Source organism: Lissotriton helveticus, chromosome 4_1 (assembly GCF_964261635.1).
Source record: "Lissotriton helveticus chromosome 4_1, aLisHel1.1, whole genome shotgun sequence".
Classification (NCBI taxonomy): Eukaryota; Metazoa; Chordata; class Amphibia; order Caudata; family Salamandridae; genus Lissotriton; species Lissotriton helveticus.
Genome location: NC_136063.1, coordinates 1,903,212,676 through 1,903,789,391, shown reverse-complemented (window position 1 = coordinate 1,903,789,391; position 576,716 = coordinate 1,903,212,676). Strand labels below are relative to the sequence as shown.

General features: G+C 45.0%; 1 protein-coding gene across 1 annotated transcript; it reads left to right on the top strand.

Annotated features, from left to right (window-relative positions):
- Positions 1–117,007: 117,007 nt before the first annotated feature.
- On the top strand, positions 117,008–478,955 carry FRMD7 (FERM domain containing 7). Its single transcript, XM_078686317.1, has 12 exons — positions 117,008–117,014; positions 117,803–117,945; positions 322,264–322,306; positions 369,509–369,587; positions 379,979–380,076; positions 408,261–408,375; positions 422,568–422,715; positions 454,302–454,397; positions 457,156–457,319; positions 457,439–457,507; positions 457,595–457,670; positions 477,718–478,955. The coding sequence occupies exons 1-12, from the start codon at positions 117,008–117,010 to the stop codon at positions 478,777–478,779; spliced, it is 2,100 nt and encodes a 699-aa protein (XP_078542443.1). The 3' UTR covers positions 478,780–478,955.
- Positions 478,956–576,716: the final 97,761 nt, after the last annotated feature.

Here is a 576,716-nt window from a genome sequence, read left to right as displayed (position 1 = left end):
GTCTCTTCACTCCACATTGACACTAGTGTCCTTAAATCACGTTGCTAGTTAGCTAAGAGAACTCCCAATACGGCTTTATTTTATAAAATCATCACAAAACGTGTTCTTTTCTCTATCCTCTTATGCTAGTCTTTCAGATTCACTCTAAGCACAGCACCTCCACAGTCTGAGACCTTATCACATGACATGGCAGCACAGCCACCCACCAATGGCATAGCACACACCTGCGGCCGTTGAGGTGCAAGGGGGCCGCCATCTTACATGGAGAGATGGCCACAGACTCTGCATCCATTATTCCACCCGAGAGCGGGCTTCGGTGCTGTTACCCGAAGAATTACACCGAAAATAGGGAGAATATTTTATGCATTAAACCTTGTTACATCACCAAATACGATTAACCATTTTTGTATTTTTCGCATATGTGCGTGGCATTGTGGCAATCACAACATGCGCTGCAAAGAGAGCTGGACTGCATCCACTGTATTTTTTCAGAATGAAACCTGACCACTGCAGTTTACCTAAAGTGAATGTTTTTATAGCGAATGGGTTCCACTGATGCCGCAGGGAGTTATTTTCCCCCTACACTGAGCTGCTTTCAAAACCCCCTTCCAGGCATTTCTTCCATTTGAGCTTGAGAGGTTTTAATGCATAAGGTGCATAAAGGGATGTGCTGAATGGAAAAGAAAGAGATTGGCTCTAGGCTGAGTTCAGAGCAGAAACCAAGCTTCACAAAGGAAACCGGCCATTAGCTCCCATTAAATCGGAGCATCTCCCTGTGCATGTGAGTGACGAGCATGTGTACAGCACCCAGGACTGGCCCTACCTGGAGCCGCGTGGTTTGGAGCATTTAGGCACACTGGTCCTAATTTGCATCATCTGCTTTATCTGTCAGAGACTCCCCCATGAAATGTAAGCCTTTCTGCTGAGTTTCTCATCTGGTCACTTACTGCAGGGATTGATGAAATGTACCCAGGCCTTCCTTTAACTGCTCTTAAATGAAATATCCATGGTAAACTATCTAACTAGTTATCTTTATTGTATTGTATAGCTTTGCATTGCAGCATTGCTATGGTGCCTCCCACCTTCTTGCTGATCCCAGACCATCTAAGCCACCAATGAGTGGGTAAACTTCTGCAGTGCAGGGGTGAGAGTGAAAATGCAGTTTATTCACGTTGTGCACTGGTCTCGAGTGTGAGGCCCAGAGTGTGTCCCTCATCCAGTGTGTCAGATGGAGAAGGGTGAAAGCATTATGAGGATAGGTAAATAAACGGTTTACAAAAATGATCACCGTGACTCCTGAAACCTGTTGATGGTTCTAGGTTTCTTGGAGGGTATAGTCCATAGTTTGCACCCTGAACTGAGAAGCCACTACCCGCTATGCTTTCTAAACTGAAAGGCTCATTTATGAGGTTTCTTCTTCGGATGTATATTCAGACTTCGGATTGCAGGAAGGTTGGCCCCAGCCAATGGATTGTCTGGTGCTCAATGCAGAGGATTTTGAAATATTCTCCTTGCCACCGGCAACGAATGAGGTGCTCCGTGGCTGATGCTACTGTGGTGCCATGCCTGGGTTTAGTACTTTCTGAATGCAGCTTTCTGTAATGTTATTAGCTTAGCAATTGGCCTTCTAGTGAGTCTGATTTCAGAAAAGAAGTTGTGCACGTGGGTCTGCACCGCTTTACGTAGATTTTCAGTCACTAACTAACAAATGTTAATTTACTAGCTGATTACCAGTCACTGGGTTTACCATGCTAAAGTTGTGGAATTTCATTAAACTACTGAAAAATAGAACATCTTATAGTTGGCAATTAAGCAAACTAAACAACTAGACCTTTGCCCCCTCCCTGATTTAGTCCACCTGTGTGCAAAGTCCAGGTCTTGGAGTGATGTTTGATTATTCCATGCCGTTCATCCTTTAAGTCAACCAAATGATAAACAAATGTCTCTCCAGCTGAAACTAATCTGACAACTGATGCCATTTCTTAGAAAGTGAGTTATTAGTTTGTGAAGGAAGACTTATCGACTTCATAAGTTATGAAAGCCTGATAACTAATAAACACACAGACAGTAAGATTCAAAGTGTGTCACTGCAGCGTAGAGCGTAGAACCGTTCTGCACATGCTCCGAATGCAGACTTTTGTATGAGGTTTTCATAGACTATAGCACATGTTGCACAAAGACACGCTGCCAATGAGGGCATTTTGCCCTGCAAAAGGATTGGGGATTTTCAAGCATTTACCCAATCATTAATCAATATAAAAATGTAGCTATATATGGGTACTGACTCATAAAATCAGCTAATGAAGCATAGCAGCAGCTTGTCACGTACACTTGTGACTGTCATTTCTCAAGGCCTTGAGGTTACAGTGAGGGTGCAGCAAGCTTAGTTAGAGACCGGCATGTCTTGTTTACATTCTGCAGGCACCAACTGCATGCCACAAAATGGAACTGAAACAAAAATTGAATCCTGAGGTTCAGGTATGGGAGTGATGTTCAATTATGTCATGCCGCTCATCCTTGAAGTCAACCATATGATCACAAAGGTAACTTACCAGCTGAAACGAATCTGACAACTGATGCCATTTAACAGAAAGTGTGTTGTTAGTTTAGGAAGGGGACTTATCAACTTGATGAACACAATCACCTTTATAGCACATTCTCTTTGACTTACTGCAAGGATTCCAAGAACCCCTAAATCCAAGATGGTTATCCCCTTCTTCCGTATGGAGGGTCCATGGCTCTCCCCTTTCCACTTCCCTATTCAGATGAGGTGCCCATCCTACCTCCATGGTCCTACAGGTTTTCCTACCTGAAGGGTTATAGAGGCATAAAGCCTAGGATGGCCTTGGGAATGTAAGGGATCCATTCCTGCCAGCCCCATTTGGTGTTGCCAAGGCTAAAGAGAACATGCTATTGACGTCTTTTGTTCTGCAAACTGTTCATATCCTCATCCCAGATAGCTGATACATGTTAAGTAATCAAATGTTGACACCCCTCTGTCATCATGGGTCCAGAGCCTAAGCCATTACCCTCTGGGAGAAGGGCCATTAATTCACAGCAAGGATGGTCTATCAGACCTCAGGAATAGGGTTTAGAGACAAACTAGTCCCAAGACTCCTAGGTAGCACAAAGTAAACATTTAAAAGTTACTTTTCAACCGAAGGTATCAAAAACATACTTTCACAATTAAAAAGGTGACTCTGCGATATATGCTTTCTGCGGCTGAGAGCCAGTGGAGACTTTCAATCTCCTGATGAACTTTCCTGTTCAATTAATAGCAGAGGACCAAGTCAGCACCCACTAGTGGCACTTGTCTGTTCTGTGTGACCTCCTAGACCTACTAGTACCTCTTTGTCAAAATCTGCCCTATCCACTAACCCTGCTCATGGGGAATTCTTCTCATCATCTGTAGACTCATCATAAATCCCTTATGGGTGAGTAATCTGGAATTTCCCACCATTTCTGGCTAGACGTGCCTGTTACTAGGAAGAGTGTTCTAAATTAAATCATTGTAGCATATGCTTCCTAAACATTGTCATTGTGAGCTTTTCCTTAATTATATTTATTGAATCTGGTAGCCAGATTACCATGATATTTCTGTTTTGAGGCAGTACCACCTTTAAGAAGGTTTTGATTATTTATGCAGCAGGTACAATATCTACAGTATTGCACTGCTGTGTGGCTTATAGTCACCCATATTGACACATTCCATTTGCTGCCCTTACGTGAGGAGTGGCTGTATGGGTGGGAGTCACCCATTACCACGGTTTTCCCTCATTTTTCTTACACAAAGGATGTAGGTTGGGTGTGAGTGTCACCGATTAATACAGGTTACTCCACTCGCCCTTGTTTTTGGGGACGCTAGGTCGGATGCACTACACCCATCACTTTTATGTTATACGTGTGTGTTCGTCATTCTTACGGTTAGCTCATGTCTTTCTGTGTTGTGCCTTCTCTCATGCCTGTCTGGCCAGTAAGTGTGGTTAGTGGTAGTTATAGGTGCGACTGTGTCATTTATCTAACATGTTGTTTCTTCTTATATATTTTATGCCATTTTTATGAAATTCATAGAGGGGGAGGATGTGTGATATATTATCCTATATATTTACCTATGCATCTTCTCAATTCTTCTCAATTTTCACTTGTATATTTACTGATGCATCTTCCTAAATATTTTCTAGGCTAAATTGGTGCTTTTTTTTATCTATCTGCTTTCTTTATTTTTCTCAATGTTCTATTATGGCTCTCCTGTTTAATGTTTTTTATTTCTTGCATTTGGGAACTTTTACATATTTCTCTTTTTATGATTGCCAATACTTTATTCCATTTTGCAGTTGCATTTTTGTGTTATATAAAGGGGAGGATATATAGTATCCTGCTTATGTATTTACCCTGTTGCTTTCTCCCTAGCTGATCTACCTGTGTGAATGTGCTACGTGGAATGTTCGTGTGGTGATGATAAATGGAAAGTTTGGGTACCTGTGAGGTGAGAAGTGACAGTTGGATATGGGCTGAGCAGCAGGCAGGCTGCTCCTGGTGTGGCTACCCTATATTAACTTAAATAACCTACAACTAAGACTAAATAAATCTACTTGAAATACATCTGGACAACCGAAAAGTATTATTCACGGACTTACAAGAATGGTATTGATAAATCCAACAATATGCTGTTGTTGAATTTATCCTAAAAGGTACAGAAAAGAATATAAGACTTTCTTGTCTGTAAGCCAAAATTCAGCCTGCCGGTGGTCTGCCCTGATTGGTCAGAGTTAAGTGGTTTAGCCAGGTTGCTTTGATGAAGTGATAAGTGGGGTGAGGAGCCATCTGGTAGTAGTGGGTTCTGCTACACAGTAATGCCAGAGCAAGTAGGAGAGGTTGTAAACCATGAGCCTCAAAGGAAGAAGGGGTCCGGCAGAAAAAGCCAGGTCCATCTACGCCCATCCCGTTTTAACGCAGTCAGATGGCAGGCTTAAGGAAGGAATGTGTAGATGCCAGGGGAAGGGAGACTATGGAGATGAGCCCTCCTGGAGTTTTGTTTAGCTAGCGCTTGCCTGTTTGCTGAGACTTCAGCCATATTGAGTTTTGGAAGAATAGTGCTTTCTGGGAGACCATTGTGCCACACTTTGGAGGAAATGGTCATGCACTGGGGTGTTGCCCGCACCTCATTGGACAGGAGTGTCATCCTGATTGACCCCAGAGAACACAGATTAAGAGAGAGTAAGAGCACCAGCAATAATCTGCAGCCTGGAGTGCTTCCAGTGGAGTTGTAAGGGTTTTGTCCAAGTGGATTGTGGGAACTGAAGACCCAAACTTTCAAGGACCATCTTGGAGCTTCCAGACCCTTGGAGTACGTTTTGGACACTTTGGGATGGTCAGAGGAACTTCAGAAAGAAGTTCCAGTAGTTTGGATCAACTTTGGAAAAAAGCTCCATAAGTGGACAGACTTGACCTGGTCAGCCAAGCCGGCGACCCTCAACCGCAAGCCGGCCTGCCCTCCATGTTTGTCCCGCTGAAAAGCTCTGGAGGTCCGACTTCCAGACTGTGACCAGGAGATGGTCAAAAGCCAAGCCGGCGAAACATCACCGAATCCGGGCTGATGAAGAGCATCAAGGGACCCAGGTAGAAAAAGCTTAGTAAAAGTTTCTAAGTCCCAAGGTAAAAGACTTGACCAACTCCAACCATGAGAGTCAAGCCGCCCACCATCAACCCCAAGCGGGCCTTGATCCCTTGTTCGTCCCGCTTCAAAGCCCCAGTGGTTTGACTTCCATAGTTTGGCCGGGAGCTTATCGAAAGGCAAGCCCGCGAACCCTCACCAAATCCGGGCCTGTGGAGAGCATCGCGGGACCTTGGTAGAAAAACCTTTCGAAAAGTCTATAAGGCAGAAGGTAAAAACTTTGACCAGGGCCTACCACTAAAGGTAGCAGCTCAGGGCTCCATTGAGGTCGGCCTGAAACTTTGACTTTGTCCCAGTCTAGCGCAACCAGATTTCCCAACATGCACTATCGGTTTCTATGTGCTATATAGTGCTCAATTTTTAGAAAATTAATATCTCCGGTTACCTACATTGGATTGTTCAGATCATGGCCGCCTATGAGGTGCCATCAGCACAGATCAGACTTAACAGTCTCCTGACCCCACCTTTCTCCATTCACCGGGGCACGCACCAGGCCCCGCCTTTGCGTCTTTGCCCCGGCCATAGGCCCCTGGCGATCGCCATCCGTCAATCACCGGAAATTAAAAGCCTACAATTTGGAAGGAACCAGCATAAAATCGGTCTTTTCACTGATGACCTCCTCTTGACGCTTACCAACCCCGTGGGCTCCCTTACTGCTCTGCTTGATGCCCTCTCTCAATTCAAGCTGATCTTGGGGCTTAAAATCAACCTTGCTAAGTCACAGGCGCTTAACCTTACCCTCTCTCCACAGCAACTTGAGGAGCTTGGGGATGGTGTCCCCTTTCAGTGGGCTTTCCACTCCATTCGCTATATGGGCATTAATGTCTCAGCTACTGTGGACTCGTGGACCCAGGCAAATTGGCCTGCCTGTAGAAACTCTGTCAGAGATGACCTTTGGCGATGGAAATCGCTACCTATCTCATGGTTAGACCGCCTTAACATGGTCAAGATGTCCATTCTCCCCAAGATCTTTTATCTCTTTCAAGCACTTCTAACCCCTATCCCCCAGCGGGACATCCTGAGCCTTCAACGGGAGGTCACTGCGTTTGTCTGGGGTGGGGGTAAAACCGCAATTCTCCACCAAATTGTTAATGCTGCCAAGAGACGGGGGAGGGTCTGGGATGCCCAAACTTCATTGTTTATTATTGGGCATTGTATTGGCGCTATGTCTCGGAGTGGAAGACTCACGAAAGCTACAAGCACTGGTTCCACATGGACAGAGCAGTGGCCTGCCACCCACTCTGGAACCTGGATTGGTTACCGAGGGGAGTGCACCATTGCAGTGCCCATATTGCTATCCCAACATGCACTGTTTTAGAGATATGGGCCAAAATTGCAGTAGCCCGTGACCTCACCTCCTTTCCCTCCCCTAACACACCCGTGACGCGCAGTCCGGGGTTTCCGCCTGGCATTCAACCCACATCCTTTCCAGCATGGGCAGCTGGAGAGTCTCGTACAATCGCAGATCTATTTGAGGGAGGGTCTTTTAAATCCATTGAACACTTTAGGAAGGAATTTCACCTCCCCAGCGCAGCGCGCTTGGAATACTTTTAAATCCGCCATTGGTTACACACTCCCACATACACATAGGGAGCTGGGTGCCAACTTACCCCCTTTGAATCCTTTGTCCACTCTTTTGATGGTTCCCGGGGCCTGATCTCAGGGACATACAGGTCCTTCAGCACTCACAATCGCTACTGCCACATACCTACCAACAACGCTGGAACACAGATCTTGAAGAAGAACCCTCCCCTGAATCCTGGGAACAACTATGGCGGGGCATTCCTCGCACTTTTAAAAGCATTACACAAAGGAGACAGCTTACAAAATCATGACTCATTGGTATTATACCCTCCTCAGGTTTCAGAAGATGTGCCACACCCATGTGCTGGCATTGCCACGCCTCCCCAGGTTCCTTTATACACATATGGTGGCTAGCAGAATAGGGGGTCTCCCCCATGTAACTTATTGCAGGCTGCATTCTGTATACCTAGCGGCTGTCGGTCCTAGATGAGTTTGTTATTAAACGACGGCGACAAACCTGTGTTGGCGTAAGGGACATGTTATACACCACTGGAAACTACAGTGATGGCCTTCAGTTCTGTTACACTTTTGCCATATTTGTTATTGCCCTCCATGATCTTATCCTCCTGCTGTACTTACTGCTTGGTGTTACACTGATGTTTGCTTAGCTTTCGCGCTCAGTGCATTACACCTGCTGCGGGTCTGCAGTAGGCACAAATATAATTGCCCAGGTATAATAGGCTAGAGTAGTAGAGGGCCCCTTTTCCGCTTCGATAATACTGGTACTTCTGAGCCGGGAAGGACCCCTCCTTTCAATCATTTCTTGTACTGGGTGGCTCTTTGGCGAGCTCTATGTGTTATACCTCACTGATGCGGACCAACGCTGTATGCGCTGTATTTTTGCCTAACTAAGTCTGCCAATTGCCTGGTGTTGTTAATATTTTTTTCCTCTGTTTATAAACTCAATAAAAGATATTTAAACAAAAAATGACCTAAGTTATATAGGATTTTCCTAGTGTCCACATATCTGGGAGCAACTAGATGTCCAATGCACAGAAAGATGAAAAGCATGTATGACTGTTGTCAGGGAGGCATATAGTGGGGTAGTACGAATTAGCTTAGGGCATCTAGTGTGATCATGAGAGAGTTGGAATCAACGATGGGAGCACACTGCTAGCCTCTCCGCCGGATCGCCCCTCTGCATTCTGGTATATGCAGTGCGTAAAACTTGAAGAGTTAGGAAAAAGTTTGTGAGTGTTTCACCAAGATTGGTGCAAGTAAGTGCTTGCTATTTCCAGTATCTCTAGACACGAGACATGGCTCGTGTTTCGGGATAGTATCCCTCATCAGTAGAGAAAAGTTCTGGGGTGGCTGAGAAGGCCGCCAAACAACCGTCACAGGCTTCCTTGCCTCTCAGGCACGCAGGTGCATCTCCAAAAAGCTCGTCAGCTAGGGGGCTCACGGGAGCCCTTTAACAGCAATCAACGATGGGAGCACACTGCTAGCCTCTCCGCCAGATTGCCCCTTTGCATTCTGGTATATGCAGTGCGTATAACTTGAAGAGTTAGGAAAAAGTTCGTGAGTGTTTCACCAAGATTGGTGCAAGTAAGTGCTTGGTATTTCCAGTATCTCTAGAAACGAGACATGGCTCGTGTTTCGGGATAGTATCCCTCATCAGTAGAGAAAAGTTCTGGGGCGGCTGAGAAGGCTGCCAAACAACCGTCACAGGCTTCGTTGCCTCTCAGGCGCGCAGGTGCATCTCCAAAAAGCTTGTCAGCTTGGGGGCTCACGGGAGCCTTTTAACAGGAATCAACGATGGGAGGACACTGCTAGCCTCTCCGCCGGATCGCCCCTCTGCATTCTGGTATATGCAGTGTGTATTACTTGATGAGTTAGGAAAAAGTTTGTGAGGGTTTCACCAAGATTGGTGCAAGTAAGTGCTTGGTATTTCCAGTATCTCTAGCCACGAGACATGGCTCGTGTTTCAGGATAGTATCCCTCATCAGTAGAGAAAAGTTCTGGGGTGGCTGAGTAGGCCGCCAAACAACCGTCACAGGCTTCGTTGCCTCTCATGCGCGCAGGTGCATCTCCTAAAAGCTCGTCAGCACCCATCGTGGTTTTCCTGATCATGAGAGAGTTGCCTAAACAGAGCTAGAGGATCCCTTCAAATAGAAAAGTGATAGGCACAATACTATTACAAGATGGCCACCTCATTAGTACTATTTACATATTGTTGTACAGCAAGACCTTCTTTCATGTCCATGAAGTTATTTCCTGTTGCTGTGCCTCTAAGTCCTATATTTATGTCAATGATGTGGTTGACTTAAGTCCTAAGTCAAATACTGATCCCAAAATAAAGGCGCCATTTTAAGGATGGAACGACCCCTGAATGTAAAAAGGGAAGAAACCCAAAATGGAGGGCTATCCTGAAAGGAAAAGAAGAGAAGGAAATACCACCAAATGGAGGGCACTCCCGGTTCAGTAGGACCCCATCAGAGTGCAAGGAAACCAACAGGCAGCCTCTGAGCACTGGGGTCAAGCCAGGGGCATTCAGTGCCAGCAACCAGTCAGCATCGCCGACAGGAAAAACAACAGAGGGAAAGCCTCCTGGAAATGGGGCGAGCAGCATTTGAACCCCATAGCCATAGATAATGGAGACGATAATCAGGCACCACCTTAGGCCTGCAAGCAGAGGCCTCTGGAGTGTCAGGGTTCACTTGAGTAGAAGGAATGAAAGCCAGAATGGGAGTTCGCTCAGGCAAGTGCCTGTCAGGAGAAGGTATGTAGGAAAGTAACCCCAGTATGGGCAAGAGCCAACCCTCTCCCTCAAGTCAGTCCCGAAGAAGAGTCCATAGCCCTCAATGGAGGAACCCCGAGGAGTGCCAGTCCCTCGCTAACAGCAAAAAAGTAGATTCCGTCAGTGGTGCCAAAAAGACCCGGGCCAGATCCTCATCCCAGGACGTGTACAAGCAGAGACTTGTGGCGTAGTGGCTACCAGGGAGGGGTATTCAGCTGAAGCACTTATCAAGCGCCTTCAAAATAGCTGATGCCAACTGGCTACAGCTTTATTGTGCCAGATTAGAAGTTGTAGTTCCTCTTCTATTCAGTATGACTCTTCCAAGATGACCTCTGAGTTATTGACTGTATTCTTCTTTCTGTTGTGACACTCTCATCGTTCCCCATTCCTCTGGTCCGGGGACGGGGAGAGGAAAAGGACCGAGATCTCTCAGGGTTCTTTTCATCCACACCGCTCCTCCCGAGGGGAGAATGGTGGTTCATGCAGCCCGGGTCATTGCAATGGGGTTCAAGGTTGGGTGAGGAAGTCCAGCACAAAGCAATAACTTCCCTTCGGTGAGTCTCCGCATCTGCTCTCACAATATTTACCAGGGGCTTCCACTTCCTGGTCTCTGCGTCTCTCTCTCTGCCACCGCAGCATGCTCATCTCCCAAGCGCCCAGGTAGGTCACTGGACATGGGACTGTGAGGTCTCTCGTTCTCCTCTAACAGCTGTGAAGCCAGACAGGATGCAATGCTCACTTTGGGCTCCTGACAACATTTATCACAGCACTTTTTGAAAAAAGCGTGATTCTCTCTTTTGGGTTCTCTAGTTCTTCCCAGTGGATGGCTGGGGCATAATGGGGATTTTCACAGTTTGTGATATCCGGCACTAGAAGTTCCTAGTAGACCTCATCTTTAATTCACCATCTTGTACATCAAATACACCTTCAGTGTAATACTGATAAAACCGAGATTCTGTTTCCCCCCCTCCTCGATGGGAAATTGACCGCTGGCAGAAGTGTGTTGCATCCTCACACCCTCCGACCACCTTGGCTCACAGTCTGGGAGTTAAGAATGATCTCTCTCTGACTATGAGCTATCAGATCGCTGCAGTAGTTGGATCCTGCTTTGCTCTTTTATGATCCTCGGAGAAATTTCTACTACTGCTTATTTTTCAGAAGCAGAGAACAGTGACACTTGCCCTTATCCTTTTGCACCTTTATTATGCTTAAGCCCTGTATTTAGGCGTGCCCTCCTACCTACTTAAAAAGTTGCAGGTGGAACAGAATGCCGCAGTGAGGCTTCTAATAAAGGTCCATAGGCAGGTGCTTAGCTCTCCCTATCTGAAGGAGCTTCATTGGTTGTTGCTTAGGGAGAGGATTCTGTTTAAAACTTTAGTCCTGGCCCTTAGAGCTTTCTATAGCACCGGTCCTCAGTATCTTTCAAAGAGATTAATCCACTACCACCCAATCAGATCCCTTTGCACTCCTGAGGCATGGCTGCTCTGTGTTCCGAGATCTAAACACAAAGAAGTGGAGAGGCTCATCTTTCTCCTATATTGCAGCCCAGGCATGGAATTGCCTCCTGTCGCATTTACATACTATCAGAGCTGAAAGTCGATTCAGGAAGTCCCTTACAACATGGCTGTTTGTATCTGCTTTCTGAGCTTGGATATAAACAGTGGTTAGGGTTGGGTGACTGCCGTCTTTCAGAGCCTAGACACTCCTGATATGGAGTAGCTGTGAGCTTTAGAAATAGATTGATTAAAAGTTTAGCAGAGAAGGTACTCTGTCACAACTGTGACAAGCACCCTCTCCCCCTAACCCTTGGTGAGCCTGCTTCATTTTTAAGTCAGTGGACATAAAGTATGTCAGCAATGGAGTCTACTCCGTCTCCGTCACTGACATACTCCCCCACAAGGACACCAGCCAAACCACCATCTCCAACTGGACTCTGCTCATGACTGAAGTTACCTCCTCGACCATGAAAGGCATCCACTCGGGGGCCCCCACCGACCCCTGCCCTCCTCACATCTACCACAGAGCCGCAGCCGCATCGCACCCAAACTGAAATGCACCATCAACACCACCTTCAAAACAGGCACCTTCCCAGACGACTGGAAGTGCGCAGAAGTCAGGCCCCTGCTCAAGAAGCCCACGGCGGACCCCACCGACCTCAAGAACTACCGGCCCATCTCCCTCCTCCCCTTTGCAGCCATAGTTGCAGAGAAAACGGTAAACAGGGAACTGACACGATTCATCAAAGAGAACGCCATACTCGACCCGTCCGAATCTGGATTCCGGAGCAACCGCAGCACCTTGACCGCCCTATTTGCCACCACAGACGGCATCCGCACCCTCCTGGACCAAGGCCACTCTGCAGCCCTCATCCTACTCGACCTCTCCGCCGCCTTCAACACTGTCTCTCACCGCACACTAGTCACAAGACTGTGCGACGCCAGCATACAAGGAACTGCCCTGGATGGGATCCGATCATTCCTCACCTGAAGAAGCTAGAGAATCAGACTACCACCCTTCCTCTCCGATCCAATGGAAATGATCTGTGGAGTCCCACAGGGGTCATTACTGAGCCCGAACCTCTTCAACATCTACATGGCTACCCTCGCAGCCATCGTCCGACAAAACGGCCTCAACATCGTATCCTACGCCGACGACACCCAGCTCATCCTCTCCCTCACCCGAGACTCCACCACCGCCAAACTCAACTTCCAGAGAGGAAAGCAAGACGTTGCAGTCTGGATGACCAACAGCTGCCTTAAACTCAACGCCGAGAAGACAGAAGTCTTCATCCTTGGAACCATCCCTTCAGCATGGAACAACACATGGTGGCCGACTGGCCTCGGAAGTCCACCTACCCCCTCGGACCACGCCAAGAACTTCAGCATCATACTCGACTCAGCACTCACCATGAACCGACAAGTCCACGCCGTCACATCCAGCTGCTTCAATAACCTCTGCATACTTCGCAAGACCTTCAAATGGATCCCCCCTGAGTCAAGGAAGACAATTACCCACGCACTCATCACCAGCAGACTGGACTATGGAGTCACACTCTACACCGGCATCAACAAGTCCCTGCTCCCCAAACTCCAGACTATACAGAACACCGCCGCCAGACTCATCCTCTGCATTCCCCAGCATGAACACATCAGCTGCCACCTATGAAAACTCCACTGGCTCCCCGTGGAGAAAAGAGTCACCTTCAAAATTCTCACTCACGCCTACAAATGCCTACACAACGGACCCAAATAACTCAACAACAGAATCAACTTCCACGCACCCAAAGAAACCTCCGATCTTCCATCCTTGCAGTGGCCGAAAACCCGACGCATCCGCAGAGCCAGAGCAGGCGGAAGATCCTTCTCTCACATTGCGACCAAAACCTGGAACGAGCTACCATCAGACATCAGATGCTCCCCCTCCCTGAACACCTTTAGGAAGACTCTCAAGACCTGGCTCTTCTGTGTACCTCCTCTGCCGCTCTTGGGTGAACTCCATATAATATCCCATGGTGGTTTGACAGCTTCACCAATGGGTGTGTCCTTTGGTGCTCTTGGGCAGACTCCTGATAATACTCCATTGTGCTTAAACAGTGCATTCGGTGGGCTGCTGTACTGCTGCTCCTCTGTCGATCCTGGTAGACTCTTTATAATACTCCTTGGTGGTTTAACAGTGCCTCCAATGTACTGCTCCTCTGTAACTCCTAATAGAATCTATATAATGCTACCTTGTGGGTTAACAGTGCCCCCAAATTGGGTGTTTCTCAGTCACTCCACGGTAGAAGCCATATAATGCTGCCTGGTAGTTTAAAGGTGCCTCCAATGCTTTGCTCCTCTGTTGCTCTTGGGTAGAATCCATGTAAGGCTGCCTAGTGGTTTAACAGTGCTTTGAATGGGTTGGTCCTCTGTCGCTCCTGGATAGAATCCTTATAAGGCTGCCTGGTGGTTTGCCAGTGCCACCCGCGGTTTGACTCCTCTGAGACTACTGATGGACATATCTGGAACCCCCATGCCTATTGACAGCGACAGTTAGCAAACTGTGCACCCACCAGGCCATCAAACCTCACACACATCATAAACATGGCCCTATAGGTCAAACCACAAAGAAGCATCCCTCCCAACCATGGACTCTGAAGGGTGCCCAGCAACACAATGCAAATAGGAGCAGAAGCTAACCTCCCGAAAGGAATGAAGCACTACATAAATAATGCAAATGGACCCCCTAGGATCGCACATTAGGTCTCACAAGGGGTATGGCAAACGCTATATAAATAACCAATACAATACCTCAGAGTCAAAGCAATTTTGTAATCAAATAACCTTTAGCATCCGATAGTTATGCTACTAAATATTGTATAGTATTGCCATCCCACATTAAGGTAGGGCTCAATGGAATGAAGAATATTGGCAAGTAAACTTGCAAATTAATAGCTAGCCAGAGTCAAGCCAGGGGTCTGAGCATAAGCTGAGCTGTCCATAAATTTGGTAGGTAAATTACACAAAAATTGAGTAAAAATATAACCAAGACTTACAAATTCAAAAAAGTGTGTTTTCATAACATTTGGAAGGTTTTTAAATCAGCAGTTACATAACCACTGCATTGAGTGACACCTGTTGAAAGTGAGGATTTCTAAATATAAACTTAGAAATATTCATGCTGCCCTCCTCCCACCACCACCCCTCACCACTGTAAAATGATGCCATGAGCATGCTAAGGGACAAGTCCATTGTTACATGCTCCTGTGTACATGGTCTATTGTTATTATAGATGAGTAACTGAAAGTATTTTGATTAGTGCACATCCTGTACTGAATTGCTTCAAAGAACTCCCAAATGTCCCGATCGAGGACCATGAGAAATAGTGAAGAAAGTGATCTGTCTAATATCATCTCTTGGTTTTAGGAACAGGGAGTTGGACCCGAGCTTTCCTCATTTCATAATCTGCACTTTATTTTTTTTCTTCTTTTTTAAAATATTTGTATTTGTATTTACGTATTACAGAATACAATGTGACATATAACACATAACATGTTTCTCGGGCATACACATAAGGCAATGCGGCTTGCGGTGGTGACTGTGTTTGATTGTGTTTGGCTGATTGGTCTTACAATCCTCGCTTGTCTGCCCCACAGTCTTACGCACATATAACATTGAACATGTAAGTTGTTGCGGATGGTCGCGTGTCTAGTTGCTACATAAAACGCTACATAGAACATAGAGTTGATGGGCGGTTGTTTAGTGACAAATCATGTGGAATTGTGTTTGGCTGGTTTGGGATTTTTTTGTTCTTTATGGGGGTTTGTATGGATTTAGGAATAGGTCTAGTTTTGACCACATCCCTCTGTTGGGGTTCCTCCATGGTGTGTGTCTGAGTGCAGTGTTGTCCGCCTCTCTGAGAAATGTCACCCAGTTCAGCCATCCCTTGAATGTGGCTTTGGTGGTATCCTTCCATTTGGCTAGTACTGTTTTGACTGCTGTCGTCAGGAGGAAGTCCAAGAGATTTCTGTCCTGTTGTGTGGTTACGTCAGTTGTGATGTGAGCTGTGGTAATTGTGACAAAAGTTTGATCTAGAGTACAGCCTAAGATTTTGTTGGTGAAGATGAACACCTTCCCCCAAAATTTGCTGACCTTACTGCAGTGATAGATGAGGTGTGCAAGGTCTCCCTTTTCTGTGCCACAGTTCCAGCGTCTGTCGTTATCTCTCAGGCCTATCGATGCTAAACGTGCTGGTGTCCAGTATGCCTGGTGTAATAGCCAGAATTTCGTTTGTGCTAGTACCGGCGATATCATGTTTTTTGATGGGGTTGCCCAAAACGTTTGTAGTTCTTGTTCAGTGAGTTTGGAGCCTAGCTGCGTTTCTCAGTAGTTGGTGTTTTTGGCGTTGAGTCTGGTGGAGACAGGGCAGAGGAGTTTGTACAGGTGTGAGACCTGGTGGCCTGTCTTGTTTATGGCTTCCGTGTAGTGAAAGATTGAGGATTTGTGCTTAGTTAGTTTTGATTAAGTTAGGGCTGTTTTGATTGCCAGGTAATTGTATAGTTCTATGTCTGGGAGTTCGGGTCGTGTTTTCAAGTAGTTGAAGGTGTGGGGCAACCCTTCTGCTTCCATCTGAGCTGGATCAGTGAATCCAAGCTTTCTGCATGACTGTATGTCAAGGGGCTATCCCCTGTATTTAATCATGGGGTTATCCCAGAGTGTTTTCCAATGCGAGTTTCTGATGCTGTACTTGAGCTTCTGGTCTACTTTGAGCAGCGCGTGCCTAGTGATCTTAAAGATCGGGTTGTTCTTTTGTGCCTGCTTGTTGGCGGCGAGGAGAGTTAAGGGATCTGTATTGTTTAGAATGGCTCTCTCAATAGAGAGCCAGGTTGGTGTGTATGACTGTTTGGGGAGTACCCAGTGCCTACCTTGTCTGGCTATGAAGGCTGTCTGGAAGGTTCTCAGGTCCACAACGTTGAGCCCTCCTAGCTTTTTCTAGTCTTAGTTTTTGGAGGACTATTCTGGGTTTCTTATCTCGCCATATACATTTGTTTAGCATTTGGTCTATCTTTAGTTACTCGATTATTCCCTACAGATTTTAACAACAAAAAGCTGTGCTTTTTGTTCACTTTCATCAAGAGTTCAATAGTGTACATGTTACATGAATACAATGATCACATGGTAAAATATTCAAAAACAACACAAATAGTAGTTAATGAAAATCAGGAGTGTAGACTAGGCTTGTTTCGCAGGTGATGTTGGCATCTGCACCAGTGGTATGGGTCTGAGAACTCTGAGGCGGAAGGATGTGGACCCCTGTTAGGTGCATTAGCAGCAACGCCACCGATATTAACATCCTGTGTTGTGACAGTGCCAGGGCTGGTCAGTGGTTTCTAATTTGAATACGATCAGACTATTTGTTCAAGGCTGTAAGCTGGTATTTGAGCCCCAGGTTTCCTAGCTACATATTGCACAATGTAGCTATGAAGGAATGAAATTAAATGATTTTATAAAGCGCGCATTAACTGAGGGTGTCTTAGCGCTGGCAGATGCAGACCTGAAAGAGGGAGTCATAGGTTTAAGAAAGAAGAAAAACGTGATATGGAAGATATAAATCCAGCTACTGGATTGATATCTTCCATATAACGTTTAAAATCAAAGGACAGTACTTCTTGTTTAAGTCCAGTTTCTACCAGGAGTTAACAAGTGCACTGTGTTAAATAATTACAACAATGACATGGTAAATTAATCTGTCACAACACTAGACATCCCTGGTTAAGGAAAGGTATTCCCATTCTGAGGCTGGTTGCCCAGGTGATGCTGGCAGCCTGGCACAAGTCTGGAAGGAAGCTTGAAAGACAGCTGTCTGCAAAATCTGTAGATCAAATGTGGGGCCTGACTGGGTGCATTTGAAGCTGCATCACCGGCATGGCTGTCCTGCTTGGTTGCACTGCTAGGGCCAAGATTTAACGGATGCTGTCGCCCTGCTCAACACAGCAAATATAGTCTCCATGACGCTGCCCCAGGGTGAGCAGAGGAAGCAGAAGCTTGTACATGTGAAGCAAACTAATGCATGTGCACACTCACTCGGCCCCTGAGCTTGATTTAGCTCTCGCTTTAATGTTTTATTTCCCAGCTCAAAAAGCCTGGAAATATGTACCCCTTCATCCCCTCCCCACCTGAGCTCCACGCCCAAATAAGTAGCATGCACTGCTGGGCCTGATCATGTACTGTATAACCACGGGAACCCAGAGTATATCTGGGTATAGGGGAACTGGAGGCACGGGGTTCTAGGAGCTAGCGGACAAAACTGTTGAACTACAAAAGAGCTGCTCCCAGCAGAAGAAAGGGGGCTAAGTGTAAATGTTTCTTAGTTTTAAAGTGTTGGCATCTTACAAAAAGTGTAAGACTGGTCTCACACACCACCTGGTGTCATGCTTCATCATTGACCAGTCCTCGCCCTCCAAAAACTCGGTTTGATGGAGGGCGGGCATGCACCTGACGACAGGGATGCACTTCTAAGCTAAGTGGGGCCCAAAGAAAAAGTGAGTTAAAATCCATTACAGGTGTCATATTATTTTTAATGTTACTGGCGCCTATACTGTATGCTAAAAACGTGGTCGGTGTATTGGGGTATTAATTGTCCCCCCACCGATATCAAGAGGTCAACATGTTTCTGGCAAGTGGCCCGTGTGGGTCCGCGGCATTCATCAGGACCTATGTGTGACTAAGGGGCGGTCTCCACCCTATCCAAACTGTGGTTGGAGGGTGTCCACTGTGTGGGCAGGTGGTGAATGTGCTCCACTGCAAGGTGGCCTTGATTAATACCCCAATACACCGACCAAGTTTTTAGCATACCATATAGGCGGTTCAACTGATCATGTACTGGCCTGCCTGTAGACAGTTGCCAGAGCTATTGGAAATGGTCATATTTTGTGTGGTGTTCCCCCTGACTTTTGCCTTCTTTTACTGAAACCATTTTTAATAGCCACAAGAATCTGCAAGAATCTGCACACTTAACTGCTGCTAACAAGTGGTAAAATGCTTGTGCTCTCCTCTCTAGATGTGATCGAATTGGCATATCCCTAATTGGTGCATTTAATATACTTGTACGTCCAAGTAAATTATACCACATGTACCCAGGGCCTGTATATTAAATGCTACTAGTGGGCCTGCAGTACTCGTTGTGCCACTTACTAAAAGTAGTATGTTAAAACATGTCTCCAGGCCTCACACTGCAGCCTGGGTATGCAGTTTTAAGCTGCCATTTCGGCCTGGCAAAATAAACATTTACCCGGGCCTAAACCTTCCCTCTTAATACTTTTAATTCACCCCAACAATAGGCCTTAAAAGCCCATATGGCTGGATGCATGGTATTAAAAAAGTGGAACTGGTATATTTAGGGCCAGATTTATTATTTATTAACATTTCAATGCAACACAATGCAGCAAGACAACATGTTGCGCTGCATCAAATGGAGAGAGCAGAAATGTGCCACATTTACTAAGATATGGTGCATTCCTTCTCTTTCTCTGCACTGGTGCACTATGTGCAGCCTAGCGCCAGGATTGTTTTTGTACAAAAAGGGACACCTTCCTGCATAAAAACCATTCCTCTGAGGCATTTTTCTCTTTCTATGTGCGATACAGAATGCAGCACATGCAGAAGGAAGAAATAAAAACATTTCTAATGGTTATGCCTCTGTTGAGATGGTGTAGCATTTTTACACATTCTGAGGTTTACTTCCCTTAATAAATATGAGAATATACCAAAATCCATGGATGGACGTGTGGGAACGCCCCCACTTGACCCTTGGAATGCCTTCTCAACACAGAGTAATTTGTGCTGCCTTGCGTTACTCTGAATTCACTAAGCCTCACAGAGCTAGGCATGGTGGCTTTGCGTGCTTTAGTAAATATCACTTAAGACCTTCCGCTTTCTTGCGTTACCATGCGCGTTGGAATGTCAACACGAAGGCTTAGTAAATCTGGGCCTTACTGTTTTACAAGTCTTGGTAGTGAAAAATCACCAAAGTGGTTTTTCACTGTGGCAAGGCTGGGTCTCCCACAGGTTAACACTGGTTTACATTATCACCTTCAACATGATTCCACACTGAGTGGTGAGTTTTAAACTTTCAACATTTTTCCATCTAGTGATTATTCATTAAGTATTTCATCTTTTAAAGTTTTGCATGCTGCACTTACCACCATAGAACCTCACTGTTAGCCCGGGCACTGTTGGCGTGGGTCTCCCTTCCATTGTTTGCTGTTGCCTCAAGTGTTGTTGCTGGTTATAGATGGTTTCGGCTCTGTGCCACTGCAATCCAGTGCCACAGTGCAAGTGCTCCCTATGGGAAATTGATGTATGGATTAGTGACTCCATGATGGGCTGGTTTGGTTTACTTGTCAGACCCCAGTACAGTGCACTGAGTGTGCCTAGGGCTTGTAAATCAAATGCTGCTGGTGGGCTTGCAGCACTGGTTGTGCCACCCACAGAAGCATCCTGTAAAATGTGTTTCAGGTCTGCCATTGCAGAGCCTGTGTGCAGTCTGGTACAGCCATGTGGACTGGGCAAGTGCACCCACTTGCCAGTCCCTAAACCTTCCCTTTTCTGCATATTATTCATCCCTTTGGTAGGCCCAAGGGCAGGGTGCATTGAAGGTACAAGGTATGCCATGCCCTGGTGTGTGTGGAATGTCCTAATCGTGAATTACAGCCGTTTTCGTGTTTCACTATTGCAAGGCTACCTGTTCCCCATAGGCCAGAAAGGGCAGTTTGATTATAACATCTTATAATCCTAACTGACTCAGGGCAGGGAACTAGGTTTAGTTTGCCTGAATTCAGAATGATAAAATACATATTTTAGTGAAGTTTGTTTTAACTTTTAGAAAGTAGGTATTTTTTTGCCTAACTGTCAAAGCCTGCCTCTGCTAGGTTGGGTATTCCTTGTTTGGAGTTTGAGTGACAGGGGCGGGGGGATTCCAGGAGACAGGGTGAGTCAGCACATGGCTGAATAGAGCTAGCTGCATGTAGATGGGTGGGAGTGCTCCTGGGACCTGAATAGAGCTGTGCCTGCCTTCCACAATGCTGGCTCCACCTCCTGGGGTGCGTCTGATGTCCCTGGCCCACACTGTCAAAGGAAAGAAGGAGTCTTGTTAACAAAGTGCTCCAGGACAGCACAGAACTGGTTTGGACTGAGTACAGGACCCTCTGCCTTCAGAGGACAAAGGATTTGCTAGTATAAATATTGGGACCCAAACCCAAGAACTTTAGATCACTTTTGGGAAACAAGAAGAACCTTTGCTGAGGAGAGGAACCAGAGAAACTGAGGAGGAGACTATCCCTAAGCTGAGTGCTGTTTGGGGGATTGGCCTGCAGTGGTTGCCTGACTGCCAAAGAAAGGAGAAAGGACTTTGTGCTAGTTTCAAATCAACTTGTAAAGGATCTCCAAGGGCTTGAGATAGAGCTTGCCTCCTGCTGAAGTCTCAGGGACAACAGACTTCACCAACCAGCTCCCCTGCCTTCCCTTGCTGGGAATTGAAGTGCCTGCTGTTGAACTGGGCCTTCTGAGAGACTGCCTGTCACTGGGAGCTGGAAGCGCGACTCAAGACGAAGAAGCGTATCGCCGCTGTCGCATTACCCGAAGCGCCTTGCATCACCGAAGAAGCGTGTCGCAGGGCCTGTCGCAGCTCAGAAGATTAGTTGAGTCGTTGCACGGTCGTCGGGCATGCACGCATCGTGTCGCATCAAGAAGAAGACGCCATTTTGTTTCATGGCACCGGATCTTCATCTTATCACAGCCCTGCTGATCGCATCGCCACTGAAGCGCAGTAAGAAAACGACGCATCACCTCCCCACGCGGAGAAGAACCGACGCATCCCCTATGCAGCATTAGGGACCCTACGCATCACCATTCTTGCGTGTAAGGAACCGACACACTACCTTCCCTGCAACACTTTAGTTGTATAGCTTTACGCATCCAAAGGTACATTGAACTCAAAGTGTTTCATTTTACATCGAAAGAGAACTAAGCTATTTCTACCATTTTTTAAGTACAGTATTGTGAATTTTTGACGTTTGTGGTCTTGTGTTAAGTCTATATAAAAATACTTATTTTTATACTACAACTTGTGTGGTGTCCATCTGTAGTGTTGTCACTGGGTTACTGTATGTGTTCACAAATGCTTTATACACTACCTCTGAGATAAGCCTGGCTGCTCATGACAAGCTGCCAAGGGGGTGAGCAGGGCTTATTTGAGGAGTGTACCCCCTTACCCTGACTAGACGCAAGGGTCCCTATTTGGACAAAGTTACCTACCTCTGCTAACTAGAGACCCCAAAATCTAACACTCACCAATGGGTAATACGGTTTAGGTTGGGGACTACTGCTCTGATTTTTGAGTACATGGATACATCCCAGAAAGAGACTGGACGGGCGTTGATGGATAGAGTGAGTAATGTATTGTAAGAATCTGTGTGCTGTGGAATCTTTAATTATTGAATGGTCTAGAAAACCAGGATCCCGCTGGTATTTGAGGGAACCCAGTTTGGTCCTCAAGTACAAGAGATGTGCCACTGCATTAAGAACATTTTACATATCTCACTTTCTAAGACAGCCGATGTATTTGCAAAACTTAAGGCAGCAGATCTTGTTGCTTCACTTCTCCACCATACATGTGCATGCCCAGTGCCAGCCTCTACTTATTGCTCCACCTCCATCTCACAAGCATTAGTGTGAAGATGGAAATACATTTAAAAAGTATCCACAAATTACACAAACCTGGGCAATGGACAATCCTTTCCCTTTCTCTTTTTCCCTGCTCGAGACAGTCTCCTGTCGTCTTTATTTCTCTCACAAAATTAATGGGGGTGTTTAAGGAAATGGAAAGGCTGCGTGGGCCTTCTCCTCTATGTTGTCTGTCCGTACTATTTTCTACCTTACGGTCTATGACTATTTCTCCACCTGTATTGCGATCACATCCATTTCTACAACTATCCGCCTTATAGCTGTCTCCCGAAATCAGTCCTCGCTTCTTCTCCCTCCATTTCATGGGAAGGCTTGTGAGATCAGACATGATGTGTTAAAGTGGTCAGAGAAATGGCCATATGGTCTGTTATAATCTGCTGCTGTCTAATTCTAAGCATTGCTGGAATAAAAAGTGATGCCTGACTCAGTATATATTACAGTTTCAAGTTTGAAGTTTACCTGAAATCTCCACTTCGGATGTTTTTGGTGACACCAAACCAACATAAGTGCTTAGAGATTGAATGCATTGATAATCTGATGGATACCCTTAAATAAAATGAACTCTGTTAGAATTGGGATCTCTGGTTGGCTAAGGCTTGCGCCAAAGCCAGTCAGAGACCACCACTCTTGTCAGGGCAAGGGAGTTACACGCCAAAGATAACCCCTGCTCACCCCTTTAATAGCTTGGCACGAGCAGTCAGGCTTATACCGGTGGCCATATGTAAAGCATTTGCACACGCACACAGCAACAACATCCCAGACACCCTACAAAAGGAACTCCAAACAAGGTTATAACAAAAATAGCCTTTGTATTCTCAAAACTCATTAGAATAGTAAACACATAATATACATGGTGCCACCAGGCACTGGGTCCTATCTACAAGGGATTATATACACCTGACAGGGCCCACTGTCAGAACCATCACAAAGCAAACTTAGTAAAAGTAAAACATGTCATAAACGTAAAACCAGTAACCACTGGTAATCACTGTACTTAGCATCAGCCTGTAACATAAACTACATTATGCACAGCATCATCTCAGGCGCGAATTACATTCTGCGCCAACCTCACCAGTATATCCACATTATACAATCATCTCACAAGTCTAAATGCATTAGACCCTAACCTCCTAAGCATAACTCACATTAGGGGCATAAATCACACAGTGAAACATAATCTCACTAACATAAACAATAATAGGCAAAACAACCTCATAATCATAAAAAACACATTTAGAGGTATCAAACAGCGTGCAAAAAAAAACATAGTACATACATTACATTTCCGAGCACCCTATAAAACACATCAGGGCCTGGTGCCCTACAAAACTAACAGTCCCCCTGGGCAACTGGCCATCTCAAAAAGGGGCTCAAATGCCCTGTGTCCAACAGTCAGGGCACGCTGCCAATGCAGCGAAGTCCAGGGTGCGCCACTTTGCGCGGACCTAAACGTTGCAGCTGTCCACTACTTGCTGGGCAGCTGGTGATATCACCTGAGGGCCTAAACGATGCAGCTGCCCACTACTTGCTGGGCAGCTGTGAAGCAATTAGAATGAGGCCTGGCACCACTGTGCCTTCTGGACAAAATAGTTACGCCAAACGTTGCAGCTGCCCGCGCTGGTGCGGCGCAGCTGTGGATCATTGGAAGGGGCCCTGGCACAACTGTGCCCTCGGGGCTCCACTGGGGATTTTAAATTAACTTTGCCCCCATAGCAGTGCAGCTGCCCTCTGCAAAGTGGGGCAGTTGGAGAACAAATTGGCAATACGGGGATGTACGGGCACACTGGCCCTCGGGACCCCCACTGGGGCCCTTAAACAAAATATGCCTCCTTCGTTGGAGTGGCCTGCTCTCTTGCGGGACCACTCAGCACCCACGCCATCATAACACCAACAATGCGCCCACAGAGCTCCCACTCGCAGGACTGGTCTCGGGAAGGCTCTCCTCATGCTGGGCAGGCTTCGGCGGGGCTTCCACTCGGGCGGAGGGGGCAGACACCGACACTGTGCCTCGCACCCCCCTCGGCCTCCATCACCACAGGCTCTGCTCTTCACCCGGTCCCTCTCCTGGGACCGGGACTTCCACTTGGAGCCTGTGAGGCTCCGGGCAGTCCAGGCTGCACACGTGGGCACCCACAACGCTCCCAAAGAAGGCGGGGTGGGCACCCGCCTTAAAGTAAAAGCACTATAAAGTGTAGTAGTCTCCCGCTATTTGAAATAGAGCCAAGCGGGGTGGGCACCCACCATCTAGGCATAAAGGGGGGGAATCCCTATGTCAGGATTCCCTCTGAGAAGGGGCTGCAGCCCAGCACTGCGCAGCCCCCAGGCTCTCCCTCTCCTCGGGTAAACAAAGCACCCTGGAGAATTTAGAAATAAAGCGGTCACCAGGTGCTAGGATCAGGACACGCTCCTCCAAGGTCCTGGAGGATCAGCAACAGAGGTACCAAAAAGTCTTTAGAAAGGAAGGGGCAATGCAGGGCCCAGGGGCCAGCACTCATGGCCCTCCAGCAGGGAGGCAGCCCCCATGGTGGACCCTCCTGGGCCCCAACAGCAGCAAGCCCCCCTCTGTCAGGAACAGAACAGGAACTGACCATGTACATGGGGTCAGAGCCCCTATATTTGTACAACATTTTCCCTTTGTGCCAATGTGCAGGTTTTAGGGGAACCAGATACAACTGTTCAGGAGAACTTTGGAGCACTTTGTTTTGCTCAGCTCCTCTCTCCTTTGTCAGGTGGGGGCTCAGTGTTCCATCGCACCACACGGGGGTGGTGCCGGCATTGTAGAGGGAAGGCACAGTCCTATTCAGGTCCCAGGTGCAACTCCTCCCTCCCATCTACATGTAGATCTCCCTATTCACCACTGGGCAGACCCATCCTGGCTCCTGGAGCCACCCACATCATCCAGCACCTGTTAATCACCAGCCAGACATGCAATTCACATCAGGCAGGCAGACACACTGTACACAGAAATGCCAACTTCTAAAAGTGGCATTTCTTCACCAGTCACCATACATCTGCGCACACCATTGCGCAGCATTTATTCTCACGAGTTCACACATACTAAACTCGCCCCTGCACTCCTCTCATATCAGGAATTACCATGGACACATATATCCCCCATGCTTTTCTATGGGAGGGCAGCCCAATCTCACCACACACACTCAGAGAGCGCACACACTTTACACTGGGCCACAGTGCCAAAGTGTGCAGAGGCCACAAATCTCTACCACTATGACAGAGCTCAAGGCAAAAGAGTTCAGGGGTGAACCTGCCAAAAGGGCCAAGTCCAACAAACTCCTAAATCTCATAAAAATCCTGAGCTTCTTGAGAGATGTTACCCAAGATTCCTGTCCAGGTGGGCAGGGCAGAGTGCCTAAAAATGATCACACCTTTTGTCAACAACCTTATAAATATACTCCCACTCACCCTATCCTATGATTTCCTGCATAAACTGGATACCACTCTTAATCAGTTCCTAAGGCCTAGAATCTCTAAAAAATAAGAAGACTTCCAAGATGCTTAAATGGAATTAGCATAGAAAACTTTTAAAACTTTCAAACAGCCTTCCTAGATAAACAAGGACTCAATTGGATACTGTCCTCTGACCAACACATGCCCATCTGGCTGTAAATAGAGCATTTAGCAACTGGTCAAATTGCAATGATGTTCTAAATGACAAACATGTTATCCATCCCTCATTCCAAATACATTATTCTAATAACAAACCTGCACTGGCCATGCCAATAGTTCTGGCTTTAAAGGAATGCTGTACAGTAAATGTTTGAAGAATGGGGGAGTCAGGTCGCCGAGCAAGTAGCTACAAGTAGGTCAAAAACCACGTTACAACATGGCTGCCAAACTAAGTGAATGAGAGCTTTCTTTAGCGACCCCACTCTAAGATGGCCACCAAGTAAGTATCTATAAGTAGGTCCAAAGCCATGTTACAACATGGCTGCCAAACTAAGTGAATGAGAGCTAGATGCCGAGTCACAGCTTTTTCAAGTAAGTCTAGAGCTAACATGGGTTCAATTTGCCACTAATTTTGCAGTAGCCCCTGATACCTAATAAAACGCTGTCATTTCCTCTAGGGAAAGCGAGCGCAAACAATAAGGATTGAGGAAAGCGGTGCCCACATGGTCAGAAAGCGTTTACCGCTGCAACCGATTAGAACACGAACAGCCCAAGCGAGGAATCCCTCAGAGCAGGTATGCCGAGTAGAGTTACGAGTGCCATACTCTCTCCGTCTGTGCATAAAAAGCGCGTAAAACGTTATTCTCATTATTTTCAGGCTGTAATACAAGACTGAAAATTAACTCCCATTTGGTGGAAACGTAGGATCACGAGCATGATCCAGTAAGGTATGTTAATAACATATGTGCCCCATTCTGGTCTTAAAAAGTGAGCAAGAACAGGTCATGATACCTGCGTTTGTTTTTAGATCCCGAAAAGAAAAGAAACTCAGTCAGAACTAATACCTTACCCTTACCCTTGACCGGCGGCTGCTGGTTCAACAGGTAATATGAGGAATCTGAGTTAAATGTAGTTGGAAGCTAAACAACTGTCAAAAATGTAGCTTAAACAAGTCTTATTTTATACACTTGCAGATATCCCGTATTAAGACAGAGCCCTGATGAGAATCCGTAGAGTTGACATACCGGATTCGAAACGCGTTGGCGTAAAAAGATTAGCCATTTATTGGTTGAATGGACTGAATGAATTAATTTGGAGTCTATTTTTCCTTATTTGAACTGCCTACATTCAGCTGTAGTTCATTGATTTATGATTGTCATCAAGTTTATACTTTTGACTCTGGTCTTTATGGAATTACGGATGATTTTTTTCTTCATAGTATGAATATTTGAGTGTATATATATCAGAGCAATTCACTTTGTATAATACAACTAGTTATGTGTATGTGTATGTGTTTGTGTTGTAAATAATCGCGAATTGTAAATAATTGTATATAAGGTGTACAAACGATAAGGTGTCCCTTTCATACATCAATACTTTTAAAAAAAAGACAAAAAATAAATAAATAATAAAAGGGTTTGAGTGATATACCCGAACGAACCAGGAAGTCTCTTATGGTTTGTTCCCTCAAAAATAGAGGATTTGAGTAAGTGTGTGGCTGGCAATTTGTGTACTTAGAATGTACAGTAAATGTTAGCAATGGGATTTCTGGTTGGCTAGGGTTTGCACCTAAGCCAGGCAGAACACCACTCTAGTCAGGGTAAGGGAGTTACACACACAAGATAACCCTTGCCAGGCAGAACACCACTCTAGTCAGGGTAAGGGAGTTACACACACAAGATAACCCTTGCTCACCCCCTTGGCAGCTTGGCAGAGGAGTCAGGCTTATCCCCGAGGCAATGTGCAAAGCATTTGCGCAACAAACACACAAACCAGTGGCACATAGGCACACCACAAAAATAGACTCCACACAAGGTTATATAAACACATCCTTTGTATTACACATGGAACTCATTGGACCACAATCACATAAATCACTGTACCAATAGGCACTCGTCATGGCGTAACATAGATCATAAAATCACTCTGCCAGTAGGCAATGGTCACAACATCATAGGTAGTGGAATCAAGTACACACTTACAGGTTCCACATGCTAATAAAACACCATCCCTGAGCACATAAATACCACTTCCTGAAGTAATGCCTGTTATCCTGACAATTGCAAGGTATATACAAAATTATTGCGCATAATATGCACTTCCTGAAAATGATTCTTGTTATCTGGTTATCAAAGGGCCTCAAAAGCCATACATCCTTACTCAAAGCACAAAATGCAGCATAAAATTCATCTGTTTGTCTAGAAAGAGAAATCCCCAAGAATCACCACATTCACATTCCCGTAACCCCAGTGGAAACCAAGGGCACCAAATTTCTGTGCACTTTCTTAACCGTATACTGTCATTGCCCACACATAGGTTACAAGGCACTTGCCCACCTAATACAGTAAATATAATATTATCTGGCAGTTATGTTAGAATGCTGCAGTACTTGGATCGGGGGCCTCAGTCGAGGTTCTAGCCCACGATGTTCTTCGCACAAAACAAGTGCCCTCAGATTCGGGTCATTGGGGGAGGCGAGATTGGGCCCACACAATGCCAATTGCATATGAGGAGACCTTTCTCATGAGCACACAGGGCAGTCGCTGCCACCACGCAGCCTTCTGAGCTACAGGCTTCTCTTCCGTGACAGCTGGTACGGGACCCTACAAGGCCTCTTGGAGTGCTGTGAATAATGTGGACAACGGAACCGCCCACGTCCTCCAGACCGTGGGGAGGGCGGCGGTGCTTCCCCAGCACCTCTGGCACCCACAGCACACTGCTGCCGTCCCCCAGCTTCCCTGACTCTGCTCGACCCATCTCTCTCGGTGCGGCTGAGTCATACCGGCACTGGCTCTGCTGCAGGGCTCAGGTTTCGAGAGAGCGTCCTCCCTGCACTCAGTGATCTGCCCACTGTCCCGCTGGAAGGAGCTGCGGCTCCTTCCTCACACACCTTCGGCTTCAGTAGGTTGCTAGGCAATGCCTGGCTCTCGTACAGTGCTCGATCCTTAACGAGCAGCCACGCCAGGTGCCTCCTTCTCTCTCTGGTGGGGCTCACGGTGGGGTAGCAGGCAGCGCCCTCCAGCAAGTAGCCCCTGGGGGAGGGCAAGACAGCCGTCCCAGTGGTGAAAACACACAGAGCTCCCAGCAATCATGTGGAGCTCAGTTTCCAGCACAGCATGAGAATGTGAAGCACTCTGCAGTTCCAGTAAGTGCCACAAACTTCCCAAGCCCTGGGAGATCACTGGAGGCACCAAGCAGAAATAGGTTCAGCAGGCCAGCACATAGAATTCTTTTTGCAGCCCATCAGGCCACAGGTCAGCACAACAATCAAGGGATTGCAATGGCGGTTCCTCCAGACAGCATAGCAGTCCCCCCAGGCAAAGTGCAGTCTGTAGAGCCAGCAGCCTCTGGTTACAAGACCCATGCAGTGTCTAAAAACATGGGGTCACAGACCCTGTACTTACAGTCTAAATGTCTTTGTTCTGGGGGCACTTTAAACGTGGAAGTGCACTCACCGCCATTCAATCACAAGCCCTGGTTCCAGACACACTACAGGGGAGCAGAAACAGCATTGTGAAATTCAGTCACCGCCCTATTCAGGTGCAGATGCAACTCCTCCCACCACTCTAAATTCAGACTGGGCCTTCTCAGGTGCAAGGAAAACTCCTCCCACCACTCTAAATGCAGCCAAGGTCTATTCAGCTCAGCGCTGAGTCACCCAGGGAAGGCAGGACACACCACAACCACCCTTGTGACTGTCTTTTTTTTTAAGTTTAAAAAGCTTTATTGAAGTAAATATGCAGTGTAAACAACAGTACAAAAGAAATAATTAGCAGGATTAAAATGAGATTGACAAAATAGAACATTGAAGAGAATCACCCCAAAGGGGCCCATGAGCATTACTAAGGGGAAAAGGTTTTAAAGAAGATTTTTGTTTTAAGGGAGAAAGAAAAGAAAAGAGGGGGGAAAGGAGAGAAGAAAAAAGAAAGGAAGAAAGAGGAAGAAGAAAGAGGGAAAAGAGGAGGGGAATAGCCTAACAAAATAGCTCATATAATGGATAAAAGTACAATAAGAACAACATTAGATAAATGAAACAAAAGAATAGGGTGCGTCATATGGTAGCGAAACTTCAAACAGTTCTAGAAAGAAAATCAGTTAACGGCAGCCATATTAAGTCCCTTTTGATTAGTAAGGCGGTCGTGGTGGCAAAGGCATGATAAAGTCTATGATAATGGCATAGCAGGTTCCACCAGGCATTGTAAGATAGTTTGGAAGTGTCTTTCCAGTTGGTGGTGATGATCTGGAGGGAAATTGCTATAACAAGGTCTATAAATTTATGAAAATTACAATGAACATCCCAAATAGGTGAAGAGCCACCTAAGAAAATATGTACAATTTCAAAAGGAAAAGTAGTGTTCAAAATTTTGTTCAATTGTGACCAAATTTGCAACCAGAGAGATTTAACAAGGGGACAATAAAAAAACATGTGCATGAGATCAGCAGTATCGTGATAACAAGACCAACATTTTTGAGACTCGAGTAATTTAAATTTGCATAAATCATGAGGTGTAAAAAAAAGTCTGTTATAAAAAAAGTAACAGGTCTGTGTAGTACTAGCTGAACGGGAAACAGTATGTATTTCAGACCAAATAGTATCCCATGTCTGAAAGGAAAATTCCTGAGCTAAGTCCCGTTCCCAGAGTAATTCAAGTTTAGTTTTAGTTCTAGCAGCATTGGAGAAAAGAAGTGTTTTATAAATTACGGCTGCTTTAAGGGGGAGTAAAATATTTGGCAAAGAGAGGGAAGTTGGGGGAGAGATGGGTAATAAAGATTGTTGTGAAATAAAGTCAGTTAAAAGATGTTTGAAAGTATGATATTGAGGGGAGTGTGCATTGAAAATATGGAAAGTGTCATAAATCTGAGAAAAAGTGAGAAGTGCGTTATCCTTGAGTATTTGAGTGTAAGTCATAATGCCTTTATCAATCCATTCCTTTCAAAAAAGCGCTTTGTTAGTAAGTTTAAGGGATTTGTTATACCACATAGGAGTAAGGGAATGTAATTCAGCTTGCGAGAGAAAAGAGCGAAAACGAGATAAAGGGAGTGTCTTAGAGTGTTTGAGAGTAGGGGCAAGAAAACGTGTCGGCGGGTGAGTGAGATGAGTAGCCTTGAGGAAGGAAAAAGGGGCAATTTGCTCAAGTTCCAAAGAGCTCCAAGCAGTTATGTGGGGAGAAACAGAATTGTCCAGAAACGACCATATCTTTTTAAGAGTAAAAGCGGAATGAAAACGAGAAATATTCCGAAAGTTTACTCCACCCAAGTGTTTGGGTTGTTGGAGGCGAGAAAGAGATAAACAAGCTTTACGATTATTCCATAAGAATTTGGTTAGCAAACTGTTTATGGATTTAAAAAATAAAGTGGGAGTGAAATAGGAAGCATAGAAAGATAAAAATTAACAATAGGAAGTAACATCATTTTGACCGTTGCAAGTCTACCCCACCAGGACAAGAAGAGGGGAGACCAACCATTTATAAGGGAAGTGAGTTTTTTAAGAACATCCTTATGATTAATTTTAATAGTTTCTCTGATGGTGTTGGCATAAAGAATACCAAGACATTTGATATGAGCAGGGTTCCATTCAAAACCAGAACCATGAAAGAGATGAGAGAGACAAAATTTATTAAGAGGTAAAACCTCGGACTTGTCTATATTCAATTTATATCCTGAGACTAAAGAATAGGCCCGTAACAAGGAAAAAAGAGCAGGTAAAGAAGTGGATGGTTTGGAGACATGGAGCATGATGTCATCTGCATAGGCTGTATATTTGATCTCGACATTTTTATAAAGAAAGCCAGTATAAGAAGAGGAGCGACAAATTGTTTCTAAAAACGGTTCTAAAGCAAGCACAAATAAAAGGGGTGAGAGGGGGCAACCCTGCCGAGTGCCTCTACGAAGAGAAAAGTAATTAGATTGAGCGTCATTGACCCAAAAAGAAGTAGAGGAGGCAGAATAAAGTAAGTGAATATAACGAATAATAGGAGGACTGAATCCATGCCATCTTAAAGCCCCAAACATAAAGTCCCAATTAACACGGTCAAATGCCTTCTCGGCATCTAATGTAATAGCCGCAATAGGGGATTTCATCTTAGAAGCAAGGTTAATGATATTAAGAAGAGTTCTCGAATTATCCATAATGGAACGTCCCTTGACAAAGCCAGACTGATAAATGTTGGTGAGATGAGGAATAATTTGATTAATCCGCAAAGCTAAGACCTTTGCATAAATTTTGCAGCCAGAATTTATACGGGAGAGAGGCCGATAGTTTTTACATAAGGTGAGGTATTTGTCTTTTTTGGGAAGGAGACAAAGCATGGCCTGAGTAAATGAACCTGGTGATTCGCCTTTAGCAAGAAAATAATTAATTAAGGAAAGTAGGTGTGGTATTAAAATAGATTTAAAATGCAAATAGAAACGTACTGTAAAACCGTCTGGGCCGGGCGTTTTATCCTTGGGTAAAAGAGTGATGGCATTAAGTATTTCAGTATCAGATATAGGAGCATCTAAAGAGGAGAGATCAACAACATCTGTAAGGGATTTAGGGATAGATTGGACGAAAGAGTCAATCTGTGCTGAGGAAGGATTGGACTCTGGAGTGTACAGATTAGAGTAATATTTGACAAAACAGTCAAGAATTTTGGCATCAGAAGAATGAGAGACACCTTGAGAATCCGTAATAGAAATGATGTTGGTCTTTTGCTTTTTAATTTTAAGATAGTTTTCAAGCGCTTTCCCCGCCTTATTACGGCCGCCATACATTTTTGCATTAAATTTAAGAAGATTGTTAGAAGCAGAGTCCCATGAATGCTTGTTAACCCCTTCAGCGCTGCGCGAATTCTGCTGCAGTGCTGAAGGTTCTAAAGAACCTATGGGCTCATGACGGAACGGTTCCGTCATGAGCACAGGACCACCGACGCTCATGACGGAACCGTTCCGTCATGAGCATAGAAGGGGTTAAACTGCATTTTGGCTTGAATAAGAGAGGGGAATTAGTAGTGAAATATAAGTGCTCCAAATGCTCAATTTGTTTAAGAATGTGGGTGGATTGGGCTATGGCTTTCTTCTTCTTACGAGACACAACGTCATTAATACAGCCTCTAGCAATGGCCTTAAAGACGTCCCATATAAAGTGAAATTCAGAGGTGGAATGAAGGTTCGTGTGAAAAAATTCCGTCATGAACGAAGAAAAATGCTCTACGAATAAAGAGTCTAAAAGGAGGGAATTATTAAAGCGCCAGCATTTGGAAGAGGAGATAGGAGATAATTCATATCCAGGATAATAGGGGCATGATCGGAAATAAGGATAGAACCTATTTCTGAATTAGACATGAACTGAAAAGCATGTTGGGTGAAAAAAATGTAGTCAATACGTGAATGTGAGGCATGAACCGGGGAGAAAAAGGAGAACTCAAGAGAGTCAGTGTGGGATATTCTCCAGGAGTCAATAAGGCCTCTGGAGGAAATTGCCTTATGAAAAGACTTTTGCATTTTAGTGGGAATGTACTTAGTTTTCGATTTCCTGTCTAAAAAAGGATCCATGAGCTGATTACAGTCACCCCCCAAAATGAGGTCCTCAGAGGCATGTGAGGAAAGGAGGGAGGAAAAATCGTTCCAAAATGTATTATCCACACCAGTCGGACCATAAACCTTGCAAAAGGAAAGCTTAACATTGTTAGCAATACATTCCAAAAACAGCCATCTACCGTCAGTATCCTGTGATTCATGCAAAACTTGAACAGTTAAAGATTTATGAAACAAGATAATGACACCGTTTTTGTGATGAACAGCTGGGGAGCAGAAAGCTGTTCCAACCCATTTTTTGCGCAATGAGGACAAATCTTGTAAAATTAAATGCGTTTCTTGCAGAAGAGCAATCTGGCATTTCAGTCTCGCTAGGTGAGAGAGGACACGTTGTTTTTTGATAGGATTTCAAAGTCCTTTAAAATTCCAGGAGATTATTCTAAGACCTTTAATTCAGAATGAGATGGAAAAAGTAAAGAGAAGTGTGAAAGAAAAATGGTGGAAGATAGAGAAGGAAGAGAAAAAGAGCAGGAAAAAATGAGTAAAAAGCCAAAGTGAGCAAAGGAGAAAAAGAGAAGGAAATAACACTCCATCTATACACGCACCAGAAGAATCAGAAAGGAAGTGAGCAGTAAGAGGGTTCCAGAGAGGATCTAGGAGAAGATAAGGGAAAGAGCATGAGAAAGAATCAAGAAAGTAGAGAAAAAGCAGGAGAGGGAGGAAGAAAAGAGTAAAAGAGGAGGACAGAGAAAGAGGAGAAAAAGAAAGAGAGGGGAAATAACCCTAAAAAAAAGAGAGCAAAAAAAGGATGACAAAAAGCCACACGGCTCCAGTCACGGTAAACATGAAGAAAAAAGAAAGCAATAAATTGAGAGGTGGGCGGCGAAAAACAGACTACCGCACGAGCAGGAGACTAAAGTAAGAGAAAGAAGAAGTCACAATAGTCATAATGAAAGGAAAAGAAACAAAACAAGTGAAAACAGAGAAAACCAATGACTAACTGCAACCAAGAATAACATACGAAGGCGACTTACCATTGAGAAGAAAGGAAAAGCAGCGGGCTGGGTTGGACAATACAAACATCAGGATACATCAGGATAGCACGAAGAGGGGAGTGACGCAGTATATTTTCAGAAGGGGAACCTATAACAGGAGGGAATAATAAAAGAATATTAACATGGGAGGAAAAGTGAGGAAAATCAACATATTAACAGAAGACACAATAAGTAAACTGCACAAGAATTAGGGTTTGCTGAGTTCCATGTGATCTTCTTTGTGGTTATGGATGAAACTGCGAAGGTCAGCCCGATCATCAAAAGTGAAAGAGCGATCCTTGTAGGTAACTTTGAAAAAGCATGGGTGGATAAGGCCATATCTGGCATTCATTGAGCGAAGCGTAGGTCTCAAGTCCAGGAATTCTTTCCGTCGAGCAGCAGTTGCTTTGGAAACACCCTGAGTGAAAAATACCTTATGGCCAGACCAGAGTAGTTGTTTATGTTGCTTGGCGTTGTGAAGGATCGTCATGAGATCTGAATACAATAGAAAATACGCAATGATCCCTCTGGGCTTTGAAGGAGAGGAGGAATTCTTCGGCCCCAGACTGTGAGCCATTTGGATGTTTACATCTAAATGCTTAGGAATGCCAGTAATAGGAAGGACTTGAGTTTTCAGAAATTGGATGATGTCTGTCCCTTCAGAATTTTCCGGAATTCCATAAATTCGGAGATTATTACGTCGATTGCGATTATCCAAATCTTCCGAGGTTTTCTTAAGTTGGCCGACTTCCTTAATCAGAGTGGCAACCTTGGCAGAAACATCCCGAGCATCACTGACTTTCTGTTCCACATCTGTTAGCCTCATATCTAGACTGGACCACTTATCGTCCAACCTTTGTAGAGTCGTGGCAGTGTCTGTCATAAAAGGGCGAATGAGACGTAATTCCTCCATAATGTCTTCCAATGTGACAGGAAGCGGAGATTCAGAAGGAGATGGAGGGTCCTTTTTAAGACGCTTGCCAGTTGTGGGGTCTTTGCGTAAGTTGGAGTCATTGCTGTGTGCCTTAGAAGGATGAGAGGGTTCCATTGTGAATAAGAAGCTCACGTATTGAGGAGAAATGCGCACTCGGAACCAAAACCCCCAAAAAACGAAAAATGGCACCAAAAATAGCACCAATGCGACTAATGCCAAGGGGTCATCATTGCAGTGAAGAGAATATGAGGAAAAAATCGAAGAGGTATGAAAACGAAAATCCAATCAGGGAGTATAGCAGGTGCAGGCAGCGAACAGCATGAGAGAAGAGAACAAAGGTTCGGCGAGGAAAATAGCCCATCTTGAGGTCCAAACAGCTGTAGCAGCTACATGTAGCAATTGTGGATGAAAAAAGAGAGGCAGCAAGCGTCTTTCACCAAAAACAGTTATGAGAGAAGGAAAGGAAAAAAACCCGCTGCAGTTGAGAAAAACAAAATGGCGGCCGCATCACATGAGGAGAAGAAAATGCGGAAAAACTCACTCAAACGACCACTTTGGCAGGTGAAAACACACCCAGGGGCGGCATGATGGTTCCGACGCCGGAATTGGCTAAAAAATCCCAGGAACCGCCGTCGAGAAATCGCCTTTTAATTTGCAAGCGCCGCTCGTCACATCGGAGCTCCTTAAGGCGCGGCCATCTTGAAACGCCGATCGCGCGCCTCCCTTGTGACTGTCTTGAGTGAATGCAAATCCCCTTTTCCTGTCAGTCTAAACCGGACTGTGAATACACAACCAGGCAGGGCACAAACAGGCATAAGCACACAGAAATGGCTACTTCTAAAAGTAGCAAATCTCAAATAGTAATTTGTAAAGTAAAAAGAAAAAAAATCCGCCTTCACAAATAGGCAGGAAATATTATTACTATTCCAAACAAACCAAACATGGCCAAGCTACCCCTTTCATATTAGAAATTACCACTGAAGCATATATCAGGAAATTCCCAATACAAACCTATGAGAGGGCAGCCTCACAGCAGTGAGAAACCAAATAGGCTGTTTGTCACTACCAGGACATGCCACACTGTTAAGGCACATGTCCTCCCTTTTACCTACACAGCACCCTGCCCATAGGGCTAGCTAGGCCTACTTTAGGGGTGACCTATATGTAGTAAAAGGGGAGTTTCAGACATGGCAATCACTTTAAATGCCCCGGCCTCGATTCAGAGAACTAACCGAAGACAAAATCCTAAACTTACTACCATTTTGGTATTCACAGAAGGCACTTACTCATTTTGGTATTCACAGAAGGCACTTACTCATTTTGGTATTCACGAAGACAAAATCCTAAACTTACTACCATTTTGGTATTCACAGAAGGCACTTACTCATTTTGGTATTCACAGAAGGCACTTACTCATTGATGAGTAAGTGCCTTCTGTGAATACCAAAATGAGTAAGTGCCTTCTGTGAATACCAAAATGGTAGTAAGTTTAGAATTTTATTTTAAGTTAGTTTTGTGAATCTGGCCCCACGTCACAGCAGTAGTAAACTGCACACTCAAGCCCTGCAGCGGCAGAGGCCTGGGAAAGGTTTGAAAGGCTACTTTGGTGGGTGGCACCAGCACCGCTGCTGGCCCACCAGTAGTATTTAATTTACAGGCCCTGGGAATATGGGATACCACTGTACAAGGGATTTAAAGGTAAATTAAATATGTAAAACAGGTGTATACCAACCGTACCAAGTTTACAAGAGAGCACATGCACTTTAGTACTGATCAGCAGTCATAAAACTAACAAAAACAGGTCAGAAAAAATGCAGGATGAAGGCAAACATTTTGGGGATAACCCTGCAGGAAAGGCAGGTTGCAACAGTAATGTGAAGCATAAGAAGTGAAATTGAATAAATATGTATCTGTGTGGAATCAAAAAACTGTAGAATAATATCGGTGTAGGTTAAAAGGTCAGATGACAGTTGCACTGTCAAACCAGACCTACACATCCATGTATGTTAATAACTGTCTTCCTCCCATCTGTGCTGCGGCCAGAAAAAGCAAATACAATAAAGTATATAGTTATCTAAGACACTTTTTCAACTTTACCATGTCACGTGTGTGCCCCTAAAAGTTCCTCATCCATGAAAAAATTAAACAGTCTAATATTACTTCCCTCTAGGGCAACAAAAATATAGAGATTGAGAGTGAACCTTTAGAATGGCCTGCCTGATCCTGGAACACCCACAAAACGCCTCACTTGCGCAGAATAATGCAAAGTAGTGATTTGGACTGAGTTGCTTTGCTCCATATTTATGAAGCCAGTCAAAGTGAAGCAAAGTGGCTTTGCACAGCATCAAAAATATGACTTTAGGTTTGTGTCACGCTTGCACCACTTCGCCTGTGCAAGAGTGAATCAAATCGGGTCATAAGTATGTCCCCTAGTCTGTGAATCTGTAAACACTTACAAACTAAAGACATCAAACTCCTAAGTAGTACCATAACCAAAGGGAAATAAGATAATGTAAATCTTGACCTCATCAATGAATGGCCCTGTATTTGGGCCTCCCCTTCAAATACAAGATCACGCCCGTCATTGCTCAGACTAAATGTATACTTCTTTACAGAACATTTTAGACACCACAACTCTAAACAATAACTGTCTGATGCTGGAACTGGGAGAAAGCCGAAGGTGACATTTCCCATATGGCATTTAATTGTCCCTTAGTCACCTTGAGGAACTCTGGATAAATTAATATGGGGAGCCTTAGACAGCCTTTACTCTAGTCTTAAACCACAATCAGTAACAGTCTGCCTCTCTGAATTGAAGCCCACCTCAACTAAGAGGCTTTCCTTGAAGCACACACTGTGTATACTGTAAATATACAAAACCAATCAAAATATGTAACTTCTGGGGGCGTGGCTTGGCCAGGCAGCGGAATGGTCGCTTAACAAAGCGGCTCCGCCAGCCGAGTACATTAATCCGGCACAAATCCGACCTGGAATGCTCATAATTACGTACACTAAGCAGGATACAATCGAAGTCACAAAGTAATAGTTGCTGGAGACCTACCAGCAGAGGAAATGCGATCACGGAGGCGGTGAGCGCTCCTGAGGCGTGACGAGGCCTGGAAGTGCGGCGACCAGAGAAAGCCAGGGACTACATTTTTCAAGTTGACCTACGGGTGGTGCCGGAAGCTCCGGAGTTCACCTGGCTGGCAGCTGGCATGGCGTTGCGAGACTGCGGCGAGCTGGGGAGGCGTCCCAACGACACTGGAGTAAGTGACTGAGTGTCCGATGATGCAACCGAGACCCACCCAAGGAGTAGGATACAGCGCGAGCTGCTACATGTAAGGTGCCGGGAAAGTGGGAGAAACGACCGGACCACCCGTGAGGCAGGAGGCTGCCTGGGCGCATCTCAGCAAAAGTGGAGCGGCCGCTCGATGCGTTGCGGCAACCCGGGGCACTGCGGCGGCCAAGGACACAGCGGGTAGCGGATCGCACCCCATACTGGAGAGTGGCCACAACGAAAGTGTTTGGGACAGTGAAGTGAGGAGGGTGCCGCCATTTGAGGTGCTCCGGCCCTCACCACAACGGACGCGAGGAGCGCCCCGGGGCACGAGGTGAGAGGGTCACGTGGGCTGCAGGGGTGATCAAAACAGTCGGCCTGCTGCACTGCCAGCTGTGGAGTGTACCCCCATCGTGGGATAAACGTGGATGCATTGCAGGTAGACCCACGAGACGGTGGGTTCGAATTGAGGCCATTGCCCCTGGGGGAAAGCTTGAAGACTGTGGGTGAAGCACGCGACAGAGCTGCCCAGAGAAGATTGCAAAACTCCTCATTGCACTTTAGTACTGATCAGCAGTCATAAAACTAACAAAAACAGGTCAGAAAAAATGCAGGATGAAGGCAAACATTTTGGGGATAACCCTGCAGGAAAGGCAGGTTGCAACAGTAATGTGAAGCATAAGAAGTGAAATTGAATAAATATGTATCTGTGTGGAATCAAAAAACTGTAGAATAATATCGGTGTAGGTTAAAAGGTCAGATGACAGTTGCACTGTCAAACCAGACCTACACATCCATGTATGTTAATAACTGTCTTCCTCCCATCTGTGCTGCGGCCAGAAAAAGCAAATACAATAAAGTATATAGTTATCTAAGACACTTTTTCAACTTTACCATGTCACGTGTGTGCCCCTAAAAGTTCCTCATCCATGAAAAAATTAAACAGTCTAATATTACTTCCCTCTAGGGCAACAAAAATATAGAGATTGAGAGTGAACCTTTAGAATGGCCTGCCTGATCCTGGAACACCCACAAAACGCCTCACTTGCGCAGAATAATGCAAAGTAGTGATTTGGACTGAGTTGCTTTGCTCCATATTTATGAAGCCAGTCAAAGTGAAGCAAAGTGGCTTTGCACAGCATCAAAAATATGACTTTAGGTTTGTGTCACGCTTGCACCACTTCGCCTGTGCAAGAGTGAATCAAATCGGGTCATAAGTATGTCCCCTAGTCTGTGAATCTGTAAACACTTACAAACTAAAGACATCAAACTCCTAAGTAGTACCATAACCAAAGGGAAATAAGATAATGTAAATCTTGACCTCATCAATGAATGGCCCTGTATTTGGGCCTCCCCTTCAAATACAAGATCACGCCCGTCATTGCTCAGACTAAATGTATACTTCTTTACAGAACATTTTAGACACCACAACTCTAAACAATAACTGTCTGATGCTGGAACTGGGAGAAAGCCGAAGGTGACATTTCCCATATGGCATTTAATTGTCCCTTAGTCACCTTGAGGAACTCTGGATAAATTAATATGGGGAGCCTTAGACAGCCTTTACTCTAGTCTTAAACCACAATCAGTAACAGTCTGCCTCTCTGAATTGAAGCCCACCTCAACTAAGAGGCTTTCCTTGAAGCACACACTGTGTATACTGTAAATATACAAAACCAATCAAAATATGTAACTTCTGGGGGCGTGGCTTGGCCAGGCAGCGGAATGGTCGCTTAACAAAGCGGCTCCGCCAGCCGAGTACATTAATCCGGCACAAATCCGACCTGGAATGCTCATAATTACGTACACTAAGCAGGATACAATCGAAGTCACAAAGTAATAGTTGCTGGAGACCTACCAGCAGAGGAAATGCGATCACGGAGGCGGTGAGCGCTCCTGAGGCGTGACGAGGCCTGGAAGTGCGGCGACCAGAGAAAGCCAGGGACTACATTTTTCAAGTTGACCTACGGGTGGTGCCGGAAGCTCCGGAGTTCACCTGGCTGGCAGCTGGCATGGCGTTGCGAGACTGCGGCGAGCTGGGGAGGCGTCCCAACGACACTGGAGTAAGTGACTGAGTGTCCGATGATGCAACCGAGACCCACCCAAGGAGTAGGATACAGCGCGAGCTGCTACATGTAAGGTGCCGGGAAAGTGGGAGAAACGACCGGACCACCCGTGAGGCAGGAGGCTGCCTGGGCGCATCTCAGCAAAAGTGGAGCGGCCGCTCGATGCGTTGCGGCAACCCGGGGCACTGCGGCGGCCAAGGACACAGCGGGTAGCGGATCGCACCCCATACTGGAGAGTGGCCACAACGAAAGTGTTTGGGACAGTGAAGTGAGGAGGGTGCCGCCATTTGAGGTGCTCCGGCCCTCACCACAACGGACGCGAGGAGCGCCCCGGGGCACGAGGTGAGAGGGTCACGTGGGCTGCAGGGGTGATCAAAACAGTCGGCCTGCTGCACTGCCAGCTGTGGAGTGTACCCCCATCGTGGGATAAACGTGGATGCATTGCAGGTAGACCCACGAGACGGTGGGTTCGAATTGAGGCCATTGCCCCTGGGGGAAAGCTTGAAGACTGTGGGTGAAGCACGCGACAGAGCTGCCCAGAGAAGATTGCAAAACTCCTCATTGCACCCCCCCCCCCACTCCCCCCGGTGGTGTGGCTTACAAGACACAACGTGAGGTCAGGATTGAAAGTCTTTTCACATTTGTTGAGGAGTATGAGTGGAGCCACCACAAGTGTGTGAGCCAGGGGGGTCCCCAGAAGAGGCGCTGAGCTAGGACGACCCTGATTGGTGATTGCAAGTGGTGACAGCCATATCGCAGATCACTGGAGGATACGGGGACACAATAATAATACAACGCAGTGTACATCGGAAAGACCCCTATAACCTCAAGCGCAGACAGAGCTCAGGTGATATCTGGCCAGTTGTAGGACCGCACATCGCAAAAAGCAGGGTGGTCAAGATGGGGAAACGGGACACGCGGCAACAAAGATTGAACTTTGTCAAAAAGACTGCCAAAGGTGCTGAGACAGAAACTGGTCATCAAGATCATAAGGCAGAACATACTGCGCCACAGACACTGTCAGAGGAAATTAGAGAAATGCTCAAAACCAGGCTACAGGGTCTTGATGCCAAGATGGACTCCCTGGCTGACAGAAAGGACAGGATCACGCAGAAAATGGACAAACAGGAGGGCAGAGTAAGCGTACTGGAGACAAGGGTCACGGAAACGGAAGAAGGGCAGACAGGAATGGATAAGAAGATACGCAACATGGACGGCGTTCTGTACGCATTACAACAAAAGAGCGAGGATTTGGAAGCTAGGTCGAGGCGTAACATCGTACGCATCACAGGAATTGCGGAATCGACCGATATCCAAAACATGGAGAAGTACGTCAAAACTATGGTGATGGACTTGTTCGGACAAGATTTGTCAACCATGTTTCTCATCGAACGTGCGCACCGCACATTGGGACTGCGACCGAGGCCGGGCGCGCCGGCAAGACCCATACTGGCACGAGTGCTGAATTACAGAGACTAGGACACTATCCTCCGCAAAGCAAGTGAGAGAGGCGACATACAATATAATGGGAACAACATTGCGATATACCCGCTTCACGCTCCAGGTTCAGACGGCTCAGAGGAAATTCATACCGGCGAAAAAAAATATTTCAACAAATTTGGACAAGATATTCTCTGATTTATCCTGCCAATCTGAGAGTTTAAGGGTCAGGTAGGCCTACTTTTTTCACGGACGCAAAAGCGGCGCTGACGTATGCCAAGCAACTAGCCAAGGGACACAAGCAGCAAGCAGGGACTGGAGACGCGCAGTCTGAAGCTCGCCTGAGCGATAATGATTGAGAAGGGACCGATTGGACACAGGCCGCTTAGATAAGTACCATGGCCTGAATGTTGTATGAAACTGTTTTGACACTAAAGTGTGGGAATTGGGAGCGCCTATTGGACTGTGGTAATTGGCGGAATAGGTCTAGTAGTTACAGTTCGCTATAGAGTTTGCAGATCACATGTGGTAAGATGTATCTTTATCGTTATCTCAACTGCAGAGACGCATTCGATGCTCGGCCACCTTGTCTAAAGTACAGGGGAGTATTGCTGGTAAACTCATGTACATCACTGGGATGATTCCTGTTAGCTCACGACTGTGGACTGTATGTTTGCAGATGGGGGAAGGGAGGGAGGGTAGTCCACAACCTGTTTTGGGGGGTTGTTGTGGGTGGAGGGGGCGGGGGAAATGTTTTATTGTTTGCTCTTGCCTAGCAAATTAACATTAATCGTTTCATGTTATTGTGTATCGATGCTGACGGCCCGTTTTAGTGTCTTAGGGCCAGATGTAGGTCGCCAAATACCGGTCGGTAGCGGCCGATTTCGGCCGTTACTGACCGGTATTTGGAGTTTGAGATGTTGGGGGCCTAACTTTACAGAATCGGTAAAGTTACAGATTCGGTATATTTACCGATTTGGTAAAATACAGAATCTGTAAATGTACAGATTCTGTAAATCCAGATGTAGGTGGCACTGAAAACAGTGCCACAGGCCCTTAGGAATTCATTATTTACCACCAAATAATACTTGGTGGTAAATAATGAATTTCTGTGTACATGCACATCTGTGCATGTACACCGGTGCCATGTGGCAGACAGGCATGTATGTGTGTTACATTGCACACAAGCCAGAATCAGGGGTGCAACAGGATGTCAAAGTGACACCCAGTCCCCTTTGTAAATTCGGTAATTTTACCGAATCGGTATTTACCGATTCGGTAATTGACATTGATTCCTGTGGGCCTCAAAGCCCATAGGAATCAATGGCAATTACCGAATCGGTAAATACCGATTTGGTAATTACCGAATCTTACCGATTCGGTAATTGAATAGGTAAAAATACCTACATCCCGATTGCCAGTTCTTAAATACCGAATCGGTATGATTCGTATTTAAGAATCGGTAATCTGGGATTACCTACATCTGGCCCTAAATTCCTTAGTGTGACAGAGTTGAAATGTTTATCTTGGAATGTGAGGGGTCTTAATGACCGCAGAAAGGTCAGACTGGTACACTCATACCTTATACGGCATGGTATAGACATCTGCTTACTGCAGGAAACCCATTTAATGAATACGGCAGTTAGAGCACTTAAACACACAAGGTGAGGGGAGGTAGTAGAAGCAGGATTCTCCAACTATTCTAGAGGAGTGGCGATTTTAATCCACAGAGGGCTACCATGGCAGACACACCACAAATACATAGATGGGGATGTGAGATACATCATACTTCAAGGCACCCTCTGTAATAAGCCGGTAGTGATCATCAATACATATGGACCAAATATTGACAACCCCAAATTCTTTCAAAGCATAGGACAGAAAATTCGGCTACTAGGCGATGCGGCTGTTCTATGGGGAGGGGACTTTAACGTGGTCCTTTCCCCAGAGGCGGACAGACAGGGAGCACTACGGGACCACCACCCAAGAGCGACAGCTATATTGTTGGAACTTATTGAGGAGCTTAATATTGTTGACTCATGGAGATTACTTCACCCGACAGCTAGGGAAGGAACATGCATGACATATCACCGAAATGCCTTGTCAAGGCTAGACTACTGGCTCGTCTCTAGAGACATACATGCCAGGATGACTGAAGCCACACACTGTCCCCACACTTTACCCGATCATGCGCCAGCCAGACTCACACTGCAAGTCCCACCACCATATCGCCAGCCGTTCAGCTGGCGTTTCCCCGACGAGTGTATTACTGGACCAGGTCTTCCAAGAAGAATTGAGAAACAAGGAGATAGAGTATTTCAAATTAAATGCAGGGACCGTGGACTCACCAGGAGTATCATGGGAGACGTTTAAAGTAGTCGTTAGAGTAAATTGCATGCCGTTGAAAACCGGGGTGCTCAGAGATTTACGCAACACATTATGGAGCGATCAATGCAACAGGCCCCATCTCATGCAACCATAGCCCAGCTGCGTTCGAAGTTGACAGAGTATCAGCGGAGGCCGACCGTGAAACGGTTTATATGTCTAAATATACACAAGCAAGGAGGTATGGGGATGGGGAAAACCTTGGCTGGTTTGCTCAGATCTCCGAGGGGAACTAATTATATTATCAAACTACAGAACGAAAGTGGTGAGTTGGTGAGGACCCCCACCGATATTCTACATGAAATGACCCACTTCTATAAGAAACTGTACACCTCCCAGGCGAACCCGACACAGACGGACATTGAAAATTATATGGACACAGTAGCTTTAGCATGGTTTAATAGGGGCGCCCGGGAATGCATGGACCTGCCAATAACAATTGAAGACGTGAAGCAGGTGATAAGTGGCATTCCGGCAGACACATCCCCAGGTACGGACGGACTAACAGCAGCCTTTTACAAGCAGTATGCCGATATACTCGCGCCATACCTCTTGCAGGTTTACCTGGAGGCTATGGATACGGGCATACTGCCTCCTACTCTTAGAGAAGCCAACATTATAGCGCTACTGAAGCAGGATAAAGATCCCACCAAGCCAGACTACTATAGACCGCTGTCACTAATCAATCTAGATGCCAAAATATATGCCAAGCTACTGGCCAACAGGCTGCAGCCAATGCTGCCGCAGATTGCATTGCCATATCAGTCTGGATTTATCCCGGGTAGGTCGACAGCGCATAACTTGCAGACTATATTCGGAACATTGCACTATCTTGCCCCTCATGTGCAGACGGTGGCTGCCTTATTGGATACTACGAAGGCATTCAACTTATTGGAGTGGAAATACCTGTTCACTTTATTGCCCCGACTGGGTTTCAGCCCTCTATTCCTGCAACAGATACGAATAATCTATAACACCCCAATGGCGAGAGTGAGGATAAATGGACAAGTGTCGGATCCTTTCACAGTAACCAGAGGCACACGGCAGGGGTGTCCTTTATCCCCGTTGCTATTTGCAATCACCACTGAGCCTCTGGCAGCCAGACTTCGTCAGCATCATACTCAGCGGAGTATAGGCTTTACATCCCGTGGATTGCTAATATCCATGTATGCCGATGATACGACAATATACCTGGTAAACCCGAGTGACAACTTTGATATACTGATGAGGGAAGTGTTGCGTTTTGGTGGATTGACAGGCATTCAGATTAATTGGGAGAAATCAACAATGATACCACTTACTGATGGCAGCGCAGAAGACCTTCCTTCTCGAGGCTGAGGACCGGAGAGACTCGGAGCGGCGGTGTGCGCCTCACCGCGACGGATGGGAGCTAAAGCCATAGCCCATCTCCACTGTGCCCGCAGGTGAGAGCGCGTCCCGGCGGAATGCGGCCAACCAGGAGGATCGGAGGGAGCCCTGCGATGCGTAGTACAGCATCCCCTACTACTGGGGAACTCTACCATGGGGCCTCGCCGGCTCTGGAGCGCTATCAACGCAAGCCACCGACTACTCACCACTCCCTCCCAGCACCTCATGCAGCACCACAGTCCTCCCGTTCGCATGGCGCCAGGCCATGAGGCGCGCGGCGGGAGGGCTGAAGAAAAGGCACGCATGCTGCCGCCCCCCCTTCATGGAGAAACCGGGTGATCGCATGCTCTCCATCACCTTCCCCAACTCTGTGAGCGCCACGCGAGAAAGTGGGACCCAGTAGGGACAAGATCAGGTGCTGCAGCCTTAAAGGGAATTGAGGATACTTCCAGGGACGCCCACCCCTCTCAGTTGATCCGATCGAGAAACATACCCGGCCTGCTCTGGAGCAGTGTAGGGTTTGGATGCTGCTCCTCCTTCACATGTTCCACTTTGCGCACTGCCGCCAGCCCCTGGCGGCACTGCGCTAGGTCTTGAGGCGCGCGACGGGAGGGCTGGAGATGGGGTGTGCACGCCGTCATTCCTGCAGGAAACAGTGACTACAGGCAGTTCTCCACCATCTTGCCCAGCCCTGCGGGTGGTCCGGAAGAGAGTGTGGCCCAGCGGGGTCAAGATTGGACGGAGCGACCTGGGGGGGCTAATCCCCATAAGGATCCCTCACAGAACCTGCTCAGATTATTCCATGTGCAGAATAGCGCACAAACCCGGTTCCCCAAAGCAATGTGCCAGATCCTTGACCTCGAAAAAGCCTTCAACACTCTCCTATGACCATATCTATTTGCCGTTCTCCGGCGGAGTGACTTGGGTCCGACCCTTTTGGCATGCACACAACTCTTATACACGAACCTCACGTCGAGGGTACGCCTGGGCAAATACATCTCTGCCCTGCTCAGGGTAGAGAGGGGTACACTGCAGGGCTGTCCCCTCTCTCCCTTACTGTTCGCTTTGGCCATAGAACCACTGGCGATTCAATTGCATAGAGAGGGAGAGATCTGGGGTATCCCAATAGCGGGCTCGATCCACAGTATCTCCCTTTACGCGGACAATCTGCTACTATATGTCCGCAACATTACCTCCGACTTGACCTTAATCTGGACAATGCTACGGGAATTCGCTGAAGCATCAGGCCTCCGAGTAAACTGGAGTAAGTCCACGATCTACCCATTGAGCCCACACTTAGCCCCCATCAACGTTGTAATAGGGGATCAGAGGATCGCCTGGAGCGGTGCTGCACCTAGATACCTGGGAGTTCGACTGTACCACTTCCCCAAGGACATCTACAAAGGGAACCACCGTAGGGCATTGGCGGGTATAAGGACGGCAGTGAGCTTCTAGAAAACACTACCCCTGGCCCCCATTGGACGCTTGGCACTAGCCAAAATGATCATTGTCCCAAGATTACTGTACCACTTTGCTAATCTCCCTGTAATCCCTCCCCGCCACTTTTTCCGGGAGCTGGACACACTACTCACCTCTCTTATCTGGGGAGCAGGCCGACACAGAGTAGCCCTGTCTAAATTACTCCTACCAATGGACCGAGGGGGTCTGGGTGCTCCGGCCTTTGAAGCATATTTTTTTTAGCAGCACAGCTGCAATGGCTCTTGCACTGGACTGTGGAGCGTCACATTGGTGAGGCAACCTCTGACGTGGGACATATACCCCTGCCAGCGCTTTGACGCATGCTATTACCTGGCACCAAGCCCCAATGCCCCTACCCACTACACGTGTCGATAGCTCGCACCTATATGCTGCAAATACATCGCCTGTCTGGGCAGAAACCTCCGTATTCCCAACTGCTCCCAACAATGAGAAATATTACACAGCCCAAACCCTAAGGGTGTGGACCGACAGCTCACTGACAGTGCTGGAATCCCTCATCAAGGATAGGCAACTGCAACCCTATAATCAGCTGGTGGAAGAATGTGACCTCCCCCCAGGGCAATTCCTGTTACATAGACGCACTATAGCCAGCAGTCGCACGTTTTGGGATCCGAAAGCAGGAGAACCACCGACTCACTCAGTAATACATACCACACTACTTATGGGGGTGGGCAGACATTTAGTCACATCGCTGTATAAATCTGTTCGGGAACTGCTACTCAAGCCCCTGGCGGCACTACGACAAGCATGGGAGGAGGACACGGGTCGGCCTTCACACGACAATGAGTGGGAACCTCCCAGAAAGGTCTCCAGAAACCCATGATTGAAGAATATACAATTTAACATCTTACACAGGGCATACTTAACACCAGAACGCCTGCACCGCTTCTATCCAGATACTCAATTCCTCTGCCCCCGATGCTCGGCTCCAGCAGCAAACTTTAAACACATGTTCTGGGGGTACCCCACACTACAGCAGTACTGGGATTACATTTATGAGACTCTACGTGCAACCACGGACGTCCCAGGAGTCATGTCATGGAAGGCGTGCGCACTAGGCCTGCTGAGAAGACGAAAAACGGATAAAGTACAGGTCCGATTCATGTTACTCTCCCTCCTCCTGGCGAAAAGATGAATAGCTATGATTTGGAGAGCCCCAGAGGGACCTCCAGTGGAGGCCTGGGTGGGAGCAGTTAAGAAATGGGGTGCAGCAGAAGAGGAAGCAATACGGGATGAGGAAGTGAAAGGAACATGCAAATATTATATTTCCATGGAATGGGCGCAACTACTGTACCAATTTAGTCAACAAACCACACGGGACGAACCGGGCGAACCACCCCAAACCCAGGCAACACCCATCACACCAACAGGAACCCTTGGAAGGGCATACCGAAGTGGTACACATACGAACCAGGGACACCCCATAGCAACTCTTACATATGAACACATCCCTGAATAGCTCAAGGGAAATAATCACCCCACCCCTCCCCTGCATCCACGGCTGTAGATCGCTGGATCACCAGGCAAACTTGGACAGAGGACCTTCTCCCCCCCTGTCTGGATCCCCCCTCCCCTATCCCCGCGCTGACCCTGTATCAATACCCCAGTTCAACGCCAAGATTACCAGTTAGAGATACAGGCCAGCAGTTTGGTATCGACAATAGCTGGTAGAGGAAATATCCCAATCGAGAGGACAGAAAATCACGGCTCCCAATGACACCAAAGGCAGGTGTAGCTCCTGCACCAGGGTACATGTTTACAGGCATTTTACCTAAAACACACAACCAATGTAGATTACCTTAATATGCGTATACTCCCAGGTCAGTACAGATGATCAGTGGCTATTATGTATAGAGATCACCACCAATGTACAATCAACTGCCAAATCCATGTCTACTTAAGTATGTACTTCACGAATGAATCTGTGCTTCTCTGTATCTGAATTGTTAAAATCTTATTACCAAATGTAAACGAAAAAAGAATTGTGTTTGTAAAGAGCACAGAAGGGTATCTTGGCGCAGAATATTAGGGGGCAGATTTACCCTTGTGCCCCTTTTGCGTGATTTTTAACATGGTAAAAGTGACACAAAAGTGGCGCAAGGGGTTTGTAAATCAGTCCCCAGGTGTTTATTTGTACGATATACTCACAAAAGAAATATAACCTAATTAGTGACAAAATTCCATTTACGTTTTGTTCAGGGTTAAGATTATTTTATCAAACAACAACAGCACTTTATTTACCGATGTGGCTTGTTTATGAGAATGTACAGCATCCTTTCCAGGGGCGGGCAATGCCACACTGCTCCCTTCGCCTTTTTACCGAAGGCGATCAGTGTTTTGCACCCCCGGCAGGCTCACGGTTCTTCCCTATAACGCGAGGGAGATAACTGCGGACCACTTCCCTGTTGTGAGGTTATTTCACGCTCTTCTTCTTCCTTTGCTCTTTCCTCCTGTTCAGCCTAGTTGCCTATAGAATGTGATGACTGCATAGAATGTTTGGTGCAGGGGGTTAGGCAGTTGGTGTCAGCAGGTTGAGCAGTAAGGATATACTTCTCCTAGTGGGGCGTACATTATAGCCTATTTACCATCTTGGCTCAATCTAAACTTCCTGAACTGAACTACGAATAAAGACATACTTGGAACCTACAACCTGACTTCCTGAAGATTCTTACTTTGTAACATTCCCCTTATAGCAAACACAGTACGGAATACCTTACACATCCTGCCCGTTTTATCTGAGGGGGAAGAGCCGTTCGCCCCGTCATCCTTACTGAAATGTTTGGGTTGCGCAATCGCGTACACCCCCTCCACGCATCACCCCTCGTTTTCTGCCACTGTTGCCACACAATTCTCTCCTCGCATGTTGAACCTGCAACCTTCACTCTAGGAAACATTTCTTCCACTTCCGCTATGCTTTTTTTTACATCAGTTCAGCCTGCACCAGAGAGACATGCTCTGCTGCTCCCTTGCCCACTCGACAGGCACCCTTGCCTTCAAGCCTGCTTTCTAGTCCCTGTTGACAATTCACTTGGTTCTGCAATTCTTAATCATTCCTTCAGATGTTACATTCACTGATGGAAAATGTATTTTATTTGTGCAGCTGTGAATGTCTTGTCAGAGGTGAAAGTAGACAGCAATACTAATAATAATAATAACTCAAGAATATATATGTTTACAGTACAGTAGAAATGATGAGTCAGGTGACAGAAAATACACAACTCAATGCACAATGAAAACAGCACCCCATAGGCCCTGATTACAGGTCTGGTGGACTGGATTGAATACCCGTATAGAATTCTGCTTCGTCTACAGATGCCTGCCCTTCTGATCCTGCTCCGGATTTTGAAAGCCGGAAATTCCGGTCAGTAAAATCGATGGAGACTTCAGCTGCACCAGTACCCAGGCCTCTACTCTCACCCCTACCCAACCAGTTTCTCCAAGGATACATGTTCCCCTTCACTTCTCTAGCCTCCCAACACCCCTCCCTCACCACCAATCAGCTGAGAAGCCCTCAGAGTAGGGATTACTGTGTGGAATTCTGCATGGTAATTCCACAGCCACACAGTTATTTCACCCTTACAAGAGATCTAACTTGTAATTACACTGTACTGTCGGGGTGTTACCGCATGGTACTAGTAATTACGGGTGCTGGGTTTCCACTCACAATCATGGCAATAGAATTAAAAGTCAAGGCCATTGGCTTTGTATATTATATAGGGGATAACGTACCCCTTGCTGTTCAATATAAGAATATTGCAAGTCACCAAGGAGTTCCGTGACCATGTAGAGGAACAATGCCGAATGCCGACGACCTTTCTAACATCAGGGAACACCAAAGTGACTTAAAATATCCTCTTAATATATGGCAGGTAGCACTTTATTCCTTGTAATTCATGGTGAGACCATCATCCTTCCCAAAAACCACTTAAATCCCTATTGTGCCACTTCTTCATATGAAAGAGAGAATGTTTTTAAACATGAACAGTTATAGTAGAATCTCTAGTGCAAACTTAGAAACACACAGAAGTCTATTCTATCTTTCCTATAATTACCTAAAGCGTGGGAAAAAATGTGGGACTTTTTTCATAAATATATCCTTTCTGCTTTTTACCATCCATCTAGAAAAATAGAGTAGAAAAAAAAGCCTGTCGGTGTTTCCTTTTTTTAATGGTGCAGCTTTAACTCTGCCCTGTGACCTGCCTTTCTCCCTTGGCTGGTGGTTCTTGCAGCTCACATTGTGATATCAAAAGGCAACCATAATAAATTAGTACAGTTGAGCAGCTACATAATTTTCTTTAGTACAGGCGAAAAGAGACATCATAAGTTGCTGTAATAAGAAATTACCAAATTATTTATAAAACATATTCAAATTCATCATTTTTCCATTGAAAACCTGTTTTGTGGATATTTTCTCCCACGTTATTCAGAAATAATATATGAAAACTCTACCCTATAATTTGAAGACACATGTATGGGTGAAGGCGGTCTATCATCTCTGGTTCTGAGGCTTTGTGAGGCCCTTAAAAAGCAGTGCAAGCTACTAAAATGTACTTACCATTTAAAAGGCCAGTGGGTGGAGCTAAAAAACGTGTAGTACTACGAAAGCGCCCCGGCAACCCTTAGTAAATCTAGACAATGACATCTACTTGGAGCTTCCAAATGAAAAGAAGTGCATGAGTAATAATATTACTTGTGCTTGGGATGCCAGTGCTACTTTAATAAAGTGAGCAAAGGCCATAAAGATCACTGGAAGTACGATACCCAAGAAATGTTACACTGGGGCTCTGAGGAGAGTTTAGAGCACTGAACTTACTAGGTAAACATTAGATATGATCCCAATGGGTGTGTTGGAAAGGGCCCCTTTTGCAGGGTTATCCCCAAACGTTTAGCTTCTTCCTCCTATTTTTCCTGACCTGATTTTGCTGGCTTTAGGACTCTGGGCACTTTACCAATGCTGATCAGGGCTAAAGTGCATATGCTCTCTGTGTAAATTGTGATTCTGATTGGTTATCCATGATTGGCATATTTGATTTACTGGCAAGTCCATAGTAAAGTGTACTGAGTGTGCCAGGGCCTGTAAATCAAACGGTACTAGTGAGCTTGCATCACTGGTTGTGCCACCCACATGAGTAGCCCTGTAATTGTATCTCAGACCCACCACTGTAGTGTCTTGGCATGCAGTTTTAAATTGCCATGTCGACGTAACCTTCTCTTTTCTTACATGTACGATGCCCCTCAGGTAGACCCAGGGTACCCCTGTGGGCAGGGTGTAGTGTGAGGGAATGGTAGGATATGTACTGATGTTTGTGATATGTCCGGATAGTGAAATACTGAGCTTTCATTTTTCACTATTGAAAGGCTAACTGTCCCATAGTGTAACATGTGAGTTTATTTGTAACATATTACAAGTATAACTTTCCTTGGGACAAGATAAAGAAGTGGAGTTTAGGTTCTCTAAACTCAGAATTTAATAAAACATCTTTTAGTGAAGATGATTTCAAAATTGTGTGTTTGAAAAGGCCACTTTTAGAAAGTGGGCAATTTCTTGCTTACGTTTAAACACAGAGAGAGGAAGGGTTCGTCGGGACACAACTCCCAGAATCCCTAAAGTCTCCCCTAGGTGTACCAGGGGTGTGGGTCCTGTAGATATATGCTGAGTATATAAAATATGTTTTTATAAGCCCTAGTGCTGGAAAAAATGGCCCAATTCATTTTTCCCATTGCAAATCCCATGCCACATAGGTTAATATGGCAAGAAGTTATTAACTGCTAACTCTTGACAGGAGAAAGCTAAAAATACAGTTCAAAGACTTCCCAGAATGGTATTAATAAATCCAACAATATGATATTGTTGAATTTCTCCTAAAATGTACAGACAAGAAGATATAAGACATTTTCTTGTTTGTAAGCCCAGTTTCAGACTTCCAGTGGCCTGTCCTGATTGTTCATAGTTAAGTGGATTAGCCAGGCTCCTTTGAAGAGGTGATAAAGTGCCCCTGGGGTTAACCAGCTCTGCTGGTAGGGCAGTGTTCTGTTACACAGGAATGCCAGAGAAGATGGAGGAGTCATAAACAATAGACTTCAAGGGAAGGGGAAGACACCAGTGGCATTTACAACTCAACTCATTTGTACCCAGCCAGATGCTAGGCTTCAGGAAGGAATGAGCAGATGCAAGGGGCGAGGCTATGGAGATTAGCCATTTTAGGGGTGTGTTTAGCCAGCTCTTCTCTACCTGAAAATCAGCCTTTGTGAATTTGGAAGAATTGGTGCATTCTGGGACAAAATAGTGCCACATTCTGCAGGAAATGGTCAGACCTTTGGGTGGTACCCTGCAGCCCATTGGACAGGAGTGACCTCCTGCTTGACTCAGAGAAATTGGAATAAGAATCTGAGAAAGCAAGATGGGACATGCTGAGAATTTCCTAGGGCCTTCACTCTGAAGATTGCACCTTCTGCACCATCTGAAACTACAGCCTTCGGATTACCTTGATGTAAAAGGACTAAAGAGTGGACTCCCTGCAAGCTACCGGTTAACAGAGCTCACCTGGAACATCACCACCAAGGATCCTCAACCTGGAGAACTACCAGTGGATTTGTAAGGGTTTTGTCCAGGTGGATTGTGGGAACTAAAGTCCTCAACTTTCAAGGACCATCTTGGAGATTCCAGACCCTTTGGAGTGAGTTTGAGACACTTTGGCAACCTTTGGGGAACTTCAGGAAGAAGTACCACGAGTTTGGAGTACTTTGGAAAAAAGCTTCTTAAGGGGACTGATTCAACCTGGCCTGCGAAACTGCCTGACTTCAACCGCGAGCCGGCCTGTTGTCCAGGTTCGTCATGCTGAAAAGCTCTGTAGGTCATACTTCCAGAGTTTGACCGGGAGTAGGCCGGTGAATCCTCATCGAATCCGGCCTGGTGAAGAGCATCGATGGACCCCACCAGAAAAAGCTCCAGAAACGTTTCTAAGTCCAAAGGTAAAAACTGTGACCGAGACCTACCGCGAGGAGTAGACGAGCAGGGCTCCATCGTGGTCATCCTGAAACTTTGACTTTGGCCTGGTCCATCCTGACCAGATGTCCCGATAAGGCGCTATAGGTTTCTATGTGCTAGAAATTTCTAAATCCTTGACATTTCATATCTACGGTTCCTTACATTGGTTCTTTGTTGTTTTGATGTCATTTTAAAGATAAAAACATTTCCTATTTTTATAAACTGGTGTTGGATTTTTATTATGCATTGTGTCTTAATTATTTATTGAAGTGATGTTTGTTGAATGCTTTACATACCTGTCTTCTAATTTAAGTCTGCCTGCTCGCAGCCAAGCTACCAAGGGTTGAGCATGGGAATAATTTTGAGATCTATTCTGAGCCCTATACTGTGTTAGTAACCTTATTGCCAGTGGCAGATATAAATTTACCCCTACTAATAATCCACTTTCAACAGGCCAGTGTCAGGATGCCATCCCTGACTTGGAAGGAGAAAGAGTGAACAAAGGGTGCAAGGCACCTGGGGCTGCCGCCCCCCACTCACTGACGTCAGTGAGGTTAGAGAGCCCTGAGAAGCATGAGGCCTGGCTTTCGCCAATGACAAATGTCAGTGGCTACTGTGGCTTGCTGTCCAGGTGGACAGAGTTGCCTCGAGGGAGGGGACAAGAATGACATCCCTGGAGTGTACTGGGCCCTGTGTTGGCTATGTGAGTACTGTCTGCTTGCTGGGACACATCTGTGAGCAAAGTAGGCACTGCACAGATTGTGTCCACAGGTGAGGAGAAGGATTCCCCATGGGTTAGCTTAATGGGCCCTGGGAGTATGGATAGAGGAATTTAATTGGCTTCAGGGAGGCATAGAAGAAGAATAAACCCCTGCTGTTGCAGGCCAGATACCATGTTCAATCGCCCTAAGCGGAGAAGCACATTGAGGTATTGATTGTCCTACCCTGGCTTTAAGCTGGAAGGGGATTGTGTTGGAAATGGCCCTTTTTGCGGTTTATCCCCAAACGTTTTAATTCTTCCTCCTATTTTTCCTGACCTGATTTTGTTGACTTTAGGAGTCTGGGCACTTCACACTGCTGATCAGGGCTAAAAAGTGCATATACTCTCTGTGTAATTTGTGATTCTGAGTGAGTATCCATGATTGGCATATTTGATTTAGTGGTAAGCCCCTAGTAAAGTGTACCAAGTTTTCCAGGGCCTGTAAACCAAATGCTATTAGTGGGCTTGCGATACAAAAGGGGATGATGGACGGAGCGTTTGAGCAAATCAAACACTCACCCCCAGTCAACTGATCTGGGTTTGATCCATCACCATTCTTTAGCCCACTCAGCCACCCCATTTCAGACATGGCTATATTCAAATCAGTCTGACCCTGTGCCTCATGGGAACAGTCCAGCCCGACCTGCTAAGCCATGTCTTCCATGGACCGGAAACAAGCATCCTGGGACCGGTTCCGTATTCATAATCCTCATCAGCCAGGCTATCTTGAATCCAGTGGCCAAGTGAGCAAGGGACTCACGTCTGAGCATACCCTGCCACACTTAGGGCGAACAAAGCGATACAAAAGGGGATGATGGACGGAGCGTTTGAGCAAATCAAACTCTCACCCCCAGTCAACTGATCTGGGTTTAATCCATCACCATTCTTTAGCCCACTCAGCCACCCCATTTCAGACATGGCTATATGCAAATCAGTCTGACCCTGTGCCTCATGGGAACAGTCCAGCCCGAACTGCCAAGCCATGTCTTCCATGGACCGGAAACAAGCATCCTGGGACCGGTTCCGGATTCATAATCCTTATCAGCCAGGCTATCATGAATCCAGTGGCCAAGTGAGCAAGGGACTCACGTCAGAGCATACCCTGCCACACTTAGGGCGAACAAAGCGATACAAAAGGGGATGATGGACGGAGCGTTTGAGCAAATCAAACACTCACCCCAGTCAACTGATCTGGGTTTAACCAATCACCATTCTTTAGCCCACTCAGCCACCCCATTTCAGACATGGCTATATGCAAATCAGTCTGACCCTGTGCCTCATGGGAACAGTCCAGCCCGAACTGCCAAGCCATGTCTTCCATGGACCGGAAACAAGTATCCTGGGACCGGTTCCGGATTCATAATCCTCATCAGCCAGGCTATCTTGAATCCAGTGGCCAGGTGAGCAAGGGACTCACTACTGAGCATACCCTGCCACACTTAGGGCCAACAAAGCGATACAAAAGGGGATGATGGACGGAGCGTTTGAGCAAATCAAACACTCACTCCCAGTCAACTGATCTGGGTTTAATCCATCACCATTCTTTAGCCCACTCAGCCACCCCATTTCAGACATGGCTATATGCAAATAAGTCTGACCCTGTGCCTCATGGGAACAGTCCAGCCCGAACTGCCAAGCCATGTCTTCCATGGACCGGAAACAAGCATCCTGGGACCGGTTCCGGATTCATAATCCTTATCAGCCAGGCTATCTTGAATCCAGTGGCCAAGTGAGCAAGGGACTCACGTCAGAGCATACCCTGCCACACTTAGGGCGAACAAAGCGATACAAAAGGGGATGATGGACGGAGCGTTTGAGCAAATCAAACACTCACCCCAGTCAACTGATCTGGGTTTAATCCATCACCATTCTTTAGCCCACTCAGCCACCCCATTTCAGACATGGTTATATGCAAATCAGTCTGACCCTGTGCCTCATGGGAACAGTCCAGCCCGAACTGCCAAGCCATGTCTTCCATGGACCGGAAACAAGTATCCTGGGACCGGTTCCGGATTCATAATCCTCATCAGCCAGGCTATCTTGAATCCAGTGGCCAAGTGAGCAAGGGACTCACTACTGAGCATACCCTGCCACACTTAGGGCGAACAAAGCGATACAAAAGGAGATGATGGACGGAGCATTTGAGCAAATCAAACACTCACCCCCAGTCAACTGATCTGGGTTTAATCCATCACCATTCTTTAGCCCACTCAGCCACCCCATTTCAAACATGGCTATATGCAAATCAGTCTGACCCTGTGCCTCATGGGAACAGTCCAGCCCGAACTGCCGAGCCATGTCTTCCATGGACCGGAAACAAGCATCCTGGGACCGGTTCCGGATTCATAATCCTCATCAGCCAGGCTATCTTGAATCCAGTGGCCAAGTGAGCAAGGGACTCATGTCTGAGCATACCCTGCCACACTTAGGGCGAACAAAGCGATACAAAAGGGGATGATGGACGGAGCGTTTGAGCAAATCAAACACTCACTCCCAGTCAACTGATCTGGGTTTAATCCATCACCATTCTTTAGCCCACTCAGCCACCCCATTTCAGACATGGCTATATGCATATCAGTCTGACCCTGTGCCTCGTGGGAACAGTCCAGCCCGAACTGCCAAGCCATGTCTTCCATGGAGCGTAAACAAGCATCCTGGGACCGGTTCCGGATTCACAATCCTCATCAGCCGGGCTATCTTGAATCCAGTGGCCAAGTGAGCAAGGGACTCACGTCTGAGCATACCCTGCCACACTTAGGGCGAGCTGTCATGATTACATGGTAGAAAATGCCAGAGCAAGGATATACTACATCACCCAGAATGCCTGCCGTTTTGTCCTACCTTTCTTTCTGGTGTTTTCCTATCTAAACCTGTTACTCCCCTTCCCCGGTGCTTGTCACCTGTGGACTTCCTGGATTTTCACGCTGCCGAGTATTGTTTGTACATTTTCCAGGATTCTGTTTTGCTGATCGAGACGTTTTTCTCTATCGCGCTGTGCGCGTGTGACTTCCGTTATATTGAACAAGTGCTTTGTTGTGTTCATGAGTTAAGCGCCGGAGCGCGTTTGGATATTTCAGCAGTTTATTGCGTGCCTTTTCATGTGCATCAGCGCGAAGGCGCATTGGTGACTTCATTGGATTTAGGATTGTTTGGGGGCCCGACGAGGGACAGAAAATTATACTTTTTCCGTATGGTTAACTGCGGAAAGGAAATGATGGGTTGCAGATTATGAAGTAATGACAGCCAAGCACGCACCCTCGTTTCCTCGATATTGCCGTTTGAGAAAAAGGAATGGAGCCGGATTGCATGCTGAGATTAAAAGACTTCACGTGCATACACTTTCGTAGAAAAGGACAGCTAAGTACATTTTCCTTTGTCCTTAAATCGTTTTGGATATTAACTTGGAAGGATACGCTGTGTATTCCTGGAGGATTCCAGGAACATGAGAAACTATCAGACCCTTTTGTTTTCTTTTCTTTATTTTTTTATTTTGCACTGTTTTTGCTTGGAGCACGTGGGGCAGTATGTAATGTAAGCGTGTAGTTAGCCTTCTAATGATACATTGATATTTCCTACATGAGGGAAGGGAGGGTCACTTATATGTTTGTTATCGTTACATGCAGGACTTCAAGGGCGCCTAGAGAAGCGAAGATTGCTATCTCCCCTGTGTTGCACGCCTGAGTGATTTACTGCACCAACGTTTTTGTTTCCTTTGTCCCTTTTTTACCCCTTCCCCGGCTACGGTGTTTCTCTGTAGAGTTCTATTAATAGACTCACAGGTTTTACCGTGGAAGGGGCATTGGTATATTAGCATCGCTCCTGTTGTATCCGGCCATTGAGGTTAGTGAACCTTCAATTGTGACACAAACAAAGCAATACAAAAGGGGATGATGGACGGAGCGTTTGAGCAAATCAAACACTCACCCCCAGTCAACTGATCTGGGTTTAATCCATCACCATTCTTTAGCCCACTCAGCCACCCCATTTCAGACATGGCTATATGCAAATCAGTCTGACCCTGTGCCTCATGGGAACAGTCCAGCCGGAACTGCCAAGCCATGTCTTCCATGGACCGGAAACAAGTATCCTGGGACCGGTTCCGAATTCATAATCCTCATCAGCCAGGCTATCTTGAATCCAGTGGCCAAGTGAGCAAGGGACTCACTACTGAGCATACCCTGCCACACTTAGGGCGAACAAAGCAATACAAAAGGGGATGATGGACGGAGCGTTTGAGCAAATCAAACACTCACCCCCAGTCAACTGATCTGGGTTTAATCCATCACCATTCTTTAGCCCACTCAGCCACCCCATTTCAAACATGGCTATATGCAAATCAGTCTGACCCTGTGCCTCATGGGAACAGTCCAGCCCGAACTGCCAAGCCATGTCTTCCATGGACCGGAAACAAGCATCCTGGGACCGGTTCCGGATTCATAATCCTCATCAGCCAGGCTATCTTGAATCCAGTGGCCAAGTGAGCAAGGGACTCACGTCTGAGCATACCCTGCCACACTTAGGGCGAACAAAGCGATACAAAAGGGGATGATGGACGGAGCGTTTGAGCAAATCAAACACTCACTCCCAGTCAACTGATCTGGGTTTAATCCATCACCATTCTTTAGCCCACTCAGCCACCCCATTTCAGACATGGCTATATGCAAATCAGTCTGACCCTGTGCCTCATGGGACCAATCCAGCCCGAACTGCCAAGCCATGTCTTCCATGGACCGGAAACAAGCATCCTGGGACCGGTTCCGGATTCACAATCCTCATCAGCCAGGCTATCTTGAATCCAGTGGCCAAGTGAGCAAGGGACTCACGTCTGAGCATACCCTGCCACACTTAGGGCGAACAAAGCGATACAAAAGGGGATGATGGACGGAGCGTTTGAGCAAATCAAACTCTCACCCCCAGTCAACTGATCTGGGTTTAATCCATCACCATTCTTTAGCCCACTCAGCCACCCCATTTCAGACATGGCTATATGCAAATCAGTCTGACCCTTTGCCTCATGGGAACAGTCCAGCCCGAACTGCCAAGCCATGTCTTCCATGGACCGGAAACAAGCATCCTGGGACCGGTTCCGGATTCATAATCCTTATCAGCCAGGCTATCATGAATCCAGTGGCCAAGTGAGCAAGGGACTCACGTCAGAGCATACCCTGCCACACTTAGGGCGAACAAAGCGATACAAAAGGGGATGATGGACGGAGCGTTTGAGCAAATCAAACACTCACCCCAGTCAACTGATCTGGGTTTAACCAATCACCATTCTTTAGCCCACTCAGCCACCCCATTTCAGACATGGCTATATGCAAATCAGTCTGACCCTGTGCCTCATGGGAACAGTCCAGCCCGAACTGCCAAGCCATGTCTTCCATGGACCGGAAACAAGTATCCTGGGACCGGTTCCGGATTCATAATCCTCATCAGCCAGGCTATCTTGAATCCAGTGGCCAAGTGAGCAAGGGACTCACTACTGAGCATACCCTGCCACACTTAGGGCGAACAAAGCGATACAAAAGGGGATGATGGACGGAGCGTTTGAGCAAATCAAACACTCACCCCCAGTCAACTGATCTGGGTTTAATCCATCACCATTCTTTAGCCCACTCAGCCACCCCATTTCAGACATGGCTATATGCAAATAAGTCTGACCCTGTGCCTCATGGGAACAGTCCAGCCCGAACTGCCAAGCCATGTCTTCCATGGACCGGAAACAAGCATCCTGGGACCGGTTCCGGATTCATAATCCTTATCAGCCAGGCTATCTTGAATCCAGTGGCCAAGTGAGCAAGGGACTCACGTCAGAGCATACCCTGCCACACTTAGGGCGAACAAAGCGATACAAAAGGGGATGATGGACGGAGCGTTTGAGCAAATCAAACACTCACCCCAGTCAACTGATCTGGGTTTAATCCATCACCATTCTTTAGCCCACTCAGCCACCCCATTTCAGACATGGTTATATGCAAATCAGTCTGACCCTGTGCCTCATGGGAACAGTCCAGCCCGAACTGCCAAGCCATGTCTTCCATGGACCGGAAACAAGTATCCTGGGACCGGTTCCGGATTCATAATCCTCATCAGCCAGGCTATCTTGAATCCAGTGGCCAAGTGAGCAAGGGACTCACTACTGAGCATACCCTGCCACACTTAGGGCGAACAAAGCGATACAAAAGGAGATGATGGACGGAGCATTTGAGCAAATCAAACACTCACCCCCAGTCAACTGATCTGGGTTTAATCCATCACCATTCTTTAGCCCACTCAGCCACCCCATTTCAAACATGGCTATATGCAAATCAGTCTGACCCTGTGCCTCATGGGAACAGTCCAGCCCGAACTGCCAAGCCATGTCTTCCATGGACCGGAAACAAGCATCCTGGGACCGGTTCCGGATTCATAATCCTCATCAGCCAGGCTATCTTGAATCCAGTGGCCAAGTGAGCAAGGGACTCATGTCTGAGCATACCCTGCCACACTTAGGGCGAACAAAGCGATACAAAAGGGGATGATGGACGGAGCGTTTGAGCAAATCAAACACTCACTCCCAGTCAACTGATCTGGGTTTAATCCATCACCATTCTTTAGCCCACTCAGCCACCCCATTTCAGACATGGCTATATGCATATCAGTCTGACCCTGTGCCTCGTGGGAACAGTCCAGCCCGAACTGCCAAGCCATGTCTTCCATGGAGCGGAAACAAGCATCCTGGGACCGGTTCCGGATTCACAATCCTCATCAGCCGGGCTATCTTGAATCCAGTGGCCAAGTGAGCAAGGGACTCACGTCTGAGCATACCCTGCCACACTTAGGGCGAGCTGTCACGATTACATGGTAGAAAATGCCAGAGCAAGGATATACTACATCTCCCAGAATGCCTGCCGTTTTTTCCTACCTTTCTTTCTGGTGTTTTCCTATCTAAACCTGTTACTCCCCTTCCCCGGTGCTTGTCACCTGTGGACTTCCTGGATTTTCACGCTGCCGAGTATTGTTTGTACATTTTCCAGGATTCTGTTTTGCTGATCGAGACGTTTTTCTCTATCGCGCTGTGCGCGTGTGACTTCCGTTATATTGAACAAGTGCTTTGTTGTGTTCATGAGTTAAGCGCCGGAGCGCGTTTGGATATTTCAGCAGTTTATTGCGTGCCTTTTCATGTGCATCAGCGCGAAGGCGCATTGGTGACTTCATTGGATTTAGGATTGTTTGGGGGCCCGACGAGGGACAGAAAATTATACTTTTTCCGTATGGTTAACTGCGGAAAGGAAATGATGGGTTGCAGATTATGAAGTAATGACAGCCAAGCACCCTCGTTTCCTCGATATTGCCGTTTGAGAAAAAGGAATGGAGCCGGATTGCATGCTGAGATTAAAAGACTTCACGTGCATACACTTTCGTAGAAAAGGACAGCTAAGTACATTTTCCTTTGTCCTTAAATCGTTTTGGATATTAACTTGGAAGGATACGCTGTGTATTCCTGGAGGATTCCAGGAACATGAGAAACTATCAGACCCTTTTGTTTTGTTTTCTTTATTTTTTTATTTTGCACTGTTTTTGCTTGGAGCACGTGGGGCAGTATGTAATGTAAGTGTGTAGTTAGCCTTCTGATGATACATTGATATTTCCTACATGAGGGAAGGGAGGGTCACTTATATGTTTGTTATCGTTACATGCAGGACTTCAAGGGCGCCTAGAGAAGCGAAGATTGCTATCTCCCCTGTGTTGCACGCCTGAGTGATTTACTGCACCAACGTTTTTGTTTCCTTTGTCCCTTTTTTACCCCTTCCCCGGCTACGGTGTTTCTCTGTAGAGTTCTATTAATAGACTCACAGGTTTTACCGTGGAAGGGGCATTGGTATATTAGCATCGCTCCTGTTGTATCCGGCCATTGAGGTTAGTGAACCTTCAATTGTGACACAAACAAAGCAATACAAAAGGGGATCATGGACGGAGCGTTTGAGCAAATCAAACACTCACCCCCAGTCAACTGATCTGGGTTTAATCCATCACCATTCTTTAGCCCACTCAGCCACCCCATTTCAGACATGGCTATATGCAAATCAGTCTGACCCTGTGCCTCATGGGAACAGTCCAGCCGGAACTGCCAAGCAATGTCTTCCATGGACCGGAAACAAGTATCCTGGGACCGGTTCCGGATTCATAATCCTCATCAGCCAGGCTATCTTGAATCCAGTGGCCAAGTGAGCAAGGGACTCACTACTGAGCATACCATGCCACACTTAGGGCGAACAAAGCAATACAAAAGGGGATGATGGACGGAGCGTTTGAGCAAATCAAACACTCACCCCCAGTCAACTGATCTGGGTTTAATCCATCACCATTCTTTAGCCCACTCAGCCACCCCATTTCAAACATGGCTATATGCAAATCAGTCTGACCCTGTGCCTCATGGCAACAGTCCAGCCCGAACTGCCAAGCCATGTCTTCCATGGACCGGAAACAAGCATCCTGGGACCGGTTCCGGATTCATAATCCTCATCAGCCAGGCTATCTTGAATCCAGTGGCCAAGTGAGCAAGGGACTCACTTCTGAGCATACCCTGCCACACTTAGGGCGAACAAAGCGATACAAAAGGGGATGATGGACGGAGCGTTTGAGCAAATCAAACACTCACTCCCAGTCAACTGATCTGGGTTTAATCCATCACCATTCTTTAGCCCACTCAGCCACCCCATTTCAGACATGGCTATATGCAAATCAGTCTGACCCTGTGCCTCATGGGACCAGTCCAGCCCGAACTGCCAAGCCATGTCTTCCATGGACCGGAAAAAAGCATCCTGGGACCGGTTCCGGATTCACAATCCTCATCAGCCAGGCTATCTTGAATCCAGTGGCCAAGTGAGCAAGGGACTCACGTCTGAGCATACCCTGCCACACTTAGGGCGAACTGTCACGATTACATGGTAGAAAATGCCAGAGCAAGGATATACTACATCTCCCAGAATGCCTGCCGTTTTGTCCTACCTTTCTTTCTGGTGTTTTCCTATCTAAACCTATTAATCCCCTTCCCCGGTGCTTGTCACCTGTGGACTTCCTGGATTTTCACGCTGCCGAGTATTGTTTGTACATTTTCCAGGATTCTGTTTTGCTGTTCGAGACGTTTTTCTCTATCGCGCTGTGCGCGTGTGACTTCCGTTATATTGAACAAGTGCTTTGTTGTGTTCATGAGTTAAGCGCCGGAGCGCGTTTGGATATTTCAGCAGTTTATTGCGTGCCTTTTCATGCGCATCAGCGCGAAGGCGCATTGGTGACTTCATTGGATTTAGGATTGTTTGGGGGCCCGACGAGGGACAGAACATTATACTTTTTCCGTATGGTTAACTGCGGAATGGAAATGATGGGTTGCAGATTATGAAGTAATGACAGCCAAGCACCCTTGTTTCCTCGATATTGCCGTTTGAGGAAAAGGAATGGAGCCGGATTGCATGCTGTGATTAAAAGACTTCACCTGCATACACTTTCGTAGAAAAGGACAGCTAAGTACATTTTCCTTTGTCCTTAAATCGTTTTGGATATTAACTTGGAAGGATACGCTGTGTATTCCTGGAGGATTCCAGGAACATGAGAAACTATCAGACCCTTTTGTTTTCTTTTCCTTATTTTTTTATTTTGCACTGTTTTTGCTTGGAGCACGTGGGGCAGTATGTAATGTAAGTGTGTAGTTAGCCTTCTCATGATACATTGATATTTCCTACATGAGGGAAGGGAGGGTCACTTATTATATGTTTGTTCTCGTTACATGCAGGACTTCAAGGGCGCCTAGAGAAGCGAAGATTGCTATCTCCCCTGTGTTGGATGCCTGAGTGCTTTACTGCACCAACGTTTTTGTTTCCTTTGTCCCTTTTTTACCCCTTCCCCGGCTACGGTGTTTCTCTGTAGAGTTCTATTAATAGACTCACAGGTTTTACCGTGGAAGGGGCATTGGTATATTAGCATCGCTCCTGTTGTATCCGGCCATTGAGGTTAGTGAACCTTCAATTGTGACACCAACAAAGCGATACAAAAGGGGATGATGGACGGAGCGTTTGAGCAAATCAAACACTCACCCCCAGTCAACTGATCTGGGTTTAATCCATCACCATTCTTTAGCCCACTCAGCCACCCCATTTCAGACATGGCTATATGCAAATCAGTCTGACCCTGTGCGTCATGGGAACAGTCCAGCCCGAACTGCCAAGCCATGTCTTCCATGGACCGGAAACAAGTATCCTGGGACCGGTTCCGGATTCATAATCCTCATCAGCCAGGCTATCTTGAATCCAGTGGCCAAGTGAGCAAGGGACTCACTACTGAGCATACCCTGCCACACTTAGGGCGAACAAAGCGATACAAAAGGGGATGATGGACGGAGCGTTTGAGCAAATCAAACACTCACCGCCAGTCAACTGATCTTTGTTTAATCCATCACCATTCTTTAGCCCACTCAGCCACCCCATTTCAGACATGGCTATATGCAAATCAGTCTGACACTGTGCCTCATGGGAACAGTTCAGCCCGAACTGCCAAGCCATGTCTTCCATGGACCGGAAACAAGCATCCTGGGACCGGTTCCGGATTCACAATCCTCATCAGCCGGGCTATCTTGAATCCAGTGGCCAAGTGAGCAAGGGACTCACGTCTGAGCATACCCTGCCACACTTAGGGCGAACTGTCACGATTACATGGTAGAAAATGCCAGAGCAAGGATATACTACATCTCCCAGAATGCCTGCCGTTTTGTCCTACCTTTCTTTCTGGTGTTTTCCTATCTAAAACTGTTACTCCCCTTCCCCGGTGCTTGTCACCTGTGGACTTCCTGGATTTTCACGCTGCCGAGTATTGTTTGTACATTTTCCAGGATTCTGTTTTGCTGTTCGAGACGTTTTTCTCTATTGCGCTGTGCGCGTGTGACTTCCGTTATATTGAACAAGTGCTTTGTTGTGTTCATGAGTTAAGCGCCGGAGCGTGTTTGGATATTTCAGCAGTTTATTGCGTGCCTTTTCATGCGCATCAGCGCGGAGGCGCATTGGTGACTTCATTGGATTTAGGATTGTTTGGGGGCCCGACGAGGGACAGAACATTATACTTTTTCCGTATGGTTAACTGCGGAAAGGAAATGATGGGTTGCAGATTATGAAGTAATGACAGCCAAGCACCCTCGTTTCCTCGATATTGCCGTTTGAGGAAAAGGAATGGAGCCGGATTGCATGCTGTGATTAAAAGACTTCACGTGCATACACTTTCGTAGAAAAGGACAGCTAAGTACATTTTCCTTTGTCCTTAAATCGTTTTGGATATTAACTTGGAAGGATACGCTGTGTATTCCTGTAGGATTCCAGGAACATGAGAAACTATCAGACCCTTTTGTTTTGTTTTCTTTATGTTTTTTATTTTGCACTGTTTTTGCTTGGAGCACGTGGGGCAGTATGTAATGTAAGTGTGTAGTTAGCCTTCTCATGATACATTGATATTTCCTACATGAGGGAAGGGAGGGTCACTTATTATATGTTTGTTCTCGTTACATGCAGGACTTCAAGGGCGCCTAGAGAAGCGAAGATTGGTATCTCCCCTGTGTTGCACGCCTGAGTGATTTACTGCACCAACGTTTTTGTTTCCTTTGTCCCTTTTTTACCCCTTCCCCGGCTACGGTGTTTCTCTGTAGAGTTCTATTAATAGACTCACAGGTTTTACCGTGGAAGGGGCATTGGTATATTAACATCGCTCCTGTTGTATCCGGCCATTGAGGTTAGTGAGCCTTCAATTGTGACACAAACAAAGCGATACAAAAGGGGATGATGGACGGAGCGTTTGAGCAAATCAAACACTCACCCCCAGTCAACTGATCTGGGTTTAATCCATCACCATTATTTAGCCCACTCAGCCACCCCATTTCAGACATGGCTATATGCAAATCAGTCTGACCCTGTGCGTCATGGGAACAGTCCAGCCCGAACTGCCAAGCCATGTCTTCCATGGACCGGAAACAAGCATCCTGGGACCGGTTCCGGATTCATAATCCTCATCAGCCAGGCTATCTTGAATCCAGTGGCCAAGTGAGCAAGGGACTCACGTCTGAGCATACCCTGCCACACTTAGGGCGAACAAAGCGATACAAAAGGGGATGATGGACGGAGCGTTTGAGCAAATCAAACACTCACCCCCAGTCAACTGATCTGGGTTTAATCCATCACCATTCTTTAGCCCACTCAGCCACCCCATTTGAGACATGGCTATATGCAAATCAGTCTGACCCTGTGCCTCATGGGAACAGTCCAGCCCGAACTGCCAAGCCATGTCTTCCATGGACCGGAAACAAGCATCCTGGGACCGGTTCCGGATTCATAATCCTCATCAGCCAGGCTATCTTGAATCCAGTGGCCAAGTGAGCAAGGGACTCACGTCTGAGCATACCCTGCCACACTTAGGGCGAACAAAGCGATACAAAAGGGGATGATGGACGGAGCGTTTGAGCAAATCAAACACTCACCCCCAGTCAACTGATATGGGTTTAATCCATCACCGTTCTTTAGCCCACTCAGCCACCCCATTTCAGACATGGCTATATGCTCCGTCCATCACCACCCCCTTTTGTACCATTAGTGGGCTTGCAGCACTGGTTGTGCCACCCATATGAGTAGCCCTGTAACTGTGTCTCAACTCTTCCACTGTAGTGTCTATGCATTCAGTTTGAACCTGCCATGTAGACCTGGCAAGTACACCCACTTGCCAGGCCTTAACCTTCCGTTTTCTTACATGGAAGGCACCCCTCAGGTAGGCCCAGAGTCCCCCATGGAAAGGGGGCAGTGTGGGGAAGGTTAGGACATGTACTGGTGTTTGTGACATGTCCTGAGTGTGAAACACTTAACATTTTATTTTTCACTATTGAAAGGCTATCTTTCCCATAGGGTGACATGGGAATTTATTTGTAACATCTTACAAGAATAACTATCCATTGGGACAAGATAACGAAGTGGAGTTTAGGCTCTCTAAACTCAGAATTTAATAACAGATCTTTTAGTAAAGATGTTTTTTAAATTATGTGTTTGAAAAGGCCACTTTTAGAAAGTGACAAAATGGATATGGGTTGTGCACCGCTTGTTTTTAATGTTGTTTGATAGTTTACTGTGCTCCTGAGAATCGCTTTTTAATTAACAAAAACGCGACCATTTTAATTAACGAAAACTCGACCACTTTAATCCTGAATCAACAACAAACACTTTTTTGTAATAAAACTCGCACTTACTCTCTCTTCTTTTGTAAATAAATCTGCGCTTGCTTCACATCAATAGATATCACCATAGCCACTATAAGCACTTATTGTCTTAAGTTTTGAGCCTCAATAGGGATTCACATCCACACGAACGGAATAGCAATCTCGAGTACACGTTTATTTTGTTTAGGTCTTGGAGTGGTGGGTACATATTTGGAAGAGTGCCCTCACAACTAAAACGGCATTATTCTTACTTGTTTCAGACATTCCCCTGATGAAGGCATACATGCTGAAATGCATAGGGAGAAGGTTTAATTGCACATCCTGATATGCAGAAATGATGCATTGTGGAACCTGAAGTTTCACCTGAAACATTGTTGAAGTATATACGTGAAACAAATTTATTTGAATACAAAACAACATGGAATAACAATTTTGAGAAGAGTATTTCTTTTGAATCTGGCTGCAGACACAGCAACCCATAACCTGTGCCCAGAGAGACACCCTACGTGAGTGTGGTTGCAACCCAGACACTTAGAAAGTGGACATTTATTTGCTTAGCTAGCCTGTGTGACTCTCCTGGGTTGTGCATTGACTATCTGGTTTCGGAGTGACAGGAGCTGGGGATGTGCATTCACTGTAGGCAGCCACCAGTGGCTGGGAGGGGTTGAGGTGTTTCCCACCTTTTCTGGATGACTCACAGCGGAGCTGAATAGACCTGGGCTGCATTTAGAGAAGTGGTAGGAGTTTTCCGTGCACCTGAATAGGCCCTGTCTCCTGTGCACAATGCTGTCTCCACCTCCTGCCAAGAAGCTGGACCAGAGAGGACAGAACTGGTTTGGACTGAGCTGAGGAACATTTTGCCATAAGATAACAAGGGAAAATGTGGCATGAATATTGTGGCGCAAACCCCAGAACGTTAGAATACTTCTGGACTTAAGAGGACCGTCTGCCAAGTAGAAGAGCTGGAGAAGCTGTAAGGAGGAGTACTGCCCCATTGCTGTGTGGATGCTTTGCTAGGTTGGCCTGCTGTGGCTGCTTCTGCCAAGGAGAGGACAAAGACTGAACTGTGCTGTGTATCCTGCTTGAAGCGATCTCCAAGGGCTTGGTGTAGAGCTTTCCTTCTGTTCTGAAGTCTAAGGGACACGAAGACTTAATTTCCTCTGTCCTTCTGCACCTGGAACTGCTGTTTCAGCTGCAACAGAGGAAAAAGAAACCCCCACGCTGGCGAGCGATGCTGCGACATGCAGCGAAGCAGTGGGGACCGCTCTTGAAGGGCACGATGCACCGCAGCCCTGCCGCCTTCCGATGCCACATCGTATCGACTCTGAGACTGTCACTGAGTCCACTGCCTGCACCAGGCCCAAGTGCATGTGTTTTATATGTAGAGCTGACTCTTAGGCACATATTTAGCTTATTCTATTTTTGCAGTCAATCAGTGTAAATTGCCAGTACCAGAGTGACATGATTCTGCAAATGGGTCTTGGAAAACAATCTTGCAGCTACAGTCTGCAACTTTTGATGTTTTATCCCACAAAGTATTCCAAAATGTAAGCCATTAGCGTAGTTGGGTCAGGAGAGAATAAATGCAAGCACAATAAGGACCAGACAGAGCATGGTACTAAAAAGTAGGATGGACTTGATAATGCTTAGGCAAAGGAAACATAACAACCTGAGAATCTGAGGGGCCCGTGACATTTTGTGACCCATAGGGCTCTTAAGATTCCTACTAAACAACATGAAAAGGGTGTCCCCAATATATATAAAAGTAGGACAAAAGTTCCAAACTATAGAAAATTACACCCACAGAACAACTCAATAGAGTTCCATTATCTATTTTTCATTTTATTTCTCATTATATTATTCTCTTTTTTTAGAAGCGAAGTGAGATGGATGTAGAACAGATCTCTTACATAAATACATCTGCATAAAACATCACAGTGACTTAATCTCATTTAAATACCACATAAGGAGTAAAAGCAACCCCTAAATGACTATATTCAAAAATGTATATGTAAAAGTTCACACTAATGAGGTTCAGCAGCCAGGAAAAAATCACATAGAAAATGGACACAAGGTCCACAGAATCATTCAAAGACATAAGACAATACAGGCAAAAATTAATAAAACAGTAAGCAACTATAAAGAACACACAGAAGAGAAGCGCTTCTCTTCTGTGTGTTTTTTATAATTGCAAATGTATTTATGTAAGTGATCTGTTCTACATCCATCCCACTTCGCTTTTCATGTTGTTTAGTGCGTTTCTTTCCCTGGTGGGTTGTTCCCTATGAACTGGTTTCTTCAGGGTCCCTCTTATGTTTATTTAACTCTTTCCGTGCTGATGACGGAACCGCTCCGTCATCAGCCGCGGTGGCGCCGTGCTGATGACGGAGTGGTTCCGTTATGGCCCGCCCGACGCGCCTGCGCGGCGCTGATTTCGCGCATGCGCGGCGCGTTCTATTAAGCGGGTGGGGCCATGACGGAACAGCTCCGTCATGAGCACAGCTCAACCGCGGCTGGTGACAGAGCGGTTCCTTCACCAGCATGGGCCCGCCGCGCCCCCCCTGCCCCCTTAGCGCTGCGGCGGAATAGCCGCCGCAGCGATGTGGTTAACTCTTAAGATTCCTACCCATTGGGGTCTATTTAAGGCTTGAATCCAGATCGGTGAATCACTGGTTGTGGTTCATTTCAGCTGCATCCTTTAATTCCTCTATCTATGTGCCATTGCACTAAATAAGACAGAATATCTGAACCATATATGAGTTTTATTTGTCAATATTCAAATGTCAGTAGACCAGTGAGAGGATCTGAATTACAAACTGGAAAGAGCAAGTGTTGAGCTCCCACAAATTTAGGTGAACCAAGCCTATACCATAGGCTTTTCCTGGGAAGCTATATCATAAACATGATGCTTGGAGTAATCTATTTTAGCAGCGCTGAAGCATTTTCGGGAATAAGTAAAACAGTAAAATTCCAAAACCTATTTAGTAAAACAAAAAACATGTAATAAGTAAAACAACAGGGTACCAGGGGTTATTAATTTTTAAAGTAAATATCACAAAATGTCTATGAGAAACAATGGGAAGGCCAATGTTATTCGATGGGGTGTGGATGGGAGGGGTGTAGGCATCTTTGCAGAATAATTGCAATGGAGTGTGTGTCAGGTGAAACCTCACTGTAATATTGTTTAAGAGTTTTACTTTCAGAATTCTGTCAGGTGGAAAACACAATTCTCCAGCAGGGTAGCATGATGTGGCCAGGGAGGGATTCACAAAGTCAGATACACTATCAGTTCTGATGTCTAAAGCTCTGAGTAAGACCAGCTTAAAATGTGCATCCACCAAGGTTAATTGGCTGCAAAAATCACTTTTCTATTTTCTCTCAACAATTTGTACATTTACACTCAGCCTTCTTCTTAGACATTGAACTTCCAGCAGGACAAACCAAAATCCATAGACTGAGAAAGGTTCCATGATGCTTGATACATCAGATTTAGGCCCTTAGATTTGGGCTCCTGTCGAAGTGTGAGAGTTTGACTTAAAAAGATCTAGTTGGGTTGAACTGCTGGGAAACTATAGATGCTGATGTCCTTCCTTTTCATCACTGGGTCACCCATTCTTCTACACGTTCTATAGTCACCTTTTGTTTCTCACACTCCTCCAGTAGAGCAAGGATTGGAGCAATGGGTGGGCAGAGCTCTAAATGCTGGAAACCTTCTCTACAAGGTCCTGCAGAAGCTTTGTTTCTTGAGGCAAACAGCTCAAAGTGACACAAACCAGGAAATCTTGCCCATCAATTTCCTGTCATTCTCAGGTCACCTCATCACCTTGCCCTGTGCCTCCAGAGGTCAAAAATTCATCTAAGCCAAAAGTTCTCATGGGCCAGGGAATCTTCCTTCTGGGTTCCCCCAATGCATCCAAAATGCTGGAGATGTTTTAGGATACCATGGCAAATATTTCAGTGGAAAACAGGCTCAACCACTCACCTTGTCGTTCACCTCACTTGAATTACAGGAGGCCGATGGTCGGACCCTTAAGAAATATTTGAAATCGTGTATATGAGAGAAAATAGGAGCCAATGCCTAATTTTGACAAACGATCTAAAGGGAAAATAAAATAAATCATTAATTTTTCCTCATCGTCATTTGTCAAACTCCATGGCCGACCCCCCAGGCCCCAACGCCCCACCGCTCTTACCTGCATGGACCGCAGCTGGCGGGCCTTCTCTCTCTCTCTCCAGCAGTGAAAATTTACACTGGACAGTTCAATTTCAAAGCTTTCTATTTTTAACCTAGCGGCAAATATAATAGCCTCAGTGACCTCCAAGTTATACAAGGCTCCTCTTCTCCTCATATGTGAAATGAGCCTCTAATTCTTAATAGTCTCTGTGAAGCTCAGGGCTCAAGTAATAATCAAATAAACGTTAACTTGCCCAATCACTTCACTTCTCTCTTCGCACTGATGACATTCATAACAATGGCAAAACCAAACTCCTCAGAATCTTTACCTAGCCCTGCAAATAAGTCTTCACCCGTCCTCTCGATAGGGTGAGTCCCTAATGTTGCTGGATATTTACCCAGACGTCAAAAAGAAATCATTAGACACTTTTGAGCTTAATACATATTCCTTGCAAGTAACAACATTGCCGCCCCACCCATTACACTGAAACAAATGAATGCAATGTGCAATGCCCCGATAATCATGAATCAAACTATAGGTTGGACATGCTGGTATTCACATTGGTATGTACACAAGGCCGCTCCATTTTTCAACTTTGGAATTTTACTAGTTTTATCTTGCCGCTAGAGAAGAATATTATGCTATTCCTTGTGCAACAAAAGTCCCTAATCTATTAAAAATGGCATGTGAATACTTCTGGTCTCTAACTATGACCATTTTTCTTATAACACATACTGTCGTCCTGCCAAGGAAAAGTATAAACTCATCCCATGCAAAAGTCTTCTCTTTAATGAATTGGACCTTATAGGTGATAACGGTAGTGAGTAAGATAATAGCCAACACGTCAGTGGCGGCTGGCACAAGTAAGAGCGGTGAGGCAGTGGGTCAGGGAACTCAACATATGACCGGAGTTCAAATCAAATCAAATCATCTTTATTCGGTTTCCGTTTTTTTTAAAAACCATAAAAGTACATAAAAAGCACAATAAATATTTAAAAATTACATTCCTTTTAGATCAAACGATACATAAAAACTTATGTTAGACATCCATCTTATATCAGATATCAAAAAAGGGTTCACCATCTGTATTCATAAGTTCAATCGATGCCTAATACAAAGTTTGAGATACTGTACAACCGATTTAGTCATCAGGTTGTTTTCCAAAAATTGTAGTGCCAGGTAAGCAGGGCGGCATCTGCAAATTTTTAGAACTTTTAGTACTGGTATTATCCATCGTTTGCGTAATGGTATATAAAATTTGCAAAAGAATAAAACATGGATTGTGGACTGTGATGACATTGAATCACAAGGGCATACTGAGATATTATGTGTCCAGTCATTTTGTTTAGGAAACAGAACCAAGTAGTGATATAAGTTAAACCTAAAACGGGTGAGAAGAAATTTTTCATATTGTGTTAAATCATACTGCAGATAAGGTTGGATGGTAGGGACCAACTGAATCAATAGGCAATGCTGGACTGATGGCTTCCCTATTTCTGTCAGCAACCGAAGTTGGGATAAATGCGACATACAAATTGTTTTAAGTTCTTTTTTTGATATGTCTGTAACTGACAATGGATCATCAAAGAACCTCGGGAAACCAATGTCTGTAAAAAAGGATTCCACGTAGGCCAACCATTTTATCTTTCTCATGTTATCTAATTTCAGACAATCCTGGATTATTGTTTTTGTGAGGTGGCACTCATCCGTGGCCCATATTCTGCGCCATAACATGATTGGTTGGATTTTGATGATGTCGGAAATGAAGTCGACCCCGAGTTCGAGATGACATCCGTACGTGATTGTTCTTCTCGGGACGGCCAGTAGAAATCTGTAAAAAGAATTTTCGACTTTTTGCAGTTGCTCGACATTTGTCGTTCCCCATACCCCTGCTCCAAAGGTGGCAGTGCTTATGCATTTGGCGTTGTAGATCTTAATCATTTCGGTCGGAGGTCTTTTTCCGAGACGAAGAGAGAAGGCTTTTAATGCTCCAATTGTTCTTATGAGGGACAGTTTTCGAGAGTTTACTGCTTCTTTCCAATTGAAAGCCTCGTCCATAGTGATGCCTAGATAAGGGTACGTTTTTGTTCTTTCAAGGGGTAGATTGTCCACATAGATAGTCTTTACTTTTTTCCCCTTGGTACCCGCGTGCATCACATACGTTTTTTTTATGTTAATTTTCAAGTTTAAGCTGGTCATAAAGGAGCAATAATTATTTAGGGCCCGTTGAAGTTGGACAGGAGTTTGAGCAAGAATTACCGCATCGTCGGCATATAATATAGCAGGAATCTGCCGACGACCGGCTTCAGGGAGATCTTTTACGTCCTTTAGCATTGCGCTCTCGAGGCCATTGGTGTAGAGCGTGAATAAGAAGGGGGCCAGTACGCACCCTTGTCTGACCCCCTTCTGTATGGGAAAACTGTCTGTCAATTGTCCACCTGTCCCAAATCTAACCTTTCCCGTGGCTCCTGTATATAGTTCGCGGAGAAAGTCTACAATTGATGGTTCAATCCCCATTTGCAGCATTATTCTCCAAAGTTTGGAGTGTTGCACACAGTCAAATGCTGCTGAGAGTTCGACGTAAACCATATGTAGGCAAGATCTTTTTGCGTTTACGTATTTTCCGACCAATAATGTTACATTTAACACTTGATCCACTGTACTCAGTCCTGCCCTAAATCCATATTGCAGGTCTGAGAGCACGCCATGTTCTTTCGACCACTCCTGGAGACGATCGAGAAGTATGCGCCCCGCCATCTTTCCGATCGAATCCAGGAGGGAGATTGGACGATAACAGGAAGGACTATCCCTGTTGTCCTTCTTAAAAATGGGGACGAGTATCGAGGTGGACCAGGAGTCGGGGAGGTTAGTGTTCTTTGCCGCGTTTAGTACTTCGTTAAGGAGAGGGGACCAAAGGTCAGGTAAAAGTTTATAGAAGTCCATTGGGACCGAGTCAGGTCCTGGTGCTTTACCTGTTTTGGCCATTTTTAAGGCTTTTGTCGTTTCACTCAGTGTAAAGTGGATAGCTATTGGGTAATTCACAGGAAGGAGAGATCCCTGGACGGTTAAGTCTGCAGATTTATCCTCACCAAATACTCCTGAAAAATGTTGCACCCAGTCCTGTGCATTTATAGCTACGTCCAGGGAGGGATCATCATTGTTGTCTTTTAGGAAGGGATTTTTTACTATGTCCCAGAAAGCTCCGCTGTCTTTTAGAGAGCTGCTTTTTAGTAGTTGTATCCAGAGATTTGCTTTCAGGTCCTTTTTTCTTTTCCTGATTGCTAGCGTATAAATGTTTCGTAGGTTTATTACCTCTTGTCTGTTTCTATCTTTTTTTATTAAGGCCCTCTTTAGTTCGGAGTAAGCTTTGGTGCATTCTGTGTCAAACCATCCTGTTCTTATTGCCTTGTTAGGTTTATAAGGTTTGGTTAGTTCGTTTCTTATATTCAGCAAGATCTCTTCCTAGTTAGTCATAATCTCTATTGGGGATGTCGAGGGATCTAGGCACTTGTCTATTTGGTTTTTACATGTGGTAATTATTCTTTTATTGACAGCTTCTTGATCTATTTTATTCCATTTGAGGGTATACCCATTTAATCTATCCAATGTTAGTACTTCCTGATTGAGCGTTCCGAAGTTGACCTTATCTTTTTTCTTTCGGTGGATCAGTTCTTGGTAGGTCAATCTTAATGGAAAGTGATCACTAAGTACATTATTGAGCACCTCAAAGGTCTTGATACGTGTGGCTTTGTTGGTAGAGATTAATATGTAATCGATTAAAGTTTCGAGACCTCTTCCGTGAAAAGTAGGAGTGAATTGAATTATGGGAGTTTTTAACAAGTTGGCAAACCCTATATCTAGTTCGGCCATGATGGCCTGCATATTGTTACCTTCAGTGGTGTGGGAGAAGTGGGTGAGGCAATTTCCTTGTTCGTCAGGGGTCCCACAGATGAAGGTGTTATTTTCATTACATATGTGAAGGTTGAAATCTCCTCCCCAGATTATTGTGTGAGAAACCTTAGCATACTTTGTTTTGAGATCGTTGGTCTGGTTCAAAATTTCGTTTAGGGTCTTAGTCCACTCCGTCGTATTCATATTATTGTAAAAGTTAATGATAGTATAAACCTCACGATTGTTTCCTTGAAGATTGATGATCTGAAAATGTTGATGAAGTATTGTGGGAGTTGTTTCATGGCATGGCCAGAGGTTAGAAATATATACTATTAATCCTCCTTTGCTTATCCCTGAATTTGATCTTATTGCTTGAGAGAAGAATGTTTTGTATCCCAATAAGTGGATTGGGTTATTAAGCCATGTCTCCTGGAGACAAATAACGTCATTCAATCAATTCAAGGAAACTTTTTTCTGCTTGTTTGGTCGCTAGTCCCGCAACATTCCAGAAGAGCACCCTCTTATCGGGGTTCTCTAGAGTTGCGGTGGGTGTCATATTCTGAGCAGTAATTTCTTCGTGTTGGACGGGTTGTAAATCAAATGCCATATTTAGGGCAGTTGCCTGCCGCTTTTGGGGTGTTTGTGATGTTGATGAGGGTCTCGTGTAAGCCTTGGAAGGACATTGTAAGTCCTGTGTCGTTTTTGCATTGATTCGAGTTTTTTAGCATCTTAGTTGATTCGTTTGTCCTAATTTTTTGAGTGTGGTGTTCTTTATTGGATAGATTACTTGAGGGAAGACTGGCTAAGTTGTTTAATGGGAGACTGTTTTTCGACACAAAAGTCTTATCATAGATCTGTGGTGATGGTCAGTCGACCATCTCCAAACAACTATAGGTGTTAAAGGTTGGTATTCCGGCCCATGGTTCCCTCTGTGGTATTTGCTGTGCCCTACTGCCGTAGATGTTCCAATTGTCCCGATCTTTTTGGTCGTACCCCCATTCTCCTAGAAATCTGCTCCTTTGATTGTTTCCAAAGCCCCAATCGCCCTGATTCCTGCTTCTCTGCTCATGCTGATTCCAGGACCAATTTGATGGCCAATTATGGTCCTCGGCATGATGACCTTGTCGGGGGTAGAAGAAAGATAAGTGTTTGGTGTTTATTCCGCCGCTACCTTCCAATGAATCCCAGGAGCATATATAGTCCACAGCACGGGGATTTACAAGGTTGACTATTATGCAATCGCCAGAGATCGTTTTTGGTTGGTGACCTATCCATGAAACCCTTCTAACCGAGGTAATCCTGGTGATGTTATTGGGATGGTTAGGTCTATTAATATTCAACCAGTGCCGGGTTTTGTTTAGCAGAGACCAGGTTGGTTCGTCTGTGTCTTTGCTTAATTCTGGGACCCCTGTTAGAATAACTACGAAGGGAGCTGCCTCCGGGGGGAGGTTTGCTGGCTTGGTCCATTTTAATTTTGGTCGTTCTGGTTTATTGAAGTGCCTTTGTGTACGGTCGGGCTGTGAAAGTAAAGATGCAGATGGTCTGGGAGACGCGTTTACTGGGGGAGCTTTATCTGAAGGAGCACTTACTAATGGTTGGTTTTGTCTGGTTAGTGCTGTTTTTGAGGGTTCTTGAGAAGGCTTAGTTTTGGTTGGAAGAGTTGAATTTTTTGAATTTTTCTCTGATTGACCTGTTTTTGGGTTTGGAGTGTTTGTTGTCGTAGTATTATTAACTAATTGTTTTGAGTTATTGGCAAATTTTACATTTCCAATTGGGGCTTTAGGCCCAGCCGATGTTGGTAGATCTTGAAGTCTTGGGTTTATGTTTTTTTTTTTTAAAAGCGACTAGTATCGCTACTTGTTTTTCTATCAGCTCTAAACTTTTTTGAATAGGTTGTAGCTGATATTTAACTATTTCCGCTATTTCTTTTGTTAGAGAAGATTGTGACTTATCGTTGTTCAAGTTTCTAACTCGCGATGGCACTGATTTTTTTGGATGGATTTGGTTAAAATTAGTTCCATTATTGTGATCTTCAATTGTAAGAACGTTTGTATTGGTGTTACTATTAAGTTCTGTAACTGCTGTGTTGTTGGTATTGTTCGTACTCTGAAGTTTGTTTGAGTCACAAAGATTGGATGATAAATTGGGTTCAGAGGTCACTACGTAGATTTTTGCATAGTTACCTGAATGGGTTTCATTGAGCGTTGGACGTTTCGGGATTGCTCCTTCCCTTATCCCTCTAATTTCGCTCTGTGTGGGGTCGTTTTGAGGTAACTGTGGGCTTGCAAAGATGTCGGGGTTCGCTCAAGGCCCTGAGACAGTTGTGTGTCAGAGAGTTGTAAGGATACCGACAGGTCAACTGTATTTGGAATTACATGGATGTCAGCGTGTGAATCCGATGTAATGATATTATGTGATTGTACACTTGGTGTTCGTGCTTGTGCCAACAGACCCATTGATGAGCGTCTTGCTTGGTGAAGTTCGTAAGATACTCGTCTGTCGATCAGCATTACAGTATGGTCTATTGTTTGGTTCACCTTGGTGATGAATTGGTCTATGGGGCCAGTAGAAGTCGTCATATTTTTCAGCGTTTTGCTCCTGGAACCTCTTGTAGACATTGTGTTAGGTTTGACCCGATAAGTAATTAATGACGGTTTGCTCTTGAAAAATAGAGGTGAGTACTATGCGGTCCCTCCCCAAAGAGCACGTTTAGTTTTTGGGTTCGTGTTACCTGATAGCAGATGTTAGGGGGGTGGGCCCAGCCCAGTCTCCTCCGGTCTGTGACGGGCTAGGACGGGCCCACCCTTGGCCCAGGCTTCGCCCAGCGTCCCGCTCGCGTTCCGCGAGAGGGAACAGTGACGCCCTTTATGCGCCTCCTGGCGCGGCGTGATGGGGGTGTGGCTGGAGACCTTGAGGGCTGCCGGGAGTTGTAGGCAGCCCCTCGCCTCGCTCCACTCGGCGGCCCTGCTGTCAGGTGTAGAGAAACAGCAGGACGGCGGGAGGGAGGCGGTGGGGGGTCTCTACAGCCCGAGGATCAGTTTGTTTAATGGAGCCTTCCCCTTTCGGCGCAGTGCAGGTCAGAACAACAAAAGTCAAATCGGGCAGAACAACGTGCCACAGCTCCGTGTAGCAGTGACGCCCTTTATGCGCCTCCTGGAGCGGCGTGATGGGGGTGTGGCTGGAGACCTCGAGGGCTGCCGGGAGTTGTAGGCAGCCCCTCGCCTCGCTCCACTCGGCGGCCCCGCTATCAGGTGTAGAGAAACAGCAGGACGGCGGGAGGGAGGCGGTGGGGGGTCTCTACAGCCCGAGGATCAGTTTGTTTAATGGAGCCTTCCCCTTTCGGCGCAGTGCAGGTCAGAACAACAAAAGTAAAATCGGGCAGAACAACGTGTCACAGCCCCGTGTAGCAGTGACGCCCTTTATGCGCCTCCTGGCGCGGCGTGATGGGGGTGTGGCTGGAGACCTCAAGGGCTGCCGGGAGTTGTAGGCAGCCCCTCGCCTCGCTCGACTCGGCGGCCCCACTGTCAGGTGTAGAGAAATAGCAGGACGGCGGGAGGGAGGCGGTGGGGGGTCTCTACAGCCCGAGGATCAGTTTGTTTAATGGAGCCTTCCCCTTTCGGCTCAGTGCAGGTCAGAACAATAAAAGTCAAATCGGGCAGAACAACGTGTCACAGCTCCGTGTAGCAGTGACGCCCTTTATGCGCCTCCTGGCGCGGCGTGATGGGGGTGTGGCTGGAGACCTCAAGGGCTGCCGGGAGTTGTAGGCAGCCCCTCGCCTCGCTCCACTCGGCGGTCCCGCTGTCAGGTGTAGAGAAACAGCAGGACGGCGGGAGGGAGGCGGTGGGGGGTCTCTACAGCCCGAGGATCAGTTTGTTTAATGGAGCCTTCCCCTTTCGGCGCAGTGCAGGTCAGAACAACAAAAGTCAAATCGGGCAGAACAACGTGTCACAGCTCCGTGTAGCAGTGACGCCCTTTATGCGCCTCCTGGCGCGGCGTGATGGGGGTGTGGCTGGAGACCTCGAGGGCTGCCGGGAGTTGTAGGCAGCCCCTCGCCTCGCTCCACTCGGCGGCCCCGCTGTCAGGTGTAGAGAAACAGCAGGACGGCGGGAGGGAGGCGGTGGGGCGTCTCTACAGCCCGAGGATCAGTTTGTTTAATGGAGCCTTCCCCTTTCGGCGCAGTGCAGGTCAGAACAACAAAAGTCAAATCGGGCAGAACAACGTGTCACAGCTCCGTGTAGCAGTGACGCCCTTTATGCGACCTGGCGCGGCGTGATGGGGGTGTGGCTGGAGACCTCGAGGGCTGCCGGGAGTTGTAGGCAGCCCCTCGCCTCGCTCCACTCGGCGGCCCCGCTGTCAGGTGTAGAGAAACAGCAGGACTGCAGGAGGGAGGCGGTGGGGGGTCTCTACAGCCCGAGGATCAGTTTGTTTAATGGAGCCTTCCCCTTTCGGCGCAGTGCAGGCCAGAACAACAAAAGTCAAATCGGGCAGAACAACGTGTCACAGCTCCGTGTAGCAGTGACGCCCTTTATGCGCCTCCTGGCGCGGCGTGATGGGGGTGTGGCTGGAGACCTCGAGGGCTGCCAGGAGTTGTAGGCAGCCCCTCGCCTCGCTCCACTCGACGGCCCCGCTGTCAGGTGTAGAGAAACAGCAGGACGGCGGGAGGGAGGCGGTGGGGGGTCTCTACAGCCCGAGGATCAGTTTGTTTAATGGAGCCTTCCCCTTTCGGCGCAGTGCAGGTCAGAACAACAAAAGTCAAATCGGGCAGAACAACGTGTCACCGGAGTTAAATTGAAATAGTTTTTTTCAAAACCACTTACCTTGCGCTCATTGCATTGCTGACTCGGCAATGCGGCGAGCGCAAGGTAAGTGGTTTTCTTTTTTTTTTTATTAATTGAACATATACCTTCCTATGTTGAATTTCCTGATGCCCCCCCGCATCCCCCCCGCTCTTACCGATGCCGGCAACCACTGCAACACATATTCGATAACCAAAACTTTACAAGGATGTAAACAGAGTAAAACAGATCATATTAGAATGTTAAATATAACCAACAACATAGTCAGTCATGCTACTATAATCATAGCAGTTCCTGCCTCTCCCCTCAAAACGCCCTTTTTGGGGCATTCGGGCAACACGAATTGTCAGCTTTCCAGTCTTTTGGCCCTTGCCTTGTATCACGCTTACTGTGGAAAATGTAGAATACAGTAGAAGGAGAACAGGCATTCCACCGACGGCTGGCCAGAGTGGAATACTTAGGATTGTGCAAAATTTCTTCTTGGTCAGGAGTTCCAAGTCACTTACTCACTCCAAATCTTCCCTTCCTGATAAAAAAGCTCTTAAAAATCCATAGTGCCCATCTTCAGACAAAGACTAGATATAGATTATAAATCAATGACCTGAGTCACTGGCAACATATAACGAAATTAGAAAATACAGCTTGAAAAGGAGAGCTTCTCATTAAGAAAATACTTCCTAATACACTTTATTAATAATCGAGGGATCTGGAAATTGTCCAGCTTTTTACATTGATCTTTGAGACGTGTTGAGAATTTCCTACAAAGTACTGCTGAGTGAAAGCAGTAGAAAGAGATCAAGTTGCTCTGAAAGAAAGAATACATTCAACCTCAATGAAGGTTATGATATTTTGCAGACAACGAAGTTGGGATACACTATTCTCTGGTTACATAGTAGTTGAAGTGTTGTACATCATCTGCTATGCTATCAAAAAAAATTTGCGCTGTAATGGACGTATTTATCAGTCACAGCACAATATTGCCATTCAGTGTAAATGCAAACACTCTGCCCCATTACCATTAATAAAGCAGGATTTTGATGCGAACCCAGACAAATGCTTGGACAGATACCTATACGGAACAAAAGACCACAGTCCCTGCATTCTCATTCACAGAATGCCAACATGGCAGCCTGTAGTATCTGTGCATTTCACTGTGCATTTCACTGTGGTCTTTATTGTATCTTAATGTTCTGTGTTTCCCTTTTAATATTGTATAGTTGTTGACTTCCTTCTCCAAATCTTCTCTAAGGCTAAAGGTTACTCCCCTGAGCTTATGTTTAATGAAAAGCGCATCCTCTTTGTCACAGCTCTCTATTATGTTAAGTCTTCTTTGAAGAATGGTTCTGCCCTCAAGCCTTTTGACCCTAGTCTACCTTGCTGTGTAACAGTTGATGCAAGCCAGGTCGGTCTTGGGGCTACTTTGACTCAATAGGAGGGTACCTGTGAAAACACTGTAGGTTTTGCCTCTAGGGTCCTGAGAGCTCCTGAGCTCCAATATTCTTTAATCGAAAAGGAGCTTCTAACTTGCACCTGGGCTATTGAGAAATTTTGCACTTATATCTGGGGTAAGCATTTTCTCTGACAAACGGATAACAAACCCTTGGTGAGCATACTGGGTGGCGACATGAGTAAGTGTTGTACACCTAGATTCTTGCATATGGTCACCAGACTTTTCCAATATCAGTTTGAGATGAGACATGTGTCTAATCAGAAAAATGGGAAAGCTGATTTTTTATCCCATTTTCTGATTGAGTCTAATGAGCATGATGATGTTAAGTTGAATGATTTACCAGTGAGGATTGTGATGCTGTTTGGTGGCTGTTCTTGATTTACCTTGTTTGGATCTGTGTTCTAAAACTGAATGAGTACGTTCTTTGGAGTCTGATTGTGTGCTGCAGTAGGTCTGTGCTTTTGTAAAGAATGGATGGCCCAAGGAAAAGGTCCTTTCTTCTCCACTTCAACCTTTCTGGAAGGTAGAAAGTGAGCTTTCCCTTGAAGATGGTTTGCTTCTTAGAGCTGATAAGTTTGTTCCTCCACATGTTTTCCATAAGATCATTGTTCAAAGGGCTCATGAACGGCATCTTGGTTCCACTTTCACCAAGCGTCGTATTCAGGAAACGTTTTGGTGGCCGGGTATGGATGCTGAGATTGAGGATGCTGTTTCAGATTATTGTGCGTGTGTTGCAGCAGACAAAAGTTTGAAAGTGTCTGTTCCTCCTTTGATGCCGATTGAATGCCCACGAGGTCCCTGGATACAACTGGGGATTGATGTTATGGGGCCTTATGCTGTTCTCCCAGGAGGATTTCGTGTTATTTTGGTCCTCATGGATTATGCCTCTAAATGGCCGGAGCTCAAGTTGCTGAAGGACGCCAATGCCAAGAGTGTTGTGGAGTTTTTAAGAGAGGTGTTACTAAGAGAGGGTTTTCCTGAGGTTTTAGTCTCTGATAATGGAAAACAATTTGTGAGTTCAGAATTTCAGTCATTCCTTTTTGAGTCTGGTGTCAAGCACAAGAAGAATATTTTATGTCACCCTCAGACCAATGGTCTCATAGAAAGGATGAATCGGGTGGTGGGGGAGTGTGTTAAATGGGCTGGTTTGGCAATCATGATGTTCATAGAGCATTGGACAGTATGGTGTGGTTTTACAGGACAACACCTCAGTCCTCCATGAAGGTTTCTCCTTTCCAGCTGTTGAGAGAAAGGAAGCCCAACACTAGTTTTAGGCCCGGATGGATGGGTAAAGTCTCAATATGATGTTTCTAAATTAATGCCTATTGCTAAAGAAAATATGACAGATGCTCAATTCAAACAAAAAATGACATTACATGAAAAGTGGTGTCAAGTTAGCTCTGCTCTTGGTGGGGGACTTGATCAAGATCAGACTTCCAGTTCATACAAAGAAAGGTGACAGTAAATGTAGTGATCCAGTCAAAGTTCTCAAGATTGCTGGAAATACTGTAAAAGACATGGAAGGTCATTGATGGAATCTCAACAGGGTGGTGAAGGTTCATGTTAAGGATTTTACTTCTTTGTCTGAGAATGTTGTCCCACCATGTCTTAACCAATCTTTTCTCAGGAAGAGTTCCAGAAATATTGTTAGACCTGCTAGATATAGATCGTAATGTATAGTTGTAGACCTGCTAGATATAAATCGTAATATATATATTTTTTTTTTACAAGTTGTTTTCCTTTCTTATTTTTTATTCTCTTAATAGTTTTTTTAGCTTGTTTTTTATTTTTAGAAGAAGGGAAGATATGTAGTATCTGTGCATTTCAGTGTGCATTTCACTGTGGTCTTTATTGTGTCTTAATGTGCTGTGTTTCTCTTTTAACATTGTATAGTTATTTATTCTAGAATGTATGGTCACTTAGCAAGTTGCATATTGAGTGCCCAGGTTCGTTGGGGCTGTTGATGAAGCATGTCCTGCCTGACTCTGCTGTCCATGTAGCCAATAAATAACCAGTTTTAAACCTTCTCTTTGTGGCTGGTTACTACACTGCCCTTTTTAGGTTTCGCCTGCAAAGCACTTGTGATGTGCTTGTGAAGTCTCCTGAATTTAATATATCTTAAAAAGGGACTCTTATCAGTTCCCTAATGCTGAATTACTGTGTTCATCCGCTTTTGTGTGGAGCTTTTTTTTGTTAACTACCTCTAGCTGCTTGCATTTACAATGCTTCTTCTAAAGCTGTTCACACTGTTTAAGCTCCATTCACTGTCAAGATAAGAATTCCTCCCACAGAAAAGGCAGACAGTGTCTAACAGTATACTAGAATACTTGCTTTTCTTATTACTTAGTTGTGTAAAGCAGATGCTTTACCCGTAGAAAGTTTGTGGTATTTCCTATTGATGCCTTTCTTTGCACTTTGTAGGCTTTATCAGATATATTTTTTTCAACGTAATCTATTTGGACATTATTATCAAATTCTAAATGTTGAAATAAATATTGCACATTACAAATAAAGTTAATATACAAGAGCTATGCTATATTTTACTACTAAACAGGCAGCCACAAGTGCATTTACCTTGCAGACAACAGGGTCGCTATTTGAATGGTGCAGCAGGTGTAGTAGCACCAGGTCCAAAAGTTGTCAGAACACATAATATTGCTATTTTCTACTACTAAACAGACAGTCACAATTGCTGTTACCTTACAGTTAAAAGGGACTTAATGTGAATTGTGCAGCAGGTGCAGTGGCACCGGGGGCGAACTTTAAAAAAAAAAACATTAAATCCAGATTATTGCTGACATTTAAAACTAAACAGGCTGACACAAGTGTAATTATCTTGCAGACAACAAGGTCATGATTTTAATGATACTGCGGGTGTAGAGGCACTGGGAGCAAAAGCTCCAGGCACCCCACTTAACGCCGATTATTGCTACATTTTACAACTAAACAGGAAGCCACAAGTGCAGTTATCTTTCAAGCACTAGGGTCTTGATTTGAATGGTGCAGTGGCACTTGTTCAAAACGTTGTCTGAACTCCTCTAAACACCCAATATTGCTATATTTTACTAGTAAACAGCAGTCACAATTGCCGTTCCCTTGCAGTTGAGAGGGGCTTGATTTAAATGGTGCATCAGGTGCAGTGGCACAGGGGCCAAAATTTGTCAGAACTCCACTAAACACCAATTATTGCTATATTTTACTGCTTAACAGGCAGTCACAAGTGCAGTTATCTTGCAGGAAACAGGTTCATATTTGAATGGTGCAGCAGGTGCAATGGCACCGGGCCCAAACATTGTCAGAAGTAATCTACACACCTGACATTGCTTTATTTGAAAACTAAACAGACATTCATAAGTGCAGTTATCTTGCAAGCACTAGGGTCATGATTTCAATAGTGCAGCAGTTGCAGTGGCACCAGGACTAAAAGCTCCAGGCACTCCACTAAACACCTAAACAGGCAACCACAAGTGCAGTTACCTTGCAGTTAAAAGGGACTTGATTTGAATGGTGCAACAGGCGCCGTGTCACTGGGGCCAAAAGCCCCAGGGACCACACTAAACACAGATTATTGCTAAATGTTACTACTAAACAAGCCAGTCACAAGTGCATTTATCTAGCAGGCAATTGGGCCATGATTTGAATGTAAATGTAAATGTGTTTCGATTTATATAGCGCACTAATCACCCAGGGGTCTCAAGGCGCTTGCTTAGGGAACCCGTCCTGGTATTCCCCTGTGAGATACCTCGGCAGGGTATTCACAAGGTGAAAGCCAGGCATCCCGCCGCGAGGGGCCGTAGTGGAGATTAAGCAAGCTATTGCCCAGAGTCGCAGAGTGTGACCCCGTGAGTCGAGTAGGCACCGGAGCGAGAATTGTCGAGTCCGTGGAATTTTTGAGCCCGAGACCCGCCGAGGCGGGGAATCGAACCCTGGTCCACGGCTGATCTCAGCTTCCGGGTCTGCCGCCTCTAACCACTGAGCCACGCTTCTCCAATAATGGTGCAGGAGGTGCAGTAGCGCAAGGACCAAAAACTCTAGGCACAGCACTAAACACCTAATATTGCTATATTTTACTACTATACAGGCAGACACATTTACAGTTGCAGTTAAAAGGGGCTTGATGTTAATGGTGCTGCAAGTGCAGTGGTACCGGGGACAAAAGTTGTCAGACCTGCTGTAACCACCAAATATTGCTATAGTTTACTACCAAATACGCAGTGATGGTTACCGTGCAGGCACTAGGGTCTTGTTTTCAATAGTGCAGCAGTTGCAGTGACACCGAGGCCCAAAGCTCTAGGAGCCCCTCTAAACACCAAATATCGCAATATTTTACTACTAAACAGGCAGTCACAAGTGCGGTTACCTTACAGGCAATTGCGTCATGATATGAATGGTGCAGCTGGTGCACTGGCACCTGGCCAAAAAGTTGTCAGAACTCCTCCAAACACATAATATTGCTAGTACATCAATTAATTCTGTTATTTCCCTTTCATTTAATTTTCAAAATGCTTCTATTACTTACCCGCACTATACCACTAGTAAACAGCACAATGTATAGCCTTTTTGTACATAAACAAGTCATAACTCTTTAACAGACTTTCTGTAACTTATATTGTACAACCACTCAGCAAGTTTCAAAGCACAACAAAAAACATTTATAATTAATCACATAGGCGAAACCTAATGTATTTATCAATGAATGTTCTTAAAAGAGGCTTAACGGGGCACATGCTGCAAGGTTTTAAAAAAAAGCTTGCAAAATTCGAATGGATATAGTGGTCGCATGTCTGATCTCCTCCACCCCTGATTCGTTGTAAATGCATGAATGGTAAAAGCATGTTTTTTTTAATGTTTGGATAAGGTAAGTATGGGTATAGGGGTATATGTTTTGGGGTACTGAGGTATATGTTTTGGGGTGTTTGGGTATTTTAAGGGTTCAGATATAGTTTTGGGTTTTGGGCTATAGGGGTAGTTTTAGGGTTCAGGGGTAGGTTTGGGTTTTGGGGTACAGGGGTATTTTAAGGGTTCAGGGCTAGGTTTGGGTTTTGGGGTACAGGGGTATTTTTAGGGTTCAGGGCTATGTTTGGGTTTTGGGGTAGAGGGGTCTTTCAGGGTTCAGGGGTAGGTTTGGGTTTTGGGGTACAGGGTTAATTGTATGGTTCAGGGCTAGGTTTGGGTTTTGGGGTACGGGGGTATTTTAGGGTTCAGGGGTAGGTTTGAGATTTGGGGTACAGGGGTATTTTTAGGGTTCAGGGCTAGGTTTGGGTTTTGGGGTACAGGGGTATTTTTAGGGTTCAGGGGTGGTTTTGGGTTTTGAGGTACAGGGATATTTATAGGGTTCAGGGCTAGGTTTGGGTTTTTGGGGTACAGGGGTATTTTTAGGGTTTAGGGATAGGTTTGGGTTTTGGAGTACAGGGTATATTTATAGAGTTAAGATGGGTTATTGTTTAAGGGTGTTGGGGTATTTTAAGGAGTTAGGGTGGGTTATGATTATGGGGTGCAGGGGTATTTAAAGGGAGCAGGGTGGACACCCGGAGCTGGAATGTAGAGAACCTGGGAAGAAAAAACAATGAAATATTGGGCACAAGGCTCGCTTTTTTTTCTCCGTAATCCCGTGCCCCGCACACGCACACGCCCCCAGCACACGCCCACAGCACACGATATGAGGCATGGCATGAAGGGAGGATCGTACCACACGCCCCCAGCGTTTGTCACGCCCCCAGCACACACCCACAGCACAACGCAGACACTCCCACAAGGAACTACTTTGCTGGCACAGTTATTTTACCTTTTAAATGTATATGGTGGGCGTCTGCATAGCCTATGTCCTTCTGCTGCAACTGCCCTTTCCAACGCTGTATTGGGTGTTGTGATTGGGGCTGTGGTTCCTGAGATTACCCGCCTCAAAGTTTTGAGCTCTCTCTTTATTATATTAGTATAGATACCTCCTACATAATTCACCAAATGTGTTCTTGTTACTTTGTCACACTGGCGACGATCGCGTGTGAACACAAGAGGTGAATAATTGAAGATAAGGATTTGAAGAAAAAAGATACAACCTCAACATCGCATAGGATAATGTGAAAAAAAGAACAGGAAAATATTGGAATCTAGAAGTAATTACAAGCGGTACCTGCAACGGGAGTAGGAGAAAGAAGATCGTCGGAACCTCGCTGAAGTCTTGGGAGACAATCGCAGTCTAAATTGTGTGGAAGTGAAGGTTGCTGGTAGGTGGAATTCGAGCAGTGAAGCGCAAGGCCAATATGCGTGTCACGCCTCTATTTGGAGTCAATTAAGGGCAACTTCCCTTAGAAAAAAGACTGGCTGTGGTAAAGTTTCTACGGGAAAAAACGTGCCCAATTATCCGTTGAAAGAGATCCAAATGTTGGGTAAGCTCTATTTCCTCTAGAAAACAAACTCATTGTTTATGTGCCGTACTCGGCGGCCATTTTAGACGTGTAATTTTTCGGTTTGAGCATTTACTATTTATCGAGAAAAACAAACAGGAGCAAAGACATATTGGCTGCGTATTGGAAACGTTGTTTTGACAAGAAATCAATATTTCAGAGGGGTTTGTTCTCGAAGGAGGTAATGTGAGCATATTGGAGCAGGTGATATTTACCGAGTGGAACATCAAGTAAGAGTAACTTGTTCTTTCTAGTGACTGTGTGTTGAGGATTTTCCTTGTGCTTGATGCTACGGTGACAAACAGAGCACCTTTTATATTATTGAGAGTCATTCAGTGCTTGATGTTATGGTGACAAGCACACCACGTTCTATGTTGTTGAAGAGTCCTCGAGTGTTTGCTACAACGGTGACAAGCACACCACAGTCAAGGTCTACAATGGGGTCAAGCACACCATAATAAAGAGCTTCATTTATATGAAGATTTTAATAAGTGAGTACTTGCGGTCACGGTGACAAGCACACCCTATTTAATAGTTGACTTTAATTGAAGTGACTCTATTCTGTTTCAAAAAGATTGAAGTTATAGTCTTTCTTTTAAATGGTTATCAACATGTTTTTCATTTAAGTTCAAATTTATTTTATCGATAGGTGTATTTTAGTAATACCTGTAAAAGTTTTTTTTATTTTTAAAACTTTAGTGTAAGAAATGCAGAATGTAACATCTCCTCCGTTTTTTCTTTATGATCGTGGAGATCCTCCAGTCAGATGTAAAAAGTGGAGGAAAATATTTAAAAACTATGCCAGGGTGTGTGGCACGAATTTAAGTGCCGAGAGAAAACATGCACTATTAATGCATTGTCTAGGAGGTGAAGAACAGTAGGTTCTAGAAAGTTTACTACAACTAAGCCAAGCAGAGCAGAGAGGCTTAAATGAATATGAGATTTGCATAAAGCAGTTAGACTTGCATTACTTACCAAAGGTGAGTACGATCATGGAGAGAGCAAGGAAAAGAAGAAACTGTTGAACAATTTGTTACTTCATTACGCAAATTAGCCTCAAGTTGTAAATTTGGTGAGTTGGTGGAAGAAAGGATAAGAGATCAATTTGTATTAAGGTGTTCGAATGATAAAATAAGAGAAGAACTTTGGCTCAAGGATGAACCACCTTTAGATGAAGTTATGGTTATTGCAAAGCGTGTGGACCACATGGCTAAGTGTGTGGGAGAATTGAGTAAGGTTGGTAAACCAAATACGATTTGTGACAAAGTAGAAGAAGTTCAGTGTCAAGTTGTAAAAAATGTTGAAGCTAAGAATAAAAATGATTTGGCTCATGACAAGAGTAATGAAAATGAAAACAAAACAAACAAGTTACAAATTGAGAAAAAGAATGTAAGCACATTTCAAGGTAATTGTTTTCGTTGTGGTAGGTTTGGTCATTTGGAAAATGCAAAGGAATGTCCTGCTCTGAAGGTGAACTACAATGTGTGTGGTAGAAGAGGACATTATGGGAAAAATTGCCGTTTCCGTAATAGAAGAGACAGTAGGAATGAGACAAAAGAAGTTACATTTCAAATAAATGAGTGTAGTGTGGAGCATTCATCAGAGTGGGTTAAGGTGGGTGATGTAAAGATTAAGATGAAATTTGATTCTTGTTCCCATCTCACTTTCATTTTTAAACAAGAGTTTCATAAGAATTTTTCAGGAAAAATTAATTTAAGAAAGTCAGATGTCAGACCCACAGGCTATGGTGGAACACCTATTAAAATGTTGGGTTACTTCATCGATTGTATTGACTATAATGGGAGATTTGTTGATGCTAAGATCTATGTAGCCGAGAAAGGGGACAGTTTGTTAAGTTGGTCTCATCAAGCTCGTTTAGGTGTAATACTGAATCCCAATGCTAAGCCTTCAGTACAAATACAAACTGTAGAAGGTCTTGAGGAAAAATTTGTAACCGATTTTAAAGAATTGTTTAGTGACACATTAGGATGTTTGAAAGGCTATAAGCATCAGATTAAATTGAAGTGTGATGCAAAGCTGGTTGCTGCTAAGGTGAGACGAATTCCAATATGTGTGCAAGAAGCTGTTAGAAAAGAAATTGATAAATTATTGACTTCTGGAGTGAGAGAGCCTGTAGAAGCAACTGAATGGTTAGCTCACATAGTTGTAGCGCACAAAGCCAATAACGAGATTCACTTATGTGTGGTTAGGAGGTAGTTGTGGGCAAATTCTCTCTACCCAATATTGAGGAGTTAGTTTCGACGTTAGATGGAGCGAGTTATTTCACGACATTAGATATGGCATCAGCATATCATCAAGTACCTCTCAGTAAAGACTCACAAGAATTGACTGTTTTTATAACACCCAAAGGTGCGTTTAAGTTTTTGACGATGCCCTTCGTGTTAGTATCTACTGCCTCTGTGTTTCAGAGAATCATGCATGATATATTCAAGGGCATACCATGTGTTAAATGTTATCAGTATGATGTTCTGATCTGTGGCAAAACTGTGGATGAACATGATGAGAGGGTAACACGTGTACATGGGAAAATGCTTAAAGCAGGTTTATCACTATGACATGAGAAATGTAAGTTTGGTGTTACGGAGCTTGATTATCTTGGTCACCATATTTCAAGACATGGTGTAAGACCTAAAGAAGAACTGGTTAAGACCATAGAAATGTTGAAGGACGCATGTTCAAAAGAAGAACGTTCTTCATTTTAAGGTATGGCAGAATTTTATAATAAATTCATTAAGAATTTTGCAAACAAGACTGAGAAACTCAGAAGTTTAATGTGTAAAAACGTTGCATTTCTGTGGAGTGATGAATGCAACAAGGAGTTTGTTCAGATGAAGGAAAATCTTAAAAATGCTCCAAATTTACAAGCCTTCAAACCAGGTAATTTTTTTTTTTTTTTTTTAAACCTTTATTGTATAGAAGGCGCTCACAGATACGGGCCTACAACCCACCGGGCCGGCCACCACAATAAAGAGACATAAGAGGCAATACAGGAGTGACAACAGGATTTCTAAATAGCGCATATGAAGGCAAAGGCAACAAGTCTTCGAGCCGCCATCACGGACAGGATAAGAGTAGGTTAATTTTATAATGGAAAAAAGGGTTTCGCAGGATAACGACAATCTGTAAAGTCCAGAGGGCCGCGGTGGGCCGTGAGCAAGCCGAAGTTTCGAATACAGGAAAAGACCAAAAGAACAGTCACATTTTGGCAAAGGCAGAACGTGAGTCCCACATCAATAACAATCACATTCGCTGCTCAACGCCCTCCCACCACTACCATGGCACATAATAGTAAAACAGCGAAGAGTACGCTTACAAAACTAAAAGCCCTCCGTTACAACAACCCGGGAAAAAAAAAGGAAAAATGGGGGGGGGAAAGGGAAAATAAGGGAGAAAAAGGACAACGGAAAAAAGGGAGGAGAAAGTGAGGGCGCAGCGTCAGTGTACGCCCCCCACGGCTAACAAAGCACATAATACTAATTCGGCACAAGGAACTAGTGGCAACAGGAGAAATGAATGCGTAGTAAACCGTGACAGCAGACATACCAAAAGGGCCATGCCAGCACAAACACCCCGGGGGGGACGTGCCGACACCGCGCCACGAAATAAGGGGATACATAAGAGCCATAGAACCAAAAAGGGAACAAGGGAAGATACAATAAAACAGACCCCCCCACCACCCCGCACAGCCCACCCTGCACCCCTGCAGAAGGCTATGGCCTACCCCCCAGCAGCGTGCCTGTCGCCCTAATTAGAACCCGAAATATAGAAGAAATATGGAAAGAAAGAATCACGTAGATAAAAAGGGGGGGGAAGGGAAAACAGGGAAAAACAGCGGGAGAGGAGCCACATAATCAAAACCCCTTCAGCTCCCACCCCCCGCCCAAAAACACTCAGAGCCCACGGGAAGATAGTAAACACACAGATAAGCTCCAGGAACGCAAAGAAGTATCAAACAGAATCATACAATTATAAACGGATCGCCCGACCATACCACAAAATAACAGTCCACAGAGGCAAGATCAGCTCAACCCTGTCCTCGTTTTTCGCAAACTGTAGTAGTCCAACGAACCAGGAACCAGATCAAATGGAGCCGGAGGTGAATAACAGGGAGTCGAATCAAAAATATACTTAAGTCATAGCGATCGCGATCCGGATGATCCAGAAAGAACAGTAACCACCTCAGGCAAAGCAGGCACAGTTCCGATGAGAACACGGAGAATGCCGGTCCAGCGGCGCAGTCACAGGATCTTCGTTCGGCCATGTGAGGCAAAAGAGGAAAAGGAGACCCATCGAGGTCGGTCCAGACGGGATCCGGCTGGCGAACCTCCGGAGCAGAAGGAGGCACAGGATGAAGAAGGGCAGCGGACTTACGTATATCCACACCAACAGCAGCCTCCAGGTCCACGACCCCAAGGAAAGTTCCAGCAGCACACAACAGAGATGAAGCCGCACAAACCGAGGGGGGTCCGGCAGGCCCAGCCAAGGGACCTCTCTCCAGGATAGCGACAGGTGCGGCCATGGGCGCCCCCCAGGAGCGCAGGGCGGCGAGGATGTCACCAAGTGTAGGTTCACCTTTGCAGTATTCAGAAAACGTGCCGTGCGGCGGACCCGCATCGCCAGTCCCAGCAAGGCCGAGAGTCATGGGGCCGGCCGCCATCTTAGAAGCCCGGCGGGGCCGCTGCGAACACTGACCCCCGCCCAAATACCAGCGGGGCAAAACAGGATACCGGCAGCCACCAGCGGAGGTGTCACCAGGGCAGGAAGGGGGGCCACCAGAAGAAGGCGATGCGCCGGCACCCCACACGCCGCCGGCACCGTTCTCCGAGCCCGGGCGGAGGAACTCAAAATGGCCGGGCCGGAGAACAAAGGGGAGACGAGCCAGATGTACGGTGAACCCCGTCCATGGAAGGCAGCGCCCCAACACCAGGCCGCAGGACCGCCGGACCAGGCCCGGGGGGCCGCAATCGGTCTATTAGCACATCGGCCTCTCCGACCGACTCCACACCACCACCAAGGGCCGGCCACCGCGCCCCGTCCAGCCCGGGCGCCGCCAAGGAGTGCCAAGCCCGGCCGCTCCGGAGGCCCCGAAGCAGACAGGGGCGTAACTCAGGATTCGTGACACCCAGGAACCACCGGAGCAGACGGTAAGTGCCTGTGAGGTATCGTCGTTCCACTGCACATCGTAGAATACTTCCCGGGGCAGGATAAAGTACAGGATAGTTGTTGTAGACAGGAGAGTGAACGGAGCCGAGCTAAAACGCGGCCATCTCGGACGCGAGCTTGGCTCCTCCCCCCAAACCAGGTAATTCAACGTTTATTGTAAGAGATGCAAGTAAGAAAGGTCTGGGTGCTTTACTTTTCCAGTTGAGAAATGGTCATAAGGAGTTGATTGCTTGTGCTTCAAGATGTTTAAAAGGGACCGAGCATAATTATTCTGTTATTCAGAAGGAGGCTCTTGCCATTTATTGGGCAATAAATACATTTAAGAAGTTTGTGTGGGGTATCTCTTTTGTTGTGAGATCAGATCATAAACCCCTTAAGGAAATTTTAGAGAAAAAGGACTAGTTTCCATATCCTCAAGAATTAGAAGATGGGTCATTTCTTTACAGGAGTATAATTTTAAATTTGAATATATTCCTGGGAGTAGAACTATATTTGCCTGTCACGTTTAGTAAGAAATGTAGAAACAATGGAGTCATTAGGAGAAGATGAAGAATTTGGAGATGAGTTTGAAGGGAGGGTGTGTGATATTACTTTAGGAGCTATCAATGAAGATGAATGGAAGTAAGAATTGTGTAAGGACAGTGAGCTGTTGAAAGTGATGGATTTGTTGTCACAGAATATGAACAACAGTCTTTGTAAACCTTGGTCCTTAGTGTCTCACGAATTAGCTATTATTAATGGGGTTCTTGCTAGAGGCCCAAGATTGATTCCTCCAGAAATTTAAGGAACATCATTGTAAATATGGCACATGAAGGACATATGGGCATTTCTAAAACAAAGGAACGTATCAGACAGGATTTTTGGTGGCCTGGTCTGGATTTAATGGTGGAACGTGCAGTTCGTGATTGCGTTCCTTGTCAATTGAGTGATAAAGTACTTAAGCCTAGACATTCACCAATGGTCTGCAGAAAATTGCCAAATTGTCCTTGGGATGAGGGGTCCGACTTGAAAAAAGCCAAACTTCGTACCTGGCAGCACTCGGGGCTTTTAACTGCTGGTCCACTGCTGGTCTCCTGCCTTCCTGATGCTTCCCCCCGCTGCCGGCGCCGCTGGTCATCGGGCGCGGCCGCGAGTGGGGGAGGCTACTAACTACAAGCCCCAGGAGCCCTCATTATTCCCACGCCCACATACGTGCCCGGAGGCGCTTTAAAAAGACGCATCTTCTCCCGCCTCGCGGGACGTGCGCGGGCGGCCGCCGGGCTGAGCCCGGGCAGAGGGCGGGCCGTCTGTGGCCGTCTAGGGCTGATCAAGGCTGGGCTGGGCCACCCTTCTTTCTATTGGTACCTGGAACTGGATGACCCTACTACCCATCAGGTATTGGTTTGACATTGTGGGTATTAAAGACACCTACTGACTGTGAAAGTTGAATCATGGGTAAGAATACCCCTATGGCCACCCGTTCAAGTACTAGGGATAAAAACTGTATTAATACACCTTTGCCAACTTTGACTGCCATAGACCGTATGTTGCAAAAGACTATCGGAGTTGTAGTTACAGCTATTGAGAGCACGGAGAGACGGCTCTCGTTGCCCCCTAATATGTGTCTACTATCATTAGTTACTAATGACATGGAAATGCTGGCGAACATCTCGGACTCTTTACTCATGGACTCCTATGCTGAGTTTCCAAGGCCTGTGGGAAACCTTGGTTCCCCGTTATTACAGACTGTGCCTTTTGTACCATCTCATCTCCCTTGGGAAATAGGTTGTCAACAACGCCCATATTACAGCCGCCAGGCTTGATGGAGGAGCCCTGTAATTCTATTATTCATGTAATTAACCTTGAGGGCTCGGATGCCTCTTCGATCACCAATTGTAACACATCTGGTAGTAGGGACAAAGAGACCCCCGCTCAAAGAACAAAAGGGCTAAAATGTAACCAGGGAAAAAGTGTAATTAGTAAGGAAACATCTACAAATAATCAGAGGGGGAAAAGGAAAGGCAGATGTAAAAAACAAGCTTTAGCGCCCACTGTACAAGAACAACAGGGGGGAGCATGTGTCGGTCATCCAAATGTGCCCGAAATGAACAACTGCGTAGAAAGCGATAGGATCGACGCAGAGATGTTACCACCAAATCCTGTAGGTTTTATGCTCTATATGGAGCAGATGTTGAGATCCCTAACTCTACCGCTGTTGGAGCGAATAAAAATCCTGACTAATAAAATAGGTGACTTAGAAAAGCTGGCCTTAGGCAACTCTGACATACTGAAAAAGCTTCAGACCAACGGTTTAGCTGGGGAAACCACATGCGTAGGTAAAACCCCTAATGTACCCACTGTAGCTAAGGGCCTCTAAAAAATACGGCAAAATACACATATCCAGGAGACAGAGGGCAGTAAGCAAGCCAAACAGCCACCTATAGCCGCAGAAAATAGAGGGCAGAAGCCAAAAAATATGGCTAATGAAGGGGTGGAAACAGAGGCTTTGACGAATAAATCAGGGGGACAACAAAACAAGGTAAATCCCACAACAGATGCAGTAAAAAATGGCTCTGTTATTCAGAAGCTTAGACAGCCACGCATGGATTTACCACCTGAGTCCATGCCTTACACAGTAGTATTGGTGGGGGTCCCGGAGCTTTCTAACGATGAGGTGAATCCTATGTTGAGCTACGAAACAAGGTAGCATTCTGGTTGGACACCCATAGACCACTCCCAGGGCACATACAAACAGAAATCACGCATGTGCGTAGAGTGGGATGGGTTGGGCATACACACAAAGAATTACCAGGAGACTGTATAATTGTCAATTTTAGAGACAGACGCGCTGTTAGACACATCTGTGGGTGGAATACATTTGGAGTGACTACGGGATCCAAACCTGGGATTTGTGTAGATTTTATCCATTTATGAGTCTAAAAACAAGCATACGAAACCTTTATTGGCATGGAGAAAACTGGGAAAAACAGTATGACAGGTTTAATATTCCAACATTTAATCGTTTTTCTACTTTACAAGGGATGGAGGGTATTGACTGACTTTCAAAAGATATATCCCCCTCATCCCCTGGAATATCGATGAACATACGTGGCATTAGCCCTGTTTTAGCTAAGGAAGTTGTAAACCCGACAGAGGGAGGTGACAGTGTAGGGTGTATAGACCCCGTGATAAGTAAGCGGAGCCTAAGTACCATAAGCATCCCATACGTAGATCAAAATGGAGGGAATATACTGGATGCTGAGGATAACTTGGGGACGGGGGCTATTACAGGGAAGGAGAATAGACAGGCTTTGGTGAGCTGGAATATTGCTGGCTTAAGGCCCAAGTTGGAAAACGAGAATTGGATTAATCTTGTGAACAATCAGGAGGTTATATGTTTACAAGAAACATGGACCATAGTTCCAGACCATGTTAATGGGTTCAGGACATATTTTTCCCCAGCTATAAGTTCATCTCATGGGAGGGCAAAGGAGGGATTATGCACTTATGTGTCTAACATGCTCTCTTATTCTAAAATTGAGTTTGTTCTAAGCGATAGGTATTATCATATCCTTAGGATCACTTTTGATACGGAGTTTTCTTTGTGCATAGTGAATTTTTATAATAATGTCCTGTTAGAGGAATTGGATAATATCTTTAAAACTCTAGGGAGAGACATAAAAGCCCTGCTAACACGAAGTTCTAGAGACGTCTGCCTTATTTGGGCTGGAGATTTTAATTGCTCGATATGTTCCAGGGCTGAAAAGGGCACTTGCGATGTCATGCTTGATAGTGAAACTGCTTTGCCCCATTTTGAACATACTAGGTGTGGAGATATCCTAAACGAGATCCTTTTTGGGAACGATATGGGCTTTGCAAATAGGTTGGTAAGTCCGGAATGTCCCTTCGTCCCCACTTTCTGTGGTAGAGGGGCTACATCCACTATTGATTATATATCTATGACCGCGAGACATCGGGGTATGCTCCAGTCATTTAGTACCCTTGACATTTCACTGAGTGACCACTATACCCTGAGAATAGCATTGCGTAGGACCCAGAGCACTTCAGGAAGAACAGGAGCGTCTAATGCACGAGTGGAGAATATCATTATGACCAGGAGAAATGGCTATTCTTTAAAATGGTCAAATATAGTCCCCGCAGATTTTCTCAAAAAGTTAGTGAGGATCACTAAGCCACAGTTCCAGGCCTGTACAGATCCAAACATTGATGATGGTAAGGCTGTAAATAACTTCTGTCTGATCATTGAGCAAATTAAAAAACTGCTCTGGGTCGAAATAAAAGGATCCAAAAAGACCCGAGTCAGTTGGTTTGATTCATCCTGTACTAAGGCATATTCAAACCTGAAGCATGCATTACATGCACCAGATAAAGACAGGATGTCAATTAAGGAATGCAGATACACCTATAGGCAGGCATTAAGAAAGAGGAAAGAGGCCATAAAACAAGAGCTTTGGAATTCCCTGTGCGAGGCCTCGCTGAGTCGAGACACAGCAGCTTTTTGGAAAGTTGTAAACTCCCCTTTTCTGAACGATAAGACCATTGCTACAATAGAGGTAGCAATAACAGAAGCTGAATGGGTGAAACATTTCAGTGAATTATATTCTGCTGAAGGTGTAGCAGCAGACCGCACATTCCACGAATTCCCAAAAGGAGAACAACCCCTTTATAAGAACACCTTGGTGCATGATTTCACGGTAGAAGAAGGCAGTGCCAGTATAAATGCAAGTTTGGGGGGCAAAGCACCTGGCCCTGACGGGGTACCGGTGGACCTCTATAAAAATAACATTGAGTTATGGGCCCCGATTCTCGCAAGGGTTTTTAACTTTGTGTTCCAGCATGCTTCTTTTCCATCATGGCAGGAATCGTTGATAGTACCTATTTTTAACAAGCATTTGCAATGCAATAGGTCTCGCATTAGGAAAGTTTGAGCTATTGGTATTGTAAACGTCAAATTTTTTATTTATGTGTTGGTTTTGAAAACAGCGAAATTAATAGCTTTGTCATTTACAATGCCAATAGTTTTAACTTTCGCAAATGTGACACCTATAGCATTTGTACTGCAATATGTGTTGTATTTACGTGACTTCGATGTACTGATATTACAAATAACGATGGCTTTTAATTTTTTTAAAATAATTAATACTTAAATAAAAGTTATTGTAATTTATAATGGCAATAGCTTAAAGTTTTGTGCATAACTTTTGTGAAGAGTATGTTTAGTGTATTTTATTGTAACGACAAGAACAGAAGGGAAATATTGACATATTTTTGCGACATTTGTAATGAAGCTTGAAACAATGAGATAACATATTTGAACCACTTGTTGTTGAATGGTTGCACATATTGATGCTTGGGAGTCGCCTTTTGTTGGGCATGGCCCCAGCGGCTCGGAGTGCCCTAACCAACAAAACCATGCTGGGCTTTAGCTCAGATTACTAGCAAACTGCTAGCAATGTCACCATCCCTTGGGAGAGGGGGGCTTTGAAGCTCTGCCACTGCGCACGTCTTTTTTCTCAAAAGTCATTTATGGGATACTGAATCCACTCAGCCACAGGAGCTTCGGGGGAGGGGGAGGGGGCGCGGGGGGGGATCTCAAGAAGGGGCACAGGGCGTGCACTCACCGACTTGCAGGCCATTATCCATGCAGCCCGTCTCTAGCAGGCGGATGCCTCGGCAGAAGGGGAGCCCGTCCCTGGCTGCGGGTTCTACGGTGGTCCCCGTGGGAGTTGCCGGAGCGGCTCCTGCTGCCCCTGCAGGCGCTGGGGCTGAGCCGGCTGCGACCCTGGCCGGCAGCGGTGGGCTTTCCTGACCACCCCGGTACTGGAAGGAGGAAAACATGCATATTTGACACTTGGAGCGGGAGAATTCCAGTGCACGATGCGGCGCTGGAAGGGCTCAGGGATGCAGCTGAAGAGCTCCTCCACCTGCTCAAATGCCCAGCTCTCGGCCACGCTCTTGGCCGCGCAGTCCAGCAGCGACTAGGGCAGCAGCGGGGGCCTGGTGGGCGGTGAGGAGGAAGAGCTGGCCGGGTACGGCCGCGAACAGAGGTACTTGACTGGACGGCAGCAGCTCGACCTCCACCCATTCTAAACAGTAGGGCGCAGTCTCCTTGAAGCGGGGCCCTGATCAGTTGTAAAGTACAAACAAGCGCGGCGGCTAAAGGTAGGGACCGTGCTCCAAAATAATTAAATAATTAAAGACATACAAAATACGAAAGCGGCCCATACTACAGCAAAACAATTAATTAAACAAACACGGTCCCCAAAGTGGAAGAGGACCACGTTATAAAAAAAAAAAAAAGTCGGCCTGGAGTGCAGAAGAGACGCGGGAGGGCAGGAGCGTGACGCCGTGAGCGTGCAAGTTGGCGTTCCCTGCGGCTCGTGACAGTGGCGGCATCTGCAGTCTTCGCCCACTGTACTTGAGGAGTGCTGTGAGGCTGTGGGACGGGGACGCGTCTTAGAAGCCGCTGCAACACCAGGCGAGCCCTAAAAAGAGTATAGCAGACCCGGTGAGGGGGAGCGTCGGAGCACATTGACGGTGCCCGCCCCCCCAGTGACGGAAGCCCTGCGTGTGCCTGGTGAGCGGGGTTGGCAGTGTGTGTGTGCGCGTTTGTGTGTGTATGTAAGCGAGGGGCGGCGGGCGGCGGGAGGGCGGGTGGGGTGCACTTGTATGTACCTGCGCGTGTTGTACCTGTGTGTGTAAACTTCTTATGGGGTAACCCAGTGTCCCTCAGAACCTGGGCAATACAATGATATTATCAACAATGGTCCTGTCGGGTATGTACAGAATTGCTTCAAATACTGCGCGTATCTCAAACCATAATTACGGCAAAATAGTGTTACTTATTATGACTCTAGATTAAATCATTAAGTGCAAACCAAACAAAAGGAAGGGTCAGAACATGTTTTTAATCAGTGAATTATTTTTCATTCATGTTTTATCTTTTTGTTTTTAACTGACTCCTTAGATTATGCATAGAAATTATTTACAAGTACGGCGCATCAATTCAAATCAGTGAAAATTGTGACATAAAGTGAAATATTGTGACTGAGTGATAGAACAATTAGTGACTTATATACACGTGAATGGGGAGCATTGGGGTGAAAAAAGCAACTAGAAAGCCAATCTCTAATTCAGTAATTCTCAAATCCAACACGCTATATTAGTTAGCTATGTTACGCTGGACTCGGTTGATTGGTCCTTATGGTATTTTGTCGATGTTTCGACCCTATTGACGCCTGAGTTGTGGGTCTCTGGCGGGTCTTCTTCAGGACGGGGGTAGGGAGAGTGATATCGCGCCTGTGGGTTAATTAGAATAAAGCCATGAGGTTTGGATTTTGCACTAGGTTTACATTAAAAAGATAAAAACTTGCATGTAGGGTTGGGGATCACAAATTACCGGTTACTTTGGCACCAGCCTGGGCCTCCTCTTGGGTTAGACACCATGGAGTTGCGCTGGTTAGGGTCTCCTCTTCTGCGCTGTTTAATCTGTGTAAAATGGTAAATTTGTAAGGGGTAAGTAAAATTGGCCTCTTGATTTGGCTCTTAGGCATTTTGATTTAACCTAGGTGATAGTGTCAACTCACCAAATGAGAACAGACATCTGTCTCTCATACTGATTCAATCCTGTTGATATAGGCGTTTCCTTATTTTATGTAAATTTGTCGACTATTTCCGACGATCTGCAATTTAAAATTCGAATCAGTCAACGATTCATACATTCTTTTGAGCTTAACGATAGGCGTGTGGCTGGTTATGGAAAAACGGCGCTAGACTCACCATCAAGTAGCCTCATTAAGTCTAGGAGATGCCTCACTGTCTTAATCTTGCTGAGACCTGTTTCTCCATTGATTATTTACCGCAATCTGAAAATTTAGAAAAGTGGATCAGTAAGTGCTCACGCTCTGTAGCAATCCGTGAGTCTAGGCAAGAGCGCTCGCCATGCTAACTGTACTCACCATGATTAAGATTCTCGTTATTCTTACTGGAGTCAAGAAACGGCCAACATCCGTTCTAGTCTGATCGAGCTCCGAGTGCTGGGCCGCTAATATGCTCATTTCCGCGTTCACCTCGAGGACGTTGCCTCATTGCTAGGTAACCATACGTCACGCGCATAACGCAGTGACGACATGGTGTTCCTGGTTGTTTGTTGCTAGGTGACCTGTCTTGGTGGTCACTCCGCAACTACGATGTTAAGTTTTTTAAAAAAACTGAGTCACTATGTAGTATTTCGAGGGCAGGGGAACTTGCGTATGGTCAACCTCAAATCGCTTCTTTTCACGTTACTGGCTGACCTATTTTGGCAGTCATCGTACAATTAATGTTATGTCTTATAGGTAGGGGCTTATCCAGAGTATTTCCATAATGAAACGGTTGGCCCTATGTTGAATCAAAACATACAAAGAAAATTCATTGGCAGTATTAATATTCGTACATATAGCTGATACATATGCATTGACAGAGTTAATACATTTCAAAGAATGGGAATGTATGTTCACTTAAACCATGCATCAATGATACAGATATAGAAGTTAATACAAACAACTTTGGACCTTGTCCATTGGTTCAATTTCGTGGAAGTCACATCTATTTTAGGGCAACACTCGGTATCAACATTGTTAAAGCATACTATCGATTAGAGGCTGTGTAGCCGCTCATCAAGTGAATACAGGTTATGTATCTATAGACAATGTTCAAGCATTTCATGGGTGCGTAATACAACATAATCGATACTAGTTTCTTTTAGCTTATCCTACTATTCAGGTTACAGTTGTCCCATCTGCCTAGCTGTTTCCTCTCTTTCATTCAAGCCCTGTTGTACACTATTTAGAAAGTGTATCCACCTGCATTCTTTGTAGGCCATTGCCTTCGTTACCGAACCTCCCCTGGCACCTACGGTTACCTTTTCCAAAACTCTCCACACTAGTTCCTCTGGTTTGTGTTTATGGGTAGTATAGTGCTCAACTAGCGGGGCCCCCATGGTGTTGCATCTAAGTCTGCTCATGTGCTGGAGTATTCTTGTTTTGACTTTTTGCATCTTTTGGCCCACATAGACCAAACCACAGGGACAGTTGATGGAATATATCACATGGGTGCTGTTACAATTGGTGAAGTGGGACAATCTATATGTTTTTGAGTTATGAATGAAATTCGATCCTTCTTGGCACGTATCACAGGCTTTACAGCTACCACACTTGTGGTGGCCCACCACTGGTGGTAGATTCATCATATTTCTCAGATCTGGCTGTTTAGGGGGGTCTAGATAATCCCTGATCACTGTGTCCTTGATGTTCCTTCCCCTTTTATATGCGAACAAAGGTTGCTCTTCCATGTGCAACTCCGTTGCCACGAGGTTCCAGTATCGTTTTATAGTCTTTTTGATGTCCGCACTCTTGGTGTTGTATGTGGTTACGCACACTAGGTTTCCTGTTTCTTCTATTCTCTCTCTGGGTTCAAGTAAATGCTCCCGTGGTTGATACCATGCGCGTTTCTTCGCTCGTTTGAGCAAGCCTGATGGATATCACCGCCTCTTTAAGCACAATGTCAAATCATCGGCCGCCTGGAAGAAGTCATTTCTCCGGTAACAGTTCCTTCTTATCCTCAAGTATTGCCCATAGGGCAAATTATCCCTAAGGTTCCTCGGATGGTGGGATCCATACATCAAAAGCGTATTCCTTTCCATAGGTTTACGGAATAGGTCCGTATATAGGTGACCTTCTTCAGCTTTGAATGTGAGGTCCAAGAAGTCGATGGAGTCTGAGCTATGTGCCATTGTAAACTGAATGTCGTTGCTTCTACTGTTCAACCAGGTGTGGAATTCTTTTAATTCGGTTTCCTCTCCAGACCAAATCATCAGCACATCATCGATGTATCGTTTCCATACATCAATTTTGGCCAGGTAAGGATTGCTTAGATCGTATAGGTGTTCCTCTTCATAATGGTCCATGAAGATATTCGCCAAGCTGGGGGCATATGTAGCGCCCATAGCAACTCCCTTACACTGAAAGTAAAATTGGTTTTTGAACACAAAGAAGTTATTTTTCATCGCTATTTCCAGGATGTTGGTCAGAAAGTCAGTTGGTATCCAGTGTGGTCGTTCCCTCTTATCTAGTGTGGTTTTGATTACTTCCAATGCGGTTGCTTGAGGGATCGAAGTGTACAGAGATGACACATCTAGTGTCACCAATATCTGTTTTTTGTCATCAAAGGGTTGGCCTTCGAGGAGTTGGATGATGTGCATGCTGTCCCGTACGTATGATTTTGTACGTGCAACCCAGGGTTGTAAAAAATGATCAATGAATTTATTTAGAGGCTCTAGGATCGAACCGCAGCCTGACACTATGGGCCTACCCAGTGGTTTTTCAAGTCTCTTGTGCACTTTAGGTAGTGCATATATTGTAGGAGTCCTGGGTTCCCGCTGGTTTAGAAAATCATGTTCATGTTGGCTCAAAAAGCCATCTTCCAGTCCATTCTTGGTTACACTTTCAATTAATGCCTTTATTTCCGCGGTGGGATCTCCTCTTATCTTGCTGTAACTGTCTTGTATCTGGAGTTGTTGCTCAATCTCGCCGACATAGTCTTGTGTATTTTGTACCACGATTGCTCCCCCTTTGTCGGCCGCTTTTATCACTATTGCATCATTGCGTGCCAGTTCATATAGTGCCTTCTTCTCTTCCCTACTCGTGTTGTATTTTATGTACTTCCGTTCTTCTATTGTTTTCATAATTTCCTCCTGTACTATTTTTTCGAAGGCCAATATCCTTTCGCTCATCATAAATGAGGCCGGGGTGAACGTGGAAGCTGATCTGAACGTTGTCGCCGAGTGTATCGGTGTAGGGTTATTTTTTAGGAAGAAATATTTTAATCTAATCTTTCTGAAGAATCTCTGCAATTCTAACCTTACTTGGAAGGTGTCTGGGATGGCTGTTGGTACAAATGATAGCCCCCTGGAAAGGATGTTATTTTCCACATCTATTAGGGTATAATCTGATAAATTAATCACTGGATCCAGATTCACCAATATAGTACTCGTTTGTATTGCATTGGATCCATCTTCCTCGATGGGATCGGTATGTTGATTCTGAAATAAAGTTGTCTGCTCTGAAAAATTTGGAACCTGGATGGGTTCAACAAGTTCAGTTTGCAGAGCTATGGATACTGTTATTCCCACATCAGAAAATGCATTTGATGATGGTGACATGGAATTAGATGGATAATTGCTCCCATCCGCGGTGGATCTTTCTATGGTCACTGGGTTGATGTCTTCAAGTGTGGTAGTTGGACTATTCCCATGGGATATTACCATCGATAGGTCTGTCTCCTTGTTGATATCTCCCCATGGGAGTCCGGTTGGAAGAACCTGACTCGGGATGTACCCTGTGTTGATCTTCCCCGCCCCCATCTCCTGGGGCGATCCCAATTCTGATGCCTCCCCCCGCCTCTGTTTCCTCTGATGGGACCCTCCCCTAAAAAAGGGTTCTGTGTTTGGTACTCTGAGGTACTCGTAGAAGGCTGATTGGTATCTGAATCCGAGCCACTCCCTGCTGATGAATTTGAAAAGGTGTAGAACCTGCGTGGTCCCTGCCTACCCTTGTTAGTAAAGAAGCCCTGGCTATCTTGCTGGTAGTAGTTGTCGGCAAGGTACGGATATGTGATCTTTTTATCATAGCTTTTTACGTCCTTTGCTAGTTTATCAAGCTTTCTACCCAGTGTAATGGTGTTGAAATCAGCCAGTGATTTTTCGGCGCGTTCCAACGCTTCTTTTGCGTTAGTAAGTGCTGAGTCACCTAGGATTTCTGTCTTAAGATCTGATATCTCTTGTATGAGTTTTTTCACATACTCGATGGCCGTCTCCACTCCAAGCACCATCCAGTGCCTGGAGCAATTGTTGGCCTCGTGGCTGAACCCTTCCCGGAACTTCGGGATGTCTATAAATATACCTGGTTCATTTCGTACCTGCAGGCCCTGCGGTATTATGTTTGCTTTCAAATATTTGGTCAGAACATGACCGTGGAGTCGTGATCTGATCAACTTCTTCTCTAATCGTTCTAATCTCGCAAGTTTTTCATTAAGGCCAGCATCCACTGGTAATCTATCGTTCCCTAGAAATAAACTAGATGTACCCTGTTCCTGAATCAGTTTCGCTATATATTCTTCGCTGTATGACAGAATTTCTTTGTCAGACATATTCAAGTATACAATAGTTTGAAAGAGACAGTACAATTTACACGTATACAATACAATGAAACAATAAATGAGAGTAAACAACCCTCGCAGGCAATAACCTGCACTCACTAAAGTAAACTTCTTATGGGGTAACCCAGTGTCCCTCAGAACCTGGGCAATACAATGATATTATCAACAATGGTCCTGTCGGGTATGTACAGAATTGCTTCAAATACTGCGCGTATCTCAAACCATAATTACGGCATAATAGTGTTACTTATTATGACTCTAGATTAAATCATTAAGTGCAAACCAAACAAAAGGAAGGGTCAGAACATGTTTTTAATCAGTGAATTATTTTTCATTCATGTTTTATCTTTTTGTTTTTAACTGACTCCTTAGATTATGAATAGAAATTATTTACAAGTACGGCGCATCAATTCAAATCAGTGAAAATTGCGAGCGCTCTTGCCTAGACTCACGGATTGCTATAGAGCGTGAGCACTTACTGATCCGCTTTTCTAAATTTTCAGATTGCGGTAAATAATCAATGGAGAAACAGGTCTCAGCAAGATTAAGACAGTGAGGCATCTCCTAGACTTAATGAGGCTACTTGATGGTGAGTCTAGCGCCGTTTTTCCATAACCAGCCACACGCCTATCGTTAAGCTCAAAAGAATGTATGAATCGTTGACTGATTCGAATTTTAAATTGCAGATCGTCGGAAATGGTCGACAAATTTACATAAAATAAGGAAACGCCTATATCAACAGGATTGAATCAGTATGAGAGACAGATGTCTGTTCTCATTTGGTGAGTTGACACTATCACCTAGGTTAAATCAAAATGCCTAAGAGCCAAATCAAGAGGCCAATTTTACTTACCCCTTACAAATTTACCATGTTACACAGATTGAACAGCGCAGAAGAGGAGACCCTAACCAGCGCAACTCCATGGTGTCTAACCCAAGAGGAGACCCAGGCTGGTGCCAAAGTAACCGGTAATTTGTGATCCCCAACCCTACATGCAAGTTTTTATCTTTTTAATGTAAACCTAGTGCAAAATCCAAACCTGATGGCTTTATTCTAATTAACCCACAGGCGCGATATCACTCTCCCTACCCCCGTCCGGAAGAAGACCCGCCAGAGACCCACAACTCAGGCGTCAATAGGGTCGAAACGTCGACAAAATACCATAAGGACCAATCAACTGAGTCCAGCGTAACTTAGCTAACTAATATAGCGTGTTGGATTTGAGAATTACTGAATTAGAGATTGGCTTTCTAGTTGCTTTTTTCACCCCAATGCTCCCCATTCACGTGTATATAAGTCACTAATTGTTCTATCACTCAGTCACAATATTTCACTTTATGTCACAATTTTCACTGATTTGAATTGATGCGCCGTACTTGTAAATAATTTCTATGCATAATCTAAGGAGTCAGTTAAAAACAAAAAGATAAAACATGAATGAAAAATAATTCACTGATTAAAAACATGTTCTGACCCTTCCTTTTGTTTGGTTTGCACTTAATGATTTAATCTAGAGTCATAATAAGTAACACTATTATGCCGTAATTATGGTTTGAGATGTGCGCAGTATTTGAAGCAATTCTGTACGTACCTGTGTGTGTGCCTGCCTGTGTGTACGTGTGCCTGTGTGGCGTGTGTGCAGGGGTGTGGGGGCTGGCTGTGTGCGCACGGGAATGTGAGGGGAAACATCACTTACAACGCAACTTTTACCACGCAGTGCCTTTACATCGCAACCATTACAACGCAAACCATTACAACGCATTGCGCTGGGGGGCGCTCTAGGATAGGGAATAGGTTAAGTTACTATCCAATAACCTTCCCTAAAGTCCACGGGGACTGGAGTTGGAATAGTAAATTAAACTATTCACTATCCAGCGCCCAAAAGCACTATGCGTTGTAATGGTATGCGATGTAAAAACCGCGTTGTAAAAGCATGCGATGTAAAAGCATGCGTTGTAATGTCGTACATCCAATGTGAGGCACGAGAGGGGCACGGCGCCGTGCGCGCCCACGAGGTCAAATCTGCGCTCGTGCACCCTCTCGCGTCTACATTCCCAAATATGGGCCACAATAGGTCTTTCGCCGTCGCTAGACCTAAAAAAGGAGATAGACTTAGCTGTCAATGTTATCGTCCGATCTCACTCTTGGATTGCACCATTAAAGTTTTTGATAGAGTTATTTTAAATAGGCTTCAATTATGGGCGGACGAAAACAGGATAATAAGTGATCTACAATATGGATTCAGGAAAGTGCTTGGTACAATTGACCAGTGTTTGAATTTCTATATTTTAAAAGATAAGTATACAAAGGCTAAGGGGGGTCGTTTGTTTTTAACCTTTATAGATCTAACCTCCGCATTTGATTGCGTCTCAAATAGTAAACTCTGGTTGGTCATGAATAAGATGGGGGTAGACATATCAATTATTAATTTCTTATGGGAATTATATCAGGGCGCATCTGCAAGAGTTAGATTTGGAACAAGGGGGGAATGTATAGCACCCTTTGATATCACTAGAGGCGTGCGGCAAGGCTGTGTGATGGCCCCATTCCTTTTTACACTTCATATAAATGACCTTGAGAAAACTCTGATAAAGGAATGTAGGGATTTGCCGATGGTGGGGGAAAGATCAGTGCCCGCATTGTTGTATGCCGATGATGCAGTTTTAATGGCCCGAACCCTCCGGGCCTTGCAAGCCCTAGTTTCCTCCTTTGCAGATTTTATGAATGGCTTAAATTTAAAGATAAATTGCTCAAAAACTTTTAATATGACCTGCGATGTAGGTGCATATAAAAAGAGGAAAGCTGTTCTTATTGGCCAGACCCCAGTCGATTTTACCCTAACTTTCTCCTATTTAGGAGTTTTATTTGACTACACTGGAAATTGGAACATTACTATTAAGACAAGAAAGTTGTTATACTGTAAATCCATAGCGGCTCTTAAACATTTTAGTCACAAGATGGGCAGAAAGCCCATGGGGGAAATGTTAACTGTGTATAAGGCTACTTGCTTAGCAATAGTGACTTATGGTGCGGGTCTGTGGGGGTACACCAATGTATCATCGCTGCAGGTGGTGGAGAATCTTTTTATGAAACACCTTCTGGCTGTCCCTAAAAGTGCCTCTACGTACGCCTGCCATACAGAACTTGGGGAGCCATATTTAGAAGACATCATAAAGACAGCCCCAATACTGTTATGGCATTGAGTTTGGACAACTGACGAATGCGGGCTTAACCGTCTCATTCTGAATACTGTGTTAGGCCTAGAAAAGAAGGACAAAATTTGCTGGTTGTCGTACGTGAAGCAATTTTTTGTGGATTTAGAAATTGTCCATTATTTTAATGATCCATCATCTTTACATAATATTTCAAGGAAAACTTTGCAGAAAATGTGTATGGTATTCCTCCATGACTGTAGAACATTAAAAGAGCTAAAAAAGATAACTGTGGTTGCTCATGAACAAACGGTGATTTCAAGTAAAATGCAGCCATATCTAAAGCTTACATTGAGCGAACATGAGAGGTTCTTATTAACCCGTTTCAGATTCAACTTATTGTTTCGCTTATTTAGTTTCCCCAAAATGAATGATTGGTCAAAACAATTGACAAAATGCCCCTGTGACGATTTATCAGAGCAATCAGATATGCATATTCTTTTCTTTTGTAAATTTTATATAAATTCTAGACGCAGATTAGTTATTCCCCTACTGAAGATCATGTGTATCAATCGTTGTCGCCCTGCCTTTTTAGCTGTACCGCAATTGGATAATATTTTAACTGTCCTATTTATTTCCTCATTTTTTTAAAAAAATGCTCTTAAATTACGCAAAAAAATGGTGCTATGAATCAGGATGAATTATTTTTAACTGGAGCGGAATCATTTCTGGAATGAAAAATGAATTGTTTATGGACTTATGATAACAGGTGTATGGACTACCAATAATATTGTATCCTTGAGATGGTGTGTATTTGCTAAATTGTTTTTTGATTGTGATTTTATCTGCACTTTCATGGTTATTAAGTTTTTAATAGCCGAATAAAGAACTTTGATTTGAGGTAGCCATTGACATTGTGGGTCCTTAACATGGGGAACAACAAACTCCTTATTTAATTGTTTTGATAGATTTATATTCACGGGTTGAAGTAAGCTCTGAGAGAGAGATTACTTCTCTGTGTATTATAAAGTTTTTAGAATTCATTTTTAAACGAGAAAATGTTCCTAATTCTCTACTATCTGACAATGGTCCTCAATTTTGTTCAGGTGAAATGGAAAAGTTTCTGTCTGAATGTGGTATTGTACATAAAAGAATTTCTTTGTATCATCCAGAATCTAATGGTACACTGGAGAGATTCAACAAAACTTTGAAAGAGAGCATCCAATTAGCAAGAGTAAATAGTCTTGATTGGAGAAAGGAGTTACAAAATCGGATTTCAGCTTACCGATTTACTCCACATTCTACCATGGGAAAGACTTCTTTTGAATTATTCAGAGGAAGGTCTTCTAATACTAGTTTAAGTCCAGTTTGGATGATCTTGGATAAAGGTATAAAGAACAATGACATTGGTAAGTGGAGAGACAAAGAGTTATTTCTTCAGAAAAAGAGGAAGGTCTATGTTGATACTCGTAGATCTTCTAAAGTATCCCATTTCAAAGTTGGTGACAAAGTTAAAATTAAGTCTCCTGTGGGGTGTGAGAACTGGTCTAAATTTACAAGTGTAAAAACTGTAATTAAACTTTTCAAAAATGCTGTAAAACAGATGATGGACGTATTTGGAACCACAGTTGTGTGGTTCATGTGGATCTGCAAGGAACATTTGATCCAGATCTGAATGTCTCTGGTGAAGATTCATCTGATGATTATACAAAATATGATTCTACTCGCAGGAGTTATAGAGTTCGGAAAATCCCTAGTTTTCAGTGAGATTATGTAAAATAAGATGTTTGTTTTACTTTTTAGTATTTTTATTTTATCTAAAAGTTCAAATGTTTTATTTAAATATGTGAAGGGAGATGTGTGATGTATCCTGGTTCCATTCTATGTGTTCTAACATGGAACTTAGTACAAGAAAGTTCCATAGCTTGACATTTGGGGACTGCAAACTGATGGATGAGGTTGTATAATAAATACCTCCCACATAATTCACCAAATGTGTTCTTGTTACTTTGTCACAACTCCCCAAACATGAATAAAACACAGAAGAGGTAGCAGATGGGTAGCAGTAGCTGTTGTTTATTCCCATATGCCGTGTATTGTGTCTGTTTGGTGTGTTAGAACCGGGGTCTCTAGTTGGCAGGGGTATGCACCCTAGTCCAAGTAGGGACCACCGCTTCCGACAGCGTAGCTTGGCGCAAAGCAGGTAGGCTAAACACAGGAGGCAATGTGTAAAGTATTTGTGCAACACACACCACGAGTAACACAGTAAATCAAACACACGAAAGAACACCACACCGGTTTTCATAAAAATATATGTACCTTTTTCTATATCTCAGGCAAGAACAACAATCAGGGAACTCCAATTTTCAGGCAAGATCAAGTCACGGTCAGTTCATATGTGCCAGGAGCGCTTAAGGTGCACTACTTGCTGACAGTGTTCTTTGGCAGTTTCTTTTAGGCAAACGATTGTGCACTTTACCAGTTCAGTCTCAGATCTGTGCTGGCCTGAAAAACAAGCTGTGGCTAGAATAGTGGGGGTCTTTTAATGTTGGCGCTGTCTCTAGCGCGCAAGGTCTCATACATTACCAGTTCTCTTTTAATATGGAGGTGTTTTAGTGTGGCGCGGTCCCTGGCGCTCCGGACCTCTCAAGCTATTGCCTCAGCTCTTAATTATGCCGCGACATCGGTGCTGACAGTTCAAATAATGCCGCAGTGATTAGGGCTTGCTTGCGCGAGGTGATAGGCTCACAGGAGGCCTCAACATGGCCTGGTGCAGTCCCCGTTACCACTGCGAGCCGTGCCACCCAAAGGTGAGGGGTTGAAGGCGCAAGCGCTCTGCCGCTGCCTTGCACCCCCATCCCAATCAGCACGACACCCGCTCCCTGAGCCGTTACCTGGGTTGGGGCGCAGTCTATCTCTCGCTTCTACCTCTGCCGGCATCCACAGGTCGAGGGAATGGCACATGAAGCCTTGCGCTTCTTGCGCCCCAGTGCGGCTTCCTTGGTGACGCTCCTCATTGCTGGGCGGCTCCTCCAGGAACCAATCCCAGCACGGCTCTCAGGATGACAATCCTGTGTCTGGGGCAACCCTCGCGCCGGGGCCCAATCACAGCACGGCAGGTCCCAGACATCACAAGGGATTCCCTCAAGACTTCCAGCGGTTCCCGGGCCGGCGGTGGAGATTCTGGACAAAACAGCGCTTGCAGGGCCAGTTGCAGTTGGGTTGCCCGGGCCAGCAGCAGGGATTTCGGGCCACAGCGCTTCTTCCCCACAGCGATTGCAGTCTATAGCTTGCCCAGGAGCCCAGGCGGAGGCAGTGATAAACGAGTCACAGCGCACCTGCCTCACAGCGCTTTGCAGTGCCTAAGGGGGCCCGGGCGGCGCCGGTGATTGTCAGGATTACAGCGCTTCTGTCCCTTCACAGCGCTACGACATCAAGTCAGATCCTGGGCGGCGGCGGTGATTTAGGGGTGAATGAAATAGCCCCATACACCCAGTGCTGCAGAGGCAGTTTAGGCAGTAAAGAAACGTGGAGATACTTATGAATTCCCCCACCAGGTAGGGGAGCAGTCAGCAGTTTGTGATGGAGATGTTATTCCTGTTCCCCTCCGGCAGGGCAAGATCAGCAGGCAGGCAGGGCAGCTCAGCTAACTTGGGGCAGCAGTTCCTAGGATCAGTCAGCCTCAGTAGTGTAGCAATCCTCCTAGCACAGCAGTCTTCACTCCAGCAGAGAGTCTCCAGGTCCAGTAGTGTAACAGGGCTGTGTGGCCAGAACCATCCCTATTATTCCCTAAAGTCAGGTGACCGGGAGGGGCGGCACTTTCTGGAAGAATCTAGGGGTCGGAAATCTCTGGAAAAATCCGGGAGGCTGTGGGGTGTTCCCTTTTCTACCTGTCTGTCAACAGGGACAAAAGGCTACAGTTGCAAAAAGTCCCAGACCAGGCAGACTACCAGTATGCAAATGAAAGGTAGGCCTCACTGCAGTAGCAGGGCCTGTAGCTGATACTCTAGTGTCACCATGTTTTTAAGGGAGAGCACCTGCACCTCAGCACTGTTTAGCAGTGGTAAGGGGCCCAGAGCCCTAAGTCCAACAAAAATATCGGTCCAGTAGGAGGCAAAGAAGGCACAAAATGTAGGGGAAGACCACCCTAGGCTGACAGGTCTAACACTGTGTGTGTGAGGAATCATGCTCTGTTGCCATCTGTACATTCATTGTTCTTTGTAGTGCGTAAGACTGCACTGCTGCCTCCAAAGTTACAGTTATGTTGTATATGCAGCGTGAAAACAGCATCGGGGTGCCCCTCTGGTATCCTACATGCCCGCCGCCTTGGACGAAATCCCAGTGGGGTCCAAGGAATGAGTATCTTTGACAGTTTATTATAAGGGTTTATTTTGCCAGGTCAAAATGGCAGGTTGAAACTGCACTTCAGACTGCAGTGGCAGGCTTGAGATAAGTTCTAAAGTGCTCCTTTAGTGGGAGGCACAGTGAGTGCTACAGGTCCATTAGCAGCATTTACTTTTTAAAGCCTGAGTACCATTTATTAGGAATTGGGATTTACAAGTACATCAAATGTGCCAATTTGATGTAGACCAGTCGGACCATGTTTTAGGGAGAGAGTACAAGCTCTTAAGCACTGGTTAGCAGTGATAAAGGACACAGAGTCCTAAAGCCAACACTAATGATGTCAGCACAATAGGAGGGTTGAAGGAAAACATTTTGGGGGATTACCACACATGGCGTCATGTCTGACATCTGTAAATATTAAACTGTAGTTCAAATCAGCAATTTCGTTAAATTCCACATCATATCCAAATAGGTTGGCATCAAATACTTCATACATGTTCTAATAAATCCTTTGTACTTTGTATGAAGTTCAAATTAAAATGTTGTATCCACATTATCAGCAATACAGATTACCATCAGTCACTGAACATACACATCTTTACAACATTCTTTTAAGACAATCTATAATTTATAAATGCTCAATTTACATGTTATCCCTGATAAATGACGTGAGAACCAATTTTTGTCAATAATCTGTTAACAGAAAAATTATTATTAACCTCCCATTTTGCTCACTGCTACAGCAAACAGCGCTGACAGATTTATACCAAATTTTGCATGATTGTAGGACCTCACTCCAAAAAGTGCCTTTTGTGGTTTGGTGTAAATGTGTTCAGTAGTTTCCGAGGTATTAACATTTAAAACAAGCATTGGCTAAGCCAGTTGGTCTGGGTTGGCCACCAGTCTTTTGGCAATTCTTGTTTTGTTGTTTTTTCATGGTCTTTTCAAAACGCAATTGTTCGAGAAGCTGCCAGGCCTTCACAAACTATAAAACAAAAGAAGCCTTCATTGGCTAAAAGCAAAGAAAATGTTGGGTCTAAAAAAGTACACATTGCCACAGCACACCCTGGCACTGAAGGGAAGTACTTTATGTGTAGATGTGCTCCTTGTGAATGGGCCCCATGCCGTAATTCATAATAAAATCAGTCACTGGCTCTATGGGGCTGACACATTGCCCCTTGATGCATGCTGGAGTGGATAGAAGAAAAATGTGAATGACACAATCACAGACTAATGGATAACATCAGGCTGAAAACTTCAATGAGTATTTATAGTACACATACTTTTAGTAAAAAGGTCTTCTCTAATGCAGACTCTAAAAAAGCCAATCCATTCGGCCTTTTCTGTCAGCCTCTTGCCTTTGGGACAGAAGGCAAGAAAGAAAAAAAGGAAGAAAGAAAGGAAGGAAGGCAGGCAAAAAAGAAAGGGAGGAAGGCAAAAAATGAAGAAAGTAGACAAAATAGGAAAGAAGGAAGGGAATCAAAAGAGGAAGAACATGGAAAGAAAAAGCAAAGAAATTTGTTAAAAAAAACAAAGAACACAAAAAACAAAGAAAGAAAAAAGTAAAGAAGACAAGATAGAAAGATGGAAAAGGAAAAAGAAAGAAGGAAGGGAAGATAGAAGGCAATAAAGAAAGAATAGAAAGAAATAAGGAATGATGGTCGAAAATGAAGATGGAAAGAAGTAGTACAGAAGGAACAGAAGAAAGAAAGAAAGAAAGAAAGAAAGAACAGAAGAAAATGGGAAAGAAAAAAAGAAAAAACGGAGGAAAGAAAAATGGAAAAGAGGGCAAATAGTAAAGAAGACAGGAAGGAAGGATGGTGGAAGAAAGGAAAAAGGCAAAAAAGAAAGCAAGAAGACAAAAATGCAAGAGAGACTGAAAGAAAGAATGAAAGGTAAAAGAAAGAAAGGAAGAAGAAAGAAAGAAAGGAAGAAAAACAGAAGGAAAAAATGAAACAAAATATGAAGGAAAGAAAAAAGATTGAAAGAAGTAAGGAGAAGGATTCACAGTATAAAATATTGTGTACTAAAACCTAAATTACCCCGACTATGTTTACATAAAAGCATTACAAATGTTTCAGCAAATTAATCAGGATAAAGTTTGGTTTTCTTCCATGGCAAAGTTTATTAAAATACCATTAATGAAACCGAGTCCAAGGAATAACTACAGTCAGATGAACAAAGTCAACTGCAAAAGAATTTTCAACAGCATTGGCAAGAAACAGGAACTGATAAAGCGGGAGTGTGCCCTTTGCTCACTTCAAAGGCGTCACATCAGGCAACACTAAAGAAATGATAAAGTAAAAACAAAAACACTGCCACTAATGTGCAGATGTCTACCTTGTAAAAAAAGCAAAATGCAGTCGCTCAAAGTGAAGTTAGCCAGTGGCTGAAGTAGGCTGGCCCACTGCCCATGCTGTCTGTTATAGTGGGCAGAAACAACAGTTGAATGACTCAACAGACCAAAGGATGAAGAGAAAAGGCGGTAAACCACTTTAAGTAAGTATATTGTACATATTATTTTAGTAAAACCTAACGGACTTGGCTAACGCTGACATAAAAAGGTGCAGGATGGCCTTGATAGACTGAACGCTCTATATAACTTTGCCAATTAAAATCAAGATTTCCAAAATCATAGTTTCTGAAGGAGTGTGATTGGCTGAGGGAGGGATTCAAAAAGTTTTTGCATCTTAAAAATCACAGTTTTGGTCGAAATTGTGATTTTAGTTTCATGGAAAAAAGTCCACAACGAAAGATAGGCATCTGAGGTGCAGGGGAGAGCTAGGGGATCCTCAGAGGAGTGGAAAATGGTGGTAGAACAGAAATAGAGCAAAAGGGACACATTTGCTACAGTAAAAAAAGTAAAAATCTATTTTTGGGTGAAGGACCTAGTGGGGTGTGTGGCTGCAGACTTTGGCACAGTGTTGAACAGGTACACAACAAGTGAATGCAGTAATTCATAAAAACAAACATTGACAAAACCACAGTTAAAGGTTAGTTATGGTTGAGTGAATATAAACCTAAAAAGCTGTGAATTCTGCAAGTTAGGCATGCAATCGCAAAAGACATCATAGTGCACACCAGATGCCATGCTCAGTACACTACTTGGCCAATGATACATTATTGAAAAAAACTGTCTACCCAGAGCACACGTTGCAGGAGGAGCTAGTTCAGGCGTGCATTGCCCATTGCCTACCATAGCTTGCAATATTTCAGGTCCTTGTTTGGTTTGTGTTCACTGAAAGATATCTAATCTTTAACTTTGTTTTATAACAGTAAATATAAAGTATTGTGCAGTTTTCCTACAAGAACACCTTCGCATAATATTAATACTATAATCACATTTACGATTTGAATTATAATTACTTTCACATACCTCAAAATAGGCTTATATGTCTTTCATTAGTAATCAATCTACTTTTAGGACATGGCTACCTATCCCCTCAAGTGATAACAATATTCCCCCGTTACTCCATTTAATTGAGTTCCGGAGTGGCAACATCTTTGATGTTGTAACAATAAAAAATAACTCATGCAAACATAATATGAGACTTTCAAATCCAAGTTGTCTGATGTGGGTTAGAATAGACAGTTTTAAGCCATGAGTTGTATTGTATTATCAATATTATGAAATACTTAAATTCTACTACCAATAGTTGTTGCATAGTGGTAACAAATAAAAATAGAACACACTTGAACATACAGAACACAACTGCTAAGTCTCCAGCTCTAAAATGAATCATTCTGAAACAACAGCAGTTTTACAGTGGTTTAGCAAGTACAGTTAACTCTTTTTTTAAATAAGTTTTTGAACAAGTGACTTGGCTGTCTTTGTATCGGGAAGTTCAAAGAAACCGTTGTTTGTTAATTCTATTAAAAATGAGAATTGTTTCTTATTGTCTATTTTACTAATTTATTTCAGCAAAAAGCTCGAGGAAATGAACTGTTTACTATGAGCTGCAGTCAACTGAACCTTTCAGAGAAGGAATATTTTGGACTAGAATTCAGGAACCACTGTGGTCGTAATGTAAGCGTGTTTCCTTCTTCTCAATAATGACAATGTTTGTGTCAGATTTTTGTAGTGGGGAAAAGGCCAGCCAAGACATCGCAACAATTAACATCCTAATGATGTGGTTATAGGAAACATTCAAGTGTGCCGACAAAAGAATTAAGGAAACGCAAACCTAGAATGTATTTACTAGATGCATAGGAAAGTGGGAAATATTGACAGCAGAGTTTGAAGTATAGAAAACAAAATGTAAATTTCTGTGAGACAACAAATAAAAAGACTAAAAAGTCACAAATACGCAGTTATGTGGTCAAATGTCTTAATACGCGGATTGCATGCAGTGTTTGAAGTCTTGGTAATGTGTACCACAGCAGTGCTGGGCCCTGAGAACAGCATTCTGGGAGTAATGTGATGTCTGGATCAGCATTCTGGACCCGTTCTCGGTGGAACTGGGCTGTCCCGTTAGAGGCCAGTTTGGTGCAGTTAGAGCCCTGGGATTATCAGTGCGACCCACCACGAGGAGCAGAATGCAGCTGTGCCACTCAGCCACACCCCCAGAAGCAACTGCAGCGCCTACGCTGACAAAAGTACACACAGCTGTTGTCATGAAAAAATACGAATTGTCTTTAGTCTCTCTTGATCCTGCATGTGACCTCTAAATCTGCCTAGGAGGCGATTTTCTCATTGTAACCCAGCTATGAAATGCTTCATCTGTCCTGCCTGAAGGCATAGCAGCCCTGATTAAAGCTTTGTATAATAACACCGCTATTTGCACTCCTTAGTGATAGAAGTGAGTTATAAAGCTTCGTATCAAGTTAATAATATTTACTACCCATCACTGTTACCTCTTGGCTCAGGCTTTAAAGTAACTTTGACCATTTGTCTACCACCCTAGACATTACCAGTACAGCCCTGCAAGACTGTGCGTTTCCAGAGTAACGTTTGAATTTCAGGCCGACTGTGGTGGTATAGAGGTCAGATTGACCAAGAGAGCCGAGTCACACCAACGTTTTTACTCTGGGAGCTCAAAGTCTTCCAGCGGGTCAAGGTCCAATGATGATCCAATGAGGGTCCCTGAAACTCGGCTACATTGTTGTCCACTCCCGCTGAACCCATGGATTATGGCACCATAAACTCTGAGTGTGGCACCGATAGATTTCAGCTTCACTGCGGTTGCTTTACCACTGGGATATATTTGCCACCACACCCCGGTCCAGGGCTTTAGCTTTGAACTTTTTCGATTTTCCAAATCCACCATATTGGATAGAGGTACTCTGGTGAGACATAAAAATTGCACTCACGATGGTGAACGTTTGGCCTGAAAATCCTTATTAGCTCCGCCAGCTAATTTCGTGCCCAATTTCAACTTTATATCAATTTGATTAATATAGTTTTCGTTATCTATGCTGTTAATGACCCAATTATGATTGGTAGTCTACTGTATATTCACTCCTTACCTGGGCCCCGGTTTGTCTATTTTATCTTTATGATAAGAGCAGTCACTGCTTTGCCTGTTTAGCACTCTACTCTTTACTGTGGTATTCACGTCTTCTGACATATAACCTTTAGTACTGTTTTTTGCACCATTAAAACCAATAACCTGATTTCCTACCTAGAATTGCAATCAAACTGCCTGAGTTTTCTGATATACCTGATGACTCTGCCCCACATTACTGTTATTATTACTAGTCTCACTGCCTACCCAGCTCAATACACCATTAGTGCGCTCTGCACCATTCTTAAACATGCTCATATTTGACTTAAGCCACATGCCTGCCCATAAATCACTACGTGCATGAGTCAAGATAATTCTCTACAAACATTCCAATTTATCTTCCTAATAATTAATACATATTTAAGATCCAATCTGAAACAGAGTCTATATTTTGCTGTTCTTGGAATAGCTGTTCCATTTACAAAATATTGAAATTACTAAATGCTACTCACATATCCTCATCTATATATTGCAATTTCTTAAGCACAGATTTCTGAAAGACACAGCCAACCAGCAGCCTTTCTTACTACCCAAGCCTTATTATTTTTTTCCCCAGAACCTCACGTTTAGCTGGTGGCTTCAGAATACTTGTGAAATCTCACTTCTGGTCCATTCCTATTCTCATTTACAAATGTTACGGTAACTTCACCAGCCCCCTTAAGGCTTCTTATCATCACACTGTATTTCTCTCTAATAAGACCTTCATAGAAGAGCTTCCCTCAGTTCTTGGCTCCACCCCATGTTATATCACGTATTAACAGTCTTAGGAGGAGACCTTAATCATAACCCAAAGTCACCTTACTCAGTACTTAACTCAAACAGATACTATCAGAGTAAGACCTCTGACCCTCGGTCTTAGGCCTTCTCTCTCCCCAGCAGCTCCTCTCCACCTACACCTCTGCTGAACCTATCAGCCTCCTCCCGGGAGGTGTTCGAGGCCGCTGTCTGCCAGGTCACCTCCGTGAATGCCCGTTCCTGCCTCTGCCTGATCCCATTTCCCTGGTGGGTCAGCTGTGCTTTGTAATTGTTTGTAATTTGTTTTTGGTTTTGTGCCTGCATCTGCCCCTTGTGCCTGCTCTGTTTTCCCCTGTTTCCCCTTCCTGTTGGCCCTGCGGCCCCTCCCCTACCCACACCCGTTCCCGCCTCCCAGCTGCTCGTCCCTCCCCTACTTAATGGCGGTGCAGCAGACGCGCGCAGGAGGCACGCGCTGGCACACTTGAAGTCGCGCCAAAGGCAAGCCTGTCTGCGCATGTCCGCGACCTGACCGCGACCAGCAGTAGGGACCCTGGATCTTGGACCATCCACCGCTACAACACAGCCGCCCTGCTCACACTCAATCCCGGATGAAACAACAACTGCCAGAAAGCCAAGCCTAACAATACCCATGGCCAGTTCTCCTGCCACCACTGCTGCCAGACCTTCGCTATCGCTCTGGCCACCAACACCCCGACACCCTAAGATGCATCCTCCTCATCTTGCGCTCCCTGCACCAGCACGCTGTAGAAATCTGGAATCTTCTGGATTCACTCTCTCCCGACGTCACCTTCTTCATGGAGACCTGGACCAGCCCCTCCTCGGCCCCTGACATCGCCATCCCAGATGGGTACAATATCCAGAGGAAGGACCGTCCCAACCACCCGGGAGGACGCATCGCCATTGTGCACAAAAACTCCCTCCGCCTCACCACCTCCAGTAAAAACGTCCCCGCCGCCGAGCACCTTCACTTCCAGATTTAGACCAGCCCTAACTCCACACTCCGTGGCACCCTCACCTACAGACCCCCCAAGCCCGAGCACTCTTCACCGACACCATCACCCACCTCATCGCATCCCACGCCATCGCCACCACGGACTACATACTCATCGGAGACCTGAACTTCCACCTCGTCAACCTCAACAACCCCAACACCGCCACCTTCCGCTACATCCTCACCAACATCAGACTGAAACAACTCGTCACCACACTGATCCACAAGGCAGGACACACTCTCGACCCCATCTTCTCAGGCGGCAACAGCGTCCACTTCAGCCACACCTCTCAGCCCCCCTGGACTGACCACCCCTGCGTACAATTCCTCGTCAACAAACCCAAGCCACCCAAACCTGCTCCGCATCCCCGCGTAGGAACTGGAGCAGAGTCACAGAGGAGCAACTCAACTCCACCCTCAACGGCAACACCCCACCCCCCTGCTGCAACCGATGCCAACCTCGCTGCTACAGAATTCCACACCTGGATGGCCAACTACATTGACAAACTCTCCCCGCTGGGCAACCCCGACAAGCAAAGCTCCAGGAAAACCGCCTGGTTCACCACCGATCTCCAAGAAACCAGATGGACCTGCAGACGCCTGGAGAAGACCTGGAGAAACAGCAAGACACCCAATATCTACACCACCTTCAAGGACTCTATGACGGAATACTATCAATGCATCATAACCACCAAAAGGACCTTCATCCACAACAGAATCCTCGCCAACGCCAGCAACTCAAAGGAACTCTTCAGCGTCATCCATGAATTCACCAAACCCCGCAGTGAAGCCACAGACATCACCCCCTCACAGGACCTCTGCGACAAACTCGGGTCCTACTTCCACCTAAAGATAAAGAACCTCTATGACAACTTCAACTACTACACTCCCAACCCCGCAGTCAGCCTGCCCGGCGGCAATGCCAGCCATACCACCATCTCTGCCTGGACACTGATCACAACAGAGGAGACCACTGCGACCATGAAAAGCATCCACTCCGGGGCCCCTACAGGCCCCTGCCCACCCCACATATACCACAGTACCACCACCACTATCGCACCCGTGTTGCAATACACCATCAACACCAGGTTTGATACCGGCTACTTCCCTGATGACTGGAAACGCGCAGAGGTCAGGCCCTTGCTCAAGAAGCCCTCCACGGACCTGACTGACCTCAAGAACTACCAGCCCATCTCGCTCCTCACTTTTGCAGCTAAAGTCACCAAGACAACAGTCAACACAGAACTGACAAGGTTTATCGGAGACAATGCCATCCTCGACCCTTCCCAAACCGGATTCTGAAGCAACCACAGCACTGAGACAGCCCTACTCGCCGCCACCGACGACATCCGCTCCCGCCTCGACCAAGGCCACACCGCAACCATGATGTTACTCAACTTATCAGCAGCATTCAACACCGTCTCCCACCGCACACTCATAACCAGACTGCACAACGCCGGCATACAAGGCACCACTATCGACTGGATTAGATCATTCCTCGACTGGATCAGACTGCCACCCTTCCTCTCTGAACCCACGGAACCCACGGAAATCAACTGCGGAGTCCCACACGGATCATCACTCAGCCCAACTCTTTTCAACATCGGCGACTCCCCTCGCCGCCATCGTCCGACAGCACGGCCTCAGCATAGTCTCCTATGCCGACGACACCCAGCTCATCCTCTCGCTCACCAAGGAACCCACCACCATCAGACTCAACTTCCAGGAAGGAATGCAGGATGTCGCTGCCTGGATGAGCAATAGCTGCCTAAAACTCAACTCTGAGAAGACGGAAGTCCTGATCCTCAGAACCATCCCTGCGGCATGGAACAACTCTTGGTGGCCCACCGCCCTCGGCAGCCCCCCTACCCCCAGGGACCATGCAATGAACCTCAGCATCGTACTCGACTCCTTCCTCTCCATGAATCGACAGGTCAACGCCATCACCTCCAGCCGCTATAACACTCTCCGCATCCTCTGTAATACCTTCAAATGGATCCCCCAAGGCAAGGAAAACAGTCACCCATGCACTCATTACCAGTAGACTGGAGTACGGAAATGCCCTCTACATCGGTATCAACAAGTCTCTACTCCGCAAACTCCATACAATACAGAACACTGCTGCCAGACTCGTCCTGGGGGTAACCCGACACAAACACATCAGCCAACACCTACGCAAGCTCCACTGGCTCCCCTGTCGAGAAAAGAATCACCTTCAAGATACTCACCTATGCCTACACAACACTGGACCCCAATCCCTCAACAACAGAATCACCCTCCATGTACCCAAACGTAACCTACGGTCCACCAACCTCTTCCTCGCTGAAACCCCACGCATCCACAGACCCAGAGCAGGGGGAAGATCCTTCTCTTACATTGCGGCCAAGACCTGGAACAAGCTCCCCACCGACATCAGAAATGCCCACTTCCTGAACACCTTCAAGAAGGCTCTGAAGACCTGGTTCTTTGATTGATTTGGATCTGCTGATACCCCCCACCCCCATCGCCTTGAGACCCTCACGGGTGAGTAGTGCACTTATAATTCCCGATTGATTGATTGATTTATTGATTCATTTTGCCCTAATACCAACAAGCTTTTCATTCACTCTCTCTTTTAGTCTCTCAACATCATTCTAGTCTCTGATTTATTTACTCACACCTATCCATTAAAGGAGTCGTCTCCTCTGGACTTTTGACACACATGTAAATCAACATCCATTACTCTTATTTCCATATCTAAAACTTTTATTTCCATCAATAGCTACCTCAACCAGAACAAGATCCATAAACTTGACTCCACCTTTGCTTGACATGTCTTTCGTCCATTACAACACCAAGTTCACATCATCCCTTAAATCACACTTTCCTCTTTGGATCATTGCCTTTCCACAACCTAAAAGTTTTTATTCATCTGCATGATTAAAGAATCAAATGTGTTCATCTATGTCAAAAGCTGAAGCCCCTTTCAAGGTCGACCTCAAAACATATAATAGAGCCCTTTTTAACCTCCCAAATGCTCTTGATTACGCTAAATCAGAACACCACAACAACCCTTTAATGCATCTTACCTCCTTACATTATCTCACACACTCACACAATCTCTCCATACTTCTCCATTCACTACCCAACCCCATGCAACTTTCAGGATATGGACTTACCCTTCTATTTTTCTTCAAAATCTCTATTGTAAGAAACTACCCAACTTTCAACTTGCAGTACATCCTCCATCTTCTTGCATCAACCACTCTATTATTGCCACCCCTCAACTTGTTTTTTAAGTCTTCCAATAACAACTCAACTAATACCTAGAACAAAATGCACCAATGTGCCCTGTGCACCATCCAATCCATTTAGCCTAAACTAGTTAAACCATTTGAGAGTTTTATTTGGTTTTCTACCTTGCTGCTCCTCCCTTTTTAGGAATCCTTGCTCCACATCTTCGGACTTCAATAGTTTCAAAGATGTGGTCATCATTACATTGCTACAAAGACAATCTGCAGATATTTCCTTTTTTTTGTACAACTGACGGCCACATTCACACATTACTTATCCAAAATGTAAGCATATTTGGTGTTCAAATATCCCAACAGATAACTATTCTCATGCTAGCTGCAATTTGGCTTTTGTGAGCTACACACCTCAGAATCACACCTTATCCATGCTTCCAATTTTCTCACTTCAGCACATCATGCAATGTTTCATCCTCATTGAAAGAAATTGGGTTACTGGTTGGGGTGGGAAGAAAGCCTATTCAAGAAGGAACCTCAATCCTTGTCAGGGTGTGGCACAAGCAAACAGCTTGGCACAGAGCAGTCAGGCTTAACTCAAGAGACATGGTGTGCAAAATAACAATCTGTTGGGATTTGGCCCACATAATTACCAGTGGCTGAGATTAATTCAAGCATTCCCTTCATCACTTTTTTGTATACTTAAGCGTGTCGCCCTAAGTGGGTCGCGTACACCCAGACATGGGTCCCGTGCACACTGTGTCCATGGAACCAAGCTGTACCTAGCTGATGAGCCCATAACTATGTCAAAAACAGTGTTGGGTTGCTTGTCTTCTGTTCAGGGAGGACCTGGTTTGGCAGTACTGGCTGGACTGTTCCGACTGGAGCAGGATCAAGACTGATTTGTATATAGTTCAGGCCAAACTGAGGTGACATTGGGTGTCAAATAATGATGGATTGGGACGCGACCAAAGTAATTACATGTGGCTGAGATTAATTAAGCATTCCATTCATCACTTTTCTGTATATTTTAATATGTCACCCTAAGTGGGACAGGTATGCCCAAACATGGGGCCTGTACATACTGGGTCACTGAAACCAAGCGGTACACAGCTGATGAGGCCATAACTAGGACAAAGCCGGTCCTGGATTGCTTGTGTTCCAGTTCAGGGAGGATCTGGGTTGGCAGTTCGGGCTGGACTGTCCTGACTGGAACAGGATCAAGACTGATTTGCATATAGCTGAGTCCAAACCAAGGTGACATGGTGTGCAAAATACCAATAGATTAGGATGCGACCTGAGTAATTACCAATGGCTTAGATTAATTCAAGCATTTCATTCAACACTTTTTGAAGGCTTAACTTAGAGGCAATGTGTAATGTATTTAAACAGCACTGCAAACAGTACTTTACTTTGTGAAAACACAAGACGAGGATGATCCACACTAATTTAGAAAACTAGAGCACATTTTAATTAATAAATCAATACCAAGACAACAAAAATCCAACAAGTAGAACCGGAGATATGCAATTTTAAAGATTTCAGTCAATATAGCACCAAAAACCACAAAGCTCCAACTGTGGATATCTGGTCCCTCTAGACCAGGACAAAGTCACAAGTTCAGGACCACCACAATGGAGCATGGCCTGGCAACAGGAACCCTGCTAGGCCCCTGATCAAGAGTACCTTAAGTCCTGGTTGTGAAGAGATGCAAGGTCCCATGTCGAGGATGCGTTGTGCAGCCGAGGTGAAGTGAGCTCCTGGTCAGAGATGCGTCCCACAGTATTGGTTCAGAGGAGATCCGAGATTGCGAGGTCCTGCATTGTCATTGAGGAGGCAGTTGATGGGGGGACTTGCAATGTGAAGTCCTGCGTGAAGGATGTGTTGCACACCGGTTGGTTCAGATGAAGCTGTGGGGCTTTCAATACGAAGCTTAGCATCATCATCGAGGCTACATCGATGAGAGGCTTGCAGAGTAAGGGCCTACATTGGAGATGCATCGTGCAGCGACAGTTCCCATGGGGCTCTGGGCTGCGATGCAAAGTAAGTCCTTGCATCAGGAAAGTCCATGCAGCGGTGGCAATCCATCGGTTCTGTTCAAGGTTGCATCACACAGCAGAGGAGAGGCGTCGGCTTTGCTGGATCCATAGATGGACTGGCAGAGCACTTTCAGGCCCACTTTCAAGGGCCAGGACAGGGGTGGCAGCACTTGGCAGGGTAGGACTCACAGATAGCAGAGTCCAGGTGCTTGGTTCAAGGTTGTTGGAGTCTTTTCCCTCTGAGGCTGTAGTCATAAGGCCAACCAACTAGCCCTCGGAGTCACTCTGGGGTCCTGGGGTTCAACAGATTCAGGTCCAGTCCTTCTCACCCAGGCAAGAAAGCAGGAGGAAAGCAGGTCAGCACAGCAGGGCAGCAGTCCTCCAGAGAAGCAATCCAGCAGAGAGGCAGTCCTTTCAGCAGCACAGCAGTGCTTCTTATTGGCAGAGTCCACAGGTCCAAAAGTGTACTGAAGATTTGGATCAAGTGTACAATATTTATACCTTGTGCTCACTTTGAAGAGGAGGATGCTTCTAGAGGTTTCCACCCTACTGAGGGGTCAGGCGTCCCCTTCCTTCCTGTCTTGGCACCAGTTTGTCTTGGGTCACAAAAGACTAGTGACAATCCCTTTGTGAGAGTGCTCAGGCACAGCCTTTGTGATATGCAAGTGTGGTAGGTGACAGCTCCTCCCCTTTGTTAACTTAGAGTGGCCCATCCTGCCAACACCTACCTTCCCTTTGTCTCACTGTTTGGGAGTAATACACAAAGACCAAATACCAGCTGCACCTAGTGATGTGACTCAGGATCGGGCTGCAGGCATCAAATGGTTTGGACAAGAAAATGCCAACTTTCTAAAAGTAGTTTTAGGAACTGTGATTAAAAATCCAATTTTACCATTTAACCAACAGATTAACACAAGAATCACACAGCACAGATCCAGACTCAAAAAGAAAGTGCTCACTGCCCCTATGGTGGAACACTTCGTTGAGAAAAAACATGTAGAGACTGACTTCCAATGGACAGTTTTAGTAAACATAAATGCAATGAAACACCCATTGGATGTCGATAAAGCACTTCTCCAGAAAGAGGACTCTTTAATCTTGAAATTCAACAGTGCTCTAACTGGACTAAATAATATGTCTGAAATGACTAGAATATAGAAACATCCCCCAACGAAAATAAATAGTCGGATGATATTTGCCAGGCCCAGAATGCAGTACCAAAATGCATCTGGGCACACGGGGATATATATATATATAATATATGCGGCCTTTAGGTAATTACAGAATAATTGGGATTCACTACATGTCCCATAATGCAGTGCGGTGTGTCCTCCAATGAGATCAAGCCACACGAAAGAGAAAAAAATCTAGTGTTTTAAAGGAAAGGACGGCCCTCCTTCCTGTGAGAAGACTTGCCACACGGAGAGAGGAGATATGGCCTACAAATGCGATTGAGAAGTAAGGATGAGAATTGTGTTGGTCCTCGTGTTTTTAAAGCAAAATGTGGTGAATCTGGGCAATAATAGTAACAGTTGGTTTCTAACACAGGCACTACGAATTACTCAAAGAATAGCCGGTTAGAACACTGCGACCCGGGACTTAAAGATCAAAGATTAAGGTAGGCGTTTGGCATAAAAGCGCGAGCCAACCGCCAGCAACAACGTTTTCAAGGTACCCTTAACTAATTCCTAAATGCTACATCAGTTAGAGGCAGAACGAACGCCGGCTACGAGCGGAGCGCACGTGGTTTGAAGTCAAACTGAAAATCAGGTATGAATGGCTTCCTAACTGTTCCAATATATTTAGAAGGACGGGCAGTGTGTCCCCGTATCAGGTTGTAAATAAAGTTTTCTCCCTAACAGATAGAGAGAGAGTGCGCCCAAATATAACTGAAGAACGAGAATCTCCTTTTTAAAAAAGAAAAAAAAAAAAAGAAGGTCTCTGCGGCCATGCGGCAACATTAAAGCCGAGGACGGAAACAAAATAGGTATGTTATAGGCTAAACAGACTTCTTTAAATAAAAGCGTGAAATGTGAATATCCCTGGTATTGATTCACTGTGTTTCCAACAGGAAGCATCTTTCCAAAGAAAAGAAAAACATTCAGCTCAATGAAATAAACAGAAAGCTATTGGCGGAATATCATATAAGGAATAGCTACATCATCCTAAAGTACAAAGCTAGTAAAGCAAGGGGTTAGTTTAAACAAGCAGAGAGCGAAGCTCTAATTTTCATTATTTTAAAAACATTTTCACTTACATTTTTTTTTATTTATTCTTTATACATTTTATACAGACAATCAGAGAGCCCTGATGAGAGTCTAGAAATTGTGTATCTATGACTCGAAACGCGTCGGCACATCGAAAAAAGAGCACAGTAAAAAAAATGTAAAGAGATTTTGGCGGATTTTGAATAATTGAATGTTCCATGGTTCTGTGCTCTTATAGATTTTGAAAATTCATGAGATTAGTTGATTTACTGTATAACCTTCAACTAGGGTTAGAATTGGTATAATGTGGTATTTGTGTATAGATATTTGTATTGTAATGTAAATGTATAGCACATTATGTGTAATGTAATTGTTTGTCGATTGATTTTGAAATAATTTTTTGAATGTTTGTAAAATATGCACTATTTTTTCCTTTTCACAAAAATTTGTATGACAAAGTAGAAAATAGTTATTTACCAGAAAATAAGTATAAATAAAATACAAGTACAAACATAAAGGAATGTGTTTGGCTTATAAGCTAAAAATCAAGAAAAGCTTGTAAAAAATAGAGACTCAGGCACTTTTTATTGCTTTGCAAACCCACTAGTAGCATTTCATTTACAGGCTCTGGTTACATGTAGTACTACTTTACTGGAGACTTACACGTAAATTAAATAGGTCGATTAGATGTAAGCAAATTCAACAATGTGTTAAGGAGTGAGGACAAGCACTTTATCACTGGTTAGCAGTGTTAAAGTGTGCAGAGACTTACAAGCCAAAACAAATGGGTTTAGAAAACAGCACGGTGAAGGCAAAATGTTTGGGATGACCCTGCAGAAAGGGCCAAGTCCAGCACTCACGCTAGTCAATCTCTCTGCAATGTTTAACATGGTCAATCACCCAACTCGGGTAACTACTTTCACTTCTTGTGGAACTACAGGCAAACAATTGTATTGTTTTCTTGCTATCTGAATAATTGTTCTTTCTGTGTACTGGTTCTTTCAACATCATCACTGACCCCTGTCTCTGTCTATGTCCACTTTATCTCTTTACCTAACCCTCCTTGTTGATAGCATCCCCTCTCTTGGTTTCTGATTCTGTTTACATACCCAGTTAGTCTTTGGTGTCAGACATGTGCTTTAGATAACTTAAAGCCATATAGACATACCATTAGCAATGTGCTTTAGGAAACACGTGATAAAACACTACCTTGTGTGTCTACAAAATAGTGATATTAATTGGTCTGGAAAACACATGGCTAAATCACAAACTACATACTAAAAATCTTTTTTCTCAGGTGATTGCTTTACCAGCAACCAGTCATTGACATTTGGACAAATATTTGTAACCTAACTCAGAAATATCTGTAGATAAAACAGAATTGACAAATATAATTACATTTAGATCAACCTGAACCACATCTGGCCAAAGGATTGCTTTGACACACGAAGGGGCTCATTAGGATGGCGGTCAGACTGCCATCGATAGGACCCTATTTGGTCAGAGCCCACACCACTGCCTTCGCCAGGATCTCAGATTCCAAGGAGGTGGCAATCAGAGTCACTGCCAAGTCAAGCACCATCGTCGGGATTTGGATATCCATTTCCGACAGCCTGTTCATGGCGGGAACACCGCCATGTACAGGCTGTTGGAAAGGGATATTGGGGACCCTAAACAGGTCCCTCAACTCTCGTGGGCCACTGCAAAGTGGCCCTAGGGGCACATGTAGTGCACCCACTGACTTCCATGCACCGTGTGCAATGCGCCATATGGTGCATGGCACACAGTCCATGGATGTGCAAGAAGTGCTCCTTTTCACAGCAGCTTGTGTTGAGGCCCTTTTCCTGGGCCGCAGTACCAGCAGCCATGAAAAGGACAACTTTGTGACCGCCAGCTCGGCGGCCACAATGCAATGCAGCGGTCTGACTGCCACCTGCTTGTCAGGGAGTCTCCTGACTGCCCCAATAGCAAGTGGCTGTCAGACAACCCGAAATCGTAATCAGCCCCTAAATCTAACTGGATTAACTGTTATGTGAGTCCTAACTGTTGGATGTCTTATGTAAGAAAAAGTGAGCCTAAGGTTAATTTCTTTCTATTTTGTTCGAGTTACAACTATTACAAAAAGAGGTGGCTGCAGCCTGTTATTACTCAAGTGGGTGCCAGAAATTTGTTTTGGCCATTATGACTGTACACTTTTTTTTAATCCACTGATTTCATTTGTTACTGTCAATTAGTTAAATTCTTTCATTTCATTAGTTACTGTCAAGTAGTTCAGAGCAAACACTGTTAAATTGTTGATGTGGCAGTTCACCTGCTCTTGAGTTGCACAATTTACATTTTAAAACCAAAACCGAATTTTCATGCTAATTTACTTTACTTGTTCTTATTGTTACTGTAGTGTGATATTAAGGGCCCATGGGTGAAATAATTATTTGTCATTTATCTGCCTATAAACCTGTGACACAAACATTTATTTTTTATTTCTCTGTTCCCCCCTTTCACATATTTTTCATGCTTAAATGAAATCTCACTTCCCCACTGGATGTCACATCACTCACCAGAGCTAAATTCCTTTAAAACAGAAAAAACATATAATTTCCACAATGGCATTTCATCTCCTTACCACTGTTTTAGAAATTGAGACCTTTATTGAACTCCACTATAAGTGGAACGTCCTTTATCATGCATGTTTCTACTGCAGAAGATTTGTGCACTTTCTTTGCTTACTGTAGAACTCTGAGCACTTTACTCATGTTATCCAGTAGTAAAGTGCCTGTGCTCCCACTTCTAACATGGTTAAATTGCAATAATCTCAATTGACATATATAACGTACCTGTAATTCCCTATTACATATACACGGTGTGCCCAGGGACTGTAAGGTAAATCTCACTGGTGGACTTTAGCACATACAGGGCCATCCACTACAATGGCAGTGCAAACATGGCCTCAGGCCCACAATCATAGCCTGGCTGTAGCAGTTTGAAAAGTGTAATTTTACTTGCGAAAATATACCCTTCTGACAGGTCTAAACACTCCTTTTAAATATTAAAACTCACATCTAAGTAGGCATTATAGACATTAGGCAGAGTTCATGTTATTTAAAGTAGAACATGCAGAGAGTGAATGTTGAACCTGTCTCTAAAGTAACTAGAATACTATAGCAAGTCTGACTGTTCATTGAGAAACACTGGGAAGCACTATTACATTCAATAATGCCATCTCTGGCTGGAAAACACCTAGAAATGTATTTATTGGACTCTTTGCAATATTGATTAAAAGTCCCATTCACTAGTGAAGTCCAATTTTAAATAAATATTAAGGAAATGGTACTTTTTGAAAGCTAACTTTTTCTCTGCCTAAAGTCTCTGAAGGCTAATTGCATTAGCCTCCAGCTGCAGCCCTCTGAGCACTCAAGCACTGGATGAGGTGTGAGCAGAGACAAAGACCTGGGTGTGGGGAGGGAATTTCTGTTCTCCTGACAGGAGGACTATTTGGGCAGTTCCCTAGAACTGAATTTACTTGAAAGGGTCTGACCCCTCACAGGAAGACATCAGATGACCCAATGGAAATTTTGTTATATCTGGCAGCTTTTAGCAAGGTTTTCCCTGTCTTTTTGCCTCTGACATCCTAGTTTTAACTGTGTACTGCACTTCGTTTTTGCTGGTGTTAGGACTCTAGGCACTTTCTCACTGCTGACCAATGATCTAAAAAGTGCATATGCACTGCAATTTACATCCAGCCACACCGTACATGACTCCAGCATCTCTGCCCATGTCCGCTGGCAAAAGGGAAAACAAACCCTGACAACGTCAACAGAAAAGGAAACTAAAAATGCCCTACCGTATTTTTTAATAACACCAGCTTTAATTGGCCAGGGTTCTGCCAGTGCTCAACATCGCTAGCTCTAAAAAGTGCATATGCACTGCGATTTACTTCCAGCCACACCGTACATGAGTCCAGCATCTCTGCCCATGTCCGCTGGCAAAACAGAAAACAAACCCCGACAACGTCAACAGAAAACAAAACTACAAATGTTCTAACTTATTTTTTAATAACAGCGGCTTTAATTGGCCCGGGTCTTTCTAGTGCTCACCATCGTTAGCTCTAAAAAGCTGGTGCCGAAACAAGTGCATATACACTGTGATTTACTCCCAGCCACGCCTTGTATGACTCCAGCATCTCTGCCCATGTCCGCTGGCAAAACGGAAAACAAACCCGACAACGTCAACAGAAAAGGAAACTAAAAATACTTTAATGTATTTTTTAATAACACCAGATTTAACTAGCTCAGGTCCTGCAGATGCTCACCACTGTTAGCTCTAAAAAGTGCATATGCACTGTGATTTACTTCCAGCCACACCTTCCATGACCCCAGCATCTCTGACCATGTCCGCTGGCAAAACAGAAAACAAACCGCGACAACGCCAACAGAAAAAGAAACTAAAAATGCTCTAAAGTATTTTTAATAAAACTAGCTTTAATTGGCCCGGGTCCTGCCGGTGCTCACCATCGTTAACTCTAAAAAGCTGGTGCAGAAACAAGTGCATACACACTGTGATTTACTTCCAGCCACTCCTTACATAACTCCAGCACCTCTGCCCATGTCCGCTGGCAAATCAGAAAACAAACCCCGACAACGTCTACAGAAAAAGAAACTAAAAATACTCTAACATATTTTTTAATAACACCAGCTTTAATTGGCCCAGGTCCTGCCAGTGCTCACCATCGTTAGCTCTAAAAAGCTGGTGCCGAAAGAAATGCATATGCACTGCGATTTGCTACCAGCTACATCTTACATGACTCCAGCATCTCTGTCCATGTCCTCTGACAAAACAGAAAACAAACCCCAACAACTTCAACAGAAAAGGAAGCTAAAACGCTCTATCGTATTATTTACTTAATAACACTCAATGTTTAATGTTAGTAAAATAAAATGCTCTGTGGTTTTTTATTAGCATTTTGAAGTTTGACTGTTGGAATAATAGTCATACTGCAGTTACCATCAGGATAACTCATAACAGATGCACTTTAAAATATAAACAAAGGCACAGGGCTTTTGTAGGTTGGAATTGAAGTGAAACTGCAGTTAAGATAAGGATAATTGCTAACAGATGCATGCTGAAACAGAAGCAAAGCCACAGAGCTTCTTTAGGTCAGAATGGAAGTCAGACTGCAGTTAAGATAAGGATAATTGCTAACAGATGCACGTCTCTGTAAACAGGGGCCATCACACGCTACACAGTGTGATGGCCAAACTAAATACTCACTAAGTGAAATTGCCAGAAGGAGAGAAGGGAGGGACTTTTACAACCCAACACCAATACAAAGGCTACATTTTTTAATGGCACAGCCAACAGCCAATAGAAAGCAGTTCATTTTTCAATACACATAGAATACAATACAATAGGTCTTGCAGACAGCGCAAGCGCTGTCTAGGCTCAACGTAAAAGGGTTCTAAATCCTCTCCTGCCAGCTTCAGGCATATTTCATTATTGGATGCAATTGGGAAATTGTTCTCCAAGATTATTCTTCTTCACCTTCAGGAATGGGCATTTGGTAATAACCTCGTTCCTGTGGAGCAGGTTGGTTTTTGTAAGCACTATGGTACCCTAGATAACGCCAAAGCCCTCCAAACTCTGTCTGAAAAGTATCCTGTGGGTAAAATATGTATGGCTTTATATTCTGCCTTTATAGTGTAGTGTAGTTCCTACATTCCCAATAGGCTCTGTGCATTGGAATAGTGTATCCTGAAGTCGACTAGGTCTCTACTGAATATACTAGACTTAATTGTGTGTGTGCCAGTTAGATCAGAGGTCACTAGAAACTTTCTCGAATGAACAAGAAGGGATTAGTTTCTGACAACCGCTTAAAACATGACAACTTTGTTTCTCAAGAATAAGAAATATACCTCTAGAGTCGCGGAAGCAATAGATAGTTATTTTACTCAGTCAATCGTGCATGCTTCGTTTCACCAGAAGTGCAGAGAAATAGAGAGACGGGCGTTTTCAATAAAATATATTTATTGAACAGTCTTCTTTCTCAATCATAAGAAATTAACTGCTGTAATCGTAATACTTCCGGTAAAGTACAAAGCGTACAGTACGAAGAGTATTATAAAATAATATTGTAAAAGCATGATGTGGTTTCAAAGCCATAAGATACCTAAAATTCATAAAATACATACAGTGATCAATAATGACTAAAGGTACTCAACTGGTGCTTCTAAAATACGCCTATCCCTGTACCTAACCTAGGTCTAGTACAAGGGAAGAAGTAAGTGAGGTGTAGCCTAGTTTTAGTATTCTTTGCCAAGAATCTAATCCAAGAATTCTCTTAGGATCTAATCGGCTCCGTACCTTGGTTTAGAATGAAGGAGGTCTTGTATCTATCTCTCAGGACTCGATTTCCCAGCAGCCCGCAAGGGTAGCCTGGAAACACCGGAGCTGGATTTCTCGGCTGCAGAAAGTACAGCGTCTCTCAGTGCGTCAGCAGGAGGGTCGGCTTCCTTCGGCACTTGCTGCAGCAGGGAGCGTCTGGCAAGTAGATAGTCGAACTGCTCCAAACCACTGTGTGTTCGTTTGGACAAGTGTGGGCATATTTATACCTTGAAGGTGCCGAGTTTGACGTAAGATTGGCATAATAACGTCATTAGAGACTTAATTCTCTGAACACTCCATGAGTTCTTGGATAAATTAATATTCATGCAGGGGGAAGTTCCTGACTGCTGAAGGCGGGTTTTTCCAAGAAATCGTTGTAGATTTTCGGAACTTGTGGAAGTAGCCAAGCCGTATTAGGAATACTTGAGCTATGTCCTAATATGGTTATGATTTCTATGCCTATATAAGGATATGATATTTTATACCTATATAAGGGCATGAATCGGGAAAATTACACTAGGGTCCTAAAACGCTATACAACACCGACTCCACGTATTATGTCTAATATTACTAAATCTATCAGCATAAAAACATAACTAAAGCATGTGTTTATAATCCCACCCAAAATACATGAAATGCATCAAATATGGTACATACACATACATGAGTATTTGTCTCGCAAACATTTTATAAGCAATAGCTTTCACTGAAAATGTTTATCTAAATGAAACATGAAATGACAATCAAGAAATGGCTCTAAATTTACTGAAAAAAAAGTCGAGTCCCATAGCATCTATATCTATACTAATATAATAAAGAGAGAGCCCAAACCTTTGAGGCGGGTAAGCTCCGGAAATACAGCGCCAATCAGAACACCCAATACAGCATTGGAAAGGTGAGTATAAGCAGATGGACATAGGCTATACACCAGCCCAATATATACATTACAAGTGAAAAAGACCGTTTTGGGACAAAGTAGTCCGTTGTGGGAGTGGGCGTTCTGCTGTAAAGCAATGCTTGCGAAAAGCGTTCTGTGTGAGAATAGCGTCTGACACGTCTTGAAGTGGGCGTGTCGTTTAGCATTGTTGTGGGCGTGTGTCTTCAGAGACGCCGGAAGCATTGCGGAGAGGGGGAATAGCGTCCTTGGAGTTGTGGTGTTTGGCAGTGACGCTATGTGGGGCGTCTAAGTGCACCAAGCAAGTCTTTGGGGAGTGCGAGAACATACTAAGGCACACGCTCTCAGTGTGCATGCGAGGACTGATCAGGGGCGTCGGCAGGAGCGGACACACACGTTCGCATTCTGCGGAAAGGACAACAAACCGTTCGCGCAACAAAAAGAGGGGTTCTGAGCAGCCGCAGAGGCAAGTCGCATGAAACAATAAATGTACTATGCCATGAACTTTTTAAAAAACTTGCCTTGTCTATTCTAACCATTTGAGACATTCTTTTTTGTACCCGGACAACGTCAGGACGGGCTGCTAGTAATATATAAACTGTTAACATTTTCATGAGATAATGCCAAATTTTGTCTATAGGAAGTGTCAAATGAATTTCTTGTTCTCTAAGAATAGTTCTAATAGTTGTTTAAGCAAATTACTTTGTGCCAAGTGAAAAAAGTTCTATTCTGGGATGGAGAGAATTTTTTTTTTCAAATGTAGATTGTAGAAACATAGAGTTCCCGAGTTAGAGGGTTTGTTTCGAAAAACCGAAGGCCGAATTTCAGAGTTCATGGAACGCTGTGTGCACTTTCAAAAGTTATTCTCGGTGTCGGGAGAAAACATCAAATCATCTAAGCTGGCAAAGAGACCGTCTACCACAGTTGGTGAAAGTGGAACTACTTCAAGTAGATCAAATGTGCATAGATGTGAAGCATCGCCGTCAGCGTCTTTTCGCATTAGCAATGTTCGATGTAGATGGTACCTGTGTGCCTGTTGTTCCATGTACCTCACCAGTAGCTGGAATCGCTGGTGAGATCTCAATGGCCTGGTCAGAGCCGGTCGCTCCTCCCGCCGCGTGGCCCACCCCGAGTGTGCCCGATTTCCGCCTGCCGCCACCGCTGCCGCTGCTAAGTTGGTATCCTGCCCCCTGAATTGTGCCTGTTATTGTATTTTAGTCCGTTAACTGTTGTACCCCTGCTCAAGTTTGCTTTGCCCCCTGCATTGTGCCTTTAATCGTCTTCTTTTGTACCCCTGCTCAAGTTTGTTTCTGCCCCCTGCATTGTGCCTGTAATCGTCTTCTCTTCTCCATCGTGTACCCCTGTGCCCCTATGCTCTGTTATCGTTCCCTTTGTCGTGCCCCTGTTCGTTCTGCGACCCCACCGCCGTTTCTGCTGCTGAACCCACCCCGCTCCCTGCCGCTACTCCCCGCGGCCCCACCCCCGTTCCCTCCAGCATCACCGTTCCCCTCCCCACTCGCCACCCCGCTCCCGCCTCCCAGCTGCTCCTCCCTCCCACTGAACACAAAAGGTAAGGCCCGCGAGGCGGGGAGCTGTGACCCGACCTGACCTGGTCAGAGCCGGTCGCTCCTCCCGCCGCGTGGCCCACCCCGAGTGTGCCCGGTTTCCGCCTGCCGCCACCGCTGCCGCTGCCAAGTTGGTATCCTGCCCCCTGAATTGTGCCTGTTATTGTATTTTAGTCCATTAACTGTTGTACCCCTGCTCAAGTTTGCTTTGCCCCCTGCATTGTGCCTGTAATCGTCTTCTTTTGTACCCCTGCTCAAGTTTGTTTCTGCCCCCTGCATTGTGCCTGTAATCGTCTTCTCTTCTCCATCGTGAACTGTGTACCCCTGTGCCCCTGTGCTCTGTTATCGTTCCCTTCGCCGTGCCCCTGTTCGTTCTGCGACCCCACCGCCGTTTCTGATGCTGAACCCACCCCGCTCCCTGCCGCTGCTCCCCCGCGGCCCCACCCCCGTTCCCTCCAATATCACCGTTCCCCTCCCCACTCGCCACCCCGCTTCTGCCTCCCAGCTGCTCCTCCCTCGCTCCGCCCCCCCACTCTCCATTTATGGCAGAGTCCGCGCGTGCGCGCAGCGGGTGCACCAAAGGCAAGCCCGTCTGCGCCCGTCTGCGCCTGGACCGCGCCCAGCGCCAGACCCCATGGCCCCCGCGGATGCCATCCCACCCGCCGGACGTACGATGCCGCCACCCTCAGCGCACTCAACACCGGACGCCTCCCCGACTGCCACCGAGCCATCCCAGGACGCACCCACGGACCCTTCACCTGCCAATCCTGCAAGTTCGCCTGCATCAGGACCTGCAACCCACCCGCACCCACCAAGCCAAACACCAACCACCTGAAGTGCATCCTGCTCAACACCCGCTCCGTCCACAGACACGCCGTGGAACTATGGAACCTGCTCGACACCACATCCCCAGACGTCGCCTTCCTCACGGAAACCTGGATGAACGCCTCCTCAGCGCCCGACATCACCATCGCCATCCCGGACGGATACAAGATCACCAGGAGGGACCGCACCAACCGTACAGGAGGAGGCATCGCCATCTTCCACAAGAACACCATCCGTATCACGACCAACTCCGACGACATCCTCACAACCGCCGAACATCTTCACTTCCAGATTCACACCGACCCCAAGACCACACTCAGAGGCACCCTCATCTACAGACCCCCAGGACCCCGCACTCAATTCAGTGAAGACATCGCAGACTTCATCAGCCCACACGCCCTTCCCTCCGCCGACTACATCCTCCTAGCAGACCTCAACTTCCACCTGGAGAACAACAACGACAACAACACCACCACCCTCCTGGACAACCTCGCTAACCTCGGACTCAAGCAACTGGTGAACACCCCCACCCACTACGCCGGACACACGCTTGACCCAATCTTCTCCTCCAGCAAGTACATCTCCTTCAGCCACTCCACCCGACTCCACTGGACAGACCACAGCTGCGTCCACTTCAGCTTCAGAAAGACCACAACCCACCACCTCCTGCAACAAGTCCCACGCAGGAACTGGAACAAGATCACGACCGACCAGCTCACCGCATCACTGAACCAGAACCCTCCTGCCAGATCAATGGACCCCAACCAAGCAGCCCACAACCTGGCACAGTGGATCACCAACTGCGCCGACAACCTCGCACCCCTGAAAAGCCATCCCAACAGGCCCGGAAGCAAGAAAGCCCCATGGTTCAACGACGACCTCAAGAACTCCAAGAAGAACTGCTGCACCCTCGAGAAAGCCTGGCGAAAGAACCCGACCACAGACAACATGACCGCCCTCAAGCAAGCCACCCACAAACACCACCAGCTGATCCACACCACCAAGAAGACAGCATTCAAGGAACGATTAGACAACAACGCACACAACAGCAAGGAGCTCTTCAGCATCGTCAAAGAGCTCTCCAACCCCAGCGCCGGTAACAACGACATCACTCCCTCACAGGACCTCTGCGACTCACTCGCCACGTTCTTCCACAGCAAGATCGCAGACATACACAACAGCTTCGGCGAACAGTCCACGCACCCAACCACAGAACCGACGCCCCCCACCACCACCCTCCGCGACTGGACCCCATTCAACACAGAAGACACCATCCGGACGATGAACACCATCCACTCCGGTTTACCAACCGACCCATGCCCTCACCACGTCTTCAACAAGGCCGACTCCGTCATCGCACCCCAAATCCGGGACATCATCAACTGCTCCTTCAACACAGCCACCTTCCCGGAGAGCTGGAAGCACGCCGAACTCAGCGCCCTCCTGAAAAAACCATCGGCAGACCCCACCGACCTCAAGAACTACCGCCCCATCCCGCTCCTCCCGTTTCCTGCCAAAGTCATCGAGAAGACCGTCAACAGACAGCTGGCCGCCTTCCTCGAGACGAACGGATCCCCCGACTACTCACAGTCCGGCTTCCGAGCCAATCACAGCACCGAGACCACCCTCATCGCAGCCACTGACGATATCCGAACCCTGCTCGACAACGGGGAAACAGTGGCCCTCATCCTCCTGGACCTCTCCGCAGCGTTCGATACTGTTTGCCACCGCACCCTAGTACAACGCCTCAGCAACGTCGGAATCCAAGGGAAGGCCCTGGAGTGGATCATCTCGTTCCTCGCCGGAAGAACCCAGAGAGTCTGCCTCCCCCCGTTCAGATCTGAGGCCTCCAAAGTCATCTGCGGTGTGCCACAAGGATCATCACTCAGCCCCACCCTCTTCAACGTGTACATGAGCCCCCTCGCAGCCATTGTACGCCAACACAGCCTCAACATCATCTCCTACGCTGACAACACCCAGCTGATCCTCTCCCTCACCAACGACCCCGCCACCGCCAGATCCAACCTACACAAAGGGATGAAAGAGGTAGCCGAATGGATGAAGAGCAGCCGCTTGAAACTGAACTCAGACAAGATGTAAGTCCTCATCCTTGGACCATCACCGTCGGCCTGGGACGACTCCTGGTGGCCCCCGGCCCTAGGCAGCGCACCCAAACCAACGGATCACGCTTGCAACCTGGGCTTCATCCTGGACCCCTCCCTGTCGATGACCAGACAAGTCAACGCTGTCTCGGCTTCATGCTTCAACATCCTAAGCATGCTCCGAAAGGTCTTCCGATGGATCCCCACCGAAACCAGGAGGACGGTCACCCAGGCACTTGTCACCAGCCGACTAGATTACGGAAACACCCTCTACACCGGAACCCCAGCCAAACTGCAGAAAAGACTCCAACGCATCCAGAACGCCTCCGCACGACTCATCCTGGACATCGCACACCACAGCCACATCTCCGGACACCTGAAAGACCTGCACTGGCTCCCCGTCAGCAAAAGAATCACTTTCCGCCTCCTCACCCACGCACACAAAGCCCTCCACAACCTAGGCCCCAGGTACCTCAACGACCGCCTGATCTTCTACACTCCCACCCGCCAACTACGATCGACCAGCCACGCACTCGCCGCCGTTCCACGCATCCGAAGAGCCACCATGGGAGGAAGATCCTTCTCCTACCTGGCAGCCAAGACCTGGAATTCACTCCCCATCCACCTCCGTCTTACCCAAGACCACCTCTCCTTCAGGAAGCAACTCAAGACCTGGCTGTTCGAGCAGTAGCGGACCCCCCCCCTCCCAAGCGCCTTGAGACCCTCCGGGTGAGTAGCGCGCTATAAAAATTTCTTGATTGATTGATTGAATGCCGTCATCAGGATTGGCAGCCGTTGGGGGTAACACGATGCATAAGTCGTTACTGGATCTAGCAAGGCATCAACATCCGTTGGCAGTGCTGATGGAAGTGTAAGACAGATGTCTAACACGCATTCTTCTCCGCAAAGCAGGCATCGTAGAACAGGTAAGATGCAATCTTGCCAGATTGGTCTGAATGAAAGGAACCAAGTGGTATTCAGATCTCTTAAACAAGCCAAGCCAACTATCTGTGTAATTCTGTTACAATACCGCATGGCCAGGAGAGCCCGTTCCATTGTAATCTGGGTATAGTAGGTGACTGGACTTGCCATATCGGAGCAGGAGAAGCAAGAATAGAATTCCTGCTACGAGTCCCAAAAGAAGAGGCAGACCACCAAACACAAAGTGCACGAAATTTGGAAAAATGCAGAGAACTGCTTCGAATGGTGTTAACAGTCCTGAAAAGATCGTCTTAAATACATGTGCGATGCCACTGGTATCAGACATGTTTAAGATTTGACCTAACATTTCTGCAAAATGTACTGGGTAGTTTGTTGATAATAAGGCATGTATCTCTGCTGAAGTCCTTGCAACTTGCAGATCATACGTTTCTCTAGACGAGGTCAGTGGCACAGTTTTTTGTAAAAGAATGGCTTTCATTCTGCTTAAAGTATCAATTCCTGTAGAAGAGATATTCAGTGAAGTCCATAACGCCGTCTCCCTGTCTGTAGTACTTTTTGGATACAATACTTGCATACAACAAGTGACCCTGGCCGACACACTAACTAGATAGGCTTTTCCTGGCAACATGCCACAACAGCTGTGATCGCTGAGCATTGGAGCTCCCATTGGAAAGCTGCCTGAAAATCGGGTCTATCACGGCCGCTGGAGTACCGTGCAAGTGGCAAGAAATGTTATTTATAGAACCTTCGCAGGCTCCATGTAAATTAATACCTTCACATAAAAGTGTACCCCTTAGTGAGTTTTAAAACATTTTTGTACCTCCTTTCCCCCACTCCAACATTTGTGTGTGTATGGTAAAGTCCAGGTTGACTTAATGTATCCTTTACCCAACCTTTCATACAGACCTGCTGGTATATGCTGTAGACAATACTGAAATTGGAAAATCGTCACTGGTATCGTGATGGTGCCATGTATTATCCATTCTACAACAGGCTTCTCAGAAACTGTTAATGGTAATATTACCAGTTTTTCAATGCTCAGCACCGTATAGTCTGCTTCTCTTTGTGCCAAAGGGATTTGTTTATATGTAAGGTTAAAGACAGTAAACAATGACGTGGTATTGATTAGACGCCATGGCACGTAGCCTGAACGGAGATTTTGTAACGTCCAGCCTAGCAGCATTATAGAACGCAATTGAAACTGGCAATGTTGTAACATCAGCAAATCCTGTTCTACTATGTCAATGGCAGGTGATACAATGGTCTCCAAAGAATAAATTCTGGAGGACAGAGTCGTTAACCCATTGTCCACTACAGAGAGTGCTTGCTCTAAATTAATACGATCCATTTCACGTATTTTTTCTGCAGTTTCCATTTGTGTTATTTTCCAAGCTTCGTTGTATGCTGCGTATATACCGGCGTAAATGAAACGTTTTTGACGTTGTTTGCGAGGCCTAAGTAAGAAGTCTTGTAAGTCAACGTCTTCTTTAAGTAAAGTCAAGTGTTGTTTAATTTCTGGAAGTGTGGATTTCTGTAGCCATTTGCAGTGCCATTACTGTCAGATGTGGCCTTAGGTATGGACGGCTTGTTTAAATCTTTTATCTTAGCTAAGCCATTACATGATGTTTGTTGAACAGTGGCATTCAAAAATATGATTTGTTCTGGTATAACGCAGGCTCTGAACAAGACTTCTAAACCCTGCACCTGGCATTCCTTTGTGCCCCAGACAGTTTTTGTCTCAATATTGTCTCTCCAAAAGTTGTACCCTAATGTAAACAGCTGAGCATAAAAGTTTGCAGAATAAATTTGTTTAGTATTGGTCAACATGTTTTTCATTCCTGTCTTATTTACATTTTTTAAATAAAACGTTTCTGGGTTTGTGACATTAAAACCTGTAAAGTATGGAAATTTGTCATAAAATGTTTTAGAGCTGCCTTTTGGCAACGTTGGACAATGTTCCCATTGATTGTAAGTAAAAACATTTCTAGGATTTACAGATTTGTGCAAATAATAGTGACCAAAATGATTATAACAATACAGTTCTTCATAACCTGTGGAACCATCTAGGTGTTCATGTTTTTGAAATTTTGCTGACATTTCTAAGTCTGACATCATATTGTTAACCGTTTCAAAGTCTCAATCATCAGAAAAGGTGCTTGATGAAACAAAATCACTTAAAGAAACCTTGAACTGGTGTAGAATTTTCAGCAGTTTCACCGGGCCATAAATGTCATAATCAGTTGTGTCCCATGCTATACCACCAGGTATAGGAACGGCTGTGATGTTCACTGATGACAGGTCTCTTTGCTCACGATGAGATGACTTGTAAGGTTGCAGGAGCAAGTTGATGTTCTTACTTGCTGTGTCCATTGTACTGTATTTTCCATCTATCATGTGTACCAAACTTAAAACAAGAATGAGCCTTAGTAGCAGAAAAAGTACACCTAATCCTATCCAAAATTCAACCCATGGCGAAACCAGATATGTTTTCTCAAGTTGATGAAGGAGTTTTGGTATTTTTTCTTTAAAATCTTTATTTGCTGGCGGTATTTCTGGTTCACTGGTATCCTCAGAAAAGTTATCGAAGTTGATAAAATAGCCAGAGGCAGTTCTGTCAATAGTTGGTATTGCATCCAGATTTTTTGAGCTCACTGGAGTTGCTTCCTCCTTTCACATGTTTGTATAGTCGGATGCTACATCATTGTAGACAGGAGTTTTTGAAGAACTGATATTTGGGTATCAAGAGGGACGAGTTCCATGGCTGTGTTGCAAAGTCCTTCTTTTCTCACTGCAGGTTTATCAAAGGTGATAAGTCTTTCAGTTTGAACCTCTTGAATAGTAGCCAGATATGGTCGTCTGCTACTACTTGGGAGTCCACTGGGCCTACTACTTATTATCGGCCACATGATGTGGTTTTACCAGGTCAATTGATACTGTTCTGTTCCCCCTTTTTCCAGCAAACGGCGGTAGTAACACCGATCATGTTCCAAGAATTGCTAAGACAGGTACTGCTTTTTTATAAGAAGGCCCAAATTCCTTCTTTACCGCAATCTTTTCCCTGACTAGAACCCAATCTTTGGAATCCAGACAGGTCTTGCTGGGACAGGTGGTTTTTCTTCAGTGGTCGTTGGGCTTTGTTTTGTGTTACTCAGACTTCTTCTCGTTTAAGTCCTGTAAAACAGCCAAACAGTCTTTGATATCAAAGGGTTTCTGTTCCACCAATGAAGTTCGACAATCAAGATCCTGGATAAGCATTCTAGTACCAAATAATTCATATGTAGTTATTTCCCTAGAGAATTTCTTGGCAGATTGTTAAGACTACGTTGGACACTATTTAGATGTCTGACCCACCCGTCACCCGAACCTAATAACCTAGCTGTTATAGATTGCTTTATGTCACGGTTTTTTCTTTCCACTACCGCATTTCCCTCAGGATGGAAGGGACTCGAAAACCGCAATGCAACGCCCAAGCTGGCCATGGCCTCTTTGTAAGCTCGAGAGCTAAACGTAGGACCCTGGTCAGAATGTAGCAAATCTTTTATAACAGTTATGGCGGCAGCCGAGCGCTGGGGCCACATCCAAATGAATCTTGTCTTAATATTTGTGGGACCGCGTACGTCTATGGCGACGTCTGCGTGTAGAGAGTCTAATGCTGTCTAACAATGGTGTCTGAACTGGGCTTGTTACACTGTAGTTAGGTACTTGGTGGTCTTCGAAGCTATGCTCTCTGTAACAGGTATCACAGTTAATTCCGAATTTGTAAACGTCGACACTCATTCCCGGCCACCAGTACATTTCTTCTAATTCTACTAGAGATTGCACGATCCCTTGATGTGTCAGACCCTCCGTCATTTTGTTGACCGAAAGTGTTGCAGAACTAGTTTTAAGGACCCAAAGATTAGGTGTACAATATTTTGGAACACTGTATCCTTCAACGTTGAACAACCTAAAAACTAATACATAGGATTTTTTCGTCCTACTCAGTTTAAAGCGGATATTTTATCCTTTAACCCACTCCAGACATCTATTGGAGTATTTTACGGGATAAAGGGGTCTGTGTGAAAAGCACAACTGAGTTACTCTAGTATCTAGTGTTAAATTATCGCCTTACCAAACGTTGGGCGCCATGTCGTTTAGTTCCTATATTCCTAATAGGCTCTGCACATTGGAATAGTGTATCCTGTAGTTTAGACATAGGACTGAAGTCAACTAAGTCTCTACTGAATATACTAGACTTAATTGTGTGTGTGCCGGCTAGCTCAGAGGTCACTAGAAACTTTCTCGAATGAACAAGAAGGGATTAGTTTCTGACAACCGCTTAAAACATGACAACTTTGTTTCCCAATAATAAGAAATGTACAATAGATAGTTATTTTACTCAGTCAATCGTGCATGCTTCGTTTCACCAGAAGTGCAGAGAAATAGAGAGACGGGCGTTTTCAATAAAATATATTTATTGAACAGTCTTCTTTCTCAAGCATAAGAAATGAACTGCAGCAATCGTAATACTTGCGGTAAAGTACAAAGCGTACAGTACGAAGAGTATTATAAAATGATATTGTAAAAGCATGATATGGTTTCTAAGCCATAAGATACCTAAAATGCATAAAATACATACAGTGATAAATAATGACTAAATGTACTCAACTGGTGCTTCTAAAATACGCCTACCCTGGTGTACCTAACCTAGGTCTAGTACAAGGGAAGAAGTAAGTGAGGTGTAGCCTAGTTTCAGTATTCTTTGCAAAGAATCTAATACAAGAATTCTCTTAGGGTCTAATCAGCTCCGTACCTTGGTTTAGAATGAAGGAGGTCTTGTATCTCTCTCTCAGGACTCGATTTTACGGCAACCCGCAAGGGTAGCCTGGAAACACCGGAGCTGGATTTCTCGGCTGGAGAAAGTACAGCATCTCTCAGTGCGTCAGCTGGAGGGTCGGCTTCCTTCGGCACTTGCTGCAGCAGGGCGCGTCGGGCAAGTAGATAGTTGAACTGCTCCAAACCACTGTGTGTTTGTTTGGACACGTGTGGGCATATTCGTACCTCGAAGGTACCGAGTTTGACGTAAGATTGGACATAATAACGTAATTAGAGACTTACTTCTCTGAAAACTCCATGAGTTCTTCGATAAATTAATATTCATGCAGGGGGAAGTTCCTCACTGCTGAGGGTGGGTTTTTCCAAGAAATCGTTGTAGATTTTCGGAACTAGTGGAAGTAGCCAAGCCGTATTAGGACTACTTGAGCTATTTCTTAATATGGTTATGATTTCTATGCCTATTTAAGGATACAATATTTTATACCTATATAAGGGCATGAATCAGGAAAATTACACCAGGGTCCTAAAACGCTATACAACAATAGATTTCTCCACTGCGTTTGTCAGGGTTGATCTTGGGACGCTGTGGAAGAAATTGGTTGTATTGGGGATCCCCGTGCACTTACTGAGGTTAATTGTTCCTTTGCATTCTTCAACTTAGACTCTGGTTCTTACAGGAGAGAACTAGGGTCTGTCCAGTAAAGTAGAGACATATAATGGGCTAAATCAGTGGTACGCACTGGCGCCCTTTTTTTTTTCCCACTGTCTTCATGGCTTACCTATAAAGTTGGACAGCATAAGGGGGATCCTCCTAAATTACGAACAATGAATGTTGGTTGTCTACTCTACGCTGATGATGTTGTTTTGCTAGATTTAACCCAGATAGGACTACCAAGCAATCTTTCTGAGCTGGGAAACTATGCTGATGAACATTTCCTAAAAATAAACATCTTCAAGAGCAAAGTTATGGTTTTTAGGTCCCGGGGTGCAGAGTTAGGAAGAATATGCACTGGGTTTTGGGGAAAGACAAGCTGGAAGTGGTGAAGCAGTACCCATATCTAGGTAGAATTTTTTTCTGGTAACTGCTTAAATAGTGATCATATCAGTCAGTGTAGAAGTAGGGCCTTATCCCAGGCCTCAGCCATTCGCATGCTTTACAAGTGTTGTGGGCAAAAGTATTTTTCCCATTATTGCGGCGGTATACAAGATTAAAATTCCGCCTCCAGTGAGTTATGCCTGTGAAGTAATGGAAGAGTGGTATTGTTTTTTTTTCCCAAAAAGGTTGTAGGGCGTATCTAACGCCACATATGGAATTTGAATTTTTCAGCTGTTTATTCGGCCATCTGACTTGAATTTTAGCCCCTTTCTACAAATGTGTTGGTGAGGGCAGGAGTTCTAAGGTGGGGAAATAACATACTGAATAGTGACTCAGGGTCTATAAGGGCTGAAATCTTTCATTGTCTTTAGAGACCAAGTGCAGTCTTCTCAATTGTATGAAAGCTTTGGATATGTTTGGAATTGGTCCTAGTGAGGTGGTACCCATCCCAAAGGCTATTTTGAAAAATATGATTGAGAAATCAATTTATGAAGTTAGTTGGAAAAGGGGTGTTACACTGTGTACTAAGCATGTCAGGAATGACACAGTAGCAGAGAGTAGCATTTGTAAAAAAAAGAAACACAACTGTACATTCTATGGAACATTCCACATGGTGTGCGCATAACTATATTGCTGTTAAGGCTGAGTTTGTTTCCGCTACAAATTATTACTGGAGCATGGGAAGGATTACCTAGGGACGAGAGGCTTTGTGACCTTTGTGGGAATTATGTCATCATGTGTTATTTGTCTGTCCTCTCCTACATTCATTATGACTTCAGTTGTTCAGGCCATTGTTTTTAACCCCTTCGATGCTTGTGACGGAACCATTCCGTCATGCCTCACGGTTGAGCTGTGCGGATGACGGAATGGTTCCGCCACGATCAGACCCAGTTATAGAATGTCCAGCACCGGGGGGAAATCAGCGCCGCACGCAAGGTGTTAAAGTATAATATTAGTTTGGCAGCGGATGCCCGGAATTGTTTTCTTGCACGACCTTTGGCAATATTCTGTTCTAAACTATTTATAATTCTTAAATATTTTTTAGATATGTCTGTATGTTGTAATTCTTTATTAGCTGCATTTGGCTCCCTATCAGTGGAATTGGGCTTTTAAGGTCACACAATTGTGCACAACATTGATAGATTAACAGTACATTTATTGTTCTGTAAAGCTGATTGCACTGTATTAAATAGAAGTACTGTATTACTGTTGCCCTGTAAAATATTTCCACACTATTTATTGTTACACTTTTTTTATTATGCTTGGATAGTCTGTATTCTCGAAGAACAGTTTTCTCATTGATTCTGTTGTACATTTGCACTTTATCTGTCTGTGGGGCATTTTATCAAAGCGGAGTATGTTTGTATGCTGAATGATATCTTCATGTATTTTACAGTTCTGAACATTGTATATTATGTGAACAGTTTTTAAAAGATTGTGTGTGTATTTTATGTGGACCTCTTTGAGTTCCAAATCATAATAATACATTTGTGTACTTTGAACTTTCCTGAATGGTGTAGATTTTTTTAGCTCAATGTCTGAACACAGAGAATTAGTTGGAGTACTCATTGGTAATTTGAACAGAGACTTTAAAACAAGATTTCTTATTACTACTAGTTTACAAATAGATCCCCAGCCCATATAAAGCAGCTGACAATGTCTGGGATCAGTACAGCTCTTGTACTGGTGAAATGGCATGAGAGACATATCTTTTAGCAAAATATATCATGACTGTCGCTTGGTGCATCATGGCCAGTTAGATCTTAAGAATATGAGGTGACCAAGACACATTGACTGAGATTTTAGTGCCCTAATAAAGAAATTCTGTCACTTTTTCCAAGGGTATACCTTCCAAGAAAGGAGTACCATGGAAAGATAAATGTGGATTAGAAGACATACATTTTGTTCTGTTTTATTGATTCTAAAACCCTGTACTTTTCAAAAAGAAGTAAATTGATTTATACGGACTTGTAGTCCTGTGGAGGGTTTGGGGATCTTTAGGGTGCCATCAAAAAACACAAAGCCATATAACTTTTCACTAGCTAGGGTTATAGCAACATTTTTGTAATTTGTAAGATTATCAACCTTTCCGTTAACATGTAAAGTAGAAAGTGTTGGTATGAGTATGCAAAGTTGCTAGACACCGTTATTGACTTCAGTGGAATCAGTAGTGACTAAGGGAATGCCCAGATGTGAGTCCCTTGCTCGCTTCTCCACTGGGCTCAAACTAACCTGGCTGATAAGGGGTGATACCCCAAAATCCGTCCAAGGATGCTTGTTTCCAGTCCAGATAGGACCTGGTTTCGCAGTTCAGGCTGAACTGTCCCTATGGGGAGCAAGACCAGGACTGATTTGCATATGGCCGGGTCCAAACTGTGGTGACGTATTGAGCAAAATAACGATGGATTAAACTCAGATCTGTGACTGGGGGTGAGTGTTTGAAATGTTTCAACACTCTGTCCATTTTATTTTATTTTTATTTTATTTTATTTTGTGAATCAGTAGTCTCTCCATTAGACCCACATCGTACCATCACATGGTTATTGGAACAGAGGTAGCCCATTAAAGATGGAATGTTCCCTGGTACACACTCATCAGCTAGAGTTTTCTATAGCAGTGTGCAAGGAATGTATTGAAGGCTGATTTTAAATCGACCACCACTGCATGGTTCCCTTTTCATCACAACTGATTTCCATAAAAGAATAACAAAGTTGAATACCTAATCAACAGTTCGAGCTTTTGATCTAAGCCATGCTTGTATAGGGGTGAATGAATTAGTTTCATTCCTCCAGGCCTTGATTTTATCTAGCAATATTTTATATTGCTAATTATTTTGTATATTGCCAATGAGACTTATAGGATGGTAGTTACCAGGGTATAACGGGCACCTTTTTCGGACCGGCCTACGAGATGGCTTTAACTGTGATGGAACATGGTTTTCGCAAAAAGAAAACTGCTTGGATTAACCCCTTTGCTGCTATGCCTTTTCGCCTCCTGTGCTAAGCCTTTTTTTGGCTATTTGGGGTAGTGCGCGCTTAGACCCCTGTAACTTTTTGACCACATAATGTATCCACGCCAATTTTGCGTCCTTTTCTTCCAACATCATGGGGATTGTAAAGGTACCAACGGTTTGTGGATTCCCTTGGAGGGGTCCCATAAAGGAAAATACAGTAACGTTTTAGTTTTTTTCAGAAAAATGGGAAAAATGGGCTGCAAATGAAATCCTCTGGGTTTTTCCCTGCAAATGTTATCAAAAAAGGGTTTGTGGGGCTGAAATAACAATTTCCCCAGCTTTTAGGGAATGACAGTCTTTTGTCAGAGAACCAACATTTTTTACATAATTTTGGCATTTTTCTGGGACATAGCCTATTTTTGCTATTTTTAGTGCTTTCAACCTCCTTCCAGTTAATGGTAAAAATGAGTATGAAAGCAATAATGGATCCTGGAAAGCTATACATTTTAGAAAATTAGACACATTTCTGAATTCAGAAAGGGGTCAATTGTCTAAATCTATGAAGGTTTCTTTATAGAAACTAACAGTTAAATATTGGAAACATTTAAAATTAGTTGAAAAAAACGGCTTTTTGTCTCAGCGTTTTCACCTGTAACTTCTTGTAATTATGACAGCTCTTAGAAAGCAATATACCGTTACATCTGCTGGACCATCCTGGTTGTGGGGATATATAGGACTTGTAGGTTCACCAAGAACCCGACGAACCCAGAGCCAAAAACTGAGCAGCAACTTGCAATGGTATTTTATTATGTACCGGGTATAGAGCAATTATTCTGGGAAAATGTATACATGGAAAAATCGGAATGAAAGACACCTGTGTATTTCTAAATTGAGTACAAATTATAGAGTTTAGAAACAGTATATATTTGCACATTTTCAAAATTGGGAATACTCATACTAGCATGAGAATTATTGGTCATTTTTCAAAATGACTTCTTTTTTACACAATGTCGTTCACTTGGAAGGAAGAAATGCATGAAAACTCAATAGGTAATACCAGTTGATTTCCAAATATGAAATACCCTAAGCCCCCCAATAAAAACGGTACCTCACTTGTGTGGGTCGGCCTTGTGCTCGCGACCGGAAACGGCGCAAAACGCAACGTGGTCACACCTCAATCTTGCAGTGAAAAATGACTCTTTTTTGGCAGATTGCCTAGCTGTAGTTTTCATACCCTAGCTCTGCCGGCACCTAGGGAAACCTAACAAACCTATACATTTTTTTAAAGTAGACACCCTGGGGAATCCATTATGGGGTGACTTGACTGCCTCCCACCAGGTTCTATTACCCAGAATTCCTTGCAAACCTACAAAATTGTCCAAAAAAACACATTTTTCCTATATTTATGTGTTGGAAAGTTCTGGAATCTGCCTGGATCCACGAATTTCCACCCACCCCGTGTTCCCCAAAGTCTTTTGAGAAAAATGGTACCTCACTTTTATGGGTTGGCCTACTGCCTGCGACAGAAAACCACGCAAAATGCAACGTGGTTGCACCTCAATTTCGCAGTGAAAAATGACCCTTGTTTTGCAAAGTGCCTAGCTGTAATTTTTGACCTTAGCTCTGCGGGCACCTAGTGAAACCTATCAAACCTATACATTTTTGAAAGCTAGACACCCAGGGGAATCAAGGATGGGGTGACTTGACTGCCTCCCACCAGGTTCTGTTACCCAGAAACCCTTGCAAACCTAAAAAATGTTTTTAAAAAAACACATTTTCCCCACATTTCTGTGGTGGAAAGTTCTGGAATCTGCGTGGATCCACAAATTTTATTCCACCCGCGTTTCCAAAAGTCTTATGAGAAAAATGGTACCCCACTTGTGTGGGTCAGCCTAGTGCCTGCGACAGGAAACAACACAAAACACAACATGGTCACACCTCAATTTCGCAGTGAAAAATGACCCTTTTTTGGCGAAGTGTCTAGCTGTAGTTTTTTAACCCTAGCTCTGCCGGCACCTAGAGAAACCTAGCAAACCTATACAGTTTTGAAAACTAGACACCCAGGGAAATCCAGGATGGGGTGACTTGACTGCCTCCCACAGGTTCTGTTACCCGGAATCCCTTGCAAACCTAAAAAATTGACAAAAAACTAATTTTTCCCACATTTCTGTGGTGGAAAGTTCTGGAATCTGCGTGGATCCACAAATTTCTTTCCTCGCCGCGTTCCCCGAAGTCTTACGAGAAAAATGGTACCCCACCTGTGTGGGTCAGCCTAGTGCCTACGACAGGAAACGGCGAAAAACGCAACGTGGTCATACCTCAATTTCACAGGTTCTGTTACCCAGAATCCCTTGCAAACCTAAAAAATTGACAAAAAACAAATTTTTCCCACATTTCTGTGGTGGAAAGTCCTGGAATCTGCGTGGATCCACAAATTTCTTTCCTCGCCGCGTTCCCCGAAGTCTTACGAGAAAAATGGTACCCCACCTGTGTGGGTCAGCCTAGTGCCTATGACAGGAAACGGCAAAAAACGCAACGTGGTCATACCTCAATTTCACAATGAAAAGTGACCCTTTTCTGGCAAAGTGCCTAGCTGTAGTTTGTGAACCCTAGCTCTGCCGGCACCTAGGGAAACCTACCAAACTCACACATTTCTGGAAAGTAGACACCTGGGGCCTTTCAAGGAGGTATGGCTTGCGTGGATCCCCCAACGTTCCATTAACCAAAATCCCTTGCAAACCTCAATTTTAGCTGAAAAAATAAATTTTTTCACAAATTTTTGTGTGGGAAAGCGTGGCATCACAGGGCTCACACAAATTTCCTACCACCCAGTGTTCCCCCAGGTCTCCCGATAAAATGGTGCCTAACTTGTGTGGGAGGCCCAAGTACCCACGACAGGCAAGGGCCCAAAACGTAGGGAGGTGACTTCAAAATTGCCTATGTCAAAACCACCTGCTTTTGCAAGGGGGGTCACCTGGGTTTTTGGCCCCGTGCTCGATGGCCATCTGGGGAAACCTACCAAACCCACACATTTCTGAAAAGTAGACACCCAGGGGCAAAGTGATGGACTATGTGGAGTGGCGCTCAGCTAGCAGTGTGTGTAGTAACCAACAGAAAGTAACTACTCACACACCACCATCCAAGCACCAGGACATGCACATCGTCAGCCTAGCGCCAATCCACGCACTCTGCCAGCCAAGCACCAGTCCACGCACTCTGCCAGCCAAGCGCCAGTCCACGCACACCGCCAGCCAAGCGCCAGTCCACGCACACTGCCAGCCAAGCACCAGTCCACGCACACTGCCAGCCAAGCACCACTCCACGCACACCGCCAGCCAAGCGCCACTCCACGCACACCACCAGCCAAGCACCAATCCACGCACACCACCAGCCAAGCGCCACTCAACGCACACCGCCAGCCAAGCGCCACTCCACGCACACCGCCAGCCAAGCGCCACTCCACGCACACTGCCAGCCAAGCGCCACTCCACGCACACAGCAAGCCACGCGCCACTCCACACACATCGCCAGCCAAGCGCCACACCACGCACTCTGCCAGCCAAGCACCAATCCACACACACCGCCAGCCAAGCGCCAATTCACGCACACTGACAGCCAAGCGCCAATCTACACACACCGCCAGCCAATCGCCAGTCCACGCACACTGCCAGCCTAGACACACCGCCATCACATTTTGAATTTTTTTACAAAACAAAGACAAACAAATTGCAAATAGATACAAATCTAGTGACACAAAATCTGAAACTAAATACATTGCACTAATGCCAACCTTAAAACAGAATACAAATTCTAAACAATACAGACCAGGCAGTTCATTTTACCATTCATGGATACTCCCAAAAACTCTTTTGTGTGTGGTAAGCTCTATAACAAGCAGGCACACACAGCCCAGAGTTAGATGTGGGAGAATGTAATCAGGAAAGTGGTGATCTTTCAATCGAGCCAAATCCTCCACCACTCCAAATCTAGGAACACTTACTTGTTCCACAACAACAAGGCTAGATATCACAGAGTGCTGAAACTGAAGAACTGTCAACTTGGACACAATAAAAGCATTGAAAGTTGCTAAGTTGAAAAAATGGATGGCCAACTTCTTATACCAAACATAAGCTTTCTGATTAGCAGTGTAAGGTTCCAACCTCTGATCTACTCTGTCATCACCACCCATGTGCTTATTGTAGTCGAGAATGCACACAGGTTTGTGCACATCAGCAACCTGACCCCAAACCGGCACAGGTGAAGTACTCGCATCATGGATGGTAGTCTGCATTCTCACATCCCTCCTGTCCACAAATTTAACAGCTAGTAGTTCTTCACTACGCAAGGAACTGCACTGACCCCTCTGAAGTTTTTTGCAAACAAGCTCTTTCGGAAAACCTTTGCTGTTAGAGCGGATTGTGCCACATGCAAAAGTGTCCACTTTAAACAATTCCTTAAACAATTGCACAGCAGTGTAGAAGTTATCAAGGTACAAATGATGGCCTCTGTTAAACAATCTTCTAGCAAGATCCCACACAATTTTCTCTGAAACTCCAAAAGTGGACGGACAACCAGGGGGGGTCAATAGTGGAATCTCTACCAGTGTACACACGAAAATTAAAAAAATATCCTGTCTTACTCTCAGACAACACATACAGTTTAATTACATTGCGTGCCCTCTTGCTAGGGATGTATTGCCTAAAAACCAAACGACCCTTTGTGAGAAGTTGGCCTGGTATATGATGCTCACTAGTTCTAGTGATCACCTTGTACCATGCCAAGCAACCCTTATGATGATTGGTTGTAAGTCAACCTTATAGACCAGCTATCCTAGTGGTAGCATGGGCAAAGCAGTCTTAGGCTAAACTCTGTAAAGGCATGTGAAGCAAGCTGTTTTACCATACACAATCCCCTTGAATACCAAATGAAAGGACACCACACAGATATATATTGAAAATATATATATATATATTTATTTACTACATAATCCCCTATACTCTTTATGAGCACAGAAGCAAATGCGTTTAAACAAAACACAGTTTAAATATACGAAAGTTGCACAATATGGATGAGCCCTAGGGGCCACTTAAACAATATACTAAAAAGTGGTATAAGAACCACCAATGGCAAAGGAAATAGGCCTAGGGCCTGGGGAATCGCTGGAGCTGTTTGGGACTAACAGTGAAGAAGTCAGGAAAGGCCCGCGAGACTCTGGTGCAGCGCTTAAAGCACACGCATGCACCAATGCAATGTCAATGGTGCATAAAAGTAATAAAGTTACTGTTTTAGGAACCTTCTGACTGACCTAGAAGGACAAAACTTTAGATCTAGGCACTAGAGGTGTGTACCAGTGTAGGAACACCGGCGTTGCTGAGTTACCTCACCCACAGGAAGCGGGTGCACAGGTGCGAAGATGTCGGGTTTCGTTACGCAGGTCGATGGTGCCTGGAGATGAAGATGCTGCAGGCGGGTCGTCGAGGAGAGTTCCGGTGGATCCAAGGATTGATCTGAAGATGTGAAGACCTGAAAGCAGAGGGGACAATGTTCAAAGCCACTAGCCAGTGACTACCGTGGAACCAGGATGGAACCAGGCGATGTCGGGTGCAAACAGGCGAAGAGATGTAGCTTGTTTCTGCAGCCACCACGTGGACACAAAGAGGTCGAGGACGTCCAGGAGTCGATCACGAGCTGTCCCACGAAGGCTCTAGCTGATGGCGGTGTCGGCAACTTGATTGGAGCAAACAGGCCTTGGCTAATGCAAGCCACGCAGGAAGTGGAGAAAGCTTGTTACTCGGACCAACAAGGTCAGAGCGGGCTCTCCTTTTCAGGGGAGCGAAGGCCAGTCTGGAGCAACCAGACCAGCGGTGTTGTTTGTAGATTTCGTCGCCAAGATGGCCACCAGCCAACGGGCTAGCGACCGGGATGATGCGTCAAGTGGCAAAGTGCAGAAGGGCCCCACGCAGATCGTGGAGATGCTGGAGGGCTGATCTTCGGTGCAGATGTTGCTTGGTGGTGGGGCTTCTCAAACCCCAAAGCACAGCGTTGAGGGTGCCTCGGGTGCTGCGCAGTCAGCTTCTCGGGGGTCTTTCAAGATGGCCGGTCCCACGTCTCTCGGTGCCTCCACGGGTCTCTTCTTTTCAGGGACTGTGGATCGGGCTGTGAGATGTCTGGGAATCCAGGTCTTGTTGTGCTCTGGGCTTGGGCTCCGGCGGGAGGCGGCGGCAAAGCAGACGTCGAGTTGCTGGTTGGTGCCTGTATTCACAGGGTGGTCACTCCTTGGCCACAAGGGAGATTCTCTTCAGTCTTCTGTGCAGTAGAATGTCGAAGTCCAGTCTTCTTCTTAGTTTCAAGTCGAGTTCAGGATGATCTGAAGTCTTGGGACACAGCTCCCACTCTTATTCCAAATCTAGGGGCCGGATTACCTGCTAGGTCCCTCCTCTGGGTGGGACCAGGAAGGGGGGTGGTTACACTCCCTTTCCTTTGTCCAGCTTCGCGCCACGACTGGGGCTGGAGAGCCCCAGCACCGGTTTGAACTGGCCTATGCACAGGGACACCTTGTGTGCCCCAGGCATGTCTCAATCTATTCAGCCATGTCCTACCCAATACACAAAACCCTGTCTGGGGTGGTGCTAGCACCTCCCAAGGCAGGAAACCCTTTGTCCAAGCCTCCCTCGCTGGAAGGACTCCCAGCAGCAGGAGGTCAGACTTGTGTCTGTGGTGGCAGCATCCATTTTGTGATGCTGAGGCTCATGTTTAACTTTAACCGGGGTTCAGGTTGTGTACATGTCGTGTCCCTCTAGAAGGGTGGAATGCTACCCCCTCGCCAGAACTGGCGAGGGGGTAGTATCCCAATTCGTATGACACCTTACTCGACATGTGTTGATAAAGCCAAACCAAAGATAGCATTTAACCGCGAGGTTCATAATGCACTTCAGAGTATATGGTATGGCAGTATCATGGAACAGCTAAAGGACGTGGTTCCGAAAGCTGCAGACAGGCTCAGCTCATGCCAGAGCACCATCTCACATATTTCCAAGCACTCTGCCTCCAGGATTGATGAGGCCTTCCATAGGAGTGGCTGATAGGAACATATGTGTCCATTTTAAGTTAGATATAGGCATACTATACCTAAGCAAGAGGTGATTACACCAACTTGCCCCAGCTGAGTGATCAGCCAGTTGTGTCAAATATGGAGGCTAGGCCAGGGGTGGCACAATACGTGCTGCAGCCCCTGGTAGGCCTTGGAAACACCTATGCCCTGGGTACCTGGGGTACACTGTTACAGGGGCCAATAAGGTGAACCAGTTCCAATTCGTAATGCACCTAGTGTGCATTGGCATTAATTTAGAGAGAGAACAGCAGGCTGTGGGTCTGATTAGCAGGCCCACAGCCACATTAAGTCATAAACCAGTGAAGCAAAAAGCAAAAATTTGGGGTGACCATAGGATTGCAGACCCTACTCTCCTACACAACCCCCCCCCCCAAACGCAGGGACATTAGACTAACCTTGACCAGTTGTGTCTTCATGTTCTAAGTGGAAGTACCTGGAGAGACCATCTGCATTACCATGGTCAGTCCCTGGGCGGTGCTCCACTGCAAAGTCCATCCCCTGTAGGGAAATGGACCACCTGAGTAGTTTGGGGTTTTCACTTCATCTGATTAAGCCATAAGAGGGGCTTATGGTCGGTCTGAATCTTGAAGTGAGTGCCAAACAAGTATGGTCTCAACTTCTTCAGGGCCCACACCACAGCAAAGGCCTCCCTCTCAATAGCTGACCAGCGTTTCTCTCTAGGGGTCAGCCTTCTGCTAATAAAACCAATGGGCTGGTCTTGACCATCTACATTAAGTTGTGAAAGCACAGCTCACACTCCCAACTCAGAAGCATCTGTTTGGACAATGAACTCTCTTGAGTAGTCAGGACTCTTCAGGATAGGTGCAGAGCACATGGCCTTCTCCAGGTCATCAAATGCCTTTTGACAGTTTACTGTCCACTGAACCTTTTTGGGCATCTTCTTGGATGTCAGATCATTAAGAGGAGTCACAATGGACCCATAGTTCTTAACAAACTTCCTGTAGTACCCAGTCAGGCCCAAGAAAGCTCTGACCTGAGTCTGGGTAGTTGGAGGGGACCAGTCCTTTATGGTCTGGATCTTACTCTCTAGTGGTTGAACTTGGCCTCCACCTACAAGGTGGCCCAAGTATACAACGTTACTCTGCCCTATCTGGCACTTTGTGGCCTTGATAGTGAGGCCTGCCTTTTGCAGAGCCTCTAGCACTTCCTTCAGGTGGACCAGGTGATCCTCCCAGGTGGAGCTGAAGACAGCAATATCATCCAGATATGCGGCGCAAAAGTCATCCAACCCAGTAAGTACTTGATTCACCAACCTTTGGCAGGTGGCAGGTGCATTTTTCAAACCAAAGGCCATCACCACAAATTGGTAATGGCCTCCTGGGGTAGAAAATGCTGTTTTGCCTTTGGACTCCTCAGCTAACCTGATTTGCCAATAGCCAGCTGTCAGATCAAATGTTCTCAAATATTTGGCAGAAGCCAACTTGTCAATGAGCTCATCTGCCCTTGGAATAGGGTGTGCATCTGTCCTGGTGACAGCATTGAGTCCTCTGTAATCCACACAGAACCTCATCTCTCTCTTGCCATCTTTGGTGTGAGGTTTGGGGACCAGAACCACTGGGCTAGCCCAGGGGCCCTCTGAAGGCTCAATAACACCTAATTCCAACATCTTTTGCACCTCAGTCTTTATACAGTCCCTGACATGGTCAGGTTGCCTGTAAATCTTGTTTTTCACAGGAAGACTGTCACCAGTGTCCACCACATGGGTACACCAGTTAGTCTGACTGGGTGTCAATGAGAACATATGTCTATATGACTGCAAAACTTGTCTACAGTCATTTTGCTGATGTTCAGTGAGGCTGCCATCTAAGGCCACACCATCAACTGAGCCATCTTCAGGGTTCTGAGTTAACAGGTCTGGGAGAGGGTCACTCTCTTCCTCCTGCCCCTCATCTGTAGCCATGAGCAAGCCCATGTCTGCCCTGTCAACATATGCCTTCAGTCTGTTGACATGGAGCACCCTGTGGGGGCTCCTGGGAGTTCCTAGGTCCACCAAGTAGGTGACCTCTCCCTTCTTTTCAACAATTGTATGGGGTCCAGACCATTTGTCTTGGAGTGCTGCTGGGGCCACGGGCTCCAACACCCATACTTTCTGTCCAGGCTGAAACTCAATCAAGACAGCCTTTTGGTCATGCCAAGCTTTCTGTAATTCTTGGCTAGCCTAAAGGTTTTTGGATGCCTTCTCCATATACTCAGCCATCCTGGAGCGGAGACCAAGTACATAGTCCACTATGTCTTGCTTAGGCTTTTTGAGTGGTAACTACCATCCTTCCTTCACCAGACATAGGGGTCCTCTTACAGGGTGCCCAAACAACAATTCAAAGGGGCTGAAGCCAACCCCCTTTTGTGGGACCTCTCTGTAAGCAAACAGAAGGCAGGGTAGAAGGATGTCCCATCTTCGCCTGAGCTTTTCTGGTAATCCTTTGATCATACCCTTTAAGGTCTTTTTGAACCTTTCAACAAGCCCATTGCATTGTGGATGATAAGGAGTGGTGAACTTGTAGTTGACACCACATTCCTTCCGCATAGTTGTTAAGTATCCTGACATGAAGTTGGTACCTCTATCAGATACTACCTCCTTAGGAAACCCCACTCTGGAGAAAACTCCAAGTAAGGCCCTGGCCACAACAGGAGCTGTTGTGGTCCTAAGTGGAATTGCCTCTGGGTACCTGGTGGCATGGTCCACCACCACCAGTATGAATCTGTGCCCAGATGCTGTAGGGGGATCCATTGGACCTACAATATCAATCCCCACTCTTTCAAAGGGGGCCCCCACCACAGGTAGTGGTATCAGGGGGTCCTTTGTGGTTCCACCTGCTTTGCCACTGGCTTGGCAGGTTACACAGGAGCGACAAAACTCCTTTGTGTCTTCAGACATGTGAGGCCAGTGAAAGTGAGGGACAAGCCTGACCCAAGTCTTGTTCTGGCCTAGGTGTCCTGCTAAGGGAATATCATGGGCCAAGGTTAGAAGGAAGCCCCTAAATTGTAGAGGTATAACCAACCTCCTGGTTGTACCAGGCTTGGGGTCTCTACCCTCTAAATAAAGGAGCCCATCATCCCAATATACTTTATGGATACCTTGAGCATTCCCAGCAGCCTCAGCAGCAGCCTGCTGTCTGAGGGGTTCAAGGGAAGGACAGGTTAACTGAGCCTGCCCCAAGTCTGCCCTAGAAGGTCCCCCTGTCCCCAGAAACTCAACCTGATCAGGTTCAAGTTCTTCAGGGACAGTTCCTTCAGGGGTCTCCAGATCATCTTCCTGTGAAGGCTGATCCTCACTTGTAGGCAGTTGGGAAGGCACAGCCTTTGCCCTCCTGTTCTTCGTCTTGGAAGGTGCTTGGTCCATTGTTCCAGGATGAAAGACCTGAGGTTCAGAGGGGCACTTTTTGGCCTGTGACCTGGTCACAGCAAGGACATGTGATGATATCCCTAACATCTCTGCATGAGTCCTGTACTCAACTTCTGACCATAGAGAGCTCTCCAGGTCATTGCCCAACAAACATTCAACTGGGAGATCAGCACTAACCACAACTCTTTTTAGGCCAGTTACCGCTCCCCAGGAGAAATTAACAATTGCCACACTATGTGTAGTAGTGACATTGCTGGCATTGGTCACCAGGTAATTATCACCTGGTATGTATTGTCCAGGGTCCACAAAGTTAGGTGTCACCATAGTGACACTGGCACATGTGTCCCTGTATGCTTGAGCCACTTTTTCATTAATCAAAGGCGTCTGCCTGTACTTGCCCAGATTACTGGGGCTGACAGTAGTGGACAAATCTATTTCCACATCACAAATCAGAAAAGCCTGTGTAGGGGTTCTGACTAGGCCAGACTCTCCCTCAGTTCCGAAGGTGATACCTACTACCCCCTTAGTTTGTGGACCAACACTGCTGACTGTACTATTGGGTGCAGGTGCCTTAGGGGCTGCAGTGTTGGGGGTTCCACCCTTTTTACACTCACTGGTCCAGTGAGAGGTGTATTTGCAAGTACTACACCAGGGTTTTCTTTGACCTTCTTTCTTCTTCTTCTTGGAAGTTTGGGACCCACCCTCAGTATTAGTTTGGGGCCCTGTTGAAGACTTCTGGTCTTTAGCTTTCTGCTACCCACCCTTCTGGTTTGTTTTCTTCTGGTCACCACCCTGGTTCTGGTTCTGGTTCTTTTGCTTAACTCTGGTTCTAACCCATTTGTCTGCCGTCTTTCCCAATTCTTGGGGAGAGGTCAGATCTGAGTCAACCAAATGTTGATGCAACTGCTGGTTCTGACAATTATTTAAAATTTGTTCTCTCATAAGTAAATTGTACAATCCTTCATAGTCTGTAACCTTACTTTCCAGCAACCAGCCCTCCAGAGCCTTTGTGGCACATTCAACAAATTCAGACCAGTCGTGAGTCTGTGTCTTCTGGGTTTCTCTGAACATTAACCTGTACTGTTCAGTGGTTAAGCCTAACCCATCTATCAGAGCACTATTCAGGACCAGGTAGTTTCTAGAATCCCCATCACTAACTGTGAGGAGTCTGTCTCGGCCTCTACCTTCAAAGGAGAGCCACAAGATTGCTGCCCACTGCTCCTGAGGGATCTGCTGTACTCTGCAGGCTCTCTCAAGTGCAGTCATCCATTTGTGGATATCATCCCCAGCTTTGTAGGGGGGCACAATCTTACTCAGGTTTCTATTGTCATAGACCTGTCTTTATCCTTAGGGATAGTGCTGCCACCAGTGGATCCTAATCCACTCTCTCTAGGCTGTCTTGCTCTAGCAAGTTTCCAGGGCAACTTCTAGTTCTTGCTTCTGGATCCTAAGCTCAGCCTCTCTCATTTTGGCCTCATGTTCCCTTCTCTGAGGGCTCGTCAACCCCCTTCTGGAGTGACCATGAGAACCTCTAGAAGCTTGGGAAGTGTCAGATTCACCTGATTGATTTCTTCTCCTCCTAGACTCCTGGTTAAGTCCACTTGGGGGTCTGAGTGGGTTGGACCCTGACTCAGTCCCAAATTGGCTTAAGTTAGCCTGGCTAAGTGTCCTGACTGGCACCTGACTAAGTCTCTCATCATCAGAATCACTTTCGTCTTCCTCCTCTTCCTCCTCCTCATCCTCAGGCTGAGTATCTCCAGTGGTCTGGTTTTCCTCATCTATCTGGATGACAGGGACAGGGGCATCAGTGTTATCATCTTCAGAGGGAGAGTCTCCTTCTCCAGGCCCTTTGGGGTTAGGATGGGAGGTCTTTAGAGCTTCAGACTGGTCTAAAAGCTCTCTGAGGTGTGCTGTAGTAGGGGTTGGACCCATCTTGAGACCTCTTAAGGTACACAGCTGCCTCATTTCTTTAAAGTTCAACATAGCAAATTTGGATGGTGCCCTTGGAGGGTCACTCTCAACAGGGACAGGTCCAGTGGACCCCTCTGCTCCAGACATTGCTCTAGTGTGGGTGGATATGTTGCAATCTACCTACACTGGTGTTTACCTACTAAACCTATCTAGTAGTTGTAGTCAGGGTGTGCTACTCCCTATCCTCTACAACAACTAAGTTCAGTACTAGTCTTGTTTTATATGTACCTAACAGGTACCTGTATGATCTTTCAAATGATACTCTCAAAGATTGTAATGGTAAAACAACAGCAAGCTCAAATCCCAACCGCTGCTCACCAATGTGAGAAGTTGGCCTGGTATACGATGCTCACTAGTTCTAGTGATCACCTTGTACCATGCCAAGCAACCCTTATGATGATTGGTTGTAAGTCAACCTTATAGACCAGCTATCCTAGTGGTAGCATGGGCAAAGCAGTCTTAGGCTAAACTCTGTAAAGGCATGTGAAGCAAGCTGTTTTACCATACACAATCCCCTTGAATACCAAATGAAAGGACACCACACAGATATATATTGAAAATATATATATATTTATTTACTACAAAATCCCCTATACTCTTTATGAGCACAGAAGCAAATGTGTTAAAACAAAACACAGTTTAAATATATGAAAGTTGCACAATATGGATGAGCCCTAGGGGCCACTTAAACCATATACTAAAATAGTGGTATAAGAACCACCAATGGGAAAGGAACTAGGCCTAGGGCCTGGGGAATCGCTGGAGCTGTTTGGGACTAACAGTGAAGAAGTTGGGAAAGGCCCGCGGGACTCGGGTGCAGCACTTAAAGCGCACGCATGCACCAATGCAATGTCAATGGTGCGTAAAAGTTATAAAGTTACTGTTTTAGGAACCTTCTGACTGACCTAGAAGGACACAACTTTAGATCTAGGCACTAGAGGTGTGTACCAGTGTAGGAACACCGGCGTTGCTGAGTTACCTCACCCACAGGAAGCGGGTGCACAGGTGCGAAGATGTGTCGGGTTTCGTCACGCAGGTCGATGGTGCCTGGAGATGAAGATGCTTCAGGCGGGTCGTCGAGGAGAGTTCCGGTGGATCCAAGGATGGATCTGAAGATGTGAAGACCTGAAAGCACAGGGGACAATGTTCAAAGCCACTAGCCAGTGACTACCGTGGAACCAGGATGGAACCAGGCGTTGTTGGGTGCAAACAGGTGAAGAGGTGTAGCTTGTCTCTGCAGCCACGTGGACACGAAGAGGTCGAGGATGTCCAGGAGTCGATCACGAGCTGTCCCACAAAGGCTCTAGCTGATGGCGGTGTCGGCAACTTGATTGGAGCAAACAGGCCTTGGCTAATGCAAGCCACGCAGGAAGTGGAGAAAGCTTGTTACTCGGACCAGCAAGGTCAGAGCGGGCTCTCCTTTTCAGGGGAGCGAGGGCCAGTCTGGAGCAACCAGACCAGCAGTGTTGTTTGTAAATGTCGTTGCCAAGATGGCCACCAGCCAACGGGCTAGCGAGCGGGATGACGCGTCGAGTGGCAAAGTGCAGAAGGGCCCCACGCAGATCGTGGAGATGCTGGAGGGCTGATCTTCGGTGCAGATGCTGCTCGGTGGTGGGGCTTCTCAAACCCCAAAGCACAGCGTCGAGGGTGCCTCGGGTGCTGCGCAGTCAGCTTCTCGGGGGTCTTTCAAGATGGCCGGTCCCACGTCTCTCGGTGCCTCCACGGGTCTCTTCTTTTCAGGGACTGTGGGCTGTGAGATGTCTGGGAATCCAAGTCTTGTTGGGCTCTGGGCTCGGGCTCTGGTGGGAGGTGGCGGCAAAGCAGACGTCGAGTTGCTGGTTGGTGCCTGTATTCACAGGGTGGTCACTCCTTGGCCACAAGGGAGATTCTCTTCAGTCTTCTGTGCAGCAGAATGTCGAAGTCCAGTCTTCTTCTTAGTTTCAAGTCGAGTTCAGGATGATCTGAAGTCTTGGGACACAGCTCCTACTCTTATTCCAAATCTAGGGGCCGGATTACCTGCTAGGTCCCTCCTCTGGGTGGGACGAGGAAGCATCTGTTTGGACAATGAACTCTCTTGAGTAGTCAGGACTCTTCAGGATAGGTGCAGAGCACATGGCCTTCTCCAGGTCATCAAATGCCTTTTGACAGTTTACTGTCCACTGAACCTTTTTGGGCATCTTCTTGGATGTCAGATCATTAAGAGGAGTCACAATGGACCCATAGTTCTTAACACACTTCCTGTAGTACCCAGTCAGGCCCAAGAAAGCTCTGACCTGAGTCTGGGTAGTTGGAGGGGACCAGTCCTTTATGGTCTGGATCTTACTCTCTAGTGGTTGAACTTGGCCTCCACCTACAAGGTGGCCCAAGTATACAACGTTACTCTGCCCTATCTGGCACTTTGTGGCCTTGATAGTGAGGCCTGCCTTTTGCAGAGCCTCTAGCACTTCCTTCAGGTGGACCAGGTGATCCTCCCAGGTGGAGCTGAAGACAGCAATATCATCCAGATATGCTGCGCAAAAGTCATCCAACCCAGTAAGTACTTGATTCACCAACCTTTGGCAGGTGGCAGGTGCATTTTTCAAACCAAAGGGCATCACCACAAATTGGTAATGGCCTCCTGGGGTAGAAAATGCTGTTTTGCCTTTGGACTCCTCAGCTAACCTGATTTGCCAATAGCCAGCTGTCAGATCAAATGTTCTCAAATATTTGGCAGAAGCCAACTTGTCAATGAGCTCATCTGCCCTTGGAATAGGGTGTGCATCTGTCCTGGTGACAGCATTGAGTCCTCTGTAATCCACACAGAACCTCATCTCTCTCTTGCCATCTTTGGTGTGAGGTTTGGGGACCAGAACCACTGGGCTAGCCCAGGGGCCCTCTGAAGGCTCAATAACACCTAATTCCAACATCTTTTGCACCTCAGTCTTTATACAGTCCCTGACATGGTCAGGTTGCCTGTAAATCTTGTTTTTCACAGGAAGACTGTCACCAGTGTCCACCACATGGGTACACCAGTTAGTCTGACTGGGTGTCAATGAGAACATATGTCTATATGACTGCAAAACTTGTCTACAGTCATTTTGCTGATGTTCAGTGAGGCTGCCATCTAAGGCCACACCATCAACTGAGCCATCTTCAGGGTTCTGAGTTAACAGGTCTGGGAGAGGGTCACTCTCTTCCTCCTGCCCCTCATCTGTAGCCATGAGCAAGCCCATGTCTGCCCTGTCAACATATGCCTTCAGTCTGTTGACATGGAGCACCCTGTGGGGGCTCCTGGGAGTTCCTAGGTCCACCAAGTAGGTGACCTCTCCCTTCTTTTCAACAATTGTATGGGGTCCAGACCATTTGTCTTGGAGTGCTGCTGGGGCCACGGGCTCCAACACCCATACTTTCTGTCCAGGCTGAAACTCAATCAAGACAGCCTTTTGGTCATGCCAAGCTTTCTGTAATTCTTGGCTAGCCTAAAGGTTTTTGGATGCCTTCTCCATATACTCAGCCATCCTGGAGCGGAGACCAAGTACATAGTCCACTATGTCTTGCTTAGGCTTTTTGAGAGGTAACTGCCATCCTTCCTTCACCAGACATAGGAGTCCTCTTACAGGGTGCCCAAACAACAATTCAAAGGGGCTGAAGCCAACCCCCTTTTGTGGGACCTCTCTGTAAGCAAACAGAAGGCAGGGTAGAAGGATGTCCCATCTTCGCCTGAGCTTTTCTGGTAATCCTTTGATCATACCCTTTAAGGTCTTTTTGAACCTTTCAACAAGCCCATTGCATTGTGGATGATAAGGAGTGGTGAACTTGTAGTTGACACCACATTCCTTCCGCATAGTTGTTAAGTATCCTGACATGAAGTTGGTACCTCTATCAGATACTACCTCCTTAGGAAACCCCACTCTGGAGAAAACTCCAAGTAAGGCCCTGGCCACAACAGGAGCTGTTGTGGTCCTAAGTGGAATTGCCTCTGGGTACCTGGTGGCATGGTCCACCACCACCAGTATGAATCTGTGCCCAGATGCTGTAGGGGGATCCATTGGACCTACAATATCAATCCCCACTCTTTCAAAGGGGCCCCCCACCACAGGTAGTGGTATCAGGGGGTCCTTTGTGGTTCCACCTGCTTTGCCACTGGCTTGGCAGGTTACACAGGAGCGACAAAACTCCTTTGTGTCTTCAGACATGTGAGGCCAGTGAAAGTGAGGGACAAGCCTGTCCCAAGTCTTGTTCTGGCCTAGGTGTCCTGCTAAGGGAATATCATGGGCCAAGGTTAGAAGGAAGCCCCTAAATTGTAGAGGTATAACCAACCTCCTGGTTGTACCAGGCTTGGGGTCTCTACCCTCTAAATAAAGGAGCCCATCATCCCAATATACTTTATGGATACCTTGAGCATTCCCAGCAGCCTCAGCAGCAGCCTGCTGTCTGAGGGGTTCAAGGGAAGGACAGGTTAACTGAGCCTGCCCCAAGTCTGCCCTAGAAGGTCCCCCTGTCCCCAGAAACTCAACCTGATCAGGTTCAAGTTCTTCAGGGACAGTTCCTTCAGGGGTCTCCAGATCATCTTCCTGTGAAGGCTGATCCTCACTTGTAGGCAGTTGGGAAGGCACAGCCTTTGCCCTCCTGTTCTTCGTCTTGGAAGGTGCTTGGTCCATTGTTCCAGGATCCAAGACCTGAGGTTCAGAGGGGCACTTTTTGGCCTGTGACCTGGTCACAGCAAGGACATGTGATCATATCCCTAACATCTCTGCATGAGTCCTGTACTCAACTTCTGACCATAGAGAGCTCTCCAGGTCATTGCCCAACAAACATTCAACTGGGAGATCAGCACTAACCACAACTCTTTTTAGGCCAGTTACCGCTCCCCAGGAGAAATTAACAATTGCCACACTATGTGTAGTAGTGACATTGCTGGCATTGGTCACCAGGTAATTATCACCTGGTATGTATTGTCCAGGGTCCACAAAGTTAGGTGTCACCATAGTGACACTGGCACATGTGTCCCTGTATGCTTGAGCCACTTTTTCATTAATCAAAGGCGTCTGCCTGTACTTGCCCAGATTACTGGGGCTGACAGTAGTGGACAAATCTATTTCCACATCACAAATCAGAACAGCCTGTGTAGGGGTTCTGACTAGGCCAGACTCTCCCTCAGTTCCGAAGGTGATACCTACTACCGCCTTAGTTTGTGGACCAACACTGCTGACTGTACTATTGGGTGCAGGTGCCTTAGGGGCTGCAGTGTTGGGGGTACCACCCTTTTTACACTCACTGGTCCAGTGAGAGGTGTTTTTGCAAGTACTACACCAGGGTTTTCTTTGACCTTCTTTCTTCTTCTTCTTGGAAGTTTGGGACCCACCCTCAGTATTAGTTTGGGGCCCTGTTGAAGACTTCTGGTCTTTAGCTTTCTGCTACCCACCCTTCTGGTTTGTTTTCTTCTGGTCACCACCCTGGTTCTGGTTCTGGTTCTTTTGCTTATCTCTGGTTCTAACCCATGTGTCTGCCGTCTTTCCCAATTCTTGGGGAGAGGTCAGATCTGAGTCAACCAAATGTTGATGCAACTGCTGGTTCTGACAATTATTTAAAATTTGTTCTCTCATAAGTAAATTGTACAATCCTTCATAGTCTGTAACCTTACTTTCCAGCAACCAGCCCTCCAGAGCATTTGTGGCACATTCAACAAATTCAGACCAGTCGTGAGTCTGTGTCTTCTGGGTTTCTCTGAACATTAACCTGTACTGTTCAGTGGTTAAGCCTAACCCATCTATCAGAGCACTATTCAGGACCAGGTAGTTTCTAGAATCCCCATCACTAACTGTGAGGAGTCTGTCTCGGCCTCTACCTTCAAAGGAGAGCCACAAGATTGCTGCCCACTGCTCCTGAGGGATCTGCTGTACTCTGCAGGCTCTCTCAAGTGCAGTCATCCATTTGTGGATATCATCCCCAGCTTTGTAGGGGGGCACAATCTTACTCAGGTTTCTATTGTCATAGGACCTGTCTTTATCCTTAGGGATAGTGCTGCCACCAGTGGATCCTAATCCACTCTCTCTAGGCTGTCTTGCTCTAGCAAGTTTCCAGGGCAACTTCTAGTTCTTGCTTCTGGATCCTAAGCTCAGCCTCTCTCATTTTGGCCTCATGTTCCCTTCTCTGAGGGCTAGTCAACGCCCTTCTGGAGTGACCATGAGAACCTCTAGAAGCTTGGGAAGTGTCAGATTCACCTGATTGATTTCTTCTCCTCCTAGACTCCTGGTTAAGTCCACTTGGGGGTCTGAGTGGGTTGGACCCTGACTCAGTCCCAAATTGGCTTAAGTTAGCCTGGCTAAGTGTCCTGACTGGCACCTGACTAAGTCTCTCATCATCAGAATCACTTTCTTCTTCCTCCTCTTCCTCCTCCTCATCCTCAGGCTGAGTATCTCCAGTGGTCTGGTTTTCCTCATCTATCTGGATGACAGGGACAGGGGCATCAGTGTTATCATCTTCAGAGGGAGATCCTCCTTCTCCAGGCCCTTTGGGGTTAGGATGGGAGGTCTTTAGAGCTTCAGACTGGTCTAAAAGCTCTCTGAGGTGTGCTGTAGTAGGGGTTGGACCCGTCTTGAGACCTCTTAAGGTACACAGCTGCCTCATTTCTTTAAAGTTTAACATAGCAAATTTGGATGGTGCCCTTGGAGGGTCACTCTCAACAGGGACAGGTCCAGTGGACCCCTCTGCTCCAGACATTGCTCTAGTGTGGGTGGATATGTTGCAATCTACCTACACTGGTGTGTACCTACTAAACCTATCTAGTAGTTGTAGTCAGGGTGTGCTACTCCCTATCCTCTACAACAACTAAGTTCAGTACTAGTCTTGTTTTATATGTACCTAACAGGTACCTGTATGATCTTTCAAATGATACTCTCAAAGATTGTAATGGTAAAACAACAGCAAGCTCAAATCCCAACCGCTGCTCACCAATGTGAGAAGTTGGCCTGGTATACGATGCTCACTAGTTCTAGTGATCACTTTGTACCATGCCAAGCAACCCTTATGATGATTGGTTGTAAGTCAACCTTATAGACCAGCTATCCTAGTGGTAGCATGGGCAAAGCAGTCTTAGGCTAAACTCTGTAAAGGCATGTGAAGCAAGCTGTTTTACCATACACAATCCCCTTGAATACCAAATGAAAGAACACCACACAGATATATATTGAAAATATATATATATTTATTTACTACAAAATCCCCTATACTCTTTATGAGCACAGAAGCAAATGTGTTAAAACAAAACACAGTTTAAATATACGAAAGTTGCACAATATGGATGAGCCCTAGGGGCCACTTAAACCATATACTAAAATAGTGGTATAAGAACCATCAATGGGAAAGGAACTAGGCCTAGGGCCTGGGGAATCGCTGGAGCTGTTTGGGACTAACAGTGAAGAAGTTGGGAAAGGCCAGCGGGACTCGGGTGCAGCGCTTAAAGCACACGCATGCACCAATGCAATGTCAATGGTGCGTAAAAGTTATAAAGTTACTGTTTTAGGAACCTTCCGACTGACCTAGAAGGACACAACTTTAGATCTAGGCACTAGAGGTGTGTACCAGTGTAGGAACACCGGCGTTGCTGAGTTACCTCACCCACAGGAAGCGGGTGCACAGGTGCGAAGATGTGTCGGGTTTCGTCACGCAGGTCGATGGTGCCTGGAGATGAAGATGCTTCAGGCGGGTCGTCGAGGAGAGTTCCGGTGGATCCAAGGATGGATCTGAAGATGTGAAGACCTGAAAGCACAGGGGACAATGTTCAAAGCCACTAGCCAGTGACTACCGTGGAACCAGGATGGAACCAGGCGTTGTTGGGTGCAAACAGGTGAAGAGGTGTAGCTTGTCTCTGCAGCCACGTGGACACGAAGAGGTCGAGGACGTCCATGAGTCGATCACGAGCTGTCCCACAAAGGCTCTAGCTGATGGCGGTGTCGGCAACTTGATTGGAGCAAACAGGCCTTGGCTAATGCAAGCCACGCAGGAAGTGGAGAAAGCTTGTTACTCGGACCAGCAAGGTCAGAGCGGGCTCTCCTTTTCAGGGGAGCGAGGGCCAGTCTGGAGCAACCAGACCAGCAGTGTTGTTTGTAAATGTCGTTGCGAAGATGGCCAACGGGCTAGCGAGCGGGATGACGCGTCGAGTGGCAAAGTGCAGAAGGGCCCCACGCAGATCGTGGAGATGCTGGAGGGCTGATCTTCGGTGCAGATGCTGCTCGGTGGTGGGGCTTCTCAAACCCCAAAGCACAGCGTCGAGGGTGCCTCGGGTGCTGCGCAGTCAGCTTCTCGGGGTCTTTCAAGATGGCCGGTCCCACGTCTCTCGGTGCCTCCACGGGTCTCTTCTTTTCAGGGACTGTGGATCGGGCTGTGAGATGTCTGGGAATCCAGGTCTTGTTGGGCTCTGGGCTCGGGCTCTGGTGGGAGGTGGCGGCAAAGCAGACGTCGAGTTGCTGGTTGGTGCCTGTATTCACAGGGTGGTCACTCCTTGGCCACAAGGGAGATTCTCTTCAGTCTTCTGTGCAGCAGAATGTCGAAGTCCAGTCTTCTTCTTAGTTTCAAGTCGAGTTCAGGATGATCTGAAGTCTTGGGACACAGCTCCTACTCTTATTCCTAATCTAGGGGCCGGATTACCTGCTAGGTCCCTCCTCTGGGTGGGACGAGGAAGGGGGGTGGTTACACCCCCTTTCCTTTGTCCAGCTTCGCGCCAAGACTGGGGCTGGAGAGCCCCAGCACCGGTTTGAACTGGCCTATGCACAGGGACACCTTGTGTGCCCCAGGCATGTCTCAATCTATTCAGCCCTGTCCTACCCAATACACAAAATCCTGTCTGGGGTGGTGCTAGCACCTCCCAAGGCAGGAAACCCTTGGTCCAAGCCTCCCTCGCTGGAAGGACTCCCAGCAGCAGGAGGTCAGACTTGTGTCTGTGGTGGCAGCATCCATTTTGTGATGCTGAGGCTCATGTTTAACTTTAACCGGGGTTCAGGTTGTGTACATGTCGTGTCCATCTAGAAGGGTGGAATGCTACCCCCGTCGCCAGAACTGGCGAGGGGGTAGTATCCCAATTCGTATGACACCTTACTCGACATGTTTTGATAAAGCCAAACCAAAGATAGCATTTAACCGCGAGGTTCATAATGCACTTCAGAGTATATGGGATGGCAGTATCATGGAACAGCTAAAGGACGTGGTTCCGAAAGCTGCAGACAGGCTCAGCTCATGCCAGAGCACCATCTCACATATTTCCAAGCACTCTGCCTCCAGGAATGATGAGGCCTTCCATAGGAGTGGCTGATAGGAACATATGTGTCCATTTTAAGTTAGATATAGGCATACTATACCTAAGCAAGAGGTGATTACACCAACTTGCCCCAGCTGAGTGATCAGCCAGTTGTGTCAAATATGGAGGCCAGGCCAGGGCTGGCACAATACGTGCTGCAGCCCCTGATAGGCCTTGGAAACACCTATGCCCTGGGTACCTGGGGTACACTGTTACAGGGGCCAATAAGGTGAACCAGCTCCAATTCGTAATGCACCTAGTGTGCATTGGCATTAATTTAGAGAGAGAACAGCAGGCTGTGGGTCTGATTAGCAGGCCCACAGCCACATTAAGTCATAAACCAGTGAAGAAAAAAGCAAACATTTGGGGTGACCATAGGATAGCAGACCCTACTCTCCTACACCCTTGAACAGAACCAAAGACTCATTAATAGATATTTCTTTCCCTGGAATGTAAATCTCTGAAAATTGCTCAACAAAGTGATCAAGAACAGGCCGAATCTTAAAAAGACGGTCACAGTCAGGGTGACTACGTGGCAACGCCAAAGAATTATCCACAAAATGCAACATGCGTAGCAAAAGTAAATTCGGATCACGAGTCATAACTGCTGAAAATATGGCTGTTGCCATTAAGGGACTGGAAGACCAATATGAAGCCAGGTTTGGCTTCCTTACCAAACCCATCAATAAAGTCAAACCCAAAAACTTCTTCAGCTCTTCCAGATTTGTGGGAGTCCACCGGGTAGCTCTAGAGTGGGGCCTAAGTTTGTCACTGGTGTCCCTCAAAAACTGTTCAGCATACAAATTAGTCTGCTCAACAATCTCACCCCAAAATACATCATCCATAAGTAACTGAACATACTATATAGGCAAAAAAAATTCACAATCCACTCTACACCCTGCATCACCGCTAAACACCCAGCTGCACCATGTTAGGATCAACCCAGAGTCCAGCACTTCCAGTAGGAAGGCTAGCAGCCTCCGGCTGCAATTCAGATGCCTCTTGCACCATCGGCCCAGCAGTATCCTCCTCTAATACAGGCCCTTCATCTGCGCTGAGAGAACCTTCGTCATCCGATGATTCCATGTGTAGAGAAAACTCACTGCCAGAATCTTCCCCTTCCTACTCCCCCTCAGACGCACTGTCAGTGCCATAATCCGGCTCAGAGGAAGATTTAAGAAGCATACCAACCACCTGCTGAGCAGTCATTCTACGGCTAGCCATAATGATTACTAATAAAGGTAACTTGTCACACAAGTCAACAACAACAAACACTATGTAAAATAAGTAATGAACAAAATTCACCTTTATCAAAAATACCTATACACTGCAAAACAATACCACTCACTTGCCAGAAGCAGCTAAACTCACCACCACGTACTCTTATGTTCAGTGTATTTTATTGTGATGAAAATCCAAGAACTGAAGTGAAATATTAACATCTTTTTGTGACATTTGTAATAAAGTTTGAAACATTGAGACGCGCAGGAAGCAAATGGCTTCCCTGCGCATCGGAGGAGAAAGGGAACCTCCAATGACGTCAGCGTGCCTCGCTCTCTGACGTCATTGATGGCGCGGGCGGGGGGAGGCAGGGGAAGGTCTTCCCCTGCCTTCCCCGTAAAAAGGAATAAGATCGGCAACCCACGGGGGGGGAGCGCTCCCCCCGTGGGTGGTGCTCATGACGAGCAGAGCTTGTCATGAGCACCCGAGCACTGTATGCCATGACAAGCTAAGCTCGTCATGAGCATACAAGGGGTTAACACCCCGGTAATACATACTAACAGTGTACAGTGGAAACTAACATCCAAATCACATGAAACACATGGGAACCCGCTTTGCGCATGCGCGCACTAATGTGAAATAATGCATGAAAGAACTAAGCCACATTTTACATTGCGTTTGGAAAGAAACAAGAAATAATGCATGACTAGGCCGCATTTCACATTTTGCAGTTCGATTTTAAAAATAATAATAAAGAATGACGCTTTTGCTCAAAGCTTTGCTAGGAAAAAATACTAAGAGGCTAGGTTAAAGTTGGGTGGTAAACAGTGAAAAGTACATTTCTATGTAATTAATTAATTAATTAATTAATGCTTATGTTTTATTTGTCATTTGTGAGCCGAATGGCCTGAATTTTTATAAAATTGACATGATAAATTGGGGCTGGAGAGGAAATGAATAACCCGACAAATAAATAGAAAAGCTGAGCACTGCAGAAATGCATGAAAAGTCAAGGTTGTTCAGGTTCAGAGAACATTGTTTGTCTGCCAAAAGATGAGACTTGCCATGGGACCCAAGACTTCTTCTGCGGACGTAGGTGAGAGACACTTGAGAAATAATGAAAAAGTTACATATATATTAAAATGTATGAACAACTCAAAGTTTATGTCATGAGAAAGGATGTAAAAACAAAAGACTATAGAGATTTTGAATGAAATCATGATTGTGTGGCAGACCACCTCCTGGCTCATCCAAAAAGAAGCCGAATTTTATGAATTGTTTCAACTAATGTAGTTTGGACATGTAGGTTTTATGGTATAACTGGGGTACCTTTGGTAGTGTGGTTTAGCTGAGCGAGAGGAGGCAGCAGAAGAGAGGGGTGATTTGTCGCTGTCCGTCGGTTTGCAGAGGCCTAGCTTTTCCTGTCCCTGCCCTGTTCCTGAGTTCTGAAATCTTTGTTCCCTGACTCTATTTCAGGGGACCCCCACTACCTCTTTGGCCCAGGGGGTGGTATTTCACTGATCTTTGAGTTAGTATTATCCTTCTGACTCCTACTTTGCATAATGTTTTGCAAATGTATTTTTGTCTCTGAAACTTATGACTCTTTAGCTATACCCTCCGTCATATGTATATCGTTTCACATTAATTTGCTGAAACGTATGTCTCTCCATCTATCCACTTCTTCATATGCATATTCTTGATTTGATGATGAGTATGACGCTGTTTGCATTTTGCTGATGTTTTTTTCTTCCCCTTGTGAGATTCTTTGTTTGCATTTGTAACCTGTATGTGATGAGCATTAATTATCCACATTTATTTGAGATAAACTTTATTAATCTTATTGAGAGTCTGTGATTATTTATCTAACTGGATAGATAGTTAAATAGTTCTATTAATACCATAAACTTCTCAACTAATGGTCCATCGACCAGAGGAAAGAGAGTTGATATACAGGTTCAATGTATGTATTTAGAAGTGTCAGATATGAGCCTGTATAAAGAAAACAACTGGAAATCATCATTAACCCCTTCGGTGCTCATGACGAGCTGAGCTCGTCATGACCACACCCATTTCTATTATGGCCCAGCACAGCAGAGGAACATCTCAAGCAGCCAAGGTGTTAAAACTTGACCATCAGAGCATCAGGGATTTGGATGAATGTGTATGGGACAATAGTGTGTGATGTTATGGAGTATTAATCCCTGATTAGGTGTCGAACTGGATCAGTTTTCTGGTAGCAGAGGGCGGTTTAAATATTGATTAATTTGTTAATAATTATTGATTATATGTTCTTAACACGAAAGTAAATGTCCTGTTCTATGTTGTCTAGAAGTACAGCTATGGAGTTACCTGAGATATCCATGGATGGAAATTTAGTCTGAAGTAGGCAGAGGAAGAGTGTGGATAATGAAATCACACCTCAGAAGTATCTTGTTTGTTGTTATAACACTGTACGGCTGTACGTGTTATATATAAGGACTATTTTGTATGTGAGTAGAGTGTTTGAAGTAGTGAAGGGTCCAATTCTGAAACTCTGGACTTATCACCAGAGGAGTACCAAGTCCTCTTTTACACCAAAAGGTCCTCTTGCGAAACTTTGGCCTTATCCCTAAGTCCATCTGTAGCTTGTTTGAAAGGTAAAATAGCGCTGGTCGTTATTCTTACTTGAAGTGAAAGAATTATTTTTGAAAAGATGAAGACTATCTGTTTATTTAATGGAGGAGACAATGTAGCATTGTTTTATGATGTTTCTAACAAGAATTTCATTAAGAAAAACTTAGAAATACATTGCTGTATTATTTTGTAAAGGAAGGGTCAGTAGCAGGAATAATACTGACGTCACAAAAAGGCCATGCTGGCATTAGTCAGGCAGCGGGCATGTACTGAGCTTTGATTGGTTAGTTGGTGTGAGCCGCACTAGTATTGGTCGCGATAGCAGATAAGTAGAGAACCGTGATTGGACGGTTGGTGTGAACGGCGCTGGAATAGGATGAACATTGACAAATAGAATAAGTAGAATTACGGAATGTTTTCTTTGTTTGTCTACTGAGATATCTTAGTGTAAAAGAGTCGGAAAAATGAAGTTGCTTAAGAAAATAAAGGATTTCTTTACAAAGGACAAACCAGTAGTGACTAGAGAGAGAATTCCTATTCCACCTCCAAGAACGCCTGCTTCCTATATGATGTTGGAGCGAGGGTACCATATGTGTACTTGGTTAGAGAATTGGGTGGAATATACAAGGGATGATGTTGTAATAGCTTTCCCGCTGCATGGTTAGTTTAATGTAAGGATTTTACAGAATTTGAGAAATCGAATGAATTCACTAGAGCCAAATCCCATACCTACACAGTATGAAGCGTTAGAGGAATGGGAATTAGAAGCATTCGAAAGAGAAAAATATTGAGTTGGTAGGAGATACAGAAATATGATGTTTGGATATCCTTTTGAAAAGAGGGAAGATAAATTGAAAAGAAGAAGAGCTATGATAAGGGTTTGTACCCAGTTTTAGATTAACCCTTAGCAAAGCACTATGCTACACTCACGTGGTTTGCGAAGTTTGCACAACTTCGCACTACGTGAACTGCCCGTAGCACAGTGCAAACATGCGTCGCGTAGTCCAGCAGTCATTTTTTGCTTGCTCGTGGTCCTCAACGTCAAGTTGGCTACCGCGAGCAAGCAAAACGACATCCAGAACAAGTTGAAAGGGCATGTCTGATGAGAGAAGTCCCAGGTGGTAGATATGTTTATAACCCCGGACACGATAGGATATATTGGGCCATATGTAGGTGGCCAAATTCCGGTCGGTAACACCGAAAACTGGTCGATTTCGGCGTTACCGACCGGTATTTAGCCATGTGAGATGTACGTAATACCGAATTGAATCGATAATAACGAATCAGTAAATAATTACCGATTCCTTATTTACCGATCGGAGAATACCGAAACAATGAATACCGAATCGGAAATAACGATTCGGTAAAAACCCCAAAAACGCGATGTAGCAAACCTCGTTATTACCGAATATGACCAAATTCGGTAATAACGATTCGGTATTTACCACTTTTCCTGAGTAGGTGGTAATCAGGTGCAGTACATGAAAACAGGCCCAAAATGCATCTGTGTGAACACAATGGCGGCCCTCTACCTCATAGCAAGGCGGCTACGCTTGAGAGCAGCAGGAGTGAGGATCTGGAGACGGGAAGAGTGGGTGTACAGACTACGCATCACATTGTTCCAATTGACTGAACCTGTAATCCATGAAAGGTACAGACTGCACCCAGATACCATCCTTGACCTAATACGGGACCTAAAACCCTATCTGGAGCATCAGACACCAAGGGCCCACGCAATCCCTACCGATGTCCAGGTACTCTGTTGCCTGCACCTCCTTGCATCAGAAAGTTACCAGGGTGTGATAGCCGCAGTGGGTGGTGTGTCACAGAGCTGTCTGTCCCGTTTCTTCAACACCTTCCTGGATGCCATGATGGACAGAATGGAACATTACATTACCTTCCCCAGTACACAGGCGGAGCTGCAGAGGACCAAGCTCGAGTACTACCAATTTGCCAGTTCCCACACGTAATTGGCTGCCTCGATGGGACCCATCTGCCCACCTGCAGCAAGTGAATACATCTACAGAAACCGCAAATCCACACACTCCATCAATGTGCAGGTGAAATGTAATGCCAAGTACATTATAACTGACATTGTGGCCAAATTCCCCGGGAGTAGCCACGACTCGTACATCTTCCGGAACAGTGGCATCCATACACGTCTGCTTGCTGGTAAATTCGGAGATGGATACCTACTAGCTAAGTCAATGTGACACACCCTGATGTACACCCTGGCTCCAGCTGTTGGTCACCCAAATTAATGGCACTTTCTTCTGTACATAGGTGACAGCGCATATGCCCTCCGGCCTTATCTACTCACACCATATCTCAACTCAACCACCCCAAGGGAGAGGAGATACAATGTGGCACATAGGGGCACACGCAACGTGGTGGAGCGCACATTTGGATTGCTCAAAAGCAGATTCCGTTGCCTTCACAAAACTGGAGGTGCTCGTCTGTACAGCCCCATCAAATGTTGCAAGATAATTGCTACATGTGCAATGCTACACAATCTGGCCACAAAAAAAGGAACAGCAGTGGAACTAACTGACTCAGGATGAGGACGAGGACAACCCTCAGCCAGAGCCCTGCGCAGCTGGTGTTGCAAATGAACATGATGGGAGACAGAGACGGGCAGAGATTACGTCAAACTATTTCTGAGTGAGTAACGAGACAGAGCCAGTAACAGTTACATGTGAAGGTGTTTATTAAGCACACCTCCAGTATTGTGATCAATTTCCAATCGGACATGGGTTACATCACCCATCTCATGTATGGAAACATGCATAGGTCTCTACTTCCTGCGTCCACGCGCTGCACATGCACGGTCCCTAGCAACAGTGTCTGGTGTGTTGGACTGTTCCTGTGCAGCCCCGTGGTGTTCACTGAGCCTCCTGCACTCGGTGGGTGAGGGCGTAATGCTACCACGGCTGGTAGCCTCCTCACTGTCCCCCCCCCTCCCTTCCATTGTGGCCGCCTTAGCACACTGCAGGAGCTCTAAAGCTGAGGTCATAGACACCATCCCCCTGGCCACATCCCAGCTGCAATGCGCCATCTCCTCCTGCATGGCAATGGACCTGCGACACATCAGTGATGTTGCAGTGGCCAGCCGGTTCACGGACTTGGTATAGGCCTGGAGCCTCTGCCTCTCCCTGCGCCTGCCAAGACGGTCCTGCTCAAGCTGGCTGCAGAGGTTGTCCACAGAGGTTGCTACTCTCTCCATTCCCGCACACAAGTTGTCTCCCATTGCACTGATGCCTTTTTCCATCCTGTGCATGTGCTTGTTGATGTGTGCCACCTCCCTGTGCATTGATTTCATCTCCCTCTATTGCAGGTGCTGGACCTTCAGAATGTTGCCTTCCAGTCCAGCAAGCACACTGTCACCCTGCTCGGATGCTTCTGGACTGTCCGGCCTTGCCCTGCGGCGTTGGGATGAACTGTGGGCACCCTCGGATGGAGTACCAGCCCTCTCCCTGTTGGATCCCTCATGTATTGGACTTTGGTCGCCCACTGTGCCCTCCTCTGACGACGACTCCATCTGCTGGAGGGTGGCCACGGCATGCCTCCTGCCTGACTGTGGTGGTGGTGGTGTTGGTGATCGTCGCAGTGGGGACTGGGTGAGAGGGGAGTGTGGCCTTCCCTGGCGCTGTGGTGATGCCTGTGGTGGAGGATTTGATGGCTGTGATGGCGCCGAGCTTGTGGTCCCTGCAGGCATGCTGTCATCCTCATATTGCCTCCCCTCTGGCCTGGCTGACTTAGCTCTGCTGCCCTCTGCTGCACTGCGAGATGACTCGCCTGTAATGACACAAATGTAGATGTACTCACTGCTCTGTCTGCAATGGAATTACATTAAACATCATGCCTACAGAGCACAGTGATTGTCCTGACGTAGCCAATTACTTTACCATGCTATTGTGTTTGCTAGCCTGACTGTCCTATCCATAAGTTCCCTCTGACTACATCACCCATAATGCATTGCAGGTAATCAGTAAGGCATGGAGTGGAGTAGGAGCCCCTATGCCACTATGGGGATTGGGGTTGGGGAGGGGGTAGCACAGCATGCTGGGCATGCTTCTTACCTTGTTTTCTTGCTGCTCTGGCGGAGCTGTCTGCGTCTCCCACGCCACTCACACTCTCCGGCTGGATGGTGGACTCCACCATCAGTTCCAGTGGTGTTGGTGCTGGGGCTTGGTTCTTTCCTCCACCTGTTTTGGCAGCCTGCCTCTGTCTCTCTGCCATCCTTAGTTTTGCTGTCTTCCTGAGGTCGTACCACCTCTTCCTGATGTCCTCTATGGTGCGCTGGGTCACACCTATGGCATTGATTTTGTCCCGAATGCCACTCCAGATTTGCCTCTTCTGTGACTCGGGCACTTGGTGGGACTGGGCTCCAAAAAGCTTGTGATGGTCTTGGCTGACATCCTGGATCAGTACCTCCAGCTCCTTGTCACTGAACTTCAGTTTTCTTTTCCTATCACCTCCCTCCTTCTCCCTGTCCTGGCTTGCCATTTCAATGCTTGTTATCTTGTTTTATTTTTCTTGCTTGTAGCTGTGAGGCTCTGTTGCTGCTGGCTCCTCAGCTCACCTGCCTGCCTCACAGTGAGCTCCAGGTCCTGTGCAGCTGCCTGGGTGTGGCCACTTCCTGTTTGGGAGGTAATTGGGTGATACAGGATTGGCTGATTCAACGAATTACGAATTTTTGAATTACCGATTCGGTATTTACTGAATCGGTTATGTATTCTGTAACTCCGATTCGGTATTCGTCTTTCGGTATATTTATTTTTTACCGATTCGTTCACATTCGGTATTTATTACCGAATTTTAACAAATCAGTAATGTTTACCGATTTTTAATTTTTTTTTTTTTTATCTACATCGCGTTTACTGAATTCTTAATACCGAATCGGTAACATTTGGTATTAAGGATTCTGTATTCTTGATTTACCTACATATGGCCCATTATCTTTTACGAACGATTTTCCCAAGTTATGGGAAAAACCAGTTGAGTGGTACAAACAGGTAGGGAGGTTTGTGAAAGTTTTCAAAGGTTTTGCTGAAAGATTTAGATGGGTTGTTTGAGATTGTTGTTCCAGCTGATTTATCGACAGAGTGTAAGATTACTGTCGTTGGCCAAAATAAGAATATCCTAGAGACCCAAACACACGGGCACCATCTGATCAGGTAATGAAAAAGTATAATCAGCTAATCACTTTTTTGAAGGGAAAAATTTCCCCGAAGGGAACAGATTGGGTCAAAATAGACCAAACAACACAAGAACCAAAGGAATCAGTACATGCCTACTATGAAAGGTTGTAGCAGGTATTTAAATAGTACAGTGGGTTTGAGAATATTGGAGACAAAAATATGGGACATTTTGTGTTTGGATTGAAACCAGAGATTAGTAACATGATTCAGCAGCATTTGCTCTGCTGGCAGAGCAAAACCATTGATGAAATTTTAAGGTATGCGAAGTATTGTAGTCACAATATTGAATCAAAACATAGAATCAATACATAAAAAGTTAAAAGAGAAAAGGATGTGGGCGCAAGTGAAGGTATCGGACCAAAGAAAACACAGGCATTTATCAAGCACCCTCACAAAATATATAATGATCCAAGTAATAATCATAAGTTTGTAAAATACAGTTCATTGATAGGAGAAAAGCTTCCAAAATACGGATCCAGAGTCGAACGTTAGACTTCAAATCTTTTATTTCATAATCATTAAAATTATTTCCAGCTTGTCCTGCCGACACGTGTTTCGTCTCTTTGGAGACTTTTTCAAGGCCAAAAAGATGGAAAAGGTGCACTGGTATTGAACATCACGGGTCTTGTTATCAAAAGTGGACGAAACCAAGTTCTACGGTCACACCAGTAAGATCACTCCCAGAAACAATATATACTGAGCACACAATCTATTATGATCAGGTTCACTGATGTATACTCTTGAAGGGCATGAACTGGCATCCAGAGTAATGGTTGAGTGTAAGGAAGGATAAACGTAGTTAATAACAAGTCATGCTTCGTGAAGGTGGAATCAGAAATTCTTAACTTTGTATGATGACCATGATAAGTCACTCATTAGTCGCAGCGTTACCCTGACACCTCCACTGCTGTCAGCTACCGATAGCGGGTTCTATATCCACTTGCGTATTCCAAGATACACTCAATGGCAAATCGCTGTAGTCGCAGCCCTTTCAATTGGCTTTTCGTGACGACTTTACTGATCTGGGGGTTGGCCTCCCAATATTTCGGCAATTTCTTCTCACATGGAGTCGGCCTCCCTGCTCCTGTTAAAACGGCGTTATGGGGGTTCTGTGTGCATCAGTACTGATGCACAAAGAACCCCCGTAACGCCGTTTTAACAGGAGCTGGGAGACCGACTCGATGTGAGAAGAAATTGCCAATTGAAAGGGCTGCGACTACAGCGATTTGCCATTGAGTGTATCTTGGAATACGCAAGTGGATATAGAACCCGCTATAGGTGGCTCCTGCTAAAATAGCGTGAACCTGAAAGAAAACATTTGAAGATATTCGAACATCCAGACATATCGGCAATACAGAAATTTGGATACCGTCTGAGTTCCGTTGTGCCCAAATCAGGGAACGGTTCTACTTACCTACCTCTGAGGAAATAATAAGCCTCAGATATCGAGAGACTGTCCTGAAGAAGGTTTTTAATTCTCATTTCAACCGAAACGCCGCGTCGACACCTGTTCTCCATGAACATTTTAACTATCGCCGAATATTGTTTTTATATGTTTTTTATATAACATGTATTTCGTATAATGAATGTATGCATTTCTTTGGTCTTTGATACTTGAGATAAAATTGCATAATTGTTGAAAAAATATATATGCCGATTTAAAAAAAAATATATTTTTTCTTTGCCTATAATTTTTCATATGTTGAATTCTGTATAACGCTTTGATCAATATGCGATTATGAGTTGTGGGTACACAGTTGATAGATTCATAATAGGCCTTTGAGATATTTTTGAGGAAATTGGAGGTTCTGATTATTGTGAGATTGGTATTATTGCAAAAAATAGATTATGTATGGGCATCTGTGAGTGTTTGAGACCACTTTTGTGGCTCCCGCAGGGACTTTTTGCGTCTTTTTGTAAATCAACAGCAGCAGCAGGTAGTTACTCCATAGTTACAGGTGCCAAAAGCTCACATGTCAAATAATGTGAATGCTCAAGTGCAGAGGTACAGTGTGAACACTGGATTTCACGGAGGTGATCAAGTTGGTAAGAATCAAAATGTGCAAATGGTTTCACAATATTTTTTGCAGTGCAATGAGAGTGATTCAAGCTCATCTCAATGACAGTGCCTGAGGGGGGAGGAAAAGTGCATGCTTGGCACATCTTTAGTGGTAGATTAGTCAGGTCCATTTGTTGATGGAAAAGTTGAAGTTAATGATATTACATTCCTGGTGGATACTGGTGCTACCCTTTCTACTGTGAGAGCAGCAGAATTCCAAACCTACCCCTCTCGGGAGAAACTATCCAAGTTGTAGGAGTCTTGAATAAGCATATTAAAACACCAGTTACCAATCCAATCCAATAGAAGTTCATATTGGGAGTTTCAGAGACATGCATCGTTTCATGGTATGTGACTCGAGTCCAGTGAATCTCTTGGGAAGAGAATTATTATGCAAAATGAATTGTACTATCTATTGTATGCCAGATGGTATTGCATTTCAGGCGCCTGATGAGGATGTCGAATTTAAGATGATGCTAGCTAAGCAAGGGACAGAAGTGGATGAGTTAACTTCTCACAGAAGAGAATTTGCCAGAAGAATTAAAAAGTGCAGTAAGGTCGGATGTATGGTATTTTACAGGAAAAGAGATTGGTCTAATGACAAACGCAGATCCTATTCAGATTACAGTGAAAGAGGGTACCCTATATCCAAATATCCCATAGTACAAAATGAGTCTGGAAGTAATGGCAGGAGTCACTCCTGTGATTGACTAAATGATTGAACAGGGAATTCTGAAAGAAATATTGGGCAGTCCTTGTAATTCACCTATCATGGGAATTAAAAAGCTCAGTGGAAAATACAGAATAGTTCAAGATTGAAAGAAGATAAATAACATAGTGGTACCCTGTTGTCCAGTAGTGCCAAATCCAGCAGTGATCCTTTACCAAATTCCCTGTGATGCTGAATGGTACACATTGATTGATTTGTGCCAAGCATTTTTCTCGATTCCTTTACACCCAGAAAACCAGTATTTATTCGCATTTCGGTTCGGAGACCGTGTTTTTGCATGGTGCTGAGTTCCTCAATGGTACACAGAGTCATTCAATTTTTAATCCAATTCTAAAATAATGTTTGGAGACTCTGATTATGCCAAAAAATTCAGTTTTGGTTCAATACATTGATTACCTATTAGAGGCATCAAGGACACAAGAGGCATGTGTGACAGACACCATTGCCATACTGAACCATTTGACAGAAGGTGGACACAAAGTGTCCCCAGCAAAATTACAATTTTGTAAACAAGAAGTCCAGTCCCTAGGAAACAAAATAGAAAAGAGAGTCAAGAAGGTGACACCAGAACGAATTAGTGTGATTAAGCAAATGAGCCCAGTCAAAACTCAGAAAGAAGAACAAATGTTTTTGGGAATGATTGGATACTGTAGACAGTGGATCAGTGGTTTCTCACTGTTAGCAAAACCTCTACAGAGGTTAACACGAAATGATGTGAAAGATCCAATTGTTTTAGATGAGGAAAGTATTTTACTAAATTAAGAAGCCGTCTTTGTCGAGCACCTGCGTTGGGAATGCCAGATTATGCAAAGGATTTTGCGTTGTACTGTTCTGAAAGAGATGGGTGTGCACTTTCAGTCTTAACTCAGAAACATGAAATGATATGACGTTTAGTCACATAATTTAATGCTACTTTGGATTCAGTGGCTGGAGTGTTGCCAGTATGTTTGAAAGCAGTAGCTGCTACTTGTGTGAATCTGGAACAGAGTGAATCGATTGTGATGGAACATCCAGTTAAAGTATATGTGCCACAGTTGCTTGAGATCCTTTTGACACAAAGAAGGACCCAACACATGACCTATAGTCGGCTGACTAGGTATGAAAGAGTAATTTGGGGTGCTGAAAATGTGACCATGGTGAGGTGCACAACTGTAAATCCAGCAACTCTGTTGCCGAATTCATATTGTGAGGAAGTAAGAGATGAAGCACATCACAATTGTTTTGATGTGACAGAACTGTGCACAAAACCCAGGCCTGACATTGAGGACATCCCATTGGAAGAATCAGACTGTGAGATGTTTGTTGATGGATCATGTTTGAGGAATGAGAAAGGAGAATTGTGTTGTGCCTATGCTGTATGCACCATAGCGGGAGTTTTAGAAGCATCCTGTCTAAAATGGATAAACTCTGCACAATTTGCTGAAATGATAGCTCTGATTAGAGCGTGCAAAATTGCCAAATGCATGAGGGTAACCATATTTACGACTGCCAATATGGGTTTGGGGTTGTCCAGAACTTTGGTCATCTATGGATGCAAAGGGGATTTCTTACTTCTTCAGGTTCTCCAATAAGAAACAGCAAAACTGTAAAAGATTGCAGTGGTCAAATGTTCCGCACATAAGTCAGGAGATGATTATGTGACGAAGGGCAACAGATATGCTGATCGGGTAATGCGTTTTTGTGCAAAAAATGTATAGCCCTAAACAGAAAGATGGAAAAAGAAAATATCAATTGCTATCTAATGTTCTCTTCTCCATTTGAAACTTGGGACGAGATTAGACAGTTGCAGGAAGAGGCAAGTGACGAGGAAAAGGAAATTTGGAGAAATTCAGGATGCATAAAGAGAGCAGAGAATGAAGTGTGGGTTTATTCAGACAAAAGACCAGTCATGCCAGATTCTTTCCCATTCCCAGATGGCAAGGGTGTACCATGGAATTGCGCATGTTAGAAGAGATGCAATGAATAGACTCTTCAATATGTCATGGCATAACCCAAAGTTTAGGGTCATTGCAGAGAGTCTATGCCTGAGGTGTGTCACTTGTCAGAAGCAAAATCCAGGCAGAAAAACAGTTGTTAGTTGGGGATAGATTGGAAAGGCAGCAGGGCCATTCACCCGACTCCAGCTGGATTTTATCGAGCTTTCCTCGTGCAATGGACTAAAATATGTTTTGGCTGTTGTGTGCTTGTTCTCTCGCTGGGTGGAAGCGAATCCCATGAGAAGAAATTACAGTCTTACTGTAGCCAAACTACCTTTAAGAGAACGGATCCATAGATTCGGATTTCCAGTCACTTTAGAGACAAACCGAGGAACCCATTTTAATAATGAGATAATTCGGATGATTTGTGCAGCATTAAAAATTGAACAGAAGCTTCATTCATTTTTTGTTTAACTTTGTCGTTATTGATTTTACAACAAATTGGCAGTTTACAGTACATTATTTTCATTACTTTGCTTTGATCAACATTGTCATTACAAGACAGATCATGGCCTTACAGAAATAGCTCGCTTAGTATCTACATACATGCCGGCCGATATTAACTGTTATAGTGTTCTTTGTCCAGCAATCGTTTTGACATTATAGTGAACTGCTCTCAACTTACTTAATACTTAGTCAACTGCATAACATAAAAACCTAGCAACCTACACCTGGAACACTTACAGTGAACTTATATATACCCTATTGTGTCGCACTAGCAATTACCCCAACCTACGCACGTTACCCAACACACTATTTCGTCTATGGATCTTGTTTACATAGTCACCCACTCTCCCTAGTACATAATACATTTAACAGAAGCTTCATTGTGCCTATCGACCCGAAACATCTGAGCAGATCAATGGAACAATAAAATCTAGGTTAGGGAAGGTGTGTGCATCCACAACACTGAAATGGCCTGTTGCTTTACCCCTTGTATGGATGAGTCTTAGAAGCATTCCTGATAAAAAGACTGGATTGAGTACTCACAAAGTCCTGATGGGAAGAGCAATGAGACAAGTGATTGTACCAGCGAGCAAACTGATGAATATATCTGATGATCTAGTGCTTGATTATTGCAGAGATTGGCCTATATGGTCCATTCTGTGTCTCACCAGGTTGGAGAAAATGCAACTTCAGCACATCTGAATCAAGCTCATGATCTGAGTCCTGGAGAGTGGGTTCTCATGAAGAAACACGTGAGGAAGTCGTGTTTAGAACCCAGGTGGAATGGACCTTATCAGATTATTCTGGTGACGACGACAGCAGTGAAGTGTGGTTGCTTGCCAATTTGGAATCATGCAAGCCATACCACATGAGTCACAAGTCCACTTGAAAGACAAGAATAGCAGCAGCTGGTAAACAAAAGACAGACACCCGAGGCTGAAGTGTGTGAAGTTGAAGAGTCTAAAGTGACAGATTCTGAAGAACAAACAGATGATGACCAACCAAGCACAAGTCAAGTAGAGTGGGCACCAGCTACTGGGTCTCGTAAGATTGCGATTGAAACAGAAGAAAGGGAAGTTACTGAAAATCAAGAAGAACAACAAATAAGAGAAGGGCCAAGTAAAAGAATTTGTGAGCCAGAAAAAGAAGGTGAAGAAGCAGTTCAAGCTAAGAGAGCGAGAATGGGTGGCAATTGGCCAAGTAGAGTGAAAAGACTGAAATACACTCTTGTGAAGAGAAGGTCAAAGAGAAGACCAGAACAAATTAATGAGGTCTAAAGTCAAACAGAACAGGAAGAATCAGAAGAAGATACAATACGGAAAACAAAAAGAGTAAGAATTCCAAGCAAGAAATACACCGCTCCAGAGTGGACTTGCGTGATATTGGAAGAAATTGAAAGCACAGATCCAAGTGAAGAAAATGACAGTACTGACACTGAGGAAATTGATGAAAGTAAATTGAAACCACCTTAAAGAACTGTGAAAATATATATTTTTAAAGTATGGATAGTGTTCAATATTATGCTATTACACACTTGATAAGAATTACGGGTAAAAATCATAACGTAAGAAGCACGGAAACATTGAGATCGAGACTTTCTGTATGAACGCTAGCAGCATTTACTGATGAGTTTTTGTAATGTATTTTTCACATTTTCACTGCTGCTGTGCAATAGGGATGGTGGATGGACTATGTATTCATGCAAAATGTAGCTTCTTTTTTGTCTGCATGTGTCTGCTGGTGGCTAAGGTTGCAGTGTCTCTTGTAGTCCAGGCCAATATAACTAGTTCTTTACTTTTGTTCCCAGCTACCTTCTTCTCAATGTGCTTTCCACCATTTTGTAATGAGTTTGTGTATGCGATGATTGATTATTCCTTTTTCTGCAACTATTAATAGTATATTTGGAGGGGTAATTGATGCTGTCTTGGGCTGTTTGCTGCTTGGGTATCTTTAAAGTGTATTTTCTTATCTAATTTACTGGTGGTGAGGAAAGGTCCAGGGCAGTCCCAGTGGTGGGACTCGGGCCATTTCTTTTATTTTTTGTATTTGTGCAATCTTTTCCCTGAAATGCTTTGTGCTAGCAAGGTGCTCCAGGTAGGGCATCCATGCACTTTGTTCTCCATGCCTCCATCTTTGCTGGCCATGTGTGGGACCACCGTTTTGTGGTGCCTGTGTATGTGTACGTCATAAGTTGTAATTTTGTCTCTCTTCTCCAGTCCATGCCTTCTTCTTTGCTGGGGCTGTGGGTGATAGCCATTTTGTCTTTGTTCTTCCTGCTTCCTTCCTTGCTGCCCATGCAGCATTGGCCATTTTGTCTTTGTTCTCCATGCCTCCTTCCTTACTGGCTGATACCATGTGGTTAGCAGCCACCTTTCAGTCGAGCCAATGGGTGTTTCCGACTATTCATCATTTTATTCCATTTTCTAGGACAATTGATATTAAGAAGCCCAGGTAATTTATGTATTTTCCTAATATATTTTTCCTGATATATTTATTTGTGCTTGTGGTTTATTGCAGTAGTCTGTAGTACACTTTTGTTGTTTTTGTTTAATATATTAGATTGTTGCCTTCTGTCACCTTCCATAAGGGTCCTTGGGATCTGGAAGGTCACCAACTATTATTTAACTATTTATTCAAATTTTGCCTGCCTCTCTGTCTGTCCCATAGGGTCCCTTGATAACCTGGAGGGACACCAGCTATTATTTGATGCATTTATTTGATTTTTGCCTGCCTCCCAAAGGTGTCCTATGGTCTCTGGAGAGACACCAACTTAGCTTGTCCTGTGCAAATAATAACATTTGCAAATGGGTACACTATAGTATTTATGATGATGATGATGATGCTGACTTGTATTACATTGACTAGATTACCCAGACCTCCCTGAGCAGACAGTGACACCAAAGTCCTCTGCTAAGTGTTTTTGCTCATTCTGTCTGCTAACCCAAACAAAAATTCAAGAAAATGGCCCCAAAGAAGAAAGTTCCTGCCAAAAAAGTGGCCAGTGAGGACAAAAAGAAGTCTCTTGACAGTGCTGCCACTGGTATCAATTCCTACTCCCTTTTCCATAAAAAAGATGTACCTACTGCATGCTCCCCTGGGCAGGAAGAGGTTGGGAGGAGGCTTACCCCTGGATCAACTGCACCAAAACCAAAGCCCATGTCTCCCAGCACTGCAGTGACTGCAGTCATGGAGAGCTGAGAGCCTCAAATCTTCACAGAAAAGTCAGCAACAGGAACAACAGTCTACAACATATGATCTTTCGGAAGTAGGCTATTGCACTTGCTACAGAGCAGGATGTTATTGTGACTGCTCTTCCCTTGCATACATTAGCTTCAAGATCTCCAGCAAAGAAAGTATCAGCAATACCCCATCTTCCGATGATCCTGACATGGTTTGGAACCTGATCGAGTCCCACAAAAAGAGATGAATGTAAAGGAAGGTTTCCAAAAGCCTTCGGAGTAAGGAATATGATGATGAGCCAGTGATTTTTAGAGTGGATACTGGTACAATAGGACTCCTTTATTCAATGTACCCTGAGTCATGTAGTTCCTCCAACACTGCCTGGTTCCATTTTTTAAAGACCCCAAAAATCTTGAGCAACAACCCCCCCTACTGCAGTTAAAGCCCACCCCAGCAAAAGGCAAACAACACAGACAAGCTAAACCTCAACATATTTTCAGGCATTGGCACACAATTAGTAAGCTCTAAACCCTGGTATGGGACTTCTCCACGCTCAGGCCTCATGAGGAGCACATCACAGAATGCTCAATTTGCTGCAAAAAAGTGTGTTGTGGTAAACTAGGTGGATATTACGGGACCAGCGTCCAATGCAAATTACCTACATCATTCACCCCCCTAGTTAAAAAGCAGTAGGAGCCATGTCAATGACATAATAAAGGGTAATCGTAACTAACACCGTTGGTCTACCAAATGGGTACCTCATAACCGTTATGACTGTCTTCAGTACTAGTCTTATAAATTGTACATCCAGATCTAACTAGTGGAGAGGTGACTCCTGGAATAAAATAATTTATACCAATCTGGGCCACTAAGCTTTGAGTTAGTCCTGCCACTTTCCAAGACAGAACCTTAAATGAAGTTTGGGAAGAGATGTAATTTGATGGAGATAAGACAATCATATTAGTGTGTGATTGAGACCGTCGCAAATAGTTTGTACAGAGTCAGTTAAACTAATTAAAACATCCTCATTAGTAGCTGAACACCCAGACTCTTTCTTATTTAATGATATATTTGAATGGGTAGCAGCATCTATAACCTCTCAGGACAGTGAAACGCTTGAAGACTGGACCTGTGAAGGAGGCTTTAGACTAATATTGGAGCATTTTGAGGGTAATGTGCAACAGTCCATGGTTAACAGGACCAAACTCCTTGAAGGCTAAGTGGAGGTTGAAATAACAATTTGTTTCATAAGGTGATGATATACGTTTTGCTAGTACTATTGTGGACGCTCAATACCCCTAAATTTACCGTTCAATGGCATGCCAAGGAGTTACATTGGGGACGGTGTTAACCTCAAATCATGATGCAATGTATCCCAGAGACGAGTGGCATACTAACAAGCCCCTATCTCCACAAGAACGTAACTTTTTATGACAATCCTGTTCCTATAGGGGCTTTACTTTATTTACAAGGAAGCGTTAAGACACCTGGGACCATATGTATCAAGCAAAATTGCATTCGCAAACGCCGAAATTCGTTATTGTGGAGTCTCAAAACTATGTCACTAATGTTGTAACAAAATATCCTGAAAGTGCCCATGACTCCTACATCTTTAGGCACTCTACAATTAATAATCGTTTCCAGACTGAAGTTTATGGACATTCTTTATTAGTTGGTAAGATACTTTATTTCTTATTTATTGGTTAATAATAATAATTTGTGGATGCATTCCATTTACCATTTATATATATATATATATATATATATATATATATATATATATATATATATATATATATATATATATATATATATATATATATATATATATATATATATATATATATACAGGTGCAAACGCATCCATAAAAGATAGTCATACATTTATGCAATAAATAGGAAGCTACCCACATAATATATAAAAAAGGCATTTCATGCAGCTAAGACATCATAAAATTTTAAAACTGTATAAATTGATAAAACTCTGATGGACAAAGCTGTACACACCATCACGCTAAAAGAACTTTACCAATGTGGCCACACAGGTTCAGTCAATTCGAGAGAGCCTAGATCTGTAAGCGGCCCGCAAAAAACGTATCACTACACAGGGTGTAAAGGGGTTAGGTAAAAACTGTAAGTGCAAGAGTGCCACTTAAGCCTGCCTAAACGTCAGGCTTTTTAACAAGAACCGGAGGAATTGTTTACTTGACAATGAAAACAATGCACACAATAATACGAAGTGTCCTGAAGAGAATGGAGATTGCAGCCACAGGGACCTCCTTGGTCTGATGAAAAAAAAAAACCAGCCTGAGATGCTAAAAAGTGATGAAGCTGATTGAATCTGACACGTGCAATTAAAAATCTATCATAAGCACTAGTTAGTGCTAAAAGGTATGGTTCAATACCCTGAACCGACTTTAACATTACATAGGCCCTCACTGAGGGTTTACTAAGCTCAGTGTTTTCACGATTCGCAGTAAATAATTTATGATATAGGTCTTTTATGATATTAACGTCCCCGGAGCTCAAAGTGGCATGTGTAAAGAAAATGTCTGGCCTTCCTATAGCCTGAAGAGACTCTTTTACGTATCGGATCCATGGAATTATATTGCCATGTTCCAATGCCTGACAATCCAATAGGATTGTACGGTTTAAACACTTATGCTGACATGTCCATATCTTTATCCAGCACACTAAAGGCTTGATTGCCACTTGGTCTGCCAGATAACCAACCATTAACTCTTCATGCACAGACCAGGCTGTCGTGTTTGGGGGTCTTGCAGGATCCAGCACAAAAACTTATTTTCCGCCACCTGTGACCTGTGAGGGGGCACATACCCCCAGATTTCACTACATATAAACCTCTAGAAATACCAATAGACTTGTACAGTTTTAAGATAACCTCCGGAGCCCATGAGCCCAATCTGCCTGCGACGCTAGTAATGGCTCCCAAGGATTTATTCATCTTCCTCAGCTTCTCTTCTGAGAGGACTTTCCACTATAATTGGTCATCGAAAAACACACCCAAGTAGGGAACAGCCAGAATCTTAGCAAGTGTATGAATACCAGCTTTAAAGCTTTTTGTCCGGAGCCTCCGGGGACCCGCCACTATAACATAGGACTGGGTAAAATTGACAGACAGTTCCAGCCTGTGCATAAAAGCAATGAAACCATCTATTGGAACCTGCAGGCCCTGGCACGTGCGGGCCATAAGCACTGCGTCGTCGCATAAAGAAGACTTGACAAAGGTCTTCAGCCTACTCTAGGGGAGCCGACTGGAGTGCCAAAAGGGCAGCCTTGAGGCCATTGATATAAACCGAGAATAAAAATGGAGCTAAAATACAGCCTTGGCGCACTCCCCGTATACAATTAAAATGATTGGTAAGGTCTCCCTCATGAGAAAATCTCACTGCCGCCGTTGTGTGGGCATGGAGTGATATGAGTAGGTGGACGATACAGGGGTCCACTCCCAAAGAGGTTAATATGTCCCACAACTTAGTCCGGTTTACTCGGTCGAAGGCGGATGTACGGTACATAAAAGCTAAATACAGGGTTGCCCGGTTGAGCCACTGTGTATTTAGATATCAGTAGATAAAGGTTAAGACATTGGTCCGTAGTTGACAAACCTTTCCAGAACCTATATTGGACATCCGATAATATCTGATTAATTATGGCCCACACGGACAATCTGTATAAATGTACCTGACCCAAAACCTTGACTACAGCATCAATGAGGGAAATCTGGTGGTAAGATTGCGGGTTATTCTTGTCTCCTTTTTAAAAAATTGGTACTATAATAGCAGTAGACCATTAAGGCAACATCCCCTTCGAGGCTGCCACCGCATTTAAAACTTGGGTTAATATAGGGACCCAGACCTTGATGTTATCGCGGAAGATGTCAGAAGTATACCGTCAGGGCCCGGGCCTTATTTAGTGCCAACAACTCTATGCTTGAGTATACCGCATTCGGAGAAAATCTAATGGGGGTGACAGCCAACCGCAGCAACCTACTTTGTATACTTTTTTCAAAATGAGACACCCACTGATCTGGCGTAATATGTGGGCACACAGTCGGTTTAACTGGTTCTGTGAAGCAAGGGCTGTTAATGATTTTCCAGAATAAGGTTGAATCCCTCAATCTGCCCGCTTTGATTAAGTCCTCCCATGCCTGCTTTATTAGTTGAAGCCTGTGCTCTTTCAGCGTCTCTTTATAAAGTAGTTGGCAGAGACATACTCCATCTTACTCCCGAGGCACCTGTTTCAAGGCTACTTTTAACCTCGTTGAAGCCTGCAAGCACTTGTGGTCAAACCATGTGGGGAAAATAAGGGCATGCCCCGCAGCCTGTGTGGTTAGAAGGCCAGAGACTGCCTGGGAGATGGAGGAAAACAAGCTTAAAATGTCCTCGCTCGGTGTCTTAGGATCCAGACATACGCCTATCTCTTGCTGTTTCAAAGAAAAAAGACTATGGTTAAAGGCCTTTGCATCTATACTCGCCCAACGAAGGTGCCTGCTCTAGTCAGTGGGGGTTAGAAGTGCCTGGAGCTTTCGAGAACCTATTGGGGGATAACCCAGCCCTGTCAGTCCGAATGACAATGGATTATGATCACTGAAAAGCATTGCACTCTATATTAAAAGAAACGGGGACCACTCCCAAAGGTGCTGTCACACATATAAAATCTATGATAGTGGCGGAACCCCTTCCTTTATAGGATGGGGGCAATTGAGAAATAGGCCCAGAGTACCAATGGTCTAAGGTGTACACCAAGTTATGAGTAAGTAAAAGGTTGTTTAACACCTTCCGTGGTGTGTTCCATATGGAAGTCATTTAAAAACTGGAAAAGTTGAGCAATCAACTGATTCTTTACGAAGGATGGGCACAAATGACATTTAAAATCCCCCACTAAAATAAAATTCATGTGCCCACAGCCCTCCTACTTTAGCGACTCTAAGGCACAGTTTAGGGCACTGAAATTGGAAGACCTTCCCTCCCCCCTCTTGGAATTATAAAAATTGATTATAACAAGCGTCAGTGCTCTCCCCATGTGCAATTTTTTACCCTGAAGTACCTGAGAATCCCACTTTAAAATCTTTAAATCTTTGCATAGTTCTAGTTCCACAAAGATAATAAGACCCCCACTAGCTTGTCCCATAATTGAGTCTGTCGCTGGGCAGAAGATAGTCTTATACCCGTACATAAAAAAATGATTCTTAGTCTCCCAGGTTTCCTGTAAGCATATGACTTTATATGACCGAAACATACAGTAGCCATCTAGCATCGGTAAACTTGGAAGACAGACCTGCCACATTCCAGGAGATGAGACTAAATTCTCTAACAGCATTGTGGTTGATGTTACCAGGAAGGGCTAATAGGGAGGGATGCCTCACCTGGGCCGTGTGGTTAATCACGGGATGCGCATAAGGGAGGGGATCTGATAAAATCTCATTTGGGCTCAATATTAGTGGAGTGCTGACTACCTTTACACTCTGGCTCAAAGAGCCTTGTTGTTGGGGTGGATAAGCATGTATCATCTCAACCTCCTGAAGTCAATCCAACTTGTTCAGGTCTGCAAGGGGGCATGGGAATTTGGTAGTGGCAACGGCCGCCCCATGGCTCCTTCATTAAACCTACCCCTAATAAGAGGTCCCTCCCCCGAGTTACCCAGCGGGGGTCTATAAGAAAAGCCCAGCAGAAGTAATTTAATGCATGAACCTGTGGAAAATGATTCCACACAGGATTTTCTGTGCTAACTCTGGGTATCGTACTGAGATAATGATCCAGTCTCCCTCAACGGTTTTCCTTGATGGGCCTATCAACCCCATCTTCCGCCCCATCAAAATATCCTTATGATCCATGACAGAATACGCAGAGTGCAGGGCTAACCAATGGGAGGCTTTGTTAATCAGTGGGACAGTAGATTCCTTTTTGTGAGCAGATAGGCCGGGCACCCCCGACAGGACCACAGTGTAAGGAGGGCATGCTGGCAGGAGGTCAATCACTGGGAGCTGGAAGTTCTTGGGTGGTTGCACCACTAAATAAGGGGCATCTAACGGGCCTAGAGCCCGGTTAGAACTAGCATCATGGGGGCACCATCTCCCGCAATGCAAGATCTACTAAGCCCTGGCACTGTATGCTGAACCATAACTCCCTTGGGCTTTGGGGCTGCGTTAGCATGCTGGGTTCCATTGCTACCCGGAGGATTAGCAAATGGCTTGGTATCAACTAGTGAGGGGCACTCTGACAATTGGTGGGGGTGGGCAGGCTGCTGAAGGCGGTTGGCCATCAGGTGTTGTCCCATGCAGTGGGGGGTCCGAGGACCTCTGTCTTTGTCCTCTAACACACTGTTTCAGTTACAGACTCCCCCAAACACATTGCTAAAACTGTAATGGCATCAAGGTTGGACTGGGGCAGACAACTAGGCACCAAAGTAAAAGTGCCCCCCATTAATGAATTATATTTCTAAATAGTGGCCTATATCTGCCAAATGGGGCAGTTTTTAACTTGTAAAGACACGCTATATAAGTGTTTGGCAAGACACAGAAAACTATGGATTTGAGCTTGCTGCAGGCAATGTTTGTTTTAATATCAGGGAAATCAACAGTAAAACCCGGCACACCAGACAATAAATCAGGCCCAAAAACAGCCAGAAAACCGGGCCACACACTGCCTGATTGCCCAAGAGGCTAGTCCAACCCTGAATGGCATCTACCCATTCATTCTTGAAACGGGTTTGGATTACGAATTCACCATCAACCTACAAAGAAGGGTTTAGTATTGCATAAGGTGCATTTATAAAGTGCTGCATGGGTTCACCCCTGTGGTATCATTGCGCGTTTATGAACACCCAAATCAGTGGTATGCGTTTTATCAACACTGGAAGGGTCAAAGTCTAAGTGGAGCAACAAGGAGTTAAACCTGTGGCACTCAGGTGAAACACAGACCCTAAAGTGGATGAAACAGTCCACCAAGTCATGAAACCCGGATTATAACGAGATGGGTCAATATGAAAAGGGAAGTTTTTTTTATTCACCAAAATATCAATATTTAGCAACTGAATACGAGTATTGAAATAATGGAACATGGGTCCCGATCTAGCTCAAAACGATTAAAGACTTTAGACAAGAGTTAAGAATCACAAAACCATAAAGGGAGACATGTGTCAGTCTGTAATTTCCCTTACAGAAATTGATCAACGATCATGTCAAATCACAACAAGGTATATGTTTTTTCCTCATGTAAAAATGCTTACTGCACTCCACAAATTAAAGGCGTTGAATGCTCCTCAAAATCTGTGCCATGTAATTCCAGGGCAGGAGGCTCTTGCAAAACAGAAGACACTCATGAAAGGGTTAACCCACTATCGTATGCTGGTCAATGACCAAGGACATGGGAAGTGCAGCTGACTAACTCTGACATCGGAATCTGCAAATGCAAAAAGAATATTAATGGGAGTAAAGCATGTGGTCTTTACTGATAGTAAGCTGGTCGCCGAGAAAGTCGCACTTTTCTAAGCAGCTACTAACTGTCTCGGCCAGACCAGTGCATGGGCTGGATCAGGCCGAGGCCTAAAAATCAGGGCTACGGGGCCCAGCATGCATTGTTGATAACACAATTGCAGGATTGCATGCTCTTGAAAGCTCCCCTAAGTACGTGGGTTTTCTATCTAGAAGACTAATGTGCCAGTGTCTGATTAAAAAATGCACCTTGCACATTAAAGTATAAAAGAGGGAACTGCTGACATATGAAAAAGGCTGCAAGGTCCCAGAGCTTAATCAAAAGAAACATTCTGCCAGCAGCGATAACTGCTGGCGGAAGCCAGGACGCTTGGCTGTGAATGTGTTTCACGTTGAGATAACAATATAGCGATGTTAGTGCCAGGTTTCCCTGTGATGCTTTCCAATCCTGTGAATCCCAGCTGAGCTATGGTATGTTTGTGCTGTTCCAATGTGTGGCTAAGGGTGAATTGAGATTGTTTAGTCTAATCAGACTCTTGTGTTCCGTCATCTGGACTTTCACCTTTCTCTCAGTTTTGCCTACATAGTATAGGCCACATGGACATCTGATGGCGTAAACCACTCCTTGTGCATTGCAATCTGCTGAATGCTTCAACAAAATCTGTTTGCCTGTGAATGGGTGGGAAATATTTTTACCTACTATGACATTGCTGCAATGGATGCAGTTATTGCATGCCTTTATAAGTGCCCTCCTCAATCCCCTTTTGAGGGGACAAAAGTTCCTTCAAGTTTCTCGTCCTGGTGTATGCGAACTAAGGCTGATATAACAACAGGCCCCTAAAATTAGGTTTTCTCTGTAACAGCGCCCATCTTTGAAGAATGATCCACTTTATGGCTGCTGACTTGGTTGAAAAAGTTGAGACAATTACTTCTCTTGCCATTAATTCTTTGATTTGTTTTTGGAGTAAATTAGTTCTGTCACTGGCTCCCATTCACTCTAGGGCTTTGTTCAAGACTGCATTACGGTAACCACATGTGGCAAACTAAATTCTATATTGTAAGAGAGTTTCAGATGAGATTTCTGCATTAGATGTAATGCGTTTGTTTCATGTAAATTGTGAAAAGGGTAAATGTTTCTTTAGTGCTGGTGGATGAAAACTGCTGAAGAGCAGCCTACTGCTCCGGTCAGTGGGTTTTCTGAAAACCTTAGTAATAATGCCTGTCCAGAAAGAGTAATGTCCACATCTGTGACATTTATGTTATGTTATAAATTTATACAGCGCATGATTACCTAAAGGTCTTAGCGCTAGCAAACCGGGAAAGCAGGCTTAAGGGATTAATCAGTGAATAGCCAGGTTTTAATAGCCTTCCTGAATAGTGTCAGAAAGGGGAGACTTCTGACGTTAAACAGGAGGGAGTTCCAAAGCGTGGTAGCTCCCACCATAAATCTTCTGCCGCCCCAGTGGGACTTAGAAACTCTCTGGGAAAGTATCACTTTTGCTCCTTGTGATCTCAAGCATCTGTTTGGGGAGTACCAATGCAGTGAACGTCTTAGGAACTGAGGGCCAGCCCCTTGAAGTGCCTTGTATGTAATGCAGAGGGTTTTAAACTTGATCCGTTTTATTATTGGCAACCAATCCAATCTTTGGAGATCAATACCCACAGACTGAAATTTGGGAATCCCCAAAAGAAGTCTGGCGGCTGCATTTTGGATCATTTGGAGCCTTTGAAGTAGTTTAACTGGTATGCCAAGATATAGGCCGTTACAGTAATGTAATCTCGAAACGACTAGAGATGTAAACACCGTAGTCCTGCTTTCTGAGGGAATCAATGGAAGATTTTTTTTTATGGCTTTAAGGATAAAAAAGCTGGAGGATGTTACGGCTTTGACTTGAGCTTCAAAGTCAAGTTTCTGATCTATAACCACACCCAGGTTTTTCATTGTGGGAACCAGGGTAGGTGCTGACCCTAGATCATTGGCCACCAGATTTGTGAACATGACGGAGATAATTTACCAAATAAAATCACCTCCATTTTCCCGGAGTTTAATTTAAGACAGTGGGAGCTCATCCAAGAGCTGATTGCTGTCATGCAGTCCCTAAACCTGTTTACTGGCGGTGAAGTACTTTTAGTGATGGTAACCACAATATAGGTATCATCTGCGTATGACATCAGTGCCATCCCAAAGGATCTAATAAGGGATGTCAGTTCCAGAACATAAATATTGAAAAGAGTGGGACTTAAAGAAGAGCACTGAGGAACTCCACAGGGAAGTGTGAAGAGGTCAATTTCCCCAGGGCCACTGATTGTATCCTACCCTCAAGAAAGGAAGATAACAATGTCAAGCGCCTTCAAGGTTTTTAACAGGGTTTTATGACCAACCGTATCGAAGGCCACCGACAAGTCAAGCAACACCTGGGCGGCAGCACCCCCTGTGTCCATGACTGTTCTAATCTTGTTGGTGGCCCTAATCAGTGCCGATTCGGTGCTATGCTCTGATCTGAACCCAAACGGCGCCTCGTCCAGCAAGTCATGCTCTAGTAGATACGTGATCAGTTGGTTATTCATAACCTTTTCTACCTGTTTAGCTGGCACTGGGAGACGCGAGATGGGTCTGTAATTCCCTGGATTAAGAGCATCAAGATTAGCTTTTTTTTAAAAGAGGGAGAATTGAGGCTCTCTTCCAAATCGAAGGGAAAGTGTCTTCTGTAAACCTTGAATTAAAAATGGAGGTTAACCTCAACCCAAGTACCTCCGGGGCTTATTTAAATATCAAGGGTGGAAGTGGATCGTGAGGGGAACCTGATCTTATTTTAGAGGTAGGAGTCGTTATCTCGGCTACTGTTACTTCTCTAAATTCAGCAAAAATTGGGTCATTAGGACATAATACCTTTGATGTATTGTTTCTCTAAATTTGAGTGTGCCCCCTTATCAAAGGTAGTGAAAATTTGCTCGACTTTATTTTGAAAATGCTGGGCTAGATGGTTGCAAGAAGCCAGCGAGTAGTTGCTCCTTTCTCTAACTGGTGGCATAGACAGTCTGGTCACCACTCGAAAAAGTTCTTTGGAGGAGTTTTCTACCTCCTTAATTTCCTTTGAGAAGTAAGTAGTTTTCGGATAGTATCAATTTTTTATAGCCTGCTATTAGTAGTTTTTATTTACCCGGTTCTTGTTCACTATAATTACTTCTCCAGCAACGCTTCTGTCTTCGACACTCCTGGTTTTTTTCTCTAAGAATGTCGCTGAACCAGGGAGCCGATGGAATATTCCTATAACCTGTGGACTTTTTATGGGGAGCTAAAAAATTGGTCGTATCTGTGAGCCATTTATTAAAATGAACAGAGGCTAGTTCATGGTATCAATGGTATATGTGAATTGTACGAAATCTGGAATTCTTACATCTTGGTTTAGATATTTCGATCAATGTGGAGGTCGACAGCTATGAAAACCAGAGATGGTATGCAAAATGACTACTTTGTGTCACTCTTCACAATATTGTTGTCAGACTCTCTATTGATTGGGAAGAAGATTTGTTTTTTATTAAAGAAGCTACATCCAATTTTGAAAATTACATTTATATATTTCCTTAACAAAGTGGTAAAGAGGTGCAATATGGTTAATTTCTAATCAAAACATATTGTACATTATATGTGTCTAATCATATGTATAAAGTATATTATAAATGGCTCCTATTTAATAGTGGTATCTAATAAGAGAAGCATAGCTTGCTCTTTTAAGTTTAACCTTACAGTCTTATTTTCTACAATTTTGATAATCATGGTTGTGAATTAAAATGTGAAACTTATATTTTAAGCTAAACTTAAAGTAATTTACTCCTATTAAGTATCACTAAATATTTTTATATAAGTTAAAAGTAATGTGGATACTGAAGCAGGTTATTTAATCAAACAATTTATTTGATAATAATAAATATGGATACTAACCAAGTAATGCTTTCTCGATATGCTACCTTACTCTATACTCTCTACAACTATAAACTGATATAATCTGAGTTTTCATAAACTACTCTGTAATTTAATATACTACATATATATCTAAATCCCCAACTCCTACCAAGAAAAAACTATAATTCCATTATCTCATCTAAAATACATTAAAACTAATCTATATATAAATTCCTAAACTAAACATTTACTACTACATGTAACTACAAACACTTAAGTACAAGCCTCGTGATCCTCAATGCAAAATAAACATTAACTAACAACTATCTGCTCTAAAACTAACATGAACTACCATAATCCTGAATCCATGAAGTAAATGAATAAAGCTATTAAAATACTATCTCATAATGCTAAAACTACTAGTGTGAAATCAGATTATTAATTATTACAGACTTACGGCAAAAATATACAAGGCTTCTTGATAACCACGTTAAATTACTGTTATTTAACTAAATTAGCTGTTAATACTGCGATTGTACCCTTCAATATGAGCAATTCATCTATAATTTCGGTTTAGCATTCTACATAGCCTCCTACTAGATCTTTGTCCTTGTTGAGGAGGTGCTGGAGTTGCAGCATGAATGGTTGATTGCTGTGGTGCTTAGGGTGTTGCAGTGGGCTGGGATGCGGTGGCAGAGGAGCTGCTCTCTGCTCTGCTCTGGCTTTCTCCTATATAGATCCTTGCACCTGAGTCCTCAAGCCTCGTATTGAATCTTTCCATAGCAGGCTGCTGGATCCCTCTCTAGCGCCTTTCGTCTACATTCAGAATGTATACAAATAAGTATAGGACAGTTATAAATGATCTGTTTAATTACTTAATCAAAGTACAAAATGCATATTGTCAGAAATAATCACATTTAATTAGTTGTATACTGTTCTATTTTATTCTGATTTATAGAGCGCATTGCTACCCCAATGGGGCTTCCCAACACTAGCGAAAACAGAAACGTGACAAATTAGAAAACTAGAAAAGCCAGGTCTTCCCCAGCTTTCTAAACTTTGCATAGGAGTTGCAGAAACGAAGTTTTTAGAGGAAAGCTATTCCATTGCTTCAGTCCATGAAAGGTCAACAAGTGCCCTTCCTGTCTTGCAGTCTAACTTTGGAAATGGTTGTAAGATTATAATTTCTGGAGCTAGGTTCTCATCTGGGAGGATAAGGGTGGAGCGATAATTGCAAATATAGTGGAACAGTATGAGACATAGCTCGGTGCAATAGCATGACATCTTGAAATAAATAAGGTTGGGAATCGAAAGTGAGTACAGTTATCAGATATTATGGGAAACCAAAGCCAAGTTTGTAATATGGCATAAAAGATGGACCTGCGCCTTCTTGACAGTCTGAAGCTGTGTTGCCATAGTATTAGTAGCACCCAAATATAAAACATTTCCATAATCTAATCTGGATGTGACTAAAGCCTGATCAATTGTTCTTTGAATAGGAGACAGTAAAAGCCATAAAAGTTTCTTCGGGCATCTGAGCAGGCCAAAACAGCAGGCTGCCACCTTGATGATTTACTGATCCATAGTCTATCTATCGTCCAGCCAGTAGCCCAGATCTTTAATCACCTGCCTCAGAGCTTTTCTGGCCAACAGTGGAAGCTCCGAAATTTAGGATGACTAGCCAACATAGGACTTCAGTCTTGCTTCCATTTAATATCAAGCAGTTAGTCCTATTCCAATTCGCAACATCAGTTAATCCAAGTCCGAGATGGGATAATGTGAAAACGTCCTTCGCAACTAATGATACCACAATTTGCATATCACCCACATTGGAATAAAGTGACAAACCATGCACTTTGGTGGACATACCTTTTGAAGAGCGTAGGGCTCAAGAAGGAGCCCTGAGGAACTGCATGAGGTATCATGTACACCGAGGATCTCTATAGTTTCACAATGACTTGAAAGGAATGATCTTCTAGAAAAGATCTGAACCAAGAGAGAGCAAGCCCTTGAATACCAAAATCAGATGACCTCTGAGGAGGTACGCCCGATGAGACAGGGTGTTGAATGCGGTATTCAATTCCAGAAGGATGAGCGCGGCCGTTCCACCTCTATCCAGCTTCTGCCTGAGGTGCTCGGTCACACCTTGCAGCTCAGTTTCAGTGTTGTATTCCACTCAGAATCCAGATTGAAAAGGATAGAGCAAGTTGTAGGTCTCCAAAACACAAAAAGTTGGAAATTGACATGCTTTTTTAGGCTCTTTCTGCAAAGGAGAAGCAGCAAGATTGAGCAATAATTGACCCACTCAGAAATCTCCATGTTTGGTTTCTTAAGTAAGGACAGTACCATTGCATATTTTCATGCCAATGGGACCAGGCCAAGGGATAGTGAGGTATTCAGCTGATCTACTAAGATTTGGAGGAGCGATGCATTCCCAGTGGTAGTGGTATTGATGGAGAGCCTGATTTGATGGCATCTAAGAGAGCCAGAATATTGGTGTTTTCCAGAGGCAAAAGAAATGCCAGTCTAGCTTCAATAAAAGTCATGGGAACAGTTATGGAATCTGACATAGCGATGGCGTTAAAAGAGGAATGTTTGCCACCTTTTTACAAAAAAAGTCTGGAAGTTCATTCCAATCATTTTGAGACAGCAAGGGTTGGGGTGATACTATTGCAGTGTCCAACAAAAACTTAACAATCTGAAAAAACTCTTTAGGAGAATTATGAGCTGTGGTAATTTTATCTGAATAATAAGCAGCGCTGTGTCGCAGCAGACCCTAAGATAGTCTTTAGTCGGGGAGGAGCCTAGCTCGCGACCGGGATGGCCGCGTTTTAGCTCGGCTCCGTTCGCCCGCCTGTGTTTTTCACATTTATCCTGCATTTATCCTGCCCCGGAAAGCCCTCCTTGCTGTGTGGTACTACTGCGACGCACTGCAGGCACTTACCACTGGTTCCGGTTGTCCTGGCTGCTGTGGCTCCGGTGCAGTGCCCCCGACTATTCCCGAGACTCGAGAGCGGACTGGCCTGGTTCTTCCTCCCGGCTCCTGGGCCGGATGCAGCCTGCGGGCTTGCCCTTCGGGGCGCGCTGGGGGTGATCGGAGGGCCGCTGTTCGTGTGAGCCGGAGGTTCCTGGCTGAGAGACTCCTGTGTGGCGGCGGCCTTGGATGGTGGCGCTGCCTTTCATTTTTGGGGTTCCTCGTATATCCAGCTTCCCTCCCCCTTTGTTCTCCGGTCCGGCCATTTTGTTTTTTTGCCGCCCGGACTCGGAGAACGGGACCGGCGGCATTGGGGGGCCGGCGAATCCCCTTCTTCTGGTGGCCCTCCTTCCTGTCCGGGGTGTTCTGCTGCCTGCCGGCGGGACTTCATCTGCTTGACTGCCACCCCGGCGGAGGTTGTTGGCCGCACGGCCTGTTCGGGCTCTCAAGATGGCGGCCGACCCCATTTGCTTGGGCCGGGCCTGGACGAGCGCTGGGGGCCCGCCGCAAGACCCGGGTGTCGGATACTGCGAAGGTTTTCCTGCACTTAAGGGGATCTTAAACATCCTGCTATCCTGGCGGCTCTCGGTGGCCACGCCTCTCCTGGTTTTGAAGACGATCCCTCACTGCGGGCCTCCCGGGCCCCCACGACCGGATGAGGCTTTGATGTCGCGGGGTGTGGCTGGAATTCTCCTGGCGGACTCGGCCCCGGCTGCAACCCCGGAGGTGCGCAAACTGATGGCACCTTCTCCTTCTGTGCTGCTTCCTCTGCCCCTGGCCCGGGAGCTGGATTTTGTTTTGCCGGACTTTCATGATCCTCCTGGTCCCTCTCAATCACCACTGCCTGGTGACGTCTCCTGTGCCGGCCCGGATGGGTCGGTTTTTTTGGATGTATCCTTGGAACTATGCCTGCATCGTTTGCTACATTCTGTGATTTTCCTGGATCTTCCGTGCCTTTCTTCTTGTGACTTTTTTGGAATGCCGTTGGACTCTCCTGCTGTCTGCCTTCTGTTCTTTCTGGCAGGGTCCTTGTCGGATCGGACCTTTTCTGCTTTGGATAAAAAGGGACAGGGCTGATAAAAACTGACTTTTATATGCGGTATTTCATGAACGGTTTGGATGATCTTTGTGTCCTGATATGGTTTTGTGTAACTGATTCGTGCTCCTGGACTTTGGCCTGTTACTCTTTGGCTTCCCGAGGACTTGGACCTTTAACCCAGGCGGGTGGATGGGTGCGCTTATTCCTGTCTTTGGCCCTCCCCCGTGTATATGTCTGTATGTCTTTAATCCCTTCCTTCTTTCCCTTCCTCCCCCCCCCTTTTTTTTTTGTCTTTTAATTCCGACTTTTCTTTCTCCACTATATTTCGGGTTCTAATTAGGGCGACAGGCACGCTGCGGGGGGGTAGGCCGTAGCCTTCTGCAGGGGTGCAGGGTGGGCTTAGGGTTGGGTGGGGGGGGTCTGTTTGTGTCGGGGGGTCTTTTTCCCCCCCTTATTTTCCCCTTTTTTTGTTCTATGGCTCTTGTGTATTCACTTTTTCGGGACTCTGTCACCTCGTAGCTCCCCCGGGGATTTTCTGTCCTTCTTCCGGTGTGTGACTGATTGTGGTTCGCTGCTTATTCTGGTATCGAGTTTCTGTTACATCGCATGCCGGTTTTACTGTCCTGTTTCTTCCCCTGGGGGTGCATGATCTGGCGGGTGTTCCTTTTGTCATTTCTTTCTCCCTCTTCCCCTTCCTCCTTTATGGAGGTCCCTTTCTTCCGCTGGGGTGCGTATTGTGTTGTCTTTGTGATGGGGTTTTTTGACCACGTCCTCTCTGCTCGGGTAGGGGCGGTGGTGAGTGGACGCGTTTGACTGTTGCCACTCTCGCTATTTGATGGTACTGATTCTGTCTCTGTCCTTTGTTAGATTTCTTATATGGCTTTATCTTCTTACGATGTGTTTATAAAATGGCGGCTTGCCGCGGTCCCTCCCTTGTGGTCTCACACACGGCCCGTTATTCCTTTGTTTCCCACCCCGTGCTATAAAATTAACCTTTATTATCCTGCCCTTGATGAACGCTCGATGGCTTTTATTGCTTCACCGGTGCTCCTGATGTCATATCCTGTGCAGATCTTCTTCTTGTATGCTGGTTTTTTGACCATTCTGTTGTGGCCAGCCCGTGGGGTTGTGGGCCCGTATTTGTGAGCTTTCATTGTTCAATAAAGGTTTTCAAAAAAAAAAAAAAAAAAAAAGAAAAAGATAGTCTTTAGTGGCCAACTTCAGCTTTGCTTTGTCTTCAATAAAATAGACAACAAAATCTGAAGGGGTACAGGGGGAGGGGGAATGGGCGAGGCAGCCCCCCACTCAAACAGTATTCAAACAATTAATGCCTCACTCATTTATACACATCCAAGTACAACGTAGACCCGGTAGAAACACAATTTCAATGCTACCAGAAATATGTTATATAACATAAATTCCAAGGTCTGGACGTGTTCAATAAAAATGCAATCACACAGGAACAGAACATTCACCAAAAAAAGTGTGAAGAATAGAGAGAGCACCTCACGGTAGAACAACCCGAGGGGGTTCCCGGTTGATGATTACCGGTATACCCACTTCTCATCATTGGCAACTCTCTCTATTGTGAAAAGACAAACGTGCACTCAACAGAAGAGTAGTGCGGACGTGAGAATAGTGAAGGAAAAACACAAATAGTGACCAACGTATCAAAACACTGATACCTGTTAGAAGTGTCAAAAGTACACTCAACAGAACCCCAAACAAACCACAACACCAAGAGAAAAATAAATCATTTGTGTAGTGGTGCTTTGCTTGCTGTTACCGTTTTATTCTGATGCAGCAGAGCACTACTAATTAAAAATGGATATTTCATATACCATAAAACATGTCGGCTTGAGGAAAGGAAGTTTTATGGTATATGAAATATCCATTTTTAATTAGTAGTGCTCTGCTGCATCAGAATAAAACGGTAACAGCAAGCAAAGCACCACTACACAAATGATTTATTTTTCTCTTGGTGTTGTGGTTTGTTTGGGGTTCTGTTGAGTGTACTTTTGACACTTCTAACAGGTATCAGTGTTTTGATACGTTGGTCACTATTTGTGTTTTTCCTTCACTATTCTCACGTCCGCACTACTCTTCTGTTGAGTGCACGTTTGTCTTTTCACAATAGAGAGAGTTGCCAATGATGAGAAGTGGGTATACCGGTAATCATCAACCGGGAACCCCCTCGGGTTGTTCTACCGTGAGGTGCTCTCTCTATTCTTCACACTTTTTTTGGTGAATGTTCTGTTCCTGTGTGATTGCATTTTTATTGAACACGTCCAGACCTTGGAATTTATGTTATATAACATATTTCTGGTAGCATTGAAATTGTGTTTCTACCGGGTCTACGTTGTACTTGGATGTGTATAAATGAGTGAGGCATTAATTGTTTGAATTCAATAAAATAGAAACTCCGCCAAGCAAGCTCCTCACCCATGCGCACAAAGCCCTACACGACCAAGGCCCGAGCTACCTCAACAACCGGATCAACTTCTACACCCCCAAGCGCCTCCTCAGATCAACCAGCCACGCCCTCGCCGCCGTCCCCCGCATCCGAAGAGCGACAACAGGAGGAAGGTCCTTCTCCCACCTGGCCGCCAAGACCTGGAACTCACTCCCGACCGACCTGCGCCTGACCCAAGACCACCTCTCCTTCAGGAAGAAGCTCAAGACCTGGCTGTTCGAGCAGTAACGGCACCCCCCCCCCCACCCCAGCGCCTTGAGACCCTACGGGTGAGTAGTGCGCTCTATAAATGACCTGATTGATTGATTGATTGATTGAAGTGTTTGCAATTTTTCTTTAAATTCAAAACAGAATCATTAAACAAGCATTTACAATGCAATGGTCTCGGCAATATTATAGGTAGAGCTATTGGTATTGCTCATTATTTTTTTATCTTGTTTGTATCCCTAAATAAATGGCATTGTCATTTCTATGGGCATTAGCTTTTTTTTTTGCATATGCGATACCTATTGCATTAGCAGAGAGAGAGTGAGGTAGTGAGATAGAGAGATAGTGAGGTTTTGAAATAATAGAGAGTGAGGTATTGAAATAGAGAGAGAGTGAGGTAGAAAAAGAGTGAGGTAGTGAGGGAGAGGGATGTTGTGAGGTAGTGAGATATAAGCATAGAGTGATGTTGTGATGTAGTGAGATAGAGAGAGAGGTAGTAAAAGAGAGAGTGAAAGTGAGTTAGTGAAATAGAAAGTGAGGTAGTGAGAGAGTCATTGAGGTAGTGAGTTAGAGAGAGAGGGAAGTTGTGAGCTTGTGAGCTAGAGAGTGAGGTAGTGAGAGAGTGAGGTAGTGATGTTTTGAGAGAGAGAAGTTGTGAGATAGTGAGGTAGTGAGATAGATAGAGTGGAGTAGTGAGCTAGAGAGAGTTATGTAGTGAGAGAGAGAGTGAGGTAGATAGAGAGTGAGGTAGTGAGAGACAGGGAGAGTGAGGTAGTGAAAGAGTGAGGTAGTGAGGGAGACACAATAAGACAGTCTACTGTTCCTCCTGCATTATCCGAGGATAAGGTTTTGGTGACTAAGAAACCTTTCATACACAATTTTAAATAAAGTGGGGTTACATCAAATAAATACCACTGGTTTAAAAAAAAAAGTATATAGATTTTTTGCGCAAACTTAAAAAAGATTAAATAAACTAAGGTTTGCATAATTGACCTGCCAATTAAAAAAGTAGTACAATGCTTCTATTCCGACACTTTCCCAGGATTGCGAAGTGGAGCAACAGTGGGTATTACAGGAAAAGAGCTACCAGATTACATGCTTTTTCAGTAAAAGCTGAGATATGATATCCTAGTGAGCGTGTGTCCTCAATCTCTGGGGCTTAATACCTTTACTTCAGCTAGTCCACAGCAGTCCACATGCTGTTTGCATGCCATGCGGACCGATTGGTAACAACTGCGGTTAGCACAAATGGCTGATGCATTAAAAGAGTGCATTTGGCAGGTGGGCTGACAGAGACTAAGATGCCTGCTTTGCGACAGAGCTCCCACTCATATCCCTGCCCGCCCTAGTGATCCAGGTGCATGGAGACCTGTGAGGGAAAGAAGCCCTGAACCACAAATCCACCTTCCAAGAATGGAAAGAAAGGTACTGAGGTAACTGAGGCGCCGTCCTACAGCCCTACACCAGACCACTATCATTTCAATAGCTGTGTCACCAGGGGTGGCAGCCACGGACATTAAACAATCCATCTGCGCAAATGTGAATTTACATTTAATTCTGGATGAGCCCACCGCACTTTTAAATAAGGTAGAGGGTTGTTTCTGTCACTGCATCTGCGAGTAGCCCCCCACCCGTCCGACATGTATTTTGCTGTTTCTGTAGGCTTACTAAAACAGCTCGCCAGCCCCCGGCTATGGCGGGTCGGTGGGCCGCTTCCTCGCTCGAGACACGGACAGGGGGGGGGCGGAAAAGGAGACACGGACAGCGTTGAGGGGGTCTCTCTAAGCATGGCCCATAGGTGAGCCCGAGCAGTGACTCTACATTGTAGGCTTACTAAAACAGCTCGCCAGCCCCCGGCTATGGCGGGTCGCTTCCTCGCTCTCGGGCACCTTCCCAGCGCCTGGCAGCCTCGGGCTGCTGCAGGCACAGCAAGCTAAAAATCTGTGCTAAGTATAGTGTGCCGTCCGACATGTATTTTGCTGTTTCTGTTATTGCATCCAGAGGGTGGGTGGGGGAGGTGGTGAGTCTCTCAAACGTCTGTGGGCAATTTAATTAAGGGTGTGGCTTAAAAACACAAACGCTAAATTTGTGTGCTAAGCATAGTGTGCCATCCAACATGTATTTTGCTGTTTCTGTCACTGCATCTGCGAGTAGCCCCCCACCCGTCCGACATGTATTTTGCTGTTTCTGTAGGCTTACTAAAACAGCTCGTCAGCCCCCGGCTATGGCGGGTCGGTGGGCCGCTTCCTCGCTCTCGGGCACCTTCCCAGCGCCTGGCAGCCTCGGGCTGCTGCAGGCACAGCACACAGCCGCACCCGCATGCAAGATAACTCAAGCAAGCAAGTTAATGGGTACCCCTGCCCCCCAACACCCACTCACACTCACCGCGGGGATCCAGCAACGGATGCAGCCGCAGCAGGGCCTCCCGCCAGTGACGACACTCCGAACTCGGCACAGGGAACAGTGCACACGGTAGGCTCCACCCAAAGCCGCACGCTCCGCGCTGCAAACGAGTGAAGAGCCGAGAGTGCCCAGGCAGGGGAGGGCTTGTCACAGGGCAGTAAGAGGGCAGAAGTAAGGGCGGCATAACCGGGTGTCTGTGGATTGCAGAGGAAGGGCTAAATGAAAGATCGATCCTCACTGCAGACAACAACAAAAATGGCGGCCTCAAGGTTTCGATTTTTTCGGATGCGGGGGCGTGGTTTTGCTGATTTGAGTGACAGACAACGTCACTGTCTAAAGAACAGCAAAATTTACGCCCCGAATCCGAAAAAGACGGGGCTTGTTTGGAGTGACGCATCTATCCTCCAATGGCTGGCCTCCATTTAGGAAGCCAGCCAATGAAGGAGAGACAGGGCAGGGAGGCGGGACCTTCTGCGCTACTAAGAGTCATTAAATCTCCGGCCTAAGACTGCGCAAGCGCAGCCTTTTAGGCCTTCGACCTAAAAAGGTGGCTGAAGGACAGGAATTAACTTTCATACCCAATCTAGGTTAGACCGAATCCAGTGGTCTACGGTGCTAGAAAGAGTATCCATTGTTCCTTTTAGCTTGGGCATCAATTCTTGAAGATGAGTGCAGGAAGCGATGGGGTTGAATTTGTCCCAATGTCTAGAAAGGGTCACAGATCCCGGGGAGCACACCGTGGTCATGAATCCCTGAATTCAAAGAGGAACTGCAACATTATCTGACCAACTGAGAGGTAGAGGAGGAGCCACCCATACACCTAACCTGTTGGATAAAACCAGGACTAAAAGATGTCCCGCTCTGTGAGTTGGTCCATTAAGGAGGGGGTGTAGGGCCAGAGCTTTAACATCACCAATAATCGAGGAGGCTTTGCTAAACTTTAGACTGTCAAAATGGATGTTAAAATCCACCAGTAAGTGAATATTAGCACATTTCAGAATAAAAGGAGAGAGATCCTCAGCTACTAAAGTGCTCCACCTGCCAGCTGGGCACAGGGGACGATAGATTAGTGAGTGAGAAAATGTAACATTTTTGGCTATACCTAATGATAAGATAATGCAATCACAAGATGTAATGGGGAGATTTGTAATCTGACATGAAAAATGTTACTTAAAAATAATTGATAACCCTCTGCCCCTTTCCCCTGTTTGGTCTTGTCTGATTATGCAATTACCTGTAGGTAGAGCTAGTGCAATGTCTGGTTTAGAATGCTCATGCAGCTAGCTTTCGGTAAGAAAGACTGCATCAGGCTTATGGTCTAATAAGAAACCAAAGATATACAAGTGATGCTGTGCCAGAGAGTGACAGTTAAAACTAAGAAGGCCGTAAACTGATTGATTGTGGCAGGAGAATAACATTTAATGCCCTTTCCTCCCTGAGGTATAATCTACACTGATGGCATCCCTGTGTAAGAAGAAATGGCTCTAAACCTGCCAAACAATTAGGTGACATTACTGGGCAGAGTGAATGAAGCTGTTCGCTTGAGTAAATAATTCTACCTGGCAGGTCTGAACCAGGGTTCATGGCCTCTGTACCAAGTTGGGCACTGATGGGCGATATTGGGCACAGATGGGCTTGCATTTGCCATGCCTGTGGCATGCCCGCTGTGGTCCGTGCTAGACCATTCAAAATGGCCCTTCGGAACGGCACAACCAAAATGATAATCTGGGCTCCCCACTGCTTCCAAACAATGCAGGGATTCTGGCAGCCAATATGAGATTAAAACAAAACACTTAAAAAGCCACACAACAATTTTTGAAAATCAAAATATTCCTCCAACACAAACAGAACACCATAACCTCCCTCCAATGAATATTAGGTGCATATTGCTCTGTTTCCGCTGTGCATCCGCAGTATGTCTGTCTTCAAATAGGGCATGTGCCTTGTATGTTATCCAGTCAGTGATCAACTAGATCGTTTAAAATGGCCCCTTCAATGGCACAACCAAAATGGCCATCTATACTGCCCACTGCTTCCAAGTAATGCTGTGATTTTGGCAGGCACAATAGGGTAAAATACAGTAAAAAATACACAATGCTTGTTAAAAATAAATATTCCTACCACACAAACAGAACACCAAAAACTCACTCCACTGAATATTAATTACTTAGCGTTCTATCTCTGTTTCCGCTGCACATCCATTGTTTGTCTATCTTAAAACAGTGCATGTTTCTTGTGTGTGATCCAGTCAGAGAGTGACTAGACCACTTAAAAAGGCCCCTTCAGAATGGCACCTCTAAAATAAATGCCTGTGCAGCCCACCGTTGCCATGCAAAGCTTTAAACAAAATAGGATAAAACAAAGTTAAGAAACCACACCACACATGTTAAAACTTAAAAATACTCTCCCACACACGAAAAAGTAGCAAAACATTTTTAGCCAATTATCACAGGAAAAAAATATGTGTCCCTATAAGTCTTCAATGTTAACCCCTTCAGTGCGGCACACGTTCAGCGGACGTCGCGTGCACTCTCTCGGTAGTGCTGTGCACGTCCACTGAACGTTCCGGCCCTGCCCGCGCAATATAACGTTCCACACCAGCGCGGAACGTTCTGCGCAGCAGAGGGGTTAAAGATACTGGGCCCTCATTTACAATATTTTGACGCACAGCAGCACAGCAAGCCTACCCGCTGCACTGACACTTGTCAAAATAAAAGGGCAGGAATGTGCCGCATCTACAAGAAAGAGCACATTCCTGTCTTTCTCCCCTGCGTCAGCATACAAACAGCAGCTGTGCACCAGTGCCGACACCCTTGCATCATTTTGTAAGTGTGCCTGCACCGAGGGGCTAATTGTTTTTGTGCAGGAAGGAATGCCTTTCTGCACAAAAACAATCCTAATGGCGTTTTCCTCTTTCTATGCGTGCTGCAGAATAGAAAGAGTAAGAATCGAGGAGAAATAAAAGTATTCTCCTTGTTGCTCCTCTTTATGCCTCCCCAGGGGAGGTGTAGGATTCTGATGCATTTCCAGGTTCACAAAATGTTGTAAATCTGGGAATTGGTCAAGTTTCATGGATGTTCCTTGGGAACATCCACAGCAGCACCCATGGAACTCTCCTTTCACGCAGAGTAATGCGTGAAAGGAAAACATATTTACAAGGCCATGAAAAGACATTCAGGGTGACTTTACATTGCCTTGTATATATGGGAAAGCGCATTGCGCTGCTGGTGTGTCAATAAATGTGATGCACCGGCACTGCAATGGGCTTGTAAATAAGCCCCCCTGAGTTTGAGCATATGTTTTAAAACTGGACAAAATATTGCTAAAAGTCAACTCATTTTTTTGATTTTTTTTTTTTACTTGTTGCGTAACTCACCGAAATGCTTACACTATTTGACAATTGGCCCTCATTTGTGTTTTTTGCCTACTTTTGTGCTTTAGTAATCTCTAAACATATTCATAGTGCTTGTGAAACCATCATACCGCACCAATATGAATTAGTTATGTTGTAAATATCGGCAGACTTTAATTGATCATCACATGGAGGTTATATTAATTGATGTACTATGCAGACAACCATGTATGATTTTTTTTTTAATAGTTTATGATGTTTCTGCAGTCCCTTTTCCTTCAAGTGTAAGTCTTAAGCATAATAAGCAAAAAGATAGCAGTAAAAAAAAAAATGCTGTAAAGGAGACATTGGTTCTATGATAAAAGGAATACTCCACAACGTTTTAAATTGCACAGGTTATGCTATGTTATGTTGAGTTCATTAGCACACTAAGCACCCAGAGGGTGACCTTAATCAAGTGATTTACAAGGATAGGTAGCATTATTTAAAGGGTAACCACATCCCTTGTGCAATGTTTATGAGGAATTGACATGTGTGTAATGTTATTGTTTGTTTTGCTCGCCCTCATTGCCAGCTTCTGGAATGCACAAAGGTTCTAGAAAGCTGATAGAGCAGTTGTAGCACGGGAAGGTGGAAGACGTCTATTTGATACTTCCCTTGTTGGGGTTATTGAAATAAATCTACAGGGGAAGAGTGTGGACGAACGACAGGTGGTGGTGAGGTGGAGTCTGGTTGTAATTTTTCTCTCTCCAATAGTTCTCGGAATGAGGTGCAAAATGATTCTTGTGTGGCTGAAGAGAGTATGGTAGGAGGTGATGTGTGTGTAGAGGGGGAGGTTTCTAGGTCTGGACGGAGGGTAGTAGCACCTAGGAAGTTTAAAGACTTTTGGCTAGATGTAATAACATTAGGAATACCAATTTCCTAATGAATCGCAATTAGGAAAGCGGTATTCCTAATGTGTGAAACTCTTTTGAGTTTCATTATCGAATCCTAGAGGGTCGCAAATAGACCCACCTCATGCATATTAGGGCCATATGTATCATAGTTCCGTTTTGCAAATTCTAAATAGCGATTTTTAAGGAATCGCTATTTAGAATTCGCAAAACTGTATGTATGTAAAAAATCGCTTTTTTTTTGCGATTCCTTAACATTCCTAATTTGCGATTAGCAAATTGCTAATCGCAAATTACCCATTCATTTCTATGAGCCAGGAGGCCCATAGGAATGAAGGGGGGATTTGCGATTAGCAATTTGCTAATCGCAAATTAGGAATATTTTCAAGGGTGCAGGGGTGTCTCAAGAACACCCTGCTGCACCCCTGAAAATGACATGTGGGGGCATATGGCGCACATACATGCCCTAAGGGCATGTATGAGCGTCATATGGCACCTTTGGTTTTTTTGAAAATAGCTTTTTTTAAAGAATTCGCAACTTACCACCAACTAGAAGTTGGTGGTAATTTGCGAATCCTTATGGGCATTTTTGAAATATTTTTTCTTTGATACATTGCATTTAAGGAATCGCAAAATTTGCGATTCCTTAAGTGCAATCGCAAAATAAGGAATAGCAAATTTTGCGATTCCTTATTTTTCAGCAAAAATGTTACATACATACCATTTAGCAAATTAGCATTCGCAAAGGCCAAAATTCGGCGAATTTCGGCCTTTGCGAATGCTAACTAGCTTGATACATATGGCCCCTAATGAGGTAGGTCGCAAATTGCAACCCATTAGGAATCACAACCATCACAGGTATGGTGACCCGCTGAGGTCAGTAGTCCACCATGTCTGCGATTGCATTTTTGATGAAGCAATCTTTATGCATTTAAAAAGAAAAAATGAAACTTTGCCCTTTCATTTATTGAGCCCCACTCAAAATATGAGTATATGGATTGATTACACTTTTGTTAAGTAGATGCTGTGCAAAAGGTTTTTAAATTGGGTATCACTTTTTGGCAAAAATACATGTTATATCTCATTAACTTTGGAGATGGCATGGCATTTCAAATGCTGGTAATAAATCTGTCCTTCAGAAACATTTCCTTCAGCATGATGTTTGATACAAAATACAATTGTAAACATTTTCCAAAATAAAGGGTACATTTTAACTCAGTAAAATGATGGATCTATCACAGAAACGTAATATCTCCAAGTCATCAATGCAAGTTGCAGGTCCCCCTGGAAATATAAAAGATAATTTGTTTGCTACATATGCACACAAAATTATCATTACTACTTCGCAAGACTTGTGTTGAAATAATGATTGTAACATTAGCATGGTTACAATCATTCATTTAAAGCGGATTATTGTAGGCTAGGCATATATGCGATCAAGGGAGGAACAAAATTCGAATAGGCAGCATAGAAAATATTCTTATGACTTACCTACTTCCCCTCCAATCTGAATTCTGAGATGGTTAAGGAGATCTTACTTTGACATCACATTAGCTTATCTGTGCTGCACATGCTGAATGCTCTTCCAGACTTTGGAGACATCAGCTAGATGGTGGGTTACCTTCTCCCAACTCTGTCATCTTTCCTGTAAAAGGTAATCCTGACCAACTCTTCCCCCAGCTGCCAGCATGCATGACAAGTAATGCAGTATTAGCCATATTAAGTCCCTGACTTTCCCATCTTTAAATTAAGCCTGGTGCATGCACTGCCTGCGTCTTCTAGGCATGCAATTCCCAAAACTACCACAACTAGCACCCACAAATTAACCCCTACAAACACCACTATCTAAGCCTAAACAAATTACCAAATCCACAAACAAATTTGTAGTTTCTACTTATCACAAACAAGCAAGCACAAAATTGGCCCAGACAACACAAAGGGCCCGATGTAGGTGGCCAAATACCGGTCGGTAACGGTGAAATTCAGTAAATTTCACCGCAATGCAATGTAGAAAGCACATAAAAGAGTGCTTTTCGCCCTTAGGGAATCGGTAATTACCACCAACTTCAAGTTGGTGGTAATTACCTAATTCCTTTGTAATCATTCTGAGGAATCCGAACTCCATGTTTTCTTTGAGTGTCCAGGGTACACTAAAACTAGAAAGAGATGGTTAGCCAGATCTGCAGAAACTTAGGTAGTAGACGCTGTGTTGAAACTTTTAGGATTCTGAAAACATCCTAGTATTCCAATTGTCTACTGTGTGGCGGGGTTCCTGTTTTCAAAGTGGTGCACAAGAAGGGTCTTCTGCAAACTCCCAAACAGGTCAACAGATAAGAACTAGCTGCTAATTTACATAAATGTATGTGTTACAATATATCCCTAATTGACTAAAGTTATGCTGTTCCTTACCCCAGGTTGCGCCCCAACCTGCCTAATATAGTTCTGGGTGGAAAAGAATAGAAAAGAGTGGGGACTAGAAGTAAGATGGTAATAAAAATGAGTACAAGGCACCATGCACTTTGAAATGAGATATATATATATATATATATATATATATATATATATATATATATATATATATATATATATATATATATATATATATATATATATATATATATTTTGTTTACTCTAGAAAAGAACAAGGGGGAGAAAGATATATTTCTGATTTTATAAAACGTTTATGACACATTTTAATTTTTGTATAGGATTTTAATTAAAGCCCTATTTCTCTTTTTTTAAATGTCATTTTAACCATGTCTGTTGTAAAATGTTGAACTTTCTGGGCCATGTTGGCCGTAATAAAGATATGTTTGACTTGACTTGACTTTAAAAAAGAAAGTTTAGGCCTGGAAAAGATTTACTTTGCCAGGTGGAAATGGCAGTTTTGAACTGAACATACAGGCTACAGTGGCAGGCTTGAGGCATGGTAAAGGCTACTTAAGTGGGTCACACAATCAGTGCTGTAGGCCCAGTAGTAGCATTTAATGTATAGGCCCTGGGTACTTTACAAGTGACTTACAAGTAAATTAAATGTGCCAATTGATGTAAGCCAATGTCACCATGTTTAAAGGAGAGATTGCACCCTCTTTAGCACTGGTTAGCCGTGGTAAAGTGCATAGAGCCCAAACAACGGAATCTGGATGATTGCAGGTAAGTAAACAATTAAATTAATAAAAACGAATTTCGTAGATCGCCCTGCATCACATTTTGTGATGCAGGGCATGGAACAAAATTTGTTTTATTAATTTAATTGTGTACTTACCTGCAATCATCCAGATTCCGTTGTTCATCACCCCCCACCTTGCCCCTCCCCCGCCCCACCTGCCTGCCCCACCGCAACTCCCTCCACGCGCTGCGACTGTTCCTTAAGCAGGGCTGAGAAAAAAGGGGGGGTCCTAAAACACGTTTTTTCCATGTTAATTTCCACAGAAAACTTTTCTCGCAACAACAGCCTGAACTGCTGAATGGAATTGCCCCAAATTTGGCAGAAATGTAGCTCTTGGTCCAGAGTGCACTCTTTTTTGTGAAATGTTGTAAATCTGTTCAGTAGTTCCTGAGAAATTCATATATTTAGAAATATTAGTATCTGGTGACCACAGTGAATCCGCGAACCCTCCCGATCACAAGCTTGACTCTGATTGACTGTCAACACTTCAATAAAAGAGTTGGTTGACTTCTTTAGAAAGCTCAAATTGAAAGCCTATTTCGAGGGTAAGGAAGCTACTAAATCACACTCCAACCCAGGAGACACCGGCCATCGGTTAAAATCATCCTTTACACCTCCACCGTATTTAGTGGCAGTTGAAATTACAGCCTTTGAGCAGGCTGTAGCACAGTTTCTCCATCCCACACGTCATTTTTAGCGTGTCTGATTGGCCAACTAATAAAAGGTTTTTTGGACACAATCCAGACCTTTATAATCACCACATTGTAATCACTACACTTACACTTTCACTTGTCACCCAATCCAATAACCCTGCTCTGCAGTAATTCTGGCGTTGAAGCACACCGGGGAGGCACTCAGCCTCTCCTGGTGGGGCCAAATGATGAAGCATGTCACCAACTAAGTTGGTGAGTGAGGGCTTTCAAAATAATCAAATAAGATTCTTTATGCCTGCTCTTCTCATAAGAAGGCACACTTTTGTTGTTTTCATTACCTTGACTGGGGGACCAAGAGTGCTCCTTATATAATTTTCCCTCTCTTTCTTCGTTGAACATAGGTGCCAACATTTCAAACCAGGCAGAGTTGGCAGCCATCTTGTACCTCAGTTAAACCGAATCACAAGAAAAAAAACAGTAAAAAACCAAGAAAAGGGGGCAGGGTAGAAACACCCTTAGGCCTGCTCAAGGGGTCCCACAGGGACCAAAGGGCCAAAAAAGCATGTTTTAAAATATATTCGGTGGGATTTGCATTGGGTCCGCGAATCCTGCAGAATAAAAAAAAAAGCATAGTCTCCTGCCCTTAGTTTAATTAAGCCCCCGGTTGGGCCAGGTCCCGGGGCAATGTCTACATATGGTGCGGTGGCCCCCGCAACCCTGGGGACTGCCACTCCCTGGGGCTTTCTTTGGAATAAAATGCCTGGTGGCTCCTGCCTGCCCCCATGCTTTCCCAGGGACTTCCGCCACCTCGGGTTTTAATATTTAATTGTGGGGGCCTCATGCCCCCGCAGCCCCAGGGACTGCCACCTCACAGGGCTTTTTTTTAATTATCAAGGTGGGGGAAGGGCTCTTGTCCCCCTCCCACACTGCCCCAGGGACCTCCACCTCCCTGGGGCACCTATTATGTGAATGTGGGGATCTGTTCTGGCCCCCCCTGCCCTGGGGACCACCACCTACCCAAGGCCAACACCAGCAGTGTCCCGGGTGCCCACCCCTGGGACATTGCAGTTTGCTATGACAGGGCGGGAGCACTGCTCCCACCCTGCCATAATAAACATCTGCTTCGCTTCCTGGAAGCGAGAGCAGAAAAACTGCTCTCACTTCCATGAAGCAAAGCAGAATTGCTTTTGGGCAAAGGGAACTACATGCCAGCAGCTACCTTTACATAAAAGCAAGCCAGCTCCTGCAGGAGGCGGGGAGGACAGCGGGGGCATTTGGGCTCCCCCGCGTTTCCCAACACAGAGGCCATGCCTGGGGAATGGGGTCCCAGTGGCTGAAAATGGCCTGGGGAATGGCTCAGGCCCTGGGGGTTGGGGTCCCCAGGGCCCAAAAGGGTCAAAGGAAGGGGGACTACGTAGCCCTCCTTCCTAAAAGAAAATTAAAAAAAGAAACTGGCTATTCGTCAGAGTCCCCCCCTCCCTGCAACACTCTGCAAACTCCCATCCTGCTGCACTCTGGGTATGGGGTTGAAGTCGCTACCGAAGGTCCCTGGGGGACCAACTAGCCTACCAGGTACCTCCTGTAAACCCCACACAGTGAGATTGCTGAGAGGTGGTCCAAACCCACACCCCTTTTTACAATGAGAACTTAGTAATCCTGCTGTGTGGGATACACTGGAGGTAATAGGAGGGTTAGTTGGCCCCCAAGGATGTCCTTGTGGGGCCAACTACCCCTCCTGTTATTTCCAGTAAGTCCCACAGAGTGGGATTACTAAGAGGTCATCAGAGGCCTGGTTGGGGGATGAAGTCCACTTTACTCCGGAGGGACTTTGGGGGCCAAGAAGCCCTCCTGGTACCTCCTGTAAGTCCTATGCAGCAGAATTCCTGAGTGCTGGTCAGAGGCCTAGCCCCTTTTCTCCACCACTCAAACACAGCTACTAGTTGTAAAAGGTCTCGGATTTGCGAGAGTTAGAGCTATTGGCATTGTAAATGTAAAAGTTTTTTACTAATGCTTTTTGGAGTGAAGGGATGTATGTTGTGTGTAGTGAAATTATGTGGTATGCTGTGCAGTGAAATTATGTTGATAGAAAGTATGTGGTATTTTATGTATAGGAATTATGTAGAGTGGGATTATGAGTTATGGAGAGTAATTATGTGGTATGGTAGTCTGTGTTGTGGAGTGGTAACCTCAGGTTTGGTCTTTCTTGTTTCCATAGAAGCTAAACTATAAACTCAATGTGACAGAAAAAAGAAGGAACCACTGTGGAGCACCTCTAGACCTAGTCGGAGGTATGAGCAGGGCCACTGGAATTATGCGACTGTTTGGCTGCACCGGCTTTCGCACAATTATACATTTTCCGCATTTCCCACATGATCCATCATCTGCTGCATAATCTGCAGATATGAACAAAAAAACCTTTGTTTATAGCTCAAACGTTACCCAAAATGCAGAAAGTGTTACAGCATGGTGGAAGACCCTTTGCAAATATAGAATGGTCACCTGTTACTTATTGCTAAATATGGGTGTTATATTGGTACTTATGGTGTGCAAACCACTCTTGCTTCTTTGTGCACCTCTCTTGCCCCTTTCTGCGTTTCTCTTGGTTCTTTGTGCACCCTTCTTCTCTCTTTGTGCACCCTTCTTCCCTCTTTGTGAACCTCTCTTCCCTCTTTTTGCACCTCTTTTGCTTCTTTTTGCACTCCTCTTTTCTCTTTCCGCACCCTTGCTGCCTCTTTCTGTACCTCCGTTGATTCTTTCTACACTGCTCCTGCTTCTTTCTGCACTTCTCTTGTCTCTTTCTGCACCCCTCTTGCCTCTTTCTTTACCCCTCTGCCGTCTTTCTGTACCTCCTTTGCCTCTTTATGCACCTTTCTTGCCTCTTTCTATACTTCTCTTGCCTCTTCATGAACCCCTGTTGCTTCTTTCTGTACTTCTCTTGTTTCTTTCTCACCTCTCTTGCTTCTTTCTGCACCCCTGTTGCTTTTTTCTGTACTCGTCTACCCTTTTTTTGTACCTCTCTTGGCTCTTTCTGCACCCTTCTTGCCTCTTTCTGCACCTCTGTTGATTCTTTCTGTACTTCTCTTGCTTCTTTCTATACCTTTCTTGCTTCTTTCTGTACCGTCTTGCATCTTTATGCACCCTTCTTCCCTTTTCCTGCACCTCACTTGCCTCTTTTAGTACCTCTCTTGCCTCGTTCTGCACCCCTGTTGCTTCATTCTGTACTTCTCTTCCCTCTTTCTACACTTCTCTTGCCTCTTTCTATATCTCACTTACCTCTTTCTACACCACTCTTACCTCTTTCTGCTGCTCTCCTGCCTCTTTCTGTACTTCCCTTGCCTCTTTCTATACTTCTCTTGCCTCTTTCTACACTTCCCTTGTCTCTTTCTTCACATTTCTACCTCGCTTGTTTTTGTTCGGCAATTCTCTTGCTTCTTTATATACTTCTCTCGCCTGTTTCTATATTCAAATGGAAGTGCAAGCTGCCAAGTTTAAACGTCTACGTGCTCTCCTGATTGAGGTATATGTCTGCTTGTACATGTATTCTCACCTGTGTTATGCATCTGAAGATGGTAGCTTAAAAAGCGGTAGCTTCTCTTATAGGTGGTCAAATCTTCTTAGTTCTGCTCTGTCATTCGGTTGCACTGGTAGACATGTCTGACTAATCTGTGTGAATGTGTGTATGAATCTGTTAGTTGGTGTGTAAGTGGCTAGATGGGTTGATGAGTAGGTTTACAAGTGTCTATATGGGTTATTCAATAGCTGTCTGATACCTGTACGGGTGCCTGGGTGTCTGTGTGGGTGGTAGGAGGGTGTGACACCCTGCATGGATGTGAGTGGGTTATTCACTGGGTGTATGGGTTCATGAGTATGTCTGCGAGAGGCTGTATGGGTGAGGGAGTGTGCGTATGGCTGTGTTGGTGAGTGAATGGATATGTCGGTGGTATATGTGTGAGTTACTACATATGTGGCAGGCAGTATATGTGTGTGTTGGAGTATATAAGTGACTGTATATGAGAGTGAGTGATTGTGACAGTGGCTGTATGGATGAGTGTGTGCATGTGTCAGTTATTGTATAAGAGAGTACGTATGTGTTAGTATCTGTATGAATAAGTGAGGTGGTGTGTGTATAACTATATAGGTGAGTAAATGGCAGTGTGATTGGCTCTTTGGGTGGCTGACTAGGTGTGTGAGTGACAATGGGTGAGTGCCGGTGTGTGTCTGCATGGGTGTATGAGTGTATATATCAGTGGCTGTATTGATGAGTGAGTGCATGTATGAGTGACTGTATGTGTGAGTGAGCGGATGTGTGTATAGACCTATAGATCAGTGAGTGGGTATGAACTAACTGGCATTGGTGTGTCTATGGGTTCAGGAATAGTAGTCTGTATTTTAGAGTGGGTGTATGAAAGGTTGTATTAGGGTATGAGCAGGTGCAACAGAGATTAAGTGGATTATATCAACAGTGATGTTATTTGAGATGTCATCAGTGATATGATCTGATCAGTGATATCACTGACCATGTCATGAGTGATGTAATATCTGACGTCATCAGCAGTGCATTGGGGGCACGAGTTATAGTTAGCTCAGGTAACTATAACAGCTGAATTTCTCTGGTTTTGTGAAATGTCAGCCGAACTATAATGTCCCTGAAAGCTGTGGTTTTTTCAGTGAATATCTATGGTATTTATATACTAGTTCCTAACTATAACATCCCGGAAACCTGTTTTTTTTCCTGTGAGTTTCTAAAGTTTTTTAAATGCTATTTCCTAAATAACGTCCATGAAACCTGTTATTTTCAGTGATTGTCTAAGGTTTTTTAAATGCTAATTCCGTGCTATAACTTCCCTGTAGCCTTTGGTTTTTTAAATGGATTTCTATGTTTTTTTAGCTAGTACTAACGTTTGCAGAATGCTGGAGAAACGGGGAGGGACTTTTGACCAGGTCTAAGAATGCTACTGTTTTGGAATTGGAAGGCAAGAGAAGTGCAGAAAGAGGAAGAAAGGTGCAGAAAAAGGAAGAAAGGCACAAAAAGAAGCAAGAAATGTACAGAAAGAAGCAAGAGAAGTGCAGAAAGAGCCAAGAGAGGTACAGAAAGAGCCAAGAGAGGTACAGAAAGAGGTAAAAGAGGTGCAGAAAGAGGCAAAAGAGGTGCAGAAAGAGGAAGAAAGGCACAGAGAGAAGCAAGAGAAGTACAGAAGAAGCAAGAGAGGTACACAAAGAGGCAAGAGAAGTGCAGAAAGATGCAAGAGGGATGCTGAAAGAGGCAAGAGAGGTACAGAAAGAAGCAAGAGAGGTGAAGAAAGAAGCAAGTGAGGTGTAGAAAGAGCAAGACAGAGATGCAAAAAGAAGAGTGATGTGCAGAAAAAGGCAAGAGAAATGAAGAAAGAGGCAAGTGAGCTACAGAAAGAGGCAGGAAAGGTATAGAAAGAGGCAAGAGGTATAGAAAGAGGCAAGAGGTGAAAAAAGAAAAGACTGAGGAGCTGGGAGGCAAGAGAGGCACATAAATAAGAGAGTGAGGTGCAGAAAGAGGCAAGAGAAGTGCAGAAAGAGGCAAGAGAGGTGCAGAAAGAAGCAAAAGAAGTACAGAAAGGAAAAGAGAAGTGCAGGAAGAGGCAAGAGATGTGCAGAATGAAGAGAGTGAGGTCTAGAAAGAGGCAAGAGCAGTGCAGAAAGAGGCAAGTGAGGTGCAGGAAGAGGCAAGAGAGGTACAGAAAGAGGAAAGAGAAGTGCAGTAAAGAGGCAAGTGATGTTCAGAAAGAGGCAAAAGGTGCAAAAAATCAAGTTAAGGTATAGCAAGAGCGAGGGAGAGGTGCAGAAAGAAGAGTGCGGTACAGAAAGAAGCAATAGAGTGCAGAAAGCGGCAGGAGAGGTACAGAAAGAAGAGAGTGGGGTGCAGAAATAGGCAAGAGAGGTGCAGAAAGAGGCAAGAGAAATGCAGAAAGAGGCAAGAGAGGTCCGGAAAGAGGCAAGTGAGGTGGGGAAAGAAGCAAGAAACTGCAGAAAGAGGCAAAGAGGACTGCAGAAAAAAGCAAGAGTACTTCAGAAAGAGGAAGAACGGTGCAGAAAGAAGAAGAAGAAAGGTATAGAAAGAAGCAAGAGAAGTGCAGAGCAAAACAAGAGAGGTACGTAAAAAGAAAAAAGTGCAGAAAGAGGCAAAAGAAGTGGAGAAAGATGCAAGAGATGTGCAGAAAGTGGAAAAAGGTACATAAAGAGGCAAGAGAAGTACAGAAAGAGGAAGAAAGGTACAGAAAGAAGCAAGAGAAGTACAGAAAGAAATAACAGAGGTGCAGACAGAGGCCTACTTTAACTGTACCTTTCCACAGACTCATAAAAGTAGCCTAATCACTATTCCTTCTCCCAAGAAGTCTAAAACCTAATTTTTCTCTTGAAGTGTCACTATTCATCGAGGACGCAGAATGTTAGGCCTACCAAATGTAAAACAACAATCCTAACCATATCACTTTTGTAAGTCTCACCATGTTTGTGAAGGTATGAATGCGTGTGTCTGCGCTTTTACCTACTGACATGTTACATAAAATAAACATACAAATACTTGAATAACTGGGTTCTAAACAGCATACTCTGTAAAGTTGTGTACAAGAATGTATATGTATTTCTTTCTGCTCTTAATAAAGGGCACATGGGTATTCAATTCTATATTTGAGGGGCTCTATAACACCTATATACGTAGGACATGTCTGCCTGTCCAAGCGAATGACAGAGCATATCTGAGAAGATTTGACCACCTATCGGAGTAGCTACCAGCTTTTCAAACTACCATCTTCAGATGCATAACACATGTGAGAAAACATGTACAAGTAGACATATGCCTAAGTCACAAGAGCACGCAGACCTTTAAACTTGATAGCTTGCACCTCCCTTTTGAGTACAGAAAGAGGCGAGAGAAGTAAAGAAAGAAGCAAAAGAAGTGTGGAAAAAAAGAAGAGGTACAGAAAGAGGAAGAAAGTTGCAGAAAGAGGCTAGAGAGGTGCAGAAAGAAGAGAGTGAATTACAGAAAGAAGAAAGAGGTACAGAAAGAGTAGTGAGTGAGGTGCAGAAAGAAGAGAGTGAGGTGCAGATGGAGGCAAGTGAGGTACAGAAAGAAGAGTGAGGAGTAGAAAGAGGCAAGAGAGGTGCATCAGGGGCAAGAGAGGCACAGAAAAAAGAGAGTGAGGTGCAGAAAGAGGTAAGAGGTGCAGAAAGAGGCAAGAGAAGTGTAGAAAGAGGCAAGAGAGGAGCAGAAAGAAGCAAAAGAAGTACAGAAAGAAACAAGAGAAGTGCAGGAAGAGGCAAGAGAGGTGCAGAATGAAGAGTGAGGTCTAGAAAGAGGCAAGAGCACTGCAGAAAGAGGCAAGTGAGGTGCAGGAAGAGGCAAGAGAGGTACAGAAAGAGGCAAGAGAAGTGCAGTAAAGGGGCAAGTGAGGTTCAGAAAGAGGCAAGAGAAGTACAAAAAAGCAAGTTAAGGTATAGAAAGAGCAAGGGAGAGGTGCAGAAAGGAGAGAGTGCCGTACAGAAAGAAGCAATAGAAGTGCAGAAAGCGGCAAAAGAGGTACAGAAAGAAGAGTGAGGTGCAGAAAGAGGCAAGAGAGGTGCAGAAAGAAGAGAGTAAGTTGCAGAAAGAGGGAACAAGGTACAGAAATAGTCAAGAGAAGTGCATAACGAAGAGAGTGAGGTGCAGAAAGAGGCAAGCGAAGCATAGAAAGTGGCAAGAGAGGTACCGAAAGAGGCGAAAGAGCGGCAGAAAGAGGGAAGAGAGTTACAGAAAGAAGAGAGTGGGGTGTAGAAAAAGGCAAGAGAGTTGCAGAAACAGGCAATAGAGGTGCAGATTGAGGCAAAGGGGGTACAGATACAAGCATGAGAGGTGCAGAAAAAAGCAAGAGAATAGCAGAAAGAACCAACAGAGGTACAGAAAGAGGCAAGAAGGGCGCAGAAAGAGATAAGAGACGTGCAGAAAGAAGCAACAGAGGTACAGAAACAGGCAAGAGAACTGCAGAAAGAGGCAGAGAAGTGCAGAAAATGGCAAGAGAGGTACAGAAAGACAGAAGGGATACAGAAAGATGCAAGAGGGGTGCAGAAAGAAGCAATAGAGGTGCAGAAAAAGCAATAGCGGTGCAGAAAGAAGCAAGTGAAGTGCAGAAAGAAGCAACAGAGGTAAAGAAAGATGCAAGAGGGGTGCAGAAAGAGGTAAGAGAAGTGCAGAAAGAAGAAAAAGTACAGAAAGAGGCAAGAGAACTGCAGAAAGAGGCAAGAGAGTTGCAGAAAGAGGCAGGAGGGATATAGAAAGACGGAAGGGGATGCAGAAAGAGGCAAGATGGATGCAGAAAGAAGCAATAGAGGTGCAGAAAGAAGCAACAGCGGTGCAGTTTGAAGCATGAGAAGTGCAGAAAGAAACAACAGAGGTAAAGAAAGAGGCAAGAGGGGTGCAGAAAGAGGCAAGAGAGGTGCAGAAAGAGCCAAGAGAGGTGCACTAACCGGCAACAGATATGCGGGAAGATGGGTGCAGAAAGCATTAAGAGAGGTGCAGAAAGAAGCAACAGAGGTACAGGAAGAATCAAGCACTGTGCAGAAAGAGGCAAGAGAAGTGCAGAGAGTGGCAAAAGGGATGCAGAAAGAATTAAGAGAGGTGCAGAAAGATGCAAGATAAGTACAGAAAGAAGAAAGCGGTGTGCAGAAAGAGGCAAGAGAAGTGCAGAAAGAAGCAAGAAAGGTGCAGAAAGAGGGAAGAGGGTACAGAAAGAGTCAGGAAAAGGGCAGAAAGAAGCAAGAGAGGTGCAGAAAGGTAAGATAGGTGTAGAAGAAAGAAGCAAGAGAGGTGCAGAAAGAAGCAAGAAAGGTGCAGAAAGAGGCAAGAGAGGTACAGAAAGACAGAAGGGGATGCAGAAAGAAGTAAGAGGGGTGCAGAAAGAAATAATAGAGATGCAGAAAGAAGCAATAGCGGTGCAGAAAGAAGCAAGAGAAGTGCAGAACGGAGCAACAGAGATAACGAAAGAGGCAAGAGGGATGAAGAAAAAGGTAAGAGAAGTGCAGAAAGAAGCAACATAGGTACAGAAACAGGCAAGAGAACTGCAGAAAGAGGCAAGAGTGGTGCAGAAAGAGGCAAGAGAGGTACAGAAAGACAGAAGGGGTGCAGAAAGAGGCAATAGAGGTGCAGAAAGAAGCCATAGCGGTACAGAAAGAAGCAAGAGAAGTGCAGAAAGAAGCAACAGAGGTAAAGAAAGAGGCAAGATAGGTGCAGAAAGAGGCAAGAGAAGTTCAGAAAGAAGCAATAGAAATGCAGAAAGAGACAAGAGAAGTACAGAAAGAAGCAATAGAAATGCAGAAATTGGCAAGAGAGGTGCAGAAAGAGCTAAGAGAGGTACACAAACAGGCAACAGATGTGCGGGAAGAGGGCTGCAGAGAGCAGCAAGAGAGATGCAGAAAGAAGCAAGAGAAGTGCAGAAACAAGCAACAGAGGTACAGGAAGAGGCAAAATGGGTGCAGAAAGAAGCAAGAGAGGAGCAGAAAGATGCAAGAGAAGTACGGAAAGTGGCATGAGAGGTGCAGAAAGAGGCAAGAGAGGTACAAAAAGAGGGAAGAGGGTGCAGAAAGAGGCAGGAGAAGTGCAGAAAGAAGCAAGAGAGGTACAGAAAGGTAAGAGAGGAACAGAATAAAGAAGCAAGAGAGGTGCAGAAAGAAGCATGAGAGGTACAGAAAGAAGAGTGAGGTGTAGAGAGAGGCAAGAGAAGCGCAGAAAGAGGTAAGAGAGGTACAAAAAGAGGCAAGAGAAGTGCAGCAAGAGACAAAACGGGTGCATATAGAGGCAAGAGAGGTACAGAAAGAGGAAAATGAGGTACACAAAAAGGCATGAAAAGTGCCGAAAGAGGCAAGAAAGATGCCAAAAGAGGCAAAAAGGTATAGAAAGGTAAGAGAGGCCCAGAATAGAGAAGCAAGAGAGGTGCAGAAAGAAGCAAGAGATGTGCAGAAAGAAGAGAGTGAGGTGCAGAAAGAGGCAAGTGAGGAGCAGAAAGAGGTAAGAGAGGTACAAAAAGAGGCAAGAGAAGTGCAGCAAGAGGCAAGACAGGTGCAGATAGAGGCAAGAGAGGTACAGAAAGAGGCAAGTGAGGTGCAGAAAAAGGCATGATAAGTGCTAAAAGAGGCAAGTAAGATGCTGAAAGAGGCAAAAGAGGTACAGAAAGAGGCAGTAGAAGTGATTACAGAGGCAAGTGAGGTGCTGGAAGAGGCAAGAGAGGTACAGAAAGAGGTAAGAAAAGTGCAGAAAGACGCAAGAGAGGTTCAGAAAGAGGCAAGAAAGGTACAGAAAAGCACGTTAGGTGCAGAAAGAGCGAGAGAGAGGTGCAGAAAGAAGAGACTGCAGTACAGAAAGAAGCAATAGAATTGCAGAAAGAAGAGAGTGAAGTTCAGACAGACGCAAGAGAGGTGCAGAAAGAGGCAAGAGAAATGCAGAAAGAGGCAAGTGAGGTACAGAAAGATGCAAGAGAGGTTCAGAAAGAAGCAAAAGAAGTGCAGAAAGGACCAAGAGAAGTACAGAAAGAGGCAAGAGAGGTGCAGAAACAAGTGACTGAGGTGCAGAAACAGACAATAACATTACATGATAACATTAATTTTATAGGAGGTTGATGTTTTATTGATGAGGTGACAAATGTATCTGAATGCTGGTTTGAAATTGGCAGAGAATTATTCTGACATCCCCCTCTTCCCATTGACTTTCCATTGAAATCAATGGAAACTCCATGACGAGTTACCCTTGTCATTAGCACTGAAGGGGTTAATGAATGAACTACAGTTCTTAGTGTTGCTCTTAAAAGCAATAGTCAGAGTAACAGGCTTCTGGGGACAAGCCCAACCGACTTGAAGTACACACAAAGTCTGGGTGCCAAACTCCTGGGCAGTGTGGTTGTTAATATACTGTTCTCAAATGCCAATATAACACCAGTAGCTGCAGGGAAGAAACTATATAGCTATCTGGTGAACAGCTTTGAAGGAAGCCATAAAACTAGCAGTGGTGAAGTGCTCAAAGCACTAATGATACTAAAAAGCACTTCTCTGAACATGCTTGACTGGCTCGAGGGCCACAATTTGCCTAAGTGCCTTTCCTCATCCACTAAACAGTGCAACCAAAGCCCAATATCCAAAGCAGAAATGTTCAAAAGACCTATATCCAATGAAACTAAACGTGGGCAGCACATGCAGAAGCTATGTTGGTTTGAACCTGTGTATAAAAACAAAAATAGGCTAGGGACCTCTTTGAGATAATGGTAGTCAGTCAAAAGATCTTAATTTGGATTTAGACAATCCATAAAAGAAATATAAAATACATTTCATACATAAAGATTCATCAGAAAAATCATCAGAATACATCACAACTTAATCTGGTCATGTTAAATTTGCAGATAATAATATTGATTTGATTTGATTTGAATTATTACTTATTTCGCGCATGAATGTCGAGGCGTCTTGTCGCTGACTGTGATACATGGATACTAAAGGCATCCTGACTCTGGTTGTTAGATTTTGGAAAACAACCAAGTTTTCAGCTCCTTTCTAAACCTCAACTGGTTTGGTTGAAGTCATAGAGTAAACGGCATCTGATTCCAGAGTTTGGCCGCACAGAATGACAACGCGCGCCCCCCATCCTGCCTTGCAGATTTTTGGGTTACAGATGAGGCCCTTCATAGAGGATCTAAGTGTTCTGGCTGGAGAGTACCTAGAGAATAATTTCCGTATCTCCCAAGAGATTCCTCCATAGAGGGCCTTGTGTACTAGACCGAGAGACTTACAGTTGGCTCTCTGCTGGACAGGAAGCCAATCTAAGGCTCTAATGGCCTCTGAGGTGGGACGACCCTTAGGAATATTCATGAGCAGTCTGGCAGCGGCATTTTGCAATGATTGCAGCTTTCTCTCCTGGGCCTTATCAATCCCCACAGAGCGCCTTGCAGTAGTCTTGTTTAGATAGAAAAAGCACCACTAGAACGGTCTTTTGGAGTTCATGCGCAATGAAAGGAAACATTTTCCTCTGTGTTTTTAAGAGAAAAAAGCAGGAAGAAGTTAGCTGGTTGACTTGGGCCGAGAGATTGAGCTGATCATCAAGGATCACCCCCAAATTCCTGACCTCGGTAACCGGATGAGGACAGACTTCTGGTAAGGTCCCTTACCAAATTCTAGGACCTCGGTTTTATCAGTATTTATTTTCAAGAAGTTTTGGCTCATCCAGGTCATGATGTCTTTCAGACATGCATGAAAACTGTTAGCCACTAGCTCTAATGGTTTAGAAACCGATATTGTAAGCTGCGAATCATCGGCATACATGATCAGAGAGAAGTCATGCTTCCTGACTAGATTGGCCAACGAAGACACGTAGATGTTGAAGAGGGTTAGTGACAAGTCATATCCCTGCGGGACAGCGCACGGGAGCCGAAAAGTTCCATATTCAAGTACTAATGCATGTTAAAGCAATGCAGATAATATTCGTTGAAAACAATTATAAAAAAAGACTTTGAACCCCGTCATATTCAGTCATGTTTTAACTTAATCTCATATCTTAAGTAGTCTAGAGCTGTCAAGGTTTTCCTTCTGGCTATTACATGCGCAGTATAGGTGGAGACAGTATAACAAATCATATTGTTCTCTAAATTGCATAGAAATGTAAACGCATCTTGATAACAAATACATTTCTGAGGCAGGACTACGGGTCATAACAAGCTTTTCCTGATGTCTTTGTAAAACCTACAAAATAGCCTAAAATGGATAGTTGATTGGGTTGCCCTCCCATAGCAGGGGCATTTAGGTACACTTTTTGTCCATGTATTGCTCTTTGGAAGTGCTCTGAGATGATGCAGGATGCCCAACTTCATCTGTGTGAGATGGAATCTTTGCAGTGTGTTTGTTACCAAGATCAGGTACATGGGCATACCCTGATGTTCCTAGTCTGACATATATCTGAATACTGAAGACTTTTGCCATTATCCTGTTTCTCTCATGCCCCTCCTATTAGTTTTAACAGGGGTTTCAACTCTTTCTTTCTATATTGCAAGGTTCTAGCTGGATTTACTAGAGTATCTGCCTTGAATGATGTTGTTAGCAACCCATTCATATATGCTAACCATGAGCTCTTATTGGAATGTTCAGCTTAAGTCAATCGTGTATAACAACTTTTGAGAATTTTAAACCTGTCTTACTCCTTGTTAGAAACGGGATCCCGGCTGGCGCCCAAGTCAGTCAGGGATCACCATTCCTAAGGTCAGGGCAAGGAAGTTACACACGAAGATAACCCCTGCTCACCCTCTCGGTAACGTGACGCGAGCAGCAAGGCTAAGCTCGGAGGCGATGTGTAAAGCGTTTGCTCGCGCACCCAGCAACAACACCCAAGGCCCACCACAAGGGAAACTCCACACAAGGTTATATCAAAAATAGCCTTTGTATTATAGCAAAAACACAGTAGATAACAAAACACACTTTACAATGTGCCAACAGGCACGGGCAGAATTTACAAGGGATTATGTACAGGACAGGGCCACCTGGACCACTGTCAGGGGTATGCATTTTTAGAACTAGCACTTGTAGTAATAATAATTCTGTAGGAATAATACTCAGCACATAAATCATATAATGACTAGAATCAAAATAGCACATGTAGCACACAACCAGGACTTCCTGGTAAAGGGTAAATACCACCTACGCAACCCTAACCACTTTAGGAAAATCACGCAGGGAACTAGGACCATATTCTCAGGACCTGTAGAAGGAAAACACCATCACCTAAGCATGTCACATTTAGCAAAGGGAAGGAAACATAAAACAATCCTCTAAGCAGATCACTTTTAGCAAAGGGGAAGAAACATAAACCGATCACCTAAGCAGGTCATTTTCAGCAAAGGGAACGAAGCATAAAACACATTGCACATGAGGCATCAAAACACATTCACCTAAGCAGGTCACTTTTAGCAAAGGGAAGGAAGCATAAATCAATCACCTAAGCAGGTCACTTTTAGCAAAGGGAAGAAAGCATAAAACAATCACCTAAGCAGGTCACTTTTAGCAAAGGGATCACATAAGCAAGTAAGTCATAAATTGCGCAAGGTGCACATAGCACAACACTAGAACTGTCCCTCAGGCCAACTGGCCTCGCAAGGGCTCAAATGCCCTTAGTCCAAATTCCAGGCAGGCTGCACAGGCAGCCAAGAACACAAGCCTAAACGTGGCAACTGCCCACAAAGTACTGGGCAGCTGTAAACAATGATGATGCCAACGTTGGAGCCTTGTGGGCTCAAGAACACAATGGGGCGAAACACCGCGTGGGAGCCTTGGGGCTCTGACCAAAGAACTGGCCCTCCTGAGCCTCTCTGGGCTCGCAAAACAAATATGGGCTGTGAGCCTCTCTGGCTCTAGAACAACAATGGGGCGTCGTTGGAGTCCTTCCTCTGGGGACTCGGCATCACAGCCTCGAGCCTCGCAGGCTCGTGAATACAAATGCCCAAAATAACGTAGGAGCCCCGCTCGGAGGGCCCGAACACAAGATTTGCCCCTGAGCCTCTCAGGCTCTCAATAACAAATGCGCCCCTGAAGTTGGAGCGTCGGGGCCCTAAAGAAATGCGGGACTCGGTGGAGTCCCCCCCTCTGGGGACTCAAAGCACAAGATGCCCTTTACCTAGACGCGACCCGGGGCATGCCCGCACTCACCAGGTACTTTGGGAGGCAGCGTCTCCTCGTGGCGTCGGCTCTTCTCTGCTGGGCTTCTCCGGCTGGGACGAGGTTGCGGGGAGCAGCGCGTCTCTTCCCTCGTGGCGGCGCGGGGCTCTCAGGCAGACCGGGGCTCTCCCTCACTCATGGGAGCCCCGGTCAGGACGTTGCTACCTCGGTCCGGGTTCAGGCTGGGCACTTCCGGGTCACGGCTGTAGTCCAATCACAGCGCGGCCCGGGGACCAATCTCAGGGCGGCAATGCTTTCTCCGGGGCCACCAATGGCAGCGCAGCACTGGATAGGGAGGCGGACGCAGCGCCTCTCCAGCTGTCTCCGGGCTGCAGTGGTGATCTCGGGGGCCACAACGAGGAGTGGGCTCCCTCGAGATAATTAAATAAATGCCTGCAAGGTCCCTGGCGGGGTGGGCACCCGTCAGAGGACAACACAGGGGCAACCACACGGCAAAACGCGGCGTGGGCAGCCGCGAGAGGGGAATCAGGCGCTCTCAAGTGCTAACGGAACACAGAGCGCTCCCAGCGCGATGAAACCAGATAAAGCGCTCCCAGGCCCTCGGGGGAGAAATAAAGCGCTTCCAGGTGCTCTGGCAAAAAGTATAGCTCCAGCAGGGTCTGGAGGCAGGCAGGGGGGCAAGGCTGGGCCCAGAGCCAGCTCACTGGGTCTCCAGGCAGGGAGACAATCCAAGTGGCGGTCCTCCTGGCCCCAGCAACAGCAGCAGCCCCCTCTGGCAGGATCCTGGAAGAGAACCCCTTGTAAGGGGACACAGCATCTTCTTATACTACTAAATCCTTTGTTTCAGGGTGCAGGGTGGGGGAAAAACCAGTCGCAGCTTGATGGCTCAACCACCCCTTTCATTCACTAGGGAGGCTAAGGTCGTTAGACGCACCACAGGGGGCGGAGCCAGCATTGTGTGGGGAAAGCCCAGCCCCATTCAGGAACCAGGTGCAACCCTCCCTCACATCACTCATGCTGATCTCTCCACTCACTCCTGGGCAGACCCATCCAGACTTCCTGGAGCCAGGCTTGTCAGCCTGCTCCAGCCAATCACGCTCCAGTACCCTCACTGCACACACACATTACGTCTAGAAGTGGCACTTCCACACTAGACACATACAAGCCGCACATACCATTGCGCAGCATTCACTCTCTCGGGTTCGCACATACCAAACTCGAGCCTGCACTCCCCACACATCAGGAACTAACATGGACACACACATTCCCCATGCATTCCTATGGGAGGGCAGGCCAGCCATACTACACACACGCACTTTACTCTGGGACACAGGGAAAAAGTGCGCAGAGACCCAAAAATCACTAACACAGATCACATACTAAAAGCAAAAAGATTAGGGGTGAACCTGCCAGAAGGGCCAAGTCCAACACTCCTGATATTATTCCAACAAATAATCGAATTCAAGCATATTAAATCTTCAATGTAAGGCATGCCTAATTCTCTATGGATGATAAATGATGAAACAGAATGGGGTACAGGCAAAATGCTGATTAAGAATTTGTTTTCCTGAGTTTGTATTGGTGAACTCTCAGCCATGCACCACACAGCAGCCCCATATGAGGCAGTGGGTATGCATTTGTAAATAAATAGTAATCATAAAAGTTGCCTTAGTTCAAAGATTCAAATCAAGGAGCAAAAGAGTGGTGACCTTGCCTTGCTCATTCTTTGATCACATTGGATGGGCCTGCCCTTGGGCAAGGCTTTGCCTGGGCACAGCCCAGGTGTGTTCCACGCGGTGAGTATTGTGGGCAGATTTCTATCACTTGGAGTAGTGGTGGGCGGATTTATAGAGGCTGGGGACACTGGGAATTGAAGTCTCTTCAGCATATCTACTCATGCAGGTTTGGCATTCCACGCTGTGGGAATCAAGGCTTTATTTTGTCACCAACAGTATTCCCTCTGGCATGACCTATCTCCTTCTGGGGCCTTACTAGTTTGCCATGTGATTTTGTTAGTGTTTGCCCCCTTTGCAGGTGCCTGACTGTGGACCACCAACTTCAAGGCCAGATATTCAATGCTTTTTTCCATGATTAATTGTAATTTATTTATAACTAAGTCATACCTAAGTGAGTCTTATTTAATTACAGAAAGACCTTTGTGGAAACATTTAATCACATGTAAAATTACACTATTTAAGCTTATTTTTAAAGTTATGTGTGTTAATCGTCCTAGAAAGAAACAGCACACCAAGCTCAAGTAGCATCTCTGGAACACACTTAAAATAATCAACTCTGTTGGTTTCGGAAAGATTTATGCCATTAGTATTTTTTCTCGCACATTTCAGTGGTCATGACAGAGATGTGTTTCTCTAGGGCGGGACGAGAAATATGAGTAAAACTTGTACAGATGGGTGAAAAAAATTGCAATGTCTAAAAATAAATGTTCCTTGGGTCAGCTGTGAATGTGCTGATTGCTGCAGAATACCATGTGTCTGGTCTTGCATCACTTACTAACCTAAGACTGGGAAACGTCCCATACACTTTCTATGTGAAAATATAAACATGCACATTTGGAAGTGGTTTGTAGTAAAAGCCGTATGCCTGATGTTATTCATTAAGTGAAACACCTACTGCAGTTTAAATGAATTATGTGGTAGGAAAGAGATACACTAGACTATACATTTGGGGTGTTTTGGTGCAATACTTCTAGCAACGTATTTTAAAGTATTTTTGTGCAGTCAAATTTCCAAAAGATTTCGTTTTTTACTTCACTGCACAATTTCATGTTATGCATTTCAGAGAACGTTCCCCATACAGCACGTGTTTAGGATATTGCAAGGCTGAATACCAAGCACCTTGGGTGACTTTCAATGTCTTTTTTATGAAGGGCAGTCACCATGTTATTCCTTATAATATCTGGCAGGAAAACCACATTTTCATCAATGCGTCATCATCAATTTCTTTATTGACAGTTATTTTTACACCATCTTGTTAGGCATCAATCAGCTTTTAATCCCTTTCTCGTCTTCTATTAACAAGATCCTCTGTTTGCATAGTTGTAGAATTATTACATACTATGAGATAAAACACGTCAGTGTGCAGCTGTGTTGCAAGCATAAAATGTAAGCAGTTTACTATGGCACCTTCAAATCCGGTTGTGAATTAGAATGCCCCGGTTACTTACCGGTAATCTTCATTACTCCGAGTCCTAGTCTTCCTTGCCACAGTAATAACCAGTGAGCATTCTGCTCCTACAGAAGCTCCAAGTAAAAAGTTACATACTAGTCTCCCTATCCCTCAATATGGCCCCCAGTGGCAACAACCAATCACATAAAAGGACACAAAAGCCTGAGCACGACCTGTAAACAAAGCCGTAGACATGAAGCCACAACAGAGGGCCGGGAAGGAAAGGAAACTATACTGTGGCGAGGAAGACTAGGACTCGGAGTAATGAAGATTACCAGTAAGTAACCGGGCCATTACCTCCTTGTCAGTCTTCCTCGCCACAGTAATTACCAGTGAGCCGATACCAAAGTAATATTAGCTTCATGGATAGGAAACCCAGCCCACACATGGAAGGCAGTAGAAAGCAAACTTTATTGATAACAATGGAGAGACAGAGACACACATCTCAAGAAACCACAGAGTCCAGGATCAAAGAGGCAAAGGCAACTGAAGCCCCACCCCCAATTTCAAGCGGTAATGAGACTTGAAGGTATGAGGAGACCAAGTGGCTGCTCTGCAAATATCCTCCATGGAAACACCCTTAAAAGTGGCCTAAGAAACAGCCACATATCTAGTAAAACGCCCCAGAATAGGATGAGAGGGAACCACAGACTGGACATCATACGCCAAAAGAATAGCCTCCTTAATCCAGTGACTGAGAGCGGAAAATGACAACTTCAGGCCCTGCCGAGCCAGACCAAAAGTGACAAACAAATTGTCCACCTTACAAAAGGAAACCTTGCGAGACAAAAAAATCACCAAAGCACGTTTAATATCCAAAAGCTGCAACAGAGATTCCTCCGCCGATGAAGGAACAGGAAAGAAGACAGGGAAGGTCACCTCTGCAAAATGATGAAAGAAAGAGTCCACCTTGGGGGCAAAAGTAGGATGAGCCCGTAAGACCACTCTATTCTCCAAAATCCACAAAAAAGGAGCAGACTACAGGAAAGCCTTGAACTCCCCAGCACGTCTGAGAGAGGCAATAGCCACCAACAACACCACCTTGAGTGTCAAAAACTTCAAGTCCACCAACTCCAAAGGCTGAAAGGGAAGCCCTTATAAGGCCCGCAACACCAATGGAAGGTCCCAGTGGGAGAAGACAACAACTAACAAGGATGTTGAAAAGCCAGAGATTTGAAAAGACGAATCACCAAGGGCTCCACAGACACAAAAGGGAGACCAATAAAAGCCCAAATGAAAGCCCACTGAAGGTAGAAAGGGCCAGGCCCAAATCAAAACCTGCCTTCAAAAAATCCAGTACCCGAGCAGGATCCAAAGTCTCAACAAACCAACCATGATGAAGACACCAACTAGCAAAGTTGTCCCAATGCTTAGCATAGGACTTCAAACTCGAGGGGCATCTGGACTGTTGGATAAGACCTGCAACCTCCACAGAACAACATTTCTGGATCAGGGAATCCCTCTCAAGAGCCAAGCCTGCAGACCCATGGACTTTAACACTGGAAGAGGAACCAGAGGGTCCATCAAGGGATACGGACCGAAGGGCAACGTCCAACCCGGATGCACCGCCAACTCCAACAAGAGAGGAAACCATGGGCTGCGGCACCAACCCGGGACCACCAGAAGAACTAACACCCTCTCCCTCTTGATCTTCTGTAACACTGCTGGTATCAGGGGAAATGGCAGAAAAGCATACAACAGGCCCATCGGCCACTGGAAGGACATAGTATCTACTCTCCACTCTTCTGGACAAGGCATAATCGTGCAAAAGCAACGGATCTTGGCAATGTCCAGAGACGCAAACAAGTCCACCACTAGACACCCAAACTTCCTCTGCAACATCCGGCACATCAACTGGGTCAGAGACAAAGACCCCTTGGAAGTAAAGACCCTGCTCAGACAGTCTGCTAGCACATACTCCCATCCCAGTAGATAAATCGCCGACAGGAACTCCAAGTTCGACTCCGCCCAAGAACAAATTAGGCGACTGAGGCAACTGAGGGAACAAACTCTGCAACCCCCCTGATGATTGATCTATGACATGACAATCTGGTTGTCCGTCCGGACCTGAATATGGTGACTATGTTATGTTATGTTAAAAATATTTATTGAGCGCACTGCCACCGATTGGTTTCCTGGCGCTAAGATAGGCAGAGAACGGAACCTGGGAACGTGAATAAGATGGGATTAGTGATAAAACTTTCGCCGTGGTAGCCAGCTCAAGAAAGCTTTTGAGAACCCCATCTACATCATGGCGACAGGCCACAACGAGCAGTGCTCATGACCCCAGACCTAACAGCTGAAAACATCCTATTCTTATCACGACGTCCATGAAGAATAGTGTTTTTACCTTGTAAAGATCATCAACGATATTTGCAATTATTCTATTCAACAAGAACCATCTACAATTTATACAGAGGTCCAGTGTGTTCTCCTTCCAATACATCAGGCGGCGCCTGTTTTAACAAAGCCCCATTCCGATAGGCCAGGGGGGGAGAGAAAAGAAAAAAAGTATCAAATAAAGTTGTGGCCACCAGGAAAAAATAATCAAACAATAAGTTTTGATCATAATAGGCATGGGAGCGACATATTCTAGGTGTATAACTCACCTTTATCCCAAAAATGAAAATTGAGTTACATCACATCTCTATTGTTGAATGTAATGTCCTTTTGCAATTGACGGACTCCTGAAGAAGGCAAATGCCGAAACGCGCGTAGAGTCTCCATCCATCGCTTTGCTTACTCCACTAGCCCCACTCAAGATCATTGTCAATTGTGTTGTTTAATTCATTTTGTTTTCTTCTTTTTTGTGATGTAGTATGTTCTATATTGGTTATGAAGCATAACATGCATATGGTTGCATTTTAAATGAAATAAGTGTATTTATACTCAAGATATGTTTATCAAAATAAGAAAATATCAGAAATAAAATTCTAAAAACTAAAAAATAATTTTTTCATCCTGTGAACTCCCTTCATGTCACAATAATTTCAGTTAATTGTATGGTGTTCTTGGGTTTATTGGCTTTTTATCACATTCCACTACTGTTCGCTTTACAAAATAATGCTTGTCTGAAGAGCCATGTTTTTAAACTTTTCCTGAATGACAAGAGATCCGAGCAGGACCTAATCTCGAAGGGGAAGGTGTTCCATAGACGAGATGCAAGAACAGCAAATCTACAACCACCAGAACGTTTGCGTTTGAAAGCGGGTGTCTGGAGGAGGGCTAGGTGGGCAGAGCGCAGATTGCGGGAGGGGATATGCCTGATGATGAGATTATCTATGAATTTGGGACTTTTGCAGTGGAGAGATTTAAAAATAATTCAGCCAGTTTTAAAGGAACAGCGTTGGGCCAAAGGGAGCCAGTGAAGGTTCCTGAGCAGAGGAGATGCTGAATGCCATCTGGGTTGAGCAGTGATAAGTCTGGCCGCGTAGTTCTGGACCATCTGGAGGCACTTCAGTAGATATAAGGGTAGGCCTAGATATATGGAGTTTGCATAATCCAGGTGGGAGAGTACCGTGGTGATCACCACCTGGATAATGGCCTCTGGAGTAAAAAAGCGTCGCACCTTCCTTATTTTTCTGAGCTGGAAAAAACACTTGGATACCACTTGACCCACTTGTGTTTTTAAAGAGAGATCACTGTTCAGGGTAACTCCAAGTGTCTTTGCAGAGGAAGTAGGAGTAGGGGCTTGACCCATATCTGATGGCCAGTAGTGTGTGCCCCAGTATTTGGCACTTTCACCTGTGAGCACCAGCTCAGTTTTTCCAGGGTTTAGTTTTAGGTGGTTTTGGTTCATCCAGGTTTGGATGAACCTCATGGTAGACTGGAAATCAGAAATGGAGAAGGTGGAGTTGTCAACAGTGAAGAGTAGTTGCAGGTCTTCCGCGTAGTTGAACACCGTCACCTGCTTGTCTCTTAAGGCCTGGATTAGAGGAAGAATGTAAATGTTAAACAGGTGGGGTGACAACGAGGAGCCCTGAGGGACTCCACAGGTGATGGACTGTTTAGAGCCGACCAGGGTGCCGAGACGGACCGACTGGGATCGGTTCTCCAAGAAGGACCTCAGCCAACAGGCGGCTAAGCCCCTGATGCCGGCCTGGTTGACACGGTCGATCAATATGCCATGGTCGACCGTGTCAAACGCGGCCAACAAATCCAACAGCACCAGGGCCTGAGGCAAACGTCTGTCAGCGCAGTCACGGAGCGAGTCTAAGACCGCAACTACCACTGCCTCTGTTGAATGGGCAGGGCGAAAACCTTCAGCAGGGCAGATAAAGCTAAGAGACCCAACTGAACTGCCTTCAGTTCCCTGTAATTGGAGGAACAAGACATCAGAGCCTTCGACCACTCACCTTGCACTGAAGAATCATCCAGAGTAGACCTCCAGCACAACCGGCTGGCATCCGTAGTGACCACTTGAGAGGGAACAATCAGAAACAAATGACCCCTGGACAGATGACAGTCGTTCAACCACCAACCCAGGTTCTCCCTCAACTGGTCCGACACAGGAACCCCCTGATTGAAATCCTGACCACAGGGGCGCCAATGAGACAAAATATGGTTCACCACGGAATATAAATGGAGACTAGCCCACAAAACCACCAACAATGAGGCAGACATCAGACCCTGGACCCTCAACTACAGTCTCACAGGAGAGCAAGTGTCCGACAACAGGGACTGAATTTACGACATCGGAGGCAATTTCCTAGCAGGCGGCAGGAACCCCAACCCCAACTGAGTCCTGAAGTGTGCCCCAATGTACATCAGATCATGAGAAGGAACCAGGCAGGATTTCTTCTGATTCACCAGAAATCCGTGACCCTCAAGGACCTGGCAAACCTCCTGGACATGGAGCTCTGCCTTAAAGAAGATGTACAAAAGGGGGTGGTGATGGACGGAGTATCTGAACCAATCAAATACTCACACCCAGTCAAAAGATCTGGGTTTAACCCATCACCGTTCTTTAGCCCACTCTGCCACCCCAGTTCAGACATGGCCATATGCAAATCAGTCTGACCCTGTGCCTCATGGGACCAGTCCAGCCTGAACTGCCAAGCCATGCCTTCCCTGGACCGGAAACAAGCTTCCGAAGACCGGTTTCTGGCATTACAGCCGTCTTCAGCCCGGCTTGCTTGAATCCAGTGGCAAAGTGAGCAAGGGACTTACGTCTGAGCATACCCTGCCACACTTATGGCGGCCAAAAGCGGTACAAAAGGGGGTGGTGATGGACGGAGCATCTGAACCAATCAAACACTCACACCCAGTCAAAAGATCTGGGTTTAGAAAAAGAAGAAGCAGAAATCAACAAATCATCCAGGCAAGGAAAGATCTTAATACCCCTCCCATGCAAATGACGCTTCAGAGGGGCCAGAACTTTAGTAAAGACCCACAGGGGAGGAACTCAGGCCAAAGGGTAATACCTTGAACTGAAAATATTGTCCCATAACACAGAAACGGAGAAACTTCTGAGAGTTCAGATGGACCGGTACATGGAGATAAGCATCCTGCAGGTCGATGGAAGCCGGAAAAATCCCCCCTGAGTGATCAGAGGGAGGATCATCTGCAAGGACACCATCTTGGACTTTATGGGAGGAATGAACCAATTTAACCACTTCAGATCCAACACCAGTCTGAGGTCCCCCGGTGTGTTTCGCTACCAGGAAGAGAATAGAGTATACTCCCAGTCCCTGCTGATCTACGGGTACCGGAACGACAGTGCCCTTTTCCACAAGACAATGAATGCCTACCAACAGAGCCACCTTCCACAGAGAGTCCCTGGGCCAAAAAGAGTGACCCAAAAACAGTCTGGGGGCGACTGGACAAACCCAGGGTGAAAACCTTTTGACACCACCTGGAGAACCCATTGATCCGACACAGTTCACCTCCAGCTGTCAAAAAAGAGAGACAGTCGACCCCCAACAAGACCCACTCGTGGAGCAACCAAGTCATGACTTTGTAAGGAGCAGAAGAGGAGGAATAGTTGGCAGGGAAACAGGATGTGTCAGAGGAAGGAGCACCCCGGAAAGGCCCCCTTCCATGAAAGGGCTGAGGAGCCCATCCTTGACGAGCAGGACCAAAAGCCCTAGGAGCCCCAAAAAAGCTTGAATGCCCTGCTCTCTCCGGAGCCAACAGCTTACGATCTTCCACAGAATTCTTGACCATATCTTCAAAGGGAGCACCAAACAGCTTAACTCCATAAAAAGGGATTTTCATGAGTAAACCCTTTTGCACAGCATCATCCTTCCAAGAGTGCAACCACAACTGGCGACAAGCTGCCACAGAAGACCCAGCAGTAGAAGCCGCTGCCCCAAAGAATCAAAGGAAATATCAGAAAGCTGACGTACCTGCTGTTCCATCAGAGCAAGCATGGGAGAAACATCCTCGCCCTGGTCCGACATCTCAGCCATCGATTTGAAGTCCTTCAGCACAGACGGGATGGCATAGGAGGAATAGGTAGCAGTCCTAAAGAAAAATTGGAAGCGGAAAAAGTGTGTTCACCGTCGCATCCACCTTTTTATCAACATGATCTGCCGGGGAAGCATCCTCAGAAATAATAGTACCTTTAGAGGACATGCCAGCCATCAAAGAATCCACCTTCACAGAGGCTGGAAATTTAACTGCAAAGTCCTGCAATGGATATCTTTTGGCCATATACCTGGGAAAGTTACTCTTATCCACATCCTTCCATTCCGTCTCCAACACCTTCAAGACAGAGGAGTGGAGAGGCAACGACTCTGGTTCTTTCCGTTGGTACTGCAAAAAGAAATCTGCCTCTTCCAAATGCACCTCGGACTCAGGAAACAGTAGGTTGGAATGAATGTGCTGAAGAACATCCTTAAGATCCGACCCCTGCATGAAACGACCCATAAGTTCCACATCCTCGTCCTCATCAGAGTCATGGGAGGGACCAGGGTCACATCTGACCTTTTTAGAGGGACAAACAGAGTCCCTGTCAAACAAAGCGGCAGCCACAGCAGTATTAATCATTTGCTGGGAACGCTTCATAGACCCAGAAGACTACCCAGTGTCAGCAGAAGCCAACTCAGCTCCTTCCTCCATCATGGCACAAACTAAAATGTCAGGCTAAACCCCTACGGCAAGGAAAAACGTTTAAAAAGCATACTACTGCCATGGAAACAACAAAACAAGGCCTAAGGCCGGCCATTAGCACCACCCTAGCCAGTACGCCATAATTATGATCCCCCGCAAAAGGCACTGCATTCACCGCGCCGATCAGCAAGGAGCCGGCATGAAGCCACGACCTCTCCCAGGCTGACGACCTGCGTCCATAGAACTTGGTCGTCGTCCCACGGAAGCCGGTAAGCCACGGGGGCAGAGGGAGCCATGTGAAGACTGATGCGTCCCACCGGGATGCAGGGATGCAAAGTAAGACCAGCCGCCTCCCCTAATGCAGGACTCAGCAGCTTAACTAACAAAGACATAGGCACGGTATCTCCCAGCGTCCGCTAGAGCAGGACTGAGGAGAATGCCCAGAAGTGCCAAATTAAGGGGGGAGACACTGAACACCAACACCCCCCTTAACGGGTCACATGAGTCGGCTAAAGCAGGACTAGCACCCCCTAACTTACCCCTTCAACAGGAACAGCACTCGGAGCAGTGCAGAAACAAAAAAACAGGCCATGCTCTGGCTTTTGTGTCATTGTATGTGATTAGTTGTTGCCACTGAGGGCCATATTGGAGGGATAGGGAGACTAGTATGTAATTTTTAGTTGGAGTTTCTGTAGGAGCAGAAAACTCACTAGTAATTACTGTGGCGAGGAAGACGGACAAGGAGGTAATGCGTGGTAACTGCTGTCATGTAAGAACTCTAATAGAGCAGGAACTATACATCTTACAATAATTCTCATTTTTACCCAATGAAAGTGAAGTTTCAGAAGAATAAGTTCAACAGATTTTGTGAGGTCACAAGGTATTCATAAATCCTTGTAGTGAAGCATTGATGTTATTGTATCAATATTGGTAAGTTTGACTGCCACAAGTAAACTAGATAGATGTCCCAAATAGACCACAATGAGGAAATGAGATATGTGTTTTACACACAATTTGGTACCACATAATATTGATTTTTATATTTAGATTTTTGCAATTTTAAATAACATCAACGGACCAATCAGAATCACCAGACAGTGTTGCATTATTCCTTGCCGCAGTCAGTTCTTTTTCTGTGGTCTTGCTCAGGACATTTGCTCCTATATGTACCAAAACTTTAAAAACATCCTGGCCTGTCTGGGGACCAAATCTGGACAGACAGCGAACTACTGCTCACACATGCTCTAATGAGGTTCCGCCAAGCGATAACGTGTTTTGTATGACGATAAGCGTGACATCTTCCTCACAAAAGTTGTAGTTCACAAAGCCAGAAATATCCAAGTGACACTTGAGGTTACTTGAAAAAGTGTGTTACTTTTCCATAACTTAGCACAGAGTCAAATGTGGGTAGGTGAGAAGGAGCGGGAGTTCCAGGGGGTGAAACATGGGAGGTGTCATAAGAGTGGGCAACGAAATTATACAGAGGAGTAGCTAGTATACAAGGAAATATGGCATTCCTGCTTGAATGAAGGACAAAGTACTTGCTTGGCAATGTGAGATGAGAGAAAAAAAACGTGCATCTGAGAAACTCACACAATAGACTTAAACTGTAGAAGTTTAATTGAGCTGTAAAAAAAGTTAACTTAAACTAAATTATGAGGGAGAGGACGATCATCAGTGAAGTTATTGCTAAGCACAGTGAGTGGTCCAGGAATGTGATGATGTACTAGCTTGTTCTTTGTGGGTATTATCTGCATTTTTCTGGTCCAGACCCAGTTGTTTCTGCCTTAAACCAAAATTTGCAAACCACAGAAATTCTTTCATATGTGCAGATTTTCCATCATCAAAGCAGTGCTTTGCAAGCCACAAATTCTACTAATTCCTAATTCTATATCGGTACAAAGGAATTCAACAGAGACCACTACAACATCTTCACTGGATGCTAACATACTGTACGTACATTTTAAGTCTAGACAAAACAGCTTTCTTTCTCTGGCATATACATTGTCATTATATTTTAAAAAATTCTACACAGAGGGTTCCTCAGAGTACTATTTCTCTCTCACTAAATGTTCCTGGTGGTTAGGTGTAATTTTACACCTCATTAAAGAATACACAGTCACATACACCAAAGCCTTTTGCGTTCGCAAACGGTGCGATTCGCAAAAATGGGCCATTTGCGATCGCAAAATTAGCTTTTGCGATGCATCAAGGGTCAAGGCCCTTGCAATTTGAGAATTCGCAATTAATTGCGAATTCTCGAATTGGATTGCATTTAAGAAATCTAATTTTGCGATTCCTTAAATGCAATGCATTAAAGTTAAAAAATCAGCTATTTCGCTAATAGGGGGAGCAAATTACCATGAAGTTGAACTTCATGGTAATTTGCAAAAATGTTGAAAAATGCACTTTTGTGCATTTTTCAAAGTTTCATGTTGCGCACACACATGCCCTTATGGCATGTGTGCGCAACATATGTTCACAGATCAATTTCAGGGGTGCAACAGGGTGTCCTTTTGACACCGTGGCACCCTTGAAATTGCATTCTCAATTTCTGATTCTCTAATTGAGAATGTCTTCCCATTCATTCCTAAGGGCCTCTAGGCCCATAGGAATGAATGGGGAGGTATTCCTTAATTGCTATTTTTTAAGCGATTTCTACATGCATAGGCTTTTGCGATTCCTTACTTGCGATTCTTTGAAAATCGCAATTAAGGAATTGCAAATGCCAACATTGATGCATGTGCCTGACAATGAATAAGGTGCCTCAATTTCAAAGCAGCAGCTGACAGAGATGAGCAGGTGACCACAGAATCCACCTTGAAATAAAGTATTCCCCTTTTAAAAGCAAAATACTGTGCATTTTAAGAAAATGCCTGAGCGAGACAAGCGTGATCTAGATAAGTGATCAAAGGCACAATAATAGTCATGTTTTTCTGTGTTCAAAAAATATGAACACAAATTTATATACACACAAATATCATAGGTCAAATAAGCAAGTAAGCATTTCTCTATTGTTATTTTGAATAAGTTGCTCTTAGTACAAACATAATCTTCAAAAGGTGGCTTCCGTGCTCCAAATGCTATTTATTCAGCTTCTCTCTTTAGAGTTCAGGATGGCCTGACCTCAAGATGTCCTCCCAAAGCTTTGTGAGATGAATAACAAAAGCCATGATCTCACAAGAAGGCCATCTATGGGGCAGACAATTAATATCGCAAAGAAAAAACCCACTGGTAGTCAGGCATGTACACCACATGAACACCAGATCCTGTTTCCAGTCTTAGCTAAAATAAGTGGCAAAGCATTTAAAATGGTTTCTGTTGTTTCAAAGTGATGACCACTCCAACATGTTTCCTTATTTAAAAGACCCTATGGCACACATTGTTTCAATTGTGTTCAAGCATTAAATACACACATAGATGTGGCATGGCCAAGATGGCGGAGTGAGCGGACACGTTTTCGCTAAGCGCAGCTCCCGCCGAGCCTACTGCATTCTCAAAAGCATATAATATGCCTGCCCGGCACCCCACTGCGGAAGGGACTCGTCTGGCGCACCGCTGCACCCAGCAACGTTTGAAGGAGATGGTGAGCTTTCTCTGCTCGTCTGCTGCTGTGCTGGGCTTTGCGGGTCTGTGTCTCTTGGCGGCAGCCCACCTGGGGCTGGAGGGATCGCGGTTCGCGCCGCTTGTCCATGAGCCCCGGGGGACGTCTGGCCTCCGCTGCTATGACAGTGTTGGACTGCTTGGGCCGTCAGTTTCGTCCGCCCTGGGCTAGCGGTCCCACGTGTCTGTCCCTGACCAGCGGGGCTCTTAGCAGAAGGCCGCCAGCCCACGGCAAGGACCTACTCAGCCCCCCCCCTGCAAAGTGCCTGAACCTCTTGCCTTGCTTTGCCTGGGGGTCATTTGGTGAGGGCTGATGCCCCCCGGCCCCCCTTTCTACCGAGGGTGTGTCTGCAGGTTCCCAGGCATCGGCCTCCGCGAGCCAGTGGTGCTTTGTGGGAATGTGTTCCGGAGGCCAGCCAATATGGGGTGCTTTGGAAGGTGCCCCCCCTGAGAACTCCACCATGCCTGAAGCTGAATACTGATGTAGCGGCGCTGGAAGCTCTTCCCATTGGCTACATTCCCTTCTCACACCTCGAGGGCCTGACGAGCTGCACAGGGCCTGGCTGGTGATCTGGGCCTTCCCAAACAACGGAGGCGCGGTGGTGCCGGTGGTCAGCGGTAAGGGGATCTGGGGGGGCATCGGTGCTAAGCAGGCCCTGACCCTGATGTCCCTGGGAGTTGGATGCCCATGAGAACACTGCCGGCCTGATTCCCGCTACCGCCGCATGCTGAGATGGGGCCTGGGATACTCAGGTGTGAGCGAAGCTTACTCAGGGAACCAGCATGCTTCTTCCTCCACTTGGTGACCTCCTGGGGCTCGCATACCCTTGGAGCCCGTCCCTGACTCCTGAGAGAGTCAGCTTCCAGAATCCGCGATGGCGGCAGCTAAAGGCAAGAAAGCGAGATCGTCTGTGACTTCCTTCTCTGCGCCCTCAGGTTGAGACAGTCCAGAAGCTGCGGTCACCAGGGAGTTCCTGGAGGCCTTGATTGCCTCCCAGAGAGACGACATCTTGGCCATTAAAACAGACTTACAGGCGGCCTGCGGGAGGTCCGGAGAGACGCGGATCCTTTGAGAGAGCGGGTGGCCTTCCTTGAGGACTCAGCGACTGCCAGGGACAAAGAGTTCGCAGCACTTCAGCAAGAAATCCTCTGGCTGCGAGACCAGTACCTGGATCTTCATTCGCACTCCGAGGACCTAGAGAGTAGGTCAGGGAGGAACAACATCCGGATCCATGCCGTCCTAACCGGGACAGAAGGAGAAGACCTGGTAGGTTATGTTCAGGACCTTTTCCGTGCTGTTCAGAATGCATTGGTGGAATCCTCTGTCAAGATCAATCGCTGCCACCTTGTAGGCCCACTGCGTCAACCAAACCATCTTTCTGCAGACATTCTTGTGTGTGTACACAACTTCATGGTGAAGGAGGCGATCCTCAAGGTGGCCGCACTGGCCAGCCTCTACACTTTCGGGACCACTCTCCCCAACTGTTTCAAGACCTGGCGGCCAGTACCCTGCAAAAGAGAAGAGATTTCCGCCCCATCACTAGCCACCTCCGTTCACAGAACATATTTTATGCCTGGGGTCACTGCCTCATCTCTCGTATTGGCGGGAAGCTACACCAAGTGTCCTCAATCACCGAAGCCTGCAAAGTGCTCAACCTCAATCTTGACGACTTGCTTTCCCAGCTGGACGCCACAGAGTCGGGCACGCAGAAGCCCCCGGGGTGGGGGCCCGGGAGGGGGTTGAGGATTGGGCCGTCTCCTCCCTTACCCCGCCACAATCCTTCAAGAGTGATCTGCTGTTCTGCTGACTCTGGCTGGCGCAGAGGGAGATACCCTGGACTCTGATGACTGATGGTAATGTGCTGTTGGGTTTGTTCTATCTTCTTTAGGTCTGGCGGGAGCAGGGGCTGTTTTCTCTCTTTAATGAATTGAGGTGTCCTCCTTCCCTTGATGGACTCCACGTCCTGATGACCAGCTTCAAGATGGACTTTGTGGGCTTGCCCAAGTTGTTGATTCACTGTTTCTGGGGTTGTTTTTCTTGTTATCGGTTGGGGTTGGTCCTCTCTCTGGTGATATTTTTATTCAGTATTTTTCCCTTACAGGCTGTCCGCTTGCTTGTTCCCACGTGGTCCCTGCAGTGCTCTGTCTCCCTACACAGGCCACACAGCTTTACTCACAGCTTCCGATGGTCCTTCCACCACCGATGGAGATTAAGGTAGTTAGCTTTAACGTCCGGGGTCTCAACAACCCCAATAAGCGGAAGGCAGTGCTTTCATTGCTCGACCGTGCGGGACGTGATGCATGCCTACTCCAGGAGACTCACCTCCTTCATGGCGATAACCCTCACATGCAGCATAGAGGATTTCCTTTGCAGTTTTGGTCCTCGTGGAAAAGTAAGAGGGGTGGGGTGGCTATTTTGTATCTAATCACTTCAGAGGTTCCGTAGTGGGTCCAGTGGCAGAAATTAAGGGACAGCTCTTAGCAATGAGGTTGCGCACAGACTACTCCTACATCTTGATTGCCTCCATCTACTCTCCAAACCAGCACCAAGAGGAAGTTTTGACAGATGCAATGGCTGAGGTCCTCATACATCTGATTCCCTAGTGATAATGGGGTGGTGACCTAAATCTAGTTATGGATGCTGGGTTGGACAGTTCTAGCTCGAGATCTGGTGGGGCGGGAGCTGTATGTAAAAGTGGTAGAGACTGGATGGACGACTGTGGGATCAAGATGCCTGGCGTTGCTTACACCCCGATGTAAAAGACTACTCCTACTGCTCAGCGGCCCACAGGACGTATGCCCGCCTGGACCACTTTCTAGTCACTCAGGCTGCTTGGGCATGCACCAGCGATGCTACCATCGAGGCTCGATCCCTCTCAGATCACGCACACATTACCCTGACACTCCGCCTTCCACCTACTAACTCATCTCCGTGGCGCCTGAGGGATTCCTTACTGCGGTCCTCACAGATAGTGGAAGAACTGCGACGCACACTGACTGACTATCTGGCGACTAATGACGACGGCTCTACGCCTCTGGCCTCCACCTGGGAGACTCTTAAACTAGTCGCAAAGGTGGGTCTTCATCGCCAAAGTGGCTTCTGAGAACAAAACTAGGCGGGCTAAACGGGAGGACCTAGAAGCCAAAGTAAAAGAACTCGAGACAATCCACAAACGCACAGGCGCCCCCGAGTCTGGCACCAGTTGGAGAAGGAACGGCTTCAAGCGGTTAGACCTCGATCGGGATGAATATGCAGTACTGCGACTGAAGCACAAATACTATGTGGGCTCAAATAAGGGAGGACGCATGCTAGCTCATTGTCTTTGCAGTCAGCGGGCAGCCCAGTCTGTGAAAGCGGTGAGGATGGAACAGGGTCTCGAAATCACGGATGATGCCGGGATAGCGGCGGCCTTCCAGTCCTTTTACAAGACTCTCTCTTCCGCTGAGCCCTCAAACCTTCTGGACTCCAGTGGGTACCTCTTAGGTGCAGGGGTCACCCCACTCCCACCCAGTGAAGCCGAGGGACTGGAGTCCCCTATACGGATTGACGAGGTGATCTCTGCTATTGCTCGTCTGAAACCCCTGAAAGCACCGGGTCCTGACGGCTTTAGTGCTCTTTTTTATAAGACCTACTGCACCGAACTGGCTCCACTGCTCACACGTCTGTTCAGCTCTTTTGTGGACACGAGCACTCTCTCGGACTCCATCTTGCGAGCAAACATTTCGGTTATCCCCAAACCAGGAAAAGACCCGGAACTCTGCAGCTCATATCGGCCGATTTCTTTGCTGAACATCAACGCAAAACTATTCTCTAGCATCCTGGCACATAGGCTAAACCCCCCTATGCTTGGCTTGATCGATCTGGACCAGTTCATCACGAATAGGCAGTGCGGGATAACACCAAAAGGATTTGCCACTTAATTGACAAGTACACCTGTAGACTCGGAGAAAGCCTTTGACCGTGTGCATTGACCATATCTGTTTGCCGCTCTGGAGCGCTTTGGCCTGGGTGTTCGGTTTCCAAAATGGGTGGCAAGCATTTATAGCTCTCCCTTAGATGCGGTCCGGGTAAATGGAATACTCTTGGGCGACTTCTCGGTGGGGAGGGGGACCAGGCAGGGCTGCTCTCTCTCCCCCTTGCTCTTAGCCCCCTGTACATGTCCCAAAATCTCCAGGACAACCCCCAAGGGGCCGAGCATCCCGTTCGGGTCTGACCATCACCTAATTAGCCTTTACGCCAATGATGTTATTTTCTCGGTGGCCCGTCCTTTGTCTTCCATGGCAATATCATGGCAGATCTGCAGGTATTCAGCCAGGTCTCTGGCTTTAAAATAAATTTACAGAAGTCTCAGGTGCTGAATCTCACTGCTACGCAAGTGACGGTAGACGCCTTGTGAGCCCAATTTGACTTCAACTGGGTTTCTGATGGTATAACGTACCTAGGGTTGGTCCTTCATAAACGTTTGGTCAAGGCGTGAGAAGTGAACTATAATACACTTCTCTCTCGCATACGAACAGATTTAGCCCGTTGGCGGTGCCTGCCACTGTTGTGGCTTGGAAGGCTGGCCACAGTAAAATGAATGTACTACCCCGGGCCTTGTATCTCTTTCAAACACTCCCCTTGCAGCTCCCACCGAATTCGCTTCTTCACGTGGAAACTGAGATTGAATGTTTTCAATGGGGTCCGATTTCCCCCAGGCTACAGAAGACTCTCCTACGGCGCCCTAAAAAGGAGGGCCTTGCCCAACATCAAACGCTACTTCCAGGCCTCGCTGTTGCATAACCTCGTAGAATAGAACCATCCCATCACAGAGAAGTACTGTGTTTTCATGGACCAGATGGTGGCAGAACACCATATTTGAAGAGAGGCCTGGTTACCTAAGTCCTCGCGTTCCTGGGGGCTATACTCCTCGCCAGTCACTCACCCCACTATGCTAACCTGGGACAGGGTGTCTACGTGAATGGATCTTACTACATTCTCCTATCCCATGTCTCCAATCTTTTCAAACCCTGATTTTCCTCCCAGAATGGATAAAGGGGAGGGGCAAGCCGTGGTTGGAAGGTTGGTGTAAGCGTTTGAGGCATTTATAGGCCTCCAGGGGCCCACCTCCTTCGCGCAGCTTCAAGAGGATTACGGCCTTGTAGGCTCAGACCTCTTTTCACATACACGAATACTGCACTGGATAACTGGTCCCGCAATACGTCCCTTGGCAGTTAGACTGATGCGGCCATTTGAAAGGTGGTTTGTCTATAAAAAGGATGACCGCAAACTCATCTCTGAAATATACTCACTTCTCAATCAGAGCCCCGCGAGGGTTCGAATCGCAGGACAGAGACAGTCGTACCCTGTCTGACAAGGAATGGGAGGATATCTTCAACAGAACCCATCACATCTCACATTCCATGGGCCACAACGAAACTGCATTTAAAATTGTATCTTACTAATACTATACACTGGCCCGTTTGACCAAGTGGAACTCTCAATGCGATGGACTCTACTAGCACGGTTGTGTTAGCCTCGGTACTCTCCTTCATTTGCTATGGAACTGCCCAAAGCTCACAAGATATTGGGAAAAGATCCTCAATGCGATCGATAAAGCCTTCAACACCACCATCCCCAGACTCCGTACTTACACCATCCTGGGTTTGCCGAATGCACTGACCTTCTCTCTGCGCTCAACCACAGACAGGCAGATTGCTCTGCTGCTGAATGCCGCACTCCGGGTACTTTTGGCAGGGTGGAAAACTGACAGGAACCCGGAACATACACAGTGGCTGTATCAGTTGTGGTATCTTTTGGGCATGGAGAGGCTGTCTATAGCTACAGATGGACCATATCTGACTACGCCAAGATCTGGGCCCCCTTTATCTCTATTATTTCTATCCACGGAATTCCGGGAGTTGTCCTGTCCCTTCTATCTCCGGATTCTAAAACTAATTCCCGAAGGGCATGAGGCTGAATACCGCTCACGATCCCAGGTGTGTTCCCTGAGTCCCCATACTACCGTTACCTATCACACCGGATAGTATCCGCACACAAGTGCCTTTTATCTTGTCTCTTGCTCACCGTGAAGGGAGGCAGGGTGGGGAGGAGAGTGGGTAATGTTTTTTTTTTGTATTTTCTTCCAGTTGGACTGTGATTGTGTCGGGTCTAGGGGTTTCTTCCCTTCCTTTCTTTAAAAAGCAGACTCTATAGCCATCAGCCATAGATGGCAGGTTTTCGGCTCCCTGCCTCATACATACTAGCTGCTCGACTGACTTTTCTACTATATTCACTGTGAGCACTGTATCATAATAATTATGCAAAAAAAGACATACAATTAGATTATATTTTTCAATGTATAAATGAATTGCATTACAATGTTAAAAGTTGTCGTGCTTCATTCTTGCCTTTATTAGACTGTGTACAATCGGGTCCCAAATGGAAATATATAGGACCTACTTTGTGTCTTTCCCCTAAAAGAAACATTCCCAAGACTTATTGGCTTTAATGAACCATTTTTGTACTCAACACTATCTATTACCACAGGTTCTTGTACATGATGGGGTTTCCTTGTTTTGAAAATACGTACAACCCATTAGTGGCATGGCACATCAAGATGATGCTACACTCCCACCTTCCTGTTGGCTGCAGATTAGATATGGTCCAAACCCTATCCATGGCTTTGATGGCAGTGTTATCAACTGTGGCAAGATGCTGCCGTTCCTGGAAGACAGACATTGCCAGATGTGACCCCTTCAACACCTTGTGGTGGCAACATGATAGCAAAGCAAAGGCTTCTGGCTACATCCCTACTGCTGCCCTCCACCAATGATAACATCCCATCCCTCATCAGCTGACCAGGCAGGGAATTCACCCTTGTGTGTATCCCTTTCTACCTGCAATGGGCAAACCAGTCTCATCGGCTTATTGGCATGACACCATCTGTTTAAATGGAAGTGGTCTTATTTTGAGCCATGCCTTTCTGCTATACTTCTGCTATACTTGAAGGGGTGCACGGTTTCACCTTCAAAATTAGATTGGATATCTCTGAACTGTTTGAAGCTTCTTTGAGTGTTCCCTGTCAGAAAACTATGTATACCCAAATGTTAGTGACACGTGCTTATCACTTTTCAATTGTGAGCTGAAATTGGTTTTGCCGATAATTTCATGTCAAACTACACCCCTACACCGCCGGTTTTGGTTTAGACATGTTAGGAGCCATTTGACCATCTTTTATTCATTTGCACCTGTTTACAAGTTAGTTGGTCTCACACTTGCTGCTCAACCCATGCCCCAACCGCGGTTGCTTTTCCTATGGTCAAAACATGGTCCTATTGGACCATGGCAAAAGATGGAGATAATAGGTCATCAAGAAGTCTATAGTCTTCTCTAGTCCATATGTACGTTGTATCATAACTATCTAGCCTTTGCGTTTCTTGTTTTTGCTTAAACTGAAAGCTACAATTTGAACTATGCATTTTAGAAATAAATATTCGTTTGCAAGTTTCCCTGCTTTTAATGTAACATATGGAAGGAGTATTTATTTGCTTAAGTCCTCAGATACAGCCTGATTCCCTCTAAGTATCAGAATTCCATTTTCAGGATGCAATGATTAATCTAGATTAAGGCCGGCGCAACCCTCATATTTTGTTACTTTATTAATCTCGTTCTTCAGAAAAGAAACAGCAGAGTTGAGAGATTCTTGAATTTGACTCCACAGAAGTTGCTTAACATCATTCCTGTTTTATATTTTCAAGACGATGCATGATATTGATAAATGCAAACCAGGCTACTTAACACAAATGAGCTCGGTATAAAAAGGGTTTAGGTGTATGATGTTATAAAACACCAGCATACTAATGCGAATAGTTTTATATATGCATACAAATAAAAGATTTGGTTACATATCATTCGGGTTTTGAGATAGAAAGTGGGAAATAACCGTGATATATGCAAATAATATCCTGGAGGCTGTCACGGGCTCTAGAGAAATGCTGGAGGCTAAAATAGACTCTAATGTCATAGATGTAGGGTGACTGTGTGGCAAATGACAATGTTTCCTTCTCAAAACATCTGTGGTGCCCCAGTGACTCATCCTCCTTCACTCTGGAATAGGGCAACTTAATGTTTGCTGTTTGGCTACTGCCAGGTTTCTAACATACCCAGTTGTGGCCAGACTGTTGAACTGTGGAGACAGGGGCATGATCCTTGAAAAGGCCCAATCCCTGGGGAAACCACAGGTATAGAACAGAGCTGGTTACACAGCAATTCAAAATAGAATTGTTCCCCAAACTCAAAAAGTTAAGCAGGCCTACAGTAGATATTACTGTTCCCTGGCAGACTAAAGTTGATTAAAGACAACAAAACAAATTTCTTCGCTGAACCCATGAATGCAGGTGAATGGCTGGATCTGTATGAGGTGGGTAAAGAAGACAGTAGGAAATTGGGAGACATTCCTACTGTTATTTCAAGGGATCTTGCTGTGCTGCGCTGTGTTATGTGACCGAAAGTAGAAATTCTGCAAATTTTTAAAAGATATGGAGCGTTTCTGGTCAGCCTTGCACTGGTGACTGTGTCATTCCTAGCACCAAAGCAGGCACCCTTGCACCATGGTGCAAGGCTGCCTGCGTAACAGGTTGGATTGTTTTTGTGCAAGAAGAGATACCTTCCTACAAAAAAACAATCCAAAGAGAAATTGTTCCTGTTCTAGGTGTGAAGCAGAATGCATTATGCATAGAAAGAGGAAATGACAAGGAAAACACGTTTTTTTCTTTGTTGTGCCATCCTCCTGAGGCATTTGTAAATCTGGAATGCCATCAAATCCACAGGTGGATGCGTAGAGACGGCCATGCTCCACCTATGGAGTGCCTACTAGCTCGAAATGTGATGTAATGCAGCACAAGCCACTGCATTGCATTACATTTCTTTATAAAACAACGCTAGGCAAAAAGCACCCATTGGGTGGCTTTGTAAATCTTACTGAAGCCTTTTCTCTGTCCTTGGGCCACCTTGAGCAATGCATGACAAGGCGAAGGCTTAGTAAATCAGGGCTTGGGTTGTTAGTTGTGAAGGATGTGACTCCTTCACAAATAATATATCCACAATTGTCTATTTACTGGGAGCTAAGTAGCCCATTGTAGCACTTGACTCTCTCAGGGCAGCAAAAAGAGAAGTCCAAGCCCTACTCAGGGGAGGTGGTGTAGGCTAACATTGCCAATTTGCTTGCACCTAACAGCACTCTATAAATGATTGTCCAGTCAGCGTTTTTTCATTCAACCCCTTCCATGCTGGTGACGAACCCCAGCCGTCATGCTCCACGGTGCTCGTGTGCTGATGACGGCTGGGGTTCGTCACGGCCCCGCCCTGTTCGTGAGGCTGCCGCACACGGGGGGAATCGCGGCCGCACGGAAGGGTTAAAGGAAAAGTACTTTTATTACACATACACTACTAAATACTTCACATTAAGTTACAAATATATACATTCAGGTAGAGTGAAGTGACTTTTGTGACATCTTCATATTACATATCCCCTCTAGAGGGTCTTGAACCACAGAATCACAATAACGTTGGAAGAATCAGTACTTCTAGGTACAAGCATTCATTAGAATGACAAACATTCAATGATCAGTCACTATATTGTTATTAAAACATTTGACTTCAACACCTCCTGTATGACTGAGATTTTCTTTACTTGCTAAATGCCACAAATTTAGCCATAAAAGTGGTAGGTCACAATTTTGTGAAGAGTCAAGTATCTGCTTTTAAAAAAAAGACAGTGCTTGTGAACCTCGGACGATAGTGCCAACTGCCTGACTGGACAGGTAAGTGCACACTAGTTAAAATACAAACATAAACAAACATTGACTCCTATTAAAATATATTATTTTATACAAATCCTAAACAGATTAATTTATGTTTTAGTGGTTTTTTATTACAGGAATTTACCTTGTGAAAGACCAAAACATTTGCATGATTTATGCACAATAAATCTGTGCATACCTTTCTGAGGATGTTTCTAAGTAATTATTTCCTAAAAAGTGCAAATTTATTTTCCTGAATATTTTGCCATATTTTTTCAGGCTATCAGAAAACAGTGGGCAATGATATTATATTTAAAAAAATTCTAAGTAAGTAATTGATTATTTCATTTTATGTAGACATCTATTGTATCTTTCAGTAGCCCAACTCTAAGGGGGCGATTACGATGTTGATTGGAAAACCCATCTTCCCAACCAATTCAGAAAGCTTTCCGTCTGACCAATTACGATAGTCATAAAGCGTTCAGACTTTCCGAGTTGGGTATGAGGCGGTTGCGCATGGTATTCGGAGGAACAGAGTTGGTCGGAGCCAACTCGTACTGGTCTACGTACCGTGTTTCCGACCGAGCGATTACTATGTCGGATTCAGACAGCCTTTCCAAATTGGTTGTTCTGACATGGATCGGCTGTCAGTATCTGACTTTGGGGGCATGTAGCAGGCTCCCCTTCACCTGGAGCCTTCCGAATGGGGCCCGTGGTGGTACCCCAGGGACCCCCCCGTTCCAACCATGCACAGTGTGGCAGGCATCAAGGGTGCCCGACACAGGGTGCAAGATTTCTCCCAGCCACCCCTTTCTTCAATGGGAGCCTGTGTATTCAGAACACAGGCTTCCATTGAAGTCAATAGGAGTCAGACCATATTCGTAAGCATCCTAATCGGTCGGTTGGACTCCCTGAATCCGATTCGGTTGGAAACCATTCCGAGATCGATTCCTTCAGAATGCTTTCCGACTGACATCGTAATCAGTCCCTAAGAAGAAATTACTTCTTAAATCAGTTTAATATTTACAAATTAAATCTATTCAACAAATTTATGAATTCATATTTATATTATTTAAAGAGCCGCAGAAATATATTAAATCAAAGAAACTAATAGATAGCAAACCATAATAAAACTATTTCAGTGCACAAAAAAGGTATTATTTAGACATTTTAAAACTAATTTGTTTCAACACAGGCAAAATAACATATCATATTTGTTTTACAGGATAAAATATGCAAACAAAACAATTCTCAAATTAACAGCTCTAAATGCTCTTTATTTTCTACCGGAAAGTAAATGCTATCTAGATCGCATCACCAAAGCCAACAAAACAAATGTGAACGCCACAAAGAAAATCGAATAAGACCTGAACTTCAGAATGTAATAAATCATTACAGGATTAAGAAAGTTAACATTGCTTTTTATAGCATAGAAAACTCAAATTGAAGCAACGAAAAGTACTAAGTACTAGTGACACCATCAATAACTGAATTGATTGAAATCTAACCAAAAAGCAAAATTTCTTTTAGAAAATAATTAACATTTTGTTCATGATTGCAGGGAAAAATGAACAGCAACCTTTTCCTACAAAACACTGAAACGTTTTTCTCAAATAGATCCAACTTTTGAATACCATGAAAAACATTCCATTAGAAACATATGTATTATCTAAGAGAAGAAACGAGCTACCAAAACATAACAGGTATGTTTATTGTAAAGACAGAAGGACTGTACCAAGAACTCACTGGAGGTGTGCAGCTTACTACTTAACCGCTTGCAGAGACAAAATGACTACTGTGTGGCATTATATTGAAAAATGTTTGGCCACTGCAACAGAATTAGAGGTAAGGAGCACTGTCCAGTAAATAAGTGTTAGCTGGCACCTCCAGTGCGCCATCTGGTTCAGTACTAAGGGAACTTTCAACTAACATTCTTACATATGTAGCTGGATATCACCCACCATTACAAATTTAAAAGAACGGTAAGTAGGAAAAAACAGGCAAATCAATCTATTCCTCCTCAACCTAAAACTTTTAGCATCATAATAACCCCTCCAGAACTAAAGGAGACCCTTCCTAATATATGACAGTCCTCTTAAAAAGTTGCTACTCTCCACAATTTAGTAACACTTGAGAATAGTGATACTTGGATGATGGATGTGACATTCAAAACAACAAAGACACCCCCTCTCATTCATCCAACTATATACTATTCATGCTACAATTAACCAAAACACAGTATCTTTAATTTAGGACTTGACTTACTACCGGACAAGGAATCTTCTACATACTATGAATTTCTCTGACCCTCGGTCTAGGTCCACCCTCTCCCCGCTGCTCTCCTGTGCCGTCTCTTGCCTCCAGACCCCAACCTCCTCCTTGGGAGGTTTCGAGGCTGCTGCCCGCTCCTGCGCCTGCTGCCAGCTCCAACTGGGACCAGACTTCCTGCAACCACCGTAACCTTTCTCAGCCTTTTTCTTCTTAATTTTTCCCTGTTGTGCCACTGTTATTGTGCCCATCTGTGTCTTGCTCTAATTCCACCACTGTTTTTATTTTCTCGTGCCTGCCTGTTCCTTTTGCCTTTCACTGCTGCTGCCCCTGCGGCCCCTCCCCCTGGAATTCCCCCGGGAATTCCCCCCTGGAATTCCACCGCTCCCACCTCCCAGCCTCTCCTCCCTTCCACCTACCCTACTTAATGGCAGCCACTGCGCTGTTGCGCAGGGGACCCTCGCAGCGGGCTTGCTGCTGGCTCGCCAAAGGCTCACCAAAGGCAAGCCCGTCTGCACCCGTCTGCAACATGACTGCGACCAGTGCCAGGAACCTTGGACCTCCCACTAGCCATCGCTACGACACCACCACCCTCCTCGCACTCAACCTTGGAAGACTTAGAGAATGCCAACCGGCCTCACTGAACACGACCCATGGCCAGTTCTCTTGCCTCCACTGCCACCAGACGCTCACCACCACCCCGGCCTCCAACACCATTGATGCCAGTACCAGCGAGACCCTAAAATGCATCCTCCTCAACGTATGCTCTGTACACAAACACGCCATGGAAATCTGGAACCTACTTGACTCTCTCTCACCCGACATCGCCTTCTTCACAGAGACCTGGACCAATGCCTCCTGCGCTCCCGACATCAGCACCGCCATCCCAGATACAAGATCCAGAGGAAAGACCTTTCCAACAACACATGAGGGGGCCTCACCATCATCCACAAGAACACCCTCCGCCTCACCACCTCAAGCGAAACCTTCCCCTCTGCCGAACACCTGCACTTCCAGATCCAGACCGCCCCCAAAGCCATACTCCAAGGAATCCTCGTCTACAGACACTCTGGCCCCTGAACACCCTTCACCACCACCATCCCCGACTTCATGGCACCCCACGCCATCACCTCAACAAACTACATACTCATTGGAGACCTGAACTTCCACCCCAACTTCACTATCCTTCGTGACAACCTTGCCAGGATCGGACTTAAACAACTCATCAACGCACCGACCCACAGAGCAGGACACACCCTCGACCCCATCTTCGCAGCAGGAAGCAGTGTCCAATTTAGCCACACAACGCATCCATCAACAAATCCAAGAAACCCAAACCAGCCCCACGAAGGAACTGGAGCAAGGTTACCGAAGAGCAAATTAACTCCACCCTCAACCGAGACAACAAAACCTGGGCACCCAACGCAAATGACGCAGCCAGAGAACTCCACACCTGGATCTCGGACTGCACAGACAAGCTCACCCACTGCACAACCCCGCCAGACAATGCCCAGGAAAGCCGCCTGGTTCATCAGCGCTCTCCAAGAAGCCAGGCGCACCTGCAGACACCTGGAGAAGAACTGGAGAAACACCAAGACAACCGAAAACCACACCACCGACAAGGATGCCATGACAGACTACCACAACCAGCTCAGAGCCACCAAGAGGAACTTCATCCACAACAAAATCCTGGCCACCTCCACCAAATCGAAGGAACCTTTCAGTGTCATTCTAGAATTCATCAACCCACGCAGCAAACCACAGACATCACCCCATCTCAAGACCTCTGTGACAAGCTTGGAACCTATTTCCACCTCAAGATCAAAAACCTCTACGACAACTTCATCAACCATCCACCAGGTGCCACAGATGCCCCCCAGAAATACCAGCCAGCCCCCCATCTCCAACTGGACACCAATCACGGCCAAATACATTGCCTTGACCATGAAAAGCATCCACTTGGGGCTCCCACCGACCCTGCCCCCCTCAGAACTACCCCAGAGCCGCAGCCACCATCACACCCGAACTACAACACACCATCAACACCACCTGCAAAAACAGGCACCTTCCCAGACGACTGGAAGCATGCAGAAGTCAGACCTCTGCTCAAGAAGCCCACAGCTGACCCCATTGACCTCAAGAACTATCAGCCTATCTTGCTCCTCCCCTTCTCAGTCAAAGTCGCAGAGAAACCAGTCAACAGGAAACTGACGTGATTCATTGAAGGGATCGCCGTCCTCGAACCATCCCTATCCGGATTCCAAAGCAACCACAGCACAGAGACTGCCCTACTCGCTGCCACAGATGACATCCGCACCCTCCTGGACCAAGGCCACTCCACAGCCCTCGTCATACTTGACCTATAAGCGGCCTTCGACACCCTCTCCCATCTCACACTGGTCGCTAGACTACATGACGCAGGCATACAAAGAACAGCCCTGGACTGGATCCAATCATTCCTCATCAGAAGAAGCCAAAGGATCAGACTCCCACCCTTCGTCTCCGACCCCACAAAAATCACCTTCAGAGTCCCACAGGGTTCATCCCTGAGCCCCACCCTCTTCAACATCTACATGGCCCCCCTCGCAGCCATCGTCAGACAACACGGCCTCAACATCGTATCCTAAGCCGACGACACCCAGCTCATCCTCTCCCTCACCAAAGACCCCACCACTGCCAAACTCAACGTCCGGAAAGGAATGCAAGACATCGCAGTCTGGATGACCAACAGCTCCCTGAAGCTCAACACCGAGAAGACAGAAGTCCTCTTCCTTGGTACCACCCCTTCTGCATGGGACAGCACCTGGTGGCTGACTGCCCTCGAAAGCCCCCCTGCCCTCTCAGATCACGCCAAGTCAAGTACACCATCGTACTCGACTCATCACTCCATGAACCGACAGGTCAATGCCGTCACCTCCAGCTGCTTCAACACCCTCCGCATCCTCCGTAAAACCTTCAAGTGGATCCCCCCTGAGTCAAGGAAGACAGTCACCCACACACTCCTCACCAGCAGACTGGACTATGGATACGCACTCTACGCCGGCATCAACAAGTCCCTACTCCGCAAACTCCAGACAATACAGAACACTGTTGCCAGACTCGTCCTCGTCATTCCCCGACACAAACACATCAGTCAACACCTACGAAGTCTCCACTGGCTCCCCATGCAGAAGAGTCACTTTCAAAATCCTCACTCACGCCTACAAGTGCCTACACAACAACGGACCCAAATACCTCAACGACAGAATCAACTTCCACGTACCCAAAAGAAACCGCTGATCATCCAACCTTGCACTGGCCCAAACCCTGCGCATCCACAGAGCCAGAGCAGGTGGATGATCCTTCTCTCACATTGCAGCCAAGACCTGGAACGAGCTACAGGCAGACATCAGACGCGCCCCCTCCCTGAACACCTTCAGGAAGACCCTCAAGAACTGGCTCTTCGGCTAAACAGATCTGCGGACCCACTCCCCGCAGCGCCTTGAGACCCTCACGGTTGAGTAGTGCGCTTAAAATTCCCTGATTGATTTGATTGATTGAATTTCTATCCGTAATAAAATAAAAAACTTTGAACAAAAGTCCTGTACATTTAAAATAGATTTTGATTTGGCTAGGACTTAAAAAAATTACTCTGGTACCTACATTTGTCGAAAGAATTCAAAAAGCCCTAGTAGGGAATTATATGTCATATAGCAAACTACAAATGTAAATTAAAAAGATACCAGCCTTAGCTTTCATACCCCTGAACACGCAGAGGAATTCTGTCCTGCAATTTTCAATCAATCAGTAAATTCTAATCAAAATGAAGAAAAATGTACCCCATTGTTAAATTATTTTTCGATAAAACTAGATTGACCATCTAGACAGGTTGGATCACAGACGGCTTCCACATTATATTGATCAGTGGAGCTGCTAATTAACCGGTTTAGAGGAAAGAGCAAAACCTAATAAAGCCATAGAAGAATAACATAACTCTCTCTCCTGGGCCAGTGATAAGACCCATTCAACCGTCTATCTTTTTCCGTCACAATTTTTTTTAATAAGAATTTCTTTTTAAAACTACAATATAGCCTAACAAATCTAAAACAATCTGACAAACTTTAATTAAATAAAGGAAAATATGCATTTTAACTGAAACCTCTCAAAAATGTATATTTGCCTATTCTAAAGTACAAAGCAAAATTACCTACACATCAAATTTAAAAGGTAAAATCCAAAGCTTCATGCAAAATTCGGCATTTGGTATGTGTAGTCTCCGCCGACCAGTGTAGGAATGAACAAAAACAAGCCAAGAACAAAGAAATACAACATACCTTTTATACTAAAGCCACCTTTAGACTGTCTTTGCAATAAACTGTACTCTTACTCTATCATAGTAATAATTTAAAAAAAGTCCTTACCTCTGGAACTCAGCTGCATGCCTCCGTTCGTTTGGACAAACTCCAAGCAAATGTTGAAAATGATCCTTAAACAACAGCTATGTAAAAAAAAACAATTGCTGCAATTCTGACAATTAAACAAGGACTATTTATTCTGTAGACTACTATTGAAACGTATAGGAATTCAAGCTTAACAACTTTTTTAATACTATTTTTCAATAAAATAAAATTTGGGGGAAATGTATAATTAATATTAGAAAATGTATATTTTAAGTGAAATAATGTTTTAATACGTAATTTGATTTTGAAATAAATGACTAATAAAATTGTATTTTACCAAAAAACGCTTAGGGCCTGATTTTGATCTTGGTGGGACTACCACTGTCCTGCCACCGTGGCGGTCCTCAGTGCGTCAAGCTGAGAGCAATCAGCCCTCCTTATTAAGATGTTGAGGCAATAGACAAGATATTACCATGATGGGGGTCTTCTCTGCTGGATAACAATATAACGTCGCCATCATGCCAGTGGGTTTCCAGCAAGCAGATTTAGATGTTACTGTTGTGCTGGTGGAGTCCTGGCAATGGTGTACTAATGGAGTGTGGCCATGGTGTTGTGGAGACTGGTAATTACTACTCATCATTATCTAACTACACATACATGTTGTGCATGTGTCATACTGTATATGTAGGTAATGTGTTATGCCCCTTTTTTTTACGTATTGCATGCCACACAAAAACATACACACTAATGAATGCATATCCATAGGCACCACGAACACAACACCAACAAACAGTACAACAACAATTATTTTTGTGTCAATACAGGTGTGTTCATTTTACCTTAATGAGTTAGAAAATGAACACAATTGCATTGCACCTAAGAAAAATGTTGTAAGTAATAGCAATGCAGAAGTACACAAGGCTACAGCAATTGTCAACACGATACACAGGATAATTGTACAGGTAGCTTACCATAGATCTCGGCAACAACGGAGTACCTTGACGTACTGGTGGAGTCGGTGCAGCAAAAGATGGACCTTTACGATGGGGTACAAGACAGAAACGGAAGCAGGAACTCCATCAATTTTGCCAACTTGAAGTAGAAGTGATTCTCGCAACAGTTGCCTTGGCAGAAAGGCACATTGTAATCAATCCGGATGGAAACTTGGCTGGAGGCTGACAGCTGCTTTTGCCTATAAATGCAGTTCAGAATTCCAGGCGAAGTGGGCAGGACTTAGGTGGTCTTTCATCTCTGGACCAGCCAACATCTAAATATGGCAGGCAGACCGCCAAGTTGGGGAACGGGAAAACTGTTAAAAAAGCGACTGCAGGACCTGATCCACCAGCATCTAAATCAGGTCCTAAGTAGCTTTTTTGTATTCCTGATTTACTTGTTAAGGGTTTTTAATATTTATAAATAAAAAGTTATCTAAATGTTTATTTTGCCTTGTTTACATTCCATATTTATTCATGAATGATACATTTATATTCTCTAATTATAAATATAACAATGTATTATTTTAATATTTTTTCTTTTTTTAAGAAAAATTCTAATTTAAATACTCATGTATTCATTTGTTTACCTTTTATTTAATTATTGCCAGAGTATTTATACGCTGCCTACTGAATTCCCTTAAAACCCTAGCATCCAGTCCCTAAATATATAGCCTTTAAATTAAATATTAAATAAATATGCACACTCCTTTTTTAGATAAGAAATATACTTATCCAGAAATTTTTATTTCTGAATGAATATCTGAGTATTAATACACTCCCCAATCATCTCCCCTCTGGCCCCTACATCCTTCTCCACAAATTTTTAAATCTAAATTTTTATCAAACGAAATCCAAATTATATATTTATATTATTTGTTAATTGATAGTGTACTTTAATTATATTTTATGGAGGTGGCAAGCCCCTCCCCACTCCCTTTTTTTTAATAATACATTTACTACTCAATTATTAAATTTCTAGTTCTATGTTGTTAATCTATTCAAGGTTGTGTTCCTTTTATTATGGGTAAAGACCCCATACCCTCTTTTCAAATAATAAATGTAATACTTTGAAATATATATATTTTTATTGCTTTTATACAGACCAAAGTTCAATGTGATGGTAGCCATTGTATGCAACACAATAACATAAATCCCATTCCGGTCCTAATGTACACGTATATCTAATAACGCACTGACGAAAACGTGCATATATTAAATCTAAATAATAGCATTGTCACATCAGTCCAAGAAAACAATAGGGGTAAAAAATTAGGGAGGCGTGGCCTGAGGCGTCAAGATGGCGGTCGCACTTTAAGAGAGCTCCGGACCCCTCCATCATCAGTCTTTTCTCCTCAAGCTGCCAACTGCCATCGGACACCCCCTGTGGTCAGCGGGGGTTCCCTGTCTCTTTAGCTGTGCTCCGGTCCTGATTTGCGGCGGATTGGAGTCCCCGGTACATTGATTCGACCTCCCTCCCTCCAGGGCCTTGTCCATGGGCCTGAGAACCCGTGATCTACGGTGGACTGGAGCCCCATGTGCATCGATTTCACCTTCCTCCCTCCGAGGCCTTACTGGAATGAATTAGCGGCCTCCCCAGCACTCTCTCACTGGGCCTGAGAACCCGGCGCTTCATCCCTGGACCTCCCTTGACGTGCCCGGGAACGGGGCTGCTTACTTGCCTCCTGAGCGGGGGTTGCGGAGCGGGGCCGGTGCCCTGTGGGGGAGGAAGCGGTGGGTGAGCGAGAGCTGGTGTGGTCCGGCTGCATTGGGTGTTTGCCGGTCACCCTCATATGCCTGCCGCTCCCGGGGTGCTTACGGCAGCTGTGGGAGCCGCCGGATTCGGCTGCCTCTGTCAGGCAGCGGAGTGACGACCCTGCGTGTTTGCACCTGGCATCGTGGCTCGCCGAGGCTCACCAGGACCCATTGAATGACCCGCCGCCCCTGGGGGGGGCCCTGTCGTCACCGCTGCTGCGCCGCCTCCCGCTCCGGCCTGCCTCCGTCCTTCCGGCCTCTCCTGGGCTGTAGCAGCACTGCGGCCTTGTCTCAGCCTATGGGGGGGCTTGGCCCGGGACAGCAGCGATCTGGCTGCTTCCTTCCGGCAGACAGAGGTGAGCCATGGTCCGCGATCCCCCCCTGAAGTGCTGAACAGCTCCAGCCAGCCCTTACCGCGGGACTGAAAATCCTCAGCCCCAGCACACTCTAGTCGGCTTACGTTGCCGCCTTGGTGCGGTTTACGCTGTGGAGGGCCTGGGTACATCTGCCAGCTTCCTCGGGCTCCCCCTGCCTTCAGGAGCCCAGGCTTGACTGGAGCCGCCTCAGGTGCTGATTGCTCAGCCCGAGGAGGAGCTGCGTTGTCCTCGCTCCCCCCCCCCCCTGCCCCCCCGGCTGACCTGCGGACTTGCCTTCATGTTGCCCTCTGAGCTGCTACGAGTTTGGGGAAGATCTGGCTGTCGTTGAGGCCCTGCGTGGGAGGCTGCGGACAGTGATCCTTCCGGTGATCTGTGGAGCTGCGCTGCGGAGCAGGGCTCCTGGGGGCCTAAAAGGTGTTGGACTGTGCTGCCCCGGCGTTTCTGGACGATCGGCTGACTTCCCCCCGTCTGAGAGGTGAGGAGGTGTTCGCACAGCTGTGGGGGTGCAGGCCTGTGGGAGGGCGGTCGGCCGTCGATCGGGCGGCAGAAGGGGGCGGTGCCCGGAGCCCTCGGCCTGTCCTGGGCCTCTTCCCTCCCCCCTCCTTCCCTCAGCCTTGGAGTTTCGGAGGGTCGGTGCTTCCTCGGCTGCCACCTCGGGCAGTGGAGCTTGGGCTTCCAGGTGGGGACTCTGTTCTCTTCTACGATTGGGGATGGCCGGTGTTGGCTGGGCCCACTCTCCTGATCCGCTACTCCCACTTGGTGCGGGGGTCCTTGGCTGAGGCTGCTGCCTGGAGCTCTGGATCGATGCGGAATCTGGTCGGGACCTCCTCTATGGGCTCCTGTTGTCGGGGGCCGTGACGCCCTGTTCCTACCTTCGTGGTGGACCTTGACCTCCCGCGCTGCGGGTCCGGGGCTGGCGTGCCCCCCCCCCCGGCCTCTATCCTTGAGGATTTGATGACCCGGACACTGTCTTGTGGTCCATTGAGGCCCCTGCAAAGCGGGATCGGACTAGCGCTGGGCAGCAGGGGTTGACTGCGCCCCGGGCCTCCCTCTTCCATCCTCTTCCTTGCCTCTCGGCCGGCCAGACTGTTCCCGGGGAAACGTTGCCCCGCCCCCATCCTGCCTGGAGGTCACCATGGTCCGGGATAAAATACCCAAGACCCCGGCTACTCAGACCAGAATGGACTGGTTCACTACCACTAATTTGGGGGCTGCCGGTAATCTTGCAGGCGCGGGTGCTCCAGCCCCGCCCGACCTCTCAGCAATTCTCCAGGCGATCCAGACGTCGCAGTCCTCGGTTGAGGGCAAGATTGCGGAAGTCCGTGTCGACAACGCTGATCAGGCAGGACCTTTGCAACGCTAATACCCGGATTAAGGAGGCGGAGTCCCGAGTGTCAGCTGTGGAGGACGACGTTCAGCAACTCAAGGCCCAGGTAAATCAGCTCCAGTCCCACACGCAGCAGATCCACCGGCGGGCTAAGGATGCAGAAAACTGTGCCCGCCGCAACAACCTTCGCCTGGTTGGATTTTCTGAGGGTGTGGAACAAGGTCAGGCAGCGGACTTTGTGGAATGCTGGATATGCTCCTGGATGCCTGAGGGAGCGCTCTCCCCCTGGTTCACGAGCGAAAGGGCGCGCAGATCTCTTGCCCCCCAGCCGCAGCTGGGTGCCCCTCCGCGACCAATTATTCTACGGATACACAACTATCGGGACAGAGACGCTATCCTGGCCGAATCCCGGAAGAAGCAGCCACTCAGGCACGAGAATCTGAACATCATGGTCTTCCCTGATTACACCCGAGAGGTCCAAACTCAGCGTCTCTCCTTTGGGGGGTTCAAGCAGAAGCTGCGCTCGCTTAACATCCAATACAGGCTCCTCTTCCCGGCGCGGCTGCTTGTGCTCTTTCAGGACAAATAAATCCATCTTCTTTGAGTCTACAGAGGAGCGCCCGCTGCGGATGTCTGCTGAAGATCACGTTCCACCCACAGCTGCCGGTGGCGCTCGGCGGGATGCGCCGACTCTTCGCCCATGCCGCAGGCGCTCCGGGAGGCGCAGGGGGCAGCTACGTGCGCGCTCTGCCTCCCCGAAGTGCCCCTCGCAGGGCCACACGCCTGGGCCTTCCGGGGAGGCCTCTCCGGCCAGGCGGCGCTCTGGCTCCCTGGGCCGCACCGACTCCTGTTTGGTTTCACCTCGACCGTCCTTGATAGAACTTCTGGACACCGATCTTTCCCGCAGCCCGACACTTCTCAGCGGGCCCGCCTGATCGCCTCACAGCGATGCTAGACTTTCATACGATGTTTGGAGCTCCCGGTTGGGGTCGTTCAAGACCAGTGACCGAGACTGCGATCGGTACCCCATTTGGACACTAACTGTTCACCAATGGCATAGGACATGCACATCCTACAATGAGGAGGGGTCCTCCATGACTTTCATCATTTCCAAGCATTTTTGGCTTGGTGTTTCAGTTCTCTGTTACTGTTCGGGCGACAGATGCTTCTGTTCCTGAAGTGTGGGATGGGATTTGGGAGGGGTTGGAGCTCCTGCTCCGATTTGTTTTGCTTTTTGGGGCTAATGTTTTCTGCACCACCTTTGCTCCAGTACTCATGGGTGAACACTTTTCGCACACTACTACACTTCCCTGTCCATGGGCCCTGGGCGTTACCACGCCTCCAGTACCCCAACTAGGCTGCCCTATGGCCCGGCTACCCCCAGGGCCTCCTCCTCCCCGGCGATTCTAACGCGCTCTCATCGCTCCACCTCATGTCCTGGAATTTTAACGGCCTGCTGGATAAGATCAAGCGTGCAGCCGTTCTGAGGTATGCCCAGCGTCAGGCGGTGGACATACTTATGCTTCAGGAAACCCATTTGTTAGGCCACCATTGTCCCTTCCTCACCCGCTATGGTTACAGTGCTGTCTGGCATTCTGGGTTTTGTAGGGGGTCCAGAGGGGTGGCTATTCTGCGCGTCTTGCTCTTCCCCTAGTGGCGCGTATGGTGACGCATGATCCTCAGGGCTACATTATTCTTTTGGAAGGGACCCTTGGGGAATCGCCCAATTAATCTTCTATCTGTCTACTCCCCTCCTGCTCTGCTGACCCCTACACTCCACGGACTCACCACACTGATCGTGGCTTTGCCCCTTGGACTGACTGTGGTGGGGGGTGACTTTAACGCCATTATGGACCCAGGCCTTGATATTGTCCAATCCATCATCCTCTCTTCGTGGGCCGCCCGTTTGGGTCTTGTGGATGCCTGGAGAATGTGGCACCGACTGCTAGGCACTACACCCACACTTCTGCCTCTCACCACACCCGTGCACGCCTAGACTTTGCTTTCCTGACAGTTCAGGACTGCCGAGCGCTCCAGGCAATCTCTATCCTCCAGAGGGGCTTGACGGACTATTCCCCAGTGCTACTTCATCCCATCCTCCCAACCATTTTGGTGACTCAATGCCTGGTTCCTCCAAGATGAGGAATTCAAGGACAGTATTGGCACTAAAATCGGTGCCTATTTTGCCGCTAACCAAGGCTCTGTGTCCTCCTCTCGCACCCTGGGGGAGGCCGGTAAGGCCACTATCAGGGGTTTCGCCATGGGCCAGCTGAAACTCACTCGAGAGGCGCGTGATTCCCAACTTACGCGTTTGGAAGCACAAGCCACCCTGATCGAGGCGCTAGACACCGGGGATAGAACTGAAGTCCAGGAGCGGGGACTGGCATTCCTACGAGATGAGATTAGACAGACCTCCCTGGAAGCCACAAAGCTTCTTTGGCGTTCGTCTGTAGCCAAAGTATATGGCTGGGGAGACAAAAATGGGAAGCTCCTCCATCGCCTCGCCACTTACCCTATGGCCAACCGTATCATACCTGAAATGGCGGACGCAGATGGCACGCTCCACCGCGCCCCGGTGGCAGTGGCCCAATGCTTTGCCTCCTACTACGCTACTCTCTACTCAGTGCGGTCACCTGGACTTTCTCTCTCTGACCTCCTTCAATGGGAGGAGCTCCCTCTCCCGCGCCTTAGCGAATCTGACGCAGCTGCGTTGGATCTTCCGCTCACCCCTGAGGAGGTGTCTGACGCTATTTCGCGCCTTGCGGCTGGTGGGACTCCGGGGCCAGACGGACTCCCTCTGGAGTTTTATTCGTCCTATCGCGACATCCTGCTTTCACCCCTTGTAGCAGTGCACAAGTAAGCAGCGGAGTGCGGCTCATTTCGGCCAGAGATGGATCTCGCTACCATCGTGGTGATCCCCAAGTCCCAGCCCCCCTTGCAGAGCTGCTGGGACTACCGTCCCATTTCGCTCATTAATACAGAGCTCAAGATCTTTTCCTCCGTACTGGCCAATCGTGTACGCCTGCATTTAGCCCGACTTGTCCACCCTGACCAGTGCGGCTTTATGCCTCTCCGAGGGACTAGACACTGTCTCTGATGCCTTAACCTTGCCCTTGTGAATCGACACCTGCTGACTCCCTACTTGTCCCTTCTCCTTATTGATTTTGAGAAGGCTTTTGACTCCGTCGACTGGAGCTACTTGGACGCAGTGTTGGACCAGTTGGGCTTTGGCGCTCCCTTTCGCAATCTGGTGAGGTTACTCTATAACCGTCCCCGGGTGCAGGTCCTCGTTGATGGCGCGGTATCCCGCCCCTTACCCATTGGATGAGGTAAGCGGCAGGGCTGCCCTCTTTCCCCGATCCTTTTTGCTTTGGCAATGGAGCCGTTCGCTTGCCTTATCCGCAACGACCATTCCCTGACTGAAGGAAGAGGATAAAATCGCGTTAAATGCAGACAACGTGCTGCTGTTCTTGGCTGACCCCGCCCGATCGGGTCCTCGCTGCCTTCGGGCACTGGCCTTTTTTGAACAAGTATTCGGCCTGTGGCTTAACCCGTCCAAGTCCGTCTTTGTCCCCTTACATCTCTCACGTGAGTGCTTTGACTGGCAGTCATAGATTCCGCTTCGGCGGCTGTCTTTCAAGTACCTGGGGATTTGGATTTCCCTTCTCCCTGACCTCGCATGGGAGCTCAATGTCGCCCCGCTGGTTAAGCGGATCCGCGCCGACCTCCTTAAACGGCGCATGCTGCCCCTGAACCCTCTGAGCAGGATCGCCCTATACAAAATGATGATCCTACCCCGTTTTTTGTACATGCTCCAGAACACACACCTCTCTTTTGCTAGATCTTGGTTCCGGGATATGGATGGCATGGCCACGAAATTCCTGTGGGGGGGTCGGAGGTCCAGGCTGGCCCTGGCCCAATGCCGAATCCCACCTTTTGACGGAGGTCTCGGAATGACTAACCTCTACCTCTACTACTTAGCGACTTGTCTACTCATGATCCACGACTGGTTTAATGGCAGCTGGTCTGACCCGGCGTATCGCTTGGAGCTTCACATCTTGGGCTTCTCCTCTATCCAGGGGATGCTTTATGGGACTGCTGTTCCTCGAGCTCTCGCCATAGGTCACACGCGGAGTATTCCTTGCTTGGCAGGCATCATTACGTCATACCCAGTGGGCAGGCAGGTTGACTCTCTACACTCCCTTGTGCTGTGGCAACAGGATTCGTGAAGTTGCCTCCCTGTCAGGGTTCCGGCAATGGGATCTCGTCAAGGTAACCTTATTGGGTGACATCTGGAGCGGTACCCATATCCGATCCTTTCTAGATTTACAGGCTAGACACTCCCCCCATCCCTCTCAATTCTTTTGCTACTTACAATTGCGCCACGCCCTTCACTCCCACATTCCAGACGCACGTCCCTTCCTGAAAATAGCCCACCCGAGGCGTACGTCCTAACCGGGGATTTGGGGAAGGGTGGAGTCTCTCGGATCTACCGCTCACTTACTAACAATACCCCTAACTCCCTTTCCCTACTCTGGGAGAAGTGGGAGGGCTGGCTTGGGACCCTGGATGATGCGGATTGGAGGGACACCCTGATGGCCCCTAGGACTATTGTGGTATCGGCAAGACTGCGCCTGGTCCAAGTCTATTTTCTGCACGCCGCCTATCTTACACCCTTGCGTCTACACCGCGCTGGGCTTCGGCCTGATGCTAACTGCCCCCGCTGCTCCCACTTCCACGCTGACTTTTATCATATGGTGTGGCTATGTGCTGCAATTCAGGGGTACTGGGAATCATTAACACAAGACCTGACAGGGGTCCTGGGCTGGGAGGTACCCCTTGACCCCATATGTGTTCTACTGTGCGTCACAGATGGATTGGGCGGCTCCAGGGCTGTGTTGGTGGTTGCCAAGAGGGACATCGCTGCTCACTGGCTAGACACTGCCCCTCCCACTCTAGGGCACTGGCGCCGGGGGGTGGATTGGTGTGCTGCACAGGAGAGGCCTTTATACATAGCATGGGGGGTGTCCCCGGAAGTTTCATCGCATGTGGGGGAAATGGGTCAGGGTACTCGACGACTGAGATGGTGTGGTCTGCTTTTCAGGTGCACGTGGATACGTTATTCTTGCTTTCTTTATGTAATCTTGATGTCACCGCGATGTGTGTTCTTCTCCCTATTCCGCCAATGTACAATGTAGCTCTGAATGGTGCTGTTTGTTATCAACTTTCAAACTCAATAAAATTGGTTGTCAAATAAAAAAAATTTGATTTAACCACATTGAATCATTACAAAAACAACCAAGCCCATAATTGCCAGCCTCATCCATCAGCTTCTCCCATCCTTCCCCACCCATTTACACTAAGGGGCCGATTATGATCTCTTCCGGAAAGCCTTCCTACCGAATCGGTCTTGGAATGCTTTTTGGACGACTCGGATTAGGGGAGTCTGAACGAGTTATTTGGATGTATCCGGATGATTTCGGATACGATTCGGTCGTACTCCCATTAACTTCAATCGGAGCCTGTGTTCCGAAGGAGAACATAGGCTCCCATTAAGTAAGGGGTGGCTGTGGAAATCCTTGCACCCTGTGGCAGGCACCGCATGACGCCTGCCACACTGTGCATGGTTGGAAAGGGAGGTCCCTAGGATACCCCCACAGGCCTGATTTGGAGGGCCCCAGGAGAAGGGGGGGCTGCTATGGGCCTCCAAAGACAGATTCTGGCAGCCGATTTATTCAGGAAAAACGAATTTGGAACAGCTGTTGTTCATCGTAATCGCTGGCTTGCTCGGAAAACGAGTCCATAGAGCTGTACGATTCGCCTCCAAATGACTCGACCTATCTGAATGCCTTTCGGAACTAATTTAGAGAACCCTACTGGTTTACGGGCATCGTAATCGGTCATTGGGAACTGCATATGACTCGGTCGGCAACAAGGGTTCCAAATCGGATCCGGCAAACCCAATCCGATTCGGAGCCCTTCCACACTGGATTGTAATCGGCCCTTTAATGTGACAGAACAGCATTAAAGGAGATTGAAGAATTGCAAAGGCCTTCCCACAAGTCCAAGGATCTCAATCACTAGGGGACAATAGTGTATTCAGTTTGGCAATATATTTTACCCATTGTTCCATAAGGTTGCACTTCCCATCCCTGTCCCGGTCCTCAGTTCTACTAGAATGTTCAGTTGACACCCAGCGCGCCAAATTAGTCTGCCATGTTTAAATCCGGTTGTCGCTATCCTGGACATGGCAGTGCGTTGCTTTGCTAAGATCAGAGCCATGTTCTGGAAGCACAGTAATTGTTTAGCCTTTTTGGTTATCACCCTTTATGAAAAGACAGCACATGGGGTGGCACGGCAAGATGGAGCTCGTAACAGCGGAAATACAAGAGGTCTCCGCTTGCCAGAAATCTGAGATCACTGGGCACGTCCATACCATATGAAAAAAGTCTACTGTATCATGATTGCATATAGGGCAGTGTGTACTAACCCCTGGGTACATCTTGGCTATTCTGTCTGGGGAAAGGTATGTGTGGGGAAGATAATTGAACAGCTTGTATCGGAATTGAGCATTCCACAATATCAGTCCAAGGGGACCAAGACATATCTGTCATACAGGGTCTGTTAACTCCATGGGCAATCGGGTAGCACACCATTCCTTGAGTGAAAGGGAGAGCAGACCTACTAGACCACGATTTAGGTTGTCATATCGGACAGATATTGTGCGGTGCGAAGTCGTGGTAGTCAGCATCAGCTCCAGGGGAGCATCTGTTCGAGTTAAATCTCTGTCGGCAGTCCACTTATTGAAGTAATTTCAAAAGTATCCCCCACATGCCAATGTCTTATTTTTATTGCCATCCTCCCTTCTCTCGCTCATCATCATTCTATAAGCTCACAATACTGAACCAAAATATATGGCCATTATGAATGTATTTCCTCCAGCACCATGCAGCTACTTGTGTTAAAACATTGGGGGTCTCCCGTTGGGAGGGGCATGTCAATGACCATCCAAGTATGGAACAACCACCCAACTCAAGGCCCAGTGTTTCCTTTTCAGAGAATGACACAGCGTGGATTCACCACATTGACCATTGTAGCTGAGTAGTAGCATAGTATAACTCAAAATCAGGAACACCCATCTCAAATGCCGGGATCATCATTTTGATTCTGAATCTATGTATCCTAGGGTCCGAGATTATGGTGGTAGGAAGACGTTGGAGCTCCTGGAAAAAGGGTTTCTTTAACTTCACCAGAAGTGCCCAAAAGAAGGAGATGCAGACCAATTTTAGAAAAATTATACTTTGTTCACATTTTATTGTAAGACCCTGTTCTTCTTGCTAAGGTATATACGTTTCAATTAAAGATACTTTTCATGGTCAACAGTTGACAGTGAAATACTCGAACAGTTCAAGATTACCCTGTGGAGGAAATTAATTGTGGGATGCATCAAGCAAGTATACAACTTACAGTTCCAGTCTTCAGGTGGTCAGACCCACACTGAGTGCAGGGTCGGTCATGGGGGACTGTACCCGTAAGGTGTGGATTTCAGTATCTTCACTGAGGCGATCGATACAGCCAATGATCTTTACCCTAACGGTCAGAGGGGGGCACGAGCGGGAAAGATTTCAGCCGACAGCCAACACAGTTGCCATTGTGGTCGCTGCCTGTAGATCAATGGGGGTCCGCCGTTGTCAGATCATCTTGGAGGAATCGTGGTCAGGCAGGCAATGCAGGAGGAACCCAGCAGGGCCACTGGCAGGAGGGTACAGGCTCTCGGACACAGAGCTGTTGGTAATTCCTGGCTTGTGACCAAGAGGATCCCTCGAGGTCGTCTAGTTGCAGTGCTTTCTTCAGGTATGGTAGAGTCCCGTTGAGACAAGTGCCGGTCCTCTACCACAGCTGTCTTTGGGAGATCTTGGGTAGTAGTGTGTTGCATCAACACCAGTGTCAGTCCTCAACTGTGGTGGTTCTTAGAGCTCTTTTGCAGCAGGGAGTTAGGTCGACCAGTGTCGGTCCTCCCTGTGACGTTTCTTGGAGTTTGTTTCTCCCTGGATAGGTCCGCTGTCTGTGGAAGATTGGAGACTTTATTGAAGGTAACAGTCCTACCAGGGTTTCAGAGGTCACTGGCTGAAAGACGGGTCGCAGAAGCTGGAGACAGGCCGATAGGGCTGGGGCCAAAGCAGTTGTCATCTTCAGTCTTCTGTGCAGGGTCATCTTCTTGCTTCTTAGATCATCACAGATCTGAGGACAAGATTTGGGGGAGCCACCTAAATGCTAAATTAGGAGGCGTTTTAAGGGAGTAGCAGGTAGGACCAATGGGCACCTTACTTGGGATGACTACACCCTCTATTATGCCACCCTCCTGTGGGAGGGGGCATAGGCCTAGCCCTGTTTGGAGAGGCCCCCATCTTCAATATGGCGGGGACTGGAAAGTGTGCTTTCACTTTGCTTCCTCCCTACCTTAGGAGTGGGGTTGGCAGAGGTGGGCACACCTCCTTCCTTTTTTAATCTTCCCACTGGTTTTCCTGCTCAAGGTGGATGGTGTAAACCAGGGGCTGCCAACTGTTGCTAGCAGCAGATGCTGGGGGTCACTTTATAAGGGTGGCAGGCCTTTGAAGCTTCCCTCTTTGAGCACTGGCCCATCCTGGGGGAGTACGCATGACACCTCTGCCCAGGATGTGCATTATTACTGGTCCCAGAGAGCAGGGGCTCCCTACCCATGGGTCCAGAAACGTGTCTGGTGGTGGCTGGCTGGCTACAGACTGTCAGAGACCAAACCGAAGTTGGTGGGCTTTCAGGGGACCCTTCTGAGGTGCCCTCTGGATACATGGAACAATAAATCCTACACTGTCATCAGTGTGGATTTATTGAGAGGAGTAGTTTGGTACCAAAACTCCTTATTTATTTAAGAGATTTTATATAGTGCTGGCCAGACCTGAAGGTATCGGAGCGCTTTACAGCAGATAGGAGAGAAATCACATAAAAGAGACAAAGGTAAACATAAGTGTTCAAAAGTTACAGTGTGCTGTGTGTCTGAGGTGCGTCATTGAGGTCGAGAGGTCCAGAGGTGGTCTCGATGTGTGGACAAAGTCTTGGGCTAAATCTTCCTCCGAGAGGCGGTGCACAAGGAGGGGTGCAGAGTGGAGGCTTGTGTGTTTCTGATTTCAGTTTGGGAAGGCACGGTTGAGGCAGAGGTCTTTTAGGAGTCTTTTGAATTTTACAAAGGAGGGATGGTTCTGATATCAATCAACAGGGATGGAGTTCTAGATTTTGGGTGAGTTTCCAGCGAAGGAACGTGCCACAGTTTTTTGTTTGCGTGTTTTCAAAGGGATGAGTATGAGGGTGTTTGAGATCCTAAGGTTTCTTTACTGGCCGGCCCCAGGTATTCCGATTTCCCTGTGTGCAGGGCGTTGTGCGTGAGGCAGGCAGTTCTAAAGCTGGCACGCATTTCCACTGGGAGTCATTTAAGTTCTCTGAGTGCTGGAGATAAGTGGTCATATTTTTTGACTTTGGTGACCATTCTGACAGCAGCATTGAGAGTTGTTTTGAGTGGCGCTAAGTGGGAGAGTGCTGTACAGGAGAGGACGGCATTCCCATAGTCCAGTCTAGACAACACCAGTGATTGGGTGGCTTGTTTGCCGTCCATGGCGGGATGAAGGGTTTAATTTTGTTGAGAAGCTTCAGATTGAGGAAGGCACTCTTCACAGAGTTCTTAATGTGGTTGGTAATGGTTAGTTTTTAGTCAAGGGTGATTCCTAGTGATTTTACCGAGTTTGCCAGTGTGAGATTACCGTTGAGAGCATCGATTGCTTTCAGCCACTCTACAATTTGCGGGTTTTCTTCTTTGTTGGAGATGAGGAGGATTTTGTTTTTTTCTTGATTGAGTTTAAGGTGGTTTGTTGATAGCCAATGTTCAACTTCTCTGAAGTGTTATTGAGTCTTAGAATGTTGTTAATGGAGGAGGTTTCCAAGTAGATCTGGGTGTCTTCTGCATATAGGTTGAAGGGGATGTTGTCTTTTTACAGAATGGTGGTGAGGGGTTCCATGTATATGTTGAACAGTTGAGGGAAGAGTATTGATCCTTGGGGGACACCTCTGTTGACGGGGAGTAGGTCGGATGTAAAGGATTTGATTTTTATCCTTTGGAAGCGATTGTGAAAGTAGGAGAACCATTGAAGGACTACCTCGTCTGCACCTACTCGGTCTTTGAGAGCCTTGATGAAAAGATTGTGATCCACTGTGTCAAATGCTGCCGAAAGGTCTAGGAGGATGAGAAGACAGCAATGGTCAGTGTCAAGGGACTTGAGGATGTCATCCACGATGTTAAGGATTACGGTTTCGGTGCTACAGCCTTTTCTGAAGCCCGATTGGTGGTGGTCTAGCAGGTTGATATTGTCAATGTGCAGGTTAGGTTGATGGAGAACACATTTTTCAAGGATTTTGGCTAGGAAGGGGAGATTGGAAACAGGTCTGAAGTTATTCAGGTCGTTGGTGTCTAGGCCTGGCTTTTTCAGTAGTGGTGTGACTTGGCTGACTTTGAGGCAGTGTGGTATGATGCCGGTTTTTAAGGAGCTGTTTATGATTTCGCACCAAAGTGGTGCAAGGGAGAGTTTCAGTTTTTTGGCCATTTGTGGGGTGGGGTGAAGGCTAGAGGTGGTTTCGATTGCTGGGGCTAAGTTTTTGCAGGCGGGATTGAGGTTGATGTCAAGTGATAGCTCATTCTTGATGATTTTGTCGTTGGCAAAGTTGGCACATAAGTCTTTGGGGGCCTGGACTGGGGTTGTAGAGGACTTGGAAGTTTGTTGCTTGATGATGTTAAAGAGTTCCTTCAGCCTGTTTTTCGCGTTGTCAAGCTCGGTGCAGAAAAAGTTTTTTTTCTTCATAATTGATATGTTTTTTGTACTTTCTTCATGCTGTTTTGAGTTTCTCGCAGAGGCTAGAGGAGGGATTCTCTCTCCAAAGACGTTCTGTGGCTCTAAGTTGCCTCCTTTCGTCATTGATGTCCTTGTTGAACCAAGATCTGGAGGGGATGTTCCTGGATTTTTTTAGTTTCAGGGGGGCTAGTTGGTCTAAGATGGAGGACATGGTTGTGTTGTAGTGGGATGGGAGTTCTGTTGTTGAGAGTCCGTCAGGGGAGATGGGCAGGAGGGTGCATATTTTTTCTTCTAAGTTGACTGTGTTGATTTGTGTTAGGTTTCTTGTTCATGTAGGGGGTCTTGGATGGGAGGTTGGCACATGATTGGTTGCGAGATGTGGAATAGGATTAAGTTGTGGTCTGACCAGTCGACCGGTAGGATGTGGTTTATTGTGAGTGCGTCATGTTGGGCGATGATGGCATTCAGGATTGCCCATTTGTTATGACTTTCTTTTAAGCAGTGCTGTGTAAGGTTGTTGGAATGTAATAGCTTGTTCAAGTTTTGTATTGGTGCACTGTTTCTGTCATTCCAGTGGAGGTTGAGGCTGCCCAGAATTAGGTTGTTGCTATCTCAGAGAGAGCTGTGAGCGACCAGGTCTGAAAGTTGTTCCGTGAATGTGAAGGTGTTTGCCTGGGGGACGGTATAGGAGATGGCAGTGTAGTAGTTTATTGGCGCTGGTGTTAATGTGGGCCGTTAGGCATTCAAAGGAGTTGTAGTTGAAGGTATTGATTTCGGCCACGGACAGGTTGTTGTTGTGAATGATTGCTAGACCCCCACTTTTTGGTCTTTCCTAGCCTTGTTGATGATAGAGAAACCCGGGGGTATGAGCATATCCTTGATTGGAGGAGAGGTGTCATTTAGCGAGGTCTCGGTGATGAAGGCTATGTCATGTTTGAGGATGGATTCAGCTTGCTATGTGGCATGTTTAGTGGCTTATCTGCAGTTTATGAGCATGCAGTTGGTAAGGGGAGTTTCTTTTTTTAGTTCTGTTGTTAGTGGAGCAGTAGGGATGTTGGTGAGGGAGGCTGGGATTCTTTGGGGGTTTTGGAATGGAGTGATCACTTCTGAATCCAGTGATTACCTGAATCGAGGATTTGGGGATGTGAGTAGAGGGGGTGGTGTACGAGGAAGCCAGCTCAGTCGCTTTATCAGAGGACATGGCTTCCATAGTTCTATTCGGTCTTGGAGTATGGTTCGAGAGGGAAGATGAGGTCCAGCTGTGTCACGGAGCCTTAGGGAGCCTATGGTGTGTGTGTGGTTGGAGAAGATGAGTGAAGGTTTAAGGGGGGCTTATGGAATGTAGCGAGGTTGCTTAGGATGTCGTTCAGCCCCTGTATTATAATAGCCACTTGGCTTTCAATCAGGGAGAGCCGGCGCCCCGTCTATTCTTGGGGGGTGGGTTGATTCAGGTTGGGGTCTTCTCTGAAGGGAGAAAATCTGACAATGTTGTGCTGTCTTCTGGTAGTTGTTGTGTTGTCACTTAGGGTTATGGGATTAGGCACGGGGTGAGGAGGGTCATGTTGTGGTAATTGTTTTCTTTTGCAGGTGGGTATAGGAAGGTTATTGGGAGACTTAGAGTGAGTATTGAGGTCAACCGGTAATGTTTGAAGGAGGTTATGCACAGGGGGCTGTTCAAGGGGACGGACCAGTGCAGGAGGGGCCACCTTGTTCTTGGTGGTAGAGGTGTTGGAGGTGGTTCGAGGTGGAGCGTAGGTGTTTGTGATGGCGGGAGCAAGAATGGTGAGGGTGTTCTGTTGGGGGACTGGTTGTCCGGGTAGAAGGGGAGTGTTGGGAGGTGGGCTGTGTGTGACTTCGTTAGTCCGCAGAGAGGTAAAGAGGAGATCAAAAGACTCAAGATTGGCATTGCTAGCTTGAATCAGGCCTGTACCGTTGGAGTAGATGGTCACAGAGGTGTTCCCACAACCCGACAAGTGGTTAGGATAGAGAATGATAGTTTGCAGCTATGGGGAGTATTGGTGGTTTTGGTAAAGTGGAGTTGTGCTCTAAGGATAGAATTCCACTTGTCGGGCCTTTCCGTGTGAAAGATGAGGTCCATTTTTACTTGACCTTTGGAGGAGCAGGAATATATGTCAGCAAACAGTGATTCAGTGTATTGCCTGATCAGTTTGTGTGTGAGGTTTGTTTTCGCTTTGGGTGAGAGGTTGAGGGGCAGACTGATTGAGAAGGAGTTCAGGCCGTGTCATTTTATATAGGGTGAGGTGAGGGGGTTGGGGTAGGTTGACGTGGTAGAAGGCATTTTTATCTAAGTTGGCGGTGGGGCTAGTATCTTTTGGGTTATAGTGAAGGATGGGACTGCTAGCAGGGTCAGACTGCTTCTATATGGGTTGGGTTGGTTGGCTGCTGACACGCGGTCTCTGGGGACAAGGAGAGGGTAGGAGCGGTGGGGCTTGAGTCAATTTTGTTTCTGGAGGGGTGTGAGCTTGTTTCTGTTGTCCAGTTGTTGAAATTACGAGTTATGTAACCCACCAGAGTTTAATGGGATAGCCCCCAGGTGGTCAGGCCGAATGAATAGAGGGGTGCTGCAGGATAGGGATGTGGCGGGCTAACGTCGCAGCAATGCTAACGCTGAATTAGAGATTAATGAGCCTGGCCGCAGAGTTGGGTGAATCAGACCATTATTAGGGGTTGGTCAGTGCCTCGTCAGTGGGGTTAACTAGAAAGAATAGAGCTACGGTATCTGAGTGGAAAGAGGTATTGCATAGGCGGGTCCAGATTTGCATTAAAGTGTGGTAAGTCCACAGGAACAGGGTGTATAGGTGGCAATCAGGGTGAAGGGGACTTACCGGCGCAGTCTGGACGTTGTAGAGCTCAAAGTAGTTTGTAGTACACTTTTCAGGTTTCCTTGGTATCAGCTTGGTGGCCCTTGGAGGCCTTGGCTGTCTGGGCTCCCTTGGGACCTCTACGGGGTGCCCTTAAGGTGTGAGCCATCTGTTCAGTGGGTCAGGTTCTAGTTGTGTCAACAGGGCGGCCATTTTACGGACAGGCGCTGTAGAACTCTGCAGTAGCTCAAAGACGGCTACCTGAGGTCCCCATAGTGTCAGATTGAGGATCAATGAGGGTTGAGGCTCTCATGTAAGGTGTCAGAAAAATTGCTTGCAGTCCGTTTCCCTGGAGGTTTTTCAATCAGTTACCTAACTGTGCGGCCATTTTAAGGTCAGGCGTTGCGGCGCTCAGGAGCAGCTTTCGCTCCATTTTCAGCTAATGTTCCTCATTGTTGTCCAAGGTGAGGGGAGCGGTCCGAGTCTGGTGCTATTGGAATTCTCGTGGGTCTGAGAGGGTGCCCTTAAGCAGTGAGCCGTTAGTTCCACTGTGTCAACGAAGTGGCCATTGTTTGGACAGGCACTGCAGAGCTCTGCAGTAGGTCAAATACAGCTGTCTGAGGTCCCCATTGTGCCAGATTGGAGATCCAGGCGGGTTGTGGCTCTCGTGGGCCCACAGCAGGGTCACCGAATTGCCTGCAGCCCATTAGCCGAGAGTTTTCTTCGGAACTGTCCTAACTGTGCAGCTATTTTAGGGTCAGGCGTTACGGAGGATAGGAACATCTCGCGCTCCGTTTCCACATAAGAATCTTCGTGGTGTCCAGGTACGGGAAGCGGTCCATGGAGATCAAGGCGGGTCAAGGCTCTCGTGTGCCCGCTGCAGGGTGTCACCGAATTGCAGAAGAGAGTTTTCTTCAGAGCTGTCCTAACTGTGCGGCCATTTTAGGGTCAGGCGTTACAGAGCATAGGAACAGCTTGCGCTCCGTTTTCACATAAGCACACCTTGATGTCCAGGTGTGGGGAGTGGTCTGTGTCTGGGGCTTTTGGGACTCTTGTGGGTCTGAGATGGGATGTCCTGGGATCGAGTGAGGTCTGCAAGCCGCTGATCACCATTGAGGCATCAGTTTCAATCCTGAAGGTGCCGCGGTGCCGATCCTCATATCTTCTTCACTAGGTGATGATGTAAAGTCGATTCAGGCTTGTCCAACTCTGGGCTTAATCCGGTGAGTACTTGTTCTTCATTGCAGGGGATGGTGGGGGGGCAGCAGGGTGCACCCGTTGGCAGTGATCCCAGTGCCCAGGAGCTCAATTTCAGTGCTCCCTCCCCGCGGCCATTTTCTATGACATATATTCAGTAAAGCCAACATGGTGCTGTGGAACTCAAGTTGTCGAGTTCCCAGCCCAGGTACTATCAATGGCTTCACTGGCACTTACAATAGTAAGAAATGGTGCCCAATATTGTTGGGGTACTTCTGCTCATGCAGATATGCCCTCACCTGGAGCATAGTGCACCCTTACTTAGGGTTGTGAGGTCTACTAGACCTCACTGCCAATAGGCAGTGCTAGTTGGCATGGCACCCAGGCAGAGTGCAATGTTTACTTTGTTGTTTTCTCCCTCACAGGGGCATGTAGGCTGCAAGGGGAGTGTCATTGTCCCGGTGAGGGGGGACCCAAGGGACCCTCTTCATCTTCCAGGCCCTAGGTACCCAGGGTACCATTTACTAGAGACTTACAGGAGGCAGATGTGCCAATTGGGGTATTTTTTAGGGAAGAAGCACTGTCACAGGACTGTGCACTACATTTTAAACCACATCAAAACCAGGCAGAAAGTGAGGGCTAACCATGAAAAGAGGCACTTTCTCACAACCTTTTTTTTTAAAACTTTATTTTTTAAATTTTTTGACATCGAAAAACAGTTACAGCAAGGTGCATAATCGTTACACAGCACGAGTCTGTTCATTACATAAGTGCATGACATATCCGTGGCATACAGCTACCAGCATGGGTAGTATACATCAATTGGTGACATTGTAACATGACAGTCCATCGTAGAATGTGACCGAATATGGCAATAAACTGATCATTTGTCCCGAAGGGATAGTACGACAGTTCTCAACACAGACACTGGAGTGGAGGGGTCGGCGTAAGAGAGGGCAGGGAAGATGTGTTTGATCATGAGGAGGCAGCCCACACAGGCCTGTCTGACCCAGTATTGATCAGGTTGAGCAGTTAAATGGCCATTATACTGTAAAGTATAATGTAGGGAGTATAGGTATATCGAAGGAGGTGAGTATTAAGAGGAGCCAGTGAGGGGTGGGCTAGTGGCTGAGGCGGTCTCGCCTGGGTCAGTAGTAGTTCGGGAAAGGTAACCTCTCAGAGGGTCCCAGATATCGCGTGGGCGGGAAGAAGTAGGTAACAGTTCAGAATATGTAGTTAGCTGTTCCTGACAATAAATGAGATCGTGTAACCAGTCCTTGAATTTAGGGGCTCTGCCCCTGCCCCAGCGACAAGCCACACTACGTTTCGCAACCAGTAGCGCTAGTGCAATAAATTTGCGATACGCAGCCTGCATGGGTACCACATAGCCCAATAGCGCCAGTACTGGGGAGGGATGTATATCAGTGTGGATCATGACGGACAGTGCAGCTATTACCTGAATCCAGTAGAGCCTAACCGTATCACACGTCCAGGCTAAATGTAGGAAGTCAGCCCCTGGGGTATGGCACCTATCACAAGTATCTGTGGTGCGAAGTTTCAGTCTGCACATTCGGGCAGGAGTAAAATATAGCCGATGTAGAAACTTATAGTGGATTATTCTATGCCTGCTGTTAGCAGATATGCGGTCTGTCTGTTGGAGGCAGAATGCCCACTGTTTATCTGTGAGGGGCCTGTCTAGTTCTTGGTCCCATTTCAGTTTAGCTACCAAGGATGGGTAATCGATTTGTGTGTGTACTGTCTTATAGATTAACGATACCAATTTGCGGGGGGCCTCCGCGTCAAGTACAAGTTGTAAAGGGGGGAGGGCTTCAGGTTCATGTGGAAAGTCAGGTGTAAGTGCTCGCAGTCCCTGGCGAAGTCTAATGTAGAGGAATACGTCGAGTGGTGTGGGCTGTATCCCCTCATACAGATGTGCCATAGAGCGAAAAGTGCCATCTTGGTAGAGGTCTCCCCAGGTTGTCACATGTACCCTGTTTAGCAATTTGCGGAATCCCGGTTCCTGTAGTAATGGCATAGCAGGATGATATACTAGGGGCGGTGCCGGTGCATACGGCATCGATCTTTCCAGTCTGGCAGCTAGTCGGGCCCACGCAGTAATCGTGCTAAACACTGTCGTGGATGTTTTGTCTCTGCCGTCTACCACCGCATAAAGAGCCCCATCTATAGGGAGAGGGTGGGCCAGCCAGTGTTCAGCAGCTAGTTGAGGCATGTATCTAGGTTGATGGAACCAAAAATAAGCATAGTGCACCTGAGCCGATTGGTAATATAGTTCGAAATTCGGTATCCCGAAACCACCTTGGGAAATGGGTCTAATCAGGACATCCCATTTCAAACGAGGAGATATCCCGCCCCAGACGAGCTTAATGAGTTCGGAGCAGAGCTGATGGAAAAATGATCTACCTGGGTAAAACGGAATGTTCAAAAAGAGGTACAATAGTTGTGGGAGGATCACCATCTTAATCAGAGACGCTCTGCCCGCCATAGAAAGGGGTAGTGTAATCCAGCGGGCAACATTATCTATGATGCGATTCATAGTAGTGCCATAGTTGGCGCGCATAAGCTCCTCTTTATCTCTCTCTATGTGTATACCCAGGTACTTAAAATCCCCGTCGCTCCAGTTAAGAGGGTAGTCCAAGTCAAACCGCGTCGTTGAGGGGGTGAGTGGAAAAATGCAGGATTTACTCCAGTTAATTTGGACACCTGATAGCCTCCCAAATTGTATAAATTCACGTAAAATAGGGTTCAAATTGTCACAAGGATTGCGTACATACAAAGTGATATCATCGGCATACATTGATATCAATATCTGCCTTTGAAAACATCGAAGTGCACTGTCATTGTGCCGCTGTAGCAGCTTTGCGGCTAGAGGCTCCGTGGCTATCGCGAAGAGGAGAGGGGAAAGGGGACATCCCTGTCTGGTCCCCCTGGTAATGGGGAATGCCTCAGACAGTCTACCATTGATAAGGAGTCTGGCAACAGCCCATTCTCTCCAGGATGCCAAACACATAGTCCCATTCCAGGTAATCGAATGCTTTAGTAGCATCAAGAAATATGGCAGTCATGGGTAGGTCCTCATTCACGGAGTTAAGGATTGTAAAAAAAGTCCGTAAATTATGAGAAGTGGCTCTACCTGGCACAAAGCCAGATTGATCAGGGAGTATCAGAGTGGGGAGCAGAAGGCTGATACGATTAGCAACCAGTTTTGCCAGTACCTTAACGTCACAATTTAGTAAGGAAAGTGGGCGGTATGAGTCACATTTATTCGCCGGTTTACCAGGCTTAAGCAGCGAAGTAATGACTGCAACTCTCATAGAGGGTGGTAGATGACCCACTTCTAGGGCATCCTCATACACTTCACGCAACACCGGAGCCATGAAGTCAATATAGGTTTTGTAGAATTCTATCGGAATCCCGTCAATGCCAGTGGCTTTGCCAGATTGCATACCCATGATCGCGTCCCTCACTTCATCTAGTTCAAAAGGCGCGCTAAGAAAAGCCCGTTGGGCATCGCTAAGCCAGCCTAAAGAGATATCAGCCAAGTAGTCCTGCAGCTGCAGCCCTCCCACTCTGGAGGAGGTATACAGTGCGCCGTAGTGGGAAATAAAGGAATGTGCGCAGTGTCTCGCACCACCACACCGTCTGGGCCTTCAAGTTCTATTATCATGTTTGGCGCTCGCATCAGTTTAACCGTGGCCGCTAAGGCTTTTCCCGGCCTGTCGCCCTCGCCATATCGGCGAGCAGTCCAGTATTTGCCCCTAAAAGCAGATTCTCTCTCGGCCTCGGCAGAGTAGTCAGATATTTTGTCCCTTATCTGCAGGAGAATCGCATCAGAGGGAGCCTCGGCTAACCTCGTTTCCAAAAGTCTAAGTTCAGTTTCTAAGGCAAGTATCCGAGCAGTGATAGCCTTCAGGATCCATGCACCTTTAGCTATGCAAATTCCTCGCAGCGTCACTTTGAATGCCTCCCAGATAGTTTCCACATCTTTAACCGAGTCTTTGTTTCTCCTGAAGAAGTCTAAGCAATCATCTCTAAGTTCCTCCTGAAAGGTGGTGTCAAGCAATAATGATGGTTGCATCCGCCAAGAGGAGGAGGGGGGGGCCTAGGTCCGCTGAACGTAGAGTAATGTGGACAGGGGAGTGATCCGAGTAAGTTCTCGGCAGGTGTTGTGCACGATTGAGCGAGGTTAAGAGGTGGGACGTCAGTAATATGAAGTCAAGTCTGGCCCATGAGCGCGCATGCGCGGTAAAGTGTGTGCCCTCTTTTGTGTCAACGTGTAGGCGTCTCCAAGCATCAATAAGACTATAGTCTGTGATCACTGCACGCAATTCCGCACGCGCTTTAGTGTAGTGCTGCGGGGCAGGGTGTGACCTATCCAGGGCAGGGTCCAGTGTGATGTTAAAATCTCCTCCCCAAAGGATGTGTTGAGGTCCAGTCCCCACTATAGCTGCCCATAGCTCAGCAAAGAACCCCGGATCGTCTGTGTTAGGTCCGTAGCAGCAAACCAGTGTGACCGCAATGTGGCCCAGCCTCCCCCATAACATGCAGTAGCGCCCCTGTGAGTCTGTCCTGGAGCCCGCCAGGACAAAGGGCGTGCCCTTCCGCACCAGAAATCGCCACACCTCGAGCATACGTGGAGTAGGACGAAAATACGGTGTGAGCCGCCCATCTACTAGCAAATGTATGAACAGCCTGTGGTCCGAAGTGTGTTTCCTGTAGAAGGGCTATGTGTATCGAATGGCGATCAAGGTAGGACAGCACTTGCCTCTTCTTCCTGGGATTCCCCAGTCCCCTAACATTCCACGTCAAGACATTTAGGTCAGTGTCACCCATGAGAAGTGTGTTGTCCTATCGCCTGACGAAACCAGTTGTGATAGCCCGTGTGCGGGCACCACGTGGGAAATCACAACCCGCTTAATAGCACCTATAAGGGACATGTCCTCTGCTTGTGTAACTTGCACCGCGAGAATATTATCTCGCACACACCATCCATCTTTAACCTTATCCATACTAGATGAATTATCAGTAAACTGTCTCCGTGAGGTCCATTCTGCAAATTAGATTATATAATTTGCAGAATGGACCTCACGGAGACAGTTACGAATTTACAAATAAATTTTACAGATGAGAGCGATCACGCACTTTTACATTTCTCAACCAGCTGGAGGGCCAATCCCTCTTTCACAAGTAAGATAATATTCCAAAATACCATAACCGAAGTCAATATCAGCCAGAGGCGGATCTATTGGAACTCGTCCACACTGGACAAAATAACTGCACTGGTTGAATACACTCAACTCCTCACTGTCAAATATTCCAATGACCCAATAAAGAACTTCGAAAACACAGTCAATAACATCAAGAACGTGTTTTCAAACCATTCACAATCATCTATAATAAGAGAAAGCAAAAACAATAAAACCAACAAAATCCGGAATTCCCATATTGCAAAAAAACTTAATAAACTCATCAGAGCTCAATACCTGGACTTTTCAATATCAACTAAAGCTGAAATTAACAGACTAAAAAATCAAGTAAGAAGAGAGAAAAATAACCCAAAAAAAAGGGTACAAGATCGTAACTGGGTAGATATTCAAATAGCAGCTAAGCAACATAATCAACGTAAATATTGGTCCTTAATTGCCAAAATGACCGGATCAAAAAAGAAACTTCAAGCTATCCCAGTCTCACCTCAGGACTGGGAAAACTATTTGAGAGACTTATATAAATCACACCCTATCGACCCTGGAAAAAAGTATCCCGATATTTACTTGGTGAAGAATGCCACTAGCATCAGTAAAATCTCAGCAATCTCCATTGCCACGCATATTCGAAAAGCTAGGAGCACTGGAGCTTCAGGCCCGGACCAAATACCCATCAAGGTCCTTCAAACTGATTCCAAAAAATGGAGCCAGATGCTTTCTCCCCTCTTTAATTATCTAATGAAAACCGGAAAAATACCCAAATCATGGCAGAGAAGTATCATTATTCCGATTCATAAAAAGGGGAACAAAAATATAGCATGCAACTATCGGCAAATAGCGTTGATGGACGCTAACGGGAAAATCTTTGCCGCAGAAGTACTGGACCGACTAAAAGTCTGGGCTTTCTCGCAGGGTCTAATACCAATGTTTCAGGCAGGTTTTCGTCCCAACCACTCTGTTATAGATAACACAGCAACACTTCAGACCATCCTAGATAAATACACTACAGGCAGATCTCAGACAATATATGCAGCATTTATTGACTATTCAACTGCCTTTCATCGAGTTGATAGACCGACTCTTTGGAACAAGCTGAAGAGGCTGGGTATCCCTGATCAATTACTCCAGGTTGTCATAAATCTCCATACTACAACATGGTGTCAAGTCCAAATGGGGTGCGAAAAAGGTCTGACTAAAGTAATTCATACGACGAACGGCCTTAAACAAGGATGTCTCTTAGCGCCGCTATTATTTTCATTGTATCTCAGCGACCTGCCCTTTCATCTGCAACAAGGCAAAAGCTTGCCCCCAAAGCTCGCCGCTCAAAGTATACACGCCTTGTTATATGCTGATGATATCGTGATGTTGGACCTCACGCCTTTTGGCTTACAAATACTTCTCGACATCCTACACAAATATTCGAAAGACAATTACTTAATTCCCAACTTAAATAAAACAAAGATTGTGTCTTTTTCTGGTAGGAAACATAGTTGCAAATATTGTTGGAAGCTAGGTGCAGAAAAAGTTGAAGAGGTCGAGGAGTATACCTACCTTGGAAGGATTTTTACAAAGAACTTGCAAAATACTAAACAAATTAACCATCTAAAAATGAAATCCGAAATACATGCTGGGGCTCTTTCAAGACTGTATTCGGCCACTGGGAACAGGCATTTCTCCACATTGTTAAAAGTATACAGATCAAAGATTCCTCCCGTTTTATCCTATGCCACTGAATACATCCCAATAAAACAGTGGTCCTATATGGATTTAAAAGAAGGGAAAATACTAAAGAAAATTCTGAAGGTCTCTGAATCCACACCGGTCCAAGCAATAAGACTTGAATTTTCGATCACTAGCTCCTTCGCGACGGCCGTTGCGAATGTCATTAGGTGGGCTTACAATCTCCTCCACACTAAAGGAAAATCATTACGAACTATGTTAAAGATCGAGACTTTTGATCGAGACGTCTCAAACCTAACATTTTTTAGAAACATGAAAGTGGTATTTCAACTGGCTAAGATCAGTACAGATCTTTTGTTAACCTGGTCTCCATCACAACTCAAACTTTTCTTAAAATGTTTTACACCCAAATTGAGTTACGATCTTGATCACCAACATTGTAGTAAATTATCGTTGTACAAATCATATGTTGAGTCATTGGAGTACAATCAGGCACAGCTCTACCTTGAGTTTTCTCTTTCACATGGCGCAAGGAGGGCAATTACACTGTTACGTTTAGGTATCCTACCTGTGTTATCAGTTACATTTAAATGGACTCCAGGTGGATCACCTTATGTACCCTCTGTCAGGGGGGTAATCAGACCATTGAGCACCTTCTATTTATATGCCCTAATGCTAATGTAGTAATAGCACGGTTAAGATATCTAGTCCCAATATATCGGAAATGTAGAATCTTAACCACAAAAGAAATGTTATTTTTGTGCAAACATCCCCCCAACGAATTAGTATGCTACAACTTTTACAAATTTTTAAAATTTTCTATGATTTTATACTAATGTGTAACAAATTGTGTTTATAATATTTGTGGTCCTCAGTCGAGTACCAAAACAAATAAAATCTTTTTGACTTTGGTCAGTGTCACCCATGAGAAGTGTGTTGTCCTATCGCCTGACGAAACCAGTGCTGATAGCCCGTGTGCGGGCACCACGTGGGAAATCACAACCCGCTTAATAGCACCTATAAGGGACATGTCCTCTGCTTGTGTAACTTGCACCGCGAGAATATTATCTCGCACACACCATCCATCTTTAACCTTATCCATACTAGATGAATTATCAGTAAACTTCGTACACACCAAATGAGCAGAACAGCTCAACCAAACATTCCCCCCTCCCCAATCCCATCGCACCCAAACCCCAATAATGAGGCTTCAAGAGCCCTCAAAACAGTAAAGCCATACAGTGCATTTCGTGCTAGCGACTTTTGTGCGTTCAACCACCACTTTTCCCTCTTGCCCTGCTGAGTTATGCTCAATAATAATAACCAAATCTTTGCAAAAAGTGTGACATAGGAGTACGCAATGCACCATCTCTTAGTTGTCGAGCAGAGTCCAATCCCAATGAGTATATATAAAAGTGGCACATTGGTTAGCATAGAGGCATAAATGGTAAGAAGAAAGCAATTTACGATTATAACATCTTGAGAGCATATGCACACACACTGCCAGTTATTACCAGTAAACCTTGCGAGCAATAGTCGTAGACAGTTAAGGAGGTGCGCACCAAGGTTCCACTGCACAGCCATACAAGTGCATCCACCCGCCACCCACTGAAGCAACCCAAACTCGCCAGAAATCCCATCCCTCCCCCCCCCTGAACTACATCTAAACTTCCCAACATTTGAATTAGTGTAGAAAGGAAACCTAATGGGGTATACCCTTCAGGGTGCAGTCTAGGAGCGCACTTAGCCACTCCCCACTCCTCGTGCCTCTTTCCGCCCAGCCACTCAAAGCACATCCGAGGTAGTGGGGAGGGGGTGCCTGGAATATCTTACCACCATAGTCCAGCGCTCGACCAACGACCTCAATCACATGTGAAGAGGGCCACCCAACCAGGGCCCAAAAGGGGAGACAGGAAATGGCATGCAAAGAGCAGCACAACAGACAGATATACAGGACTCAGTGTCATTCGTCTTCATTGGCCGAATGAAAATCATCCTGTCTGTCATCACCACCATGTTTGTTTTCCGCTCGGTCCCGTTTAAGTTTCTTAAGAAAGTCTTCCACTTGCTGAGGGTTGGTGAAGAAATGCTGTCGTGCTTGATGCGTTATCCTCAATTTGGCGGGGTACAGCAACGCATAATCAATTTGTAATGCCCTCAGCTTTTTCTTAACGTCCAAGAATTTGCGCCGTTGCTCATGTACCGTCGGGGTGAAGTCCGGGTAGATGGAGAACTGGACCCCATCACAGGATAGCGTCCGGTTTGTGCGTGCAGCTCGCAGTGCAGTATCCCGGTCCCGATAATTCAGTAGGCGGGCAATGATGGGCCGTTGCGGTGTTCCAGTAGCAGGCCGCGGACCGAGTGACCTATGAGCCCGCTCCACAATAAATTGTTTGGAGAAGGCCTCAGGGCCTATCGCCGCAACCAGTATTTTCTCAACATAATCCTCCATGCGTCCTGTGTTGGTAGTCTCTGGAATTCCAATTACGCGGATGTTATTGCGACGGCTTCTGGCTTCCAACTCCTCATTTTTAGCGGCTATGAGCCGTAGCACGTTGTCCATTCTGGCAAGTTGCCTCGTGTGGGTGGCCGTCGTGTCATCATGGTCAGATATGCGTTGCTCAGTTGCCGTGATGCGCTTCTCATGCGCGTCCAATTTGTGTACCATGGCGTCCATTCTCGACGACATCCTGTCGACTTTGTCGACTATAGTAGCGAACCCCTGCCGCATTTCGTGCATCATCTGTTGAAAATCAGGGGCATCCGGGTTTGCGTCCGAGACCATCCCGGCAGCGGTATTGGAGCTTCCCGCTTCCTGTGTGCTGCGCAGCCCTTTTTTGGACGGAGCGGAATCAAACGACAGTTTGGGCTGCCTACTGTCCGGTTTGCCCATGGTCAGTCGGGTGAGGGTATGCGCAGCCGAGGATAGTGAGTGGCCTTCGCAATGGGTTAGCCGAGGGGTGTAAATGGTGCAGACCGAGCCAGCCCAGTTCTCTAATAATCACTTGTCCGTGCAGTGGCAGTGAAAGGCCAGGCAATGGGAGGGCAGCACTATCAGATATGTCGACCTCAGCCAGTTCATGGATGGGATCTCGGCGCAGGCAGAGGGCCAAGCCAGCACGACCAGGTCCCTCCCAGGCAGGTCGGGCGAGAATCAGCGTCGTGGGTCAGAGTCCAGGCCGCAGCTGCGGAGGTCCATCCCACGCCTGTAGACAACTCTCCACGCATGCACAGGGGCTGATAAGCAGGAATAGGACCGGCACTAGCAAGGAAGCTCTGACACTCACCAGTCTGGGCCGAGTCAGGGAGAACGTTGCAACATGGTGACGCTCCAGGCGCCGGCTAGGCAGACCCTCAACCAGGGCAGATCGCGTTGCAGTCGCAACGGGGCAAGGTTCCAGTGGCTCCCGATCGATCCGCACATGCAGCGTCCCGGCTCCTGCTATCAAGGCTCAGGGCACAGGTTGAGTCGGCCGTGGAAGCTAGCAGCAACGTTTCGATCCCCCGGCGCCCTCCCTTCACATCGCAATCCGGGTGCAAGAGGCACTTGGGAGCAGAACGCACAGAGCCCCCCAGGATCGACCAGTCACTCCACTTATAATTAAAGAATGTCCAAGTCCAGGGAGCCTAGTGTGCAGGGGACGGGTCCGCAGTGGCGTCTAGCAGCGCGCCTTGCACGTAATGGCCGCTAGTCTCTTCCGCCGCTCCGGCTGAGTTGCGCGGCACCTCCAGCAGATATAGTGAATAGGGATAAGAGGCAAACAATGCTCTGGGGCAAGCACACCACAGCCTTTATTTTCGTGAGCTGGGGGCGCCTTACGGTCCGTTATGCAGGCGGGGCTGAGCGAGGAAGTCGCGCGGACCAGCAGTTTATGTGGCCTACCTCCCTCGTGGTAAGCCGCGGACTCTCGTAGAACACCAGCCCCTCCGGCGGTCAGAGCGGGTCCAAACTTATGGAGAGCGGAACACCGGACTGAAGGGTGGGAGAGCCTTGAAATCTTCACCGATGCTGCAGCGAGGCATCCGCTCCAGGGCAGCGTGGTCAGGTCGAGCACTGGTGGCAGGATTGCAGGATAAATACCGGATTAATAATCCAGGCAGCAGGAGCCTCACATCAGTGCGGCCATACTGCCAGTGCGCCCTCTACCGCCCCCCCACTTTCTCACAACCTTCCATAGTACTTTCTAATCTAGGTTAAGGAGAGACAGTGGATGTTAAGATGTTGCCTCCAGAGGGTCTGTCCCTGACTTCTGGGGCACAGTGATAGGTGGCATATGCATGCTTTTGCGCAGACTACCCTGCACCTTGGCTTGCTTATGCAGTGCAAATAAATGTGGTGCCAAGGGAGCCCGGTACTCAGCATAAAATTCAATTGGTAGCCCATCCGTGACAGGCGTTTTGCCCCTCGCGATGTGTTTGATGGCCAATGTGATCTCATGAGTTCATCATCTAGCTCTGCTGCCAATAAGGGAGCAAGAAGGGGGATTTCTATAGGTTGTAAATAGGCTAGAATAGTGTTGAAAGTCACACCCGGTGGGGCCTGACATAGGTTCTTGTAATAATTTTCGAACTCTTTATTGATGACTAATTGGGAATTCACTATAGATAAGTATGAGTGCAAATAGCACCGACTGTTGTATGTGGACGTTCAGATTTCAACTACCAGACCAATAAGCTACTGGCTTTATCACCCAGTTTGTGCTGCTGCTCGGTGTATTCTCTAAAATCAAAATTGGTCAGTATTCCAGATAGGGCTCTATAATGAGTCCTACGGTTGGCTAGTACTATGAAGTGGGCCGGATCATTGATGCAATCCTTTCCACCCCCCTCAGTCTGTCTTACAGAGTATGGTGGATGCCAATCTGAGTCGACATGCTTACCCCCTAATCACCACCTTGAAGGCATCCCACTCCACTCCTTCATTTGAAGCAGACCATTCATCACCTGTAAAATATTTACTGAACATGTTCCCCAATAGTATTCCTAAATACAGTGTCTGGCCTGTGTTTGCAAGCGCCAGGTGGGAATGGTTGGGCGAAGTCTTTCCCACTTAAAAGATACCAATAATGGACAGCGATCTGTTAATGTCCACCCAAAATATTCTGTCTGTCTGCATTTAGTTGCAAGTGGCCCTGAGCCAAAAATCTATCCTGGTGTGGAGAGCATGTAGTGCTTAGTAATGGGAATACTCCAGTTTAAGCGGGTTCAGATGGCACCAGATATCCACCCTTGTATGTTCTGTGACGAACGCCGTAGGTGCTTGGAGGTAGTGTGAGATTGTGCCCCCAGAAACAGAAGAGTCTAAAGGTCTAAATCTGGAACACAGTTCAAATCCCTGCACCAGAATGTTGTTGATTGTGGTGAATGAACAAGGGCTGGTGACAAAGAGGTCTAGAATAGAGATCCATCCACATTAGGCATGTAGACTGCCACCAAAGTAAGGGCTTCACCATCCACCGTGCCCTACACAATGCCATACCTGCCTGCAGGGTCAATTAAAGTATTTTCAGGCACCAATGGTACTATCTGTGCAACCCACTATAGGACCCCCCTGGCTTAAGCAGAGTAAGTGGTACCCAGCACAAGGCCTTGCCAACATTTCAATAGCTTCTGGATTTACCTGCCATTAAGTGTGTCTCCTGTAGGCAAGTGAACAGAATGTGTTGCCTCATAAGATAGGAATGATTCATGTGTCTTTTCCTATGTGTGCCCATACTCCTCACGTACAATATTTAGTAGTTATATATTCGATACATAATGCAAGATATCATTCACAGACTGCATGGAATGAGAGTGAATGGCAAATAAGGCTAAAAGGAAACAGTAATGAGATCATTCCTGTAAATAACCCCCAACAAACCCACAGTCCCGGGCCACACCGTCAACTGGTCACAGACAAATATCACCATCAATGATCGGGCAACCAAACTGGATTCCATTCGATATTAAGGGGGGCACCAAAACGGCCTACTCTTGAAATCACATGCTGCAATAAACAAAAGCAAGCCACTTATCAGATTGTTGATTGCAAGAAGTAGCAGCAACAGTTGTTGTGTGAGCGGTGCATACAGCCACCAGTCAGTACAACAGTGACATCTCAAACTGCCTTCCTGCTTACTGCACAGAGAAACAGGAGAGAAAGCAGGGCAATCTCAATGAATGTAAGTACTCATATCACATCCCCAGCGGTGTGGGGAGTCACAGTAGGGTGCCCCCAAGTACTGCGGCTAGTAACTGTAAGTCAATGTCTGGGGGGCACCATCATGACTGCCCGCTTCCAAGCCAGTAGGAGAGGGAACTACCGACCGTTGTTCCACTTCTACAACCACTTGTGCTCTCACCTTGGCAGCCTGATCCTTTGTAGGAGCAACCAGGTGATGCCTACCACGGGCCCTGCATCGCCCCTGCACTTTCCGCTCCAGGGGGGCAATGGAAGAGTCTCTCAGTGTGGCTGTGATGCCCCATTGCTCCAACCAGGACCATACATCTTCTGGGGTGGCAATGTTGTATGGTGTTTTAGATTACGAATGGATTTTCAAGTCCAGAGACAGACATACCAGACCTCCTTCATTCTAAGGTATGGAGCTGATAAGAACCTAGAGAAACCTTTGGTAAATTCTTGACAAAAACTAAACCTGTGCTAAAGACCATACTTGCTTCTTCCCACGTACTAGACCTAGGTTAGGTACATTGGGGTAGGCGTATTTTAGAAGCACCAGTTGAGTATTTTAGTTTATGTTATTTATGTATGTATCTTTCTATGAGTTAGAAACCATACAATGCTATTACAGTATTGTATTATAATACTATTCTCGCTGTATGCATTATACTTTGCATTCTGTCTAAACCTTTTATTGAAAACGCCCGTCTCACTATTTCTCTGCAAACTCTGTAGAAACGAAGCATGCATGATGACTGAATGAACTACTTATCTATTGTTTCCACGACAGACGCGGCGATTGAGGCCGCAGATGTGTTGCTCTATTTTACTCTCTCCACACAAACGCTGATAGCTGATTAATAGCTTATTAGCTTATTTTTAAAACGGTTTCCGCATTTATTGTATGTGTGTGTTTTTAAACTGTTAATGTTGCTACTTTTCTGTGAGAGATCCTCACCTGCATAATTACCGCTCCTGGCCCCGTTCCGCCCCGGCTGAGTGCCGTTTGTGCGGAGGGTCGAACTGCTGAGCGCCATTCTCCGCCTTCTCTTCACCACTTCCGCCCTGCCTTACCCAGCGCAGGTTAGCGGTCTAGTGGCTATTGAGGAGGGAAGTATATTTTGCACGATAATGTGGCCAACCAGTTGACAGACGCGGCGATTGAGGCCGCAGATGTGTTGCTCTATTTTACTCTCTCCACACAAACGCTGATAGCTTATTAATAGCTTATTAGCTTATTTTTAAAACGGTTTCCGCAATTATTGTATGTGTGTGTTTTTAAACTGTTAATGTTGCTACTTTTCTGTGAGAGATCCTCACCTGCATAATTACCGCTCCTGGCCCCGTTCCGCCCCGGCTGAGTGCCGTTTGTGCGGAGGGTCGAACTGCTGAGCGCCATTCTCCGCCTTCTCTTCACCACTTCCGCCCTGCCTTACCCAGCGCAGGTTAACGGTCTAGTGGCTATTGAGGAGGGAAGTATATTTTGCGCGCTAATGTGGCCAACCAGTTGACAGACGCGGCGATTGAGGCCGCAGATGTGTTGCTCTATTTTACTCTCTCCACACAAACGCTGATAGCTGATTAATAGCTTATAAGCTTATTTTTAAAACGGTTTCCGCATTTATTGTATGTGTGTGTTTTTAAACTGTTAATGTTGCTACTTTTCTGTGAGAGATCCTCACCTGCATAATTACCGCTCCTGGCCCTTCGCGTCGAAGTCGCGCCTAAGTCCAGCCCGTCTGCGCCCGTCCGCGGCCGGGTGCGGCCAGCGGCCATATACCCTGCCCAAACCTTGTCTTACTCATCTGCTGATTTACTCTCTCTGCGACAGGCTGTTCCTTTACCGCCCTGTGCCATAAGGATGGCCCAGGAGTGTGGTATATCGACTATTCCATTTACAGGAATCCCCATTCCGCCGGACCCCTGTCCTACTCCCGCACCCTCGCTCTACACCCCCCCAGAGCCAGAGACGCGTCCCCTAACAATCCTTTACCTAAACACCCGGTCCCTGGTGAAACACCAACTTGAAATCCATCGCTTACTTGAAGACAGCGCCGTAGATATTCTTCTCCTCTCGGAGACCTGGCTCACAGATGACTCTGTACCTGATATTTTGGCCGCCACCCCCAATGGTTACTATATTATACAGGTTAACCGCACAGGGGGGCAAGCTGGTGGTGGAGTTGCAGCCATTATTCGTAAAGAGCATATCTTTTCCATCTTAGACTGCACTCCTATCCCCAACTCTCAAACTCTTGTCATCCAACTTCGTTTGACCAGGTCTTCCCTTATCGTTGTTCTTATGTATAGACCCCCTACCTACATGCCTTCTTTCCCACAACAAGTTGGGGACCTCATCTCTCAGATCCTTATTAACCATGCTAAAGTCATCATCATAGGCGATTTTAATTACTGGTCCACCGACCCTCGGGAAAGCCGACTGTCTGAGCAGTTCTCAGAAATTCTAACTAGTTTGAACTGTCGACAATTGATTTCCACGCCTACTCACTGTAAGGGCCACATACTAGACCAGGTCTGGACGGCTAACTTGGATTTCTTGCCCTCACTGGTAACTCCCTGCTCTTGGTCAGACCACTATTTTATTTCCTTTTCAGTTGACCTTTCTATCCCCCACCGTCCCCCTCCCCCTACCAACATCTTAGCTCGCAATTGGAAGAATGCCAATTTAACTGAACTACACTCCCTTTTGGCAGCTTCAGTCCCTCTGCTTTCTGATTCAGCCTCCCACCAATCCTCTACCCTGGAGCAATGGCTGATGGCGGCCGCCAACTCTGTAGCACCCTTAAAAACTATAAAAGCTATGCGCCCTCACGACGCCCAGCGATGGTTTACTGCCCAGTTAAAACTGGACAAACTGGCTCTCCGCCAAGCCGAACGCCGTTGGCGTCATAAGTATGATCCACTGCTCAAAAAATATAAATCCTCTATTTTAGAGGCAAAATCATCATACTTCTCCCGTAAAATCTTGGAGTCGGCTTCCAAAGCAAAAGACATCTTCTCGATTGTTAATGAGCTCTCCTCCCTGATCGCGTCTCTCCCCCCTCCATTCCTACTCAAGCTCTGTGTGACGAGCTCAATGCCTTTTTCCAGGATAAAATCTCCATGATCAAAAACAATATTCCCTCTCCCTCCTCGCCCCATTCATTTCCACTACCCCCCGTAAATTCCCAGCAATTTGATACATTCCCCCCCCATTTCCGTCACTGAGTTTCACAGCCTCTTGCACAAAGTCAGTTCTGGGTCCCCCAACGACTGCTGCCCTCCTCACATCCTTAAATAAATCTTTCGGACCTGCCCTGACCCTGCTTTGGCTCTTCTTAACACCTCTTTAGCCACTGGAGTAGTCCCAGATTCTTTCAAGCAGGCTGTAGTGCTACCCATTGTAAAAAAGGCCAACGCAGACCCCTTAGTCCTGAGCAACTTCAGACCCATCTCTCTTCTTCCCTATTTGGGAAAGATCTTAGAGACTTATGTAACTCGGTGTCTGAGTACCTTCATTGAGAGCTCATCTTTCTTGGACCCCCAACAGGCTGGCTTCCGCCCCCTCCACTCCACCGAGGCGGTTATTGCGGCAGTCATGGACACCTTAAGAACAGGAGCGGACAATAACATCTCTCAAGCCCTCGTCCTGCTGGATCTGTCGCGGCCTTTGACACGGTCGATCACACTATATTGATCGACCGTGTCACTAATGCCGGCATTCAGGGCGTTGCTCTTGACTGGGTCCGATCCTTTCTTGACGGCCGCTCTCAAGCAGTCCACCTTTCTACCTTTTCGGCTCCCTCTTTCTCCCTTTCCTGTGGTGTCCCTCAAGGCTCGGCTCTATCTCCCCTTCTTTTTAATTTATATATGCAACCCCTTATGGTCTCTCTTCGCCACTCCCCTGCCACTATCTATAACTACGCAGACGATCTGCAGCTGATTTTTCCTTTGGACACTTCTCCTTCTTCCTGCACTAATTTTCAAAACACCATGCTCTATATCTCTGATTGGATGGCCCACAGCCAGCTCAAGTTAAATCCATCTAAGACGCAACTCGTCCTGGTGGGTGGACCGACCAATTCGTGGGATGACAATTTCTGGCCCTCCTCTCTTGGCGCCCCCCCCTGCCCAGTCAGCTCTGTGAAAAGCCTCGGAGTTGTCATCTCTGGCGATCTATCCATGAAACCGCAGATCTCGGCAGTAACATCATCCTGCTTTTTCCATCTGCGCAGGATCCGTAAGATCTGTCGATTCCTCACCAGAGAGGCACTCATCTTAGTCATCTTGGCTCTAGTCATCTCCAGGGTTGACTTCGCAAATATTTTATATGTGGGGATTCCTGGCTACCAGCTCCAGAGACTCCAACTGATCCAGAATCAGGCTGCCCGCATGGTGTTCCACCAGCCCAAACACCAGCATGTGTCTCCTCTGCTGAGGAGCCTCCACTGGCTCCCAGTGGCCAAACGGTGCACCTTTAAACTCGGCTGCACTCTCTTTAAAGCTCTCCACAATCGGGCGCCCGCCTTTATTTCTTCCAAGCTTAGGCGGTATTTACCAACTCGTCACTTGCGCTCTTCCGCCGACAATCTCCTGTGCATCCCCCACAACCACCGCAAGAAACATGGTGGTATGCGCTTTTCCTTTTTAGGTCCTTCCTTTTGGAATTCTCTCCCTTCCCCTCTCCGCCACTGTCCCTCCTATGAGTTCTTTCGTAAGTCATTAAAAACGTTCCTTTTTAAAGCTGCCTTTGAGTAATCACCTACCCTTGCCCGCTGTGTCTGTTATGAGCGCCAAGAAACCGTCTGGTGTACGTGCGCGTTATAAGACTTCTTAACATAACATAACATAACGACTCTGAGAGATATGTTCTTATTCTTGGGGAAACAAAGTTGTAATGTTTATGCGGTTGTCAGAAACGAATCCCTTCTTGTGAATTCGAGAACATTTCTAGTGACCTCTGAGCCAGCTGGCACTCACTATTAAGTTTAGTATATTCAATAGAGACCTACTGACATAAGTCCTACGTCACATCTATAGGATATATTATTCCAATGCGCAGAGCCTATTGGGAATATAGGAACTACGCTACAGCACAGATGGTGGTACTGTCTCCCTGCATGATCCGCAGCATCGCAGCCAACAGGCAGCGCTTCACTGCCCTGAAGGAAGACCTCTGCCCCTGCACCTCAAGGGTGTAATCCAGAAAGATATTGACTTGGGGGTTGTCCACTAGCCATGGCCCCTGGCTCTGGTGACTTGCAGGATATGATCCCTGCCCCTATAATTAAATAGGCAGGTGAACACTGGATGTGGGTGATCCCCGGGGGTAGTCTGTTCGAAAGAAGTTTGAGTGCTTACCCTGCAGAATGGTCATGGAGAACCAGTCCTTGAGGTACAGCTCCATGCTGTAACCCTCTGCAGGCTCTGGTAAGCCCATTATCTGAACATAATTGCACTGGGATCTGCCTTCCTGGTCATCTGCGGGTCAATGGAGATATGCCACCTCATCCTGCAGGATCTTGATATGTGTGCTAGTTTCAGTGCCTGATCGGCCAATGGATGCCAAGGTTGATTCTGTAGATACAGCACATTCTTTTAGCTTCTTATGATCATCCCTAATAGGATTCAAGTCAATTCGCAAAGCAGCTATTTTTGGTTCCAGGGAGGTTTTGATATACAGAACAGCAGCGAGGATCTCATCAAATCTATGACAGTGTGCCGCTAAAGGGGTTCCCAAGGAATCATCTAGAGAGCATGGTCATTTGCTCTTTGAGTCACCTCCCCGGGTGCCAGGGGCCATCGCCGGTGTTTTATCTGCGTTGGAAAGTACCATGTTGGCAGTGCGACAATAAGCGATGCCGTTTGGGAAGTTCCTGAGGTGTCGTGCACTGCAGGTGTTATGCACCAGATATACAGCAATGATCAAACCGCATCACAATGTACAATTAGGAATGGTATTCATATGGGACACCCCTGTCCCTGGTTCTGCCACTATGACCCTGGTTCAAACGGTCCCCTATAACTGCCAAAGGGTGGGGAAGAGAGTGCGCAATGACAATACACGATGAACTGCCACTGACCTGTTCGAATATGAATTCACAGGGCCTGGTTGTCTGCAGGGCAAGAGATCAACCACCGTAGGACCCACCAAAACCGCAGCAGTCACCAGTTGGTAACATGGTCCCAGCACTGCAAAGGGGAAGGCAACCATTCTGTATGATCGACATCGGGTGGGGCAGGAAAGTCTGCTGCTGGGGAGAAGGGAAGAGCAGCATGGCAGAAGAGACCTCGATTTACAGTAAAGAGGAAGAATTCCAGGCAGCCAACGCAGCTGAATATCCTAGCAGTTGCCGCACTCCTAATCAGTAAGGAGTCAACTGAGGTGTTGGCAAGGGAGGCAGTGGTATGGTTGCAGGATGCATATGAAGGCCACGCCCCAATAATTAATTGAATACTTATATATTGCAATTCTATTTATATTTTGATAATTTATTTCTTTTTATTACCCCCTTTTGTAAATAATAAATGTAGTACACCAGTATTAAATTACTAATTCTAATTTTATAATCTCTTTAAGGATTTTTTTCTTCTATAAAGAAAACCCACCAATCCCTCTATTTTCTAAATATTGTATGTATTATTCAAATATAAATTAAAAATACTAATAAAACATCTATAGTTCTCTACCATTCCTTACACCATATAACCCTTATCCTTAGGGGCAAATTTGTATTACTTTGGCGGACACACCGCTAGCCCGCAGCGGTGGTGGTCGGGAGAACGCCACCAAGCTGGTGTCATCCCGACCACCGCATTATGACATTACCACGGGGCTGTCGGTGTGTCGCGAAAGTGCCATGGTGGTGGCATAATTCAGCTCTAGGATAGAGACTGAAGCCAATGGTGGCCATGGTGCAGTGCCTCTAGCACGTGGGGCATTCTGTTACCATGCACCATGTTGTGCATGGCAAACAGTGCATGCACCGACAGTGCAGGCATAGGGGGGCCAGTCACAATCACCATGGATTAATTCACCCTTGGGCCCTGTTTGTGGCCCCTTACCTGCCTTTCCACCAACCTTTTCATGGCGTTGTCCCCACCATGACCAGCTCAGCAAAAGACAGGTAATTGTTCCTACAGGGACCCCGTATTGGCACTTCCACAATTGACAGCCACTGTCCACACCGTCCTGGAAGCTCATAGCTTGGCGGTCTGGAGGTGGTCATAAGGTGGTCTGCCCACCTGCCAGCATTGAAATCCGGCAGTCAGACCATCAGATATGCAGACCATTGTACTGCCAGAATGTGACAGCGGTCTCTGGACTGCCAAAGTCAAAATCAGGCCCTTAATTATTAATGCTCACCACACACTTTAATAAAACCTTTAAAAACCTCACTTCCAGTTGTACATATTTACCATTATCTACAGTTAATTAAAAGCAGTAAATAATGCATGCATAACAGAATAATATGCATATGAGGCAAAGGAATGTGATGTAAAGGCATGCGCAGTAAACTTAACTGCGATGTCCTCAATCTAAGAAGCATGCTCACTAAAAAATAGCCAGACGTATTGGCTTTGCAAACCCTTTTTTCATAATGCCGTATGTGCATGAATTACACAATATCTAAAATAAAACCATGTTTGGTTCTAAGGCCACAAACATAGGGCAGTTCATACTATTAGGATCAAAGACTTGATGAGTTTACAGAGAAGTACCCTTCCCATCAATATAATGGTCCACCCACCAGATTTAAATGTGGGCATATCTTTGGAGTAACCACGGCAGAGATTACACTGTCTCCACCATGGTTAGACCCCTTTGACTGCCAGGTGGAGTAAGAGCTGTCAGAGGTTGACCTGAATGTCTACTCACCTAATTTAGATGGAAGGAGAAACATATCAGTTGTTACTAACTGCCACCACAAGGAAAACACTGAAAGTAAGCGGCAGTAAAAATTGCAAAATGCCACCTTTACCAGAGGCACACAGCAAAATTACAATGCATTGATAGGAACAGCCTTGAAGGTGGTTCCTGTCAATGCAATAAATGGCTGCCAGCACAACCCTCAGAGGAACACTCATCTACAGACCTCCCGGACCCCGGCCACAGTTCAGCGACTCCATCGCTAACCTCGCTAAGCACCCACTCACTGGCCTTCACGGACTACATCCTACTCGGGGACCTGAACTTCCACCTCAAGAACAACAATAATGCCAACTCTGCCACCCTGATTGACAACCTCGCCAACCTCGGCCTCAGATAACTCGTCACTGCACCCACCCACGCCACCGGACACACACTGGACCCCATCTTTTCCACGAGCACCCACGTCACCTACCACCACACCACCGAGCTCCACTGGACCGACCACTGCTGCATCTATTTCACCTTCAAGAAACCAACCACGCACCACTGCACCCAACTGCTGCCTCGCCGCTGCTGGAGCAAAGTCACCGAAGACCAGCTGACCACCACCCTCGCCCAGAAACCCACCCACCAACCCCACCGACCCAGGTGCCGTCGCCCGCAACCTCAGACAGTGGATTAACGACTGCACCAACACCCTCGCACCGCTCAAGAAACCCTCCAACAGTCACACTAGCAAGAAAGCCGCCTGGTTCACCGACGAGCTCCAGAAATCCAAACGTGCATGCCGGAACCTGGAGAAGAAATGGCTCCACGAACGCACACCGGACAGTCACGCAGCCCACAAGTACACCACCCGCAGACATCACCACCTCATCAGATTAGCCAAGAGATCTTCCTTCAAAGACCTCCTGGAGAACAACGCACACGACAGCAAAGAGCTCTTCAGCATCGTGAAGGAACTCTCCAACCCCAGCGCCAACACCAATGACAAGAACTTTGCGACTCACTGGCCACCTTCTTCCCGGCAAGATCGCTGACATCCACCACAGCTTCAACACCACGACCGCCCCCACTACGCCAGAACCCACCCCCCCTGCGAACACCACCCACACCATCCGCCTGACCTCCTGGGCCAACGTCAACGATGACAAGACACGCAAGGTCATAAACTTCATCCACTCAGGATCTCCGTCAGACCCGTGCCCACACCACGTATTCACCAAAGCAGACGCAGCCATCGCACCCAAACTACGAAAGGTCATCAACACCTCCTTCAAAACAGCGAGATTCCCAGAAAGCTGGAAACATGCCGAAATCAGCGCCCTACTCAAGAAGCCCAATGCGGACCCCAAGGACCTCAAGAATGTCCGGCCCATCTCCCTACTCCCGTTCCCGGCGAAGGTCATCGAAAAAATAGTCAACATACAACTGGCCCGCCACCTCGAAGACAACAACATCTTAGACCCCTCCCAGTCCGGATTCAGACAAAACCACAGCACTGAGACAGCCCTCATCGTCGCCACAAACGACATCAGGCGCCAACTAGACAACGGCAAAACATCAGCCCTCATCCTCCTTGACCTGTCAGCCGCCTTCGACACGGTCTGCCACTGCACTCTAAAGACATGCCTCCAAGAAGCCGGAATCCAAGAGAAGGCCCTCGACTGGACCACGTCTTCCTCTCCGGCAGAACCCAGAGCGTCCGCCTCCCACCCTTCCGATCCGAAGCCACCGACATCATCTGTGGCGTCCCCCAGGGCTCATCCTTCAGCCCAACGCTGTTCAATGTCTACATGGCCCCCCTCGCACAAATGGCCCACCAACATGACCTCAACATCATCTCCTACGCTGACGACACTCAGCTCATCCTCTCCCTCACCAAGGACCCGCACACCGCCAAAACCATCATGCACCAGGAATGAAGGCCGTTGCCGACTGGATGAGGAGCAGCCGTCTGAAGTTGACCTCGGACAAGACAGCGGTCCTCATCCTCGGACCTATCCCCTCAGCCTGGAACGACTCCTGGTGGCCGATCACGCTGGCAACAGCACCGACACCCACTGACCATGCACGCAACCTAGGATTCGTCCTCGACTCCTCCCTCTCCATGTCAAAGCAGGTCAGCGCCGTCTCCTCCTCCTGCTACAACACCCTCCACATGCTCCACAGGATCTACAAGTGGAACCCGACCAAAACAAGAAGAACAGTGACACAGGCCCTCGTCAGCAGCAGGCTGGACTACAGCAATGCACTCTACGCAGGAATCCCAGCCAAACACCTGCGTCGACTACAACGTATCCAAAACGCCCCTGACCGACTGACTCTCAACGTCCCTGCCACAGCCACATCACCCCCCACCTGAGAGACCTACTCTGGCTGCCCGTCGACAAGAGGATCACCTTCAACCTCCTCACCCATGCACACAAAGCACTCCACAACGCCGGACCAGCCTGCCTGAACAGCAGACTCAGCCTCTACATCCCCACCTGCCAGGTCCGCTCCGCCAGCCTCGCCCTCACCGATGTCCGCCGCATCCTACGAACGACCATCGGCGGCAGATCTTTCTCCGACCTTGCCGCCAAGACCTGGAACACCCTCCCGACTCACCTAAGGCAGACCCAAGACCTACTCACCTTCAGAAGACTCCTCAAGACCTGGCTCTTCGAGCAGTAGTGGCACCCCCTCCCCATCCCCGGCACCTTGAGACCCTCACGGGTAAGTGGTGCGCTTTACAAGTACTTTGATTGATTAATTGGTTTCAATCCAATGAAATTCCAGATTATTCTAAGACCTTCCCAATAGTACAAAGATCTCATCAGATCAACTTGATCTCAGATTGGACTGGTGTCATTGGGATATTTCCATTTGCATGCCCTAAAATATGAGGGAAAGCTGCTAATGCACAGTTAAATATTTACCGGCGTGCTCCCAGCTCTCAACTACAAAAATGTTATGGTACCACTGAGGACATCGCATCAAATAAATCAATATGGCTAATTGAACCTTTAAGAGATAAGAAATGATTAGGACCGCTACTGATGGGACCTTCGAGGGTCCACTCTAGCACTAATATCCTCTTACAGAGGTTTAATCAAATGGCAGTTGAAAGACAGTGAATTCATATGCAAAAGTGTGTGGTGGATTGTGTGACATTAATAGTCAAGAAAATACACTTTCTCATTAGTAGTCCTAAACATGCATCCATTTTCAATAGTTTACCAGTACATTTTTCAGTTCATAAAAGATCATTTCAGTGGTCCAGTGTATAGCTTCGAGACGTCCATTATTTTCCTTCGGGGTTTATTTTAAGTCTATACCTCCTTTATTTTATATGAGAGAGTGTTACAATACCAGTGGTTGGCCACGTGTGGAGGGGGACTTGGAGCTGGAGTAATTTACCACTGCTTTGGGAGTCTTTTTGGCTGACTAAGTTCAGAAATGCAGTTTGTGTATAGAAATGGGCTTACACTTTTGTAAACTCTCCCTGAACCCTGCCTACTCCCCTCCTTACTCCTCCCTAATCTCCTCCCCTTTAGTCATAAGTATTCCCCATTTTCAAGCCACTCCTCTGTATTACCCTGACATAAACTACTAAGAACGTATACTTACATGTGCAGGGACTCTGCAGTCAGTGCAGAGATCTACACACACACAAAAAGTTAGGAGCGATAGAACCTCCACATAGCATGTGATCGGCATTTTTTGCTACGTTAGAAGTACAATTTTAGTTTTTGAACAGGCCCCGGAGTTGGTAATTGTGGGACCCATTTCACATTAGTTGAGATTAGGCATAATCAATTGCTTCATACAAGGTGTCATTGAAGTACTGCAGCTCATGTACACAATAGATGTGGAATGCCCTATCGGCATACCTTAATCAACAATGCACATCAGTGAGGCATATTGATGTTCATTGATAGCTTAAATACAGCCTACTTGCGTGTTGTGATATTCACTTGACTTTCCGTGAGTGCCAGACACAAAAGTAGACACTCCATGGAGGATGCTCACTCCTATTAGAATCCTGATATTCTGTTGCCAGTGCATGTGTCTCAATTGCCCTCATGTGACCCAACCAATGTTAGTGTCTTTTGGTGGTACTCTGCAGGATTCCCCATGCATAGTGCTTAAGGGTATGACACCTGAGTGTTCTTACCTCAATATATCCAGAGGAGACATGTTTTTTCCATGAACCTGCTAAACGGTGATGTCTCCGACAGCAAGATCTTAACCACAATGTCCTCCAGTTCCAGGGTAGATTACTTGATTTTCTTCACACTACCTGTTTTTTGAGATATAGCAATGGCTAATGAAATTATTTATTTTAGAAGACTTTCTCAAGAGTACTGATTCTGCCTCAACATCTTTGGTGCACAATGGAAATGCACAATATGGCATAATGTGTTCTGTATGTGGCAATATGCAATGCAGAAGTATTGGATTTTGGTCCTTTTCTGAACTGTGGATGAACAGAGAAATGTGAATTATTTTTCTCAGCTCCCTTAGTAAAATGTGAATTATTTTTCTCGGTTCCCTTGTCTCCTTTTAAAATGTATTTCATGTTCCCGGTCTATTACTATATATACCTGACATAATGCTACTGCATCTCTCTACACCTTTCCATCAGATTTTTCTCCATCTGATTGCCTCACCCTCTGAAAATGCTTATGGCAAAATACACTTTTCAGACTAGGCTTGCTGACTACTCTCTTATTTTCCATTAGAGTGCTCGTTAGTTGTGCGTGAGCTGATAGTTTTTTGCCTTCAATAGCTGGAATCCTTGCAGATTTATCTTAGATTTGTATTGTGGTTGCTGAACAACTCTTTCAAATAATAGGCAACATTTGTTTTTCTAGGGGGTTGCACATTATAGAATTTATAGATATCAACATGGACTCAGCTGCATGCTGCACGGTATGGGACGCTTGCAAAGCAAGTATTAGGGGCTTTACTCAAGCTTATGTGATTAGACAAAACCTGGAACGCAGAAAGCACAACGCCTTGTTGATTTCAAAAATAACTACTCAAGAAGAAATACTGGCCTCAGCCCTTCGACTAAACTTGTTAACGACTACAGACATTGGCCTTAAACTTGGCTTATTAAAAAGTGAAGCAAAGACTAAGTTCATCCAGAAGAGCAGCGCTAGCATTCATAAATTTAAAATAGCACAATACGAGGGGGGGGATAAAATCGGCAAAATCTTGGCCTATAAAGTTGCTGAGGACAGAGCAGGCACTTTGATCACAAATATTCGGGGGCTCGGCAACAAAACTTATAACCAGCCACTAGATCTACTATACCAATTTGCTGATTTCTATAGAACATTATATACTCCAGAAATTGCGCCTAATCCAGACACAATACGGGAATATGTTAACGAGCACTTAACAAACACACAGAACATTTTAGGAATGGACTCATTGTCTGACGATATAACCATGGCAGAATTACATCAGGCCATTGCTTTACTACCTGCAGGAAAAGCCGCAGGGGAGGACACAATACCTTTGGAGATATATAAAGCGTGTTTAGTGGAATTGGAACCTTTGTTGCTGAAGGTAATGCAATCTGTTGGGCCAAACGGAAAAGCTCCTAAATCATGAAATAGGGCGAAAATAATCTTTTTTTTGAAGAAAGACAAGCCGAAGGAGGAGAGAGGGTCATATCGACCCATCTCCCTGATAAATACTGACGCAAAAATATTTGCAAAAATTTTAGCATTAAGATTGGCCCCTATCCTGCCTCAAATTATTAATCCACAGCAACATGGGTTCATAACCGGGAGAGACACTACAACGCACGTCAACATGGCCATTACGGCATTTGATGTAGCAGAGACAGAGTCCACCCCACTCGGCATGATCCTATTAGACGCCGAGAAGGCTTTTGACCGAGTGGGGTGGGACTATCTCTGGTGCGTCCTGTCTAAAATGAGGTTTGGGGGGCAATTTCTGCGGGGCATACAGGCGCTGTATGATAACCCAATGGCCTGCACCAGCTATGGGGGCCTGACTTCCCCAGAGTTTTTAATCCTACGTGGCACTCGTCAAGGATGCCCCCTTTCACCTCTCTTATTTGCCCTCACATTGGAACCTTTTCTGTTTGCTCTCCAGTCCCAAACCCAGATTGTACCTTTTAGATCCGGTTCACAGGTGCTAAAAATAACAGCATACGCTGACGATATTGCGGTCTACTCACAGGATATCGTGGAGGCACTACAAGGTATCGCTCTAGAGGCTGGTAAATTCGGGAAAGTGTCTGGTTATAAACTTAATCTACAAAAGACGCAAGTTATAGCTAACTATACCCCAGCCGTGGCGGTTCCCGAGATTTGCAAAGTTGCTACATATCTAGGGGTCAAAATAACGGCCAAATTACAAGAAATCAACAATATAAATTACAACGAACTAACTAAATCCACTATTCTACTATTAAAAAGTGGCACAGATTACCCCTGAATTTAATTAGTAGAATTAACCTAATTAATTTGTGTACTTTTTTCGATCTATCTCACTGGCACTAAACAATTAGTTTTTTAAGCAACTAGACGGAGCACTCAGCAGTTTTATCTGGGGCTACAAAAAAGCGAGAAGGTCACTGAATCGTCTGAAAAACAATATGAGTGAGGGAGGGCTTAATTTTCCTGATTTTAAGATGTACTTTTGGTCTGCTTTTGTTATACCCCTCCACTCCCTACTTAACAGAGGAAGGGCACTGTTTTTTCACTCTTTTATGTTAAAACATGACTCAAATATGTTTTTGTTATGAGCAAATGACCCTAACTTCTACAAAAGGGTCAAATTCAAGACCGCAAGGGACATAATAAAGATTTGGGGCAATATATTAACTTTCTGCAAAACCACTTTCTTCCATTCAAAGTTACAGCTGTGGGGCAATCCGGGTCTCCCGGGAATCTTCAATGATAACATCGCTCTTAGTTGGTCTAGGTCAGGAATTAGCCTCTTAGGGGACCTATATGGCACACAAGGGTTCTTAGATTTCAACACTCTTAAAGTGATATATGATTTACCTGAAACTATGAGGTTTAAACACCTACAGATGCACGATTATCTGATCAACAAAAAACTGGTTCAGGAGGTTTCGGACTGTGACATATGGACTTGTCTAAACTCTTTAAAAAGCAAGTCAGTAATAAGCGAAGCTTATAGTTTCTTAATCGGTCTTAAATCAAACGACTGTCCTAAATTAGCTGATAAGTGGGGCAGACTACTGGGTCTAAATATAACATCAAAACAGATAGAGTGCTCCCTTTCAAATATTAATAAGCGAGTACGGTCATCTAGTTTAAGGCTCCAACAATTTAGAACGACCTGCATGATATATTACACGCCCGAAAGAATCTCCAAATGGTCCCCTAACAACTCCTACAGCGATCGCACAAAATGCCCCAAATGCTCCATCGAGGCAGCCGACCTGGCACATATGCTGTTCTCTTGTCCCAATCTTAAGGTCTTTTGGGGGGATATTCAGAAGGTTTTGAAAATTAAGCAGATTCAGCTGCCCATATTTACTGCTGCTTCAGTTTTGTTAGACACCTATCCTGTCTCTTTCCCACAGGCTGCCTTGGTCACTATACTTATGTCTTGTGCCAAATTAACTTTGGCCAGAGCTTGGACCTGCTCCGAACCACCCACGGTCTGGGACTGGTGGGCACTTGTAACTGAGATTCACTCGATGGAGCTAGCCTTAGCGAATCTTAGGGGAACACGCTCATTGAGCAAATATGAAAAAACTGGGGAACCTTTGTGGAATGACGGTGCTTTTTTCTCCTGTTAAGCATAGGCAAACATTGTGCTTTAATGCTTCTAATAACGAGTTTTTTTCTTCTTTCTTTATAACTTGTCTCCAGGGCAATTTATTTTGGCTGTGCGTTGAAAGAATGTTATAATTTCTTGAATATGTATTAGTGAATTTATCTATTTTTTGTTCTTCTCTTTTGACTTTTCCTTTTATTTTTGTTTTCTTTATTATATATACATGTCCGCTAATATATGTATTGATGTATGTTTTCCTTGTCAGCCTGTTAATAAAAAATATTAAATAAAAAAAAAAAAGGAAATGCACAATATGGCATAATGTGTTCTGTATGTGGCAATATGCAATGCAGAAGTATTGGATTTTGGTCCTTTTCTGAACTGTGGACGAACAGAGAAATGTAAATTATTTTTCTCAGCTCCCTTATTAAAATGTGAATTATTTTTCTCGGTTCCCTTGTCTCCTCTTAAAATGTATTTCATGTTCCCGGTCTATTACTATATATACCTGACATAATGCTACTGCATTTCTCTACACCTTTCCATCAGATTTTTCTCCATCTGATTGCCTCACCCTCTGAAAATGCTTATGGCAAAATACACTTTTCAGACTAGGCTTGCTGACTACTCTCTTATTTTCCATTAGAGTGCTCGTTAGTTGTGCGTGAGCTGATAGTTTTTTGCCTTCAATAGCTGGAATCCTTGCAGATTTATCTTAGATTTGTATTGTGGTTGCTGAACAACTCTTTCAAATAATAGGCAACATTTGTTTTTCTAGGGGGTTGCACATTTCCATATATTGTCCATACCACTGACCTAGTAACATTATTCTTAAATAGTGTGCCATGAACAAAAATCTTTGAATTTCACTTCTCCCAGAGAGGCGCAGAAAATCTTCATGTGACCTTTACCTGCAATAATTTTCAAGGCGTTGACACCATCATCCTTTCTGTACCATATATCACTATAATCTTATCATTAGTTAGATGTAATTTTATTTTTGTGTAACTCTGTTCCACACAACAAGGTTTCTCATGCGGCGGTTTCACAGTAATGAGAGCCAAGGGAAACTTACTGAAAGTATTCTACAAAACCAGGAGAGAATGATTACACCTCATTTTGAAAAAAAACGGTGTTTATTTTGTTGGCAAAACAAATGGCCCCTGGACCATTCAACACCACTTACGATATGGACATTTTTATGTCGAGCATCAGCGCGCAAGCGCTGTCTGCAAGACCTGTTATTAATAAAACAATGTTTTTCCCGCCTGCTTCTTACCATAGATTTGCACTCTTGTCCCTCTTCTTAGTTGCCTCCTAAGTCATTCACTTTGCTGGTGCATCACTTCCTTTCAGGTCTGATGCACACTAATAAAGTACAGTTTCCTTACGCTTTCGGGTCTTATCTGTTTTTGGGAGGACTTTTTCTTCAATCTGCCTTCCCCTGCACTAGAAGCGTAGTTTGTGACTTCGGTACATGTAAAGGTCATGCCAATTATTGCCTCCAAATTATACCATAAGTATGAAAGGAACAATGGTGGCACCGAAACCAATCAGCGGGATCTGACGTTATTTTGCGTTTTTCTTATCAAGCGGGGCTGCAAGTTTTTTTCCAGCCTCATACTTGTGTATACGTTTCGTATTCATCATTGAGTTCTTGAAGAACAAGCTCTAGAAAATCACAACGGCCTGTGCTACATTTTTTATGCCCTGTAACCACCATTCGACCTCTGGCTTTCGGTAATAGGAAGATAATCATATTTTATTGCATTGTTGGACAGACATCTGTAATACTTTTAACCAAGTTGTACATGCTTCAAGACGGCTATTATGTAAAGCAGATCTGGTTGTCGACTGGTAAGATGCCGACAATGCTGTATGGCTTGAATTGCCCCATTCTAAGATGGCTGCTGTTCAGAAACCATTGGTCAGTGTTCCCATTTCAAAATTCCGCTCCTTTCAAAATGGGAAACAGCGTTTACAACGCTGTCATTACATTGCAGTGCTTTTACAACACGGTTGTTACAACAACCGCATTGTTAGTACGCAATACCTTTACATCACAAGTCATTAGAATGACTTGCTGTACGAGGTGCTAAGGTATTGGATATGAAATCTAACACCTTCCCTGCTGTTGCGCAAGATAGGTATGAATAGTAAATAATACTATTTCTAAGTCCAGAGTGTTCCCTACAGCAAGTTGTTTTAATAACTTGCAATGTAAAGGTATCACGTACTAACCACGTGGTCGTTGTAACGACCACTTTGTAAAAGCATGCAATGTAATAGCATATGTTGTAACATGCTATATTTTTCGAAAACAGTGTCTCCAGCTACGTACAAGAGGTTTTGAGACCTTTCCCAGAGAATAATTCCATCAATTTTGCTCTTTTCACCATTTTTCCATCAACTGTATTTTTATTTTGCTTATTTCTAAGCTCTGATAGAGAACACGCAATCGATAAAGACGTTACACGACAAAGTAAATGATCATCATGCACAGTAAGTAGACAATTTATGACATCTGAGTTTCTGAAACCAACCATAACTTTCATATGGATACTTGCACAGCACCTCTCACTTTGCCGGTATGTCACTTCCGTTTCCAATGCTTGTTTGGGGTGCTTTACTCTTCGACTGCAGACATTGCCAACAAGCATTTGAAATTCAATAGGGCTCGCATTTAAGAGAGATTGAGCTATTGGTGTTGTAAATGACAATGCCTTTTATTTATGTTTTGGTTTTTAAAACATAAATAAAAGGCATTGTCATTTACAATGCTAATAGCTTAAACTCGCAAATGCAAGACCTTTTGCATTGCAAATGCTTGTTCTTTGGTGAAGTTCTACAAAGATAGCAAACCTAAGGCTACAGATCTGTGGCTTTTAGAAGCATATGCTTTGAGTTTGGTTAGTAAAATTATGAATCCTGCCCTTTCTTGGCTTAGCTCTGTTACGCACTGGATTCCAATGCAGTCTTTAAGGGTGAGCAGACGTTGCCTCCAAAGATAAAGCAAAGATGTGCCTTGTGAATTATGGAAATGGTATACTTTTACATGGTTGGTGAGTTGAAGAGTTTATATAAGCACTTTTGATTGCTTGCTCCTAAGACACTGTGCTTGCATTAACACATTCTTTAAGTTCAAGAAAATTTTATTGATGGTAATAAAAGAGAAAACCAGGTGTCAAAACAAAGTACAATATGATATTAAGGTAAAAACTCTGAGCAAAATAAAACAAACATACAATAGCAAGCAGTATAATAAAACAAATCGAAGTGCAAGATGAGAGAAGGGAAGAAGGCATTGAGAGAACATGTTAAGCATGGAATAAAATAAGCATGAAAACATGAGAAAGAATCAAACAAAATGGTACAATGGAGAATAAGTGGAACGTATCGGGGATTAAGGCGGTTTAGAGACTTCCTGTTGTGGAGGCAGAGGATGGAACAAGCGTGCACTGCATGAGTCCAAATAAAGTGTGATGGGAGTCCATAAGATCATACGTTTAGTAGCCATAGAAGCCGGATAAACAAAAGCAGTGTCGAGTCGGTGATTATGACATACATTAAACCACCACGCCTTGAAGGAAATTTTTGAGAAGTCTTTCCAATTAACAGTTATTTGTTGGAAGGCAGCGGCAATTAACAGATCAATAATCTGGGGCTTTAGATCAACATCAGCCCAACAAGGGGAAAGGCTTCCCATAAAAACATGTGTGTGGGAGAAAGGGATAGTAGTGTGGAAAATTAAGTTAATTTGAGCCCAAACCTGTAACCAAAAAGTACGAACAGGAATGCATAAAAATAACATATGAAATAAATCAGCTTGTGGTGATAAACAAGACCAGCATGTGTGAGGAGTATTAGAAAAGCGTTTGTGAAGGTCAAAGGGTGTGAAGAGGAGTCTATTGTAAATAAAAAACAGAGTCTGAGTAAGTGTCGCTGCTCTGGAGGATTTGCGAAGTTTGGTCCAGAGTTTGTCCCAGAAGGAAACCGACCAAGAGACAGATAAATCGTGTTCCCAGGACTCCTCCACTTTAGATTTAGGTCTTGGAGACTCACCAGCATGAAGGTATCTGTAAATAACAGCAGCTTTCGGTGAAGTGCGTAAGAAGGAATGGAGTGAGGAAGCGGGAGTTGAAGAAGGAGGAGGAGGGCAAGGCTGAGAAAGGGCAGAGTATTTCGTGAGGACAGCATCTTTGAGCAGCTGATATTTGCGTGCAAAGGAAGTGGGTAGGCCAAAGAGGGAGCAAAGGGTGGCAAAAGAGAGGAAAGAGGAGTGAGAAAAGAGTTGGGAAATCCATCGAAGGCCTCGGGAATGCCAAGTTTTCCAAAAGAAGGGTCTGGCACATATGAGTAAAGACGCGTTATGCCATATGGGGGAGGAGAGGAAAGCAGCAATGGTAAGAGGAGGTAAGTGCGTGGAAGAGAGGAGTAATTTAGCGGTAAACTTGTGAATCGGGGTAGAGATAGAAGTAGGTTTACAGGAAAAAGAGAGGTATTCAGCAAAGGAGAAGGGAGAGAGAAGTAGGCGTTCAATTTTAGTCCATAGAGGGCACGGGGTCTCAGGATCTTGCAGCCACAGAGAGGCTTGCTTTAGCTGGAACGCCTTGTGATAAGCTGGGAAGTCAGGAAAATTAACCCCTCCTTCAGTTTTAGGACGAATCAGACGCACTAAAGACATTCTTGGTTTCTTTTTACTCCAGAGAAAGGACATGAGAATAGAATTGATCTTTTTGAAAAATTTGGAGGGGATAGGGACCGGAATATTGGAGAGGGTGTAGAGAACAATGGGAGATAACATCATTTTTATGGTGTCGAGGCGCCCCCACCAGGATAGGTAAAGGGGATGCCACTTGGAAGTGAGATCTGTTAATTTCTGAATGCATTTGGACATGCAGAGAGAAACAGTGTCTGGGATGAGAGGGGTGATATGCATTCCCAAGTACTTGATATTGGAGGGTTTCCACGTGAAATTAGAGGCGGCAAAATCGGGTTGAAAAGTAAATTTAGTCAGGGGAAGGATCTCGCATTTGTCATGATTAAGTTTATAGCCAGATATTTGTGAATAGGCATGGAAACGGATGGGTTGGAGATAAAGAGCAAAATGTCATCTGCATAAGCAGCTAATTTAATGTGGGAATCTGACATTTGAAAACCATGAATGGAGGGATGTTGACGGAGTTTGGAAAGGAAGGGTTCTAAGGCCAGGTTAAAGAGAAAGGGAGATAGGGGACAACCTTGGCGCACACCCCTGTTTAGATCAAAAAAGGAGGATATTTGACCATTAGCGCAAACCGCTGCGCGCGGATGAGAATAAAGGAGGGAAATTAAGGATATAAAAATAGGACCGAAACCAAACCAGCGTAGGGTGTGAAAGAGATAGGTCCATTCGACTCTATCAAACGCCTTTTCGGCATCCAGGGCAATGGCCGCAAGGGGGTGGGGCAAAAGGCGGGATTTAGAAAGAATATTGAAAAGGAGTCTGGTGTTATCAGTGATGTAACGACCCTTGACAAAGCCCGACTGTTCCTCGCCTAAGAGGTCTGGAAGGAGAAGGTCGAGACGTGCTGCAAGGGATTTTGCAAAAATTTTATAATCAATATTGACAAGAGAGATTGGCCTGTAATTCTTGCAGTGTTGAGGATCTTTTCCCTCCTTGGGTATGAGGCAAATATGGGCATCTGAGAAAGAGCCTGAGGAGGAGCCTAGGGAAAGGAAAGTGCCAAGAAGGGAATGAAGTCTAGGGAGAAGGAGGTTTGAAAAATGAAGGAAAAATTCTACAGTGAAGCCGTCCGGCCCAGGGGCTTTATCTTTCTGGAGGGTTTGAAGTGCTTGAAGTAGTTCTTGTTGGGATATGGCGAGTTCTAAGTGAGAAAGGTCAAGTGGAAAGTGAGATGGCTTTTGAATGGAGGAAAAAAACGTGTCTAAAGAGTGGGAAGAGGGCTGAGTTTCAGAAGAATACAATGTTTTGTAGAAGGTAGAGAATTCAGTAAGGATGTCAGCATCAGTGTGTTTGAGATTCGAGTTGGCATCGTAGATTGAGTCAATGTTTAATCTATTGTGTTTCACCTTGAGATAGTTGGCTAAGATTTTGCCTGCCTTATTTTTGCCTCCATAAAACTTGGCACTAGATTTTAATAAGTACAGAGATGCATCATCCGTAGATTTTTTGTTAAATTTCATTTTAGCATGAACCAGGGCGGTTAGAGTTTGCTGTGAGCGGGAAGTAAAATAAGAATGCTCCAATTTCTTAATGTCCAGAAGGATAGCCTTTGTAAAGTCGCGAGCAGCTCTACGTTTTGTAGAAACAAAGCGAATAATGAAATCTCTCGCCGCCGCTTTAAAGGCATCCCAAATGGTGTGTTTGGGGACAGGGGAAGTATCATTGAGGGAAAAAAACTCGTGGGAAAAAGAGGTAAAGGAGGTAGTGAACTTGGGGTCCAAGAGGAGGGAGTTGTTGAAACGCCAGCGCTTGGGACCTGTTGATTTGGGTAAGATGTCCAATTGAACTAATGTGGGGGCATGATCAGAAAGCAAAATCGGACCAATTTCCGCATAAGTGAGGGTTTGAGCAATGTGGTGGGTAACAAAAACATAATCAATTCGGGATTGGGAATGGTGGCATGGAGAGTAGAAAGTGAATTCCCGAAGTTCAGGGTTACAAAGGCGCCAAGCATCTGTAAGTTTGTGTTGGGAGATAGCTTGAGAGAAGGATTTATGAGATTTGTTGGGTATGAAATGTGCTTTGGAGTGCCGATCTAGGAAGGGGTCTAGGGGCTGATTACAATCTCCTGCCAGTATAAAATTATCATCAATGAATCTGGTGATGTGCTGGGAGAATGAGTGCCAGAAAGCGGGATCACCAGTGGTAGGGGCATAAACATTGAGGAGAGAAATTGGAACATTCTTAATAGAGAGTTTGGCATATATCCACCGGCCCTCAGCATCTGACTCTTGAACAATTAGGGAATGGGAAAGAGCTTTATGACATAGAATAGCAACACCATTGCGCTTACCATCCCCAGGAGAATAGTAAACATCGCCCACCCAACTTCTTTTCAATTTAACAGATTCTTCAGCAGATAAGTGGGTTTCTTGTAAAAAAGCAATATCTACATTCAAACGAGCAAGGTGAGATAAGATTCTCTGCCGTTTGATGGGGGAATTAACACCCCTAACATTCCACGTAATAACTTTCAAAGACATAGGAAATAAGAAAGGAAAAAAAGGTCATGAGAGAGAAGGAAGATACAGTAAGAACCCAGAAGGAGAAGAAAGCCGGAGAGAATGAGAAAGACAACGAAAGGCAATACAGTAGAATGGTGAGGAGAGAGGTGATAAGGAAGAAAAGGGAGCAAAAGAAAGAGAGAAAGAAGCAGTTGATAGGAGAAACATGAGAAGGTAGACCATAAAATAGCAAGAATAAGAGTGAGGAAATGATAGAAGAAGAGGCGTTGAGGAAGAAGAAAGAGAGACACCTGCGGAAAAAAGGAAATTAGTGAACTTGAGGAAAAAAAAACTAGAACAAGGAAAGTGAACATTTGGGAAAAAAGGGAAAACATACTTACGGAGGGCAGAGGCGGGGAGGAATGATCACCAGGGAAGGACACGAGAAGAAAGAGTGAGGGGGGAGCACCAGGCAAAGGAAGCAAGCGTCCAATGCAAGCGAACCAACAAGTCGAGGGGAAGACGCCATACAAATGGTAAACCTGCGAAAAAGAGGAAGGAAAAATACAAATGAGGGAGACTGCTTAAAGAGGAAGGAAACAGCATAACGTTAAAAGAGAAAAAGGGGTAAAGGAATAACGTGAAAAAGAGAGAAATGAGATAAAACAACAGTGCAAAGGAAGACAACATAGAAAAACACTAAGGAAGGTTACCTGTCCATCCAACAAGAATGCGAGAAAGGGAAGAGAGAGTCAGGGGGAAGCACAGAAATGGAAGGGAGCAAGGTGCCTAGGAAAGGCGAACTGTAAAACAGCAAACGTCAACCAGAAAACATGTAAAGTGAGTAAGACAATGAAGCCACATTAACAAGGTTCATGGAGGAAAAGCTGATGAGGTGCCAGAGAAGTCCATGTCAGACGACTGTGCAGCATTCAAAAAACTTCCTAGGCGAACGGGATCCTCGTAGGTCGTAGTCTTGTTGTTGTGCGTCACTCTGAACAAGCAAGGATGGAAAAGGCCGTATCTGGCGCCAATAGCTCGTAATTCTGGACGCATATCTAAAAAGGCTTTGCGACGACTGGCCGTGCCTTTGGCATAGTCCTGTGCAAAGAAGAGGTTGGATCCTGACCATTGTAGACGAGGAGAAGCACGAGCCGCTGTGATGACTTTGAGAAGGTCAGTGTATTCGAGGAAGTACATGATGACACCACGCGGCCGTGAAGAAGGAGAGGGAGTAGAGGGGAGACGACCCAACCTGTGTGCTCGCTGAATATTAAGCATGGTCCCTTCAGGTAGATGAAGAAGTTTGGGTAAAAATGATTTGAAGAAGGCAATGGGATCAGTCCCTTCGCAATTCTCCTCCAGGCCGTAGAGACGGAGATTATTGCGCCTGTTTCGGTTCTCCAACTCTTCAACTTGCTTCTGAAGAGAAGAAATCTGGGACTGCATGTGAGAGACTTTGGAAGAAGATTCCTGAAGTGAGGTCAAAGAATGTTCCACTGTGGTTACTCTGGCTTCCATCTGAGACCAATTATCGGTTAGAACCTGTAGCTTGGAGTTGGTGTCCTCCATGAAGGGTTTAAGAGCACGAATTTCCTCCAGCAGGAGCTCCATGGAGACAGTTGAAGTAGATCCAGGTGGTGATGGAGGAGCTTTTTTAAGGCGTTTCAACGCAGCTTTCCCTGATGGTTGGGCAGACCCCTCTGTACTGGATTGCGACATCTGATCTGCCAACGCTTGAGAGCTTTCAAGGTGCGCTAAAGCTGAGAAAACTTTAGAGTTTTTAAGGAAGACACCTTGCGAAGTTTTGGGAGTGCGTGAGGTTTTCTTGCCTTCCATAAGAAGGAGGTGCTGATGAGTAGAAGTAGAGTTGAAAATTAATACCGTGAGTCCACCGACAGCCGGACGCAAACACAAGATCTGTTGGCAGAAAGCTGACAAGTAGGTGCGCAGGAAAAAGAAGGCTACCTGCGCAAAAGTCAAGAGTGTCCAAGGTGGAAGCGGCTGACGGGATAGTAAGCAGAACGTGGAAAAAGCGAGCACACCAATGATGAAGGCAGGGAAGCACCTCAACGTGTAGAAAAAATAAAACAGGCGAGTGTAGGACTGAAAGAATCCATCAGGAGATAAACCTCAGTAATGAAGAAGAGCGCAGAGAAAAAACGTGCAGGAACCTCGAAAAAAAACCACTTCAAAGGTGTAGCCAGCAGTGAAAAATAGAGCGCAGTTGAATGAAATAAAGTAGAATGTTTGAATAATTGCGCGCAGGTTACTTGAGGGAGAAGAGGCAGCAATGCTCTAAAATGGCCGCCCAGGTTAACAGACTTAAAGTGACTTGCTGAAGCTTATGACGAGGAGAAATGGTCACATTGGACAGAGTTCAGCAGCGTTGGAGGCAAACGTTAGAAGATATCTCACCATGTGAAGCGGTGGGCGTGAGGAGCTCCGTGGTGTGTACACATTGCAGCAAGCGGGGGCGCCGCGGTACGCGGTGACAGGAAGCAAAATGGCGGACGCGACTTTCACTCAGTCGCGTCCGCTACGAAGCAGCAAAAAGGAGCATTTCACCACACAGGAGAGCCACCGCAGGGAGCACGCTGATGTTGACAGCCTCCGATGCACAACAAGCCGCTTTGCAGGCGAAAATGAGGGGATAAGGTAGGCGAAAACCCCTGATGACCTGGAGCGCTCACATAAGAGCCGCCGTCCTCGCCGGGCGCTAAGCCACGCCCCCCGCATTAACACATTCTAGTGACAGGAAGAGTGAGGTGTCATCAGGTGAACAGGCCGGCTCAGCCTATCACTCAGTACATGGCATATTTACTAAAGTTTCACGCAATGCGGGGCAGCAATCAAAGTTGCTGCTTTGTGTGAAACAGAGAGAGGGGAATAGCGTCAGATCTACTAGTAGATGGCACATGTGTGCTCTGTCCTACCACTGGTGCACTGTGTGGTGCCTAGCGCCAACGCAGGCACCCTTGCACCATACTGCAAGCGCGCCTGGGTTATAGGCAGGATTGTTTTTGTGCAGGAACGAACATCTTTCTGCACAAAAACAATCCAAAGAGGCAAATCCTCTTTCTATGTGTGATTCAGAATGCATCAAGCATAGAAAGAGGAAAAAACAAAGACCGAAAAATATTTTTCTCCTCGTTACGACATAATCTGGGAGGTATACCAATTTGACACAATGCCAGGTTTACAAACCATTGCAAATCTGAAATTGCATTGAATCCACATGTAGAGGCACAGGAATGCCATTCGCCACCCATTGAACACCTACAAGCTTGAAATGTAACTTAGCACAAGGCATGGCGTTGCTTTACATTTCTTTAGAAAGCCACGCAAGGTGGTGAAAATCACCCCTTGCGTGGCTTTGTAAATCTTACTGAAGCCTTTGCTTTGACTTTTGCAGGAGCTACTAAACCTGGGCATGAATTCCTAAGTGACTTCCTCAAGGTTATTTAGGGGCATATTATCAAGGGGGTTTATCTCCGCTTTTTTGGCTTTAAAAGCCAAGAAAGCGGAGATACAATTATCTCCCTATTACCTAGCTGTCGCTAACACCAGTTAGCGACAGCTAGTAGGAGATAGCGACCATCTTGGGCCCCGCTTTGCATGTCAGTGAAATTTATCACTAATGACATGCAAAGTGGGCGTGCCAAGATGTTAGCGACTGGAAACAGTCGCTAACATCGCTATCTCCTATTACCAACTTTTGGAGATATTTGCGCTAAGCGCGATTATCTCCAAAAGCTAAAACCTGCCCCTGAGCAGTTCTTAGCCATGTTATCCAATGGTAGGTGGATAACATGGCTAAGAGCATTAGCTCGGTAATACATGAATATCGCTGACTTTTCAGCGATATTCATGCATTTTGGCCGATTTTTATCGCTTAGGAGATAAACCTTGATAATAGCAAGGTCCCTAAGCGATAAAAACCGCCGCAGCTCGGCGATAAAAATATTGCCGCTAAGCCAACATAGCGATAATTATCGCTAGTTGTTGGTAATATGCCCCTTAGTTTTATAAAGCAATACTTGAGCATCAAAGCATTAAGGTAGAAACAACCCCAGGGAAAAATATAGAAATACTAATGAGTTATTATGAATAAGAGGACCAACGTCTACAATCATGGTGTAATAACTTTAAAGCTAATGTGTTCAAATATAGCCATAACTGCTTTAAGAAATGTTTAAATGCACTGTACTACTTCTTACATGTTTATGTTTTGCAGGTTTGGCTGGGACTTCTTAAACCGATAACAAAACAGATTAAATGTAAGTATTTTAAATGTGCAAACAGTGTAGTTATTCCTGACTGTCAAATAGTGGTTAAAAAAGATTTTCACCAATATTTATGTGCAATACGGCTACAGAGTTCCAACTGGAGTGGACGTTATAACTTGCAAGGCAGTGGCAATCAAGATAGCAACAAACCTACTCAGAGATAATTAAGGATTATCTTTAACGTTATAAAAACAATAGCAGTAGAAAACGGAATTGGTAAACTACAAAGGAAAATATTCTTATTCCAGACCTATTTCCAAAAGTAGATGAATTTTATGACAATAGAGATAAATACCATTTTGTGATTCACAAAACCAACAATGGTCATGTCTCGTGCTTTGCACTTTAGGTAGGTGCACTGGGCATCAATAAATTATATTGTGTTATTTTTTATACAATGTTGCTGTTCTGATACACACTTATTGGTCCATAGACATGCATGAATAAGATTATATCATTTAAGAATATAAGCAATATTTGCTATTGTCACCATAACATTTCACATTATGGATAAAAGCGAAAGACATAGAAGAAAAACGTGTGACAAATTAAAATGTTACTGCCATGCATTGTTTTGTCCCTGCACTACACCAGAAACGTCCCATCACTCACGCTTCTCTGCTGAACCTCTGATCAGTACCCCTTCTCTACAGTGATGGTCATTCCTGAGCCCTTCAATCCAAAGCATTACAGAACCAATCCGCCCAGGTGGCTTGGTGATTCCAACATGGTTGAAAGACAATTAATTGGTTTCTTGCTTCGTGAATTAGGTATTACCCCCAGGTCCCTCCGTCCTCGACACCTTCATACTTACTAGTGGAGATGACCATCTCCCGACAGAAAATAAAAACAAGAGGAATGCTGGGACACTAATACTGCCCCTCCCCCCGGGAGTACATAAGCAGTACTTACCCAGCAGACCTCCTGTTCTTTTTTTCTGTCTGTCGACAGAGTTGATGGTGTGCTGGTGCTGCTCCTGCTGGGCTTGAGTGGCGGTGCTTCTTTTCTCCCCCCGCCCTGCTGCTTGGCTGTGTGGGCGTGGGGTTCCCTGGACTGCCTCCTGGCCTGCCGGGCTTGCTTGGAGTCAGTCTTTCCCTGGAGCCGGTGTTTGGTTTCCTGTGTTCCTGGCTTTGCTGTGTGACCCTGCACCTGACGGCCCTTTGTGGCTGGTGCTGCCTTTCCGGGTTGCTTCCGGGTCGCGGGCTCGGCTTCCCGAGCCTGGCCGGGGAGCCGTGCCTTGCTGGATGGGCTCCTGATGGACTTCTGCTCGGCGGTGCTGTGGGGGCCTTGTTCCTGGGGTTGGCCCCCACTCCTGGTGAGTCCCGATTTCGGGTTCCCTTTTTTTCTTCTGCCTGGTGCTCGTGTTTCAGGGGCCCTGGAGTGACGTCTGGTACTGCTTGTTCATGTGCGTGTTTTCCTCCTGTTTTCCAGCTGCCCAATCCCAGTGGCTCCTGCGCTGAATTCTGTCTGTCTCCTTGTTGTTTGCTCACGGAGTTTGACACACTTTTTTCTTTGAGCTTTTTTCGACTCGGAACGGGAAGGTGCTTTGCTTTGACAGCTGCAGGCGCCTGGCCTCGCTTCTTGGGCTCGCTAGCTCGCAGCGCTTCTCTTCCTGCCCAGAGGCTTCGCTGTGCTGTGTCTTCTGCTGCCATACTTCAGTAGCAAAGACCACAGGCTCCAAACTCGGAACAGAGTTTTTGGGGGTATTCTTCAGCGTTGTGTGCATATGGCTGGCTGGCAAGGTTGCTCCCAGTTTCTGCTGTAGGTGGTGTGCGCTTTCGTGAATATCTTCCTGCACGCTTGATGGAATTCCTTTTTGATATTGTTCTTTGATAAACTGTGCTCCGAATGTGTTATTTTTTCACTGTTTATTTACGTCCTGGGAGTAGAATTGCCTCCTTTTGTACCGGAATGGGTTTGGCTTGCTCTTTGCGCTCCCTTCTTCGGTACCTCCTTGGTCTTCTGTTGCAGGAGTCCTTTGTGCTGTATTCAGCTGCTAATCTATCCAGCTGTCGAAATGCTGGTGGCATCGAGAGGTGTTTCGTATATATTCTCTGCAGCCTGTCCATTTTCTGCACAGCGTATGTCTTTGCTGTTTGATGTTACATGTGTTTTGGTGACATGATGTTTCTTCTTTTTTCTGGCGTGCTGCTGTGGTCTCGTGCGCTGGGTGCCCTGTTTCTTTCCTGCAGTGTCTCATGGGGTCTGTGGTGTATGCATTGTTTTTTCCCTCCAGGTTGCGGTGGGGGCCTTGTTGAGCTGTTGGCCCCCGCTCTGGTTGTTTTCACCCCCTTATTTCTTCTAGGTGGACCCTGTTGGCCTGCTGGTATCTGAGAAATCCTGGAGTGGTGACGGGCGGCCCTTCTGTTCCGTGCCTTGTTCCTGCTTCTGGTGCCTCCTGGGGGTGCCGAGGTTTGTGCTGGGGCCTCTTGCTTGGGGTGCATGTGTTCACGCTGTGCTTCATCCCTTCTTCCGTGGGGGTGTTCTGCTGCCTATGGGTGCCCCGCGCTGCTTGCTTCCTGTGTGGGCTGGCTAGCGGGTGCTTCTGTGTGCCTGTGGTCGCTCGGTCGTCCTGGTGCTCTCTGGGGCTCCCAGTCTGCGCCCTCCCCACCTGTGTTGCTGGGGTGTCTGGTTGGTGCTGGGCGGTCGGGCACTGTGGTTCCTGTGCTCCTCTTCTTGGTCTGTGTGGTTCGTGTTTCTGTTCCGGGCCTGCTGCCTTGCCGCTTGCCCCGGCTCTCGTCTGTTTTCTGGGTTGGGGCTTGCCGGGGTCTTCTACGTTTGGTGCGCTTCTTGGGTGGTGCCCCTGCTCTTGGCCACTCGTGCCTGTGGGTTCCTTTCGGGCTCTGTTGAGGGGTTTCCTCTCCAGTATGTTGTTTGCTGGTTCTCTGTGCTGTTGGCTTTCGTTCTTCTGTTTGTGGCCTGCATGGGGTTGGCGTGGGTTCCTGTCGCCTCTTATGTGGCTGGTTCCTTTTCGCTGGCTCTGCCTTTGCTTGCTCCTGGGGTTCCCTGTGTTGTTGGGGTTTTTCCTGCGTGCTTGCTTGCGCCTTGCTCTCTTCTGCGGGGCGTTCCTCTCTTCTTCGGCTACGGCCTGTGTGGGGTGCGTTCTGTTCCCCCTCTTCTTCGGGCTGCCTGCCCCGCCTGGTGGTGAGCCGGTGTTCCGGCTCCTCGAGCCGATGCGGGGGTGTTGTTCCTCTGCTCTGCTTAGGTGTCCTGGTTCTTGGCTTCCTGGCCTCTGTGTGGTTGGTCGCCTTTGGGGCTCCTGGTTCCTGGTCCTGTTCCTTCCATCACTTGGGCTGTGCCTGGTTCCGCTCCTGGTGCTTGCCTGTGTCTTGCCGGGGGCACTTTGGGGTGGTCTGTCCCCTCTGCCCTCGCTTGGGTGGCTTGTGCTGCCTTGGGTGCGGCTGTTCTGTTTCAGCCCTGCCTGCTCCTGTCCTCGTCTGTTCCCTGCTTGGTGCCTGTTTGTGGTGCCTGCCTGGGTCTTCCTGTTGGTGTGGGCTTCCCTTGCTCCCGCTTGGGGCTTCTGGTGTTGTCCGGGGGCTTTTCTGTGTGCTTGGCCTGGCTGCTTCTGCGCTGGCTCCCCCTGGGCTGGCCTTTGGCCGTCTGCCCCTCCTGTTTCTGCCGGGGTGCCTGCCTGGTTTGTTCCTATTTGGGGCCTCCGGGCCGCTGCCGGTTTCTGTCATGCCTCCTGTTCTCCGGGTTGGTGTGCTGTCCCCGTGCTCCGCTGTTGGCTCTGTGTTGGCTTGGTCGGGCGGGGTTGGTCCCTGCCTGGCCTTCTGGGGCTGCTGGGGGTGTGTGGCTTCCGGGTCCGTCTCCTGTTGGGGGTGTTTGCTCCCTGAATTGTTCTGGTCTCGTCTGGTTCCCTTGGTGGGTGCCTGGCTGTGGTTTTGGCTGGGGCGTGCCGCTCCTGCTTGTTGGGCTCCTTTTTGGGCTCTGCTTCCCTGCTGGTGTCCCTTTGGGTCCTGGCGGGGTGTTCTGCGTTGGGGCCGCTTCCTGGTGGTTCCTTCTGGGCCTTCTCCTGCTGTTGGTTCTCTTCCCGGGCTTGTTTTCCCGGTGTTGTGGGCCTGTGTGGGGTTCTGTGGCTTCGGTTCTGCCGGCTTCTTGCTGGTTGTGTGTGGCTGCGGGCTGTGCCTTCTGGGTTTTCGGGCTGTGCTGTCCCTTTTTGGCCTGTTCTGGGGGTTTGTTGCCGGCCTTTTCCGGGTTCTTTCCTGGTTATGTGGTCCTGGCTCGCTCCTTCCTCCCTTGCTTTCCCGGGCTTTGTTCTCGGTGTGGGTCTGTTTGGTTGGGGTGCTGTTCTGTGGTGCTCGTGCCTCTGCGGGTCCCTCCCTCCTGGCTGCGGGTTGTCTGTGGTTTCCTGCTGCTTGGTCCTCTGCTCTTCTTCTGGGGTTTGCTTGGGCCTGCTGTTCCTCCTGCGTGATCGGGTTGCTTGGCTCTGGTCCTGGCTTCCCGGTTCTGTTGGGGTTTGTTGGCCTCTTTTTTTGGGGTTTGCTTGGCTCCTCTCCGGCGTTGCTGGGTTGGGGCCTTGTGGTTGTGGTCTGGGTGCTGTGCTCCCTGGACTTTCTTTGTTTTTCCGCTGCTCCTGCCCTTGCTGCTTGCCTGGCCTGGGTGTGGGGTTCCTGGGCGGTCCTGTGTCTTTTGGGCGCCTTCTTTGTGCTGCCCTCTGTGCCTCGTTGGGCGGCTGTTGGGGTTTCCCTGGTGCTCTGTGCTCCCCTCCTGCCTTGTGTTCCTTCCCTTTGGGGTTGGGGTTTTCTGGGCTCGTGGTCGCTTTCGCTGTTTCCGCCCTGGTTGTGTTTTCTTTGTGGCTGGTTTCCGGTCTTGTTGGCCTCTCCTTGTTTGGTGGGCTTTCGGCTGGGTTCTGGGGTTGTTCCCCGTCCCTGTCTTTTGGGTCGGGTTCTCGGTCCTGTTCGGCTCCTGGGTGCTTGTTGCTTCCTGGGCCTCCTCGGCGGTGTTGCCTCCTCGGGTCTCTTGTGCTCGGGTCCTTTCTTTTTGGGAGTTTGGCCTTGTTTCTGGCCTGTGCTTCTCCTTCCTTTTTGGGCTGGGTGCTTGTGCCTGCGCTCTGTTGGCCTTTTCTTCTTTGGCTTTCTTCCGGGTTGTCTCGTCTTCCTGGTGGGTCTGCCTGGCCCTGTGTGCCTTCCTGCTGGTTTTGGCCTGGGGGTCTTCTCCGGTGGGTTGTTTTGGATGGTCTTGCTGTTCTGGTCCGGGTCCAGGTTGCCGGTTGCTCGGGTTGGCGGCCTCCTTTGTTTGGAGCCCTGGGTTTTTTCTTTCCCTCCGGCCCTTGTCCCTGCTGTCCTGTTCTGGGTTGCGGGTCGGATGTTTTTTGCGGTCTTCCTTTCCTCCTTCTCGGTGCTCCCTTGGGTGGCTGCTTTTGTTGTGGTTTCCTGGGTGTGCTTGTGCGTGCGGAAGGCCGGGTTTCTGCTTTGGTATTCTCCACTAGTAAGTATGAAGGTGTCGAGGACGGAGGGACCTGGGGGTAATGTCCTATTACTTACCGGTAATCTTCATTACTCCGGGTCCCGTAGTCCTCGACACCTTCATGCGCCCCTCCCTCCCTCCCGGGCGGCCGGCCTTCCTGTCTGGGCTTGTTAGTACAGGAGGTCTGCTGGGTAAGTACTGCTTATGTACTCCCGGGGGGAGGGGCAGTATTAGTGTCCCAGCATTCCTCTTGTTTTTATTTTCTGTCGGGAGATGGTCATCTCCACTAGTAAGTATGAAGGTGTCGAGGACTACGGGACCCGGAGTAATGAAGATTACCGGTAAGTAATAGGACATCACGAATGAAAGAATGCATGGCTTCCTGTTTTCTTACAAAGTACCACAAGGATAATAACTAGAAAAGAGGATCATTTTTACTTTTTATTTATCATACAAGGCACAGAAGCAAGCAATGTCTGCAGCAGGTTCCATGAGCTTGAATAGCTTACACGAGTTCATGGATGACATGCAAAGTTTTCGTGATTTGCAGGTCTTCAAATTTTGGAGTAGCGCTGTTTAGAGGGATAATTTGGGCATATTATCAAGGGGGTTTATCTCCGCTTTTTTGGCTTTAAAAGCCAAGAAAGCGGAGATAAAATTATCTCCCTATTACCTAGCTGTCGCTAACACCAGTTAGTGACAGCTAGTAGGAGATAGCGACCATCTTGGGCCCCACTTTGCATGTCAGTGATATTTATCACTAATGACATACAAAGTGGGCGTGCCAAGATGTTAGCGACTGGAAACAGTCGCTAACATCCCTATCTCCTATTACCAACTTTTGGAGATATTCGCGCTAAGCGCGAATATCTCCAAAAACGAACACCTGCCCGGAGCAGTTCTTAGCCATGTTATCCAATGGGAGGTGGATAACATGGCTAAGAGCATTAGCTCGGTAATGCATGAATATCGCTGACTTTTCAGCGATATTCATGCATTGCGGCCGTTTTTTATCGCATTTGCGATAAACCTTGATAATAGCAAGGTTTATCTGCGATAATTTCTGACGATGCTTAGTGTTAAAAAATTCGTTGCTAGGCATCATTAGCGATAAATATCGCTTAACGTTGGTAATATGCCCCATTGTCTTCCCATTAGTGAAAGGTAATTGCTTCTAGACACAGAAGAATTGTGATGGAATGCATTTCAAGATGGCAGTGGATACAGAGGGCTCTTCTATAGTAACCTAGTGTTGGGATGGCTTACAAACACCAGATGCATCAATCGACAGTGTACAAAAATCGTGTTGCAAGTTGAATAAGATTCATAGAAATTACAGAGGACAGGGGTGAATGCATGTTTAGGCGGTCCAGGGTACCAATAGGCACTTGCAAGGCCTAATAAACATTAAAAATGGCTTGCATAAATTAGAAATAACTATTAAACACTGTGTGCATAGACAATTAAAGAGTTGATTTATGTTTGTTCAACTGTTTCTACAATTTTAACCTAAGTTTAGATTGCCTGGCAACCATTTTGTCATGATTTTAATTTATTGTTTTACTGTTGAAACATTAACGGAATGTAAATCATAAAAATAAATGAATACAAAAGTCAGTTAAGTAATAAAAGAGGAGGAAAGGGTACAAGAAAAAAATATCAATACGATATAATAAACCAGCAAAGTTCATAAGTAGCCAAAAGAGTACAAAAGTACAAAAATGATAGAAATCACTATAAACGAATACTCTGTCTGCTTCATTGTAAGCTGCCCTGACTGGTAGGCTGTTCTGCCTCCCAGGTTACAGTGCTCCGTTGTCCCTTTAGCTAGGATCATGATATACACAGTCATACAAGACTCCCAAGCAACGATGGAGAGAAAAGTGCACCACAATTTTTCTAAATTCAGAAACTTTAGTTTCCATAAGAAAAGTTCATGTTCCTTTGCTTTGATTTCCAGGTAGGCCCCTTGCATCATACATGGACCAGTTATTAATGTTTTCATAATATAGTGGTTACCAGTGTGTTAAATATGAGAAAGAGGGATATGAGTGGCCGTTTAGGAGACACCCGTACCTTGGAGTAAGTGTGACTACGGGACGGTGTCCCACTCTGTCCTCGAGTTAGGATCATCATTGATGAAACTCTGGTATGCAGACGGTGTGTGTCTACAAAAAGGGCAAGTATAGCCATTTACGGGTCCCCTATCAGATAGTGACAATACTAAGAGGGTACTTAATTATAACCTTTGTAAGGGATCCGTATACTGATTAATGCCAGCGACCCTGCCGGGTGCCAATCTATGGCAGAAACATGTTGATACAACAGATAGGGAAATGGTGTAGTTTCTCTCCCATATACCCTTGTATGAATTTTACCGTGCCAAATGGGATCCACAGTAAAGGTATCAGATACCCACTTAGACAGTTTTAGAGACTTATCTTCTTTGCTTGAGGGATCCCTGTCTATCGTTTTCTTTCTTTTTTATACTTTCTTTCTCTTAGCTCTCCTCCCCGGATGTTGGTCTCTGTCAGGGAGTCGCAGCAGCCCCATGATGAAGCATGCCACTCACTGAATGGTGGAGGGCGGTATTTACAACCCTTTGTGATTCCCAATTGGTTTGTCACTTTTATCTCTTGCCTCCTTATTAGGGCTTGGTGATCACTCGTGTATATCTATATATAAACAAAACCCTTGCTTCGACAGGAAAAAAGGCACGCACACGAAGCTTGTATGAATATGGCTTCTTTTAATGAAAAGGGTCCCCTGCAACCCTGCAGCTGAAAGAAAGACGCGTTTCGGCTGTTCAACAGCCTTTATTATTACCCACTGTGAATATATATATAGCAAGTAGCAATTGTAAAATAAAGACGCACTCTCTCATATGTGCTGAAGTTTTAAGGCCGCTTTATTTCAAAACGCTGCCTGCCCAACGCGGTTCGCCTTACCCTGAAGGCTTGATCACGGGATATCACAGCATTGAAACAGATATCTTTTATTTTTAAAAGCACCAAACCACTTCCTTTTTACAATGGAATGCATTGTGGTATGTGTAGTTGCTAATTACGTTGCTTACATGCATGCAAGTCTCCCATTGTGAGTAAATGTGTAGGTGCTCGTGTTTCAACAGTGCTCTTTATTTATATTACTTTTTTAAAAAAACATTAATTCTTCATTTGCAATGCCCCCTGTTTATGTCCCTTCCTGCACATAAACAGTCACCTCTACAGCGCAGGCATCCTTGCTGCATGCGGCAGGGTGCCTGCACACTGGCAGTAGGCAGCTTTTTTAGCTCCAGCACTAGGATAAATGCAGGAGTGCACTGTATTCTTGTGAATACTGCACATCCCTGAGTTTTAAAAATGTCAGAGCACAGCGTTGCCAAATTTGGCCTAACACATGGCTCTGACATTTTTTTGTAAATATGCCCCACAGTTACTTTCATCATGCAGCGCCCACTCACCGGAGCTCCAAAAACTTTTTTAAGATGCTCTGCAGGGTGGGTAAGACTTTCTCTGTTGTCAATTTTTTACAAAGCCGTAAGTAATTCTGATACTAGCATGATCGTTTGATAAAGGCTCATTCTGCAAACACCAGCTACCGCTCAATAGATAACCAGGTCATCACACTCTATGCAAATCTAATCTATCGCTAATAGAAGTGTGCGAAGGAGAAAGATGTCAGATGTGGCTAAAGATGAGGAAGAGGCGAGAAGCCTGTAGAAAACCAACTACACCCCCCTTTGAAATACCTTATTTTAGTCTGCATAAATTACTCTGTAGTGCTTCCTAAACACTACATCAAGTGATCACTAGGACTTAATCCTTTCTTTAACATCCCCTTTCCTGATAGCAATGTTGTGTGTGATATGATGAGCCGTTCCTGGAAACCCTTCCTGAAGACTAGATTTGAGTCTTTAAATTGTTCAGCCTTATTTCTTGGCACAGACTCTGGGGGTGATAAGGTGTTTGGAGTATGGTTGTATGTCTTTATGGGCGATGGAGTAAATCACTCAGCCGCTCTAATGGATATCCCTCCTCCAAATCTAGAGAGGTCCACTGGCATCACAGACATCTCTTGACATTGTTAGGAACTGCTTTAAGAGGAGTACCTGTCAATAGTGCAAAAGTTTGATGGACATCCCCATCAAACAAGACCATCATTCATCAAAAATGTACATATTTTTACTTTTTTTCATAAGCAAACTCCCAAAGATAGAGTTACAAAAAAAAGTAAAGCTAATGACACCCACACCATGTGAGTTTTACCCCAGGGTTATGGGTCCTTTGTTTGTAAATTTACTGTCGCTCACTGATCACTGTAACTCACCAACAGAAAACCTAGCAGTGATGGACAGCAAAAAAAAGTAATTAGAGTGCCCACTCTAAATCGGCAGACAGTTGAATAGCTAACATCCGACAGCACATATTATGTCATGCCATCAGAGGAGTATGTTGGTGGCAGAGCAAAAGTAGGCTCCATACTTAAGGTGTGCCTAACTCCTCAAGAAGGGCTGTGAATTTGGTAGAGAGGGTACTCCCTCACCGTTGCAAAATAGCACTCTCTCCACCAAATTCGAAATCCCCCCTGCTTCATATGGTGACCTGAAAAGATTGATGGAGGCCTAATGGGAAAATATCACAGTTCAGACATGTAGGTCCTCCCATCATAGTTTTGTAATTGATTATACCATCATTTCAAGGGGCCTGTTTGCTCATGTTGTCGGTTATGTTATACGGTAAAGACTTGAAAGTGACCATAATCTGCAAAAACTAACTTTAGATCTAACTGTGTCACGTATACTGAAATCCAACGTCCTTCATCAAGTGGCAACTTCCTATAATCTGAAACACTTCACCTGGCAGTCCAAAAAACAAGAAGAGATAATGTAGCAAACTGAGATATTAACTTAATCTGGCTGCTCTCCGGCTGCCATTAAAAGCTCCATGGTGGACAAATGGAATTCCTTAAGAAATGACTTAGGACCTGTTGCACCCCTGTATAGTGCATTGGCGCACATGTGGCAGACATACATGCCCTAAGGGCATGTATGTCTGCCACATGGCACTGTTAAAAAAGCACAAAATTGCTTTTTTAACGGTTTTGTTATTTACCACCAACTTGTAGTTGGTGGTAAATAACGAATCCTTACAAGTGAAAAGCACTCATTTGAGTGCTTTCTACATTAAGGATTCGATAATTTACCGATTCGGTATTTAAGAATTCGGTAATTTACCAATTCCTTAAATTACCGAAACCTTAATTTAGGCCCCTACATCCCAAAAGCCTAATACCGGTCGGTAACGGCCGTTACCGACCAGTATTAGGCTTCCTACATCTGGCCCTAAATCACAAAATTCCCCTCTAAAAAAGCAAGAAAGGCTAATCCTCTAAACTCCAACAATAAGTGGTACACGCCCAAATCATATTGACAAAAAAGTCCCTGAATATCCTGAATAGAGTGCCAAGAGTGTCAGAAATGCATGTTCACTCAATCTTTACTTACACAAAAGTTGAACGTTTGAGGAAGTCATACGAGCAAGCTTTATAGAACGCAAAGAACAACTACCACCTGGAGCTATGGAATAAGCTCCTACCTGCAAGCAAGTAAAATAATGCTAAGGAATTTAGGTCAATAATTAATGGTATTGAAAGAGCCAGCAGTGCACACATTACATAAAATGTCTGAGTAGATTACCTTTCCAACTTGAATGGATCATGACCAGTAACTTCTGTTGAGCATAGATCCTCTTCGAACATTAAACTGACAGAGAAACTTGGAGAAAAAATGGGAAATATTTCATTCAAAAAACAGGAACGCTTGAATATGGTAGTAAACAGGGGAGACACATCAATCTCCCTCATATTAGATCTGCTAGAAAAACTTGAAACTTCAGCATTGCTCAAACAGATTAGTCCAAATGGGGCACCTGGTCCTCATGGCCTCCCAAATGCTGTTTTTAAGGCAGATCTATGGGATGAGATCCTGACTAGGCTTTACAATGAGGTCATTCTGAGAGAAATTGTCCCTAAACCATGGCGAATAAGTATTTTACAACCTATCTACAAAAGCAGCCCTCCAAATGATTCTATAAACTATCAGTAAATAGTTTTGATGGACGTCAAGGCAAAAGTCTTCACCTGTCGTCTTTTAGAGGAGCTAGAGAATGGTTAGCAACAGTAAACCTAATTCCAATGAACCAGTTTTTGTAAGGGTCAGTCGACAATTACCAATTAGGCTGCTCTAATGTTGATGGCTGATAATACAATACTCAGAAAGTAAAAACTATACATCTGTTTTGTCCACCTAAAAACCGCCTGCAACACAGTTCCTATACCTTTGTTATGGAATAAGCTAGCTGCATGGAGAATGCCTCTGAAATTATTAGACCTTATCATACGCCTTTATACGAACCTCTGGGTGCAGGTTAAGTTGGGTGATGGAACCTGCCTTTCACAGAGAATTGAAACATACTGGCCCACATGCATCAAGCATTTTTGTAGTCGCAAACGGTGCGATTCCTTAAAATCGGCCGTTTGCGAATGCAAAAGTGCTTTTTGGGATGCATGAAGCAATTTTAGAATTCGTAATATTTTTGCGAGTTCTAAAATTGCGGGTGCTTTTAAGAAGTCGCAGATGTGCGACTTCTTAAAAGCAATGCATCATTACTTTGACAAGTGGAAATTCGCAATTAGGGTGCCAAATTTACCGAGTGGTTGAACCACTCGGTAAATTTGGAAAAAGTGTTTAAAATGGTGAAAAAGTATTTTTTTCAACATTCATGTTTAACACACATGTCTTTAGGACATGTGTGTGTGAAACATGATGCGAAAAATACATTTCAGGGGTGCATGGGGGGGTCCTTTGGACCCCCCCCTGCACCCATGAAATTTTCTAAGTGCCACTCGCAATTTGCATTGACTCCTATGGGCCTTTTGGCCCATAGTAATCAATGGGAATTGCGAAAATTTACTTAAGAAATCGGTATTCATTTGGGATTCGGTAAAAATTGCGATTTTTACCGAATCCCAAATGAATACCGAAAATAATGATGCATAGCATTTTGCACTTCTTAATTTGCGATTCCTTATTTTTCGCAAATTAGGAAGTGCAAAATGTAACAATGATGCATGTGGGCCCTAATGGCTTAAAACAAGGGTGTGTGCTTGCCCTGTGTTAATTCAATCTTTTCAGGGTGGACTTGAAACAACATCTGAAAGCAACAAATTCCCATTATCCCAAATTTGTATATCGTCCTCTAAAATATCCTCAATATGCTGATGATACCATTCTACTCAGTCAGACACCTATAGATATACAGTGCTTGATACATTTCTTTACCGAGTATATAACTCTTAATCTCCTAAAGTTTATTATTAAGAAAACCAAAATCCTGGCAATAGGGTATCTGCAACATGATCGTGAGCCTGGTATACAAGAAGACAGACAATCAAATTAATTATGATCAATCAGTCAATCAATCTTGATTTGTATAGCGCAACTATTCACCAGTGAGGGTATTTGGGCGCTGAGTGTACAGCTGCAGTGGAATCAGTTGAAAAGGCAGGCCTTCAGTCTCTTTCTGAATTCTAGCACAGAGGTTGAAGTTTGTAAATTGACGAGGGAAGTCATTCCAGGACTTTGCCACAAGGTAGGAGAAGGAGCGTCCTCTACTGTTGCTGCAAGGGATGCGAGGGCTGTGAGCAAGGCTGAGGAGGCAGAGCGAATGTGTCTGGAGGGAAGGTGGTAGGTCAGTCCGTGGTTGATGTGCGCTGGTGTTTGATTGTAGCAGGCTCTGAAGGTGTGGGTCACCATGTTGAGCTGACATCTCTTCTGGAAGGGGAGCCAGTGGAGTTTCCTGAGGTGGGGAGTGAAGAAGGTCCATTTAGGGAGGTCTAAGAGGAGTCTGGCGGCTGAATTCTGTATTGTTTGAAGTCTCTTAAGGAAGTGTGAGGTGATTCCTATGTAGAGTGCATTGCTGTAGTCCAGTCATCTTGTGATCAGGGCTTGTCTGATAGTACATCTGGATTCATTGGGAGCCACTTGAAAATCTTGGGGAGCATGTGTAGGGTGAGCAAGCAGGCAGATGAGACTGCAATGATCTCTCTCTTCATGGTGAGCCTATTGGCTAGGATGATGCCAAAATTGTGGGCATGGGAGGTCGAGGTGGGTGGGGCTCCTAGTTCAGGGAGCACCAGGCGTCGCTCCATGGGGAGTTGTTTCTCCTGAAGAACCGCACTTCCATCTTGTCTGTGTTGAGATGTAGGCATTTTTCTTTCATTCAGTCTGTGATGCTTGTCATGCACTTGCAGAAGTTGATCAGCATGGCAGAGTGGCAGTCTGGCAATCAATCAATCAATCAGGGGTTTTCTAAAGCACAAGCTACTCCCCCCTAACGGGTCTCAAGGCGCTGGGGGAGGGGATGGTGGGCAAGGGGAGTACTGCAGTGTCTGGAGGTTCACTGGGTTCCATTGAAGAGCCTGGTCTTGAGGTTCTTTAGGAACTTAGGTAGTGATGCAGTCTGTCGGAGGTAGAGAGGGAGGGAGTTCCATGCCTTGGCCTCGAGGGAGAAGGAGCACCCTCCTGATCAGGTGCGAGGGAGAGCTGGGCTGAGTGGAGGGGGCACTGGGGAGCGTGGAACATGAGGCGATGATTCAGGTTGGGGGGTTTGGTGTTGTGGAGGGTCTTGTGTGCATGGGTGAGAAGCTTGAAGGTGATTCTCTTGTTGACGGGGAGCCAGTGTAGGGACCGTAGGTGTTGGCTGATGTGGCAGTGGTGCGGTAGGTTGAGGACTAGTCTGGTGGAGGCATTCTGGACTTTCTGGAGTTTGCGGGTGAGGTTCTTGTTCATTCCGGCATATAGTGCATTGCCGTAGTCCAGTCTGCTGCAGATGAGGGCATGTGTGACAGTTTTTCTGTCTTTGGGGGGGATCCCCTCGAAGGTCTTGCGGAGTAGGCGGAGGGTGTGGCAGCAGGAGGACGTGATGGCGTTGACCTGGCATTCCATTTTGAGTTCAGAGTCCAGGATGATTCTGAGGTTGCATGCAAGGTCTGTGGGGGTGGGGGAGTCCCCGAGGGCAGGGGGCCAACAGGTGTCTGGGTGTGGGTCCATGATGAGTATCTCAGTTTTGTCCATGTTGAGTTGAAGGCAGCTGTTCTTCATCCATCTGGCGATCGCTTCCATTCCATCATGAAAGTTGTGTTTGGTGATGTTGGGTTCATTGGATAAGGAGAGGATGAGTTGGTTGTCATCCTTGTATGATGAGATGTTGAGTCCATGTGCTCTGACGACGGATGCGAGCGGGCCATGTAGATGTGGAACAGGGTCGGGCTAATGGAGGAAGAGCTGGTTATCGTCAGCGTAAGATATGATGTTCAGTCCATGAGATCTGAAGACGTTGGCCACGAGGGTCATGTAGGTGTTGAACAGGGTTGGACTGAGGGATAAACCTTGAGAGATACCGGAAACGGTGTTCTTGATTTCCGAGATGAAGCGAGGAAGGTGGATTCTCTTGGTTCTTCCGGTGAGGAAGGAGGTGATGCACTTGAGTGTGCTTCCTTGGATCCCAATGTTGTGAAGAATTTTGAATAGGCTGTGGTAAGAGCTATAATTACCTTGGTATTTCCTTTGGCATTAAGGGCATTTTGTTCTGTTTAGAGCCAAAACATCTTCTCTCATTTTTGTCTCCAAATCAAGACAGACTATTGTGGCCCACTTACGATCATCTTGTGAAAATAATTTCTGCAAAATTAATCCCATCATTAGCCTTAGGCTCAGTCATCTTCAGTGGGAAAGATGCTAAATTATTGGACCTGCTGCAAATCAAGGCTATACAGTCTGTTTTTAGGATTCTAAAGAATATTGGCCAGGCTGAAATACCGTTAGAGTTTGGCCTCCAAGGGCAGGCTCTAGTGCAACAGGGTGCCTTTCTAAAATGTATACAGTCTGGGGCATATTATCATGAACGTCGATAAACTTATCTCCGCTTTAGCGGCAGGAAACAGCCGCTAAAGCGGCGATAATGGGCTTGATAAAATGCTCTTGTGAATTCCCATAGCAACCCAGGTTATGGTGTTAACCTGGGCTGCTATGGGAATTCACAAGGGCATATTATCAAGCCCATTATTGCCGCTTTCTAAAGCGGCAATAATTTTATCGCCGTTCTTGATAATATGCCCCTCTGTTTTTATCTGAACCTGATTGTCTTGCAAATATGTGCTGGGAAGAAGTCAGAAAATCTTCATATGCTTGAGCATAGAGGTCTTACTCAACAGAGTCTTATCAAATGTTTGGATACAGCCTTCTATGCGCCTAGAGATGAACACAGTGTGCTTTAAATGGTTTTTGAACCAATTAACATAACTTATTTCATTTAATGTAGATAAGAATACACTATCCGACAAAAAACATGCCTGGACAGTTATAAATTCTTATGACACCTTAGGCATCAGATTTGAATGACTGTCTGTTTTCCATCAGTCATGCAAGATGTATTTTTTAAGTAAAGCTTGACTTATATCCAACTTAGTGTCGGACACCAAAAGAACTCCAAGAATTGCCAACTAGCAGTTGCAGGCTTTCTACAGGAAACTCTATTAGCTATAGTTGTGTCTGCCCCAGCCTGTTATGTGGCAATTGGATATTGTTAAAGCCTGTGTTTTTAAAAGTGGGGGTAAGAACATGCCATCAAGCACTTATTCTATGTCTATCTGACAAGTCAACTCAGACTACCTGCCAGTTTGTTAAATGTTTGACGGAGGTTTAAAACCTTTTTCGATCTTATTATAAGCTGGTGTTTTTTTGTATTTTAACCAACTATTTGATTTGATAATAGATAAGTACAATATAAACTAACTTAAGAGAAATCCCTCAGTGTGGTTGTGCATGACTTGCAAATTGTCCGAACATGCCCCATGGAGATTAGTGGTTTATGATATATGTCCTTTGAAGGTTTTATATGTAATCTATTGATAATAGATACATGAATGGAAGTAAAAAGTTGGTAAATTAAGGGTTAGCACTTTAACAATAGACAGCTAATTCACAAAACCTGTGCAAATATTGCCCATTAGAACATTCTAATGTTGAGAGCTTCATTTCAGACAATGGAGCAGTAGCGGCCGATGTGAACTGGTAGGATCGCTGCTCTCAACATTTCAAAGTTCTAAGAAACAGACACTGCCTTTCTCTTTCCCTGCCTCTCAAAAATATATGGAGTGGGTAAGGTTTAGCGAAAGGCAGGGGCTGTGCTGCAGGGCATACCGGAGCCTTCCCCCTCCCTCCTCCCTAGCTCAGAGTCACTTGAGCATTAGAAGGGGGGAGAGAGAATGCTGCTCAGCTCTTGGGTCTTCCTGACTTGGCTAATCTGTGGTAAATAAATAAATAATTACCGGTACTATTTTTCTATGCATTAACTGAAATGGATAGCTCAATAAATAAGAGGCAGAATCCGTGGTATCTGAGTCAAACGGGGTTTAATCAGATGGCTCGAGCCAATGGACCATCGGGTTCCATCACCTGAAAAGGTTCAGGAAGGGACAGACACAAGGAAAAGGGAAGTAAAGCCTAATGTCATATTAACATCATACAGTATATATAGTAAAACAATACAATTGCATTGAATACAGTAGGCGTAACAAGTGACAAACGGAAGATAAGAACACATGGGCGTGAAAAGAAGGCGTGCACAGGGCGTGCACGGAGGCATGTGATGTAAACGTCACAGAAGTGTCATAAATGGGTGGATACATGGAGGGGGCTACCTGGGCAGCTGGAACCTTTAACCTACTGGTGCGCGCAAACGGGCCATGACGTGTAACTGGGGAGAGCTGGGGCTCTGACTCCTGGCACTAGAAGAGGAGACTAAAGTCTGGGATGTCAGGACGACATGTACCTATAGCATATCTGGTATCTTGTGTTTGGAGTACATGTTGCTTGAATCTAAATGTCATCAGGGCAAAGGCTACTTGTCACTAAAGCTAGTGCATGCTTATATTTTCCTAATATATTGCGTGTGCTATGAATCTTCTATGGATACTAATTCAGTAATTCTCTTGCATGGAGACAGAAAGACTAGACTATAACTGAAGATGTTTATGCGGTTCGTTAGCTAGGAATGTGAAGCCGGGGAGCTGAACTGATAACTAGAGGCATAACATATTCTTGGCAGACAGGCAGGCAGGCCAGGCCGGGCACCGCGCTGCTTGGCAGAAAGTAAGTGAAGGGTCAGGGATGCGGGAGGGGCTGCATCGCTCCTCGGAGTGGTTTCAGGAGACTTGATGCTTGAATCTGGTATCCAGGCCCTGTGAGGCCTAGAAACGGGGACAACTCGATGATTTAACGTGCACAATGTAAAGACGTTGGCAACATAGGCCTAATACTTGTTGCTTTCACGGGGGACTGGATAACTGGCATACTAACGTTGGACACAACTATAATTGCGTCTTTATTCGGCCAAGGGGGTGAATATGCATATTAATCATGCACATATAACATATAATGGGGAACACGTAGGGACACATGACAGGGCAAAATTCAATTTTCCTCATTCCCTCCTTGTTCCCTACGTTTCCTTCAAGAAACATCAATATTCATGATACCATCTATCTGTTCATACAGCATCATTTGCTCGTCTCTTATCTTCTTGGAATGGGACTTAGGACTTGGAATACAAGAGGTAGCGCACAAGCCGCAAATCGCAGGGCCACATTGTAAACAGAGACAGCAACTGAATATGATCATTACTACTATTCCTAGGAATGACAGTACTTTCCATCCCCAGGCAGATATTATATTCCAGAGCCAACCGGACCATGTCCAGGTGCCTGGATTCTGGTGTAACTGATGGGCTATTTTGTGAAGTCTGGTTATAGCTGAATAAACAGACGGTGCGTTATTAGGAATGAAAATGCAACAACTAGATCCGATGACTCTACAAGCTCCGCCCCTATCAGCCAGTATGACGTCAAGAACAAGGCGGTTCTGAAGAACAACAAATCTCATAGCAGATTGTTCTTCTGTTAAGTTACCTAGAGCGGAAGTAGTCTCATTCACTACTGCTTCAAGGGTTCTGGTTAACCTACGTATTAGCTTACTATTCTGGACAGGTCCTATGAAAAAAAAGAAACCTTTATTGAAGTCTGTATACTGTTCTAAGGCAGTTTCAGTTTGATCGACAATTGGGGACTCGATCTCCCTTCTATGTCTGACGTGTACTAGATGTGTGTTTCTGTGATAATCGGATGGGGCTAGGAAAACTGGTGGCAGTAGGAAGGCAATGTAACATGTTCCATCCCAATCTAGGGGCAGACGTACATATGCGGTCTGACCACATACAAAATACGAATGACGTGAGGCTTTGAAAGTAGACTTCCCACTGTCATTATACTCGACCACAGTAGTACAATCACTGTGTCCTAGATGTACTGAACCATTCTTTCTGACACATAATTCGCCTTTCACTGGTAGGACTGTAATAGCAGGCAAGTCTGGAGTAGTCTCGGACTGAACATTCAAAACCATGAAATTCGAGGAATAATTACCTAGATCATACACTTCATTTTCTAGATCTAACCCTGTTCTATGGGAAAGACCTTCCTTGTCTGGGAAACATGTTCTATTCAGAAGGGACTTATCGTCTGAGGATGATAACGTAAACCATGCTCCATACGAACCATTGTGTGAAAACGGATAGGGAAAGAGTGGCAGAACTCCCTTCGGTGTCTGGAAAGGGGGGAGTCGACCACACACCCAACAATTTGTGGCATTGCTAGTCTGGTGTGAATAGTGTAACATTCGGATAAAAGTATTGTTGCGCATAGCAAGTCGATAGGATAACTCGTGAGGGGGTAGTTCACTAAAAGTGTGCTCTACTGTATCATTAGAGGAAAGATGTACATGCGAAGCAATAGGAGGAAAAAATACATGTAAAACATAACTTATGCATGTAATCGTAAGACTCAGAAATAACATAAACAATAAAGTAACCACGCATCTGCTGCGCAGATTTTTAAAATAACGTATTTTCTTGGAGTTTTGTCTAACTCTCTCACTATGGGGGTCTATCTCATACATGTCAGGAACCTGTCTAACCGCTTCACCCGAGAGGGACTTGAACAATTAAACTGTCTGACTTGCTAGACCTCAGTTTGTTTTTATACTCCTGCTGCGGAGTTTTCTCTAACAGGGGAAGTTTAGAGTCAGTATCGGGGCAGTCCTTGAAAAAAGTCTTTGGACGGAGTCCATGAAAACGCTTGATGTGGCTGGAGTGGAGCCAGCCTTTTCTTCCTTCTAGCTTTACGGCGGTCCTTGTGGTCATCAGAACAAGTTTCGGCTCCTTCCAGCGGGGCTCCAGCGGGCTTGAACGATCAAAGTTCCTCACTAGAACGAGGTCGCCTGGAATGACCTCGTGCGGTTTCACTTGGGTGTTGTCTGGAAAGGCAGCCGCGACCTGTGAACGACAAGAGAGTAGTGCAGACATCAAGGAAGCTAGGTAATCTGTCAGCATATTACTGTCAACATCAGTAATTTTACGTGGCATAGGTGTACCCCACATGTTCGGGGGACGACCGAAAACAACTTCATACGGTGACAGACCTGATCGGGAGTGAGCGACCATTCTCATATAAAAAAGGGCGACTGGCAGTGCTATCATCCAATCTACACCTTTCTCGGCACAGACTTTTGCAATACGTATTTTCAGAGTTTGATTGTGTCTCTCGACGAGGCCAGCTGCCTCGGGGTGTCGTACACAGTGGAACTTCCACTGGTACCCTAACAGAAGAGATACTTGTTTCATGAGTTCGGATGAGAATGGCTGGCCGTTGTCTGAATACACGACCCTGGGCAAACCATAGCGAGGGAAATACTCACGAACCAACTGCCTGGCAGTGGTCGCGGCAGTGTAATCTGGGACTGGATATGCTTCTGTCCATCTGGACAAAGCGCATACAACTACGAGAACATACTTGAAACCTCGACATCGATCCATCTGAATATAATCCATCTGGAGGACTTCAAAAGGGTGGTCAGGAGGATGGAATCCACCTTGTTCCACCGGAACACCTTTACCTGGATTGAACTGACAACAGATCATGCAGGTACGCACTTTCTGCTTTGCTGCTGCTCTTAAATGCTTGTTAAAACAAAGGTTCTGGATGCTGTCTAACATAGCTTTTTCTCCTAAATGTGCTGGACTATGTGCTGTGTTAATAATGACTTGAACCATAGAGTCGGGGAGAAACCATGTGGCTTTTCCCTTCGTCAACCATCCCTGATCTGTCTGGACCCCTCCTTGTTCAGACCATTTCTTGATTTCGTCTGGGGTAGCATGTGTCTGTATGTCTAGTACGTCTTGTGTAGGGTCCTTAACTGTCATACAAGTCGTCTGGATTGGAACGTCTGTCTTTGTCGTGTTAACTGGAATGTCTGGGGTCTGAGCTGTAAGCTTGGCTGTTCGATCTGCTAGATCGTTACCTTGTGAAATGGTGTCAGTGGCTTTCGTATGTGCTTTGCACTTCATAATGGCAATGGCTGTCGGTAAATGTATTGCTTCTAACAGAGCTTGAATGAGGGGGCCATGTTGAATCTTGGCTCCATGAGAGGTCATGAAACCTCTTTCTTGCCAGAGGACTCCAAAGTCGTGAACGACTCCGAATGCATAACGTGAATCTGTATATATGTTTACTTTCAGGTTCTTGGCTCGTATGCAGGCTTGGGTCAGAGCGATGAGCTCTGCTGCTTGAGCAGACAGGGTGTCAATACGATGTGTTTCTATAACTTCAGTTTCAGTAGTCACTGCATACGCGGCTACTAACTCTCCTGTACCTGTTCTCATACATGAACCATCCACGTAAAGTGTCAGGTCTGGATTAGGTAATGCAATATCCGTCAAGTCTTGTCTTGGCTTTGTCATGATGTTAATAACTTCCACACAGTCATGTGTGGCGGGATCTGGAACAGTCGAGGGTAACAGTGTAGCAGGATTTAAAATGTTACAGCGTCTGATTTCTATGTGTGGCTGAAACAGAGTCAGTTCATATCCTGTTAATCGTGCAATTGTCAAGTGCTGAGTCTGTGTTCGGTTTAAAAGAACTTCCACGGAGTGTGGAACTTGTACTGTCAGGGAGTGTCCTAACACTATGGAATCACTTTGTCTGATAGCTAGAGCTGTGGCTGCAACTGACTTGAGGCACACAGGCAGAGCCTGGGCTACCGGATCTAATGTGCTAGAAAAATAAGCACAAGGCTTGTGTTGTCCTGCTTGATCTTGCGTGAGAACAGATAATGCTGTACCATCACGTTCAGTGACAAAAAGTGTAAAAGGCTTACTGTAGTTTGGTGTCGCTAACACAGGTGCATTACATAAAGCTTTCTTTAACTCATTGAAAACAAGTGTATGTTCCTGGGTCCAAGGGAGGACAGTCGATGTGGCTGCCTCCTGTGTTGTCAACTGTATCAGTGGCTTGGCTAGATATGCATACTGAGGAATCCATTGTCTGCAGTAAGAAGTAAGGCCGATAAAAGCTGGTACCTCCTCCTGTGTCTTGGGCTGTGGAAGGTGTGCTATTAACTGGATACGGTCAGGTGTCAACTGTCTACCCCTCTTGGACAGTAAGTGTCCAAGGTATACCACTTGCTGGACACAGAATTGCAGTTTCGAAGGGGACACCTTGTGCCCCATCTCTGCCAGAAAATACAATACTGTCAGTGACGCACGTTCGCAGTCACGTTCTGTACGGGCAGTGATTAATAGATCATCGACATACTGGAGCAGGGCAGTATCAGTTGGCATGTGAATACTGTCTAGTTGTCTTTTGAGTGCTTGACTGTAAATACTAGGACTTTCTGTGAAACCTTGAGGAGCACGTGTGAATTTATAGCTTCTTCCATTTAAACAGAATCCGAAAAGAAACTGGCTGTCTGGATGAATGGGGACACTAAAGAATGCGTTCTTGAGATCAATAACAGTAAAGAACGTAGCTTCAGAATCAATGGCAGTCAATAGGGAAGAGATATCTGGAACCACAGGGTACTGGGGTATGATACATTTATTAAGTTCTCGGAGATCAATCACTAATCGATATACTGGAGGTGCATTTGGATCAGTAAGTTTAAGAATCGGAATGATAGGAGAATTACATACATTGGAGTCAGTTTCTACAACCACTCCTTGAGCAATGAGCTCGTCAATAATTTTCGATAAGGCTGCTACAGCCTCAGGTGGCAATTTGTACTGTCGGATTCGTGGTAATACAACACCTTGTTTCAGAGTGACACGATATGGTGTAATGTGCATACAACCTACATCAGTTGGACCTTGCGCCCATAAATGCTGTGGTACATTCAGTAATCTTGGATCAAAATCTCGTAACACATAATGACCTTTAAAATCACGTAAAAACAATCTCACTCCTTCCGGAGAGCAGCATATTACCGCTCCTAATTCTTTCAATGTTTTAATACCTAGTAAATTTTCAGGACAGGATTTCGTGAGTAACAAGTCTGTAGTTCGGGACAATGGACCAACTTCTAGGGAAACTGGTTTCGATATTTCATTAACAATAGGCTTTCCTGAAAATCCCAGGGAAACATTTCTTGAGCCTGAGAGTGGAGCCCCTGGAACCTCATCATGACTAATGGTAGTCCTACTTGCCCCTGTATCAATCAGAAACTTTCTGTCTTTCCCTAATACTTGACTGTGTACATAGGGACCCTCTTGATCTACAGGAACCTCGATGACAGGCAAGCCAACCTCCCTCTCTAGGCTGTTTCATGAATACTGCTGATATTCTGGATAATCTGACTGTGCGTACTGGTACATCTGTTGTGTAACGTGTTGTGTGGCAGCTATAGGCTGCGGTACTGTAACTGTCTGTTGTGCATTCTGCGGTGGTTGCGAATTTTGCGGAACATGTTCTTGTCTAGGAGGACGTGGTCTCTCTTTCGTCTTACCTGTAGCTATGTTGTGTTTCAGAACTGCACATTCGTTTATATAATGACCTGTCTGTTTACAGTAATTGCATGTCCCTTTAACAGGAGCTGCAGAATGACTAGTCTGATTCGGACCCCTCTTCTGACTATCTTGTGGAACAGACTGTGCAACTAGTACTTTCATTTTCGTGTCTTTCATACGTCGCCTTTCGTGTTCTTGCTCTTCCCTGATTCTGTTCTGGTGGTACTGTAACATCTGGAGCATTTGGGACGGGGTATTAGCTTGCCATGTACCCTCGACTTTCAATACTCTATTTTTAACTTGCGGTAAAGAATTCTCAACTAGTTTGGTAACAAAAAGATGTGGATACGATTCACTACTTGTTTTCAGACCGCTATTAATAATGAAACATTTCTCAAATCTAGAATAAAAATCACTAGTGTCTTTGTCTTGTTTCTGTTTACAGGCTGAGATGGCATCCCAATCTTCCTTTTTCGTGGCTAGTAATCTTGGCAAGACTTGTATTAACAGTTCGGGCAACTCTTTGGCTCTATCCCCAAGACCAGTACCTGGGACTCGTGCATTATCTTCGTTCTCTAACGCGGTCCAGTCTATCTTTTTCTCTCCCACCTCCCATTCTTTTTCTTTAAGTTTTTCATATATGCCCGCAGGCAACAGGACCTTTAACATTTTGATGATATCAGGATACGTGCATTCTCCCATACGGAGCATGTCTTTTAATTCTCGGTGGAACCCTGCTGGATCTTTATCGTGACAGGGTACCAACTTTTTCATTTCTAGTAGTTCTATTTTCGTTATAGGGGTGTAAACAAATACTCGTTCGAGATTACCCCCCGCTCCCTTAACTGGATGCACTTCTCGCAACGGATTCTGTCTGTCTATGTAGAATGGGGGTGAAACAGGAACAAAATGTGGAGTCAGGAACGTTCTGTATTTGTGGCGTTGTTCTAAAATGACGCTAATCAGATCGGTACCTAGACCTTTCCATCTGTTTAGAAGTAACTCGTTTAATACATTATATAAAGGACCTGGATCAGAATGCTGACTCTCATACAGTGTAATGAGGTGCTGGATCATGTACATACCCACCAGTCGCTGTTCGTCTGGGGGCAGCTTCAGAAACATTTGAGCCACTACTTCGTCGGAAAACGTGGTAGAATCACTAGTCCATCGGACTGCTGATCGGGCTAGTTCTTGTTCATGCATGGTACTAAGCTCACTGTAACCTATTCGTAATTTCAGAACTTTATCGGTAGCCTGGAATAATTGTTCAAGAGAACACTGTTCTGGTACGGGAGGAGGAAAAACTTTCTTGTAGTCTAGGCGTGTGTGTCTATCAGAAGGTCTCGTGCTACCTACATAGGCTATTCTGGTGGGATTCTCGTTGTCTGTCTCTTCGTCTGAAGAGTCATTCTCTTTCTCTGCTGTTATCCTTGCTTTCTCCCTCTCGTGTATGCCTATAATTTCTTTACGGATCTTTCTGTACATGGTTTCTATACTATTCTGTGTCTTGTGTTTTCCGTCTGCTATATTGTCACTCCATCTTATCAGGACTTTCATCTCTTCTTTGTCTTTATCAGGACGATCCTGTTCTCTTATTAAACAATTTATTAGAAATTGCAAAATCATGCCTTGAGTCTCGACTTTCCTGTGTGCCATGGCTTCGTGAATACTTTCTGGTCTCTCCCCTGTTCGGATAAAATGATATATTCTGTCTAAATGTTCTTTCATATCTGATATGGTAATCAAAAAGTCTACAACTCGTCGTAAACGTACGGAATGCAATATCATGTGATCTTCGCCTGGCACTGGGTCATATCTACAATCAGTAAGGTACTTTTTGAGGGCTTCGTACGTAGCCACTTTTGGCGTACGCTGTAATGCTGCATCTCTCAGCGTCAGGCGCTTTGTTTGAGGCGGGGTGATAGGAGTACCTCCCCCTGCTCCTCCTGAACTAGAATCGTCAATTAATACTGAATGTGCGGCTGCTGGTAACGTGACTGGTAAAGTAGGAGTACGTAATGTGGGTTGGTCCTGGGGTACTGGCACATGGACAGGATTTCCGGGACCCACGGCTGGAGGCACAGTAATTACGTTATTAACAGGAGGTTGAACTTGAACAGGCGGAGTAGGATTCGTATTTGCATATTCTGGGACAGTGTCATCTAAATAGGAAGAAAGGAAAATTTCAGCTGCAGTCGGTTTATGACGCAGCTTAGTCGGGACCAATGGTGGCGGTAAATTACAGAGTGTTTCCGGGGTCGCCTTCGGCAAACCCTCGGCGAGAAGAGGATACATACCTTTAATAAGGGCATTTCTTTGTCTGTCTGACTGTTCTGCTCTAACTCTTTTACCTTCTTCTAGTAATTCCCTTTCTTGGGCTTTTTCGGAGGATTCCCTACTTAGTTCTGTTTTTCTGAATTCCTTTTCTGTTCTTTTATGTGATTCTTTACGCCATAACTCTATGGCATCTTTCTGGGATTGTCTGGCTTTCTTTTTCCATAATGCTTCTTCTACTCTCATGATGCACTCGGCATCCCATGTTCCTGAAACAGGCCATCTATATTTCTCTTCGAGATGTTTCGTGTAATCAACCCATAAATCTAGATACAGTATGGCATCTAAGCCATGCTTATGATACATGAAATGTCCAGGACTGTCCCTGGGAGGGACAGGAACTGATTCTTCGAGTAACCCTTTTCTGGTTTTTATCTGACGTAACTTCGAAAACAGCGGCATATTTGAACCGTACTTGAACTTGAACACAATACACAATGAACACAGTAATGAATAGCAAAACAATCATTCATACCACGACATCAAAAACACATTAATAACAGTTCGAACAGAATACTACCTGATACACTGAAAACACAATACTTGAACTTCTCGAGAACAGACTTACTAGAATTACTGGATGCACTGCTAAAACAGTACAGAACATACCGGTCTCCTCAAGAGACACGTCATACCGTATCCACCTAAGTGAACACGTCGGACCGGATCTGTGTACCCAAACCCGTCGGACCGGGCACAAATTAATGAACCCGTCTAGATACCCCCAGCAACGGTACTCACCGGGAAGCAAAACTGAAGGCCTCGGACTGAACTGGACTGCTACGACGTCTGGTTACTTCTACGTACTACGCATGCGCCTCGGGCTTCGGGCTTCGGTTACAGGTGGGCCTCCGGATACCTCGGACCTTGCTCTCTTGGCTTGGGCTCTGGTCGGGACGAACCGCCTTCCTCACCGCCTTGTCTGGATGCCGGACCGCAGTCTCCGTCTCCTCCGTGGGCCTGAGGGAGACTTGAAGCAGAAATATCTGCACGTGCACGTAGGGTTCCGTCACGGCTGTAGAAGGGTCAGGGGGCCTGCGTTACATCGCCGGCGCGTGGGGAAGGGGCTAGTCCCTATTCGGGCGCCATTATGTGGTAAATAAATAAATAATTACGGTACTATTTTTCTATGCATTAACTGAAAAGGATAGCTCAATAAATAAGAGGCAGAATCCGTGGTATCTGAGTCAAACGGGGTTTAATCAGATGGCTCGAGCCAATGGACCATCGGGTTCCATCACCTGAAAAGGTTCAGGAAGGGACAGACACAAGGAAAAGGGAAGTAAAGCCTAATGTCATATTAACATCATACAGTATATATAGTAAAACAATACAATTGCATTGAATACAGTAGGCGTAACAAGTGACAAACGGAAGATAAGAACACATGGGCGTGAAAAGAAGGCGTGCGCATGTGATGTAAACGTCACAGAAGTGTCATAAATGGGTGGATACATGGAGGGGGCTACCTGGGCAGCTGGAACCTTTAACCTACTGGTGCGCGCAAACGGGCCATGACGTGTAACTGGGGAGAGCTGGGGCTCTGACTCCTGGCACTAGAAGAGGAGACTAAAGTCTGGGATGTCAGGACGACATGTACCTATAGCATATCTGGTATCTTGTGTTTGGAGTACATGTTGCTTGAATCTAAATGTCATCAGGGCAAAGGCTACTTGTCACTAAAGCTAGTGCATGCTTATATTTTCCGAATATATTGCGTGTGCTATGAATCTTCTATGGATACTAATTCAGTAATTCTCTTGCATGGAGACAGAAAGACTAGACTATAACTGAAGATGTTTATGCGGTTCGTTAGCTAGGAATGTGAAGCCGGGGAGCTGAACTGATAACTAGAGGCATAACATATTCTTGGCAGACAGGCAGGCAGGCCAGGCCGGGCACCGCGCTGCTTGGCAGAAAGTAAGTGAAGGGTCAGGGATGCGGGAGGGGCTGCATCGCTCCTCGGAGTGGTTTCAGGAGACTTGATGCTTGAATCTGGTGTCCAGGCCCTGTGAGGCCTAGAAACGGGGACAACTTGATGATTTAACGTGCACAATGTAAAGACGTTGGCAACATAGGCCTAATACTTGTTGCTTTCACGGGGGACTGGATAACTGGCATACTAACGTTGGACACAACTATAATTGCGTCTTTATTCGGCCAAGGGGGTGAATATGCATATTAATCATGCACATATAACATATAATGGGGAACACGTAGGGACACATGACAGGGCAAAATTCAATTTTCCTCAAATCCACAAAAAGCAGTTCAGCCAGGCCGGGGAGAAACAGGGGCTGACTTCAGCCCCTTTTCACAGCTCTTGCTGTTTATGTTCAAACGCTAACAGCCGTGGTTCTGCGTGCGGCTGTTAGCTGTAGAACATTCACAGCAACAGCTGTGAACAAAGGCCTCACAGAGCTGAGGGGATATACACCCCCTCAGGCTCCGTGAGGCCTTTGTTTTACTAATTCGAACATTCTGACCTTGCGAGGCCAAATGTTCTATGAGCTTTTTAGTCTGCTGTAGCTGGGCTGTACTGGCCATTAAAGGCCTGCTTACTTGTTAAAGGCCTTCGCCTTCGGTTCAGGCCTTTAACACTGGAGCGGGCCTTTAATGGCCAGTATTGCCCGATTTGGTGGGCTAAAAAGCTTTAATAGTGACTGCTTAGAAGGCTAAAGATGTAGAATCATTGTTAAGCACTTTAGTAATTTTTGCACAGGCCTGGTTAATGATTTTCGCATCCATCTTGAGTGTTGTCCTAGTTTTTGTATAAAGTGAACTACTGTAAACATGTATCTTGGCATAAAAGTCCTACAAATGATTAGTGTTGCAGATAAATTTACAAAGTTTTCCTGAATGAGTTGTCCACTGCTAAATAGTGACTGATTAGAAGGTTAAAGATAGAGAATCAACATTAAGCACTTAAGCAATTTTTGCTCAAGCCTTGTTAATGATTTGCACAAGCCTTACCTTGAGCGATGACCTAGTTTTTGTACATGTGTTTTGGCATGAAAGTCCTTTAAATCTTTTTAACATGTCCTACTGTCAACAGCAGCCCACCTGTAGCTAAAATATGGAACATTTTAGTAAGTCTAAAACAGGTCTTACGATTTGCACATGTCCCATTTCGAGTAAAAACTTAGATTTGTGAAAAGTGAGCTCTGGTCATATTAGTATGGAGCTGGATGCTCTTGACTAACCATTTTTAACCAACTTTGTATTATTCCTGTAGAGGTACAGCTGATTTTATATAATATGAGATGTTAGTTGGAACAAAAATGTACAGTACTTAAGATTATTTTATAATGTTGTTCCAAAATGATTGTAATGATTCTAATTATTCAGACAATAAACCTAATACTACATCAGGTATCTGACAGAATTTGGAGGGATTGCCACACTGCCTGAAAACCACTAAATGAAGTTGTATCTAGTTGATATTCTCTTCACATTGGTATTGGATTCTTCTTCCATTCCTATCTTTTAGATATCATAACAGCATTCTCCTCATTTTCAGGTTACTAAAATTAATTGGTAAAAAACGGAAATCTATGTCAATGACTAGAATAACCACAGAATATTAGGTTTGCTCTTTAAATGGGTAGCTCATAAACAGAAGTATTTGAGTAAACAGGTGAGCAGGGATAGATCACTGACACAATATTGAGGTAAATAATATCCTTTGACACAAATATCATGTCAAACATGTCATTTAACAAAATATTGTGTCGCTATGCTTATTATGGTAAGTACAAAAATATCGTGAAATAATATCACTGACATTAATAGCATCCAAAAATGTAAAAAAATATAAATTTTTTAATATAAATACATTTTAAAGAAGTAAATGTTAAATATTTTAATGAATAAAGTTATTATAATGTAAATTTAAATAGATTCTGCTAATGTGTAATACTCTATATAAATATATAAACACACATATGTGTGTTTCTGTTGATATATATATATATATATATATAGTGTGACATAATAAATAAAAGTATTTATTTTAGATTGTACCCAAAATGTATTACTATTATAAGAATATATATACAATGGGGCCAATTTACAGAACTAATCTGAGATAAAATCCTAAACCTACTACATTTGGTATTCACAGATGGCAATTAGTAGTGGTAAAGTTAGGAGTCCTAACCTTACTACTACTAAACTGGGATAAAATCCTGAACTTACTACTTTTGGTATTCACAGAAGGCATTTAGTAGTAGTAAAGTTAGGACTCCTAACTTTACTACTCCTAAATGCCTTCTGTGAATACCAAAAGTAGTAAGTTTAGGATTTTATCTCAGTTTATTAGTAGTAAAGTTAGGAGTCCTAACTTTGCTACTACCAAATGCCTTCTGTGAATACCAAAAGTAGTATGTTTAGGATTTTATCTCAGATTAGTTCTGTGAATCGGCCCCAATGTATATAGGCATCCAAAAAGGAACAGACATTTGATAAACCATGTGAATGGCATTGAGGAAAGACTAACAAATCAGTACCCTTTGTTTGTTTTAACAAACAGACTATTGACATATCACAATTACATACTCAGAAGACCTATGAAAAAATAATATATATGAACAATTCCCTTTTAGGCTTAGAGTGCTGTATAAATTATGAAAAAAAGACGTAGAGAACTTAGGGTAGTTCCCAAGTTTAGATGGAGTGCAGCTCCTGTATAGAGCACACGATAATACCAGTGAATACTCTGAATCAGCACACCTCAAATTGCTGTTTTTTAGCAAGGTTTTTAAGCAAAGGATTAGCTTGGCGGCATCCATGCCGAGCTAGAAAGGGATTTGGTGTCATATGTACGAATTGCAATTTTGGTCTGTTAAGAAATGCTAAATTGCCTATCTATATGTACAAAGGCAGATAGGGAACTTCAAAATGCGATTTCTACCCAGTAGTTCTACTAAACAGGAAATCGCAAATGGGAATTCCTATTTGCATTTTCCTAAGTACAAGTACAAAGCATCTCCTAAACACGAAATGGGCATTTAGGAAATGGTATTACCATTGACTCCAAGTTTATGGTAACCATGTGCAAAAATTCACCCAAAATGCATTTTTAAAGTGCCATGTGCGCTTTGCATGTCAGCACCTTCCTAATTAGCGATTCAAAAATGTGGAAATGCAAAACAATTTGTACGAATTAGGCCCATAAGGAACTAATGGTTTAGCATTTCCGAATTAGCGATATCCTAACAGGGTTTCCTGCTCTGTAGAAATCGCTATTAGAATACCTCCATTTCTGTGCATTCCATCTTGCATTTCCTAAATAGCGAGTTCTTGGGATTCCCTATTTAGGAAATGCCAAATGGAAATTTTGTGGCCCTAAGTCTTTTGACATTTCTGCAGCAAAGGCTTCGAGCATAGGATTAGCACAGTGCCATCCATGCCAAACTGTAAAATAACAAAAGCCTTTTACCAGTTTAGGCACAGTGTTACAGCTTTGGAATGGATTAATACCATCCAACTTAAACTGGAATGAATAAAAGCAATCCCTGACATGTGTTTCACTATCTTATAGCTCTTCAGAGAGGTTTAGCTTTCTCAAGACGCAAGGGAGCACCCAGTATAAGTCAAAACAATACCCTTTCAATCTTAGGGTGCTGTATAAGTTACGCAAAAAAAGAAGCAGATAACTCTGGCTAGTTCCTAAGTTTAGGTGAAGAGCTGCTCCTGCATAGAAAACCCTAAAACGCCGACACTCACATCAAATGTCTGTTTTTCTAGCTTTTAAACATGCTTCCTTGTGTCTGGAAAAAGATAAACTTCTTTGAGGTGAGCAGATTCAGAGTGTCGCTAGTTTTGTGGGGGGCATTCCATACAGCAATTGCTCTCCACTATATACAGTGGCAACCCCGAAACGCGTAGAGTTTTGTCAAACCTTTGTGTTAAAGACCACTTTTTGCAACCGCTTATGTCAACGGCATGCTGTTTTGTTGCGAATGAATTCAGCGTTTACGCCAAATATTGAGGGATTCACCATCCAGCTGTAGAACGCCGTCATGGGAGGCTGGGGTAAGGCGATTGCTGTGTTTTGCATCGCTTTGCTGTGGGATATATCTGTATATATATGCTCTACCTTGCCCCCGCTGTAAGGATCCAGGCTGATTGGGGGTGATGTGGTTTAGGGGACCCAAGGAGGCATGGACTTTCATGGGCACATACGAACATTGAGGGTTCGAAATGCATGGTGCCAATCCTCCCCAGTGCTTACATCTTGCCTGAATATTGCATTCTGGGACATGCAGGCATTGAACACTGAGCCGCATACAGACTTACCTTTGGGGCGGAGCGAGCAACCAGCAAACAGGTCGAGGCGGGATACTTAAATCCGTAATATGTGCCGGCTTCCTGTAAATACCTCAGGCACTGAAGAAGGCAGATAGAAGATGCCGAAATGCATTTGCCATGTTTTTAAACCCGGAAATAAAATGCCTCCAAGATTCCCCGTCTGTGGTCTCTTCTTCTTCCGTGGGAGGAGTTGTTTGGACATTTTGTTGCGTGACTGCCAGCATCACGCCTAGGAGACCCCCACATCGTCAAGTTGGCCACGGAGCTGCTGGTCTTCTGTTTCAGCGGATTTCCTTTGTTTCCCGGGTACTGGAATGACCGTGGCCCCCCGGTCTCGGGAGAAGTTGGGGCAGTGTTGCCACCATTGTGCTGCACGTTGGGCGAGGAGGATGCTCTACCTTGCCCCCGCTGTAAGGATCCTGGCTGATTGGGGGTGATGTGGATTAGGGGACCCAAGGAGGCATGGACTTTCATGGGCACATACGAACATTGAGGGTTCGAAATGCGTGGTGCCAATCCTCCCCAGTGCTTACATCTTGCCTGAATATTGCATTCAGGGACATGCAGGCGTTGAACACTGAGCCGCATACAGACTTACCTTTGGGGCGGAGCGAGCAACCAGCAAACAGGTTGAGGCGTGATACTTAAATCTGTAATATGTGCCGGCTTCAGAAGGGGAAGATTTAAATATTCCCACTCCAGTCTGCGCTACAGTAGGTAAAGTGTTGGACTTTGGAGGAGGAAAATGTACTATTCCCACTCCAGTCTGTGTAATAGTAGGAAAAGCATCGGTCTGCGGAGGGGTAAGATTTGTTATTCCCACTCAAGTCTGTACAACAGTGGGCAAGCTCAGGTCTTTGGAGGGGTAAGATTTACTACTCTCACCCCAGTCAGTGTAGAGAAAGTATTGGACTTCGGAGTTGTTGGGACCGATTCACAGAACAAACTTAAGACAAAATCCTAAATGTACTACTTTTGGTATTCACAGAAGGAATTTAGTAGTAGTAAAGTTAGGATTTTGTCTTAAGTTTGACTTAAGACAGACTTAAGACAGACTTAAGTTAGGATTTTGTCTTAAGTCTGTCTTAAGTCTGTCTTAAGTCTGTCTTAAGTCTGTCTTAAGTTTGTCTTAAGTTTGTCTTAAGTTTGTCTTAAGTTTGTCTTAAGTTTGTCTTAAGTCTGTCTTAAGTCTGTCTTAAGTTTGTCTTAAGTCAAACTTAAGGCAAAATCCTAACTTTACTACTACTAAATGCCTTCTGTGAATACCAAAAGTAGTAAGTTTAGGATTTTGTCTTAAGTTAGTTCTGTGAATCGGCCCCGTTGAAATTACTATACCCACTCCAGTCCATGCAATAGTAGGGGAAAGCGTTGGACTTCAGAGAGGTAAGATTTACTATTCCCACTCCAGTCTGTGCAAGAGTAGGGAAAGTGTTGGTGTTAAACCTGTCATCCTTAGGGTTGTCTTCTCCAAAACATTTTGCCTGCTTACCTCCACTTTTTGCTGTATCTTTTTGTTGGCCTTAGGACTGCTAACCCATGCTAAAGTGCATGTGTTTCTCCCCTAAACATGGTGACATTGGTGTAGACCTGATGGGCATTTTTAGTTTACTTGCAAGTCCCTTGTAAAGTGGTGTACAACATACCCAGGGCCTGTAATCTAAATATTACCCAGGGGCCTACAGCACTGGTTGTACCACCCACACAAGTAGTCGTTCAAACTTTTCTCAGGTCTGCCATTGCAAGGCCAGTGTGCACAGTTGATTGCGACTTCGACTTGCCATTTAAAACCACTTGCCAAGCCTTAACCCGCCTTTTATTACACATAAATCAACCTTAAGGTAGGCGTTAAGTAGCCCCAAGGGCAGGGCGCTTTGTTAGTAAAAGGTAGGACATGTACTTTTAAGTTTTGCAAGTCCTGTTAGTGAAAAACAGCCAAATCCATTTTTCTATACTGTGAGGTCTACTCCTCTCATAGGCTAGCATTATGAAATCCTTATAACACATTTAAGCTGCAATTCCTGATCAGAGAGGAGTAGCTGCATCATGTTTTATATCTTTAAAATGGTAATGATAAATCTTATTTATTGATAAATTTGGATTTAACATCACTATTTTAGAATTGCCACTTTTAGAAAGTGGACACTTCTCTGCCCTTACTGCCCTGTGTGCCTTACAGCCTATCTCCAATACACTTCTGGGGTGGGCGACAGCTACACTTTGTGCATTCCCTCTAGACAGGCACAAAAAACAGGAAGGGTGGGTGTGACAGAGAACACATCTGCATTCATCTACATTCTGGTAGCTTTTCCTGGACAGGAATGGGGAGGGGGAGTGGTCACGTACGCCTGAATAGGCAGTGTCCTGTGTCCCACAAGAAGGGCTGATTACCCCCACAGATATCCTGGCAGACCTGGCTGGGAAGAAAAGGGACCTGTGCACTTCAAGGGCCTGATTTGAAGTCACCTCTATGTCAAAGGCACATTTGGGTTAAGTACTGGGGCTCTACTCATCCCAAGACAGTACACTACGGGACCTGTGAAGAACTCTGCCAGGAGTAAAGGCTACTGTGCTACAAGGAATGACACTTTGCCTGACTTTGCCTAAAGAAACTGCTTTCTGCTGTGTTGAGCTGCTCTGCTGCCTGCTTATCTCTGCCCTGCTGAGGACAAGGACTGGACCCATCTCACTTGAGCACAGAGTGACTTCATGGTTTGGCTGGGTTGCCTCCTATTCCTAAAGCCTCAGGGCCATCAAAGACTTCCTACAACCCTGCTGCTGCTGGGCTCTGCCATCTGTGAGTCCTACCCTGCCTGAGGTGCCAATCCAGTCCAGGGCCTTGGAAGTGGGTTCTGCAGTTGTTTTGTTTCAAAATCAATGCAGTGACCACATTGCGTCTATCTGAACCGATGCAGTACCCTTCGGCGACGACACTGGGCCTGCATCACGAGGGACTTGGCAATGGCGCTTCAACCTGACCATGTGAATCGGAACTGACACTTTGAGTCTTTGACGCTGATGCTTGCTCCATCCAAGGTACTCTCTCAGTGGGCCCTGCGTGGGTCCTGTTGCCAACCTGAACTTTGGACCCCGGTCCAGCGCGACCTCAAGTGTACCCTAAGCACTATTTTACTCTAGGTACTACTTTGATTAATATTTTAAAACATCATAACTCCATTTCTACTTATTGTATTTTTGTCATTTTGGGCTAAATTTTCTTATAAAATATTCGCTTTTCGTCTAAACCTGTGTGGAATCTTTGTGTGGTGTTTTAATTGTACTAGTGTGTGTGTGTGTGTGGTCCCTGCTTGGACAGGGTGCATATCACTGCCAAATAAAGACCCAGGGGCAGATTTTCAAGCCCCTTGCGCCACTTTTGCCTCACTTTTAACATGGGAAAAGTGATGCAAAGTGGTGCAAGGGGCTTGCAAATCTGCCCCCCAATTACTAACAATTGGACTTCAGAGGGATTAAATGTACTATGCCCATTCCAGTCTGAGCAACAGTAGACAAAGTACTTCACTTCAAACACACTACATATTTGAATAACCCTATTAAAACTGTTTATATAAACAATATTGATTAACATAACTATATATTAAAAATAAAAACAAATAAATAATTTGCATAAATAATGTGCAATTTAATGATTATCAATGAAAAAATAATTACTATTTAATTATGTCTTACCTAATTTCCCACCCTACATACATAGCAGTCCACACCTAAAATATAACTAAAATAAATAAATATAAGATAATAATAAAAAACAATATTCTGAACAACGATATAACTAGCCTAAAAAACAATATTCTTGACAACGATATTTCTGCAGCACGATATTTCTGTATCATGATATTTTTTGCCGATATTTCTGTCTCCCAATATCATAGAACTTGATATCTTGGCCAAAGACCAGTCTAATCTGCTGTATTACTCTGGGGAAGTGTCTACACTATTAAAATTGTAACTGCTCCCTGACTGAACTACGTTTATGGCCTGCTTCTTCTAAACATTCCGCAAAAGACATTGCACTCTTTAGAGTGCACCATCATATCATACATCTGAGACAATATGAGTCCTAGATTAGCATCTTCAAAATTATTTACCAATACCACTTTAGGCAGTCTCCAAATATCTAACATTGAATTGCATTTCAGTACCTACCAGCTCTTGCCATTAGCCTATTATTTCACAGATGGTCTTGAAACACAGCGCTGGATCTTATCGCAAATACAAGTACAGTGAAATGTGTTGGCCATCAACTTATATGTGACTGCAAAAAGATACTAAAGACTTAAATAATCTGTAATACAGACCACAATCCAAGCGTTGGGGTGGGCTTATAAGCAATTGAAACAACGCAGCTTCCTGAACTCGGAAGCTCTGATGTGAAACGACTGTGAGTTTCTCGGTATTGCTAGAGAGAGAATTAGGGTGGAAAGCAGGGAGGTTCATGGCAGAATCTAAGAACTTGGGGATAAGGCGGGAAAGCTGATAACGTGCTGGACAAGTAGTGCCTGAGGTAGAGGGGCGGGGTTCTGTTCCGGTCACAGACCCGCAGGCCATAGCGGATACATTTGCTGCCCACTACCTCTCCATAAGCTGAAAATGCAGAAGTGCTCAGAGAAATGCAGCTCCCTAACCTCTCCGATGAAAATAGAGAATACCTGGATTCCCCTATCATGGACGATGAGGTGGCACAGGCGATATGAGGAGTGAACTCGGGTAAAACTACGGGGCCCAACGGGATCCTTGTCGAACTGTTTAAACTAAACTCCAACAGTCTGGCCCCCTACTTCCGGACTATTTTACTGGAATGTAGGGAGAAGGGGTTGCTGCCATATGACCAGCGGGTAGTGAATATAGTGGTAATATATAAGGATGGTAAGCCAAGAACTAGCTGTGCCTCATATCAACCAATATCACTGCGTAATGTGGAGCTCAAGGTCCTCGCCAAGTTACTGGCGACGCGGCTGATCAAAGTAATCACCACACTGATACACCCAGATCAATCGGGCTTTATGCCTCATCGAAATACTGCCCTCAACCTGAAAAGACTACAAGGTGTGTTGGGAAGAGCGTCCACTGTATTTGAGCCAGCTGTGATAGTCTCGTTGGACGCCACAATGGCCTTTGACATGGTTGAGTGGCCCTATTTTTTTGCGGTCTTAGTCAAGTTAGGCTTTGGAGAGGACTTTTGTAGGTGGATTCGGCTTCTGTACTCAGAACCGATGGGCCGGGTGGTGGTCAATAACCACAAGTCCATTCACTTTTGCCTTAGCAGGGGTACCCGGCAAGGGTGCCCCCTGTCTCCACTCCTGTTTGCCTTGGCAGTGGAACCGCTGGCGGCTTGGATCAGGCAGGAACGATCCATCCACGGACTACGATGGTCGCTGGACTAGGAGGACAAGGTGTCGCTATATGCGGACGACGTCCTGCTCTATATCACAAGCCCTAGGGGCTCATTATGCTGCCTCCTTGATGTGCTGGCTATCCATGGAAGGTACTCAGTATTTACCGTAAATTGGCTCAAGTTGGTGGTTTTCGTCGTAATTGGTGAACCACCAGTGATACCCAGCGGCTGCCCAGTTGGAATGGTGTCGGACGGGTTCTGCTACCTTGGAATATAGATTCCGCGCTTCAGTATGTGAGAAATCTGGATCCACCCCCTGCAAAGGCTCAAGAATGATGTTGCACACTGGAGAGCTCTCCCCTTGTCCATGTTGGGCAGGGCTGTCCTATTCAAAATGATGGCGCTCCCACGCTTTCTATATGCGCTTCAAAACACGATGGACCCGGTTCCTGCGTCCTATTTTAAAGAAATCGAGAATCTCCAGAGGCAGCTTTTATGGGAGGGCAGGCCAAGTATCGCATTCTCCAAACAGACCCTCAACTGGTATGATGGGGGAATTAGTCTGCCAGACTTAAAGAAGAACTACTGGGCGTCTCAATTGGCAGTGATTAATAACGGGATCTATGGGCGGCCTGATGACCCTGGTTATGCCATGGATAGGTGGATACTCCCTGGGGGGGACTATATAGAGCGCTGTATGCGAAGCCTCGTAGATACCCTCTGACTGGGCCCACTGCGCATGCCGTACAAGTATGGCATGCGGCTACCAAGCACCTGCAATGGGAGAAAAAGCTGGCGCTCGCCACCCCACTGTGGAGTTCGGAGAGACTGGGTAGCCTCTGCAAGTCTAAGGGGTTCGATAAATGGGATATCATAGGGATATCCCAGATCAAGGACATCTGGGGGGAGGGTACTATACATTTGTTTTTAGCACTGCAAGCACAATATAAATTGGCTGATACTGAACGTTTTTGTTACCTGCAAATCCGCCACGCATTATAAACTCAGGTGCCCATTGGCTCGTCACTCCTGGAGGCCTCCCCCCTTGAGGATAGGGTGCTTAATGGGCATCTCCCTGAAAAAACGATATCTCTCATATATAAGAAGCTAATTAATAATATGGAGGATCCACTGTTGGCACTAGAGGGAAGTGGACCGGCGACGGTCTAGAACTAGATGGTGAGGACTGGCAGGAGGCGATCTCCTCCCCACGAGTGGTCGCAATTCCGGCCAGGCTGCGGCTAGTGCAGCTTAAAATCTTGCACAGGGTTTATGTTACGGGTCCGGACCTGGTTGGTATGGGAAGAGCGGAGAGCTATGAGTGCAGACAGGGAGGTGGGATCGTTCATGCACATACTGTGGAACTGTCAACAGATAGAACGGTATTGGACTGATATCCATGGCAAGTTGCGATCCGTGTTGGGGGTGAATCTGCAGCTGGAGGCTCGCAGATGTATATTGAATATTTGGGAACCCTCACATCTTAATACCTACACTACACAGTGGGCTACACTTGCATTCATCGCGAAACGTAATATCGCACAATAGTGGGGAGCCCGTCAGCCACCTCGGGTGGGGAAGTGGAAGGAAGAACTGGACTGGTGTATGTTCAGAGAAAAGTCGGTCTTCATAGCGAAGGGATGCCCGGGGAAGTGGAGCAAGATCTGGGGAGCGTGGAACCGATATAGAGGTGACATCTGTCTCCCACCAAGCTGCCAGAGGGACTCGGATGCTCTTGATACCCCTTGATTTGTCTCATGTAATATCTGTAAATTATTTTGAATGAGTGATTTGTCTCTGTGATGGAAGTAACAGTCGACTTGCATTTCATTTGCTGTAAATTGGTCGTACTGTTTAATAAAAAGAAACATAAAAAAAAGAAAATACCAAAAATGGGTAGGGTTGGCCCTTGGAACATTTACCACATTGGTTAGGATGTACCCAGGAGTCATTCCCACCAGGCATTAATATGGCACCCCCAGGCACATACTTCAGAACACACCGGGACCTGAGGAACAACAAAAGAGACCTTGATCTGCTCTGGAGCTGAGAAGAGCCCTGAAGAACTAAACCTGCTCTCTCTTGTACACAGGACAAAGAAGTGGACTGGACCCTGCTGTTATGCCTCTGCCTGACACCCTGTGAGTATCTAAGTGCCTCCCGAGGGTCTTTAGAATTGAACTCCTGTGGTGAATTGGGATCTTGAAGGAATAAAATCAGAAGGTAAAATCTTTGATAAGGGTGAACCTGGCTGGGGCGCCCGACCCATGCTGCATAGCTGTCAGGATCAAATTGCATCTAGGTTCCAGTCTACCTCTACCTTTGGCTATCATTGGCATTTATGCTTCATGGTGCTATTCCTCTTTTTTTTTTTAAACATGTCTCGGTTCCACTTTTTGGATTTCTGTCATTTTTATCTAATTTGATGTATTCAAGTTTACTCCATTCTTCTATTTAATTTGGGGATTTTTTAGGGGCTCATTAGGATGTTGGTTGAAAAGCTTACGACCACAGGTCAGAGGCTTTCCGACGGCATCCTTTATTTAAAGTCCAAATGCCTAATTACAATTTAGGCTTTCATGGTTTAAACTGGCCAGTAGGACGGAATGGCTCCCGGCGGGCACAAGGAGCCGGTCGAACGGTTGGAAGCTGCACATAATCCCCTATGTTGTCAGCCGGTCGGTTCCCACACCGAAACGGTGTTGGGCGGACTCAACCCAACCGAACATTATAATTAGGGCGTCATTGTTTCGCATTTTGACTTTATTACTGTTTTGGTGCTGCGTAAATACTCTACACTTTGCCATAAGTTAAGTCTGATTGTTCTGTACCAAAGCTAGCAGAGGTTTGCTGGTTAATTTAGTGATTTTGAGGTTGCACCCTGACAAGAGTTGTGATTGTTCCTCGAGATGGGTGGCGACCGGCTTCAAATAATAATACCATCTTAGACCATTGGATGCTGTAATTTAATAAAGCTTCAAAAATTAAAGGGAGTTAGGCCTATGGGACAAGGGATAAGCAGGGCCGTTAAATTCTGAAGCAACCAGGGGTGAGCCTTTAGCTCGGATTTTTCAAGCATAACCAAATTTCAGCTTAAAGGATTAGCACTTCTTCTATAAATTAATCCTGGTATATTTATTTATACCTTTTACTTTGTATTTCAAATTTTCTTTTCTCAAACATTAATACATGGAGTACGAAAACATTTTCGCTTCATAGTTGCATAGAAAAAAAGCTTCATTCAAAAACAATTCACATATAAATATAGAACAAATCGTGCTCAGCAATACATTGTCAAAAGAATGACTTGTGCTTTACAACACAGTCGCATCGCTTTATACCCAGATTCCCCAGGATGAGGCTCTGGAAGTTATGGAGTTTTATTTGGATGGCAGAGAACGCTAGCATTGAGTCCCGACTTCATTCATCTTACAATTGGCAGAGGTAGCCCTCAGAAAAAACTATTTTAAATTTGAAGATCAATTTTTTGTACAAATAAAGGGCACGGCCATGGGTTGTCCTTATGCGCCGGAAATGGCAGTGTTTTACATGGCTCAATTTGAAGAAAGATATATCGAAAAAAATAACCCATTTAAAGACAACATCTCACAGTGGTTGAGATATATCGATGATATCTGGCTCCTGTGGCAGGGGAGCCAGATTGAATTGCAATCATTTCAGGATTGGTTAAATAATCGACATAGAGATATTAAGTTCTCGATCCATTCAAGCAAAACAAAAATGATATTCCGAGATGTGGAAATCAAAATAGAAGCAGACCAGCTGTGTCCATCATTGTACAAGAAAGATACAGACAAGGACACAACCCTGCACTATAAGAGTGCCCATCCAAAAAGTCTCAAAGAAAATCTCCCATATGGGCAGCTGTTAAGGATTAGGAGGAACTGCACAGATGTTGCAGACTTTGAAGGACATGCAGGCACCTTTTGCAATGAGATGTCAAAAAGAGGCTACCCAAAAAAACTCCTCAGGCGCTCTTGAAAAAGAGCGAGATTCACACCTCGTGAAAGTCTCTTACAGGTCAAAGAGAAGAAAGAACTTGACAAACTGGTCTACGTCAACACCTTTGGCCCTGCTACGAACAAATTTAAACAAATAATACTAAAAAACTGGCATCTACTTGAAAACGTGGACTGTCCTTTTCCTAAACCTATGTTTGCAATGAGAAAAAAACAAAGCATAGGGCAGCAGCTAATACGTGCAGACATGTCATTACCAAAACCAAAAAGTGACCTACTATCTAAATGGAACATGAAACTAATAATGGGCCACCATAAATGCGGAAATTGTGTGGCATGTAACAGCACTATTGAAGGGACTGACTTTAATCACAATGGAATAAAGTGGAAACACACCGATTTCACTAATTGCAAAACCAAAAATGTGGTTTATGCCATAGTATGTCCCTGCCAACAAATCTATATAGGCAAAACATCAGAACAGGCAAACACTAGAATTGCGCAACACAGGTCACGAATTAAAAAAAAGGTGTTGACTGCACCTATGGTTGAACACTTTCTAGAGAATTCGCATGCTGAAAATAATTTTCAATGGACAATTCTTGCTACAATAAATGTGGTTAAAAGACAAATTGATGTAGACAGCGCATTATTACAGAAAGAAGTATACTTAATAATGAAATTTAACAGTAAAGGTTCAGGCTTGAACAGTATGAGTGAACTCAATAAAATATGAGACTCCAAGTCCCAGAATGCATCACTGTGGTTGTCTAAAGAAGGTGCACTGTGATTGGCTGACAGGGCTGGAAACACCACCCAACTTTCATTTAGTGTGTGGGGAACGCAAAATGGCTGCCACAACCTAATGAATCTGTTACAGTGAGCTGGTCGAGAAATACTCGTGAGTGACTTCAAATGCTTCTTAATTTTCCTGATTTCGCTATTAATAACTAGTGATCTACAAACTAATTTGCATTCCTTTTTGTAGGAAAATGCAATCGTGAGAGGCCCAAGCGGTAAAGTAAAAGCGGCATGTTCAACCTTCAACTGATTAAAAAAAGGTAGATTTCGGTATACAATGTTACCGCGCTTTGAAACATTTTTGCATGCTCCGCTTCTAAAACTCGATCATTTGTTTTAATAGACACGGAGCGCCCACAAACATCGAAAGTTAAAGTAAGAAAGACGGGCACAAGCTTGTTCAAATCAGGTACTTTATTATTTAAGCGCTTGTCGACTCAATACAAATTATAACTGAGTGCTTTTCAGAATAAATAGGAACTAAATATGTCGTCCACAGATACGACCCAAGCCGCAAAATACCGGACTGCTAAAAAAAAATAATGAGGTAGGATGTTTTCATTTAGTATTGCAGCTGCGATTTAAGTCTGCATTATGACCGGAGCTAAAACTCTTTCAACCTTTTTAGAAAATCAGGAATTACAAGAGTGATTTGTTTTATCTAATGGCCCACGGAAATGGTGATACCTTATGAATCAGAAATCAGCACGAATAAGGTATAAAAATATATAGTGAAAAAGTACATGGTGGAAGTATTAATATATAGGGAGATTCTAAAAGTGTCTTTATGTTACACCTTCTTTACAGAACAAATGAATAAAAGCCCTGATGAGAGACTTGTTAAGAAATATCAGGATTTGAAATGCGCCGGCATATTCCCCAAATGTTGAGGAGTGTTGGTTCAATTCCACTTCGCGAATAAGGAATGAATACTTTTTTAGGATAAAATTAAAAAATTGATGTTGACTTTTGGTTCAAAATAAAGTAGGATACCTATTAGAAAATGAGTATTAGGGCAATAAGCTAGAAGTTGTTGTTTATACGGCTTATTTTGGAACACTGTTTATTCACAATTTTAATTTAAACTTGTTTTGTGACACTGTTTTGTAAAGAACAAGTCATTCTTTTGACAATGTATTGTTGAGCACGATTTGTTCTATATTTATATGTGAATTGTTTTTGAATGAAGCTTTTTTTCTATGCAACTATGAAGCGACAATGTTTTCGTACTCCATGTATTAATGTTTGAGAAAAGAACATTTGAAATACAAACTAAAAGGTATAAATAAATATAGCAGGATTAATTTATAGAAGAAGTGGTAATCCTTTAAACTGAAAATTGGTTATGCTTGAAAAATCCGAGCTATAGGCTCACCCCTGGTTGCTTCGTAATTTAATAAAGCAGCATTGACCAAAATAAGGGAATAAAGGAAATACCATCCTTTTGAATAGATGATCTGTGAATTTATTTTACCATTCGTAGAATATCAAAATGTATCAAAAGGTATAATAACACATAGTTCTAAACTGAGTAGTACTATTGTTTTCAAACATGTGGAGCAGCAATGGGTAGCCTAATAGCTTCTTTCTAAAAAAAAAATACCTGTGCTTTACATTGTGGAACTGTGTTCTCCAGGTTAAAATGAACACCACAAATCTGCCATTGATAACCTATTTCTCCTACTGGTACTTGGTTTGTAGACCGTATTGAAAATCAACGATGTATTTTGATTTATTGCTCATGCTAGTAAACCTGCAAACAAATAGATATGCCAATTCGCAATTACTCAAATGGTGAATTACGTATTAGAAGATATTATTATCCTAAAGGAATTGTTGCTTGAATTAGGTATTATAAATGAAAGCGAAAAATATATTGATGTTCAGAAATACAAAACAGATGCATCACAAATCTTTGTAGCGGTTACACTAGAAAAAGGAATGAAAATAGAAACTGTGGGATATTTCTTCTCTTTACCTCATTAGGGGCCAGATGTAGGTCACCAAATACCGGTGCCGTTACCGACCGGTATTTGGTAATTGAGATGTAGGGGGCCTACATTTTACAGAATCGGTAAATTTACCGATTTGGTAAATTTACCGATTCTGTAAATACCGATTCTGTAAATTTACCGAATCGGGAAATCAATATGTAGGTGGCACTGGAAATAGTGCCACAGGCCCCTAAGAATTCGTTATTTACCATGGCATACTATGTCATGGTAAATAACAAATTCCTGTGTACATGCACATCTGTGCATGTACACCTGTGCCATGTGACACACATACATGCCCTTAGGGCATGCCTTAGGGCATGTATGTGTGCCACATGGCACCCAAGCCAGAATCAGGGGTGCAACAGGGTGTCAAAGTGCCACCCTGTCCCCCTTGTAAATTCAGTAATTTTACCGAATCGGTATTTACTGATTCGGTAATTGCCATTGGTACCTATGGGCCTCAAGGCCCATAGGAATCAATGGCAATTACCGATTCGGTAATTACCGAATGTTACAGATTCGGTAACAAAAACGGTAAAAATACCTACATAGCATTTACCGATTTGTAAATACGGAATCGGTAAAATTCGGTATTTACGAATCAGTAAATGCCATTTACCTACATCGGGACGTAGATGCACAAGCAGCTTTACTTGGTACAATTTTGATCATCACTAGCACATATGTTTAGCTATTACAAAACGGTGACCTTTTGAAAAATCAAGGACCTTTGAAAAATTCCATCATCATGTTACCTGTCATGACAGATTCGAATGGTAAATCTACGCAAACCACAAAAAATACTATTCTTTCAAAGAGCTGAAAGTATAGCACATGTAGATATAGTAAATATAATCAACCACCTGAGAAATTAACTTCTAACATCACTCGTCAGGGGTAGTAAGCGTTATATAACTGCAAAAATGCAAACATATAACATCCACAATATTATCTGGTGCGAGGGGGCAAGACCCAAACACAAAACAAGTACACATATTAATGTAACATTTAAAAAGAATGGGGAAATTGCAATCCAGGTGGCCTGTCTTTTTATGGAGTGATTCAAATATGTGATGGGTAATACATTTTATGCCATAAAAAGCCAAATACCATTTTTTAAGGTACAAGGAAATAAATAGTAGGTATGCAAAAGCTCAGAACAGAATTTTTGTTGGGATAGACATTTGGAAATCAATAACATAAACAGCTTGTGATTGCATTTAATGTTTTATTTACTGAGGCTATTAGACAGTTTTTAAAGACAATACCCGAAAAAAGAATTTTCCCATTAAGGGAGACTTAGGGTCTCATTATGATGCTTTCCGACCGACTCCTTGTCGGAATGGTTTCAGACCGACCGACCGATTATGATGGTTCCGAACACCGTTCGGTCGGACTCCCATGGACTTCAATGGGAGCCTGTGTTCCGAACAACAACACAGGCTCCCAGTGAAAAAAGGGGTGGTTGCGGTAAAACCTGCACCCAGTGGCAGGCACCCAAGGTGCCTGCACGCTGTGTTTGGTTTGAAAGAGGTGGTCCATGGGTACCCACACGGGCCCCAACTAGAGGCCTCCGGGAGAAGGGGACCTGCTACGGGTCCCCAAAATTGGTTTCCAATAGCCTTTTTGTGTCAGGCAGACTGAGTCGGAAAGGCTGTGGGAATCCGACATCGTAATCGGTCAGTTTGAAATGCTGTCCATTGAGCTGTATGAATCAGCTCCCACAGACTCGGGGTCTCCGAATCTCGGTTAGAACCGAGTCGGGATGACCGAACGTTTACTTTTATCGTAACCGGTTGGTCGGAAATGTTTCTAAGTTGGTCAGAAACATGGGTTCTGAGACGCGTTAGGTAAATCCAAATGCCATTCGGAGCCTTTCAGACCGACATTATGAGTCCCTTAGTTGTTTAGATTGGATAAATAAATCTGTTGATGACATTAGCAATTTATGGAGAGGTGATACTCAAAACTAATGTTTTTAAAGCATTTACGCAGTAGTCCAGGGAAGTGGGTCGTATATCAATTAATAACAGAGGACAAAAATTGTAAACAATGGAATACGAATAACAGATTTTTCAAATGAAATAATTTGGTAATGAGTAGAATTACAATACTTTTGTGTAAAAATCAACAGGCAAGGTAGACCATGTAGAGCGTCCCACTTTGATCTGAATGTCACATTTTTACATTAAAATCATAGTTGCTGTCAAAGTTTTTTTTTTAATTCATCTTATATTTGGTCTGCATTACAGACAATGTATATTTTATAAGGGTCAATGACACAGGCCACACTTCATGCCGTGTATGGCTTGGAGGAGTTGCTCTATTTGTTTATTTTGATTATTCTTACCTACTATTTCTCCAATTTATTACATTTTCATATTGGTGCATTTCTTCTTCAGCAGATATGATAGATCCAGCTCAATACCTCTTGCACATTTGAATGCTTTTGTATAGCCAAATACTGCAATGTGTGAGGTGTCACAGAAAAATATTATTTGTGAGACAAAATATTATATGAAATGTAGCTCCACATTGCACATCCACTGTTCCTCAAACTGTGATAAATATGAATCCTTCTAATTCCTTCCCTGTATTTACACTGAAATGTCTGGTAGGCTTCAGAGCAAACTTTGAAAAAGCTAGGTAGTATCTGTACAATTAAAGCAATGAATAATAGTTCAAATTATACCAGGCAGCATCAAATAGGTTTATTCAATTCAGCCTATCTCAAGTGTAACGTAGTAGTTCTCCCTTGTTCACTCACACTACCCTTCGTCGTTTTCATTGGTTTTTGAGATTCACCTCTAATCTAGTGATTCACATGACCTGTACAGAGTGTATAACGTAGTTAAATAGAAGAGGATAAACTGAAGTTATGAAAATATGACACATTTGGATCTTTGTGTAAACATATGCAGACACCAAAAAGCTGAAATCCATGTTTAAAGCATAAAATTGTTGAATAAATAAATGATTTGCATGATAAATGACTTTTCAATGGTATGTCCAAAGTGTACTTACAATTGCATTGTTATATTGTTTTTAAGACCCCAAGGAAGTGGTTTTCAATTTTATAGTCAAGTTTTTCCCAGCAGATCCTGGACAATTACGGGAAGAATTAACAAGGTACAGTTGGCATTTATTCTTTGACATATTTTGAATATAACATTGGTCTGCTGGAAGTGAATCCATCATTCCCTTTTGATGTTGTCCCATTTAGCCATTTCAAAACAATGATGTTTTTTTTTAGCCTGTATCGATGTTATTTAGGAACTGCAACAGATGTGGGGCTCAAGACAGTACGGCACCTTTTTCTATTTGCTAAACGTGTACGGTTTTCTCAAGTGTGTTTGTGTTGGTTCAGATGGAATGTGCAGGAACTGCTTTTTCCATCCAAATTCCATTTTAGCATCTGTCTTTTAAGAACAAAGAATGATCTGCTCTGTGTATTCATTTACAAGGCAAACACCATCTGAAACCGTATTGTGATGGGGAAGCCAATGATGATTCATGTTTAGTACGTTACCAATAAGCCAGATCAGAGTTCCATGACCTTACAAAGGAATTTTGCCATTGGCCTTTTTCCTCTATATGGTCACAGAACTCCTAAGTGACTTGCAATATTTATGTAAAGTATGGCAGATGTCCTTTATCTCCCATATCAGCAAGTTTTTTAGTTTCTACAGCATTGCAACCATGTGTCCGATATCTCTAGCAGGCTTTTGCAAACATAAGAGATTTGCTTTAATGATCAGCAGAAACAATAGGCTATATTTACTGAGGTAAGTTTATAAGAGAAGATCTCTGCATGTGTACATTTGCAACTACACTAACACAGAGTTCTTCTCATGGATGGAATGCACCATTTCTGTGCAGAGATCTCTGCTTAGCTTTAGACTTGAGTCTCTAGCCCTTCAAATGAGAGTAAGAAGATTTCTACAACCACATTTATGGTCTTAAAGTTACAAATAGTAACTTCCGGCTGTTGTGGAGATCTTCGCCACTGAGACAGATTTCTTCATTGAAAAAGTGATAGGGAAAATGAATTAATTTCAAGAATTAAAAACAAATGAATACGTATTAAGTTAACTATAAAAATATGAAAAGTTTCTCCTCAACTAGGCCTATCACACTAAGAAGACACAACACACCAGTTCAAAAGCTTTGCATTCCATTTAATTATATTTTTAATTAATTTCTTATATGTAAAATTCTTAATTAATTTATATTAATTGCAGTGTTAAATTCCTCTTCTTAAAGTTTCAGGTGTATTTAATGGATTTGTGTTAGTTTTTTCAAATTTATTTAATTTAATTGTGTTACCACTTAAATTAAATGCTATTAAAATGTAATAACATAAAAACATTTTTAAATACATTTAAAATAATATGAGTTATTTTTATTTATTTTATGTGTTTTCTTATATATTGTTAGTGATATTTCCTGCCTCGATTGAACTTGATGGAAGTGTGTTCCAGTCTCAGGAGTTGGCCATGTTTGGTGTTTGACTTACTCCAAGGCTTGAATGAAGTATATTTAAACCTATTTTGTCAGTAGTAATGATGTAGCAGAAATAGGAGTATATTTTGTGAATTTAACTTGTGGTTTGTTCTGTATTGGCATGTTCATCTCTAAACCCCTCCTTTAATTTTTCAAAATCCTACCCATCTATTAGTAATGATTCCCCATTTTTCCACCACTCCTCCTTAAGCTTCAGACACTTACTACTAAAAGCTATACCTTTGTGTGTGCAGACCTCTGCAGCCATGGCAGAGATCACCACAAATAAAGTGGTGTGAAGGAGGAGATCTTTGGCCAGAGGTTTGTGAATTACACTTTGGAGTAGTAAAGTAGTACTATTTACATACTCCAAAATGGAATTCGTGAATAGCGTCCAATGTTCCCAATTATGCACTAAAATCTTCGAACAGTACAATATTCTGGAAATGGTGGCTAGTAATGTCACAATATTTTATAGTGATGGTGGACTCTGATGCATCACAAGTACAGAATCTTGCTAGATCCAACCATTCCCACACAATTAGAATCACCATATCAAATCAGACCACCCTGTAGGAATGTTTCATGAGGTATTCCCTGAAAGACATCTTTCTTACCGCTATTCTTGAACCTATATACATGCCGGCTGGAACTGTTAATAGATGGGTAGACCACAAAAATGTGAATGTACATCACCTAGACCTACCTACACCGAAATCTCAAAGCTAGGAACCTACTCAGCATCATGAACAGCCTGGTGCTCATTGTTACCAAAATAAAAATGTTGCCACTTGTGAGAACCGAAAGAATGATCTAATTCACATGGCCTCACACCAGTGGAACAGTTGATTGAGGAAAATGTGAGGAGCCAAAGAACCATTTTTATCTCATGACAATCAGTCATCACACTATCATTAAAAGCAACATTGTCATTGAGTCCATAACGAAACTAACTGGATAAGCAAGGACGTAGCTTCATTTGGCTGGAAACCCCTAAATACATTTTTTGTTGATCTTGGCCTGGCAGAGTCAGTAGAATCAGCTGAATGTAGCAACAGTGACACCAAGTCACTGTTGCAGCAGAGTAGGGGGGAGATGGACGAGCAAAGCCAGACAAAGTCAAAGTTCAAATATCATGCAAAAATATGATAAGGTTGCTTTAAAAAAAAGTGTATTTCTTTAACATGCGCATGCATTTCACTTAAGTACTTCGTATTATATTGCTGCATTGACAGACCTTTATTAAACATAATCTGAAATATTCATGCCACCCTCTGTGCAGACGACAATGCCACTAGTGAAATCAAAGGCAAGTCACTTGTCATGTGTACCCCATATGTACCCCACAATGCTATTCTTTGCTTATTTGCACAGTGTATGAACGATTTTTAACTGATGTACTAGTTTTAAAATGTTACACTTCACCGTGCTCTGCTAGATCTTACCCCCCACTTCACGACGCTTCCTGGTAGATACACTTCCGGTCGGTTACCGGTCTAGTGCTGGGAAGTGACAGCCGCTGCTCAGCAGGGCTGATTGGCGGGTGGGTGATGACTGCCTATTTCTCTCAAGATGGAACAAGCGCGCAGCGGGCGAGCTGGCGGCGCGCCGAAGGTGCGCCAAAGGCAAGCCCGTCTGCGCCCGTCCGCGCCCTCCCGGGCCCAGGGGCCAGAACCCCTGCCCGAGGCTTAACATACTCCCGGGCTGATCTTCACCTCCTGAAAAGCCCATCAATCACACTGGATAACAGGGTAGCGTCCTGTCTCAAATCTGAAGGGTTATTGAGGCCTCCGATTCGGAGGGCGGCTGTCAACCCACGGAGAGCCGCCGGCCCCCGAAAACCCCCGACCCTTACCTTTGCGTCACTAAACACCCGCTCACTACAAAAACACCATCTGGAGGTATGTACATTATTGCAAGACGAAATAATCGATATGATAGGCATCACGGAGACCTGGCTCGAGGACTCATCTACCCCTGACCTTGTAGCATCTATTTCCCCTAATTACGCGGCCCTCTATCATAACAGGCCAGGCAGCACACGAGGAGGAGGGGTGGCCATCCTGCACAAAAACTCCCTGAAGGCTGAGACCTTAGTTACTGAAAGCTTTGAAGGGGCGGATGTACTAGGGGCTAAACTCCACTCTTCCTCAGCGTGTGTCATCGTCTTGGTCGTGTACCGTCCCCCAAAAACTCCACCCAAATTCATCAAGTGGTTGACGGAACTGGCACACGATCTTTGCACACGTTATCAATGCCTCCTTATACTGGGAGACTTTAACTTCCATTGGGAAAATCCCCCAGGGAGAGCCAAGCCAACCAGTTAGAGGAGGCTTTGTCCGCCTTGGGACTGTGTCAACAAGTTACTGGCCCAACTCATGCCAAAGGTCATACACTGGACCTAGTGTGGTCCTCACTGCCCCTCACCGGCCCCCCAACTATCAGACCATGCTCCTGGTCCGATCACCTAATCATTTATGGTACCATCCAACCCCCCAAGCCGGGACCCCCACTACCCCCCAGCTGGAGAGCAATCAGAAGCTGGAACAAAATTAGGGCAGGCGACCTCGTGTCTACCCTCAGAAAATCCCGTCCGCCTGACCACCCAACTGGGGACACTGATGCACAATATAGCGCCCTAACGATTAGATTAAACAGTGCTATCGACATGCTCGCACCCGCTCGCAGGGAAAAGATCAGAGACAAGGGGAAGGGGGCCCCGTGGTTTACTGAAAACCTGCGGTATCTAAAACAACAACTTCGCCAAGGTGAAAGAGCCTGGCGAAAAACATTCGATCCAACTGCCCTCTCAAATTACTTGGAAGTCTTTGCTATCTATAAAAATGTCATTCAAACTGAGAAAGCAGTCTTCTACGAAAATAAAATCTCATCCGCTCATAATACGCAAAAAGAGACATTCAAAGTTCTGAAAGAACTCAGACAGGTCAAAGAGCAGAAGCCCTCTTTTGGCATAAATGACTGCGACAAGTTCCAAACTTTCTTCACCACTAAAGTGGAGGACCTCCTGTCCACGATTGAGAACACCCCTAGGCTTCCATGTCCATTAAATCCACCACCAATCTATCCTTCCGTGGTGCAAGCCCTAACCTCATTCCCCCCGCTCTCGCACGAAGCCCTGACTCCACTCCTAGGGCGCGTGAAGTCTGGCTCTCCAGCAGACCCCTGTCCACCTGGAACCTATAGGATGGCCCTCCCTGGGATTGAAGATGAGATTTTATCACTCTTGAATTCTTCCCTCAAAGCGGGAGTGGTCCCGAGAGACTTCAAGGAGGCGCAGATGATCCCCCTCTTGAAAAAACCCGGGGCCGATATTAAAAACCTGAAGAACTTTAGGCCAATATCCCAGCTCCCCTTCCTTTCCAAGGTACTTGAACAGCATGTACTAGCCTCACTTGCACACCATCTAGAGGCCAACCACCTCCTACAATTTAATCAGGCAGGCTTTCGGGTGCACCACAGTACAGAACTAGTGATGCTGGCAGTACTAGATGGACTGAGATTACGGGCCGATGCTAAGGATCCCTGCGCCCTGATCCTTTTAGACTTGTCCGCGGCGTTTGACACCGTAAACCATAAACTGCTTCTGTCGCGGCTGTCTAATTTCGGGGTGCAGGGTACAGCCTTGACATGGCTTACATCATTTCTGAAAGATCGCTCTCAGAGAGTGCAGCTGGGTGATGCGGTGTATAGGCCGGGCACTCTTCCATGTGGAGTCCCACAGGGATCGGCATTGTCCCCCCTCATGTTCAATGCTTACCTTCAACCCCTGATAGCCGCACTCAACCAGCTTGAGTGCCAAATATTCAACTATGCAGATGACACCCAGATCATCATACAAATCGACAACTCCACATCCGCCCACTATAGAGCGCAGAACATCCTTAAATTCATAATTAACTGGATGTCCGCCAACAGCCTCAAAATCAATCCAGACAAGACTGAGATACTGGCCATCTCCACCGTTGCCAGCCCTTGGAATAGCCTTTTTTGGCCACCAGAGTTGGGCAAATACCCCGAGCCTGCCCCGGCAGTTAAAAGCCTGGGCATCAAGATCGATAACAAACTAACTATGGCCCTACAGGTTTCTACAACAGTAGGGGTCTGCTCAAGCATTCTAAGGCAGCTGCGGAAACTGGCCCCTCTACTCTCTTTCGAGACCCTTAAACGAGTGGTAGTTGCACTGATCTTATCCAGATTGGACTACGGAAACTCGCTCTACCTCGGACTCCCAGACTACCAATTGTCTAGACTCCAGATTATCATGAACGACGCGGCCCGCCTAGTGTTCAAGGTCCCGCGCCGCACTCATGCCTCCCCCCTCCTGCGCCAACTTCACTGGCTTCCCATCAGGCAAAGGATCAAATTCAAGGGCCTCTGCATTGCTCATAAAGCCGTGTATGGCTAGGCTCCGGAATACATCAAAAAGGGCTTAACCAACTATGCCCCCATGAGAGCACTCCGCTCTTCGGAAGCGAAGATGTTGGTCAGCCCCCGCTCTCGTCTGGTATCCCTTGGAGGCAGAGCTTTCTCTACCATCATCCCACAGATCTGGAACAAACTCCCTGACAACCTCCGAAAGGAACAGTCCCTGCTTCCCTTTAGGAAATCACTCAAAACCATTCTCTTCAAGGAAGCCTGGGTCACACAGTAACGCAATGTCTCCCTACCAGTAATCTAGAGCAGGTTCTTTTCTCTCAGCGCTTAGAGACCGTTGGTGATAATGCGCTATACAAATGCAAATTACAAATTACAAGATGGAGCAACATTATAGTGTGCTAAATCAAAGGCAATAGGTTTTTGTTCAGCGCACTTTCTGAACTCATGCATTTGAAGGTACTTTTATTTGATAACGAAAAAAAAGACTCCTTGATAAAATAGTATCTGTTTGGGATTACACAATTTGTTCTTGCAGGAAGGCCAAGACTGACCCATCTTTTCTGGTTTTACATTGTGCACTTCATCTATTAGATGGGCTTTTCTGTCTCCCACCAGTTTTACATCGAAAGGCTACTGCTTTGTTGTTAAGTTTTGACATTTGAGGTTAGAACATCATGGCAGGCATGATGCACATGAAATCTCAGCTTGTTTTGGTTTCCAGGGTCCAGAGCGAGGTATCTAGCTTGAGATTTCAGTACTTCACCTCCTCTAAGACTGGGCCTGGAATTGCAGCGTGACTTATGAAGATGTGGGGGATGCGCAGGGAGGGCCATGGGTATGGATATGATATGGCCCCTGTCCTTCAGTCACTGCATGTTAGACCTGGCATCCTTGGTGTGGTTTCCCCTGTCTTTTTGCCTCTACCTCCTGTACTCTTGTCTGTGTGCTGGACTTAGTTTTTGCTGGTTTATGTACGATGGGCACTTTACTACTGCTGATCAGTGCTAAAGTGCAAGTGCTCCCTGTGTAAATTGTGATTATGATTGGTTATCCATGATTGGCATATTTGATTGACTGGTAAGTCCCTAGTAAAGTGCACTGTGTGTGCCCAGGGCCTGCAAATCAAATGCTACTAGTGGACCTGTAGCACTGGTGTTGCCACCCACATGAGCAGCCCTGTAAACATGTTTCAGGCCTGCCATTGCGTTGTCAGCGAATGCAGTTTAAACTGGCATGTCGACCTGGAAAATGCACCCACTTTTCAGGCCCAAGCCTTCCCTTTTTACTACATGTAAAGCACCCCTAAGGTAGGCCCTAGGTAGCCCCATGGGCAGATTGCAGTGTATGTGAAAGGCAGGACATGTACTGATGTGTTTTACATGTTCTGATAGTAAAATAATGCCAATTTCATTTTTCACTGTTGCAAGGACTTCCTCTCCATTAGGTTATCAGTGAAGCTGCCTTGCAACATCTTACAAGTATAACTTGTAATTGGGAATAACGAGAGATTTAAAGTTTGGGCTCTCTGAGCTCAGAATTTAAAAACACATCTTTTAGTGAAGGTAGTTTTTAATTTGTGTTTGAAAATGGCACATTTAGAAAGTGGGTATTTTCTTGCTTTACCATCCTGTGCTTCGGCCTGACTGTGGAATCAAAGTCTGGTTCTGACTGACAGCTGGGTTGTTTATGCATTCCCTCTAGACAGTCATAAAATGGGAGCTGAGGTGTGCCCTGCATATCCTGATTGCCCACCACCGGGCTAATGTGCCTTTCTGAGCTAGAGTGGTGGGTGGAGTTGTCACTGACACCTGAATAGGGGTGTGCCTGGCCTCTCGCAATGCTGTCTGCACCCCTCTGTAGTGTGTCTGGAGCCAAGACAGGGCAAGGAAGGATCTGTTCACTACAAGGACTATTCTTTGAACTATGCGTACTTCAGAGAGCAAAAGGAATATAAGTAGTAGACCTATAACCCCAGACTTTTAGAACACTTCTGGATCAAGAGGAAGAACTAGAGTGCTGTCAGGAGGAGTACTGCTCCTTTGCTATGTTGCTTTGCTGGGTTGGCCTGCACTTGCTGATTCTGTCTTGGAGAGGAAAAGGACTGGACTTTGCTTTTGTATCCTGCTTAAGAAGATTCTCCAAGGGCTTGTATGTGCTTGCCTCCTGTTAAGAATTCTCAGGGCCATCAAAGACTTCATCTGCACAATCCCTAAACTCTACTGCAGGGAGTTCTGACCTGCTAAGTGGTGCCAAACCCAGTTTTGGGCCCATGGAGGTGGTTCTGAGTTGGGATAGGTTGAGGTGTTGTTGAAGGGGAGTATATCGCTTGAGTGTATTGAATACTGTAGTTTTGATGTATGCTGCCATACCTTCAATAACATGGGTTTACAGGGTTCATGGGGAGAAAAAGAAAAGACTGTGGCATATCATTATTGCATATCATTGTCCTGTGATAATCTGTTTTTCCGTAGTCATTAATAAACAGTTTAAAAAAAAAATGGAGGTGGTTCTGCTGCTTCAAGACGTAAAAATCCATTTGTCACCTTTCCAGCACCATATTTCTTGCTGCAAGCTTTCTGTGCGGGTAAAAAACCAACGCATTACCACGGTGCAGCTGAAAAATCAATACAGTGCCTGTTCACAGCCCAAAGAATTGCAGTAGCCAGAGTCCAGAGCACTATGTCTCTGGACACCTGCTCCGACTTCTACGCAGGCCCTGCTGTGTGGCTGAAAGAATTGATGCTTCACTAGTTCATGGCTGAAAGAATTGACGCAGCACCTGTTTTGCCATTGCCCCATCGACCCCAGCATGTCCTGATTTTCAAGAATTGCACTTTTGCGGCAAGTTTCCAATGCATCGCCCCGCTGAAAGGAGTCACCTCTGGAAATCAACGCATCACTTCTCTTGCGTGCAGCAGAACCGACGCCTCCATTCCCCTGGAACTCAAGAACCGACATATCACTGTGTTTCCGACACTTTCCTCCTTTGAGAATGTTTTTATCTTGGGTTCTGACTCATCAAAGGTACTTTGTGCTAAAATCAACATATCCATAGAGTTCTATGGATATAATTGCTTACATCTATTAAAGGTTCAGAGGCCTCCCCGTACCTGCTTAGCTGATCAGCTGCAATTGGACATGCCTAGACCTGCCGGAGCCCTGCTGCTGGCCTCTGCTGGAATGAGTCATGATCCCCAAGAGATGTCCCCAGATCTTGGACCCCTGAGTAGCATCAGTTGAAGCTCCTCAAAGAAGAAAAGGTGAAAATCCTAGCATTGTGGTTCCTTGTGAAAGGCCCTGTTCACGCTGAAATGTTGCAGCCTGTGATGACCATAACGCAAAGCTCCAGTGATACCTGCTGTTCATGCAAGCAATGACCATCCACAACACACAGCAACAGAACCTACACTTTGTGCTACAGCAACAGCTACAGTAACAACAGCCTGCAACAACTGCCATTGTGAAGGTCCAGTGATGAACGCATCCTTGCACTAGAGCAACAACCCTCCTGCTCTTCACCCCCAAACCCTCAGCCTCACAGCATCCTCCTAAGCAAAGGAACTCTTCGCGCCAGACTTAAGAAGGCAACTGTTCAGTGGGACTAACCACTTCCCTTTATCAGACTCGCTCTGCATCTCAGTCGCCCTATATTTGGGACTTTCCCCCTATATTTGGGACTTTCCCCCAGTCTAGGTGGAGAAGTGTGGCTCAATGGTTAGAGCGGCAGACCCTGATGCAGAGGTCTAGCCCGGGGACCAGGATTCAATTCCCCGCCTCGGCGGGTCTTGAGCTCAAAAATTCCACGGACCTGATAATTCTCGCCTCGGTGCCTATTCCAATCATGGAGTCCCACTCTGCAACTCTGGGCAATAGGTTGCTTAATCTCCACAACGGCCCCCACAACGCTAAAGATGCCTGGCCTCCACCTTGGGGGTGCCCAGGAGTGGACACGTCACAGGGAAAGGCAGGATGGGTTCCACAGCGGTATTCGTACAAGCGCCTTGAGACCCTTGTGGGTGAGTAGTGCGCTATACAAGTATCTAGTGTGACCAGATTACAGCAAGTGGTGCTTTGTGATTTTAAGCGCTGTTTTCTCAAGAAATGTTAAAATTGAATATCTCAGGTTCAACTCATTGGATTTTTGTCATCCTGGTATAATTTTATTTATTAAACCTACTCTATTTTTCTAATTTTGTTTTAGATTTTTCTTGTGTCGTGTGTTCACTTTAAAACTGTATTTGTGCTGCATAAATACTTTACAGATAAGCCTGACTGATTTGTGCCAAGCTACCAGAGGCTTAAACACAGGTTAATTTAGTGACTTTTCGAGGTTCATCCTGACAAACATTGCGGAATTTCTTGAGTGGGGCTTCCACACTTTTCAACTAATAACTTAATTTCTTATACTTAGTATTAAGTTCTTACTGCAAGTGTACATTTCCACAGATCCTTATTCTGCAAATTAGAATCTTTTTGTTGCTGTTTTGTACTATGATATGCAATTTTGTATGCATTTGAGTTGGACTTAGATAAGCAAACGTGTTGGAATTTGGTTTAAGTGTTTTGAAAACAATGCATGAGACACACGAAACGCCATTTTGTTGTATTGTGTTTTCCAGGTATTTGTTCACTCTCCAAATTAAAAAGGATTTGGCGATAGGAAGACTTCCTTGCAATGACAATAGTGCAGCGTTGTTAGTGTCACATCTTCTGCAGTGTAAGTAAAGGTGAAACATCATTCTTTCTATGATTTGTTCATCTGAACATTATTGAAAGCTTTTCATTTACACTTTCATATTGAAAGTCATAGATAAGGTCTGTCAGAGAAGTGAATACCAAAAATATCTATTACTTTCATCAAAAAATGTAAAAAAAATGTTGGTGCCTTCCGGTAATTTGTTTACAATAATAATTATGTAAGCATTCCCTTAAATCTCAACTAAATGTCAATACTTTGACAATTCACAAAGGTTTTTAGGCATACACACGGAAACTACAATAGTCTCTGATTCCCAGGAGTATGCCTGGAAAACCGCTGTGTAATTTTTGCATGTGCAAATGGTATAATGTTACATTTATACGTGAGAATGGATTGTGCTTTCTGTGCCCAGAAAGACACAGTAAAACCATGAAACATACTTCAGCTACTTTATTTTTCAGTATTGCCCGCACACTCCATTATTTCAGAGTCTACAATGTAAGATCCAGTTCTCATTCCTTGAGTCCATATAGCAAACAGAGCCAGCCAACACTTTTCGTCACAGTACAATCGAAACCGGCAACTTCCTCCGGGCTTCAAATTCAATGCAAAAGACAGCTTAGTACTTTCAAACTGCTGTTCAAGACACTAAGGGCCTCATTAGGATGGCGGGCAAATTGCCCCCGCCAGGCCGGCGGTAGTCACCGCCGGCCCGGCGGGGGATATCTGCCCGCCATCCCTGTAGAAAAGACCTGCCGCCATATTATTATGGCTGGGGGGTCCGCTGCGGACGGAAAGATCGTCCGCCGCTTTTCCGCCGGGTCGACATGTCGACCGGGTGGAAAAGGGTTCAATATGGTGGTGGTGTCTTTCAGACACCGCCAGCCATATTAGAATTTGCATGTTTGAATGCCCCACGTAAAGGCATGCAGAGTCTGCTTGGTGGTCCCGTTGCGGACCCCTAAGGACTCCAGGGGGGTGGGGGGGTGCACATCGGGGGTACCTATGGTGCCCCCCTGCCTTTTAAAGAACAACGTGGCAGGCACCGCGCGGTGCCTGTCATGTTGTGCTTTGAAAAGTATAACATGCATTTTTACCATTGCGGCGGGCAATGTTAAAAATACAGGATACGCCCGCCAGTGTGGCAGGCGCATCATAATGGGGTGTGCGGGACCGCCGCTAGCATTGCGGGCGGTCCCATTCCCCACTGGTATGGCGGGCGGACTTACTAATGTGCCCCTAAGGGCCATATGTACGACGGTTTTTAGCGTGCGCAAACGGGTTTTAGACCCGTTGGCGTACACTAAAAACCTTGGGTCCATGTACATGTCGCTAATCAATTAACAAGTCTTGCAAAATAGGTATTGAGACTTGCTATTAGGAGGGGGCGTTACCTTCCTAATGGCGACTCATGCGACATGTATGAAAGTTTTGTGACCGCAATTGCGGTCACGAAAGACTTGCAAATTACCACCTACTTCAAGTAAATGTAAAAGGGTCCCCAGGGAAGCCCTTCTCCTTTGCAAATGCATGCGAAAATATATCTTAAGGGCAGGCAGTGGTCCCAAAAAAATTAAACAAAAACGTTTCATTTCAATTTTTTCAATGCATCCTATTTTCCTTTGGGGAAAACGAATGCATTTAAAAAAAGAAGCTGCTTTATTTAAAAGCAGTCCCAGGCATGGTGGTCTGCAGAGCCCAGCAGGCAACCATCCCTGGGAGGACCAGCCATCCCCTATGGGGTTGCAAAGTGTGGGTGACTCATTAATATTAATGAAACACACAAGATGATGGACGTAATGTTGCACAATGGCAAAACATTCACCTCAGTCACAGATCTGGGTTTAATCCATAGTTATTTTGCTCACCAAGCCACCCCAGTTCAGACATGGCCATATGCAAATCAGTCTTGAACCTGTGCCTCATGGGAACAGTCCAGCCCGAACTGCCAAGCCATGTCTTCCTTGGACCGAAATCAAGCATCCTAGGGCCGGTTTCTGGCTATCAGCCGTCTTCAGCCAGGATAGCTTGACTCCAGTGGCATAGTGAGCACGGGACCCACGTCAGGGCATACCCTTCTCACACAGGGTGAACAGCAAAACACTCAAGATGATGGACGGAATGTTGCACAATGGCAAAACATTCACCCCCAGTCACAGATCTGGGTTTAATCCATCGTTATTTTGATCAGATCAGTTGACTGGGGGTGAGTGTTTGATTTGCTCAAACGCTCCGTCCATCATTTCCTTTTGTATCGCTTTGTTCGCCCTAAGTTGTCAGGATATGCTCAGACGTGAGTCCCTTGCTCACTTTGCCACTGGATTCAAGATAGCCTGGCTGATGAGGATTATGAATCTGAAACCGGTACCAGGATGCTTGTTTCCGGTCCAGAAAAGCCATGGCTTGGCAGTTCGGGCTGGACTGTTCCCATGAGGCACAGGGTCAGACTGATTTGCATATGGCCATGTCTGAACTGGGGTGGCAGAGTGAGCTAAAGAATGGTGATGGATTAAACCCAGATCAGTTGACTGGGGGTGAGTGTTTGATTTGCTCAAACGCTCCGTCCATCATCTCCGTTTGTATCGCTTTGTTTTCCCTAAATTGGCAGGGTATGCTCAGACGTGAGTCCCTTGCTCACTTTGCCACTGGATTAAAGATAGCCTGGCTGATGAGGATTATGAATCCAAAACCGGTACCAGGATGCTTGTTTCCGGTCCAGAAAAGACATGGCTTGGCAGTTCGGGCTGGACTGTTCCCATGAGGCACAGGGTCAGACTGATTTGCATATGGCCATGTCTGAACTGGGGTGGCGGAGTGAACTAAAGAATGGTGATGAATTAAACCTAGATCAGTTGACTGGGGGTGAGTGTTTGATTTGCTCAAACGCTCCGTCCATCATCTCCTTTTGTATCACTTCATTAATATAAATGAGCCTCGCATTTTGCGACCCCTTTAGGAATTGCAATGAGTGTCTCTGACACAGTGGTACATAGTAAATTGCGACTCTCAATTTGCGACCTGCAATTGAGAGCAAATTGTGATTTGCAATTTACCAGGGTCGTACATCTGACCCAAACATCCATGGTGAGTCAAAGTGAATCCAGCATGCTACCATGAAAAGCAACTGCAAGTGCTATGTGCAATAACCTCCAAGTGTGGTCATACCGTAAGCAACAGATAATGTTATTGAATGATATATTACAAAATGCATGGACATTTATGTATTATATAGAGTTAATCATAATCACAGCACTAATCCCATGATTAAATCTTAATCCACATGCATTAAAAAAGGGTGCATGATATAGTCTGTCTAACAGTAAGTTCAAATATTAATTCTCAAAGTCTGACAAATGACGGGCGATACTGAAAATACTTTATGCAAGGGAATTAATGCCAAGTTTAGAGAGTGTGGAGTGGTCACCCCTCCACCCCCCCAGTTGCCTTGCACATTTTCTGTTTATAATTTAGGCTAGTTATGAGATTAAAGGGGTGCGAGCCAACAACTCTTCTTTCTGCTCTATTCCTTTTATCATACATTTGCTACGTTTTCAAACCACGTCGTATTCTGGTTAACGAAATGGATTTAAGTAAAAAAGAGAGATGAATACACAGTATTAAGTGGATACAAATTACATTAGAACTGCAATTAATCTGATGTCTCCTTAAAAGTCTTCTCAGAGAGGTGGATAAACGTTAATAACTTGGACTGGGAGGAAAGTGCAGTGAAGATATGCAGATGGCCTTACCAGGAGTTATTTGCAGACTTCATATTGTAAGACTGTTGCACACGTGAAGGGTCTAAAGAGATCAGAGGTGTAAGTCTAGTTTCACACTCGCTCTTTGGATAAGTGATTTGCCTAAATACAGAAACATGTTTGCATTGCATGCTGGAGTGAATGGAAGGAGAGTTGTCCTGACCTTTACTGGCATCCCCAGCTAAACGTCACTCTGGTTTCCGGAACTATGCCTAGAAAACCCCTGTGCATTTTCACAGGTGCAAAGGTGCATAATGTGCATTTGCACATGATAATAGATATTTTTCACAGACCCCTAGGAAGTGGCAGTAAAATTATGAAAGAAGTAGAGTTGTCCTAACCTTTACTGGCATCCATCCCTTTAAAAGACTTGTTCCTGGACAGGTGGAGGCCATTTGACGGACTCAAATGGATATTGATATCACTCAGCCTTATTTACAGTACGGCAGATCGGGAACTGTACAACGAACATGGCGAAGTACTGTGTCTCCAAATTCCTGATTCGCACACTCTATTTTTCTTCGGTGGAACTCTTGTGTCCACCTGCAGGACTTTACACGAGTGGAAATCTTAGACAAATGGATCACAGAGATTGGTCTGAATACCTCAGACTATCTGCCCTATTTATGGCCGAAATTGCCTGGGAAACCTTGCAGGTCCTAAAGAGGAAAACACAGGTATGCCCCCCTCCCACTGGGAGAAAGCTCCCAGCATCTCAGGTACATTTATTTTGTTTTACAAAAAACAACTCCCACTTTGCAGATTTGCAAAATATGTTGCTGTGCAGGATAATTGAACATTGTACCCGCACAGCAAAGATACATTCAATGGCCCGGAGCCGCCTCCCCCCCTGCCCCTTAGCACCTTGAGACTCTCACGGGTGAGTAGCGCGCTATATAAACCCCTTATTGATTGATTGATTGAATGGAAGTGCATTCCACCAGAGCCCTGGGTGACCAGAATGCCGCCCAAGGGTCTGAATAAGGCTGTTAGACTATTTGTGAATCTTAGGGCTTTTTTTAGAGTTTGGCAGATGGATTACTCCATCACAAATGTGGTGTATACCTTGTCCGACATAAGATATAAAGCACATGTAAGATGGCGGGTGGGATAACCACCACGTTTGTGACAGAATATCCGACCCACCAGTCTCTAAATAAGGCTTTTAGTCTACATTGCCTCTGCGATGCAGGGCGCGCTACGAAATGCGTTTTAATAATTTAATTGTTTACTTACCTGCAATCATCCATATTCCGGTGTTTATCACAACGTACCCTGCCCCTCCCCCGCCCGCCTGTCTGCCCCACCGCAACTCCCTTTACGGGCCGCTGCTGTTTTTCATGTTTTTACTGCTGCAGAAGCAGTGGGGCGGTGCTCCTCCTGAATGGAGGAGGTGCCGCAGAAAATCAGCAAGTTATGCTCCATTTTGCCAGCAGTAATTTTCTGATCCAATTATTTCAAACACTTGAGTATTGCATTCTGTTGGGTGCAATGGTCCCCTCATAAATAGGGTCTACTTATTTAACACTCTCTCTCTGCTAGTCTGATTCTCTACAATACCAACCACTAGAACATTTACAATATCAATAGATTTCAGTAAGAAATTAAACCTTAACTAACTGACACAGAAACAGTGGACTAATTGAAAAAAAACTAAAGTGTTGAGAATAATCAAATTAGTATAAAAAGGAAAATAATACATCCCAAATGAATCGTGGAAATGGGAAATTAATATATCACAGGTTGAAATTAACATTGGAAACAGATCTTTAAAAAGTAGGAGGAATGAAGGACAAAATGAAACAGAAAAGAGAAATAGAGGAGGAGTTTATTGTCTATGAAAAGGAAACGGCTTAGGATATTTGAGTAGTGTTATTTGTGTGTTCTCGGGAAGTTAGTCATTGGGTCAAAAAAAAGCACATGGACGATGGGAACAATAGCAGAATGACAGCTATTGTGTTGCTCTATGTTGGATTCTGGCTGAAATTGTTTATTCTGCAATATATTTTGGATGCTAAATATCTTGAAAAGTAAAAAAGTATCTTGCTCTCAACTACATCTCCAAGGTTAGTTTTTTATTCTTGGATAAACAGATAACGGAAAATTGACTTGTATCAGGTATTGTTTCGAAGGTTTGGACCAAATGAAATACGTAAATAAATAATGGGTTTGTGATACTCCTGAACGCGGGTTCTGCCTTTTGATTCATCTCTCCATTGGCATCTGCCCAAGTTGGCGTCCAGGTGGCTCTACCCAGGCACTAACCATGAATGCTTTGTTATCACATCCTTGGGTGCAAGCCTTTGTAAGCCTGTGTTGCAACGCATAAGCAGGAGGAAATTGCACTGTTTGCTGATGAATCACAGTGTGTTGCAATTCAGTTGCAGGGAACAATGCCACATTGAGATGCGGTATTTAAGAGATGCAAATAGTGTTGTGACTAATCCGAGACGATAACAGAGCATTGGGCAGTTGACCACAGTTAATGTCAGTCACGATGTGCTTTCCTGGATTTCCCTTTGAATGTTAATTATACACATTTAGTCCTGAGATCCAGTTAGCTATTATTTTGTAAAAATACAAGTGCCAGATCCAAAGATGTTCTCATGCGGTCACACCTAGTGCCTTGTACTGCTGTAGCTGTGCACTGCAAATGAAACGACGCCCCTAACATTCTTCTTTCTTTCTCTGGTTTAGTTCCTATGTCAGTACTTTAGATTTCTACAGTGCTCCAAAAACACCTAAGATGGGTTGTGCATTATACATTACAGATAGCCATTTGTTTTAATTAAGCAGTGTTCCATATTTATGCAGAAATTATTTGATCCTGAGTTGTTCCTTATCTGGTGTGAGTAGTGTGACCAGTGCTGATTTTCCTTTGCATTCTGGATTTTGTAGTCAAACATTCACAATAAGACACAAACTACCAAAATTGAATGAAAACCATATCTGGATGGGTAGCTTTCCTGCCACGGATTAACTTGATAACTTCTACGTATAATGGCTGGAGTTCTAAATCGAAAACTAATACTGGCCCTGCAAATCCCATACAAATGCAATTCTATGAAAAGTACACTGGAATTATAGCAGTGGCCTAGACCACCTTTGCCCAGGCCAGCAAATGGCAGGTGAGCCAGTGATTCTCCCTGCATGGTGGGTAGCAATGCCTTCAAGAGTGCTGTGCCTCTCGCTTCACTGCCTCTTTGCTGTAGAAACAATGCAATTCTAGAAATAAAACTCTTTACAGGTCTCTCGCAAGTAGACAAATGCTCACCAGTAGACCTTCTCTCAGGCAAAATGTACAACTAGCTGCCACTGCACAACTAGTGAAGTCATGAGACAGCTGTATTGAGGAATCTGAGGACCGGAACCAGAAGTGACGTATCGCTGAGCTCCTGTTGCGGTGCGGTATTGAGAGCGGAGCGGAGCCGCACCATGCCGGTCTGACATGCCCCAAAGGGAAGAGGTGAACCACAGCGGGACCAGGAGGGGCCGTGGGGTGCAACAAGGGCAAGCGTGGGCCCTGATCACAGGCTCTGACTACTGGCTGGCTCCCGGCTCTGCCCACAGGGAGCACAGAGAAGAGGATGAAAGGGCCAGCAATTACCCGTAAGGTCTCTAGGGTGGCAACTATTGATTGTGCATCGGAGCGTCTTGCCCCAGAGAGGGAACTGCCCCCACACCTTTGCCCCCTCCCCTTGATAGCTAAGCCACGCAAAGGAAGCACAGTTTAAGGCCTGCCATTCAGTCTTGACACACATAGTCAACAGAACCCCTGGTGTGTGCTGGTACACTGGCTACCCAACCCTGGAATAAGTGATTCTAAAAAGTGGGCCAGAATTTGCCTGATTTGGATCAAGCAAGGAAAGAGCCTAATATCTAAGGAGAAATATCGTCATGCTCATACTCATTGGGGGTCAATACCCGCGTAGAGAAAGTGCAAATAAAATCCATCAGAGCCTGGTCAGGTTCTCGGCAGAACATGGGGTGGACAGGGGACCCTAGCGAGGTAGCTGCAGGGTTAGACTCTGTAGCGTGGGCACTGACCCGGACGACCCCAGTTATGGGAGGCAGCCCAGTTAGACCTGGGTGCGGCTTGTTGCCTGGGTGAGCTCCCTGCTTCTGCAGTAGTCGGCATGTACCTGCATCCACCAGCAAGAACAAAGCCATGCGGCACAATACAGGAAACAGTACCCCAACATATAAATGTCATCAACTCCATCCCGTAAGGACAAAATACGAAACAAATATGGAGTAAAAAATATTGACGACGTAGAAAAAAGTAAGGGCCTTTTATCCATCTAGTAATTGAACTACAGATTACCGATCAAGTTACAAGACAAGAAATGCTTCAAGAAGCATAAACAAGCAGGACCACAACAGAGGCAGACAATTACAAAAAAGAAACCAGAGGACAAAGGGAAAACCATGACCTATGCCTACCCTCTACAAGGATCAATTAAAGCCTCTCATTCCTATACCGAACCAATATCCACCACTTCCCCAGCCCCGACGCCACGACAATCACCAGGTACTTTACTCCAGTCCCCACCTTGTGGAGAATTTCAACGAAGGGCCAGTCACAAGACAATTTAGCTCGAAGGCCCAGGGAGCGGACCCCATGAGCCGATTCTGACACAAACCCCTTCACTACTGAAGCTCCATGATTTAAATCACCTCTCATAGAGCCTACTGGACTCCTAAAAAGTTATCGAAATTCACTGGGTCGACAGTGAAAGCCTGCCCCAAATGCGGGCTGGAAAGAGCCAACGACTTACACATGTTTCGGCAGTGCCCCCTTCTCGACGGCTTCTGGAATGATGTGGGTAAGACTCTGGATGGGGTATTAGGAAGACATCTAAATGTAAGTATTGACTTAATTATTTTTGGGGTAAGGAGTTCAAATGCATTAGACAAACTTTCTACTGTTCAGGAAAATCTCCTTTTCTTACTAATACTGCTAGCAAGGAGAGAAATATGTATAAAATGGGTAAGCTCTGCCCCTCCAACTCAAAGTGAATGGTTAACTTCTATATTAAGAATATATAGGCTTGATAAAAGAAAGGCCCCTAGAAAAAATATCTGGGATATTTGGGAAAACTACCAGCAAGGCGCATTTTAATCCTTGGAGGTAATCTAGAAATGATATTGTCCTAGTGATTGGCATGACGAACGTTTACAAAAGTCCAATGATTATGTGTAAGCAATGGAAAGGCAGGAGAAGGCCTGCATGAGTAGCCATAATGGCTAGCTCCACCCCCATATTCTATCCTTCTACAAAGTAATGGAAATAAGGGGACCCTTCTCTTTCCTAATGACGCTCCAGGGGAACTGTCCAGTTACAAACAACCTATCTCAGGACAATGAAGTTTAAGAATCAAAGAGAGATTGGGGCCCCGACAACTCCTTACTTTTAATATTGCACTTATGAGGATAAAAAAAAAAAAAAGATTTAAATCATTACCCTTCAGATCAGGATTCAGAAACCACCAGTATACATGGGGACCCGAGCCGGTCACTGTTACTCTATAAAACCAAGTATACACTCGTACCTGGGTGCACCCAACAAAACTCCCTCTTATTTTCAATAAACACAACTCTGACAGCAGCTTTCAATGCCCTCACAGGGCAGACACAAACACTGGAACTCCATATGGATACGATGCTGGTAATAGCAACAGTTATAACGGGGAAAGAAACCAAATCAGATATATTGGAGGTCAAACTAAACTCATCAAACAGCCACCTTACAATGATGTGCACATGCCTTCTTGTAGTGGAGAAACTCAGCTCTTTGTCTGAAGTTCTCAAAACTTTGATAACAGATAAAAAACAAAGGCAACAGTTAACGGCTGACCAGAAGAGCTATTACACAGAGGACAGGGTACCAGAACCAGCTCTGCAAGAAGGATACTCCAACTTTACCACTCTCTACAATAAAGGTGCCAACATTGCAGGAAAGGATACACTGCCTACCCTATCATAACTGGACATAATGGGGAACAGTAATTTCATCAAAAAGGACCAAACAGCCAGCAAAACACCAATAGCTGGTAATGTGTACAGGTCGACGCTAGAAGAGACAACAGGTAATCCTCTATCTAGAAGAGAATAAAACACCTGAAGAAGCAAGTAAAAATTAACAAACAGTGTGGGTGGACAAAGGAGTTTCCAACACGGATAGAGGCCTCAGTTAGGGTTAACACCTCCACCAAGGCAACGTTAGATATTGCCCCACAAACAAAGATATCAATGCCACAGAAGCCAGATATCGCTCCGCAAGTAAAGACACTAAAGAAGCTCTTCCCAACTTTCTTGACATCAAAGCTTGTCATCAGCCTTGACAACAAACGGTCAAAGAAGCAATTAGTTTCACAGTCTCAGCTAACACTGTCCAAAGGAGCTAGCTTGGAGAAGGAGGGGCAGCCTCAAGCTATACACGATCTTAGCCCCACCCCACTCCAACAGAGCCGAGAAGGAACAGCGACCAGACATGGCAATTAAGCAGGCAAATACAAGTACAAACAGGGCCACCAGCAACGAGGAACAACAGATACCTGATGTCATCGCATATAGCCTCAGCTCATATTGACACAAATTGGCCAAGAGAGGCTGGCCGACCAGAAACGCATGTTAGCCCAAAAATAAACGATGAACACGAGCCAAAAAGGCTTAAATCCAGTATAAGGATAGGAGAACACACTAAAAGGGATACAGAGAGCAACATTACGATATTCACTCGAATACATATCCCGAGGTAATAAGGACATATTAAATGGGGCAAATATTTAACAAATTCTTCCTCACATACCACGGTTAATCCATCTCAACACTGAAGATCTACTGTGTGTACAATTCAAGGTCCTATGCAATAGGGCAACTAGAGAACCACGTTAGTCACATGGAAAACCAGCTCAATAGCCCAAATGGTTATAACAGTGAAAGACCATCTAGGTACCTGGGGGATACATGTTTAGGAACCTGGAGCAGATAGATACCAGTACATGCTAGTGGACCATCCTGATGTAAAAGCAACACAAATACAAAGCAAGTTTATACTAAAGGTCTCATTGTGAACAACAGCTGCGAAGTCACTTTCCAATTTAAAGATAAATGCCACTGTGAGGCGTGAAATTACTGAGGGACCAAAGGATGCAGATCATATTAACGACTGGAGCTGGCTGGCGTCTACCTTAGGAGGCCCCCACTTCACCTGCTCTTAGCACAAAGTGAATAAAGGGGAAAGTAAGTAGAGGAGCAGAAAACGTACTAAAAATAATATATTGGAACGTCTTTGGGCTGAAATCAACGTTGAACAATCAAGATGCATTTGAATTCTTGCAGTCAGTGGACATTCTTTGATTACAGGAAATCTGGCTCATGACACCACTGCTAATTCCTTGATTTGCGGAGTACCAACACCCAGACAAAAAGTACTATCTATTTTGGAGTCCATCAAGGGGTCTATCCATTTACGTAAATGTGAATACATCATTAAAAGTAGTAAAAACCCCTACATGCACAGACATGGTTCAGGCTTTATATCTTGAAAGGGTTGAAATCAAATTGCCGGTCAACACCGGTTTTTACTACTAAACGTTTATTTTAATTGCAAGGATAGCCCCCAACAGGGCAAAATGTCAGAGCTGGTGGGAACACTGGTAGACTTATTGATTAACTACTCAAACTAGGGGATAATAATACCAGGAGATTTCAATAGCCCTAATTTGGGATCAGGAAAATACACCAGCTCATCGAGGGATCCAGCCAGCAATATGCTATACACATTTTTAAATGTACACCGCCTGTGATCAACCCAAGATATAATTTCAGAGAGCCATATCTGCACTTTTTGCAGTCAAAAATCAACTATTGATCATGTTTTCATGAGTAACCATCTTCAACCATTAGTTACGGACTTCTCGCAACCCCAGCAGCAGGTCCGCGATTACCTCCCCTTATGCATTAAAATTTCAGTACAAGCAGGAAGCCCCTATCCTGTAAATATGCTGGACATATAAAATGGAGAAGAAATTCATAACTTACTATGTAGGTTAAAGTGGGGAAAAATTGATATATCAAGTTTGACCGAATGGAAAAAACAACTTCAAGCCAGTCAGCAACCACAACACAGGGGAGACAATATTTCTAAAATGGACAAGCATGACCGCTGCTTTGTACCATCAGCTGCTCAGTGGATCCACTAGCCCTCATGTAATACACAAAGAAAAGGAATGCTGTGGCCATCAATCAAATTGTACAAAAATAACACAAAGCAAAAGGGCAATGAACCAGGCAAACTGCCGCTGCAAGCCACTGGGGGGGGGGGAGCGGCTGCACGCAAGTGGATCTTAACCCTCAAAACGCAGAAGAAAAGCATTTGGTACTTTAAAAAACAACAACAACAATCTTAATTGATATATGTCCACAGTCGTTTAACCCCTTCCATGTGTCGGACGGCACCCGGCCGCTCGACGTCACAGTGGGCGTGTGTGGAGGAAGGCCCTGGGCCATCCGAACCCCACTCACTCAAAAAATCACTGCACCGCGGCGGAATTTGCGCCGTGGTCAAGGTGTTAAAATAAAGCAAATAAGCAGAATTCTGACAGTTTGTCAACATACTTGATGGGCAGGGACACGTTAGGCAAACCGAGCAGTAGAAGCTCGGGAATAATGACCCAGCATAACACCTCGAGACTAAAAACTAGAATAAGGGGAACAGCAAGCATCAACATATATAAAGTTTCAGATGCACATAAGCATGTGATAACAATACTAAAGAATATCAGGGACAATGGAGCCCCAGTTCGGAACGGGTTATCTGGCCAGTTATTTAAAGAGGAGTACGACTTCTGGGCGTCCCTATTTACCCCGGTATTCCAATGTTGCGCGCCCGATGCCACAATCTCAGAAGGCTGGAAAGGATCCCTGTGACAGGCTGGCTCAGTATATAATATACACTTATGTAAATGGACACCTTGCACTGATCTAGACAACCCTTATGTTGATTTTAGTGGTCTTAGACAACCGTAGAAAGCTCTCTAAGTGGTAGCTGTGGAGAGCAGCCTTCAGGCTTTTTCCAGAAGGAGTGTAAAGCAGCTTGTTTTACCAGAACATAATCTTATAGGTATAGATTAAGAGAAAAAGCACGGCACAGTGTATTTATAAAAATATGTATTTTTTATAAGACACACACTAACACATACAGATATCTCCTAGCCGCAGATATACACAATGCACACAATACTTTGCAATAGAAACAGGTAAGTAGCACAGAATACACAGTGAGCCCCAGGGGGGGGGGCCAAACCATATACTAAATTAGTGCTATGCGAACCACAACTTGAGTCAAGACAATACTGAGAGGATGTAGAAGTGATGGGTAATCAAGGTACCACCCAAGGTGAGTATCTAGGAGCCCCATGGAGGTCATGTGCAGTGCAGGAACACAACCATGTTTTCAGTACATATCAACGTGTAAGTCAAGGTTGCAATTTAAAAAAAAAGAGGACCCTTCCTAGTGGGCCATGAAGAAACATCGATGACAAGAGGTTGGAGAGCCACCCCACCTGGGGAAACCTTAGGAACCAGGATACCTGCTCCAGGGAAGCAGGATGCATAGGTATGAAGTGACATCGGAAACCGTTGTCAAACTCAATGGGAGACTTCAGAAAGATGAGAGAAATTCCCCTATGACCTTATGATTTCATATTCGACATGGTTCAAATTATATTTTACAACAATAATGTCCTTTTCATTACCACAGATGACATAGATTTATATTATTTTCATTATTTTTCTTTTATTATTTTTTACAAACACACTAGTTTCTTTTTTTCCTTTTTTGTTAGATACTTTCATCTTATCATTACATATTTTATAAACATTAAAAAATACAATACATAATTTATATGTCACAAGACACTCAAGCAATTCTAAGAAAAGAGCCCTGTTAACCACACATACAACGACTAACACTCCTATTCATGCATACTCAATGACAACCTACACTCAACATACAATCCATCCATTCATTTCTGTGTTTGAGGTAGTCCAGATGATATAGGTGACTAGATACGCCAGGTCTACGCGTTTCAGGGGGTTAAGACCACCTTCCTCAGTACCAACAGAGTTTCTCCTCTAATTCTCGTGGGTACAGGGTATCTTTTATCGTCTGAAATTTGGTGTTAATCAGAGATACGGGTGTGGCTCCGAGACATCAATTAGATCGGTGACTAGTGAGTAAGCTGCATCCTTATATAAAAAGCACCAGATGAAGGAATTTCCGAAATCAAATTCTACGATTGAGTTTTCTTGATACAGGAGCAATCTAGAGGTTATTTGGATATCTCAATGAGGTGATGGAAGCGTTGTCATTTTTACAAGATGGAATCTTTAATTCTCGCTGTGGCACTTTCTAGGTAAAGCAACGTGCTTTCAGATTTAACCTTCCTGTCTTATTCCTCCGGTTCTTTAATTCTACATCCTTTTGGTTTTCATAAAACGAGTCGTCATGCTCCAAAACGCTTCGCACCACCATCCTAGACTTCAGAAAGATGCCACTGCTGGAGAAGGCGAAAGTGTCCGGTGGAACCCAAAGGTGCATTCAAGATATGATGTAAGCAAAGGGGACAGAGTCTATGCCACTCAGGAGTGACCAGGAGGCATGAAAGAAAAATGCCCACCGATGTCAGGTTTTGCAGGAGAGCTGACGGTGACCTTGAAACTGCAGCTGTGTGGACCAGGTGGCACTGTGAAGACTAGGAGCTATACACGCGCTTTCCAACATCGAATGTTGAGAGTTGAGTTGTTGGTGTCCGGCAGGAGCACCAACAAGCCTTGGTAACTGCAACCAAGAACTGAGAAGAAGGTGCAATGTCAGGAATAGCAAGGAGACTCACTACAAGCAGAAAAGTCATGGCAGGCCCGAGCAATCAGGGGAGCCCAGAATAATTCAAATGTGACCCCCGACAGGACCCACAGGCCGGAGGCACTGGAGTCGCAATGGACCTCGAGCAGTTACCAAAGAAGCAGGCTCACGGTGCAAGCAATGTGGTGTGGTTGAAGATTCTGGTCACTGAAGATACTTGAGGTTGGGGCTAATAGGAGCCTGAAGATCTTGATGAAAGGAAGCTAACAAGCCTTTGCAATGGCAAGTCTACGAGGTGCACAGGGGTTTAGTTCCTGCGGCTCAGATGAGGGATACTGGCCTCAAACTTGATGAGAAGACAGGGCAGGCCTAGAGGGATGTGAAGAACTACCATCTGTGTTGTTGAGCCTTTCAGAATCCGTGGTAGCCTAGGATCAGCAAACAGGGCAGCTTAGTTGCGGTGCTTGCAGATGCAGGGAAGTGACCCCTTCACTTCAAAGGAGATTCCTTCAGGTGTCTTGGATGCCCACATACCTTAGAAGGTTTCCTCTATGGAGCACAGGCACAGACGTTGCAGCAGACGAGCAGTACAAAGAGCTCAGGAGCAGCAGGAGTTTACTTGGTTGCAGCCTTGATGCCCAGAGCAAAGTCCAGCGAAGTCCAGAGTGCCCAGACGGTCAAAGTTGAAGTGGTGTCTGAATTGAATCTATCCCATGACAAATCTAGGGACCCACCCTCAGGTAAGCCCTTAAATACCCTAAGGAAAGGGTTGGGACGAATCAAGGTTCCCTACCAGGGGAAGGGTTGAACAGTGGGGAGGATACTCCCGAGCTAACGGCTCCCTGAGCTGGTTTGTACTGGACTATGCAAGGAGGGCACCAAATGTGCCCCTCAAGCAGACTGAGTGGCACTGGCAAGCACTCCCACCTGGTCCCAATACACTAAACCCTGTCTGGGAGGTGGTCACACCTCCCTGTGACAGGATTACTATTGTTTTGCCATCCACTGTTTGAGCTTGGCTCTGCAGCATGAGGGCAGAATCGTGTCTCTGGTTGACAGCAGCCATGTTGTGTTGTCTGGTTCAAGAAGACTGGTACCAGGAGCACTGAGGACCTAACGGAGGGCCTTTATAGTGCTTGCAATCATACCTCCCACACTGTGTACGGTCTGGGAGGTATGATTCCAACATGTTTGATACCAAACACGATAGAGTTTATTACAGCCAGTTTTGAGATGGTCATCAAGTAATGATGTGGTGCCCCTCTATATGTGATATGGCTCTCTCACTTACAACCTGGGAAAATAGACTCTGAAGGCTGTAGGTTTTCCCTGCTCATGCAGTGGCACCCTTACACTTAAAAACGAGCATCCTGCCTTCAGGATTACAAAGGCCTGCTTTTGGGATGACTTATAGGTTTTAAGTGCAGTGACCTTAGATATATCCTTCGTAAGTGGTGCTAGCACCAGCTTTCACAGGTTGCAATGGCAGGCCTGTAGTTACAAATTGAGTGGTCTACCATGGGTGGCATAATACATGCTACAGCCCAAGGGGGACCCCTGGTGTACCTATGCCCTGGGTACCTTAGTACCTTATACTAGGGACTGATAAGGGTACAACAGTGTCCAAATACCTCAATGAGATTGTCTCCTTCCACGTACCCAAGAGGAACCTCTGCTCCGCCGACCTGGCAGAGACCCCCCGCATCCGCAGAAGCTGAGCAGGTGGAAGAGCCTTCTCCTACATTGCAGCCAAAACCTGGAACCAGCTCTCAGTGAACATCAGACGCTCCCTGACCCTGCATCTGTTCAGGAAGAACCTCAAGACCTGGCTCTTCTGAAACCGGAGCTGCACCCCTCACCCCCCAGTGCCTTGAGACCATCACGGGTGGGTTGCACGCTTTAAAAAACCCTGATTGATTGATTGAATCTGGAAGGTACCTAGGTACTTGCAATAACAATGTAGGGGAGAAAGCAGAGACTCTGGGGTCCTGATTATCATGATCCCAGTCAGACTAGTCAGAAAAAGCATTACATCAAGCAAAAAGTGGTGGTAACCATAGAAGCAGATCATACTTTCCTACAATACCTATTACAACCGATCCATAAAAAAGGCGACACATTAGACCCTACTAATTATAGGATGATAGCACTGTTGTACATTGAGGCAAAGGCATATGCAAGCCCCTTCCTTTCCAGGTACTACAAACTGGGTCAAGGATGAAGACATACTCCCAGTACATCAGTCAGGCTTTAGGGCTGGCAAATCAACACTGGATAACGTGACAGTCCTGGCCTATTTAATTGATCAAGCTAGATGTGAAAGACAACACCCTCTTTTCTCCTGTTTCGTGGATTACTGTGGCAATTGACTGTGTTAATAGAAACCTACTGTGGGCAAAGTTACAAAACAGGGGGATCCCGAGTATGTTGTTGAATGCCATTGTTGCCCTTGATACAAAAAAAACTCGCGTCAAGCACTGCAACAAAAAAGGTGTTTACAGACCAAGGGCTCAAGCAAGGTGTGATGGCAACTTTTTAACCTGTACACTGCGGATTTAGGCAACTTTTTAACAGATGCCAACTTGTTTACTCCAGAAATAGGCCGTTCCTGGTCCTAATGTGGTATGCAAACAGCATGGTCCTTATAGACGATGCATGCATGGGACTGCAGAAAGCACTAGACGTGCTAAGTTACAACACTGCTAACGAACTTGTGGCTAACGCCAACAAAACAAAGGTGGCGATTTTTGGAACCTTTGTTAATAAACATAAGCAACATTGAAGGATGGGCAACTTGAAAATAAGCAGCACACCCAAGTATAATTATCTGGGCGTGTGCTTCATGAGCAAGGGCAGGCCTAACCATCATATGCCTCCATCGACATAAAGGCCAAGGCGCTGACTTACACCTTGTGTAAACTAAACACAAAAATGTACAGTCCATCTTCTTTGGCAATACGAAAAGTGATAAAAGCCAAACTACTCCCCTCAAATTTCATATGAACAACTGGCCTTTCCAGGGGCTCTGGCAGGTACCTTGCAAACCGCACATTGTCGGGCCATTAAAAGGATTTTTCAAATCCCCCGCCACACCCGGAACGTACTGATAAGGCTGGAGTTCAGATTAAAGAAACAAACATATGAAAACTGGGCTTCTATTGTGCTTCGATTGTGCAATACTACCGCAGAATTTGTGCAGCACCCCCAAATACTATGAAGAAAATCTTGAAGGAAATCTTTATAGAAGAGAAAATCCCCATGTCAGAGTACCTGCAGCCTGTAGTAAATTACACCTAGATATGACAAAGTGGAGCAGGTTTATCCATCAACCTGGGGTCCTAAAAACAGTGGTGAGGGACCAAGTCAGACATTTATCCAGGCAAAAAGACATGGGACTCGTTGAAACAACTGAAAGTAACTTTCGGGTATTAGTTAACTCCTACAGGGACGAATTGTGCCAGCCATACTTAAATAGTGCGCTAAATAAACACATTTTAAACCAAATTTTAATAGTTTGGCTTATGTCGCTTCCAATACGAGATATAAATATCCACTGGAAAGTCCTGGAGAGAGACAGTTACCGCCTACAGACTGTGTAATATAAACGATGAAACTCTGGCCCACTTCACATGCATTTGTCCAAACGTTATGAACACACGCCGCCCTTGGCACATGCACCTGCAAAGAGGCAATGGAGCTTCTTGTCAACTTAGAAACTCTAATAGAATTGGCACAGCTAGCCAAATTTGCACACCAGCTTCAAACATATTATCGGGATGCCACGCGCACACCAACCAACACTGAAGAAACTTATGGTAGTTTCCAGCTGAAATACAAACCTCAGTTTTAGTGGTGGTCTTATGAACTCTTTTAGCCGCATTATGAAATGCACCAATTGAAATGAAATGTGGTAATTAACAATGGGATAATTTTAGCACGAACACGTAATGGTTTGTAACTATTTGTATTCATTGAAACGTGGGTGTTTCCTAATATGAACTTGCACTCTCTAAAGTGCATGCATTGAACTCAGAATTTCTAAGAGTACACGAGCTGTAGAGAGCATACCTCCGAAACAGAGAGGCAATCACTGTTTCTTAGATGTGCTGTCTGCAGTAAATGCACACATAGAAAAACAGGCACCACTTAACTCTACTTTAATCCAGTGTACATAACCACGATATGGCCCCTATGTTATAAAATCAGTTGTGGGGCTAAACTCGGGCACATTTCCAGCTGAAGTAGAAAATAGATCCAGCCCTGTGGTTGTGCAAGTTAGTTTTCTCCCAGTGTTTGCAAAGCTAGCGACAGCAGTGCAATGTCCGAAAAACACAAAGCGGAGAGGTTAGAGCGTGAATGGTGGCATGTAAGTATATAAGAGTTGTGGAACATTTTTTTTTTTTAAAGAAGCAATTAAAAGAACACAGAGGAACAAACATGATGTGAAGAAATTTGAAATAGAGAAATAATTGGAAGTGAAGGTCCTACATCAGCAAAAGGAATGGACGAAGAAATTCAAATCTGCTTGAGGGGGAAGGAAGGATATCCAACAGATATTTAAGAAGGCTTATAGGAAAAAAATAGATTGGAAGGGAAAGGCCAGGGTGTGTGTTTCAGAGGGGAAAAGGGGAGTTTAGTACCTGTTTCCCATATCAAGCACAAGTGATGAACCATAGGTGATGGTTGGAAGGAAGGAACACAATAAAAGGGAGAGGGTTCTGTCTGATGCTAGAAGGGCTTACACAACCTTGCATAACCCTTGCTGTAGAAAGCACCAGTTGACTCATATGGTTGTTTCTCTTGACGTCACTGAATGGTACTCAAAAATGTAAAAAAACTTTGGGCAATATTAACTAACATTTTACATCATGGTTGTGCCACTTTTCTGATGCAGTCACAGCGCAAAATGTTAGTAGATACTTATAAAGCCATGTTTTACGCCGCCTTGCATGGCTTTCTAAAGAAAGGTAATGCAGCGCCGCTGCTTGCACTGTATTGCGTTACATTTCGTTCTGGGAGGTGTTCCATGGGTGGAGCACAGGCGTTTCCGTGCATCCACCCATGAATTTCATGCAATCCCAGATTCACAAAGGTTTGTAACCTTGGATTGCATGAAATCGCTGGTCCTCCCGGAGGATGGAGTAACGATCCTCATCATTTCCTCTTTGTATGTATACCTTGAGGGATTGTTTTTGAGCTAGAAGGTGTCCCCTACAGGACAAAAACAATTCTGTTTGTAACGCTAGCGCTAGGCAGCACACAGGGCGCCAGTCTAGGAGAGAGATGAAATTCCCCATAACTTAGTAGATTTGGTCATTTCCGCTCTCTCCCTTTCACCAATGCAGCACAGCAAGTTGCCTTGCTGCACTGTGTAGCATTAAATATTAGTAACAGAGGCCCAGGATGTTTTTATGTTATGGAGAATAATGCAGCATGATATCAAAGAGTAGATAAAAGTGATCAACGGTCGATTACCACACAGAATATTGAAATTATATTTTGGTCCAGAAAGAAGAATGCCAGTTTCATCAGAAGAATTTTATTGAAAAGCTTTTATGTCAGGTCTGTATCTTGAACCATCCTTTACAGTGCATTTTTTATCCTAGTATAGTATCAATCAAGCTTAGCAGGTGCTGTGCTGAGAGGACAACAGAACCAAAATATTTCAAGCACAGAGAAGCAAAGGGGAGTGTTATTGTTGGCCCGCTCTACAAGGTTCCCCAAACTTCTGCCTTCACCCCTCTTGTTTTTCTGAATTAATTTTTTGGCATTAGGACTCTGCACTTTGCCACTGCTAACCAGTGCTAAAGTGCTTGTGCTTTCTCCCTAAAACATGGTAAAAACACCGATTGGCATTTTTACTTTACTTTTAAGTCTCTAGTGAAGTGATATACCATGTACTCAGGACTAATACATTAATTGCTACTAGTGGTCCAGCAGCACTCACTTTTTGTGCCTCCCACTTAAGTAGCTCTTAAAACATGTCTAAGGCCTGCCATTGTAGCCTGTTGGTAGCTTTAAACTATCAATTCAACTAGGCAATATAATCGCATTGCCAAGCCTATAATTCCCTTTTTATTACATATAAATCACCCATAAGGTGGGCCCTAGGCAACCATTAGGGCGAGGTGCATTGTATTTAAAAAGTTGAACATGCACTTTTAAGTTTTACAAGTCCAGGTAGTGAAAAATACACACATTTGTTTATTACTATGTTTTCACATATTTCACTAATGTGAGGCCTTCCTCTCCCTTAGGATAACATTGGGTTACCCTATTACATTTATTATGTTCTAACATTTGATCGGGAGCAGGTATGATAGTCATGTTTGGTGTATAAAGAATTGTAATTTAAAAACCCCATAAATAGTAACGTAGGAATTTAACTCACAATTTTGACAATTCCACTTTTAGAAAGTTGCCATGTTCACGTATTAACCATTTGGTTCCTGCAGCCTGTACGGGGACACATGGATGGGCCATTTCAGCCAGGATAGGTGGACGGAGCTGTGCACAGCCCACTTGCACTTCAAACGACTGTGCCTCAGCTCTCACACAAAGATCTACACAGTAGCCTATTGTCCATGTGGACAGACTGGGACCAGGGTAGGGAAGAAAGGAATTTCCCGACTCGTCTACGGGAGGGAAGGGGTGCCTCCAGAAGTGTTTCCCACTCCAAAGGGAACACCAGCTATTAAAATAGGACCCTCTTTAGCTCACTTCTGGACCTACAGAAGGACTCTCAAAGAACTGCCTGCTGAGGTTGCTTGCTGTCTACTTTAGAGTATTGTCTTTCTGCACCAAGAAGGACTGCCCGGCTGCCTCAAGCCTGCTTGTGCCCTCATATGACTGCCCTGCTGCTTGAGATGCTTTTCTACTCTAACCCATGACTTCCAGACTCACTTCAAGGGCTAGTCGGCTGGCCTCCTGATCAGAGCCTCAAGGGCAAAAAAGGCTCTAAGTGTCTTGAAACCACACCTGGACCCAGACTAAATGAGTCCTGGCCCTGCAAGTGGTGCCTCTCCAGTCCTGAACCATTCGAAGTGGTGCTAAATGTGCCTTGATAGCCCAAATCCAATACATGGTACTTGGGAAGTTTTCTCCCAAAAAGTGTTATGAGAACTGGGAAAAGACTAGGATATCCCTGCTGGCTGATCTGCCCAAGGTGCATCGCCAGTTAATGTGTCTTTGTGGCAGCTCCCACTATGTTCTTCTCTGCAGGAGCAAATCCTGTTCAGTGACTCCTCGCAAAAGGGGTATCCGGCCTCGTGTAGCCCTCATGGGCTACAGCCTGGAGCTTCATGCCGCTGTATGTTTACAACTTCTGAAAAAGAGACTAAGTCTGGAGGTAGAAATCTTCACCGTGACTTTACCTAGCCCCTGCCCAATGAAGACGCCTAATCCTTGGTCACCGCCTGCTGTCTTGGCCTGCTGAACTTTTACCTTCTCAGACATTTTTCTTTAAAATTTCTTCTAAGTCCAAAGGAAAGCAGAGACTGGGCCAAACCCACTTTGTGTATCCGGTTGGTCATAACTTTAAATTTTGCCCCAGTCTGGCGGGACAAAATTCATATCACCGGTTCTACTGATTTTTGTTGTTTCGGTGTCAAATAATTTATGAAAATTTATTCTATTTTTCTAAATTGTTGTGGGATTTTTCATGTGCTCTGTTTTCACTTCATTACTGTTTAGGTGCTGCATAAATAAGCCACACATTACCTCCAAGTTAAGCCTGGCTGCTTTGTGCCGAGTTAACACATGGTTAAGCACAGGTTAATGTAGCAACTTTTTGTCCTTCACCCTAACGAGGATATTGGCTGTTGCATGAGAAGGGCTCACACCAACCTCAACCAACAGCCCAATTTCTCACAGTCATGTTTGTGATGTTAAAACATTTTGTAGAACATGCAATTACTGACAAGACATATTATATCTTAATATGCGAATGTTTGGGAGTCGGGTCAGTAAACAAGCTGTAGGTGAACATACATTTCTGGAGGACATGTGAACAGTCATCAGGTCCTTGATGAATGAAGACACCATATGACAAACTGGTCTGTAACAAATACACAGTGTCTTAAATGTTATCCTTTTTTTCAACTGGGAACCTGTATAGGTTACTGAGGTGATACATTGTGGAAAATGTAACATTATCCTGACTACCATCTTTTGAGTAATCTGGATTTTGTATTGAATATTTTGGAAGTGCCAAACACAATATGTTTCAGTAATCTAAGCATGATTTCATTGTTGCACTGATTACTGTGAAGTTGTGAACGGCAGCAATGAGAGTATGGCAGTCTCCCAACTCAGAGGGCCACCATGTATGGATCCAGTTTAATGGGATCCTTCTAGAATAGGAGCATCTTGGAGTTGAACTTCAAGCAATTCTTTTCCATCCAAAAAGCTACTTCTGTCATAGAGCCAATAAAACTAGACTGTGTTAGGATGGACTCACCATTCATGTTCCGAATGATATTGAGTGTCATCTGTGTTGGTCATTAGATCCAGGCTAATGGTCTGATTAACTGGACTATAGGGGCCAGTTAGACATTAAACAGAGTTAGGAGAGCACATAGCTGTTGATTCTCTATGAAGCCAGAGATAGTAAAAGTGAGATCTTGTATCCTTTGACCCTCAATGATATCACATATTTGACACCTTACCGCTTAGTCCCTCTTTATCCATCGATTTTCCTTAAAAAACTGGTGAAAGGACAAGGGATGAAATTAAAGCTTTATCTTATCATTAAGTGCCCTCTTTACCATCTCTTCTTACCTCTACCTTCACAACAGACCCCTTCCCCACCACGCTTTCAACCTGGGACAGAAGGAAATCAGCAGCCCCCTCATCGACGTCCTCAACTCATCCATCCCCACAGCCACCATCCCTGATGCCTGAAAACACGTGAAAGTAAAAGCCCCTCCTAAGAACACCTCTGCCGACCCCAGTGAGCTCAAGAATTCTTGCTCATTCTCACTGCTCCCCTTCCTGGGCCAAAGTCCTGGAAAAAGCCATCAACCACCAGCTCACAGACCACCTGGAAGAACACAACCTTTCGACCCCACCCGGTCTGGCTTCCCCTCCAACCACAGCACCGAGACCACGTTAATAGCGGCAATAAACCACATCAGATCCATCCATGACCGTGGCAAGACTTTAGCCCTGATCCTCCTCGACCTCTCTGTGACCTTTGACACAGTCTTTCACCACACCCTCATCACTAGACTCCACCACATTGGCATCAGAGGAAATGCCCTCAAGTGGTGGCAACAGAGGAAATGCCCTCAAGTGGTTCACCTCCTTCCTTACAGGACGCAACAGAAAATCCGCCTACCATCTTTTCCCTCCAAACCCAAGAGCCTCATCTGCGGAGGATCCTCCCTCAGTCCCTCACTTTTCAACACCTACATGACTCCACTGGCCGACATCGCACGCACCAACAGATTCAACGTCATTTCATACACTGACAATACCCATCCAGTCCTATCTCTCATGGAAGACACCGCCACAGCCAGAATCAACTTCCAGAACGCCATGACCAACGTTGCTGACTGTAGGAGATCCAGGTGCTTGAAGTTGCCCACGGACAAGTTGGAAATGCTCATCTTTGGAAATAACACCTTCCCATTGGATGACATGTGGTGGCCCTCTGCGCTCGGACCCTCACTTACACCTTACACCTACTAGCCACGCCCGCAACCTCAACATCATCCTGGACAGTGATCTCTCCATGAAGCACTAGGTCAATACAGTTGCCTCCTCCTGCTTCTACACCCTCTGCATTCTTCAAAAGATCTTTAGATGGTCCCTACCAACACCAGAAAAACAGTGACTCAAGCCCTTGTCACCAGCTGACTGAACTATGGAAACGCTCTACATGCCAGAACAACCTACCATCTCCTAAAATGACTGCAGACTAAACAGAACACTGTAGCCAGACTTGTCCTTGACCTCCCCAAATGATCCAGCATCACCCCTACCTCGGAATTGTCCACTGGCTCCGAGTCTAGAAAAGATGCCAGTTCAAGCTGCTGACCCATGCCTGCAAGGCCCACCATGACGCCGGACCCTCCTACATGAACCACCGCCTGAATTTCCACTAGCCAACTAGACACCTTCGATCTGCCTCCCTCGCACACATCCCCCGCATCTGGCAGTGCCACAAGAGAGGTTGTTCCTTCTCATACCTCACCGCCAAGTCCTAGAACAACCTCCCACTCCACCTATGAACCTCCCCTTCACTCGCCGACTTCAGGAAGGGACTCATGACTTGGCTTTTCGACTAAGGCTTCCCTCTCCTCAGCAGTTAGATACCCCATGGTGTGATAAGCCATGCTAAACAAATACAGATTGATTGATTGATGACAAATGAAGCCAGAGCTAGCAGCAGCTGATATCCCTGGTTACCCCATATTGACATCCATTAATGAAGAAAATACAGAACAAAATATGTCTAAAACATATTCAAAATAGAAAAATTATAACCTAGTCAAGCCTATATGTATCAATGTGCAGAGCGTACCAGACCCCTGGACGCCTACAAGTTATGAACCCCCACATACATATAGTATGTTTTTGATGTAACTAGCAGGGGGCCGCATTTGGGCATACGGGCTAGACCTATAGATGGCTATAGAACATTGGTGGGAGGATCTTATGGTCCAGCTATCAGCATTGGTTGTGAAAAAAAGACCTGTGTCATCCCAATATTTGTCTTCCACACCTCATGACGAGACCAAGGTAGGCAAGTCCACCACCAGGTTTATAGACTCAGATCTCACCCCCTCCAAACAAAAAACAGCCATAAACTGAGATTTTCCTCTTCTCCTGATTTAGGGCTTTGGCGTAACAATTTGGCTTTAGCACAAGGATAATTCTGGCGCATATTCTCGCCTCATTTGCACCACACCAAAACCTACATTGATACTTGATTGGTACAGTTTCTACAGGCCATGCACCCTAAATCTGGCAGAAAGCCACCTTAGAGGGTCACTCCCACAAATCTAACGGATAATGATGTAGTAACTGAAATTCATGTATATGTGTCTGAATGACCATTAGCAACTACTGGAACACAATGTAATTATGGACCTTGTAGTATGCTCACAGTATTTGTGTGCCAGTTTTATAGAGATGAAAGATTGTATTCGTAGGCTGGTAATGTTTGTGCGGGGGCTGGGTAGGGGATTATTTTATGTCCTCTTTATGCTGTATTTTATAATTAAGTCATACAAATGCTAATAAAGAAAATGTATCAATGTGCAGGCAAATCCGTCTTCAACAAAACACCAATCTTGACAATATTTCACCCCTTAGCTCTGTTATAGAAAGTATCACTGGGGACCGTTTGGTGGTTAAAGCTACCTCACTGCAATCTGGTTTTAAAATCTAGCACTCTGCAATCTAACGATCAGTACAATATATGTCGATCATGTAGCCAAAATTAACATTTATGCATAATTTCAAATAATACATGGGGCAAATGATCTCCCAGATTTTGAATGTTTCCCAAATTTTCAATCCAAAATGTTTCTTGCTACTTCCAATTCCTTTGGTCAACTGCCAACCCTTTGACTGTGTGCCACAACTTGCACAATTTCCATAAACTGCCGAGCTACAATTTAATAATCCCATAATGTTTAGCCAATTATGACGTTTTCACCGTGTTCCCTTAGGACAACGTTTGGATCGTCAATAAACTCCAAGGCTTGCTTCGTCATTTTGCTAGTTTGAAATCACTATCGTAACATATTTTCCAAAATATACCTTACAATATTTTTGATTGGCAATATATCAATTTAGCCTGCGTTGTCCTGTACATAACTGTATCACACAATCAACCTTACTGATACAGTTTGATTTGCCCATCACATGAATGTGCACATTTTTAAGTGTTCTCAAATCCCTTGTTCTTTAAATCTTGAATATTCTGCCTTTTCTTCTACACACATACAGGCAGCTGTTTAAATAGAACTTAATTCCAGGTTCATGTATTGAAAAATACCAAGTTAGGAAAAAAGACATTTTCGATTGCCACATTCTGACTCCAGTGTGTCCTTAACTGTGTATATAGAAGATAGTCTTCCTGGTTCTTTTCATCCAAGAAGCATGACTCATGCAATGGAAGCCTGAATTTTCATTATAATGGACTCAGTCAGTCAGTCAAGATAACTTTGCTTGATTCTTAAGAATAATAAAAGTTTACATGTGTACATATCATAATTCTTAATAAAATAGGATTTCAACACATATATCATCATCCAGCAACATTCTAACTCCCCCTGCAAGAATGTCATAATTAGTCAAATTAATCCATCACATTAGTATTCCACACACAAGTATTAAATAAATAATGCTATAAAATCAGCTTAGTTTCATATTATGATTCATACCGTTTCCTAATTGATAAGGCAGTTCGAGTAAAGTTAAGCATAGCAATACAAATAGCTCCAGTGGATAAAGAGTGTTAGAAAGCAAAACCCTTCTGATAAGAACAGGGTTTAATATCACGCCGAACCGGTTTGATAAAACGTGCCCTTTGGTCTTTATAGAGACTGCAGAACAATACAAAGTGCATTGTGCTTTGTTGGGCTAAATTGTTGCACAGACAGGGAGTTAGTCACCCACACCAACTCGCCTGTTTAGGGAAAGCCACAAGAAAGTGCAATGTGCAGATTCTAAATCTGGTCATAAGGAAACATGAATGAACTTGAAGAGTAAAAGACAGATAAAATTGCGGATGGTTTGGGCGCCAATCTACGCAATTGCGTGTTTCACAATCCTGACTGGATATACTTAATTCAGCATAATAGGCATTTTTTATCGTCAATTTCATATTAGGTTGACTACAGTCTGGATTATCATAATAGTGCCTTAACCCAATCTTATAGAGAATTTCTTTGACATATCACAGCCAGGGAATCCCAAGAGCCTTTTCAAGGGACATACAGTCTCTAAGAACACTCATTCCCTTAATATGGACTCATTTTTGTACACTCTCAAAAATTATACATGAAACTCAAATCTTGGACTGGCTTTAGTTGCAATATATCCCACCACACATATTCATTAGTCATGATCTCCAAAACACACTGTCCTAAAGGTAGTTCCATATGATACTTTCATTGTGTGTGTGTGTGCGTGTGTACGTGCGTGTGTGCGTGTTTGTGTGTGTACGTACACGTGTACGTATCATAATATGGAAACCAGAATCAAATTGGACCAGGTGGTGGTTACATATAAATCTGACAATACTGTACAGTTGTTTTAACATATTTTTAGTTAGAGGAATAGGGAGCTAATGTGATTGTCCAGAATTATACAATATTGTTGGTCTGATATTGGAATGGGAATTAAAAAACAAGTCTTGAGTGTAAAAGGTCAGTAACGTAGTCCTACTACCACAGCTCCATCCTATTGTTTAGTTGTAGCCCTGCTTTTCAAAACAATTATTGCGTAATAACATATATAGAATAGCTGTTAGTACTGTGCATTGTAACATGTTTCTGGTCTCACCAATTATTTTAAGATCCCTTATTTTCTCCAGTCAACTTCTGTGCTTATTTAAACAGCTGAGTTGGGGGATTTCCAGGAGGAGGCAGCCAGGAAGCATTTGGAGAAGAATCAATATTTACCCAATCAGGAGTATATCGATAACAAGATTATAATGTTTTACCAGAGGCACATGTAAGTGTTTGACTCTTCTAATATTCTTAGTGACACAAATGTTGCATGTTAATGTAAACAATGGCATTTGGTTTCTACCATACTGTGTTATTGGACAAAGGTGAAGAATTGGGTAACGTGCACCTCCCATTCCATCACACAAGTTTACAGAATCACAGCCATACTTTAACTTTAAAATGAACCAGCTATTCCCCAATACACATTGTACTGGATTGTGTTTGTACTAAACCCAGCATTGACTCTGAGTATTGTTTCTGCTGAGCGAAGAGAAATTAATAAAAATCAAAAGAAAGGGGTAACTAGATAGTTTTGTGCTGATTTCAATTTGTAGGGTGGTGAGGAGTACAGTTGTTGTGTGCTGATTTTGTGTTGCTTTATTGCTTTATGTTGTTGAGTTGTCCTGTAGATTTTTTGTTCTATTATTTTTTGAATGTTTTGCAATGTGTTGTTACCTGCTGTGCTTTTGTTGTATTATTTTGTTTTGTGTTCTGATATTGTGTTGTGCTCAGCAAATTGCTTTACATAAGTTGCCAAATGGAGCTACATTTCCAGGCAAAGACCGCACGATCCTTTAAAGGCCCAGCGACAAATCACCAGTTACCACCATCAAAGGTGATATCATTCTGCTGCTCCAGCCCTTCAACTGGTTGAGACTCCAATCAGCACAGAAACGTTGTCTAACAATTAGTACTTCCATTACTCACATTATGTGCTGCTATGTCCCCCAATTCAGATGAAAATTTACTCCACAACTGTATTCGTGTTCAGATCCATCCTGTCTAAGCCCCATTATTACAGGTGTAGTACTGTAGAGAATCACCCTAAGAAATGTGTGCCTGGAACACCACACCTGCAGTGGATTGTGCATAAGAGGTAGTTCAGGTTACCTTTTTCTCAATCCTTGTATTGCTCTTCCTTACAGAAACGTAATTCACTACTTTCTCCACCCCTCCTTTTTAAAACAAAATAATACCTGATAATTATTGAAGGTAACATGTTGTTCACACCAATTACTCCGGCCAGAAATGCTCTGTCATTTAATACTCTCTTTTTGGCTGTTTACAGTTGATAGCATGTGTTTTAATTTCCCTCCCTGTATCTTTCATACCTTTGCAACACTTGCTCTATTAATTATTTTCACACAATCCTTCTTGGGGACATCACTGGCCATTGCGGCCATCTTTCAAGTCTTCCCACATCCTAACTTGCGGATCTATTTGACAACCAGTCTCCAATACGGCTAATTGAATAGTACCGATCGACTTTCCAATATGTAGAGACACTGCCTTTCTCCGTTGTCCTCTAACCCCACTGTAATCAAATGGTTTCTGAAATTTGTAATTGCCAACATTTGAAAGATAAGAGCTAATGTTGATATACTTAATTCATCTTCAACATATACCTTTCTGAGACTGTCATAAATGTAGCATTTTAGCCAACCACAGATAAACTGCTCTTCACCTATCCAGACAGATTACACGTCAAAAGTGACCAAGGTGACTGTTCTGTTGCATTTGGACCAACATGACAGCTTTTGTGGAAGCTTGAAAAGAACCACTTCAAGGTGGGCATTCTGCTGCGTTTACGTGCAACGTAACAATCATCCTGGCGTTTTACAAAATTGACACTTCAACAGGGACATACTGAGAAATAAAAGCGGCCGTGATAAAAATGTTCAAACCATTCCCACTCCCCTCCTCCTTTCTCATTTCTCTCCTCTATCCTCTCGCACTACTCGGGCCACACTGTGCCTGCTGTGATTACCGGTCTCCAACGACTCTAGCCTACTGGGTAAATGCCTGGTGGAGAAAGTGGGCACTCCAGGGCTGAACTCCAAGACAGCTAGATGGCACTATTGGCTCTACCAGTGCTAAAGACACACTTAAAAAAGCATTGGCAAAGTCAATATGCGGGCAGTAGCCACAGTCCACATGGAGGCGGCATAGACACAGCGGGCGGTGGGGGGTGATGCAGGGAAGCACCTACAAGAACCAGTAAAGCCTCCCACAGGAGAAGACGTTGGCCTCTAAAGGCTACTATGTGCTCCACCCATGCAACCTGCAAGAAATGCCCTGGCCTTATAAAGCAGCTGAAGCAACCAAAATCAACCCTTTAAAACTACATGAAAGCCAGTGGCTGACTTGAGTTCACCAAAAGCCACGCTCTGCATGTATATATTATAATGTATTAGTAAAATGAGATCTCTGACGGACAGCTGATGGCTCTTGGAGAGAAATGTCTGCTGCAGCTTTGTGAATGCAATGCAAAAGTGCAGGGCTGGCTTTAGGGCAGTGTGACCAGTGTGGCCGCAATGAGCGCTGACCTGCGTAGGGGGCGCTGACATCGAGGAGGGGCAGGGGCGCCTGTATTTAATAATAACTTATGATTGGACAGATGAAGTGCACTTTTGCCCAGTGGTAGTGAGAGAATTCGAGGAGGTGGTCATGGGGTGTGGGGATTGGATGCAGAAGGAAACACCAAAGTAAAGGAGAGACTACAATTCTCCTGTGAGTAGGTTGCCACCTTCCTCTGAAAAAGATGCTAGACATTTGTTTACTATTTGCAATTCTGGAAAGGCCAACAGCTGGTAAGTGAAAAAGAATTCTTGTAAAAGTCTCAGTATTCTTTGTACCACGGCAATTAGCCCTGTTTAATAATCATGTACATGTTATTTAGACAACTATCAAACACTTTTAAGTGACGGCTTCAGATGTTTGCTGGTTTGGGTTTTATGTTTAATGCTCAAAAGGTAAAAAATACTGAATTTCACACCTTTTTCCCACTTACTGGCAGAGACTTAAACAGGTCAAGCCGGTAGAAAAAAGGCCAAGAGCTAAACATTCCTGTGGGCTGCTCCAAGATGTTATTGACAATGTTTCAAGTCAAAAAAGATAATGGCTGTAAAAGGGTGATTGGAAGCCTTTTAGAATAGCTATAGAATACAATTTGTTCGCTGTAATATTGAAACCAGTGCAGCTAAAACCTAACAATAGACTACAAATTCAAAAAATGTAGGAAGGGTAACTCAGTGTGAACCCTCTCTCAAGATTATCATAACCTACAGGAACCTCTCACATCCATTATTTCTGCATACAGAGGACCTCTCTGATGTTTAGCCGAATCAAAACAAGGTACAAAGGTTTTGAGTTTCAGCTACGCTAGACAGTTTTTTATTTAAGGTTTTGCTGAACGGATATTATAGTGCTATCATTGGACAAGCCGTGTGGAAAATATTGTGAATAATAAGGCTTTTCTGTATTTTTTTATTGATACCATTGGTAAGCGGACTAAATTAAATTGGTGTGCATAATCCACCTAACAGGAAAATTGTAATAGGGCATAATTATCCACTTCTGCAACTTAGGGCCTTATTACAATGTCGGGTGGATTTGGCTGTTGCGGAATTGAGACTGACGACCTCCGGTCGGCTGTCCCCACCGCAGCTTTACAATATCACAGCACATGGTGTTTGTCGCATACTCCCATTTCTCTATGGAGCTTGTGCTGCAGCTGTGAACCAGCCATAGCACAAGCTCCCATAGAAAAATGGCAGAATCTGTTCATCCCTGCCCCCCGTGGCAATCACCTCAAGGTGCCTGTCACGTGGTGCAGGGATATACAGGGGGCACCATTAGTGCCCCATCGGGCACCAACCAATTGCCGCAGGGCCAAGGGGGCCCCAAAGTTGCTTTCTGACAGGCTTTACATGTCAGCAAGCCTGACTTGAAAAGCCTGTCGGAAACGGACATCTTAATCCATGCGGCGGAAACCCCATTTATAAGGATTACAGTCAGGCTTCCAAATGGCCAACGGGCTCCTTGAACGCGTCGGAATCCAGCCAGAATGACTGGTCGTTTCACTTTCGGCTTCCTTCACCGTAATGCTAAATACCAAGAAAGGGTTTTTGGCTTCTATCAGTAAGGCTGAGCCCAATTATCAATAAACAACATACAAATTGCCAATACTGATTTATCTTCACTGTTACTTTCACTGGGATACAAGAAACCATTCAATGTGGCCCAAAGGTTAGTAATCCTTCTCTTTATTTTTTTAGAGGAAAGGTTTTTCTTTTGATTACTTTTTTTCACTTATAAAAAATTCTTTACAATGTTACAACCATCACAACACATAAAGAAAAAATCCATTACAATTACACACAAAGGGATAGCATGCAATGAATGACATCACCTAATAAACAAGAACTGTAATTCAACAATACATAAAACATTTAAGACACAACGAACACAGACCCAGACAGGTGAATTTCTATTTACAAGGTTTCAACCTTCTAATCAGGGCGGACAACAAACAGTGTTTGCAATTAAGAAGGAAGAAATTCCGAACTGTTTTGGTACAAACAATGGTTCAATTGCCAACCAATGTAATCTTTGAGAGAAACTAACGAGTTTATATTTTAAGGACACTGTTTGAAAAGAAAAAGGTCGACACGTTTCGAACCCCTCATTTAATGTTGGGGTTCTCCTCAGGACCACAAAAAACTGCAACAGAAAAGGAAGGAGGAGAGAGTTAAACTCTTATTCTTTCAGAAAACCGTAAACCTATTTAATCTAGACCCTTACATAAACAACCGTTTCAATGAGATAATTGAAAAATAATTACCTATCTCTTTGTGAGATCAGCTCATCTCTACCAGTGCCAATACGTGCTAAGCAATTATTTTTTGTCTACAGAATTGAACAAACAAAAGGGGAAAAATGAAGAAAAAGAGGGAAAGAACGAATCAGTCTTTTCGTGTTATTTAGTGAATTAGTCAAAGGAAGGAGACTAACATGTAGCTTCAGACTTACTTGATCAAATCAATCCAGGTTGTGATGGAAAACTATTCAGTGACTCGAGGTAAAAGGACTCTGTTGGAAACAATGTATGCAGAGAGAATATCGTAAATGTCAGATGGCGCTTGTTGATTTCGTGTTTGTGGTAAATTTGGTTGAGAACATACCTGTTTCTGATTAATATGCAGAGGCTAAGCCGCTATGGGTATGCCATGAGTAAATCTGCACTAAAAAAAGGAAACAAGGTTCACAATCCAATCTCTTTTGTTCCTGCCTCAGATTAGTACGTGCTGACTGTATTGCGACCGTCATTTTTAAAAACAAATGGCCAGATTCATCAATGTCCCGTTTTGCAAGTCCTTAATAGCGATTATTAAGGAATCGCTATTAAAGACTCGCAAAACGGGATTCATTTAGAAATCGCAAAAATAATTGCGATTTCTACAGCTTCCTTATTTGCGAATTGCAAATAAGGATGCGATTTCAAGGGTGCCAGGGGTGTCCAAAGGACACCCTGTAGCACCCCTGAAATGGTGATTTACACTGGTGTTGCGCACACACATGTCCAAAGGACATGTGTGTATGTAATCTACAACTTAGAAAAATGCACTAAAGTGCATTTTTCTAAGTTTTCGCTATTTACCACGAAGTCAGACTTCACGGTAAATAGCAGCCAAAAATTGCGATTTCGCAATTCTAAAATGGTTCATGAATTGCATTTAAGAATACTCAAATCTAGAGATTCCTTAAATGCAATTCCTCGCAATTTAGCGATTTTGCATTTTGCGATTTTTGCATTTGGGATAATGAATCCCAAATGCAAAAATTGCGCTCGCAAAGGGCCAGTTTCTCAGAATCTGGCCCTTTGCGAGCCGAATTTCCGTTGATGAATCTGGCTGAAAGCTTTTAAGAACAAAGCAAGTCAAGTCCGTCCGGTTGCTTCAACAAGTCCCAATTGTGAAAGTGCACTCGGGTCCGCTTTTCTCATACCTGGGCTGGCGTGTCTCTTGTGTGTTCACAACGTCTTCTTCATTTTAGGATCACTGGCATCTGCACTCGAGCTGACCATTTACTTCCGATGTTGTTCACATGACAGTTACGCGCTTCATGACGCGAGTACTTTTGGAACATGTAGTTCGTAGTTTAGATGTTCAGCGTAAATCGCAATCCAATTTGGAAATGTAAAATGGATATGCATTTGGTGCCTAAACCGATTATAAGGCAAAGTGAAACTAATTTAAAGCCATGTGTCATTCCATTTTGAGGATCAAAATCCTTTAGATTAAATGATTCCACTTGTACCGTATCTTGAGGTACGAAAATCCACCAGCAAGGTTGGGACAATCTATGGTGCTATAGACTTTTCACAGTGCTTCGTTTTCTCAAAAAGGAGGTTCATTGTTTTGCAGCAATATGTTTATCAACTACTTATTATGTGGAGATTCCGACTTCATTACAATAACATTCGGAGAACAATGATTTTGGACATTGGCTCTTATGATGATACATTTCTGAGAGCTCGTACACACCATCTACCGCTGTATTAAATTTGACAATTAACATGGCCTCTCTCTGTATCAATTTGCGATCCATATCTCCGCCACAAGGGTCTGGATCTATCTTTGAAATTACAGTCCATGAGAGATCTTTTTCTGCATGATTATGATTTATCCAATTTTTGACTAATGGTGCAGCATGCACTTTTTTTCGAATCCTTGATTTATGTTGTGTAATCCTTTGGCGGACTTCTTAGAATGGTTTCTTGTATCCCAGTGAAAGTAACATAGTGAAGATAAATCAGTAGTGGCAATTTGGATGCACCGTAATGCGGCGGTCTAAAGTGAAATCCGTGATGAAACTCGGAAAGCCTCCAACTTGCGTTCTAAGGCTTTCTGAGTCTCATCGTAATGAGGCCCTCAATGTAGCACCGTAATTGTTATTTTTTTCCTCCTTCTGATTGAAAAAACTGATGCTATAGGTACTGTGCTGCACTGCTAAAGAGTGTCTTATAACTACGCAACTTCTAAAACAGGAAAGTGTGGTGACCACACTTCTAAAAATTGCTGCCAAATATAAACATGAACAGAATTGCAACAAGGCAATAACATTATGAAATGTCTATATTGCTGTGGCGTGGCAACTCATATGCTGCTACTCATATGCTGCTACAAAAATGGCTAACGACGGCATAAAAACGGGTACAACTTTTCCGTCCTTTTAAAAAAATGTAATGGACCAAAAATAATGAAGTCAATACAATCAACAAAACACGGTTCCAAATGGGGAGCAGCATGTGCTTTTTTCCCTCAAGTTCCTCCTTCATTATTTTGGACAACGTATCCCTATGTATGCGGTGCCCCCGCTGTAATACGTTGTAACAGTTGGGATAGTTCTGTGCTCATATATATGGATGCCTTGTTTTGCTACTTTTGTAGATGTAGCTGTGTCCAGGAATGTAACAATATTATTAAGTAATATGCAGTGAAACAATGTTTGTGCTGCCCACGATTAATTAATCTTGTGGGTGCGTGTATTTAAAAACAAGCACTAGCTGCCCATAATTATTACTTTCAAAGCCATCACTAGCAAAAAAAAATAGGGTCGACTTGAATAGTGAATGCACTCATGCAGACAAACACAACTTCCACCCACACATAGACCTAGATGATAAATACAAATATGCAAAAAAAACAAAATAGCTATGCACATCCATGCTCCAATAAACAAACATGCACAAGAAACAAACATTATGTGGAGGAACAAATATCCTAAAGATTTATTATAGGGTACATTTGATTAATCCTATACGCTGGTTCAATATCCCATCTAATTCATAATAGGATCCATCAGTAAGTGTTTTACACCTCCAACGGGAGGATATTTATAGTTGTCTTTTTTGAGTCGGAGTATGGTTGGGAATTAATAAGTAACCGCTTTTCGCTGACTTGTTTCCCACACTCGATGGTCGGATGCACTTAAAATCTTCACAGTCTCTGAATCTTTCTTGGTTTGAGATATGAGGGAATTGGCATGCACACATGTGGTGTTTTCGTTTTTCTTTCTGGGTTTGATGCCTTTCAGATTGATTTCTTGTCACCAGACTCACTTTTGTTCTTCAAGTGCATGTAGAGGTTTTTCAGCATAGCTTTGCTTCTCATCCGCAGGGATTTCGAAATCTAGTAATTTGATTCATATATTGTAAAATTGCACTTTAGGTTGTTCCTTGTACCCCAGTCCTGATGAGGCCCAAGTAACAGGCTGCAACTTGTTGACTACTGGACAAGGAGGAATCTGTAGAATAATAAATAAAATGGAATAACGGACATGCACACGAAAAAGTTTGTTTGAAGTGGATAGGATCCCTATAATGTGCAAAGGATTACCTCACAGTGGACCGCAGTGCATTTTAGGAACGGACACTTCTTTTCTAATATTTGGGGTTCAGGAAAAGAATAGTTTTGTCTTGTGTAATTTTTTATGTTTTGTAAACGTATTTTGTATATATTTTTGTTGATCAAGGCCGACATATAAAAAGAATATTGGTCCTAATCAGAGATGAAATGAAAATAAATAAATTGTGGTTATGATCTGGAATGAGCGATGGACGAACTTTATTGAAATAGATGTGAATTAGATGGGATATTGAACCAGCGTATAGGAGTAATGAAATGTACAATATAACAAATATTTAGGATATTTGTTCCTCCACAACATTGTTATTGCTTGAGCATATTTACAGCCCAGAGAGTGGAGGATTACTTGGGCAAACCCCTTATATATTTGATGTGATCCAATAAACAAACAGGCAGCTTTGGACGAGGTTCTACAGGCACCCTCACTCACAGGACTCTTGACATGCAGTCACCACTACACACTGAACAAGAGACGTGCTTTGATACATTATGATGGTGCATTTATAGCATTCTCTGCTGCTTTAAGCCCCTCTCAAAGTACTATATTTGACAGGAAAGTCGAAAGGAGGGAACAAGAGAAAGGAACTAGGGAGGAAGTCCTGTAAAAGGAGTGATCCATCCCTAAACAGAGTGGTCCTTGACAGACAACTTTGCACATCTGGTTGGAGGAGGCCGGAAAGCAAAACTGCCATCTGGCAACAAGAGGAAGACGCAAGAGAGGGTGGAAGGTATAAGTGATGGGAGTGGGGTCAATGTAAGGAATAGGGCCTGTTAATGAGATAGTAATGATAGACTGGTAAAAAGATGGCAGAACAGGTCAGTGTGGTTCAAGTAGCTATTTTTACAAACCTCCACTCAGAGGTCGACCCACACAGACAACAATACCGGATACTGAACCAAGCAGCAACACAGATAAGTTCAGCCAGCACAGGTGCCCGACAGAAGGGCTATCAGACTGAAAGAAGAAAGGATGTTTGCAAGTAGCAACACTTCCTCATAATATTTACTTATTAAATCTAATGTAAGGTGAGAGAGGGAAGATTTGTTTCAATGCCTAATCAATTCTTGACCTTTCCTTTAAGAAATCACTTTGACTGAGTTTTAGAGGGTTACTGAATACTTTACGTTCAAGAAATTGATGTTAGCTATACATATTCGTATTTCCATATTACTGAGTCAAAACACGGCTTGCCTCCCTATCTAAACCAATTGCACAGAAAATCTATAGATGACTCCTGCCCTTCCGATTTCTTGCGTAAGCCTTCCCTGCTATGCAGGCAACTAGAAGGGCAGAATGGTGTCATAGTACAAGTGTGAAAGCAGACAGTATTTTTAATAGGAGGGGGTCAGTGGAGATCCAACTGAAAGTCTCCTGCCTGTATGTAGGTAATCAGGCTGACCAGAATGTACAACGAGGATTATAAAAACAAAGAACTTGGTCAGACTAAGATATTGATTTATAGAAATGCTATCAAAAAAGAATTTCCTAAATATAGTGATACTCTGTCCCCACCTCCAGCATTCTAACCGATGAATTAAGAAATGCCTTCTTGGAAAAAGTTCCAACTGGGGGGACTCCTCCAGGATCGGGTCACTCATGTTGCATTGCTAATTCCAACAATGATGGTGGTGATTCTATAATCCCAACTGCTATGAATTTTAAATTTATATGGATTCTTCACAGTATTATTAGCCTAATTGCTATTAAGCATGCAATAAAGAAGTCTGTCAACGTAAGAAATGATATGTCCATATACAAAGCGCATTTGGAAGTAGGATGTCATTGTTCAAAATTCCTAGGCCTCTTTATAGGGTGCCCATTGTAATCAGGGTGCAGAAATTAGGTCATGTGTCACTTTGTTCTGCACATTTGAAACCATTACACAGGGGATCACCTATGTGATAACAAAACCTTTGTTATAGATAATCAATACAAGATTCTTCTAGGATTGTTATCCTTATTTCCTGAATGGCAACTCTGCCCTGAAGTAAGTGAAAAATGTGTTTAGTATTAGATTAGGTCAATGTCCAAATTTTCTTATCACCTCACAAAGAGTGCTGTTTTAGAGTTTATTCTGATATTTTTTATCAATAGGTCTAGAATCTTTGTTGCACAGTGAGTAAGTATCCATAGTGACGGTGAGTTTTTTTTGCCAGGTAGTTCTAAATGATATGAGGGTGGTGTCCTACGGTTCCTTCTAATCAAGTAAGACTGTGCATTTGGACAACATATGCGTCAAAATAAGGGGACTGAGCCCACGCACATAATCAGAATATGTTGGCCCAATTCCTGACTGGCTCGCAGTGTGCCATTTGGACCCCTAAACCTGAGAGGATACCGGATGGTGTCTGCAACCTCAGAACATGACTACTCTGGCTCCCCAAGGAATTTATGAAAACAGATCTACCCTTTTGTGGTTACCTAAGGCTGCCCAAAAGGAGACACAAGAAATACATGAATTGGCCTTTCATACATTTATTGAAGCAATTGGATTCTTGTGTAGAATACATGAGCTACAAATATTAGAAGAAGGAAACAAAGCATTGTTACCAGTATTACAATAATGCTGAAGAAGATGAATACTTCAACTATTATAACGTTGGAGTGATTATATGAATATATTAATAAATATCATAATGATAACCCTACTTAACACTGACTACACCCTAGAGAGCGTAGTAAGAAGTGCATTCTGCCAGATCTCTTGGAGCAGCCTAACTACCCATGTACCTGCATTTGTAATATATCTAATGTATTTGTCTGATGTAGAACAGGCCTCTGTCCATTGCAGGAAAGTGATAGAAGTCAGCAGGGCTGGCAATCAGTTACAGGTGAACATCCAGGATAATGCATGGATGTGCTCACCTGAAGAGTCAAAGCTCAGAAGCAGTTTATATAATCAGAACCAGTTCCGTTCGCACTGTGTCTGAGGTCCTTTGCTAATTTTATTATTTGTCTTGCCGATTCAGAGCAGTCTTTAAACAAACAACATACAAGAGAGCATGCTCATTGTACTTTATCCTTGAGCAGAATGTATAATGTTGTGATGAAATGCTTACAAAGAAATGTGCATTGCAAGCAGACCACTTTCTGAGTGCTTTATCGTGTTCGTGAAAAGTATGTTAATGTCACCATCTAAAAAGATGTCAAGTTTAAATGTAAACTTGTTAAATGGACGCTATTGTGCACAGGCCTGTTGAACCTAACAACAGTGGCTTTACAAGTTAGATAAGCTCCTTAAAGAAGAAGTGAGACTCAATGGGGAAGAAGCTTTAAAAGTTAAAAAAAAATCAGGGTGGGAAATTATGCAACTGAACCATTATGGGCATGTTCTGTTGCTGTCTGAATGGCTTACATGGACAGTGGTGACTCCTCCACGAAGGCGGAGGAGCAGCGCCCCTCTGAGCAGATCACAGAGGAAAAAATAAAATGATAATAATTCATTGCTATTATCATATTATTTTCCCCTTGCTCAGCTGGGTAGTGGTAAGGCTGTTCTATTCACAGAGCAGGGCATGGGAAGAGTGGTCTGCCCAATCCAAGTGTGCAGGATGCCCTGGCCGGCTGTCTCAGGCCGGTCAAACTGTCATGCACACTTTACATGTTCTGAATGCAGGGTGCATTACAGCCTACATGGTGAATATGCCCAGCCTCCCGTTCTCTGACTGAGAATGATTCATGGTGCTTAGACCAACAACAACACTACATTGCAGCGTTGTGATTCGCTATCGGGAGGCTGGGAGCCGGGTGCTTCCCTACCGCCATTATATACTAGCCGCCACTGTTCATGGACATGAATCGGCTCTTTGAGAGGCCCCTCTGTAGTGAATGCACATAGTCAATATTGAGGGTTAAATGCTTGCACTAATTTTATTGTGATTTTTCATCTTCTGCTGAGTGCATGGTGGAATTATACTACTTTCACTACAATCAAGATGTTGAACACATTGGGGCAATGCGTTACTAGGATTTAGCACAAACCCAAGAGATTTTGTCTTGGAAATCATAGCGCCTATTATATCTTTTGCTGGGAGTATTCAAAGCCTGCTTAGATGATGGAGCATGATATGGAAGCTTATCAAATCAAAAAATAGAAATGGTAATGGGAGTTGTAGCCACACGGTCCTTGTGCATCTCATATAGTCACACATGAGAACTAAAATACCTCTTCTTTTTGCATAGGCATTTGACCACATGAATAAAGCCAACTGCTTAGTTAGAGGAGGAACAGCTGGTTCCTGGAGCAGAAAAAAACTGTGAGGAAACATTAACAACCTCTCTAGTGTTCTCCTAAACTAGGCAACCAAACTTCAACGCATGTGCTCATTTAACTGGGGCCACGCGCTTAAGAGAAGCTGTCTGTAACCCAGTGTAAGTCCCTCTGACACAGGTGTGGGCATAACTCGAGTAATTTAGTGTAGCATAAGCATGTGGAATGATCTAAAAATTTTATAAGATTACAAATCATAATGTGAGAAGAGTAATTCTGCATTTTGCACTAACTCTTAGTGCAAAAATTGCCCTTAGCTTCAAAAATGAGTGCGAGATTGCATTTTGCACTAAGAAACATTGCTAAATGCAACAGAACACAAATATCGAGTATAAATGTCCTCTTGGGATAGAATTTTCCCCCAACGTACTCCTGGCGTTTAACACTATTTTCTTAGCACAGAATGCACCCTCCTGTTCAAAATGGACACGAGGATGCATTTTGCACTAAAAAATAGCGCTAAATGCAACAGAACGCAAATAGCAAGCACAAGTGGCCGCTCATCCTTGCTAAATGTGCTCTCATGGTACAGAGTTTTTTTTCCCACCAAATAATTATTAATCATGAGACTAGTCATAATCAAGACTTTGTCAGCAATTCCACACCAAAGAGTAACTCAGAATTACCAAATGTACTCCTATTACTCCAGAGTAATTGAAATTCCGCCAGTGAGACTAGCCTCTCCTCTCAACCACTTTCCAAGCACCCTTCGAGGCCGAAAATGTTGACCATTCAAGCAGATTTGAAAGATTTCAAAAGGAAACTGTTCAGTAGCAAATTGCAATCTGCTACTTGTTTTCTTATATTTTCATGTTGAGTTTCTCAGCACAAGGAGCTTGAACATGTAAGGGACAGAATGCATAACATGCCTCTGCATAACATAGCTCAGTGGTCACCACAGCACGTGCTGCTGCACACGTTGAGGAGAAAAAGGATTACTTTGGTGGCTCAAAAACTAAAATCAGCCAGATGATGATGCTCTCTCCTGGGCCCCACCTCTCCAAAACATTCCACAAGGATGCTTACTGAACATTAAGGCCTTTACGGTGTCTATAGGGGGTTGTGGGAGCCCCAAGTAATTTGAATCATCTTTATCTAATTCAATCCAGTGTACAACAGCTGGTGGGTGGGAGCTAAACAGCTGTTATGTGTTCATGATTAAATGCGCACAATTGGATAGTGTTTTTATGACCAAAGTATGTTTTCCTGATTCCTAGGCAATTTCCAGTTGGATTGGTTTAAAGGAACTGTACCTAACCTGTCTTATAACATGTTTTTTGCTGGTTATTTCAGCCCCTGCCTGTGAGCTTGAAAAAGGAGGAGGTATTTTTCACACCCAGTAATTTATTTGTTTTCTGGCCATGAAGGCGAAATACAAAATAGAGAATTGGTGATTACTGTTTACCCCACGGATTTATACGTGGCCATTTGTTCCCGTACATTTTCTGATACACTTTGGTAGATTTTCCTGGAGAATTATGTCTGCGGAAAATAGTGAGGGGTGTGATAATTACAGCCCAGAGTAAACACCTTAGCCCAGTGTGAATAGCTCATACAGCAGTTACTGGATACCTTGGGATTCTGCTCTTCCAAACCGAAATGTTCCTCCAAACACAGTCTCTGAAAATGTGACACTAGACAAAGGGTCACTGTAGGTTAATGCCACCTGAATTAAAGGATTTCCTTTACAATCATATGTTTTTTTCCTCTTACAGTGGAAAAACTCCAGCTGAATCTGACATTCAACTACTGGACATTGCAAGAAAACTGGAAATGTATGGGATAAGGCCCCACCCAGCCAGTGATGGGGAAGGCATGCATATCAATCTAGCTGTTTCACACCTGGGTGTTTTAGTACTTCAGGTAAAGTGTTTTTTGTGCTGTGTTTAAATTCTCAAATTTGTTTTTAGAAACAAAATGTCCTTCACCTATTTTTATCTCCTCAGTATGTAAATTTATAGCAAACAACAATAATAACTCTGGTAATAGTGATTGACTTTTTGGCCAAACGTGTTAAAATCCTTATTGCATTTCACCTAATTCTAACATTTTCTGTACTTTTATTTTTAAGCAAGTACAATTGCCCCCTTATTTTTGACAGTAAAGAGCTTTCAGTCAAAGGTTTGAACCTGACAAATTGCTGTATATGTTGTGGGTTCCTTAAATCTATCTGCCAGTCTCTATGGGGGCATAGCTTCTTGTATCAAAGAGTGTACTAATATTTCCTTCCCTTTCGTCATAATTTCTTCAAACCTGCAGTATGCCATTCTGACATAGAATTGAAAGCATGCTTTTCGGAGTGCTACATTTGTTATATTTGGGCAATTTCCAACCGCCCAGCCAAGTGTTACAAAGGGTAAATGCCAGACAGGTCCAGACCATAGTGGCAGAGACTATTTGTTTACAAAATCGTCAGTCTTTCTTCTGCCCCTTATGACTGACACAATTCAAGTTACCCTCATGTATGGATTGCCTGAAGCAGGGAGAACATGTTGAAGATGTCAGCACACTGATTCTATTCGATGACTGATGGACATAATTTATGTTGAGTTCCCCCGTTTATTTTGGGTTCCGAATGTGAGGTATTTTGGTCTTGGGAGCAGCAGGGCCAACTAATGGGCTCCAACCTGCATGTGCTGTGCACTGAAAATGAACAAGCATAGGCAAAGTCAATAGGTCTGGCGTTGTCCGCCAGCCTTTTGGCAAGTTTTGTTTTGTCATAGTTTTCGCAAAACTTTATTGTTCAGGAAGTTTCTCAGTGTTTGTCAATCTAAACAAATAACATTGCCTAAATGCAAAAATGTTTTTGGATCTTACAAAAGTACACCATGGTGCTCCCTGGCCCTGAAGGGAACTGATTTGTGAACAGATGTGCTCATTGTGAAAGGAAACCATGTCGTAACTCATAGTGATCAGCCAGTGGCTGATGTGGGCTGATGCAGGGCCCCATGATGCATGATTAAGTAGGGTGGAGAAAAATGTGAATGGTACAACCACAGACAGATAGATGAAGTGTGGCTGAAATACCTATAGGTAACTATGTCATGTGTATAATTCTAGTAAAATCAAAAGGTCTTGGCTAAACAGACCTAAAAAAGCCAACACAACATTGCGCTTTCAAAACCTGGTTTCAGCTTCAAATCTCTGCATGGCTCCTGTTCGAAAACAAATTCCAACCTTTTCAGAGATACAGACCTGCTCGCAATCTGCGCTCAACCCACCTGAAACTCCTGTTCACACCGACCTACAAACTGTAGAGGCGGTTGTAGATCTGAGGTTTTAGCCACCCATTTTTTAAACGACCTTCCCCCTAAAATCAGATCCTGTACAGACTTCCAGATCATCAAGCAACTTCTTAAGACCTGGCTGTTTAACAAGGCATATGAATAACCTACCAGGCTCCAGGCTACTGTTATATTTAGCGCCAAAAAACCGACTGGTTAACTCGCGCTCTACAAATAATTTTAACATAACAGACTGGTAGTCATGCAAGAGATGGTTATCATTGATGTGATCTTGGAGTTGAACATAGACTGCTTTTTCAGTGAGCCTGCTGGTGAATGGAAACTGATTGATGGGCCACTAGTTGGCTAGGCCATCAGGAGCCTCTGTAGTTTTCTTTAGCAGTGGGAAAATCAACCCTGTCTTGAGAGCTTCTGGGAAGATGCCTTGAGTGAGGTAGGCCTTGACAATGGTGATTAGGAGTGAGAGAGTATCCCCAGAGAGAGCTTTGAAGAAGAACAAGGGTAGGATATTATCTTCATAAGAAGTGGCTTTGAGGGAGTAGAGTATGTTGGTGTGATCAGTGAGACATAGGGCTTTGACGGCTGACCATTGCAGGATTCTACAGGAAGGAGTAGGCCTAACAGATAAAGCAGGCTTGGTGTTGTCAACATGTTATCAGATTTTCACTGAAGAAGAGACTGATGACATTGTACATTTCTATGGGGTGAGCAATACATGGGTTTAGTAGGGAGTTGACACAGTTCTTGATTGTCTTGAAAAACGTTCTGCCCTTTGGCAGCTTCATTGAAGGTGTTGGAGTTCACAAAACCAATTGATTTACATTAATCTTTAAGCTCCCGTTGTTTCGTATGGAAGAGGTTTTGTATATTAGTAACTCCTGATACCTAAATCAATTTTTATCATTGTTTCATTTTATTAATTAAAATAGTTCTTTCTTACTAAGTTGGTTGTGAATTTTTAAGGATGTTTTTTCATTTCTATGGTGTGTTGCTATTGTTTCTCATTTAGCACATGTTAATTCTCTGCAGATGACCTTCCTTCTTGTGCCAAGCTTCCATAGTGAGTGAGGTATTCCTCCCAGAAGCAAGTTTAGTTAATATAATTCAGATTGTTTTAGCTTTGTAGGAGCTCAGCCACAGGGAACATCAAGCCTGCAGTCTTTCTCTCCCATAGCTTAACAATATGATTTCCAGCAATTAATTTGACACGGTGGACTCTAAATCACTACTTGATCATCTGTGGAAGTTCTAGAGACTTACCCATAAACAGGATCATATGTGTTCAATATTGTGAATCTCAGGAGGCATCACTCTTTTTCATTTTCTTTCTTAGAGCAATTCCATATAGTTTGTTTATGATTCATCATTTTTCAATATCTGGTTAAACTGAATTCTCTACTCATGACCCTGCTATTTGCAGTTTGGAAGTTTGTCTTTTAAGCCAATGCCACTACAACCCCAAATCAGGTCAGCATGAATTTTTATAGGGTGTTGTTTGCTGTTAGATAGAAATCATCATATTAGCTGAACAATATTTGCTGATATTTTGTTTACACATGTTGTTTATAGCCTGTACTGCTTTATCTACTTCTGCTATATTTAGCCTCACTCTCACGCTTGGCACTGCAAAGTGAGCATTCCCAATTGATTCCTACAACATCTGGAAGTTTATGTTCCTTGTATCTTTTTTCATTCCTCTCATGAGAAGGATGCGCATCTGCTATCTAAGTATTGGTTTCTGTTCCAAACACTCTCACTTGAAACATACATTGAGAAAACGTATACCAAGTCTTGCTAATTGTGAGGCTGTTAGCATTAGTTGTTCATATCTAATGGAGGGGATATGTTGCCTATTTGCAAGGGATATTGCTTGTTTTGCTTACTAAATTTGTGCAGACCTACTGTAGGCGTACAAGTAGTTTGTCCAATCTTTTACAATTAGATGGTTTAGCAGAGTTTACCTTTGTACAAGAGAGTTCTGGTCATCTTCTCTGTGTCTATGTTCCACACTAATTAGTACATTTAAGTTATAGCCTCCTCTTTCTACAAATGCAGATTAATGCAATTTACCAGTGTAAGAAATGTTAGTATTACTTGAGGGAGATGGGAATAATCACTGTGCTTGTCAGGGTGAACCACTAAAGTGACTCAAACAAACTGTGCTTAACCTTCTGGTAGCTTGACATAAAGCAGTCAGGCTTAACTTAGAGACGGATTGTAAAATATTTAACATTAATAAAGTGAAAACACAACACAAGAAAATTCCCAAACAGTTTTCGAAAAATAGAGTACATTTTAATATATAACTGGCACCTAAACAGCAGAATTCCAATATGTAGAACCAGAGATATGAATTTCAAATTTTTTAATTAAAAATAGCGTCAAAAAGCACAAAGCACCAGCCATAGGTAAATGGTCGCCCAGACCAGATCAAAGTCACACAGGCCGACCATCATGACATGCAGGTCAGATACAGGCACCACGTGCTTAAACTTCTGACTTAGAAACTTTTACAGAGAAGAAGTGGTCATCAAACGAGTCGTCGGCGGGATAAGCAGGATCCAAACTGGGGCTCGAAGACTGCAGGCTGTTGAAGAGTTGAATCCCAGTGCTGTCGTTGATGAAGGCGAGAAAGCTCTGGGCAGCCAAAGTCCAAAGTCTGTGCCTGGAAATGCCTCAACATCAATTGCATGCAGCACTGTGTCAGTCCCAATGAAGCCTTCTACGTTCAGACTTAGAAACCTTTCTGGAAGTCGTATGTCCTTTGCGGAGCAAACCAGTACGCTGAGGCCAATCTGTGATTCAAAGTCGATAGCTGTGGCTTCGATGGTGGAAGAGAAGCAGGTCTCACTATCAAGAAGCGTAAATGCACGATAGGGGTGGCGTCGGTGGATTTCCTGGGTCACACACTCTCCAGTGAAGGCATGAAACCCAAAGTGGATCTGGTAGAATCAGTATTGGAAGCTGCTGTACCAACTAATAAAGATGAGATTAACTCAATCTTAGGTCTTGCAGAATATATGTCGAAATTTATAAAGAACTTTTCAGATGTAGTTCAACCCATATGAGATCTTTTAAAGAAGGAAGCTAAGTACACGTGGTTACCTGTTCATAACAGTGCATTCATGAATCTCAAAAGAGCAATAGCAACGGCACCTTGCATAGGCAACTTTGATTGTACAAAAGATACCCTACTCACCACTGATGCCTGTAATGGAGGCATTGGAGCTACTCTCTCTCAGATGCAAAACGGTAAGGAGAAGATCATAGCGTTTGCTTCCAGGACACTCAGAGGCAGAAATCAACTATTCTACCATAGAAAAGGAAACTTTGTCCTGTTTTTGGGCAACTAATCATTTCAAATTCTTTTTTATGGGCATACCGTTCAAACTAAGAACAGACCACAAACCCCTTGTGTCTCTTTTTACATCTAAAGAGATCGAAAAGATAACACTGATGATTGGAAAATGGCTAGTTTCCTTGCAAAACTTCAATTTCAAAATAGAGTATGTCCCAGGCAACAAAAATCAAGTGGCTTATTTTTTATCTCGTCTTCCAGTGGTTAAGTCGGAGGAAGAAGACGTAGAAGATTTTGAGGTACTTCAAGTTACATCCATGCCATTCTTGAAGACGAGTGGAAGACAGAGATGGCGGAGGATACCACTCTTAAAACTGTTGCTGGGAACATTGAGAGTGGTTGGCCAAAGAAATGTGGAGACCTTACATTTGAGTTACAACCTTATTGGAATGTAAGTGAAGAGTTGTCTATAATAGGTTCCAATCTATATAAATCTGAAAAAAATAATACCGCCGGAGAGTCTCAGAAAACGTATATGAGAACTAGCTCATGAAGGTCACCTGGGAAGGAACCTTACCAAAAGCAAGTTACGCTCAGGCTATTCGTTTCCAGGTATGAACATGCATATTGAAGATCGGGTACAAGGATGCCATGCATGTGCTATCAGTGACAAAACCAAATGTACTAGGAGGGTACCATTAGAACCGGTACAGGTACCGATCAAAGCCTGGGAAAAATTTGGTTTTGACATCATTGGGCCCCCACATATATAGCTGGAGGGCAAGAAAGTTTCATTCTGGTACTTATCGACTACTTTTCCAAATGGATCACCCTTAAGTTTGTGAACAAGATAGACCAAAGCCATTAAACTTTTCCTGTCAGATACTTTTTCCAATGAAGGTATATCTCATACTCTCATCATTGATAATGGGGTTCAATTAGTCTCGGAGGAGATGAATGAGTTCCTTGCTAGTTTGGCCATAAAACACATAACCACTCCATTGTACTGTCCCAGAGCCAATAGGTTGGTAGAACGTTGCACTAGGATGATCAAAGATGCTTTACAATTAGCAATAGCATCCCATAAACCCATCATTCAGTCTGTTAAGGACATGATTTGGTCATATGCCATAACTCCTAACAGTGTCACGGGTTATTCCCCTTTTTGTCTCTTAAGAGGGCACAAACCTGGTTCGAAACGTACACCAAATTGGTGATTTCAAGACAATTCCTTTGTATGTGATAAGGAAAAAAGTCACGAAAAGATTAAGCACCACCAGAAGTTATACAAACATCCGTATGATCACAGATGGGGAACAAAAACACATGAATGGAAAGTAGGCCAACAAGTTTTGGTCAGGAAACCTGATGTTAGTTCCAACAGGTATGATACATGTTATGGTCCTGTAAGGATAAGTGATGTTAAAAGAAAAGTTGTCACCATGGCAGATGGCAGAATGTGAAGCATGGATAGGCTCGTTCTGTTTTCTGTACAAACCAACAGCAACAACAATAAGTCTAAAAGTGTCTCTAATTTTTGTTCTAATAAGTTGGATGTTAAACGTAGTGAGAGAAATGTTAAATCTCCGAAGTGGTAGAAAGATTATGTTATGAATTAACCTATATGTTAGCTTGTGGCATTTTCAATTTAGGAAGGGAGAGGTGTTATGATCTAGGTCATCCTTTTCCTTTTTCCTCCTCCTCCCCCCCACCCCTCCTTGGCACCTTCCTTGCCTCCCCCTCCTTGCCCCTTTGTGGTTTCTTCTGAGCGGTGCTTAGAGAGTGGACAATAGAACGTTGAGAATGATCCTGAGGTGCTGGAGGGTTTGACACCTGGGGGAATTGTATTGGAATAAACGTCTTACCTGCAACTTTTAACTGTGTTTTTTCAGAGTCTTCTTTACAGAGGTCAAGTTGGAGTTGTTCAGATGGGCAGGTGCATAGCGAGAGGCCTCTGTAATCTTGTTGTGTCCCTGTAGCTCAAACAGGAGGTCAGCCAGTCACCTGATCCTTGGCGTCACTTCTGGGGTCCTGTATTCAAAGCAAGCAGGCACAATCTTCCTTCAGATTTCTGACAGAAGGGCAGTCCTTCTTCTGATCTGCACAGGTCAAGGAATGTTCTAAGTAGAGGTCTGTGAGTCCACGTTTACGCTCAGTGGCAGCCTGTGGGTGGAGGGCAAACCTTTTTTCTCCCATTAACCAATACTGGTCAGTTCCTCTACTCTCACTGTGTTTGGTGCCAGCCTAACTAAAGAGACAAAGGGGAAGCAGGCATGGGTGTGAGCTTCATCTGCCATTGGCAAGGTAAGCATCCTTTGAAGCTCAGGAAGGGGCTGGGCACAGCCCCTCCAGGCCATCTTGTCAAGGAAGGAGTCCGCCCTTCTCACACCCAGAGCCCTTTGTCTACTCTCTGAATACACATCTCACCACAAGGAAGCCATCAGGGGTAAGATGACAGCTAGACACTGACAGAAAAGCCTTTTGCTTTCATACAGGAAAATTACAACTTTATGACAGCGTAATTTCCAAAATAGTTTTCTAAAACCCAGCTTGACTGGATTTTCAACTACTCTTAAATGCTTCCTTGAACCATTTTACTAAGTGTTCCTGAACAGAATTTAGCACTTATTAGAGGTAACAGTGTAGACCAATGTTAACCTATGAGAGAGCTAGCCTTGCTAAAGTGAAAGATGACTTTGGAGCTTTTTCACTGCAAGGACATGTAAAATATTAAATATACATGGCCTACCTTTTACATGCCATGCACTCTGCCCCATGGACTTTTAAGGCCTACCTAATAAGTATTAAAAAGGAAGATTAACGCCTGGCTAAAAGATGTATTTCACCAGGTCGAAATGGCAATGTAAAACTGCACACCTAGGCTGCAAGGGCCGGCCTGGAGACTTATTGTACAGTGCTACTTTAGTGGGTGGTACAATGAGTGCTGCTAGTACCATTTAATTTACAGCTCAAGGGTACATTTGGTATCATTTACTGGGGACACACAGGTAGATTACATGTGCCAATTAGCGGCTGACATATTCTAATATTTTTAGAAAAGAGGGCTCAAATACTTGAACACCTGGAAGCAGGAGTAAATTGTACAGAGACTTATGTCCAGCAAAAATTGGTTAAGCCCAAAAACAAAAAGACATCAATCTATGGGAATACCACACAAGTGTTACTTAGGCAAGAGCTTAGAGAAATACTTAGCTGTAGCAGAGTATGTAAAATACCAGGGCTCACCTTCATTAAGAAGGAATTCACTAGACTGGGACTGTCAGTCCTATGGACCGACCCCGAGAGGGGATGTAACCAGATCTCGGCCATTATGCTTACGAAGGATATCGTGCTGAGAGCTTGAATACGGCTATGCGCAACCCCAAACACGGCTCCAGAACTGTTTCCTTTCTCATGGCAAAAGATACATATCATTTTGAAGGCTTCCTAGATGTCATCTATCCTGTCACAGCCAGATAAATGTACGTGCAATGGCGGCACGGTGTACTACCCATAAGGGCCTTCACATGCAATTGGAGCATGTCCGCCCCAAAAAATTGCCCTCTCTGTGAATGTGACAGGAAATCAAAGCAACATGTCTTCTTCTTTTGCCCCGCATACCTCAAAACAAAGAAACATTGGCTATGTAAAAATCTTGGTTTCCGGCAGTGCATGCAAACGCTTAGAGCTATGAAAAATGACACCTCAGGACCCATTGTCTTCGCAGTTTCGCGTTTCTTAGCAGCTATGTGGCGCATAAGGAGAGCTTCAATTATCTAGGGCTAAGTGTCCCCTACTAGACAAACGATTTACTCTGTTATTGAGGTGTTCCTTATTCCCTTAGTATACTCTACAATGTGCCCTTATTTTAATGTGCTCTTATTGTGACTGTAATAATTAATTGTCATGTTTTAATAACGATAACTTTTTACTATATTAATGATGCATGTCTTTTAAATCTGTGCTTTTATGGTATCTTTTACCGAAATAAAGATTTTATGATGATGATGAAATGGAACTGGCACTAGCAAAAGCACGGGGTTTACGTTCAAGGGGTAAATTTGGAAAGGTGTGGTCAAGTCTGCAATGGGATTAATTGCTGCTTCTTGCTCGAAGTTATTTTTCATATTTTGGGGGTGTTAATTTATTTCGGTCTCATGTATTATTTTAATTTGTATGTTTATTTTTTTTCATTCCAATTGGCCCTGATTCAGATTATTACTCGTTTGACAGCCGTATTCGAGATATGTGAATATTTTAATGGTTAATTAATTTGGGATGCTCTTGTCGTTTCTATCAATACTTGCACTATATATGTTTGGTTGTTTTTTTGTTATGCTTGTGACAAAAAAAAAGATGCATTAAAAAAAAAAATTGAATACTACACAAGTTATGGTCCTTTCCAGCAACCAGAACCTGTTTTATCATTTTAACATAATATTTTTTGTGCTAGAGATATCTTGGCCACTCCCATCGCCATAATTACATAGCATTTTGATTATGGCATTGGCTTCTACTATGGTAATAAAGCACATGTACTGCATACTGAATTTAGCTGATGGTTTATAGGCATCAAGTGTTTCAAAAATATCCTACCACCCCAGGCCAATTTCCAGCAGTTTCCAATAATGAAATGTATTAGTATAAAGACTAAGGGGGTCATTATGATTGCGGATTTTCCGCTTACTCCGGGCCGGCGGAAGCCACCGCCGGCCCGGAGTATGCGGGAAATCCGCCGAGGAGGCCTGAAAGACCCACCGCCAAATCAGGATGGCTGGTGGGTCTCACAATCTGTCCGCCGCTTTTCCACCGCGGTCGGAAGGCGACCACGGCGGAAAAGCACTAACATGGCAGGCGGTGTCTATCAGACACCGCCAGCCATATTAGGATGTAGGGAAAGTCATGCTTTTCCACGGCGGCTTTTCCGCCGTGGAAGAGCATACGGACAACCACTTTGGGGGCCCGTTGCGGGCCCCCTGGGTGAAGGTTGCATGGGGGGTGCACATGGGGGGTACCTATGGTACCCCCCTGCCTTTGCGTGCACGAAGCGGCAGGCACCGCGCGGTGCCTGCTGCTTTGTGCATGCAAATGCACAGCTTTCGTTTTTTTTCATTGCGACGGGTGCTGCTTCAAGCAGCACCCGCCGCAATGTAAAACATACAGGATGTGACCGCCAGGGTGGCGGTCACATCCTAATTGCCATGGAGGGACCGCCGCTGCCCATGCGGACGGTCCCTCCTACTCAGGGGTGGCGGACGGACGCAAGTCCGTCCGCCATCCTAATCGGCCCCTAAATGTGTGAGACAGTTTTAAAAAATTACTACTTCATTTTTACTAGGGACAATTTCAACATTATATATGTTGTCTTGTTCACCACTGACAAACTACCATCAACACTGGCTTCGTTCCAGGTTGACTTTTATTGGAGGGGGTATTTTTAGGTGGCAATGAAATGAAATGAAATGAAAAATTGCACTTATATAGCGCGTAACTACCCGGAGGCCTCGCAGCGCTTATGAATTTGAAGATAAGCCCACGAATGTGTCTTGGGAGAGAGTTGCATCAGATTTTTATTTAAACACCCCATGTAAATCCCTTTTTAAAAGAGAAAAAGAGAACAATTTGGGTACGTTGCGTTTTGAATGTAGAATCTCCTAAACCATGACAGGGTCGAGGGATGTCTGCTTTGCAACCTATTACAGGAGCGGTCATTATCATAGCATCTTAGAAAGGCTTCTGCTTCCTGTTGTGAAAGGTGTGTGTTTGCCTACTCCAGTAAAGTGTAACATTGAAGAGTGATGACGAACTTCCGTCACCGGCCGTGAATATCCACATTAACCCCAAACCTTGGCTGACAATATGTGTGTGCAGTCCCATAACAGATCCGACTGGGTAAAACCAATATAAAAATAAATTTGTAAAGAAATGTTTTGTTTGTCATCACTTAACCAGCTAATATTATCGGTACAAATAACTTGTACAGTGAGCACATTCATTAGAAATTCCACATGTATTTACACATTTGATAGGTCGAGCAGCATTCAGCTTCCACTCTCTAAGCTCATCACATGTTTTGCAACGAGGACATCATTTCTGCCACAGTGTATCATTTTCCCTTGACTGTATTCCACCCCCAGCTAGTGCACTGCATATTTTCATTCTCGTGGCTTAATGCTGTAATGCATACACCTAGGCTCTCGCGTTCTGCTCGGGTTTTAACTGATTTTATGTTTTAAAAAAATATATATATATTTGGTGATGATTTCATTTTATGTGCATTGCATTGGTGCTTATTTATTATTAAATCTTTGTTTCGACATATGACTGTCATAAAAGAAACACAGTAAAATACAACTTTAAGAATGTTAAAACATCAATTGCTATGAGGAGTTTAAAAAAGAAATATACACACATTATCCAACATCATGGGATGGGCGTATCCCTTAAGCTATCCCTTTAATACAACAGGAACTCATTACCCCCCACCAGATTACACCACTCAAAATAGTTCATTATTCCAGACATTTCCTCCTGATGCTCCACATTGAAGCCATAAATTTCGTGACCCCAAAAACAATACATGGCGACAAGTCAGTTTTTAATATTCAGTATGATTGGTGGTACTGCCTAGTGCCCAGATTTTTGCAGATGGGAATAATCCACTTCTTCCTAGGGGTCATATAGGAGGGGCAGAAGAAGACCATGTGTATGTCTGACTCTAGTTCGGCGTCGCACACTGGACAGTCTGCAGGGGCGTCATGGTACCATTGTGCTGTTAGACCTCTGAGCGGTAGGGAGTCATGTCTCCATTGGAGGTATAACTTCCTGTGGGCGCTCGGGCTGATTATGTCCAAGACAGGCTCGAATTTGTTATTATCCTTTTGCTCAAGAAATGACATAGTTAATGGCCCTATTTTGGGGTTAGATTGGTAATCAGACAAATTTTTGTGATATGTTTTCACCAATTCCCGCCGGGGTAGCCCACTACACGCTTCTACAGGGTTCCTCCAAGCTTGGGGATACCCCAATCTATCGAACTCTTGCCTGATATGTTTTGACCATGGGATATTCCAGATGTTTGGCAGCTGTAGGAGTTCGGTCAATTCATTCCTATAACTGGCCAATTTGGGAGTCGCCCATAGTCGTCTCCACAAGGTAAGAGGTTTTAGACCTAGTTCCTCCTTTATTGATCTGAGTCCCAAATCTAATCTAGTGGGGAGAAGGGACGTGCCAGGTGGTAGAGATAGCAGCTGCCTAATAAACCTGTTTTCAGTGGTGATAATGTCTGGGTGGCAGCAGTGTCCCCATAACTCACCCTCATAGATCACCGCACCCGTGCCTGCAGCTTAAAAAAATTTCAAGAGGAGGAGATACAGGTTTAAAGGTAGTTTGTTTAAGGAGTTAAAAAAAATGCCTATTTTTTGAGAAAGCTTTAGTTGGGATTTGGTCTGGTGATGTACCCAGGTCATATCCTCGTTCAGAGTTAGGCCCAGGTATTCGAATGTTGAGACTCTCTCCAAGCAGACACCTTCTATGATAGGGTTAGGGCGAGACGTTCTCGGTGGGTTGAAGATCATATACTTTGTTTTGGATTTGTTTATTTCCAGGCCCCTGTCATGGCAGAAGGCAACAAAGGCATCCAGGACTCTCTGTATACCCATTGGTGTCTTTGCGAGCAGCAAGGTGTCATCTGCGAACATAATCGCAGAGATACCTGCTCCCGCCAACCTAGGAGCGTCCCTATTGGGGACCCTGTTCAGGTAGTCAATCACCCCGTTTACAAAGAGGCAAAACAAGGTCGGTGCTAACACACAACCCTGCCTTACCCCTCTGCCAACGGGGAAGCTTGCCCACATCTTACCCTTGCAAAATTCTGTGAGTGGAGGCGAATTAGAATGATTAAAAGGGGCGGGGGTATACCTAAATCCCTTAGTACGCTCCAAAGTTTCCCCCGTGGGACCAAGTCAAAGGCCGCACGGAGGTCAACAAAAACAGTATGCAGTGAGCCCCCCTTTATTTTGACCGTTTTCCAGAACAGCATCTTTAATCTAAAAATCTGGTCTACGGTGGATACCTTCTTTCGGAAGCCTGCCTGGTAAACACTCAAGATTTCTGAATCTTCTACCCATTCTAAAAGGTGGTCCAGGATCAACCTTGAAAAGAGTTTCTGCAAGACATCTATAAGGCTGATAGGCCTATAACTCAGCGGTAAGAGAGGTGAGCCCTTCTTAAATATTGGCACCAACTCGGCCCCCAGCCAAGTATTGGGAGGAGCCATACCCCCTAGAATTGCATTAAAGATTTTTTGGAGATAGGGGGCCCATATCTCGGGTTCCTGTTTGTAAAAATCCCCCGGTACCTTATCCAGGCCTGCCGCCTTGCCCGTAGGGAGGTTTGCTATAGCTGTTCTTACCTCAGTCAAAGAGAAGGTGAGCTCAGGCCGGTCACATTCCGGGGAGTATGCCTTTGGAGGTATGTGCCCCGAGGGGTCGTTAGGTGCTTCCTTATAAAGGTTGGCAAAGTGTTGTTCCCAGGGGCGTAACAAACACCCCCGCAGCCCACGCAGTGTGGGGGGGCCCCCAGGGGCCAGTACATGAAGGGGGCCCCCCCGGCCCCCTAAGCTCATCTGCAGAGAGCTGTGAGAGAGACCGGCTCTAAAGCAGCAGCTGCTGTGCGCAGCCTGCTCCGACCTCCTAGCGCTCACCCAGGACTGAAGAGAAACAATGTTTCTCTTCAGTCAGAGCGCGCCAGAACACCGGAAAAGGGATGGGGTGGGGGCCCCGTCCCAGAGAGAGCATTTTTCCATAGGGTAATGCCCATATGTGAAAGGACGAGGCAGCAAAATGGTCGGTGCCCTCAGGTAAGCACAATTGTTAGAAGGCACAGTCACTACTTTGCGTCTGCCTTCAGGCCTGTTTTATCATTATGCTCAGTGTGCCATGTTGTGTTTATGTTGCTCTGCTTGCAGATTAGAGGCGCTGCTCGGGGATTGGGATTCATGATTAAGAATTTAACTTAACGCAAAGACTTTGGAGCGATGTAAAAAAAAAGTTGTGGAGGTGTCGGAAGGCTGTGCCCTGCTCTGCACAGATATTTAAAGTTATGCAGCAGGATTGTCCCCATAAACACTCCTTAAATGTGTGCTTCCCCTGCGTGCCATCCCTGAAAAAACATTGGAAGGAGCCCGTTTGCCTTGAGGGTTCATTCCTGCTGCGGAGAGGTTTTGGGGGGGCGCCTGAGCTTTACACGATCCTGCACTCGGCCAGCGGCGGATGCTGAGCACGGCTAGTCCTGCGGTGGCCTGGCGCAGAGGGCGGGTTTACCCCTCTGGTGGCCTGGCGCAGAGGGTGAGTTTACACCTCTAGAGCCTGGCGCAGGGGAAACTGTGAGCTTCGAGGAAGTCCCCGCAGCGCAGCGCCGAGACTTTGAAGTATAACTTCAGTTTACCTTCCCTGGACCGGGGCTGCGGAGGGGCCGCTCGGGCCTGCTGGGGCCTGGTCCTGGATGGGGGGCAGGGGGGCAGCGGAGCGCGTGAAGGGGGCGTGGGCCTGCAGGAGGGCTTCAGGGATGAGGCCCTGCTGCGCGGCTGGAGGGTCCTCCCAGTGATGGAGTGGACAGGGGAGAAGAGAAGGGGTGCAGCAGACAGGGAGGGGGGAGAGGCTTAGGTGCCAGGGTTTCTAAAGGGGGGGGAGAGTTGTTGGCGAGTCTGGGCTGCTGGTGCCAGGGGTATAAGGGGGTTCATGCCAGGGAGCGCCTGGATCCCGGTTTGGATGAGCTTCGAGTGGTACCAGTGGAAGGGGGCTCCTGGAGAGGGGGGCTCTTGCCCCCAGGGTTGTCTGCACTGCTGCTGGTAGGGCTGGGGCCGGGCCGGGATGCACACCAGAGGAGACAGCGTTGAATGTGCAAACACTCGGTGTTTTTCTAATCTAGAAACACATCTCTCTGATGTAATTCACAAAGTCCAGACTGTCCAGGGCTTTAGATCACGGGGACAACAGGCTTTGCCTAATTCCCAACGAATCTTGCGGTGACTCGCGCTAAGGCGGATTCGCCCTTTTAATGTGTTTATTTCATGATTTAATCCAGAGGCGCACCCTTTCCATGCACTCTGTTGCGGATATTCTTTAAAAAATTATTTAAAAAATAGCAAAAAAAAAAAAAAAAGCTTTCATTTCAACACGATTTCTAGTTTTGAAAGCCTCTTGACATACATGTTTTATACGTGTGTGCGCCAGTACGTGAACAAATTTATTGGAAAAATGTTTTAATTAAAAAATTGCAAAGAGCCTCACCTAGGCCTCAAGAGAGCGAAGTTGTAATTTTGCCGTGTTGGTATGACAGATGAACTAGGGGTTCACTTGGTCGTCACCGGTCTTCACACCTCGGTGGTGTTACCAATCACTGGCGCCTCCTTACACACCGGGTGATCACTTCTGTGTGACCACAGCGGCTGCACTCAGTTATTGTATTTATGGAGACGGTCAGTGGAACTTAGGGCCTCATTTATGAGAAATGACGCATCGCTGCGTGAAAGCAGTGATGAGTCACTTCTCAGTGCACACTCCTTGCGACATTCCTGATGCGTCATATTTAATGTATGACGCATCATGTCGCAAGGAGTTACAGATACGTCAGTGTTTCTGACGTATCTGAATGGTGCCAAAGTGACGCATTGCTGGAGTGTGTCACAAAAGTGACGCAACTCCAGCAATGCGTCCTTTCACATGGGTCAAGCTCCATGTGTAAAGGCCTGCGTCAGTCTTACGCCTGCTGTGAGGCAGGCGTAAGATTTTGACGCAACGGCGTCCTAAAAGTAACACCGTGAAATCTCATAGATTTCACTGCGTCACTTCTACGACCCTTCCTTGCATCAATACGCCCCCCCTTGCATACATTATACCTGGCGCAGGTATAATGTGGCGCAGGGGTTTACAAAGTGACACATCTACCTAGATGCGTCACTTTGTAAATATGGCGCAACGAGGCGCATTTTTTACGCCACTGGTGCGTCACAAAAAGTGACGCACCGGCGGCGTAAAAGTGACGCACGGCCTCATAAATGAGGCCCTTAGAGCGGTCGACCTCGAAGCTGGGGACCTGGGTTTGAGTCTTGGCATCGACGCTCAACATCCTCAAGAGAGCGAAGTTGTACTTTTGCCGTGTTGGTATGACAGATGAACTAGGGGTTCACTTTGTCGTCACGGGTCTTCACACCTCGGTGGTGTTACCAATCACTGGCGCCTCCTTACACACCGGGTGATCACTTCTGTGTGACCACAGCGGCTGCACTCAGTTATTGTATTTATGGAGACGGTCAGTGGAACTTAGGGCCTCATTTATGAGAAATGACGCATCGCTGCGTGAAAGCAGTGATGCGTCACTTCTCAGTGCACACTCCTTGCGACATTCCTGATGCGTCATATTTAATGTATGACGCATCATGTCGCAAGGAGTTACAGATACGTCAGTGTTTCTGACGTATCTGAATGGTGCCAAAGTGACGCATTGCTGGAGTGTGTCACAAAAGTGACGCAACTCCAGCAATGCGTCCTTTCACATGGGTCAAGCTCCATGTGTAAAGGCCTGCGTCAGTCTTACGCCTGCTGTGAGGCAGGCGTATGATTTTGACGCAACGGCGTCCTAAAAGTAACACCGTGAAATCTCATAGATTTCACTGCGTCACTTCTACGACCCTTCCTTGCATCAATACGCCCCCCCTTGCATACATTATACCTGGCGCAGGTATAATGTGGCGCAGGGGTTTACAAAGTGACACATCTACCTAGATGCGTCACTTTGTAAATATGGCGCAACGAGGCGCATTTTTTACGCCACTGGTGCGTCACAAAAAGTGACGCACCGGCGGCGTAAAAGTGACGCACGGCCTCATAAATGAGGCCCTTAGAGCGGTCGACCTCGAAGCTGGGGACCTGGGTTTGAGTCTTGGCATCGACGCTCAACATCCTCAAGAGAGCGAAGTTGTACTTTTGCCGTGTTGGTATGACAGATGAACTAGGGGTTCACTTTGTCGTCGCCGGTCTTCACACCTCGGTGGTGTTACCAATCACTGGCGCCTCCTTACACACCGGGTGATCACTGCTGTGTGACCACAGCGGCTGCACTCAGTTATTGTATTTATGGAGACGGTCAGTGGAACTTAGGGCCTCATTTATGAGAAATGACGCATCGCTGCGTGAAAGCAGTGATGCGTCACTTCTCAGTGCACACTCCTTGCGACATTCCTGATGCGTCATATTTAATGTATGACGCATCATGTCGCAAGGAGTTACAGATACGTCAGTGTTTCTGACGTATCTGAATGGCGCCAAAGTGACGCATTGCTGGAGTGTCACAAAAGTGCCGCAACTCCAGCAATGCGTCCTTTCACATGGGTCAAGCTCCATATGTAAAGGCCTGCGTCAGTCTTACGCCTGCTGTGAGGCAGGCGTAAGATTTTGACGCAACGGCGTCCTAAAAGTGACACCGTGAAATCTCATAGATTTCACTGTGTCACTTCTACGACCCTTCCTTGCATCAATACGCCCCCCTTGCATACATTATACCTGCCGCAGGTATAATGTGGCGCAGGGGTTTACAAAGTGACACATCTACCTAGATGCGTCACTTTGTAAATATGGCGCAACAAGGCGCATTTTTTACGCCACTGGTGCGTCACAAAAAGTGACGCACCGGCGGCGTAAAAGTGACGCACGGCCTCATAAATGAGGCCCTTAGAGCGGTCGACCTCGAAGCTGTGGACCTGGGTTTGAGTCTTGGCATCGACGCTCAACATCCTGTGATTCTGGCTAAATCACTTAATTTCCCCGTTCCAAACAAAAATGAATGTGTCTGTAGTCCGTCCATCTGTAACGAAACTGTTGCTCATTAAAGCGCTCTGATACCAATATTCTCGGGTATAGTTCGCGCTACATAAAAATATTAAAAAAAAAAAATTGTAGCGCGAATTGCGAAGGTTGCTGACTGTTCTGCATCCCTGGGGTCTAGGCTCTTCAATCCGGTTCAGTACGGTTCTTATTTCATTTCGACGTGCAATTATAGCGATGAGACACTGCCTTTCCGCCCCTTCAGGGCGCAGGTCGGGGAAAGGGTAAAATTGCCAGACATATAAAACTTGTGCGACTGAAGTGACAATTTTAAACTGAGCGCACAAACAAAAACGTCAACAAATAAATGTAAGCAACTTAGAGAGGATGTGCTGCCTGACTGACTGAGGTAGAGAGATACTGACTGACAGAGAGAGACAGAGACTGACAGAGAGAGACTGATTGACTGCGAGAGAGACTGACAGAGAGAGAGAGATTGACAGAGAGAGAGATTGACAGAGAGAGAGATTGACAGAGAGAGAGACTGACAGAGAGAGAGAGAGACTGACAGAGAGAGAGAGAGACTGAGAGAGAGAGATAGAGGCTTACTGACGGAGAGAGACTGACTGAGATAGAGAACCTGACCGCCAGCGAGAGAGACTGACTGACAGATAGAGACTGACTGAAGAGAGAGACTGAATGACAGAGAGAGAATGACAGGGAGAGGCAGAGACTGACTGAGAGAGAGAGACCGACTGAGAGAGAGAGAGACTGACAGAGAGAGAGAGAGACTGACAGAGAGAGAGACTGACTGACGGAGAGAGACTGACTGAGAGAGAGAACCTGACCGCCAGCGAGAGAGACTGACTGACAGATAGAGACTGACTGAAGAGAGAGACTGAATGACAGAGAGAGAGAGACTGACTGAGAGAGAGAGACTGACTCACTGAGAGAGGGAGAGAGAGAGAGAGAGACTGTGATGGAATTAGGGTCACAGTGTGTATGAAGGTATGCAATGCCTCTTAAGATTGCTATTGTCTACTAATAAAAATGTATTATCAAAATGTGCTCTTTGTAGTTACATCTGCTTTTGAAATACTGCATTGTCGCTTTGTCTAATGTTTTAAATCGGAACCGAGAAGGAGTAGTGGATGCACTTTTGTCAAAACTGAAGGATGAGTGGGCCCGGTGTTGTACATCATGACAGGAGTCTGCATCAAGAAACCCACCTAAAATTGGGCAAACTTCCAAGGCGTACTGATGGCAGGGACCCTGTAATGAATGGACCCCCACCTATGATAGCCTGCGGGCAGACTAAGCCCAACCTTTAACTCCACCATCCAGTGTTACTTATAACGGCTGCATTGGTGACAGTGGCGACAATAGCCCTGCATCCCCTGCAGTATGGCGGGTCGCTGGCCTGAGAGCTCTAGACTGGCACGGAGAATGGGAGGGGGGCCCCCTCCATGTAGTTTGCAGGTGGGCCCCCTCAAGTTTCGTTACGCCACTGGTTGTTCCCAAACCTCGGGTGAAATGTTCGGTGTCACTGCTTGTTCAGGCTCCACCGAGCCTGTACTTACAATTTGCCAAAACTTACGGGCATCTTTGACCACCAAAGCTGAGGTTAGATCGGCCCATTTGTCAGCTTCCCATTCCTCCCTGGCATGGCGTGTAAGGTCCCTGTATATTTGCCTCCTTATTTTTATTAGGGGCCTGCTAGTGTTTTGTTTTAGCGCCTCTAGAAGCTCCCTTTTTGCCTGTCTGCACGCCTTATTGTACCAGGATGGCTTCCTGTAGTGCCCAACCTTTGTTACACCAACGGGATTTAAGGTTTCTTTTATGGCACTAACTAATGCTTTATGCAAGTTGCCTATTTTTAAATGGAAGTCACCCGGGGGGTGCTCCGGGGCAAGTGCGGCGACGCCCTCAAGTGCTGGGATTATTGGGGGCGTGGCTACGCAGGCGAACGCAATGGCCGCCTGATTGTAGAGCTCCGCCGAGCGGGAGAGGACCGGGGCCGTTCACGTGAGATCCGGCACTGCGCTGGGGTCGGGAAATGCCTGACACCGACCCCTAACACTACCTGATGCAGCTGACCGAGTTTGGTGGCCGGGGGACGGCGAGAACGGGCGGAACAGCGGAAGGGTGCTGAGGCCGCTGTGCCCCGCGGGACGTTACTCTGCAGCGCCGGAGCGCCTGGTGAGTCTTTTTGATGGCCTCTTCGTTGTCCCCCTCGGCCTTGGGGTCGCTGTTGGGCTCTCCCGGGCCCGCTGCTTTACCCCGGTGGTCTCCGCTGGTGGAGGGGCGGTCCCTCGGTACGCGACCGGCTCTTGCGGCCTGGTCCGGCCTTGGGAGCCGGGGCCTCGATTTTCGGAGACTGCCTGGGGCGTGCGGCGGCGGGCGGGGGGAGCGGGCGGCGGGCTCCGGGGTTGGGTGGTGGGTGACGGGGGGTGCGACTGACGAGCTCTGAGGCGCTCTTGGGAGGCCACGCATCGCTGCACTCGGTGGGGGCTCGTCACCTTTGCCCCCACCGCTAACGCGCACCCCAGACCCGCGTCTGTCCCCCAGAAGGCCCAGGAACTACACGCTCTCCTGCGCACATGCTGCTGCCACTGGCCACCACTGCCACACGTCTATGAACACTTGCAAGTCCAGCTCTGGCTGCATGACCTGTGTGGCTTTGTCCAATTTTGCTTCTGGTGTCACGTTGTCCTGAGTGCCTGGTCCCCCTACTACGCTGCCATTTGCTGCCAGGCTTGACGGAGTCCTGGTCCTCCCGGCTGCTGCTGTGTGATCAACGCGGCCATCTTCTGACCCTACTTCCTACGGGGGACCTATAACGCTTTGCTCCAGACGAGGTGGCCACCCTGACATAGAGGCCCCCTGGTACTGCGCGACGCGGCCTTGGCGTCTCTGAGGCCCATGCGGTGCGGGCCAGCCCTACAGCGAGGAGATATAGGGGGCCCCTGATCCATTGGTCCCGGCCTGAACGCCTTGCTGCCGGGGCGTCCTGGGACTGTGTTCGACACTCTGACTGGTTGCAGCTGTCTCTGGGTCCTGCGGTGCTAGTGACCTGCCCGCCACCATTTCCAACATGGTAAAGAAAGATGCCACCCAGAAGAGGCTTACCTTTGGTACGGCGTCCCTCCGTCCGACTGCGGTTTCGACTACATCTGCGGCGGACACCGGGGGCCAGGCGGCGGCGAAAGACACCGCTGGTATGGTCGCTGAGATGATGGGTGAGATGCGTGCTGGATTCAAGGCTTTGGACTCTCGCTTTGATACCCTCGAAAAGAAAATGGCGGACATGGGCGCGACGATTCAACTGCACGATAGGCGCCTGGATTTGGCTGAATCCAGAGTCTCCGACATCGAAGATGGGGCTGCGTCGACGCTGAAAAGATTGGAGCGCGTGGAAAAGATCCTTAAAGACGTCGCCATTAAGAACGAAGATTTGGAAGCGCGCAGTAGGCGCAATAATATTCGAATAATTGGTGTGGCGGAGACGACGGCTACCGGACGCTTTGACACTTTTGTGGAACATCTCCTAATCGAACTTTTTGGGCGAGACACGTTCACAGCTGGCTTCGTAGTGGAGCGCGCACATAGATCGCTGGGCCCCCGGCCTAATCCTGGACTGCCGCCCCGACCCATTATAGCCAGAATCATGAACTTCAGGGACAGGGACGCGGCGCTGAAGGCTGCCAGAGAGGCGGGCGAGGTTAGGTGGCAGGGAGATGTGCTTTCGTTCTACCCTGACTTCACAATCATGGTCCAAGATGCGCGCCGTAAGTACACTAGTGTCAAGGCTGCATTGCGCAAACTGGGGTTGCGGTACGGGATGCTGTACCCTGCCAGGCTCAGAGTGGACGTGGATGGCAAGTTTCGCATTTTTGACTCCCCTGCGGAGGCACAGGACTTTTGTCGAACCTACAAAAACAGGGGGTCGCCTCGAAACTCAGGCGATGCCCAAAGATCTCCGCCACACACGGACTCGCAGGCTAGTGCTGACCTTTTTGCTGAAAGCGGACAGGGTTGACTTGTTTCCGCACTGTTTTTTCCTTGACAGGCCATTTACTTCAGTACTACGCATCTCATGATGTTGCTAATTTTTGCAGTGTTTTACATACTTGTGGAGAATTGAATGTTGCCCCGGTTGCGGTTCTCGCATGGCGGAGCGTTGCCAACCCCCATGGCACGAGCCGTACTGTACTTTTCTCTTGCTTTGTCTTTATTTTTCAGGTACACTACTGGACATCTGTTTTTGTCTGTTGATAATGGTTTTCTTCTTCGGGGTGGGAATAGCCTCCTAGGGCTTAAGGAGTGGCTGGGTGGGGGGAGGTTGGGGGGGGTTGTTTTATGCTATGGTTCTAATGCTTGTGGAGATGCACTGTTTTTCTCTGTGAATGATGCCTGTTTTGCGGGAGGGGGCGGCGGTTCTGCACACACATGTTTTACCATGATTCTTTCGGGTTTGAATGGCTAAGGTAGGGCAGTGGTCTGGTCCTTCCAGACTTACCCTCATGTCTTGGAATGTCCGAGGTTTAAATGACACGAGAAAGAGACGGCAGGTTTTAAACTACGCAGCGCGACATGGGGTGGATGTGTTGTTTTTGCAGGAGACGCACTTGGTGAGGTCTGACTCCTCCTCCTTTGCAAAAAGCTGGGGCATGCACAGGTTTTTCTCTAGCTATAGCAGATACGCGAGGGGGGTGGCGATACTGATACATAGGCGCGTCCCATTTTTGCACTCAGACAGTATATTTGATGAGGGTGGTAGATATGTTATAGTTACAGGGATACTTCTTGGCTTCAAGATCACCTTTGTTGTGGTATACGGTCCCAATTCAGATTCCCCTGCTTTCTTCCAGAGTCTCCAGGATGCTCTGCTACGATTGGACACTGATATGTTAGTGATGGGGGGCGACTTTAACCTGTTGATGACCCCTGCCAGAGACAGTACTTCCTCTTCCCCTGATAGCAAGCCCCGCTCGCGCGCTGTGCTGGCAGATATGTGCACGCACTACCCACTAATTGACATCGAGGCACGTTTACACTCTAACACGCCTGCCTATACCCATCACTCTGGATATCACAACACTAGTACCAGAATCGACTATTGGCTTCTTTCCCCAGGGGTGGCCGGCTGGGTGGGGGATCATTCGACACTCCCACGCACACTGTCTGATCACTCTCCCATTGTGCTGACACTCCTGGTTCCCAGACTGGGGGATATGAGAAACAATGGCGCTTTCCTGGCAAGGCGTTAGCTGATCCGGTCTTCAAAGAAGACGTTCGTACTGCAATTGAGGAGTATTTTGAGCTCAACGAGGGCACAGTGGACACTTGGGCTACATTGTGGGAGGGATTCAAGGCCACTATTAGAGGGGTTTGCATCAATAAACACGTAGGGGCCTTGCGCGAGATCCGTGCCTCCCTGACACGTATCGAGACTGACATTGCCACGCTGGACGTGGACGCGCTCACAGACGCAGACGGTAAGATAGAGGCGAGAAGGCTGGAACTGCTGCAGGAGTTCAGAGACACAGCGGACCGGGAACTGACATATCTCTGCGCACAACACTCAGCTAGACAATACGGAGAGGGAGATAGGCCTGGCAAGCTCTTGGCCCAATTGCTCCGTCCTCCCCGCCAGGCTTCATACATCTCTGACATGGTGGATGACCTGGGTGTTCGTCATCAGACCACCCCTGCCATTTGCGATGCCTTCCTATCCTACTACAAAGAATTGTACACCTCCACTCTAACTGCTGACTGTCGCGACCCAGGCCCCTATATCAATGAGATTTCTATGGTATTCCTGGAAAAACATATGCAAGAATTTCTGGCGATGCCTATCGACCCGGACTGCGTTGTGGAAGCCATTGATGCATTGAAGGGCTCCTCGGCGCCGGGTCTAGATGGCTTTTCGGCCGACTTTTATAAAGAGTACAAGGAGGAACTGGTACCGCGCCTGATTGAGGTGTATGCGGAGGCGCTCGAAACGGGGAGTCTGCCTCCCACGCTACGGGAAGCAGTCATCATTTTACTTCCTAAGCCGGGACGGGACCCCGCGAGGTTTGGCTCGTGTAGGCCCCTTTCCCTACTCAATCTTGACTACAAGATTTTGGCGAAAGTTCTTGCAACACGACTGTCTTTACTTATGGAATCTATCATTTCACCGGCCCAGTCTGGATTCGTCCCCCATAGATCCACCTCTTTTAATCTACGGACGCTGTTTTCTGTGCTCCACAGAATAGACCCAGATACGCCGGCGGCTGCGGTGTTCTTGGATGCCGAGAAGGCTTTTGACTCCCTGGAGTGGTCGTTTTTTCTGTCAGTCATGAACCGAATGGGCATGCCGTCGCTGTTCGTCTCCACGGTTGAGTTGCTTTATACCGCACCTAGAGCGCGACTGCGCCTTAATGGCACGCTCTCTGATAGCTTCCCTCTTTCCCGGGGAACCAGACAGGGTTGCCCCCTGTCCCCCCTACTATATATTCTGGCCATGGACCCTTTGGTACGGCACTTTCAGGAGCGCCACCTACACCGCGGGCTCCAGTTTCGGACGGGTCCGGTACTCATCTCCCTCTATGCAGATGATACCATTCTATACGTCAGATCTCCGGAGACCAATCTGACGCCCTTGCTGCTAGAGGTGACACGCTTTGGGGAGTACTCCGGCCTTCGTATTAATTGGCACAAATCCGACATCTTTCCACTCACCCCCTCCACTACCCGCTGGGAGTGTCCGTTCCCACTTGAGTGGAATGCTGATTCGGTGAAATATCTGGGTATCCACATTCATCTGGACACGGTGTCCATAATTCGTCTGAATTACGGCCGGGCGTTGGACTTTCTGGAGGATAATATAACGCGCTGGATTCGCCTCCTTCTATCGATGGCTGGCCGTATCGCCATAATCAAAATGATTATACTTCCCCGGTTTCTATATTTATTTAACAACATACCGATCCCGCTCACTCAAATCTTCTTTACCCAACTCCGGTCTCTGTTGCTGCGATTGGTATGGGGAGACAAGAACCCGAGAGTCTTGTGGCGCATCCTGACACTGCCTTATGAAAGAGGTGGCTTTGGAGTGCCAGACTTTTATCTTTACTACCTAGTCGCGCAATGCGCCTATGCACATCCTTGGTTCCATCCAGACGCTCGGATCCCATATCTAAGGCCTGAAGCGGACTTGGTACTACCGCTTGCCCTACATTCAATATTGCCCAAAGGCTTACCCCGAGACCCGCTAGACATACAGACGGTGTCCACTACATCGTGGGCTTGGATGCAACTACGTAGACTGCTCCAGTTAGACGTGTTGTACTCTCCGGCTCTTCCACTACCGAACCCACACTGGCTCCCCATCACCGCGGAGACAGTGGTCTGCAAAACGTTGTCCAAATACCAGCTCGCCACAATAGGAGACCTATTCCCAGACGGACATGTTTTTTCGTTGTCCGAGGATCCGCGTTTCACGGACCGGACGTTTATGGATTCCTTTGTCCTGACCAGAGTGCGATCCATGCTTAGAGCGCAGTTTTCCTCGTTCCCACTACCGCCAGATGACATGGCTGCGCTTACTTTCCTACTCCAGTCACAAACAGGAGCCCATATGGTTTCCAGGTTGTATGGACTCTGTATGGCGGCCCTTCCTGCTTCGGACGCGAGGGTCCGTGCGGCTTGGGAAGCTGATCTGGGTGTTCCTATCACGGACGTCCAATGGACTGCCTGTTGCCGCGCCACTAAGGAGGTATCCGTCAACAGTAGACATAAGCTGATACATTTTACATTTTTGAGGCGCCTATACTTCACGCCAGCGCTGGCCCACAAAATCGACCCAGCCAGACCTCATAATTGCCCTAAATGCAGAGCCCCACATGCCGATTTTGCACATCTTACATGGACTTGTCCAAAACTACACAACTACTGGCTACAGGTACACTGCATCTTGGCCGACATTTTAGAGTGCGAACTGCAGCCCAGGCCAGAATTTGCACTGCTTGGGTATGTCGTTGAGTTCCCCCGTGCCACGCGGAAACTTGCTGCCATAGGTTTCTTGCTGGCGAAACGGGAAATAGCTTTACTCTGGGGGTCCAGAAGAATCCCCGATTCCAAGACATGGTTGCGTAGCCTTGCCCAATGCAATACCAATAGTGTGGAATACTCCACGCAGGTCCCAATTGCTTCACGCCCGATAGACATCTGGGGCCCATATCGACAGTATGTTAGCAAGATAACGCGAGATACTCACTCCCAAGCTGCTAGTTCTATTGTCCCGGAAGGGGTGGGCTAGATGGTTCTGGTGGGACAGTCGAGCGCTGCCTATTGCGTTCTGAAGGGCTTGGCGTGTACACACTGTTGGAAAGGGGTAGACGTAGCTGCTGGTTCTGAGATGTGTGCTGGTTGGGTACAGGTTGTTTTCCTCCTCCGTATCATTGCCTGCTTTGCCCCGTTTGGACACGTTGCATTAACCAAGTCTTTTCATTTGTCGCCCCATCAACCCTCGTCTGCCTATGCCAATATTGCTGCCACCTTGCTCATAATAGATGTGTTGCTTGTCGCTCTCTCTGTCGCAAAGGCTCATTCATTTTCGTTATGTTTGAAAAAGGTTATATCTCTTTGTATCAACTTTTCACACGTGAGCTTTTCATTACGATCTAGAAAACGGAAAATCAGAGTTCTAGAATGTTTTGCGATGCTTGTAATATTGTTGGTCTCGTCCTTCACTTACTTATCTTGTATAATGACCACTTACGTTTTCATTGTAATCAGTTTACTGTGTGATTGTATGCTTGCACGGACCAATCTGATGCTAATAAAGAGATTTAAAAAAAAAAAAGAAAGTGCTGGGATTATTTGGGTATACATTTTGGCCAATTCGATTGGGTTTTTGGCCAGCTTGTCCCATCTTATCCTGCGTCTGTTACTGGACAGTGTGGCTGTATTTAAGTTGTCACGTTCAGGTAGAGGCACCTCACCAGCTACAGCGATCCTAAGAACTAACGTCAATGGGTCATGGTCGCTCTCCTCCCTCTGTATGATCTTAAAGTCTACAATTCTTTTCCACTCCATGCATTCAATAAACATGTAGTCTAGGCGTGCCCTCCTTCCTGACTGGGAAAAAGTAAAGGCGGGTGGCACATCTGACTTCACACGCCCATTGCATGCCCTTATCGAGTGGGTCAATGTTAGAGTTGTAATCTGTAAAGCTAATGGGGACCATACTCTCGCAACGGGTCCAGCTACTTGAGGGATTCCCCAGACATCGTCCTCTTCCTGGTTTACTGTGTCTAGTAAACCGACCAGGGGTTCGAACTGGGAATTGAGATCACCTCCCACCACATACATGACTCTCTCCGGGAAGTGGGTTAAAAAGGTGGACAGTTCATCGATAGTTTTCGAATTGGCCGAAACACTAACTGGCCTGGAATAAACATTTATAACTTCCAATCTGAAACCATTCGGCCACTCTAAAATCAAGCACTGAACATCATCTGAAAGTGTCTCCAGGGTTTTAACACTGCAACCCAGATGCGTTGCCACCCAAATTGTTAACCCCCCCGAAGGGCGCCCTTTTCCTGCCCATTTAGCGGCAACTGAAAATGACGCAAATATCATGCGATGTTGCTCCTCCCGTGCCCATGTTTCTTGGAACATACATATGTCGGCGTGGTCAATGTATGCGCCCCAGTCTGGGCAAACTAGTTTATTACAGAGACCCGCTATGTTCCATGAGAGAATTTTAAGTAGCTTACAGTCAGTTGGCGCCCTAAATAAAAGTTTTGGGGAATGATGTATAGAAGTGTTCTCCTGACTGTTAGGCACAGGGATGACTAGAGGATCTTTGGTACTTATCACCTCCAGTTCAGACTTTGAAATTGTTTTGGAATCGTCTGCCCCAGAACTCCTCTCCTTTCCGTGGTCTTGATTCAGTCAGTCTACCTCTTCAAGACAAGTGTACCTATTGGGGTGCATGTAATTTATTTGCATTGGGAATTGATGTCTTGGAGGCCTATACCTTGTCCCATCAATGGAAAAACCCACCCTAGTCCAGCCTTCATCACCCCCCAAATGCCCATTGTTGTTATTTCTTGGCGGATAAAAAAAGGAAAGCGGTAGCAGTTGGATACTAGTAGTTCCTGAGCCCCCTAGCCAATTGATGATATGTTGGACGATCTGGGAGCTCTTAAAAGTAACCAAGATGCAATCCCCCTTAATCTCCTTTCTGGCATGCCCCACCCATGAAATCAGCCTGACCATTAAGATTTTCCCCCTCAGATTTGTTGGCAATTGTCTGTGGATATTCAGCCAACTAATCACCTTATTTCTAAGGGAGTCAAATGGTTCCGTCGTGTTGGTAGTAAGTTCTGGGACTCCAGCCAGAATTGCAGTGTAAGCAGCAGCTTCTGGCGGGAGGTTGACTGTATGTGATCTAGTCGGGGGCGGAACATTTTGTACGCTTGGGATATTTGCGTTACTCTGTCATCTTCCTCGCCTTGGGGAGGTGGTTGGTGGTGGCAATTTGGATTTCTGCACTTGTGGTACTGGGGGGGTTTGTCTTGGGAGTGGGATAGGTACAGAAGTAGAAGGAATAGGACAGGAGAGGGGATGGGCTGGGGGAGCAGTTATTAATATGGGTGCGGTAGGAGGGCCTATTGCTAGAGCGGCCACTGGATTTGCGGGGGGATCTAATGCACGGGAACTAGTCCCCTGGGCTTTTAATTCATCCTTCATATCCCCCATAATTGTCTCAATTGCTAATAACCGGTTATCAATACAATCAAGTCTCCTATTCAGAGGTTCTAAAAGTCTCTCCATTACATTAGTAATAAGTAATATAGAATGGTCCCCTTCTGCCCTTGAGTTTTCACCGAAGACAAATGGGACCCCTGTCCCTGGTAGCGACACTTGTGTGTGACATAGTGGGGACATAGAAACATTAGCAGTTAAATGAGGGGATCGTTCCATTGAGTCTGGAGTTACTACTAAATTGTTAGGAGCTCTGTCCATTCTTGCCCTTTTCACTCCCTTGGATTGTCTGAATATTTTCCGTTTCGGAACTGCTCCTTCTTTAGTGCCCCTTGCTTGTCTTGAATTCAATTCAGGCTCTGTTCGTGTAGGTGAAACTGGTTTGGGTGATAGATTCAAGGTAGTGCCAGTGGCGGAAAGATGGGAGTCACGCTGGGAGTGTGAAGAAGATCTGAGCTGTAAAAGGACAGACTCAATGGTTTGGTCTATGCTGTCCAGTAGCGATAGATGGGTGGCCTCCAGTGATTCCTGGGAGGGAGTAATTAAAGTTAGTGATGTAGAGAGGCCTGTAATTTCAGTGTCAGTAATTGACTGTGCTTCCAAGGTAGTCATAGCGTTACTTGCTGTACAATTAGTTTTAACCAAGAAATTATCCAAAGTACCTTTAGTCATGGCAGACACCGCCGTTGCTTTGCTCCGGGTCTACCTCGTGGTCATAGTAGAGGATTCCTGAATTACAGGCAGACCAACAGGACAGCTTAATCCGAGTAGTTTATCCCGCTTAATAGGGCTCAGATGGGTGGCCCGGTCTGGTCTCTCCTGGGCTCGAACGGGCTAAAACGGGCCCGCTCTTCGCTCGGTCTTCGCCTGGTGCCCGCCCGCGCGCGTCCCGCGATATGCGTCACGAAGCTTGCTCTTGTGGGTATTGGAGAGGGCGTGTCACCCAGGAGGCGGGATGGGGCGGGAAGAGTCTCCAGGTGCGGCTCCTCAGGACGCCGCAAGCACTCCTGGGACTCGCAGTCCCACTCTCTATCCAGCGCCTCCGACGATACACCCAGCAGGTCCGAGGATGACTTTCAAAGGACACAGCACGCCTTGCTGCTCTCACCACAACTACAAGCGGCACCCGCAGTGCGGGGGCCGCGAGTTGCGGTTTTGTCCACCCAGGAGGCGGGATGGGGCGGGAAGAGTCTCCAGGTGCGGCTCCTCAGGACGCCGCAAGCACTCCTGGGACTCGCAGTCCCACTCTCTATTCAGCGCCTCCGACGATACACCCAGCAGGTCCAGTGATGACTTTCAAAGGACACAGCACGCCTTGCTGCTCTCACCACAACTACAAGCGGCAAGTGCTTATTGCTTATTACATTCAAATGGTTGTTGTTAACCATGCTTTGGCATACCAGCATTCCCTGGTTAGAATGACCCTTTTTCTCTCAGCATCTACTGAGCAGACACTCCTCACTGTGCCAGTGTGGTCCAGTGTCAGGGAGGCTGACTGTGTCTGAAATATCTGATATAAAGCTGCTAATATATACCAGCGCAGCACTTTGCGGTGTGTTCACTGATGGAAGACCATAAATTACTTAAAACACAATATTGTTATTTTCTGACCTACTTGCTAGGAATAGCGCAACATAGTTAGCAGTGATACTGGAGCTGTGGAACCTATGTATCCCTGAAGGTCTGCGAAATTGTGCCTGGTTGCTAAATCACTGTCCCAAAAACAAAGATATCAATTTGGAACCAAGTACTTTAGCTGCTAGTAGAAGACTGTTTTCACTTGATTGCGTTGTCTGAAAACTCCTAAAGGAATCCAATGTATAGCTATGAGCAACTTGTAGAGCCCAGCCTGATAACTTGTAGGATAGTCACTGCACCAGCAATTGCATCATTATTACGTGGTCGTCACAATGACCTGAGAAGAGTTCGTTGCATTGGTCCAAGGACCCTCTGCCCACCTTTTGCCCTGGAAGCACCTCACACTTCCTGGATCATTTTCATCATTGTGAGAGTTCCTCACTGTGAGTTTCTGTGAACCCACTTTGGGAATATTTTCAAATTCATCAATACTAAGGCTGGCGTAGTGCTCCCCTAGAGAAACTTTCAAACAGCAACATTGCAAGACAGTCAAACTGTTCTTTCATCAAACCAAAGGATCAGATCAACTTGACAACTTGTATCTGCCTCTTGTTTCCAAAATAACATATTACTCCTCCATATTTTCACATCACACTGTTAAAGAAACTCTCTCTCGAGACCACTTCAATTTGGAGCACATTTATTAAGCAAATCACAAATGTCCCCTTGTAGCAGTTGAGCATCCAGAGCTGCTCCCTCCCCCTGCTTTTGTGGGCTATCATAGACAAATTGCATTAAAACATCAAAAGGAAACACAAGTTACAGAAACCGCAACTCAGAGAGCACTGCAGATGCATACAGACCTTCAGAAAAAGTTATAAGAGCCGGCATTCTAAATGCTGCGTTGGAAAATCCAGAATCCTCGCTTAGGGTGCCAAGCATGGAAATTAGGCTAAGTAACTACGTCAGAGGCAAGGCAGCCCAAGTTGGTATCTTTAACAAGTTTGTGAAAAATGGAAGCTGCAAAAGCAATATGGCGTCAGAAATTATAGCATTCTCAAAAGCAGTTATGTACACTTTAACATCACAGATTCCTTAATTTCATAAAGTAATCTGACTCCTTTTACTGTACCTCAAGTTAATCAAGTATTAGAAATCACACATTTTAAACTATTCTCTTTTTAAAAAACTACATTACACATCAACTAATCTTTCAAGACAGGATTTGATGGCGTACGTAGAAGCCTGTTAGGTTTTCACATAGGCTACTGTAAATGTTTAACCATATGTGGATTTAACAGGGAGATTTTAGCAAACCGCACTTACACATTCTCACTCCCATGATGTTTTGCAACTTCGTCATTGGGAAGGTTTCCATCCAGCCTTTTTCTAACCCTGCCTTCCTGATTCTTCTGTTGTTGTACGATCATTTACAGCTGCGTTTCACCGCTTCCACCACAAGAAGACATTGTACACAGACATAAGGTAAACCAGGACACGGAGTGAGATTATGTACGCCAACCGTGTTTAACATTGACACTAATATTGCAGCAACGTGGCAGTTTAGGCAAAATATTTTACTTATTCTGCTGTAACATTCCTCTACTATCTTACAATAATTCAGCTTAAACTATTGATTTCATGTGTGGAATATGAAACTATCAAATGCATAATGATATAATATAATAAGATAATGTGAAAGGTAACATCTCCAGGAGTTACAATGTGTTTTATTTGTAACAGGGCAGCACAAAGATCAATACATTCAGCTGGGCCAAGATTCGGAAACTGAGTTTCAAGAGAAAGCATTTTCTTATTAAACTCCACCCACGTCTTTTCGTAAGTATGTAGCTCATACATCTCTTTTATCTTTACACATCATTATTCCTTCCTCCATAAATGATCGAACATTCTACATGAAGCAACCTTGAGTTGATTTGCCAATTTTTGTAGGTATGGGTCTTTAATGCGATCACTTGTTTCAGTTAGTTTTTTCCAGTACAGTTGACTTTTTTTTTTGCTGATCACACTGTGTAGTCATACGTTCAAACGACATACAGAGGAAAAGATAAACTGGTTCCAAGATGAATAGACTGTTTAAAATCCTGCTTACCAATGTACCGCACCCACTAAGTACTAGGGGATATAGGTTTTATTTTAAATACCATATTATCTCCTATAAGTACTTTTTAGATCAAATTATCAGCACACCAATGCCTTCATTAACAATGTTCCATTAAATAGTGTTTTCATGTATATGAAGTAAAGTTTAATTTTGGGATACTCAAACGTATTATTATCAGAAAACTCAAACATAAGAATGAAATATTATTGAAGTTTTGGAATTGAGATGAGAGATACTAAATTTTATGCACTGCAATTATGAATGAATAACTGAATAACAACCAGTGGTAGGTCTAGACTGCACAGTATATGTTGAGTGCATGTTAGCTTTCTGTAGTGTTTGCTCTCCATTAGTTTGTCCTATGGTGTTGTTTCTGGAGTGTACTGATCCTCATCAAGTGTTTGAGTCTGGTTCTAGGTAGGAAAGGAACGTATTCATGCGCCTAGTCTGGGTTAATGATTGAAAGCATCTTCTAGCTGCTCTAACTGAGAGGACTTATGCATGGGCATACACAGGCACCAGAGACTACAGAAGGGGAATCAATGACAAGGGATCTGTGCTTTAAGATTCTGTCAGCTTACTCAAATATAGAACATTATGCCATTTGGAAAGAATGGGTTTCTGATATACTGGTCCTCAAAGCATCTGTGTCTGTTTTACAGAGCCAAGCGCTGGCAGTTGGGTCAGTATCACAAGTACTAAATTATAGCAGAACAAAGGGAAGGATGGTTTTACAATCCTTGAAACTTCCCATTGTTGAATGTCGGTTTTGGGCACACGGCTAGAACTATCAGCAGTTCACGTGAAGTCCCTGTCCCCCACCCTCTTTAATCTTTACTTAGAGCCATTCACTGAAGTTCTTCGAACCGCAAACATTTCCTACCATATGTACGCGAACGATACCCAAATATACATAAATATCTCTTCACTGGAGGAGATCCTCTCCCTGAACGAGACCCTTAAACTGACTGTCCAGTGGCTAGCTGCTAACCAACTAAAACTCAACGCAAAGAAAACCGAATTTCTCCTAATCTCCCCTTCTAAAGCCAACCCTGAGATTCAGACGTGGATCAAGGCCATCACAGCCCTAAACTGCCCTCCGACCACTGTGGACTCTGCCAAATCCCTGGGCATAATCCTAGACTGTAATTTGCAGCTAGATTCCACTTGAGCTATCTTTAGAAGCTGAAACCTTTCATTGAGGCTGCTGACTTAAAAATGGCAGTGCAAGCACTAGTCATCTCCAGACTGGAATATGGTTGCGCCACCCTCACTGGTCTACCCAAGATCTCCCTTGCACCCTTAAAAGCTTGCCTCAACGCGGCCGCCAGACTACTCACCAGCACCAGGAAATTCAACCACATCTCTCCAAATATGAAAGCACTGAACTGGCTCCCCCTAGAGGCCAGAATTTAGCTGAAACTGGAATGTGTCACACACAAGGCTCTTTACTCAAACTCCCCTGCCTATCTGGCACAAAAACTAGTGGTATCTGGAGGAAGCAGGAACTCCCGGTCTGCTAGAAACCTCTTACTCCAACCTGCCTTCTTCCAGAAAAAAAGAACCTATAATAGGGCATTCACTGGGGCAGCTCCTAGAATCTGGAACTCCTTCCCACCCACCATCAGAAGAATCCCCTCTCTAGCACTTTTCAAGAAGGAGGCCAAAGCCTTCTTCATGGGTAAATTTCTCATCTAATGCCTGCCAAGCCTGACCACAAGTCTGATGTTTCTAAGATTAGTGCTTCTCCCTCAGATCACCAACTCTCACCAACAGAGTATTTTCGGGGCCCTTATTTTTATTTGTGTTGTCTTATTATTTTATACTTATTTTTTACTGACTTTAAATATGATTGCAATTGTCTTGTGTATCACCAGTATCCCTATGTTCCCTACACCCCGGCCCATCACCATCCCCTTGTACAGTTTTGTATGTATATTTCTGCACCTGAACGTTGTTTGTACTCCTCTGTATATCTTGTAAATTGCTCTGATACCCTCACGGGTCAAGTTCACGCTCTATAAAACACTAAAAATAAAAAATACAATAAATACAAAATAAATAAATTTACTGTAGGAATCCTTGCGCTGAATGTTTCTGTTCCCTTGGTTGTGTTTTATCACATCACTTTTGGATTTATTCTTTGTCTAGATGGGAGGTTGGAGACTTCATTGCTTAATTTTGATTTCCCATCACACTTCAATCAAAACTTTTCCCCCACCTTCTTATGTAGGTAGCCTGAAGTGTAGGTTCCTTGTTGTTCCTGTGGTCAACTCTACTACGGTTTATTTTTGCTTATCCTACGGGAGTCATTCGCTTTCTGCATCTTCAATTATTGGAAAAAAGTTCACAAACGGTGCTATGAAACTTCACACACTCATGGCTCTTTTTGGAAACAGTTGAGTTAAATGAAATCCGTTGATTGCACTGGTAGACACAGCGTTCACTTACTATCATATTCTTTACCTCTAGGCTACTTGCAAAGATACTCTGGAATTCACCATGGCAAGCAGAGATGCAAGCAAAGCCTTCTGGAAAACCTGCGTGGAGTACCATGCCTTCTTCCGACTCTCCGAAGAGCCCAGCTCGAGGCCTAAGCCCTTCCTGTGCAGCAAGGGATCCAATTTTAGATACAGGTGAACTTCACTGCAGCCAAACTCGCTTCTCTCTGTTGTTTAGTGGCGGACGTTACATCACAAACAAGTGCATCCGGGGTCCTCTCTTATCTGATACATGCATGTTCTTAACATTGCAGCGGAAGGACACAGAAGCAACTTCTAGATAACGTGAACAAACGGAAACTAAAGAGTTTGCCATTTGAAAGGTAACATTTCCTGACGTAACAAATATCATAATTTCAAATATGGTTCTCTCCACTCCCAAACGTTGCTTTTTCTGTGCTTATTTACAGGAAACACTACAGAGCACATTACCCTGAAAGGCAGTGTCGATCCTCTCCGGATATCCTCACTGACGTTTCTAAACAGGTACCATTTATTTGCTATGACAATAAATACACTTTCACTCCACTGTCAACTGTCCACCTCCATCCCGAAGCCAACTGTGTCAGAACAAGCAGACGAGCTGGACCCATCGAGGGCAACAATCCTTGTTAAACCCACTGACACCGCACGAACGCACATGCCCTTTGTCTTATCTTTACTGGGTAGGCTGGACTTGTGTCTGTGTCTCATGTCATGCAAAGTGATGCAGGCGGCACACAGTGTTTATAAAGTATTTACTTTTCAGTGCAAACCTCTTTTTCTTCTGGAAACAACTTTAATAGCACAGGTTTCACCCTAGGTGGCTCAGATCCCAGTTGTTGGATGAAGTGGAGTACTTGCGGGTAGCTGATAGCGGTGTTGCAGGGAGTGTTTTTCAATACTTCCAACACATGGCCTGAGAATATTTTCACTCCAATTAACTCTACTTTTCCTGTTGCAACTAATGTTCCAATATGGTGTCGAATAAGCTAGAATTTTCAGGTGAATTTATTTCAGTCTTTGACCACCTGCATTACCAATTTAGATAGCAAAATTAGTAATTTAGAAAGTAGTTTAAATAATGCATTCAACACCGACTCAAATTCAAAAGGTGCTTGCCTTCTATATATTGGGAAAACTCTAAACTAATGATTCTATCGATCTCATTCATGTTCTCATCTGTCACATCACAGGTAGGCCATAAGCATTGTATTTGAGGTGTGATTTAATATTGGTGTGGTGGGGTCACGAGTTATGGTCTGCTCAGACAACCACACCTGGAAACGTTCGGGGAGGAGTGGGGGGATTGTTTAGTAACTGTAACTTCACTAAATAAAGAAACAGGAAACTTTGCTTTTTCAAAGCCGTTGAGTGCTGTCTCTAGAGCATCCCATAGAAGGAACATGCAATAAAAAAGGATATAACCACACATATGGCTTTTCATCCCATAAACATTAGATTCACAAAAGAAATGTCAACTTATGGGTGTAAAATTCTCCCAAAGCTTGAGAATCAGCCCATTTTGTACACAGCCAATTCACAAAATGCACAGCTCATGTGCAACTTACACTGTGCACAGATGCTGATCATGCAAGCACTGTGTGGTCTGCAGCTCTGCTAATGGTGTGGCTGGTGCAGACACATTCCAGAACTACAAATGGATTGTGCATGTTTCTATGCTCCCCTTAGAGTCCCATCCGTAATACATGCCAGGGGACTGGTTTTTAGAATGGGGAAGGGGAAAGTGCTGGTCCACCTGATTTACGATATCAGTGCAATGTGTATGTGTGGGCTCTTAAGGCCTTTCCTATGTAAATGCTATTGGTGGCAGTCCGGGCGCTGTTGTTAGCTGACCAGATGTAAGGAACAGCGAGGCAGCTAGAATCTGGTGCATTAAATACATTCCATTCCACCCTACATCCGCCCCCTTTCCAGGTATAGCAGGATGCAAATACAGTCTATTTGCTACTTTCCTATCCTCTTTTTCAACAGTGGTATGGCTGGCGAAAGCTCAGCAAATTGTTGTGGTCGATGTCTTTGGTTGCATGAAGCAAAATACACCTCTCCAAGTTACTCCCAAAAAATAAAATGTCTGTAATAGGAAACTTTTTTCTATCATCCGAAAATCTTGTAACCTTTATTCAAAAAGGTTATTTCAGGGAAAAGTTACAAGACGGTAATGTAGGGGTTCCAGATACATTTTAAACTATCAAATGATGGTTGTATAATGGTGGTAGCCATGAGCTTTCTAAACTAGAATGTAAACATCTTGACTACCTGCTTTTGGTCTTTGCTTTCAAATTCCTGCTGAAAATGTTGTTTTTACTGAAAGAGGGCAAAGGTCAGTTAGCAATTTTAGATTTTCTTTAATTAGTTACAACGTTTCCAGTCTTACTTTCACATATTTGTATGCAATTTAATAGACTGGTTGCCCTTTGCTTCTATAAAGCAAAGAGGCACTATTTAAGTCACAGAACAGTAATAATTGAAAAGTCGTTGTAAATAGAATTACACAATGCTACCACCCAGGGAAGCCCTCAGCACTTTGCTTTCCAAATTCCTGGGTGGTCTTTTTTCCTCTCAACTTAAACACTTCACTCTTCTAGCCTGCTTCCTCCCTCTGTATCTATGTTCGCTTCAGAGTTTCTTCGTTCTTTCTCATTAAAGCTAACTTTTGCCCATCTATCTGCTCTACTTCGATCTCACCGTAACATTCCTTTTCATATCTACTCTGCTACATGTGTTTCTCTATGACTTTTTTCTGCTTGTTCTTATCCTCTCTGCTGTTTGATCTGAAAGGCCAACACATCCCTCATTTTACTGCCCCCTCTCTCTGTGCTCTATTAGGTTGTACCTGTTGTATGCTCCCCGGCTTAAATTTTACTCGCTCCCTTCTAATCACACTTATCACATCTGGCTACATCTGGCAACAGATAGAATTAACTGTCTATTGCAAGTACTAATGAAACTAATTCAATTAAGAGCCATGGCATACCGCAGATGGTTACACATTATGTCATTGGTGAAGTGTCAATCATTTATTTGCTTCTCACTTTCACATAGGTGGAATAATATTGCTACCCTGTTCCTTCGGTGTATATTACAATACAGTGCAATAAAATTAAAGCAAGACACGTTGGTTGTACAAGTGCTTGCTTACCTTCCACTAACATATCATTTTAGATGTTAAACCACTAAGATTAGCTGCACACTATCTATTCTTAACCACTGGTAGCTACTGGTTTCTGATTCTCTGCATGTGGAATGAAAAACAGCCATGTTTTTCATTCCAGATGACAAAGAATTGGAACTTTGAATACATCACAGAACTCATCCTTTGTGAATGTTAAAACTTTGGTTGTGGTGTTATTGAGGAAAGAATTCTTTTCTTGATATCTATTAGCAAATAAATATTTGTAACAAATGAACAAAATCTGTTCTTTCCTATGATTCCTGTGACAGAAAGTTTCACTCATCTGCATGGTGTTGTCTTAGATCTAAAGGCCCATATACAAAATTGTACATAGGAATGATTAGAGTACCAGGGTTTTCACTTTGTGAATAGTCTTTGTTTTTGTACTTAATTATCTTCTAACCTTGTGAGCAGTCATTTCCTCATGGTCCTATGATGGACCTTTTTAATCATTTATGGCTAGGAGTTATTGGGGTGCTCACTCTTCATATATCCAATCATCAGTGTAATTGTTGTGCTGTGTTGTGTGTCTACACAATGAGGACCAGGAATCGGTAACCAAGATCAAGGTGTTTATTACAAATTAGTGACCAGATTCAAGTAAATCACTATCAAGACCATGCTATTGAAATATAATATGGCAACAGGGAGACCACGTCTCCTAAAGATATTAAGCAGAATCAATATGAAACACATGAGAAGCTCAGTAAGTATGATGCATGCTAGTAACATCAATACTCTATGGTCAGAAAACAAACTCAAATTATCCCTCCTAGATATTAGCACTGTAAACAATACAATGAAAGGATAAAATGGTTCAGTTAGTAAAGAAAGTCTCAGAAACCAAAGCGTTCCATATCAGTATTAAGGATCATTGAGGTCTCAACCTCAATAAAGTCCATTCAAAGAGCAGTGGGGAATCATGGAAGGGGTCTGCAAGGGGCCCAAAGGAAATTCTGGATAGAGCTGCAGAAAGGTTTGTCCAGGAGTCCACAAAAGTCGGCAAAGGAAGGTTCAGCAAAGTCCCAAGAAGAAATCAGGAAGGGGCTCCAGCAAGAGCGAGAGCAAGCCAGACTCCTTTCTCAATCTGTCGATAGGTTATAGTTCACAAAATCCACAGTTGATGCCCACTTAGGCGCATCATCATAAGAAGTCCATTGCCCATAGGAACCTTGCATTGCGGGCTGCAACAGTAGAGAAAAATCTCAGACTGGGTACAACACATCATTCACACGCTCATGGCAATGTTGAATAGTCAAGTCAATCTATATATATTTCTTTTAGTCAATACAAAGTTTATTGTGCAGATTACTTAAAACCATAACAATATAAAACATTTAAAAGAGGGCAAGAGAGAGGGCAAGAGAGAGCCAATTTGGCATTTGAAATGTATTATTAGTGAGGCGGATTAGGACGTTGAATAGTCCTTTTGTTAGGAATTCCGTTCTTGTGTGTTCATCATTGAAATTCCTTCTCTGGCAATGTATCTATTACTGATGCAAGAAATGTATCTATTCTTAACTATCAATGCATGAGAACAAATGCCAAGTTAGCAGAAAGAACAGTACAATGGCTTTATAAAATATAGTAAGTAGAAATACAAACCTTCAGAGTAAATGCTAATTTAAGGTATTAAATCAATAATGCACTTTAAATATTCTTGTGCATTTTAAACCTATAAAGGTGGGCAGTAAAATCCTATCTGCCAGCAGAGTTTTGACAACTCCACGCTTCGCTTGGAGTTCATCAAAAACTCTGCAAACCTCGCTTACCGGAGTTCACCGGCACTCACCCACAGTTTCCACTTTCACCTCTCTCTAGCCATGATGCTGCAGCATCTTTTACTGGATCTATGCAGCAAATTAAATGAGCATGCACATCTGCTGGCCCTTTACACTCTAGTTCAACTCAACATATTGATTCAGGTGATAAACAGCTCTCCTACAGTGTCAGTCGGTTCAGCAGTATGATTGAGGGATTTCCCAATCTAAAATGTCCCCACTCAATGCGTGCTATGTCAGACGTGCCCCCGGACTGAAGTATTACTGCACTGCTCAATGGTGGGCCCCAGTCCAGGGCGAAGATTTATATAATCACTAACCAGCAGCAGTGCTACAACCCAGTGCCCAACCAACAAGACTGACCCTGGAGAAGAGGAACTCACTCTTTACAAGGTTAGTTTCTATATCTTTCCACCCCAAGTGACTCGTGTCCATAATCCTCAGTTGCCGCACCAGCTTGTACGGGACTCGACTCCATACTTTGCTCAGTCCCTTAAAATGGAGCTTTTTAAAAAATGTGTGGTGCTTCAGTCCAAAACCGGATAACCGGATGACAGTCTACACCGTTGTCCCACAGCGAAGGTTTTATTGTATATTGAGCTCATAGGGTATGCTTGCATCGTGGTTTGTTGTTGTGTGAATTATGTCTGCTCAGCCCTGACCACAGTGACGGTCCCTGACATATCACTGCCTGACATCTGCAAAGTGCACATTACCTCCTTATGGTGCCCTCACTGGTTGGCCAAAGAATGTATGTGGTGATTTTTAAGCATTACTGCTCTTCTCAAGCTCGTGCAGATAGATAGTGAAACAGCGTAAGCTACCTTTTTCCTTCCATAGGCATGCAATGCATTTAAAAAAGTAATATAAATTGACTAGGTATGGCACTTACATGATCAGCTGTTCCCAGCTGTCTTGGGCCTTCTTTAACTTCTCATTAAAATATTTCTCAGCACTTGGTGACTGATAGGGCGTGTTCTTTTAGGGGATGTGCTGGACATAAAAGTCTACTCTGCGTGCTCGCGGAATTCTACAGAATTGCGCTGAGGTAATTCTGAAGGATTTGGCGGAGTGAAAATCTAAGAGCTCCACCCAGGAATATAAACCTATGGAAGTATAATTTATTCAGTACTTTTAGTTCATGCTTCATTAGCATATAGTGAATAATCATTTTGCACAATATTAGGTATGACTGGGAACTACATTCGAAAGAACATTAATGCGTACATTGATAAACTTTTGTTGTTTGACCTGTGTTAGGACCCTACATGTATTAGATTAGTTGTGAGCTCATAATGATATCCCTAAAATTCACACAGACAATGTAGCGCACGTTTAGGAATCTTAAGTAACGTTTCAGCAGTATAGTTAAAAGGATGGTTGGAAACAACTACACATTACTATAGCATAAATATGTTAGTGGTAACAAAGCTTATACATTCATTATTCCATGTGAGCCACTTTATTTATCAATACCAGATAATCATTTGTAGATCACTTAAACTTAAACACATTTTTTTATTTAGTAAAGATGGTTCCTAAAATAAACCCCTAAATTTCTTCTTTCGACATTAGTAAACATTCTATGTGAGAAACTGTAATTCTACTGCAAAGACTCTCTATAATAACATTGTCAGATGCAATGTGTCATGTATGTTGCATCATGGTGGCATGTAAGAATCATGTGCAAAGTGTATTTTCATTTTGTGTGTCAGATATCGTTCTTATTAGACTTCTGTGATGTCTAAAGAATGGACAACTTTACGCTGCACCAATACCCCCTTTGATGGCAAATCAAGCCATCACATCACTATCTTATCAGATGTTCAAATTACACTTTAGTTGTCTTCATGGTTTTCCTTCTAGAATCCTCCAGCAATGTCATGTCATCAAAACATTTACTCTGTTGATCCTGCAATTCCACATCTGCTCTCTTTGTCTACACTCCCTTCCTCACCTGCGCACCTTCTGTACACCGTAACAATCACAAACAGAAGCAATTCAAAGAGAACAATTATTATGTGGTGTCTCAAGGTGCTTCAAACAATTCCACTCCCTAGATTTCCCAATGATCTGCCTATAGCAGAAAATCCTTTCCCTATTGCTTCCCAAGCACCTGTTGCTTTCAATACTTTCAAATCGTTCTTCAAGTCAGTGATATTGCTAATGTATTTCTTCAGGTCCTTACTCTTCGATGGAATGTAAGTGCAACATTGTTGAACCTTTAGCATATGGCATACTCTGCCCTCCTTTGTGAGAAAGACACCTAAAGCAAGTCGATTCTGAAAAAACATTGAACGGATGGCAACCATAGCTGCGTCTATAACTAGGAATCCTCCAGCTGTAATAGTAGTCAATCTATCAACTACAGTGAAAGCGTTCTAATCTTGTGTGTGTTGAATATCACTCCTACAGATGGAATCAAAGGACCAAAGATGTCACTTCCTATTTCGCTAACACTAGCTACTCTCTTTGTCCTAACATGATCCCTCTTGTCGAATCATCCATTTGATTAACATGATACATTTTTCGAAAGACTACACCCAGGTAACAAGTTCCATACCATTTCTTGGGTAACCTGAGAAATGTATGTTTCCCACAAATGTAGTAAACTCCAGGAAAAACAGGATCTCATCCAAATATAATCCCCAATTGCCTCTAACTGCAAATGTATAGTCACATTCACTAGTTCCTACAAAACTTGTGTCAGTAGTGTATTTTTTAGTAGAGATGCGCAATCTCCCTTTATGTTGTCAATCTAGAGCTAATGTGGCCATGATTCCCACTAATATATGTTCACTCTCCTCCTTTGCCCAAGGTTGGACTTTCAAATGTTTTGAAGCCTTAGCCAAAAGTCTCTTCTTCTCTCGTCTGCGGAATCAATACATATCTTTTCTAAACTGGTCAAGGCAGTGTCCAAAGTCATAATGAATCTGAAGAAATGTCTAATTTTTTCATCATTTTTAGCATCAGGCTGTCTATTTAAGTGCTTCAACACAGGAGCTTCTGAAAAAACAAAGGGGCATATTTACAAAAAAATGTCAGAGGGCGGAGTTATGCCAAATTTGGTAACGCCGTGCTCTGACATTTTTAAAAAGCTTGTATGAAAAGTATATACAAAAATAACAGTGCACCCCTGCGTTACCCTAGCGCTCATGCTAACAAATCTGCCTAGCGCCAGCACAGGCACCGTTGCGCCATGTTGCAAGGGTACATGCACTGCAGGGGCAAATGTTTATGTGCAGGGAGGGACACCTTCTGGTACTTGTTAGCAACACTTCAACTTAGTGGGGTGCAAATACTGTCAATGGGTGATCCATAACTATGCTCTCATACTGTTCTAGACTCACACAGGTCAAAGCAACAGCTTTCAGGCAACTAGACAATGTGGAGTGTACTCTATCAAGAAAAATAAGCCACTGGCCTGTGAGCAATGCTGTGAATTTGAGTAAGCACTGAGAGAGTGAAGTCCTCTCTCTCACTGTAAAACAAAGCACAATGGGGCATATTACCAACAACTGGCGATAATTATCGCTATGTTGGTTTAGCGGCGATATTTTTATCGCTGAGCTGCGGCGATTTTTATCGCTTAGGAACCTTGCTATTATCAAGGTATATCTCCTAAGCGATAAAAATCGGCCGAAATGCATGAATATCGCTGAAAAGTCAGCGATATTCATGCATTACCAAGCTAATGCTTTTAGCCATGTTATCCACCTACCATTGGATAACATGGCTAAGAACTGCAATGGGGCAGGAGTTAGCTTTTGGAGATATTCGCGCTTTGCGCGAATATCTCCAAAAGTTGGTAATAGGAGATAGCGATGTTAGCGACTGTTTCCAGTCGCTAACATCTTGGCACGCCCACTTTGCATGTCATTAGTGATAAATATCATGTAAAGCGGGGCCCAAGATGGTCGCTATCTCCTACTAGCTGTCGCTAACTGGTGTTAGCGACAGCTAGGTAATAGGGAGATAATTTTATCTCCGCTTTCTTGGCTTTTAAAGCCAAAAAAGCGGAGATAAACCCCCTTGATAATATGCCCCAATATTTGTTATGATCAGGCATTCCCAGGGTTGGGGGGCGCAACAGAGACCCAATCCCACACGTGTTTGTGTGTCAGTCTCTGGAGAGCTTTGACCATTAGGGAAACGTTGGGAATCCACATGCTGACAGTAGCCCACCATTCTAAAGAACATTCTAACTTCCTTCTGAGTAGTTCAAATCAAAAAATCTTTATTTAGATATAAAACAAATATCTTTAAAAGAGAGTTTTTAAAAGATATTTGTTTTATATCTAAATAAAGATTTTTTTTCTGAGTAGTTGGTGGATTAATTTGCAGAAATGCTGTGATTTTCACTTGGTACACCTTCTGTAATACTTTCTCAATGTGGTGTCCTAAATACAGGACTTATTTTTGACAAAACTATAGTTTGGTTAGGGACACTTTATGTCCATTCTCATCTAAGTGGTTTAGCAAAGCAATAGTGTCACATTTGCAAGCCCCTTGCGAATTTGATGCCACCAAAAGACCATCAATGCATTGAAATAGGACTGCATGCTGAGACATCACATGTGACTTTAGATTCTTTTTAAGACTCTGATTAAAGATTGAGGGACTTTCTGTATGCCCTGTGGGACTCTGCACCATGCCAACACATGGCTGCCGAAAGGGTAAAGCGAAAAGAAACTGGATATACTCGTGCAACAGTATAGAAAAGAAGGCTTGGCACAAATCAATGACAGAGAACCACTCTGCCTCACATGGAATGTGAGACATTATCACAGCTGGATTTGGTATGGCAGGACAACAATGAACCACTATTGAATGTATTCGTCACAGATCGTGCACTATGCAGTACTTGCAATTGGGTTTCTGCAAACACATGATGGGTGAGTTACATGGACTCCCCATAATCTCCGTCCGAATGCCTTGCTCAGTCATAGAGTCAGTCACAGGAGTAATCCCATCAATGATTTCAGGAGTTACATTGTATTGTGAGATACTCTGATACTCAGCTTTTTGCTTCACAGGGATGTGGGCTGGTTCAACACCTTTGATAAGTTTGATGTCTTTACCTGAGAAGTCCCGGACTTATGCAACACCATGTCTCTCAACTCTGATGGCAAATCCTCTTTCATTAGCAAAGTGTACATTCCAATATCTGATTTTTGTCTAGCAAGTTTGAAGACAATGTCCTCATCATGAGTGTGAAACTCAATACCATTTAGGGTACAGAAAATTGAACAGTTTAGCTTACCTAAAAGGTCTTGTCCAAGTGAATTCACAGGACTCCAATCACACACCACGAATCGGTGAGGATCCTCGAAAGAAAATATTTTGATTGGTATCACTTCTGAAACTGGGCTTATTATTTGTTTATTGGCGACTCCTACAACTTGCATTCTTTCTCCTGAGAGGGGGAGCTTAGAGAGGTAGTTTTGGAACCTCTGCTGTTCTTACAGTAGAGCGGGTAGCACCAGTGTCAACAAGGAATCAAATAGGATTTCCATTTACCTCACCATTCACATATGGACCACTCTTGTCTACCTCTGAGGTTGCGCCAAGTATGCATTCCTCCTCCCCTCTCAGGCCCCGTCATTGCGACAAGTCTGAGCTGTAATCATCAATATAAATCATGGAATATTGTTGGGACATGTTCTGATTCACAATGGATAAGAAATGACATTGGGAACATGATTCACATTGTACCTCTGGGTACTTGCAATATTGGCATGTTGATGTGGCAACGTGCTTGTGTAACTTGTATTGTTTGGGCTTGGGGCACATTGGGGTTTTGAACTCTGTCTCTGTACTTGCTGTGGTTGAACCATGTTATTACCCTGACACTGCACAAATCTACCATTCTGAACCTGATTTCCATTACCATATTCCCAGCATTAAATCAACATTCGCACTTCCGATGCCATAACTTGTTGCAGACATGGCAAGGATTAGTCTTCTTCCACGTCAGCACCTCGTTCTCTACCTTGCGACAGAAACCCTTGCTGCTGGAAACCATTGCCACCTTGCATCATAGGGACCTCTTGATATCCGCCCTGCATGGGACCCACATTGTCAACAAATGGCTGGTTCTGACCTCTCAGCGCTGCTTTCCTCTGAGCAATCATCAACTTTTCTTTCAAATGTTTGTGCTTCATTTCCAACTCATCGCTACAGTATGGCAGGATTTCATCAATGGGATTACTCTTCAGGATGTCATTAATGGGTTTACTCAGCCAACAAATCACATGCTGCTGAATCATAGAACTAGCCTCAGGTCTCAGCACAAATCTGTAAACAAAATGTCCCACCTCCTTTGCTGAGCTGTTTTATGTCCCAAATGAACAGTTTAAATGCTTGCAACAATCTTTCAGAGTAGGCATGAATTAACTCTTTAGATTCTTGAGTTGTCCTGTCAATCTTGACCCAATAAATCTCTTCAAGAGAGATTTTTAATTTCAAATGAGTGCTCACCTGATGATATTTCTTCATCACTAGTGGGGACAGAGCTTGTGATTGAAAATGTCTCATCAGGTCTACATCAGGCCAATCAACAGCAACATTAAATTCAACCCTCAAGTTGCTTGGGACCACAATCTCAAATAAGGTATACAAATGCATCTTTAAAGCTTTAGATATTTTCACAAATTGTCCAACCTGTCTGTACCATTCCACTAGATTCTCTCTCAATTTGGGGAAATCATTTGTGAAGGATGTAAGATTGGCCATGCTCCATGGTATATAAACACACCCTCCATCAGGCACCTCTCTAATGGGAAGCATTTGTACGTTTTCATCGTCTTCCTCTGTTCCAGATACAGGAATGTCTATCCTGACTTTCCATGTCTCTTTTGTCTTTGATCATCTATCTTCCCACTTATCCAGCCCTCTCCATATCAATATATAGGGTATTAATTCTCGAATCAGTAACTTCATTCCAGGTGGACACGTGTTTCATAATTTTTCGGTCTGGGTGTTGAAGCTGTCATGGATGTCTGCTATCTTGCGGTGGAAGAAGGTGGCGAGGGAGTCGCACAGGGCTTACAACGGCGTGATGTCGGTGTTGGAGATGGGGTTGGAGAGTTCCTTCACGATGTTGAAGAGCTCCTTGCTATTGTGTGTGTTGTTGTCGAGGTGGTCTTTGAAGGAGGTCCTCTTGGCCACCCTGATAAGGTGGTGGTGGTTGTGGATGGCATGCTTATGTGATGCGAGGCTGTCCGGAGTTTGTTCACTGTGCCATTTCTTCTCTAGTTTCCGGCAGGCTTGCTTGGAGGCTAGGAGTTCTGGGGTGAACCAGCTGGCCCTCTTGCTGGTGTCTCTGTGGGGGGGTTTCTTCAGCGGGCGAGGGTGTTGGTGCAGTTCTCGATCCAGCGTCTGAGGCTGTGGGCAGCGTCGTCGGTGTTGGAGGGTTCGGTGGGTGGGCTGAGAGCAAGGTTTGCGTGTAGTTGGTCTTCGGTGATTTTGCTCCAGCAGCGGTGGGGGACCTGTTGGGTGCGGTGGTGTGTGGTGGGTTTCTGGAAGGCCAAGTGGATGCAGCGTGGTCGGTCCAGAGGAGTTCAGAGGTGTGGCTGATGGAGACGTACAGGCTTGAGGAGAAGACGGTTCAAGCGGAGTGGGTGGGCGTTGTGACGAGTTGCTTCAGTCCGAGGTTGGCGAGGTTATCGATCAGGGTTGTGGAGTTGTTGTTCTCAAGGTGAAAGTTCAGGTCTCAGAGGAGGATGTAGTCAGTGGAGGTCAGGGCGTGCGTGCTGATCAAGTCAGCAATGGAGTCGCTGAACTGGGGGCAGGGTCCGGGGGGTCGGTAGACGAGGGTGCCTCTGAGGGAGGAATTAGGGTCTGTGTAGATCTGGAAATGCATGTGTTCGGCGGTGCAGAAACGAGAGAAAAATGAGTGGCACAGAGGGCAGAAGGGCACAAAAAAACGAGTGAAACGGAGGGCAGAAAGGCACAAAAAATGAGGGAAAAACGAGTGGCACCGAGGGCAAAAGAGCACAAAAAAACGAGTGGAACACAGGGCAGAAGGGCACAAAAAACAAGGGAAAAACGAGTGGAACAGTGGGCCGAAAGGCACAAAAAAACAAGTGGAACGGAGACAGCGAGGTGAACAGAGGGAAGAAAAAGGTGCACAGACCACGTACAGGCAGCGGGGGAAGACAGACAACAGCAGTCAAAGACACAACAATGAAAATACAGGCAATATAATAAATCAATAAAGCGTAGGATGAACAAACCTACCTACGGCCTACCACTGGCCACCAGGGATCAGGTGCAGGTGGTAGCCTGCAGGTGGTGGAGGGCCTCGAACTTCCTCAGCAGCGGCAGCTGGGGCAGGGAGGCACAGGCGGTGCTGTGCGGAGGGGGAGCAACCTACCTGGTGGTACTCTACCAGTGGGATCTCTAGACCCACTGGTAGAGCAGACATAGTCAAAATACCAACTGTTAGACCTGGCACCATTGGCGTGGGTCTCCCTTCCATTTTTGCTGTTGCCTCATGTGTTTCTGCTGGTATTAGATGCTTTGGGCACAGTGCCACAGTGCAAGTGCTCCCTACTGTAATCCCAAGAAATTAGATGACTTTTGGACTACAAGAAGAAACCTTTGCTGAGGAGAGGAACCTGAAGAAACTGAGGAGAGACTATCCCTAAGCTGAAGTGCTGCTTGGCGGATTGGCCTGCAGTGGTTGCCTGACTGCCAAACAAAGGAGAAATAACTTTGTGTGCTTTATTTTCAACTTGTGAAGGATCTCCAAGGGCTTGGAACAGAGCTTGCCTCCTGCTGAAGTCTCAGGGACAACAGACTTAAAAACCCAGCTCCCCAGAGTCCAGAGTTCTTTGGAAGTGCCTGTTGCTGTTTTGGGCCTTCTGAGGGACTGCGTGTTGCAAGTAGCTGGAAGCGCAACTCAAGAGGAAGAATCGTGTCGCTGACGCAGCCGCTGTCGTCGCAACTCCGAAGGAGAGTGTCACCGCTGTAGCTGATGCATTGCACCGCATCGAGAGAAGCGCCTCACAATGAAGAGTAAGCGTGTCGCCGTCGCTGCTGCTGCCATCGCATTTTGGATGTCGTCGCTGTAGCTGTCGCACTGCAGCGCATCGAGAGAAGCGTCTCGCAACGAGGAAGAAGCGTGTCGCTGCTGCTGCTGTTGTATCGTGGATGTGGCCGCTGTAGCTGTCACACTGCACCGCATCGAGAAAAGCGCCTCGCATCCACGGAGAAGCGTGCCGCCATTGGAGCTGCTGCCGACGCATTTTGGATGTCGCAGCTGTAGTTGTCGCATTGCGCAAAAGCATCTTGCAAACGTCAGAGAAGAGTGCCGCAGGCGAGGCTGTTGCCATCGCATTGCTGAACAAGGGTGTCGCCGCTGCAGTTGACACAACGAAACCGAGACTTCTCGCATCATCGGAGAAGCGTGCCACATCTGGAAGATCTTCACATCTTTATTTGTTTGCACCGTACTTTGCTGCATTTCCATCACTGCAACACTTTTGTTGTGGAAGCGTCATGCATCATTAGGTACATTGACTTACAAGTGTCGCATCTTAAGAACTGAACTGAACTAAGCTAAAACTACCATTTTAAGTATAGTACTGTTGATTTTTGTCGTTTATGGTCTTGTGTTAAGTCTATGTAAAGAATAATTATTTTTAATATACAACTGTGTGGTGTCCATCTGCAGTGTTGTCACTGGGTTACTGTGTGTGGTCACAAATGCTTTATACACTGCCTCTAAGATAAGCCTGTCTGCTCGTGCCAAGCTACCAAGGGGGTGAGCAGGGGTTATTTTAGGAGTGTACGCTCTTACCCTGACTAGAGGCAAGGGTCCCTATTTGTCACAAGTACCTACCTGTGCCAACTAGAGACCCCCAAATCTAACACCGATGCTAAATACGGGAACCCCTTTGGACTGTATCCCATGAAGTACCTGAACATTACATGAGAATAGTGCAATCTGCGGCTCAATTAGCCCCATAAGACTCACAGGAGTACTTGTTGTTAGTAGGTTTCAAACCTTCTTTCATCATGAATACACACACTCAAGAACAAGCACTAAGAACATACTTTTACCATTTTCATTCAAATCAAAATCCTTTACTAGAGTAAACAACATGGATGATTGTTACTGTAAAACCATACATACTAGTCTAAACAGTAGCAGCTGATAAACAGAATATCAGGACAAATTGCTACATTGTAGCATCTGTTCTTCATCCCTTCCTCTCTGTCTCTGACAAAGTTGCTTTTAGCACCAAAAGGAGCAAGTTGAGTTCTTAGGTGGCCTTGCCTTTCACATTCCCACAAACTTTTATTCTAAAGGACCTCCCCTGATGGGACATATCCTTGCATTGTGGTGGGTGCCCTCATCTATACCCCTTTTCTTTTTTCATTTGAAAACATTGGACATTCTCTTTTAAATGAGTACCCTGGAAGTTCATTTCTTTTAAACAAGACAAGAATTGGGCTGCCTAAATCTATCAGCACATGTGCAATGAGAAAAAGGACGCAGGATCCTGTTGTTACGACTGCACCATCGCCTAGCCAAAATCTCATCTACATTCATAAATGGTTAGATTATGTTATATCATGTGGATTTGTATGGAGCAGCTTATCACATGTGAGGGTATCCAGGTGCTGGAGCAGCAGCGTAGGTCTGGCAGTGATACTAGTTGAACAGCCAGATCTCCAGCTTCTTGCCGAAGTTGAGGACTGGAGTGTCAGTCCTGATTAGTAGAGGGAGTTAGTTCCAATTTTCAGCATCAAGGAGAAAGCATGCCCTTCTGTCTTGCTTTTGCGGATGCAAAACATACAGAATAGTCTCAACAGTAGCAGCTAATAAACAGAACATCAGAACAAATTGCTACATTCTAACAGTATTTTAGAGTATTGCTGCATCTGTTCTCCATCCCTTCCTCTCTGTCTCTGGCAAAGTTGCTTTTAGCACCGAAAGGAGCATGTTGTGTTCTTAGGTGGCCTTGCCTTTCACATTCCCATGAGATTTTATTCTAAAGGAGCTCCCCTGCAAGGACATCTGCTTGCATTGTGGTGGGTGCCGTCATCCTTACCCCTTTTCTTTTTCCATTTGAAAACATTGAACATTCTCTTTTAAAATTTTTAGTAAGTACCCTGGAAGTTCCTTTCTTGTATACAAGGGCTGCCTAAATCTTTCAGCACATGTGCAATGAGAAAAAGGAAGCAGGATCCTGTTGCCACAACTGCATCATAGCCTCGCCATAATCGCATCTACAATCATAAATGGTTACATTATGTTATATCATGTGGATTTGTATTGGGCAGCTTATCCTCTGTGAGGGTATCCAGGCGCTGCAGCAGGAGAGTAGGTCTGACAGTGCTCCTAGTTAACAGCCAGATCTTCAGCTTCTTGCGGAAGTTGAGGACTGGACTGGCAGTCCTGAAGAGTAGAGGGAGTTAGCTCCAGTTTTCAGTGGCAATGAAAGATAAAGCATGCCCTTCTGTCTTGCTTTTGTGGATGCAGAGGATTAGTGCAAGGGAGAAGGAGGTGGAGCATAACTGTCTGGGGGGTTGGTAGAGCTGGAGTCGGTTGTTGAGGTAGGCTGGTTGTGCGTTGTGGAGGGTTTTTAGACATAGATGAAAAACTTGAATTTGCAGGATTTCTGGATGGGTGCCACAGCAGGCCCCCGAGGTAGGGAGTGATGTGTATGCTTCGGAAGATGCTGAGGGTGAGTCTGGCTGTGGTGTTCTGGATGGTTTGGAGTCTTTGCATGAGTTGCTTGGAGATGCCAACGTAGAATGCATTGCCATAGTCGAGTCTGCTGGTAATGAGGGCCTGGGTGACCCGGCATCTGGTGTACATGAGGAACCATTTGAAGATTTTGCAAAACATGCTGTGGATGTGGAAGCGGCATGCGATCAAAGCATTGACCTGTGTGTCATCAGGATGATGCTGAGGTTTCTGGCATGGTCAGTAGGGGTGGGCGTGGGACCCAAGTTAATGGGCTTGATAACATGCCCTTGTGAATTCCCATAGAAGCCCAGGTTGTGGTGTTAACCTGGGCTTCTATGGGAATTCACAAGGGCATGTTATCAAGCCCATTATCAACGCTTTATCTGCAGTTTCCTGCCGATAAACGCGGCTATGATGTATCGCCCTTTCTTGATAATATGGCCCTCTGTTTTTTCAGTGTTGAATTTAAAGCAGTTCTCTCACATCCAGCTGGCCACATCAGACATGCAGTGAAGTTGTTCCTGGTTGTATTGTTCATGTCATTGAGGAGAGGATGTGCGGAGTGTCATCGGCATTGGAGATGATGTTGATGTCATAGGTTAATATAACGTGGGTGAGAGGTGCCATGTAAACATTGAACAGAGTTGGACTGAGGGAGGAACCCTGGGGAATTCCACAGATGAGCTTCTTGTGTTTGGAAATTAAAGTAGAGATTCTAACTCTTTGTGTCCCGTTGGAGAGGAGTCTAGCGATGAAGGTGCCATCAAAGAGAGTACTGATTGTCATTGAGAGGTCGAGCAAGATAAGTACAGTGATTTCTCCTCTGTCCATGATTGATTGGATGTCATTCGTTGCTGCCAGGAGGCCTGGTTCCATGCTGTAGTTGCTACAGAATCCTGACTGGGTGGAGTCTAGGAGGTGGTGCTGTTAATGATTGGTGCAGAGCTGCTTGCTGATCTCTTTCTCCAGGACTTTGGTTGGGAAAGGTACGAGTGAGATGAGCCTGTAGTTGCGGAGATCTTTTGTGTTTGTCACGGGTTTGTTCAGCAGGGCAGTGACCTCTGTGTGTTTCCAGCTGTCAGGGAAGTTTCCACTGAGGATGAAGGAGTTGATGAAGGTGGTGAAGTTGGCGCTGATCAGTGTGCTTCCCTGGTTGTACATGTGTGGGAGAGGCGGGCGTAGGGTACATTGAGTGGATGGTCTGCATGATTAAGGCAGTGTCAGCTGTGGTTCGCTAGTGGATGGTGCTCCTGATGCTGGAGCGGGGGTGGGTTGCATGATGATGCCCTCTATGGTGGATTGGGGTGTGTAGCTGGAGTAGATCTTGAGAATTTTGTTTTGGGAAACATCTGAAAGGTCATCGCAGTGGGTCTGTGAGTGGATGATAATGTTGGCGGTGGCTGACAGATTGGCTCTTTGACGATGCTAAAGAGTTTTTTTGTCGGAGATAGTGCAATGTTTGAGTTTGATCACGAAGGCCCCTTTCCGGGATTCTTGGATCTGCGCGTGGTACATTCTGAGTGCAGATTTGTACGTGTCTCTGGAAGTGTTGTATCGGCTGGTCCTTCATCTTATAGGCCCAAAGACCAAAATTGAGTGGCCACTTTGTTTGAGACAAAGGCCTCCACCTTGCAGAAATGAACTTCCTCTCTTTCCCATCTTCAATTGCTCCAATGTTAGTCACATCCCTGGGGCCCAGCCCTCCCAAAATGTGACTAGATGATCAACAACAGTGTGACATACAACTCGCACTGTTTACAGTGTCAACACAAATATCACAAACACCTTAAACCTTACTTTAAACATCAAATTGAATCTTCATAAATAGAAGTTTTCTACCTTAAACAGACTCATAATAGTATCTAAAACTATGTAGGAGCCTCAGTAAGATGAACAGAAGATGGCAACTGATCAAGGTAAGTCAATATCAGGAACAGTGACATTCAAATAAAATAAAAATCATAGGGGCATATTACCAACAACTAGCGATATTTATCGCTAAATGGGCTTAGCGACATTTTTTCTATCGCCGTGCTTCACCTGATTTTATCGCAGAGATAACTTGCTATTAGCAACGTTTATCTCAAATGCGATAAAATTTCAGGCTTTAGCGGCGAAATGTGTGAATATCGCTGGTAATCCAGCGATATTCACACATTATCGCTAATGAGGATTTAGCCATAATTTCCAACTCCTATTGGATATAATGGCTAAGAACTATTCTGAGCAGGTGTTATTTTTTGGAGATATTCGCGCTTAGTGCGAATATTTCCATCGCTACGCCTGCCTTGGTAATAGGCGATAGCGATGTTAGTGACTGTTTTCAGTCGCTAACAGGTTGGGTACGCCCACTTTGCATGTCATTAGCGATAAATATCTCTGACATGCAAAGTGGGCCCCAAACCACTCGCTATCACCTACAAGCTGTCGATAACTGCTGTTAGCGACAGCTTGCTAATAGGGCGATAGAATTATCGCCGCTTAGCAGCCGAAAACGGCGATAATCACATTTCGGCCGCCTTGGTAATATGCCCCTTACTTTCCTAAAGTAAGTAAGTTATTCATTGTGTCGGTTTGTGCTAGAAATATTGATCAACTGCACTGGCACCGCATGCACTTAGTGCTATATTAAGAGTTGCCTGTTATCTGGGGAGGTAAAAGCACAAATGGTAAAAACCAATACTGCGGGTTGTGGATTACCTATCGATTATGAATTCTTCACCTCAGAATGCGCAAAAATATGGTATTACCAGACATATTCCCACCTTTGGAGCTACAAAGTCAAAGTATTATGGTTTTCCTTTCACAAGTTATTAAAATGATTACATGGCATAATGTGTGCAGAGAAAAAAAGTTCAAAACTTGCTTACTACATGGAATCCCAATTCATGAGCAAACTCTTAATTTCCCTAAATCAGGATCAAGATTGGACTCCAAATAATGTCCATAGAAAATAAAGCAGTACCAGCATTGGAGCAAAAGTTTCTTGAACGGATATTCTCATGAATATTATTTCATAATTGTGTCATCGCAAGACCATTAAATAAATTAAATGTGAGGAATAAGATCTTAAGGTCCACCCTGACATGTACATGCAACCAGAACCAGAGTATATCACTGAATTGCATAGAAAATGCAACAGGGCTTGATTCACAATGTATCTGATGTACCTAAATGCACGGAAGGGTCACAAAATAGTTACTGGTTCAGCTTTGGTGTAATTTTATGTTGGTAAAAACCACTTACAAATGCAATTATCAGTCAGCATGGCTCAATTCCCAAATTCCTCATTTCAAGGATAGGAGCGGGAGTTTGCAATTTCTTGAGAGGGCAAGACTGCAAAGCCTGTGACAACCACACACATAAGTTTATATTCACATATCCCTTGCACTGAGTTTAAGACTCTAGAAAGACACACATTTTTCGTTCACTGAACATTCTGCAAGCATGAACAGAACACATTGGAGTACACTAGTATCCCTGGGTTCCTTTGGTAATCCTTGGAGAGTGAAAAATGTATTTTCAATATTAGCGTAACCCTATGGGAACACATTTCTGAGCTTGAAATTCTCAACCTTCTACAGGCACGAGCTATGCTCTTCTCTCTCATCCTACTACAATGACTGTGCTGTAGGGCTTGTACATTAAATGCACAGTCATTCAAAAAGAGGTGGACTTCAGAATATATGTTAAAACTAATGCCAACACTGCTGCAAATAAAGACTAACTCATGCTTTACTTGGTTATGTGTATGCTATCTTTTTTGGCTAATACAGCGGGTGGTCCTTCAGAAAGCTACAAAATGTTCAGTCGCTGAGCCAGCATGAGTGTTCACTAACCTATCTAACATAACTGTTCTGTCTTTTTCACCAGGTTAATGACCTAAGACTTGTGTATACCAGCAAGCGGTGCTCCAGAAGTGTGACTAGCGAGTACTGGGAGCCAATGATGGATAGTAGACGAAGGAACTCTTCTGTTGAAATAACATTTGCATCAGAGCTCGAGCGCTCCCTACCTGAAGCAGGGCCAGAATGTTTCCACCAATCTACTAGTAATGCTTCAATCCCTGCATTTATCTACCCTGAGACAAACTATGCCGGAGTTATAAAACACAGACCCCGGAACATGCCGCCCTTTCCTCAAGTCCAGAGCACGTGTGAAGGGAACATTAAAAGCTTGTGTGTGGGGAGCATGAAAGAGGTTACGCCCCAACAAACCTGCACAGATGCCCGTTCCAAACGAAGCTCTGCAAGACACCAGCACCACACAACTGCCTCTCCAGTCTTCTTTTATCTGGACAAGCCACCTCCAGCTCCAAGACGTACATCAGCTGTACCTGACGAAATATTGAAATTGAATAGTTGCCCTTTCCCTAGTCCATCAAATCTTTCCTACATGGGTGAATATGTGGCCTCAGAAAATCAGTACCAGCAACCAAATCAACGAAGGACAAGTTGTAGTAGCGACAGTAGCACCTACGTGGAAACAGAACATGAAAGTAGGACCATGCACGCAAATCCCCTAGATTTTCAAGGGCAACAGACCAAACGCTCCTGGAGTCAGTCAGACATGAAGTCTATTGTTTATCATTCCGGGTCAGAGTTCAGACCCTTGGGGTACTGCCCACCTCTTAGCAGAAGGCAAAGATATGCACTGGCAAAACAAGCACTCCCACTTCCAACAGATGCAACAGGAGTTCAGAGAGCAACGGAGCGATATGTCTACAGCGGGACAGAGTCCAGCGACTCCGAGTCGGAAGTCCTGAACCCCTTCTATTACTCTTTGTTTGGTAAAAATGTAAAGTCGCAAATAGCTAGAGTCCGCTTGTCCTCAGGTAGTCTTCAACTTGGCGATGTCGAGGAAGATGTTCAGCCCAAAACACATGGCAGCCAAGACAGACCATCTCGGCCATCTTCATATTACTTTTCAACCTAGCCCATCCAAGTAGAAAGGCAGATTAAAACTTGGTGACTCTTTAGTTAGACTAAAGTGTAATAAGGATGGTAGTTAAAAATAAAAGTTCTCAAAACACAAATGTATGCAAAGGGATTTGCTATTCTTGTCGGTAGCAACAAACGGTAAACAACGTTCATAACTAAACTTTTTTCACGCATGGAATCACAACGCGGTCATTACAACGACCTCGTTGTGATTCCGCATACCATTACTCCGCAAGTCGGAACAACGACTCGCGGGGGGGGGGGGGTTGGACTTAAAATCCAACATCTTCCCTAGTGTCCGCACAGACTGGAGCTGGAGTAGCAAGTTATACTATTCCAACATCCAGCGCCCCCCCCCCCCCCTCCACAAGTTGTTGTTCCGACTTGCAGAGTAATGGTATGCGGAATCGAACGCGTTGTGAATCCATGCGGGGGAAAAGACTGCGGGAAAAAGAGATATATTCGCAACAAACATTACAGAAATATGGAGCCTGGGATGCATTTACATATTAAAGCAGAATTGAGAAAACTTGTGAAAATTATAACAATTGTAAATAATTTACAAAGAAAATAATGATTTTAAAATATTAATTTATCTGAACACAAAGAACATTGGATTATAAATTCGTCATTTTTTAAGAAAACGCGCTTTGCTATAATGAGAAAATGTTCCATTGGCTGCGATAATGAAAAGTAAACCTCTGTTTGAGCAGCAACCGCTAGACACACCCTGTCCCATTTCTTTGTTCATTTTTCTAGACTTCCCATGCATTAACAGCAGCGTTACTCTCAATTTCAATATCACATATCAGCTTTCTTTAAATTGTGTTACTGTTTTGGCTTCACTACTTCTATTGGCTTGTTGTTCTATGTACTTTTCATAACAAATATTTTATGATTCAACTTGTACCCTTCAGTGTCATACTGTGATCTCTAGGTCTGGTCACAAACTTGACATGAAGATCTGGGCCCTTATTACTAATAGGGCACACTTTCCTTGTTTACGCCACAGCTCACCTTTAAACAGATGTGCAAACAGGGACAGTGCACCCTATTATGATGACTGCGGTGCCAAAGGCAGCGCATTCAGTGAAATATGGAGTGGCTGTTCAAAGCTGCTTCATCTTTTACAGTGCAGATGGCAACCTGCCTGCAGATTGACTAGGGGCGAGAGATCCCCCCTGCCGGCATGTGCAATGAGTACCTGCACAAGCCTGCAAGGGGTTGTCTGCAGGGTTCATGGGACCCTCTTTCCCGTTTGCAGATGGCTTTTCTCGGGGCACACTGACAGTGCCTCACCTTTTTGTGGTGCACTGTCAGTTCGCCTCCTAAGGGCATGTTTGCCTCAGTGGCCAAATACATAATACACCATACAAATTATAATTATACTAATTCACCCCCATGCAAATGAGGGAATGCTCTCTCAAGGTAGCGCTGGCAGTGTTATAAAGGGGCAGCACAAGCTCCTGTGGCCCCTTCTGTAATCCATAGGTTCGTGGGGGCGCAAAAAGCAGGCGCTCATGCTTGTTATGCCCCCAGGGAACTATTTGTAATACAGTCCCTGGTGTCTTCTGCTATTCTCTTTAGGAATTCCTGTCCTTAGATCACATGCCCAGTATCTCTTCTTTAGATATGGCGAGTGACAGCTTATGCTGCTGCCAGAGCTAATGTCATTGGCTCTGTCCTTTTTTCATGGACCTCGTTATAGCAAATAAGCATGTGATTCACCAGTAATTCCATAAGCCTACATGCATTGAAATGTGGAGTCAATTTTGTAGTCTTGATATGGGAACGTTAATGTCACCCCTCCACACCCTCACTTCCCACCGCCCTCAGCCATTGCTTTGTTGCAGACATCAAGTGTCAGTGGTGACAATTTCCCCTATACAGTGAGTGAGTGGCACTGCCAAGGCATCCCAGCCTTCACTACAAAGGCCTAATTATGTGGTCAGGGCATGATGCGAACACAAGATGATGGACGAAGCACTGAAACTTTTCAGACACTCACCACCTGTCACAGATCTGGGTTAAATCCATTATCGTTCTTTAGCTCACTTCGCCACCCAGTTCAGACACAGCTATATACAAATCAGCCTTGACCCTGTGCCATATGGGAGCAGTCCAGCCCGAACAGCCAAGTAATGTATTTTCCGGACCGAAAACAAGCATCCTGGGACTGGTTTCGGGGTAATACCCCTCATCAGCCAGGCTAGCTTGAATTCAGTGGCAAAGTGAGCAGGGAACCCACGTCTGGGCATACCCTGCAAACTTAGGAAGAACAAATCAAAATCAAGGAGATAAAGGATGGAGCGCCCCCCCCCCCCCCCGTCACAGATCTGGGCTGAATCCATCATCGTTCTTTAGCTCACTTCACAACCCCAGTTCAGACACAGCTATATGCAAATCAGCCTTGACCCTGTCCCTTACGGGAACAGTCCAGCCCGAACTGCCAAGCCATGTCTTCCCTGGACCGGAAACAAGCATCCTGGGACCGGTTTCGAGGTAATACCCCTGATCATTGTAACAATAATGAGCTACCACCAACAACTGTTGGGCTTTCGCCTCACCATGCTCTCCCACCTGCTTATGTAGATCAAGGTGCTCATGCAGGAGAAATCAGGGCCATACCAATGGATAGAGTGAACCAGACTGTACAAAAGGTGAGAAGCCGGGATACAGGGCAGTGAAGAGGCAGATGGGGCTGAAAGTACTCTGCGGGGCCCTTGTGTACATCAAGGTGCTTGTGCAAGTGAGAACCGGGCTATACCATCATGAGAGGATGCGGACTGGAGCAATGTAGTGTACAGGACCATGGACATTGAAGAGAAGGAGCAGATAGAAGGTCCATGTTCATATACCTCAGGATAATCAGATGAGAATCAGATCTGCAGCTCACTGGTATGTTAGTACAGCGCAGGACCGAACATCAGTAAACAGGGATTGGAGGAGAGCTGGTCTGAAAGCGAGGGAGAGGGGCATGGGAAGTTAAGTAGTGGTGAAAATGAGCCAGTATTATTAAGAATTGAGTAAAGCATTCACTACTGTAATGTATGTGACCTGCAGGGTACAAGTTGGAAACCTGAAAGGGGCAACTGCGCCGTTCGCTCTTCTGAGGCTGAGAAATCGAATAGAATTACATTTGGTATTAATGTGTGTTACGTGTAGACCCTTGAACGTCTTTACTGAGTTATTAAGTACTATATGAAGACAAGTTATCGCTGTTACATGAAGACTTAGGTGCAGAAGTTGGCACCACCAGGAAGCCGGAGTGGTGCACCAACAGTGGGTGAAGAAGAGACGGAAGAGAGGAGCAGTTGTCTGACCATGCTCTCCGTGGACTGCTTGCTCGAGATCACGACAAAAGCTAAGTGCGCCATATTCACTTCAGAACTTTTGTCAAGATTGGGCAGCTTTCAACCTTATACATTTCTCACTCATGTGAACTTGCCACTTCAAATATATTTAACGTTTTTTAATATTTGCATGTTCATTTTAATTAATCATCTCCTGGTCATTTAGACATTTATTATCCTTTTAATACGTTCTTTGAGTATAAGAACATATTCATTCCTGATGCGTTTCGAAGACATAAACTCTTCTTCACAAGGGAAATCACATGTAATACTAGCAAATATATAATCACATACAAGAAAAAAATGTCAGTCTAGTTGCAAATAAAAACGTACAGCAATGCATTACACGCCAATACGCTTTAATATAATATAACCTATTGTTTAATTTCCCGTTGAGGGAGTTACAAGTTCCACATTTCTACACTCTTTCCTCTTTCTGCACTGTTAACACCTCTGCAGGTCAGTGGTCATGTTCTGGTTTCGTTATCAAAACTTCCTGTGGGCTCTTGACTTGAACAATAGTGGCATCATGTGCTTTTCATTTACGTGCCTTGGCAATAATCAGTCTGCCCAATTCCGCCTCCGTTATGGTTAAATGGGTAGGTTCTAGAAAATTCGAATACAGGTAAATTATCCTATATTTGTTCTCAAGCCAGTCATACCAACAATATTATTTGAATACGTCAAAAACGTTGCTCTTATACATAACTCACATTACTTGATATGCTATAAACTATTGTAGCTTTATATTTTCTGGATGATATACCACATCACTTTTAAGCATGTATATGCAGTTTGTGCAGTTTAGACAAGGAAAGATACATTTTTCTGTGAAGAGAAAAATCTCTGTTTGTTGACCTTAAGACCAGATACATGTTCTTTAATTGAGGTGAAATTAGAAGTAGCGAAATGGCATCTAACACCGAGCCCAAGCTAACACAAGCCCAGCTGCACAGACCGTCCATCTGTAACAATAGAAAGCTGCTGCAATACGGATAATTGAAGCAATATTGTGGTAAAAAATATAATTTACATATTGTGTCAAAAAAATCGCTTACCACAGTATTGGGTTCCTGTACTTAAAATAGCAAGTGCAAAAAACAATCAATATCAGGAAAAAAATATTGTTGACACTAATATCCTTTGAAAACATACATAAATATCGATTTTTTAACATACATAAAGTTTAAAGTAGTAAAACAAATATTAAGATATATAACATTAATATATTGTAAATTAAATAAAGTCCCCTAATATTTAATACTGTATATGAATATATACTTATATAAATACACACACATATAAATGTATATATATATATATTTTTTCTTTTTTCTTTTTTTCTTTGTCATTTCATAGCTTGTTTATGTTTAAACAGAATGGCACGATATGTTGTGTAATCAGGTGTAATCAGGTATATATATATATATATATATATATATATATATATATATATATATATATATATATATATATATCCATACTAATATTATAAAGAGAGAGCCCAAACCTTTGAGGCGGGTAATCTCAGTAACCACAGCACCAATCACAACATCCAATACAGCGTTGGAAAGGGCAGTTGCAGCAGAAGGACATAGGCTATGCAGACGGCCACCATATACATTTAAAAGGTAAAAGAACTGTGCCAGCAAAGTAGTCCCTTGTGGGTGTGTCTGCGTTCTGCTGTGGGCGTGTGCTGGGGTGTGACAAACGCTGGGGGCGTGTGGTACGTTCCGCCCTTCATGCCATGTGAGTCATAATTGCACCGCATCAAGGGGCACGCTGGGGGCGTGACACGCTGGGGCTGTGACAAACGCTGTGGGCCGTGACAAACGCTGTGGGCGTGTGTCCACGCTGTGGGCGTGTGTCTGCCCTTCATGCCATATGAAGCACCAATTACGCAATTGCGCCGCATCAAGGGGCACGCTGGGGGCGTGACAAACACTGGGGGCATGTGCTACGTTCCGCACTTCATGCCATCTGGGTCGTACATTACACAGATTGTCTGCTGTGGCCATGTGCTGGGGGCGTCACAAAGGCGTTCACCTCGAAGCGTGGTAAGTAACCATTCGCAAGACTCCCTTCGGGGACTGCCTGTTGTCTCACACATACTGGGGGTGCCGAATGCAATGTGTGCCTTGGCGCGTCTGAAAGAGCCGAACGCAGTGTGCGGCTTGGCCTGGGTGCGTCTAAAAAGCACTCGGGCCGAAGAGCGTCGGTGTGGGTCATAATAAAATAGGAACAGCGGGAAACAATCATTCAAGTCTCACACAATTCTAATTGTTAGACGGTCGCCGCTGGCCCTGAAGCGGGGGCACACGCGACTGAGCGTTTCTGCGGGGACAATTACTGCAGCCTCTCATGCGCAGAGTTACTGAACTATCCCATTAAACTAAATTACACGGGCCTGCTAACATCAGCCAGGGCTGTAGCCGGGCTCAGGCGGGGATCACTATACTAATTACATGCGCCTGCTAACATGAACCAGGGCTGCAGCTGGGCCTCAAGCAGGGGGACACACGCCTGCTAACATTAACCAGGGCTGCAGCTGGGCCTCAAGCGGGGGAACACGCGAATGACCGTATCTGAATACACACATTACACACATTCTATTTCATACCCGGACAACATCGGGACGGGTCGCCAGTAGGTAGTTATAGTTAGGATTGTTTTCCATAGGGAATCCGCAACATTCTATTGGGAATAACTTTGGCGCAGATTGAGGGATCTGCCTGTAATTTTCCTCAAATTTGCCTCGCGGTGGTCCGCTCCTTCTCTGAAAGTTTTGGGGGGGATTCGTCAAGCGGGGGTCGAGATAAAAGGGGGGTCCCAAAACGTGTTTTCCCCATGTTAATTTCCATAGGGCGGTTGGACTCACTTTTAGCCCGAACGGCTGAATGGATTCCCACGAAACTTGGCAAAATTGTAGGGACTGGTAGCCCGATGTGCCTTTGCTATGTCTCAAGATATGTGATCCAGTGGATTTTGAGTAATTTAGGTTAAAAAAAATATATATATCTATAGGCGCGCCCCGATACGCGCACCGGGGAGCGCTCCCGGCGCGCACCGCGAGTTCGCGCGCGGAAAGCTGATTGGCTCTCGGGTGTCTGTCAACATTCGAAACAGTCCGGAGCGGCCGCCATCTTGTGTCTCGGTAGGATCGAGACACAAGAGGTGGCAAAAACAAAGGGGGAAATAACCAAAAGGGGGCAGGGTAGACCCCCCCTGACCCGCTAGGTGTGATGTGGGGGCCATAAAAGGGTCCTGCGGGACAAAAAAAATGTAAAAAAAAATTCCGATTTTCGCGGGGGGAGCGCCCGGTACGCGCACCGGGGAGCGTACCGGGGAGCGTACCATGGGGGAAAATAGTGAAAAAAATTTGTGTAAAATAATCATTTTGAGTGATCAGAGGTAGGGTAGCTCTGAAAAGAGCTTTTGGGTTCTGTGGCTGATTTAGGTACCTACAAGTACATCCCACACACACCCACACGCACCCACCCCACACACACACCCACACACACCCACACATACACTCCTCACACACACTCCTCACACACACACACATCTCACACACACACACACACACCCCACACACATAACCCTACACCCCCACACCCACACACTCCCCACACACACCTCACACACCCACACCTCCACCCACACCCAAACACCCCACACACCCACACCGACACCTTACACATCCACACCCACACCCACACACCCACACTCACACACACACCTCACCCCCCACCCACACACACACACACACAACTCACAGACACACCCCACACATCCCACACACACACCTCCCCCCCACACACACACACCTCACAGACACACCCACACATCCCACACACACACACATCCCACACACATACCCCCCACCCCCCCCACACACACCTCACACACCCACACCCAAACACCCCACACACCCACACCCACACCTTACACATCCACACCCACACCCACACACCCCACACACCCACACTCACACACACACCTCACCCCCCACCCACACACACACACACACACACACACCTCACAGACACACCCCACACATCCCACACACACACCTCCCCCCACACACACACACCTCACAGACACACCCACACATCCCACACACACACATACATCCCACACACATACCCCCCACACTCACACACCCCTCACACACACCTCACACATCCACACCTCCACCTATACCCAAACACCCCACACACCCACACCCACACACACCTTACACACCCACACCCCCACCCACACCCACACACCCCACACACCTACACCCACACACACACACCTCACCCCCCCACACACACACACACCTCACAGACACACCCCACACATCCCACACACACACACACCTCACCCCCCCCTCACACATGGGGAAAACCCAATGAAACAGTAAAATAATAATTTAAAGTGCTTAGAGGTAGGGTAGCTCTGCATAGCGCTGGGATGCCCGAGGGTAACTACGCACTATATAAAATTTTAAATAAATAGAGTTGTTGTGTTGTGTGGGTGATATAAGTACCAGTGTGTAGGTACTCATTCTTCTAAATGCATCCTTTATTAGACCCCTTTCCCTCTCAGTTATTATCTTTTTACTTACTCCTGTTTCTTGATTTAGTTTTGCTAACTCATATTCTTTTAGTATCTTTCTTACCTTCAGTTCATTTTTCTCTTCTTCTCTTCCTTTCTGTCAGTGAATCTATATGCCTTACTCTTAGTAATTTGATCTCCTTCTATTTATTTTTCCCTCTTTTTGTCCTTCTACCTTACTTTATTTCTAAATACACTGTTATGATGTTTAACCTCTTCATTTGTATCTTTAATTTTAAATACATATTTTACTAATTATAACTTATTTTTTCTTCTCTCTTTACAGATACAAAATGTAGTAAAATAATGTAATTAAAGTTACATTTATTATATGGTAAGTGTGACTAAAAAAATGTAGTTTGTCATCACCCTTTGCTTTAACCTCACTACTATTTTCTCAACCTACCTCCCTCCTGTTTCTTTACTCTGCTTTCCTCACTTATTCATATTCTCCATGTTTAATACCCTTTCCCTATTTCCCCTCCCACATTCAACTTCTTTCAGTCCCCATTCTTTACTTCCCTTACCCTCTGTTCCCTTCCTTTGCTCCCTCACTCATTCTCTTTACCTTAATCATTTACTTCACTCCTACACACACACCTTCCCCCAACACACACACACACCTCTGACATACACCCCACAGACACACCACACACACACCTCACACACACACACAGCCACACACACACGCATACACGTGTTACCATCCTTGTGGGGACTATGTGTGAATACCAGCCTTGTGGGGACTAACCTTTCCCAATGTTTTTACAACACTCTAATAACAGAAAAATGTTAAGAAAAAAATCAGGATACAGGATCCTGCTTCAAATTTGCAAATATATTGTTATTTAATCGTGCGCACAGCACCATCCTTGTGGGGACTTGAACATGTGCTACCATCCTTGTGGGGACCTAGTCCCTAACAGTAGTTGTGATTGAATACAGTCAAAGACACATGGCTAAATGTTTATTTTATCAACAATATACACAAGCAACATTATATTATATTCATATATGAATTGCTGCATATATACTAGGTGTATACATTTAAGACGAGTATGTTAATGTGCCGAAAAATATCATATCATGCTTAAAGAAAGAGTCTTAATACTATATTTACCCTATTTATTAGTGCATACAATCTTAGGAGATAAGGGAACTAACATGGAATTAAGGAATATGGTCAAGTGGAACCCAGGGCTTAATTAGCTGCTTACATTTTTGCCAAAATAGATTTTCAAGTCCCCACAGAGGTAGTAGGTGAAGATCATTGTGTTTAAGTCTCCATAGAAATAGTGTGTACATTCAAAGCTTAAATTCCATTATAAATAGTGTGAAGCTAATGATGTTCAAGTCCACACCAAGGTTGTGTGTAATTATAGGAATGCTCAAGTCCCCGCAGTGATAGTGTGTTATTATAGTGTTGTTCAAGTCCCCACAAAGATGGTGTGTTATCATAATGATGTTCAAGTCCCCACAGAGATGGTGTGTTATTATAGTCATGTTCAAGTCCCCACAGAGATAGTGTGTTATTACAGTGTTGTTCAAGTCCCCACAAAGATGGTGTGTTATCATAGAGATGTTCAAGTCCCCATAGAGATGGTGTGTTATTATTGTGATGTTTAAGTCCCCACAGAGATAGTGTGTAATTACAGTGTTGTTCAAGTCCCCACAGAGATAGTGCATGAAGGTGATTGTGTTTAAGTCCTCATTAAAATAGGGCCCGATTCACAAAGGTAAATTTAGACCAGGAGTCTAACTTTACTTCTTTTCAATGTTCACCAAGCCCCATTCAGAGATTGTTAAGCTGATCAAGTCGAAGCAAACACAAGGAGATGATGGACGGAGTGCTGAAACTTTTTATTCACTCACTCCAAGTCACGGATCTGGATTAAATCCATCCTTGTTCTTTAGCTCACTTCACCACCCCAGTTCTGACCCAGCTATATGCAAATCAGTGTTGACCCTGTGCCTCATTGGGAACAGTCCAACCCAAACTGCCAAGCCAGGTCTTCCCGAGACTGTAAACAAGCATCCTGCAACCAGTTTCAGGGTAACACCCCTCATCAACCACCAGCTTGAATCCAGTGACAAAGTGAGCAAGGACCCCACATCTGGGCCTACCCTGCCAACTTAGGACAAACAAATCAAACACAAGGAGATTATGGACGGAGTGCTGAAATGTTTGTCGCTCACCCCCAGTCACAGATCTGGGTTGAATCCATCATCGTTCTTTAGCTCACTTTGTCACCCCAGTTCATACCCAGCTATATGCAAATCCGTCTTAACCCTGTGCCTCCTGGCACCCCCTACTGCTTCAAGTCAAAACAGAGCTTGTGTTTAATTACAGGAATGCTCACGTCCCCATTAATTACAGGAATGCTCACGTCCCCACAGAGATGATATGTTTTTATAGTGATGTTCAAGTTCCCATAAGGATGGTGTTTTATTATAGTTTTTTTTCAAGCTGTTACAAAGATAGTGTGTTATTATAGCGATGTTTAAGTCCCCACAGATATAGTTCATGAAGATGACTGTGTTTAAGTCTTCATTAAAATAGGGCAAAATTCACAATGGTAAACTTAGACAAAAAATATAACTTTTCTACTTTTCAGTTTCAACAATGTAAACTTAGACCAAAAGTCTAACTTTACTACGTATTAGTATTCACAAAGCCCCATACAGGGAATGTGAAGCAGATGATGCTCAAGCCAAAACAGAGCTTGCCTGTAAATACAGGAATGCTCAAGTCCCCACAGAGATGTTTTGTGACTATAGTAATACCATGGTTGTTAAAGAGAATGTGTGATTATAGACATGCCCAGGTCCCCACAGAGATAGTGTGTGATTATAGACATGCCCAGGTCCCCACAGACATAGTGTGTGATTATAGACATGCTCAGGTCCCCACAGAGATAGTGTGTGATTATAGACATGCCCAGGTCCCTACAGAGATAGTGTGTGATTATAGACATGCCCAGGTCCCCAGAGAGATGGTGTGTGATTATAGAGATGTTGAGGTCCCCACACAGATAGTGTGTGACTATAGACATGCTCAGGTCCCCACAGAGATAGTGTGTGATTATAGACATGCCCATGTCCCCAGAGAGATAGTGTGTGATTATAGACATGCCCAGGTCCCTACAGAGATAGTGTGTGATTATAGACATGGCCAGGTCCCCAGAGAGATAGTGTGTGATTATAGAGATGTTGAGGTCCCCACAGAGATAGTGTGTGACTATAGACATGCTCAGGTCCCCACAGAGATAGTGTGTGACTATAGACATGCCCATGTCCCCAGAGAGATAGTGTGTGATTATAGACATGCCCAGGTCCCCACAGAGATAGTGTGTGATTATAGATCTGCCCAGGTCCCCTTAGAGATAGTGTGTGATTATAGACATGCCCAGGTCCCTACAGAGATAGTGTGTGATTATAGACATGGCCAGGTCCCCAGAGAGATAGTGTGTGATTATAGAGATGTTGAGGTCCCCACAGAGATAGTGTGTGACTATAGACATGCTCAGGTCCCCACAGAGATAGTGTGTGATTATAGACATGCCCAGGTCCCCACAGACATAGTGTGTGATTATAGACATGCTCAGGTCCCCACAGACATAGTGTGTGATTATAGACATGCCCAGGTCCCTACAAAGATAGTGTGTGATTATAGACATGCCCAGGTCCCCAGAGAGATAGTGTGTGATTATAGAGATGTTGAGGTCCCCACAGAGATAGTGTGTGACTATAGACATGCTCAGGTCCCCACAGAGATAGTGTGTGATTATAGACATGCCCAGGTCCCCACAGAGATAGTGTGTGATTATAGACATGCCCAGGTCCCCACAGAGATAGTGTGTGATTATAGACATGCCCAGGTCCCCACAGAGATAGTGTGTGATTATAGACCTGCCCAGGTCCCCACAGAGATAGTGTGTGATTATAGAGATGCCCAGGTCCCCCCAGAGATAGTGTGTGATTATAGAGATGCCCAGGTCCCCACAGAGATAGTGTGTGATTATAGATATGCCAAGGTCCCCACAGAGATAGTGTGTGACTATAGTATTACTCCAGTTGCCAAAGAGAATGTGTGTGAATACAGACATGCCCAGGTCCCCACAGAGATAGTGTGTGATTATAGACATGTCCAGGTCCCCACAGAGATAGCGTGTGAATAATCGGATGCTTAGAGATAGCATTGTAGTGAGTGATTATAGTCATGTACAAGTTTCTCACAGAGATATTATGCGATTATAGTGATGTTTAAGTGCCCACAGTGATAATGTTTGATTACAGTCACATTCAAGTCTCCATCGTGATGTTTGCAATGATAGGTGTGTTGAAGAACCAATACAGATTGTATTAGTCTGGTGATTTATTAAATGAAGTAATCCACTTGAGGAAAATGTGTTTGACCACTCTCTCACATGTCTGAATCCTGGTGCGGCCACTCAGCCTTTATTCCTTCCAAGGTCTATACAATCAGTGTTATTTACTTGGATAACCAAAAAAATATGCTATTCAGCAACAAGTACTCTCAGGTGTTAATGTGCACTTTATATATGCTCATGAGATGATATGATGTGATAATAGTGGGACTCAAGCCACCACTAGAGATAGACTGTAATTAGCCCATATCTAAGAATCCCACTTCAAATGCAGCATTAACTGATTTAAACTGTATTCATCCAGGAAGGTTTACACTTCCTTAAAAATCCAAGTATCAGAGTTCTCATTTTCTTTTCTAGCACCCATCTTATCAACTCTAGTCTCCATTAAGAAGATAAAACTGTATTTCTGATTGCAATAAACTCCCCATACTCATTTGTTCTGATACTTTAGGATGATTACAATAGATAAATTGATTTAAGAACTGTCACATCTTTATAATGTTTGTCGTTATAATTCAAGAATGAAATGGTCCTCTCCCCACAAAGCTCTTCTTTCTCTCAAAGTATTCCTTACACCTGCTCTTGGGGCTCTTTCCAGACTCCCTCTCTATAAAAATCTGTATAAACATATGTCCTCCCGAATGCTGCCTTTGAATTAAATTGGATAATTCCAGAGATTTGAGTGCTGGTCTATTCTTCATGTGAGAAGTGACATTTTTCGATTGTTAGAGGTGTGATGTGGCATTGCCTCAAACACGTACCACTGGAATATATATATATACACACACATAAACCTTGTTTAAGAAACTTCAAACATTCATGGATTTCCAGAATGGAGCTAGCAGTCCTTTGTGCAAGAGTAGAAAAAAACAAGTTGGCAGTGGTACATCCACCTTTGTATGGGAAGGCACATTCTCAAAATGTGCCCAGGTGAAACATTGAAAACTTTCACAAAGTTGAAACATCTATTTGTTCAGCCTTTTATATTTGGAGTGTAAAATAGATATTCTTAAACAAGAGCAGAGAAAGTCACTTCGACTGACATACAGCTGTCTTTTTCATGGGACTAAAACCCCAGAATGTGCCTTCTTTAATTATAGGAATGTTTCACAATGTTAACAAAGATTTTTGAGGAGTGAGCCCAAATGTTGTACTTCGGTGTGTGGGGGTATAAAACTAGGCTTCCTAAAAGGAGCCTTTAAATCCTTTGTTCGGGAATAGAGAAATACAATTTGATAGTCATGCACTGGCTGTTTTTGTGAGAGAAAAAAACTTAAAATGTCCCAATGTTAAAGATAGGAGTCCTTCACAAAGTTGAAAAACATGTTTTTGGCAGTGGGCATTTTATAAATACAGTCTTGAACACTAAGGGCCTCATTTACGAAAGTGTTGCATCCCTGCGTGAAAGCAGCGATGCAACACTTTTTAGTGCTCCCTCCTTGCGACATGATGGATGTGCTGCTTTTATTGTACGGCACACCATGTCGCAAGGAATGGCAGATACGTCAGGAATTCTGATGTATCTGTCTGCGCAAAACCCACGCATTGCTGGAATTGTTGTGAGCATGATGCAACTCCAGCAATGCATGGGGGAAGCCTATTCCCATTGCACTGCGTCACCCTTATGCCTGTGATGAGGCAGGCGTATCATTGTGACGCAGTAGTGTCCTAGAAGCGGCAGAGTGAAATCTGATAAATATCACTGTGCCACTTCTACAAGGCTTTTAGTGGGGGGAACACCCACCCTACATACATTATACCTGACGCATCACTTTGTAAATATGGTGCAACATGGCGCAATATTTATTTATGCCACTGCAGCCTCACAAAAAGTGATGCAACGTCGGGGAAAACGTGTATCAAGGGGCTCAACAATAAGCTCCTCATTTTGCAATTAGGTTTGTGTTCCCTTTGTGCCAAAGTAGAGAAAATGACAAATAGTTCTGTAACTACACTTTTCATGAGAAAAGGGACATTTTCAAAATGGGTACATGTTAAATATGGTGAATGAAACAAATATTGATTGCAAAATATCATGTGACAAACATGTTGTCAAAAATATCACCACTGCAAAAATATAGTGGAACAGAATATCAAAATTAAGAATGCAGGTTTTATTGTATACAATATGGTGGCAATGAAGACAATTGTTGTAATTAATATTGTGCTCTTTAGTATACTTGTATTAAACATTGTTTTTTAAAATATATATATATATATATGTATGTATATATATATATATACTTATAATATTAGTGAATATGTCTTTTTTTAAACATAGTTTGCAATATAAAATGTCAATTTAATTTTTAAAAGGCAATTAGATGTGTCTGGTGGCTCAGTGGACAAATGGGTCCACTGCAGGGTGCTGTGTTCAATTTCATATCCCTAGGTTCAAATCCCAGCGGGTCCACTCAGGCTTTCAACCTTCTAAGGTCAGTAAAATGAGTACTGTTGGGTAACAATAAACATTGGTTAGTGTTGAGGTACCTAAGAGTTAATGTGCGATCTACAAATACCTCTGTTAAGTAGTTTATAATTTAGTAGGGGGATATTGTGTTTTTAGCGGAATATGGTGGGAGGTTAATTACATTTTAACTAATTATATTGTAATGTTAAGTAATGTAAGGTAAAATCAATATAATAATGGTTAATATGTAATGTTTTAATTGTTTAATTGTTCTTTCATTTATTTGGGTTTAATTTCAGATTTTTAAATCATATTTTGTATAGTATGATTAGCAGCATATCAGTTTGTAGGGGAATTGGGTGAGACATTATTTCAATGAAAATAGTTTTCTTTATTTTTTTTTTAAATATGTCATTCATAAATCTGAATTTTTTCATTGAATATTTAAAATGACTTTTTTTATTTAGACTATGCAAGAAATAATTAGTGATATATATCAGCAAGTGTATATTATATTTATTATTTTTATTTGTTTAATTTATTTAAATTTTATTATTGTTTTATTTATTTTTTCATTTATCTTCTTGGTGTTTGTGGTTTTTTTCAGTAGTAGTGAGAGAAGTGAATTCTACGTATGTTTATTTAAATATTTCATTGAATTATATGTTTATTTTGTATATTTATAATAAATTGTGCATTTTATTTAAATGTATACAATATATATTTTCTAGTTTAACTATGGTTAATCATTTTATATTTTTACGTATTTACATTTTTTTTAATGACTGTATTGGAATGGTATATGTAACCTTTGTGAAGTCCAACGCTTTCCCTACTGTTGCTTAAATTGGAGTAGGAACAGTAAATCTAGTCCATCAATTCCTAGGCTTTCCATTGGAATTGACATTGTCTGCAAACTAAGAGCATTCTGCTTACCGGGAGGCTGCAGGGGGGAAGGGGGGGGCGTCTTGCCCGGGATTGAGGCTAGTGGCTCTCTTTCCGAACTCACTCTGTCATTTTCGGTCCTCTGGGCAGGCGTAGGGTGGAGCGAGGATGCCATCTCATCCTGCAGAGCTCTAGTCACGGAGGCTATATATAGTGAAGTCTGGTGCACCAAAGGAAAGCCTGTCTGCGCTCGTCCTTGCCAGGACGGCACCAGGGGCCAGAAACCCTGACGATTGCAGGCCAAGTCTGATGCAATATTCTGCAAACAAGCTACACACTCTAAACCGCGAGCGCAACACCATCTGTCAGCATTTGGTTCAGGTGGAGCTGGGACAAAATTCCTGCAAGAGAAGCTCCTTTATGCTATGCCCGATAATGGTAAACTCCCCTGACAATCCTAAGAAAGGCCAATTTTTCGTATTAAATTGTCGCTCCCTCCCTAAGCACAGATTTGAAATTGCAGACCTGATTGTGGAGGGACACATGACTGCCCTTTTCCTTGTAGAAACATGACTTCATGCACAGTCCGGCCTAGACATTGTAGACGCCTTTCCTAGGGGCTATGTAATAACCAGACTGGATAGACATCTGGGGAGAGGGGGTGGGCTGGCAGTTATACACAAGAATCAGCTACACTGCAGCCTGTCTACACTGCAGTAGATTTAATGGAAGACTGAAAGTGGCTCCAGCTCTCGCAGTTGGTACATGCACCCACCCACATCCGGGAGCACATCCTTGACCCCATTTTTGCTAACCCGGAGCTGGTGAAAGTCGACACCCTATTTCCTATCACCTGGTCCGATCACTATGCTATCCCCTTCCAGATTCTGGATACCCACTACCTACCTTAACCCACCCAGACCCCCCACCGCAAAATTCAAAACTGGACTAGGATCAGTCAGGAGGCACTTACCTCTGGCCTGAATCATAGTCCTCCCTGCCTAGAATATTGCCCACAGGCCACCAACCTGCAAGTTACAACATGGTTAGGGGTGGCACTAGATAGGATAGCACCGTGCAGAACATTTAATTCTCCACAGTCCAGATCCTCAGCAGGCTGGTTCACAGAGGACCTCGCACAAACTAAAATATCTTGCAAGCGTTTAGAACGTAAATGGCGGATGTAATACGGTTTGCAAAACAAAGAGTTTTACCTATGTTTGCTAAAAGAATACCATTAAAATATCAGGGTGCCGCGGACGGTTTTCTACTCTCAAAAGATCAAAGCAGTCTAAAACGCCCCTCGGGAGATCCTTAGAATTGTGAAATCCTCACCTCACTTGATACGATATCAGCGGGCATGGACCCCAGCAGAAGCTGCTGCAATCAGATTGCCCATTTTTTTTCAGCTAAAATCTCAGCGATATACGCCTCCTTTCTGGGTTCTATCAACAACTCTGACCGTCCATCCATGAGGAACTCTGAACCTCTCCTCAATGACGCTTTCAAGATTGAGAGCATCTCAGTGGAAAAACTAGATTCTCTAGTGACTAAAATAAAATTTGGCTTGCCACTGGACCCAGCGCCTCCAGCTTTCTCGAAACTGGGGATGCCCGCATTGGCACCCAGACTGTGTGCGGTACTCAACATGTCGTTTGAGGCCGTCCGACTCCCGGTTGAGTGGAAACAGGCCATGGTGATCCCTCTCCTAAAAAAACCCTTCCCTGGATCCCTCTAAACCAGAGAACTTTTGCTCCATGTCTCTCCTACCTTTTGCGGCTAAACTGGCGGAAATGCACATCAACTCACAATTTACAGAGTTCATCACTGAGAAGCTAATCCTGCACGAGACCCAATCAGGCTTTAGGCCTCATTATAGTACAGAATCGGCCCTACTTCTGGCTAACCCTGGGCAAAGCACTACGCTACGCTTGCGTAATTTGTGAAGTATGCGCAACTTCGCACTACGTGAACTGCACGTAGCACAGTGCGAACACGCGTAGCGGTCATTTTTTGCTTGCTCGCGGTCCTCAACGTCAAGTTGGCGACCACGAGCAAGCAAAATTACATCCTGGCGAGACTTTTTTCTCGTTCACGATCAGCATTATCAAGTTGCCGATCGCGAGCGTGGAAAATAAACCTCCCAGCGAGATTCTCAACGCTGGGAGGTCAGGTTTCTCATTGCGAGTGGTCGCGTTTGCTCGCGACCGCTCGAGATGAGAACCTACTAGTCTGCGTTGAGAAAGCTGCTGCTCGAGTAAAATTCTCCTCAAGCGGCAGAAAACTACAGCTCGCAAGATGCCGTTTTCAATTATTGCACAGTGCGGGATGCTTGTCCGCACTGTGCAATCATTGAAAACGGCATCTTGCACAGTGCGAGCAGGGTATTACGCAGTTCGCCTGGTGCTACGCCCAGTTCCCGTAGTGCGAAGAGCACTTCACGTAGCTACGCGTAGCGCTACTTCGCGAACTACGCAAAGGGTTACTTCTGGCCACAGAGTCACTACTCAAGGTGGCTGACGAAGGGAAATCTGTGGCACTCATTATGCTACATCTCAGCACAGCCTTCGATACAGTCTTGCGTACTGTGTTACTGGATCAATTGTGGACACAGGGTATTGGGGGTCGAGCCTTTGATAGGATTGCAGACTTCCTTCATAAACGCTGGTTTCAGGTCATCCAAAAGCCATATACCTTGCACGTTATCCCATTGCAGAGGTGAGTGCCTCTTTTAAATCTTTACCTGCGCCCATTGGCCGATTTTATCCAGAGCCATGGGGTGAAGATGGTGTCTTACGCTGATTACACTCAGCTTATGATTACATTAGCTAATGACAATGAGAGGGCCACTACCAACTTTAAACTATGCCTCGCTGACCTAGCAACTTGGATGCAGGCTAGCTACCTGAAGCTGAATGCAGAGAAAACAGAGGTTCTGGTGGTGGGGAAACAGCCCTCCATCTGGTCCTCGGCATGGTGACGGGCTGATATAGGCCCCACCCCGAAACCCGAAACCCAAAGTGAAAATTCTAGGCATCCTTTTTGAATCACAGTTGTCAATTGACAGTTAGATCAGGACCACAGTGGGCATATGCTTCAGGGTGCTGAGACTAATAAAGAAGCTCCTGAGGCTAATTCCGGCGGAAGCTCAAAAAACAGTAGTGCAGGCTCTGCTGATGTCTCGGCTGGACTACTGCAATGTGCTCTATCTGGGTACTTCTATAGGCAGGCTAGCGATGCTGCAAGGAGTACAAAACGCTGCAGCACGGATGCTTCTGAGACTACTGAAATGGTCCCCTATTAGACACGGTCTGGCCGAAATTCACTGGTTCCCAGTTAAACACAGAATTGAGCATAAAGCCCTGTGCTTCACGCATAGGATAATGTATTGGAGGGGTCCCAGCTATCTCTTCCCCCTTATCAAGGCGTGTACACCCTCCAGACCGCCTAGATCTGGAGAAGCAGCGCTGGCAGTGATCCCCAGAGTATGCCAGACATCATCACCCCGCATGCCATCACCTCCATCAACTTCACACTACTAGGATACCTCAACTTCCACCTCGATAACCGCTTGGACCCCAACTCCGCAGCCATCCTGGACAACCTCGACACCGTCGGACTCAAGCAGATCGTGCCCGAACCAAAGCACTCAGCTGGGCACATCCTCAATCTCATTTTCACAGCCAGGAACACCATCACCTTCAGCCACACCTCGGACCTCCCATGGACTTACCACCTCTGTGTTCACTTCACCTTCAAATCCAACATTCCCGCAAACGCCCACATCAGCTCCAACGCACGAACAGGAACAAGATCTCCGATGACCAGCTTGCCACCACCCTCAGCAGCTCTGCTCCCACCACAACAGACAATGACCCCATCACCGCCGACCACATGCTACACAACTGGACCACCAACTGTGCCAACACCATTGGCCCTCTCAAATAAACTATCCAGCCCCGCGCCAAGAAAGCCAGCTATTTTTGCACTGAACGACAAGACTCTAGACGCACCTGCAGATGACTCAAAAAACTGTGGAGCAACTCCAAAGCCATGACTGACCATGACAACTTCAAAATAGCTCCTGTGGCCCACCACAAGCTTATCAGACTCTCCAGGAAGGAAGTACTTCAGAACAGAATCGCCACCAACGTTCACAATAGCATGGAACTCTTTGGCATCATCAAAGAGTTCGCTCAACCCAACAGCGAGTCCACAGTCATCACTCCCTCCGAGGACCTCTGCGACAGACTCATCGCTTTCTTCCATCACAAAATCAAAATCATCTATGACAACTTCGACGTCAACAACCCCCGTGAGGAACCCTCTCCCACTGCACACAGCAGCACGCAACCAACACTTAACAGCTGGACAGCCCTCAGCATCGAAAACACTCTGAGGATAATGAAGACCACCCACTTCGGGCCCCCACGGAACCCTACCCCTACATCATCTACTACAAAGTCGCAGACATCATCGCTCCCAAATTTCAACGCATCTCCAACGGCTCCTTTGAGACCACCTCGTTCCCGATGACTGGAAACATGCCAAGATCAACCCTCTCTTGAAAAAACCTTCAGCAGACCCCACCAACCTCGAGAATTTCAGACCAACCTCCCTACTCCCTTACCTGGCCAAAGTCATGGAAAAAGCAGTCAACTTCCAACTCGCAGCCTTGATCGAAGAAAACAATATCCTCAACCCCTCCCAATCAGGCTTCAGAACCGACTCCAACCACCTGCGGAGTCCCCCAGGGATTCTCCATTAGCCCGATCCTGTTCAACATCTGCATGGCCATGCTTGCAGCCTTCATCAGAGCACACGGACTCAACATCACATCATATGCAGTTGACACCCAATTCATTCTCTCCCTTTCCAACGAACCCAACACCGCTAAACTCAACTTTCAAGATGGAATGGAAGCCGTCGCCAGATGGATGAAGAACAGCTGACTTCAATTCAACACGAACATCACAGAGATACTCATCATGGGCCCACATCCTGACGCCTGGAACAACACATGGTGGCCCCCTGCCAGTGCCTAATTTGTGCCGGTGCTTGCCGGTGCTGAGCACCGGCACTTAATTATCAGGGCCGGGTCTACAAGTATTTAGTGAACATCAGTAATTGACTTATAATTAGTGGCACAGAGTGTGTGCTGTGCTGCTGTACCAAAAGTGCAGCCGTCAGTGATGTGTTACTAGTTAAGAGGTACTGGTTGTGTGATGACTGGTGATGTTGAAGAAATTGTTTCACTTTGTGACTCCGATTCTGTCTTCACGACGTTCAAGTTCTTCTCAATCAGGCACTGGCCGCCCAGGGGCAGCAGATCAGTGTTGCGGGCCCAGTGGGCGCGACACTGAGTTGGACAGGGCTTTGCCTGGTCTTCTGCGAGTTGTGGGGCTGTGCGCGCATTCGCTGCTTTTTGCCACGCCCCCCAGCATACCCGCACCTAACCGCATCGAGTATCGTGGTTCAACGGACACCGCCGTTTAAAGTAGCATGACCTGGACGATGTTGGCAGCGTGGAGGTGGACTCGGTGGAGTAGACTGGTCTGGACAGTACCTAGAGTTGAGCACCAGGTGAGGCAGAGCCTGGTAGGCCTAATCATCGATTCATGAGTTAAAAAAATAAAGCTGCGCAATAGCCTAAGCAGCACCAGATGAGGCAGGGCCTGGCAGGCACTGGGGCCTAATGAGTTAATGTCATGAAGCTGCGGGAGCCGCGGCAGCCTAATAGTGACAGAGTCCCGAGTGGAGTGAGTCGTGTTGAGCACAGCCACGTACGACCTCGACGGCCATTGGAAAACTATGAAGGGGCAGCCAAAAAATGCCAGAACACGGGTCAGCCTTAATCACTTTCACGAAGTTCTTCACTTCTGGTCATGACTAAATCAATAATGCTGTGCAAACAAGCGCATCAAACATACACAAAAATTCTGAAGGTTTTATGCATTCATTTGAAATGGATTGATTGCGGAGTGAACTGGCACCCGTGTGTAGTTCTAGTGTGTTGGTGGGGACAGCATTAGTGTGTTCACTGGTTAATGTAGGCAGACATGCATTTCCTACTGTGTGCGTTAAGGATGCCACTGTGAGGTTGTTTGTGAAGGTGGTATGCCCATCAGGGGGTTGTCTGCATGGACCATTTCATCTTGCCATTCAGTGCAGAGTGGGACGCAGAAGGGGTCTTTGTCTTTTTCTTTAAATTGCCTTGTCTACAGTGCAAACATTAACTCTGAAAATCTGAGTTAATGTGTGAGCTGTAGACAGCACAGTGCTGCAACAAAAACAGGCAATTACTGCTCTATGTTAAGCATACATGTTTTTTGGTTGTCTATTTTCTACCAATTGAACTATTTGTAAAGTGCTCTGATACCCGACTAGGGTCAAGTTTGCGCTATATAAAACGTTATAAATAAATAAATAAATAAAATAAAAGGGGTGATTATAGTGATGTCCAGGCCCCCAAAGAGATTGTGTGTGTTCATAGTGATGTTCAGGCCCTCACAGAGATAGCTTGTGATTACAGCTGTGTTCAAGTCCCCTTACAGAAAGTGTGTGATGTTAATCATATTGAAATTCCTGCAGAGATAGCATGTTATGACAGTCATACTTACGTTCCTGCAGAGATAGTGCATGCTTATAGTCATGTTCATGTCCCCTCAGAGAGAACGTGTGATGATAAACATTGTGAAACCCTACAGAGATAGTGTCTATTTATAATAATGCTCATGTTCCCACAGAGATAGTGTGTGCTTATAGTGATGTCAAAGTTCCCCCAGTGATAGTGTGTGATCATAGTTGTGTTCAAGTGCCCAAAGAGATAGTCTGTTAAGATAGTTTTGGTCATGTACACACAAAGATAGTCTGTGAGATCAGCGATGCAATAGTCAAGTGAGGAAATGAGAGGATTTGGCTGTCCAAAAGTTTTATTGTTCCACATAGTACTATCAAGCTCATATTACTTTATCTCAAATGTGAAAGGTTGCTCAAATGAGAGACTAACTCAGTTAACCAAGTATGTTTCTGAAGAAAAAAAAAGAATGCAGGCTCGCAGAGCTGTCATGCTTCATTATTGGTCTGCTCCTGAGCAGGACCCCACTACTGGTGGCATGGATGGGCTTGTCTTTTGAGCACTTTGATAGAGCGCTTTTTACACACTAAGTAGCAAAGGGATTCACAAGAAAATTCACATAAAACTACCTATAAATCACCAGATGGGAACTTATTGTGGTAATCTATGGTAATGTGAAAATCTTAGTGGGATCTTGAAGGATAATCAGTGAAGCCCATTCCTCTAGAGGGGACGTTATCATCCCTGCTTCTAGTGGGTGGTTTGTTGCCTAGGTTTGAGAGGTTGATGGTGATGGAGTAGTTGGACTGTACTTGTTGCTGCACTGTTGTGTTAGTGTTGTCTAGGTTTGTCTGCCCTGGGAAGGTACTCTATGGGCGTTGCATGGGCGTTCCACGCAACTCTCATGGTATTTGGCTCCTTCCCAGGGTACCAAAAGTGGTAGACCTGGGAACGCACTAAAAAGATGCGCCTTCTCAGGGGAGTTGTAACAAGGAGAAATATCTTTATTTATCCTCATTACTTCTTTCTATGTGTGCTGCATTTTTCAGCACACACAGAAAGAGGAATATGCCTCTCAGGCTTGTTTTTGTGCAGGAAGGTGCCACTTCCTGCACAAAAACAATCCTGCATGCAACAGAGGCACCCTTGCACCATGGTGCAAGGATGCCTGCGTCGGCACTAGGCAGCAAAAACAGTGCCAGTGCAGGGACAAAGGCAGGAATGTGCTGTATTCTTTTAAATATGGTGCATTCTTTCCCTTTCATGCAGCGCAGCATGAAGTGCTGTGCTGCACTTCATGACTTCTAATAAATGTACCCCTAAGTCCTTAATGAGGGAATTAGTATGAAATGTTTTTTTTTGCCAATAACGCCACCTAATTAGGCAATATGGCATCATGGCATAATTTCTGGAATGTCATGTATCAAGTGTGAAATGAAAATCCAGAAATTGTGTGAAGTATGTCAGCATAGTTTAAATTTTGCCCAGGCCTAATTTAAACACTGGTGGCCGGTTTACAAAGTAGACCCTGACTCCAGAAATTATCTAACATTCTGACCTGTACTGTCTCCTGTTAATAACATGCCCTTTTTAAAGCCATTTAAAAAAAATGACCATCAGACAATAAAGGTATTATTTCCTTTATAATGACACCTCTTTTTCAAAAAAAGTGTTCAGTGTCACAAAGTAATTTGGATCAATATCAGCTATGTTCATCTATTTTTATGTTGAGCCTACTAGGCAAAGCAAGCCTGCACTGTGGCTTATCAAGAACATGGAGGGGTCTGATGCCTCCCATTGATTGACTTTCCCTTTCACCCATGCGCTTGCTTCTTCTTCATGTCCCAGCTTCTCAATCTTGTGTTTCTCCCTACCATGGAGCATTGTCTCATTACAATCTCTTTGCTTGGCTGTCATTTATTTTTCCACTGCTTGCTTTTCCAGTACTACTTTTTCTTTTGTGTAAAGTACTCCATGAGAGTGCATGAGATTCCAGACTGTCTATTTCATGTACTTCTCTCCTCCCGCACTGTGTTGGTCTCGTGTTCTCTTCCCCCAAGCCCTTAATCCTCCCTCTTGTGCTCACCTGTGTGCTTCTCCCCATTGTTTCCCCTACCCATGCCTTTGTTGCTGCTTTTCCCCAACCCCCATGTTTCTCTCCCCCTCTCCCTGTTACTTTCACAGCCAGCATGTCTCCGCCAAGCCCTTCCCCTCGTGTGTAGCTTTTGCGTCCCCGTACTATCCCCCTTGTTATTACGCCATTCCCATACCCTGTGCTGCTTTGCCGCTCCCCCCTCCCTCCCCAGTGTCTATTTTGCCTGTCTTCTTTAAATAAATATTTTTGCGTGTTTTATTGTCTTTTTAGTTATTGATCCAACACGGATTGATAACTAAAAAGACAAACGATTGTCTGCATCATTTTGTAGGCTTGTGCATGTGCAGTGCACCGCATATGCTGTGCAGTGTGGCTAAAAACCATTGGCAAAGTCGATAGGTGACAAATGTGAGACCTATTGGCTTTGCCAAAGAGTGTTATATAGTGCCACCATACTACCTTACAGAATACTCAGAGGACCTCCTAGATACTTCCGTTTAGAGGATGCCGTCAGAACAATGTTATATGGAGCACTCCGACTCTCTTGAAAACACAGCCTTCCCAGTGTCCAGCCATGACTATCTACCAATGATGTTTAAAAGTTTGTTTACAAAAGCAATTCTATCCGGGTTGAAGAAGCCCACAAGCATGCATTTTAAAACAAAGTGCCATTTTTGGTTCAAACCGAAGTATTAAGAACAAAATGGGCCACTTAACCTGTTACAATTGGTGTGGAACGTTATTTGCTGATAGCGTTAGGAGTTTCTGTGATAGGAAGGATTTGGATATAATAGCTCAAAATAATTAGCTTCTGAAGGGATCTGAGACATCAGACACGTATCCTTGTGGCTGGGTGCAACCTCCTGATATAGATCCAGCCGGTAAAGAACAAATTATTTCATTTCAAAATAACTTCTTCCACAGCAATAACTTCCAAAGAACCTGTTACTACTTGCACTAAACGGATGTACTGGAAAATAACTGTGTCCAGGAGCACTGGATCAGAAACAGGCCTGCTTGGATGCTTCAGCCGAGTCACGCTGCTCCTCTGCAGAAAGGTGTGCTCTTTGATGAGGGGCCCATCCCCCAGTCTGGAAGAGGAATGAGGTTCAACAGCCGCCAGCACACAGGTCTTTTGTCCTGCTAATGAGCCTTTTGTTATGCGCAATTGTGCATTTGCAAATCTGTGGCGGCCCATCCTGAAGCCTTGCCTTGAGTTTGTTTGCAGGCAAGCAAGTATGCCTATCCCCTCTCCAGACACAGAGGAAAGGGCGAGGTACATAAGAGACGATTCCTTTCCTGTCATGGAATGGTTTTGTTTTTCACTTTTGCAAAGTCGTATTTACTTTTACACCACCTGCATTGTTATCAACGAGGAGCTATCAGGCCCGATTTTCAAAGCAGCCATCTGAAGAGGACTCTGTGAGTTTAAAAGAATTCCGATCATGCATCTCCTTTTAATGACCGGTGGGAATGTTAAAATGTTTTTAATGAGACGGCCATAGATGTAACGCGCATAGAAAGTAAAGTGTGCAATAAGGTTGTGCAGGGGTATTTAGAAAAGATGGAGGTGCTTCCAGAAGCCCTACAGCATAAACACACAGTAATCCATACACTGATTGATATTGAAGGCAAGTTTACATAACTAAGATGCCCATGTGTACATTTACAATCTTGTGCATTACACTTTTTTTTATTCAGCATAGATTACAGTAGATTCAGACAATATTGGTTAAGGCGCATTTTTTGTTGTTGTAAAAACACATATGGTAGAGTTTTATCAGAGATGTGTATTGAGAATGCGTGCATTTGCCAATCCTAATACAAACATACCACAACACTACAAACTCAACAATGTAAAAATGTCATGTTATAATGTTTGTTTGAAAGACGTTTGCCAAACTAAAATATCTATAATTACATATGTCTAAAAAGGACAACACTTATTTATTTGTTTTGTTTTCAGCTCATGGCCAAGTCTCTAATTATGAAAACCAATGGTAGGCCAGTGCAATTTAGCAGGCTCATTCCCTTTGAATTTTAATGGAGTATTTATTTATTTGCTATGCTGTTTCAAAGTTGTCATGAGTCCTGATGCAGGCAAGAACACATTACTCCACTTATCAATGGTTGGGTACGAAAACAGCCATAACCAGAGCCACTGGAGTCAGGTGGCAGGGGAGCACCATATTATACAGCAGAGTTGATTAAATTAGGTTGCCAAAAAAGGCAAAGTATGTGGTAATGTGCCACATTTTTCATAGCACTACTTCTTTATTTAGTAATTTTTGCACATCATAATGCTGTCTGGGCAAAGATTTCACCTAAATAGTACCAGTTTAACAACCAAATACATTAATGAAAGATGACCAATTAACCTTTCTGAAGGGTCTTCGAAGATGCGCAAACACTTATCGCCCCATTTTTAGTAACCTTAGATCCGTTTGAGCCTGAAACAAATTGTTTTGTTAAAATCTGCAGATTATGCAGGTAGTGATGATGGACTATGTAGCAAATGCAGAAAATCCTTAATTATGGGATAAAGGGAGTGGCTGAGGAATCACATAATTTCACAAGCCCTCCCCATAATTGACAAACAGTGAATATTTCCACTGGACCCTATTGCTGTAGCATGTGCTACACTAGCATGTGCTACACTAATAGTAACTATGCACTTGTTTATTTGGCTGTTATGTGGATTATGACTTGCAGTGTTAAAAATTACTGGCAGGTTCAGTTTATTGGATTTGTTGCTTTCCCTTTCGCCTCTTTAAATGTACCATACTTTAGTTTCACAAGATGATCTGGCTTGGATGTCCCTGTGGTTACTTGGTAAGTGTGCTGTTCAAAAGTGACTTGTTATACTGGGCAGCCCATAAGGATAGCTTTATTTCACAATTTAACAGCTCATTCCACTTTCATGTGCAGCCGCTCTGTTTGAGAAAACACTTGGGGCCATATGTATGAAACTTACATTTTGCGATTCTCAATTAGCGAATTTTAGAGAATCGCTATTTCAGAATCGCAAAATGCTAAGTATGTAGGATTTGCAAATAATTTTGCGAATCCTACATATTCCATAATTGCGACTCGCAAATTGCAATTCGCAATTAAGGAATACCTCCCCATTCATTCCTATGGGCCTTGAGGCCCATAGGAATGAATGGGAAGACATTCTCAATTTGCGAATCTCAATTAGAGAAACGCAAATTGAGAATGCAATTTCAAGGGTGCCACGGTGTAAAAAAAACACCCTGTTGTACCCCTGAAATGTGCATGTGTGCCCATGTGGGCATTTATGTGTGCCACATGGCACTTTGAAAAATGCAAAAAAAAGCTTTTTTCAAAGAAATCGCAAATTACCACCAACTTGAAGTTGGTGGTAATTTGCCATTCCTTATGGCCAAATTGCACTTTTTCTGGGCCTCATACATTGCATTTAAGGAATCGCAATTTGCGATTCTTTAAATGCAATCGCAAAATAGGGAATCGCAAATTTGCGATTCCTTATATTATTCCTTATATTTGCGAGGCTGTTTAGCTTACATACATACCACTTAGCAAAATTGTCTTCATAAATATGGCCCTTGATTTCTCCTCATAGGCTACACAGGAAGGAAAACCTAATTTTTTGAATGTTAAAATGTATTTATAAATTAAGACTACTGATCAGTGCAATATGTTCTGGTCATTTCTGCTTTTCTCATACAGCGCCCATACAATATTCAAATAATGGGATTATGCATGGACAGGTATAAAACGTCCCCCAGACTTGTCTTTCATCCTATTCAGGGTGACTTTGTTCAAGTTGTAAATGAGATTTGGGTATCATTCTACAGCTATAATATATATATATATATATATATATATATATATATATATATATATATATATATATATATATATATATATATATATATATTACCTACTGGCGGTCGCCAGTAGGTATATATAGTTAGGATTTTTTCTCTATGGGATTTTTGAAAATTCTATGTCTAATAACTTTGGCGTTTGTGGACGGAATTGGCTGAAATTTTCAGGAAAATGGCACATTTTGTTTCTGAGCAGCCCTTGAAAATTTGGGGGGGGTTCGTCAAGGGGGGGCCGAGAAAAAAGGGGGGTCCCAAAACGTGTTTTTAACATTGAGTTTTCCATAGGGCGGTTGGCCTCACTTTTAGCCCGAACGGCTGAATGGATTTGCACGAAACTTGGCAAAATTGTAGGGACTGGTAGCCCGATGTGCCTTTTGTAGGTCTCAATATATGTGCTCCAGTGGATTTTGAGAAATGAACGTTTAAAAAAAGATATATATCTGTAACAGCGGACCTGGCAGCGTCCCAGGACGCGTACTTTACGCGCAACGGAGCTTTGTGAAGCGAAGCTGATTGGTTCTCCGGCGTCTGTCAACATTCCAAACAGTCCGTAGCGGCCGCCATCTTGTCTCTCGGTAGGATCGAGAGACAAGAGGAGGCCAAAGCGAAGGGGCAAATGACCATAAGGGGGCATAGTACATTGTCGCTCACCCCCTAGGTTTGATGTGGAGGTTTTAAAAGGGCCCCGCGGGGCAAAAAAAAATAAAAATAATAATAATCGAACAGCTGAATGGATTTGCACGAAACTTGGCAAAATTGTAGGGACTGGTAGCCCGATGTGCCTTTGCTAGATCTCAATATATGTGCTCCAGTGGATTTTGAGAAATTAACGTTCAAAAAAAGATATATATCTGTAACAGCGCACCGCTTCGCGTACTTTTCGCGTTACGGAGCTTTGCGAAGCGAAGCTGATTGGCTCTCCGGTGTCTGTAAACATTCCAAACAGTCCGTAGCGGCCGCCATCTTGTCTCTCGGTAGGATCGAACAGCTGAATGGATTTGCACGAAACTTGGCAAAATTGTAGGGACTGGTAGCCCGATGTGCCTTTGCTAGGTCTCAATATATGTGCTTCAGTGCATTTTGAGAAATTAACGTTCAGAAACAAGATATATATCTGTAACAGCGCTCCGCTTCGCGGAGATAAAATTATATGTGTATTACCTAGCTGTTGCTAACACCAGTTAGCGACGGCTAGTAGAATATAGCGACCATCTTGGGCCCCACTTTGCATGTGAGTGATATTTATCACTAATGACATGCAAAGTGGGCATGCCAAGATGTTAGCGACTGGAAACAGTCGCTAACATCGCTATCTCCTATTATCAACTTTTGGAAATATTCGAGATAAGCGCGAATATCTCCAAAAGCTACCACCTGCCCTGAGCAGTTCTTAGCCATGTTATCCAATGGGAGGTGGATAACATGGCTAAGAGCATTAGCTCGGTAATGCATGAATATCGCTGAGTTTTCAGCGATATTAATGCATTGCGGTCGTTTTTTATCGTATTTCCGATAAACCTTGATAATAGCAAGGTTTATCTGCGATAATTTCTGACGGTAAAAAAATCGTTGCTAAGCATCGTTAGGGATAAATATCGCTTAACTTTGGTAATATGCCCCAACGTCTGTTAACGTTCGATTCGAAGGAAATCAGGAAGTGTTGAAAAACATTGTCTGCGCCATCTTGTCTTTTTTCAAATGCCACACTTTTGTCGTGCACGGCAGCCATTTTAGATGCCTTGACCAGACCCACTCTGTGCACGCTGTCGATCCTTAGCATGGCTCCCCACCCTCGCAAGCATCTCCCCCAGGCAGTGGTCACCCCCGCTCTCTGTCTTATGCATGGGTAATAAACCTCCCCCCATCTGCGCTGCTCTTCCCTGAGAATCACACCCTGTGCCCGCCCGACACCTCCCTTTCGCCCTATTCACTACCGCACCCTCTGACACTCCTTTTCCTCTGTGTCCGATTGTCCAGGCTGGTCCTAGGGTATCAGCTAGCCCTGCAGATGTAGTTTATGGCCACAGCTGTAAAGAATCACCCCTCTTCAAAGGAGTTATAGTAGATCAAGGCCCACACTCGATGAGATCCGTCACAGCAGAAGCGTTGCTATTATCTGAAAACCATCCTGTATTGTGATTGGGGAGGGGACCGAGCCTGAAGCGGAAGATTCCAGGGATGACTCTTTGTACATCAAAGTTTTTACAATTATGTGTCACATTAAAAATATATAGCACTCCGACAAAGTAGTAAGATTATAAAACTTTAATAATTTATAAATATATACAAGAAAACAAAAATAGTAATAACATATAAACATTTTTAGGGAAAAACAACGAAGTAGCGGTCGGCTGTGCGAATAGTCCCAACGCAGCACAACGTCCAGATTTCCGGCGTGGGGCGTCGCGGGGGGTGGGTCATCAGTAGCAAACTGTTGTGCGAATAGTTCCAAGGCAGCAGAACGCGCTGAAATCTAGATGACACGAAAGTGATGTCTAGTAAGTTGCCACCCAGCAAATAACGGCATGGGGCGTCGCGGGGGGTGGGTCATCAGTAGCAAACTGTTGCGCGAATAGTTCCAAGGCAGCAGAACGATGGCACCAAGGTGATGTCCAGTAAGTTGCCGCACTGGTTTTGGTATCCTACAATGCTGCTCCGAATAACGGCGTGGGGCGCTCCGGGGGAGGCGGCGTGAACGGGCCTCTCCAGGTGGAGTGTCATCTGTTGTAGTGGGGCGCCCCTTTACCGTTTCAGTTGCCATTCCGTCCGTTTTTGGTCCACTGTGTCAAAAGCCGCAATTCAGCTGAGTTGCGCCCACTCTTGCGGTGCAGCGATAGGCGGCTGTCACAGGACTCTCAAAATGGCGGCAGGCTGTTTCCTTTTTGGGCCTGGTCCACTGATATGGCCCTGGGACACCTTGGAAATCGGACGCTTGTCTGCTAGGTCTTGGACCCCATTCTCGAAAGCGTCCCCTCCGCCTTGAGAATTCATCAAAAGTTTTGGGGGCTCCGACTCCTGCAGGCTTCTGGTGGGGAGCGGCTGCCATGATTGCTCGCGGAATGACCACGACTGAGCTACGAGATGGTGGTGCTCTCATGCTGACGCCAGCTTCAGTCTGAAACATCCAGAAACAAGGTGGGGCTTTCATCGTTTGGGAAAAAAAAAAGTTTTCATCCAATGAAAAGTGTTGTTTTTAGGTCACATGATCAAGCCTTCCATCATTAGGAAACCAAAAGTAAAATGAACCAATGAAAAGTTTTATAAACAAGTCACATGACCTGTTATGCGGCATAGGGTGTAAAATGCGGAGAAAATACGTTGGCACGTGAGGCGGCGTCAGTAGCGGACCGATGTGCGAATAGGCCGAAGGCAACACAACGCGCCAAGATCCGGATGGCACCGAGGTGGTGTCCAGCAAGTTGCAGCACTGGTGTGGCCATCCTACAATGCTGAAAGTCGGCGTGGGGCGCCCCGTTGGCCTGTGAGTTTGCGTCAGTAGCGGACCGATGTGCGAATAGGCCGAAGGCAGCACAACGCGCCAAGATCCGGATGGCACCGAGGTGGTGTCTAGTAAGTTGCCGCACTGGTGTGGCCATCCTACAATGCTGAAAGTCGGCGTGGGGCGCCCCGTTGGACTGTGAGATGGCGTCAGTAGCGGACCGATGTGTGAATGGGGCCGAAGGCAGCGCAACAATATTTTCGGAATAGAAGACACCACTAGGCGCTGAGATTCCAAGATCCGGATGGCACCGAGGTGGTGTGTAGCAAGTTGCCGCACTGGTGTGGCCATCCTACAATGCTGAAAGTCGGCGTGGGGCGCCCCGTTGGCCTGTGAGTTTGCGTCAGTAGCGGACCGATGTGCGAATAGGCCGAAGGCAGCACAACGCGCCAAGATCCGGATGGCACCGAGGTGGTGTCTAGTAAGTTGTCGCACTTCTGTGGCCATCCTACAATGTTGAAAGTCGGCGTGGGGCGCCCCGTTGGCCTGTGAGATGGCGTCAGTAGCGGACCGATGTGCGAATGGGGCCAAAGGCAGCGCAACAATATTTTCTGATTTGAAGAAACCACAAGGCGCTGAGATGCCAAGATCCGGATGGCACCGAGGTGGTGTCTAGCAAGTTGTGGCACTGGTGTGGCCATCGTACAATGGTAAAAGTCGGCGTGGGGCGCCCTGTTGGCCTGTGAGATGGTGTCAGTAGCGGACTGATGTGTGAATGGGGCCAAAGGCAGCGCAACAATATTTTCTACAATATTTTCGGAGTAGAAGACACCACAAGGCGCTGAGATGCCAAGATCCGGATGGCACCGAGGTGATGTCTAAGTTGTGGACCGATGTGCGAATGGGGCCAAAGGCAGCTCAACAATATTTTCTGAAGAGAATACACCACAAGGCGCTGAGATGCCAAGATCCGGATGGCACCGAGGTGATGTCTAAGTTGCGGACCGATGTGCGAATGGGGCCAAAGGTAGCGTAACAAGATTTTCTGTATGGAAGATACCACTAGGCGTTGAGATGCCAAGATTCGGATGGCACCGAGGTGATGTCTAGCAAGTTGTGCCACTGGTGTGGCCATCGTACAATGGTAAAAGTCGGCGTGGGGCGCCCTATTGGCCTGTGAGATGGTGTCAGTAGCGGACTGATGTGCGAATGGGGCCAAAGGCAGCGCAACAATATTTTCTGACTGACACCACAAGGCGCTGAGATGCCAAGATCCGGATGGCACCGAGGTGATGTCTAAGTTGCGGACTGATGTGCGAATGGGGCCAAAGGCAGCGTAACAATATTTTCTGTATGGAAGATACCACTAGGCGTTGAGATGCCAAGATTCGGATGGCACCGAGGTGATGTCTAGCAAGTTGGTGTGGTCATCCTACAATGCTGAAACTCGGCGTGGGTCATCCCATTAGCCTGTGAGATGGCGTCAGTAGCGGACCGATGTGCGAATAGGCCGAAGGCAGCACAACGCGCCAAGATCCGGATGTCACCGTGGTGGTTTCATAGTTGAGAGGCACTTCATCTGCAGTGGGGCGCCGAGATCCGGATGGCACCGAGGTGATGTCTAGCAAGTTGCTGTACTGGTGTGGTCATCCTACAATGCTGAAATGTAGTGGGGCGCCCATTTACCGTTTCAGTTGCCATTCAGCTGAGTTTCGGCTGCTCTTGATGCTACAGCGACAGGCGGCTGCAAGAGGACTCTCAAAATGGCGGCCTGTTCTTTGGATTTGGGCCTGGTCCACTAAAATGGCCCTGGGACACCTTAGAACTTGGACGCTCGATTTTTTTTTCCTTTCCTGTACATGCAAAAAAAGGTAAATGCCCGGTACGTTACACGCTTCATCTGCCACGATGAACTCTCCAGAGGAACCGAAAAAAAATATAGTTGTGGTAACTATACCATGCATCGTCATATGGAGAGGTGGCACCAATTAATTATAGTGCTGCATAAAAGAGAGATTTGGAGGAGAACCCCTGACCTGCTAGTACATTCATCAAAGAAGTGGCACTGAGAGCTTCAGAGGCAAGGGAAACGGTCCCAAATATTTAGAAGAACTTTGGAAAGATTAAAATGACATGTTTAGATTGTGGTAAATTAATTTCATGTGGACAGATGAGTGTTACTCTAATAAATACAGCATATGAACATCATCATAGTCGATGGTTGGTAGAGACATTTTGACTATATCCTGGACCTGCCCGTCCTCGCCCAAAATGGCGCCGGAATAAATGGGACTCGTAACTCCTTGTTGTGTACTGGTTGCAGAACCTTGAAATCACGAGATATGTATGCAGTTTTGAAGCACATGGCGGGCGGGGACGAGAATTGATTGAATATTTCGACATCCCTATTGATATTAAGTTCTGATGTGTTATTGATTACTGTACTGTTGAAAGTTCGAATTAACGTCACCCATGGTACTTGCCCGCAAATGTATATCTAGATAATTTTATTGTAACTGGCCCTGTCGTATTTTAATTATAAAATGTACGTCCACCGATTCCGTAACTGTTAGACACCTTAGTTCTTGCAACCTAATGGCCCGCCCGTTACGTTCCTCTACAGTGTAAATGTCTATTCATCATATACGATTACAGTTTGCTCCGTGGCAGGCCCACGTGGTTATAGGCTCGTATTTGTATAATGAAATTTTCACAATAAAGGTTTTTAAAAGAAAACATGGTAGTAGTATATACATTGGTAAAGTTTTTAATAATAGTCACTGTTTTAGAATCATTAAAAGGCAAGTGAAATAAAGCAGACCAATTACATGAAGGGTAAAAGGTATAATACGAAGGAACGCAGTAAAGATAAATGGTCAAGGGCTGTTGTGTTTTCTATTCCTGCAACATAAAGTGATCGCTAAGAATCTCATATTCAGGCGTATCGGCGACTAAGACAGCAGGTCGACCCTCTTTTGCTCAACGGCTCCGTCATGGGACGAAGAAACGCTCTTTTTCTCGAAAAAAGAATATATTTTACTTGCAGGACAGTTGTAAAATTTCCGGGAAAGTACATTAGCCTGGAACATTATAACATATATTTAAGAAAAAATAATGTTCGGAAGTAATTAAAAGCGTAATTTTTAGGTGATATGACCAAGGCTTTCATCATTAGAATAAGAAAAGTAAAATGAACCAATGAAAAGTTTTATTAACAAGTCACATGACTTGTTATGCTTACGTTACGCGCTGCGCGCCCCGGATGACTTCCGGATGCGCTAACGCGGCGCGTCTATGACGCATTACGCGACAACGCAGGTCCAGAATATAGTCAAAATGTCTCCACCAACCAGCGGTCGAAACACAACCCCTTCCAGCAGGCTAAATAGTTCTGTTAAATGACAACAGAAGGGACAGGCAACAAGAACCATCAGTCAAAGAGGGGAGGGCTAGTTCTTCTCTACCGGGTTACATTGGGGCGCTACCGGAACTGATCGAATTGGTAGTCTACAGTGTTTCTGGATGTTTCAGACTGAAGCTGGGGTTAGCATGAGAGCACCACCATTTCGTAGCTCCGTTGTGGCCATTCCGCAACCAATCATGGCAGCCGCTCTTTATCGTTATTTTGGGCGGGGTGGGTGGCGGAGCCGAGCTGTTTTGCAGCCATCATTGTGTGGAGTTCAGTTCATCTCACTAGTTTTGTATTTGTCATGAGGGGTTGTTCCTAATGTTTCTATTTTAGCGAGGTCAAAAAGAGATCCCATTAGTGGCCTACTGATTTTGCTCGATTCCTTTTCTTTTTTTTTACACGATTTTTCGTTATCTGCAAAGACTAAACAGAGTATTGCGACTCTGTGTTTGTTTGTAAATAGAGAATGAACCAAAGAGAACTAATTCTAAAACAGTAAATACTTGGATAACAATGAATCAAATGGAGAGAGAAGCAGGCACGACGGATTACAATGGGGGCAAAGGCCTGCGTTAACTACCTTTCACTATCTGCAAAGAGAGAGTACTCCTAATAGAAATGAGGGGGGGTTTTCACTTACCACGTACTTGACATTCGACAGCTTATGATATTTGCTATTAAAAAACCATTGAAATTCACTGAAAAAACCATAGGTTATAGACCATATATAGTTAGGAATTAGCATTTACAAAACCTTGAAAATTCACTGAAAAAACCATAGGTTATAGACCATATATAGTTAGGAATTAGCATTTAAAAAACCTTATTTTACTCACACAAAACCATTGAAATTCCATATATAGTTAGTTGCACTAACTATATATCGCGCACCCGCAATCCACTGCTGATCATGTCACATATTACATCATTCATGACATGGTCAGTGACATCACTGATGACATCACTGATGACAACATCCAGTGATTATGTGTTTCTGTAAAGTTTAAATATGTTTTACATATTGAAGAATGAGTGGATGTATAAGTGTCTGAATGAAGGTTTTAGTAGGTGCGTGATTGACTGTATGAGTGAGTGATTAAATGCGTCTTACTGAATGCACGGGTTAGTGACTAAACTGTCTAAAAGTGTGCATCAGTATGTCTGTTGTTGTGCAAGCTGCTGCACGTGTTGATCAGTAGCTATATAAGTAGCTATATGGGTTATTGATTGGTTGCACAAGTATTTGTATGAGAGACTGAGTGTGTGTATGGCTGGCTGGGAGGTGTGTGACTCTGTGCAGATCAATGTGTACTTGTATCAGTGATTCTATAAGAGAGTAACTATGTGTTAGTATATGTTTCAAAAATGTAAGGTGTTCTGTGTTTAACTGTATAGATGAGAAAATGGAAGTGTGATTGATTCTTTTCAGGACTGACTAGGTGTGTGAGTAACTCCATGGATGAGTGGCAGAGTGTGAGTGTCTGTATAGGTGTATGAGTGCATATGATAGTGTTGTAAAGATGAGTGATTGTATGTATGAATGATTGTATGAGTGAATGTGTGTGTAGACATAGGAATCAGTGAGTGTGTATGTAGTAACTAGTATTGGTGTGTCAATGGTTTCAAAAATGATACTCTCTATTTAACACTGGGTGTAACGGAGGTTATATTAGAGTGTGAGGAGATGCATTGTATTATCACATGAATGATATCATCAGTGATGTGATCATTGATGTCAAGTGAGATGTCATCAGTGATGTCATTTGAGATGTCATCAGTGATGTCATCAGTGATGTCACTGACCATGTCATGAATGATGTAATATGTGACATGATCAGCAGTGGATTGCGGGTGCGCGATATATAGTTAGTGCAACTAACTATATATGGAATTTCAATGGTTTTGTGTGAGTAAAATAAGGTTTTTTAAATGCTAATTCCTAACTATATATGGTCTATAACCTATGGTTTTTTCAGTGAATTTTCAAGGTTTTGTAAATGCTAATTCCTAACTATATATGGTCTATAACCTATGGTTTTTTCAGTGAATATATATATATATATATATATATATATATATATAATAATGGAGGGGGAGCGAACCCATATCCTCCTGGTAGGTCGCTCCCCCTCCACGCAGCTCCGCCTGTGTGCCCCTGCTGCCGCTGCCGAGTACCCGCTGGTAAGTGTGCTCTACCCCTGGTTCTGTGCCCTGTTGTGCCCTCTGTGCCACTGTTTTCCCCCCCTCTGTGTGCCCCGTTTTTGCTTCTGTGCCACTCGTTTTTCCTCCTGTGTGCCCCGTTTTTGCTTCTGTGCTACTCGTTTTTCCCCCTCTGTGTGCCCCATTTTTGCTTCTGTGCCACTTGTTTTTCCCCTCTGTTGTGCCCCGTTTTTGCCCTCTGTGCCACTGTTTTCCCCCTACTTTATGCCCTGCTTTTGCTCTCGGTGCCACTCGTTTTTCCCCTCTGTTGCGCACCATTTTGCTTTCTGTCCCACTGTTTCCCCACCCCCCTGCCCACTTGCTGCTCCTGCCTTTCAGCTGCTCCTCCCTCCTCCCCATATATGCCGGACGCTGTGCGGCCGCGACACTGGATCGCGCCCAGCGCCAGAACCCTTGGACCCCGCGAACGCCACAACACCAGACTTCGCTACAACGCCAGCACCCTCCACGTACTCAACGCCGGTCGAAACCACACCTGCTTCCAGGCCGCCCCGAAACGGACCCACAGACCCTTCTCCTGCCGCACCTGCAGCTTCACCTGCGACAGCCTTCAAACCTCCGAGGACTGGACCCAACCACCTCCACTGCATACTCATCAACACCCGCTCGGCACGCAAACACGCTGTCGAGCTCTGGGATCTGCTCGACACCTCTGCCCCAGATGTGGCCTTCCTAACCGAGACCTGGTGGAACGACTACTCGGCGCCCGACATCGCCAAAGCCATCCCGGACGGCTACAAGATCACCCGCAGGGATCGCACCAACGGAATCGGAGGAGCAATAGCCATTGTCCACTAGTCCACCCTCAAGGTTGCCACCCACGCAGACGACACCCTCAACACTGCCGAACACCTGCAATTCCGGATCCACACCGACCCCAACACCACCCTCAGAGGAACACTCATCTACAGACCCCCCCCGGACCCCGGGATCAGTTCAGCGACTCCATCGCCGACCTCGCCAGCACCCACGCACTTGCCTCCACGGACTACATCCTCCTCGGGGACCTGAACTTCCACCTCGAGAACAACAACGACGCCAACTCCGCCACGCTGATCGACAACCTCACCAACCTCGGCCTCAGACAACTCGTCACCGCACCCACCCACGCCGCCGGCCACACGCTGGACCCCGTCTTCTCCACAAGCACCCACGTCGCCTTTGACCACACCACCGAACTCCACTGGACCGACCACCCCTGCATCCATTTACCGTCAAGAAACCAACAACGCACCACCACACCCAACCGCTCCCTTGCCGCTGCTGGAGCAAAGTCACCGAAGACCAGCTGATCACCACCCTTGCCCAGAACCCACCCATCGACACCACCAACCCAGACGCCACAGCCCGCAACCTCAGACAGTAGATCGACAACTGCGCCAACACCCTCGACCCACTCTAGAAACCCTACAACAGCCATGCCAGCAAGAGAGCCACCTGGTTCACCGACGAGCTCCAGACCTCCAAACGCGCATGCCGGAAACTGGAGAAGAAATGGCTCCACGAACGCACACCGGACAACCACGCAGCCCACAAGGACGCCACCCGCAGACATCACCACCTCATCAGACTAGCCAAGAGATCCTCCTTCAAAGACCGCCTGGATAACAACGCACACGACAGCAAAGCGCTCTTCAGCATCGTAAACAAACTCAGGTCAACGCAGGTCAACGCAGGTCAACGCCGTCTCCTCCTCCTACTACAACACCCTCTGCACGCTCCACAGTATCTACAAGTGGATCCTGACCGAAACAAGAAGAACGGTGACACAGGCCCTCGTCAGCAGCAGACTGGACTACGGCAACGCACTCTATGCAGGAATCCCAGCCAAACACCTACGACGACTACAACGCATCCAAAACGCCTCCGCCCGTCTGATCGTCAACGTCCCCCGCCGCAGCCACATCACCCCCCACCTGAGAGACTTACACTGGCTCCCTGTCGACAAGAGGATCACCTTCAAGCTCCTCACCCACTCACACAAAGCACTCCACAACGCCGGACCAGCCTACCTAAACAGCAGACTCAGCTTCTACACCCCCACCCGCCAGCTCCGCTCCGCCAGCCTCGCCCTTGCCGCTGTCCCCCGCATTCCAACGAACGACCTCCGGTGGCAGATCCTTCTCCTACCTCGCCGCCAAGACCTGGAACACCCTCCCTACCCACCTACGGCAGACCCAAGACCTACTTGCCTTCAGAAGACCTGGCCCTTCGAGCAGTAGCGGCACCCCCCCACCCTCAGCGCATTGAGACCCACACGGGTAAGTAGCGCGCTTTACAAGTAGTCTGATTGATTGAATGAATATTGTAAATGTCTTCTTAATGGAAAAAAGAAATTATAGGATTTCATCTTATTGCTGTTTGAGAGTCAGAACATAAATTTACACCAGTATGTATTTTTCCATAAACAAATGTGATAGATGTCTGTGTTGCATGGTTTTGCTCTTTAAATGCTGCAAATTGTATTTGTGCTGATCTAATAATGAATTAATATAGGATCTGACTTAATTTTCAACGGTAGATTGAATTTGAATTCATCATCGATAAAGTCATCCTTCAGCCTCAAATATACAAACTTCTCCATTCATCCATCCATTCATTCTCTCTCTGTCATTGATCTTCATGCACAGATTTAGGAACGCCATGGTATTTTTTGAAAGCCGTGTCTTCTTGTGGGTTATGCCAAGGCAACTTCCAATTGGACCCCTGGATATTTCAATTTCAAGGTGTTGTTTGGAAGCTTGATCATCTTGTGGGTTTCCGCCTACTCTTGTTCTAGGTTGAAACACTAGAAACAGCATTTTTCTTTTGGTGGCACCCACTTCTAACCTAGAACATTCTTAAAACAGTTGGTGGTATTTGGGAAACACACACTGCCCATGGTGTTTAACTACATTGTTCCTAAGTAGTTTACTATCCTCCCCAGGGCGAGTACCCGTCAATGACTATGCCAAACATGCAGCTTAGTATAACACATTTTTATTCTTCTGTGTGGAACTGTGAACTCAACATTCTAAATCAGTCTGCAACACATTCAGCTCTAACTCTTATGGCACAGCTCTACTGGGTCCATCAGGAGCTAAAAGGGGTCCATCATTGCAAACTAGGCTGGGTTTGGTGGTTCAAAGGACTAATGCATTCACTGTAGGAGCCTGTGTTTGACCACATGGTCACAGGTTCAAATCACAGCGGGTCCACTCAGCCTCTCATCCTGCTGGGGTCGATCAAATGAGTACCATTGAGTTGGGTAAAAATAAACCACCGTTATACAGATACCCTTCTGGGTCAACGTGCGCTTTACAAATACACGTTATGTTAACTCTCAAGGCACTACATCATCCCCTCTGTTACATGAAAAATTAACAATGCAATTAAATCACTTCAATAAATCTTTTTGGTGCTTTAATTGTTTGGCCTGATCCCCTCATTGGAAACTGGGAATTGTCACACTCAATGTCCAGGATCTGCATTGAAGGGGAAGGTGAACATCAGTCACTGGTATAGCAGAATCAGTCTCTCCTTCAATGTGTAGACTTGAAGAACAAGAAGTTGAACGCAAAAAGTGAGAAAAGTCTCTGGTAATAGACTACACATGGTGCTGGGCAGTCACCATGTGTCCCTTGGTAGAAACCACTTGAAAATGATCTGCATCTGGTGTTGGAGCCTTCGATCTCCTCTATTAAAGACCATGTTTTTTGCATGTCGTCTTTTGTCAGCATAAACTTTCATTTTTTTTAAGAACCAAGTCCTTCGCACAAACTGCGCTCAAGTCTTCCTTTCTATGATTGGTCCACTGAGGAATTTTGGCTGCCTCATTGCTCTCCCAAACATCATTGTCACAGGACTTTCACCTGTGGTCAAGTGAGATTTTGAATGATAAGCTCTTAAGATAAAATGTAATACAGTTTTTAAATGGAGCTTTTCAAGAGTAGCCTGCTGCACTGCTTTCTTTAGTGAACCCATGAAGTTCTCAACAAGGCCATATGCCTGCGGCCAGAGAGGTGTGCTCTTCTGATACTTTATATTTAGCTGCTATAAGAACTCTTTGAATTCACAACTGTTAAACTGTGGGCCAAGATTTCAATATGGCTGGAGCACCCCATTTTGCAAAGATCCCATCCTGTCCCTTAATTTGCTTGTTTTTTTTGTGATAGATGAGAGATCCTCAGTTTAAAAAAATTGTGAGTATTCATCCGCAATCTCCATCAGGTGATGTCTATTGTCAAGTGTACCGAAAAAGTCAATGGCTACTCTTTTCCAAGCGTGCTTCAGGAGTTTTGGCATGTTTAAGGTGTGTTGAATAACGTTAGTAGAAAGGCAGTGGCACAGATGAAAGGCCTTTAATTCCTTTTCAACCCTATCATCGGGGTACAGAAACCAGACTTGGTCTTTGAAAGCGTGTTTTGTGGCAACAATTCCATGATGGCTTTCATGGGTATCTGTTTCTGAGGACCTCGCTGGTCCCCCTGAGTGGCTCCCTACTCGAGTTGACGAAAAGTAACAAGGACCCCCTGTTGATACAACTGAATATGTTATAGAGGGAAATTGGACAATGTGAAAAATAACCATCAAATATGATATCACCAGGGAGGTAGCGACAACACAAGGCGCAACATACAAATTAAAAGTACAAAATTGTGCTTTATTATTAAGTATATGTACTCAGGATAAAAACATTAGGGTTCAGATATATAACCAATTTATACACTTGACCTATTCTAATTAAAAAACAACACTAATTGACAAACAAAATAAAAATATCAATGACACAATTAATAAATTCACTCCACGCCCACTGATAGCGTCCCTGCAGCTGGGGGACACGAAGAGTTAATTCACGGGCAGTTATTAGTTTTGACAATGGTGTCGTGCAATCTGTTGACACTGTTTTGGAATCTTAAATTTATAATGAGAATACTGACGGTGGGTTTGCTGTAATCTTATACCCACAGTTTTTATTATTTAAAAAAAAGAAATTACCCAAAGTAACGAGCGCCATACCGAAGAAGAGCCGTCTGCTTTGAAAATAGCAACCCCTTTGGTTACACTCTGTAGGTAAGATTCTGTACCCATTATACAATGACACAGTAGTTGTTGCTTTATGTCCATTTGTGGTGAGGTAATGAGTTCGGCTTTCCTCTTTTATCTTTTGTGATTCTCAGCACTTTTAAAGATTGGATGCCTCCATTCACGGCGACCCTAATGCATTTTCCTAACTAATACTAGGTAAGACCTGTATAACATGCGCAAAAATAAATCCTATTTAATACCAGAAAGGCAGAAAATATTTATCCACTTTGTTGTTGTTTAGTATTTTAGCTGGATTGGTAGGATATATCGATACGGACTGGGGTCCATCAACTGCCCTCCCGATTAGAAACAGAGTGTTCCCCTATGTTCCAGCCATCATTTGGAAACAAGTTAAACTCGCGATCTCCTGGTAAGGACAATGTAGCTAGAATCAAGTGTAATACAAGAAAATATTCTCGATTAATCTAGAATATAGCTATCGGTTCATATGAACCAAACAATGGGAGGCATCAACAATATGCAGCGGTGCTTTGAGTCAGTATAATCTCAAGGAATAGATACCAAAAGGAATGATAAATTAGACTGTCCTTTTTGTAATTACCAGTTTGCTGTTTTTTATTTAAAAAAAATAGTGTCACGAAATAACTCGGTCTGAAATAAGATTCCCCTGAATTTTTGTAAATGTTGAGAAGGTAATAGTAATGAGTCCAGGTCTGAGTATCACGCAGGACCTGGTCAGGATGCAACTACACCACTGCTCAAATATTATAATATATAGTTGTAACTTATGTAGCGCTACAGTTTGGCTACTAAGCAGGGAATTTCATTGATATGCAAGGCGGTTCACAATATTGTTATATGTTTATGTATGAAAATTATGTAGAGAGGCTAGTACTTCTCTCCCAATGGTTATATGTTTATGTATTAAAACTATGTAGAGAGGCAAATGCTTCTCCCCCAATGGTGATTTTAATCCTCCTTATATATGTTTTTCAGATTTTAATTGTCGCTCCTGAAGAAGGCGTTCTTGTTCAAACGCCGAAACGCGCGTCGAAGATTATTATTGTTTGCCACTGTCTTATGAATTTATTAATTGTGTCATTGATATTTTTATTTTGTTTGTCAATTAGTGTTGTTTTTTAATTAGAATAGGTCAAGTGTATAAATTGGTTATATATCTGAACCCTAATGTTTTTATCCTGAGTACATATACTTAATAATAAAGCACAATTTTGTACTTTTAATTTGTATGTTGCGCCTTGTGTTGTCGCTACCTCCCTGGTGATATCATATTTGATGGTTATTTTTCACATTGTCCCTACTCGAGTTGGTCATCTAAACGAACTCCAAGTGACTGAATTACACCTAGAATGTTTTTTACTCAAATGTTTGGGCTAAGTGTCAAATTCTTTGATTTTGCCAATGCTTTTATAAGGTTGAATGAAATGGTTTGGTTTAATATATCGTGTAAATTCTATATTTATAGAACCCTATGGTGGATCTTTTTCAATGTGGTGTCTAAATATAGATAAAAAGACAGTCAATTTTTATAAATTGCAGTCAGATTTGGTTGGTGTCTTGTTGATTCCTTCTTTAATTGTTTTGGTGCTGTTTATGCATTACTTGTGTTCCTTTGTGCAAATCTTGCTGCTCAGAGCCACAGCTACACATGGTTGAACTGAAGGTTTGACAAACGAAACCTAAGGGACTGAGGGCCCGATGTAGGTCGGTCGGTAACAGCCGAAAATCGGTATTTTCGGCCGTTACCGACCGGTATAACAGAAATGGGATGTAGGGGCATGTGTAACTGATTCGGTAAATTTACTGATCGGTATTTCTACCGAATCGGTAAATTTGAGATGTGGGTGGGACTCTTCTGAGTCCCACAAGCCTTACAGAATCTGTATTTTACCATCAAATTCATTTTGATTTTAAAATACCGATTCCGGTGTGCATGCACACCTATGCCATATGACAGGCAGACCTGCCCTTAGGGCAGGTATGCCTGCCACATGGCTTCCGAGCCTCTTTTGGGGGTGCCAGAGGGTGTCAAAGTGACACCCCCTGCACCCTTGTGTAATTCGGTATTTACCGATTCGGTAAATACCGAATCAGTAATGCCCATTCATTCCTATGGGCTTCAAAGCCCAGAGGAATGAATGGGCATTACCGGTCGGTATTTACCGAATCGGCAAATACAGATTTGTACCGATTCGGTAATAGGAACATCTGGATGCTCCTACATGTCCCCCCCTTCTTATTTACCGATTCTTAATTACCGAATCGGTAAAATTCAGTAATTAAGATTCGGTAAATAAGTCCTACCTACATCGGGCCCTGAATGGGTTGGTAAGTGTGTTACATAGTGAGGTCTTACAACCACACAACAATACATTCCATTGTTTCACTGGAAAAAAAAGTTTAAAGTGCCATAATAGTGATGCATGGTAATAATATCACACTTTACATAAAAAAAACTCGAAATTCACTGAAAAAAACCCATTTAAAGTAACGTTAGAAGACTTGATTCACAAAGGGACTTACGTGTTGTAAAGTTACGAGTGCCAGGACTCTGCACTCACAGCAGAACCCTCCACTCTCATGTGGAATCTCTGCACTTAGGGCAGAATCTTCACACAGCACACTGCAGAGTTTGGGCTGTGTCGAGGTTATGCCCCGAGAGTGTAACTTCATCCCATTGTGTGGAGACACCGCCACAGCAGCAGAGACTACATGCAAGTCCCTTTGTGAATCAGTCTCAATGTAGTTGAAAATGTCTGTCATAAAAAACTCTGAAATTAAAAAATTATAGTTTACTGACCTAACTGTAACTTACACCTCGCCATGCCCTGCTTATGACCTCAATATCACATCACAGCAGTGCCAGGATACCCTTGCACATGATAGTGTGCTTTACACATAAACATAACATCACTCATGATATGTTCAGGCATCAGTGATGACAATACTGATGATATTTCAAATAACATAATTGCTGATTTCACTGATGACATCACCCAAGCTACTGCAGGGGTTTGCTGCTCCTTGGCGGCAAACTCCCACCACAAATGGCATTGACTAGGCCTTGCGGCCAATCTCCGTGGGTAGGCAACTGTTGTGTGTGATTTTTGAAAGTGCAGTTGCATGTTTCTGTCCTAGTCAGGCATTTAGAAGCGATTCCAAGCGGGTTGGGAATGAAGTATACTCATTGCCTCAAGTGCGGTCAGTGCTGGTAGACCTACCTCGTCTCTGCAATCCTGGAGATTACAGAGTAGGACCCCATCTTGCAGCCTTAATGGTGATTGGAACTCACTTCCAGCATTAAAAATGACTCAAACCTAGATACCTCTGCATAGAAAAATTATGACTGAGTACTTGCTAGCAAACTTTTCACATAGTGGTTTAATAGTCACTAAAGTCACATGCATCTTTTTAGAGGACAATCTTCTGACATGAATGGTCACAAGTAACCCTTACTACAAACTAGCTAGCAGTGCAGGGAGTGGAGCCAGGTCCATAGTTGCACCGGAGCTGGTGCAGAACCCGAAGTGGGTTCAGGGGGCACAGGTAGCATGAGGGCAGACCTGTAGGCAAATTCTGACTAGAGGTCGTGAAGATCCTAAGGGACCTTCTGGTGAACCAGAGGGCACAGCTAAATGTCAAAGATGTGCAGCATGCTGCTGCAGCAAATGACCTGACTTGTGAAAAGCTCAGAATTGGCTCCTCAGGAGATTGGGAGCATGACCGACTGGCACGTTAATGTACTCACACCTTTTCTGGAGTTCACGAATAGTGGGAAGGGGGAGAGTCCTCAATTGACTTCTTGTGCTTCTTCTTGGACTTACCTGATGACTTTCTGAAACATAACTGAGACAAAGATCTGCCACATGAAAGACTTCGGGAGCAAGAACAGCACCTTCCTTTTGAATTAGACACCAATCGTATTGCGGAGTCTTAGAAAGTTAGCAATGTAGAGTTTCGTTGTACGTTCCTGTATAGCCTTCAGATTAATCTGGACGCAGTTGTCGCAGACTCTGGAATTCTGTTCAAATCCCAGATACCACAGGCATGCCTTGTGAGGATCTGTCAAAAGCATCTTTTTGCAACAACCTTACAAAAGTTCACCTCTGTTATTTTGGGATTTTCCCTCTCATACTGTAAAATTGAAAAAAATTGTAAGGAAAGTCTTGTCAAGTTGAAAAAGTAGATCTGGATGTGCATGTGAAGGAGAGGAAAGAAAAGATCTGATGTGGGTGTTGCTAATATGCAGCCCAGTGCTTGTCTTCTGGAGCAGCACAGATAAGGCTTTGAGTTGCCCAACACCACCTGCAAGCGCAGTACTATGGTCTTCCATAGTGGAGAAGTGTGGCTCACCGGCTAGAGGAGGCAGACCCGGACGCACAGGTCAGACCTGGGACCAGGGTTCAATTCCCGACGCGGCAGGGTCTTGAGCTCAAAATGTCCACGGACTCGATAATTCTCGCCTCGGCGCCTACTCAAATCATGGGTTAACACTCTGCAACTCTGGGCAATAGCTTGCTTAATCTCCACAATGGCCCCACCGTGATGGGATGCCTGGCTTTCACCTTGGGGATGCCCAGTTAGGGGTTATCTCACAGGGAAAAGCCAGGACGGGTTCCCAAAGCAAGCGCCTTGAGACCTTACGGTGAAAGGCGCTATATAAGAATGTATGATTTACGATTTATTTACGATTTATTCCAGTTTCTAGTTTGATGTTCTAGAATATTCACAAGATGCGGTTAAAAATATCGATCAGAAAAGGGTTTTGGCACCTACTCAAACATAATTGGGAGCACTGAGGAAGCAGGAGCTTTTCTTACAAGATGCTACTGGGGAAAAAGTCTGTTTTCCTGCAGCTCTCCCTTACCTCCTGCTTTTTCAGTGGTACTTGTTTTCACGCAGCAGACTGGACTCCTCCCTTGAATTTTGCTGTCAGAGATGTCCAATCAGCCATAAAAGTAGAAAAACATGTATTAATGTGTTCAATTGTTTTTGGCTGGTTGGGCTACTCTCAGCAAAATAAAAAGGAGGAGCCTAATTGGCCCTATCTAATCTGGTAGCTACTGAAATTAGTGAGTTGAGGGAGAGCACTGTAGGATGGCACTGCCTGTATCAACACTATGGGTATTCTATGTGTGTAAGTTAGATGGTACTGCTGTTGTGTCTGTTCCTTACTCTGAATGAAGCTTATACTTCTGTTGCTGAGCAGTATTTGCTGGTATGTGTTAAAGAAAATAGATGAAGGAGAAAAATCTTTTCATGATTAAACTAAAGAGAACTAGTTTGGCCAGTGCTGTGTCACTGTAGAAAAATATTGGGAGTGGGGAGGAAGCTATCGGCCTACCTATAGGTAAAGTTTGCAACAGAGAAAATGTGGCACTGAATGAAGGTGCCAAATGTTCATGTCACAAAATGCATTTATATTGTATGAGTCCATCTTTATGACAGGTAACAAAAAAGAAGCTCCGCTGGTAAAAGGGGCTTTAATAATAATATTAAAATCCATTATTCTAATGATGTACTAAAGCGCCTGATTTGCCAATAACTGCTTACCTTAACTATGCATACTGCAAACATGACAAACCAAACAGGTAATGTGATAGATGCTTTTGTTACCTAGCCATCAAGCATACTATCCATTGAGTTTGATCATAAAAGGATGAAAGCCAAGGCCAGCCACGTGAAGAGTTAAACCAGCAGTGACCTGTGTGTCTCTGCGAAGTGCATCTAGTTATAATATCAGACTACTACCTCTGCAAGGCAAATGCTATATCCATTTTCAATGGACACTGCCTTTCAATATCAAATATGCACTCTAATTGACATAAAACATTTACTTCAAAATGTTGAGTTTAATTTCGATCTGTACCTTTTCAGGCGTCAATGGGTTACTGCCAAGTAAAGGAGATATTTCCTGAGCTCGGACCAAATACTTGGTATACTTTCAGAAGCTTTTAAAAAACGCCACTTTGACTTTGATTTACAAGTACTATTATTCCAGTATCCAGACTCTCAGATTTTTACTATTCGACACAGTGGAAGAAGCATATCCCCTTAACGAGTGTTCTTCTGCAGTGTACACTGTTTGGAGCTGGGTGCACTTGTGATGAAAAGAAATGCATCATGCTCAAAAGGGGCTCACCAGGCCCAGAAGCCCTCAATTATGCCTAGCTCTCATACACTTCTCTGCGCGGATTAAGCAAGAGTATTTTACAAAGGTCACAAAAGTTAAATGCTGACACTTTTCCAATTGTTGCTTTAAGATGTGGATTACATAAAGAATACATAGATAGCTGCTCCCGTTTTCTATGCTCGCGGTAATAAAGATTTAAAAGACTTTGCATTTTTACACTGTGAAGAAAGAGGGTCCTTCAAAGCAGCGGTTCTCAAAATTTAGATTTAGGTAAACTTCCATCCCTCTCAGACCAGGAGAAAAGGCAGCAATATATTAGCAACACAATAGATTTTGGCCGATCACCTGTAAAGGCGTTAATGTATGTAAATCAGTGCCTTTGTTTCTTTTCCAAGGCAGGAAACAGAGGTCAAAGTCAAAAGCTGAGGCCTTAACTGTGTGAATGAAAGGAACACCTCGCCCTTCCCCCAATAACATGGTTTGGGCTGCAGCTTCAAAACTTGTAAAAGGCACTGCGGAGACCTGAGAGTAATGTAAATTGTGAAGCCTGTAGCGTACTGAATAAAGTTCTAGTGTGCTTACAATATATGGGCAATGCCTATTACCACCGCAAAACCAATGAATTAAACTGGTGGCAAACCTCGTACTCTGGCGTCCTTTGTACTGCAATTATCCCAACACTCTATAACCCTGGACCTCGCAATGTAAAAGCTTGTCCTCAGATATATCTGCATGTTGTTATATTAGATTCTTTGTTTTTATGACTGTGGTATGGTCACATCATCGGTCTGGACGTGAACCACTCTGTCTTTCGTTGCTTTGCGCTAGTCTTCTCATCCCCCTTAACAGTTCTTTCTTGCAGTCTGTTGTGCAGTTAAAAGAATTTCAGCCTCTTCGTACCGCCCCCACCCAAAGAAAATATGATTGGCGTAAGGTATTTAGTGTTGTGTTGAATATGTGTCAAGAGATTTTAAATCTGGTAGAATGATGTTAAAGCATGCATAGAATAGTGTGAAAAGCACTTTTCAGAACGGGTTTCTAGAGGCAGGTCATTCCTTATAAAGTTTATGCCTGATGTGCTTGCTTACTTATAATTTGCACGCTGCAGATTTAAATTGATCCTAGTTTCAGTAAATTCATTGTGAATGTCAAATACAATGAAACTGGATTATTGAGCGAATACAAATGTACCTAAAGAAATACTTGCAACAACAACAGCTGAGAGACATAAAACAATGTATGATGAAAGGAAGGCTCTCTATTTAGGTTTCACCCTCGTTTTTTACTGGTTCAGTGTACCCTTTCACGGCTGTCAAAAGGGACATTTTTTTCTTTTTTCCCCTCTCCATCATTTATGATTTAGTACTCCGTAGTAGTGCATGTTGTACTCCTTTCTGTCCCCCTCTTCTACCCCCTTCCGGACCCCCTCACACCCCATCCTCCTCCCACGGTCATCATTTTTATACCCATCCCCACGGCCATCCAACACTAACTACTGGCCAGTTCGGTATTGCGCTTTCTATCTGTCCTCCCCTCCTTTCTCTCGCTTTTTGTTTACCCTCTCCTGCCGTTAATCACCATTGGCTTTGCCAATGCCAGGTACTTTTACAATTGCACTAAAGGGGTAACCCTGTATGCCAAATAACTAATACTTAAATATCTAGTTACACAAAAAACGGTTCCTATTGCTCAATTTGAATTATTTCACAAATTAGGAATACATGAATGTTATCCAAAGTGAGTTAATCATAACAACAGCACCACCCATACTTATCTCATAAGTAAATAGTTTTATGAAGAGCCTGTACGGTGAAAGAACATTAAGGTAAGATGCTTGCAACTGAAAACTGACCCACTGTACGTGAGTTATGGCCATAGTGACCATAGTGTAAACTACTCAGAAAACAATGGTTAGCAAAGCCAGTACGATTCACCTTTATAAAGTGAGTGATAAGTTAGTGGAAGGGAGAGGTGTGGCGCAGCGACCAGGGCAGCTGACTCCAGAGCACTGGGCTCACAGTTCATTCTCCGGCGACAGCTCAGCCCAGCACCATGTGACTCAGGGCAATAGCTCGCTTAATCTCCAAAACAGCCCCCAGCACCTTGAGACTCTTAGGGTGATTAGTGTGCACTTCACAAATATCAGGTTATTATTATGCCAAAGCTTATTTCTAAAACATTGTGTTTAACCGCTTCGCCGTGGCGGACATTTCGCCACGGAAAAACTGACCTGTGCACAGTTCAGACGGCGTCCGGCGCACATGCCCATGGAGACGTCTGACGGCCAGGGGCCGTCCGACACATCGAAAAGATTAAAAAAAGGAACCACAAATTCAAAATACTAACGCTATGTAACGCTTCTGAATAATTCTGTGATTCATGTTCCTTGGGTTTGCTAAAGATCTATTTCGACCTCTGAACAGGTCGTGGCTGCAGTGTGATGTAGGCATTTGTGAAACAGTAGTAAAGGGATATGCACTGTGCTCTGCTCTGTAAAATCACAGCATGGCAAGGAGAAACATCTGTAAGGGAAGACTTTAAAAAGTGAGTCAGAGATGCGAACAACCCATAGTATTGAGATGTCCTTTATGCAAAATAGAAAAGAGTGGATTCGTACCAGAGGTGAAAAGCATGCCCCATGATCAAGGCATCAGAGCACCCTTTTGCTAATGCTCCAAACTTTTTTTGTATCAAAGCCTTGAAACACCTCATCTAGCCATCATCTAAAAGAATATATTCTATTGTGCATATTAGTAAGTGAACAAAGACAAAGCAACAAAAACTATGAATTCCTGATACAAGCATTAAAATATAATAATGGGCATTGATGCCTCAAGGTCATTTTCAAAAACTAGTGCAGGGCAACATCATTCTTTAATTGTAGATAAGGATCAAAAGGCAATAATGAAGTATTCCGGGTTTAAAAACTCACCCTAATTGCTTTTAGCAATATTTATAAAACAACAACAATTTTGAGACACCGAAGGTCTACGTTAAATTGCTTCATGTAAATATAATTTTTATTTTATTAAATAGAAAAAAGGTTAATTTTCATGAAAATATTTGTATAAAAACAAGATTATGCAGCTTTCCCTTTGACATCTCTGTCCTTTCTGCTGCTAGCAGGTGATTCTGGTGAGCAAAGTGTGTTTAAATGCTAAGTGTGTTTAAGGCTGCAGTACCAGCTCCCCTCTACAGGGGCAGAGCGAGCAAAAATTTAAACACACTTGCTGAAACACAGGTCCCCACAAGGCAATTTTTTTAAAAGTTGTAAAAATTGGCACATATGTTCCTGAAGCCATTTTTTATCATTTAGAATAAATTGCCTTGTGGGGACTTGGGTTCAGGTCCCCACAGTGCAATCAAGTCCCCACAGCGTGAGTGTGTTATCACACCCAAGTCCCCACAAGGATAGTAACACAAACACACTCTTCACACACACACATCCCACACACACACACACTCCACACACATACCTCCCACACTCACACTCCCCCACACATATCTTACACACCCACACCTCCACCCATACCCAAACACCCAGACACACTCACACCCAGACACACACACGTTACACCCCCACACCCGACCTACACCCCTGACTCCCTATAAGTCACCCACACTGCCTTACTTACCTTTCTTTCCTGTTTCACTCACTCTTTCAGTCACTCCTTCCTTTACTCTCTCTCTCTTTTCTCTCTGTCACTCCCCATGTCTTAACCTTATTCACTTTTATCCACCCTCTTTCACCCCTCTTTATTACTCACTGCTCTTTTCTCACCCTCCCTCACTGTTCATTTATTCCAGTTCCATCACTACCCCTCATTCCCCATTCTTTACTGTCCTTCCTTTTACTTTCAACACCCACTCACATTCTACCAGTACCTCTACTTTAGTCTTCTTTTTCTCTCTTCCCTTCTTTCGCTCCCTTATTCATTTTCCTTTTCTCACTTACACCCTATTACACCTTCTCTTTTTTTTACTATGTAATAAACAATCCCTCTGTGTTGCTCCCTCTAGCTCTTTTTCTATTAACATTACTCTCTCTGTGTTCTTCCCTCATGCTCACTCTTTCTTTATTTTTTTTAATTATTTTTTTGGGGTGCGCGCCCCGGTGCACGTACCGGTACGCGTACCCTGCAGATAAAAGATTGACAGAGATTCTTTAAAAATATAGGTTTATTTTTATAAATTAAAGGTAGTTCTAAAAAGAACTTTTTTTTATTCTTTTTGTTGTTTTATATTTTTTTTATTGTTTTTTTGAATTTTTTTTTACTTTTTTTGGCTTTTCTGAACACTTTAAAAAAAAATTTGTATTTTTTATGGGGGGAAACAAAAAACAGGGAATTGTAAACGGCTCAACTGGAGCAAAAAAAAATCTGGAAAAATTAGGGTTTAATGGGGCAATTGTGGTTGTCACCAGCAAGAACGATGAGCTTTACGCTCTGCTCACCATAGCTGATGGTCTTACCACAAAAAATACAAGTCACCCTGAATTCCCCAAACCGTGGTTGGATGATTGGCATTGTCTCCCTTGTGTCTGGTCCCGATGGAGTGGGGTGCTTTCTTTTGGAGCTGCTGGCTGAAGATTGGGAAAGGTTACTGGCCATTTCTATCATCTCTGCAGCAGCATAGTTCCTGGGATGCTTGCGCTGCATATGCCTAATCATGGTATAATTACCAAAAGAATATTTCCTATTAGTGTTCCCCCTTGAAAGTTCCATGCCACAGATTAGGCAAGTCACCTTTGGTGCATTGACTTTCTTTTTGCCCTCTGGAATAGAAAAAAACTCCCATACTATGTGCTCCTTTGGCCTATATGGGGTATTGTCTTCTTGGAGGAATGTCCTTCTCCCCTCCTCATCCCCCTCCTCCTCTTCTTCTTCCTGACCACCAAAGTGATGTTGTGGTGGTCCTCTTGCTGGTGGTGGTGGTGGTGGTGGTGCAGATGCTCCAGCTGCTGCTGCTACTGTAGCCATTTTAAAGTAGAAAACATTAGAGACAGATCTCCAAACAGGTCTTCCTCAGTCAAAGGACAAAGTCAGAATAAGGAAAAAAGGTGGGGTCTTTCATCATTTGGAAAACAAAACTGTTCTGGACCAATGTCACATGATCCGAGTTTTCATCATTTGGAAACCAAAACTGATCTGCACCAATGAAAAGTGTTATTTTCAGATCACATGACCCGACGCGCTTACGGGGGCGTGTAGCGTAAGCGCGTCAGGACGTTGCGCGATCGTATCCGCTTGTGTGCTTCCGGGTGCGCTTACGCAGTGCGTCATATGACGCATCACGCGGTTACGCAAAACGTCACTGAAAAAACCATAAGTTTCACACCTGTTATAGTTAGCTGGAAGTTTTGCTCGCATAAAACCATTGAAATTCCCACGTTATAGTTAGTTGGACTCACTATAACTTGCGCGTGCAATGCACTGCTGATGACATCACATATTACATCACTCATGACATGGTCAGTGACATCACTCATGACAAATAAAAGACAAATACAACAATAAAATAAATCCACTGAAACACATTAGAATAAATAGTTAAAACATGCACAAGGTTCCCTAAAACAAGTATTAAACCACAAGCCAAGACTCTCAATTTGTTATGTTATGTTATGTTATGTTATGTTATGTTATTCATGGTTTTATATAGCGCCCGGCTACTCCGAGGAGAGTCCCGGCGCTTAAAAAAACCCAGATTTGGCTGTTGGGAGCGGAGGAGGGACAGGGAACTATTGAACAAAGAGCCAGGACTTTAACTCTTTCCTAAAAGTCAACAAATTAGGGACTTTCCTCAGGTGAGCTGGCAAGGAGTTCCAATGCTTGGGTGCCAGAAAACAGAAGGAATGACCCCTGATCCGGGCCCGACGTATGGATGGAACAGATGCCAAGGCCAGAGAGGCTGACCTCAGCGTTCTGGCCGGCATATAGAAAGCCAATCGCTTTCTAATATATTTTGCTCCCGAATCGTGCAGTGCCTTGAAGGCGAGTGTAAGTGCCTTGAATGCCACCCGTTTCTTAATAGGGAGCCAATGCAATTTTTCCAATAACTCCTTTGCACTGGTTCTACGATGGAGGCCATAAATGGTTCTAGCAGCCGAATTCTGCACTACCTGTATACGCGATAACAGGTAATCAGGCATGCCCAGGTAGAGGACATTGGAATAATGCAGGTGGGAGCCTATCAAGGCCTGTACAGTGACATTTCGACGTGCCAAAGAAAGCATAGGAAGAAATTTCCTAAGCATTTTCAAAATGCCAAAAACACTTTCCAACAAGACCTAGGATCTGAGGTTTCAGAGTAAGACCCTCATCGATCTGCACTCCCCGATTCTTAGCCCTGTTGGAAACAGCCGATGGAGGGAACATGGCCGGAGGCCACCAGGACTGCCATCTGGGATCGGCGGGACAGCCAAAAAACAGCAGCTCCGATTTATCGGAGTTGCATTTGAGGCTATGATGTTCAAACCACACAAACACTGCCCCCAGTCAGCCTCTGATCTGCACGCTGTCAAAATCCGAGCCCTTCTTGCAGGTGAAGAGAAGCTGGGTGTCATCAGCATAAGAAACGATCTTAAAACCATAATTGGTACACAAAAGATAGTTAAAGTTAAAACACTCAGCATCTAAGACTTAATACATTTGGAAAAGAGTAAAAAGCAATTCACACTACCCCACGTCTAAAATCACTATGGAAAGACATATCTTTAGACCATAAATTTATTGGCCCGAAGCCTCCATGCCCACCCAAGGAATTTAGCGGTGGCGATAACAATGGCCTCCTGGGGGCTTGTTTGTAAAATCCTCAAGACTTCAATGGCAACCCTTGTGCCAAGGACAAGACATATATGTTTAAGCAATTTCCTCCACTGTACACTATAGTCTGAACAAACAAATAACATGTGGGAAGTAGTTTCAGGATTGGCCTGACACAACGGGCATAAGTCAATTGTGGGCCTAAGCCATCTGCTTGTGAAAGCTCTTGTAGGTAAGGAACCAACCCTAAACTGGTGATAGAGCTTCCTATCCAGTGGTTTTAAAATAAGATCCCAGTAGGGGTCAAACACAGGTACATGCTTAACGGATAGGAAGTCTCTAGCTAGGGAAGGACCTGTTGTACTAGAAAAGTGTTTCTCCATCACAAAACCCATGTAGGTGGCCTTAAACTCCTTTTTAGAGGGAAAAGAGTCGAGTCAGGATGATCCCACAAGGTACCCAGCCCCATAGCAGTGAGGGTATCTCTAATATACTGAAGCCATTTGATCTTCGATATAATCCCAAACCCCTCTGAAATCCAAGAGGGCTCTAGCATAACGACCAAGTTCAGGGGTCACCCACAGCCTTCTAAAGAGGGCTAAAGGCCTAAATCTGGCTAGGTCCTCAATATGGTGACAGCCTAAGTCCAGAAATAGGAGGACCAGGGGGGAAGATTGCAGCAGACCTGTCAAAGCACTCATAAATTTGTTTTGGGCTACAGCCAGACAGGTTAAATCCTCTCATGTACCCATTATTCTGTGCCATATAAAACAGTGCTGACCACCTTGGTGTTATATATTGTAAGTACAGGGGAAATGGGCTTAGTGTTTGACAGCCTGTGTTCTTTGAGTAGGGCCCCAGCAAGCTGAGCGTGCTTCAAATCAAGCACGTCAATTTGCGGTTTCCAATGCAATTTTCTATTTAAAGTTAACCCCAATAAGAGAACACATCTGTCTGATCTAGGGCAACATCTTTCATATGGACCTTTCCCCTGAGAGCTTTTGATTTATGGAGAACCATAAATTTCATCTTGTCCACGTTTACCTCCAGCTCATGATCTCGGCAAAACTCCCCAAAACGTGACAAAGCCACCTGCAACCCAGATTGGGTCTTAGATAATATTAGAGTGTCGTCCGCGAACATGAGAAGGGGGAATTTCATTCCCCCCAAGCATAGGAGCATCAGTGGGGCATGTAGAGTAGTATTGAACTACCCTATCAATGAATATGGAAAACAGGGAAGGCGCGAGGACGCATCCTTGGCGCACGCCCTTTTACACCGGGAATTTATCAGTGACCTCCCCGTGTGAACCACATCTAAACTGGGCATAGTTGGAATCATGGAGCTTAACTAACATCGATAAGAGCTCCAGGGGCATTCCCACTTCTAAGAAGGCTCTCCACATTTTGCTACGTGGAACAAGATCAAAAGCTGATTTTAAATCAATAAATGCCGCGTAAAGCGTGCCACCACCTACGAGGACAACCCTCCAATATATCATCACAAACCTCAGGACCTGGTTGATTGTACTAGTGCAGGGCTGAAACTCTGCCTGCATGGGTGATAGAATCTTAGCATCCTCTACCCACGATTGAATCAGGCGTAGGACTAATCTAGCAACAATTTTTTGTATGCAGTCTAACAAGCTAATGGGCCTGTAATTACCTGGCTGCGCTCGGTCCCCCTTTTTGTAAACTGGAATTATTACTGCTCCAGACCAAGTGGCGGGAATACGTGCACCACTAGCAATGTAGTTAGCCAAGAAAGTAATATAGAGCACCTAGTTGTCCTTATCGTGGATGAATAAATCAGCAGGCACACAGTCCGGCCCAGGGCCCCTGCCTCTAGGAACAAGAGAAAGAACAGTCTCAACCTCGGAGTTGGCGAATAACAGAGCTGGAATTGGGCTGGTTAATTTAAATCCATCTAAGTTAGTTGTAGTGATGGAGAAGTGGGCCATAAAATACTCCTCCCACTGATCTGGCGGGACATGATTAATTGCTTTAAAAGGCATCCCGTCGCTCCCCCGTTTCACCAACTGCCAGAAGTAGGTCATGTTCTTCTCTTTGCTCGCTTGGAGAAAATCGTTCCAATGATCCTCATCCCATTCTTTTTTGGCCTTAAACTGGGTTGCCTTGTAATTGACCCCGGCCGCCTTCACCTCACCCATATCTTTGGATCTGATGGCCCTGGACAGCTTATGGTAAGCCTCTCAGCAGTATTTATTATACCAAGAGGCCTTTATGGCCCTAGCCTCCACCTTTTTTTTACATCTTTTAATAAAGACATTTTTTAAGTTAGAAAACAGGTCACAGTGGACCTACGGAGAAATTAGATCAATGTCTGCCTGTGTGCGGCAGCTTTGGAAAAGAGAGATAGATTGAGCAACCAGGTCCTTCATTACAGCAAGATCCCTTCATTATCAGCTAGCCTTGGCCATCTAACTCTCCTCAAGTCACTGGATAAAGAAATTTCCCACAAGGGTTCGCCAACCTGCGCTATTCAGTAGTTATAAGATGTCAAGGCCTTAATTAGGAGAATCAGTGGGTCATGGTCGCTTTCCGGCCGTGCCTGAACCCTCATATTGATTAAGGAGTTCCAGCATTCAACATTTAAGAAAATATAGTCTATGTGACTGCTCCTGCCACCATAGTTATAAGTGGGAGCACCCAACCTGTCCGAATCAGTCCTCCCATTAACGGCACGCACACCCCTTTCCAGACACAGCCCTTTAAGTTGAAGGGCAGCTTCTGTCCATTTTCTGACTGGGCACAGATCTAAACAGGGGATTTTCCACTGCTTATCCTCATCTACACAAAGGTTAAAATCCTCTGAGTCTAACAGTTTGAAGGTGCAATTAAAGTCACCCATAATTATCAAATTGCACTCTTCCCACTGGTGCGCTATCAGGCTGTCTGGGAGAGCAACGGTCTCAGATCGCTTCCCTCCTGGAAGACCTCCAGCGTACACATAAAAAACCAGGATTGCCGGGGCATGATTTACCCGAAACTGTAGGGCCAGTATGTCAAGGCTGTCAGGGGTGGCCTCCTCGACTGTTAACCCCCTTTGCTGTCTCACCCAGCATGTAAGTCCACCAGAAGGTCTACCTCTCAGCACCCCTATCGCTGGCTTTGAAAAATGTAAGAATCCGGGATGGTGGACCTGGTCTACAGACCAGGACTCCTGGAATGCCAGTAGGTCAAATTGTTCAACAAACCCAGCCCATTCCTCCAATACAATTTTAGTTTGTAAACCTGCAATATTCCAGGAACCAACTGTCATAGCGGGTTGTCTGACCTTGAGCACCCTGGGGGAGAGGGGGATTTAAGTACCTTCTCCACCTGAGTGCCACAACCCAAAGTGGGCTGAATAAGTGTATGGCCCGGGGAATACTGACTGACCTGTTTTACCTGCACTTCCCTGCAATGTTTATCAAGAAAAGAACAGACTCTAACTTCATCCATCACTAGAGAGATAAAGCCCTTTGAGGGCACTAGTATCAGAGCTCGGCAGTCAGTCAATGTCTTTAAGAGAGGCAAGGGTGTTAAATCGATTGAAAAGGTGGAATGGGGTGAAAGCTTTGACCAAACGGCTGCAAGGGCCTCCGCCTACCATCATAACTAGGAACGAATGAAGGACGGTAAAAATGCCCCAGTGAAAGTACAGAAATACCATCTCGCGCAGTTGCAGCCCCCGCCCTCTCCAAAATTTGCTGGACCAGACCAGGGGAACCAAAGCTCAAAACCACACAGTCAGCCCGAAGCATCTTATGCGCCTTCCCAACCCAGGGGACACGACAGACCATTTTAAATTCTTTAAACAATTGGTTGATAAGCCCCGTCCTTGAACTCAATAGGTGTTAGTCCTTATTTCTTAGAGCCAGCCAGTCTTCAGTTACCAATGGCGCCAACTTAGGGACATTGCCCAGGACTATGGTATAAGGGGTGGCTTCCGGAGGGAGGCGCGGTGCAATTTCATGCTATTTACACATAGAAACAGAGACCGGAGAAAAAAGTCATAAACAGTTCATTTCAATGAATAGAAACATCAGACACTATCAGATTATCTGTGCAGTATACAGATTATCTGAATTTGTGCTGCTACTATTGCATTTGATCAAATTGAGTCGGCCATCTGTTGGTAGAATATAACCTAAAGTGTAGTGAAGAGTGAGGAGGAGTGTCGAGTCCTTTTTCTCTTTTCTCCTTTTTATAACCTCATACGATTCTGCAAAGAGAGTAATCTGGAGTCATCTACAATCCTGAAGAAGGTGTTTCGAATAAGTGGCTTCCCACCAAAACGCGTCGATGCCTTGTCTGAATAGAAACTAGACTACTAGGATATCTGCGTATTAATTAGGAAGTTTAAAAAGCAATATTATATTCACGACGGATAATCTGATAGTGTCTGATGTTTCTATTTATTGAAATGAACTGTGTATGTCTTTTTTCTCCTGTCTCTGTTTTTTATGTGTAAATAGCGTGAAATTGTATATTTCTTGCTTTTTGTGGTATGTCTAACTATATACTCTCAAGAATTGCAAAGTGATTTTTATTAGCTGACTTTTAACTTCTATTGTATCATCGTTTTAATTAAATAAATAATAGCTTTGTATAGTATAGCTCTTTTGATTGGGGTACATTTGTGTTCTAATGATGTTCCTTGAATGTATGGTGTGTATACAATTGAGACGTGCCTTTGAGTAAACCATAGAGGACTTTAATTTTTTGACTTGTGTCTTGTTGGTGCTCCAACTCTTTTGGTTATGGCAGCCCCTCTCATTTGGTTGAGACTCTATAGTGTCACTGAAAGACAATGGAATATCACACACAAGCAGAGTGAACCAAAGAATTGTCACATATAAGCAGTCTGAAGGGGCGGAGCTTGTCTGTAACCAAGATGGCCGCCTGAGCCACTAGCTCTGTCTCGTTGTTGTAATCATCCTTAAATCATCCTGCATCAGCGCATAGCTTGGCCGTGATTGAAGCTCTCCCTGTGACTGTGGGTGGCTGGAGCTGGCAGTAGCGGTCCTGCGCTCATGTTTAAACGCCGTGCACCCGAAGAAAAATGCCGCGGCGGAGCGGCGGCGTTGAAGGCCTCACAGGCAGGTCCTACAGTACGGGGCACACCCGAGCTGCGTCACTGTGCGTGCGGACAGTGAGTACTGTGACCCCGGGGAGGCCTTGACACGAGGCTGGGTGACTTTGAACGATACGCGCTCCCTGGCGCCTAACCCTGAGTGAGGAGCTGTGAGGCCCCGAGCGGTGCCCTCCCCTCATCCCACCCTATTGCCGGCTACAGCGGAACTGAGGTGAGGTCCACAGGCCGCCGTCGCGGCCCTGCGCAACGAAGCTACGTGCTGCACCCAATTTCGGCACCCGGCGATCCCGGCGCAGAGGCGCCTGAGCTCACAGGCGGGCGGTGGCTGCGCCAGGCCGATCGCAGCAGTCCCCATGGAAGAGGACTTCATAGACACTGAGCGGGGGCCCTGTATGATGCTTGTTGCCAGTTGGGGCTGCGGCTGGCTGTGTGAGGATCGGAGGGGGAGCCATCCCTGGGCCTACGCCGGGATTCTCCAGATTGGGGCCCTGTGCGATGCGTGCTGCCAGTTGCGGCTGCGGCTGGGCTGTGAGAGAATCAGAAGGGGAGCCGTCACTGGACTTACGCCGAGATTCTCCAGATTGGTGTGGTGGCCACACGCCCTCAGCCCTAGACAACGAGCAACCAGGAGAGACCTCATTCTGGTCTATCAAGTCAGTGTGGAACCGAAGTTGAGTCCAAACTAACGCCGGGTGAGGCGTCTGTACCCCCCTCCCCCACTACCCGCGGTGCAAGCACGAACAGCACTAGAGCCGGGAATTCCACCTGAAAGGCTCACCCTGAAGAAACGATCCACGCAGAAGCATGCTGGGGAAACTACTGCTAACCACAAGTGCTGGGCGAGGAGAGAAACAGAGATGGCGGCGCCGAGGGGAAGCCCAGGTGGCCTGGTGGCGCGGGACTACGGCGCGCATGGTGGCGAACAACAGTGGACTCTCTCATGACGCAGGTACGGAGTTGAGTTGTGGTGGAGTACAATGCTTTCCCGGAGGCTGTAAACACCCACAGTGGCCTGGACCAGCGGGAGTGAATTGCCCGTAGCAGGCTACGGCAGCCAAATCGCTTGACAATAGCTGGTAGTATGGGCAGAGGAGATAAAACACAGAGCAAGCTGTCCTTTGATCAAAGGCGCTCAAAGTCACAGGAGGCTACAGGCGAGGACAGGGTCCACACTCAGGCGGTGGAAGACTCAGCAGCGAGCACAGACATAAAGAGCATGCTGTTAGCTATGGAAAGAGGCCTCCAAACTAGTATGTCTTCCCCGGGCTCGAAGATAGACGCCCTCACCTACAGAATGGACCGAATGGCAGAGCGTACGATAAGCATGCAGAACTGCTCGATATGTCCGAAAGGAGGTTAACGGAGGTGGAGGAGGCGCAAACGGAGCTGGACACTGATCATAAAAAGTTTGAAAAACTCATGCAGGCCCTTCAAGATAAGACGAAGGATTTGGAGGCCCGCTCGCGTCGCTGTAATCTCCGCATCACGGGCCTCCCAGAAACTACCCAGACGGGCAACATGGAGAAGTTCGTTGAAAAGCTCCTCATCACCCTCCTTGGGGAGGGGGTATTCTCGTCGATGTTCGTGGTGGAGCGGGCGCACCGCTCGCTGGGCCCTCGCCCACGCCCTGGAGCCCCACCGCGTCCCATTATTGCCAAGCTGCTTAATTATATGGACATAAATGCAGCGTTGCGGATGGCGAGAGACAAATAAACGCTACAACATGAGGGCTCAGAGATCTCGCTCTCTTCACCGCTAAGGTGCAGGAAGCACGCAGACACTTTGCTCCGTTTAAAAGACAGCTCAGAGACCTAGGCCTGGATTACGCAATGTTGTACCCTGCCAAGCTGCGGTAAATTGGCAGGGACACTCCCACCTCTTCACAGATCCGAGGTCCCTACAGGAAGCGTTAAAGGGATGGTCGAGTGAGCAAGTCAGGGACGCGAACAGGCCGTCGGATGGCGAGAAGAGAAGCAGCCAGCTTGATGAGCAGGAGTGACCCCACGGGACACAATGTGCGGTGAGGTCTGACCATGGGGGCAGTATCTCTGCTAGTTTGGATCCTTGGCGTTAGGTAACAGGGAATGAACAGGAGTCCTGGTAGCCCAGAGGGTTCATCATAAGGATTATGACAAAGATATCATACTCGCCAGGACCAGGGAGAGAGGTGAGGGACTAATGCATGAAGAGACTTGGATAGAATAATAAGCAATAGTTGTTCACTGCGCTGGAACAGGGGGGGGGAGACACCCACAGATGAAAGGGGCGTTCAAAGTGCGGCTGGAACTGTATAAAGGCTTGTATGGTCTATATTCTACTGATTCTTAGTATATGGCGCAACAAGGGTTTTGGAAAGTTTGACCAGTGTTTTGTGCGTTCGCAACAGATACGGGTTGTGTGGCAACCTTGGCCCCCGCGTGCAATGCACCCGTATGACTTCCAGGAGGTCATGAAGTTTGGGGATTGGAATGGGGGGTGGGTGGATGGTGGAGTATTCTGCAAGGCCAGGTTGGGGGTGGTCTGCTGTGGGTGGGGGCGGCAAGGTGCTTGGGCTGGGAGCGACTGTTGGGGGGAGGGGGGAAATGTTTTTGTTTCTGAGCATGCAATCGATCACAAACTCACATAGGGCACACACTTATAGGAAGTTCAGGATTGAATGCAATGGCGAATACGGCTGAATTAGAGGACGCCAGGTCCGCACCCACGATTAGGGCACTCACATGGAATGTTCGAGGGCTATATGACTATAGGAAAGTGAGGAAAGTGCTTAGCTACCTACAGTGACAACACGTTGACCTAGCACTCCTACAGGAGACCCATCTACCGTTAACGAGCAGAATGCTACACAGTAGAGGCCTGGAGGGCAACATAACTGCAGCGGGATTCACGTCTCATGCCAGAGGTGTGCTAACCTGGGTAAACCCCAAATCGAAACTCGCTCTCAAGCTTCTGAGGGCAGACATTGCGGGACGCTTCATCATATCAAAATGCACAGGGCTGGGGATGGAATTAGTGGTAGTTAACGTTTATGGCCCAAATTATGACTCCCCATATTTTTTCCAGTCTCTGGCTACGATAGCTCGTGAGTACAGTATATCGCATTTCCTGTGGGGCGGAGACTTCAACTTAGTGCTCGACCCGGTCCTGGACAGATCCGCTGGCCCCTCTCATGGGCCATCTGCTGCTGCGCTAACACTACACAGTGTGATCACTAGTCTGGACCTGGAAGACCTATGGAGGCTGAGACATGCCAAGCAGGGAGGTTACACACATTACTCGGCCTACTATGATATACATACCAGAATAGAGTCCTGGCTGGCGTCCTCCTCCATACTAGGACAGGTACGGTACTGTAGGGTCCTCCCGCGGGCTCTGTCCAACCACTCACCTGTGCTGTTGGTACTGGATACTCCCAGGAGGGCCATCCCGCAGTTCATGTGGTGATTCCCTCCTCGACCCTCTGTTCCGAGGGGAGTTAGCGGAGGCGATGGACACCTTTTTTGAGGCCAACATAGGCTCCGTTGATAGTTTCCAAGTAGTGTGGGAGGCATTCAAAGTCTACATAAGGGGCATAGCGATGTCGAAACACTCGGGGGTGCTCAGGTCCATTAGACAGAGACTAGCGGAACTGGAGCGTCAGTTGGCACTTTTTGAGGGGCGACAGCAGAGACACCCAGACACAGCAGTGGACGATGAGATCAAGTCACTTCTGGCTGAATATCATGAAGAAGCTGACAGAGAAGTAAAACACATGGGGAAATACACGACGGCCCGAGCATACGGAGAGGAAGAGAGGCCTAGCTCAGTTCTGGCGAGAGTTTTGAGTGGGAGGAGGAGACGACAACAGGTGACGGAAATAAAAACAGGAGAGGGTACGGTCCTAACGGACGAGATGGACATTGCACAGACCTTCAAGAACTTCTACACTGAGTTGTACTCCTCCAAAAGTGGAGATCTCGATGATGACATTATTGAATACTTGGAGCACATTGAATTACCTACACTCACCAACACACACAGGGAATTCCTGATGCTCCCAATAGAAAAGGATGAAATTGTTGAAGCTCTCGCGGGTATGCGTTCTGGTAGTGCCCCTGGAGCAGATGGGCTCACGGTGGGTTTTTCTAAGGTGTTTCAGGATAAGCTGCTCCCACACCTTTCGACGCTATTTGACGACATATGCGTGGAAGGTAGCATGCCGCAATCAATGAGAGCGGCGCTCTTGGTGACTATTCTTAAGCCGGGCAAGGTGCATGATGAATGTAGTTCATACAGGCCACTCTCTCTGCTCAATGTTGACACCAAAATATTTGCTAAGATCTTGGCGAAGCGCCTGGCGCTCTTAGCGCCAAAGCTGGTTGCGCCGAAACAGAACAGAAACCTAACATATAACATTCGCACAGTCCTTGGCACCATGCAACATGTAAAGCAAGATCGGAAGGCACTCGCTGTGTTCTTGGACATGGAGAAAGCCTTCGACTCGGTGGAGTGGCCGTTTATGCGCCAGGTGCTACAACTGATGGGTCTGGGGTTACCGTTCCTCCAAATGGTAGGCACCCTGTATAACAACCCAAGAGCCAGATTACGGCTCGGCAATTTGGTCACGGACTCCTTCCCAATTTGCAGAGGGACTCGACAGGGATGCCCGCTGTCGCCGCTGCTATACGCCCTGGTGGCAGAACCATTGGCGTGCGCGTTGTGTGAGTACCATGGTAACGAGGGCATAGGCTTACCTTCATACAGGATCCTGGTCTCCATGTATGCAGATGACACTTTGCTGTATGTCCGTGACCCAGAAAATAACTTATCCACGGTGCTTAGAGAGGTAGTACATTTTGGAGCCCTCTCTGGTTTGAAGGTGAATTGGACAAAGTCCCTGGCCTTCCCCCTCATCCCGGAAACCCAGAAAATTGACAAGGAGTATCCGCTGCAGTGGACCACGGATGCAGTCAGATACCTGGGTATACAGCTTCATACAGACTCAGAGATTTTGTTCATTGAAAACTATGGGATCGCTTTCAGCAAACTAGAGGACGATGTGGACGCTTGGTGCAGGCTCCCGCTCTCGCTCCTAGGCCGCATCTCAATCATGAAAATGGTGGTGCTGCCTAGACTATTGTTCCTATTCACTACCATCCCGATAGTGTTGCCCAAAATCTTTTTTCAGAGACTGACACAACTTATGATCAAACTAGCGTGGGCGGCGAAACAGCCCGAGCTAAGTGGACGCTCCTCACGCTGCCATATAGCATGGGCGGCCTTGGCGCCCCAGACCTAGAGCTTTATTACAGGGTGGCTCAAGCGTCCCATTTGCACACTTGGCTGCATGGTGATAGTCGCATTCCCCACGTTCGGATGGAAAAATTATTTGCCAGTCCGCTCCCGCTCCCGGCAAAGATTTTCAAACCAGTGGACCGCAGGACTGGGATCCTGGATTCCATCACAGCAACAAACCACGCATGGCATAGCCTTCTGCAACTGCAGGGAGGGGCATTGCTTTATTCACCCAGAATGCCGGTTGAATGGGCCCAGTGGATAACCCCCATTGAAGAGAAAGGCGTGATACAGGCCTTACACAAGCTTAATATCAAACATGCAGGGGACCTATTCCAGGATGAGAAGGCTAAACTCTGGGATCAGATACTAGAGAGCGGACGGGAAGTCCCATTGTTGCTGCCTTCCAGTTCCATAGAGTGCGCAGTGCCCTTGTAGAACTATTGGGAGACGATCTGGCGGAACCGCCGGAAGTTCCGGAACTTACATACATAATAAAGACCGAGACCTCCCGAAAGTTACTGTCCAATCTATACAAACTATCGTTGGCGCATAGGGAGCACCAGTTCACGAAGGCCTCTCTGGCTTGGCAAAGGGACTTGCAAGTTGCAGTAGATGATGACATGTGGCGCTATTGCTGTGTAAATACTAGATGGATATCTTTGAATGGCAGACACAGGCTGGTGCACTTCAAGTTTCTTAACAGAGTGTACTATACCCTGGAAAGACTACACAGGTACGGCCTCCGTAGTTCTGCTGAATGTGAGAGGTGTCACACATCTGAGGCGGACTTCCTACATTTGACGTGGCAGTGCCCGGGTGTGCGGGCTTATTGGGAGAATGTCTTCGCTGAAATTAGCAAGATTGTGGAGATTGAATTAGTCCCGCCCCCCGCGCTGGCGCTGCTAGGATACTCCAGGAAGCTGCCAAGTGCAGTTCGCAGACTAGTAGACATGGGGATGCTTCTGGCTAAGCGAGTAGTTGGATATTGCTGGATGAGAGGCCCTATACCTACACCTAAGCGCTGGTCACACGACATGCTATACTGCTGCATGCAGTCGGAGCATTACACCGAGTTGCTACCTCCCACGAGCCGCCCCAAAAACTTTTGGGGACTGTACCATCCATATCTCAGCTGTAGGAATGAGGCAGACGCCCAAGTAGAGGGCTGAAGGGCCACGACCTAATTTCAAATCACGCTAAGGGAAGCTGAACTGCAAAGTGGAGGGTTTGTGCCGGGTGCTTGAGCGGGGATTGTCATGGTGATCTCTCCCCCACTACCAGGAGCCCTGAGAGGGGGGTCCGGAGTTTTACAGGAACGGCCCAGGGGACACGATGGTTTTACCGTGTTCACCCCAACAGGAGAGCTGCATGATTGTGTGTCAGGGGGGAAGAGAGCCTCACACAGGGGGAAGGGAGGGGGACAACGTCTAGGGGTTGAGTGTTTATCTGGATGGTGTATTTTTTTTTTGACTTGTAGTAGACCGCCGCCTGCCCTACATCGGGTTGTTGGCTGAATGGCTGTGTACAGATTTGAGAAGGGGATTGTACATTGAAGACCTGAATTGGTTCGCGATGTGTGCTCGATTGGGGGGGGGGTGTATTCGACTGCAGTGATCTTTGTATGCTAAACCTCAATAAAAAGTTTAACAGAAAAAAAAAAAAAACAGATAAGCAGTCTGAAACCTGAGCAGCTATGTTGCCACTGCGCCGGCCTGCCAGGCTCACATAGAAGTAAGGACCAGATGTACTGATGGCGCGTGATTACCAGTCAGGATATTTTCTCTAATACCATACTCACCTGGGCCCATAAACATTACACACCTTAAACCGGTAATCTATTCCTCCTGCCTATGAGTGTGTTTCATTTTACCTGAACACCATAACTTACCAACTCCTTGTCACTTTTCTTATTCTAATCACTTAGGCGAACAGATCTGGCAGTTGGAATAATAGGTAGCATAACAAATCACCTTATTGTAAAATACCCACAGACTCTGGGAAGTTTAAAACACTTTATGTATGCAATATTTTGTGAGTCAGGTACCAAAACAGTGCAACCAAAGACTTTTCAAGTAGAAAAATAACAATAAAAGTAAAATTATTTAAAGACTTAGCAAAATTATTTTTAGACATTGGTACCTGGGAAGGGTGGAAAAGGGAAACGGTACAAAGACATACCACAGAGATTATATTTACCTAGATTGGTGCAAGGACCAACCCCTGGCCAAGAGCTGAAAAGAAAGGGATCCTGACTAAACAGGAGCCAACAGGTCAGGACAGGTGCAGGACAGTACAGGTAACCTCCGCTAAGTGCAACACCAGCGTCACACCCCTCTCTCTGCAGCTTCTCTCGTTCCCCTTCTCTAGGACAGAGTCTTCTCCTTCAGCGAAATCCCCGATTCTTCTTCAGTGTGCTCGACCAGTCTTCTGAGGTCTGCGACATCCACGATTCATCTTCAGCATAGTGTGGATCAGTGAAAGGTCTGTGACAAGTCAGAAATCTAACTGACTAAGCCTACCCTAGTTACACCATTTTCAGGGCATGTACCATCCCCCAATGTTGCAAATTTGTGTATTCCCTTTATTTGATTGGTCAGAAACACCATACCAATATGAACCACCCAGCAACATTGTTTTCATTTAATATACAAAGTTAACTCATTTTCAGTCCTTCTTCCCCTCTTTGGGTCAAGGGGTGAGTTTCCCAGGAGCATCGCTGGTAAAGTGAGACTTGGCTGCCTTTTAATGACAGAGCTTCAAGGTTTTCAGTGTTCGAATGCGCACGCGCACCAATTTCAAGATGGAGGTTTGCGCACCCTTCAGACCAAATACGAGCTATAAATAAAGTCAATGAAAGACATATTAGAATACGAGAATAAATGAATGCACTGTATACCACTTATTCCTACTCTAATCCCATTATTTTATTTTAACTATAGCATTAATAATTAGCAAGACACCCAATGTTTTAGCTTAAGTGAAGGCATGTGCATTAGCATGTGAGATTTGAAGTAGCCATATTAGGTGCTACTGCGCAGCTGCAAAGAATTCACACCAAACGTGAAAGACGTCATACTACATAGATGCAGTAGACGCATGTGCAAAAGAGTTTCCGCGTTTTTGGCAGCCATTTTAGGACACTCGGGTTACTGGTTAGAAAAACACATAAGCAAGACTCCCCTACATGAAATAAATGTTGTATGGTGCAATTATTAGTACTTACAAAACATGTTGGTTAATTCGTTAGATGTTATTTCAAGGGGATTGACTCCGAGCAAGTTTCTGTACGTATGAAACCTTGCTCCATCAATCCCCTCTTTGATGGCATTCTATGCCATCACTAATTTCTAGAACCAGATGCCAACTTTAGCAGTTTCCCAATTCAATGTCTTCTATTACTTTTGAGTCTCCTCTTTCTTTTGGAAACCTTTAATTTTTTTGTAACTATCACCCTTTAACTCTTCTGGTTGAATCTCATTGCACTTTCTCTTCTTTCCCTTTTCATTCACTGCATACCACTTTCTGTTTCTGCAGCATTTGCACTAAATCATTATCATCAAAACTAATAGGGTTATCCCCATTATTGGCATCAGTATTTGTCCTACAATACTTTTTCCTACATTAGAAAACCAACTACGTACAGAGGAGAGACCATCAGTTAGACTCTTCCATGCAATATCAACCTCCAGTGGTTTCAATTCTTCTTCCAAATTCGTGATATTTTTTACATATCTCCCAATTTTGATACTTTTGTCAGGTATGTAGGTGCAACAATGTTGCACCTTCAACATTTTACAGACTCCACCCTCTTTTGCCAATAATCTATCAAGAGCTAGTCGATTTTGCAAAACCATAGATCTTATCGCAACTACTTCGGTATTGATCAATAAGAATCCTCCAGCAGTGTCAGGTGATAAGCGATCAACTACTGTAGACAATTTACAGATTCTTTGCGTATTCAGAATCACTCCCACTGAAGGTATCATTGCACTAAATATATCACCTACAATTTCTGAAAAACTAGCTCTCTTCTGTCGTGTTAGTCCATTTTTGTCTTCATTGCTTCCAGTGATTCTTTTAACATGATATACCTTTGGGAATACTATTCTGAAATAGCAACTCCCATACCAATGATCAGGCAGCTTAAAATAAGCCTTGTTCCCACAAATATAATAGACTACAGGAAATACTGGATCAGTTCCTCTTTTTAGTCCCCAACCCCCAATTATCAAGAAATTGTGTTCACATTTACTGGAACCAATGAATACATGATTATACTCTGTTTTTAACCTATGGAGACAGATTTTCCCCTTCTTTTTAAGATCCAGGGACATAGCAGCATGAGTCTTGCCAGTTGTAATAAAATCTTCCCTCTTAGCCCACTTAGGTATCTGAGGTTTCGGTTCAGTAGCCCTTCTATGGAAATCCTATCTCCTTTTCTCTACTAAATTCAAAAATATTTTCTCTTCTTCATGTAACCTACATGTTAAATTGTCTTTATGTACTTCAGCTATATCTATAGTTTTCATTGTTAGAAAATATTCACCCATAAACTGTGAATCTCTACTGCTAAGGACAAGTTTCATGTTTCTGCGTAAACGAATTTCAGAAAAAATCACATCTATGTTAGAATAATAATATTGTAGTTTTCCAGTTCTATAGAACAAACTAGCTAAAATACTACATGAAATACCATATGTCAGTGGTAAATGATGATAGGTCACTCCTTCTGCTACTGATGTTGGTAATTTTATACAGACATAGCAATCACTAACTTCCATTGTTTCTACATAATGCACTAACAGGTTAGCGAAAACATTTAAATCTGTTTAATTTCTATTTATACTGTGGTGTAAATCTGTCTCAACTGGTGCTTCTAATTCTACTCTACCTTGCTTAAAGTTAGCTACCTTTCCCTGTGTACTAGTGTTATTCTGTTAACTTGTTGTCAGTAAATAAAGTATCACTATTGTCAATCCTAGCCATGCTATGAGCAGTATCAATACACTAAATATGTATATTCCACAGCATGTCTTTATGCAATTTCTTTTCGTGTTTCCTGTAGCTCTATTTTCAGCCATTTCTGACTAAGGAGAATTAATCCTGAAAATCTTTCACAGTATATAGACTGTGAACTTAATTTTCAAGTTGGTCTCACTTCTTCATCAATTTGATCAACAATCAACTGGTAATCATTGTCTACACTTATTTCCAGGTTCTCGAAATCTTCAACAATTACATATGTCCATTCGGGACCTTTGAATTTATTATTCAGTCTTTTCAAATGTCGGCTTCTCCTTCTTGGTTCTCTGTTGATGGCACAGACTGGCTTGTTATTTTGTCTACTTGGTCTGGTTCTTCATTTATTGTCTTAAGGCGATATTTCAGTCTCTTGATAACACTAGGCCAAGTATCACCTTTTCTGAGTCTTTTAGCTGGAACTGTGCTTTTATTTTCTTCAAATGCTCTTTTGTTTTCATTTTGCTGTGGCTCACTTTGTATATTTTCGTCCTCAGTTTTCCTCTCAATCTGACCTTGTCCAGGGCTTATTACCTCTGCCGTTTCTGCCTGGCTAGGTTCTTCTACACTAGTCTGACCCTAATCAGGATTTTGTTTGCTTTGACTTTGTTCTCCGTCTTCTTCCTGAACTCAATTTTCTTTACCTATCTGATCCTGCTCAGGTCTTATAACTTCTTGATTGTCTTCTGCCTGTGCGTTTTTTCTAGTACCTATCTGTCCCTCCTCCGACTCGGGAGTGCTGTTTCTATTTTCTTCAGTCTGAGTATATTGCTCTTTCCTTATCTGGTCCTCTTCAGATTTTATATTGGCTTTTGTTTCGGTGATCTGAGTTTATTCTTCTATTCCTGTCTCATTCTCACTATCACTCTGACTGTCTAAATATGTTTGGCTTTTTGTTCTTACTGTTACTTCAGGTATGTCTACTATTGGGATCCAATCATCCTGACTTGTGCTCGGTCGTTCATCATTAGCTACTTCAGGATCCAATTCTTGCGATCCTTCAGCTGTACAACCTTGAGCCTCTGCTCTGTCAGATTCTGTCACTCTTTTGGCATGGCTGGCATGAATCCAATTAGGTATACCTGCACACTTTACAGCTGTGGTGGTAACCAGTATGACTTGAGGTATTCCCCACCTTGGTGCTAGGCACGATTCTCAGGTGTGATCTTTTATCACTACCCAATCACCTGGAATCAAATCATGTGCTCGGGTCGACTGTCTGGTTACAGCATCTTCCCCAACCTGGTGAGAGATAGAACGCACTTGATCAGCCAACTCTTTGAAATACTCCAATACCAAATCATCAGATATATTTAACAGCTTGAGTCCTGGCACACATGCTTTCCTTATTGCCCTTCCCGTGAGTATCTCATGGGGACTCAAGCCTGTATTTTTGTCTGGTATGCTTCTGAGTCCCATCAGGACAAGAGGTAAAGCATCAGGCCACTTCAATGGGGTGGTTTTACACACCTTTCCTAGTCTTGATTTAATTGTGCCATTCAGTTGTTCTACCACTCCAAAAGCCTCTGGGCGATATGCACAGTGTAGCTTTTGCTCACTTTTGAATGCTTTACAAATTAATCAAATTATTTCATTATTAAAATGAGACCCTTGGTCTAATTAAATCATTACTGGAAATCTGAATCTGGATATGAGTTCCCTCAAGAAGAGTTAGGCCACTGTTAAACTATCCTTTCCCCTGGTTGGGTACGCTTACACCCACTTTGAAAATAAACATTCAATAACAAGGACATATTTCAATCCTCTACAAGCGGGTAACTGAATGAAATCAATATGGAGTTTTATGAATGGACCCTCTGCTTTTCCAATCTTTCCAGGACAAACTACTGTTTTCCTGCCTGGATTCATTTGTTGACAAATTAAGCATCTTTGGCAAAGACTCTCAGCTACATTCCTGAACCTTACGTTAAACCAATCCTGTCTAAATAGTCTTATCATTGCATCTCTGCCTATGTGTGTGTCCCCATGGTACATCCCAGCCATAGGTGCAAGCATACAGTCAGGTAAAATGGGTCTTCCATCTAGGTAAACTGTTACACCATCATTAGTTCTCCTCTGGCACCCTATTTTCTCCCATTCTTCCTTCTCTTTGGGTTCTGCTTAGTTTTGTAAATCTCTCACTTCCTCCCATGTTCCTATGCTCCCTAGAAGCATAAGTTGGCAGCTGATTCCAAATCGATCAATTACTGCTATTTTGTATTTAGCACAATGTTGGGCAACTTGGTCAGCATAACGATTACCAGCTGTCACTTTGTCGTTTCCATATTGGTAAGCAGCACACTTGACCACGGCCACTTCTTTTGGTAATGGAATTGCTTTAATTAGTTCTTTTACAAAATGTCCATTTTTAATAGGGGTTACTGAAGAAGTCATGAAATCCCTCTGCATCCAGAGTTGGTTAAAGTCATGCATAACCCCGTAACCATACTGACTGTCAGTGTAAATGGTTACTCTCCAATTTTTCCCAATTTTGCAAGATTTGACTAAGGCTTTCAAATCGGCTATTTGTGCAGACTTGACTCCTGGCAAATAGGATGCTTAGACTATTCCAGCCAATGTACGCACAGCATACGCAGCACTCAAACGTCTTTCCTCGTGACGCATACATGAGCCATCAACGAACAGATCATGCTCTGGATCTTTTAATGGTTCTTCCTGTATGTCTGGGCGTGGTTTAGTACTGTAATCAGTGAGGTCGATACAATCATGTTCGACTTCCTCCGTTACCCCTTCAGAGTGTGAACAAGGTAACAAGGTTGCAGGGTTCAAAACAGTACATCTGACTATTGTCACATTTTCTGCACCTAGAATAACTCGCTCATACTTAGTCAGTCGACTAGGAGTAAGGTACTGTGTGCGAGTTCGTGTCAGCAAAATCACGACTGCATGTGGGATAAACACTGTCACAGAGTGTCCCATTACAATGGATTCACTTTGTTCCAGACTCATGCAAGTTGCAGCTACAGATTTTAAGCACCCTGGTAATGCAAATGCCACTGGGTCCAAAGTGGCAGAGAAATATGCCACAGGACGTCTCATTAGGCCATGTGTGTGTTAGGACTGAAAGAGTACAATTGTCTCTTGCATCACAGAAAAATGTGAATTCTTTGGAATAATCTGGCATACCTAACGCAGGGCTTCACACAGACTGTTGCGTAATTTTAGAAAAGCAGTTATGCTTTCATCATCCCATTCGACTGGATCTTTTGCTTGTTTCTTTGTCAGTTGAATCAATGATTTTGCTAGTACTACAAATCCCAGAATCCACTGTTTGCAATATCCTACAACTCAGAGAAACATCCTGATTTCTTTCTGAGTTTGGGGTAATTTCATATTTCTTAATATTTTGATTCTTTCTGAAGTCACTCTTTTGTCCTCCCTTTCTATTTGGTGTCCCAAATATTTGATGGAATTGTTAAAAAATTGCAATTTCTCAGGTGACACTTTATGTCCTCCTTCGGCCAAATGATTCAGTAATGCAATGGAATCAACAATGCAGTCATTTCGAGTTTTAGACGCGATTAATAAGTCTTCGATGTACTGAACCAAGACAGACTGTCTGGGCAGCACCAGAGATTCAAGGCATTTTTTCAAAATCTGATTAAAGATCGATGGACTTTCTGTGTAACCTTGAGGAACACGATTCAAAACGTAAACATGTTCATCAAATTTAAACAAAAATAAAAATTGACTACTGTCTGGTTGCAATGGAATGGAGAAAAAGGCATGGCACAAATCGATCACAGTGAACCATCCTGCACTCCATGGTATCTGATATTAGATCCCAGCTGGATTTGGTACTACTAGACAACATGGTACAACAATTTTACTTATTTTATTCAGGTTTTGGACTGCCCTTTGGTTTCTTTATGCCAATTATAGGTGAATTACAAGGACTGCTCATTATTTCTTTTAATATGCCTTGTTCAACCAGGAAGCCTGAGAGCCGATCCCCTTACAATCATGGAGACATCTGTGGGACAAACTCCTAGTCAGGATAAGCCGCCCTCCTTAATTTCATCGACCTCTCAGATCGGGAGTCAGGTGAGGCAACCAGATATAACAGAAACATCTGGTCAGACTGCTGTTGCCTCCAGTGCCCCCGATACATCATTGAATCCCCAAGCCGAGACTCAGATACAGCTGCAGGCTCCTCCACAAAATCTGGTTCCCCTGACTGGCCCGAGGGATTATGGCAGGGGATCTCTCTTCTGCTGCAGAACCTCTTCATGTTCTCTCCAGTCCAAACAGAGAGCCAGCTGGTGAATTTCAGATGAATATCAAAGATACGTTGAATCTAATCCTGGAGGAAGTCCGTGTGTTGAAGAGAACTCAGAAAGCTGAACTTGCTTCTCTTCATCAACGACTGGAGAAAATTGAAGAGTCAATGTCAAGTTTTCCCATCAGACTCCAGGAGGCTGAAGCTAGGGTCTCGGCTCTGGAGGACCAAATGACTATCATAAATGGGAGAAGTTAAGGTGGCGGCCAAAAGTAAGAACCTCCTCGAGAACAAACTGGAGGAGTTAGAAAATCACTCTCGGAGATCCAATCTCTGGATAGTTGGAGTTCCGGAAGGAATTGAGGGCTCCCAAACCTTGCAGTGGGTCAACTCATTCATTAAACAAAGGGTTATTCCAGAGTTCGAGGGAGATCTTACTATCACAAGGACCCATCGTGTTCCGGCCCGCCAGTTCCTCAACTCTACAATGCCAAGAACAATATTGTTAAATGTTGCCGATTATCGCATAAAGGAGAGAATACTGACTAAAGCAATCCAACAAAGACAGTTTGCAGTGAATGAGTCTGTGAAATATCGTATTTTCTCCGATATGACTACTGTAGTGGCCAGGAGGAGAAAGGAATTTGTGAAGATCCTCCACCTATTCAAAGCCAATGGGGCGCAAGCTTCTAAATTGCCCAGCAGTCTAAATTGCACATTTTGAGGGAGGGTTCCCGTTGGGGGGGGGGTTGGGAAGCATAATGGGGGAACAGTAAAAAGAGTAAGAGCAAAAGGTACAGATATTACTCAATTAGAAGTTCAAGGCTATTTTGCGATTAGAAACCTTGATGGAAACTAACAAATATAACATCTTATCCGTCAACGCTAATGGAATTTTAAACAAACAAAAATATGGCGCCCTTATAAAATGGTTGATATCTTTTAATCCCCAAGTGGTGTTTTTTCAGGAGACACATCTAAAATCAAATTCTCCTAAATTATTTTTACCCAGGTTTTTTCTCATGTATTCTTTGCATCGGCGGGATTGGTCCTGAGAGGAGTTGCCATTTATTTTTCCAGAAAATTATATTGGGAATTTCTACAAGTCCAGAGAGATCCACAGGGGAGATGGCTTTGGGTAGTGGCTAGGTTACAGGGGAAAATTTTGTAAATTAATATAGTCCCGTCTCGGACGACACATCCAGTCTGGTCAAAATTAATAAACTTTTGAGGGGGGTCCCGGGGCAGCTTATTGTAGGAGGGGATATTAATTTCATACAGGATTTGATAAAAGACACTTCAAATAAAAATAAGAAACAACTGAAACCGAACACCAAAAGAATTATGGAAGCCCTTAAACTTGAATACCAACTAGTAGATCCCTGGCGTAATAGCAACCCAGATAAAGCAGTCTTTACTTGCTATTCGCATTGTTTTCGAACTGCATCTCAAATTGATTTTTTTCTCATATCAAGATTAACCCTGGGCGTAGTGGGCGTAGTGGGGCTTCGCGAAGTAACGCGAAGTGGGCGAGAAACTACGCCCACCTACGCACTTCGCGTAGCCCCACTACGCGCCACCTGCGGCGGCCATGCATGCGCATTACTATCCAAGACGGCGGCGCGAATCGCGCGATGACGAGAGGGAGCCCCGGGGACACGGCGGACAAGGTAAGTGGTTTTTAATCATTTCTATAATTTAATTTAAGTATTTAGGGAGGCGGGAAGGAGGCGGGTGGCGGGCAACTTCGCTACGCCCGCGGGGTGGGCGTAGTGTTGCCTGCTACGCCTACTTTGCAAATGGCGAAGTAGGCAACACTACGCCCACTCCGTGGGCGTAGCGAAGTACTGCGCCCAGGGTTAATCAAGATCTCTCCAGGTCTCCAAGATAGATAGCGGGTGTAATCCCTTCTCATACCATGTAAAAGCTGAGCTTACAATTGTATTTGATGAGGAAAACAGAGAGCGGTCCAGGTGTCAGCTGGAGCGCACTCTGCTCCAAGATCAGGATTGGGTGATGGGCTTTAGAGAGTGGATATCCGAATATTCCAAGATTAATAATAACACTGCGGAGCCTTTCTCTGTTTAGGGTGGGTTCAAAGCGGCAGCTCATGGCCAGATCATCGCCTATACAGCTGCTCTGGCAAATTGTAGGAGACTTAAAATAGCCAAGCTACAAACTGCAGTTGAAAATGAATATGCCCTTCAGCTCCAGCAGTATCCTAATCAACTTGAGCAGGTGAGAGCAGCTCCTAGAGACTATTTTGTATTGGAAGAAATTTGCAGTTCAAAAATGTACCAGCAAAAGGTGTATGAAGATAGCCAGCTATTAGGGAAACATTTGGCAAACTCAACAAGAAAAAGACAGGAGTCGGCAATAATAGTGAAGGTACGGGACCCCAAGACCGGCCAGGAAGAGGTCAATGGTGATAAGATTTCACAGATATTTTTAGAACATTTTCACCGTATTTATTCCACAGAGTATTTAGTGGGGGAAGAACTGATCCAGGATTATTTTTCTAATATAGATATCCCTAAACTTTCAGACAACCGGACTAGTCAATTAAGATCTGATATAAATTCCGCAGAAATATTGACTCTATTAAAGTAACAGCTGGGGCAAAAGCATGTGGTCAGGATGGCTTCCCTATCGAATTTTATAAAAACCTTTTCAAAAGAATTGCGGACACCTTTGAAAAAACTATTTCATTATATTAAGCAAGGAGGGTTGGTTCCCGCAACTTTTAAAGAAGCGATGATTGTGTAATTTGTCGAAAAATATAAAAATCCTGAGGATGTAAACTGTTATAGGCCATCAGTCTATTAAATTCAGACTATAACATTTTGATGAAAGTATGGGCCGAACGCTTTTTATTTGCTGCCCAGGAGGTAATTCATAGTGATCAGACAGGTTTTATAGCGGGAAGATCTATGGCAGCTAATACTGAGTTTTTAATACAGGCCTTGGACAATTTTAACACCAATTTAACCCCGGCATGTATTATAATGGTAGATGCTGAAAAAGCATTTGACCTGGTTAATTGGACAACCCTGTTTTTCTCTCTCAGTCAATTTGGATTCGCAACTAGGTTATTGATATGTTACGTAATATTTACCAGGGGGCTTCGGCCCAGGTATTAATCAACATAAAACGGGCAGGGTCGATAAAAATAAACCGGCGGACTAGACAGGGCTGTCCTCTTTCGCAGCTGCTTTTTACCTTTTTTATAGAACCATTAGTAATTCAAATCAGAAATAGTGCTGCTATCCAATCCCCTATTCCCCGAATGGCAAAGCTGAAACTTTTCGCGGATGACATTATTTTATACCTGATGCCCAATAAAGAAAATATGGAAAGTGTATTGAGGGAATTTAGAGATTTTGAACAAATTGGAGGCTTCAAAATAAATCATAATAAAACAGAGGTCCTTCCCCTCAACACTGATATTTTTCCATCTTGTTTGCGGGTTTAAGCCGCTAACCAAGACCCAGTTAGATATCTTGGGATATTTGTAACTAGCCAGCCCCATCAGCTATATTATCTGAATTATACAAGAAAGAGATCTGTCTCGCTCAAAAGCCTCAGTGTCCCACTCTTCTAAAGCTTCATACTGCGTTAATCTAGGTCTGGGTTCTAATTCATTCATACGAGTTCGCGAATTGTGCAAAATTCGTCCATTGAATGTTCCATACCCTGGGAATGCCAATATTCCATCATCTTTTGTATACTCTATTCAATTTTCTAACCACACACAAGTATGGTAGCCCCTTTCGATCATCAGGTATGATGCAGGCATTTTCAGAGGTGGAATATTAATTCCTCCTCTTGTTTTAACAGGCTTATCCTTTTTAAAATATTTTTCAATTTTCTTCATAAATTACATTGTTCTCTTTTCTCCGTACATGATGTTCGGTCTTCTTCTAATGTACTGTTAGTGGGCAAAACCTAGGTATCTTCTATCTGGGTGAGTACCTATTATTGTTGGATCTAGGCTCCACATATAATCACCACTATCTATTAACACTGAAAATCCTATTTTTACAATTTAATCAATTATTTACTTTTCTGAAATACTTCTCCAATAACAGTGTGTCTTTTATTTCAATGACCAATCAACATTTAATTTACAGAACACTTTAACCCCTTTCGGTGCTGATGACGGCTCCCGGTCATCATCAGTTACGGTGGGCGTGTGCTGATGACGGCCGGGAGCCGTCATGTCCACGCCCGCGATCAGAATGTGCCGCACAGGCGCAGAATTCCGGCCGCAGCCAGGGGGTTAACCAATGCGTGTGCTGCTTTTCTGTGACGTGAGTCTCACTCTCTGAACTCACCCCTCCTTTACAATATTACCTCAGCTACACACCTGCTGTTTTAACCAATCCCAGTGCGGCTCTCAGTGACGTCAGAGCAGCACCCGCGACTGACCCTCCTTTGCAAGGTAATACGACATCTCCATTTCTTTCAAATTTAATTACACATTTCATTACTTAACAACATAGAAACATTTGCTACTGTGCCTGATTGACTAAATTCAAAGGATAGACAATTTTCTTTCACAGTGAGTAAAACTTTTCCGTTTACCCTTCACACACTACGAGTAAAGTCTCTTCTGCTTACTCTTCACGCAAGCAAAAAGAACCTGCTACGCCTTCAGACTTACCCTTTCTAGATGATATAAGACCAAAGTTTCACCAGTGAATTTCTTTACTATCAATCACTCTCACTTTTAAAAGAGAAAATAATCCCTAACTAGTGCCTCAAGTTTTACCTAACTATCTGCACTTACTTCATCAAGGAGAGTAACCTCACTGCAGTGTGGCTTCCATTTACCACCCGCTATTCAATATCCTCTGGGAATTCCGGACAACATGAAACAATACAAACAGGTTTTTGTTTAATACATAAAATCAATAAAAAATATAAATACACAACTAACTACCTATCTTAACTAAAACCTAACCATAGCTCTGTTACCAAAGAAATACTGATGGCGTGTGATTACCAGTTCAGGATAATTTCTCCAATACCATACTCACCTGGGCCCATAAACAATACACACCTTAAACCGGTAATCTATTTCTCCTGCCTATCAGTGTGTTTAATTTTACCTGAACACCATAACTTACCAACTCCTTGTCACTGTACTTATTCTAATCACTTAGGCAAATAGATCTGGCAGTTAGAATAATAGGTAGCATAACACTTCACCTGATTATAAAATAACCACAGACTCAGGGAAGTTTGAAACACTTCATCTATGCAAAATTTTGTGAGTCAGGTACCAAAACAGTGCAACCAAAGACTTTTCAAGTAGAAAAGTAACGATCAAAATAAAATAATTTAAAGACTTAGCAAAATTATTATTTGACATTGGTGGAAAAGGGAAACAGTACAAAGACATACCACAGAGATTATATTTACCTGAAATGGTGTGAGGACCAACCCCAGGCCAAGGGCCGGAAAGAAAGGGCTCCCGACTAAACAGGAGCCAACAGGTCAGGACAAGTGCAGGACAGGACAGGTAACCTCCGCTAAGTGCAACACCAGCGTCAAACCCCTCTCTCTGCAGCTACTCTTGTTCTCCTTCTCTAGGACAGACTCTTCTCCTTCAGCGAAACCCCTGATTCTTCTTCAGAGTGCTCGACCAGCCCTCTGAGGTCTGCGACATCCACGATTCTTCTTCAGCATAGGTTGGGTCAGTGACAGGTCTGTGACAAGTCAGACAATTTAACTGACTAAGCCTACCTTAGTTATACCCTTTTCCAGGGCATGTACCACCCCCCAATGTTGGAAATTTGTGTATTCCGTTTATTTGATTGGTCAGAAAGATGGGGAGAGGTCATCACACCATACCAGTATGAAGTCGTTTTCCCCTATTTTAATTAAGCTAAATTCCCACCTATAATTTTATTTTCCCATGTATTTTATTCCACCCGGCAACATTAATTTCATTTAATATTCAATATTAACACATTTTCGGTTCTTCTTCCCCTCTTCAGATCAAGAAGTGAGTTTCCCAGGCGCATCGCTGGTAAAGTGAGACTTGGCTGCCTTTCAATGACAGAGCTTCAAGGTTTTCAATGTTCGAATGCACATGCGCGCCAATTTCAAGATGGAGATTTGCGGCACCCTTCAGGCCCAAATACGAGCTATTAATAAAGTCAAAGAAAGACATATTAGAATACGAGAATAAATGAATGCACTGTATACCACTTATTCCTACTCTAATCCCACTATTTTATTTTAATTATAGCATTAATAATTAGCAAGACACACAAGGTTTTAGCTTAAGCGAAGGCATGTGCAATAGCATGTGAGGTTTGAAGCGGCCATATTAGGTGCTACTGCACATCTGCAAGGAATTCCCACCAAAAGCGAAATACGTCATACTACTTAGATGCAGTAGACGCATGCGCAAAAGAGTTCCCGCGTTTTCGGCGGCCTTTTTTAGGACACTCGGGTTACTGGTTAGTAAAACACATAAGCAAGCTTCCCCTACATAAAATAAATGTTGTGTGGTGCAAATATTAGTACTTACAAAACATGTTAGTTAATTTGTTACATGTTATTTCCAGAGGATTGAATCCGAGCAAATTTTTGTAAGTATGAAACCTTGCTTCATCAATACGAAACTTTTTAGCATGCGCAAACGGGTCTTAGACCCATTTGCGCACCCTAAAAAGCATGGGCCCATGTACAAACAGTATTTTGCTCTGTACTAATGTTTTGGGACTCGCAAATATCCACCTACTTCAAGTAGGTGGTAATGCATTTGCAAATGGGAAGGGATCCCCAGGGGACCCCTTCCCATTTGCAAATGCATGCAATATTATTTTTTAAGGGCAGGCAATGGTCCCAGGTACTACTACATGCCCTTAAAATATGAAACTAAAACGTTTCATTTTTTTTGTTTTTTTTTAATGCATCCCGTTTTCCTTCAAGGAAAACTGGGTGCATTTAAAAAAAAAAAAGGGGCTTTATTTAAAAGCAGTCCCAGCCATGGTTGTCTGCTGCACCCAGCAGGCCACTATCCCTGAGAGGGCCTATCATTCCCAATGGGCTCGCAAATTGCGAGCGGCTCATTAATATTCATATGCCTCACAATTTGCAACCCCATTGGGAATCGCAAACAGTGTTAAACACACTGTTGTACATGCCAAATAGTGCCTCGCAAACTGCAAGTCGCAAATGCAACGCAATTTGTGAGGCACTATTTGGCAGGTCATGCATCTAGCCCCTAGTGCCTAAGACTGAGTGATGGTATAATCTCCTAGTTGCACTTGCCATGATATGCGAAAGCATTTTCTTTTTAGGCTAGTATATTGTCATGAATGATCAGATCAATGAGATCATCTTCTGAGCAGCTGCAGTGCCTGTCTGCACTCTGTAACTGAGAACTGCAGTCATGCAGTCTGTCTCCGGTTAGTGCCCTTCCATTTTTGGTGCTTTGCAGTAGTTTTAAGATCATATTATAGTTTCTTGTTGGTCACATAGGTGTAATTTCTGATAGTTATGTTTCCCTCATCTTCATTGCTTGAATTTGCTCAGAAGAAAGTGTCCCTCATAGTCGTTGAAATGTCACTCATAATTAAACTGAAATCATGAAAATGTCACACATAACAATCCGAAACCTTGGCAGCTATGTTCTTACATTGTCCTCTTTCTGCCAGTGGCGTAGAAAGGTCAGGTGGTACCCGGTGCGGAAAATCTCATCACCCCCAGCTTGACAAAATGGCAAAAGTGTGTTTAAAACATATTTTTGCCATTTTGTCAACCCCCTCAGTGATGACACCCGGGGCTCCCCGCACCCAACGCACCCACCTTCCTATGCAACTGCTTTCTGCACAATAAACTTTTCGCTGTGACTTTTTTCACATATTTGAGTGTGTAACATTATTGGATTAGTTTCTCTGTTACTACTTTGCTTACACATCTAGCTTTGCGCACCATTATCATGATACCTTGAAAACTGAATAAAAGGCCTTAAAGCACAACGTACAAATGTCGTTCTATCTTCATCCGCTGGGCGGCGGGGCTATCTGCATATCCATAACAATGCTTGTGTATACATCGCGAGGATGTTTTTTATTATAAATAAGTATTCCCGGGGGTTAGCAGAGTAGACACTCCCGCTGACATCAAGGGGTGTCCAGTTCAAGACCAAGGCGAGGTTCTACATTTTGTCTCACCAGGTAACGGGGTTGGATCATACTGTGGGGGATTCTTGGCTATACACCGCCACACTAGACACACATAGAGAGAGAAGGGATTGCATAGTAGTAATAAATCTGATTACTACCTTGTATTATATGCCTGCATATATACACTTGGTGCAAGTTTATCTGCTATTTACTCTTTTGGTGCTTGTAATCACTGTTATCTACTTCTGCCTACTGTTTATCTGGGGTTTCCTATTCCTGTCCTACGGAGCATCTCTACGAGACCCACAAGCCACTTTCTCTACACCTCTTAAGTTCTTAGACCCCTTAATGGTAGATGCACTACTAACGTCTTAACCCTGGCAACAGGTTTCATCACGGAAGGAACCTGTACCTGAACCGTGAATCCTTTCTTAGTACCCCTCCCCCCATCATTTACTCCTCTGTATTGTACTTGCTTCCCATATACTTTGGGAGGTTTACCTAATGCTACCAAACTTCTCTCAGTCCTGGATTCCTGAGGTGGATTCCTTAAACTATTACACATGCGTACGTCTTTCCTTATTCTAAGGTGCCGCAAACGCCAATTCCCAAGCCATGCTTGATAACATATATTCACCAACATTGGCCTTTTAGATATGTACACAGTGAAACTCTGTCCCTTCCTCACCGGGCTTCGGGTTTTGGGAGCTATCGGCCTTACGAGTGTGGGCATACTAGAGTTAATGGACTTTAACTGGTAGAGGATTTTCTCAAGATTACTGGCCTCAGCTCTCAATGATTCATTTGTAGAGAAAGACGATTACACTAGGCGATTCAGCATCCTTTGCATTATTAAGAGAACGTTAAACATTTGGGACGGGCCTGACAGTGCAGAGACTATATTTGCATCAGACAAAGCCAAAACCCCTTGGTGCACCCATTATGGGGAGACACCTGCCAGGTCAAACTTAGCAGCCATCTCTCTTCTAGACAAACAAACTTGAGGCAAATCCCGGTATGTTTCACTACCCCTACCCCTCCCACTTCTCCAGGGCCCTCCTCAGAGCCTACAAAACTTAGTTTAGATGGACGGAACAAGCAGGGTGAGGAAGAAAGACAGGGCAAATAATTTCAGAGTTTTCAATCATATTCAGGACCTTCTGCTCCTGACTGTCCAACACCTACAAGGGAAGTCCTGAGGGGAAGGCCACTGAGCCTACACTTGTGGAGTCCTATAACGCTATAGTTTTAAAATGCCTCCCAATAAAGTCCTTAATAGAAACTGCTAGAGTCTTTGAATGCTTCCAATTTCCAAGGCCCCTTCTGGTTCAAGGAGGTTTACATGATCCCCTTTTGAGAGTAATACAATCTCCAACTCAATGGAGTCTCTTGTATCAACTGCATTCGCCATCACACTCCCAGCTTTTATGCTATTAGCAGAAGTTTGGGACTTAGCACCACTTTTCTTTTGGGGTGGCCTTCCTTCACAGACCCCACAATAGTGCTCTGGCTAGAAGTACAATTCTGCAATATTGGGAGCAGATAAAAACTCCTTTAAAAACACGCCCACTCACCTCCTCCTCCTAAGGGTTGTGGCAGTCTCTGCCCTGCAAAACTGCCGCAACCACCCAACAGGGCTGCTTACCTTTTATACAATGAAGACAAAGCATGATGTGATGGGGAGATACTGCAAAGATTTAAGACTTTTCAATATACTGTCAAATTTCCAAATTTGTAATGGCAGTTTTACAGCTACATTTTTCACCTGCTGCAAAGCGGCAATTTTATACACAAAACAACATCAGGCGTTTGTGAGATTTAAACACATCTTTACTTATGCATAAGGTAAATTTTATTAAAAAATCATTACCTTAAATTTGTTTTTAGTAATGATTGAACACAAAAGTTTTTAAACTTTCACATTTGGTGCAATAAAGGAAAGAACAATCCACATTCAACTCGATGAATACACAGGTGTTGTCTCAAGCTGAGGGGCTGGGTCCAATGACGAGGACTTCTGTCTTCTCCGAGTTGAGCTTCAGACAGCTGATGCTCATCCAAGCTGCAACGTCTTTCATTCCTTCTGGGAAGCTGAGTCTGGTGGCCTTGGGGTCCTTCGTGAGGGAGAGGATGAGATGGGTGTCGTCTGCATAGGATACTATGCTGAGTCCATGCTGTCTGATGTTGGCAGCGCGGGGGCCATGTTGATGTTGAAGAGAATGGGACTGGTTGGAGTAGTGTGGCTCACTGGTTAGAGGCTGCAGGGCTGAGAGCAGAAGTCAGCCCGGGACCAGGGTTCAATTCCCGACGCGGCAGGGTTGTGGACCTTGGTCAGCGGACTCGATAATTCTCGCTTCGGTGCTTACTCTAATCAGGGGTTCCACTCGGCAACTCTGGGCATTAGCTTGCCTAATCTCCACAACGGCCCCACCAATTCCGGGGATGCCTGGCTCCACCTTTGGGACTCCCAGCAAGGGACCATCCCACAGGGAAAGCCAGGACGGGTTCCCCAGAGTTATACAGCGCCGGGACGCCCCGTTGCTGGGGCAGCTGTGCGCTTTACAAGTATACTACATTTACATTTACATTTACATTTACTGAGCGATGATCCTTGGGGTACTCCACAGTCTCTGTGGGTTCAGAGAGGAAGGGCGGGAGTCTGATCCTTTGAGTTCTGCCGAACGGAAGTGGCAGAGCCAGTCGAGGGCGGTTCCCTGTTTGCCAGCGTTGTGGAGTATGGCTGCAAGAGTGCAGTGGGAGATGGTTTTAAAGGCTGCAGAGAGGTCTAGTAGGATGAGGGTCGCAGTGTGGCCTTGGTCGAGGAGTGTGCGGATGTCGTCAGTGGCGGCAAGGAAGGCGGTCTAGGTGCTGTGGTTGCTGCAGAATCTGAATTGGCAAGAGTCTAGGATGGCGTTCTCTTTGATGAAGTTTGTCAGCTGGGCATTGACGAAACTCTCAGTGCCTTGGCTGTGAAAGGAAGGAGTGAGATGGCTCGGTAGTTTTCAGGTCCGTCGGGTCTGTAGAGGGTTTCTTGAGGAGGGGCTTGATTTTTGCGCATTTCCAGTCGTCGGGGGAAAGTGTCAGATTCAAAGGTGGGGTTGATGGTGCATTGTAGCTCGGGCGCTATGGCGGCGGTGGCTCTGTGGAAGATGTGCGGCAGGCAGGGGTCCGTGGCGGCTCCTGAGTGAGTGATATTCATGGTCGTGGTGGTATCTTTGGTGCTGACCGTGGTCCAGGCAGTGATGGTGGGTTGGCTGTGGTTGCTGGAGGAGAGGGTGGTTTCTGGTGCCTGTTCGCTGAAGTTGTCATAGAGGGCCTTGATTTTCAGGTGGAAATAGGAGCCAAGCTTGTTGCAGAGGTCCTGGGAGGGTGTGACGTCTGTGGCTTCTCTGTCCTTTTGATGGATCTTATGAGTTGGTGGTATTTTGTCATGGTGTTCTTGTAGGTGTTCTGGTCTTCAGTGGTTTTGCTGTTCCTCCATCATTTTATGCACCGTCTGCAGGTGCGTCTGGATTCATGGAGGTCGGTGGTGAACCAGGTGGACTTCAGGGGCATTGTCTGTCAGGGTTGCGGAGGGTGCGAGCTTGTCTATATAGTTGGTGATCCACCAGTGTAGTTCCATGGCTGCAGAGTTGGTGTTGGTTGAGGCTGGGGGATCGTGGATGATGGTGGAGTTGATGTGCTTCTCGGTTTTCTTGCTCTAGTTCCTTAGCAATGGGCGTGGAGTGGGTATGTGAGTGGTGGCAGTGTTGAAAGAGAACTGTACGTAGTGGTGGTCTGTCCAGAGGGGCTGCGTGGTGTAGCTGAAGCGGATAACCTACTTGTCTGGCTCAAACCTTCCCTTTTTTATAGCATATCAATCACCCCTAAGGTAGGCCCTAGGCAGCTCTATGGGAGCAGTGTTTTCAAAAGGTTGGCATGTACCTTTGAATTTTACATGTCCTGATAGTGAAAACATGCTACATTCATGTTTCACTACTGAAAGGCCTATCACTCCCATAGATTAACACTGAGATTGCCTTAAACCATCTGTTAAGTGTATTTTCCAACTGGGAAAAGATAGTTTTTGAGTTTGGTGTCTCTAGAACCCACAATTTAAAATCCGACTGCACCATAATTTGTGTTTTTTTAAATAGTAAGTCTGAAAATGTCAGTTTTAGAAAGTTGCCATTTTCTTTACTTTAACCATTCTGTGCCTCTGTCTGTCTGTGAATACATGTCTGGGTTGGGTGACAGCTGGTCTTTGTGCATTTCCTCTAGAGAGTCACACAAAGGGAGAAGGGGTGTGGTGTTTGCAAACTGATGGCCCATCGCTAGGCTGATGGGCATTCCTGAGGTTGATTAGGAGAGAGGAGCTGACACTTGCACCTGAATAGGGTTGTGCCTGCCCTCACACAAATAGCTGCATACCCCCTCTAATGAGTCTAAAGCCAGGGGTCTCGTGATCTTCAAATGCCTCTTTGATGTTCTCCCCACTTCAAAGACACATTTGGTTATAAGCTCTGGACCCCTGACACCACCAAATCAGAACTTTGCTGTACCCTAGGACATTCTGCCTGTAAGAAGAGCTGCTGTGCTGTAGGAGAGACAGCCACTTTGCTAACTGCAACGCTGTGTTGGCCTGCTGATTGATGTGCTGTGGACGAGGGACTGCCACTTTGCTAACTGAATTGCTGTATTGGCCTGCTGCATCTTGCAAAGGAGTGACAAGGACTGGACCTGTTCTCTGCATCCTTGATCCCAAGTTTCTCCAAGGGCTTGTTGGCTTGTCTCCTATTCCCTGATGTCTCAGGGCCACAAAAGACGTCTTGCAACTCTGCTGGTGCTGGACTTTAGCCATCTGTGTATCATACTATTGCCCAAGGTGCCCCCTCCAGTCCTGGGCCTTAGAAGTGGGTTCTGCAGCTGTTTTTTGCAAAGGTTAACTCAGGGGCCTCTTTGTGCCGTTTGAAACCGACGCAGTGGTTGCTGATGCAGTGCAAATTCTACCACGATACAGGTCCCGACGGCAAGATTCAATGCCAATGAAGCGTAGATCCACAGACGCCACTGCGAGGCTTGAATTTGACGCAGCGCCGATCCTTCGACACCGACAGCAAGGCTCTACTTCAACGCAGCACCGATCCTTGAACAGCGACTGCGAGGTTTGACTCCGACACATCGACCCAACTGTGTGAATAGGAACCAATGCAGGATGTCCTCAACACCAAAAACAAGGTACTTTTTCAGCAAGTCCTGCTTGGGTCATGTAGCCCATCTGCTCACCATCGGGGTCGGCCTGAACTTGGGATTTACCCCGGTCTAGTGTAACCTCAAGAAACCTTTGAGCACTAATGATTTCTAAGCACTGTTTTTAAATGTAGTCTTTTAAAAATTCAAATCTCGACTTCTACTAATTAGATTTTTGTCATTGTGGTCTTGTTTTACTCGGAATAATACCCTCTCTTTTTCTAACTTGGTGTGGAGCCTTTTTGTTGTGTTTTCTCTGTTACTGCAATGTAAGTGTTGCACAAATACTGTACACATTGCCTCTTAACACTATGGATGCTACAGCAATTCATCCTCTGTGCTGCAGATCCATTATTTCCATTGTTCATGACGAGCTCAGCTCGTCATCAGCACACAAGCAGTGTACTGCATAACGAGCTGAGCTCGTCATGAGCATGGAAGGGGTTAAGTTAAAACTGACTGCTCTGTGTCAAGCTACCATAGAGTTAGCACAGGTTAAGTATCAGACTTACACTGACTAGGACCGTGACTCTTGTTTGGACAGGGTGTATATTCTACCAAACAGAAACCTACATTTTTAACAACATCCTATTTCTTAACTTTCCTTGAGATTTTTCATGCTAAACATCCTAAATCTAAACTTAGAGCCCACTGATTAGAGGACTTTAATACTTTGATATTTGTACTTATGTGGCTGCGCTTCTCACATATTGACGCTATTGATCTGGATTTACCATGTCGACTAACACTTCCTTATGAACTCTGTATCTAAAAGATGCTTAATTTCATTGATTTGAACTGACTACTAAATTGTAATAAACCCACTTGACTTTAGTTATCCATTCCTAAAACTTATTGTGTGGCCACATGAATTTGAATTGTTTTGTTGAATGCTAACTCCTGTACTCCTCAGAGAACCACAAAGGTCTGTTGCATGCAAATTGTAACCCACTGCCAACGCACCATCACTGACTTATACTTATTGTTCAGACGATAAACACATCTGATTTTACACTCGTTAAGTGCTGCAGAACATAAACTTAACGAGTTACAAGCTCATTTGCAATACTTGAACTATTCACTCACAGTTTGGTTTTTGGAGATTCGGAGTATAATGTACAATCTCACTTTCGCCACTCTTCCCACAATGTTAATATCTTTTAGTTATATGTTCTCATTTGCTGCAACATTCAAAAGGATTTTGTATTTGATTACTGTGTCATCTAAAGTAAGATGCTGCCATATTTACTTTTTGCCACTACTTAAAATACATTTACAACTCTAGGTTGGCCACTGTAAAGCTCACTTTGCTGCAATTCGATAAGCTTGTGAAGGTCGTAACCTCGTTAACGAGATGAGGTTCCTACCTCCACGCTTGGTTTTTACAATCTTCAAAGAACTAAAAGGAATGTTGATATTACCTAGCTTCTGCAAGCAATATATCTGACCCATGCTGTGGACCTTTTACACATTACATTTTGGCAAATATGCCACAAAGGGTTCTCTTTATTTTTTCAATAGGGTCAGTTTATAGATTACATGCATTTGAATCAGTTTTGGTGGAATTCATCAAATTCTTACACCATCATGTCAAGTACATTTGCTGAGTTCCTGATCTTCCCGCAAGTTGGGGGTACTGTGTTTCTCTTTCTGTGAAGCGAAATTTTTCCAGCACATTCAACTAGCACATTATTGACTTTTCCTACTCGCATACACTTGCCTTTTTGGAAGCTGCAGGCATAGCTCACAAAAATTGTGTTCTTTTTTTTTTAATTTCAGTAATTTTTTTTATTGAAAACAAAGATGGTGTTCTAAAATCATTTCTGTAACCATACAAATGTTCGCTATATTCCACTGAGTGACTCAGAGATAATAATACCTGTCGATGGTTCACAGTTTCACCTCTTCTTACCCACCGAGATCAGTGTGGGATTTCTCAACTACCTTACTTCACTATGGCTAGGTTTGAGCGTCTGACGCTGCGTCCTGGCCAATAATATTTGTAGCATCCATTATGACCTCAGCCGATATCGACGAGTCACAGGTGCTCTGTACCACCTTCATAGACATCTGAAGCGCTCTCAGCTTCTGCATCTCCAACTGTATTCAGCGGCCATTCGATCCTCCTCACTGACTTTAAGTTTCCGTTTCTGTCAGGGAGAAACACGACTCCTTTGCTGCATTTCCATCTCCAGCATCGTCTTCCTTAATATCCCCATCAGCATACGGTATGTTTTTTTTAGTGCCCACTGTAATGTCCTCCGGTGGGGTAGCGGTGTAGCATACCCACGCCCAGAGGTTACGCATCGCCAGTACAAAATAAAGAGGCGTGGCCTGAGATAGTTTGTTGGGACCACGCGAACAACATAATCACTCGAGTCGCATCTTCATTGCGGCCGCCGCAGAGCACTGTAATCACCATGCGCGGCGGCTCCCTTAACACTGGCGACGAGCCCATCTCCAGCGCTCTACCGCAGTGAGTAGCTGGCATCACATGTGCAGGCACTGCAGTCCCTGAAGCACACAGCCTGTTGCTACTCAGGTAGGCCCTGTAGCCACATGCCTGTACTACCCTGCTGCCGGTTATAGAGGCCCTGCAGCCCCAGATGAAGCTGGCCTGCTGACATCCTGAGAGGCCCTGCAGCCCAAGTGAAAGCCAGACCTCGGGCCAGTGTTTAACCTCAGCATCCTAGGTGGCACGCGTGTTTCAGGCTCCCAGCACCCCCCTGGTGGACGCTAATGACAGAGGCTGGCAGTACACCCATGGTACACTGTGCTACGGCCCAACTGCAACACAGCCAACCCCGGCCAGGTGGCAGCGACTCCAGTCAGGTAGAGAGGCAGTGCATATGCCGCGGTGCGCACCCACAGCTGCGTCAGAATGGCGACGATCCTCCCGGCCATCAAGCCCTTTGTGGTGGATGTGCCCCTCTTCCCATGCCCCAAAATAGAGGGACTGGACAGAACGTCTCCAATTCAATTTTGAAGGGGCAAGAGTAGCCCGCGACAGGCGCAGAGCACTGATCCTCTACCTCGGATGTACAGACACAATGCATCTACAAAACGCTGGTAGAGGCCACCCCCAAGATGTATGTTACACTGTTTAACGCTCTAGATGCGCACTTCAAGCCTATAGCTAACAGAGACTACGAGAGATTTACCTTTCGCCAGGCCAAACAAGAAGCGGAAGAGTCATTGGACGCGTTCCATGGGCGTTTGAAAGAGCTGCCCAGCATGTCCGATTTTTCAAGACGAACAAGAGGAAATCAGGGCCCAGATAATACAAGGCTGTTACGCCTCGAAGCTCAGGGAAAACATCCACCAAGAATCCGGCAAACCCTTGGCCGACATCCTCACCATGGGGAGGTTGAAAGAACTTGCGAAGGCCAGAGCATCCCACATGGAGGCCGCCCTCCACCATGCCATCAAGACGGAGCAGGTGAATGTGGTAAAAGCCAAGTCGCACCAAAACCCAGGGAGGCGCCCGCAAGACAAAAAGAAGGAATGCAGCTATTGCGGGGGCACGCCCCACCGCATGCAGGACTGCCTGGCAAAAGGGAAGAGGTGCACGGCCTGTGGATGAATGAACCATTTCGCGGCGGTGTATAGGTGGTCTAAAGCCCGGAAAGAAATTGCCCAGACTGTAGCCGAAACGCAAGACAGCGAAGACATGGACGACGACACAGTGATTACCCCGTCCATTATGTTTTCGCAGTGGATCAACCACCTCGGAAAAGGCGCTGGCTCCCAAAATGCAGAATCCAGATTCACAACCAAGACGTGCAGGCCACCATAGACACAGGGGCCTCAATTGAACTGATGGCCGCCAACGTATACAACCAATTGAGTCCACGTCCACCCTTGCGCGAAGCAAGGATTAGGGTATTTGCCTATGGACAGAAGAGACCTATCCCACTCTCGGGATGCTTCAAAACCAAACTTAGGCATCAGGAATTCATGATCCCCACCACAGTGTATGTGACCAAAGAAGGAAGCGGAATGCTGATAAGCGGCCAGACGGCAGAAGAGCTTAAGCTGATCTCTTTTGCTCTTGCTGACAAAGAAGGGGAATTGGCGGCCATCATGGAGGAATTCGACAACATCTTCAAAGGAATTGGATGCCTAAAAGGGAAAGAGGGCTCGCTCCACATTGACCAGTCAGTACAGCCAGTGGCGCTGAGGCACAGGCACATAGCGTTCGACCTACGACAAAAAGTCAAAGACGGGCTGGAAGCACTGGAGCAGCAAGGGATCACAGAGAAGGTCACTGGGCCTACTCCATGGGTGTCCCCGATCATGGTGGCGAAGAAACCAAAACAGCCAGGGCAGATCCGCATCTGTGTCGACATGCGCCTCCCAAATGCAGCCATAAAAAGAGAACGTCACATAACCCCCACCATCGATGACATTCTGGGCGAGCTAAACGGCACTGTGTGGTTTCCAAAGATGGACCTGCAGTATCACCAACTGCCCCTACATCCGGACTCCCGATATATTACCACCATCTCTAACCACGTCGGCCTCAGGCGATATAAGCGCCTCAACTTTGGGATCTCGAGTGCCGTGGAGCAGTTCCAGAACACCATTAGAGAAGTCATCAGCGGACTCCCAGGAGTTTTGAATGTGAGTGATGACCTGTTGGTATACACCTTGTCAGTGGAGGATCACCACCGAAGACTCTGCAGCTTTCTCCAGCGGATCAAAGAGTCTGGCCTCACTTTGCACAAAGAAAAGTGCCAGTTCTTGAAAAACAAAATCAGCTTCTTTGGCTACAGGTTCTCAGACAACAGGAATGGCCCCTGACCCCAACAAGGTGCGAGACATTCAGGAAGCCCTGCCACCCGCCAACATCTCAGAAGTGCAGAGTTTCCTGGGGATGGTAAACTACTGTGGGCATTTCATCCCTGATCTGAGCAACATCACAAAGCATCTCATGCTGCCAGGTTTGTCCTGGACCTTCCCAAACGGGCCTCAGCCACAGCGGCTAGAAAGCTATTACATTGGCTTCCTGTGGAGGATCATATCCGCTTTAAGACCCTGTGCATGACCTGTAGGGCACTAGCTAAAAACAGTCGTACCGGTTTAGGATCCATCTTGTTTCGCTACACTCCTGTTAGGAACCTACGCTCTTCGAGTAGACTTCTTCTGTCAGCCCCCCGTTTCAGGAGAACTAAATGGGGGGGTAGGGCTTTCTCCACCTTGGCGCCCAAATGGTGGAACTCCCTCAATTTGGAACTAAGATCCCTTCCCACTCTCCAGGCTTTCAGAAGAGCCTTGAAGACACACCTTTTTGTGCAGGCCTATATGTAATGGTGATAAGCTCCTGCTTATGATATGCGCAATATAAGTCTTACTCACTCACTCACTCATAGAGCTGACGAAGTCCACGACCACGTGGCAGTGGGGCCCAGACCAAGAACAAGCTTTCAAAGACACTAAAGTGGCCCTCTCGGCAGACACCACGCTGTCGTACTTTGACCCGGCCCGGCCTACCAACGTCGCTGTTGATGCCAGCCCCTATGGGCTAGGGGCAGTGCTCACGCAACAATAACGCAATGAAGAATGGGGTCCGATTGCCTACGCAAGCCGACCCTGACAGAAAGTGAGCAGTGATACTCCCAGATAGAGAGGGAGGCAATTGCCATCCACTGGGCCTGTCGGCATTTCCAAATTCACGTATATGGACACCCATTTACAGTTTCCACTGACCACAAGCCCCTAATATCCCTGTTTCAAGGTTCTGCATCAAAGCCCCCCTCACCCTCGAGGATAGAAAAATTGATCCTTCAACTACAAGGATATGACTACTGGGTAGAGTACAAACCAGGCTCGTCCAACCCAGCAGACTACCTCTCGAGGCATCCGAGGGTCGCAACTAGAGCAGAGGAAGGGGATGCCGAGGACACCGAAGAATACGTCCGTTTCATAGCGGACCACTTCCAATAAGCCTTGAAGCAATTGTGGAAGCCACTCAGAATGATGAGTGTCTGCAACTAGCGAAGACCACGCTAGAGTCAATCATGAAAATCAAAAACGAACGCTCTGTTGACGGCACTGGGTGCCTGCTTAGAGGCCCGCATCTAGTGATCCCGTCAAGCCTTGCACAACAGGCGGTGGATCTTGCACATCGGGGGCACCAGGGCTTGGTGAAGACAAAAGGTCATCTGAGAGCAAAAGTGTGGTTCCCGGGGATGGAACCGATGGACGAGCAGACAGTCAGAACATGCCAATGGTGCCAGGTGTCAGGCCAATCTGATCGTCCTCACCCTGTCATCACTGAAGACAACCCCCAACGACCGTGGGAGTGCGTGAGTATAGACTTTGGGCATCTTCCAGATGGGCGCTATGCCCTCGTGGTCCTCGATGACTGCACCAAATACCCCGAGGTAGAAATCATCGGAGGCCAAACAGCCACAGAAGTGATCACCAAAGTGGAGAAGATCATTGCAACTCACGGGATCTTTGAGTTGGTGAAGACAGACAATGGCCCATCCTTTCAGGGACAAGAGTTTGCCGTCTATCTCAAGTCTTGGGGCATCCGTCATCAGAAAGTAACACCGCACTGGCCCCAAGCATACAGAGAAGTAGAGAGGTTCATGAGCACTCTCAACAAAGTCATTCGCATCGAGCATGCCGAGGAAGCACCCCTGGAAAGAGCCATCTATAGCTTCCTGAGGGAATACAGATTGACACCTCATCTCACGATCAAAAGGGCACCGGCACCAGCAAGCATGGGTCGGGTGGTGCGAGACACTATTCCCCATCACCCAAACTGGGCCCCTTCCCAGATTGACACTACGAGGGTCCTAGCCAAAAGGACCAGTACCAACGACCATGCCAGTGTCAACCGAGGAGCGAAGGTGTCGACCATCCGAGAGAGGGACATGGTCTATGTCAAAGACAGGCACCCAGGAAGTAAATTCCGTCTCCCATTTGAGCAGTGTCCATGGACAGTAACTCGCCAGACAGGCACGATGGTAACAGCCAGGAGGGGAACAGAAGAACTCACACGGAATATATAATTCTTCAAACAGGTCCATGCTGGAACTCCCACCTTTCCAATCCGGGCCAGTATGGTGGCTTGCCTCAGTCAGACAGTGGTGGAAGAGGAAGAAGACGGCCCAGGAACTATCCCCATGGAGGATCCGGACAGATCGGACCGAGGCCCACCATCACCGCTCGAAGTTCCAGACGGAGGACTGGACAGCTCCCCAATGAGATCTCCTGGTGGCAGAGTCTCGCAGGAAGTGGCCCCGTCCCTATCGTCATCACGAGGAGAGCATTCCAGATACTGCCTGAGGAGCAATCCAGCTCCCTCTTCCCGTCTGGCGGGATTAATGGTGTGAAGAACCAAAGACTCGCAGCGGACTGTGACCTGTGACTGTGTAGGAGCTGATAGCAGACAGCACGACCAGAACTGGTAACAGATCAACATGTTGATGTTTTGTTTATGTTTAATAAAGGTTGAAAGGAATGTAATGTCCTCCGGCGGGGTAGCGGTGTAGCTTACCCACGCCGGGCGGTTACGCATCGGCGCTGGCGTATGACGCCCGCGCCAGTACAAAATAAAGAGGCATGGCCCGAGATAGTTAGTTGGGACCACGCGAGCAACATGATCACTGTTGTTGCGTCCTCATTGCGGCCGCCACAGAGTGCTATAATCATCATGCAAGGTGGCCCCCTTTACACCCACTGGATTTTTATTGGGCCACTCCTATGCAATTTACAGCACTTGCCCCCTGTTATGTTTATTGTATTGGTGGGTTTACCAACACTGTTAACCAGTTGAGGGATGTTATTGGATTGGTCCCTTCCTGTCATGTCGGAATGGTTGAGACCCTGACGTACGGACAGAGGCGAATAAATAGCATTGGGGTCATGACCCAAGGCAGTGGAACATGAATACGATCTCCTGTAATTATTGTATGAAAGCCCTCCTGACAAGCTTTTCAAGCGCAGGCCACATTGCTGTTGTGTGTGTGAGTGCACAGGACAACTGGTGACGAGGTGTTCTGAACCACTGCCTCACTTCTGCGATTCCAGGCCGTTACCTGCGATCTCACGCCTGTGGTGTCTGCCTCTCTTCCCAAGTTTTGCTGTGTCGTGCTGTCAGCTCCGTGAAGGTGACGCCAGCAATGGTGCACCGGCCATCCATCATGCTCCGGCCTGATTGCGGTCTGCGCGCACAAGCCAAGCTGTGTCGCACCGCCCCTCCTGGCATCTCCCCGATAGGGCGATACAAAAGGGGATGATGGACGGAGCGTTTGAGCAAATCAAACACTCACCCCCAGTCAACTGATCTGGGTTTAATCCATCATCATTCTTTAGCCCACTCAGCCACCCCATTTCAGACATGGCTATATGCAAATCAGTCTGACCCTGTGTTTCATGGGAACAGTCCAGCCCGAACTGCCAAGCCATGTCTTCCATGGACCGGAAACAAGCATCCTGGGACCGGTTTCGGATTCATAATCCTCATCAGCCAGGCTATCTTGAATCCAGTGGCCAAGTGAGCAAGGGACTCACGTCTGAGCATACCCTGCCACACTTAGGGCGAACAAAGCGATACAAAAGGGGATGATGGACGGAGCGTTTGAGCAAATCAAACACTCACCCCCAGTCAACTGATCTGGGTTTAATCCATCACCATTCTTTAGCCCACTCAGCCACCCCATTTCAGACATGGCTATATGCAAATCAGTCTGACCCTGTGCCTCATGGGAACAGTCCAGCCCAAACTGCCAAGCCATGTTTTCCATGGACCGGAAACAAGCATCCTGGGACCGGTTTCGGATTCATAATCCTCATCAGCCAGGCTATCTTGAATCCAGTGGCCAAGTGAGCAAGGGACTCACGTCTGAGCATACCCTGCCACGCTTAGGGCGAACAAAGCGATACAAAAGGGGATGATGGACGGAGCGTTTGAGCAAATCAAACACTCACCCCCAGTCAACTGATCTGGGTTTAATCCATCACCATTCTTTAGCCCACTCAGCCACCCCATTTCAGACATGGCTATATGCAAATCAGTCTGACCCTGTGCCTCATGGGAACAGTCCAGCCCGAACTGCCAAGCCATGTCTTCCATGGACCGGAAACAAGCATCCTGGGACCGGTTTCGGATTCATAATCCTCATCAGCCAGGCTATCTTGAATCCAGTGGCCAAGTGAGCAAGGGACTCACGTCTGAGCATACCCTGTCACACTTAGGGTGAACAAAGCGATACAAAAGGGGATGATGGACGGAGCGTTTGAGCAAATCAAACACTCACCCCCAGTCAACTGATCTGGGTTTAATCCATCACCATTCTTTAGCCCACTCTGCCACCCCATTTCAGACATGGCTATATGCAAATCAGTCTGACCCTGTGCCTCATGGGAACAGTCCAGCCCGAACTGCCAAGCCATGTCTTCCATGGACCGGAAACAAGCTTCCTGGGACCGGTTTCGGATTCATAATCCTCATCAGCCAGGCTATCTTGAATCCAGTGGCCAAGTGAGCAAGGGACTCACGTCTGAGCATACCCTGCCACACTTAGGGCGAACAAAGCGATACAAAAGGGGATAATGGACGGAGCGTTTGAGCAAATCAAACACTCACCCCCCAGTCAACTGATCTGGGTTTAATCCATCACCATTCTTTAGCCCACTCAGCCACCCCATTTCAGACATGGCTATATGCAAATCAGTCTGACCCTGTGCCTCATGGGAACAGTCCAGC

Excerpts from the sequence above, each read along its gene's own strand:
- FRMD7 (XM_078686317.1), top strand. Across the intron at positions 422,716-454,301 it reads TGGGTGTTTTAGTACTTCAG|GGCAGCACAAAGATCAATAC; the intron begins GTAAAGTGTTTT and ends TATTTGTAACAG. Across the intron at positions 454,398-457,155 it reads AACTCCACCCACGTCTTTTC|GCTACTTGCAAAGATACTCT; the intron begins GTAAGTATGTAG and ends CTTTACCTCTAG.